The sequence below is a fragment of the Podarcis bocagei genome (genome assembly GCF_964188305.1).
Source record: "Podarcis bocagei genome assembly, chromosome: 6".
NCBI lineage: Eukaryota > Metazoa > Chordata > Lepidosauria > Squamata > Lacertidae > Podarcis > Podarcis bocagei.
In genome coordinates, this window is record NC_138130.1 from 28197018 (window position 1) to 28666263 (window position 469246).

Below are 469246 nucleotides of genomic sequence, written 5' to 3' on the forward strand. Positions count from 1 at the left end.
TTGTTGACAGGGTCTGTATGTTCTCTTTTTAAAAAGCATAAAATAGTTTAATTAGGTATGCTGTTTATTGGCTGTAGGCCTTTGTCAGCTAAAAGTTTTAAACGTAAAACGAGAAATCGCTGGATAGTCATTTCAAATTATGGAGTATTTTTTAAAATGCTAGTTAGAATGTATGAAATAAATACACAACTTTTAATAGATACCATCTGTCCTGTCAAACTGTTCTGTTTTTCTTGCTAGGTCTGGTTAATTATGTGACTGGCAACCATTTCAGTAAGGAGGTGTGCTAAAGTCAAATGACTCTCCTCTTTTGTCCTTTGTAATTCTCAGCAAACAATATGGTACTGTCTCTGGTGACCTTTCACTGTTCTTTCTTTTAAAAAGAATGCTTAACCATTGCACCCAAAATCTTGAATGGCTTCTCAAGAACATTTGCAATGTTATTTTAAGGAGCAAAGGAAATTATAAATGCAAATGACATTCTTATTCAGGGTTCAGTTGACCAATTTCTTTTTAAAAAATAATGAAAAAAGTTATGAAAATATATTGATAAGTGAGTTTTAAATAGCAGTTGCCAGAGCATGGAGGGTATGGTGTACATATATTCACCCTCACTTTTCCTTAGTCAATTACCTTTGATGGTTAAGTTCAGCTTGTGACTTAATTACTATTTATACCCTTCTCTATCTCATACACTCTAGGTAACTTGCTGAAATGTCATCAGTATCTGGCTCACAATCTGGGCTTGTCTACAACAGAGCAAAATGTGGGTTTTTATCCTATTTTTGGTCTAGTTTTACTCTCAGAAAGAAAATATAGGATAAAAATGTGATGCACAGATGCCCTTAACTCTTAGGCCCAGTGATTTAAAAGTGGCCTCGTTGTTAATCAGCTTCAGGCCATAATTCTCATAGAATTAGGTAAGCTTAAGCAAAATGCATTTAAACATTATTGTAACTTTAGTGATGATCTATAACAGTTGTAGTCCTGATAAATTATTATATTACTATTACTTTTTTTATTATAAATGGCTATTCTAATTACTTTCCAGCAAAAAAATCACAAGCTTTTTAAACCATGTTGCAGCCTTTAACATTTATTTTTACAGCTTAATTTTTCATATATTATGTTCTATTGTATTCTTATTTTATTGTTGTATATATAACTTGATACTTTTAATTCTGCCCAGATAGCTTATAACAAAAGGTTAAGTAAATAAATAAATATGATTCAGTAATAGTAATGAAAATAGGAAATGTGCTCTGGTACCTCATTCAAAATGGGTATGCCATGAGGATATACACCCTGAGAATAGTGCAGATCTCAGTTTCAATTAAATAATTAAATAACAGTTCCATGTAAATTTCATAGTATATGTAAAGGCTGGTTCAGGAATTGTGATAAAGAGTAAGGCAACAGGATTAGAAAGAGAGATTGTATTTTGATTTACACAAGGATTTAGCCAGGCTTTGTTCCCTGGCAACTAAGCTAAGAATATAATCAGTACTGTAAACAGACCAGCACAAATTTCCTGTATGGTATGGCGGGGAATTTGGAATAAACTAAACTAGCTCCAGATCAAAATGTGAATATTCAAATATATTCAGAAATCTGAAGTGCTATTTCAAGGTAAAGTTGTATCCTTCAGTCAGATCCTGTTTCTAGGAAGGAAGAGGGAGCGTAATTAACTATGTTAACCAACAAGTCTTTACTGATACCTTTTTAGTATGTTCACTACTATAGGTCAGAACTAGCTGCATATCATCAATAGTAACTGAAACAAGGTTCCTGTCAATTGCAACTCTGTGTGGTTGCAGCTCCTGTGATAATTCCCAAAACTTGCATGATTCAGGGCCTTGTCCCCAACGCAACATAAATGTTAACGGAAACTACAATGCTATGGCAAGGGAGCAGCTGAAGTATTGCTGTTTTAGTTAAGAGATGGTGATTGTAGCCACTTCATTGCTGAATAGAGATTCAAACTTGTGTCTTCGCATTGTGAGATTGTCCCTAGAAACATTATTCCTTGGCAGGAACAAAAAGAAAAGCAGATAGCAAAAAAACAAATAAATGTGTTTCTGCTTAAAAGTTTTAACTTTGCATTCCTCTTTTGAAGATATATAGCCGTGCAACTCTTCCATATTGTGTTATGCATTTTATTTTTGTTTACACATATAGCTTAAAACAATGTCCCAAATGCTGCCTTCAGAGTGTCTATGAGCTGCCTTTAGAGCAAACTGTGGAAGGAATATGCAATAATGGCGACCTTTTTTGTTCAATGAGCAGACAGGTTCATCTGCTTAGAGGTGCAGTTTTGTGTGAAGGAATGTGTCCAGTTTGTGCTGTCTCATTGCCATCTCTAATGTGAAGCATTCCAGGATAGTTAGCAAGCCAGAATTTGTTTTGGAGTAGCGAGTACTTGGATAATTCTACACAAATGTTGCAACGACCAGTTCATTCAGTTTTACAATCAAAATGTACATAAAATCAAACCTTCTATAAAACCAACCTAAAGGGGTGACCCTTCTTTACACTCAAAATACAATTTTCTTAATTTTTCACTCAATCCCTTTATCTGAGAAAACTTTAAAATTCTGTGATCAGACCCTAATATTAATATGTATTAATATTCATATTGTACAATACAGATAAAATATTTTCCTAAGCTCTCTTAGTGCTGCAAGATCATCACCACCAAACAAACTTACACACAAACACACTTCACCATGCATTCTTCATCCAGCTTTGGCTGTTCTTTCTGGTGCATATTTTTGATGCACTTACCCCAGCTAATCAAGGCTTAAAAAATGCTATTCACTTTTTAAAGATTCGGTTTTTTTAAGCTTGAGAAACAGTGTACAAATACAGTGGTACCTCGGGTTACATACGCTTCAGGTTACAGACTCCGCTAGCCCAGAAATAGTACCCTGGGTTAAGAACTTTGCTTCAGGATGGGAACAAAAATCGTGCTCCAGCGGCGCAGCGGCAGGCCCCCTTAGCTAAAGTGGTGCATCAGGTTAAGAACAGTTTCTGGTTAAGAACAGACCTCCAGAACGAATTAAGTTCTTAACCCGAGGTACCACTGTACTCCTGACTGCAGGGCTGGCCCACCCATGAGGCAAGGGGAAGCAAACGCCTTGAGCAGCTGGATCCATAGGGGCAACAGTTCCAGCCTCCAAGGAATACATCACCTGCTGCTGCTGCTGCTGCTGCAGGAGCAGTGACAGCTGTGGGACGCTCCTTGGAGGCCATATCTGCTGCCTCCTCAGCAACCTCCCCCCACCAAAATACAGTGACCTTTTGGCGAATAGGAGGCACTGCTGAACTCCTCCCATCCTTGTTCTCCATATAGATCTTCACTCCCCTCTTCTCTAGTGCAGGAGGCATTTTGTGGTTTGCCTCAGGTGCCAAAATTTCTTGGGCTGGCCCTACTTGACTGGCGAGAATGTTAGTTTCTTAAACTTTTATTGGCAAACGTACAAGATTCCAGTAGCGTTCAGCACCAAAAAACCAAACACCACTCAGCCCCCCCCAAACCCCTCTGCATCTAAAACTTAAGTTAATGCTGTATACCATTCATGAATCCTCATTGCATGTTGCAGAAACCTGTCTACACTCCATCCTATCCCCATCCTGAGTAAACATAAGGAAGGCTACCTTGCATTCTGATTTCCACTCCCTACTAGCAACCAACTGATTAATAAACTTAGATCAAATTGTCTAGTACAAGTGCACAAGAACATGTGTGACTGATTCTATTGGCCTCTGTCTACAAGGGCGTAGTCTCTCTCTAAGTGATGTTTTCTGGACTCTCCCCTGTAGGTAGTACATTGAGTCTTGCCAGTGTGTAAGCCCAGCATTGATTCGGGTTGGTCAAGTGGGAGAGAGACAACACCATTGGCTGCCCATCTTGCACCATCCCCAAACCCGCACATACACTACTCCTGATTTGGCTGCTAAGTTCCTGGAATTCCTTGACAAGAATGTCATTTTTATTATATAGGAAGGTAATAGCCGATGGCACTGTAGTACCTGGGGCAATTTTTACCTGTAACTATGAAAATGCACAAAATATTCCCTAAACAGCACACCCCAACGTCTCTCACAATTCTTTGCTAGGTCCATATTCACTCTTCTGGGAATGTCTGGTGTACACTACTTGTTACCATCTACAGCTCTCAGCAGAAATAACTTCAGTGTGTCACCAATTATCAGCAAGCCAATCTGGACAGTAATATTTTTCACATTGGATCACAAGGCTGTCTTTCCGTGGAAGGTAACACAAATGATTAATTAAACACACATATCAAGACAAGATTTGCATAGCATGGATGAATTATTGACTTATAGAAAAACTCCATGGGAGAGCAGACTGCTAACTTAAACAGAATTATCACATGGGAATAAAACATAAATGTTACAGGGTATATTTGAGGTCAAACATAATGGCCCTTCTTCCTGTTTTGAATACACTCTTTATTTTCCATCTTATTTATAGTTAACAGAGAACACTGCCTTGAATTTAAAAAAAAATTGCTGGCGTGGTAGCTAGCTATTAGAAGTTTCATTTCCAATAAATCCTGCCATAATGGAATTTTTAGGCATGACAGCTTCCATCTGCTATGCAAAGCAAGCCCAGCCTTGCTTCCATGGGTGGGGCCCTGACTCAGGCAGCAGACAAATGCCTGGCAGCCTGAAAAAAATGGAAAGACAGCCCAGAATATGAAAGTATTTAAACACATGCACAAAAACAACACAAATGTAAAGATTCTTTCTAAAATCCAAATAACTCAAATGTCTGCTGGAATTTTGCAAAAACAGTAAGATCAACAGTGCTTGTTCACTGGCATTTCTTACATTACGTTTGCACAGTCCAAGGGCTCAGGCGAAGCAACAGTATTAAACAAGTACAAAAGCCGCAGGCCTGATTCACACATGCACGTGTGCTTTTCCAAGTGCAATCCTGTGTAGGTCTAAATCTAAGATGGAATTTTCTTCTAGGCCAGCACGTATGTTGTTGTTTAGTCATTTAGTCGTGTCCGGCTCTTCGTGACCCCCTGGACCAGAGCACGCCAGGCACTCCTGTCTTCCACTGCCTCCCGCAGTTTGGTCAAACTCATGCTGGTAGCTTCAAGAACACTATCAAACCATCTCGTCCTCTGTCGTCCCCTTCTCCTTGTGCCCTCCATTTTTCCCAACATCAGGGTCTTTTCCAGGGAGTCTTCTCTTCTCATGAGGTGGCCAAAGTATTGGAGCCTCAGCTTCAGGATCTGTCCTTCCAGTGAGCACTCAGGGCTGATTTCCTTCAGAATGGATAGGTTTGATCTTCTTGCAGTCCACGGGACTCTCAAGAGTCTCCTCCAGCACCATAATTCAAAAGCATCAATTCTTCGGCGATCAGCCTTCTTTATGGTCCAGCTTTCACTTCTATACATCACTACTGGGAATACCATAGCTTTTACTATATGGACCTTTGTTGGCAAGGTGATGTCTCTACCTTTTAAGATGCTGTATAGGTTTGTCATTGCTTTTCTCCCAAGAAGCAGGCGTCTTTTAATTTTGTGGCTGCTGTCACCATCTGCAGGGATCATGGACCCCAAGAAAGTAAAATCTCTCACTGCCTCCATTTCTTCCAGCACATATAGTACAAGCTTAATTTCTCTGCACTCGTTATCATACAGTTGGTGACTGAAAGCTGAAAAACATATTAAGGAGATATGGAAAAGATCTGCTTGTGGTGTTACATCAAGGATGACCCATTCGTACATGCAAGTCATCACTGCATGGTGCTGTCTTCAAGTTTATGGATATACAGTGGTACCTTGGGTTACAGACATTTCAGGTTACAGACTCTGCTAACCCAGAAATAGTGCTTCAGGTTAAGAACTTTGCTTCAGGATGAGAACAGAAATCGTGTGCTGGCGATACGGCAGCAGCAGGAGGCTCCATTAGCTAAAGTGGTGCTTCAGGTTAAGAACAGTTTCAGGTTAAGAACGGACCTCCAGAACGAATTAAGTTCTTAACCAGAGGTACCACTGTACATGTGTTAACCATCCACAGTTTCCTGACTTGAACACTCACGGTCCACAGAGAAAATGAGGAACACATAGCCAAAACTTTGTTTCAAGGAACCCTGGTGTTCCAGCAGAATGAGAAGTTTAGTAATGATAAGACGCATTTCTTGGAAGACACAAATCTCCTGCAGGGCACATCACAGGAGAGAGTCCTGGACATGGTCTTTCAGTTCACACAGGGCAAAAATGTGACCAGAGAGGCTTGCCAAGCTATGAAACTCTGTAAACTGACTCTGCACCCTTAAACATGCCCAGGAATAATGGTACAGCCATTTTACAGCAGATAAGATGATGTGGAAATGGTTTCCCAAAGGCAGAATGTTTAAGAAACCACCGAACTGAACCGTCCTAATCACTACCACAGCTGATGCCCGAGGAAGTCTCTTTCCAATTAAATTTTCTGGCTTCAGTTGTTAAGGTGGTATCCTGAGTCCCAGTCTCTTCTCCAATATGTAAGGTATTGTAAAAAGGAGTAAGCGTTTACTCTCCTATTCTTTTTGTTTGGAAGCTATGTGAAAAATACTAAAGATCATTTTTTTTTTGGAGGGGAAACGGGGGAATAATCCAGTAAAAGTTCAGAAGTTCAGGAAATTTTAAATTCTATTGAAGGAATTAGGTATGTGCTTGACACTCAGTTGATTTTAACAGAACAGACAGTGCTTAACCTTGGCTGAATCATGCCCATGATATGTACAGTGTATACCTAGCCTTTCCTGTAATATGTGAATTCATTTCCTAATTAACTGAAAACACCATGCATGCTATGTTATTTCCTCAGGGAAAGGGTGGAATATAGATATGAATAACAATACTTAATAAAAGAGAATAACAGCACTGAGAGGCAACCCCTTAATCTTTTTGGTTTTCATTTTGAGAATTACATGCTTCTGGGTAATCATTTTAATCAAGTCTACATTACTTAACCTAAACATATACAGAACAGGAAGTAGGAGGCCTGCAGTGCTGTCTGGCTCTTCTTGGTTATTTTTAAATATACATATAATTTAAGGTATGCATCTTGCAAAATTAGAAGCTGGCCTGACAACTCTTCTGCGTTTTACATAACCACCTGGTTTTAGGCAGTTCAATAAACACACCTGACCAACATGCAAGAGGAAAATAGGTTGATTGTATAATTATCCATTGTTTATAATTTTGCTAAGTTTGCCAACTCTTTATTTATGAATAAATTTGTTAGGCTTTTACCAGGAAGAACCCAACTACAGGCACTGCAATAATCAAATAGGCCGTACACAAAGAGAATGCTCAGAAAATATTACATGGCTCATTTTGTTTTCTTCTGTTTTTAACTGAGCTACTCTCCTTTTTTCAAATGGAAACTGGAGGAAATATTCAACAACAATAAACCTAATTTAGAATATGAAAGGAGGAAATTTAGTTATGGTTTTCCATCAAACTGGAAACATGGGTATGATTCAGCCAAACTTGCACTCATTAAGAATGTATTAAAATTTCTTCTGTTGATATCAAAAGGATTTAGAAGCACTTGTCTTTGGCTGAATTTTGTCCATTGCGATAATTGAAAAAGTTATTCATTCTAGCTCCTGGTGTCCTGCTAACCAGAGTGAGTAACACAGACACAACTTTTCTCTAGTAGCACCCCTCTTTATAGATATAAGCACTTAGGAAATTTTTCACTTGGGAGGGCCTTTAATGATTAGCTTTAGTATGTGCAAGCTAGCATGATTTCTAAGAAGACATTTTAGTGGCACATTTCAGATCATTTTGTGACTGAATTGCTTTTACTGATTATGTGATGCTTACATTGCTTTTGAGTTTTGTAATTAATTAGTGTAAAAGTCAGAACATACACACACCAGGGCTTTTTTTCAGCCAGAACTTGTCGGAACTGAGTTCAGGCACATCTCAGGTGGGCGCCATTGCCGTTATATGAGAACAAGGGAGGTGTTCATGGTGAGTTCCGGCACCTCTTTTTCTAGTAAAATAGTACATGCAGACACACACACATATATGCAGCTGTTCTAAAATAACTTAAACAGAAATAGAGGAGTGGTCTAAACCACTGAGCCTTGGGCTTGCCGATCAAAAGGTTGGCGGTTCGAATCCCCATGATGGGGTGAGCTCCCGTTGCTCGGTCCCAGCTCCTGCCAACCTAGCAGTTCGAAAGCACATCAAAGTGCAAGTAGATTAATAGGTACCGCGCCAGTGGGAAGGTAAACGGCGTTTCTATGCGCTGCTCTGGTGTCAGTGTTCCATTGTGCCAGAAGCAGCTTAGTCATGCTGGCCACATGACCCGGAAGCTGTCTGCAGACAAACGGCAGCTCCCTCGGTCTATAGAGCGAGATGAGCGTGCAACCCCAGAGGAATCCGTGACTGGACCTAACGGTCAGGGGTACCTTTACCTTTACCTAGAGGAAGGATCTAAATTCACATGCACTTATCTTGAAGTATAAATACACTAGAATCCTTGGCCTCCACATTCATTCAACAATATCTGAAGTTAACATGAGTGTGGGCAGTTATTTTTGTGTTAAGGCAGAGCTCTATCCTCCTTTTTCTAGTAAATCATTTCCGTACACCTCATTATGTAAGAATGAATTAGGAATGCTTTGTTGGCAGTTCTCAGCTAAACCTATGAAAACACGACTGCTTGGTTGAATACCCTCTTATCTGAGAAATAGGAAGGGCGAATGTCATTACAGGCCTTCTTAAGGAGCCCTGGGGCTGTGGTTTGTGGGATATGGCACATGCTTGCTGTAATAGTCAAAAGGAAGGACTTTACTTTCCCTTGGGTGGGTGTGTATGTGTTTTTGGCAGCTCAGGGTAAGCAGGGAAGGATTGAAATAGAATCATAGAATTGTAGAGTTGGAAGGGTCCCTGAAGATCATCCAGTCTTAACACCCTGCAGTGCAGGAATATGCAGCTGTCCCATATGGCGATCGAACCTGCAATCTCAGTGTTATCAGCACCACGCTCTAACCAACTGAGCTAAGCTGTGTGAAAGATGGTGTCTAATGTAATAAATTCCCGAGCAGCAGAATCCCAAGTCATAACTGGAGGGGATAAGAAATGAGTCCATTGGGCCTTGAGCCAAGAATAAGGAAAGGACGAGTAATTAGCTGCAACCCGATGGGGGCGAAACTCACTACAAGTTGTGGCAGCAGCAACTTTAGAGCCCTGGCACTGCTGTCATCACTTTATGAGATTTTAAAATCAAGATTCAACAAGCTCCATGGCCATATGGGATAGGGAAGGATTATTTTGCTGCAGGATCTGTGCTTCAAGATCAAGGGGTTTTTTAAAAGCAGATTTTCTAAATGCGCAAATTCCTTGTCAGACAGGCACACCGCAGTAAAAAAATAAAAAAGCAAATGAACATAAAGCATGCTTTGCTCCTTGGTTACATCCTGTGCCTGTGGCAGTTTCTTCCTGGGAGCCAGTAGTTCTTATGCAGTAATTAGCAGGAAAATCCCATGGCCCTTGCAATGACCAATGTAAATCCTAACACTGTGACACCCTGGTGCAAGGGCCATTGGATCATCCTGAAAGTTATTTGTCTTTTCCTGCTGCCTCATCAAACTTGGGCAGCCAAAGCTGGGGTCTCTCAAACACAGGACTTCTCTAGTTTTTGCCCAGACTGCTTGTTAAGCACACAACTCGGTTGTTCCCTTAAACTGGTCCATTTTACACTGCAGTCAATAGTAAAAGGTAAAGGGACCCCTGACCATTAGGTCCAGTCGTGATCGACTCTGGGGTTGTGGCGCTCATCTCGCTTTATTGGCCAAGGGAGCTGGTGTACAGCTTCCAGGTCATGTGGCCAGCATGACTAAGCCGCTTCTGGTGAACCAGAGCAGCACATGGAAACGCCGTTTACCTTCCCGCCAGAGCAGTACCTATTTATCTACTTGCACTTTGATATGCTTTTGAACTGCTAGGTTGGCAGGAGCAGGGACTGAGCAACGGGAACTTACCCCATCGCGGGGATTCGAACCACCGACCTTCTGATCGGCAAGTCCTAGGCTCTGTGGTTTAACCCACAGCGCCACCCGCATCCCCACAGTCAATAGTACACTGCTGCAGTCATCATGGGCATGTCCCCTGCAAACCCCATCCTGCTGGCATCGAGAGGCTCACAAGTGCAAGCACTGTTCTGAACAGAAAAAGCAGGGCCCAACTATCTGTGGAAGCAGAAAACTTCCATCTTTACATCCGTTATAATGTGCCACTGTTGGCTGAATGGGAATTCCAGACCCGCTGTTTTGCACTGGCTGCTGAAGAAGGAGCACAGAAGGCAAGGCAGGCCTTGCTCAAGGCACAAAAACATTTATTAATATTGCAGAGGGGAAATGGATGATATGAAACAAATATTTTAGTAAAGATGACAGCTTTCTATGATGCGAACTATAAAGTTTGTCAGAAGAAATACAGAAGACCCTTTCTGCCCTTGAGAGAAGCCTTTATTCTCTCAGTCAGAGGAGCTTTAACAAAATGCTGCATGCTGAAAAAAAGGGAAACTTAAATAGTTCTTTGTACCATTGTAAAGTTACAGGGCCTGAGAGAAAAGCTCCGCTCTTTACACAGTCAAGGGTGCTAAAGTACTGAGCTTGGGGGGGCGGAATATCCATGTGAATTTTTAACTTTTACTGCCTGGACACAAGCTGACGCAAAAGTGGGATAAATCAAGAGGGTTTATCCTATTTGTACTGTCTTAAGGACTCTAAATATGGTTTCAAATTTGGATCTTCCAGGTGTACATATCCAGAGGAATAAATAACTTGAATCATTTTCTGACTCGCTTTAATCAGCAGCAAACCCACACACTTCATACATTCCTTTGGCTTTGAAGAATGTGTTCCTGATGTCACTTGATTGCCAGATAACACTTTGTGCATCCTTGAACTTTCAGAACACATTCCTTGCTTTAAGGTTGCCCCCTTGCTCAGTGCCTTAGCTTGTTCTGAAATCTTAGCACACTACCTCAGCCAAAATAATGTCAACCGGTGAAACTCCACCTTGTATAAGCACCAAGCACATCACTCATGCATTGTGGCCAGCTAGATGCTAGATAAGTCTCTTTTTTTAAATCTTGGCAAAGCAAAGAAAGTAGGTTTATTGAGTCGTGATGGGGCACTGTACATGACTGGTGGGTTTCACTTGGCTTGGTGGATCACAAGTTGTGCAGTTCTAGTTTAATATGAGCCAGGACTCTCAAGAACATAGACCCAAATAATAAAGAGGAGAGACCTCTGAGCATGTGTGAGACAGCCTAAATACATCCCTAATATCTACATTTAAAGCATGTCTTCCCCCAAAGAATCCAGAAACTGTAGTATACCTGTTAAAGGTAAAGGAACCCCTGACCTTTAGGTCCAGTCACGGATGACTTTGGGGTTGCAGCGCTCATCTCTCTTTACTGGCCGAGGGAGCCGGCGTACAGCTTCCGGGTCATGTGGCCAGCATGACTAAGCCGCTTCTGGCAAACCAGAGCAGCACACGAAAACGCCGTTTACCTTCCCACCGGAGCGGTATCTATTTATCTACTTGCACTTTGATGTGCTTTCGAACTGCTAGGTTGGCAGGAGCAGGGACCGAGCAACGAGAGCTCACCCCGTCGTGGGGATTTGAACCGCCAACCTTCTGATCGGCAAGCCCTAGGCTCTGTGGTTTAACCCACAGCACCACCCGCATCCCAGTATACCTGTTACAGAGTTACTGTTCTCAACATCTTTAGAAACTACAATTCCCAGTATTCTTTGGGAGAATCCATGTGCTTTAAATTTATGGTGTGGATGTAACCCTAGGATGAGGGTGAAGGCCTTGAAACTGCTTTGACTTCCAAATAAGGTTTGAGTGTTAGGTGTCACCAAACACATGCCTGGCTTTTCTCCTTAAGAATAATTTGAGAGAGACTAAATGCATCCCTAAAATCCTTGTTGGAGCCAAAAACACTGTAAAAACAACGACTTCACTGAGAGAACCCAACATGGGAGACATATAGGCAGTATATGTGTCGAGGAGCTGGAGAAATCTCTGGCCCTTGTCTGCAATTAGTTACACTTCTACAGACTATTCTAAGCCTTTGTTTGGCCTTGAGGTTTGCTGAGGCAAAAGAAAAATTTAGTCTGCTAAAGTTTTGTTCTTATAAAGAAGCCTCAGTATTGAGTTTGAAAAGCTAAATCCTTTTCTTCTACATAAAGCTGAAATATATAGATTAGAATATTGTTTGTTTGTTTGTTTGCTTGCTTGCTTGCTTGCTTGTTTTAGCAAAAAGGGGAAGTTAGAATGTTCCAAACAATTCACAGCTAGCATCGTTAGAAGATTATGTACTATGATTTATTAAGAAGCTATCATCAGTTAGTCTCTCCTACTTGTGAATGATACTGAAAGTTGGCTAAGCAGCAAGTGGAAAGGTCAGAATAAGTGGGTTGTTTTTTTCAACTGTTGCAATCTTGTTTCTCAGTGTGAATGAATAAAAATACAACGAACTTTGGCCCTATTTGGGATGTCAGTTCACCACGTGGTTGGGAAGTTAATCTAGCTAATATTTTCAGGAAAGGAAGCATTCAAGTAGCATCATGTCTGTCATGCCACTGGTGTGTTCATGCAGCAGAGGCTACTGTGCTGCTTGGGTGGAGCACATAAAGTTACTATGGTAACCACACAGTCTGACTCAGGGCTTTCAACTTGTTTTGTACTGCTATTATGATATCCCTCCACTCCCAATCTACAGGGAGCTTGTGTAAAACAGAGTTAGGCAGATGTCAGGCTCGTGGGATCCACTTTGTTTTCTACTAGGGCCACAAGATCCACCAATGAAGCCAATGCAAAGAAGCGAATGTGAGTAGAATTAAGGAACAGAATATTAATTCAGCATGAAGAAGTCTTGCCAATCTACCATCCCGGATCTGTCAATAGACCCCATTCACACACCACTGGCACAATTTTTAAAATCATGAGCTAAAGTAATAAATAAGAGCCACCTCCCAGTATTTGTCATAGGGAGAGTACAAGCATGTTGAATAACTCCACTTCTTGTCCATTAGATAACTTGGGTGTGTACCCAGAAAGGTAGTTAAGTCCTGTACCAGATGCATTGCATGAACCATCCAATACATGTTTACGCAGGGCAGAAGTAAGCCTCGTTGAGTTCTATGCAACTTACTTTCAGGTATGCATTTATAGGATTGATTGCAGCCTTAAGCCTCCCTTCCTTGCCCTGTAAAAATAATGGGTTCTGCCTAGACTCACCTTGCTAGGAATTTGCTCAACTGCAACCACAATGCAGATTAGTCACCCCATAATTTACGTAACCAATCTTTTATTAACAGAGAGATTATGCAATATGGTTATACTTCTGTAAGAAGCAGGGCATTTTGTATCTCTCCAAATTGTATATAAAGCTGGAGGGACAGAACTGAAGTGCACCATCCCATTGTGAATTTTTGTATTGGAACAGATTAGAAAACCAAACAAATTCTAATCTACTGTAGCGATAATTCCAAACATCCCAAGACTTTTAAGAGGAATGTGGTTTTATGCAACAACAAATACTCTGCCATAAACCTTAAAAAAAATTAAGCACTTTTAAGAACCATTGACTTAATTGAGGAATTTATATGCCTTTCTTCTTTCTTTGACACACGTCCCATTTGTCTTAGAAGCAAATTAGATTCAACAGGCAAAGCCACATTTGCTTATTCATGTCTCTACCCCATTCACACCTAAAAGGAAGAGATAGTGGTCTAGTTTTTATAATAAAAGTTGTGGACACCAAGATAGGGAACCTGGACTCCCAACTCCCAGGCAGCATTGCCAAATGGTCAGGGATGATGATGGGTGCAGTTCAGCAGCAACTGTAGGGCCACAGATTCCTCTTCTTGGATGTATGTAGGTGAGGAGCCATCCCCTTCCATCTCCTTACTTCACCACTTCAGGTAGTTTTCTCCTCTGCTCTGGCTGAGAAATGCTTTACGCAACAGGGTGCGGTACCATAGCAAGGTGATGCAGGTCAGGGTTGAGCTCACCTCACCTGCGCATACCTTTGGTAAAAATCGGGCACCTTTCACCTCATATTCAGACATGTGAAGAACAAACATGGCTGGCCTCATCTTGCCTCCATTGATCAATAGCAGTGCACATGCTAGTCACTATAATTCAGAGACATATTTTCAGCACTGCTTTGAAAACGTGTAGGGGAGAAGAAACTCTTCTGCTTTCACAGTGTAACCAGCATGCAGATCTCTTAAATATGTTAAACAGGGCCCAAGGAAGGTACACTGGTTGCTAAAGGAACAGTGGACTCTTTTCTCTTGGGTTTTTTTGTTACTTTCCTCTGACAAAAGCTCCCCATAGCAGTGCTCCCCTCCCCCCCCCATACGAGTTAACATCAAAATGCTGCCTTTGTTTAGAGAGTAGGTGTAGTAGTAGTTTCCCAGAGAGATGGGCAGGAATGAGGGAATTGTAAGAGCGTTTCTGCTTTCACTGTTTATAAATTCTGTGGCGAACCCTTGTTTTAATCAGTACAATTGTACTCTTAAGTGCATACTCTGTTGGACTAAGCAAATCAAAATTTTGCTTTCAGAATAAACTATGGGAAATGGATTTGCTTTCTGACTACTATAAGGTGTAAGCCAAAGTTCTTTGGGTTTCTGAGCTTTCAGCAGAGAGTAGCATGGCCTACACTTCATCAGAATTTTCTCTAAAGCCATGGAATCTTGCTTTATTCTTAATCTGCAAGCTAGAAGCCTCAGGAAGATTTTGCACAGCACACACATACCTGCCTGCTTTTCCTCTTTGAATGGTTGTTGACTAACCATGTTTATCTGAAAGCTGTCAGGGAGTATCTTCAGCTGCTTTGTGTTTCCAGCGTAATGTCTTGAAGCAGCAACTGTGACATCTTCGTGGAGAAATGTGCAAGTTCCACAGTTTAATGATGCACATTAAGCTCATGCATATCTTTTCAGGAAAGATGGATACCTTTTACAACTTGGTTTTAATATTGTATTGTTGCACGCCACCCTAATCTCTGAGCAGTGCTAGATTCCAGGAGTTCCAGGGTTTGGTTCCCTTGGAATGAGGGAAGGTGGGGACTGTGGTGCTTTCAAGTTATATGGTTTATTTACACAACCTGAGCCTAACCTGAGACATAAAACAGCCCAAGAAGGTATTGCTTCTCCCCTAGCCACGGCCTTGGATTCCAGCAGAAATCAAGCATGTCTCTCCTTCAGCCTGCAGCCTGGTTGTAGCTCAAACACACAATTCTGACTGACACTTATCCTTTTAATTACCAAGCCGGTTGAGGGAGCTTCCTTTGTTACTTTAAGAATCCATACTTAGGCCATTGCCAAGAAGCTGTCCTGGCAATTCCAGCAATTTAATTCTTGCTGAATCCCGGAATTTGAAGGGATTATGGCTCACAACATTTTTAAATTGTTGCAACCTGCATTGGGACTTCAGTGTGAAGGGCAGGTAAGAAATCAAGTAAATTATACATACATACATACATACATACATACATACTTGAAATTAAACTGGAAGTTTTAAAACATACTGTGTGAGAGTCACTCCGGCATACATTCAGAGAATACTGAGCAGTGTGGTTTGTTAAGAGTTGTTGGGAACTGCAACTCTGTAAGGGGCAAACTACAGTGCCCAGAATTATTTGAAGGAAAAAATATGCCTTAAACTTATAGTATATACTCATTTTAAGCTCTTAATGTGTACACAGCCTCCCTACACCCCAATAACTTCAAATGTGCTTTAAAGCAATAGTGTATACAGTATTGTTCTTTTTCTCAATTCAGATTGAATAATAATAATAATAATAAATTTTATTTATATCCCGCCCTCCCCAGCCGAAGCCGGGCTCAGGGCGGCTAACAACAATAAAACAGTACAAAAGTACAACATAAACAACATTCTAAAATCATTCATTATAAAAATTAATTAATTCAAGCCACTAGCAACCATTGGGCCAGAGCTCTGCGAAGATTGCCGAGGGAGGGGGTCAGGCTGTGCCCTGGCCAAAGGCCTGGTGGAACAGCTCTGTCTTGCAGGCCCTGCGGAAAGATGTCAAGTCCCGCAAGGCCCTGGTCTCTTGTGACAGAGCGTTCCACCAGATCGGAGCCACAGCCGAAAAAGCCCTGGCTCTAGTGGAGGCCAGCCTAACTTCTCTGTGGCCTGGGACCTTCAAGATGTTTTTATTTGAAGACCGTAGGTTTCTCTGTGGGGCATACCAGGAGCTGGTTTGGGGGAGGGAATGCATCAAAGTGCAGTATTTAATAAAAATAAAACCAAGATAGATATTGATTGTGGTTAACGCCATGTGTATACTGCTTCTTATAGCAGCAGTAGGAGCACACAAGCTGCAGAGTCAATGGGAGCGTGTACACAGCCAAAGAGAGAAGGCAAGTAGCACAGGAAGACCTTTATCAGTTGCCAAATCAGGTTGTGTATCCATAGCAATGTCCAGAGGAGGAATGACTATTGGGAGGAGCGCAGAGAGAAAAAACGCCATGGTGCACCAGTAGCAGCAATGCCTTCATCTGCTGGATGCCTTCATCTGCCCCAGCTGCAACAAAACATGTCTCTCCCATATCAGTCTCTACAGCCAGAGCAGGTGCTGCAAACTTCCAACAGTTTGATATCACCCCTAAAGGCAAACACTCCTCTATTGTCTTCCAAGTCAGACAGGTAACAATACTTATTAATAATACTTTTATTATTTATTATATAATTTATTATTTATACCCCGCCCAGATGGCAACAATGCAAGACTATCTGAATATACTATATTTTTTCCCTGAGAAAAATCAACTCCCGCACTCCTGAAATGGTTTTCCACATTTGGGATGTGTTTTCTGTACCATTTCGCACTACTATGAGGGGAAGCAAACTAAAGTTGCTCACAGCAAGGAGGACTTCATTGACCTAGGTTCCTTAGAAATTCAAAATGTGGTATCACCCTCACTGTAAACATTAGAGAGCTTCTATGGCTCAGTAACTGCAGGCTATCATTTAGGGAAGGTAGTTCAGACCACAGGAGCTCTTAAAATGTTTATCCCAAAATAAATCTAAACAAAAAGTAATGTCAATCAAATAGTACCTTTTTTGTTTTTGCAATTTGCACACACACACACAAGCCCTTTCTGTGAATACTTCCACCAGCACATACTGAACACTGAAATAACAGTGCAGAGGGATTGGGGCTTATTGACGATGGATTAAGAGTTAAGGCTTGCTTATCTAATTTAAAAGCTGTTGGGGGCGAGATGCCAGATCCCATGCTGATGGTTCTGTGACTCTGACCAGCTGTCTACTCTGTTTAGCTTTCCCAAAGGGCTGTTGTGGCCATAGTAGCATTCAGAATTGCTTCCACATGCAAAACCTTTTCAAACAACAATGGGTTTGTTTTCCTTCCCCTGTTTCTGTTTAATTCTAGCAGGTCATGCTTTGAATGTTCACTGTGTTGTCATATGGGGTGTATCTGGGGTTTATTGAATAACTGCAGGGACCTGGCTGCTGAAGCCTGCTTCTCAAATCTTGTTCTTTTGAATACTCCCAAAGCATCACAGATCTACTTAAGAACTTTGTGTGCCTTTCCCTGAGGGACCCAGCTTTATTTTGGAGAGGAATATTGTGCTGCTTCCCTCCATAAACTCTCCTTTCTCATAAGTTTAAACAAAAGAGAGATTGAGCTTCAGCTGTCACTTCAAATCAAAGAAGAATTATGTGAATATGTAAATGAATGTGCATTGATTGGCTTTATACACCTTTAAATAACATTCTGGGAATCTCTGAAGAAGCATCTATGCAAATATCACACAAGACCAGTCCTTTGAGGGTAGATTTCAGCAGTCGGGGGGCGGGGCGGGGTATGGCATCATTTTGAATATCCATCCTTTGGCCAAGTTGATTGCCTATAATATTTTGGGGTTTCAAACAGTGAGCATTATTAGGCAGCTGAAATGATCCTAATGGAACACAGTGACATAATTCTCATAAATATTGGAAATGCACATGTAGTAACTATAGTACCCTATACAAATAGATAATTGTACCAATTCAGAGCACACACATATTTATGGTTTAAGAGCTTACAAAAGGTGTGGAAAATCAGAACACCTTGATATATAAATGCTAGCTGGACAAAAGCTGTGTATGTGTCACTCTTTCACTCCCACCAGCTAGCTCCACCATTCCAAGACTAGCTACAATGCAATCAAAGGCAATTCATAGTAATAGGCAATAGTGTTCTTCAGACCATGTTGAGTTCATCATCCAACTGATTCCAAAATAGCTACTCTCCTGAAGAGCCAACTGCCTTTTGTTCTACAGTTATGGATGGATGGATGGATGGATGGATGGATGGATGGATGGATGGTGATGATTATTATAATATACACAACACCATACAATAGGAGGCCAGTAATTTGATGTGTCAGTTTACAGAATATATATACTAGAGAAGGCACAAAATTGCTACCTAATCATCTTCTCCTTTACAAATTTTGATTTCAGATTGCCTCCAGCCATTCTCCAATGCCACGCATTAACATATTTGATATTTGTATATAATAAATAAATATTAGGTATGTGACATCAAATTAGATTTTATATAAGTATTTAACAGCATGGCCCACAAAAAATATGTGTCTTTTATAGTATTAATAGCTTATACAACAACATGGTGTGTCTCATTGGTTTTTATACTTTGTGCCTTCGAGGAACCATGCTTTACTTGCCTGCCAACTTAGAACCTGTGCACACGGCAGAGGAATCTAACAAAAATATGTCATTTGACTGAAGTGTCATAGTCAGAGGCTGCCATTCTGGTACAGAACAGCCTTTGTCAACCTTGTGCCCACCAGATGTTTCAGAGCATAATTCTCATCATTCCCTGATGTGTTCCAGGTGCTTTAGAGCTGTAGTCTAAAACATATGGAAGACACCAGGTTGGCTAAGGCTGCTGCAGAAGGAATAATTGCAGGCTAGGGACTAAGAAACAACAACCCTGTGCTTCAACCCCCCATCCCTGCCTTTTATTATTTTTTTAAGAAAGATAAGCTGTGACCTTTTCAGTGAGTTTACAAAATGATTTCTGAACAGCAAATAGTCGTAATCAACACATTCCAGTAACTATATTATATATGAGTGCTCTTTGCATGTTCCAGCTCAGAATTGCAACATATCAGCAAATGCTTTCTGTCTGGAACATGAGTGGTATTCTTTTTTTCTGCTTTTTGGTATTCATTTACTGACCTCAAATATTCCCAGACTCTTACAGGCAGAGTGCTGATTCTTAGTTCTGGAAATTGGGTTGGCGGTTATGGCTCTTATAAGAATTCATGTGTACATATGCACACAAAATCCCAGATGTGATCAGGATGGTTTTTTTTAAATCAGAAAAAGCTACCAATATCCAACACAAAACATATGTTTTGAACCCAGGTGGATCATCTTCAAAAACTACTTGCTGATTATTATTATCACATTTAACATTTGTATAGTATTTTCAATTGTTCCAAAGCAGTTTCTGTGCACCATCTAGTTGTAAGGCCACAGACCACATAGTGAACTCATGGCAGAGATAAGGCAAATTAGGCTTTAGGAGGTACTTTTTTCGTATGTCAGTCTATTTGCCACTGCACTACACCCATTCTTCGCTGAGAGCTGAAGAATACGAAAAGAGAAAAGGAATCAATTCAGCCTGAAATTCCTTACAGAACACGCAGCAACACTCAAAGTATGTCAGGCATAAGATTTTATTAAAATAAATTTCTAAGCACCTTTGGGACGTTCCTTTTTGGTGTGTGGTTTAGCAATGCAGTCCTATATCATCAAAATAGTTGGGACATGCGGTTGCCTGCAGGACAAGAGACGAAAGAAAACCCAGGTGCTTAATAAACCCTTATCAACAAAGTTCCCATGGATTACTTAGTGGGGATTTTTACAACTGCACTTAGGGGAATTTCAGTTTTGTTTCATTCTCCAACAACAACTCCCTTTGATGTTCCCTCTCCCTGGTTTTCCAGCACCTACCACCTACACGTAATTGAATCATTGGTGATAAACAAAAACAAAGACAGGTATTTTTAGACAGCATGTAGCAGGAAAAAGATGAAAACATGCAAGCCGACGTTGGCAAAGAAAGTAGGTTAGAACAGTACATAGTTTCACATATCCTATTTATTTACATGTGAACGATGAAGTCTATGTTACTACTAGTTTTATTTTCCTAACATCTGTGATGCCAAAATTATTAGTACATAATATTCATAAATGTTCAGCAACATGATAAATTGTATATGTGGATGATATACAAAAGGAAGTGAAAAAAAGCTCCCTGGACTCATTCCATTAGATTTATTGAGAGCTCAGTTAGAAAATTAAATTTCTTGCTATTAAAAGCCTATTCAGGTTGCTCATCGGACTCAAGCCAGATCAGGCCAATGGCACGTCAGACTCCTATATTCTTGACAAGCAGGTTTGACTAATTTCCAGGTTGCCAGCTGACCAAAACACACTGTATAGTTTCATTAGGAAAGTATGTGAGCTGGAGCTGTTTTTATTGTGGCTTTCTTCAGTAAAATTTACAGGAGAATGAATTAGAGCTTAATCAGGGTTACACACACACACACACACACACACACACACGTATTTAATAAAGTTGACCTTTAACATAATGGGAAGCTATTCATCCTTTGGCTAGGATATCAAACATCTCTTGTTCATCGCCTGCATGTTAGGAAATGCTTGCATTTTTCACCAGTGACTCATGCATTCTGTTTAATACAGAATTAATGCTTAAATGTGGCTTTTGGATGTATGTTGCCTTAGGATTACAGAACTAAAGGGAGACATACTCTGGCTTCTGCCACCAGCCAGTGTGCTAAGGGCCAATGGCAAGCTGCACACACAGCTTCCCCAACCGATTTCCATGGCAAGAGTAGACACCAACTTTAACCCATCCATTAGCCAATGAAGGAGCAGCTGCCAGGAGCTTGCTTCCTCTTCCCCAATGAGAAAGAACACACTGCTCCATCTACCAGTTGCTTGGGACTGCAGAGCTGAATCTGAGCTCTTCCTCCAGGCAGGTGATTTGGGACTGAAGTTGCACCTGCTGCATCTCAGGAAGATCATGGCAAGAGACCAACCTAGTCCCATCCATTGGCCAGTGAAGGAGCTATTGCTCCAGTGCTTGCCTTCCTCTGTTCTTCCTTTTTCATTGTGTCATGATACGTCTATGGGTAGGGATTGACTGAACATTTTAATGCATGCACTGTACTTTATAAATGTTGAATAATAATTGCTTGAACCATTTTGCACTCAACAGTACATGGGAATCTAAAACCAGTGACCTAATTTTTGAATGCTGAAAACCAGAATGGAACACATACACTTTAGGAAGTGTTGCTCCTTTCAGTTGTGCATTAGTGATGCAGATACACTACAGTATACTGAATGAATTCTTTGTCTTAATCACAGAAGATGTAGGGGCAGACTACAGACCTGTGTGTGAACTGACAGGAGTCTATAAAGAACTGAAGCAAATAATGGTGAGAAAAGATGTCATTCTAAGCTTTACAGACATTTCAGTATTAAGAGATCCAAGTATATAGATAGTATCAACTCAATAATTCTAAATAAAAATACATAACAAATATAATCCAAGAATGGTGGTGGCAGTGGCAGGGGAGGGACTCATATTTGTGAAACAAGATCAGCAAATCTTAGAGCCATGTTGTGAAACCCCACCACACGTTGACTTGTCAGACATTGAGCAAAAAGCTCCATATAGGATGCTTAACCTAAAGAAAAACATGGATATAATGAAAATAATAGCACCTTGCATATCCTAATTGAATGTGGGGGGTCATAATTTATCCAGGTTGGGATACTCCAACCCAGATCTGAGCTATGAATGCAAAATAATCCACAGATGAGTGACTGGTACAAAATTGCATGTCACTAAAGGTGGCCTAGGCAATTGGTACTATGTGGTTATTACAAGGAAAACTCAATGTCTTCTTCCATCCCCACAACTATAGCATTGCTGCAGACCATTATTAGAAGAGTAGGCACAATACAAGCATAACTCCACAATAAAAAGAACCATGACATTTTATTTCATTGAAAGTGATGTTTTTACAGTGATTCTTCACTCAACCATTCATTCAGGCACATATTAAAATTTGTTTTCACCAATAGTTTTAGAGACAATTATACCACAAAGGATTCAGGTACGAGGTAAGAATAACAACAATCTAGTTCTGTACATGCTTGTTTAGAATAAAATCCCAATGATTTTGTTGGGACTTGCCAAGTTAGCAGACATTAGATTGCAACTCTATTATCATTTCACACTTCAATCAGAAAGAGATAGCTTAAATGTGCACCCTTTTTATTAAGGTTAGACTCCAATTTTGTACCACCCCATACCCAGTGACATGTTCTGTACAACGTTTAAGTGTTGGTGTACCAGTAAAGCCACAAACACCAATACAATACAACTGTTTTCTTCAGCAGAAGCATTTGATCTGAAGAAACACTTTTAAAATGCAGTGACTAGAGGGAATGTGACGTCAATAGGTAAGAAAGTTTAATTTAATGGGAAAGTAAAGTATATGCTGGCAACCTGTAAATATAGAATATGTCTGAAGTGGAACTTTGCCAGTGTTCTACATTATTTGTGCAATTTAATTCTGAAGTCAATCTGAGTGAATTCTGTTGAACATACTACAAAAAAGGGAAGAATCCTCATGTGCATCTTCCACCCATAATTCAGCTGTACTCAGCTGTATTACTAGGCTCCCAAATAGGATTTGTCTAACCCCACTGAACAGGAGCAGAATGCAGTGTTCCTTCTTTAGTCCTCCCTTAACTGACTGGTTAACAAACCACTGAGCAACAGGCTTAGCATTGCATCTGAGCCAGCACACGTATGAAGCATTAGGAGAAAGAACAAACCATGAATGCTGGTGTAGATATAATACCAAGCTGGCTGACCTGTGGTTTGTTACCCACACAACTAAGGGAGATGCAAATTGGGAGCAGTATGATTCAAAAAAAGCTTAAGTTGTGACTTAGTGTTATGTCCAAACACAGCCATAGAAATAGAAACCCCAATACTATGACACCAAAAGCCAGTTCTTCACCAGAAATTACCCTGTGACAGTTGTGGGAGAAGGGACACACTGTAACAAGAAAGCCCCACAGTATTAAGTTTGTGTTTAGAATCAAACTGTTGCACTTAATCATTTTTACTAGTAAACTTTTGGAATTGTACACTATGATGCAGTTTCACATAATATCTACCAATTATTGTATCACTAGTTTATGACTGAGCCCTTGGCTAGTGAACAAAGTTGTTGAAATTGCTATAGTACCGTAAGTAACAACATTCCAAGAATCTAAAAGTTAAAAAATCTCTATAATCCAAAACTAAAGACTAACAGTATATGCAAGTTTTTGTATTTAACTCTTAGATCAACATTTAAATACAGTACCTATAAAAATACAACATTGTGACAGCTATACCAGTACTTTAAATATGGCAGACAGTCAACATTTAAAAATAGAATGGTATGGAACATATTCCTCTTAGAGATCATACAGGAAAGTTGAAGTTAGCAATATTCAGGTTATTTTAAAGAAATCTGCAAGGATATTCTACTTCAGACAGTATTCTGCACTGCAGAATTGTCAAACTCTGTATTCTTTGCTACAAAGATTAAACATCTAGTGCTGTCGTGCAGTGACACTTTGGAACATTTCTTTTGCTACAATAAGTTACATGTTGGCAGAAAGATAGAGACACCACTGGCATCCTTCCTATTGAAATGTGAGTGGAAGTGCTCAATACACTCCTTTCTTCTGTAGTTTGCTTTGTTTTACAAAAGGCACATGTAATTATAGCTTACAAATTAAAACTGATACTGCCTTTGCATTTGTTCTAGCTTGTGTGCATACAGAAGAGGCTTGTACAATAAGTTGTTCTTCATCATTCAGTTTCTTACAGTAAGGATTTTAGACAGTGGCCTCATTCATGCATAATACAAACCAAATGATTTAGTGTGAACAAGCAAGTTAGTTGGTATATGGTGAGAAAATCATTTGCCACTTTGTTGCTCCCATATAATTTGGAGCAGAGTCATGACTTGGCTTTATGTTTGAGTTGAACCCGGTCTCATGGCTTACCTCGCTTCAAGCAAACCATGACCAAGGTTTGGTATTGGCTTACTACTAGGGCTTTGTTTATAGGTCAAACCACAATCCCAGGTTGGGATACAATGCTAAGCCAAACCATGGCTTAGCCCCAGTAGCATGACAGCAGCAGGAACAAAGTGGCTGTGTTTTTCTCACTGTGTACCAGCATGCCTGCTTATTCATTCTAACCCATAATTTGGCTTAGCACTACATGCTAACAAATGAGGCCAGTATCAATGGCATGTTTGTAAGTAGTTTGACTTCATAACTTTTGTCAGACTCCTATCACAGGCAGATCTAGCTGCTCTGGTACCCGGAGCAGCGCACCCCGGGGCGGGGCAAGCTGCCCACGGGGGTGGCATGACAGTGCCTGCAGTGAGCGTCCCACAGGGGGGCGCCTGTGGCAAGCTCCCCAGGGGGTGCCACCCAAGCCAATGTCACACCCCCCAGGGATGACACCCAGGGAGAGCTGCACCCCCCTTCCTCTGCCAGTGACTCCTATCACTGACTTTTTGGAATAATATAATAAAAAAGTTCAACACAAAAGTTTTTCATATACCTATTTATATGTACCCTGTGCATTGCTTGGATTTATACAGTCTATCAAGAAGTTAAAGCTGCAGTTACTGAAGAGGTTACTCAGAAGTTTCAGATATTAATTCAAGTGGATATGCAAGCTGCAAAGAATTTGCACATTGCCTCTTGTTATGCTTCTGCCAAAGAGTAAGTTGTGAAGAGAGAGAAAGTGTTAGCTTAAATACACTCTCTCCTTAGCAAAACATCTAAAATGGCACAGTAAGAGGCCTTGCACAACTACTCCTGTGGTTTATGGAACCTCACATGGTAACATCCAAAGCTGCTTTCATAAACAGTACTGTTCATATTCCATGCTTTAAAAACTGCTTCTATTTCCCTTAGATCAGTGTTTAAAATTAACAGTTCCAAAGTATCTGAAAATCTGAGAAACATGCTTTAGCATTTACTTGGCAGCATTTTGACTTTTATATTCATTTCAGCAGCATCAGAGGTCCAGCCCCAATATCCTTATTGTTGAAGAGAAAGTGCTAATACCACAGATCTCTTATTCATGTTTCGCTAGAACTGTTGGCTTTGGAACAGTTGACATTAGGAACTTCCCCTCAAATATTATTCTTAGTATTTTTTAAAGCATTTATTTTTTCAAGTTTCAAGCTATAAAGTTTCGTTGGTGCTTTTCTACAACACATTTATTCCCTGTTCAAAAGAGGGAACTGTTAAGTAACTTTCTTGCCAAGGAAGACATAAGAAAGCTTCCAAGACATTTTGTAACAGGCTCCAGCAAGCACAATCCATGTGCTCTTAAGATTTCCATGCGTTATCCATTGTACTTGATGCGCATAAGCCTGCAAACATGACAACATTTCATATTCAGTAACTGGGGGTGCAATGACATATCAAACCCCTAATTATTCTCATATACACACTTAAAGACAACAGGTACTGTTTCCACTGGTGTACCAGTAAGCATGCGTCCCTGTGCTGCTCCTGATCTCTGGATCACACAGCAAGTGAGTTTCAGAGTGTAGGGGAATCCATTTAAAGAGATCACTATATGGGAATTTTTTGTTATAGTGCTATGAATGTCTCCTGCTCATACCTTCTGAATAAAACATGTCTTTCATTATTAATGGTTAAATGCACTAGCACTTTTCTTCAAGATAAACCCAAGTGACATGTTCAGAGGTCATACAAGTGGAAGGCAGCTCACACAACCAATCTCTTTCCCCCTTCATTACCTGAAAAACTGCTCCAGAGGGCTGGAGGGTCTTAAACACTGTGGAAAGTGTAGTACTGGGCTAGAGTAAGGGAGTAATCACCTGAAATCTGGTGGAACTGAAGATTCTTTTGGGAGGAAGAGGGATTGCTGGGGCTGCAGAGGGGAAGGAAGAGAAAGATGGGTTGCAGGACCTGTCTTCTGTACAGGCAACCATTGCCTGCACTTAGGAGCTAACATGCAAGATTCTGTAGTAAATCAGTCTGCAGCAGTCTCCCATTGGCAATAATGAAACAAGCCCTTTCTAGAGCTGACTGACTGAGGAAAAGTCTCGTTGAGTACACATCAGCATGGCTCTCGCTCTCTTGGCTTTGCAACTAATCACTTAACAAATTAAATGATATTCAATTGCACCTCAACTAGATAGCTACTGAGAGCTGTCTCACAACAAAATCAAGTTACCTTTGGGTACTGTTAGCACTTCCAAGGCTAACTTTACTCAACAGGTAAAGTATGTTTAAAACTCAAAAGTATAAAAATAAAAAGGTGCACCTTTAGGTATAATCACTTTCCCTCTAAATTAATGGCCACCAACTTTAGTGCTTCTCAGTCACAAACTCGGCTTGTACTGTAGTTGCCATGCAATTTTTTTAGAATACATACTCTTACCTATGCATTCTTAAACACTTGCCCATTAGCATTAGGGCTAAACTATATGTTGTTAGGAAGGCACCACAGCATTTTCCAACACTGCACTGTGTTTCCCTTGCCCGTTATGCATTGTAACACTCCCACTCCCTTCTATCTGGACTCTGAAATTGTTTCTGGCCAGGAGAAAACTTGTAACATTGAGGTTTTCAAGGAAGAATTGGTAGGCATGGGAAAAGCTTAACTACACTCCTGTCTGTTCAGTTAGCTTCTATGAATGCCACCCACCCCTGCATTCTCTTCGCTCTGTATAACACCAATAAATGACCCTACATTAGCTAAGGATCTCAAGTTAGGCTTTTAAAATATAGTTCTCATTGTGGAATGAACTTGTGTAATATCAATTCAGCAAAAGCTTGTGTTATTAATAATCTTCCATACTCATTTTTAAAACTGAAATCCTTCCACAGAGAAAACAAGCTGTCAAGAGGAAAAGTTAAAGCTTTGCCTTCTTCACATGGTAGTTTTCCATGTGCAGAGATTTTGCTTGTAGGCGAACAAGCCCTCATCACATGCAAGCCTTAAAGGTTCAGCCTAGCTACACGCACCTCAGTAAGAACTGGACCATAAAAACTCTCCAGAAATAGCAGCTCCGGGGACTGTAACCAGACATAAAACTTAATCAAAGTAAAAATATTGAAAACTCAAATGTTAAAGCAAAATAGTGTTTCAGTTAGTTTGGTGAGTTATTAGAATGCCAAGAACCACAGTACTAGCTACTGTTTGTTTACGCCCTCAAGTCCTACTCTGTATTTATCTTACTTAGCCCAGTGCCTGCCTAGCAATTAAAGGCATTGCCCCAGGTAGATTTATCCTCAAGCAGCTCTATCCCGGCAAAGGAAGTGGCATTAGACCCAGCCACCCACACACGCTGCCCCATTTAGGTGCAAGAAATAACACTCCTTGTTCTACCCGAACACATTGGACTTAGGTCTGAGCTTGAAAGAGGCTTTCAGGGACCTTTCTTCTTGACCTTCCTCCTCTGCCTCCCCGCGGAAAGAAGGAGTGGTGTGGATGATCTGGGTCCGGAAGCGGATTTTGTTGAGTTTTATCCTCCCGCTGCCCGAGGTTTTCCTGCTCAGTTCTTTGCCCTTGCCGGGCGCTGCAGCCCCGTCTCCCGCCTCCCCATCATCCCCGTGGTGGGGCAGGAGGTGGTGGGAGAGCTTATAGGAGATGAGGTTGGCCGGCAGCACCTTGGAGAGCCTCCAGCGCCCGCTGCCGTTGGTGGCCCCGCCGTCGGCCTCGTCCTGCAGGGCCCCCACCAGGCTGCGCACCTCGTCGGCGGTGCTGCGGCTCAGGTAGTGCGCGGCCTTGCGCCCGCTGTAGTCGCGCACGTCCACGTCGGCGTCGTAGGCGCCCACCAGCAGCTTCACCACCTCCAGGTGCCCGTGCATGGCGGCCAGGTGCAGCGCCGTGTAGCCCCCGCTGGTGCGCGCGTTCACGTCCACGGGCAGCCGGTGCCTCTGCGCGAAGTTGACCAGCAGCGCCAGCAGCTCGTGGCGCCCGTGCTTGGCGGCCCAGTGCACGCACGTGAAGCCCGTGATGAAGTCCCGCTTGCACAGCAGCGACGGCTCGCAGCTCAGCAGGCCCTCCAGGCTCTCCCAGCGGCCGTCCGAAGCGCACAGCATCCACGCGTGCTCCAGGGGGTCCAGGGCCACCGAGCCGCCCGAGCTGCTGCCGCCGCCCTCGTCCTCTGCAGAAGACGACGCCAACGAGGCGCTGTCCGAGTCCCCCCCGCCGGCGGCGGAGCGGCTCCCGCGAGTGCCGCCGCCGCGCTTCAGCTGAGGGGAGCTGCCCAGCATCCGCTCGCGGAAGTTCTTGCGCGCGCAACGCGGGGTGGTGGCGGGGGCCGCCGCGGGGGCCACCCCTGAGGAGGCGGCGGCGGCGGAGTCGTCCTCAGGCGGGGTCTCGCCGCTGCCCGGCTCTGGCTCCCCATGTTGAGAGCGGTTGTCCTCCTGCTCTTCTCTTCCCTCCTGGCCGCCTCCTCCTCCTCCAGGGGTCGCCTGAGGCGCCTCAGCGGCATCGGGCGCCTCAAGCTGCCGAGGTCCGCTTTCCTCCACAGCGACAGGGAGGCTCTTTTTCTCCTCCTCCTTCTGGGGCTCCCTCGCTTCTCGCCGGGCAGCTTCGCCCTCTCCGCCAGGCTCAGGGGGCAGCCGGGGCCCCCCGGTTTCCTCAGCCGGCTCTGCGGCCGCGACGGCCACCCGGTACTTTTTCCTCAGCTGCACGTACTTGGCCCCGGAGCCGGGCTCTTGCCTGACGGTGGCCACGGCGTTGACCATCTCCTTGAAGCGTTCCCTGGCGCGCGAGCGGCGCTGCTGGTCGGGGGAGTTGAGGTAGCCTCGGAAGTGGTCCAACAGGTCGGCGTTGCGAGCGCGACCTCCCCGCTCCGATAGGAACTGAAGCACGGCGTCCTGGCTCGGCTCCGCCGCGGCCATCGGAGCGCGCGGGGAACCAACTGCCGCCGCCGCCGGGCAGCGAAATGAAGAAGGCTCAGCGCGCGGTCGCCTCCTCCCTCCTCCTCGCGCTGCCCCATGGCATCTTCGCTAACATTTCCCTCAGGGCTCCTGAGGCGGCATCGCCAGGCTCAAATCACGGCGCCGACGTCCGCGACGTCGTTATCGTCGTCGTCCTCGCCGCTCCCTGGCATTATACCCCTTCGAGGCGCTCGCCGCCTCCCTCACGTGACGCCAGCCTGAGGGGGAGCGAGGGCGGCGCCTACCGGCACAGTTTAAATTCGGAGGAGGAGGAGTCCGAGCGGGCGGCGCGGCCCTCTGGAGGGAGGGGCTGTTACTGTAAGTTAATGAATCTCGGCTCGAGAAAGCTTCTAGCTCCGCCCCCTATTTCTGAGAGAGGGAGGGGCGGGAGAAAGAGAGCGCCCGCGCCCGCGCGCAGGCGGGGCACGCCCCGTCCTGGTGCCGCGCCCAGCCCTTTTTTAATTTCTCCCGTTGACAGCAGACTCACCGCTCCGCCTCCGCCTTCTCCCGACTTGCTATTGGTGGGCTTTTCAGCATCTCCCGTCGTCTCGGGTCGTGATTGGCGGAGCGTTCTCCCCTCCCCTCCGCTCGCCAGGCGGCTCCTCACCACCGGCTGCATTCCAGCTGCTGGGATTGGGAGTTGCAGCTCCTGCGTTCCCTCCTCCTTTCTTCTCTCTCTGGCGCGCGGTGACCCCTCCCCTCTTGCCATGGCTTCCTCCGACCTGGCCCGGCAGATGGTAAGAGCTGCTTTTACCTAGCGCGGGATGGGTGGGTGGCAAGGATGCAGACCCCCAGTGGCGCTTCTGGGGCTGGGATCCCATGCATGCTTCGTCCTGGTGGGCTTCCTCGCGCGTAGAGAAAAGAGGGGGCTTGGGGTGGGGTTATTTTTTTGGGGGGGGGGAGCAGAAAAAAGTGCAATTCCGGACGGATTTTTGGCGCGACTCAATCCGTTGCTTTCAGTTGGGTAGCTCTGCATGTACGGTTCTTCTTGCAAGCTGCTATCGAACGTCTCCCGTCGCCTGCCTTCTTTGTGGTGGGATTCTGTAGGCTCCCTTCCTCCTTTTTTGCCCTCTCACCCCCGTCGATCCCTTCCATTATGGTTGTGCTCCGTTCCTCGTGCTTGCCAGTAAAAGGCATAAGGTATCGGGCCACCCCCACCCCTCCTCCTACCATGCAAAGCACAACTGGCTTCTTCACTGAGAATCGAAAGCCCCTTACCGTCTCCCAGTGACCTCATGGAAACGAAAATAGGAATAACGTCATAGCGAGCTATCCACAAGCAGGCTGAGCCTATGCATTTTTACTGGGAGGCCCTACCCGCTCCCATAGACCTTGTAGGCAAGTCTAGTGTGTGTTGAATTGCATTCAGGTGTAGTCATATAATGGTGCAAGGTAGTTATAATAATTTTTGATCTTTGCTTCTTATTATAAATTGTGCCATTTTTTGCTTTCTCAAGCAAGTTTCTCCGAAATGAGTTCTGTGGTACATTAAAGACTACCAGTTTTGTTGTGGCATCAGCTTTCCTGGACTACAGCTGAGCTTGCTCCATCACATGCAAGTTCTGGTTGCACTTTAGTTTCCATGAAATACCTTAGCACAAGGGTGGGGAATCTCTCTGGCCCTTCCATCTGCCTTTGGGACATTCCCGAGCCACCCTTCTCTCCCAGCCCATGTTCCTTTGCTGCTGTGCCTACTTTTGTTTCTGCCTTTGCTGCTGTGCCTACTTTTGTTTCTGGCCCTGCCTACCACTGGCAGTGTGGCCCCCAGAAAGGTGCCCAGAAGGGAATGCAGCTCTTGATCTGAGAAAGGCCCTCCACCCCTGGCCTGAGCACTTGTACTGTTTTCACAAATCTGCATTTCTCATCCATTCATGAAATCCTCTGGTTATAACTTCTGCCAGTTGCTCCCTGTGAGATTGCCTGAGCTCTCCTTTTCTATGACTTCTTGCCTGGAGAGTTTATTAAGGTGAATTCATCCAAACTGCTGTATTGGATGTTGTTTAGGAGAACCCTAACTTCCATGTCAACTTAATTGGTAGCAGGATTCATTGAACATAGTGAAGTTTCCTTTGAGTAAAGTTTGGAGCTGAAAACTACAGGGAGGAACGTGTGAGGAATGGAATGACTGGGAGAAGCAGGAGGCCTGATAACCTGCAACTCAGAGGGTCAGTGTGGGAGCATCAGCTCACCATGATATCCAGGCAACACCAGAGCACCAGGCAACGAAAAGGACTGAAGTGTCCCCTTATTTTATAAAAATGAATATGGCGTTGTGAAAGTATGAGACAGTAAGCCAGCAACTGACGCGGGGGCTACGTTCCAGGTATCGCACCTAAAGCAAAAATCACATATAGTCAGAACACATTGAGTTCATGGCAGGTGGGATTGCATATTATAATTTTTAGTCAGTGGGTAGTCCTAAAAATATCTGCGTTAATCAAATATAGGAATGATGCTTGGAAGGATTTCTGTGCATTGAAGTCATGTCATAGGGAGTGGTAATCACACTGGTTTTTTTTACCTGACTTGTTTCAAAGTTGTTTAGATGATCACCATTCTCAGCCATGGACTCTGTCTGATTTGGCAGTATTCTGCATGTAATTATTCATTTGAGAACCCGTTAGTGCACAGCAAATTAATGCCATTAATGCAATGCAAAGTAAGGAACATGTCAGCACTGCGTTATGCTTAGGTCAGTACGCTTAAGGCTTCAGCTCTGACACGCTTTAATTTCCATTCAACTGAGAATAACAATAAATTGTTATGAAGTACTATTATACATAAAACAAAGTGAGGTGTTAAATCTGCTTCCAGCATAATTGAATATCCAGTGGGATTGTGCCCCAGTTCCAAGCATGTAATATAACAAAATATTTTTTTGTGAACAATTCTGTGAAAATCCATTTTGAAGACACAGATGCTGTCCCAATTGGACACTGTTCTGGTGTGAGAAACCAAGACGGTATAATTTAGTCCATTACGAGAGGACACAAACAAAGAAGGCATTTTTATATCTGGAGTCCTGGCAGCATTTAGAATACATATATTGAGTTCATCTTTGACTCAGCTCCAGCTCCATGCAATTATACTGGCCCTGTGTAGCCACTCCGCCCCTGAGATGACTAACTGGTGCCAATTTGAAAAGGACAGCGTGGAGTAACAAAGCAGTGTCAGAACTGCTTATCGTTCTAAGTCTAGACTCAAATTCTTCTTTAGAAATGTAGTTGTAAGTAGTTTTTTGTGATGTCAACAAGTTTCTGTTTGTGTATTGGGGTAGGCACATCAGTGTGAATCCACTTTTCACCCATTTGAAGAAGTAGATGATACAATAATAATCCTTTGTCTCTGTTGTGCAGGACAAATTATTGCTAGTTTTTTGTTTATCTTCTGCAGTTGATTATGCTAGATGTCATGTGCTCTGTAAAGACAATAACTATATTTCTATTCATAATACCAAAATTATAATATTTATTTGCTGCCTGGCTATTTAGATGCTGCTAAAGTATTTGGTAATTTTATTATCTCTAGCAGACACTGAGTCACTTAGTTTCCTGATTAAAACTTGCAACTGCAAGTATCCTCTTTGGCACAAGTTCAGGAACACCGGGAAATAAACCACTTGGTACTTTTGATATGAGTGTTTCAGCATTGTTGTGAAGCGAAGAATACTTGCATCAAGACATTTGGCTGTGTAATGACATCCTGTTGTTTATATATGCATTTCCGTCTGTTCATGCTCACTCCTGTCAAACTTAGTTCTGCAGAACTTTTTTCTTAACTGTTATTTTTTAGAGTTGGTGTGAGTAGCAGGGGTGGGGGATGTTTGCTTTTACTGTATTAGCATTGTCTAACATGCCCTAATGCCTAGAAATCAGGTTTGGCTGTATTATGAAATAGACTCCAGAGAACAAGGTGGGTTTGCTGATATATTGTTCCTCCTTGATGGTTGGCTAGGCAGGCAACCTTGCTGCCTTTTGGTTTTCTAATACAGTGGTACCTTGGGTTAAGTACTTAATTCGTTCCGGAGGTCCGTTCTTAACCTGAAACTGTTCTTAACCTGAAGCAACACTTTAGCAAATTGGGCCTCCCGCTGCCGCCGCACCGCCGGAGCACGGTTTCTGTTCTCATCCTGAAGCAAAGTTCTTAACCTGAAGCACTATTTCTGGGTTAGCGGAGTATGTAACCTGAAGCGTATGTAACCTGAGGTACCACTGTACATGGGAGGAGGGGGGAAACCCAGCCACGCTGCATACAAGAAGTGACCTTTAGGTTGAAATCCTATGGACACTTACCTAGGAGTGAACTGCATTGTGGTGGCAATCCTATACACACTGTTAAAGAGCAAGCACCATTGATCACAATGGTGTTCTGTCCAGACACATATAGGTTGGCACTATGACTGTAGTGGGACATACCTCTGTATAAACACATATAGGGCTGCACTGTTGTAGAAGGACCTTTGAAAAGAAGGGAAATATTTACTTCTAGAGGTTTTCAATACCAGAAGATTTAGGTGAAATGGCACGTAGTGCATCATGTAATGCTACTTTTGAGGTGGTCTCTTGATTCATATAAAACGTTAGCTTATTTTATTTGAACCTTGGTCTTTGGCTTTTCAGATATTATCAGTGGTGCTGATTCCAGAATGAAGTTGGTGTCATATTATAAAGACGTTCTGAGCAATATGTTAGTGGTTTTCTGTTGCTGCGATTACGTCGGTTCTGCGAATTTAGAAAGATAAAGCTGTTCATAATAAGTCTGTTGGGTTCAAAACTGGATATTCTGTAGAAACGACAATACAATTTGGCTTCCTGTGGAATTGCAAAGCTGCATCTTCAGTTCTGTCTTGGCTCTTGCCTTCTTCATGCTGGAAACCTCCAAAATAATTCTGAGTGCAATTCTAGGCAGGTCTACTTATAAGTGTCTTGCCAAGTGTTCTGTGGGGCAGATTCCCATATACTGCTATTTTTTTTCTGATGAGAACAAGACAAAGTGGGCCTTCAATGTGGCATTCACTTCTATTTTTGCTTAACCAAGTGTTGTGCCATGCAAACTTATAAACTATGGTTAGCTATGGTTTGTTTGGAGCATGCTACAGTGGTGCCTCGCAAGACGAAATTAATCCGTTCCGCGAGTCTCTTCGTCTAGCGGTTTTTTCGTCTTGCGAAGCAACCCTATTAGCGGATTAGCGCTATTAGCGGTTTAGCGGCTATTAAAGGCTTAGCGGCTATTAAAGGCTTAGTGGATTAGCGGCTAAAAGGCTATTAGCGGCTTAGCAGCTTAGAAAAAGGGGGGAAAGCGGGGGGGGGAAAATCGGAACACTCGCAAGACGTTTTTGTCTTGCAAAGCAAGCCCATAGGGAAAATCGTCTTGCGAAGCAGCTGAAAAACGGAAAACCCTTTCGTCTAGCGGGTTTTCCGTCTTGCGAGGCATTCGTCTTGCGGGGCACCACTGTATTTTCAAATGGGAGATGGCAAAAACCATCTTGCTTCTTTCTCACTCACACATAGGAGTGTGGCTTCTAAGATGATGTCTACTACAATGTGTGAACATCATCTGAAAACAAAAAAACAATTCAGAAATAATTGTTTTTATTCGTATGTACATTTAGCCAATTAATCAATCAAGCAAATCAAACTTTACTTTCATCAGACTTGTTTTCCTTACCTCATTGTTTTAATTTGACATATTCTCTTTAATTTCTTTTTTTAAAAAACCGTTTGTCTTATTTCCCCCCCAGCGCTATCAATCTGATATCGGAATGAGAGCACCCTCTAATCAACCAGTAAATAATCAAGATGCAAGGAGGGTGAGTAAACAATTAAAAGTTTCTATGGGGATTTTAGTTTACATTACCATTTTAGAACAAAAAGATCAAACAGTCCTCTGGAACTTTAAAGGCTTGTTCATTTATTATGGCATGAGATAATAAATGTGATTATCTTTTAGTGATTAAAACTTGCAGCATTATAAATGTGTGAGTCTTTAATGTGCCATAAGACTCCAATGGGTTTATTGCACCATAGTTAACACGACTATCTCTCTGTAAATTGTTACCATTATCGATAACATGCTCTGTGTGAATTATAGTGGTTCTGCACAGCAAAGTAGAGATTTGAACAAAAATATATAAGATATAATTCAGTTTTGATGATAGAATTTTGACTAGATTGTGCAGCCAGAAGAACTAATAGTAGGGTGTATCTAATTGTGGCTTTTGACTCTATTATGCGGGTGGCGCTGTGGTCTAAACCACAGAGCCTAGGGCTTGCTGATCAGAAGGTTGGTGATTCGAATCCCCACGATGGGGTGAGCTCCCATTGTTCGGTCCCAGCTCCTGCCCACCTAGCAGTTCGAAAACACATCAAAGTGCAAGTAGATAAATAGGTACCACTCTGGCGGGAAAGTAAATGGCGTTTCCGTGCGCTGCTCTGGTTCACCAGAAGCGGCTTAGTCATGATAGCCGCATGACCCGGAAGCTGTCTGCGGACAAACGCTGGCTCCCTCGGCCAATAAAGCGAGATGACCGCTGCAACCCTAGAGTCATCAGTGACTGGACCTAACGGTCAGGGGGTACCTTTACCTTTTTATTACGTAACAATTGTAGTTGAAACACATTAATGAACAGCTGGAGGCACATTTAAAAGTACGTGTCTGTGAACTGATGAGAGTATCTTTACTTTCCACAAAAACTTACCTTAGATAAGGTTCCACCAAGTAGTCTGCTAACAAATAAACTAGCCTCCCACTAAAAAGAAAGGAAAACAGTTGCAACACAGGAAAACCTAACACACACTTCCTTGTGTTAGATAGGAATTTTCCTAGTACTTCAGTAAAGGTTTTACTGATGAATCTGATATATTTTGTTGCTGTCCACTCCAATCTGGCCATGTCATAGTAAGTTGTTTTTCTTAAAAAACTTACCATAGTTTAATGTGAATATTTCACTCAGCCCCCAGTGCACGTAGGTCAAACAAATTAGGAAGCCCTTGCTTCCTGTCATGTCTGAGCCAGATATAGTGGCTTGTTGCTCCCCAGAAAGCTACAGTTGCTAGGCAGTCTTACGTCATGGTTTGTTGGCTTGCTAATCATGGCCTATTAGGGATTCCCAGTTCAGACATACAGTAATGGGAAGGCTTCCTGGGTTGTTTATGCAGCTTGCGCCATAAACAAATTAAGCAGGAAGAAGCTGGCAGTATCCCACGATCATTTGTAGCCAAGTAAGATTGTCTTCCATGAACACAATCTTAACTGTTGAGTCTGTAAGTGACTGTGGAGGCCAATTCTGGATCCACACGTCCTTCCACAGTGTGGACATAGGTTTCCAGGCAGGAGTTGATCAGGGTGAGGGTTTGCCAAACGTGCCTTCCTCTTAGCACGTTTCTCTCTTTCGTTCTGAGTTTCAGTGTTTTCAGAGTCCATGGCACCTTTGGTAAAGGCTGTTCTCCAACTGCAGCTCTTGCACGCCAGTGTTTCCCAGTTGTTGGTGTTTATACTACTTGGTTTTTTTTTAGTTTTGCAAATCGCAATAAGTCAGAATTCCTGGCTTATTTTTATGAGTGAAAGTGGCTCTTTATCATGGTTTTAAAGGTCACTTGGGGAAGTAGTGTGTGATATGCTGTATATTTTTGTGTATCAGATATGTACGCTGATCAAGATGGTATAGATCTTCTTTCAACTTCCCCAGTGCTGTACTAGCAGGAGTCTACAAATTGAGTCAGCTGTAGTAACCACTCCCCTCTGGCAGCCACTTGCGCCCTGGCTCCCAGCACAAAGATCACCACTCTTTAGTTTGGCACATGTTGCAAAGAACTTGGAGGGGGAGGGATTTTCCACAGTGCCAGATGTGGAAGGGGCACAACAGGCCACTTTTCTGTCCTCTGCATGTATAGAGGCTTAAGGAAAGGGAAGGGGTTAGCATCTTGTTTGCACGAGATGTTGGAAAAGCAGCTCACTGGGATTCCCAATGCATTCCTCCTTTTCTGAAGCCCTTGCTTCTTCCTGAAACTATCTGCATGTGCAGATGAGGCAGAGAAGGGAAAGGGGATTTGTCGCACTTTGTGTTGATCTTCAAGGAAAGCAGATGCACGAGTGCCTTTCCAAGGTGTCCCCAAAGTCCAATGTTAAGTGAGAGAGCAGCCTCTTACTTCTCCGTGCACGGGGGTAGAGAAGCCTGGGTCTGTTGTGGGGAATAGCAGTACAGCCGTACCTTGTTATTCAAATGGCTTAATTGCCGAACGTTTTGGCTCCCGAATGATCGAAAGCCGGAAGTGATTGTTTCGGTTTCTGAACGTTCTTTTGGAAGCCGAACGTCCGGGAGAGCTTCTGCAGCTTCTGATTGGCTGCAGTAGTTTCCTGCAGCCAATCAGAAGCCATGTATTGGTTCCCAGACATTTTGAAATGGATTCCATTTGACTTCCATTTGACGTCTGTATTTTTTCTTAAAAAAGAAAGTTCAGAGTGGCACAAAGTTTTTTTAAAAATGGGTATTGACTCCTGTACCCTTCTTTTAGGTTTTCCTCTTCCTTGCAGCTAGATCAGAGATGGTGACCCTCAGGCCCTTCGGCCCTCCCTGTTTGGCCCTTGAAACTCTCACAAAGCCACATCTCCCACCAACCTTGCTTCCCTCTCCTCTTGATTGTCTTTGGGGTGTGTCTTTCATAGATAGTACCTGACTTTGAGAAGGAACTGCAATGGTTAGACCTTTGTAATGTGTGAGCTGAAAAAGCTCTATTGCTGATATTGGCTAAAACTATAGAAACAACTTTTAAGCTCTTTCATAGATGGTTCCTGACACCACAGAGGTGCAGTAAAATCAGCCCCATCATTCTGCTGAAGGGAATGTGGTCCGTTTGGACCCTTCTACCACATTTAGTGATTATGTGAAGCTATAAACAGCTTTCAGGAGATTAGCACAGTGACTCAACAGTCAGCCCTTTGTGCCCCACAATTAGCTCTGATTGGAAGAATGGAGACTTGCTACATAAAGAGCTTATGACATCTTTATTGGTGGCAGTGAGGCAACTAGTTGCATGCAAATGGAAGAGCTTGCACAATTTATCAATAGCCTGTTGGCAGCAACAAATTTGGCCCATTGCTCCAAGGGAAAAACTTGCCAAACAAGTACAGGCTTTAAATGGACAACAAAAGACAATGATTTTTAGTGAGATTTGGTATGCATTTATTGGTTCTGTTCTTGGCTAACAATTGCATTTTTTTTATTCAGGAGCTTGGGATGGGTCAGGCAGGTTATTTTTGTATATTTCATGATGGTTATTTATTTGCTTGTATTTTTTTAATTAAAAAGCTTGGCAATGAATCGCTGGTAGTTATAAAAACATTGCAATCTTTTATCCCGATTCACTGTACTCTTTTTCTACAGCAGGGCTGCCGACCCTTATCCTTGTCGGGTCATGTTGGTTTCGATAGTTTGCCAGATCAGTTGGTTAATAAATCTACACATCAGGGGTTCTGCTTCAACATTCTCTGTATTGGTAAGTAAAATAGCTATCAACAGTATGAATGATTTCATTTTAAATCTCATTCTCACAGAAAATCTGAAGCTGTGACAAGAGACTGTTACCATTTTCCCTTGACTATTGCCTGCAGGATAGTTATATTATGTAATTGGGCTTAATTATGCTATTTTTATTACGATCCTTAACTGTGTTTTCAAAATTTATGTTTTCACAAAACTGTTGGTTATCTTTTAACGGGTTACTACTAATTTATCGGGACGTGGGTGGCGCTGTGGGTTAAACCACAGAGCCTAGGGCTTGCCGATCAGAAGGTCGGCAGTTCGAATCCCTGCGACAGGGTGAGCTCCCATTTCTCTGTCCCTGCTCCTGCCAATCTAGCAGTTCGCAAGCACGTCAGAGTGCAAGTAGATAAATAGGTACCGCTCCAGGGGGAAGGTAAACGGCATTTCCATGTGCTGCTCTGGTTTGCCAGAAAAGGCTTAGTCATGCTGACCACATGACCCGGAAGCTGTATGCCGGCTCCCTCGGCCAATAAAGCGAGATGAGCGCCACAACCCCAGAGTCAGTCATGACTGGACCTAATGGTCAGGGGTCCCTTTATCCTTTACCTTTACTCAATTATTGTTAGCAGTATTGTCACACTGATTCACATGTGCTTTCCAGACCTATTTAAAAGATGCAGTATGCATATTGTATTTAGCAATCTACTTGAAAGTTATTGTTATTATTATTAAAGATTTTTATTGGTTTTCAAAAATACCAATGTAACAGAACAATATTTCCCCATAATTCCATGTATATGGGCAGTGGGTGCCAGTCACCAGGGTGTTCATTGGAATATTTTATAATATTTCAACAAAATCATTCATATCTGATACATTGTTCAAGGCACATACCCCTAAGTTATTTTGTCAGATAAAGCAGTTGTCCATACATTCTGTTTCCATTTGAGATGTGCAGGTGATCAAGTCCTTTCCAGTTCTTTGCTACAAGTAATCGTGTTGCCACCAGAAGAAAAGTAACAAGTTCCTTGTATAATAAATTAAGCTGAATATCTTTGAAAATTGTTGATAAACCTAGGCTCGGATTACATTGTATGTTCTGATTTGTGATTTTGCTTATTTCTGTAAATGCACTTTCCCAGAATGGTTGCACTCTACTTGAAAATGGAAATATTACTCCACCCCGCCCCCCGCCCCCATAGACGCTTCAGCTTTTGGTGAAATTCTTGTCTCTGATGTGAAGCAGTCTACTATTGTGTGGTGCTCTCCAGATACTTTGGATTGCATTTCCCATCAGCCCCAACAATGATTAAAGCAGGCATAAGCAAACTCAGCCCTCCAGATGTTTTGGGACTACAACTCCCACCATCTCTAGCTAACAGGACCAGTGGTCAGGGATGATGGGAGTTGTAGTCCCAAAACATCTGGAGGGCCAAGTTTGCCTGTGCCCAGATTAGAGATTATGGGAATTGTAGTGCTCAACATTTGAATGGCCCCATGTTGGCTACCCCAGTTAGCGTGTGTTGCTAGCACTTGGTCCAGTTAAGAGTGTGGCAACGCATTTATATCTTGTTGTCAAGTTTCTAGTACCAGTTCAGGTAGACAGATGAAGTTCTGAATTGGGGCTGAAGATTGGGCTAGAGTATTGCTCCAAGCCCCTAAAGGTTTGCAGGGGGGGGGGAACATGTTGGAGGAAATATTCTGAAAAACAGCCTTGCCAACAATGTGGCCATGAGTACTATGACTTGGCCACAGACTAATGTTAATCCAAGCCTCATCCCAACCCCAAATTTTCCGGTAATAAGAAATAACCAACAGCCTTATTATTCTCATGATAGTCTCTTTTGAAAGATAATAAGGTGTAGATTGAATGAAAAACGCTATAGGCTGAGTTGAGTTATTAATTGGAGTTTTGCTCTCAAAGAAGCTACCAGTCTGTCATAAACCACTATGGTATTAATATTATTCCCATAGAGTGAAAAAACAAATTGAGGGTGAAACGGGAAATACAAATATGGTTGAGGGTACAGCGGTACCTCAGGTTACATACGCTTCAGGTTACATACGCTTCAAGTTACAGACTCCGCTAATCCAGAAATAGTACCTCAGGTTAAGAACTTTGCTTCAGGGTGAGAACAGAAATCGTACTCTGGTGGCATGGCAGCAGCGGGAGGCCCCATTAGCTAAAGTGGTGCTTCAGGTTAAGAACAGTTTCAGGTTAAGAACAGACCTCCAGAATGAATTAAGTACTTAACCCGAGGCACCACTGTATAGTACTGTGTGTGCCTTTATGGGAAATGACATAGTGATCTGATACAGCTACAAAGAAATGCAGAAAGATTGTGTTTTCTGTGAATAAACCCCGCATTAAATTGTAACGAATAACTTTTTTCATTCCCACCTCCCCAAATGTGAGAAACTTCTTTATGTTGCAGTGAAATTTCTCTAGTTTGTTTCATATAAGTACATGTTTACCTGTCTTCAATTTTAGGCGAGACAGGAATTGGGAAATCAACTTTGACTGATAGTTTGTTTAATACCAGTTTTGATGACCGTGTGTCAACACACTTTCAGCCAAATGTAAGACTTAAAGCTGAGACATACGAACTCCAAGAAAGCAATGTTCGACTGAAGCTGACCATTGTCAATACCGTTGGATTTGGTGACCAGATAAACAAGGAAGATAGGTTAGTATCTGCTCACGTAAATAATGTCCTCTTAATCTGCCCTGTGACATGTCAACTTGGCTCTGACAAGTGGATGGTATTTGTCAGGGAACTGCCATCGGAGCTAGAGGTGGAGGGAAGGCTCCAGAGGGATGCTGGAGAGGGTCCCAGTAGGGAGAGAGGCAGCCCATCTGCTGGGGAAGGAAATCAGCGTAACACCAGTGGAGAAGGGGGGCAGATGGGGGAATCGGAGAGGAGGCTCCAAGACTCCTTGTCGGAGACCAGTGGAGAGAGTACGGGTACTCCGCTGCCCACACCCTCCCTGCGCAGAAGACTTCCGCGCAGGGAGAGTAGGAGGAGACTTGGCGTCAAACAGGTTTTATGCTGGAAAAGGTTCAAGAAACGCCCACTGACGGATTCTGCCAGCGACTGAGACAGTCACGATGCTGGAGGCTGTTCAGTCAGAAAGGGTTTAACCAGGTAACCTCGCCAGCAGTGGCGGCAACTTACGCACGAGCAACCCCTAAACCCATTACAGTATTGATAGTATTTCTGATGCAATTCTATTTTATTTTTTGACATCGTGTACCCACTTCCCCTTTGCTAGAAATCTCTAGGAAGCTTGCAATACAAATGTTAAACAATATACATTGAACATAATGTTTAGAGAAATTGTCCATTTCTACAGGCTAATCTGGGAACCATATAATTTTAAATCACAAAGTAAAGCCTACTGTCATTTTATTGACAGATTATTTTGGAAAAACACTCCAATCCTAGAGGCAATGGTTAGGATCCAAATGCCTACTGTATGCTTGTCCATAGGCTTGTTTGTGACTGTTGTAATGTCTAATTTTTTTCCACTGGGCAGCTGAAAGCAGTCTGTCATCTGCCATGTAGGAACAGCCGTTAAAAACAAACGAAGTCCCTTTTGGCTAGATGAACAGCTCTTTGGACTTTGGCCATTTTCTTAGGATTAATTAAAACGATCCGGTGATTTTATTTATTTTATTTTAATTTTGCCTGTTGTACTACGTTATATGTATATTTTAAAACTGTATTTTTGTGTGTGTGTTAAGCTTTATTCGTACTTCTGTACAGCACCCTGTAATCTTTTTTTGATGAAGGGCCACGAATAAATATTTTGAATAAAAAATGTAATAAAAGCTAGTTCCGGGGATGTATGGAACTAAAATACGGTACAGATTTAATAAATACATACATGAATAAATTAAAAATCCACCGTGGAACAGTTGTGGCCAAGGCCATGCAATTAATTTGTGCAGGATTTTCAACCATTCCTAAATCTGCTCACCATAGCAAGGTGCACTTGCCCTTCTGGTGAGTGTGACAAGCCCCCCCTGCCACCCTAAGCTGCAAGGTGGTCCCATCCACGTGGCAGACTGAGGTGCTGCTTTGGATGGCAGAATTCAAGGGGCACCTGCTGCCAAAGTGAGGAGAAGCTGCTACGGTGGTTTCCAGCGGGATCTCATGAGATTCCTGTGAAATTGCATGGTGGCCTCTGGAAATCTCACCAGAGCTTGGAAGCTGCAGTTGCGCAACCCCAATATGTGAGGCTTTGGCAGGGGCAATGTGTGCAGGGTGGCACCTTCCCATTTTGCCTCGCTCAGCAAAATGGGACAGGCCGCTCCTTGTCAAATTTGTGTGCTCCTGTCTCTCTCCAGCTCCCATTTAACCCATTCTCAGCCCCAACTGGTGCTGACCAGCCTCTCTCGCCTCCTGGCCTTTTTCAGTGCTAAGCATCGGTTGCCTGTGAACAAGCACTGGGGTCTTCCAAGGCATCCCCACCCCTTCCAGTCAGAGCTGATAGTGCCTGGGGTTATGTGCTGTGTGATGAGCAGCGGTAGGAGCTTTGCCTAATGCTCAGAGCAGGCATAGGCAAACTCGGCCCTTCAGATGTTTTGAGACTACAATTCCCATCATCCCTGACCACTGGTCCTGTTGGGAGTTGTAGTCCCAAAACATCTGGAGGGCCAAGTTTGCCTATGCCTGGCTCAGAGACTGAAGAGGGAAGAGGTAGAAGCAGCAGCTTGTTTCTCACTGTAAGTGGCGAGAAGGGGCGGAGTGGCTGTGATAGCAGTCGGGGAGCTGGGAGGATGGATGAGGGATGATGGCGAGGAAGCAGCAGTGGAGTCCTTGACACAGCTCTAAGGAAGAAGGTGAGGGATCATTTATGTGGTGCTGCACTTCAAAGATGCTTTCTGAAATGCTGCACTGTGTGGGAGTTCCCGTGTCCTCTTCACCTTCCTCTTCCTCCTCCCAGCATTTGCCAGTGCTAGGCAGTGTTGAGTACATGAGCAGCTCGTGCTGCCCACCACACAACATGGGATGATTGCTGACTTTGAACTTCAGAGGAAAGCACCTCTCAGGCTCAGTGCAATGTGATATCCGCGCAAGAGCCAGTGTGGTGGTGTGGTTAAGAGCGGTAGACTCGTAATCTGGGGAACCGGGTTCGCATCTCCGCTCCTCCACATGCAGCTGCTGGGTGATCTTGGGCTAGTCACACTTCTTTGAAGTCTCTCAGCCTCACTCACCTCACAGAGTGTTTGTTGTGGGGGAGGAAGGGAAAGGAGAATGTTAGCCGCTTTGAGACTCCTTCAGGTAATGATAAAGCGGGATATCAAATCCAAACTCCTCTTCTTCTGGGACAGTGTTATGGCAACACCTGAGCCAGGATAGTCTGCCAAGCCTAGCCAAAATGCGTGGATTTCTGTGGCTGTGCCCTTGTTATTTTTTATTTATGATAAGCTGTCCTCATGATTAGAATATTATTACTCTGAGCAATATAGAGAAGAACTGACTAAAAGTGTGGTTGAGTTAATGCCACTGCTGTTTTATTGTGCCTTTGACAGCTTGTGCACAGCAAGGGTCAACAACTTTTTGGGGTGTATGGGCCCATTTGCAACTTGAGAAACTGTTGTGGGCACCACAATCAAGTACATATCACAACCTATTCTACTGGTTACAGTAGAATGCTTCTTTCAAGCCTAATTTCAGCTGTTGTGGGATAGAGCAGTGTTTTTCAACCTTTTTTGGGCAAAGGCACACTTGTTTCATGAAAAAAATCACGAGGCACACCACCACTGTGTGCGGAGAGGGAGATGTCAGAGCCCCGCTGCTCTCTATGGGGAATCGGATGAGAGCGGACCGCCTGTCCGCTCTCATCCGATCCCATCCGATCTGATCCCCACCCAGGACAGATGGAAAATAGGGTGTACACAGTCCGCCGCCCGCCTAGTGGGCGAAAATTTGACTTTTTTTTTTAATCTTTCGAATTTTTCAATTTTTCCCACGGCACACCAGGCAACATCTCGCGGCACACTAGTGTGCCGCGGAACAGTGGTTGAAAAACACTGGGATAGAGGACCCTGAGGGCCTCAGTGAAGGCCTCTGTGGGCAAATGGAGACATGGGCTCATGTATTAGCGTGAAACTCACTTCTGTCTTCTAATATTATATTTCCCCTCCTCTTTCCAGCTACCAGCCAATAGTGGATTACATAGATGCACAGTTTGAGTCTTACCTCCAGGAAGAGCTGAAAATTAAGCGCTCCTTATATAATTACCATGACACTCGCATCCACGTGTGCCTCTACTTTATTTCACCCACAGGGCATTCCCTCAAAAGTCTTGATTTATTAACCATGAAAAATCTCGATAGCAAGGTAAGATGTTAAAGCTAGCTTAGAAAAAAAAAATAGCAATAATCTTTCTTGCAGCTGAACTCTTAGAGTATTCACAGGGGCCTTTTAAAAAAATATAGCAGCATTATGAAAATAAATTTAACATGCCGTTTTAACTGTAATCCAGTCTTGTTGTCAAGAACGAATAAAGGTTTCCATAAAAATAAGCATTGCGTAAGTGAAATTGAGTAAGCCTTTCCCCTGTCCAAAGTTTACTTAAACATCGTTCAGTTTTTAAAAGCCTGTTACTTTGACGAAAACTCAGGATAAAGTTATTTTGCCTTTGAACAAGCAAAGGGATTATAGTGCTTCATAACAGAGTTGTAGAGAAGCAATGATGCCTGAGGTGAAATTGGTGACTGGATGTGATGAAATATCTATGCACTCTTACCTCTCCCTGACTAGAAACCTGGTTTTGGTCACCTGTTTGGTGATTTCATGCTCTAGGCCTATCCTTGGGGAAGTGACAGGAATATAGGGCAACAGTTTTTTAGCAGGAAAAGGTCTACTAACCTACCTATAGGGATAAAACAGTTAAAAGACTGAGCCTGGGGCTTGCCAATCGGAAGGTCAGCGGTTCGAATCCCTACGATGGGGTGAGCTCCTGTTCCTCATTCCCTGCTCCTGCCAACCTAGCAGTTCGAAAGCACACCAAAAAAGTGCAAGTAGATAAATAGGTACCACTCTGGTGGGAATGCAAATGGCGTTTCTGTGTGCTGCTGCTGGGCACATGGCCCGGAAGCTGTACGCCAGCTCCCTTGGCCAATAAAGCAAGATGAGCGCCACAACCCCAGAGTCGTTCACGACTGGACCTAACGGTCAGGGGTCCCTTTACCTTTACCTTTATGTACAGTAAGCCCATAACTTATGTAGATTAATCTTGTGCCCATTTAGCTTTACATGCTTGGCAAAATGTTTTAAAAAATAAAAAGGGGGCGAACTTTGGCAATCCCATCTGCCATTGCACCCAGTTTGTTTTGACTAGATGTGATTTTGGCCTTAGGCATGATCCCCAGAATTTAACCCTTGTGTAAGTTGGAGGCTTACTATACATAGCTTTGAATTTACTTTATATTAATTTTGCCTATCAGGAAATGTGGGCTTTTTACATCATTGTTATTACTGTTTCTTAAAAATCTATGACTATAGCGCATATTGATATTTCAGTATAGGCCCTGACACATATATAGTCTGAAAAATGCATCTAAGAATCTGCCAGATGAGAATATAGTTGTTTTTTAAAAAATGACAGAAGATAGAAACTGCTTCTAAAGTGTTAATATACTGATATTGGCCTTTCTAAAAATGTTGTAGAGATAAATTGTACTGAAAAACAAAGGCAGCATTTCAAGATACTTGTCCTGCTCTTTTTATAGCTTCATGCAATTGCACTTCATAATCAGTAAGACAGTGAGGAATGCAGGAAATAAATTGAAGCAGCTGGTACCAGCAAGCTAGATAGTTGTGACCAATTGCATGTTTATTTTATGGTTATTAGAAATCCCAACTCTAGATTTAATATCATCTCATTTTAGAAGTCACATGTTAAAAAGAAAACAGGAACAGTAGACTTTGCCCAAACAGTCGCCGGGTTTTGTTTGTTTGTTTGCTGGGTTTTGTGTGTGGAAACGTGATCTCTAAAATCAGATGAAATTAAAGCACGTTTATTAGGCAGCTGGAATTCATATCAACTCTCCAGGATGGGTGTTTAAACCGTTTTTCACAGTTATCATTTCAGATAAAAGAGCACTTCATGTATAGTTAAGGTCTGAGTGTGCATATCATCTTAATGAAAGGTGAACAAAACGTTTAATAATAATAATAATAATAATAATTTTTATTTATACCCCGCCCTCCCCAGCCAAGACTGGGCTCACAACCAATCATAAAAACAAGTTGATTGAAATACAACTTAAAAAAAGAAAATTAAAATACAACAATTAAAACATTAAAATGCAGCCTCTCGTCACAGGAGGAGAAAGGAAAAAAGAAAGAGGGGGGAGTCAAATTGACTCCAAGCCAAAGGCCAGGCGGAACAACTGTGTCTTACAGGCCCTGTGGAAAGAAATCAGATCTTGCAGGGCCCTGGTCTCATGAGGCAGAGTGTTCCACCAGGTCGGAGCCATCACTGAGAAGGCCCTGGCTCTGGTTGAAGCTAATCTAACTTCCTTAGGGCCCGGGACTCTCAATTCTATAGCTCAATTCTATGGCTCAATTCTATAGAGCACATGACCTGCTGATTTGCTGCATTTTCCAGTGAAGCCCTAGTATGGGTCAAAGCATCTAGATTTCTATGATCCACGTCCTTGGTTATGGCTGTCAACCCAAGCCGCATGTGTGTATGGAACTGTCACTGCCAGCGATGGCAGATGGAGCTGTGCAAGCACGTAGCGTGTGTTTTTTTACACCATTGCCAACAGTGAGTCAGTTCTGCTCCTGAATATGTGCAGCTGGGGTTTGTAGCTCTTTATTTACAGAGAAGTTCATGGCGTTGTTGAACTGTAGCTAATTCAAACTAGACTATTTCTAATTTTAGATTTATATTGATATGGTCTAGGTAAACATTTTGACTTCTGGGGGTGAGGCTTTACATTAACCCATGTGGCATTTTGTTCGGCAACCTTTCCTCTGCCGCTTTGTTGCGCAAGATCTTCCATGTTAAATAAAATAACAGCCTTTCGTACTTTTTTTTTTGAGATGCAAGTACCATTAACTAAAACAAGTACTCCTCAGAGGGAGTGTAAAATTAATTTAAAATCAAAGAGCAGAGTCTTCTGCACATGTTTAAATAATTAAATGACAGGTTCAGCCAGTTCTATTTAAAGTTTTCTAAAACGGCAATGTATCATCATGAATTGTGGAACTCAAGGTAGGTAAATGCCTCAAATGCTTTATCATTAGCCTAAATTGCCAGGAGAATGCCCTGGATTCTCAACCAGAGGAAGTGTAGGAGTGGTCTTAGTTGAACAAGGAACTGGAGAGGGACACAAACGAAGTCGCTTTCAATCTGACTCTGTCGCCTTCACCAGACCATCAACTCTACCCAGGTCCCACAATTTTGCCCAACCCTTTCTCTCATTTTCTTAACTCTTCTGCTTATATTTCTCAGTGAGGGTAGCTGGAGAAGTTTTAATCGAGGTTTCACCAGTGACTCACCTAATTAGCTAGGAAGTCAGGGTTTTTTTTTTTTAAAGGTGTGAAAGACGTAGATCTGATTTCTTTTTTAGCTTGTAGCTGAGTCAGAGGAAAACATCTAGAAATGTGGGACAAGCACGAAAGAAACATTATACAAGCAGCAATATAAATAGCCTTTCCTATAACTTTAACCGGATGGCAGGCAGACAGGAAAGCTAGGATTCATCCTATATCAAGCATTTGAAATTGGTTATGATTGCCAGCATTTATTTAGAAGCTCAAGATACTGTAATTTTGACTTATAAATCAGGAGGCAAAAGAGCAAACACTGCCAGGGATAAGGAATTTATTTAAAAGTTGCAGAGCATTTTACTGTAGTGCAAATTGCTAGCAGAGGACCCTTTGTGAAGATCATTGCTGTTTTGTTAGGTAGTTCATTAAACATAAAGCAGAATATAACCAATATCTCACCTTTCCCTCTGAAAAGTAAACAGATTCCTTAGTAAAAAAAAAAAAGTTTAAAAAAATTACTGAATTGCTGTCATATTTTTTATGTTCATCCTTTTGGATAGCTCATTTTTAACAGGTAAAGTTTTAGTATAATTTTCATGTCTTATTTAACAATGCTGAATGTATGGTTTTAGTTAATGTGGATCAAGGTCCAAATGACACTACAGATAAATGAAAACTATAAGTTCTTTGCTTGAGTTTTCTCTGAAGCAGCGTGTAGTACTGAAGAGGCTACTTGGTTGAGTCAGTAACCGAGTATCTTGTTGTAAGAGCCTATTCAGTGATTATGATAATTTGTGTCTAAGAAGTTACATGCAGGAATTTGACAAGAACGTATATCACAACCACATACTTCTTACTTCTTTAAATAGGTGAACATTATTCCACTTATAGCCAAAGCAGATACAATTTCTAAATCTGAACTGCAGAAATTTAAGATCAAAATTATGAGTGAGCTGGTCAGTAATGGAGTCCAGATATACCAGTTTCCAACAGATGATGAGAGCATTGCCAAAATCAATGCCAGCATGAATGTAAGTACTTCACTGACCCCACAACAACATATTTAAACAAATCTGTACTGACAATTGTTTGCCATTATAGCTATAGTGGATACATCTCACTCAGACAAGGGTTAGTGATAATAAAATGGACCCTGAGGAAAATTCTTTTGAGTGGGACATGGCACTATACTGGTTGCAAAGACTGACATTTTGAAACTAGGGCAGGAATGTTAAAAAATCCCCCTGTTTCCCCCCAATGGCATTTAACCATTGGTAAATACCCATTGGTAAATACCTTATGGTATTTAACCATTTCCCCCAATGGTATTTAACTGCTTCTTAAATTCTGAACTATTTCTATATTTCGCAGAGGCACTTCCATGTTCTTAAACGGTGCAGTTATCTTTCACGTAATTAGGATATATGTTATTGTTTATATTGTACTTTTTAATATACTTATTGGGCTGATAGCAATGCACCTTTATTTACTCTGTTTCACAGGGACATCTGCCATTTGCCGTAGTGGGGAGTACAGAAGAGGTCAAAATTGGAAACAAAATAGTAAAAGCTCGCCAGTATCCTTGGGGCATAGTGCAAGGTACTGAAATAGTGCAAGTACTGTTTTGGAAACATTGCATAGTAAATGCGAAAGGTATGCAAGTAATATCTTATTTCATTTCATTAGTGGAAAATGAGAACCATTGTGATTTTGTGAAACTTCGGGAAATGCTGATTTGTACAAATATGGAAGACTTGAGAGAGCAGACTCATATGCGCCACTACGAACTGTACCGGCGGTGCAAATTGGAAGAGATGGGCTTCCGAGACACCGATCAAGAAAACAAACCCGTCAGGTAAGTGAGTGAGCCTTCCCCATGTTTTCAACAATTAAAACGTTTATTTACCCTCCTGTCTTATATGACCCCTTACTTGTAGCAGCAGGATGGGGAAACGTAGCATTCGAAAAATATTGCAAAAACTAAATAAATCTCTTACTCTTTTACTTAAAGCGCTTAGCTAGTCATCATTCTGAATGCTGTTGGGGCAGTCCATAGTTCAGTGGTAATTAGGCAGTGTGGAATATACCGTGGTGGCAGCAAAAGTTGCATTAGTGCTAAAATTGGAAAGCAAATCAGCAGGGGATATCTGGCTGTCAGGTGCAGCTGTGGATTATAGCCCAAGGAACTCTGTTGCTGTGCTGAATGGTGCTCTGTTCAGATTACGACAGTCATCCAGCTGGCTCAGGAGCGCAGCACTGATGCTGGAGGTTGTATCAGAGGGCACATGGTTGCCTTCTGTGGTCCTGCAGCAATATTGGCGCTACTGCTTCTGAACTGAGCACGATGCTGACAGAAGTGGAAATGGTGCTTTTTTAGTTGAGAGTAGCTTGAAGAATGGCGAGTCCTTGCATTATCCTCTACTGAAGTGGTCCTTTTCTTCTCTGAGAACAAAGAAATCAAAAGTAACTGTGTGGAGAGAGTATAAGTTTGAAGTGGTCCAAGGTAATTGTATTCTCAGGCAGGAAGGTAAACCTAAGACCTTTTCTAATTTCTTTCAGAATTCCTTTTTGCCAGTGCCAGTTCTTCCTTCATGTGCACTATCTTCTTTTCCTTTCCTTTTGTCTTTCCGACTAATGTAAGTAAAAACTCTCTCTATAAACTTTCTTCTTTGTGTTTCATTCCTACTGTCCTTCCTCTCCTGTTACTAACACCTAAACACCTAAAGTTGTGCTGTTGATGCCTGCGCAGAAAAAGTTTAAGCAATAACTGAGTGGATTGGAATTCACTGGCACCAAAAGTGACTTGGGTGGAATCTGCGCACATATTAAAAAACGCTGTGAAAATGCTTTTTTAAAAAAACGTTATGAAAAATACACTGAATTTGCCATAGCTCACCGTCACCATCTAGTGTCACATTTGTATATTGCACTTTACAACACACTTAAAACACTTTATTTGCAGCTGTGTAGCTAAGTCCTTGATATTTACTCTGCAGGTACTGACTGGGTTTCTGTGATAAGCCAAGATAGGCCCTTTCCATATGTTACAGTATTGCACTGACTGGAAATGCCGATTGATTTTGTGCAGTTCAGTGGGGAGCAAAAAAATAGATAAGCATCAGCTTATCTATTTAAGGATCAGACTATGGCAGGATTGCCAAGACTCAGACCATTGCTGACAATATGGTATTCCATACGTCTCTTCGGACATAATCTCTAGGGACAGATCCCAAATTCCCGGGCAATTTGTACAGTCTTCAGCAATATTTAAGACTTTGGAGTGAATCACATTCAAGGTGGCAGTGCTGAACTAGTCAGGGTGTAAAGCAGGAATGTGGAACCTGTGGCCCTCCAGATGTTTAGCTGCACTATACTACCAGCATCACTGACCATTAGTCATGTTGGCCGGGCTGATGGGAGTTAGGTGTCTAACAGCATCTGGAGAGCTGGGGTCCCTTGCTCCTGGTGAAAATAAAAACCAGTGGGTCTCAATAACTGGGTTCCTCTTTTCTTTTTATAAAATTCTAAATTCAAAGGCACCTTTGCTCCTCAATAGATGCCAGGAGTGGGATATTTGGAAGACCTCTGGATGTTTTCATTGCATTTATTAGAGTTATATTGGAATCTGCTTTCAGCCGTAAGATCAGCAAGTTTTGTTCTGATTCAGAGTAGTCTCTTTTACTGGAAAGTGACATTGTAGCGAGAACAGCTGCAAGAATATCAAGCTGTCCTTGTGCAAGGAAGGAAGGACACTTGCAGCATTCTAAGAGGAAGTTTCCAGAGAGAGAGACAGAGAAAGAAGAGATTCCAGACCTGGCATGTGAAGAAGACAAGAATTGGAAAGCCAGGCAAACAATGAGAAAATGGCATTCTATGTGTATTGTATATGCACCATTAGGCTGACATTCAGAGGCTCAGTGCCCTTGTGAACTTACTGCTTAGCACTTTTATCCTAACTATTTTTTTTCAGAATTAAGTTCCCTTTCTATCAGTCAGGCTTACCTCCGAGTTTAGGGTCAAGGCTAAAGTATTAAATCCCACAGCCACTCATGCAGGGGGCTTTGTCCACTTCGCCACAATTCATTTATTGCCCTGCATTCTATTAAAAATATCGCTGCATGTCGCATCCTGATACATTTTTAGAGCTGACATGCATTTTGGCCACAATAAATACTGTGGTGAGACACCAGACTTCAGACATTTCCACCGCTGCTCACAGTGCGTTGTAGGCAATGTCCCACATTCTTTTGCCTCAAAATAAGGACTGAAGGATGGTGCAAATGGAGACATTGGGTGAACCTCTGACTGCAGCCCCCCTGAATTTCTCACCACTTGCCCTACAACATTGATACTTCTCAGTTTGACTGGTATATTGTATTTATTCTTTATGTCAGTTGGCTCAACCTGTTATAGTAGTATGACACATAGACATGGGGTTAGTGTCTTAGACCAATTTTCCCCGAAACAATTTATATTGTTATTTAAGAATTTAGTAAGGCAAGAAGTTAAACAGTTTTTGAGAAAACTATTTATTGCGGGGTACGTGTGTTAGAGTTTAAAAATAACATAAACAGAGATGAACACATCCAGCCAAGCCCATCTATTCTGGACTGCAGTAGTTTGCATCCCTCACTTTAGCTTCTGAGACCTTTCCCTGTTTTCGCTCCTTTCCACTCTTGTAACGCTTTTGCAGTGTTCGAGCTTTTTCAGTGTTTCAGTCCCTTTCTCCGTTGCAGGTCTTCAAATCCACCTCTTCTAGTTTCTGGTGCCACAGCCTGCTGAATAGCTACCCTGTCTTCTCGCTTGACTTATCTACAATATTTTCATGCCCCTACCAATCTTTTAGCTAGTTGGGAGAGTGGTAGTCGGCTGCAATCCAAACTCTGGCTGGGGAGTGACGCAACTTAACAGAGCAGTGGGGTCACCTCTGCATTCTGCAGCTCTGCATTCTGCAGCTCTGCTGATCACGCTGATTGGAGGAGATGGTGGGGGGCAGGCAAAGTGCTCACCCAGCCTATGGAGACTTACAGAACTAGGCAGACTGACACCTCTGCAACAACTCCCACAGCCTGGCTCAGTCGCCAGGTTCTTAGGATGAGCTGCTTAACAGGGCTGCTTAATCCTCATAAGCAAAACATCCCTGCAAACTTTTTACCCTCATGTGCACAAGAGCCTTTAAAGCAAAAAAGGAACAATTTAAGAACTCAAAACCCAACACAAAATGACTTCACACCTCACAATAAGAGAAAAATTCTACAAAACCTTAACATAAATAAGCATTTATTTATGCAAAAATAAAGCAGTTCTGGAAGTGGAATCTATTTGCATAATTTTGCATGGATTATAGCATTAGGATTTATTTGATGTGAGCAGCTGTGTATTTATTTCCAGCTATTGGAAAGCTAGTTGGTGATACCTGTCCACAACCTGTCCTCCTTGTAGAATAATTTGTTTGCTTTTATCATTCATGCTTTTAAAATTTTATTTTAATTGTTAGGTCATGTGGGCCTTTTAGCCCCTTATGGACTTGAATTTGTTGTGGTGAAAGTTCTAAAATGGTAACGTCTTTTAAATAGTGAGATTGAATCTAACTACTGTAAGAACAGAGGATATTAGCTGAAATCGGAAAAACGTTCTCAGTCCCCACAACCTATGCTTTTAAGTCTGTGCACATTGTATTTAAGGTAATGTGAGTGTCTGTTCTGTTCATTTTGCACATGGCAGACTGACCTTGCATAGTTCCTGAAATGCAGGTCATTGTCACAAGGGAGTATTACCTTGCTACAACTGTTCTGGGTCAGAGAACATCTCAGATGAAGCTTTTCAAAGGCTCCGGAATCTTTTTGTTGAAGCCAAATCTGAAGTGCTGTTTACCACCCTTGTTACAACTTGAATAACCTGTGCTGCCTTTTCCTCTAATTGAGCTCAGAACTGCAACGTTGCTTGGTGAAGAACTGGTCTGTATTCTTGCTATTAAGATTAAGATCAAATTAACTAATGACTTTGCATATGTTACTTGAAAGGATTACAGAGAGCCAGTGTGGTGTAGTGGTTAAGAGCGGTAGACTCGTAATCTGGTGAACCGGGTTTGCGTCTCCGCTCCTCCACATGCAGCTGCTGGGTGACCTTGGGCTAGTCACACTTCTCTGAAGTCTCTCAGCCCCACTCAACTTACAGAGTGTTTGTTGTGGGGGAGGAAGGGAAAGAAGATTGTTAGCCACTTTGAGACTCCTTCGGGTAGTGATAAAGCGGGATATCAAACCCAAACTCTTCTTCTTCTACAGTATAGTAAAGAGATAAATGGAAAAAAATGCATAAAATTGGTGGAATACAGTAAAAATTACATGCTGTTGCCTTTCACAAGTGACAAAGACTGCTTACATTTAATGATCCTCAGCCTACAGGAGACTTATGAAGCCAAGCGGCATGAATTCCTTGGTGAATTACAGCAGAAAGAAGAGGAGATGAGGCAGATGTTCGTTCAGAGGGTCAAGGAGAAAGAAGCACTGCTGAAGGAAGCTGAGCGAGAAGTAAGAATGCCTGCCTACTGTTCTGAATTTTATCTGGTTGCAGTGGTAGAGTGAACAGATTAAATACTGTGTTTAACAAAGAAACAGAATAGGCTGGCTAGCTTCCAGCAAAATAATGCACTGAAGAGAATCGCATGCACGAGCTGGAGCTTTGCTCTTTCCACTGAACTATGGTTTGTCTCTTTGGCTGCAAAAAAAGGAAAGCTTTGGCTGTATGTGCTCTGTCCCGTTTATGTAAGGGCCTTCTCTGCATCCTGATCATGGCTGGAACTAGATCAGGACCAGTTGGACTTGGGAACAAAATATTGTGCTGTGCATGTGTTTGTATGCACATGATGCCTCCACTGTCTTTCTTTTCCAAAGCCTCACCTTGAACACAGAGTTCTTCCTCCTCTTCCTTGTGCATGCAGTGAGAGCCAATTGGGAACTTCAGCAAAAGGTTTCTTGGAAGAGTTATGTACTTTTGCCCCTGTAGAGGCAGAATTGGGAACTGGCTGGAGAAAACGAGGGTACCTTTGGTTATGTTCTGAGCTCTGGCTGAGGCTTGGTTGACCCCCCCCCCAAAAAAAAGGGTTTCTTTGGTTTACAAATATGATTTTTTTTAATGTACATATAGAATAAGTCGTTCTGAGCTCTGGCTGAGGCTTAGTTGACTCCCTGCCCCCCGCCAAAGGTTTATTTGGTTTACAAATATGATAATTCTTATGTACAAATAGAGTAAGTCCTCTGATTATGCAGAAACCACTAGCATATCTGTGGATTGTCATGTTTTGCTTCCCAGCTGATTGGAACAGGTGAAGCCACTAAATTAAGCATTTGTGTATATCTAAGATGGCAACTCCCTGTTGACTTTAAAGAGGGTTCAATGATACAGTATAAGCCAGCAATTTATAATTGCTCAGTGGACTCAAAAGTTGACTTTAAGAGGATTAAGAGGGGTCAGTCCATTCAAGCTGGGAATACACTGTTGACCCAAAGCCATAGTTTCTCCCAGTACTATATGCATATTGAGAGATGGGACTAATTGTGGTAGAAATCTAGGATTGCCATACATCCATAATTTCCTGGAAATAGCCAGGAAACTGTGTCCGGGTGGAAATCGCTGAGGTGTCTGGGAAAATCTGGACGTGTGGCAACCCATGTCTGAAATTTAGATTTTGGCAAATTTTATTAAAAATACCCCATAAACTACTCCTCCTCCTCCTTTTGATATTTTGACCTGTTCTCCATTTACCAAGAAAAGGAAAGCCGAGTATGCAATAATCCTAAAGGCTGGTGCTCCCTTTTGAAAAGTTTACTTAATGTACTCTTTTCCGCATTTGTCGTTAAAAAGGATTTAAATCTAAGGCATTGATCTTGTAAATGGCTCTAGGTTGCATTCCTAACCCTACTCACCTTGGAGTAAGGCAGACTAAATTCAGAAAGGGTTAGGATTCTACGTAAGTTCAGGTGTGTGTAATGTCAATAAAATAGGAACACGAAACTCTAAACTCGTGACTCTTAGGAAATCAGTCTCTGTGTTCTGTTGTGTGATTACTGAGGATGGTATGCTAAGTGCCACCTTGTGGCAGAAATTACATTTTTTTTGCTCTACTTCAGCTACAAGTGAAGTTTGAACATTTAAAACGGCTTCATCAAGAAGAGAGGATGAAAGTAGAGGAGAAAAGAAAGCTCCTGGAAGATGAAATGAGTGCATTCAGTAAGAGAAAAGCCGCTTCAGACATCCTCCAAGGGAGGGCCCTGCCCCCCACACCCACGGTTGGTTTGAAAAAAGACAAGGATCGGAAAAAGTAAGTAATCAGTTTCAGAGGATCTTTGGATTTAGGGCAAACTGTCCAATTCAGATGAATATTTTAAGTAGTATAAATTATTCAGCCATGAAGTATGAAAAATAAGTAAATTTTGTTGCAAGTTGTTTGAGGTTTTCTTATTTATATCATCAGGCACTTTTATGAAAACTCTTCTTTTTATGTCCCCCTCCCCACCAAAGGGAACAAGATTTTCGGCTTGAGCTGCTGTGTTTTGATATCGGAGATCAGGAAGTTGTGAATATACAGGAAGCGAGAGAGAGAGAGAAATTAGAAAGGGAAAGAACACCGTGACTAGAGCTTGGAAGTAGTTTGCAAATGTTGTATGGTTAGGGTATGTTAGTTTTGCGAGTCATCGAAAACAGATTTGTATGTTCACAATGTGCTTAATATTTGAATTTTTCATTCCAGAGAAAGCTATTGAAATTCCCAACAGCTTTTGTAGTTTGGTGGTCGTGGCAGAAGCTGTTATGGAACAGTCAGCAATCTAAATCTGTATTGTGTACTGGCAGCTGTTACACTCACTGGGTGGTATCCAACATGCTCTGAGTTGACTCATTGAAATCAACAGGCAACTTATTTTTAGCCCAGTGATTTCTGTGGGTCTGCTCTGAGTATTCCTAATGTTGAATATTAGCCACTGTTCTGCCCCAAATCTCAACTGCTGCAAGGAGTCACTGCACGTAAAGCAAAATTTTATTAATGGTTTTCACAATAGAAATGTGTGCTTTTAAATGATGAAATCGTTCAATGAGAACATTTCCTGTCTTCTCAGTAGTGAAAGTAGGGAGTCATCCAATGGTGTCTGCCCACTTCCTCAATGGAAATCGGCTTGTGCAGTGGGACTTCCCTTCTCTCTGCCCTCCACCACTGCCCTAGAGTACCTTCCAAATCTGCTCTGGAGGTCTCCCTACTCTCTGGGGAAGATTTGGGGTGTGAGTGGGGCTGCTAGGGGGAGGAAGATTTGCTTTAAATGGCTTTTGTTCTCCATTCTGCTGGCAGAAGAGTACTGTCAGCTGAGCAACATAGTTTTGATACTAACATAGCAAGAATTTTTCAAGAATGTCAGATTAAAGACTTATTTTACATCAGGCATAGGCAAACTCGGCCCTCTAGATGTTTTGGGACTACAACTCCCATCATCATCCCTAGCTAACAGGACCAGTGGTCAGGGATGATGGGAATTGTAGTCCCAAAACATATGGAGGGCCGAGTTTGCCTATGCCTGTTTTACATGATTTATATCTCACTCTTTCAACATAACAGCTAACAGAGTTGTAGAAAACAAAAGGGAAATTGAAGGCTATACCATGTGATATTTCTCTACATTTAAGAGAGTTCAAGTTTTGTCTAGTTGGGACTTATCAAAGTAAATATGAACACATTGAAGATGGAAGCTTTAATACTGTAAATAGTCTTCGCTTTCTGCGGACAAAGGCACACCTGATATGCCTCTTTCTGTTTCAGCTCTGGCTTTATGTGAAACCGAAGATACAAGGAGAAATTCTTCACAGTCCCTATGATGAAACGTCGATCACCCCCCCTTTTTTAACGCAAGCGAACTTGAAAACTGATCACTGTTTAATCAATGGAAAAGTATATTAAAATGTATAATCAGTTTTGCATAATGTACTGTAGGGTTGCTGTTGCATTAATATATTTAAAAGGATGTTTCTTTTAAGCCACCATTGATATGCACTTAAACTATATACCCATGGCCAAGTTGCACACACCAAAGATTACTGTGCCATAAAACAGTTTTCATTTGAGTTATGAGCACTATAGTACAGAAGTGAATATATATTGCATATGTTTTAAAGAACTGGTGCCTTTTATCCTGTTTTAGCTATACACAATTGAATGCATTTATTCAGCTGAATAAAATATGTAAACCTGTTTAAATAACCACTTCCTTTCCTCAAAACGGACTTACAAATGTCCTTTCTAGGTCTGTGATCATGATAAGCTTTTGAATTATTCGTGAAGTATCCGTGCAAGCATTAAGCTTCATTCCCAAATATATTTTGAGAACCAGCTTGGTTTATAGACATATCTTCCACCTGAACAGGCTTTGCTGTTCTTCAGCTTACGTTACATGCCGCCGATTGAGTGGAAACTAGAAATTTCCCAAAAGTGCCTTGGAGAGAGGTCTTCCTTCAGTTTAGAATTTTACTAACTAAATTTGCACAGCTGGCTGCAAAACCCTTCTTTGAACTCTGCAGTCCTGTGCATGATCAACCAGAAGCAGGTTCTCTTGTGTTCAGCATGGGCAACGGGGCGGCTGACTCCAAGTAAGTGCATAGAGGACGGACAGGGGACCTGTGACTTCCAGGTATTGTTGGATTCCAACTCCTGTCACCCTCAGATAGCATGGCCAAGTGGCCAGGGATAATTGACACTGTAGTCCAGCAACATCTGGGGGGCCACAGATTCCCCATTGTTTGTGTTTACAATTGCAGCCTAACTGGAGGCTAAGGAAGTTCTGAGTAACCATGTAGAATATTGTACTCTAAATGTAATCTTAACTTAATTTTAAAGTTCTTGTACAACTTATGGCAGCCGATAGGTTTTTAACCTTTGTACGGTTCCTTTTTACTAATAAGCAAAAGCAGCTGTATCCTCAATCCTCGTAGATTTCTGCAGGACTTAAAAAACATGTATATATAAATGCATAACTTGGGAAATAAACACACAATGTTATCCATGATCTACACGAATCCCTTATTTTCTTGAGAAATACTGCTGTATGGTCCTCAAGCCAGCTTCCATCTAATTCGAAAACTTAATAATTTGAAAACTTGAAAAGAGGAGGTTGGCTGGGAAAAACAAAATAAGGTAATGTGCATTGAATGGATACATACCTGCCCCTTCTCAGATGTGTACGGTAATGTTAAAAGTGACTTGAGGCATGTGGGGGGGGGGGCTACCTCATGTTTGAAGGTGCTAATGTGCACATAGCCTAGATTTCAAATCTCATGTTGTTGAACTATTGTATCAGTCAACAGAAATGCAATTTCTAGGAAGAAGACATCAAGGCAACAGAACGAATGAGGGGAGGGGTGAAAGAAACTGGCTGTTGTGGGCGGGGAGTTGAGTGTGAAAGAATGGGAGAAAATATTATAGGAGATTGTCAGGGAACTGCCATCAGAGGCACGGGAGAAGGAGAGGGTCTCTGATTCTGCAGGGGAAGGTCCCAGCGCTAGAGGGAGACTCAGCTGGGAAGAAGGGGAAGAGAATGAATGTAACACCAGGGATCCAGGAGAGCAACGGGACAGGGAGGTGCAGGGGCTCCAGGACTCTTCGTTGGAGGTTAGCGAGGAGAGCCCAAGCACCCCGCTGCCCACGCCCACCCTGCGCAGGAGACTCCCGCGCAGTGAGAGGCGGAGACGATTGGGCGTCAAACAACTCTTATGTTGGCAACGCTTTAAGAAACGCCCACAGACAGATTCTACGAGTGACTAAGGGCAGCCACGCTGAGATGGGCTGTGCAGTCCGGAGGGTTTAACCAGGCAATCTAATGCTCAAACGGAGCAGGATTACGCACGAGTAACTCCCAACCATTATAGAGATGGATAAAAATATTCTGTTATTCTGAATCTGAATTACTCTGAATCCGTCACAATGAGGTAATGGAGGATACTTTCTTCTCCAATCTGGAATAGATATTGGGTTGCTAGGCAACATTTTCCATGTTCCTTGCTCCTGAGCTAAAATAATAATTAAAAAATACCTTCACCTGGGTCATGTTATTCTGGTGATGTGGTAAGAAATGAAGCTAGAGAAATAATTCTCAAAGCAACACTGTCTCTATTTTAACCCATCCTGCTGGGTCTCTTCTGATCTATTTATAGATCATACTTTTTTTTAAAGCCTAATAATCTGGCAAAAACTTTGAGTGAATGTGAAAATCACATTTTCAAGAGAGCAAGTAGGTGCTAACAGCAGTGGTGAGAGAGTAACATGAAACTCAATGCCATTTCATCTAACCTTTGATTTGTTGCAAGTGATAATCCAACCACACCATTCTTGTGGGATACTACTTTTTTATTATCAATATTATTTCTTTATGCACCTTTATTCCAGTATAAGGCCCAAGGCAGCTCACAACATGAATTATAAAGAGAAACAGCTTAAAAGCACACCAATCTATTATAAGTATTAAGAAACATACAAATTACCATATTAAAAACAGCACTGAATCAAGTGGTCTGGGGTCACAGATTGAAGACCTGTTACTATTTTTGCAGAAAGGTCCCTGACCCCAGTGTCCTAGAGTCACCCACATGAAGACGGAGCTTTATTTTTAATACTTTTTTTATTAGAAATAACATGAAACAATAAAAACAACAAATAATGGGTACTGGCCACCAGATACAAAGCAAAAAAACAGTCACGATGCGTCAGAAAGTAATAGCAGCATGTTAAGTTAAATAAAGAAGCGAGTTACAAGAAATAAAAACAAACCAGTCAGTATCAAAAGTATCATTTTTTGTTTCTTCACAAATCGCTCTACAGCATTGCATAAGTTTATCAGTCAAAGCCTACAACCACATCCTGTCATATCACTTGGGGACAGTACATCTGTCTGCATCTTTCCAATGTAACCGCAGCTTCATGCATGCTACCACAAGGAGGTGGTATACCATATTCCTACAAGGAAAAAAGCAGAGACATTACCTTGTCGACAAAGATCCGTATTGTTAAAGCTATGGTTTTCCCAGTAGTGATGTATGGAAGTGAGCGCTGGACCATAAAGAAGGCTGATCGCCGAAGAATTGATGCTTTTGAATTATGGTGCTGGAGGAGACTCTTGAGAGTCCCATGGACTGCAAGAAGATCAAACCTATCCATTCTGAAGGAAATCAGCCCTGAGTGCTCACTGGAAGGACAGATCCTGAAGCTGAGGCTTCAGTACTTTGGCCACCTCATGAGAAGAGAAGACTCCCTAGAAAAGACCCTGATGTTGGGAAAGATTGAGGGCACAAGGGGAAGGGGACGACAAAGGATGAGATGGTTGGACGGTGCTCTCGAAGCTACCAACATGAGTTTGACCAAACTGCGGGAGGCAGTGGAAGACAGGAGTGCCTGGCATGCTCTGGTCCATGGGGTCACGAGTCGGACACAACTAATTGTCTAAACAACAACAACAAGATCCTTGTTGTGCCTTCTAAATCCAGAATCAATTTCAATATCCCTGTGAAGGAGGCAGTAAGAATTGCAAAAAACTTCCTGCCAAAGTTTCTGTGCTTTTGAAAAAAGAGGGTTTTTTAGCCACAGAGAAGCATTCTCAAGCTTTTTGCTGATTGGAGCCAATCAGAATAAAAGGAGGTGAGTCAGCGGCTAAAGATATGCACCATTTGAAACTTGAGTTATCCCCAACCTTTGGGAATGTAACGAATGAGAAATGAACATCTTCCATGCAGCTGAACAGGGAAGGCTCCCACCTCTCCACCCAGCCTGTAATATGCCCCTCTTACCCCTGCATATCATTTAGGCTTGAAAAGAACCTTCTGTTGAAATCCTTCAATTAAAATCCCAGTTCCAGTGTAGCAGAGTATTATGTAAATGGGGTCTGCTGTTCCAGCCAGCTACATGGAAGCAACACCCTTTTGCAAAGGAAAAGTGGTACATTTCAGAGCCATCTCCTTTTTCTGGGAGCCTGCAGTTCAAAAACAGCCTCCAGCAACTAACTTAACGGTGCAGAAGTGACTTCTTGCCCAGCCCTTCGGCAGAACCGATGTCTATACAGCGGTACCTCGGGTTACGTACTTAATTCGTTCTGGAGGTCCGTTCTTAACCTGAAACTGTTCTTAACCTGAAGCATCACTTTAGCTAATGGGGCCTCCTGCTGCTGCCGTGCCGCTGGAGCACGATTTCTGTTCTCATCCTGAAACAAAGTTCTTAACCTGAGGTACTATTTCTGGGTTAGCGGAGTCTGTAACCTGAAGCGTATGTAACCTGAAGTGTATGTAACCCGAGGTACCACTGTAATAGTGCAGTTAGTTCTCTCTCTTTTCTTGGCCAATTGCAGCCACCTCTCCTTCCAGCAATTTCTGCAGGCAAAAAATTCATTCTGCAATCCCGGGGCGGATTTAGGGGAGGGTTCAGTCACACTGGGCGCTAAGCCTTGGTGTGCAGCAAGAGAGGTGGGGTGAGGTGGTGGGGAGCCCCAAATTTTGGCATCGCACAAGGCACCCCTGAAACTCGAGACCAGAAGGTCTGCCCCTGCTACAAATCTTTCGGTTTTAAGAGCAGGCCTCTGTTGTCTTGTACTCCAGTTCCCAGGATTCTTGCAGCCTTGCCAGTGTTAGTTTTGCCCTTCTCCTATCCTGGTGATAAAAAACAACAACTTGAAGGAAACTCCTATCACATGACTAGACTTCTGGAAGGTTCAGTTCAACACAGCCACTTTAGGAGGCGACATCTCAGAGCCCAGGGCTGAGACAAGGCCTTGGCTGAGGAGCTAGGCCTAAGCAAGCTGAACCAAGGTAGGCCGAGAAGCCTGAGGCCTTGCGACAAACAGCAGGCCTGTCGGAAACGGTGGCGGCATTAAGCCCGCAACTGATGGCCGTGGCACAGATAGCGCTGTAATTAATCCACGAGCCCCTTACCACTGGCAATAATTTTGCAGGTTTGGAGCAGCCAGCAGCCTTCACGAATTGTTATTTGTGCTATCACAGTAAACAGAAGCCAGATCTTTAGCAGGGACACTAACTGCATTGCTGGCATATAACTATGATTTTTTCAGGGGGGAGCTCCTGTTACACTTTTTGTGGAGAGAGAGAATGAGGAGACTCAATTTACAGTTGGGGAAAGGGAACTAACCTAACTGTTGGTGGGGAGGGACATCCTTCCCCCCATTCTTTTTCAAGGCAAAAAAATCATCACGGCTGTGCAAATTTTTGTGAGCTCCCCTTGACGAAGCTTTGAAATGAATCATATACAGAGGTTAATGAGATGGAGAGCATGTTCACAGGCTTGTTACTGTCATGGGCTACTTAAAAAAAAAAAATTGGGAGTAGGTGAACACTTGAATTTCCTGTTGTATTTAGCTGCAAAGAGGTGGGTTCTGGCTGAAGAGGAAACGCCAGCTTGCTTTACTTGTGTTTGGATGCCACGCTAATAAAAACAAAAAACAGGGTTTTGCTTGATGAGAACAAGAGACAGTGGGCCTCGAGTTTGCGAACTTTCCCTCCCTTCTTGGATGCAGCTGCGAGGAGAAATTTGTAAACATCCGGCTTTGCTTAGCCAGATGATGTTATATCATAGGGACCAACAAATGGGATAAGTGTGGTTTGTTTGAAAAATGCCCACTGCACATGGCAAGTGTCATTTTCTCCTCACTTAACAGCTCCTTCTTGCATGCATGCATGCTCCCCAACCACAGTGCTTCTTTCAGCATAACATGCTGCATATGTATCACCTAAAAACAGCATATGGGCAGTGCCGGATTTACGTTTAAGCTAAACAAGCTATAGCTTAGGGCCCCACTCTCTTGGGGGCCCCCAAAAAAACTAAAGAGAAAAAAACCTGGATGTACATTTCCAAAATTTAAGATAAGTTCAACAATTACTTTGATAAAATACATATTTTGTTATGTGCAAATGGCTTTAGATACCTATTAGGTCCATAAATTACCATATAACATATATTCAACACAAAAACAGTGACAATTTGTTGTTGACAAAGTACAGCTGGACATATAAAGGGCCCCATTACCTTCAGTAGCTTAGGGCCTCATCAAACCTAAATCCGGTCCTGCGTATGGGTAGCACCCAACAAATGCATCCTATCAGCAAAAGCATTTATGCTCCCACAATGAACTTTCCTTCCTCTTTTCTCCCTGTGCTTGCCCCTCATCTGCTCCAAAGGGTTGGGGGAACTTTTAGAATACATTTAGCGGATGCATGCATGGGAGATTTCTGCAGAACTCTCTTAGTGTTGATGGGACATGTTAGTTGGATACCACATGCCTCAATGTGTTTGTTTTTAACTCATATACAAAATAGGTCTGATTAATCAAATAAATAAATTTCATATGATTATTCAATTATGATTTTATTTAATCTAGTCCTACCACATTTTCCTTACCCAGTTCTTTTAATTTTTTAAAAAATATTTATTCTACTTTTCCTACTTCCCCCCCTCACCCCATTTGTTCTTTATTTTAGAAAATCATTTGGTCTACTTTCCCCCCCAGAAGTATAAGTCTGAGACGAGAATGAGAGCATCCTATCCACCAGTCAATAAAGAAGAAACAAGGAGTGTGAGTAAAGTAATAGATGAGTATTCTCTTTGTATTGCTATGGTACTACAGAAATAACAAAGAGTCTTGCGGGAATTCTGAAGACTTATAAATTCATGCGCTTTCAGAGACTACAGTCCACAATGGCTTATGCCATAGTAAATTTGTAAGGAGCCACAAGATGCTTCCCCCCTGCCCTGCTGCAACTGTCCAACATGGTTAAATGTTGTTACCTTTTTAGATAATGTATAATAAATGTTTTTAAACCTTCTCAATATAAAAAAGAATGATAGAACATAATTTGGCATGCACTGTTTGAATTACAATTATGGTCAGCAAAGTAGAAATTCAAATAAAATGTGAATTCACCCAAAATAAAATTGCAATTTGGTTTTGTTTGTAGAATTCTAACTATACTGTGTAACAAAAAATAAAATCTATCAAAGGCTTTTTTTCTTGCAGTGCTTTTTAGCAGTTGTACAATTTGTTGAGCAGAACAAAGTTTAAAAATTGCCATTGATTACTGTACCCTTCTTCTAGATCAGGGTTTCGCAAACTTGAGTCTCCAGCTGGTTTTGGACCACAACTCTCATCATCCTTAGCTAGCAGGACCAGTGGTCAGGGATGATGGGTGTTAACTTATTTAGACTTTGCAGCAACTTGCTGCCAACATAGTAGTAATAGTGTTGCAGCCTTGTATTCCAATTTATATTATTATTTCCACAGCAGAGTTCCCGACCCTTATCCTTGTCTGGTCATGTTGGCTTTGATAGTTTACCAGATCAGTTGGTTAATAAATATATCCAACAGGGCTTCTGCTTCAACATTCTCTGCATTGGTAAGTAAAATAGCTGCTAGCAGTGAGTTGTTTTATTTTAAAACTCATTACTATTGAAAAATCTGAAGGAGAGGAAAGTGACAAAGGTGTTGCCCTTTTCCATTGGTATTGTACTACTTCAGATAAACAGAATTACTTAAGTGGGGTTAAGTTTTCCCAAGCCCCAAAAAGTTTGCAGCAAAAATAGCATTAGAATAAATATTATATGCATCCTTTGAGGAAATCCCATGGCATAATGATCAGATACTGCTATCAAGGAATAAAAAAGAGACAATGGCCTCTCTGAACTAATTCCTTAGTTACAGTAAATGCCATTTTGCATTCCACCCCCCACCCCCTGGGGAATGTGAAAAAAATCAATTACCCTCATTGTGTTATGGTGAAATTTGTGTGGCGTGTATGTACATTTTTTATCTGTCTTTAATTGTAGGGGAGACTGGAATTGGGAAATCAACTTTGATTCATAGTTTGTTTAATAACAGTTTTGATTACCGTGTGTCAACACACTTTCAGCCAAATGTACGACTTAAAGCTGAGACGTATGAGCTCCGGGAAAGCAATGTTCGATTGAAATTGACCATAATAGAGACAGTTGGATTTGGTGATCAGATAAACAAAGAAGATAGGTTAGTATCTCCTCACTTGAATAATGTCATATTAATTTGCCAAGTGACATGCCATCTAGGATCTGACATTTGCGTCATGTAGTGGTATTGATAGGCGTATTGATTTCATTTTATTAAAATTTATTGACATAGTTAACACACCCGCGCATAACCAGTTATTTAGAGAAATGAGGTAAACATTTCCAAATTTATGACTTATCAGCAAGACTTTCACTTTATGTGTGCTGATCTGGAAAACAATTTCAGTTATCACTAAACTGACAGAATATTTTAGAAAAGCACTCCAATTCTGATGACATTGTCTAGGACCCAAATACCTACTTCATTCTTACCCAAAGGCTTATGTGTGCCCACTGCAACTTTGACTTTATCCCCAACTGAGCAGCTGGAAGAAGTCTGCTGCCTGTCACATAGGAACAGTTGTTTGAAGAAAAACAAAGTGCCTTTAGGCTAGATGAACAGTTATTTGGATTGGGGCCATTTTCTTAGGATGAATTGGCATGATCCAGTGATTCTGTGTATTTTATTTTAATTTTGTCGGTTGTGTTTTGTTACTTTTATTTGCTTTAAGTTGTATTTTTATGTCTTGTGAATTTTATTCACACTTTTGTGCGTTGCCCTGGAATCTTTTGAGGAAGGGTCGTGAAGAAATACCTTAAATAAATAAAGTTAATGGAATGAAGGTCCTGTCATGTGTGGAACTGAAGCGCCATTGAAACAGTTATGGCCAAGGGCATCTGAAAGCAATTGGTTTGTGCTGGATTGTCAGTCATTCACAAATCTGCTCACCATTTCCCGTCTGGTGATGCCCTTTCCCCTCTGGCGAGCGTGGCAAGCCGTCCCCACCAACTCAAGCTGTGTGCTCCTGTATCCTCACTCTCATTTAACCTGTTCCCAGCACCATCTTTTCCCCCTTCCCAGCACTTCTTTGTGCTAAGAACTGGTTGTGTGTGAACTAACTACGTTATTCCAGTGCAACCTCTTCTCTTCCACCCTGAGCTGAATATAATGGGGTTGTGTGGTGCTGCATATTGGGCAACAATGGCAGCTTCCCTACCCATCGTTGTCTAGCGCTGAGTGTCCATTTCCACAGGTCAGGAAAGCTGGAACTTGGAGCTAGGCTGAGTTCTGGGGCTTCAGCAGTGAAGAAGCTCAGACAAGCAACTTAATCAGACCATGATCCAAGCAGTTGTTTCTGTGTTCTTCCCACTCCTCCCAAGTAGCCTTGTGCAGCTAGCTGAGTACTTACTGTCTCCTCTGTTCTTGTGGCCCTGGGGGAGATGAGGGGAGGTGTGAGAGCTGGGCAGCTGGGGTCAGGACTGTAATGGACAGGCTCTGGGTCTGCCTCCTGGTGACCCAGCAACCAGTGAGAGCTGGTGAAACCGGCAGCCAATCAGGAGTGTGTGTGTGTGTGGAATTCAAGTGAGATGCTGACAGTTTAAGAGTCATATAAGGACTTTTCTGTCTAGGCGGGCAGATGGCATCTCTGACTATCTGAGTGGGCTCAGATAGTGATTATCTGTCAGCAGGGACAGTCTGAATTGGTTTTCAGAGATTGGGATTTTACTCTCAGTGGGAGAGGGACTAACTATCAGTGTGGGCCTGGTATCTGTGCTTGACCAATGGGAGAGCTAGACAGCTTTGACAATGATGCTTGCTAAAAGCAATTCAAAGGTATATAAGCCACTCAAAGTTGGCCCATTTGTCTTCCCTTCAGAACTAGTTAGAAAACATACTTTGCTGCATTGCAACTGATATTGACTACCTTTACCCTTTTCTTTTCTGTATTAGGAACTTTATAATAAATTATTCCTTATAAACTATTTCTGGTGTTTTCTGATAAATTGTCCAACTGACTGGCAAAAACCTTACAAAACTAGAATCTGCTTGATCGTTGAAAGAGCTGCAATCAGATATCCCAATTTGCTTAATGTCATATCTCCAGAGAGGTGACCCTAAATTAAAATCCTTTAAGACTCCCTGTCTGAAACTTGGGAGAGCCACTGCCAGCCAGTGCAGGCAGTAGTGAGCTAGATGGACCCATGGGTCTTACTCAGTATGTGAGGCAACTTCCTATGCTCCAGGTCAGGGTAAAGCTTGAACCCTAACACTGAGAAACTGGAGAGAGAGGAGGTAGAGGCAACTGCTTGTTTCTCACTTTAAGCAATGAGAAGAGAAGAATGGGCTGTTACAGCAGTCACAGAGCTGGGAGGACAGATTGGGGGGGGGGAGGCAACGAGGAAGCAGCATGGAGTCCCCTCTAAGCTCAGGAAGAAGTTAGGGGGTCATTTATGTGATGCTGTGTTTTAAAGGTGCTTTGCAAAACACTGAACTGTATGGAAGATCACTTGCCCTTTTGATTTTCCTCTTCTTCACACCTGTCAGTGCTAGGCAGTGCTCAGTGCATGCTGCCCACCACACAACATATCCCACTCCTCCAGTTAGTATGGGCTGGAAAGGACGGGGATGCATTGGTGCGTGAACACTGCCTAGTGCGGGGAGGTACTAAGAAGGTGGCGTTGGTAGTTTAGATTCACAAGCATCCTGGAGAGGAGCTTGGAAGAGCTGTGCAACATCGCCCTTCTCAGCTTGGGGCTTGGCAGGGAGATAATGGGATAACTGCTGATGGGGCTGAGCTTCAGAGGTGATTGCCTCCAAAGTTTTGTGTGAGGTCAGTAAAACACACAGTTATTTTTCGGCAGTGTTGAGGCAACTCCCGATTTGGTTACCAAGGCCAGCCAAAATGTATGGACTTCTGTGGATGTGCCCTTGTTTTGGTTTAGGATGATAATATTCAGGTCAAGAGGCTTTGTCTTTTTATGAGCATATACTTTAGAGGATAATTTCCTAAGATTTCCTAAGAATTTTGCTGAGTTTATACTAATGTCACTGCTGTTTTACTGTCCCTTGGCAATTTGTGTTTATCAGTGTATTAGAGTTAAACTCAACCTTTGTCCTCTTACATCAAATATTTTCCCCCTTCTCTGCAGCTATCAGCCAATAGTGGATTATGTAGATGCACAGTTTGAAGCCTACCTCCAGGAAGAGCTGAAAATTAATCGTTCCTTGTATAATTACCGTGATACTCGTATCCATGTGTGCCTCTACTTTATTTCACCCACAGGGCATTCCCTGAAAACTCTTGATTTAGTAACCATGAAAAATCTTTCTAGGAAGGTAAGATATTAAAACCAGAATTCATTCAACTTCAGTATTTTATGTCGTGGTTTGATAAGGCTCTAACTTGTGCAAAATATTCCCTGCTAATTAAAATAAATGCTCACCATGCTTTTAAGATCTTACAACGTTGAGTAAAACAAGCGCTACTCAGAAGGTGAGAAAAATCATTTTAAATTTAAGTACAGAGTCTTTTGCAGATACCGTATTTTTTGCCCTATAGGACGCACTTTTCCCCCTCCAAAAATGAAGGGGAAATCTGGGTGCGTCCTATGGGGCGAATGCAGGCTTTTGCTGAAGCTTGGAGAGCGAGAGGGGTTGGTGCGCACCGACCCCTCTCGCTCTCCAGGCTTCAGGAAGACATCCGCAGCCTAGGCAGCCCTGTGGGAGTTCCCCGCAAGGCTCCCCACGCTGCGGATAGCAGCCTGCTGCCCAGCGCAAGGGGCGCCCTGAAGCAGAGCGCCCCCCGCGCCCGGCAGACATCCGCAGCGTGGGGAGCCTTGCAGGAGTTCCCCGCAAAGCTCCCCACGCTGCGGATAGCAGCCTGCTGCCCAGTGCGAGGGGCGCCATGAAGCAGAGCGCCCCCCGCGCCCGGCAGACATCCGCAGCGTGGGGAGCCTTGCAGGAGTTCCCCGCAAGGCTCCCCACGCTGCGGATAGCAGCCTGCTGCCCAGCGCGAGGGGCGCCCTGAAGCAGAGCGTCCCCCGCGCCCGGCAGACATCCGCAGCGTGGGGAGCCTTGCAGGAGTTCCCCGCAAGGCTCCCCACGCTGCGGATAGCAGCCTGCTGCCCAGCGCGAGGGGCGCCCTGAAGCAGAGCGTCCCCCGCGCCCGGCAGACATCCACAGCGTGGGGAGCCTTGCAGGAGTTCCCCGCAAGGCTCCCCACGCTGCGGATAGCAGCCTGCTGCCCAGCGCGAGGGGCGCCCTGAAGCAGAGCGTCCCCCGCGCCCGGCAGACATCCGCAGCGTGTTGGAGCCCTGCAGGAGTTCCCCGCAGGGCTCCCCACGCTGTGGATAGCAGCCTGCCGCCCGGCGGGCAGGGCGCCCTGAAACAGAGCGCCCCTCGCGCCGGGCAGACATGAGCCAGCCCCACAAGCTCGGGGGACAGCAGGGAGGCGCAGCGCCGCCATTCCGCTGTCCCTCGACCTGGTTCGGTTTCCCCGACCTGCTTTTGGGGGGGAAATAAAGGAATTTCCCCCCCTTTATTCCCCCCCCAAAAAAACTAGGTGCGTCCTATGGGACGGAGCGTCCTATGGGACGAAAAATACGGTACTTAAATACTAAATCATAGTGGTTCAGCCGACTATTTAAATTTTTTACTTTTATAAAGCAGCAACGTCAGTAAGTAAGTTAAAACTCTAATACAGTTATATAGGCAGAATTACCTCCTTATTCATTTGCCAGTCGTCACTTTAGTCTTGTCTGGTACCTACGGTATCTTCCAATATGGCCTAGTTCTAGCTGATGATGTAAACCAGAGGTGGGGGCCCTCCAGCCAGAGGACCACATTCCCTTGTCAATAGTTTTCCAGGAGCCACATGGCAAGAGTAAAGGATGTGACTTTTAGAAGGCTGTTTTCCAACCACATAAACTTAAAGGTCTCTACATATCTCTCTATCAAGGCAAGCAAGAGGCATAACCAGTCTCCAGATACAACTTCCGTAAAGGGTATGATGCCGGAAGGGGCTGAGGCTATGAACCTATGCCTAAGCTGTACCTTTCTTTGAGGTGTACCTCAAATTATTTTCAGGATTTTAAGGCAACCTGGGTTTAGGTAAAGGTAAAGGGACCCCTGACCATTAGGTCCAGTCGTGGCCGACTCTGGGGTTGTGGCGCTCATCTCGCTTTATTGGCCAAGGGAGCCGGCGTACAGCTTCCGGGTCATGTGGCCAGCATGACTAAGCTGCTTCTGGCAAACCAGAGCAGCGCACGAAAACACCGTTTACCTTCCTGCCAGAGCGGTACCTATTTATCTACTTGCACTTTGTGCTTTCGAACTGCTAGGTTGGCAGGAGCAGGGATCGAGCAATGGGAGCTCACCCTGTCGCAGGGATTTGCACCGCCGACCTTCTGATCGGCAAGCCCTAGGCTCTGTGGTTTAACCCAAAGCACCACCCGCATCCCTAACCTGGGTTTAAATGGAGTTTAAAGCAGTAGTTCATTTTATAAACATGAGATTTGACAATGTTTGCCCCGAACTAGGTTGCCTTCAGTCTTATGCTTTCCCCTCCACCACACAATCACCTCTACCTCATAATTCCACCCAACTCTTCCACTTGCATTTCCATTTGACTATAGGTGGATAAACTTTAATGCACAGGTGCAGGTCATTTTTCAGCTGAGGGCCGTTTTCCCTTCTAGGCAGCTTTCTGAGGGCCACTTAGCAATGATGGATGGGGCCAGAGGCAAAAGGGGATAGAGGAGCAACAGATTTTATCTTTGTAAAGTAGGTTAGTTTCTGCACACACTTGAACACCCCTCTGTCCTCCATCCAGATAATAAAGAAGCATTATTGAAAGAGATTCCCCAACCTTCCCTTAAGGGCAGAAGATTGGTTGCCTTAAAAATCCTAATCAGGTATTTTTAATGTGTGGATGACCTTTTTTTTTTTAGCTTGTAGCTGAGTCAAGGGAAGATGTATAGAAATGTGTATAAAGTACAAAAACCTTACACTCCAAGCAGCGATATAAACATTCTCTCCTATACCTTTAGCCAAATGGCAGGCAGACAGGAAAGCTAGTTCTCTGCATGATTCATACCATATCAAGGGTTTTCACTTGCTTACATTTGCCAATAGTTCTTCAGAAGCTCTAAAATGCTGTCAGCTCACAAGGGATATGTTTGGTTTGTAAATGAGGAAGGCAAAAGAAAAGGCACATCCAGAAACAAGAAACGTATTTCACAGTAGCTAGCAGTACGTTTTGTTGAAGTACAAAAAGCCTACAATTGCTTGCAAGGGAATCATTGTGGAAATCGTTGCCTTTTTGTTAGGTAATTCATTATACATAAAACATTATACAAAAAGAAATACATCGATGCCCTAGTAAAGCAAAAAAACTTTGTGATGATGACTGTTTTTGATGATGATGTTTTATTCTGGTAAAGTTTTCGCAGTATTTCTGATAAAATGGAAAACTGAGCTATACGGATAAGTAGAAACTGCAAGTTGTTTATTATTATAATTATTATTTTAGCAAGCTCATGGTACTGAAGAGCTGTTTTGCTACTCTGTTTAAAAAGCACCTTGCTTTTTCAGTAACATGGTAATTTGTGTTTAAAAAGTTCAGATTACTTGCAGATTTGGCTTTTATGAATACAATACTTCTTGTTTCTTTAATAGGTGAACATTATTCCCCTTATAGCCAAAGCTGATACAATTTCTAAAACTGAACTACAGCAGTTTAAGGTCAACATCATGAGTGAACTGGTCAGTAGTAGACTCCAGATATATCAGTTCCCAACAGATGATGAGAGCATTGCTAACATTAATGCTAACATGAATGTAAGTACTTCAACTACAAGTATTAGAATGTAAGTATTTTAATGGGATTTCACCTTATTTTTGACAGGTGTGATGGTCTTTCATGTAATTAGGCTACATGTTGTATATATTGCATTTTTCATTTATTTATTCTTAGTGTTGACAGCAGTACAAATTTATTTACTCTCTGTTTTGCAGGCACACTTGCCATTTGCAGTAGTGGGGAGTTTGGAAGAGGTAAAAGTTGGAGACAAAACAGTAAAAGCTCGCCAGTATCCTTGGGGCGTAGTGGAAGGTAAAGAAGAGTTTGAACTCTCACTTTTTCCAGAATTAGTTTCCTAAGATAGTCAGCAGTGATAGTAACTTTGCATGGTTAATTGTCTGCTTCTCAACTGATAAAGTTCACATTTATAGAACTGCTTTCTTCTTTTTGAAGCCACCTGAATGAGCACAACATCTTTTTGTCATATTTGTGAACCAGGCAATATTCTAGGCTTCGTGATTTAAACTAGTGATCTGTAGCAGTACCATGAGTCTACTGTTCCTTTCTCACAGGCACATTCTGCAACACGTTATCAACACAATAATATTGCAGTAGTGATGGATTTAGACAGGACATGTATCAACCAGTCTGCTTTATTAGTTGCACAGTGATACTTCCCCAATATTATTGTATTGTTGCCATCTGGAGGGGCACTCTTGCACTGTACAGCAACAAAAGTGAAACAGCACACAGAACATTCGTGATCTAAAAAGGCACAAGATTTCAGCAGGAAATTATGGGACGCACGCTTACCAGCCACAAAGCAAAAAGTCAGCTTGTCAGCAGTCTGGATTGCCCACAGCAGCCAGACCTTGCTAGGATTAGTTTAAGGAGAGCTGCTGCCTCAGAATTATGCTGAAGCCTTCTGAGATGTTATAAAAGCTGGCCTGAACCCTCTTATTAGCCCTACCCACTCTGAGCAACTGATCCTTCTTTTAAAGGACTATTCTGCAAATAATGGCGTTTATGGTGTGGAAGTGGTGAGGGATTAATTGGAGGGGTGTTGTCTGAGCTGGAGACATCCAGTGAGGGCATATAATCTGGCCTGGATGGTGAGGAATTGGGGAGGGGGTGGTACCTCTTCTGCCTTCCAGTACCTCCCACCTGCCTCTGAGCTGGCAGATGCATTTGGAAGGGGAATTTCCTGATCCCATCTTTGCAACTGCTACCCAAGCCTCTCCTTGTGGTTCAGGAGACCCTTGCAAAATGTATGAGATGGATGGGAAAGACTGCCTCTGCTCAATACCTCCCCTGCAACCTCTTGTCCCGCAATCCCAGTGTGAAAGGGCTTTTGGGGGGTGTTTCCTGCATCCCATGGTAAATTCCAATAGGATAGAGGTGATATCTTATTTTATTTCATTAGTGGAGAATGAGAACCACTGCGATTTCGTGAAGCTCCGGGAAATGTTGATTTGTACAAATATGGAAGACTTAATAGAACAAACTTGTTCTGTTCATTATGAACTGTACCGGCAGTATAAACTGGAAGAGATGGGCTTCCGAGACACTGATCAAATCAGGTAAGAGAGCGAGCCTTTCCTATGTTTTTAATAGTTAAACCAATTCCCAACATGGCTTTTGTAATTACTTCTCTGAAGGTATCTTGAATCTTAAGTGTGTAATTAAAACTGTTTGCACACCCCCTAGCCAATTTATGGGGGTGCAAGGGGGGAGGAGGGGGAGGAAAATGTGCTATTGCACAGACTTCTGCTAGTGGGGCCCCTTTGTTGAATCTGACCCCATAGCTTAGCTCCAAGTAGCATGGCAACAGCACGATCGGGGGAGGAGCGAAGTGGCTGCAATTTTCCTTTTGGGTCCCCACGTGCTTATTCTTTCTGTCTTAAGTCTAAGCCATGTTTTGGCTTTGTGTTATATGAGTACAAGGCTTCTGAAAGCTTTATAAGTGTACTCCACATACATAGTTGTTTGTAAGTGCTAAATACAAATCTTAGGTGGTATTCAATTAAGACTTACTCAGAATAAGACCCATTAAAATTAATGAACAGGACTAACGATTGAAATGTACCCTGAGCAAGTCTTAGTTAAATACCACCCATCGTTTTTAAAATTAAGTACATAATTATTTCAGTGTTATATTTCCGTAAGAAAAAAAGCAAATTCCTTAACTTTTAGAAACTTGGAATGGTATCAGTTTCTTTCTGTGAGCCAGGATAACATAAAATTGGGTTCCTTAGACAGAACTGTGGAAGCACACTACAACTTGATAAATCTGTATCTTTGTTTTGTTTTTAGGATTCCAGATTCCAAAAAGACAACTCATAGAGAAAGGTATGTTGCCTTATAGCGTAAAATGATGGAATTAAAGTTTTTTAAATCCTGTCTCTCTGTGTGTGTGTTTTAGAAAGAGACAGCTTGGTCTTACAGGAACCAAATGTGACATGATCCCGGTAGTGATTTGGAACTATTATTGAATTCCCTCAAGTGCAACTCAGAATGTCTCCAGCTGTGTACTAATTCTTCATCTTACAAATATGGGTAGGGGACCATAGACCCCGGAGAGAGGCACTTCCTGTCGGATTAGACAATATCTAGATCAGGTGGACAAATAGCCTAACTTGGTATAAGGAGTTTCCTATGTTCTTAAATACCAATTAAATTTCTTTCTTTCTTTCTTTCTTTCTTTCTTTCTTTCTTTCTTTCTTTCTTTCTTTCTTTCTTTCTTTCTTTCTTTCTCATTGATGTTCTAAACAGATATGCAAGATGCGTGCTGGCCTCAAAACAGACTTTATTTACAGTAGTCGCTGCAGTACTAACATTTAACTTCTGCAATACAACATGATCTGTGACTAGAATAAATAATAGTGTAAAAACAGGGAACTTGACAATTAACTTGCCTTAACAGCGTTGGTAAGATCAGAATAAAAAAAGGGGACACAATCTCACCTTGGACATAACCTTTCTGAAAAGATGCTGCTGTTCTTCTCCCTGTTGAACAGTAAGGCGTTGAAGACTTACCTTCCAATGTGAGCTGGTAAATTGTCCCCCCCCCCCCCCGCTGTGAGATGAACTTACATTTGGCTCTACCTCCACTCATCTAATACACATCTACGCCGCTCTGAATCCAGCACTGGCCTTTGGTCCCCCCCCCCCACTTGTCCAATACTTCTTGCAGCTTACATTTACACATGGCAGAAGCATGACATTAACTTGGATGGATTCATTGGTGGTTAGGGGTGTAGACTCATAATTGCCATAGCAGCCAACCAATAAACATCTTGCATCGCAAGTTGTTGCTAGAAATGGGATAAGCCAGCTGTTCCTCCCAAACTTGCCTCTCTAGGAAAAGTTAAACGCCTGGCTAAAAAGGAATGGGTACAGATTTGCAAAGGGCTAGCTTCATCTGCTTACATCCAAGTAGATACTGAACTTGAAGAAGCTGTAACTGGTTTTGTTATCCCAGTTTAAAAGCAGGGAAGAAGCACATGTAGCAGTTAGACTTGGTGCAATAAGATGATACCACCTAACGCTGAACCTAGTTAGAGTGTAAAACGGGGTGGAAAATCTGTGGTCCTCCAGATGTTGCCTGGGGCTGATGGGAGCGGGATACCCAACAACATCTGGAGGGTGGCAGGTCTCCTGCCCTTGGTGTAAAAAGTTACAACAATGACATCTTAACACCTGGGTTCCTTTAAAAAGAATTAGAATGCTTTCTAAGCGAAAGGCACCTTTACTCCTTAACAGATGCCAAGAGTGAGATAGTTGGAAGACCTCTGGCTGTTGACATTGTATGTATTACAGTGAGATTGGAATCAGCTTTCAACTGTAAGATCAGCAAGTTTTACTCTTTGTCTGGTTCAGAGTAGTCTCTTTACTGGAAAGTGACTTTGTAGAGAGAATATCCAGTTGTCAGTGTGCCAAAAAGGAAGGACACATCCAGCATTCTGAGAGGAAGCTTAAAAAACTGATAGAAGAGATTCTAGACTGACATGTAAAGAGGAGAAGAAGGGGAAAGCCAGGCAAACAATGAGAAAATGACACCTTCTTTTGCCGTCAAACATAATCACTACAGATTTTGAAATGTGGCAATAATTCCAGTGGGTACATTAGTTAGAATAGAATCATAGAATCATAGAGTTGGAAGAGACCACAAGGGCCATCGAGTCCAACCCCCTGCCAAGCAGGAAACACCATCAGAGCACTCCTGACATATGGTTGTCAAGCCTCTGCTTAAAGACCTCCAAAGTAGGAGACTCCACCACACTCCTTGGCAGCAAATTCCACTGTCGAACAGCTCTTACTGTCAGGAAGTTCTTCCTAATGTCTAGGTGGAATCTTCTTTCTTGTAGTTTGATCTGTTTGGTGGTCTGCAAATGCACAGTGATAAAAGAACTGATTTTTTTCTGCTGAACAGGAAAGTGTGGAATAACACTTTCTTGAATTAATGTTGTCTAATCTCACAAATCAGAATAAATGCACGTTAAATACCCTATGACTATGTTGTCTAATAGCTTCATAAGCAAATCAGGCTGAATGTTCATTAAACAAGTCATCTGGAAGTGACCAAATTTTTCTCAAATTAAGTTCTATTTCAATTGATCAGGTATACTCCCAAGTTAGATGCATTTAGGATCAAAAATAAAAGCCCTGGCCACCTATGCTTTGTCCGCTTCACCATGATTAATTTGTTGCCCTGCATTCTATTCATAGCATCACTGCTTGTCCTGTCCTAACAGCTTTTAGAACCAGTTTATAAATTTAACAAAAGGAAACACTGTGAGTATGGTGAGGCAGCAGACTGCAACTGTTCTCACCCAGCCCCTTAATTGCGAGGTTTGTAAGATAATCCAGATGTAACTCCAGTGCACACCTTCTTGAGCAAAACATCTCCTTGTACTTTTAATCTCCCTGTGAACTTTCACAGTCTCTCGTGCACGGGAAAGCTGATCAAATGTGGTTGGGTTTTGTAAATAAAATGGGTGAATGCGGCCAGCTCTGAATGAAGGCTGTTTTACATTTTATGGTCCTCAGTCTGCAGGAGACTTATGAAGCTAAGCAGATTGAATTCCTTAACGGATTACGGCAAAAAGAAGAAGAGATGAGGCAAAGGTTTGTTCGGAGGGTCAAAGAGAAAGAAGTACAGTTGAAAGAAGCTGAGCGAGAAGTAAGCCCATCTCTCTTATAGTTCTTGATCTGGTTGTAGTGGTAGCTTGAAGACATTACGTGGAGCAGCAGAATAAGATGGCTAGAGTCTAGCAAAGAATGTGCTGGAGAGAATGATTCTTTAGATCCTGATCATGGCTGGAATTCCATCACGAGTCAGGACCAGGGAGACTTGCAACTAAATATTCAGCTGTGTCCCAAATATGTCTCCTCCCCTGGTTTGTTTGTGTGTCCCCACATGCGCATGGTACCTCCCTCTTCATCCCTTCCCAGTGTCTCACAATGAGTGGCAGAGCCCTTCCTCCTCTTCCTTGTTCACACAGCTGGAGCTGATTGGCTAGGCACGTTCAGTATTAAGGAGAAGGTTATCAGATTCTGATTTGGTAGTTGATGTGATTTATTGTGGTTAGGATGGTCTCTACAGCAGTGTTGCTGTGCTGGGTCAAGCCATTTCTTTTTCTGCTCCCATTTGCTACGGTTGAAAATGGGAATGCCCCACATTGCATAATACAAATGAGATAACTGCCATACTTAGAAAGACGAGAGATGTGTGTGAAGTGCAAGCCAGAGGCAGATGGAAGCCAGAGAGATAGAAATACTGAGGGAGCTGAATCTCCGTCCACCCCTATCGTTGGCGCCCCTGCGCACTGCTCAGACATTGGGGTGGTGTGCAGCAATGTTAGATGGTGAAATAGGCATTTTATCTGTGGGGGACTCCATTTTCCTGTTCAGCTGTTCAGCACACAGGGATCATCAAGTTCATGTGGCAGCTTGCTGTTGATTTAGATCAGAGTTCCAGGAAACAATAGAAACAGCCTTTCATAATTGCATAATGATAGGGGTGCCAACTTGAATAAAATATTCAAGTATCCCAGGTAAACCCTGCCCTGCATAATAGATCCTAGGACACACACACTATTTGAATGGCAGTGCCAATCAACTGGGGTGTGTGTGTGTGTGTGTGTGTGTGGCAGCTCTCTCAAATATTTTAGGGTGGAGAGGGGGTCGAAGGGACTTAGGCCCCTACGTGTTGGCTCCTATGCTTAATGACATCACAAGTTGATCTAACATAATTTACTGAAATCAGTCTCCTTTGGTTTAAAAGTAAATTGTTGACCAGAATCTTACAGTATAACTCATAGTATCATATGCATATTGAAAGATGGGCTGATCAAGGCAGTAGGCCATGTTGTTCAATTGGGAAATGTTTGATCTGTTCTTCATTTAGCAAGAATTGGGAAGTTAACTATGCGATGCTCTGAAAGAATGATACCCCCCTTTGAAAAACTTTTATGAATAAAACTGATGTCCACATTTGTCATTAAAAAGAAATCAGTTCCAAGTTACTCCAAGAAAAGGTTTTAGCGCACTTGTGTCAATAAGTGAACTACAAAAATAGTTAAGTGAAACTCTGACACTTGTTAAGGAAATCAGTCTCTGTATTTGACCTTGTTATTCATGAAGATGGTATGTTAAGTGCTAGGCTACCACCTTGTGGCAGAAGTGATATTTTTGTGCTTGACTTTAGCTACAGCTGGAGTTCGAACATTTAAAACGGCTTGATCAAGAAGAGAGAATGAAATTGGAGGAGAAAAGAAGACTCCTGGAAGAAGAAATTATTGCATTCAATGACAGAAAAGCTGCTGCAGAAATAATCCAAGGGAGGCCACTGCCCCCTACGCCCACTGTTGGTTATAAAAAAGATAAGGATCGGAAAAAGTAAGTAATCAATTCCATAAAATCTTAGGATTTGGATTTTAGGACAGGGTACACTGTCCGGTTCAGATAAATATTTTAAGCAGTATAAATTAATCAGGTACCAAATATGGGGGGGGGGGGAAACCATTTTGTATTAACTTGTTCAAAACTGTCTTACTGATACTATCAGACACTTTTAGAATCATAGAATCATAGAATCATAGAATCATAGAGTTGGAAGAGACCACAAGGGCCATCGAGTCCAACCCCCTGCCAAGCAGGAAACACCATCAGAGCACTCCTGACATATGGTTGTCAAGCCTCTGCTTAAAGACCTCCAAAGTAGGAGACTCCACCACACTCCTTGGCAGCAAATTCCACTGTCGAACAGCTCTTACTGTCAGGAAGTTCTTCCTAATGTTTAGGTGGAATCTTCTTTCTTGTAGTTTGGATCCATTGCTCCGTGTCCGCTTCTCTGGAGCAGCAGAAAACAACCTTTCTCCCTCCTCTATGTGACATCCTTTTATATATTTGAACATGGCTATCATATCACCCCTTAACCTCCTCTTCTCCAGGCTAAACATGCCCAGCTCCCTTAACCGTTCCTCATAAGGCATCGTTTCCAGGCCTTTGACCATTTTGGTTGCCCTCCTCTGGACACGTTCCAGTTTGTCAGTGTCCTTCTTGAATTGTGGTGCCCAGAACTGGACACAGTACTCCAGGTGAGGTCTGACCAGAGCAGAATACAGTGGCACTATTACTTCCCTTGATCTAGATGCTATACTCCTATTGATGCAGCCCAGAATTGCATTGGCTTTTTTAGCTGCCGCGTCACACTGTTGGCTCATGTCAAGTTTGTGGTCAACCAAGACTCCTAGATCCTTTTCACATGTTCTGCTCTCAAGCCAGGTGTCCCCCATCTTGTATTTGTGCCTCTCATTTTTTTTGCCCAAGTGCAATACTTTACATTTCTCCCTGTTAAAATTCATCTTGTTTGTTTTTGCCCAGTTCTCTAATCTGTCAAGGTCGTTTTGAAGTGTGATCCTGTCCTCTGGGGTGTTAGCCACCCCTCCCAGTTTGGTGTCATCTGCAAATTTGATCAGGATGCCCTTGAGTCCATCATCCAAGTCGTTGATAAAGATGTTGAATAAGACCGGGCCCAAGACAGAACCCTGTGGCACCCCACTAGTCACTCTTCTCCAGGATGAAGAGGAACCATTGATGAGCACTCTTTGGGTTCGGTCAGTCATCCAGTTACAAATCCACTGAGTGGTAGCATAGTCAAGACCACATTTTACCAGTTTCTTTACAAGAATATCATGGGGCACCTTGTCAAATGCCTTGCTGAAATCAAGGTAGGCTACATCCACTGCGTTCCCTTCATCTACCAGGCTTGTAATTCTGTCAAAAAACGAGATCAGGTTAGTCTGACATGACTTATTTTTCAGAAATCCATGCTGACTATTGGTGATCACAGCATTCCTTTCTAGGCACAGACTGTTTGCTTAATGATCTGCTCCAGAATCTTCCCTGGTATTGATGTCAGACTGACTGGGCGGTAATTATTTGGGTCCTCTCTTTTCCCCTTTTTGAAAATAGGGACAACATTTGCCCTCCTCCAGTCTGCCGGGACTTCGCCTGTTCTCCAGGAATTCTCAAAGATGACTGCCAGTGGTTCTGAGATCACATCTGCCAGTTCTTTTAATACTCTTGGATGCAGTTCATCTGGCCCTGGAGACTTGAATACATCTAAACTGGCCAAGTATTCTTGTACTATCTCCTTAGTTATTCTGGGCTGTGTTTCCTTTGCTGAATCATTTGCTCCAAATTCTTCAGGTCGGGCATTGTTTTCCTTATCGGAGAAGACTGAGGCAAAGAAGGCATTGAGGAGTTCAGCCCTTTCTGTGTCCCCTGTTTGCATTTCACCATCTTCTCCTCTGAGTGACCCCACTGTTTCTTTGCTCTTCCTTTTGCTACGAACATACCCATAGAAGCCTTTTTTGTTGATTTTAACCTCTCTAGCAAGCCTGAGTTCATTCTGTGCTTTAGCTTTTCTGACTTTGTGTCTACAGGTGCTGGCTATTTGTTTGAATTCCTCTTTGGTGGTTTCCCCCTTTTTCCATTTTTTGTACACATCCTTTTTTAATCTTAACTTTTACGAGAACTCTTATTTCCTAAGGGATCAAGGTTTTCGGCTTGAGCTCCTGTGCTTTGATGTCAGAGATCAGGAATTTGTGAATATACAGGAGGAGAGAGAGAAAGAGAGATTAGAAAGGGAACGAGCCCACAGGGAGCACCATGAATAGAATTTGGAAGCAGTTTGAAAACGTTATATGGTTAAGGTATGTTACGTTTAAAAGTCATAGAAAGCAGATCCATATGTCCACAATGTGTGTGTTTTTTCATTCCTAGGAATATTCTGAAATTCACAAAAGTCTTTGTGGTTTTGTGGCGATGACAGAAGTTATTACAGAATTATAAACAACCTCAAAAATATATTGTGGAGAAGGGGGTTCTTGCTGCGCTAACTGTTCTGCTCAAAATTCCAACTACTCTAAGGAATAACTATGCTAAGCAATTCATTTTAATGCTAGAAATCTGCTTTTAAATGATGACAAGGTCATTAAATGATCAGAAATACCATCGTCTCAGTAGTGACTGTTGGGCAACATAGAACAATTTCCACAAACTTGCACAGCAGAAATCTGATTGCACTATGTGACTTTCTTTTCTCTTACCTCCAACCCCTTGCACGCCCCTAATTTTATCCCCCAGAGGGGTGGTCCCCCTGCTGAGAATAGTGTATATAAAAGGACATTTCTTTTAAGCTGCACTAAACAGAGCAGATTTTGGGCTGCAGGGGGATAGAAGGAGAAACTCCTTGGAAGGGACAGACACCGATTCACACTGCATTTACTCTCACCTGTGAATTAATTCAGGGGTCAGCAACCTTTTTCAGCCGTGGGCTACTCCACCGTCCCTCAGACCATGTGGTGGGCCGGACTATATTTTGGAAAAAGAAAAAAAGAACGAATTCCTATGCCCCACAAATAACCCAGAGGTGCATTTTAAGTAAAAGGACACATTCTACTCATGTAAAAACACACTGATTCCCGGACCATCGGCGGGCCGGATTGAGAACCCTGGGCCTTAGGTTGCCTACCCCTGATTTAATTCAACCTTGAAATACATTCATGGAAATTACTAAATGTTCAGTTATCAGGGCACATTCCGAAGGGACATGATGCAAACACTTTGCTGAAACTAAGCAGGTTTGGGTTTGATCAGTGACTGGATTGGAATCTGTCAGGGAAACCCATGTCCACCACCAATGAAAGAAAGGTAGGAAGAATAGCCACATATTAAATAAATACGATTTAGCAACTACTTTTAATACTTCAGAAGCCTGTGTACCTGTTTTAGTCATTTGTTGCTATCACATCAAGGAGAAGGCTAAGCTGTAAGCCTTCATGTGCCATTGAGTTTTGGATGAAAGGACCGTTAAACCAAGGAACCTTCATTGTAGTCTGAAGTGATTCAGTCAAAGAAAGTCTGTACCAGGGTGATATTTCCCTACCTTTGAGTCAGTTCAAGTTCTCTCTATTTGGTATTCATCAAAATAAATATAAATACATGGAAGACAAAAGCTTTAATACTTTATGAATAGTCTTTGCTTTCTGTGGAGAACAGGTGTCCCTAATATAACTCCTTCTGTTTCAGCGTTGGCTTTATGTGAAAGAAGAATAAATACAAGAATAAATTCTTCACAGTTCTCTATGAAAATACTTGGGTCACCTTCCCCCCTTTTAATGCAAGTTAACTTGAAAACTGACTCCTGTTTAACAAAGGGGAAAGTATATTAAAATGTATAATTAGTATCACATAATGTACTGTAGGTTGTTGTATTAAAATATATAAAATGACAGTTATTTTAAGCTATTGATGTGCATTTAAAGTATATACCTGTGGCCAAGCTGTACTCACTTTAAGTGCTGTACCTAAGATCACTGTGCCACAAAAGAATTTTTATTTGTGTTATGAATACTCTTAGCATAGAAATGATTATATATTACATCTGTTTTAAAGAACTGGTGCTTCTTGAATGTGTTAACTGCATATCAATGAATATCCCCATTTGAAACATTTGTTGAACTGAATAAAATATGTAAATCTGTTTCAGAAAACATTTTCTTTTCTGGAAATGTTTTTTTTAATAAATGCACATTCTAGCTCTGTGATAAGCTTACATTAAAATGGGCCATGATTGCCTTTGCAATGGCAATACTCATGCAAACATATGCTTTACTTGAAAATAGATATTGAGAAGTATTGAGAAGGGAATCTGGTGTTCCAAGAAAAGTCAAAACCGCACCGGACTAGGGCAAGCCCCCTTGTACGAGGTTAGGCCCAGGAGTTCCTTGCAAACAGATCTCTGCAGACAATCCATAAATCTGCAGAGTGACATTCTAAATATGAATGTGCCCTTTAAAAACTGCCTTGAGAAAGTTCAAATGGTGAGTGGTACGTATCTTTAAAGCAATGGCAAGAATTCTTAATGACCCTCCTTGCTAAATTGCTGAAATGGGGATGCGGGTGGCGCTGTGGGTTAAACCACAGAGCCTAGGACTTGCCGATCAGAAGGTTGGCGGTTCGAATCCCTGCGACGGGGTGAGCTCCCATTGCTCAGTCACTGCTCCTGCCAACCTAGCAGTTCGAAAGCACGTCAAAGTGCAAGTAGATAAATAGGTACTGCTCTGGCGGGAAGGTAAATGGCGTTTCCGTGCGCTGCTCTGGTTCGCCAGAAGTGGCTTAGTCATGCTGGCCACATGACCTGGAAGCTGTACGCTGGCTCCCTTGGTCAATAAAGCGAGATGAGCGCCGCAACCCCAGAATCAGTCACGACTGGACCTAATGGTCAGGGGTCTCTTTACCTTTACCTTAACCCTGTAACTGGGAGTAGCACAAATTGTTTTGTCAAAGCAGGTTTTTGATACGCGATGACTGGTTATAGATGAGGAAGAGTGTGATAACTTAAGGCAGATGGCAGAGAGAGCTATCACTCAGGCTGACATTTCAGAAACACATTTTTATGTCCTGTACCATGTCACTGAGACTTTGGTTAGTAAAATACTCCCAGAGTCTTCCATTAGACTTCATAGTAAAGGGAGACCTGAACTTACAATACAGTTGGAACAAAATGAACAAAAGTGTTTGGTTGAGGGTAATACACACCTATGATGTACTTACTTTTCTTTTTGATGTGTGGCACTTAAGGAATCCAGGAAAAATGATAATTGGGAAGTGGGCAGTATTTTCAAATTGGGAAGTGGGCAGTATTTTCAGTTCAGCTATTTTTAGCTGAATGAAAATTCCCTGGTCAGGCCTTACTCTTCCCAATTTCAGAAATATTTGAAGAAGAAGAAAAGAGAGCGCAGAGCTGTCAGTTTCAAGTCAACTGCCTTTTCATGGTTATACTTTTAAGACGTTTTATTGTAGTGATTTTTTTAAAAAAAGAGATCACAATATTTGTAGATGAAAGTCCAGCATTAGGCTGGCGGGAAGGGAGCTGGCCTATAAGCTTTGTTATATAAAAAGCAAAGACATTTTTTTAAAAAATCAAAATTCTTATCAGGGCAATACCCTTGGTAGGACAACCAAAATATCACAAAATAGTGTGCAAGTCTCCTTTTTTGTATATATTCATTGTTAAATATATATGTGTGTGTGTGTGTGTGTGTGTGTGTGTATAATTGCAAATCAAATACAACTGTAATTTGTAAGTGGAAAAAGGGAACCTTATTAATGGTTGAGAAAACACAACCCCCATCCTAAACCTGCCTAACCAGCAATCCATATACGTAAGACAAGCGAAGTAAACGTGATGAATTAGACACCATACCAAGCCCATAATGTAAAGCGGGGGTGGGGGTGGGGGGAGGAGATGGGAGGCAAGATAAAGAAAGAATCCTGCAAGCAACCAAATATATGAAAGTACAACGAAGCAGATCCTGTAAAGGGAAAGTAAAAGATGATAATATTGACAGAATTAAGCATTCCAAATATGCTCATAGTGTTAAGGTAGGTTCTGTTATTTTCACTGTTAACGTAAGCAATATAGGACTACTATGTTGAATTAAATATCTGTTTTTGAAAAGGCAAGGAAAACTCTCAGTTTCTGAGTCAGTTTCTCCATGAATGCTATATACCACACCTTGTGATACCAATAAACACAAACCTTTCCAATGTTTGACTAGAGTCAACCCAGCTGTCATCAATTAAGTGGTTAATTAGGTCCTGATCTTTGAGGTCTGCACCTGTGTTAAGTGCAAGCTTTTGAGTTCTCCAGGGCTCTTCATCTGGGTAAATGGTGAACAGAGCAAGCAAGGGAGGAGAGGAAGAAAGTTTGCTGAGTTGAAGCCACAGAATCTTCATCATTTAGGAGACCTAAGATGGAAACAGCAAGAAGGTAAGAGATATTCAGATAACAATGTTATGTGGTAGGCAGATTGCACCCAAGCCTTCTAGGAAGAAACAACATATAATGGTTGATGCCCTGTATTTGAAAATAAACATTCAGGTGCTAACCAGATCCACCTTTAGGCAAAACTCATAAGTTCCTTAATACAGTAGTGGAAAATAGAAATAAAGAGAAGTTAGGCAGCTGGTATATTAACAAAGCGGGAATTAACTATATTTTCTGGCCAGTTGTTTTTTGTTAGTGGTCACTCCCAACTGCATTGTTCCTGGGCACATCCTGTTTGTTCTGTAACATTTCATTGCTTTGCCCTGTAAACATTAGTGAGACACATTAATGCCTTCAGTACACCAATCTCAGTTAATCTAGCATTTCCATGTTCCATATCTAGTAATACAAAAATTCAAAGTGGATAGGGGATTTGCTCTAATTTCTTTTGGTAGGCTTCTGATGTCAAAACTCACGTTGTTAAACTAACTATGCATACCATTCACCAGCAGATGCTGCTCAACAGCCACTGTTTCATCGCTTCCTATTGCGCAATCCTTGCAAACGAGCAATGAAATGCCCTCTTTTTCTTCATTTTAATTAACAGTTTTATGTAATCTACATCCTAACCCTTTGTGTATTATTCATACATTTAAATGCTAAAACCAGTAGCTTCCTCTAGGCTTCGAGATGTATTTATGGATTGATTCAGTGCTTAAATCCAAAACACCTATGAATAAATGATTGTTCTCTCGTCTCATGATATGGATGATCAGTCAGGCTGGCAGGGCAAAAGCGTGCTGGAGCCAGATGATTTTGGCCATTCAGCAGGAGGTCACTTGTAAAGAGCCTTGATGGGCCTGCCTGAGAAGGCAGTTGCAGAGCTTAGATGTGGCAGTTCGGAAGGTCATATTGCGTATTCACACTAAACACACTAGTGTGAGGGAATTGTGGAACAATTAGCCTCACATAAACATGCTTAAGTCTCCTTAATGCATGAATAGGTTAATACCATAGAGTAAGCTGTCCAGCCAGGCTCAGCCTATGTCACTTCCCCACACTGGAGAGCCAGTGTGGTGTAGTGGTTAAGAGCTGTAGACTCAGGATATCAAATGCAAACTCTTCTTCTTCTTCTTTGGTTGGACTCAGCCTACATGTGAAGTCAGTGTGAGGAAGCCTGAGCTGGTTGCTCAGCCGCATGGCATTAGCCAGCTTATTTTTCAGACAAGAAAGGATTCTGAAGCTAGGGTGTTACCATTTTGTAACCAAGCAACGTTTCATTGCCTGTGTCTTGTTTTGGACGGCTGTATGGAAAAACATATAAATCTAACCTTTAACGAGGTTTGTAAGTAACCCATTTTACGTATAACTTACCAAACGTACCACCTACCTGTGTGCTAGGGAAATGGGATACTTTGGAGTTCAGTGAAAAAGCCACATTTTAAAAGGTTTGCAGTCTTTAGTTCCACGCTTTTATCTGCTCCATGTTTTGCTGCGGTTCTCTCGCCAGAGAATACTTGCCTCAGACTTGGGTCTTGGCTTCCAGGGTTTCCAACAATAAGCACCCTGACACCCCCCCCCCCACAAAAAGGGACTGTGGCTTCCTTCTTTGGTAAATGCAGCCTCTTCCCAAGCTGATGCCAGGTGGGCCCCTCAGGAAGATCTCAGCATCTGGTAGGTTCCTGTGAGAATAAGGATCCCTTGAGATACGCTGGTCCTAAGCCATGAGGAGCATTAAAAGCCCAAACCAAAACGTTGAACTGTGCTCAGGAGGTGGGCATAAAGTCAGTGTGGTGCTATTAAAAGGTGGCTTCACTGACTGTAACCTAAAATAATGGTGTTTAGCTGCTCAGAACACTAAATCCATTGCTGAAAACACTAACCCCTCTTTCCTCATGACCTTCTCTGCTGTTGGGCAGGTCTGCCCAATCACTGGACAGAGTGAGACAAATCTTTTGTAGGTATGTGAATAGATGCTAGGAGAGAGAATACATTTATTAGATATTATCCTTTCCTTACATTTGTGAGTTCAACAGAGTGCATCCCTTTGCAGCTTAAAAGATAGGCTAGTTTTAGCCTTTTGGTTTAAGTCATCCAGGATGCTTTAAGGCAGACTGGATTCTCCCGGTATTTCCCCCTTTAAACAATAATCAAACACATAGTCTTGTAGAAAGTAGCAATAACATTTACTAAGAGTTTCTGTTGCAGAATATATATTGCTACACCCTCGCCTGGACAGGGAACAGTGGGAGAATCTTTCAGAGGGTTCTTTCTAGCAAACATACAGGAAAACTGTGAGCTTCAGCTCCTATCCCGTGCCACTGTTGGTTTGACTGCATTGTAAATATCCCACATCCTTAAGTGCCAGATTCCAGGGGAAGAGATGGTTGAAGGCAGCGTTGGGGGACAGAGCTGTGCCCTCAGGTTTGGTGGAAGATGCTGTCCTGTTGCCAGTTCTGAATTTTTCACGTAGAACGGGAGGAGGGCATCAGCCGGTGATTTGCCTCAGGTAGCAAAATGTTTTGAACTGGCCCTCCTGTTGAGGGCCTGCTGTGATGAAAAGTGACGCAAATGAAAGCAAGGAAGGTCAGCTCAAATCAGCCATCCGATTCTCACATCTGACAGTATAAACTGGAAGCTCCAAATCTCAGGCATTTCAGTCGGGAGCCGTTCTGTATGCCTCATGATGAGGTAATGGAGGGTCCCAGCAAGCAATTTCTTTTCTGCTCCATTTTGGAATAGATACTGGGTTGCTAGGCAACATTTTCCATGTAGCTTGCTCCTCATCAAGCGAACTAGATAAAAATCAAAACAATTTTTTTAACCTTCTCCTGGGTCAAGTTATTTTGGCAATGTGACAAGATAAATTAAGTTATGGAGATCGTCCTCAAAGGGAGATTGCCTCAAGTTTAACCTGCCGAGGTCTCATCCAATTTATTTATAATCTGTCAATAAAATTCTTACTGCCTGATAATCTGTCAAAAGAAATGTTCAGCAAAGGGGGGAAAACTTGAGACTAAGAGTGTAGAAGGGAAGATTGCTTGTTCTATTATATTCAAATAGATTATTGAATATTACTTTATTTCATATAATCCATTCTATTTTAAGTTATGTTTTATTAGGACTTTCTGTATTGGATCATATTATTATAAGGTGTGTGTTGTTTGTTGTATATTTTGTTGCTGTAAACTGCTTTGTGTATAGTAATATAGAAAGGTCATTTTACAAATTGAAATGAAATGAAGATTGGCAATTAAATTTATAGAAAATCAAGCCTCCCCCCTTTTAAAGGGGTCAATAACGTTTTAACAGGCGAATCTGTGCTGACAAAAAAATCTCCCTCTGAACAAATACTTACTGTGTAGGATCTCTGTGTTGAAGTGGAGAGGCATGTGAGTCTGGAAACTTAATAATAATAATAATAATAATAATAATAATAATAATAATAATAATAATATTTGTACCCCGCCCATCTGACTGGATTGTCCCAGCCACTCTGGGTGACTTTGAACACATATAAAAACATAATAAAACCTTCAACATATAACAATGCATATAGAATGTATCTATCTGAAGGAATATGCTGTATAAATGCTTCTGGATTTTCATGAGATATTTTTCTTACTTGCAAAATTTGTAGAAGTGAATTTGAGATTTGAAGAATTATAAATGGAGAGAACCAAAATGGAGAGAACCTATAGTTTATGCCCATTAGATTTTGTTCTGCCCTCTGGTCTTTGCCCTCCTCTTTGCAACATCCCTTCAGGTGTTTTAAGAGACTTAACATGCCCCACCTTCCTGTTCTCCAGATTAAACAAACCCAGTTCCTTCAGAGTCTTAACATGCCCACCTTCCTTTTTTCTCAGGACTCCTGTTCCATTCTCCTGACCATTTTTGCCATTCAGGTTTTTATTTTCTTCCAGCGTCATATTTCCCTTCTCCCAACCCCTCTGAAATGATGAATGGGTGCTAATAGATGGGCCACAGGCCAGCTGAAGTGGCAAGCTGGGCTGTTTTGTGAGCATCTCGGCCGCGCATGCTGCCGATGCAGGCCATTACTCACACAGTATGTCCCAGTTCAATGGCTGATCTAATTGAGTTTTTTGTTTCACCTCCCAACTGAGCAAGGCAGTAATAAAACAACTCTGAAAGATGGATGCTGTATCCAGCGATGCAAAGGAAGGATGGATTCAGAATGCCAAGTGGTGGAGGAAGTTAAGGTTCTGGCGCCTTGGACCATTCTGAAGTTGCTCCTGCTTTTCCTTTCATATCAGTTCCAGGTTGTCTCCTTGAAAAAGGAACAAGTTGTTTTAAGGCAGCTTTTGCTGCCCTCCAGATGTGTTGGGCTGACTAGGACAGATGGGAGTTGTAGTTCAAATTATCTAAAGTCTACCAAGTTAGCAAAGGCTGCTCCAAGGCATTGAATTATCCCAGGCTCTTTGTCATTTTGAAAGAAATAATCTGCAGCTTTTGGAGACTTATTTTCTCCAAATGGACTACTTATTTCCTCCCTGCCCACCAAGCTAGAGTATACAGTGGTACCTTGGGTTAAGTACTTAATTCATTCCGGAGGTCTGTACTTAACCTGAAACTGTTCTTAACCTGAAGCACCACTTTAGCTAATGGGGCCTCCTGCTGCTGCTGTGCCGCCGGAGCCCAATTTCTGTTCTTATACTGAAGCAAAGTTCTTAACCTGAAGCACTATTTCTGGGTTAGTGGAGTGTGTAACCTGAAGCGTATGTAACCTGAAGCGTATGTAACCTGAGGTACCACTTTATTCTGCTTGGTACATGGTCTGTTGTGCTTTTTTTAAAAAAAAAGAAAACACAATGAAATCTCTATTTGGGAAGGGCTGATGGACATGTGCAGTTTTTACCCCTGGGGTAAATCTATATGTTTATTTATAGCCAGCAACTTTTTACCTCCCAAGTGTGTGTACCCAACATTCACAGCTGCCTCCATCCCACTGGGCATTCCTCAACTTGTTGACTCCCTCTGTGTAGGGCAGAAATAGCAATAGTTCTTCCAGTTTCCAGGCGTCTGACTGAGCACATATTTTGGATGCCACAGACTATTGCCTTAAGCGTACACTTCCACACTCTGTGTTTTTAAAGGGACTCGGTGCTCCCATGCCCAGTGAAAAGGGAGTAGAAATTGATATGACGGAAGAAAGGGCAACGGGCCGGCTGAAATGTGGAGAGTTGTGGAGGCTTACAGAGCGAACACAATAAGTAGGCAGTGCTAAAGACCTTTCATCTAGGTCAGCATGCAGCTCATGGCATAGAGCCATGGCTTATTTGAAGTGAATATTGGAGCGGTTTGGTTGTCGCCTGTGAGAAGATCGCATGTTTTTACTGCAGTGATTTAGAATATAGAAAGCCTAATCCTATCCCTCAGTGATTATTCTCAGTTGCAGGGATATATTCAAATAAGCAATCTCTCCCTGTGATTCAGGTTCTCCTTGATAACAGAACACAGAAAATAGGAAGTGGCTGTAAACTCAGGGCCGGCCTCCCCATGAGGCAAGGTGAGACGACTGCCTCAGGTGGCAGGATCCACAGGGGCCAACCTCTGTGGTGTGCTCCTTGGAGACTGGATTTGCCGCTGCCTTGGCATCCACCATGCTGCCTCTGCAGCGGCTTTCTTTCTGAAAAGAAGGCTCTGCTGGTCTCCTTGTACCCTCAGGGAGGAAGTGGCAGGAGTTGCCCTCTGGGCCATAGCTGTCAACTTTTCTCTTTTCTTGCGAGGAATCCTATTCAGAATAAGGGAATTTCCCTTTTAAAATGGGAAACGTTGACAGCTATGCTCTGGGCTCTTCTGGGCCGCTACATCCACCTGGTGTGATTTATATGGGAATGTTCAGGGAGGCAGGAGAGGATATATTGTTTAATAATATCCTTCCTAACTTGCGCTCGCAAGTTCTATAACTTATCAGAGTTTCACATTCCCCTTTTAAACGCACAACGGGTAGCTGGTTTCAGGCTTGTTTAAGCCTCTCAATAACATTCCTGGTAAGTTCCCCTTTAATCCCTCTAAAAAGAATGAACACGCCACAATCTTACTTAAGATACATAAAAGTAGTTTACTCACATCATCAGTTCACAGATGGATCCCTGAAGGAAGACTTAGTTACATGTGGGTCTATCCCATATGGAGATAGTATCTTTGTCCTCCATTGGCTAAAAAGCTGCTGGTGCAACGATGAGGTCCAAAAAGAGAGAGAGATGGCTGCTTGCCTTATCCTTTTGTGTTACCTGAACAGGTAAGGTCACGCCCACCTCTAGTCACATGCAAAAGGAAAGATGCTCCAGCCCAGGAGCAAACAGTAAGTTTTCGACTGGCTGGAACAAACATCCCCTTTGTATGTCCACTCTAGGCAAACAAAGAATGTTGTACTTGACTGCTACTTATGTTTCACACCCCACAATTTAGAGCAGGCCCTTTCTCTCTGCGAAGGCCTTTGCTTACTAGTTCAACCAATGGGTAGGGTTGATTTGATTCCCTCTGTTCTCAATGTTGATCTTATACTGCCTCTTGATTCCCCCCTTCTTCCCTGGGGGGTGGGCACCATTTTTGTGGCTTGCCTCGGGTACCAAAATGTATTGGCCCGCCCTGCTTACACTGAATCAGACCGTTGGCCCATCAAGCTCACTATTGTCTACGCTGATTGGTAGCAGCTGAGATCTTTCCCAACCCTACCTGCAAATGCTGAGGATTGAACCTGGAACATTTGGCATATAAAGCAGATGCTCCACCACTAAGCTAAGGCCCTTCCATTGGGGCTAAATATTTTAAAAACCAAATTGCGGGTATATGCCTTTGGAGGGCTAGGAACCTCACCCGTATTTCCCTTGCTGCAAGAAAAGCACAAGGCAGGGATATGGAAGGGAATCAAGAGACTTTCGTGAACAACAGCCTAGGTGTGTGATGTCTAAACTTGCCCTCCTTGTAAGAATATCAAGATAGAATTCCTAGAGTACGTTCTAAAAATAAATGGGAAAATTGAATTATGTTTATTAGGCTGTGATGAACGTTTAAGTAGGGCATTAAAGGGAGAGAGAGAGATAGAGAGAGAATGTTCAGAGTAACATATTGGATTTGCCATAATTTTATTAAGTGAAAGGTAGCACTGGCAGGATGCCCTCCTTCTGTTTGCAAAATCCACTGTGTGCAGCTGCTTGACATGCAGGAAGGACTATATGAAGGAAGGAAAACACAGGATTGGTTGTGTTTAACAAGGCTGGTAACGGGCGTGGAGAACGTTCATATGTGGGAAAAGCTATCTGTCTACACACCATACAATGCGGGAGTGGAAGAACAGCACCAAGGAGCAGAGCTTTTTCCAGAGGAGTAGTGATGGCATCATCAAGACTGCTGGGGTAATTGATGGGCCCTCCTTGTTCTTTTTGCCAAGTAAATGAGGTGATAATGAGGCCTTCAAGTCTGTTCTGAGGCAGATTAGGATAGAAGGGGCCAGAGAAGGAGGAAAATGATCGTGCAGGGTTTCGTTGTCTTTGATGGAGTTCCTCCTCCGTCAAATCATAGAATTGTAGAGTTGGAAGGGACCACAAGGGTCATCTAGTCCAACCCGCTGCAACTCGGGAATCTTTTGCCCCATGTGGGACTTGAACCCATGATCCCGGATTTAAAAGTCTCATGCTCTACCAGCTGAGCTATCACGCCAGCTGTTTAAATGATAGCACTTCTTTGCAAGATGGTTTGCACTTCTATTTAAAAGCTAAATTTGCATTATAACTGGCTGAGGCTGTTTTCTTCAAACTCAGTGTGTTTTACTATTTGGGTCTTTGAGTGGCATTCAGCTAAAACCGTCTATATCTTCCTAAAAACAATATATATGGTATATAGATGCATCAAATTGTGCTTCTATAGTTTTGCCTAAAGAGCCTGATTTTATTTTAATTTGCAGAAAGAGATTGAGCATTGATACAGTTCCAAGTTTCTAAGAGTTAAAGGAATTTGGGTCTCCCCCACCCCCTTCCTTACAGAAACATAACATTGTCAGAATTCTGAACTTACATTTTTTAAAACAATTATGTGTAGCGTTCAGCTAAGACTTACTCAAAGTGGACCCGCTGCACTTCATGAGCATAAGTTAGATCCATTTATTTCAATGAGTCTACTCTGAGTAAAAACTCAGTTGAATCCCACCTTGTGCGATCCAAAAATACTGTATTTTTTGCTCCATAAGACTCACTTTTTCCCTCCTAAAAAGTAAGGGGAAATGTGTGTGCATCTTATGGAGCGAATGCAGGCTGCGCAGCTATCCCAGAAGCCAGAACAGCAAAAGGGATTGCTGCTTTTACTGTGCAGCGATCCCTCTTGCTGTTTTGGCTTCTGAGATTCAGCATATTTTTTTCCTTGTTTTCCTCCTCCAAAAACTAGGTGCGTCTTGTGGTCTGGTGCGTCTTATAGAGCGGAAAATACGGCAAATACCATTCAGTTATTTTGCTGTGTACTGTGCCTGCTCTTCGGAGTGGGTGCGTGTGTTTGTGTCTTATTTGGATCATCACAGATCCCTGCACTTTTGGATTCCTTTTGGACCATGTCTGCTGTCAGGATGACCTGCACACTGGCCACAACACTACAACAATGTAATATAGACAGATAGTTTTTCTGCCCCTGCTGCATATTTCAAGCTAATCCCGAACACCTTTTTTTGTTTTTGTTTGTGCTAACGTTACAGAACACTATGAAAAGCAGAAATGAGGTTCCCTGCTCTGTTCAGGGAGAGGTGGATTTGAGGCACAACACATAAAGCTTGATCTTTTTACGATGACAAGAAGTTCTCTTGATGTGAAAATGGAAAGGAAAGGCTCATCTGGACAGGACCATAATGACACTAAACTGAGTTTTGGTTCCCTTCAGTGTATGCCACAGTCTGCATTCTTAATTGAAACCGATGGCTCCCTGGGTAGCTGGGAGCCGCATGGCAGCTTTTTATTACACCCTCTATTATCTTTGCTGTTACCTTGGAAAATGTAGTGTGCCTTTTATTGATACAGGAACAAACGTTGCATTATTCCTCCCTTTCCCGCAAAGCACTTTTGGGGGAGAGTAGAATCTTGGATTTTGACTTAAGACCGAATTGCATGCAGTCGTTACCAGAGTTGTCAGGAAAAGGGGAAAAAATACTAATGGTGGGTTTTAAACAGGCGAAATAAGCCAAAATATGCATAATTTTCTAAAGGCAGCTGTCTTGAGGGGTTCATTTATCAAATGGAGGAAATTATAAAATATGTGTGGTTTTTGCATATTCATTAAAGCCTCTGCTTTAGAAAGCCAGATAAGACTAATGGCAAAATAAATCACTTTGTATCCATTTAGTGATGGCACTTTATGACTAATGAACAATTGGGGAGTGGGGCAGGGGAGGGGGATGACCTTTGCTGAGATATTGTAGGCTTTGCTGTAGCAATGGTTTGCAAACACCACGGTTGTGCCTGAGTACATCATAATGGAAGGAAATCCATGACAGGATGCCAATTATGACATATACATCCCCTCAATTTACACCCAGCCCCCAGAGGAATGCATGTTGCCTGGAAGGTCTGTGAATGGACAACTAGATCCTTCTGTTATTTTGTGCAAAAGAGCCAACTATATGTTGCGACTCAACATCCTGTACTAGATAATGTGTTTCTGCGTGGAGGAAAATGCCCAGATTGCTTACTCTGCAGATATTGATCATGTGCGCCACAATCTGGCTACAATCTCGTATGGCCTCTCTCTCTGAAGGCAAAGATTGGCAGGGACATCTTTGCCCAATCCAATCGCCTTCCATGCTCGCCCAGTGCAAAAAAGGTTTCGAATTCCTTTGCCAGTTAACACTGATTATAAGTAAGCTGTTACATAAAGAAAAAGGAGCTTTTCATGTTAACTGTAAACTCAAAAGAACAACGGGTTGGCGAGCTCACCTTAGCAGAAGCGCTGTTCCATATTATATGTTGGAGAGTGGCACATTTATTTACATGGTTATTTTTAAACGTTCTTGCTTCTGCCTTGAAAAAAAGACTGTAATAAATACTATAGGGCTTTCCCTATAAAGGCAGTATTAATAGCCCAGTGATAGCCCAGGAGTCAGTATTTGTAATAGAGACAGACAACCCCGCACCAATGTTAATTTGGAAATAAGTAAAAATAAAAATAAAAATTGTCCAGTAGCACTTTAGAGACCAACTAAGTTTGTTCTGGGTATAAGCTTTCAGATACACTGAAACAGAAGTCACCAGACCTTATATATAGTGGGAGGGTGGGGTGGGGTTTTTCTCAGAAGGGTAGTAGGAGATGGGGGATTGACTCAATGGGTATGGTAAACCTGTTAATTTGGAAAGGGTGGGTCGTTTTCTCTGGCTACCTGCCATTTCATGACACCTTGAGCATTCACTTACTCATTCCCACTGAACAAAAAAAAAAAGTAAAAAAAAAGTAGGGACAGTTTGTAGCCACTATAATTTTTAGAAATGTCCGTGTTTGTTATTTACAATCTCTGCACCACGCTGTAAAGGTGACTGGGGTGAGAGGAAGGATGAAATTGTTTCCTTGGAGATTTCTTATGGGTTCGCTCAGGGCAAAACAAGTGTCTGTGCTGACTGGGATTTCAAATTGCGTTGTCTGTCTGGGTTCATGGTTCAGTAATGAAGCCAAGCAACTCATGACACGCACCTGTCCTTAACTTCCAGAGAGAGGAACACCCTCTCTTTTGCACCGCAGCAACATTTTGGTTGTAGGTTTACATAGAGGTGCAGAGCTGTCTCCTTGCTAATTCAGCTTTTTTAAAAAAATCACCTGATTTGGGGCTTATTCAGACTTGTGCTTGTCTCATGCATAGAAAGCATGGGTCCAAGCAGTTTTCCACTTGTCCCAGGCATGGGTCTGGGTAGTTTTGCCCTTTCCTTGCCACTTTCCCCAGGTAAAACCTGCTCTTCAGCGCTAAATTGGAGCAAGCGTCAGTCTGGATAAAATCTGATTGATGTTTGCTCCGATTCAGTGGTGAAGATCAGGTCTTTCCTGGGGGAAAGAGTAAGTCTTGATGAGCCTTTGAAGAACAACCACTTGCCTTGGGATCATGAAGGATGTGCGAATAGGAAATGCTCAAACAGCAGCAGAGGCCACTGAAGGATTATAGGTAGGACAAACCAAACATAAAGGAAACACACAGGTGACCAATGGTTAAAAGACTCCGAAAGAAAAGAGGGATAGACAGAAAGCGTTGAGCATTTTATCTAAAGACTTGGTGAGTCCTCCATCCTAGGCTTCTGATGGCACGCTTTACTTTTTAAAAATTGTTTTTATCGAGATTTTCGTGGGTTACAAAAGTACATACATCGCCTTTGTTTTCAGATTATAAAGTCCTTTCTACATATCAGTTACCGCATTTTTTGTCCCATAGGACGCTCCGCCCCATGGGACGCACCTAGTTTTTTGGGGGGGAAATAAAGGAAATTTCCCCCCTTTATTTCCCCCCCAAAACCAGGTCGGGGAACAGCGGGATGGCGGCGCTGCACCTCCCCGCTGTCCCCCGAGCTTGTGGGGCTGGCCGATGTCTGCCCGGCGCGCGGGGCGCTCTGCTTCAGCACGCCCCGCGCTCCGTGCAGCAGGCTGCTATCCGCAGCCTAGGGAGCCCTGCAGGAACTCCTCTGCTTCAGGGCGCCCTGCGCGCCGGGCAGAAGACTGCTATACGCAGCATGGGGAGCCCAGCAGGAACTCCCGCGGGCTCCTCAGGATGGCTGATAGCTTCCTGAAGCCTGGAGAGCGAGAGGGGTCGGTGCGCACCGACCCCTCTCACTCTCCAAGCTTCAGCGAAAGCCTGTATTCGCCCCATAGGACGCACACAGATGTCTCATTCATTTTTGGAGGGGAAAAAGTGTGTCCTATAGGGCGAAAAATACGGTATATTCAGTGTGAGACATTAATGTTGTCAGCATAAGGTTAGGGGGAAAGAGAGTTGGACGGGTATTTAACTTTGATTCTCTTACAAAGTGTATGTGCAAGGTTTTTGCGTCAGCGTCACGTGGGTAGGTTCTCTTTCTATTCATTTATTAGTTTTCATTGGCAGTGAGAGAGATTGGGAGGCCCAGGGGCCTGGCTGGTTGCCTTCAGTTGACTGCAGTGAGTTTTCTTTGCGTGTGAGAGAGGGGGGAGAGGTTGTTGGGTCATGTTAGCCATATTGATTTCTATGCTGTTGGTGGGTTCCTGTTGTCTTGTTGGGCTGTGTGTGTAATAAAGGGGAGCCACACCAGGGTGAAGGCGTCCTCTTTTATTTGTTCCTGTGCCAGTTTCAGTTTGTTGGTTAGCTTTTCTAGTAAGCATAGCTGTCAACCTTCCCTTTTTTTGCGGGAAATTCCCTTATTCCAGCGCCGTTTCCTGCTGCTTCCTGCTGCTATCCCGGATTGTTAGATATCTCGTAGACTGTCCCTGGGACAGGTGAGGCTGCTGGTCCCATAATTTTGAGGCTGCTGATCCCTTATTTTCAGATCTGAATGTTGACAGCTATGTCTAGTAAGGCTGTTTCCCATATAGTTTGGTACTAGTGGTCCATGTTCACTGCTGACAGATCCCTCCAGCATCTAGCTAGGGTGCTCTTGGCTGCTGAGAATAGGTGGCTTATGAGCTCTTTGTAGTGTGAGTGTACATGGCATGCTTTACTTAGGGCCAAATTCCAGTATTTTGGTGCTTTTTAAAAAAGATTACAGCAGTGGAGGAGGGTGATGCTAGAGTTTGGGATCACAGCAGGTAGGGATTAGGAATATAAACAGAGCCTTCTTGCTGTGGTCCTGATGAAGAAGACTCCACTGTACCTGCCATTTGCATTTAGAAGAAAGCTTGGCAAAGTTATTTGCTTGTATACTAGGGATGCACACATGTGCCTAAATCCATTCTGACATTCGTTCTCATCAGGTATTTTCCCTTCTGCCACACGTCTCTATTCTGTTTTGTTGTGGAGATATACTCCCCCCCCCCATGTATCATAGCTCATAATGGGTGTATCTATGCCATCAACAAATGTTTACAAATGAATTACTCTCCCTCCATAGTTAATGTATTAACAGAGGGGTAGCCCTGTTAGTCTTTTTCAGCAAAAGCAACAGATAGTCCTATGAAACCTTAAAGATGAAGTTAACGGGTGTGTGTGTGTGTGTGTAGAAAACAACTCTGTTATTATTCTATGTGTGATGGGATGAAATCCTACCTTAGGACTGATACTAAGCTGGTAGCTGCAAGTGACCCTGTTATCACTATAGGAAGAGGCAAGTCAAAATGTGTTTCTGCAAATTGATTTGACCGTGTCTGTGAAAATACGCACCTGCTAATCTGAGAAGCCGAGTATGTCATAAGCACAGGATTTCTCTGTGCTCCTTGTGTACAGAAAGCAGATACGACAGACCAGGATTTAGAAATAACAGGATTAAAGAGGTGGGTACATTGTAATTTCTCGGGATTACCTTTCAAGTTTACATATTGCTGGAATATGGGTAAAATTCCTCAACGCTTGTTTTGCTTCTTAAATGATGTGTAATAGAAAATGAAAGCAGAATAATTTAGTCCAGTTCGTTTAAAATAATACAGAAAGGCTGACCTCTGTCATTGAACTGCTATGCACATTGATGATTTTTATGAACTGGAAGCCAATTCCACCTTCCCACATTATCAAATAACCTCATCAAAAGTTAAAATACCCTCCTCCCAACCCCACCTAAATTTGCATTTAGATTGTTTGGTGCCAACGTTCTCAATAAGATACTTTTCAGCTCTGTCAAACAAAACCTGATTGTCATTTAGCACAGTGGCAGTCGATTTACATTTCCATTAACGTAGATCCCAGACAATTATCGGAGGAAATAAAAAAAGAAAAATAATCTTATAAAAACCAGCTTTCTGCCTGCAGTTTTTATGGAGCCCGGGAGTCGATAAAGGGTCGCTCTTATCACCGTCGGCCCCAGGAATGGCCGTCACAAAGACGAGGCTCCTCTGAATGAAAGGAGTACCTAGAGGAGACACTGGTGATGATGATGCACAGGAAAGGAAGCTGAGGAATGCACAGGAAATGTCAGTCTGCAGGAGAACTGGGTAGGCAAACAGAGACAGGCTGAGAGAGGTTAGTCTAGGTCAAAGGGTGAGAGTGAAGGCCCTAAGGCAAGGGGGAAGGAGCTGGAAGAGGCTCAAGATTGGGTACACAGTGAGCAGGAGGCAAGGGTGATAAGACCTTGTAGCGTATTGGCCCGAATATAAGCCGCACCTGAATATAAGCCGCACCCGAATATAAGCCACACCTTTAAAATTCAAAGGGGAAAAAAGACAAAAAGGCAATACCCGAATATAAGCCGCTCCCTTAAAATTCCGCAGGCACCCACACGTGTTCCGTTTTACTCCGTGTCTGTTTCAGAAGCAATACCATAAAAGCCAATATTTGTATGGTCGTGAATTTAAGCCGCACTTTTAACTTTTCACGGTCGGAATTTGGAAAAAGCAAAAGGTGAGGCTTATATTCAGGCCAATACGGAAAGTGTCATGAACACACATTTTCTGCCCTGGGAATTATTTATTAATTTAATAGCCTGCCCTTCACCAGCTGGCGTCAGGGTGGGATACCACAATTTAACATTCAGAACTAAAAAAAACCCCACACAGTTAAAACATATTGCTTTCACGAGAATAAGGTAGGTCTTGAAAACACACCATGGAATAAAGACCATGGAATGTACTGGTGTATGTGTTCAAATCACCTTCCTCACACTTTTGATGGTTTGTTCTCCCCCAGGCAGGAGCTGCAAATCGAACTGTAAATATTCTGAAAATAATTTAAGGATCTAGATGGATGTCTGCAATGCGAGGAATGGGGGTTTCCCCTCAAACTGTTATCATGCACTGGCTTTCCAAAGCATCTCAAAATGATTTCAGGGGAAATCAGGGCTGTGGCTCAGTGGCAGAGCACCTGCTTTGCATGCACAAGGACCCCGGTTCAATTCCCAGCCTATGCATGATGGGAGGAGAGGTATCAGTTGTAAGGTACTAACGACGTTAGTAGATCATATATTTGACTTGGCACAGAGTAACCCAGCATTACCTCTGCCAGTTTTGCCATGTTGTAAAGAGCCGCTGAGGTCAGGAAGGGCTCATGGAACTGTGAAAAAACCACAAATGCCGGATCTTTTTTCCAGGAAAGTTTAGAAATAGGCATAGTGTACTTTTTGAAAACAAACTGGAATGTGCCGAGAAAAAATAAAAAGACTTCAAGGCTCTTCAATCCCTGGAAGCAAAGCTCTGCAAACTAACTGCATCCAGCTTCAGTTTTCTTGTTGCAGTGTCTGTGTGTAGCCTCTACACCATAGAGCCTCTTACTTTTTATACTGCTGTGTGACCTAGTTTCTCTCTCCAATGCATAACCTTCCCAAGACATTTCCTAGAATAAACCCCCTAGGTCCAGACATGTGAAATGGCTGGTGTCGTGTAGTGAATCCTATGAAGTTGACAGTATCCCTTCACAGAGGCTGCTCCCGCAAATCGCACCAAGGAGAATGTTCCCGGTGTAAACACCTTCCTGAGTTACCCTATGGATGCTAAATGGAGCATTGATGGTGGCCCCAGGATGTCAGTCTAATCCCCGGGAACAATTTTAACAGGTTGATACTGACGGGGCTCAGGCCAGATGTGCAGAGAAATGAATAGAATTTAAAAGGTAGGCATTCATAAATATGCCTTATGTGCACCATCCAAATAAATCTGGAAAGAAATTGGGGAGGAAAGAGATCTCGGCGGTAGAGCCACATGATTTGCATGCAACACGTTCTAGGTTCAGTCCCTAGGCATCTCCAGTTCCAAGGATCAGGCAGCAGGTGATGGTTGCATTTGTGTAGATTAAGAGCTGGGCTGGCCAGTGCCATGATTTGAACAAGTAAACTTCAAGAGCAAGGAGACCAAAGTATTACAGAATGCAACCCTTTGCAAGAAAATTTGGGTGTGGAATTTTTTTGCAGCTTACCTTTGGACTAACTGAATCAAGTTCACATATAACACCAAGCCATGATTTGGAGCTACATAGCTGAGCACTGCGCTCACTTACTTTTGCTTCCTCTCTCTCCTCCTGCTGTGTGTGCCTCTTAATTTAGCGAAGTTTAGGGAAGTTTTTAATATTTAATTCTGTATTGTTTTTAACACTTGATTGGAAGCCGCCCAGAGTGGCTGGGGAAACTCAGCCAGATGGATGGAGTATAAATAAATTATTATTATTATTATTATTATTATTATTATTATTATTATTATTATTATTATTATTATTATTATTATTTTGTGACTTGCTGGTTTGCAGCAAAGCATGATTTTGCCAGTACATCCAAACTGGAAAACTCTGCAGGTTGGACCAAAACGTTTTGCTGCCTGAAGTAAAGGACAAGATCATGTCTCTTCCCATTACATCTTCAAAGGCTGTCCGGACTGGTAGTTGAATCTTACTTCAACACTGGTAACAGGTCAGCATGTCACTGCATCTGAGGGCAGCAGGCTAGCTTAAGAGGTGCAAGACAGACCAGGCAGCACACTTGGCTTGTCTACTCCTCACTCATTTATCACCTGAGGTGGTGGCTTCATTCTGCCTAATGGTAGAGCCGGTCCTGAAACTATGGCTTGGGTTTGCCCTGAAAACAAAGATCAAACCAGGGTTTGATTCGGATTTACAACCTTGGTTTGATTATGCAAACCATAATTTGCTGGTTCCGATGTAAGGGCAAACAATGGTTTGCCACAAATCAGGAATGCAACTGAGGAGCATGAGAACAAAAATCCTGGCCCCGTATCACCATAGAATGATTTGGTGTTTCATGCACAACAGGCCGACCCATTGGGCCTTTGACTCTTATTTTTTCAATCTCTATTGCTCTCCATTCAATTAAAAAAAGAACCACACGTATTCATTTGGGTTACATTAATGGTTATTTTATTTAAAGGATGAGAAACACAGTAATTGCAGTTCATTTGTACTCATAATAACCATTGATGTTTTTTCAAAATTGTATGTTAACATTCATGTGTAACAAAAACCATTTTTTTCCTGAACTGTGCAAAGTACAAAGGGTTTATTCAGTTAGCAGAAACCTTCTCCAGTACAACAAACCTGGCATTTTACAAAACAAGGCTGCCAGGACAATTCTGTTCATTTTCTGTCTTAGGAAATGCACACACTCCCCCCTCCCTCCCCATGCTTCCTGTCCTTTGAATGCCGTTTATCAACATGGACCACCGGAAGAGCTAATACTTTCCACACAGAGGTCACTATCCAGAATCCCTGCCTTGTCTTGTGCATTCTGTGTTTGTGCTACATACGTGAAACTGATCCACTACTACAGGAGACTTCTCCAAGCTACCATGGTAGATGAGAACTAAGATCTGTTGTTCAAATGTTGCTGGAGCTTCAAACAGTCAAAGAAACTCTTACCTCAGAGGAAATGCGAGCGATGGGTTTTTAAGCATCAAATGCTGGGATCGGAGTGAATGTGGTGGCACCAGTGGCGGAGCTTCATGCTCCAGCACCGGGGGGCGGAGAGCAGGCGGGGGCGTGGCTGGCGTGCACCCCGGGGGCGTGGTGAATGTCCTGGGGGCGTGGCACACCGCCTGAGGGGGCATAGCACCCAGCGTGGGAAGGGGGGCAGCCGCAATGGCACCCCACTGGGATTGTGCTGCCAGGGGCGGTGCACTCTCCCCGCCCTCCTCTTCCTCCACCAGTGGGTGGAACAACCTTTAAAAATACTGAATTCAGAAAAGATGTGCTTGCAAATTGTTGCGTTTTGTCCCAGTGGAGTTTGTGGATTATGGATTAACACCTTCATACAGAGATGTGCAAAAGCTTTTTGGCAAAACAACAGTGGTATAATATCCCTGCCAAAGGGTGATGATTCCTTGGTGCTGCTGTTGCGTGAATGGCTGGCTGAATACACTGTGCAAGAGCTAAGATCCTTCGCTGCTCTATATTCTGAACACAGCAAAGAAACCAATTCTAGATAAGGGGTGGCCTTGTTTATCAAAGAACAAGCAACTTTAGGTGCATGCATGGACATCTGTGTGCCTAGAAAGATTTGCACCTTTTTTCTTTGAACAGCAACCCTACCCCAATAAATTGCCTTTGATGCTCCCCTCGGTTTCAAAAGTAGTTTACCATACAGGGGGATTTGTTCAGGAAACATCTCTGAAGCCGCCTTAGATGTGTGGAACTAGTTGTGTGGTTATTTGAATCTGCCCGTCTACAGCTGAAGTACACAATGCTCACATCTGACTTACTCGTGCAAAACTCTTTTGACACCATGTAAGAGAGGCTGTCACAACTATGGCAAACAGCCATTTTTGGTCCACTGTAGAGAGCCTTCAGTATTAAGCATATAATTATGTGCACTGTCCTGAACTAGAGATTTTTTTATATATAAAAAACCCCATGTATCATAGGAAGTGGGAGAATGCACTGTCTTTAATCCCTGTGTACTTGTGAGAGGAATGTTTCCTTGCTCAAACTACAGAAGCACCAACATGGATTTGGTCCAAACAATTGGTTGCAATAATTCCAAAGCAAATCAGAATAGAAACCATCTTCCTCTGCCCATTCCTTTCCATCTTTCCTCAGTTCCGAGTACAGATGCTGGTGAAGAAAACACTCCATCATCTCAGGTTCCCAGCTGGAGGAAGTTCTGAATTTCCACCACCCTTTTACCTCCCCCGGGGGGAAAATGACACTTTACATTGCCAGCCACAGATATTCTCACACTTGAAGTCAAAAGTCACAATTGACCAGGGCATGCTACAGCTATATTTAAGGGTAAGAGACACATCACACACTAACACATGTAAAAGTACTGTAGTTCATTTTTTAAAAAACCAGCAAAGCCACTTCTGAGATGTGTTGGATTTCGAGCAATGAAGTGGCAGAGAAGGGAGCACCCATCCCACCCTTATGCTGTCCACTGTATTCCCTCTCCAAATCACATTCCCAAGCAGCTCTTCCCTGAATGTGTCAAAGATGCATGCAAAAACATGGTTGGAATCCTGTATTGGGCAGGGAGCCATTGGGAACAAAACATCAGGCAGGGGAAGGCTTAAGTTGCACACCCCACCTATTTCCTCCCTCTAACTGCCCCTCCTGAAACAGCTAGTTTTGCTTTATTACATTTTTTTTAAATAAACAAATGGCATCATGGCACTCTTACATGTTTTAGTGTGCAATACGCAGTTTGCCCCCCTACTGAGTACAGTGGTGCCCCACAAGACGAATGCCTCGCAAGACGAAAAACTCGCTAGATGAAAGGGTTTTCCGTTTTTTGAGCTGCTTCGCAAGACGAATTTCCCTATGGGCTTGCTTCGCAAGACGAAAACGTCTTGCAAGTTTGTTTCCTTTTTCTTAACACCGTTAATACAGTTGCGACTTGACTTCGAGGAGAAACTCATAGAACGTGGTGTGGTAGCCTTTTTTGAGGTTTTTGAAGACTTTGGTGATTTTTGAAGCTTTTCCAAAACTTTCCCGACACCGTGCTTCGCAAGACGAAAAATTCGCTAGACGAAAAAACTCGCGGAACGAATTAATTTCGTCTTGCGAGGCAACACTGTATTTTGAAATTTAAGGTGGAACTTAAGCACGTACCCAAACATCTTCTAAGGAAAACAGAATTTAAAAGTGTTAAGCTTTGCCTTGATTGTGTCATTTGTTTTTAAATGATGAGAAGAGGTAGATGGGAAGGAGGGAACAGAATGGGCTGGCCAAAGTGTGTGCTTCAAGACAATTCACGAGGCAGCTGACTCTGGCCAGACCAGTGCCTAAATCACTCCACAGGAGAAGACAGGAAGTGAAGATACTGGTACACGTGTGTGTGTGTTGGGGTAATAATCGAAATCGGCTTGAGAGATGAGTGATAGCTGGAAATAAGGGCATGCCAATATCTTCAGGTAAGCTCCCCTTTGGGGAAGGCACAGGTGAGCCTTAGCCTCCTGTAGAACTGGGGTGGCTAATGCCTGATCTGGGGCCTCACCTGGCCCACCCTCAAGTCCCTCCAAGTTTGGTAGCAGTGGCAAAAGAAACAACTACAGTGGTGCCTCGCAAGACGAAAAGAATCCGTTCTGTGATTCTCTTCATCTAGCGGTTTTTTTCGTCTTGCGAAGCAAGCCCATTGAAGGATTAGCGGATTAGCGCTATTAGCGGCTTTTAGAGGCTTATCTGCTGATCGGATCAGCTGATAAGCGGCTTAGCGCTATTAGCGCCTTTTAGAGGCTTTTAGCGGCTTATCCGCTGATCGGATCAGCTGATAAGCGGCTTAGCGGCTTAGAAAAAGGGGGGGGGGGAAGGAAAAAAAACCCAGCAGGAACTCGCAAGACATTGTCGTCTTGCGAAGCAAGCCCATAGGAGATTCGTTTTGCGAAGCACCTCCAAAACGGAAAACTCTTTCGTCTAGTGAGTTTTCCGTCTTGCGAGGCATTCGTCTTGCAGGGCACCACTGTATAAAAGTTGACATAGCCCTCGGAGGGGTTGGAGAGATTTAGTAAGGCATGTGGCCCAGCGAATCTGACAGGGACGCAAATTGGCTCCCTGTCCAGTCATCAGAAGGATGATTTGATGAGTAGGAAGGTGGCAATACCTCCCTTGTCAGCTGATCTGCTGTGGGAGGGGGCAGTGTGCCCGTGTGAGAGTGTGGGGTGGCCACACCACTGACCTGTGGGTGCCACAGGGCTGGCTGAGGGCGATTACAATCTTTGAGCCAAATAGGTTTAGGCAGGTCTGCTCTAGGGGAGCTCTAGCTAAAGCTAGACGTTCCACTTAAAGGATCCCACAGAAGACGGAAAGTAACCTGAGTAATAGCTGAAATGTTTTTGAACTCACTTTTACTACTTCCACATATCCTCTTTTTAATCTTTGTATGCCACAGGCTCCCTGACGAATGAAATACATGTTGTTTGTATTGTTGTACCAGCTTTTCTATATATACGAGAGAGATTATCTGAATATTTCCATCACTGAATATGGCTTCCTGGAATATAGCTAGCACCCCATAATTATTTGTGCATGATTATCTGCCCTCAGAGCTGGTGTCATCAGAAATGGGTCTCATCTATCCAAGTACCTGATGATTGTTTCAGCAAGTTTAGGACTGGGCTGTTAGTCTGGTATGTTAAAATTAAGAAAGTAAAAAATATTACCCTACATTTTGAAGGAGCAATGGGCTGATTCTCTTGATTTCTGCCCATGTCTTAGAATGAGAAGAGTGTAGCTTATGCAGGACAAAGTAATACATTACAACAATGGGAAGATTTTGGGTGGTGGTTCCAGTATACACTGCCTGAATTAAACCGAGCAAAAGACATTGCTAAAAATATCCTTCTGTCTCTCTGACAATTTTTTTTAACAGATGTCAACAGCTGATTTATGACAGGTTTATTTTCTTGCTTCCTATTTATTGCACCTTTAAGTTCTTGGTTGCCGGAAGCGTCTATTGCCTGAATATTTTATTATTATTATTATGTAGCTTGACCCAGGTTAGAAAACCAAACACTGTTCAGAACTATACATTTCTACAGAAACAAATCACATTTTGATAGTGGTAATTACAGCCATCTTCTCTCTGATGTTCAGAGACAGAGAGAAATAAGAATTCCAGCGTTCTGTGCTTGCGGGAACCTGCAGTGTTCTTTTTATTGCCATGTAGAAGTCAATTAAAATGAATCCTCCTGGAAAAGCTCCCAAATCTCCAGTAATTATCGCTGTCTAGACAGCGTACTATGCTTTGAAGAAGCTTCCGACACAATATACTTGTGTGTAAGAAACAGGCCACTGTATATTTAGTGATTCTTAAGATTCCGACTCCCCTCTGGTTGCAGAGAAAGAAAGCAATAGAAAGGTTTTGATCTTTAGGAGCCTGACATTAGCGACAATAAAGGATACAAAAATACACATAGTAGTATCTTCTAATACAACAGATGATAAATGAATGTGTAGGTATCTGAGCTAACCAATGGAATTTCATTCAGTCAATGAGTAATGGGTTGAATCCAAAGGTGCCCTTCTGGTGTGGAGCGGGGCTTCCTCTCACAACACAGCTGTTTTACAGCTCATGCAATAGCCTTGCATAAATCCACAGATGTTCTCCTGCAGTTGAAAGCAGGAGTACTGCTGTGGAGCATGCCTATTATAGCACTGTGTGATCTCTGTCGTAAGGGTTTCCTGAATGCCACTAGCAAGCTGTTTTCCTTCCACTCGTGCGTCTTTGGATCGAATTCAATCGCTTTGCCTATTTGCCATCTCTTCTTTTTTTTGTCACACTCTATAGCAGTTGCTGACCAGAATCCAGAGATTTGCTTTCCACAAGCAGATCAAGGTAATATTCCTTGTGAAACCAGCTCACGCGAGGTGCATTCAGAGAACACTTTTCCCATGTGGAAGCCTGTTTCACGAAGCTACTTGTACGAGTAGCTTGTGCAAAGCCTTGCACATGGAGCAGGGGTTCCCAAATGTCCCCCCATGGACAACTTGAAATTGTTGAGGGCCACTTGACGATTTCTCTGCCTGTTGTAGCAATTGCAGTGCGTTTTACTAGATGCTGTATGGTTTTTTTAATTGCATTGTTATTGCTTCTTTTATTTTGTATTACAATTTGAGTGCCACAGAATATAAGACATAAAAGCAATAAAATACAATTAAAAATAAATGTGTCTGTTTAATGCAATGGATATGGGATCTCCCATCTTCATCCATAGACACGTGCTGGACCAACTGAACAAAACTCATGGACCACTGGTAGTATATAGACCAGTTTGGGAACTCCTGATGCAGAGAGTTTCACAAGGATTTCTTCTGCTTGTGGTCCTATCTGTATCCTGGCCCCAGTTGCTTCAATGTCAGTAGCAAGTATGGCAACGGTAAGATCTTTTGCATACTTGAGAACAATTTTTTAATTTGATATGCCAAATCAAGTATTTCTTAACTGGGTTTTTAAATGAAAAGTAGCGTCGTATGTATGCAAAGTAGGACTTTCCTTATCTATATGGAGTTTGCAATGTATAACATTTCTTGCATTAGAAAAGTATATTGCATAAAAGCTCTCTTATCTGAAATACATTAAAGCAACAATCAAAATTAAAATGCTGCAAAGGAAAGAAAAAGTAACGGCTAACCAAAACGTCATGTAGTTAATGATAGTTAGTCCAGCATATCAGATTGTTGGCTCTTCGTATGAAATCTTTGAGGCGCTATTAAGCTAACTACAGGAGATGCAGTGACAAGAGAAAAAGTCTCAATGTGGTGTCCACACTGCTCGACGTGACTTGGCCATGCAGTCCATTGTCACACATAGGATTTGGCTTTCAGAATGGGTTGGGAAGTCGTGGGAAAATGCACTTTTCCAGTGTTGACTCGCCTGACACTGGGAACACTACTCTCAATATTTTTCTCGGGGTGCACGGTGTATGAAAAGGCCCTGACTAGTATTCTTAAGCAGAATATTTTGAGGTATCTATTAGAAAGGAATGCTGGCAATGTTTTGGACTCCCAAATTCTGTCTAGCCGAACAATGTGCAGATTTCAGTGGGTTCCGTTCCGTCCATGAGCTTCCTTTACCCCACCTGGGAAAACAGACAAGTTCAAGAGTCCCCCTTGCACTCCTCTTGAAACTCAAGTCCCTCTTGCATAGGCCAGTAATAAGAACACTGCAGCTCAGACAAATAAATTACAGCAATATAACAAGTTTCTTAATCCCCCCCTTTTTTAAAACATACTTTATCGTTTACACAAAGTGTGGCGGCTGGATTTTAGCTTAAGATACAACCCGAATGTGTGTCCTCTCAGTCTTCGACTCCGAGTGGAAGGCACGACTACAGCAAGACTGCTTGTATGTACCGTACGTGGGTTTGAAAGCACAGCAAGAGACCTCATCTCCTGGGCTGAATATCAAAGAGCCTGCGGAGTCTTTGGAAATAATAATTACAGTTCTTGTTATGGCAGTGGATATTAGGAAAGTTTCCCTTCGCTGTTTCTTTCTTTCTTTTTTTGTGCTATGGAATTTCCTGTGAAAGGTCCTTCGAGTCCAAAAAGCGTGGAGCTCAAGCCCTCAGAAGCTCTCCACAAAGCTCCCAGGAAAGAGGCCCGACCTGCCGTTCCTCTGCAAGGTCCCTTTGTACCAGCCGTCCTCCCTTTTCTTGTGGACAAACACGATGTCGCCTTCTTTCAGTTCAATCTCTGCTTCGCTTTGTGGGGGATAGGGGACCACAACACGATACCTTTAAGAGACAGAAGGGTAGACCTTATTGCAGATGGTGGTTCATACGTTCTACTTCTACTCTCTGGAAGGGTCAGAGATCTACACCTGGAACCAGCAACTGCATAGGCTGGTTGGGAATGATGATGTGGAAAGTTCCCACGCCAGAAACTCTTACACAATGCATATATTTATGTCAGTTTTACCAATAGGACGTCAAAAGTCACTAGGCTGCAGAATGCTTCACCAGCCTCTGGGGTGGTAGCAGAAAAGGGACAGGGAGGCACATCCCTCCTTCAGCAGCCTGCTGCATTTTACTTATTTAGCATTTACGTTTATTATTGCCCCATAACATAGCTATCTGGATGCAGCTCAGAGACCATCTTTGCTCCAGTAGCCTGCTTGGTTTCTTGCTCACAGGCTTGCATAGAATTCCTGGCCATCTGTAGCTGCCAGGCAAATACGCAAGCTGATTTATTGAGAGAGTATCTCTGTACCTTGCTTTTCAGCTAAGAGGATATATTTTAAAAGTCACTGGCTTCTTTTGTTTATTATACTTGTATTTCGCTGTTCCTTTAGCAGAGTGGCTGCCAGCATCTGATCATGGATCAGATGCATGACACTTCCCTAACAGTGTAATATCATTGGTTAAGCATAGGAGGGGTCACCATAACACTGTTGAGCATCATATTGTATCTGAAATGCCTGGAGAAAAGCTGTGTATTTTGACATGATTACACAACTGTGTAGAATATAGTGCTCATGAGTCAGGATGTAAGGAGGCAGTTGTCTTGTATTTGTTGCAAGCAGCCCTGTTTCTGTTCTGCTGCAGTTCACCTTCTGCTGAAAATGTTATTTGTCATGCTGTCTGCTGTGGTGAAATTATGTAATTTGTGCCATTAATGATGCAAATTATATTGTTATTATATTATTCCACCCCATTCATTTCATTGTGAAGGAAACTATGCAAATGGGGAACACACACACACACAATTTGCAGATAACAACAGTGAATACCAGTTGTATTCACTGGATTGATCTCTGTTCTGGACACAGGAAGAATAAGCAAACATTGCTGCTCCCATTTCAATTTTTGACAGAATTCTCCAACATCCCTGCTCATGAGCGATCCAAAATAAGCTGGTCATCTTTCCCCCTCACCAGTAAATCAGGCTGTCACTTCCTCCGGGTGTGCCAATGCAAGTAATAGGGTTTGAAATGTGGACTACTGGCTAGCGATGGAGAAAGTCTATCATACTGCCATGGGCAGATCTGCTACACTTTGCAAAGCACTGCCAATCTCAGCCATTATGCAAATGAATGTTCACATTATTTTAGACATGCTGCTTCAGTGCTGACTAATTACATTATTCAATTAGAGTAATTTTAGCTAAAATGATCCCAGGTTTCAAATATTGCAACTGTGTATAGATGTGCATAATGGAATACGCAAAATAGGGGAGAGTTCATTGGACCCCATCTTCCTGGTGAATGGAAATGCAACATTTTATTTTACTTCGAACTGTTCAAATTTAGGTGCATCGTAGTGGCAGAAGCATTCCGCATCTGCTCAGACTGTCCAATTGTAATTCAAAGCAGATGTGGAAAACTGGAGCTCATAACACAATAAATTGGTGTCTCCCCCACCCCAATTTACAAATGGCAAAACTCTAAAGGGCTACATAGTATCTAAAGGGATACTATGTGTACATAGTGGCGCTGTGGGTTAAACCACAGAGCCTAGGACTTGCCGATCAGAAGGTCGGCGGTTAGAATCCCTGCTATGGGGTGTGCTCCCATTGCTCGGTCCCTGCTCCTGCCAACCTAGCAGTTCAAAAGCACATCAAAGTGCAAGTAGATAAATAGGTACCGCTCCGGCGGGAAGGTAAACGGCGTTTCCGTGCACTGCTCTGGTTCGCCAGAAGCGGCTTAGTTATGCTGGCCACATGACCCAGAAGCTGTACGCCGGCTCCCTCGGCCAATAAAGCGAGATGAGCGCCACAACCCCAGAGTCGGTCACAATTGGACCTAATGGCCAGGGGTCCCTTTACCTTTACCTTATGTGTACATAGGCACATAGGGATTTGCTATCTGCCAAAACATTTTCACATATTTGAATTTTTTTGCAAAATATAACACAAATGATGGGTCTTGGGTCTCCTGCTCCATTGATCAGCTAGACCAGGCAAATTCAGCGTTATAAGGACCAGGAATATTAAGCACATAGCAGCACTTCCTAGGCATTTCCCGACAGCTCTCGCAGAGATGAAACTGGATTATCTCAGTTGTGCTGATTACAGCGGTTATATGTTTAGGCAAACAGCACTGGAAGGAAGCAGGTGTTAAGAAAATAGAATTGGAATAAATGCAGGCTAGAATGTGCTACAGTGAAGGAAAATCCGAGCCATTCCCTCCCCGGGCTTCATTATCTGATTAGTTTCATATACAATACCTTACAAAATGCACAGTCGGCTCTGAATTCTACTCCAAGCTGCAAACAATTAATCAGTGTGATTAATTCCTCTACCTTTTATTGCAATTAAAATTTAGCCCATTAATAGATAGGAATGACAACAAGCAACGACCCCCAAGGCTTGGGAAGCCCCACCAAAATGCACTGCAGTAATTAACAATTGTTTTCCTTTTTGCAATGAGTGTTAGGTAGCTTCTTGCAATGGCTAGGTCAGGCATAGGCAAACTCGGCTCGCCAGCTGCTTTGGGACTACAATTCCCATCACCCCTGACCACTGGTCCTGTTAGCTAGGGATGATGGGAGTTGTAGTCCCAAAACATCTGGAGGGCCGAGTTTGCCTATGCCTGGGCTAGATGGAGGAGTACAAAATGCGGGGCTTAGGATACAAAATAAGTAAAAAAAAATTAGCATTAGTTTAGAGGGGACTCCAATTTCGGGGGTTCACATTTAATGAAGCTGTGCCTGCTATGTGTTATTAGAGTCGCCTAACTCTCCCGTATTTTATATATTTGTGGGTGTCAAGCCACAAGTGCTGCATAAAATATGACTCTGTTCATCTGAACCCACCCATGCACTTTACTTCATCTATAGAATTGAACAAATTATGTAAACAGTAAAAAACAAACAAGCAAACATGATGAGTGTGGAGATGAAAAAGTCACTGTGTTGCCAGATGTGAAATGCAGCTTCACACATGTATTTTATTTTATTTTTTAAAAATCGTACTACTGAGCACTTGGGTGACTTAATGAGCACATATGGATGTGGAATGAACTTCCAGACCAGTGTTTAATGTAGCTGCTCAAATGATCCAGGGCTAGGCATTATCCTTCCTAGTGTGCAAAGGTAATTAATATTCCTCATTTATAGGCATAAAGAACCATATGATCAGTTAAGGGGTGCAGATAAACCAGTGATATGGAAGTTAATTCATAAATCAATTAGAAAACCTTGCCCGCTGAGTATAATTAAGCTTATTTCAATTAGAGGTTATTCTCGGATTTAAGACTCTGGGAATCAAAACGCCTGAAAATCAGGATCTGAATTCTCAGCTACTACAAAGTGCAATTAGCACTATCTGTAATGTTTTAAGAGGCCCATCTGTATAACTCCATTTGCAGCTTATTGTGCAAACAATGAGAACACAGGCTGGCCTTCTGGCTCTGGTGCATTTTCCATTCCACAGCGTCACAATCCTGCCCTTGCTTAACTTCCATTCTTGGGGCTAAGAACGTAGCAGGATTTTTATCATGCCTGGTTAGAAGAAAAAAATGTAAATTAATAGTAAGGCTAAATTTTTCTGGGTTTTGGTGGAAATACAACCGTTGGCGTCATGGAGCAGGCTTCAATGCTTTCAAGTCTGGGAATGTTCCTATCGACTTGTCCTAACAGTAGCCAAATAAAGCAGTCTTGCTACTAAATCTGCTAGCCCTCGTGCCCAGACATTCTGATGTGAATTATGACACACACAGAGAACCATTTTTTTTTTTGTAATATGGAAACAATTCTTATATGCTTGGTTATTCAGAAGTCTGCTATAGGGTGGGTTTTTTTTTCATGATCTCTGGGGGTTAAAAACGGAGTCTTTGCACTTAATATTGTGCTTGCTTTTTAAAAATGCTAATAGCAGCCCTGGGAGTGGGGAGTGGCTGATTGGAATCACAGCAGGCAGGGAGTTAATGAAGTTATTGAATTTATTAATTGCTTCCTGTAATAGAATGTCCCAGTGTGGTGTACAAGTATAAAATACAGCGATGCAATAAAAATATAGGTAAAGGTAAAGGGACCCTTGACCATTAGGTCCAGTCGTGGTGGACTCTGGGGTTGCGGTGCTCATCTCCCTTTATTGGCCAAGGGAGCCGGCGTACAGCTTCTGGATCATGTGGCCAGCATGACTAAGCCGCTTCTGGAGAACCAGAGCAGCGCACAGCAACACCGTTTACCTTCCTGCCACAGCGGTACCTATTTATCTACTTGCACTTTGATGTGCTTTCGAACTGCTAGGTTGGCAGGAGCAGGACTGAGCAACGGGAGCTCACCCTGTTGCGGGGATTCGAACCGTCGACCTTCTGATCGGGAAACCTTAGGCTCTGTGGTTTAGACCACAGCGCCACCCATGCCCCTAATAAAAATATACAAACATATTAAAAACAAGGGGCTGTGCCCCTGTTCTCTTCCCTTGCTGACTCTGCCTGCACCCAACCCATCCCTCACCAAAGTCACCCCTCCTCCTGATCTCACCAAAAGCAACCTTCCCCTCTCTCCTTAGAACCTCTAGAGTTTGCCTGGGCTGTCAACTTGCTTGCTTAGGATGCTCAGTTGTCTGGTATGCCCACTCACAAACTTGCTGGCCGGGGTTGCCTGCCTGCCTTTCCATCTCCATCCTCTCTGGCCTCCAATGCTTCTGCAAGAGTCTAGCAGCTCCGACAGCCCAGTTTGCTATCATGCTGCAGTTTGAAACGCCACCTGTCAGCAGTCATGTGAACTGCAGCATGACGACATTATTCCATTTTTATTTTATATATGAGAACATAATCAAAGTGGGGGAGAAATCCAGTCACTGGTGCTCCTCAAATGTGCTGGAAAACAAAAATATATCTTTGCCTGGTCCCAAAACAATGATGAAGTTGGTGCCAGGTAGCCCTCAATGGGGTGTGGATTCCATTAGGGGTTTTTAATCAGAGGCTGGACGGCCAACTCAGGGATGCTGTTGCAATAAAATAGGAACCTTGCAATAAAATGAAAATGTTTCTGTACAAAATACTCTGCATAGGATGGCAGCTAACCCAAATTACAAGTAAACACGCTTAATTGGATGACATACCTTTCTCGAGACAATGGCTTAGGTTCTGGACGGATGGCTGCCATTGAAGGCGGAAGCTGCCTTATGGGAGAAGGAATAGGAAAATTCAAATCCAAAGAGCCTGTCTTTCTGTGCAGAGGCTCCATCTCCATCGCTCCTTGCATTTCACTTTCAATTGGGCATGAGCCTGCTCTCCCGTGGCTAGAAAGAGAGGATAGTTCAGGTCCCATAGCCCCCTGCAGCATCCCTTCCATCACTGCCAGAGGGTCATGTGTTGGGGACATTGACGGAGGAGAGCGGGATTTCTTTTTTGTGGATGCTCCTGCCAGAAGCTTCAGCAGACCACTTTTCTTTTCTTTCTGCATAGGAATGAAACAGAAGATTACAAGTGAGATGTTTCAATTACAGCTTTTTAGATGAATGCCAGCCATTTTGTACGCACTGGGAAGTGAGCATTGTTTACAACTTATCTTTACCAAGAGAAGTTTTGTGTTATAAAAGGTGAGGTACAGTGGAAGTTATATTGAACTTCCATTGTGACAAACATGATTGACTCATCCCGAAAGGGAAAAGTCAGCCTCTAAACAGCTGGAATTTGAAAAGGCAGTGTTATTTGATTCTACTCCTGGAGGAAACAGAGCAGTGTTTTGTCATTTCACGCTGGCAAATAAATTCTTGAGGACCTCAGTATGACAATAAATTGCTTCCTTCCTTTTGGCTGATTTGATTAAATCCCAGTGTTGGAGACCTTTCTGTTATCAGGACAAGAAATCAACATGGGCTGCACACATGGCTTACATTTAAAGAACATGACTTTCACCCAAGAGTTCTGGGAACTGCGGTTTATTAAAGGTGCCAGACTTGATGCTCTCTGAGGAATGACCTGCAGTTCGCATGATTCTTTGGAGGATGTCATGTTCTTTAATGTATGTTGTGCACATAGCCATGTTCTTATAAGGCATAATGCTCTCTCGTCAGATTCTCTAAGCTGCAGCTAGCCTGAACTTTACACAGATGTTTATTTCATGTCTTCTTGCCCTTCCTCCAAGAGTTCAGGGTGTGCATATTCCACTCCCCTCTGTTTTATCTTCAAATCAAGCATATGAAGTCCTTCAGGACACCTCTGCCCTATCCCATCTGCTGCTACTTTCCCAAACCTTTCAGTTGGGGCAGCCATTCAGTCTCTGAATGGGCTTTCTTTCAGTTGCCATCATTAGAACCAGTGGCACCAGCTGCCACTTGCGGTTTTGCAACTAAAGCTTTTCTGTAGGATCAATATTTCTGCAAGCGGAATGTTGCTGCATGTGCAAAGTCATTAGGCACTGAGTGGGTTAATGATATAAATAGATAAATGAATGAAACTTTCGCTGGGGAGGAGGGGGAAATACAGCAGCATCTTAATACTCCGACAAAAGCAGCTGCCACGTAACCGAACAGAGTTTTTTTGGGGGGGTAAATGGTAAATTGCTCCCTTGGGGTTCGGTGCACAACAGTGTTTGGAAAAAGAATACTGCTGAAGAAAGTTCCTGTTTTGTACAATGCTTGTAATACCATTTTTTGATGTGCATGTCTAAATCCATGCACTTGGATGATGACAGAAAAACGATAACACAGAGCTGAGCTTTATTCTTTCATTAATCGGGCTTAGGTTTTAAAGCAAATTTTACAGGTATAAGTGAAGGAAAACTAAGGTATCTTATTAAGTACATACAGGTAATGCCCATTCCTCCCATCCTAATTCACATTACCATTTAAATCAACCACAAAAAGGGGAAAGAAAGGTGAAAAAGAGAGAGAGGTGGGGCAGGTAAGGGGCAATTCTGGGGACAGGAAGAGAAGTGATGGGAAGAAACATAGGAGACCATCAAGCTTAGCGTTTTCTGCATCAGTGTTCTTCAGCCTTGGGACTTCAGACACTGTTGTACTACAACACCCATCATCCCTGACAATTGGCTAAGCTGGCTGTAGATAATGGGAGTTGTAGTCCCGCAACATCTGGGGGTCCCTTAGAGCCTGATCTGCAATGATGCAATGCCGTGCTGCTGGCTGCTGAGAAAATATCCCCTCTCCCCGCACAAACACCATTACTTGAGGCCAAGAAAGCACCTGGCTTTGCTGAAGTCTTCTGGAAATGTTGCAATAGGTGTGCAAGCTGATCCACAGTTCCCAGCTAGAATCTGAAGTACCATGTTTTGACCAGTCAGGGGACCACCATATCTACAAGCTCTTACCACTGGGTGATTTTGAACTTCTCCAGGGGTCAAAATATCCTTACAAATATGCTCCCACATGCCATGGAGCTCTTCCAGATTGCTATTTTGGGCGGGATAAATGCAGAACCTTGCAAATTCAGGCTGTGCAGTGTAAGATAATTTGGAGCTCTTGTGAAACAAATCCGCTGAACCAAAATATTGGACTTTTGGTGATGGGGGGAAATGCACTAGAAACTGTGGGATAACATTGATTTAGCACTCTCTAATAACCGCACAGACAAATCAGGATGAATGCTCATGAAATGTTCGATGCTATGTAATCTCTCCACAAGCAATTCAGGATGAATGCCCATTAAACAGGTTGCCTGGAAGTGACCCAAGTTTATATTAGGAATAAAGATAAAGAACCTAATCTTTCAATTACGATCACCTCTAGGGCATGTTCTCAATAAATGCTTACTATAGAACAAGGGTCAGCAGGGGGCCAGTCCATTGTCCCTCAGACCTTGTGGGGGGTCGGACTATATTTTTTTGGAGGGAAATGAATGAATGAATTCCTATGCCCCACAAATAACCCAGAGATGCAGTTTAAATAAAAGCACACATTCTACTCATGTAAAAACTCCAGGCAGGCCCCACAAATAACCCAGAGATGCAGTTTAAATAAAAGGACACATTCTACTCTTGTAAAAATACGCTGATTCCTGGACCGCCTGCAGGCCGGATTTAGAAGGTGATTGGGCCAGATCCTGCCCCCAGGCCTTAGTTTGCCTGCCCATGCTATAGAATAAATAACAAGGGAGCATGTCAACCTGGTGATTTCCCCCTTTCATAAATGATTTTGCGACGCCATCTTGAGAGCATGGTGTGGCCCATGTACCCCCACTTTCTAAATGCCATTAGAACATTTGCGGTTAAAAAAAAAAAGGCATTGCAGGAGTTGTGAAGATGTTGAAAGAGATTTTTTAAACAGAAAGATGATGCAGATCAATTTAGTGTGATAAGGCTTCCAGCCTTTTAAGAACACACCCCTACGGATAGCTTTCATCCCACGCACAGTTTCCAAGCAGGCACAAGGACGTGTTTTCAAAAGAGTTCGCACAACCATGTAATCAATTTTTACATTAATTAGGAAGTCTGTGTGAAACACTGCTGCCGTTTTTAAAGGCTGGGTGTGATGTATTCAACGCTGAAGACATTCTGAGGTGTCTTGAAATTTCTTGAGAAACTAATGAAACTTTAAAAGGCAGTCGAGGAAACAGGAAAAGAAAGAATGTGTTTTAAGGAGGCAGGAAAAGGCTATCACAAGTGAGCTACAACCCTGCTTTATTAAATAAGGTTTTCTAGCTCACTTGTATGAAATGAACACTGAATTAGAATATTGACTAGTATTCTCAAGTTCTCACATTTTCTTTATGGAGAAAAAGAAGCCGCTGGGATTTAAACACCCACACACACAGAAAGGAAATTTTTTGCTAATGTGCTGAATATTCTGGAAATCTAATGAAATATTCAATGACGAAATGCAGTTTGCAGCTTGATAATACTTTAATTTTACACTTACATTAGCTCAACTTCCTGGCTTTTACCAGAGGCAGATTTTCTTTTTTAAAAACAAAACAGATAAACCCACGCAGCTTTACATTCTTTCGTCTCCTTAAGTGACAGAAACTTGATATGTGTAATTCTAAAGAAAAAAAGAAACACCTGAGATCTAGATTTTTGTAGGTGGTCTTCATTTAATTTTTTTAAAAACTCACTTGGCTAATGCAATAGCAGCAAGCATTTTCTCCCCCTCAAGCTCCTCACATAACCAACTCTCACAAATTCACAAAGCTTCAGGCTACACTCTTCTTGGGTAATCAGCACCAAAATTCCCTTTAACTATCACCCTCAACTATATTATAGTGAGCATGAAGTATGTCTGGCTTTGCTGAAAAAGTAAATGAAACAAGGTTTTCTGAGTTACTCCAGAGAGATTTATAAGCAAGCTAACTGCTTGAAGATCACTGAAAAGCCAGACAATTTGTCACTACTGCCACCATTTTTCAAACCAGTATGTAACAGAAATATTTGCACAACAGTTGCACAACAAAAGTGGGCTCTGTCCACTTGAGAGGATGCTTCAGCCAATCCTGGCTCTCAGATGAATATATACATCTTTTCAAGCCCATTTGTCACATTGCTTTTCAGTGCAATGTGTGAATATAATCAGGAGTAAACAGAGAACTGTGAGCTCTACCACAATTTCTACTTACAGTTTTTGAATTAATGCATCTTGCCAGATCTGCTAGTTGTCTTCTTCAGTGAGGGAGAATAAAGGAGGGTGAGAAGGGATTAGCACAAGGCAAGATCTGCCTCTCCAAATTTGTCTTTTCTCATAGAGCTCTGATTCATTTGGGAAACTGAGGCCTTCTCCAGCCCAGTCCCTGTTTCTTGACAGGAATACAACAACATGACTACCTTTGAATGTGACTTGGAAACTATAATAAACCCAGAACACAGCTGCTAAACTGGTGACTGGGAGTGGCTGCCAGGACCACAGAACATTGGCCCTAAAAGATCTACATTGGCTCCCAGTATATTTCTGAGCACAATTCCAAGTGTTCGTGCTGACCTTTAAAGCCTTTGGCCCTGTGTACCTGAAGGAGCGTCTCTGCCCCCATTGTTCAGCCCAGGCACTGAATTCCAGCTCCAAGGGCCTTCTGGCAGTCCCCTCACTGTGAGAAGTGAAATTACAGGGAACCAGACAGAAGGCATTTTCGGCGGTCGCCCTGCGGAATGCCCTCCCGGCAGATGTCAAAGAATTAAACAGCTATATAATTTTTTGTAGACATCTGAGGGCAGCTCTTGTTTGGGGAAGCTTTTAATGTTTGATGCTGTATTTGTGTTGGAAGCCGCCCAGAGTGGCTGAGGCAATTCAATCAGATGGGCGGGGTATAAGAAATCAATTATTATTATTATGGGGCTCTCATTTTGATATCAAGGTGCTGAGTGGTGTGGCAAATGGCCTGGGGCCGAAATGCTTGATGGGAGCTCCTCTCAGTCTGCACAGGCCCTATAATCTGCAGAAGACTCATTACGTGGTGGCTTGGGACAGGGTCTTCTTTGTGGTAGTTGCAGAGTTGTTATGAGGATAAAATGGAAAGTGGGGAACCATGTAGGCCACCTTGAGTCTCCTGGAGGAAAGGTGAGCTATAAATGTAATAATAAATTAAAAAGAGGAAAATGATGTTTGTCTTACAAGCAAGGCCAACAGGCTTGATAAAATAATTAAAACATGTTGTACATAATTTCAGGGACCAGCACTCCTTGCTCTAACCCAGGAGGCAAGTCTGTGATCTATGTTCATCACTAATCTAGACTACATTTCTGCACTGATGATGATGTTGCTGTTGATGCAGTATCTACTGGTAAGTATCCAGTTCTTTGATTAGATATTTGAACACGTTTTGGAGAATGTTTGGCTACGTTGTAAAATGAAGTTGCATTCACCTTTGAAAAAGCTAATGTGATCATTGCATATATACATCTGTTTTGATACATGTGCTAGGAAGCAGCAGCAAGAGAGCACATCTTTTGGCTCGTGTGTACAACGGCCACAACGTAAGGTTAATTTAAGTTCACTGAAATCAATAGGCTTAGTCCCTAGTTACTGTTGTTGCAGTGATATCCCATCTTTCCTGCAAGGGGCTTAAAGTGGCATACATCATCACAACGACCCTGTGAGGGGCTAAGAGACAGTGACTAGCCCAAACAATGAGCTTTGTGGCTAAGTGGGGATTTGAACCCAACACTCTATAACCACTGTACCAGACCGGCTCACACCGATTTAAGCTTGTCCACACAGAATGTGGTCCAAATGTGCATGCAGTGAAATAGATGTGTGTATGTAATTGTTACACAGAACGATCTATATTCAGATCACATGCTTCTTCCGACCTAGAAGTGCTTTCTACGTAGGAATTGTGTAACATGCCAATTGGCCTTAAACAACAGCAAACTCAACCCCCAAATATTTTTGCTTCACACTTTTTAAGCTTCGTTTTTTGAATGTGCTGGACTACTTTGGGTGAAAACTGGGAAAATTTCAGTGTGATCACTTAGGAGGAACCTTCTGAACATTTACATTCTGAGAGTTGCTTGGCAGTTGATTCAAAGTGGCGTGTGGATTCCCAGTATTTAAAAACACCGCTGAACAACATAAATGTTTAAGAGAAGTCCTTTTTTGAACAACACCATATTGCGTGTCTAAAAGAGCTGAAACCAACAAAGGGGAGAAATCTGCTTTATTATAGAATCTGAAGCAAACTATGCTTTGACAGCTGGGGTTAATGCGTTTGGCTGGGTTAATTGCCAGCCTGAGAAATATTCATTAGCTGAGTGCCAGCTTTCTGTCCTTATGCTCTAATGCAGAGTAAGGAAAGGGTGGGGAAGATGCTAAATATGAGCTAGATACTCTGTTTTATTATCAGATACCTCTATGACGATGGAACAAAAGAGACAGCTCTATGCACAACCCAAATGGCGTTACGGTTAAGTGTTTCAAACTATATGGACTGTTGAAGCATTATCAGAGTTCAAGGATTGATTCCAGCTTGGCAAAAATAAGGTACAAAACAAGGAAGGTGATGGATGTTGGCCTGGAGGGACTCTTAAGGATCAGTTATAGACGCCTGGAGGGGCTGCATGTGGTGGTTCCTTATTCTTATCTAGTGGGCTTCTCTCTGCCCCACTTTGGCAAAGTTTTCATCTTGTTCCCTATAAAAATGCACCCTCGAAGGAGTTTGAATGAACCTTCAGTGCGTACCCAACCAGCCCTCAACTTCCGCCAGTTCTTGGACCTGCATTGTCTGCACCATAGGCTAAGGTACACCTAATGTAGTGCAGACCAGAAAATATGTCTGGCAGTAATCAGAGGTATGCAGTACCGGCACTTTCCCCCCACTCCCCAATGTTGGAGACGGTCCAACTTTCAGCCCTGTCCTGCAGGCAACTTACACCAACCCACACACTTCTTGCTTAACGCACCAAACATGACTTTCCCTATCTATCTGTCTATCTATCTATCCATCTATCCTCTATCCATCTATCTATCTATCTATCTATCTATCTATCTATCTATCTATCTATCATCTATCTATCTATCTATCTATCTATCCATCTATCCATCTATCCATCTATCTATCTATTTATCCATCTATCTATCATCTATCTATCTATCTCTATATGAGTTATATTCAGTGCGGTAGATTGCACCCACAACAGCATACAATATTGAAAGCTGACTTAAAACAATCATTACTAAAACGCAGTGCAAAAACAGATCAAACAAATAATAATAACAACAACAATAATAATAATTTTATGATTTATATCCCGCCCATCTGGCTGGGTTTCCCCATGTTAAATCCAAGCAAAATCAGCCCGTAGCAAATACCCTGAAGAAAACCATCAGGGAGGGAACCAGGAACTTTCCCCCGAGGAAGTGCATTCCTCAGTGTGAGTGACACCAAAAAGAAAGCCTGGCTCTGTGCCCTAACTGGAGGGGAAGGTGGGATGCAGAGAACAGCTTCCCACGCAGATCAGGGAAGTTCATACAGGACAATTTGTTCCCTAAAGTTTGACCAGGGGCAGCCAAGTCCACATATTGCAGACTACAAGTCCCATAACACCTGGTCATTGCCCTTGCTGCCTGAGGAAGGTAGGATTTGTAGTCTAGACATCTAGAGGGCACACTGTTATCTATCCCTGATTTAAGGCTTCATACAATGTTCACTTTTCCATTTTTTTTTTTAAAAAAGATGTACTTTCAGGAAGCCTTGGCAGTCTTTTCAACAAAGGCTGATCCAGAAGAACATAATCAGATTTTATTTTATTTTTGTATAGTGGGGTGCAATCAAACATGGCTTGATATTGCTAACAGGTTTTCTTTTACTTATCAGATTTCCCCCAGAAACTGTAAATCTGGAGTCAATGAGGAAATGAGGAACTTGCCTGCATGAGAAGCATTGGTCAACAACTCTCTGGAAGTATCCTTGGGAACCAAAGAGCAAATACAAGAAAGAGAGAGGATTTTCCAGACACCTGCCAGGCTTCTGACAGACCACATGATCATTTCAGAACCGAGATGGAATGGGGGAGGCTGTGGATCATGTGTGCTGGAGACAACATCCTATGTGTTCGGAAAGGAAATCGAACTTTAGCAGTACGTAAGTTCTACTTGAGCCTTTATCATTGCAATTCAAAACTTGGCAGCGTTGCATTTCTATAGTTAGAACAAATTAGAAATGAGAAGAGCCAGTGAGTGCAGCTGCATACTGTTTTGTTATGCTTATTTTAAAATCTTCTGGATTTAAAATCCAGATTGTGACTTCCTAAAAGTACTAGTTCCAAAAAAGGGAAGAATTTTAATCAATGTGCTATCCAGCTTGAAACAATTCAAGGTTGTGCATACTATGTACTCATTTTTGTTTTAACCCTTACCAATGTTTACTGACTGACAGCTCAATAGGAAGTTTGCAGTGTACTACTGAAGGTACTTGTAGTATGCTTAAAGGTAAAGGTAAAGGGACCCCTGACCATTAGGTCATGTTGTGGCGCTCATCTCACTTTACTGGCTTCCAGGTCACGAGGCCAGCATGCCTAAGCCGCTTCTGGCAAACCAGAGCAGCGCACGGAAACGCCGTTTACCTTCCCGCTGGAGCGGTACCTATTTATCTACTTGCACTCTGATGTGCATTCAAACTGCTAGGTTGGCAGGAGCAGGGACTGAGCAGCGGGAGCTCAATCCGTCCCGGGGATTCGAACTGCCAACCTTATGATCGGCAAGCCCTAGGCTCTGTAGTTTAACCCACAGCGCCACCCGCATCCTTTGTAGTATGCTTACAATTCACAATTGATGTGCTTTTCTGTTTAAGATGCTGTACGGGAGTGGGAATTTGAACATACTCTAATCACGTTACATAAAAGAGTTGGCCATTGCCAAATATTTTCAGAAATAGAAATTCCTCCCTCCCTAGCAGTTATGTAGAGATAAAAGCACTTCTCTTCTTTTTGAACAAGCTTAGACAAGAGATAGTTGAAATACAGATGTTAACACTTAGTCAACTGTGTCTTAGTCAACTGTGTCAGAATGATTTGTTCTTCTAATGCACAGACTATGGGTTACTCAATGAGCACGGAAGTCTCTTGATGGAGTGAGCAATTCGGATGACTTTAAAAAAATGTTTTGTGATGAAAGAAATAGTTCAAAATAATTCACATTTTGCTTTGGCAGAAAGGTTCAAGACAAGTGTCTAATCAGATTGTATGTTTCCACTGATTTCATTCTAGCGAATGAAAACAATGCAAAACTGGTTGGGCATACTACTGCTTATTATCAAATAACTTTCTACAGACAACCCTGTTACAGCTTTGAACACTGAGTAAGGAATACTCAGATAGCTGACAACATTCCATTTCATACTGGAATAGGACAGCTAAATTTAAATGTATGGCAGCAGGCACTGCCCATGATTTTTATGCTCTCTAGGGCTGTAGTTTATTTTCTGTATGTTTTTTTTTTGAAGCCTTGTAAATAAGTCCAGAAAAATGACTAGACCACATGTTGGTTGGTTTTTTACCACCTTGCAAATAAGCTAGTAGCCTGTGTTTCCATGTTTGCTTCAGCAGAGGGGAAGCTTCCTCCTCCAGAGCCAGCATAGAACTGAAGGATGCTCGCATTTTAGCAGTCCTGCCCCCACTCTCTGTAATTGTCTTCTATCTAGTAGGCCAGAGAAGTGGAGCAGAACTGAGGGGACCGGCTTCTGTTCCTCTGCAGCCAGTGCAGAAAGAAAGCGGGGGGTTGGAGGGGAAATGGAGAGATCCATCTATTGTCTGCATGGTTGCTCTATGAGTAATCTGGATGTTTAAGTATCTTTCCATTTCTCAGTTTTTCACATCAGTTTGTTACTTTTTTAAAAAAAATCATCACCAGAATTTTAGTGTGAATTTCTTCAAATATAGACATCTTTATTTAACATACAGCATTTCCCCCCTAAAATAATGCAGTTTTGAATATTTTCATCAACATATGTAGTCTCTTGCTCACATTTCACCCTGGTAAAAATGCATGTTTGTATACTACTTCACAGTACAGTTGCATTACAAAATTCAGAGAAGTGTGCATTTTAAAGGCTGGCTGCTTTCTGGTTCACAGATTTCTTCGGGAAGTGCAAATTAAGTTCAAATGGAATTAAGTAAATGCAAACTGAACTGAATTCCCTCCTGATCCCTACCTATGACTACCAGGCTAAAGGTTAAAGCCTTACATGGCTCAGGAACTCAATACCTTAAGGACCACCTGTCCCAATATGAACTGACCCAGACCCTGTGCTTTTCACCCAAGGCCTTTATGTCTTGCCTCCCCAATAACTTTATTTTATAGCTATACAAATGAATAAATATTGTATGGGTGGTGAGAGTTGAACTCCCTCCCCGAATCCTGGGAAAAACAGCAACCAGTGCACCCATTCTCAATTTTTAAAACATGCTCGTCATCCATACCTTGTTTTCCATACACTGGGCAAGATGCATTATTACTGGTATTTAATATGATCCACCGGGGTAGGGAGATTTTCCCTTCAGCAACTGAACATGTCACATGCATTGCAGATCATTTTTAGGGGCTTACACAATATAAGCCCCTGTACCAGTGGGTGGTGCTGTGGGTTAAACCACAGAGCCTAGGGCTTGCTGATCAGAAGATCGGCGGATCGAATCCCCGTGATGGGGTGAGCTCCCGTTGCTCAGTCCCAGCTCCTGCCAACCTACCAGTTCGAAAGCACCTCAAAGTGCAAGTAGATAAATAGGTACCGCTCCGGTGGGAAGGTAAATGGCGTTTCTGTGCGCTGCTCTGGTTCGCCAGAAGCGGCTTAGTCATGCTGGTCACATGACCCGGAAGCTGTATGCCGGCTCCCTCAGCCAATAAAGCGAGATGAGCACCGCAACCCCTAATGGTCAGGGGTCCCTTTACCTTTACTTGCTTCTCCTAGTTAGTAACAAGGAGGGTCACTACAGAAGTTGTGACCCAGGCCGAGAGACAGAAAAACGTGCATCAGAAGAGTGACTGAGAGCCAGACGCAGCCTCAGCCTCACATGGATCAATACAGCTTTAAGGCCATATGTTAATTTGGCTCTACATTAAACTTTTTGGACAGATTTCACTGCTAACGTAGAACAAATGATAGTTTCAGATAGTTGGTTTTCAAATAGTTTGGGATACATTCCAGGCATCAAAAAGCAATAAAGATGCACTGCGGCTGATGATAAATTAACAAACTGTTCCCAGAAGCAACAACTTATCTTTCATTTTAGGAGGAGCCACTGTGCCGGATGTTTTCGAGAAGTTTAATCAAAATTCTCATCAGAAACCAAATGAGGGGGTTCTTCAGAAAGAACAACCACCCAGTGTGATTTACTTCATCAGATTAAGCGATTGAGGCCACATCAGTCCATTCATGTAAGTAGTTTTATATGAGATGGCAAAAAGGAGCCACATTATTTACAAGGGAAAGTGGCATAAGAGTAATCAACTCATAAGAAATCATAGGGTATTTTGTAATTATCTTATCAGGCAATATTTAAGTTAGCTGGAAGAGGAAATTCTATCCAGAGACTTTTAACAAATAATACATGTTGGCTCAGATTGAGTTTATATGTCATGGGCTGCAGTTCCATAGACATACAGTACTAAACTCTACTAAAGCAAGCCTTTCCCAACTTGACACCTGCCAGATGTTTCAGACTGTAATTTGGAGGACCACAGGTTTCTCACCCCATGAGCTAGATAAGAAGAGCATTACCTGAAATCAAAGATTTGAAAATAAATGAGAAGTTTCAAGATGGAGCAATGGGACATGAAGAAACTGGGGAGAATTTGGAGGAAACAATGGCAGAAAAGAATAAATATAGGGATAGCTTAAAGGTAAAGGGACCCCTGGCCATTAGGTCCAGTCGTGGCCGACTCTGGGGTTGCGGTGCTCATCTCGCTTTATTGGCCGAGGGAGCCGGCGTACAGCTTCTGGGTCATGTGGCCAGCACAACTAAGCCGCTTCTGGCGAACCAGAGCAGCACACGGAAACGTCGTTTACCTTCCCGCTGGAGCGGTACCTATTTATCTACTTGCACTTTGACGTGCTTTCGAACTGCTAAGTTGGCAGGAGCGGGTACTGAGCAACGGGAGCTCACCCCGTTGCGGGGATTTGAACTGCCGACCTTCTGATAGGCAAGTCCTAGGCTCTGTGGTTTAACCCATAGCGCCACCCGCTTCCTAGGAATGGATAAAAGCATGCAACAAGGGCATAGGTTTTTAGAATGGAAATTGCACCCATCTCCCTCCCAGCATGGCCTTCCCCATCCAGATGCTTTGGACTACAACTCCCATCATCCCTGAAGGCTGGGGCTGATGGGAGTTGGAGTCCAGCATTATCGGGAGGGTCATAGTTTCCCCAGGCCATTTGCAACCCCTTTCTTCTGTCTTTGAGGGTATTCATTTACTGGTTTACAAAACCCAACCCACCTCTAGTTTGGCCAGGCCCAGTTTCCCAGGTAGCAATGGTTCTGAGTCTCGGAATTGGGAGGGTCAGAAAGAAATTCAGGAAAGCTGAGGCAATATATCAGTAGTGGGCAGGACAAGAGGCAAAAGTGGCTGGAGCAATGAATGTACATTTCACCAATGCTCACTTCACACATCTCTCTCTATCCTGGGAAGCGAGAGGCATTATCAGAGTTCAAGGACATATTCCACTGAGGCAAACACATTAAAGGAGGGTGCAAAACAGGGCAATCAGGTTTTGTACTAGAGTGTTGGAGGGCCACATTTTACCCCAGAAACAGGTTCTCCACTCCTGGTATATGGTAAAGAATATTTGCTTAGTGCAACCCCTACTAAAGGTAAAAAAAACCCACCAGATAGTGAAGCCAAATCCTGTTCATAGGTATATGAGCATGAGGTCATATAACTCAAATGTGTACTAAGTCCACGTGAGCAGTGAAACTTTAGCCAACTTGGAGAAACTTTCCACTTAAAATCAGGCTAAAGGTAAAGGGACCCCTGACCGTTAGGTCCAGTCGTGACCGACTCTGGGGTTGCGGTGCTCATCTCGCTTTATTGGTTGAGGTACAGCTTCCAGGTCATGTGGCCAGCATGACTAAGCTGCTTCTGGCAAACCAGAGCAGTGCACGGAAATGCTGTTTACCTTCCTGCTGGAGGGGTACCTATTTATCTACTTGCACTTTGCCGTGCTTTCAAACTGCTAGGTTGGCAGGAGAAAATCAGGCTAGGGCTACATTATAGTCAAGATCTTTTGAAAACGAGGGAAAAGAAGAAAGTTATTTTTATTTTCTAAGGCAAAGTCTGATGCTTCAAGCAGCATGTTGGTGTGTTAGGTACCTAGGATGTACAACCAAGGTAAATCGAAACTTTCTTCTGTTATAGGGCTTTTGGGCTATCATGTTCCAAAAATGGAACAGACGAACAGATTTTTAGAAACGCATGGCAGAATTATATACATATATTGGTCTCATGGAATTTAGCAGGATATCATTGCTGTGTCTCTTTAACTATTCAGCGTGATGTATCTGAACTGTGTTGCACATTAATTAAACTGAGAGGGGGAGTGGTGGGACAGATAGAAAGAGGTTTTATGCATATTCCGTGCCAGAATAAAGCACAGGATACCTCTACCTTTCAGTCTCAATCTAATGCCTTACAGATGCAAATTTAAGGTTCCCAGTCAGCAACTAGTTTGCTTGGGGGCCACTTGGAGAAAAACACCTCTCCTTTAAGTGTTCTGTTCTCAAGTTCAGGTACCAAGGGCACCACTTTCTCAGCATCTCATTTGAACATAGGCAAATTTGCCCAGGAGCTGCTGTTGTGTGTTGCATGGGAAGGCCACAGAAGTTCAAGACATAAGAAAAAAGTGCACAGTCTTTAGCTTTAGCAACCAACTATGGAACTCACCAATCAATAGATGTCTTTCGGCACACTCAACACCCCTCCCCCAATAAGATCCACAAATCAGGAGAAGAGGCTAGGTCTCGTCCTGTAAAAGATCTGCAGTAGGTGGGATACTTCTAGGTAAAGTGTAATCATTTGGCTCTGCAACTGGCTTCGAGTGGGCAAGTCTTCATCACTGATATTTGAGGATTATTAGCAATGCATAAATTCTGAATGAAAGCAAAACTCTGCATTTGTTAAGGGCTTAACAGGCCGAGCCTGTTTAAAGCAGCTTGGCACTAGCAGCACATCTAAATGTGTTGACATGGAACAATTGCTCCCAGGGCTGAATCCTAAAAACCTGCACCTACAATGTATCAGTCACAGATTGCACCTAGTCATATTTAATCCCATCCCCTTTCCTGGTTTCACTGAAGCATGGCAAGGCAATTTTCTGAAGGAGATGTTTACAGTGAGGTTAAAAAACAGCCTCAGCCATTTACAAGTCAGTGTTGTACTGTGCCTCTGACTCCAAGCCCCAAGGCCTGAACTTATAACATCTTCTATGTAACTAGGCAAGCAATTTCCTGCAAACTTGGCCATATGGTGAAGGAACCTGCGGCACTTCTCTGGTGTCTTTCTGTGCTGTTTCAGATGTGGAGGATTTAGACAAAAGAGCATGCCAAGTGCAGCAGATGGGGACCTCACACGCAGCTGGGCACTTAACCCATCGCCATTCCAAAAGTGAATCAATGAAACAAGTGTGCAAACAGCTTTAGGCTATAGGTGCTTAGCATTAAGAACTGCTTGTACTAATTCACACATGACCTTGCAGACTGGAAGGGCTCTCCCTTTTCAAGCACTGAAAAAAGGTCAAGAAGACTTTTGGATGGGCTGCCATTTTCTCCACAAAGAGATTCTGGCAAGGGAAGCTTATTACCCAGAAACAGTCTGAAAGTTAACAGAAGTAAGATAATACAATCCTATGTGTAAGGAAAGGTGCCATTTTGACAAGAGTGACAAAGGACAAGAGGATAGAATTAACTGATGATAACTCCCCTGCCACTGAGGGACACGGGTGGCACTGTGGGTTAAACCATAGAGCCTAGGGCTTGCCAATCAGAAGGTCAGCGGTTCGAATCCCCGCGACGGGGTGAGCTCCCGTTGCTCAGTCTCTGCTCCTGCCAACCTAGCAGTTCGAAAGCACCTCAGAGTGCAAGTAGATAAATAAATAGGTAAACGGCATTTCCGTGCGCTGCTCTGGTTCGCCAGAAGCGGCTTAGTCATGCTGGCCACATGACCCGGAAGCTGTACGCTGGCTCCCTTGGCCAATAAAGCAAGAGGAGCGTCGCAACCCCAGAGTTGGCCAGGGGTCCCTTTACCTTTACCCCTGCCACTGACATCTTACTCTTAGACTGGTGTCCCATCCTGGTTATCAATCATATCTATAAGCACCAGCAATTCTGGATCATACGGTGGGCCCTGTGTTTACAATTGTTAAGAAGGGCATCTTCCCTGCTACCCCAGAGCTGTCTGTTACCTTTTCGTTTTTCCTCTCTTCTGCTTTGCAGGCTGTGTTGGTTGGGCTGCAAGTTGCCAGGCTACTGATGGGCCCGTTTCCTGCTTCTCCATTCAGGTTGACTGCAGTGACATTGGGAGGAGTAATTGCTGCCGCCGCCGACGTGAGGGGAATCATGGGCCTGGCACACTGTGCTCCGGGGATGATGTGCACAGGGGAGTGGTGGATGTGTTGTGGAGAAACCACAGAGTGTGGCCTGACCACAGTGCTTGGGAGGCGGGATGGGGAGTTCTGGGTTCTTAGTGGTGAGACTGTAGCTGTGGGCCGGTCCTGTGCCTGCACAGAAGGGTGAACAACTGGAAAGAAAAAGAGAGAAGGGAACAGTAAGGAAATAACTTGACTGGCACTAAACACGGTCAAAAATAGGAAGGGCTATATAGTACAGTCCTACCTTGGAAGTTGAACAAAATCCGTTCCGGAAGTCTGTTCGACTTCCAAAACATTTGCAAACCAAAGCACAGCTTCTGATTGGCTGCAGGAAGCTCTTGCAGCCAATCAGAAGCCGTGGAAGCCCCGTCGGATGTTTGGGTTCCAAAGAACGTTTGCAACACTCACTTCCAGGTTTGTGGCGTTTGGGAGCCAAAACGTCCGAGTATGAAGGTGTTTGGGTCCAAAGTATGACTGTAGTCACTTTTAAAGGTTGTAAAGTGGTCTGGATCATGCCAACATTCCAAACCTGTCCAGTGTGTGGATTGACATGTACTAAAGCACTGGAAGAAATTGTACTGAAAATAATTCCTAATGTGGTACGTATAGTATTTTTAAAAAAACTGTTGCAAGGCCACCGACTCATCTCAGAAGTACATTTTATTCCAGACAAACACTTTTTAGGATCAGGTTGGCATTAGTTTTAGTAGGCATTAGACTTGCCTACTACAAAAGCAAAAAAAGAAAAAAAGAAAAAAAGATATCACATTTAAAATCATGCAGATTTACTTGCATTTGAACATAGGAAGCTACCTAATTATTAAGGTCAGATTATTCATCCACCTACCTGTGTATTTTCTGCACTTATTAACCACAGGTCTCTGAGTCTTTCCATTACTTGCTATTATATTATTGTACTATACTATAATCTGAACCTTTTAACTGGAGATGCCAGGGATTGAACTTGGGACATTTTGCATGAAAAGCAGCTGCTCTACTACTGAGCTGTGGTAGCTAGCATTGTATTTTTGCCATTATAGATATTATTGGGCAGAGGCGGCTTTTAGGGTAGCGCGACCAGTTCTGATCGCACCAGGGTGCGACAAAGCAATGCAAGAAGGGGGCGTCTAGAGTCCCACAGGGCACTGCTGAAATTTGAGGGGCCAAAGTCTGCCACTGTATTGGGGAGTAGTTTTAAAAACCATACTGAAGATTCTTCTCCCGATATTTACCCTTCATACAAACAGAACTATCAACCACAACAAGTTGTTTATCGCAAGGGAGTAACAAGCTATCTCAGAATACCAAGGATAAAGGGGTTATATACCCAGTTGAGGACTCAACATCAAATCCTACATTCAAGCTCAAACACTGTCCAAGCAATACCGCTTCTAATATTCAACCGTGCAATCATATGTTTGTGTAGCTACTCAGAAACAAGCCCCACTATGTTCAATGGGGCGCAGGTAACTGTGCATAACCAGGAAGCCACCATGGTGCCCTTCAGATGTTATGGACTCCAACTCCCAAAGGTCAATGATAATGAGAATTGTAGCCTGCAATGTCTGGAGAGCACCATCCCAGGTACAGAAGATGGGAACCAAAGAGCAACATCAAAATATGATGCGGCACCTCGTCCTTACTTTTCTAAAGAATTAAGTTATTTTCTCACTCTTCTGCTTCTCTGAGAAATAGCACAGCTTATATCAATTTTTTATTCGTTCTGTTCAGAACAAGATCTCTGTAGTCTACTAATTTCCCTGAAAATTCAGAGATAGTACAAGCTGCTCGACCTGGCATTGAGGCGGTCATTTAACCTCCCAAATCTACACTCTGGCACCGTTGCCAGGTGTTGAGTGTTGCTGTTTTTAAATTAAAAAAATTCTCGGGACAAATTAGATAGCTCTGCAGGATGAGAAAGCAATCTGTCAGCCTCAGGAAGTATTTCTGAAATGGCTCTGAATTGCCACAGGGATACATAATTAACTGTTTTTTTTAAATTTACTATGCATTATAGTCAATGTTAAAAGCAGAATGAATCTGTACGCAGGTAATTATTATTTGAATCAAGAAAGCCATCTGGGAAAAGGTACATTGCGGAATGCATGTATTCTGTTTACATTTTATTTTCAATAAAAGGTAGCTGTATTCCAAGACCTCAGATTTATCGCTCGTGTTTGCCTTGCATAATAAAGACATTTCATCTTTCAGAGCCTAATAAAATGTTTTTAAAATGTTAAGTCATGCACTGCTTGTCAAGTGGATTTAGACGCATTAACCTTCTCAGCATGCAGAGTGTTTTATGCTCCAAAAGGTATTTGTGTAAATATTTGTAAGCACCGTAATTGATTTCAGCTGTGGCAAGTGGACAACCTGATAAACAAAATTCACTTCCCAGCAATCAATAAATACTACCCTAAACACTACAGGGCACATAAAAACCTTTCCTTATTGCATGCTGGGCTTCAAATAGAGCAGAATATTTTTAGAGGAAACCTACAGAGACAAACGGCTTCCAAGGGCTTGTGCATCTGAGACAGAATACTAGATTTGGGGAATATGGATTGTTCAGACACACGAAGGACCTATACGTACCCATTTGCACAGAACTGCGGGGCTGGATGCCTGTCTGCTGAGAGGAATACCTCGAGCAGTTATTCATCTGCGGAGAGGCTGTTGGCAGCTGGGGCTGAGTGGGCGGAGCGGTGATTGGAACAGCTGGCCTGACAACAGCAGCGGTGTTTGTAAGAGCTGGGCTTCCTGGGTGGACGGCTCCTGGAGAGCCTTTGGCTGTGGGAGACCCTCCTGCCAAATTCCTCAGCTGACCAGCTCCAGCAGGAACCCTAGAGAGAGAAAGAGAAAGAGAGATAGAGAGGGGAAACCAAAAGCAAATGCTGTGTGCAGGCACACAAGAAGACACCAAAGGCATATTCTTATCATCGTTTCCTGAAGGATAGCTTGCTCTGCAGCAAAGGCAGCTCTCAGTTGCACCTCTCAATAGGTTTCCCTGGCACATTGCTAGGTTTCTCTGGCGAAATCAGAGTTCACGCACCTATGCAAAGTCTGCAGGTTGCTGCAGATTATTATTATTAATAATAATAATAATGTGCTGCAGCTGTAAAAACACAATGTAATGGAATAATAATGATGACGATGATGATGTCATGCAAGACTGATGCAAGAATATTTGGAGAGACAAGAGTTAACATCAGGCCATTTGGTCTACGAAAATTTTCATCCCAGAAGCTAAAGCAGTATTTGAATCATTAATTTTAATCGACTAGCCAGTCACCTGAGCACCTCTGGGTAGGCATGCCTCTCTGCTTGGCTACGTTTGTCACCAAGGACTGCAAAGAAGTCTGAATGACTGCATGCTACAGAAACCATGATGGAATGAAGGTCGTTGGGTCTCTAAATTTTACAGGGTAAGCGCATTGAGAGACTGTAGCTTCGGGAGCAAAATGTAATGCAAAATGCACAACATGTGAAAAACCACCAGCAGCTAACAAATTGAATTCAATGAGTGTTAGGCACACCTAACTCTGCACTGCATTGCAACCTTACAGTCTTCCAGTAATTTATCTTGCTTAGGGTCTTTATACATGCAAGAGAAAGATCCAAACAGAAACCCTTAATCTCACAATTGCTCCCTTAAGCAGAAATAATTTTTTGCAGTGCAAAAGGAATGCTGTCTTTATGACCTTTGGTCTTAGATTATTCTCCTGGGTAACATAAGGTCCCTGCTTAATTGCAAACAGATACATTTTAATTGTTATAAGAACTAATATGCATGCTTGTTCCGTAAATATATGAATTAGAAAGTTGGAAGCTTAGGTCAGAGATTTAAATCAATCCCTTTTTTCCCTTTTTGGTAGTTTAACTTATCTTGACTTAAATATCAAAATCTTCTTTACCTGGGTGCTCAAAACCAGCCAGGTAAAGAAAAAAAGGGGAGAAAAAAATTAACTCCAGCACCTTAGCTTAAACAGTATCATGGAGATAAACATTACAAAGATATATTACACTGCCTTGTTGAGATATAAATTGTTTGCAATTCTAGTTTCTAGAGAGTGCTTCAAGTATAAGTTTCCAGTTCAGATGTCATTGGAAATTGGTTTAACAAAGCAGGAAGTATCTCTGAAGATACACCTGGCTTGCCAGTAGAAGAAGAAGAAGAAGAAGAGTTTGGATTTGATATCTCGCCTTTCACTCTCTTTAAGGAGTCTCAAAGCGGCTAACATTCTCCTTTCCCTTCCTCCCCCACAACAAACACTCTGTGAGGTGAGTGGGGCTGAGAGACTTCAAGGAAGTGTGACTGGCCCAAGGTCACACAGCAGCTGCATGTGGAGGAGCAGAGACGCGAACCCGGTTCCCCAGATTAGGAGTCTACCGCTCTTAACCACTACACCACACTGGCTCGCAAGATCTTCAGAGGCTCCCTGTAACACAACTGCTCTTCCACCTCTCGCCTCTGAGCTGATGGCAGTTCCTTGACAGTGATGAAGCAGCAAAAAAAGCTAAGGCTATTCTAGGCTATACTAGAAGTATAGTGTCCACGTCAAGAGAAGTAATAGTACATGTGAAAAGGACCTAGGGATCTTAGAAGGCCACAAGTTTAACGTGAGTCAACAATGTGATTGTCAGGTGATGGTGTGGTTGCTCGAGAGCAAACAGGCAGGACTCCAACCTGTCTTTTCCAGGCTTTATTATCTGTACAAACTATCTTACAGTGCAGAGCGTCACAAGTCCACGTCTGCTCAGTCACTAGCAGAATCTGGGAGTGGGCGCTCCTTATACCTTCCCCAGCATAACAGTAGTGACCCCCATCCTTCTTCTCCTCTCTCTGCACGCAAACCTACTGCGCAACGTGGGCGCTGGCAAAGGGGGACTTGCCTCCCCTCCCCTTTGCAGAGGCTCGGTGTTGAGGCTCTCCCTAGCATCTTCTGATCCCTGCGTCCCTTCCCCACTGGAGGCGGGGCTTCCCTCCTCGCCAGAGGAAGAACTGCTTCGCAAGATCTTCGGAGGCTCCCTGTAACACAACTGCTCTTCCACCTCTCGCCTCTGAGCTGATGGCAGTTCCTTGACAGTGATGAAGCAGCAAAAAAAGCTAAGGCTATTCTAGGCTATACTAGAAGTATAGTGTCCACGTCAAGGGAAGTAATAGTACCACTCTATTGTGCCTTGGTCAGACCACACATGGAATCCTGTGGTGAGTTCTGGGTGCCACAATTTAAGAAGGACATTTACTAAACGTCAGGAAGAACTCTCAGGGACTTAGAGCTGTTAGAGGAACAGACTCCCTTGGCAGGTGATGGACTCCCATGGAAGTTTTTAAGCAGAGTTGGTTGGCCATCTTCCATGGATGCTTTAGTTGAGATTCTTGCATTGCAGGGGGTTGAAGCAGAATGACCCTTAGGCTCCTTTCCAACTCTACAGGTCTATAATTATATAGGTAGAGATACAGAGAAGGAAGCACCTCAGCTCATTCCCTCTTGAATAAAGCATGGCTTATTGGACCAGGAATGTTACCTCTAAACTAGGTCACTGAGTAAGACCAATAAACCCTTTAGTCAAGTGCTATCTATCCTGAGTGTAACCAATCTAGGGTCTCTGACACGTACACGAAGTATGATTGATAGCAGAGTGATCTACACCATGGCTTCTCTCTTTCTCTCTATTTTAGGGGAACCCAGTGCAACCTGAAAAGAAATATATTTGTACGCTAACATTGCTCAGGATATGTATGATTGCTCAGCGCCCATCTTTCCACTGTTTCTCACCTCGAAACAGGAGTTACGTAGTTGCCGGGAAAGACTCCAGACATGCCGTTTCTCAAAGACGTCCCTTTGAACCAGCCATCCTGACACTTCTCAATAACGCGATACATTTCACCCTTGCGTAGTTCTAGTTCATCCGTCTTCTGGGGCTTGTATGCATATAATGCCAAGTAGCTGTAAGAAAGGAATGACATAGAAAAGGAAGGTATGAAGTTGAAACACAAACATGTGAGATGATTCAGGCTGCATCTCAGTTCCCCCCAATCAGAAAGCTCTGTTTGTCATAAACGATGCTTCCTAAATACACAGGTAAGAGAGTTATTGAAAGTGTAAAGAATGGCAAATTATTCCAACTACAGTGGCACCTCGGGTTACAGACCCTTCAGGTTACAGACTCCGCTAACCCAGAAATAGTACCTCGGGTTAAGAACTTTGCTTCAGGATGAGAACAGAAATCGTGCGGCCGTGGCACAGCGGTAGCGGGAGGCCCCATTAGCTAAAGTGGTATCTCAGGTTAAGAACAGTTTCAGGTTAAGAATGGACCTCCAGAACGAATTAAGTTCTTAAACTGAGGTACCACTGTAAAAAGCAAGAGTACTAAATGGCTCCATCACAGTAAAGCTAAGCATGGCAACTAGGCCTCACTAATAATAATTGGACTTAAAGTCAGTTGTAAATAACTTTCTCCACTGGTGTCTAAAGGACAGTCTCAATTTTAGCTGGATGTGACAGACTGAGATGAAAAGGAACAATGAATCAGAATTCATTGCAGGGGGCTGGACTAGATGGCCATTGGGTCTCTTCTAACTCTAAGATTCTATGATTAAAATGATGCAATCATCCAGAAATGCAACAAAACAATTACTAGAAATAATAAAGAAAACAATTCCCAATTCCCCCTGTTTATAAGCTATGAAGATGCTCCTTAAAATGTTCTGAACATTCGTTGCATTGCACAAAACTGCCCTTTTCTACTAAAACCCGTGTGGATTTTTCTAGCAATAGGAGTAACAGGAGTAGGAGGAGTTCAGTCCCAGAACAGATGAAAAAAGAAACACTGAACTACTTGTGACTATAGACTGCAGCCAATAAATATGATGCATGGCTTTTAAAACTTCTGTTTTCCAGGAAATGTAATTTGAAAAATAAATCCTGCTTTCTTTCTTTATCCTTTTCCTTTACAGTGCCACGAATTCTTTTTCACTGTTTTGCAGTCAGGAAATAAAAATGGCAGTAATTATTAGGACACTTACATTTTTCTAACAAGTCCTCTAGGTGCACTTTGGGGCTCAATTTACCATGTGCTTGCAGTATGGAACGTTCTGATTCTTTTATGCGTTTATTTGATGGTAAACATGCGAAAGCACTGCAGCCATCCTCACTGGCCATACATGTGCAATGGACCACTCTACCATGGGCCATGCTGTCTGCCACTCCTGGGCGGCATGAACACACCAGACATAGAAATTAACACTATCTGCAACTGGCCAGTTGCCCTAGAAAGGGACAAACTGGGAATTTGGCTTGACACAGGCAAACCAGCAGTTGCAGCTACTAAGTCACTGAGGAAAAGACGAAATGTGGCACAGGAGTGTTTGTTTAAAGGGCTTCTTTGAGCAGGTTGAGAGGTTGGAAGAAGGTACAGAAGGGGTACCAGCCCAGTGGAACTTGCACTGAAACCGGAAGAGCAAATGTACAACCCCTAGCCATGGTCGTAGCACCATGCTGTGGTGGTTAGGCACTATGATAATATTATCTCTCCACTATATAGGAAGTGACTTTGGCCTTCCACAGGATGACAATTTAACTGGTTTTGCCTGAACAAAGACTTGCAATGCCATATATAATAAACCTTGAATTGGATGAGGCTGCAAGTTACCTGATAAATGTTGTTGATTGACCAGTTTCAGCTGCTTTTCTTTCAGCACCTTCAATAAGACTTGCTACTGGGTTCATATCTGTACCCAGTCTTGTCTGTCTATTGACCATCTGTGTGACTGACACTTTTAATCATTGGTAGGGAAACTGTGGCTGGCCAGATGTTGAAAGGCACTAACTCCCATCAGCCCTAGCCACCATGGCCTATGATATTATGGGATTGTGGGATTTGTCGTCTAACAATATCTGGAAGTCTGCAGGTTCCCTATCCCTGTTTTTAGCAAAGATGGCTGTACCAACATTTCTAAAAACCACCTTTGCAAAAATTGACCCAACCCTTATGCATGGATATGTTTGCTGGAGGTGGGAGCCCTGCTTGACACCTGTTGCAAAAAAGCACGGAAAAGCCATTCTTGTGCAGAAATGACCTAGATAAGGGGAAAAATGTATTTATATTTCCTTGGAGCATGCTCTTGGCATAGTATTGAGATTAACAGTGTTATCCAGCTACAAAGTCTCTGGACATGACTGCTTTTCATCACCCACTAGCATACACTTTGAGGCTGAGATAAACTATAAAGAGAGAGAGAGAGGGGGGGGGGAGGAAAAAATCACCCTAGCACCTTCAAAGCGGCAATAAGATGACATTTCACAGTACGGTGGGCTGGATCTAGTTAACTGACACAGTTTTAATCTACAATATTCAGCACTAAAAGTTGCCTGCCAGAATTTCCAGATTTAACTTTGGGCCTGAGGGACTCAACTGTGACTGAATTTATAATGTTGAATTCATGGTGCTATGGTTAATGTCATCTCTGTAGGTCTATTATCAGTTTGAGACACAATTGCTTTGAAGTGAAGCCTGGCTCCCGGCCACAAAGAGCACGAAGGTGCTTATTTTTCTTTCCCCTCTCTCTATAAAATATTCTATAACTTGGTCAAGTGAAGCAACGTAGGCAACTGGCTGCTAAAATGAAGAGAGGACCTGCCTTATATATATATTTTTAGGGATGAAAGATGGGGAATTAACTGCTTATACTGCAAACTGAAACACACCTACAATTCTATGATTTGTACAATTACACTGTTACCTGTACAACTGTCACTATCCAATTATCTTATCTGGCGTGGTGTTTCCTTGCCCATCGATGCAGTTTCACCACCGCAGCGAATTACTACGAAAGCTGAAGCTTAAGTGCTAGAACATCTGCTTTGCAGGCACAAGGTCCCAGGTTCATTCCTTGGTCGTGGGTGGATCCCTCATCTGAAACCCTGGTAAGCCACTGCCAGTCCGTGTGGGCAATAGGATGAACCAATCGCATGACTACAAGGCAGATTCCTATGTTCCAACAGATAGATGTAGTTCTCTTCTTATACAAACACATTAAGGCTGCATTCAGAAGTCAAGCTTTGTGCAATGTTCATCATGAGCCATGGCTTCATCAAATAGCCTTGTTTCAAACAAACCAGTTAATGTTTATCATAGTTTGCTGGCTCAGATGAAATGATCTGCTAAGCCAAACTGGGTGCAAAAGAAATTGCATGGGAGGAGGAGAGCAGAGCACACTGATCGAAGGTTCATTGCAGCTCATTCACAGTGGGCTAAGCAATAACAGCTAAGTGTGATACCTGAAGATGGCCTCTGTTTGAATGCATCTACAGGCAGGGCTGGGAGACAGAGACCCCTGTTTAAAATTCTTACGCTGCCAGTCAGTGTGGATCAGTGTTTCCCAAACTTGGGTCTCCAGCTGTTTTTGGACTACAATTCCCATCATCCCTGACCATTGGTCCACCTAACTAAGGATGATGGGAGTTGTAGTCTAAAAACAGTTTGGAAAACACTAGTGTAGCACAATTCAAAGTGTAGGTGCTGACCTTTAAAGCCCTAAATGGCCTCAGCCCAGTATACCTGAAGGAACGTTCCCACCTCCATCGTTCAGCCCAGACAGTGAGGTCCAGCTCCGAGGGCCTTCTAGCGGTTCCCTCACTGCGAGAAGTGAGGTTATAGGGAACCAGGCAGAGGGCCTTCTTGGTAGTGGTGCCCGTCCTGTGGAACGCCCTCCCATCAGATGTCAAGGAAATAAACAACTCTCTGACTTTTAGAAGACACCTGAAGGCAGCCCTGTTTAGGGAAGTTTTTAATGTTTGATGTTTTATCGTGTTTTTAATATTCTATTGGGAAACCCAGCCAGATGGGCAGGATATTAATAAATAAATAATAATAAATTATTATTATTATTATGCTCAGCTAGATGGGCCAATGGCTTAGCTCAGCATAAGGCAGCTTCCTATGTTCCTGATTATGGACATTCTAAAGACATTGTGCCCTCATTGAAAAGAGAAGTTAAAAGCAGGGTAATTTAGTTTCCCGAATTTCTCCTTTGGGCAAAGCAGATTATTAAATTCAGATTTATTTTTGGAAATATACATCGGGCCCACACTTGGGTTTCTGTTTCAGCAGTATAACTTATGTCAAATACATACAAATATAAAACACATCCATTATGAGATTTATTTAAAGTTATCCCTGATAAAGTCAACCTCTTCTTCTAAGTAATAGTTAATCAACCTGAATCATCTTTTGCCTAAGCTGAAGCTTTTTGCACATATGATGTTAATGCTATGTCTTCGTTTTTCTTTTTCTAATGTGCACAACTGGGTGAGGTTTTTTTTTTCATTCTAGAAACCGTGCGTCCTAACAAAGATGGTCTCAGGTGTTCAGTTGTACAGGAATGTAATGGTTTAATTTGCAGGAGCAGATTTCTGCAGCTGATAGCCACTCAGCCTGCTATGCAATGATTCATACATCTGTAATAAATATCTTGGAAGCTAAAAATGGGCTATATAAAGAAGGTGACCTGGCCTTTCACTGTTCATTTTTCAGCTCTGGCAGAAGGCTGGGTTATGTTCAAGACAATGATAACTACATGAGAAGTGCTCCTGTCGCAGAGCTATTATTTCAGACGGCAAACAATGAGAGACAAAATGTGCTGCGTATCCTTAAAACAATGTTCAGTGCAAAATGGAGGCTTACATGTTGAGGGGCAGCTGGACCTTTGATGGTGTTCCCTGATCTCCAATGATTGCACTTGTTCTGGGTCCAGTCATGGTTGCAGTTCCAGCGAAAGTAGAATCCTAGGAACGAAAGAAAAATAGAAAGAAATGAAAATAAATAATTTCACAACATACTTAAGACTTGTTCAGGGGTTAGAGCTGCACTCTCTCTCTCTCCCCCAAATCCCAAAGACTTTCATTGGCATGGCTGCCCTAACCATTGACATCCTTGCAATGTTAGCTTAATGTTATGGGCCAATATCAATAAAGGGCTCTTTATACAAGGCTTCCAGATGAATAGATTTCAGATTATTCGTGCTTCAAATCACTCACAAACTGGTGACTCACATACTCAAGGTTTGGCTTGAAAGGCAGAGCTACTATTGTTCCAAAGGCAGTGAAAGCACCTCTAATCCCCTTACAATTACCATAAGTACTTTTTGAAGGCCTCTCTGGTTGATCCCTGCCATTCATGTTCCTAGCAACATCTTGGCACTTATGTACCAAGTCTTCCCTGGTTTGTTTGTTAATTTTTTATTTTTATTTTTGCAGTTTCAGATCTTGCTGCTGCTGGTAGCTGTTTTCTTGGTGGCTTGTGGAGAACAGCAATGATCTGCTCACCTGGGGCTCTGGGGGAGCGGCATTTACTGCATGGTGCGGCCATGGCTGGTCCAAGGCGGCCGCCATCTTCCTGCATGGATGGGAAAGGGGAGGATAACTTGGCACCACCTTCCTCTGGCTGTGTTGGACCTACATGCAGGCTGACATCCCTGCAGACAGTTGCAGGACTTACTACCAACCCAGTCTGTTAGGTGTCTGCTCAGTGTAGGAGTGGGCAAGTTGGCATATGGACCTTGCTATGGTTTACTCAGTCACCATATCTGGAATTTTCTCCTACATGCAAACTGGCCAGCTTGCAAGCTTTCACCTACCTCATAGCAACTGTCACAACTTTGACAGCTAAGACATTCGGATCCTTAAATGGGATTCAGCAGGGGTGACTGTCCAGGAGTCCACGTGGGGACTGATGGGCCAAAACACCTCTCCCAATGGGACCCTGTGTGGGGTCGTGGCATGTGGTCCATGTCGTGGGCAACTCCCCAACACAGGGTCGACCCCACTGGGTTCCTATCAGACAGGATGCAAGCTGCCTGATGTTGGATACATGCCCAATGCCTTAGCCAAACCTACTCTTACCTGTAATCAATAAAATTGTGGCCTAATTCAACCCAGTACCAATCTGTGTTCATTTCCTTGGTCTTCCCCGCACCGGATGTGGACATCATGAGTCTGTGGTGGCAAGGGAGTGCTCATGGAACCCCTGTGAACACGCAACAGCCAATGCACCTCCTAAACATTGATGTGCTGGTGCACCTTGCCTTGTGGCTGATGTATATTCAACTCAACAATACATATTTTGCTTTACAGCAACTCTTTTTTTTATTACCTTAAGGAATGTTTGTTTAGCTTTACACATTCTAAGAATATATTTCTGGCACAAGGAACACTTGATTGTTCACAGCAACAATTATAGTTCAGCTGCAACGTGCCCAGCAATCTTGGCAGTCTTGGAACTTGGAAAGCAAATCTTTGCGTCTGCTTTCAAGGACCTGCTCAATATCTCTATCACAGGAGCAGCATTTAATTTGAGAAGTCGCATCGTTTTCCTGCTAAATCGTTTTCTTATTAGCCCTGTGTGATAATAATGTTACATGTTTGTTGAAAAATAGATTATTGTCATTTGCTTTGTTCTGAGTATTACTTTTTTTTAATAACTGGGACTGCTCATCTCTTTAGTGAAAAGGGATGAAACACAGAGCAATGAAAAAATAATTATGGTCATTATAATACAGTTTGTATTGAAGTTTATATTGCTTCCCATTCCGATCATATAAAGCATTTTCATAAGAGAAACCAGACATAACTTACAACTGGGTACAAATAGAGATATAGTTTTCTATGGATTCTAGTGGCATGAGGCTACCCAAGGGCACAGGATAATTTCTGTTGTTATTGCAACAAGAAAGAAGGCAAAAACCTGTCTGAGTATAGAAGAAGGAAGAAATTTGGAAGAACTTAAATCCCTGGAAGTACTTAAAAGTAAACCCTGTGCTCCATTCATCAGAATTCAATCTATCATCTGTGGTTGAATTTGGCCCTATGGTATTAAAAGTTTCCAAGGTCTTGTATCTACTTGAAAGTGGCGGGTTCACTTATTCAGCTATTAAAGAGACCTTGGATGGAATATATTTATAAATCTCCCCTCTTCTTTAGGAAGTCTTGTGGGATTTTTCAAATCCACGAGTTGGAGGCGCATTTCATAAGCTGTGAAGTGTGACAAACTTTTAATGCTTCTTTCCAGCTCACCGTCTAATAATCTTCAAACTCCTATCAGTCATTTACTTAGCTGGTGCCAGCACCAGGAACTGGCACAAGGGCAACGATGCAGAAGCATCTCTTTGATGCTGAGCCTCGGACTTCTCATTCCGTATGCATTGTTCTCCTAAGATCTTATGCACATGGGCAGTGCATAAGAGCAGAGAACTTTGCAGAGAAGATTTCGGAGGGAGGGATACATTGGACCTAAGGCAACCTTATCCTAAAAAAAACAAGCAAGCAAACAAAAAACCTCAAAAAAATGTAACCTGAAACAGCAACAGTCTTCATGTGCTGGAGGCAGGTGCGCGCTCATCACCTATCCTTATATGTAATGTAAAGTGAGACATGTTCGCTTCATGCGTAAGCCTATACGCATCACTGCGGAACTGTTCCCTCTGGGCAGGGGGGAAGTAGAGAAAGATTGTACCAATCAGACTTTCCAATGTGTGGATCTTTGTGGTGTTCCCATGGCAGGAAGGCAAATATGTTCAGCCCTTCAACACACAAAGACAACTGCCTGATCTGAGACCATGTCAAGGGAACCTTAAAGGTAAAGGTACCCCTGCCCGTACAGGCCAGTCGTGACCGACTCTGGGGCTGCGTGCTCATCTCGCTTAAGAGGCCGGGAGCCAGTGCTGTCCGAAGACACTTCCGGGTCACGTGGCCAGCGTGACGAAGCTGCTCTGGCGAGCCGGCACCAGCGCAGCACACGGAAACGCCGTTTACCTTCCTGCTATAAAGTGGTACCTATTTATCTACTTGCACTTAGGGGTGCTTTCGAACTGCTAGGTTGGCAGGAGCTGGGACCGAACGACGGGAGCTCACCCCGCCGTGGGGATTCGAACCGCCGACCATACGATCAGCAAGTCCTAGGCACTGAGGTTTTACCCACAGCACCACCCGCGTCCCTTGGATGCCCCTAAAAGGATGTTGGTGCCACGTTGCATCCGACAGAACAGAATAAGAACCCTTGAGAGCACGGGCCATTTCAGTGGCAACTGCAGTGTGCTTGATTTACAGGCTGGAGGTGCTACCTGACGTGCCTGTCATTTATTCAGACTTCTCTTCCTATCTGATGCCAAGCGCTCAAGGTGAGTCACGTTAGCCTTGTTTGCACGTAATACTAAGGCAAACCATGGCTTTGGCATGAAGAATAAAAAGAAAACTGCAATTTTTGGGAGCGGGAATCGCTAAAAAAGCAAGTCTTTTTGTTGACACATGGGAGCTGAGCACAGTAAGAAAAATACCAGTATAGGTCAATATTTTTGAAAGTGGGAGGGGGGAAAGGCTATTGTTGATGCTATTAGTGAAGATACCACCCAACAACTCCTATTCTGATTTCAAAACAAATTCAACAGAATTTCACAGCAAGGAACTCCTTCTCATATTCGTTAATGAAAGGATTGTATCTTTTAATGTATGGATTATATAGCTGTATCTTATTTTTAAGGGGAGAGAGAGAGATACTCCGATACACACATACAGGTTAATAATATGCCATCATCTGGGAATAGCTGAAGTAGAAAACAGGCTAATGGTCCTTGACATTCATGCTACTCATTTCTGTCAAATCCACTGACTATAAAACAATGGGTCATGCAATCACTCCAGGCCTTAATGTTCTTGGAAATAATGTGAAAGCACTTAATTCATAGTTGTGTTACCAAGTATTGGCAAGAAAGAACTACAGTCAAGATCAAGTATTCTCATCAAATGTTAATTACCAAAGTGGGAGGTAAAACACCCAACAGCTCCAGAATACAGCTTTCCATTTAATGGTGCCATATATTTTAAAAAACACCCCTATATATACAGATAAACATAATTACAGCTGCAGATGGGCACACACCATCTACTTGTCTGCTGCGGAAGGTGATGAACATCAATCTCTCCTATGGATTTATTTAGCCTATAAATTATTGAGCCATCTGTGGCACTTCTAACCCTCCCCTGCACCAGCAGGCAGCAGAAGAGATTGGAGAATAAGCTGTGTTTTCTTGTAGCTGGACAGGAACATCACAGTGGCTCAGCAATACCCAGGAACACCAGTTCCATGAAATAAGGGTCTCACATGGCTACAGGGCCTGGCGAAGGACTGAAGCAGTTGCTACTGTCCATGTACGTTTCCACCTTCTTGTGAATTCCTCCCTTTAATTTGGATGTTTCCTACTTTCCTGGTTGCATGCTACGCTGTCCCGATAGGAAAGCATTAGGCTGTCATTTCAGTGATCCATTGAAAGTAGCGATGGTTCTATGCTCCTATGAGCAATTTCCATTGTGCCCACCCTCTGTATAAAGAATGCCACTATGTCCTTAAATTTAATTTGCTTGGCAGAGGGCTGTACGACTATTTGACGGATTTACTTGTTCACTTCCAGATTGGTGCCTCAAGTTATAATCGGCAATGTTAGGGCTGATTCAGACATTTAAAGAAACTCATCCCTGTGACACCCCCGCCCACATCTGTCCTGAGGGATGCATTCATAAGAAGAACGAGTGTGTGACCTGGCCGATCCAAGTACTCAGAACTAATTCTTATGAATGTGGCAGCTGGAACATGTGCTGAAACAACAGGGGAAACTATGGGAACTGCAGCTGCTTCCTTGGTTGGCCGGCAGGCAATACAGTACATTCTCCATGTGAATGTCTGCTTGGGGGGCAGCATGGATGTATTGCACGCTCCTGACAACAGCATAGCCAAGTTATTTTAATACCATGGTTGTCCTAAAAAACTGTACTCCACACTGGTGATGTGAAACTTGGTGGACTAATGCAATAGGTAAGGTCATAATATAACCAGCTAAACACTAACCCTCGCATTAGACTGTCCCCCCCCCAACTCAAATATGAATTTAAGGTGTTTAAAATTCCTAAGATTCCAATTTGACATCTTTTGTGGGTTACACTCTGAATGCAGAGCAAATTCAGATTAAAAGCCCAGTTCAGGTTAAGACTTGGGACTCGGCTACATTAGTCAAGAAACAGCGTTTTGAATGCGTTATAAACATGAAACGCCAGATGGCACCAGAGAGCAAAAGAAAATTCTAAGCGATTTTCCATAGCTTTTTTACCTTTTGTTATAAATGATTTAATTTCTGACTTATAGCATTTCCCTCCTGTGTGTAGATCCACCCCAAGTAGTTGGATTCAAGAATGCATGCAGAATAATTCTAAAAGCATTTACTTGGAAGTAAATCACATTATTTAAAATGTAACAGAAGCATGATTTAGTTGGCATCCTGTACATGCCAATAATGTTTTTATTCTGGCGTCTTCCTCACTAAACATATAGACTGATGTTGGGAAATCTGCATTTTTTAAACTAGTTCTTTTCACTGGAATGTGTTTTAACTGAAATGAGCAGAACTGACCCTACTTTACTTGCGCATCACGCCTTGGGTAAGGCAGGGGGTAGAAAGACATTAACACAGCCTTAGGCATATTACATGTGAATCCACTCCCTATTTTCTAATAAGTGTGCTTGTAATCCTAGTGTTTTGTCTCCAGGAAGCTACAACAGCTCAAACTTAAAGTATTGGGCCAAGGAATAAGCCTAATTTTATGCAAAAAAATAAAAATTAAACAGAAATAGAAATCAAATCAAACTCATGAGCTAATGTGATATGTTTTGAGTACAACTATCATTATCCATAAAAGTAATATTTCTTTGGAGCAAAACAAAGAATGGTTCGTGTGTAGGATATAAACTCTGTCCAAATCCGAAACCAGAAGGGATTTGATTTGTTTCCTTCCCAGTCTCCCATGCACAGATGTAAAGTTAAACCTTTTCCCATTGGCTCCTCTCCATTTTAAATATAACCCGTCTGCTTCTTATCTCAAGCCTCCCAATGCGATACTATAGTTTGAAACTTTATATTTTTCCCACTCTTTTCTTGACTGCAAATCAGACCTCCCCTGCCCCATTTCTTTTTATATTAGGAAAACCATTCTGCTGAGCTCAGTTTGCTATCTTAATGCAGCAGATGAACCTACATACAGGGTGCTCGTTGTCCTGTTTGAAATGTGTGTGCCCTTCAGCTGGGAATCATGTGCCGGTTCTTATCGTGCACCAGTTGACTCTATTCAAGACTCGGATTTGTTTGCAAGCAATGCCTTTGCCTTCTTCCTTCTCTGCTTGGATTGTGACACTGGGGGTGCAGCCAGCCATACTTCATTATTTATGAGATGTATCTCTGGTCAGAAAAACCAGGGGATTTGGAGCAGGGTGACCTGTGACCTCTCTAAATAGCAAGGAAGAATAATTCATAAGGGGTGCAAATGGAGGGAAGATGAGCCATCTGAGGCCTAGACAAGATTAGTGAGCCAAGTGGGACCAACTCAGTTGAAGCACAAGGCACTTCGCTTGTGGACAGCACCCCTGCTAACCTAACAACTAACCTCACTCCTGCTTAGTTTTATCATTGGCTCGCAGCTGTACTACATTCTCTCAGTGCCAATCAATTTAACTAGCCAGTAAGAACCCTCTGCGTGACAGACACAATAATTTAGGAGGCCATTATTTATGTTTAATGTGTTGCACTCAACATGCCAGCATCAAATATGCTAGATGCATAGTCTATTGAAAGGGAACACAATAGCGATCGGGTCAATACTTGCATAGAATCTCTCTCTCTCTCTCTCTCTCTCTCTCTCTCTCTCTCCCCCCCTCCCTCCCTCCCTCCCCCCCCCAACCTTTCGCTTCTTAGCTCCTCACTATTCCTCTGGAAGTTATGAATGTGACAGATTTTTCCCGATTGTTGTGGTCAGAACCCAATGCTTTATTTATTACTTCCAAGCTTTAAAAAACAATGAAAACAACTTCTTTTTTTTAAGACCACCACTTATTTTCAAATAACATTCAAAGCAGTATAAGACTTCTACATGCTTATCGTTAATGAGCACGAAACAGCTAAGGTGGTACCATTTGCAAAAAAAGAAAAAGAAAGGCAAAATAAATCTTGGATAGTTAGCACAACAGTATCTTCAAGAGCAGTTTCTGTGGGGGATTTTATGCTATACTGTGGTGATTTGTTTTCATTGCTGAACATATTCTGTAAGTTCATTTTATAGGAGTGTATTGGTTTGAATGTGGGGCGAAGGAAGTTTTAAGTATGCAGCAAGGTAACCTTAATGTTATGGATTAATTTTTTTATTTCAATGTCCAGTAGTAATGTTTTTGACCTGATGAAAACATCTTTTACAGAATAATATTTATTTAAATCGCTTTGCACTGCTGTCGGCAAATGTGCCATGCCTTAATTAACAAATATGAATTCCTTGGGATTTTGTATACACATAAGTAGACAAGGCTACTGATGAGACACCTAGTTTAGTAACTGATAGATTATTGTACGGATAGAGACGACTGTATGCATTTTAGCACAGACAAAACTCCAGCATTTCCTTTTCTTTACAGATTGAGAAAATGTTTCATTTTCAATGAAGAAACTAGTTTCAGATGAAGAGTCTGAGGGCAAGAGAGATATAACTGATACAGCCTCGTCTATTAGAGAAAAAGTGTTTTTCTCTAAGAGGAACATATACAATCTCTCACTGAATACAGAGCCTTGTAATCAAGTGAAGATCAACCAAACAATTTCCCACTGTTTTGATATATTTATAGGTTCTGGCACATAGCGGTCTGGTTTGCACATAGCACGAAGCCCAGCTATGGCTAAATGTGTACGAGGAAGTATATGGGTACTCACCAGGAAAGACAATGGCTGCCTTCACACCTCCCCAAGTCCAGCTGCTGCTGCTCTACCCAAAGCTAAGTCACCGTTTGGCTTAGCACTACATCTGAACGCAGACTCATGGTTTGCACTAAGAGATGTAGCCAAGGTTTGCTCTTGGCTGACTGCCTTCAACAAGTCACTCAAGTCCTACCGACTCCCATCACTGTAAGTTCACTCACTATTCCTCCCCCACACACTCTTAGTAATTAAGACTGCATTCATGTATATTTTTTAGCATAGTTGGCCCTTCTTTTCCATGATGAGCTCACACATTACTGCTGGTATGTGAATCCAGGAACCATGTGGATCTTTCCGATGCAGTTTGTCCTGTCCACATGGTTCCAGTATTCAAACAAATGTCGTAGCAACGTGAGATCTTGCCACAAGAAAGCAGTTCTTGAACTACTAGAGGACCTCTGCTTCTTGTTCTGTGAAACAGTCAGAAAAAGAACTACAGTGGTACCTCGGGTCAATTTTGGCTAGACAAGTCCTCCGGCTTGCCTAAAAGGACTCCGTAGGTTGCAGTATGTGTGTGCTCATCTTCATGAGCAGGATAGCAGAGTTGGTTAGAGCGTGGTGCTGATGATGCCCAGGTTGCAGGTTTGATCCCCGTATGGGACAACTGCATATTCCTGCACTTTAGGGGTTGGGTTCTATGATTCATTGCAGTACTATTCTGAATAGGTCCCATGAATAAATGGGACATGCAAGTCCACTGTTTTTCTACTGTACTTCAAAACCTCTGGGTTATCCATCTGCCTTTTAAAAAACCAGCAATGAGTGAAGGGACAGGGCATGGAAAGAATTCTATTCTTCCTGGCGAATTCCCACTTTGGTAGCTAATCTTTCAAATATGCTGCAGGCTGGCAAGAACATTACTGCTCATCATACACTGCTAGGTTTTCATTAAAGGCTTTCAAGAGCATATTTACTGAAAGGTGGCCAATGACACTGTAAATAAATAGGCCATGTTAGAGACTGTATATGTTGGGTATATGACCAGTTGCCAATTTTTTTGTATACAGCCTTCCCAACCTTGTCCATTCAGACTATGACTCCCTTCACCCCAGCCAGTCTGGTCAATGGTCAGGAACAATGAGAATTACAGTCCATAATATTTGAAAGGTACCAGGTTATGGAAGCTTGCACCCTGGTAATTTGTATTTTGTTTGCAGCCTATTTCTTAGCTTCAGTGTCAGACCAGAAGCCCTATATACCAACAGACATTAAACCATCTTGCTCACTATTGTGCATCCTTTCCCCACACAGTCACCTCCCAAATTAGTACCCACTCACAATTACTATAATCCTTTTAACCTGCATTATTAGTACAATACTTTGCAATAAAATTGCATATCCTTTCATTCTGAGCTCTGGACAGTTTTCTGAGTGCTAATTCTTCCATGTATGGTAGTACAGAATTTAAGGTAAAGGTAAAGGACCCCTGGATGGTTAAGTCCAGTCAAACTTGACTATGGGGTGCGGCCGAGGGAGCTGGCGTTTGCCTGCAGACAGCTTTCCGGGCCAACATGTGGCCAACATGACTAAACCACTTCTGGAACAGTGGGACACAATGACGAGTGCCAGAGCACATGGAAACGCTATTTACCCTCCCCCTGCAGCAGTACCTATTTATCTACTTGCACTGGCCTGCTTTTGAACTGCTATGTTGGCAGAAGCTGGGGCAGAGCAACGGGAGCTCAACCTGTTGCATGGATTCTAACCGCCAACCTTCCAATCGGCAAGCCCAAGAGGCTCAGTGGTTTAGACTTACTATAAAATGTAATATCATATGGTGCACCATGACTCTGAACTGAAGATGTCATCACACATGTATGTACATATGTTTGTTCACCTACCAAACATATACACCACCCTGCACTCAAAGGTCCCATGGTGTAAATACACAAAACTTAAAAGCAATAATATCAAAAACAGAACAATATAAATTTCATACAAATAAAACAGCAGCAGCAACAAAAACCCAACCCAATGTACCTCTCTCCCTTACCCAAAAGTCTGAGCAAAGAGGTGCACCTTCATAATGCAATGACAATGATGTTATGGTGAAATGCACGCCAGAGGGAAGGTCATTCCACAGGCAAGGGGCCACCACTGAGAAGGCCTGGCCACGAGTCCCACCACAAACAGGGCTTCCCCACAAATTATAACACATGGGCAGGAAATGTGAGAGGGATGTGGTTCTTTCAGATATTCACTTATTTACCATTAATTTGCATGAGGGTGAGCACCCACCGAGGGAATTTTGCCTCATTGGCTCCATCTGGTGGATGCTTAGGCAGCGACTATCACTTGGGAACTTGGTTTCGCAACCCACCATTTGGCTAGAAGGCCAAATCAAAAGAAGGTGCTACGGGGATCTGGCTTAGCATTGTGGTTTAATTCATCCATAGTTTACCTGGACTGGAGCGCTGGATGAGAGATGAGTCACATCTCCAATTCTGGCAGCAGCACGGGGGTCACTTGAGCTGATGAGGACAGGGGCGCTAATTTCCATGGAATGCCTGTTATTCATGGCCTGAGAAGATTTGTGTGTCATACTGAGAGCAGTGAAGGAGTGGCGCTTCTTGGCATTCTTCTTGCCATCAATGTGCCTCTGAATGGCACTGACTGCTCCGGCACTGTTCAATGTACAGCACTGGACCGTGTTTACGGCCAGGTTAGTGTCAGCTGGCAAAGGGACATCACTGCCAGATGCGGAAGTTAGATTGGTCTTGTCCATCTCAATAAGGTGTTTAGCTGAGTCGTTGAGCTAAAAATGAAGAAATGAAAGGGGAAAAAAAAGAAGGGAAAAAGTGGGCATTACAGAACTGTATAGTTCCAGAGTTCAAATTCTGCACTCAAGGTGACGGTTGTTCCGTTCTTTGCTTTTACAAGCCCCCAAAATGAACAGAACCGTATGCTAAGTAGACATCCGGTGAAATCCGGTGCAGCCATCCTGCTTGTGGAGCGGATTATGAGCCAGTGGAGACGCCTGCTAGTGTGAGATGGGGAGGCAATGTTCTCTGGTTTCACCTTTGCCCTGCAGCCCCTCCCCACTTCACACCACTCTCCACACTGTTCTTATATTAGCAGATGCTTCTATGGGCTCAAAAGCCTCTCCACAAATGGAATGTCAGCATTGCATTTCACCCTCTTTTTAAAATAAGCAGGCAAAAACACAAGAGTGGGCAGTAGCGATATAACCGAATGAAATGCTTTTTTTTTTTACAGATACGGCTGCAACAAGTCCCTCCCATGGGCAAAGCACCTGAGAGCAATGCACGAAGCTAGCCTACTGATTGCTCTGTGATATGCAAGAGTGTGGAATCCCAATGACAATTCAGAGATCTGCTGAGGAGCCAAGTCACATGCATTATTTATTCATTCGTAGAAGGGCATTACAACATTGTAACCTCGTACAGTTCGGATTCTACGTTTCGCAAATTATATCTTCTTTAATAACAAACAGTAGAAGACTCCCTTTACTTTAAAATAATAATAAAAGACTCCAGTAGACTGCAACACTGGCAGGGTCTGTCAATGCATTACCTATAGGTGACAGTGCCCCCACCAGTACCTCTTATGGCAACCTGCAAAAAGGTACTAGTCAATATTCCCTCAAAAATCCACAATGCACAATGCTCTTCTTGCCCAGCTCCTGCGTGTGGTGGCTTGGCCTCTACTACATCGAACACATCGCTTAAACACGCCCACATTTCACTGAATGCCAGGACTGGACACCCAGATGATCTTCTTTTCAGAATGGAGGAGAGGTGCAAAGAGTTTATCCGTGTGAGTGAGCACAGCAGTGATTGATTTAAGTGCCTTTTTCCTACTGGCAAGGGCAGGGGCAGGGCATGCCTAAACTATTCTGTGGTCCTGCCTCTGTTCTAATTTGCAGATACGGCTGCCATTTTGTGACTGGTGCCCACGGCACTTATGGAAAATTCCAGGTATGTCCACTGGTCCACGAAAGTTGGCAACCTCCGTACTTCTGAATTAAACTGGGAGAGTGATGTTTCGCACACACAGGGCGAGCTTATGAAGTAAGTTCCATGCATGAATGCGTGCCACCAGCTCACTGGATGCTCTCTTGAATGGTGCAAGGGTGAGGAACCTGCTGGAGTAACGTAACACCAGCCTGTATTATCCTTTCTCAGAAGGCTGCATGTTGACTCGGGGTGACACACAAATCTGCAATTTTCCAAGCCTAAGAATGTGTATAGAAATGCTGAAAACTTCACTATTTCCTCATTCCCTGCTGTGGTGCGAGATTGGCAGGTGAAAATGAACTGAACTCTCTTGGTTTCCAGCTGAGGCCATAGGGGCACCCTTAGGAAAAACACACCTGCATCTCTTGGGGGCTATGTCACACCTTCTTGGAAATGTGCTATAGCATAACAGTTATGGGCAATGCCTCCCCCCCCCCGAGGGTGCTAAAGCGTATGTAGTACAGGCGCCTCTTTTTGTTGTTGTTAAAAAGTGCAGCACTTACTGTACCAACTTCATGGTGAGTACCGGCACCTATTTTTCTAGGGGGGGGGGAGCACTGGGCACGGAGCACTGCAAGGTGCTCTCAGGGTAAGCTACATGGTTGTGTGTGCCCTAGTACAAATGTCAGATCAGATGTAAGGCCCAAGCTGTGAACAGGCTGCATGACAGATGCATACATTGACCTGTGCTATGTACTCTGCAAATGGGTGCAGTGTGGTGTCACATTACAGTGGTACCTCTGGTTGTGAACGGGATCCAGAGGCCGGAGTTCCGGAGCCCCGTTCACAACATGAAAAGAGTGCAACCCGCAGCGGCGCGTCTGCACACACGCAGGTTGCAATTCGGCGCTTCTGCACATGACGTCATTTTGTGCTTCTGCGCGAGTGGCGAAACCCGGAAGTAACCCTTTCCGGTACTTCCGGGTTGCCATGGGACGTAACTTGAAAGAACGTAACATGAAGCGGACGTAACATGAGGTATGACTCTACTGCAAAAGGAAAACGAGCACCTCAGATATTCCTCTATGACACGTTAGTTTTCTGTTTTCGGAGATCTGTTCGGTGGCAATGCAATCAAAGGGTTTTTCAACTGACCTGCAGTGTGAAGTAGTACACCCCTTTCCGCCACCTAAACCAGAGCTTTCTAAACTTTTCATGTTGGTGATACACTTTTTAGACATGCATCACTTCGTGACACAGCAATTCAGTGTTACTAGCAAACCGGAAGTTAAACCAGCCCCTGAAGAAGCGTGGGGAGCGCTCACATGACACATGTAGACACTGAAGCCGACACGCAGTTTGGAAAGCTCTGACCTGAATATTCAACCACCTAGTTTTGCTCTCTGCAATATAAACCTTTGTACTTCTTTCCAGCTCTCCCCAAGGTTTCCACCCCAATGAAACTACTTCCCCTTCCTAATAGAAGCTGGGCTTCAAACTGTTTTTGTTCCCTAAGGAACTAAACACTCGGCGCGATCAGATCTGCTCCGCCAATGAGTAGCGGAAGCTTTATTTTGATAGGCACAATACAGTAACAATATAGAAGCTGTTGATATAACTATAGAACAGATTTGTACAATTTGTAACTCACCAAGCTAAACACAGCCCACGTCTGCCAGACAACCCTTCTGTTTTTGTAACAACCTCGTGGGCCACTACACAATTCTGAGGACAGGCATCCTCTGAAAATAATTTCATATTTCCCCTCCCCTCTTAAAAGTACAGTGGTACCTCGGGTTACATACGCTTCAGATTACAGACTCTGCTAACCCAGAAATAGTACCTTGGGTTAAGAACTTTGCTTCAGGATGAGAACAGAAATCGCGCAGTGGTGGCGCGGTAGCAGCAGGAGGCCCCATTAGCTAAAGTGGTGCTTCAGGTTAAGAACAGTTTCAGGTTAAGAACGGACCTCCGGAACAAATTAAATACTTAACCCGAGGTACTACTGTATATTAAAAGTGCAGGATGGGTTCTGTATAAGGATACTTGAACAACATTCTCTAAGGCTGCAATCCTAAAGTAATGCTTACTTAGGAGTAAGCTCCATTGAACTAAATGTGAATTGCTACTTACAGAACATGCATAGGATTGCAATAGTATACTGCAGTATACTATTGGCTGCTGTCCAATAGGAAAGGCAAAAGTATCTAGGGGGAGAGTACCGCATTTTTCGTCCCATAGGACGCTCCGCCCCATAAGACGCACCTAGTTTTTTTGGGGGGAAATAAAGGAAATTTCCCCCCTTTATTTCCCCCCCAAAAGCAGGTCGGGGAAACCGAACCAGGTCGAGGAACAGCGGGATGGCGGCGCTGCGCCTCCCTGCTGTCCCCCGAGCTTGTGGGGCTGGCCGATGTCTGCCCGGCGCGAGGGGCGCCCTGCTTCAGGCTGCTATCCGCAGCGTGGGAAGCCCTGTGGTGAACTCCCGCAAGGCTGCCTAGGCTGTGGAGGTGTTCCCGAAGCGCCGGGCGCTCTGCTTTCAGGGCGCCCGACGCTCCGGGAAGCAGGCTGCTATCCACAGGCTAGACATCCCTGCAGGACCTCCCGCAGGGCTGCCTAGGCGGTGGATGTCTTCCTGAAGCCTGGAGAGCGAGAGGGGTCGGTGCGTACCGACCCCTCTCGCTCTCCAAGCTTCAGCGAAAGCCTGCATTCGCCCCATAGGACGCACCCAGATTTCCCCTTCATTTTTGGAGGGAAAAAGTGCGTCCTATAGGGCGAAAAATACGGTAGGTTCTGAACTAGGCTGAGGTTCATACTTGCATGAGCCCTACATCTCAGCTGCAAATACTTTCCAGGGGCTCACAATTAGCCCCCACTTGCCACTTTCTTCTGCTTGCCACTGATATCTTTCCTTCTGCAGATAACACAATGGCTAGGAGCAACTCCCAAATCAATACTCTTCTCCTTGAAGCCCCTATTTCCTCTCTCTCCTGGTGCAATCTCATTAGAGTCCTAAGAAAGTCATTTTCTTGGACCAAAAACAATCAATGATGCCAGAGAGGAGACAGTAGGAGGAGTCGCAGAAGAGAAGCCCTGTTCTCTTTCCATTTGCACGGAGCCCCACAAGTTCTGTGCCTGTCTTTCGCTGGAGCTGTGTCTTTTGTTCCTTAACCCCCCCCCCAAAAAAAAAGTGAGGAGAGGAGCTTGTAGTCTTAGCTTCTCTGAAGCCACAGAGTGGCTTTGAATGGGAATCAGTTCCCATTTTTCCCAGCAAATGCTTGTGTATTCTTATAGAAGCCTGCCTTCGACTTTGGGTACTTTTGAGATACTTTTGGGATTTCGTGATTTGCAAGACGAAAAATTCGCTAGACAAAACTTGCAGAACGAATTAATTTCGTCTTGCGGGGCACCACTGTACTTCATAGCAGGAGGAAGAAATGGGGAGCCCAGTGGTGGTAGCATCTCCTGCTACATAAATCATGTTGAAGTTATTTATTTTTTAATGTGAGGTATTTTTCTTTTGGGACGCGGATGGCGCTGTGGGTTAAACCACAGAGCCTAGGACTTGCCGATCAGAAGGTCGGCAGTTCGAACCAGCTCCCGCTGCTCGGTCCCTACTGCTGCCAACCTAGCAGTTCGAAAGCACGTCAAAGTGCAAGTAAATAAATAGGTATCGCTCCAGCGGGAAGGTAAATGGCATTTCTGTGCACTGCTCTGGTTCACCAGAAGAAGCTGGCCACATGACCCGGAAGCTGTACGCTGGCTCCCTCGGCCAATAAAGCAAGATGAGCGCCGCAACCCCAGAGTCGGCCACGACTGGACCTAATGGTCAGGGGTCCCTTTACCTTTTTTTTCTTTTAGATCTTAATCTAGGTTAAGCTTGGTAAAGAGGCTTAAGATGTATGCTGGTTTAGTCTGAATTTCTGTACGGTTGACTCCTCAGCTTACAAATCTACACATATTTGAACAAAGACTATTATGAAATTGATGGAAAGTTATGCAAGATCATCAAGAAAACAGTCTTTGTGTTTCATGTTATTTTTGCCGTTTCTGTAGCAACAGCAGCAAATGATGGAAATGTAAGAGACAGTTGTAATTAATTTGATGTAGGCATAAAACAAAATATGTTTCTTTAAGGCCTCTTAAGGACAGGGATGGAGAAGAACAGCAATTAATGAAAATTAATCTTGTGGGGAGGGGGAGCAACACTGTATTTGAACATTTCGGTGTCTGTACTTCCAAGAGTTTAAAACAGTACTGAAAAAGCTAAGAATAAAGAGGTTTTCCGAATGCCCCTATGAGAGAAATAACAATATCTGCAAACAATTTGGAAACTGGAATGTAAAGCTGCCCACAATGTTCTGTCCTGTGCGATTTTAAGTAAAACTGTAATGCTCATGACTAAGTTTATAACAGTAATAATTTCTTTGGTACATTTCTATCACTTTCTTCCTCTAGGCAACTTAGCACAGTCTACAAAGGATTTGATCATCACAACAACCCTGTGACTAGGTCCAGATGAAAAAGCAACCTTCATAGCTAGCGATTTCAACCAGAGCCTCACTACCCAAGTCCTACACCCTAATACAAAAACAATTAGTAATATATAGTGCTTCTTAGATTCTATCCTGTTGATTGTTCTCAGACACTGCAAGTTCTACTCATTAGGGATCATATATTCATTACCAAGAGATACTTCAGCAATGCAGTAGGACTCTGAAAGCAGACAATATTGTTTGTGTACCCACTGACATATTGTTACAGATGCTGGGAGAAACCCTTTGTCAGGCTGAAGGTTTGCTAGCTCCAGGATGTTTGCACTTCAGTAAGCGAGTGCAAGATGGGAAGATTTGCTACCTGCCACAGAAGTGTTTATTTACTCCAACAAGCTCTAAATGTTACAAAGACACCACAAGTCTCCACTGTACTGTGTCATCCAAAGCAGGGATGTCCAACAGGTCGATTGCGATCTACTGGTCGATCCCTGCGAGGTTTTGTTCGATCGCTGGGCCCCTTCTGGCCTCACCCCAGCCTCCATTGTTGGAGAACGGAAGATGGAGTTTACAAACCAAGGCTGTTCCCCCCCCCCCAGTGATCCTTTGGTGAGTTGCTGCTTCACTTTGACCCCAAAATAATGCAAAAACGTTGTACCCCCCCTCCCAAAAGCTAAGCAACTTATGCCTCCCAAACCCCCTAAAAATGGGGCTTTCTCCCTCCCTAAAAAGCTCAACAACTTTGACCTGAACCCCTAAAAAACGGGGATAGATCACTGCCAGTTTTTAATTCTGTGAGTAGATTGCAGCCTCTTGCAAGTTGCCACCCCTGATCCAAAGGAAACAAAATGCAGAAATGCTATCCTTCATTTTTCTCACTGCTCGGCAAGTGGGAGGTGTGTAACATTTCACAGTCCCTTTTTTTAAACCTCAATAATCAACTTTTTACTAACAACCAATTAGGAAAGCATTACCCCGAGTTGAGCATTTCTTTCATTTCACTATTTATGAGCATGACTAGATGTATACTGAAAAGGCAGAGGTCCATGTAGCTAATCATAGGAATCCTAAATAAATATAACGATAAATAATTGAACATAAATAACAAATCAAAAACATTTTTCAAAGAAGTGTAGGGCAAAAGAACACAAAACTAGGCTTACTTCCAAACTACAGCAGTTTAGTGCTGTGGAGGCTCTGCTTCTCTGCAATTAAGTGAAAACAGAGATTCTACACAGCACTAATTAAAGTGTTTTGTTATCCAGCACTGCCCTACCTAATGGCTACACTCCTATGTTTACTCATTTGTTCGGCAAAGATCCCCTGCAATGTGAAGTAAAAGCATCCTGTTTATAGGTTCTGCCTGATTTATTGCTTCCTGTTCAACACAACAGAGGGATCATTGATGAATGGTCTATTAGAAAGCCAGCTTTGGCTCCCCAGAGAAGTTGGGGGGGTAAGACTTTAATTACTGCTTTCCTTGAATTGGTTTTCCTTTCCTTTCCATTATAGCAAAACAGGGCTATTTCACCCTAAAAGAAAGAAAATATGAACACATTCGTGGTTTAAAACTCAAGGAAGTTAAGTTCCAAGTCACATGGGCCCATTGCTGAACACACCAGAGAGGGAGCAGCCATATATTCACTTGATACATGTTGCCTGTTTGCTTCTGCCATACCAACAACCCCCAGCTCCTATTCATGAAGCTGTTGCCTGCGCTATCATCTGTGCACATGCAGCGTCTGTTTCTTCTGCATGCATCTCAGCTTAACTGTGGTGTGAATGTGCCTTATGTTTTCAAATGAAGAGGAAGGTGGTTTGAGGGAAACACATCAAACAGCAGTCTTTCTCAAGCAACTACCCGATAGAGATGGATTGTGGCCAATGTCATGGGTATATAGCTTCAAAGACCAGCAGTGAGAGCACAGTCAAGCCAGAGTAAACAGCAATGTGTACATAACCTGCTGCACATAGATATAGATATAGATATAGATATAGATGATATAGATATAGATATATAGATAGGAGAATACCTAGTTTGGGGCAAGTACTCTTTGGTGAGAAAACCCCAGTAGAGATTTAAAACCACAAAATAAAGCATGGTAAATACAGGCTGTTACACCTTTAAAATATGCCCCTGTGAGTTCCAAATCTCCCCTCTTCCCCCAGCATAGGAGAAGACCACATGTTTGTAAGTAAACCATTTTTTTATAACTTACCAAACTCTTCAAAGGTCAGTTTCATATAATCATATGATTTTCCATATATCAGTCAGAAAAGTTGCACAGGCAGCAAAACTTGGCTTAGTTACAGTGGTGGAAGTTCCTAAATTATTGGTATAGGAACTCAAGAGTGGCTTGTTGGACCCATGCAGCTAAGCTGAGGCTACCAGCTTAGCCTCTTCACACACTGATCTTCTCAGGTAGACTGGGGGAATCAAGGCTTAAGCATGTGGATTATATCAGGCTGATTAACTCACACAGCCAAGGCTAACACTTTAAGTCCCAACATTTGTTTTGTTCTATAGAGCCCAATCACACGCCTTTAGTGAAACTGATTAGGCAAGAGGAAGTATGTAGTTGTGAAAGTGGGGAAATCTTTATTACTGTATTATTACTGTATTATTATTATTATTATTATTATTATTATTATTATTATTATTATTATTGCTGGTAGAAAATGAAAGATCCTAGCTATTAGAAACAGCACTTGCATGCATTTAACAGATAATGAATAGAGCTAATGTAGTGAGAGCTGGACCATAAAGAAGACTGATCGCCAAAGAATTGATGCTTTTGAATTATGGTGCTGCAAGAAGATCAAACCGATCCATTCTTAAGGAAATCAGCCCTGAGTGCTCACTGGAAGGACAGATCCTGAAGCTGAGGCTCCAATACTTTGGCCACCTCATGAGAAGAGAAGACTCCCTGGAAAAGACCCTGATGTTGGGAAAGATTGAGGGCACAGGGAGAAGGGGACGACAGAGGACGAGATGGTTGGACAGTGCTCTCGAAGCTACCAGCATGAGTTTGACCAAACTGCGGGAGGCAGTGGAAGACAGGAGTGCCTGGCGTGCTCTGGTCCATGGGGTCACAAAGAGACGGACACAACTAAACGACTAAACAACAAAATGCAATTCTGAGAAAGTACGACTCTTGTATGTACAAGATTAAAAGAAAAAAGATTTTGTAAACTGATATGGTCTATGAATTGTGCTTGTCCTCTTTTATAAACTTTTTCGTAGATGAAGGATTCTTTTTGTACAAGAAACCCTGCATCTCGTGTGCCAACAGCTTAAATGCTTTTTATTAAATCTATAAATTATTCTGGACCTGCCCAGTGATTATTTTTAAGAAGTAATGTCCACTGGAGCACTGATGAATACACAAGAGCTCTCCCAGCAGCAACAGCCTCCCTCATAATTTCAAGAGAGGAAGAAAATGCAATCCACATTCCTTCACAAATATGGTTCTGCTCCCTTAATGAAGGGAGAAGCCAAGCTATGTTGATCTCTGCACCGGGAAGATTATTTAGAATGTATCCCCACTACCAGGTGACTGATTAAACAAAACTCCAGATTCACTGTGTATCCACTTCACGGTATCCCTAAGAGAATACTGCATCTGTTTTATTCGCATATATATAATCCTGAACTTTTTTTAAAAAATTGGCCTCCCCCTTTCTTGCCAGCTATTTGGACAAATGAGACTCCCATGGAGGTTCTACAAACAGCAAAAAAATTGTTATGAAAAATTAAGTGCTACACAATAGCTCTCAACATTGATCACTGTATTGTTGTGCAGTTGCTAATTTATGTCTGGGCAGGGACCGGCGAACACAGAGCACATTTTTTTCTAGAAATGGTTCATCCACCTTGGAAGACTGTCTCCCACACTCCCTGCTGTGATTTCGAAGAAGATTTACCCTATGCAGACTTCTAAGTATCTAATGGCTGTTCACACAAGCATATAGGTTGCATTCAAGTGTAAATCAATGGGCTTAAGTGTGCTTAATTTCCTGTAGCAACAGATTAAAACCGACTTCTTTTTTTTTGCTCACGCAAAGCATGAAAGTTTAGGCCTATCCACTCCATATTCGAGGTGCATGTATCCCTTCTGCTATAACGGCCTGCTAAAATATACCAAAGCTCATAAAGAAGGAGATAAGTTTGTAAACATCTAACTATTCAGATGTTAGGGGACATCCTATAGCAAGTTTAGGATGCAGTTTAGGATGTAGCAGATCCCTGGCTGAGCCAGAATTAAGTCCCCAATTCCGGCTCAGCTGAAGATTACTTATCATGGCTTAGCCAAAGGTAAAGGTAAAGGGACCCCTGACCATTAGATCCAGTCGTGACCGACTCTGGGGTTGCAGCACTCATCTCGCTTTATTGGCTGAGGGAGCCAGTGTTTGTCTGCTGACAGTTTTTCCGGGTCATATGGCCAGCATAACTAAGCCACTTCTGGAGAACCAGAGCAGCGCACGGAAACGCCGTTTACCTTCCTGCCGGAGCCGTACCTATTTATCTACTTGCATTTTGTGCTTTCGAACTGCTAGATTGGCAGAAGCAGGGACCGAGCAACGGGAGCTCACCCCGTTGCGGGGATTCGAACCGCCGACCTTCTGATCAGCAAGCCCTAGGCTCTGTGGTTTAACCCACAGTGCCACCCGCGTCCCTTATCCAAAGATACACCAGTGTAATTTGCTCATGCTGGCAAAGTTGGGGCTCAGTTAACTGTGCTGAGGATGGTGTAAGTACCCCCAAAAGGGGTGCTCTGGGGAGGTGGTAGGGGTGGGATTGGTCAGGTGGACTTAAGGTGGATCCTAACCCTGTTCAGCTCAGTCGTGTGACCTGGGAAAAACCTAGTGTAAGTTCAGCTCTATTATAAACCCATGCTTTCCACCAATTTCTTGTGTAGAGGATTGCTCCCATCTTGTCAGTGATTAATGCACCCTTGAATACTTGTAGAGAGTCTAACTGAACCATTATTCCCCCCTTTCCAGTATTCCCACCCCTTTTTGCAACATTCAAGGAACACTTATTTACCAGCAGAGTTTAAACAGTATCTTTATTACTTGCCAGCAAGCGTTATTTGTTTCCAAGATTTGCGAAGGTTAAAAGGAATGCTGTGTATTAGAATAGGGTGTGCTTAGAACAGCATGTCATCATGAGCTTGCAAAATGAAAACAAATGATGCATGCAGCAACAATAAGTATTAATCTCTGGCTAGTGGACTGGGAATTCTTCTCTCCCCAGCAACTAAAGTATTTGGATAGAAAACGTTAACACTTGTATTGTATCTGAGCCAAAAAAATCCTTGCGGGTGGGAGGGAATCTTCCATGTTCATAACCGTTATCAGGAATGCTACATGCTCTGAATGCAGAGTATTAAAAAGACACATTTAATTCCAAATTTGACAGTTTGGAGTCATGGTAGGGCTGGAATCCTTGCGTAGACGTTTTAATCCCTTCACCTCATAACTCCACATCAAACCACATCCTGTCTCTTCCTCGGCTGTGAGTTGCTGACAAGGAAGACAATCTAGTTCTGTTAAAGGCTCCCTAATGGGGCCCAACGATACATGTTCTACTTTTTTATTTATAGCGTTATTCTGTCAGAATTTCAGTTGTGGGTGCCAAGCTCTACAGCAGTCAGAATGCCATTCGCCCCATTTAGTGGGAGGCAAATTTGCCACACCTCTCCTCCCCAGGAAGAAGAGGGGAAGGGGTATCTCCTTAGGGAAAGACATTATGACCTGAGAGTGATTTCACCCAATGGGAAGAGGTGGTTACAGGCTATTTAAGCTTGTTCTGCCCCACATGCTTCCCTCTTCTTTATTCAGCACCCACCCTTTCGTAGTGTGGGCCTACAGCCTAGTTGTCTGTTTTCCAGGGGCTGAGTGGGATTTTTTGGGGGGAGGGGGAGACCCTAATTGGCTCCAGGTCTCTTTTTTGCCTACTCCACACTGTTGGGCAATGTTTGTTGTAGTGGTGTTACTCTAATTTGACTAGCTGGCATGTAGTCGGGGCAGGTGGGAAGATTTCAGAAAGAATGGAAAGCTTTTACCTGAGGGTTGTGGGCGTCCCCTAGTTATTGTTGTCAGGCATGGCCTGTGGGTGCTGGGAGGTGCCCTTTGGCCTGACAGACACATTGGGGTGAACGCTGGCCAATGGGGCCACAGTGGGCCTGTTGGGATCTTACACCCAAGGTCCACACAGCAGGGAGGGAGGAATCTTAGGAAACTTCGCTGTGTGCACAATGTGTGGTTGTTAACTTGCCCAGGTGATGGGGGTAGAAATTACCCCCCCCCATCTTTTAATGAACACCTGTCCAGACTTTATCTGATTTGGTTACATTGGGTGAATCTGACTACAGTGGTACCTCAGGTTACATAGGCTTCAGGTTATATTCGCTTCAGGTTACAGACACCGCTACCCCAGAAATAGTGCTTCAGGTTAAAAACTTTGCTTCAGGATGAGAACAGAAATCATGCTCTGGCAGCGCGGCAGCAGCAGGAGGCCCCATTAGCTAAAGTGGTGCTTCAGGTTAAGAACAGTTTCAGGTTAAGTACGGACCTCCGGAACGAATTAAGTACTTAACCTGAGGTACCACTGTAATTTGTTTTGCATATCCTCAACTTGTTAAATTTAATAACTATATAACCTATTTATCCACATTTGGTTGTCTTCTTCCTGGTTTGCTGGCAATGGACAATCTAGGAATTTTAACTTTGAGTCTGCATTTCCTCAGTTGAATGGTGGTTGTGATCACAATGGAGCAAAATGGAAGGAGAAGCAGCAGCAGTGGTGGTGGGGGAAAACAGGAGTGACTTTCATTCGTTCTGCTTCCAGCATAGGGAAAATATGGGAGCCAACTGTTGCTTTCTGAGGTGTGATGAGTTACTGCCCATTAATTAATGCCAGCCATGACAGAACAAATCATAATACAAGCACACACTGAAGAAGATGGAAAAGCAGAAGCGACTGGGCCAATTGGGAATCCTAGCTCTGTAAATCACTGTGGTGAGCAGGTACCTACACCGATTTAGATAATGAGATTAATGTAACAACACACCACATTGCAAGGCAGGTGGGTAGAGGGAGGATTTGAAACTAATGGAGAATTGGCAGTCTTGTATATACTTATCCGCTGAAGTCCCATTCCCTTACAGCCCCATTGAATGTCAGGTGTGACAAAACGTTGTTTCTTCCCACAGTTAATTGGATAAATATTCTTGTCCATTTGCAAACTTTGGGTTTGCGCACTCTGCCTACTTAGGAGCTAATATGCATTAAAACAGATTCAAAGCTTAGTTTCAGTGAGATCGTTCTTCCCAGAGTACCTCTTCAAATGCAAACACATTGCCTATTATCCTTCCAAAGGCTACCTGACTACTCATGTCTAGGAAGCCCTTACAAAGGATTGCTTTTGGATCTTAGGTTGAGGGTCACAGGTTCCGCAACCCTACATTAATGCCCCATATTTCTTGTTGTTCTACCTTGTTACAAAGTCCAGAAGAGTTTAGCTATACCTCACCTGTTGGAGAGATGCAACATTAATATTTTGAATGTTGAAGACATTCAAAATATTAAGTTATAGATTTTAGTGACGCAGAAAAGTAGGAAATCTAAGATACTCCTTTTTTCCCTTCTCCCTCCTCATTGCATGGCATTCAAAGCTTTCAGTAGGTGTTAGGACACAGGACAAATTGGTTATTACCACATAAACGGGGGTTAGAGAGCAACTGCGTGGCGAGGAGCCTATTGTACTTGCAGGTGTTCCCTGCACAGTTCAGAAACTACTACTCCTGTTAAGGGTGCTTTGTTGTCTTAGATCTGTGTCTTCCCAATTCACACTTGTCTGCCCTACAACCCGTTGGTACAGTGTAAGACTCTTAAATCTCAGGGTTGTGGGTTCAAGTTCCACAATTGGGTAAAAATTTCCTGCATTGCAGGGGGTTGGACTAGATGACCCACGGGGTCCCTTTCAACTCTATGATTCTATAAGAAAGTGACAAACTCTGTTATCTTTTCTTCTTTGTCTCAGGATATCTCTTCAGGAAAGAGAGGCTGACAGTACAGGAGGGCTGAGGATAAGAATCTGGAGGAAAATGTGCCCTGAAAAAAATCTCTCTATTTCCCAGATGTGAGTCTGTACACATCTTGCTTCAAAATGCTAAAAGTACCACTAGAGACGGAGGCCTTATGATCATGATTGCATTAGTCAGTGTCAAAATGAGTTAAGATGGGTAGCAGACCTTATGCCTTCAGTTCCCAGAATGTTTTTGACTGCAAATTCCTCTCAAGATTGTTTTACACTAGTAATAAGTTTAGTCCTGGTGCACTGAATGAATATAAACGCAGCAGCTAAGGGAATCCCACTGTGTATCATTTAATCAGATAATCTGCCTGCATCTAACATCAGGAGAAGGGAACATCACCAGCCATTAAGCTTCCATAAGCAGTTGATGTTTCAACAGCAGTTACTAAATCCTTATTTTAAAATTATACCTCTTGTCAGTTGAGGAATTTATATCCGCAGTGCTTTACTTAAGATTGGCTGCTCCTGCAGTTAATAATCATGCAGCTGGTAAATTACTTTTCTCTCTCCTTCCTGACATTTTGGAGAGGTCTGTGACACTGGGAAAGCCTTCTTTATGAGGGATGTCACGTTACTTTGGCCCATTATGGACATGACCCTCATTTTGGTACAACCAGCATAAATCAGAAATGGTAGTAGTGGTGCAAGTCAGAAACAGGCCCATAACAGAGTGGTCACAGAATCCTTTTGTACTGAAATGTGCTTTTTCATAGAATTGTAGAGTTGGAAGGGATTCCAAGGGTTGACTTGTCCAATGTCCTGCAATGCAGTAATCTTTCACCCAACATGGACCTGAGATTAAGAGTATCATAATCTACTGACTAGGGACACGGGTGGCGCTGTGGGTTAAACCACAGAGCCTAGGACTTGCCGATTAGACGGTCGGCGGTTCGAATCCCCGCGACGGGGTGAGCTCCGGTTGCTCGGTCCCTGGTCCTGCCAACCTAGCAGTTCGAAAGCACGTCAAAGTGCAAGTAGATAAATAGGTAATGCTCCGGCGGGAAGGTAAACGGCGTTTCCGTGAGCTGCTCTGGTTCGCCAGAAGCGGCTTAGTCATGCTGGCCACATGACCCGGAAGCTGTACGCCGGCTCCCTTGGCCAGTAAAGCGAGATGAGAGCCGCAATCCCAGAGTCGGTCACGACTGGACCTAATGGTCAGGGGTCCCTTTACCTTTACTTTACTGTTAAAAAAGAAAAGAAAAATCTGGTAAGTTAAAAAAAAATGGTTGCCAACGACTTGTTTGCAATATCATATTATAATATGAAACCCCCATCTAGAAGCCTAATTTGTTATAGTCAATATTCCTTACATATCATAGGCATGCATCTTTCTGGGTATCAATCACATAACTTGGCCAAACCATGTCATCACTAGTTGCATACATTACCAAGTCAAGAAGAAGCCCCAGTTGTGTGACAATGGGTTGCCACAGGCTCCTGCACCATCGATAAACTGCAACTGGGCCATGCAGTTGTTGCAACTGGGCCACTTGTGTTCCTGATATGTAAGCAAACTGTTCCTAGGCAACAGCATTTCTAATAACCCATAAAATTAGAGGACTAGCTTGGCTAGCAAGAATTCCAGTATTGCACAGAAGCCACCAGTTGATCCAGGAGATGATTTAACAGTATGTGAGAGACTCGTGCAAATGGAAGGCAATGGGTTAATTTGGGGGCATTCTATAGTGGCTGCAAATCAAACGAAGTTTTTGCTGTGATTGTAGTCTCCCATTTCCCACATGTATCAACTGAGATTAAGCTATAAATACTGTAAACAGAAAAGCCTCTGACAATTTTCATGAGCATACTGGCTGCATGGATTTCAGTTACACTGAGCAATATTTTCTTTTTTCAGCAGAGGATCGATATCAGAGCTTCATTATAATTCGATGCTTTGCCCCCCCCCTCCAAAAAACCCTAAGGGCTTTGCATTTCACTTTTTTTTTCTTTTAGAAACGCCAATATTACAGTAAACAGCTTTGTAATCAACCACATGACAATCTGATCTTACCTCTACATAGAGGATAGGAAATATTCCAATCTTATCTCCCAGCATTCCTTCCGCCCAATTATCATCTACTCTCCTGATGACAGTCAAGATTTCATCCTAAAAAAAATGACAGAGATCACAACATAATATACAAATAGGCAGATTTTCACACTTTGTTTCTGGGGGGGGGGGGGAGAATGTGCCCTAAAAATCACCCACAAAGCAAAACAGAAGAAAACTCTCCAAGTAGCAACCAGGTCTTCCATAAAGGGAAGTCATGGTTAGTTATACTTTTCAGTCTACTTTTCCAACTGTTAATGCAATGGGAAGACCATAGACCAATTATTAGAATTACAGTGGTACCTCGGGTTAAGTACTTAATTCGTTCTGGAGGTCTGTTCTTAACCTGAAACTGTTCTTAACCTGAAGCACCACTTTAGCTAATGGGGCTTCCTGCTGCTGCCGCGCTGCCAGAGCACAATTTCTGTTCTCATCCTGAAGCAAAGTTCTTAACCCGAGGTACTATTTCTGGGTTAGCGAAGTCTGTAACCTGAAGCGTATGTAACCTGGAGTGTATGTAATCCGAGGTACCACTGCATTTAGCCACTGTAAAATAGGAACAGGAATTTCTGTAAGATATACAATATTACAGATAGGTAGCCGTGTTGGTCTGCCATAGTCAAAATAAAAAATCCCTTCCAGTAGCACCTTAAAGACCAACTAAGTTAGTTCTTGGTATGAGCTTTCGTGTGCATGCACACTTCTTCAGATACCCACTTGTTACATTTGCTTAGTTCATGAAGTCTTTCAGAAGACTGTACTCCGATGACTGAATATATTGAAAAAGGGAGACACATTTCCTGGTTTATTTCCCTCCCACCCCTTCAAAGGCCATTGACTAAGCTGTACCTGCCCAAATCCTACTTCCACTGCAGCTGCAGAATTTGCATATATGCCTGGAGAGAAGTCAGTGGGATGACACTCACTGGAGAAAAGCACAGCTGTTGCCAGGGTTGTAAGATTGATTTGAGCATCATATTGAGAAATTCTATGGATCACTCCATGTCCTTTTCTGACTGAGAGCAGATTTGAATGTCACATTATATGTGCAAACAGCAGATGTGAGAACATTTGTCTCTGTACTTCCCCACTAATAAAGTAACATGCAAATTATTGATTTATGGGTCTCCAAGCTATGTGCAATTCACACTCACAGAAACTAAAAATCTGCATCTGTCAATCCATATTTGATACTGTGGAGCATTCCAAAGAAAAGCACAGGTTTTTACCAAACTCCTTCCTAGAAAATTCAGCACAATACTGACCCCTCCCACTTTAACTTTGCAACATCCCCTTATTTTGCAAATGTGATGATTTGGCACAATCTGTTCTGGTTCTGCTACTCACGGACAGGGACATGGAGCACTGAACGTAGGGCAGTACCACCCTAACCACTGGGAATCTTTCTCAGCCTTCTGTCTAGCTTCTGAGATCACAGCAGGGGTTGCCCACAAAATTTCAAGCACATATTTATAGCTGTTCCAAGTGCTAGAAAAGTCAAACTAACAAAGAAAGACGAAGATTCTTGGGAAGCCAGAACTCTTTCCCAATGCCACATTTTGTGTTTGTTGTGGAATTACAGCACACACCCAACCCATCCCTGACTGTGATCAGTTTCCACAGGTTTCCAGAGTTTATCGCAAGCCATGGGTTGATTTCTGTCCATCCTGGCTAGCTCTTTATGTTCATTTTTACTTTTAAAAATTCATGAAGAATATGTCTATTTGTTAACATGCGTCGTTGGTCACACAACAAAGTGTAGACATGTATCCAATCAATGTACCTTATAATATCTTCAGCTCAGAGTCATGGCACGTCAGAGGAAGAGTTACATTGATATGAGATGGAATTACATTCAGGCGACACATGAAAATAACAAATGACATATCAGTACTGTGCAGGCAGAGGGTAGCTTGGACCAATAGCTGTTTTAGTATTGCCGGTAGAGCCAGCGTGGTGTAGTGGTTAAGGGCGGTAGATTTGTAATCTGGGGAACCAGGTTCGCTTTCCCGCTCCTCCACATGCAGCTGCTGGGTGACCTTGGGCTAGTCACACTTCTCTGAAGTCTCTCAGCCTCACTCACCTCACAGAGTGTTTGTTGTGGGGGAGGAAGGGAAAGGAGAATGTTAGCTGCTTTGAGACTCCTTCGGGTTGTGATAAAGCGGGATATCAAATCCAAACTCTTCTTCTTCTTCTAGTTATATAGTAGTTATACAGAGAGGGAGAGAGACAAGGGAATTACTGTTGCCAAGTAAGAAGAGAGAAGGGCACTGGGGATCTGGCAAGCTGCATGACAGACCTTGATGTAACAGGGTGAACCTGTGTTGAGATATAAGTGGCATGGGATTTGGGCAATGTGAGTGGCAGGATAGCGAGTTCAGAGAGGCTACTAGGAAAGTTACAGAGGAAGACTGAAAGCACATCTTTTAACCAGTTCCAGAGAGAAGGGAACCTTTGGGAGCTGTGCCTCGGTGGGTGGCTTCCATTCCCATGCAACAGTGAGGAACCAATGCGGGCAAGTCTTTTAGGCTCCCTTGAGTCCTAGATGGTGCAGGCTCCAAAGAAACACAAACCTGCCTCCTCCCCGAACCCTGCTAATTGGTGAACAAAAGAGATGTCTTGAAGGAAAAGCACAAGGCTGGGGAATCCCTCAGGTTCCCAACTAAAGGGAGAAACATAACAACAAAGGTTTGGGAACACTGGGGGAGAAAAAGAGTCCCTATTTGCATGTAGTCTGCCTAGTGGAGTGAGTGTAAGATACAACCCACCCGAAGACCTCATCCATCCACTGCCGGAAAATCCACATGTTTACCTGTGTTTAGTCTACAGACCTAATGAAGTGCATCTTTTCTTCACTACTTGCTAACCCACACAGCATATTGATTTCCATACAGCGAAAGATGGGAAACTTGTTATTTCAAACGCACCTTCCATTGTTTTGCAGTGACACTTTATGTTCTTTCTTCTGTTTATTGTAGCCAAAAGGCTTCAGAATTAGTCACTGTCTGACACTCTCCTCCCAAAGGTATTGTTAAGATGAGCAATTCCATTTTATAACTACTGCCAGAAGCTATGCTGAAGATCCATAATTTCAATCAAGATTGATTTACAAAAGAAAAGGTGGGATCATCTCTTCGTTGGGTGGGTGGGTGGGTGGGGGAATAAATGAAATTATATCTCAAATCCAGATATACCACATGGCATGGCATGAATTAAGATCATTTTATTGAGAAAGCACAACCAAAATGATTAATGGAAAAATTTGAATGACGGCAGAATGGCATCACAGCATGCAGTGTTCTGCTGTCACTGTTGTCAATATTTGCCAGCTGGTAATAAATGCTTGTGCCCATTTATAGCCATACAAAAAGAAAACACTCTTTTCAGGATTGATTGCTAAGGATATAATGCTGGTATTCTCATTGTGCACAGTTATTACCAATAGAAAAATAATTCTAGCTTGATAAAGTGGGGATTCAGGATGGCATTCAACATAATAATAGTTGAATACTATGCATGGTCATTCACTCCCCTTTCTCCCAGCTCTAAAATTGATCACTTGCACAACAGGCCTCCTATATATTATATTAAGTGAGTTAGTTCTAACTTTAATTGTTGAGTAATGCTCTGAACTGTGAATGAGAAATCAGTGTTAGGAGTGCATGCCTGGCCATGCCATTTGTTACCAGCTAAAAGCTCATCTTAAAAAAGATCATCTTTTTTGCATCTTAAAAAGCAGAGACATCACCTTGCCAACAAAGGTCCGTATAGTAAAAGCCATGGTTTCCCCAGTAGTGATGTATGGAAATGAGAGCTGGACTATCAAGAAGGCTGATCGCTGAAGAATTGATGCTTTTGAATTATGGTGCTGGAGGAGACTCTTGAGAGTCCCATGGACTGCAAGAAGATCAAACACACCCATTCTTCAGGAAATCAGCCCTGAGTGCTCACTGGAAGGACAGGTCCTGAAGCTGAGGCTCCAATAATTTGGCCACCTCATGAGAAGAGAAGACTCCCTGGAAAAGACCCTGATGTTGGGAAAGATGGAGGGCACAAGGAGAAGGGGACGACAGAGGACGAGATGGTTGGACAGTGTTCTCGAAGCTACAAACATGAGCCTGACCAAACTGCAGGAGGCAGTGGAAGACAGAAGTGCCTGGCGTGCTCTGGTCCATGGTGTCACGAAGAGTCGGACACAACTAAACAACAAAACAACAAAAAAGCTCAGAAACGCGGGTGGCACTGTGGGTTAAACCACAGAGCCTAGGACTTGCCGATCAGAAGGTCGGTGGTTTGAATCCCTGCGACGGGGTGAGCTCCCGTTGCTCGGTCCCTGCTCCTGCCAACCTAGCAGTTCAAAAGCACATCAAAGTGCAAGTAGATCAATAGGTACCGCTCCGGCGGGAAGGTAAACGGTGCGCTGCTCTGGTTCGCCAGAAGTGGCTTAGTCATGCTGGCCACATGACCCCGAAGCTGTATGCCGGCTCCCTCAGCCAATAAAGCGAGATGAGTGCTGCAACCCCAGAGTCGGTTACGACTGGACCTAATGGTCAGGGGTCCCTTTACCTTTACCTTAAAAGCTCAGAAAGGCCTGGGAAATATCTCTTTATGGGAATCAATGTATAGGAAAGGAATGGGGTACTTGTGGTTTTCCAGTTATCATTTGACAGCCCTAGGCAGCAGAGTCAGCGCTGACCTGAATCCCACTGTAAAAGAAATAGTTGCAACAACACACCACATTATTTTATAGTAATATGTTTCGCTAGTGAATTTCAAAGACTGGACCCTGGAATGCATTCATGAATGTAGTCACTTCTAAATATCCCACACAACGCTTTAAGTGAATCAGATTGTGATTTAACAGAAGGCCAAACACTCCTCATACTGTTCTTATTTATGCAGGGCTTGACACATGCAACCCTACAGACTTCACTGCAGAGTCATTAATGGAAATGAGATTGAAATCCAGCCCAGGGTCTCCAGGATGCATACAAGGCCCCCTCTCTTTCCCAGCCACATCAAAATGAAAATGTGAAGCCTAAAATTCCTCTGACTGACAGAACCATATCAGTAACAACACAGAGCTTGCGCCATTCACGGAGGAGCTGAGCTAACTGACTTCAGCAGTGTGTGGGATCTGAAATCCATCTAAACAGGAAGAGCTTCATCAGCAAGGTGACAGCTACAATTAGCATAGAAAAGCCTGATGAAATAAAGACAGAGTGAAGTCCCGAGATGAGAAATAGATTATCCGGCTGTCAGAGAAGACAGGAGACAAAAACACAGTTACTAGGGTGACAGGGTGCATAGTAGGAAAGAAGCTGTAGGAATAATAATAAAAGAAATGCTGTGGAGAAGCAATCAAAGTCCCCGAGGCAAAACAAAGCAGCAACTGGTAAAGGAGGATGGCAACACGATCAAAGATGGATGAGGAAGCCGTTATAAATGCTTACTTGGAGGGGAAAACCTTGTATTTGAAAATGACACCACATATACACAAAGGAGTAGGACAGCTGTAACGCACCGGTGGAAACAGCAGCAAGTCGTTCGTCAACTAATGTCAAAAAGTTACTCCAGGAAAGTAAAATGCAGGAACGTCTTTATGAAAATATGCCATTTCCATTATGGCTACCATAGAGAAGCAACAATATGCATAGGTGATTGGTTATTATTTAGAGAGCTGCTGCCACCCCTCTAAATAGTTGGAGCACAGACGGATTAGGATTAAATAAAGTTCCTTTAGTCACAGTGATATTCACAGACCTTTGATGAATCCTATGAATGCATCATCATATATTATATCAGTGTTTAACCATATCCTGGAAAAATGTTAATTTCCCTCTGCTTTCCTCTCATGAAGGCTCTGTTCACCCAACCCCAAACTTCAGCTGTATCATATAGCATTAGACTGTTGAGGTAAAGAGCTAGGTTACCATGAATCCATTCATCTAGTCCCATACTATTCCTAACAGCAGCGACATTCTTCTAGAAAAAGAGGTGCCGGAACACACAATGAATGCCCCTTCGTTCTCTTAGAGAGGTGCCATAACCCACCTGAGAGGTGCCGGAACTGAGTTCTGGCTGAGAAAAAGCCCTGCCTAACACACCTCTAACTTGCTGTTCTTACATACAGTAACTAAGACGGTGTCAGTTGTTTCCATAACAATGTTTTCTAGGCTTTTCCCTATGGACAGTAAGGGCTAATGCAACAGCCACTCTTATTACCAATCCATTTTTAGTTTCATAAAGTAACCTATATTCAACAAAAGCTGAAGGGTAAGCTCTGAATTGAGAAGGAATTTCCTGTTTGCTGGTGAAGAACCTTTTCCCCCAGTGCACATCCTCTGTGGCCTGGATGCAGAAGTCGCTCTCTGAGGGGCTACGGCCTGACAGCGCTGCCATATAGCAGGGAGTTCAGCTTGATGGGCCTTTACTCCCTCTTCTGGGATTCTAAGTTAATCCCATCCTGTCTTATGAACATACTTGAGTTTAAGCACCTTAACTCTCATGCATGAGAATCTGACAGGCCTAAAACCAGCTTGGCCATGTCGCAGAATTTCAGAGGATCCACAAATAATAATAATATATGGGAAGTATTTCTCCTTCTTCACCGTAAACACTGAGATGTGCTGCTATAATAAATAAAACAAGCATGGCCAAAGGTTTTGACTCTTTTCCTGTGGTTTCCTTTGGAACTAACACAGTCTGTATCACAGAGATACTCATTAGGAGGGGAAGCAACATTTCACACTACCTTGGTGAAGGTCAAACAGTCCTTGTCTTGATCCTTGTCCTTTATTTCGAAGTCATAAAGTGCTTTGCCCTGAGGTGGAGCTGGTGGGAGGGGCTTGACACACTGGATATAGCTTGCGGGGAAAAAGCCATGATTTCCATTCAGTTCCCCGTGATACCAATTCTCGTCTACTTTTCGTCGCAGTATAATAATGTCTCCTTTGTTAAACTTGAGGTCACCAGGTTCCTTGCCTTCATAAGCATAGAGAGCTTTTCCATAGGGAAGTTGAGAGTTCTGCAGCAACAACAAAAGGAGAATATGATGCAATGTGGTTAAATCAATTATAATACCAGCATATACTCTTTTACATTTTTATCATTATAACTTGATTTATACACCAAGCATATTTCAGCATTATTAGTTTCAAGTTTTGTTGTCCTTTGGCGGTCATATATGGCTGATCTGCTCACTGCCAGACCCAAAGCACATGGGGTTGTATTCAACTAACTCTCACTCAGAACAGACTTATTGAAATGAATGAACCTAACTTAATCATGACCACTAATTTCAATGGGTCTACTCTGAGTACAAGTTAGTTGACCCATGGGAAGAAAAAACTCTCACAAAAGAAGACTGACCTTTCCATCAGCAGTAGTTACTTTTCTTGGCTGCTTAGTGTTACTAAAATATTTAAACACAATGCTATTTAGTTTACAATTCTATCTCCTAGTTTTGCAACTTTTGATCTCCAAGTACACGCTTTCCCTTTCTCTTCATAATATTGCTCAATAAATGATCAAATACTCATGTAAATGGCACACAAACGTTCCCAAATGTTGCTACTACCCTGACTCATCCTCATGTCACAGGTTAATATACACTTCTCATGTGAAATAACATATTGGCCGCCTTGCAGAATTCTGAGGGTGGGGAATCATCCTATAGAGACACAACATAGGTACCTGGACTTTGTTTAAACTAATCCTCATTGATTAAAAAGTCAACAGTTAACACTGTTTTGCTTTGGTCTGGATGATAACTTTTCAGCTTGCACCCCTTTTCAATCACAGAATTAGCCTAATAAAAAGTATCATCTTTAGCTCATTCATTTTTCTATGACTAACAGAGATACAGAATTGTTTTTTAAAACAATATGAAGGATTTCAGTTAGGACCACTACCTATATAGAAGAAGAGTTTGGATTTGATATCCCGCCTTTCACTCCCTTTAAGGAGTCTCAAAGCGGCTAACATTCTCCTTTCCCTTCCTCCCCCACAACAAAGACTCTGTGAGGTGAGTGGGGCTGAGAGACTTCAGAGAAGTATGACCAGCCCCAGGTCACCCAGCAGCTGCGTGTGGAGGAGCGGAGACGCGAACCCGGTTCCCCAGATTACGAGACTACCGCTCTTAATCACTACACCACACTGGCTCTCAGCAAATTCACCATCTGGAAAATGACAGCATGGATAACTTCAGTGATGACTAAAGAAATGCAGATACTTGTTTCAAATCCTTTTATTTTCCTCCCTAATCTGTCCCTGATTTGTTTCATCCACCAAGCATTCAAATAATGAAGACCAGATAAGCTGGCCTTGGTACTTTGGAATAGTTTATTGGTTTCAACATGAGCCTTGAAAGATTTTGATTCGATTTGTCCTGGTACAAATCATTTTTTTAAACTGCACATCACAGTAAACCATAAACCATGGCTTACAGCCCACCTTGCTCCCACTCCTCGCTGGGAGGAAAGAAAATATAATAACTGTCTTAGAATTACGTTCAAACCTGGGGCTGTGGATTACTTCATTTCAAACAAGCCATGAAGTGAAGCCAGAATCTGCTCTTGGTTTACCAATCATGTTTTTTTTGAGCAAACACTGGTTCCAATGTAACTCTAAGCCAGGGGTGGTGTTTATTTCCACCATGAACTGGCGGGGAGGAAAAATGTGGGTAAGATTTCCTTGTGGAAAATGGTCTATGGTTTAGTATAATGTGCAAATGAGCGTCATAACCAGGGCTTGTATAAACTCAATTATTAAAGTCTGTTTCAGCACACAACAAAATTCTCTGTGTAGCGTATTCAGTATTAATTTATCAATTATCCATAAAATGCATTAATCGCTTTTCTGCCTAGAAAGCGATCCAAGGCAATGTAAAATTCATTACAGATAAAATTAAAAACAACAACACTGAACGCTTGTAACGATAAAACAAGATGCAATAATGTTCCCATGGATCGTCCCTAAGAGTCAGGGGAATACTCATTAAGAAGCAAGCAAAACCAAAACATAAAACACCCCCTTTTCACCCAAATCCAGCTCCACTTTTATGTTGCAGCCAGTCTCTTGATCTAATTCTTGAACTTCCTCAAAAATGGAATACATCAACAAAAGGGGAACTATCCATTGCAGGACTGATGTACTGGAATAGAAATGCCTGCCAGGATAGCGGAAAGAGGCAAATAATCTTTGCTCATAGCTGATGTCCATTTCACACGTTACATTTTAGGTGCACATCTTAAATGTATACCTACGAATGTGTGTGTATGTATGTACATGTAATGAACAGGTGTTCGCAATCAGGCAGGTACTCTTGTCTGCATCTCAAGTGTAAACTCTGGCAAACTCTGGTATATGATGTGGAATCACAGAGCCATAGAATTGTAGAGTTGGAAGGGACCCCAAGGGTCATCTAGTCCAACCCCTTGCAATGCAGGAATCTTAGCTAAAGCATCCATGACAGATGGCCATCCGACCTCTGCTTAAAAACCTCCAAGGAAGGAGAGTCCAATGTGTGAAAGGACCCTGAATAAAGGAAGCAGCAGAATTCCATTGCTAAACTAGCATTATGGCAGCTTATGACACCATTGCCAATCTTATTTCCTGTAGCTGCCCTGATTTATTGTTTTTTTAAAAAAGTTTTCCAGAAAACGTAGCTTCACAATAAAGCACCTCCTCCACCCAAAATGAGGGGGGGGGGAGGAGAGCACAAGGGGAATTGATTAGTCATATTGATTCCCCCATGCATTTCTTACATTAACAAGAAATAAAACAAGAATGCCCATCTACTATGGATTTAAGTCTGTCACAAAAATGGCAAGAGTTGGAGGGCAAGGGAGCATAGAAAAGTCACTACTCCATGTATGTCAATGTTTTCCTGCACAGCGCTGGATTCTGCAGAAGGTTTCTTTACTGTTTCAATCAATCAGTGCTGACAAGAAAGCCCGAAGCATTAATAGAGAAAGAGAAAGAGAAAGAGAAAGAGAGGAGTATTTTAGCAAGGTCCTAATGATATGCTGGAAACTCAATCATTCTGCATTTATGTTTCAGCCAAATCAAACAGTAGCACTTAAGAAACTACCTGCTGGCAAATTGACAAACAACAATCACGAGGCAATTAAATGGTAACTAGAAGCCTGCAACCAGTGAATTGGGTGGTTAGTTTAAATCAATATATGAAATTTCACTCTCCACTATCTGCTGTCCTCTGCCTCTTTGGCAGCCTAGTCCACACTGGTCAGACCTCAAAAACTCTCTGGCTTATTCATCTTCTACTGTGCAACAGTGCCCAACTCCTCTTGCTCCTTGACCTGATGTCAGCGCTACTTTCTCCTTGGCTTCTCCTTCTCCAACTCCATGTCTCCATTACCTAAAGTTACTTCTTCTGCCAGGGACGCGGGTGGTGCTGTGGGTTAAACCACAGAGCCTAGGACTTGCTGATCGAAAGGTCGGCGGTTCGAATCCCCGCGACGGGGTGAGCTCCCGTTGCTCGGTCCCAGCTCCTGCCCACCCAGCAGTTCGAAAGCACCTCAAAGTGCGAGTAGATAAATAGGGACCGCTCTCCAGCGGGAAGGTAAACGGCGTTTCCGTGTGCTGCGCTGTTGCTGGCTCGCCAGCTGCGGCTTAGTCACGCTGGCCACATGACCCGGAAGCTGTCTTCAGACAAGCGACGGCTCCCGGCCTCTTGAGCGAGATGAGCAAGGGGGCAAGGGCTACAGTCTGCCCCCCCCATATCCATAAAACGCAGAGGCTTCTGCTCCTCCTTCTCCTGCCGCAGAGGGGAAGGAGGATCAAAGCAGCTTCTTGCCTGGGGCGGCACCAAGAGGGGGCAAAGGAAGAGCCACCAGCCATTGAGCCCCACAACCACTGCATTCAGCTCCGCCCCCAGCTCCTCCCAACATCCTGACACCGTGTGTGTGATGTCAGCCCCCCAATGGCCCTCACAAGCTCTGCTGCAAGATTGTGCATTGACTCCTTCTTGACTCTGTTCTAGGTCTCTTCAGCATTCATCTTTCTTTTCTTCCACTCAACCTTCCCTCTTCCTGTTAACAGTCCATGGCATATGCTGTATCCTTCCTTTAGTCAACCACCTTGTCTCTGGGCTCCATGCTTCTGAGCTTCTCTACATTCCGGTACCTCTTTCCAGTCCTCAACCTTCTTTTTTTAGGAACTGCATGAGCTTCCCTCCTTTCATAGAATCTCCACGGCAAACAACTTTCTTTCCTGAGTAGTTGGAATGATCATGAACCAATCAGAACCAGAGGCTTCACTTTACCAAAACATATAGATACTGCAGGATCTTTCCTTACAGAGCTTAGAGAACAAGAGAAGGGGAAAGCTGCCAATACAGTGGTACCTTGGTTCTAGAATTTAATCCGTTCCGGGAGTCTGTTCGACTCCCGAAACCATTCGAAAACGAAGGCGCAGCTTCTGATTGGCTGCAGGAGCTTCCTGCACTCAAACGGAAGCTACGGAAGCTGCGGAAGCCATGTCAGATGTTCAGCTTCCAAAAAATGTTCGCAAACTTACTTCCGGGTTTGCGGTGTTCGGGAGCCGATTTGTTCGACAACTAAGCTGTTCGGGAAGCAAGGTACCACTGTAATTCCACTATAGGAAGATTTTGTCCTATAATTACCATACTTTAAAATGAATATTTCCTGAGTACTAGAATAAGGTTATTTTGTGAGTTAGCTTCAAAGGTGAAATAGTGAAAGGATGTCAAAAGTTATCTTAGCTCCAGCAAGCAATGAAGGTGATCTCTACCAAAAAACCCCGCAAGATCTATTGAGCACATTTCTTAATATTTCAATGCAAGTGCTTACAAAAGGTGACCTTATTGCCTTAAAAAATCAACACCAGTCAGGAATTTGAAGCAAATATTTTAAGACACAGCTCAAACAATTAAGGCCGAGACACAAAGGACCATGCAAACAGTTCTGCCACCCAAGGGATTCTGGGTGTGTGTGTTTGGACATTAGACAGCTCTCCACCCTATGTCACATGGCAAACCCCTTTGAAACTGAAGGGACTTTGGAAAGAAAAGAATCTATTCAAAGGGGATGCAGAGAGGTCATCAAACAAAATACTGAGCATGAACCATACTCTAGGGGCATGCTTAACTTTTCTCTTTGAATTCTAGCCTTAGGAAATATCAGCATTACAAATGTACACAGGTTCAAAGTATCTCCCTAACCCAGAACACTGGGAATTGTGGTTTCGAAAGGAAAGGAAGGATTCTGAACAGAGTGTCCTCGCAGAACTAAGATTCCACGAGTTCTTTCCAGTAATAAAGAGGTTTAAGCCTGAGTTAGAGCATTTACAGACACATAGCACTTTTTGCTTTGACAGCTTCTGTAAAGTCATTAAAAACTTACATTGGCTGGATTCTAGTTGCTAGAAAGTGCATTAGAATTTCTTTTTTTAGAAAATCCAATATTAACAACCTTCACACATGACTTGAATAGTACAAAAGCAGGGCAAACACTCTTTTTACTGCAGCTTTGCATTTAACAAGGAATCCTATGCAGCTTGGTGACGAAAAGATGGATCTTCCTGTCCACTTCCTGCCCATCTGTTTGGTGTCCATACTAGGTTGGATGGAAGCCAATCTGTCAGATCCATCACTTCTCACTAATCTGTTTGGCAGAAGGTGCCTCTTCTCTTTTTTTGCTAGGCTACGAAACGGTTAGTATTCTGGGTTTCCATTAGGGATGCCTCCTTCAGCATACCTGAAGGAGCGTCTTCAACCCCCATCGTTCCAGGGTCTTCTGGCGGTTCCCTCACTGCAAGATGTGAGGTTACAGGGAACCAGGCAGAGGGCCCTCTCGGTGGTGGCGCCCGCCCTGTGGAACGCCCACCCACCAGATGTCTGACATCTGAAGGCAGCCCTGTTTAGGGAAGTTTTTTAAGGTTTGATGTTTTATTCTGTTTCTAATCTGTTGGGAGCTGCCCAGAGTTGCTTGGGAAACCCAGCCAGATGGATGGGGTATAAATAATAAATTATTATTATTAGGAGGGTACTTCTCCTCCTCATGAGAAGAGAAGACTCCCTGGAAAAGACCCTGATGTTGTGAAAGACACAAGGAGAAGGGGACAACAGAGGACGAAATGGTTGGACAGTGTTCTCGAAGCTAACAGCATGAGTTTGACCAAACTGCAGGAGGCAGTGGAAGACAGGAGTGCCTGGCGTGCTCTGGTCCATGGGGTCACGAAGAGTTGGACACGACTAAGTGACTAAACAACAACTTCTCCCCCTCCATGGCTGGCACCAAAATGCCAGATACTAGCTTCTTAGCAGGCTAGGCCTTAAACAGGCTTATTTACAATATCGCTATTTTAAGTGTGTAGATCTGCACCATTCACAGCTCTGGAAAGGAACAAGAGGGAAGAAGAGTATTTCAAACTACTCTAGCAGAGCCAAACCACACTTCATGGGAAAGCCAAAAATTAATCTACAGTGCTCCTAAACATCTCCACTGTTACTTTCTTACACAATTATGTTCTGGTATGCAAGATTGCTGTGGACAGTACTTGTGTTTTTTGGGACACAGGCAGTTCTTTTGCTGTTACTTTCTATGACACCCTGGACAATAGCAGGCATTGTTTATAGTTGTGAAATGTGAGCTTTCTCACAAGTCCCTTCTTGCAAGCTATATCCAGGAGATCAGTCCACTATTTTCCCATACCGTGTGGTGGGACAGAGCCACCCTCCCTGCCACCAGCATCCAATGCAGACTGGTCCTTAAGGGAACCTCAGTCAGCCCATCTTGCCATTGGTCAATTGGCAGGCAGGCTGCAATCCACTTCCCAGGCCTGTGTGGAGATGGTTCATGTAGGCCTGGAAAGACCTTTCACCTACAGCACGTTTGTCAGATCCTGGGCTGGCGCTGTCCCGCAAAGGTGTCATTCTCTATCAGCTCAGAATCAAATGTTTTTATCTTTCAAGTTCCAGATCTTTTGTTTTATGCATTTTTTTTACCCTGCTGTCCTCAAGGAAGACCAGGGCAGCATAGTTAAACACACTGTGCTTCTTCCTCCATTATTATCCTCACAACAACTACACTGCGAAGTAGGGAACAGGTTCTGCAGCTAACATACCACAGGTTCTGTGGCCAAGAATTAAGCTCCATTGAAACAACCACCAGCGGCCAGTTTAGAAAAATGTAGACGGGAGACAAAAAGTAAGGAAGGAAGGAAGGATGGAAGGAAAAAAGACACCCACATGAGGGCCATCCGGCACTGAAACAACAAATGGCCGGTACAAGACATTAATAACAATTAAAACCCATAATGCTAATTTTGCGGCTCATTACTCGGAGAGCATCGCACCGATTTCTCACTCTGTGCAAGACGTGTGGCAGAACTCAGAGGAGCTTCTGCGAGTGCTGATGGATGCTTCATGCAGGCAGCCAGGACAAGGATTCAGCATATGGTTTCTGTCATGCATAACAGCTTATGGGAAATCGCATCAGCTGCATCCAGAAGGGAGAGGAGCTTTCTCACTGAAATATATATATATTAAAATAATTCCAACAGGCGGAAGTCGGGGTGGGGTGGAGAGGGAAACAGCAGGGAAGAGAAACTTGATGAATTGGAGCATTCACGCCATGATATGTAGCCTTTCACGCCCAGAGCAATAATTTGAAGTGGTTCGACTGTAACTAAAAGGCACAATCATGTGATAACTGTTCAGTTACTTATGTGAAGAAGAAGAAGAAACCGCGCTAGGAATTCAAAAAGATGGAAGGAACTGATAAACGCCTCCGCAGATAAAGCAGATCTAAATCGACAGATTAAGTTACACGCCCGCTTGTTCAGCAGAACAATGCACAACTTTGTTCGGCAACTTGATGGAAAGGTCAAGAAATAATGCGGTGTAGTGATTTGGTATAGATGTTGGCACTCTTGTGCCAGAACTTGCTTTGGTTCAGCTCCGTTAAGAGAAACATGGGAAGCCTGTGGTTTGACCAGTAGGCTTCTGGGGGTTTCAGTTAAAAAGGGATCTAAATAAATACTGGAAATGCTATGTCAAATCCTATGAACTGTCAGAGCACATTTACATAAGAGTCACTTTGGTGCTCCGGTGTCTACAATATAGAATATCTAACATGGGAAATGTTCAATGCCAAGTTTTCTTGATCCTTTTTACATCACTGTATAGCCCCTGCCCCCACCCAAACACACTCTGTACCCATTTACCTATCTGCCAACTGGAGTGATCACTTTCTAAACTTGCCAAACTTGCACTGGCATACAGAAGTCGATTTCACAGTAACATTCTTACATCACAATTCCTTGCATGTCTACTCAGAAGTAAGTCCCATTGAGTAAAATGAGGGGATTAGTGCAATGCACGTGTGTGTAGAATTGCAACCTTCGTTCTTAAAGCGCCACAGAACGTTGTTGCTTGTGTAACACAATGCACATGTTCTTTCACACAATTTTAATTTTGGTTCCTTTCAGCGGTATCAAAGCATCTTAAAACTTTGTGCAACTTAATATCCTTTCAACATACCTCTTGGTATTTATACATTCAAGGCTACTCCTCAGACAATGTTGCATTTTTCAGGCTCAAATGTTCTCAAATGCATGTTATTTAAAAACATGTGCTTCCTTTCCCCTTCAGTTTTGGCTACTTTTCTAACCATGAATTTATAAAGATCTCTCCCCATAGAAAATATGTAATACAAGACATCTGGTTAAACAGAGGAATGGGCACATAGGATAAATATAACCCACCCCACCAAACTACTTTGTTGGAGTCCACAAGCTTTTATAAACTGAAAATGTCCGTTACAGATACAGCAGAAGAAAAATAAAATTCCTAGGTGTGATGGCTAGAGAAACAACTTTGAGATACCCTAAAGAACTAGTGTAAAGAATTCATACAGCTCAAAAAATACGAAAGGCATATGACACTTCCACTTATGGCTGAATTCTCACATGCCCTTAATGGATGAAAAAATCACCATGTTCTAGACCAGAGTTTCCCAAACTTGGGTCTCCAGCTGTTTTTGGACTACAATTCCCATCATCCCTGACCACTGGTCCTGCTAGCTAGGGATGATGGGAGTTGTAGTCCAGAAACAGGTGGATACCCAAGTTTGAGAAACACTGCTCTAGACTGACTCAAGGCAGAGAATTGCTGTCTTCCATCGTCAACTGCCCATCTTCCATCTGTTTAATATGTGATATAAATGCTGTGGACATTTGGAGTCAAATGAGCTTTTTGGTTTTTCAGAAACGGTTGAGTATTATCTTCGGAACAACTGCATATTTGCGCAGTGATATAGCTGGAGCTTGGCTCTGTGTTCCCCACTGGGAGATAGCTGACACTCTTAACTCAGTGCTATTATTGTTTTTTTACGCTAACAGTTCCAAGAAAAGAATGGGATGGATAAAGACTGCTATCAAAGCAGTTAACTTGTTTATTAAACCGGGGAACTGTGCTGTAACGATTCTAGTATTAGTTCAGAGGAAAATGGTGGCAGAATTGATGAGGACCATCTTTATCCATACAACCTGTAATGCACAAAGATGCAAAAATCGGGGTGGTGTGGTGTTGCCAACAACCTGGCCCAAAACAAAAAGCTGGTTTGCTGCACTTGTCTTCATGGACCACATGTTGTGTAGGGCTGCATCATCTTGCTAAAAACAGAGCTGCTTTTTATTTTATTTTAATGTTCTCTGAAACACCCTATAGTGAAGAGAAGCAGCTTTCCCGCACGTTTGGATGAAAAAGCTCCAGCTTGATTAGGTGGATTCTGAATGTTTACCAAGGGAGAAGTGATTGCAGAAGGCATCAAATCCGCTCAAAGCTGCTTCATGTTTGGCTGATATTGCAGATATGTGAAAGTACTACAGGTCCACCCCGCCATATGTGTGCAAACAGATATTCTGCAGTACCAACACAAGCACCCTTAGGGCTCCATAAAACTGCAACAAACAACAGAATTAAACTCTGTTATGGAGGTGCTCAAGTAGCAAAATGTTTAGAGTTGCTGTGTGTTTTGCTCTCAAAGTGGAGTATTAATTCCTTCAACACACATAAAATCTCTCATTAATAATTCCTCAAATGGCAGTATTCCACCCAGAGCTACAAATGTTGCACTTTTGGGGGTTCATTTCAATTTCATCTGGCAAGCATTAGTAGCACAGCTAAATAAAATGAAAACTCCCCCCTCCCCCGATTTGTTTTTGACAGTGTTTTCCCTCCCTAGACTATTTCATGGCAATATTATAGACCCAGGATTTTATGCATCATATTATGCTGCAGGGCAAAACAAAACAGAATATCTTGGGAAGCTCTTTTTTAATTCCAAAAATGGCCCATAAGTTTTCGCTTTGTTATCAAAACTACTTATGTAACAGCAAAATGTTTTGCACGTTGTTATGGAATCTGAGGAAGAACTGGATTTCCTCCCTTTAGCACCAGTCTTTTGCTTTTGTACATGTGCTATGAATGTGCATAGCACCTTTATTTCTACTACAGTGGTGCCCCGCAAGACGAATGCCTCGCAAGACGGAAAACTCGCTAGACGAAAGAGTTTTCCGTTTTGGAGGTGCTTCGCAAAACGAATTTCCTTTGGGCTTGCTTCGCAAGACGACAATGTCTTGCGAGTTCCTGCTGGTTTTTTTTCCTTCCCCCCTTTTTCTAAGCCGCTAAGCCGCTTATCAGCTGATACGATCAGCAGATAAGCCGCTAAAAGCCGCTAAAAGCCGCTAAAAGCCGCTAATAGCGCTAATCCGCTAATCCATCAATGGGCTTGCTTCGCAAGATGAAAAAACCGCTAGACGAAGAGAATCACAGAACGGATTCTTTTCGTCTTGCGAGGCACCACTGTACTTCCTGAATCATCCCCTAGTATGTTTTCAGAAAGCGGAGGTGATGATGGTTGGATCACTGACAGAGCATTATGTGCTACACACTATTAAGAATGGCATTGTTTAACTACGTGCTTCTCCTTGTCAGGCATAATCAAGGGTCAGAGATTGTTTAAGTTAGTCCTCTTTAGAAAGGGGAATGGATGTGTAATTTAGGTATATATAACTGTAATTTTCAGGGTCGGAGCTTTATGTAAAGGTTAGTGGATGGTCAATTAACGTTCAAGGCCAAAAGTGAACTGATTGTTCTGCTCATCTGATAATGTTCAATTGACAATTGTCAAGAAACTTTGTGTAAAGAGATGCTAAACATGATATATTCATGTTTGAAGAGCGATAAAAGGTAAATACTTGAACAAATAAATATATCTAGAACTTACTGATTGTGACTCCATGCTTGTGTCCAAACTCTTATTAAATTGTTTTTTAAAATAAAAACAACATGCAATTGAAGAAGAAGAAGAAGAAGAAGAGGAGGAGGAGGAGGAGTAGTTTGAATTTGATATTTCGCTTTATCACTACCCTAAGGAGTCTCAAAGCGGCTAACATTTTCCTTTCCTTTCCCTTCCTCCCCATAAGAAACACTCTGTGAGGTGAGTGAGGCTGAGAGACTTCAGAGAAGTGTGACTAGCCCAAGGTCACCCGGCAGCTGCATGTGGAGGAGCGGGGAAGCGAACCCGGTTCACCAGATTATGAGTCTACCGCTCTTAACCACTACACCACACTGGCTCTCCCACATGAGTCTCCCTTGGGAGGTTGTGGACTCTCCTTCCTTGGAGGTTTTTAAGTAGAGGTTGGATGGCCATCTGTCATGGATGCATTGGACCAGATGACCCTTGGGTCTCTTCCAGTTCTAAGATCTATCAGCATAGAAAAAGCTCTGCTGAATCAGCCCAGTGGTCCTTCTCCTTTACATCTAGTCTTCTGTGTCAAGGGAATTTTACTATGTGATGACATTCAGTCACATGAGTGTCATCTACAGCCTGAATTTATTAGTCAAGATACAAGTTTACCATCTCAGTAAGTAGTACACCGCGGACGTTATGCCATTTGAACAAGTTTCTGTTATATATCAAATGCAAAGGCTATACCAATATAATGGCACCCACCATAATCCAAAGGCATCCCAGGTATTATAAAAATCAAGTACAGTGGTACCTCGGGTTACATACGCTTCAGGTTACATATGCTTCAGGTTACAGACTCCGCTAACCCGGAAATAGTGCTTCAGCGGCAGCAGGAGGCCCCATTAGCTAAAGTGGTGCTTCAGGTTAAGAACAGTTTCAGGTTAAGTACGTACCTCCGGAACGAATTAAGTACTTAACCCGAGGTACCACTGTATTGTGAGTCCTGATTCCATATAATCATTTCCATACCTCTTCTTCAGCCAGGTGGCAGCACTCAACAGTGCGGTTGCCAAGGACAAATGTCTACTCTGACATCATATTTACTGCCATGATGTCACAGGATATATTGCCCCACTAGTGCTCTATTCAACATGCCCCATCTAAACTCAAAACTGCCAGAGTAGAAGCAGAAAAAGGATCAGGGTCTTGCACTTCCCCACAATCACCTGTCATTCAGCATTATAAAATAATAGACTGTAGGGCAAAATACGAAGCGTTATAGAGTTCAGTCAGTCAGGCTGATAAGCCAAGTGTTCGAATTCTGTAATTTGGCACACTGTGGGATTCTTGTGATTTTATTGGAGTGTTTTATCTTGTGCTTTGAAATAAATTATTATGGTTCCCAGGAGGTGACTTTTTTATTACCTTCACAGCTCATGATCATGAAACATATCCAGCTTCGCACTCATATGCACCATTGTCTTCTTGCCCAGAAATTCATGAGGCACCTTCCTAAAGTACCCTCTGGGCATTCTATAAAGCAGTATTAATGGTTTCCTTGAGATCAGATTAGCAAAAAAGAGCACTAGCTAAAGCTGCCAGAATGTCTGATAGCCTCAGTGAAGAGCCTGGTTTCTAGTGTAGAGCCAAATTTTTTATTTACTCCGGGGTTTTGTTACAAAGCTCCACTAAGGGTATAAATTCCTGTGCCACTGAGTTAATATTTACAACTGGGTTGAACATAGCAGTCAAAGGAATAGTCTACTCAAATTCAGAATGGGGAAGGGGGGGAGCAACACCTCTCTTTTTACACGACTAACCATTAATGTCTTCTAATGCAATTCTGGCTCGCCAGTAAAAGGATTCTTGGCTCGGTCAATGAGACAATACTTTATTCACTCACATCACAGAAAATGTAATGGTGTGGAACACAAGGATTCCTTCGCTTGATCGGAGAAAGTCCTATCAAGCCTAGCAGTCTGTTTACAGTGGGGGCAGGCCAGATGTCTAGAAGCTCACCACCAGGGCAAGGCGTTGGTAATCTCCTCCTGCTGTTGTCCATTCCCAGTGAAGAAAGCAGGAGGAGAAAAATGTGCCTTACTTCAGCACAAAGGGGACAGTTTATATCTCACCCAAGGCCTTTCTGTGCCTGAGAGCCGCCTGTCCCATGATGTGACTTTGTTGATTTCCTTACTAACCATCCTGCCATGGCTTCTCTTCCTGCCACAAGGAATGCACCCAACCTCAGGTAGAAATCTGTAGCCTGGACCTCTTGACCAAGCTGGTCCTTCACTACCCCTGCTCTCTTGCTGGTCTCCACTCTCCACCAACCAGCTGGTTAGCCTTATCTTCCCACTCCCTCCTTCCATCAAATGGTACCCACCTACAGTTTCGGAGCTGAAGATTTTCCATTTAGTAACTATGATGAGTAGATGTTGACAGATCAGCATGCTTATTGTACAAAGTGGGACTTGATTCTGATTAAACCTGATTTGAGTTAAAAGGTGCTCCTTGTTTTAAAGGTGCAGCTAAAACATTTCTTGCATTATTTGTCAAAATTTAGAAAGAAAAGGGCATTAGAAATTCAGCACATCATCTATATTTCTTAGCTGGCACAAATGCTCTTTTTTATTATTAAAATGTTTCTAGTCATAACAATTCAAATGTTAAATATATAAGGGCCAAGTCCAATGGACTTTAATGATGTTTAAATTACAGGATCAACAATATTTCCTTACAAGCAGCATATCACTTTTATGTTCTGGATGTGTCTGGATTGGGCCCCTCACCCTCCCTGAAGTGGCATTTCCAGCGCTTAGGAGTTTTTATCCTTTCACCCAGATCCATTGCATGTAGCGACTCATTAAACGCAATTCATTGGCACACTCTCTTCATAAAGACGATTAAGAGCCTCTTGAAAGTCTAAATCCTGCTGACAGTACAGATTGGCACATTCTCATACACCCACGGTAGTCTGCCTGCTGCCAGAGGGTCTTTAATCAGCTCAGCCTTTGATAAGTGTTGAGTAGGTCGAGGAGACAGCTTGCTACAACATTGACCTGTGCCTTCAACAAGCTCTGAATACTGAAAAAGTCAAGCACTCTCACATTTGAAATTGTCTTCTTCTTTAAAAGATGAGAGCTCTTTGCAGATAAAGGCTCCCATTAACATCTATTCTGCTTTCTTGTTACTTCAGTGAGAATAAACCCCACCATCATTATATTTTCTGATCGTATAAAGCAACAGTACTTAAGAGTACCGGCTGGGGAAAAAGCACCAGGGAGATGCACAAGCTCAGAATGCAAACGAGCCTTTCATGTCACTCGGCAGCATCACTTTACGATAGATAAAAGTTGATTATCTATAATTTGTGGCTCAAAGCTACACCTTAAACTCATCTGTTTAATTCCAGCTAACATATTCCAGGGGCCTTTGCTGCAAATTACAGTGTGATCACGCCACCTATCTGCAAGAGCAATAATATAAACACCTCATATGCTATTAACCAATTCTTTATCATGAGATGGTGTCTGCTACCTCACTGTGAACAGTTTTAACAATTTTAAGGAAAAACTGAAGGTGATTTCTGTCTCAGAAGGATATGTTGTTGTTGTTTAGTCGTTTAGTTGTGTCCGACTCTTCGTGACCCCATGGACCAGAGCACGCCAGGCACTCCTGTCTTCCACTGCCTCCCACAGTTTGGTCAAACTCATGCTGGTAGCTTCGAGAACACTATCCAACCATCTTGTCCTCTGTTGTCCCCTTCTCCTTGTGCCCTCCATCTTTCCTAACATCAGGTTCTTTTCCAGGGAGTGTTCTCTTCTCATGAGGTGGCCAATGGCTAGCAATCTTTTGCTATGTTATACTCTTGGATTAGTATTCATATACCCTTGTAACTCATCAAGACTTCATCAAGGCTCCAATTCAACTGGTTTCTGATCCTGACTGGTGCCTTTTATAGAACCAAAGAATCATAGCATTGGAAGGAACCTTGGGGTTCATTCAGCACAGCCCCCTGCAATGCAGGAATCTCAACTAGATCATATATGACAGATGGCCATCAAACCTCTGCTTGAAAACCGCCAAGGAAGAAGAGCTCACCATCTCCCAAGGGAGTCTGTTCCGCTGTCGGACAACTCTTACCACCCAAAAGTTCTTCTTGATGTTTAGTTGGAATCACCTTTCTCAAAACTTCATTCCCTTGGTTCGGGTTCTAGCCTCCAGAGCAGGAGAAAACAAGCCTGCTCTATCATCCATGTGACAGCTCTTTAGATATTTGAAGATGGCTATCATATCTCCTCGCAGTCTCTTCTTTGCTAGGCTAAACATACCCAACTCGTTCCTCATAAGACATGGTTTCCAGACGCTTTATCATCTTGGTCGCTCTCCTCTGCACACATTCAAGCTTGTCAATACCCCCAGAGTTTAAAAGACCGTAGATTGGCTAATTACCCAAAGGCCTGGAAGAAGAGGAATATTTTGCCTGGCATCTAAATATATTAAATAAAGGCGCTAGGCGAGCCTCCTTGGAGAGAGAATTCCACAAGTGGGGAGCCACCACAGAAAAGGCCCGTTCTTGTGTTGTCATCCTCTGGATCTCTCTTGGAGGGGGCACACAGAGAAGGGCCTAAGAGGACGATTGCAGGGTGTGGGTCAGTTCATATGGGGAGAGGCAGTCCTTGAGGCATTAAACTGTAACAAATACACCAAACTGCTTAATGCTTTAGACATCACTTCTGAGTCTCATCCTGCTCAATCAGAATATGTGAAGTAAGCTGTGAAACACCTAATTATCAGAGTTCCTAGTGTGCCAGGAATGGAAGCGAAGACAGCTCTGGGTCTGAAAAGTTACCTAGTTTGATGTGGCATCAGCTGACAGATTTATGAAACTTGGCTCCATGCACTACAGAGAATTGTGCTGCTAAGGTGCTGAATCATAAAGGGAGGGCAAAAAAGGGAATGTAATCACCACATCACACTAGTTTTTTCTTTTCAGTTTCACTATCTTGCTTTGACACACAATAAAGGAAAACTGAAAGACTGCATTTAAGGTGCATATAAAGCAGTGGGGGGAAACCCTCACATTATAGGAAAATGTAGCTTTGGAACTTGTAAGTCCCACTAAGAGGACTTCGGCTGTAATAAGCCCAACTATCCATCTATTCTAGCATTCTGTTTCCCACAGCAGCCAATCAGATGCCTCCAGGAAGCCCATCAGAAGGGAGTTTGAAGGCAATAGTCCTCTCTTGTTATTGCACCCTGGAAACTGGTATTCCATGGCAAACGGGCTCTGAATAAGACATTCCATTTAGTTATCGTGTCTAATAACCATTGATAAACTTATTATCCATGAATAAGACATTCCATTTAGTTATCATGTCTAATAACCATTGATAAACTTATTATCCATGAATTTGTTTAACATAGGAAGTAACTTAAGTTTAGTGGCCATCACTAGTGCATGGTGGAACTTAACATTGGGTATTATGGTTTGGCAATAGCTCAAGAGCAGGAATGGATGAATCTGTCAATTTGAATTTCTCCTTTTTCCATTGTTAAGTTCAGTTCTCCATATTTCTCGTTCAGTTGATTTTTGCAATTTTCAGTACACACAAAAAACGATCAGCAGTTTTAGTGCAAATGTGTGGGTGGGTAAGCAATTTCCTCTAAAATAATGCATTTTGGTATGTTATTTCCACTAATTTATACACTAATTTATGAACAATTTCTCCCAATATACACACTTTTGGGCAACCGTCCAACAAAATTCAGGGAAGGGTGCATTTGGAAGGATAGCTCTTTCGTTTCATTCATTGTTTTCGAAACTGTGAATTAGTTAGTTTCATATTAAAACAGAAACAGAAACAAATTTCTCTCCTAGCCATACTCAAGAGCAGTAAAGGTAAAAAGGTAAAGGACCCCTGGACAGTTAAGTCCAGTCAAAGGCGACTATGGCGTGCAGTGCTCATCTCGCTTCAGGCTGAGGGAGCTGGCGTTTGTCCACAACATTGTGAGCGTGTCCAAAAATATCAAAGTACCACAGATTATGAACAAACTCAGAATAAGCTATAAGGCAGGGCTTTTTTTCCCAGTCGGAACCTGCTGGAACAATGTTCCGGAACCTCTCGGCGGGGGGGGGGGCTGGAAGTGGAAGGAGAGACCTGACGAGCCTCAGCAAAGCCCTGGTATTCCTTTGGCTCATGAGGAGACCCTCCTCAGAGCCTAAAAGGTACATCCTCTATGGGCTCCGGAGAGGGTCTCCTCGCGAGCTGGAGGTACAGCGGGGCTTTGCTGAGGCTCTTCAGTCTCCTAGCCAACAGCTGACACACAGGGAAAGCCATGCTTCCACTGAGGAAGCCCAAACACTGCTATGGCTCATTAAGCTGCTCAGCTGAGGTGAGGAAGGCTCCCCTTGCCTCAGCTGAGCGGCCTTAACAAGCCTCTGGCTGGTGAGGAGACCCCCCCCAACCCAAAGAGACCTTATTTGGGCTCTGGGGTGGGTCTTCTAAGGGAACTGTGTCTTTTTTATCTAGGGGGGGAAAAGCACGACTATTAGGTAACCCAGTCCCCAAACTTGTACACAATACACAAAACAATGCATTGCTATCATTCTAGTTATAATCAAAGCAACTGTAGCATATAAACTGGATTTATATTGTAAGACATTACTAGGTTAGACACCGCAGTACGCAAATATAAACCACAGAAAAACAAGGCACCAGAGGCTGCAAATATGATAGTTTTTTGGGGCATCGGCAGTGGCTTGTGGAAACGCAGCAGGGCGTTTTAATCTCCCCCCCTCCCCCATTCCACCAAGCAGCGCCATTCATCACAAGTCACATTTAATACCTGCTCTCCAAGTCTCAAACACAGCTTATCAAATAGTGCCAGAAGCTGCTGCCAAGGGAATAAATGGGGTAGGAAGAGATTAAGAAGCCCCACTGCATTTGTGGAGCTTGCTGTTTCCTTGTGTGGATCACAGCCAGAGAGTTTGCAAAGATTCAGAATTCATTTCAATTAAACCTGAGATGTGCTGACTACAAAGGAATGTTCGTGTGGACTGCTCAGAAAACAATTGAGTTTAATGATGTCCAGAGGAAATGGAACAATGCTGCTTAAAAAGAGATCAAACGAAGTTATTTTTGAAGATATGCTACATGAAAAGGCTATAGCAGGGGGATATTCATTTTGCCGGGAACAGACATTTAACAGAAGCTGGATTGGGGCTGGGGTCATGCTATCATGCTAACAGCTCCTTTTCTGTTAGCTATAGATTCAGTTCTATTCAACATAATAATGGATTATAACACGACCTATTAACAAACATCCACTTTGTACATTAAAAGTTACTTCTCTTTGTAGTAATCAGCAGTTTTGGAGGTTACACTAGGACAATCTCAAAGATAGCTTAAAGGAAAGGAAACATTTATATCTTTTACGCATGCTAATTATGTTGACAATAAACCAGCTTAATTGCACATTTATCTTAGGAAAGTGGAAGAAAGCAACACAGAACCACAGAACGGCATGGAAACTTTTCCTTTAGCAGAAAATGCCACACCTGTCGGGTCCTTGAGAGGGTGTATCCAAGAAAATACAAGCTTCTTTGAATATCGTCACCAAACACTTTTCCAGATCAGATCTATATCTGTGCAAAATAAGAGGCCCTGGTCTCCCTCTCATCAGTCTCCAAAGCACCCACCTCATCCTTCTCCTTACTTACAGTTGGGTGTGTGTGTGGAGGTAACAGGAAGAAGGAAGTTTACTTCTTCTATCTCCTCTCTTGTTGTTGTCATCCTGACAAAAGAGCAGTTGGTTTTAAGAGTTGGACTTTCCCCAATGGTTACTGCAACTGCACCCTTAAGGGGAAGCTTTCCTTTTACTGGGTACCATTTAAAAAGCACTCTCTATGGGGCTACCTTTGAAGGTGACTTGGAAACTGCAATTAATCCAGAATGTGACTGCCAGATTGGTGACTGGGAGCAGCCACGAGGACAATATAACACCAGTCCTAAAAGATCAACATTGGCTCCCAGCTTGTTTCTGTGCACAATTCAAAGTGTTAGTGCTGACCTTCAAAACCCTAAATGGCTTCGGCCCTGTATACTTGAAGGAGCGTTTCCACCCCCATTGTTCTGCCAGGACACGAGGTCCAGCTCTGAGGGCCTTCTGGTGGTTCCCTCACAGCAAGAAGTAAGGTTACAGGGAACCAGGCAAAGGGCCTTCTCAGTAGTCACGCCAGCCCCATGGAATGCCCTTCCATTACATGTCAAGGAGATAAAGAACTATATAACTTTTAGAAGACATCTGAAGGCAGACCTGTATAGGGACCTTTTTAATATTTGATGTTTTATTGTCTTTTTATATATGTTGGAAGCCACCCAACGTGGCTGGGGCAACCCAGCCAGATGGGTGGCAGGGTGAAAATAATAAAGTTGTTGTTTTCAGACAGTTGTTATTCTGCCTCAGATCTTGCACACTTCCCAGCATCTCACCTCTTCTTTGCTCAGCAAACGGAGGTGCTCTTAAAAAGCACAGCCACAATTTTTCAGCTAAGAAACTATCATTCTTGTGGAGCAGTCATTCCCAAACTGTTTGTCAGCACATTAGCGTGACTTGAGAGAATCACTAGGGGTGTGTGAGGAATGAATGAGATAATTAAAGACTCCTGTGAGGCTCCTTCCAAACAGCCTCTTTCTAGGGCAGATAATTCTGCTCTGTCTGCCTTGGTGTAATCAAGCCTTCCGCAACATCATGTCCTGGCTGGGGTTGATAGGAATTGTAGTCCAAAACATCTGGAGGGCAAGCTGGTGTAATCAAATGTTCCAATCACACCCACTGCATCAAACTAACTATCCTCAGGCAATGCCTTTTGGGACACAAGAGTGAAGCATGCCTTCAAATACAGTGTTTGCTTTCTGACATTTCAGACGAATTGCCTTAGACCCAAATGTGGATGCTGGCTTTTGCTCACACAGGGCAGCCCTGCAAGACTGTGGTAATAATAATAATAATAATAATAATAATAATAATAATAATAATAATAATAATAATAATTTATTATTTATACCCCGCCCACTCTGGGCGGCTTCCAAAAAAATAATAATTTTAAAATACTATAATACACGGGTGTCAAACACAAGGCCCGCGGGCCGAATCCGGCCTGCCAGACCTCGTCATGTGGCCCGTGTAGCCACCACCGGCCGCCAGCCTTCACCTTTTATTCTTGCTTTTTTTTTTTTGACACAAGAAAGCCGCCTCTTCAGTGCATGCGCGGCAGCCTACAAGCCAGAGAACGTCTGCCCTCTAGCGGCGCCGGCCATTCTACACAGGAAACCTCCACTTTACATGCATTCAGGAAACTTCCACTTGTTTTTATATTGAGCGCCTATTGAGTCCTATAGATACAATCGGCCCTTTGAGGGTGACCAAACTGCTGATGCGGCCCCCGATGAATTTGAGTTTGACACCCCTGCTATAATACATCAAACATTAAAAGCTTCCCGAAACAGGGCTGCCTTCAGATGTCTTCTAAAAGTCTGGTAGTTGTTATTCTCTTTGACATCTGGTGGGAGGGCATTCCACAGGGAGGGTGCCACTACTGAGAAGGCCCTCTGCCTGGTTCCCTGCAACAAGGCAGCCAAGTATCCAAGTTTTGGCTAGGACTAGAGACTGTGGAGAAATGCAATGCAGTTCACATACAGAGCCAAATTTATCAAATTCTCACTTTCTAAAACAATATGAGAACCAAAGCATAGCCATCGTTTAAAACTTACACTTATATGAATTTTACAGTGCAGTTTTACACACAACCAGTGCTTGCAAAAATGCATACAGAAGTTAACACTGTGCATAAAAATGAATATATTGGTGAAAATAATATACTAAAATGCTTTCTATTGGAAGAAATGGTTTGTATTAGTCTGTGCAGTCAAAACTGCATACAAAAATGTGTTTATTAGGAGAAAAATGGCACTAAAATGCAGATTTAAAAAACAAAGAAATTTACAAATTGCTTCAGAAATGTGCAGAAGCAAGAGAACCAAAACTGACAGCTCCTTCCATCCCAAGCCTGGCCTGAAATCTATAGTCTGGTACCGGCTAACTTGGATGCTAGAAGCCAAAGCTGAACAGAAGCAAAAGCACTCATTCTGTGCTCACTTGACTGTGAAGCCTACACTGATTGTGTCTTGGGGCAAATAATTTCTCTGCTAACTGCGGCTTCCCAACCATTTCTCCTCAGCCACTAAATATGCAAATGAGCAGATTTTCACAAAGATTGCAAATTCCTGTGGTCTCTCCTCTTTCAGAATACTGGGTTTGAGGAGAGCTGTGTGACATTCTGTTTCATGGAGGAGGAGAAAGCAGCAGAAAAACAATGTCATAAGCAAGACACACCACACACCGTTATGTGTGCAGTCCCCTATTTTCCACAAAGGGAACCCAAATATGGCGAGGAAAACTCACAAATCTCCTGGACTGATGTGCAATTTCAAAGAAAATGAGCAAGATGGAAATAAAGGCTTATAAATTGACCACAAAGATCAAAAGCAGCAGTTCTCTTCTCTCAGAGGGAAGAAAATCAATAAAAATGAAAGACCCCCATTACAAAGCAACCACAATAGCTTAGTGTAAACTCTTTTTTTAAAAAAAAACAACCTAAAAAAATCCCCTTTTTATTTTCATGCTTATTCTCACCAAAAGCTTAGTTTCATATTACTGAGTGCAATCAACTTTCTATAATAGCAATGATTTTCTAACAGTTCACTTGCCATAATTCAGCTGATATGTGGTATCTACTGTGATTGTGCCCTTTTTGACTACAGCAGCATAGAGTATAAATTTAATGCAACAGCCATTTATTACTGGATATCTGGAGTAAGTTCATGGGTTATATAACAAGAGATAATGAACCTGGCGCTTCACACTCCAGGGGATCTCACTAACAGGCACATATTTGGGCCAGAGAATGTGCTATGTGCTAGAAGGAAAGTCCATATCCTGTTGTGCATCATGCTAATTCAAAGTGTTCACGCATGTGTCCCTACAATATTCAAAATACGTAAAAGGATCAACTTGGTTTCTTTTATGTTGCGTTAGTAAGAAAGAAAAGTAAGCAAGCTGCTTTCAAATACTCTTAGGTGGCCTGTTTCCAGCAGATAAATTTGAAAACATTAACTTAAAGTACAGACACATTTGTTTTCATAGAGTTACAGTGGCACTTACAAGCTCCCAGCGAAAACCAAACACAGTATTATTGGTGCATGCTAAATTCCCACAAGTTAAGCGAGGTTAACAAAACCAGTGCAATTCTATCTGTGCACACACAATTGTCCCCAGTAAATATTTCAAGCAGGGGTGCCAACTTGAATAAAATATTGTGGGGGCCCAGGTAAGTCCTGCTCTGCATAATCAGTCACACAAAACTGTGCACACACACCATTTAAATGGGAATGCCACCAACTTTGTGAGGGCCTGGCCCCCTCAAATATTTTATTGTAGGGGGCGAAGCCCCCATGGCCCCTAGGAGTTTGCTCCAATGATTTCAAAAGGAGCGTCTCCACCCCCATTGTTCTACCCGGACATTGAGGTCCAGCGCCAAGGGCCTTCTGGCGGTTCCCTCACTGTGAGAAGCCAAGTTACAGGGAACCAGGCAGAGGGCCTTCTCAGGAGTGGTGCCCTCCCACCAGATGTCAAAGAGAACAACAACTACGAGACTTTTAGAAGACACCTGAAGGCAGCCCTGTTTAGGGAAGCTTTTAATGTATGATGCATTACTGTATTTTAATATTTTGTTGGAAGCTGCCCAGAGTGGCTGGGGAAGCCCAGCCAGATGGGCGGGGTATAAATAATAAATTATTATTATTATTATGAAAGTAATAGTGCTAATCCATGCATTTGCACTGGAGAGAGAACATGGAGCAGGGCTTCCACAGATGGCCAAGATGAGGTTAAAAACATCGGCCTTCTGTACCAAATTGTTGCTAAGGATTAAGAGGGAAAAACCATGTGAAGTACACTCACTGCACTACTCTTGTTTTTGGTGGGTTGTGGGGTTTTTTGTTTCTTTTTAAAGTATTTGAGCAATTGAGAAAAGATTTTTAAAAGAAACAATTGTGAAGTTCTTGCTTACCCAGGTAAATGGCATCAGTTGCTGACAATGTTCTTTGTCTTAGGTTAAAATTTGTAAGAACCTTAGTCTGTTGTGTATTGCTTTGCCTTTGCATAGGGTAGTGAACTAAGACTGCTTGTAGGGTTGTTGGTAATCAATTACAACAGGATGTCAAAGCCTTTGAAAATTCATACACCTCCAACTTAAAACCAGAGGCTCTTTGATGAGTAGTAAAAGAGATAAATGTATAGCGCTCTTCAAGCTTGGCCTAGAAATTGCATTGATATGTTGTTATTGTTGATGTTTGTCTTCTTAAATTGCTTTGGGATGTTTCATGGGGGATGATTCATAAAAGAATGGGAAAACTTATTCTGTCTAGGAATCCCTGAGCATCCGTCACAAACTCCCATGTACTGCAGATTATTCTGGGCATGTTTTAGGGTACAAACACAACGCACCCCTAGAACACCCCCCAAACAACTCTTCACTATAGCTGCACGTTGAAAGGGAAGATCAATGAAGTGGTACCTTGGGTTAAGAACTGAATTCGTTCTGGAGGTCCATTCTTAACCTAAAACTGTTCTTAACCTGAGGTACCACTTTAGCTAATGGGACCTCCCACTGCCGCCACATGATTTCTGTTCTCATCCTGAAGCAAAGTTCTTAACCTGAGGTACTATTTCTGGGTTAGCGGAGTCTGTAACCTGAAGCGTCTGTAACCCAAGGTACCACTGTAGTAGTAAGTAAGTAGCTGTTCAGGATAGCTTGTCTGCCATTACTGATTTTTTTGTTGAGAAACCTCCAAGGAACCCTAGGTTCACATGGTAAAAAAAAATACCAAGAAGAACAGTTTACGTAAAGGTAGAACAGTGTTCATTAATCCAGAAGTGGCTTGCTGGATGGGGCAAAGCCACTACTATAGCTTTGTTGTTGCTTACCAGGCTAGGAAGGAGGCAAGGAGTGTAAACACACCAGCAGGAACAATGGGTTGGCTACATTGGTGTGTCTGCTCCAAATCTGCTCCATGCCAACCTTTCCACTACCTTCACACTCTGTTAAGCAACTGCAAGCCACCTGCTGGAAAGCTAGATGGGCGGGGTATAAATAATAAATTATTAATTATTATATTATTTAGCAGCTCCTCTCCACCTAATTTAGCCACTTCTGCACTAATCCCACCCCCCAAGAAAGGAGTGATGGGGTTCTGGTGCCCACAATATGGAACAAACAGTCCAAGGTGTCTTAATAAAGGTAAAGGGACCCCTGACCATTAGGTCCAGTCGTGACTGACTCTGGGGTTGCGGCGCTCATCTCGCTTTATTGGCCGAGGGAGCCAGCATACAGCTTCCGGGTCATGTGGCCAGCATGACTAAGCCGCTTCTGGTGAACCAGAGCAGTGCATGGAAACGTCGTTTACCTTCCCGACCGGAGCAGTACCTATTTATCTACTTGCACTCTGAGGTGCTTTCAAACTGCTAGGTTGGCAGGAGCAGGGACTGAGCAACGGGAGCTCACCCCGTCGCGGGGATTCGAACCGCCGACCTTCTGATTGGCAAGTCCTAGGCTCTGTGGATTAACCGACAGCGCCACCTGCATCCCTTATGAAGGTCTCTTAATACTAGATCCCATTTTAGGTTCAACTTCTGTTTCTATAAGTTGCAACCAATCGCCTGCAAAAATAGTTCCTGGCCAAGGTAAACAAATTTGCAATTGGCTGATATGCTCCAATGTTCAGTATCCTAATGCTAAAATAAATACAGCATGAGATAATGGGTGTTGTGTTACGGGAATAAGATGTGCGTGTGTTACAGGGATAAGGGAGAGGTCTGGTGAAATCAGTGATTTAAACGCAAACCTAAATTGCACCTCCCAAAACAATATGCAAACCAAAACACAACGATCATTCAAAATTTGTACTTCCCTGAATTTCACAATGCAAGTCTACACCCAAATAACATGTACAATAGTATGTGTATTAGGTGAAAGTCTACAGAAAAAACATGAAAATACAAAAATGCATTTTTTTGGGGGGGTTACTTGCAAAAGCTGTGAACATCAAGAGAAACATGCAGTAACATGTTTATGAATTTTCATGAGGACTTTTTAAAAAAACTAAAAACTGGCATGGAGATGCAAAGGACTGGAAAAATGAGAAACTGAGTGAAATAAAAATTGACAGATTTTCTGATCCCTCTGTGCACATCAAAGGCTCTCAGAATGTGTGTACACAGAGTTGTATGACCAGATACGTAGAGATTGTCAAAATATAGCATTTACTTTTATTTAGGTTTTTTTTCTCCAGGAGCCAGATGCACGAACATTTGGCAAAGAATTCAAGAAATCCACTTCCTAGCTTATGTCTGGCTCTTAGTTGTACTCTCTCTGTCTCTTTTCCACCGCCCCAAATCTAGCCTTTCTTTAAATCAAACTCAGCTTCAGTTCCGATAATGTTCTTTGAAAATGTGTGAATCAGTCTGCTCATATATTTCCTCAGTGGGGAAGTCATGCCAGAACTAACTTCATTAAATCCATCATAAATCTTGCACACAGCAAAGAAATCCAGTTGAAGCGCCAGAGGAATTTGCCTCACAGGTCACACGCAGACAATGGAGGGGAATGAATGATTATAGACATGTGATTGAAGAATTTAAAACAAGAGTGACAGAGCTAACCTAATTTATTGCTGATTATAATAAAACTATCAGCAACACATCCCCCTTTCAATAAAGCTGTACTGACTCTTGTTTCAAAAATAAATCACATTCAGATTTATGGCTACAGTTTCCAAAAAAAGAGGAACTTAAAAATAGCATATATGATCTCAGTAAGAAAAATATTTTGTACTATCTCTTGGATTTCACCTCTATTCTTTGTTTTAATCAGGCCACATATCTAGTCTAATTTAGACACTGGTTTTAACGTTTAGAAAAATCAAACACAAAATGAGATCAAACTCTGTGATCTCTTTTAGAATTACTTCCCAAGGAAACAGAATGTGTCCATGGCCAATGAATATACAGGACAATATTGAACAAGTTGTTCAGCACCAACAATACACAGTATCATGCATTAAAGTACCACAGCTAATTGCCATACTTTGCAGTGCAATTCTATCATTAAGTTATGCCTACTTGGTGGGATAGAATTGGTATTAAGTGCCCTTGGACTAGTAGAATGTAATGGCACACTGGCATAGTGAATTTATTCCATTGTGGAAGTGTACCAACCAGTGAAGGCTCTGATGGTGCAATGGGAAAACAAGGGTGAAGTTGGGTACATTGCAGAGGAAGAGAAGTATTTGGTAAGAAGACAGAAGCCCATTGATACATGTTCGCTAATCACTCTTCAGATTATGTTGCTTGTATCCATCTCAACCACAACCCCACAAGTTCAGTAGTTCAGACTAGGGATATGTCCAGAGTATCATCTAGTTTGGGATCATGGGATGAATTTCAGTTCTTGCAGACGGAGGATCTGCACACTGTGCTTGGAAGAGTGTGACCTACTATTAGGTGCTTGTTCAACTCTTGCCTTTCCTAGTATGTTACATTTAGAAGGAGAGGTTCCAAAGAATGCCAGGTTCCAAAGAATGTTGGCCAAATATGTCCACTTTCATGAAAGCTGTCAGGACCATGGAGAGTTCCTAGTGATATCTGCTAGATACAGCTCTCTCCCTATTGCAGGCAAAAGAGATGTGTTGTCTCAGCAAAGGACTAAACCAGGAAAGGGGAACCTGTGACCCTTCTGGATCATAGGTAGGGAACTTCTCATTCACAGGCAAGTCTTGGTCTGCCAGGTGGTCCAATTTGGTCTATGAGGACATTTTGCCCAAATCACACCTACCAGCCCACCAGCTGTAACTAGTGACACCAACTGATGGGCAGGGCCTTCTCCTTTAAGCGAGCAAGTAGGTGAGAGCACAAAGAAGCCTGTAGAATGCAGGCTTATTTCTCTTCTCCCCTGCCCACTTAAAGGAAACGTGTAGAGATGCTTCAAAGAGAGCTTTTGCTAAGCACTTTAAGATAGTCCCAGCGCTTCTGACAGAGGGTCCTTTGATGCAATGTCCCCCTCCTTTTAACATCACTCATGCTGCTTCAAAGAGCACTTCTGCAGCCTCAGGCAAGAGCACGGGGAGCCTAGCAAAATTGCTGTTTGAAGCAGACTCCCCACCTTTAACCATAGCTCAAGCAATGTTCAAAGACAGCTTTTGCAAAGGGCTTTCAGGCAGACAACACCACTCCTATTTGATGCTCTGGAGGCTCGCACAGGAGTGCAGGCACCATGTTACAGCCCTTTGGAAACAGTGAAAGGGTTTTGAAGCTATTGCAGGTTCCCAAGTGGCATGTGATTGACATGTGGGAGGCTCTATCCATCTGTCAAATTTGGACTATGAGTGGAATTTTTATAAGCATCTTGCCTGTGTAGACAAAGAGGCTCCCCCCACCTGTTGTAGGTGCTGTTGGATGACAACTCCTATCAATTCTGGCAGTCAGCCATGTTGGCTTCTGCGTCACAAAAATCTGGAGGGCCACAGTTTCCCTCTCTCTGAGTTATAGCCTCCTGAAGGCTGTTCTCCAGTTTACCCCACCTACCGGAGGAAATTGGCAGTGCTCCTTAAAGGGCATTTGTCTGGTTCTGTAGCCGCTGCTTCTCTGAGGTGAAAGAGATAGGAACGGCACTGGGGACCTGCCCTCACAGCAAATAAAGGTGGAAAGGCTATGTCCTTGGCCAGGGAGAACACAGGAGTTGCCAGGAAATTAATCTAAGTATTGTCTCTTGCTTCTAATGGTATTCATTGCTTTTTGCTTTGCTTCTGAGACAGCACAGAATTTCAACTATGCCAAACTTCACTTGGTGGAAATATTGCCATTATTTTGCAATTTTAATTCAGAAAATGTTCTATTCTGAAAGTATTCATAATTTTAATCTGTGAATTAATAAAGTACTTGAATCCCCCCCCCCAAGATAAACAGCATCGAAATAGTATATGTGACTGTGAAAAAGCTGAGTAACACTGTTTAAAGTTTTTTTCCTTAGGTTATATAAAGAGAAGATAGATGTAATCATGCTTCAGGAAACACATCAAAAAACAAACTCAACATTTGTTAAAGGGCAATAGACTAGGAACAGCTTTAATATCAACTGGGACTTCTAAATCAAAGGCCACAGCTTTATATATAGAGAAAAATAAGATGCAAATAATAAAGTAACACATGGATTAGCAGGGGAAAATAAGAAAGATATTTTAAGTTTATTTTGATTACTTTGTGTGTTTATATACAATTGTTAATGTACTTAATTAGTTTTTGAGCAGGCAGACAATCATTGATGGAAATGTCTATATAGAATTGACCTGGAAACTAAACATATACATAAAAGTTTAAATAGTTCAGTATAATTTGCATTCAGCTTTGCTCAGTCTTGCAAAAAGAAAAAGAAAAAAAGAAAACCAACTTGCACCCTATGCAGTGCTTGAGTTCCACTGAAGTTCTGCTGAGTCCCTAAGGCTGAATAGGTAACTCTTATAAAGTGTCAGTTGTCCATCAAGGACATGATGCTGTGAAATAATCAATGGAAAATGAGTTAGATAATGATGTCATAAAAGCTAGGCTCAATTCAACTGCAGTAGAAACAATATCTAGTAGAAGTGAGAAATAAGGAGTTTTCAAAAATCATATTGGCTAAAGAAAATCTTTACACACACTATTTTCTCTTTTTTCAGCTTTACATGACTAAATAGTCACAACATTGTTACTTCTAAGCTTAAGAACTAAATACCCTAATTTTCACATAAGCAAAACATACAAGTACATACATCACAGTTGTGTGTTTTTTTGCTTCCAGGAAATCTCTGAATGAAAGACAGGGGAAGAATCATTTTGTTCTTGTCATTATTTTAAAAACAACAACCTGGGAGTCAGAAATCCTTTTTGATCTACTTCTAATCACTGAGTTATCTACCAGTAGATTCTGATTTACCTTCTGCTGACCCCAATGTAGGACACGCAAGCCATACTTAAAAAGGTAAAGGGACCCCTGACCATTAGGTCCAGTCGTGGCCGACTCTGGGGTTGCCGCGCTCATCTTGCTTTATTGGTCGAGGGAGCTGGCGTACAGCTTCCGGGTCATGTGGCCAGCATGACTAAGCCGCTTCTGGCGAACCAGAGCAGCGCACGGAAATGCCGTTTACCTTCCCGCTGGAGCGGTACCTATTTATCTACTTGCACTTTGACGTGCTTTTGAACTGCTAGGTTGGCAGGAGCAGGGACCAAGCAACAGGAGCTCACCCTGTCGCAGGGATTCAAACTGCTAACCTTCTGATCGGCAAGCCCTAGGCTCTGTGGTTTAACCCACAGTGCCACCTGCATCCCAAGCCATACTTACCCAGCCACTATTTCCAGGCCAGGCCTTTGCTTCTCATACTAGAATATACACATACAAAAACTCATGTGGTGAAGAGTCTTAGGTTGCTTAATTCTCAGTGCAACACCAAGCTCTATAATTGTGGAACTGGGGACTACACAGTTCTCAAGTCTAATAAAACAACACTGCCGGGAGAAATAAACCACTCACTTTTCCATTTATTCCTGCAACTTTAACTGAACTGTATTTCGCACCGTGACCTTTGCATTTAAGTAAAGTTTTTCAAAAATTATTCTCTCCTCACAACTATCTCTCTCTCTCACACACACAGTAAGATTCAGTGGCCACGATTGCCCCAGCACACGTCTATCATCCCATTGAGAATTGCAGCTTGTATGTCAAGAACCCATTTTGCAGCAGTCTTGGGAAAATGTCAGGCTTTTTGACAACATAATTAGTCACCACACGGCATGATGGGAGGTGAATAGGGCAGGTTGCACTTTTTAAGGGCCAATTCACATTACTGGCTTTCCTTGACACCAAATAGATCCCTAGTTACTAGTAGCTGCAGGGTACAGTAGAAGGAACGATATTCTCTCCCAAATAATTATTAACACACACACACACACACACACACACACACACACACACACACACACACACCCCTCTTTTCAAGTATCAGTAGTTTATTCGAGCAGCAACTTCTGAAGCAAACTATTCCTCTCTACAGTCTTTGCCCCGAGAAGAAAACTTTAATGCCCAGCTACCGATGAACAGGTGCAAACCATGGTTCTGTCTACTGGGTATCGCTGCTCTGTTTCTTCTTTTAAGTAATGATGTTTTAGGGTCTAATCCAAACCCCGGAACCGCCCAGTGGGGCATAACTGAGAAGTGGGGCTACTACCGCAGCCACAGCCCTGCCATGCTGGGTGAAGCAAAAGGTTGGGGGTGGCAAACTACTGCACTAGCCTGGAGTTGTTGCAGTGATCAGGCCAATGCCATCACATGGCAGCTGTGGGGCTAGTTCAGGATCCAACAGATCCTAGGCTGCTTCAGCCTCAGTCCCCATTTTAGAGCTTGGTGTTGGCTGGATCATGCCCTTTACCGAGCACTTTGCCAACATTAAGTATCCCCTAGTGTGGAAAAAAAAATATCATTATCCTCCAGGAGTGTTAAGCAGCAGCTGTTTTACTGTTCCCCCGACGGATCATATAAGGCAATTTTCACACTGCTCCGATCAATTTTTCAATGTTTTTGATCAATTCACAAGTCAAGATACATGCTGGAAATAGCCTGGTGAAAAATAGGGTACTTACAAGGAAACACTTTGAAGACATTAAGAACAGAGTTGCAAACTGCTTTAATCTGGCTATGGGGATGACTGGATTTATATCCATGGGGACCGGGAGCACAACCCCATGGCTTACTGTCCCCCTGAACATGTACATAGTACCACCTCTCTCCCTCCTCAAAGCCCACCTTTTCCATGTGGCTTTTGGCCAATCCTCATTCCCAGCGGCAAGCAAGCTTTTCTCACATGTGACGCCATTGTCCATATTCTTCTCTATGCACCCTTGGTTGTGCATCCTTCCCTCTGCCCCATCTCTGAGCATGTGTTGCAAACAGAATTACATCATGGGAACTTATAATCTAGAGAACCTTATTATGATTGGAAATGTTAAAAAGAAAAGTGCTTTTCATGTTTAATGCTGGCAGTCGATGCAGCCATTACGTGTTGAAACAATTATTCACCTAGATAATTTTTTTCCTGTATGGTGGCTGTTATGTGTACAAGATCAGGGGCAGAAAAAGAAGAAGTGCCAACTCTACCAGGAAGCAATTTAAGAAGAGGTGGCACATAGTTGCAGCTCTTAAGTATAAACAGTTACAAAATAGAGGTGCATAAAAATAAAGAATGATGACCTGTTTTCTTCATTCATGAGCGATGGACCAATCCTATCTGTAGAAGTGAATGGAGAAGTTCTCTATTAGCATTGGAGTCTCCACACTGACAAGCAAATCATTCTGTCAGACCTATCACATGGGAGTAAGCTCTTTGAAAGCCACAAAATACCTGAACAGAAGCATTTTAACTGCTTCTGAATATACTTGATGAACAGGGATTATGAAATACATAATATAGGAGATATAGGTCTCTACGGGTTGCAGGAATGACACCATGCTTTAGATGAAAATAGAGATCATGACTGAAACTTTGAACTGGTGCATAAGACACTTTGAAGCTGGTGCAGATTCTGAAACACTGTATGCATGGGTGGCCACACTTCTTCAGAAAGTGAGCAGATGTATTCTGCACCAGCTGCAGCCCATAAGCAGTCTTCAAAGGTGGTCTCACCTCAAGCACGTTGCACAAGTAGAGTCTAGAAGTTACAACAACGGCAGATGAGGTTTTCCAGTCCAAATCAGAGAAAAGCCTCTTCCCTGAAGATGGAACTACCTCTACAAGGGAATAAAACACCTGGAATGGAAGGATGAAAATTCCAGGGAAGATTAGGATTCCTTGGAGACTCTCTCGTGTTTCCTAATTAAGGATCATTGTATTTCCATTCTACGTCAATTTGGCATGTGTTTATTCATAAGTCCATTGCATCTCGTTTCTGCATTAATCAGTTATTTTAAAAAAGCCACATACACATGAACATTTTGTTTGAATATGTATTGTATCACAGATATACATTATTTTACATTATATTATCCTAAAATATGCATTTGCAAGACATTTTAGCATGTTTCTGGAGCTAAATTTTGGCGAAGAAAATCCCAAGGGCAATTTACCATTCTGAACTGTGCATTAATCCACAAAGTGAGGATCAGGTCAATTTAGATCAGAATTCACTGAAACTAAATTTCTCAGGCTTTTCTACTCCTAATACCTGCAAAATCCCCATACCTAAAACAATGGTTATCAAATTGTGGGGCAATTCATATAGGTGAGTGGAATGCTCCCTAGAGAAGAACCCTTATTGCTTCACATTTGATTTGTAGAAGGAAATAGTAGTCTCATAATTCCAACCATTTTGGAAAGAGTCATTGCTTTGTTCTAATAGTGTTTCCCTGCGTGTGTGTCTTTGGAGAGGTCAGCAATATTTTCTTCTATAGTAAAAGGTAGGTAAAGGACCCCTGGATGGTTAAGTCCAGTCAAAGCCGACTATGGGGTTGCGGCGCTCATCTCGCTTTCAGGCCGAGGGAGCTGGCGTTTGTCCACAGGCAGCTTTCCGGTTCATGTGGCCAGCATGACTAATCCGCTACTGGTGCAACGGAACACCGTGACGGAAGCCAGAGCGCACAGAAATGCCATTTACCTTCCCGCCACAGCAGTACCTTTTTATCTACTTGCACTGGTGTGCTTTCGAACTGCTAGGTTGGCAGAAGCTGGGACAGAGAAATGGGAGCTCACCCTAGTCCTAGTGATGAATTAGTGCCCCAATCAACAGATTTCTTATATATATAGCAATGGGCTATATGAACACTGCTACATGCAAGAATACCTGGATTTTCTGCTTAGAAACAAATAGTACCAGAGTGAGGTTGAGGCTTCCAAAAGGTGAGTAAGTGTCGACGGGGGTGGGCAAGCTCAAAATACTCAGAGGAAACCTTCCATCCCCAGAGCAACTCATCATTAATTTTTCCAAGAGAAAGCGTAACTCCTGTGCAAATACTTTCTGAGTAAATTAATGTGAATTAATTTTCCTTTATTGTGCTGATGCTGTACCAACTAAGTTACTTTGAGGTTGGGAGCATGGGTTTAAATTCTAACAGAGTAAGAAGATACCCGGGACAGATTTTAGAAATGTATTAGAAATTGTTATCTAAAAATAAAGCCTATTGTGGCATTGGCTGTATTTCCACCGGTCAACCAATATCGTGCTACAGCCATGACATGTTCTGCTTCTGTTCAAAGTTATCTGCAAGTAAGGAACAGCTTGTTATGAAGGACAACATACTCAGGGATCTTGGACCACAAAGACCAAGAAATTCAGTTTTGGTTGAGACTGCAACTGTAATCATTTTTGCTATCGAGGTGGAAGCCAAGAAAATAATCTGCTCAAGTTCTAAAACAATTTCAACAAGGCAAGATGGAATAATATTTTAATTGGGTCACTTGGGAACCACCCAGATTTGAATTCCTGATTTATGCTAATGGCTGTTGAAAACTTTCTCTTTCCTCCTTATGCCAGCTTCATTTTGTGGAATAAGCAAGGAAATAATTAACATACATTAATACTTATGTGTTTTAGGATTCGAGGGGAAGGAAAAAAAACCACACTCAAGATTATTCTTTCTCCCTCTTTAGTTCAGAAAAATTACTTATGATTGGCAAGTATAGCCTATTTTAGTCTAATGAACACATTGTCCGTATTCTGTTCCAGAAGTATGCTGTCATTTCTGGTGCTTCTTCCAGCATTTTCATGTATGTGGCTTTTATGTTTGAACTTTTCCTTTTACGGGTAAGATGCAATTTAGACCTGAAAGTTCCCCAAGAATTTATAGGATTTGTTTTTAGAAAAATAATAATTGAGAGAGGAGATAGTACTCTGAAAACCTCTTCTAGGTCTGCAAACTGTTTTCATTTATGCAACATTTTATGGAAAGGAATTTGGACCAAGTACCTTTATGAACCAGCAGGGACACAGGTGGCGCTGTGGGTTAAACCACAGAGCCTAGGACTTGCTGATCAGAAGGTCGGCGGTTTGAATCCCCGCGACGGGGTAAGCTCCCGTTTCTCGGTCCCTGCTCCTGCCAACCTAGCAGTTTGAAAGCATGTCAAAGTGCAAGTAGATAAATAGGTACCGCTCTGGCGGGAAGGTAAACGGCATTTCCGTGCGCTGCTCTGATTCACCAGAAGCGGCTTAGTCATGCTGGCCACATGACCCAGATGCTCTACACCGGCTTCCTCGTCCAATAAAGCAAGATGAACGCCGCAACCCCAGAGTCGGCCACAACTGGACCTAATGGTCAGGGGTCCCTTTACCTTTACGAATCATCCCACCCTGAGAGGTTCTCCTCTTAAGTGTTCCTCAGTATCTTCTTTCTCCTTTAGAATGCCCCCCCAATTATTGGGTTAAGTTAAGTGCCAGGCGATCCAGGCCTCTGGTGCTACTCTCTAGCAATGCCCATGGGTTTAAGCTTTTCCTATATTGGTTGCCCCCCAGGGATGGAGGAGAAATTCAGTTTGGTTTGCATTTTAATGTGAATCTACTTCACACTTCAAATGTGTGTACCAAAATGCAGCAATCCTTTGAAATTCACACATTTCCAAACTTTGAGGCACTGTTTTCCAATGTTCCTCAGTGTCAGGTCCCTGATCTTCTTCAGCAATGTGTGCCTGAGGGACAGTATTGGGTATAGTCTAAGGCAGAGTCAGTTTTAGATTGGACTTCCATTGTCATCAGCCCTAGCGAGTACATCCAACAGTTATAGACATGGGAGCTGGAGTTCAACAACATCTGGATGGCCAAAGGCTCCCCATTCTAGGGCACACTCTCAAAAGCATTGAGTTTGCCTTCAGCTGCGATTCTATCATTCTAACCCAAGCTGAATTATTTGCCTTCTAATCATACAGTTTTTCTATGCAGTGATGGGATATTTTGGCCTCCAGTGACATTTTACTCAGAGCAGAACCAGTGAAATTAATGAACATGACTTGGGGAGAAATCCTGTAACAAGGTCTGTCAGGATTTGTGGGTTAGGATCTTGCAGATCTCTGGCTAAGCTGACAGGTTCCTGGCACAGCAACACTGTGCCAGCTTCACTCCCTCACCCTCAGCTCAAGTGGAAATATGCTGGTGTATCTCCCCCATCCTGTCTCAAATGGGACCCAGCTGGCCTGATGGGTCTTAATCCTGCATAGAACCTGAAAAAGGGCATTCTGGGGACAGGACCAAGGATAGGGGCTTGAGATGGATCCTATGTCGATTCAGCTTGGTCATGTCAACGGGCAACCCAGCATAAATTAAGCCAGCGAAAAGAATGGTGGAACTCAAACGATATGTCAAAGTCTTGCTTTCCTCCTGCCAAACTTAGGCCAGCTCAACCAATGGTAGCAATGCTTCTGGAACAGAGTTTGGTGTAACTTCACCTTGGCTCAGTTTACACCTGCTTGCTTTGTGCCAGCTTCTTGTATATACAACCACTCCAGTGTAGTGTAGTGGTTAAGAGCGGTAGTCTTGCAATCTGGGGAACCGGGTTCGCGTCTCCGCTCCTCCACATGCAGCTGCTGGGTGACCTTGGGCCAGTCACACTTCTCTGAAGTCTCTCAGCCTCACTCACCTCACAGAGTGTTTGTTGTGGGGGAGGAAGAGAAAGGAGAATGTTAGCCGCTTTGAGACTCCTTCGGGTAGTGATAAAGCGGGATATCAAATCCAAACTCTTCTTCTTCTTCCCTAAATTGTCTCCATTGATTTAAATAGGTTCATTCACACTGAGTGAAACTTAGCTGAACACAACCCTTAATATTTTAGGTTTGTGACATTTTACACATCAGTGACTCTCAAAAACATTGCCGATGGTTCTTGGGCATACTGCAGGGGACACAGTCAAGTTCACACGGGGCACTGAGTCTCTCCATTGCCCCTCAGAAACTGAGAGTAAGGAAAGAATCAGGGCAAAGCCTTGCAGATAATGAACATAGGCAGCAGCTTGAATTGTTGGCCAAAAGAAAGGAGGGGAAATCTGCTGGGAGTGGGACATGGAAAGTCCTATTTGTGAGAGTCCCCCAGAGGCATTTGGCTGAAAACAATGCTGGGTTCAGCAGATCTTGGTCATATCCAGGAAGGTGATTCTCACATACAGTGGTACCTCAGGTTAAGTACTTAATTCGTTCCAGAGGTCCATTCGTAACCTGAAACTGTTCTTAACCTGAAGCACCACTTTAGCTAATGGGGCCTCCTGCTGCCGCCACACCGTCGGAGCACGATTTCTGTTCTCATCCTGAAGCAAAGTTCTTAACCTGAAGCACTTTTTCTGGGTTAGCGGAGTCTGTAACCTGAAGCGTATGTAACCTGAGGTACCACGGTATACTGCTATGGATGAGGCAAAACTAAGTAAAATTTTGTAGGGATGCCATTCCCATCTGCTAAAGAGCCATTTCCCCATAGTAGCCTCCCAGATTTCAAAATGGGCAGCTTAAACAGAATCCCTTCATTTATATTAACTGAGCCATAGTGCAGGCAGTTCTGCAAGCCTCCTCCCTTCAGAAGTTATTTATTGTTAATAATTCACTGCCTGCTGACAGAGAAGGGCATGATGGAGCTAATTTAACATTTCTTTGGTTGGATTCTATTCATATCAGAGCGAAGTATCAGTAAATAAAAGTGAAGTGCCATTTATTACATTGTTGGAATTGTCACGGGCTAGGTTATCATACACCTTGTGCTCTTGGCAGGAAGATTAATTTCCACGTGAAAGACATTGAGCCCAGATGACCTGCCCTCTCAGAAGCACCGTCCTCAAAATATATGGCTTTCCACCAAGAACGTTTTGCTGAGAAAAGTGAGGCGACTTAAATTTGAACCATTAAATGCCACTTACGATGGAACGCTGCATAAAATCTCTATCTTATTGCAAACCATTCTCACTAATGCCTTTTAAGGGCAGCAGACACCAGGCCGTCATGTAAATACACGTTCACCACACCTTGGACCCATCCAGTCATCCCCACCGGACTGGCTTTCACCAGCCAGGATTGGCAGCAGTCAAGACAGCAGGAAGCCAGTTGCATCACTGCAGGAGTCTTGTCCACATCACCAGGTCTCATAAACTGAAATTAGAAATTGGTCCACAGCAAAAATAAGAGAACCTAATGAGGATTGCTTTGGGGACGAATGGAAGCCTTTTTTTTGCAATATTTAAAGAAATATTACAGTATGATGAATTCATGAGCAGCATTTGAACTATGAGCAACAGAAGAAATGAGAGATTAATGCATGGTGTTTATCATATAGAAGAGAGAGAAAATAAGATAGGTTACAGCAAGGGGGAGAAATTAAAAACAACATGGAAAATGGGAGGGGAAGTTGGGGGAAAACAAAGAAAAACATACGTTTTGGAGCGTATATATGAAATTTTGGAAATCTAACTAGTGCTTTTTTCTGGGGGTACGCAGGGGTACGCATACCCCTAAACATTTTGTGAATCTAAGTTTGGCCTCGTTGAGGGGCAGTATTTCAGTATGCGTAGGAAAATGAGAGTACCCCTAAACATTTTTTAAGAAAAAAGCACTGAATAAATAATAATAATAATAATAATAATAATAATAATAATAATAATAATAATAATAATAATAATAATAGAAATGGGTTCAAATGTTTGTTTGTGATACGATAAACTTTTCTTGTAGGGCTATATCACCTACACAATGCATGTGGGGAATACTTTGTATGAAAACAGTTCTATATCAAAACTGGCCTTGACATGGAAAGGTTTACATATTAGGGAGATCTGGCCACTGGGTTGCTTGCTATTAAGCAAGAGATGTAAAGCACGGAGTAGAGGGTGGAAACAGAGCTTCCATCAGTCAGGGTCTGATGCCTTACCTCATCCTGTATCACTAGTGACGTATAGACTGAAGTACCAGCCTGCCTGAGCATGATCCACCAAGCCCTACAGAGTCCTGCCTTTGGAACTTCCTCTTCAGTCTGAGCAATTTGCCCTGTCCCCTTTTCCCTGCTTGGGTCTTTAGCTCATGGAACACATAAAGACCACCTGTGACTATGCACCTGCTTATAGTCGCTTGGATCCTCTAATACAGCTTGGGTTTTCTTTATTTTACTGAGTATGCACATGGTTTTTGGGCCTCAGAACTTGATGGCCTAGAACCTGAATGATCTTGAGCACCCTGGCCCCTGCATGCCTTCTGAGGAGTCAGCCTGGTGAGAAAGCTGCATTACGCCTGAAACAGTGTGTTTGGTTTATTCGCATTTGAACGCGAACCCAGATGTGTCAAACAGAGTACAATCACAGAGATACTTATGCAATTAAGATTAGAAGGCATCTTTTAAATTCCTGTCTGCACATTGATCTATAACTAGCATGATAAAGGGCAAGAGGCATAATCGGCTTGTTATGTCTGAGGGTGGAAGATCAGCCCAAGTTATCTAACCTGAGAGCGAACATGATGTTGATTGTGGCAGCATATTTTATTCTGATAAAATAACTTACCACTTAATGAAGACATTCCGGCCACTCAGTCAATCCTCATTATCCTGGAGTGGTTGACTGAGTAGTCCGTGTGCATTTATTACCGGCAAGTGCTTCTGTCAAATTACAGCATGAACTCATATCTGATATTAATAACCACATCCATTTTTTACTCTTAATGTAGATCAGCAGTCCCCAAGCAGGGACACTCCAGATGTTTTGGCCTGCAACTTCCATTAACTGCAGCTGTGCCAGATGAGGCTGCTGTGAGTTGTAGGGTACGGTATCTGGAGGACACCAGGCTGGGCAATAGACTGGTCTTTAGCTGGTACTGGGTCTTCAACTGCAAATGGTTGTGGTGCAACCAGGTTGCGGTCACACCAGGACTATAACCACCATAAGAACATGAGGAAATCTTGCTGGATCAGGCTAAGGACTCATCTAGTCCAGCATTCTGTTCTCACATTGGCCAACCAGATGGCTATGTGAACCTCAAAAGCAGGACCTTAGCACTGCTAAGAATGTGAGCACTGCTAAGAATGTGAGGCGGGAATAGTCCAGTTTTGAAAAGTACTAGTAGAAGTTTAAAAATTGAAGATGACCGCAACTCCTGGAAACAGTCACGTTGTGTATCTCTAGCAGTGGCCAGAGGAGGAATGACCACCACGAGGAGTGCAGAGAGAAGAAATGCTATGGTGCATCTGCAGCAGCACAACCAGACATCTTCACCTGCCCCAGCTGCAACAAAACATGTCTCTCCCGTATCGGTCTCCACAACCACAACAGGTGCTGCAACCCTTCAGCAGTTTGACTTCACCCCAAAGGTGCACTCCTCCATTGTCTCCTGACACAGACGGATGCCAACTAGATGTGAAATTGTGTAACTATATGTGACTATTTGTTAAAACAGGGGGAAATTAAAAACCATAATCATTTCTTTAACTTCCTTGTATTTGCAAAGTCTCAAGGAACAGGTAGGCAATGTAATTCAAATATCTATGAATGAGCAATGGCAAGGTTTTTCCATACTTAAGAGGAGAATGAAGCTACCCTAGGCCAAGAACAGTTGATTTTAATAAATTCTTCCTATTAAATCAAACAGTCCCGGATCCATAATTCATAACAACGCTCAAGACTTTGAAGCACAAATATTGAAAGGAAGAAATTGCATACTAGTGGGGAAAACTGAGGAGTGCACGTGTTTTGCTAAGGATATGATTTATTCTACAGCTTGCTCCATTCATTAGTAAGTCATAGTCCATCTGAAGTTAGTGCTATATTAAAAAATCAAGTCATGCAAAAAGGTGCAGAGGAGAATCACCCACTCTAATACAGCTCATCAATCAAAAGGGATGTTTGCATTGACTTAAATCTCTAATAAAGTAGAAAATCATTCTGCAGTCTTGCTACCAAGGGTCATTACTTTTAGGAAGTGCTGAATGTGAAACAAAAAAAAAATCTATTATAGCCATGTGGCAATTGGGTAAATGAGAGGGCACAGTACTCTCACCTTCCTAAACATTTTAGAAGATCGTAAGGGAGTGGTTTCGAATGGTGGAAGATATTACAGTTAATTGGGATAGCTTGGTGCTAAAAGGTTTATTATAGTAACTGTGTTTAGAGCATGCCACTGGAGCTTTTATTGGGAATGCTTTTATTGACTCCACACTTTTGTTTTTATCAGAGACCCTCTGGTGTAATTTGAACACTCACGAGCCATCCTGTATTTGGGAAGCCACCTCTTTATTTCTATCCAAGCAGGTACGAGTTTCTACACTTCCACAAATAGGGCAGCATTCAACAAACTTATTCTGTCTGTGCACAGTATATTGGCTGTGCGATGGAATTCCTCTTCCTCTCTTCTACCTGTGTGCCCTCCTGAGGACTCTAAGTCTGTTCTAGGGATGCCCCAACCCTTCATAGCAGATTTGGGGAGAGTGCATGAGGCACATGCAAGCAGAGAGGCAGGAGTTCTGTTGCACAAGTAGAAATCCTTGTGCTAACAGAATGAGTGCATTTGATAAATTTCTATTTGCTTCTTCGCCCCATATATGCCTTTCCTCCCAACCAGACAGCTATAAAGAAAATATGCATGCACTCATTTTGTTTTTCGCAATGAGCTTGGGTAAGAAGTAGAATTAAGAATAGGTGGGTAGAAGAATGAAACAAAAATTATCTACTGATTAGATTTATGATGTGTCAATAGCAACAACAGAATGCTCTCCTACATTCCACCAGTATTATTGCTTTAGTTTGTTATATTATGCAAAGGGGCAGCGGAATCAGAGCAGAATACAATTTATTCTAACATGACCCAGTTTGTCTTCCTACAACTTGATCCTAGCCTAAAACACGTCTTAAGTTTTTTTTTAAAAAGTTTGAATGGATATTTTCAAACTCTGTCAGTATATAGACAAGTCAGAGAATTATAAAATTGCATGACTGGAAGGGAGTCATTGGATCATTTATTGCAATACCCTGCTACTAAGCAAGTCATCTTATACCTACAAATATCCCTGAAGCCAATCCAAATGTTACCTTAAAAGTGCACCCCACATCCTCCCTGGACATCTTGACCTATTGTGCTACATAGGTTAACAACATTGCTTCTTGCCTTGCTTTGATAAGAAAATTGTTGTCCCCCCTTTTCTATTTCAGAACCCTTGAAATATCTGAACACTGATATCATAGGCTTCCCTTAATCTTGTCTGCCTCAACCTAAACAAACCCAGTTTGCAAGTTTAGGATTTTGCATTCAATACATTTTCTCACCTCCATCTCATCTGAATCAGCTTCTTGGCATCCTTCTCAAATGTTGGTATCTTAATGATCTATTTATTTTATCCCCACCCCACCCCAAATTCCAAATGTACCTGTTATACAAAACACGTTGTCTTTGATGAATGGAGGGTCAAGGAACTGCACACACAGACAATATTTTAGAAAGTATGTATTTAAGCAGTGTCGTGTGTGTGTGTGTGTGTGTGTGTGTGTATACGTTTAAGCAGTGTGTGTGTTTGAGTAATGATTTGCTGGCGCTGTGGGTTAAACCACAGAGCCTAGGACTTGCCAATCAGAAGGTTGGCGGTTCGAATCCCCGCGACGGGGTGCGCTCCTATTTCTCAGTCCCTGCTCCTGCCAACCTAGCAGTTAGAAAGCACGCCAAAATGCAAGTAGATAAATAGGTACTGCTCCGGCGGGAAGGTAAACGGCGTTTCTGTGCGCTGCTCTGGTTCGCCAGAAGCAGCTTAGTCATGCTGGCCACATGACCTGGAAGCTGTCCCTCAACCAATAAAGCGAGATGAGCACTGCAACCCCAGAGTCGGTCACGACTGGACCTAATGGTCAGGGGTCCCTTTACCTTTACCTTAATCCTAGACATACACAGATGCAGCGGCCATTCTTAAACATTAGGTGGACGGAAACGTCCTGGTATTTTAGACACAAACAGCTGCAATGGAGTACACCACGGCACACATCGAGGAAGTCATGGCAGCCTTTTCTACAAGACAAATGGGTACTGCCCAAACTACTAAATGATGTAACAATTACAATCCCACCAAAATAGCTTAGGGGCGTTATGACAGCTTCACCAAATCCATCCTGTCTAGATGGTAGGTAACTTGTGGGATGTCCAGAAAGAGCAATCAAGTCCAATATTTCCTGTTTGCTAGAAGGGGCACTTAGTGGAATGTGGCTCTAACAGGGAGGACTTCTTGTCAAACCTGCGGGAGCCACTTCCCCCCGGGTGTGGCCAGGTAGAGATGGGTGTAACTTATGTAAAAGGCTAGTAACATGGCCATCTCTCTCTCTCTCCACCTTGCTGCCACTACATCTCTACAGAGATAGCTAGTTCTTGAGCCTGAGGTCAAAAGACTCAGACTCTATTGTCCACACACACACACACACACACACACACACACACACACAGCGGTACCTCAGGTTAAGTACTTAATTCGGTCCAGAGGTCTGTTCTTAACCTGAAACTGTTCTTAACCTAGCTAATGGGGCCTCCTGCTGTTGCTGCTGCACCGCCGGAGCACGATTTCTCGTCTCAACCTGAAGCAAAGTTCTTTTTTAAAAAATAATAATAATTTATTAAAAGTTTAAAGATTACAGAAAGAAGTAAAAAAAGAGATAAAGTAAACAATACAAATCAATGCATAACAATACAGAAAAGAAAACAAAAAACCAAAGACACAATACATCCAAACAAAAACAAAAGCAAAAACAATTAAAAACACATCCAATATTTCCATATCTTTGTCTTTCATTAACTTGTTTCATCGACCTCCTCACACCTCCCTTTTTTGTATTCTAGTTATTAATTATTTCAGCAAATCCTTTCCATCTTTCACTGTTTTCTGTCATTTAATTGTCTTGATTTATTTTAACCTTATCTTACCATTAAAACCCTAAAACTTATTTGAACTTAACTCCTTATAACGTTTCTACTAAAGCCATGTAATTTCATTCCAACATTTTTCTAACACTCATTAATTTTACAATATTTCTCTAAATAAATTTTAAACTTTTTTCCAATCTTCTTTCACCGTCTCTTCTCCCTGGTCTCGGATTCTGTCAGTCCTTTCTATCTATTCTATATGGTCCATCAACCTGGTGATCTTCTGTCCGAGGCTCTTAACTCTTTTCCATGTCCCTTCTGCAGGTCTTCTTCATATTTATACATGCACTTAACTTTATCTTCTGCTGATCTTGTTCTTAATTTCCTTCCTTTGGCACTGAGGAGTAGATCTCGGGGAAACTCCAACCTAACAATGTCTTTATTCCTTCTCGACAGGTCAGCCCATTCTCCATAGTTAAAACTAAAGTCCATAAGATATTTCAGAGCGTGTTTCAAAATCCCTCCAAAGCTAAAGGCCCCCACAACTCCAATCTCCCCCTGACCCAAATCCAGATCCCAAAAGCCAGAGCATCCCTGCATAAGGGGATCTATCCAACTTTCCGTCTCCAATCCAAGCGGGACTCCATCCCTCCAAATCTGGCTTTCTCTAAATTCAATCGTAGAAGGCAACAGCTTATATTCATCAAACTGCCTCTGAACGGCTGGGGCTCTCTCCACTTGTATTACTTGAGGTTCAACAACAGCTTTCTCCCTCGTCTTCTCCACAACTTGCCATGTCAAAGTGGATTCCTGAATCGATTCCTGAGTAGTTTCTGTACAGGTATTCACTTTTTGTCCCAAATCAGTCATTTTTTGTCCCAAATTATCAATTTTAGTAGTCATCACATCCGTCTTCTCATGAAGCTGTTCCAATAAAGCACTTATCTTGCAAAATGCAATCACTAAGGCTTCTTCTGTCGACATTCTTGTCCAAGGTCAATCTCTGATTCTCACGGTCTTTAATCTCTGCAGCTGGAAAATTCCCCATCTCCAATCCTGCAACAGTTTCAAAAGCTCCCTCTAGAGGAAACAATTTCTATTTGTATCCGTCCTTTTAAACGCAGATCCAGCAACAGAATTAGTTTCAATTTTCAGCTACTTTTGCTCCTTTTTAAGTGCAAAAGGAAACAATGGAAACAATATATTTCTCTTATTTAATTGTCTGTGAGCATACGTTTTATTCACAATGAACTTTCCCAAAACGTCGATCTTATTGGCAGCCCGTTCCCAGGTTCAAAACGGTGGTAATTTATCTTTCTTCACTCTCTCTCCTGCAGGCTTAGGCAATCTAAAATTTCCCCCCTCTTCTCCTGCTTCCAAGGGGGGTTTAGTAGTTTTAACCGATGGAGATTTAATCCTTTAGAAAAGGCTTTCCAAGACTTTAGCTTGCAGCGCCTTTGCTTCAATCTATTTACAAAAGAGGAAGGCGGACTTCCTGTTTGAAACCTTCCCGTTTCGGTGCCAAATTAAGATGTTTAAAGATCCAATTTTCCGTTCTACTCACAGGTAGTTGTTTAAAGTCCAATTGTCCACAGGAAAAAGTCAGCGCTCTCCGGCAACAGCAATGCGGCTTCACTCCGTGAAAGAAGCAGTCGATTCGAAGCACCGCGCCGCTTACCCCACGTCGCTCCGGATCCCCAAAACCGGGTTTCCCCGCGAGTAGGGGAGGTGCAAAAGGTGCCAGCCAAATCCCACGTCCACAGGCTTCTCCCGCCTGTGGTTTTTAGTGGGTCTCCGCCTCACCGTGGCAGTCCAGACCCTGATTTCCACGGAGCGGATTCCTCCCGATCAGAGGAAATCCGCCATTGCCGGAGGCGCTAACCCGGAAGTCCTGAAGCAAAGTTCTTAACCCGAGGTACTATTTCTGGGTTAGCGGAGTCTGTAACCTGAAGCGTATGTAATCCGAGGTACCACTATACCTGTAACTGCAACCGAAGCCTGCCTCCAGATTGCTACTGAACTGTGATACACTCTTATTTTATTCTAAGAATACTGTTTTTGCACTATTGTTGTTTTAAGTGGGATAAAAGGGGGAAATACCAAGAGAATCCAGGCTGCACCAATGCATTGCTTCATCAAAAAGGCTGTAACCAGCTGAATCAACAGCTTTCTGTTTTGCTGCAAAGGGAAGTACTCTGCTGTACTCACAAAGTGATAAGTAAGGATAATACCTAACTAATATATCCTCTCCTAGTTTCCATACACATCCCTACATAAATGCCATCCCCATTCTGTCCTACCTTTGGATATCTGAGAATGCTCCTACACTGGGCATAATATCCTAGGTCACCCTAGGATAATGGCTGAAATAATTATGACATCCATTCTTATTTTTATTCTTCAAGCACCTAATATTGCATTCTGAGCACTGATTTGCTGGTGCAATTACTGGCAGTCTCTTAAAGGAACCAGAAGCTTTCAAATGTGCCTCTGTATAGAACTCAAACGCAAGTGAGATGTTCACATTCAAAGCTATATTCTAATACCAAGTTTTCAAGGAATGATCTCATTCATTATTTGGGTCAATGGGAATACAGAACATTCCCTAAGCAAATAATAAAAGACGAAACAAAGTGCATGAGTTCACTCTTCAAAAAAAATCTCATTAAATTCTATGGGCTTTCTCTCCACAAAGCTATTTTTACACTGGGGAAAACACAGCTGATTGTTCAATACATCTTACTGCAGTCCAACTATGCATTATGTGGAGCCATGTGCATTTCTATCCTGGTGTTTCTTTTAAAATAAATAAATAAAAGCAGCCTCTGGAGACTATGGGTTTCATTGGAATAACAGAAGGGAGGAAAAGCGGCTTAACCCTTTCCCTTCATATTTATGTTCTGCTCAAGTTTGACTGCCCTCCCTCCCATGCTTTTTGCCCAACAGTGGGAAAAGATAGGGTGCTTGTATCTTTCCCCTGATGTGCAAAAAGCTGTTTAGAGTTGTTGTTGTTTAGTCGTGTCCGACTCTTCGTGACCCCATGGACCAGAGCACGCCAGGCACTCCTGTCTTCCACTGCCTCCTGCAGTTTGGCCAACTCATGCTGGTAGCTTCGAGAACACTGCCCAACCATCTCGTCCTCTGTCGTCCCCTTCTCCTTGTGCCCTCCATCTTTCCCAACATCAGGGTCTTTTCCAGGGAGTCTTTTCTTCTCATGAGGTGGCCAAAGTATTGGAGCCTCAGCTTCACGATCTGTCCATCCAGTGAGCACTCAGGGCTGATTTCCTTAAGAATGGATAGGTTTGATCTACTTGCAGTCCACGAGACTCTCAAGAGTCTCCTCCACACCATAATTCAAAAGCATCAATTCTTCAGCGATCAGCCTTCTTTATGGTCCAGCTCTCACTTCCATACATCACTACTGGGAAAACCATAGCTTTAACTATACGGACCTTTGTTGGCAAGGTCTGTTTAGAGTAGAAGAGGGTTAAACTGCCCCATCACCTGCTGCCACCATTCACCCCTCCCAAAAATGTGCAGCCTGCAAAGGCAGCTTTTTAAAAGGCTGCACGTTGTATGCGCAGTTTGGACCCCTTAAAAAACATTTCCCAGCTGCGCATATAATACCACGTTACAAAATTATCTTGTAATGACTACTTTAAAAAATGTAATGCAGGTAATGAACTGCATGAGATAAACATTATCTTAATCATCCTCTTTTCTGGCAAATACCTCTGTGGCTGATCATGTCTGTTAATTCATGAGAGAATGTAGGAAATTGCTTTGCAGAATCATCGTCAGCTGTGTGTGCATACGCTTAAAATGAAAGCCCGAAGGAAACCAGGTTGAGGATATAACTCTGTGCACCATTAATCCAGAAAGTGTATATTTCTTCCCCACATATTTGTTTCAATTAGAGCTCACTGAATCATCTTCACAGCCCCAGAGAGAACCTCCAGCAAGCACTGCTCCTGCTAAAAGATAATTTAGGATGTTGCCTGGAATATTTGTTCTTTCTAATCATCTGTGACACTCTTGCTCTTTTAGTATGTTGCCACTCAGATACACGAGAACGGGAAAAGTGAATCAAAGTGAGCGAGCGCACGATGGAAATTTGACAACTCTGCGCATACAAATGAGTTCAACTAATAGGGAAGCCTAACCTTTCTTCAGGGAGTATTTCAAGCTCTCATTTAGTCTTAGCCTCAAAGGAATGTAGTAGCACTATATTATTTGAAACTCCTCACTAAAGAAGACGTGGGGAAAAGGGAGGGAGCGAGAGAGAGATTTACCTTGCCTCTGACATTTGAAATGTATTCCTAACTATTAAGTCATCCATTATTTTTCTCAGCTCTTATTCCCCCCAAGTTCTTTATGGAGGATGCAAGTTAAAGGGTGCTTGCACATGTGTACGAAAACACACACCTTTATCGAAGAACATCTGCTAAACAAACAAATCCAAGTACTACGGAACAGCAGTACCCACAGATCTGTTCTAAATCAAATTTACACAGATGAACAGCAAAATAATAATAGACTAAACAGCCAAACAAGTCCTTACTTAGCACTCGTAAAATGTGTACTTAAGCTCTTTACCTCAAGGTGATTAACTGCTGTGAAAATGTTAGTTCATGGGTTGGAAGAGCTTTAGAGCCTGATCCTGATCTCAGCTGTGGTTGCAAATCCACTGTAAACTCCATAGGCTTTAAAAGATTTATTTTATGTTAACACTGGAAGTAGCTCTGACCAGATGATCCAGGAACAATCAACATTTGTTTCTGTTTTTTTTAAAAAAGCATCAAATTGTCCAAAAGGCAAAAGACAGAAAAATGAAGCCTCTTTCTTAGAAAACAACAACACTTGGTATTGTAGTTGAACTCTTCAACTTTCAGCATCGTTGATGCATCTAACTATAACAAAGCTTTAAGAGATGTTGAGGGAGAAAGACGAAACCAGAGTGATTTCAACAACACAGGTTAGGCCTCCCTGCCTCGGAACAGAAATGCGCAGCACAAAAATACCTTCAGAACACTGATTAAAAATCCATCCATATAGTTTGCCATGATGAATATATTGACAGCGATTCTTATCTAGGGAACTCTTATCTATTCCTGGCTTAAAGGCAGATAAATGCTAACAGTATTTTCCAGCCTTAATGCTTATTATTGGGGGCTGGGAAGTGAATTCATACTTTTAAATGATAAGTGTGCCAAGGCATGATCCTCTGGGATTTCTTTGCCAAAAAAGGAAAAGCACAGCAAAAGGCGCTGTTCTCAGATACACCATCTTGGTTGCAACAGTAGTCGCTAACTTCGGTCCAGCTAACTCACAAGTCATGTACAGTAATCTAGCAGTCATTTCAGACACAAATAGTGTAATATGAGAACTGGTGTGGTGTAACGTAGTGGCTAAGTGACTGGACTGCACATCTGGAAGCTCCCAGTTTGAATCTCCCCTCTGCTGTGAACTGGCTTAACTAGTTCACACAACATGCCAAGCCAAACTTTGGCTTAGTGAGACCACACAGATATGCAGGATTGGAGACAAGCTTGCCCTTTTGTATTTTCCCCACCACAGCACTCAAGGGAAGTGATGTCACACAGTGCCCTCTCTAGTACTCAGGAACTCTGTGGGTTTTAACCCCTTCATACCCTTATTTAGCAAAAGGCGAAAAGTTATTTTGACTGCAATTTCCCACAGCCTTTGCAAACCAATATTGGCATCTTCATTTACTAAGGTACTATACACCTAAGGCATATCTGCACTACAGACACAGCATAAAGAAAACTCTGGTCACTTTAATTCTGTGATGTGCTAGGAACGAATTCTCAGCACCCTCACCATTCTACAGTTTTCTGGATTTCCTGGATGAAATGATAGCGAGTAGGGGCATAAAACCACCAACATGTGCAATTATAGGGAATATATCATTGCGAGAGATGCACAACTTGATCAACACTAACTGGTTCCCAAAGCATGGCAATTAATGCAAATTAGTTCTTTAAGACTCACTAGAAGCATTTTTTTTTGTGGGTGGGAAGAGGATGCATCAAAATATAGATGACTCACATTTTAAAACAACAACAACATGGTAATAATGCTTGTGATGCTGATTTGAGTAAGCTGAATTTGAGCATCTGTGCCACACCACTGCTGCCCATTTCTCACGCATGTTTCCACAGTGTAGTATAAAATGAAGCTTGGCTAGTTCCAAAATTCATTTTCAAGCTCGTGAACAATCTACATTATATGTCAGAGTGATCACAGCTGATTAGGAACCAGCTGGTGTGCTTATTTATACAGCCAAAGTCATCTCTGCAAACAGGTGTGGGCTGTGTTTCCCTTCGGTCTCCCTAACCCCCCCACCATAAGATTATGGTGATGAACAACTGTACTATATTGTTTCAGGTCCATTGAGTTCCTCTATGCCAAATTTACTGCACATGAGAATGTGGAGTAGGTTTACATACACGTTGGCTCCGATCATTTTATTTTTGGAACAGGAACACAGTAACTCTTCTCACTGAAGAAATACTAGCTTAGTTTATTAGTTTATTTATTTATTTTTCATTTTGAGCATATGGCTGGGGAAAATAAGCCCAGTGTTAAAACAAAGAAACAAACAAACCCTTTCCAGCCCTCTAAAACCTGTTGAGCTTTGCCTGATTTCTCCAGAGATAAAAATTGTGTAAATCATAGATAATCTGGAAATGAAAGCATGAAAATAAGCAGCATAAACTAGCAAGGGGCCTGACAGCTTAGTGCAGGATCCTGTGGTGTGTGAATGAGAGAGAATATTTGTGGGTGTGTCTGTAGGTATGGAGAACATGATTCTCAATTACAGGCCTGCATGAAAAGTCACCCCTTCAGATGTGAGGATAGGAGAAGGAAAGCTTCTATTTTAGTGTTAGATTTCCAATTACATCTGAATTAAGGGAACTGTGGTTTGTTCTAACAGTGGTTATTTAACAAGCCAGGAATGAAGCAACGGCATAGTAGAAGGAATTGGCAGTTCTATTTAGCTGACTGCAGTCTCTGGAAGCTCATGAATAGGACTTGTAAACAGGGGTGTTTAGCAAGGGATTGGTGGAAGAGACTGAAGAGAGTGAACTTGTGTCTTTAGGATTAAGGCTGGTTCCTTGTAGGCTTGCCACACGTCAGGAAAATTCCTGATATGTCCTGGTTTTTGGGTGTTAAAATGCCATCGGGGGAAATGTTGCCGAATTGGCAAAATGTCAGGGGAAACCCAGATGTATAGCCCTGCGATGGGGTGAGCTCCCGTTGCTCGACCCCAGCTCCTGCCAACCTAGCAGTTCGAAAGCACGAAGTGCAAGTAGATAAATAGGTACCGCTCCAGCGGGAAGGTAAATGGCATTTCCGTGCGCTGCTCTGGTTCACCAGAAGCGGCTTAGTAATGCTGGCCACATGACCCAGAAGCTGTATGCCGGCTTCCTCAGCCAATAAAGCGAGATGAGCACTGCAACCCCAGAGTCGTCCGTGACTGGACCTAATGGTCAGGGGTCCCTTTACCTTCACCTTTACCTTCACCAATTTGGGTTTGTTCCCAAAAAAGGCTTAACAGTTTGGGTGGTTTCCTACTAAAAACAACTTTGTGTCAGAAATTTTACTTTTTGAAATATGGCAACCTTAGTTGCTTTTCTTAGCAGTGTGGAGGCTTGATGGTGAGTTTGTTTGTCGGTGTGGCCGTGAGCTCTGCTATAACACATGGTCTGAGGGGAGTGGGGTACTGCTAAGAGGAACCCAGGCTGAATGAGAAAGTGAGTTGGTGGAGGAGTTAGCAGGAAGCTGATGGGCACAACAACCCCAACGCACTGGAGTACTTGAAGGGGTGGAAGAGAAAGAAATGAAGCCTCTCTTTTACCGATGGGATGTGGTTGGAGCTGGCTTTGTCCAGGCTACAGTGAACGGAGCTGGGCTCACTCTATCTTAACTCTCAGCAACTTCCTGAAAACATTTGATCAGCCTGTGAGTGGGAAAGAAGGCTTAGCAATTCCTCAGCAGCAGCACAGGCTATTCTTGCAGGGTTTTAGGAGGTGGGGCTCCAGGACCCTGCTATAGGGCAAGAAAGTAGGAAGTAGCTGGAGAAAATGAGTAGGGAGTCCAGGATGGATGAGAGTTTCTTAAAGATGAAACATTGAAGGTATAAGTGCAGGCAATTCCAACAAGAAAGAGGAGGGGGGCATCTAAGAAAACCAGTGTGGCTGCATAAGGAGCTTACAGATGAGCTGAGATTTAAGAAAGGCATTTATAAGAAATGGAAGAAAGGGGAAATCATGAAAGAAGAGTAGCCAGTAGTTGCAGGGTGACGGTCATGTGGGCCAAAGCTCAGAATGAGTTCAGGCTAAAGGTTAAAAACAATTTGCCAAAAGTTTATTTGGCTATGTTCAAAGCAAGAGGAAGAACAAACATATAGTAGGTCATCTGAGTGAAGAAGACAGAAAAATGTTATTGGGTGCTCAACACCTACTTTGTACCTGTCTTCACCCAAAAGTAAAGCAGTGCCCATAACTGGCCAATAACAGAACAAGGCAAGGAGGGAACTACACCCCAATATAGTTAAAGAGGTGCTAAGTGAACACCTAGCCACTTTAAATGAATTCAGATATCCAGGGCCTGATGTGTGGCACCCTAAGGGTACTAAAGGACCTTGAACAGATAATTAAACAGTTGGTCTGTGACCACTTAGAAAAGGATGCTATGATTACTAGGACCCAGTATGGGTTTCTCAAAAACAAGTCATGGCAGACTAATCTCCTTCCTTCCTTTTTTATAGTTACAAGGTTGCTGGATCAGGGAGTGCTGTGGACATAGTGCATCTTGATTTCCCTAAGGCTTTTGACAAAGTCCCCCCATGATATTCTTGTTAAGAAACTGGTAAAATGTGGGCTGGACAAGATTACTATTAGGTGGATTTGTAGTTGGTGGTTGACTGTCCAAACCCAAAGACTCCCTTGGGAGGTTGTGGACTCTTATTCCTTGGAGGTTTTTAAGCAGAGGTTGGATAGCCACATGTTATGGATGCTTTGAGATTCCTTCATTGCAGGGATTGGACTCTTGAGGGTCCCTTCCAATGCTACAATTCTATGAATTTCAGCCTCTGAAGTTTTTCTCATCCCTATAGGACAAACTGAACATGTTAAAAACCAGTCTTCTATGCAGCAATTGAAGATACAGGAATGCCTTTCCTTGTACCTGGCCACCGTACATATTTATGCCTCGCTACACTCTCTGTCCAGTCAAGCTGTGCTGCTTTTTGAAACAATGCAAGAGTCTGCAAAACCCATTTGACCAGTGACCATAATGGGACAGGAAAAAATGAATGCATGTGATAGTTTTTATGCTCTCCTAGCACCCAAATGGCACAAAAGCAGTCAAGATAGCCCCAGGTGGATTCATCCACACTGATGAATGTTCTTGGGGGTTGTAGAATTGCCCATTAATCAGATTAATTCTTCACTGTTTGGTATCAACTGCCGGGCATCTTGAAAAGCTGCAGTTTCAGTAATTTTTGTAAGAACAATAAACAGCTGGTCTGTTTACAGTGCAGGATAAATACTAATAGAAATTAAATAGTGGTTCTAAAAGTAGCTTAAATACCACAAATGGATGCCATTAACAACACTAATGCTATGATCCTAAACCTATTATTGCAAAGTAAACCCAACAGAGGCATAAATCCTTTCCACCCATCCCCAGGCTCTTTAAACCCTCCCTGCTTCCCTGGGTCGAGAGCCCTTTTACAGAGGCACCCAATGTAGTGTGAGATGTTGTCATTAGAAGGAAATATTGCTCTCCTGTGTGTGCATGCATGGAAGAGTTTTACACTCTTTGCATTGCCTGTGTGTATATCCAAGCTGATGTTTCTTTCAGATGGTGATGCAAGGCCACTGTGTAACAGCAACCCACAACTGTGCAATGTTCTTCAGCCCATGTTCATCAAAGAAATTATATTTAAGAAATTATAGGATTTGAGACAGAGCATATGGCATTTGGCTTATTGCTTGTTTTAAAAAATCAGTTTTATTCAAACAGCACACGTTAAATAATTTGAAAAGGATTTCAACCATGACAAATTGGATTTCTGACTAGAAATAAAACAGGGAGGAGTCTTATTACCTTATTCTATAACCCTCATGGATGGGTTTGAACTATCAAATTCAAGACAAGAAGTTGTCTTGTTCAGAAGTTGGAACACTGGAAAAATTCTCCTCATCCACCCCACATAAAGGACATAGTGCTAGGCTTCTATAATATTTCTGTGAAAGTTCCCTTCTTTGCTCCTAAGGAAAGCACTTGCTGTGTATGTTAGGCTGTCTTAAAGAGACACAAACTGTTGTAACACACCTGTAGCTTCACTGAGAGCAGAAGCCCTGTCTTAGATAATGGAGACCACTGTTGTTTAGGGGAAGACCCAGCTGTGTGATAATTTGCCTTAACACATCAGGTTTCATTCTAATCCTTGAGTGCTAATGGTTGTCTGAAAACTCTGGCAACCAATTCAGACCCTCAGTACGCGTTTTCCTTTAAAATACATGCAGCAGAAGCCCAGTTATTTTCTCATCACTGCTTATGCGTAACTTTAAAAAAAGGCAAGAAATGTGCACTACATGCCACACACAGAGTTGTATTTTATAGAGTACAAAAAACTATGAGTAAAAAACTTGTATGAAGATGGTCCCTAATGTGTCTTTAAAACAGAAACCGGGAAAGAAATCTTGTTTTTACATCAGATGTTTAAAAATATTTAAGGCAGGCACTGGCTATTAACACTTTATTTTAGCTATTTCCTGTAGGCTTCAATTTGCAGACAGTAGCAAGCTGTGAAAAAGAGGGAAATGTTGCCACTTACCTACACATAAAGCTCACCCATAGCAGGAGAAGGGCACGTTTCTGTGGTCAGAATGGATAGCTTTATTGATTTTGCAAGACTTCACAGAAGCACCTCCTTTCCACTCACATCCTTTCATGTTCCAGTGATGAATTACTTCTGTGCCCTGCTTTAATCTAGCTGCAATTATGAGATAAGAGGAATCTAACTGCATTTCTGGAGCCACCTGTTGCAGAGCTATTGAAACAATGCATACTGAGAGCAGCAGATGTTTACTGAATTGTGCTTTATTTTCAAAGCCATAAATTGCTTTATTGGTTTCAGAAATGCTGCAATTGGTACAATAGTAAACTAGCACTGGATTAAAACGAAGGAAACATTGAAAAGGCTCTCTCTCTGTGTGTATGTGTATGTATATGTGTATGTATGTATGTATATATGTATGTGTGTATGTATCTATGGGATGCGGGTGACGCTGTGGTCTAAACCACTGAGCCTAGGTCTTGCCGATCAGAAGGTTAGTGGTTCGAATCCCCGCGACGGGGTGAGCTCCCATTGCTCGGTCCCTGCTCCTGCCAACCTAGCAGTTCGAAAGCATGTCAAAGTGTAAGTAGATAAATAGGTACCGCTCCGGCGGGAAGATAAACAGCATTTCCGTGCGCTGCTCTGGTTTGCCAGAAGCGGCTTAGTCATGCAGGCCACATGACCCGGGAGCTGTACGCCGGCTCCCTCGGCCAATAAAGCGAGATGAGTGCTGCAACCCCAGAGTTGTCCGTGACTGGACCTGACAGTCAGGGGTCCCTTTATATGAAAAAGGTAGTGGAAACTGGCAAACCAACTAAAATTAACTCTGATGTCAAGATTAAGACCTAACCTTGTCCATACAAATTGTCCAGGACTACTCAAATGACTAATAACAGTGTAACAGGCCTTGCTTATATTACCATAGCAACATAGGTCTTTCAATAAATCCATCACTGTCACTTAATTCACATTCTATTGAGCTGCCTGCATTGAAACAAATTCTGTCATGTAGATGCAACATGCAAGGAAGTAATGTCCCGAAGACAAGCTGCATTCTAATAATCAATAATTCTGGACACTATCATAGGTTGTGTAAAATATATTATCAAATATATTATCTTTATAAACCTCAATATATTTCTTGGATGAGAAGCAAGCAACCAAGAACGGCCCAAGATTTATGCTTTCAAGAAACACTACATTTGTTAATCTAATCTATATCTATCATCTATCTATCTATCTATCTATCTATCTATCTATCTATCTATCTATCATCTATCTACAGTGGTGCCTCGCAAGACGAAAATAATCCGTTCCGCGAGTCTCTTCGTCTAGCGGTTTTTTCGTCTTGCGAAGCAACCCTATTAGCGGATTAGCGCTATTAGCGGTTTAGCGGCTATTAAAGGCTTAGCGGCTTAGCGGATAAAAGGCTATTAGCGGCTTAGCGGCTTAGCAAAAGGGGGGAGTGAAAAAAATCGCAAGACTCGCAAGACGTTTTTGTCTTGCGAAGCAAGCCCATAGGGAAATTCGTCTTGCGAAGCGCACCGAAAAACGGAAAACCCTTTCGTCTAGCGGGTTTTTCGTCTTGCGAGGCATTCGTCTTGCGGGGCACCACTGTATATCTCATCATTTGGTTCTAATAAAAAAAAATGGGGTTCCACACTCTGGGCATGTAGTTTTTATGCAAACAACTCCTTAACAGTCACTGTGACTTTGGATGAAGTCTCATTACTTTGCATCTGAGCACATAAAACAGTACAAAGGTTGTGTCGTTCCATTTAATGTTGCCACAAAAGCTTCACTGTGAAATCCTGCCTCCCGAACTCCACAGCATAAATCAAGGTAGGGTCCAAGTGGGGCCTTCATCATTATAAGCCTTCCGCGGTAGCTTGATCTTTTGTCTATTCACCGCAATAACCATGCAAATCAACTTCAAGTGATGCATGCACATTTATAATTGATGTGCTCTGGGTGAAACGATTACCTTCAGTAAAAACACAGAAAGGGGATTTCAACAAAGCAATACAAAAGAGGATAAATTGAAGTGTCTTTTGAGGCAAAGGTGAGACGTTCTGTGTTTGCTGCTGTACAGAAATACATATTTTGAAGGGGGATTTTAAAAAAAAGAACTGCTATTATTGGTATGTGAGTTATGTTTTATGCCGTTTCAACCTGTCACACGAAAGATTTATATCTCTTTCCTAATATCAAGATTTATTTCTGCGGATTAAAAAGCCCATAGTCAAAATTATAATACTAAATCATTTGGGTTTTTATGCTAGAAGGTATACATCTGTCATTTTTATTCACATATGTCAATAATTCTATCAGAGTTTGAGAATATAGCGGAAATATAAAACTGACATTATCAGTCAAATAGCCAAGATTACAGGAACAAGCTTTTTTGATATACAATCTCTGTTAAGTTAGGAATGTCTGTTCAAATTTAGACAAAGGTATTCCAAATATTACATAATGAATGGCAATAAAATAATAATTCAATAAAACATTTGAATGGCACATAAGATTTTAAATATTTCTTGCTTTGAACCTAAAACCAGGCAATCCACCCAAATGGAATCACTTATAATTTAGGTGATGGGCAGAGCAATGTAACCCTCTTTTTGTCAGACTGGGGCGCACAGTTAGTTTGAGTAGAGGTATCCGCCTGCCCAGCCCTACTCCTCTGTTGACCTCCTGCTGCCTGTGAAGTTGATACCAGTGTCGTTCCACTGAATTGAAGCTCTGCCTTCTGCCTGCTGAATGGGATTTCCATTGAACACAGTCAGGTCAAGGCTGAGCTGGCCTGGAATCTGCACCAGCCCAGACACAATGATCTGTGTGCCCCTCCCTGGTCACTGTGATGTCAGGGTTGCGTATGTGGCAATGACCTTACTACTCTGCAGAGCTCCAACAGTATGATGGAAATGATCAGGACTGTCAACTTCACTGCTTTAACTGACACTGGTAAGAGTAAACTGGCTCAAATCTAAGTGTACCATCTTAACCAGTTTTTGTTTTTTAATCTGGATATTTGAAGCGGGTTACATACGCTTCAGGTTACATACGCTTCAGGTTACATACGCTTCAGGTTACAAACTCCGCTAACCCAGAAATAGTGCTTCAGGTTAAGAACTTTGCTTCAGGATAAGAACAGAAATCATGCTCTGGTGGCGCGGCGGCAGCAGCAGGCCCCATTAGCTAAAGTGGTGCTTCAGGTTAAGAACAGTTTCAGGTTAAGAACGGACCTCCAGAACGAATTAAGTACTTAACCCGAGGTACCACTGTACATTGCTTAGAAATGTTAATGATTAAGCAATACATAAATGCCTCAAGTGAACAAGTAAACACATTTTTGGGAATTATATTGAGTAAGTGTTGCCTACACAACTACGTCCACAATTAAGGTAGCGTCTCACACAAGAGAGAGGCATCAGCAAACTCGGAAATAACACCAACATTCACAGAAGCACAAGAACAAATCTCTTTTTTTGGGGGGGGGGGACTGGCAGAGGAACCCCATAAGACAGTCCAATGGGACCTGAGCATGCTCATTGCTCACAAAATGCTGGCTGGCTGTTGAAAACCAGATGGGAAAGAGGGAGAGAGGAAAAGACACATAGATATAAGCATTTAACTATCCATTGGCTCTGGGCAGCCTCCTGCCTGGTCAGAGGGAACTTTGAAGCAGTGGCGTAGCGTGGGGGGTGCAGGGGGGGCCGGCCGCACCGGGTGCAACATCTGGGGGTTAGGGTTAGGGGGCGCAAATCCACGGGTTAGGGGGCGCAAATTACTTGCCTTGCCCCGGGTGCTGACAACCCACGCTACGCCACTGCTTTGAAGGCTCTCTCTCTCACCAGGGCCATCTTACACATAGGCGCTAGGGGTGCAGGGCAACCAGGCGCCAAGCTCTCAGGGGCGCCAGGCCAAGAGTCCGGGGCCCAAGAGTTGAGTCCGGGGAAGAGCCTGCCCGTCAGTCAGAGCGCTGTGAAGGGCTCTTCTGCTGCGGGCGGCTCTGCGCCACGAGTTCGGGGGCAACCAAGCCAGTGAGATGCTGAGGCGGCTGGCTGGCTCCACCTCCTGCACACCTGGGACTGAGCAAACTGGGGTGGGGGGCGCGCAGGGCGCATCTTTACACCCCGGCGCGACATATGCTTAAAACAGCCCTGTCTCTCTCACATACATTTTGTTGCAGGCCACCCACCTCAAATAGCAATCTCAATTCTTCAAGCCCTTATGGAACTATGAGGTAATAGGATCTGGGAGGAGCCCTAGGTTTTGCAGAAGTGGAGAAAATGTTTAGGATTGGGGGGAACCCCTCAAAACAGTCCAAGGTGCATGCTCACATGCCCTGCTGCTGGGGGGTTCGGTATGAATAACTGGGTTGGGTGGTGATAAATGAAATGGAGAGACTAGAAGCTGAACAGAAGCACTCTATTCTGCAACATTTTGTTTCAGGTTCCACTTGCCTTCATATATTTCCTAACTCAAGCTAAGCAATCCATCACATATTCTATTTAATTTTTTTTTTAATGATGCATGCAAATTAGGTTATCCTTTATAAATCTTGTATTTATCAAATAATTACACAGCTGTTGGTACCAGAAAATTATCTAATATACATCTGAGAGGCTGAATTTTTCACTAGTCCCTGTGATGATTCTGTGTACACCAACTGGGAAATTAGCATTGGGAAATTATGGAGACGGGTAACTACTGCTAAAAATGAAGTTGTCCTAAGAACCAATTATGAGTCTGTAAAATTCTGCTGAACTTTATTGCCTGGGATGTTCTCCTCCTTGTATGTAATAAATTCACCACTTAAGTATCAGCTAACAATGGAAGTTCCATCTCCTCCTGTGGTTCTCTCATATGAAGAGGCAACTTTAGCTTCAAACTCAGGAAACATGCAACTAACCCAGCCATGGTATATTTGATGCAATCAATAATTTTATAGTATTCCAAATGAGTGGGCGAAAAGTGTATTTCCTGATTCCCAGACTTCAAATTCTGCTGCTGAAGCCATACAGTCAGATATAATAAGGGTCATAACACCAATGTGACATTAAAACTAATGGAATTAAACCAGTGCTAAAAGCTTTTCCCAGTCTGACAATTTGGTGCTAGTATTTAAGAAGGTAGCTTCTTTCTCTCTTCTCTCTCTCACACACATACACTCACTGCCCAATCACAGTACCCATGTGAAGGAGAACCCATGCAGTGATGGGGACATAGCCCTAAACATCCATGTGTTGCCATGGACATCTGAAGGGATGATGCCTACACATTAAGAGCTGCTCACTTGTAGACTTGGCCATGTACGCATCAGCAGCCTAGATTGCAGAGAGGTTGTTTCCCCCACTGTGTTTCAAGTTTGCTGTATACATCAGAGAGGAGGCTGGCATTTCTTCGCCCAATACACGTGACCTGTTTGGTTCCCCCTACTTGCAATTCCCCTGAACGCCTATTCATGTCTCAAATGTACACACCTTTGTTTAACTGCTAGGAAAATGTGGCTTCCATTTTTAAATCAGATAGAAGCTGGTTTGAGGGAAAATGCATTAAACAGCAGTACAGTGGTACCTCGGGTTACATACGCTTCAGGTTACATACGCTTCAGGTTACAGACTCGGCTAACCCAGAAATATTACCTCAGGTTAAGAACTTTGCTTCAGGATGAGAACAGAAATCGTGCTCCAGCGGCGTGGCAGCAGCAGGAGGCCCCATTAGCTAAAGTGGTGCTTCAGGTTAAGAACAGTTTCAGGTTAAGAACGGACCTCCGGGACGAATTATGTACTTAACCCGAGGTACCACTGTATTTCTTAAGTAAATACAGGATACCTATGGATTGTTTCTCACATCAGCTTCAAACAGCAGTGGAGCCAGAGTAAATGATATCGTCTATTGCCTAGATCCACACAAGTGCATGGAAATGGTTCAGCCAGTGGTATGCCTGATGTGAGGAGCAGGAGTGTTACCTTCTTGCTTCCTGATCATCCCATGGAGTCCACTTTATGTGGCTAATGCATGAAAGGGACCATAGGCACAAACATGTCCAGCACTGAAAGAGAAGTACAGACTCCCTGACCATAATATCCAATGAGCACTCAAAGTCCAACAGAGGCACGCAAGGCCAGCCAAATGCTCTCCAAACTGATATGACCTTTAGGGATTGGAGTAATTGTCAAGGCATGAAAGAATGCAACGACAAATGTGGTGCCTTGCATTTCTGCAACTACTTTCAAGTTGATAGCATCAGGTCCGTAGCACATTTTAATAAAGAAAATTAATAATAATTTGAAGTGTTCTAAGAAAACCGCTATGAAAATGCATTCAGTTTTAAGTGGTTATGCAAACTGATACTGACTAGCTTTTCCACCTGCTCTGAACTTAGAAAATCTGGGCCGCTTTCTGTGATAGCATTCTATCATCCTAATCCAGCAAAAGCAATCTATATGTAAAAACTGGTTCACACTAAAAGAGTTTCACCACCAGCTGTACAAAAGGTTCATGTTGGGAACGTGAACACATTACCTGGGGTGCACCCATTACCTTTTAAGGAAAGGAGGCGCAAGACTTTATCCAGGCATTCAATTCATCTCCCTTTTCAACCACATAGCAGGCGATGAGTTCTGTCAAAACTGACAGCGCTAATCATGTTAGGGAGGCACAGAGGAAGGAGCTTGGCAAGGCAGGTAGATGCAGCAGCAGCGTTCCTGTGCAGCCCCCTGCTGTGATCCCAATTCCCTGGATTAATTCTCTATCAAATGGGATGGACCTTCAATTGTCTGAGATATACAAGACAGTCTGAAGGTTTTTGTTTTTTTTAATGGGACAGTTATGGAAGTTACTTGCAATGAAAAAGACAATATCTGAACTGATATAGTTAAGCAGCATAAATCTGTCTCATCCGCCTGTTTAGCATGGAGGATTGTGATCTGTCCTCACCGATCGTTAGAAGGACTTGGCTAAATCGCTTTAATCCAAGCTATGAATTTTGCTTTAAGGCCATACTCTTCCAATTCCTTCAAAACTGAAAAGAACATTAAAATATTTTCACTTTCATAAATATGTATGTCTATGATATGCCTCTGGGTTTCTTAAAGGTAGTCTCAACACACTGAGTCAAATGAGAGCTTATGTTTCAGGCAAGAATCAATTGGGCACAGAAAATGGAACTGCTGCAAAGTACCGTTGTTATGTAAGGAAAAAGATCCCTTTAATGCTGGTTTAAGTAATCATATCATACTTGGACATAATACTGATAACACGTAACAGGCACAGGATGGCCGCTTAGCAAACTACAGTGGTACCTTGGGTTACATACGCTTCAGGTTACAGACTCCGCTAACCCAGAAATAGTACCTCGGGTTAAGAACTTTGCTTCAGGATGAGAACAGAAATCGTGCTCCGGTGGCGCAGCGGCAGCAGGAGGCCCCATTAGCTAAAGTGGTGCTTCAGGTTAAGAACAGTTTCAGGTTAAGAACGGACCTCCAGAACGAATTAAGTACTTAACCCGAGGTACCACTGTACTCTGTAAGGGATGGCTCAATCTATCAATTTCTCTGTTTCCCAATCTAAAATCCAGTTCACCACATTTCCACAACATTCTGTGAATTGTTTGTTTATATAAAGTCCCGACTAAAAATTGTTAGTATTTCAGTGTGCATTTCTACTAAATACACAGTTTTGCAAGCAATTTCTCCTAATATAATACATTTTATGTTGATGAGAAATGAAGTTCTAGGCCTAATTGGGGGAGGGGGAACCCTGACAAATTGACAAAGTTTGGAAGGCATCCACCCGAAAGCTCTCAAAGAACCTGGATGTGAAATTGCTGATCTTCTAGCAAGAATATGTCACTTGTTCCTCAGATCAATCTCCATACCTGAGGACTGCAAAAGCAGCTAATGTAACACCAACTATCCTGGAAATTGCAGCGTAATATCTGTCCCAGGAAAAGTGGTGGAAAGTACAGTTAAAGATAAAATAACCAAGCATGGATTCTACAATGGGAGGTCCTGTCTCTCAAACCTGTTGGAGTATTAGGAAACGTATTAGGGACACAGAAATCCTAGAAGCCACTACAGACAGAGGGCTCTTAGCTATTGGTGCCAGTGATTGATGTGTGTGCCTGCACTGTAGAGCTTCACTGCAGGGAAATGATGATACAAAGGATCAGCTGTTTTATGACCACTGTTAAACAAAACAGGTAGCCTTCTTGACTTATTTTGTGGCATATCTTCTTGCTTTCCTATCTGGCCCTTTTTATAAGTTCTTTTACTGAATATACTGTTTTGCATTGATGGCTTACCCTCATGTAATTTTTATTTCGATTGTAATCTGATATTGATTCTGCTAATACTGGATATAGTTACATAACACTGCCACAGTACCATGCTTTCACATTTACCTGTAGTCTATTGCACCTCTGGTTTTGCAAAAACTGTGTCCTGTATATCCATTAATTACAATACATATTGACAGTCTACTGATGATACGATTGTGTAATAAAGTCTATACTATATATTTAGTTTGTACTAGGCCTAGGCCAGTGGTGCCCAAACTTTTTTCAAATAGGGCCAGATTTGATGAACCAAAGTTGTTGACCTTTTTTTAGGAATGAAGTTGCTGAGGTTTTTTTTAGGACATGGGTAGGCAAACTAAGGCCCAGGGGCTGAATCCAGCACCATCGCCTTCTAAATCCGGCCCGCGGACAGTCCGGGAATCAGCGTGTTTTTACATGAGTAGAATGTGTGCTTTTATTTAAAATGCATCTCTGGGTTATTTGTGGGGCACAGGAATTCGTTCATCCCCCCCCAAAAAAATAGTCTGGCCCCCCACAAGGTCTGAGGGACAGTGGACCGGCCTCCTGCTGAAAAAGTTTGCTGACCCCTGTCTTAGTGCATAGATCTTTAAATTACGGTGGTAAACAACACATACTTTATCCAAGATCCAAATATTTGTTGAGCAAAGGATCTAGCATCAGTGGCTACTAGCCAGGATGGTTCTGCTATATTTCCATTGTTTGAAGGCAGTTTTCCTCTGAATAAAAGTTGCTGGGAATCACAAGTGGGGGGAGGGCTGCTGCACTCGTGGCCTGATTGTGAGCTTCCCATAGGCTTCCAATCGGCCACTGAGAGAACAGGATGCTGGAATAGAAGGGCCTTTGGGCTGACCCAAGAACGCTCTTTTTATGTTCTTATGGAACACAGGTAACTCCAGAATGCATGTTCACCTAGACGTGGTTAGCGAGCTTCTGATCACAGAGTTGGATCAGGGAAAAAAGGGAGTTGATCTCTGCTGATGCAATAGGGCCTTCCTGGCTCCTCCCCACGCTATGAATGCCTTTGGCACTTCCAAAGCCATTTCTGAGGTTTGAGGGCCCTCTGGAACCATGTGGAATGGGGCACTAGATAGCACAGCAGAACAGGGAAATTAGAAATTTAGCAGGACTGACGCACAAGCAGAAGTGCCTTTCTACTCATGCAAGAAACCTTTGGATCAAAGCCATTAAGGTTTACAATATGATAATTAAAATTTACCAAGATTTCTTCTTAAAACAGATTTTGCTTCATCTGAGATCTTTGTTACTCACAAAATACATCAAGACACCCCAACCTATATTCTGTATATCAGCAAGCAATACAAAGAATCACAGAATCCCCTGCAGTGCAAGAATCCCAGCTAAAGCATCCATGACAGATGACCATCCAAACTCCAAGGAAGGAGAGTCCACCACCTCTCGTGGGAGTCTGTTCCACTGCTGAACAGCTCTTACTGTCAGAAAGTTTTTCCAAATGTTTAGTCAGAATCTCCTTTCTTGCAACTTAAAGCCATTGGTTCGAGTCCTACCCTCCAGAACAGGAGAAAACAAGCATGCTCCCTCCTCCATGTGACAGCCCTTAAGATATCTGAAGGTGGCCATCATATCTCCTCTCAGTCTCTTTTCCAGGCTAAACATACCCAGCTCCTTCAAGCACTTCTCATAAGGCTGCTTCCACAACCTTGAACATCTTAGTTGCTCTCTTCTTCATGTTCCAGCTTGTCAACATCCTTCTTAAATCGTGGTGCCCAGCCTTGGACACAGTATTCCAAGTGTGGTCTGACTAAGGCAGAATAGAGTGGTATTATTATTTCCCTTGATCTGGACACTATGCTTCTGTTGATGCATTCTAGAATAGGATTAGCTTTTTCCCCCCTAATGACCATCCTATATTTTGGTGTATTTGTTTAGAGGACTGAAAATGCAAATACTCAGGTCCAGGAATTTTCTTATTATTGCTATATTACACAAACAAATATCCACTGTTTCTAATATCTACCATCAACTTGTTATACAGAACCTGTGAGATTTCACAAAAACATTATTCATTCTACTGTACCAAGCTACAGGCTTCTAATTTCATAGGTTCACAATTTCAGCCTTAGCAATGATGATAGGAAAAGTAAAAATAAATTAAATTGATGTCTGCTTGAGGAAATAAAACTGTGCAAACTAAAAACACCAACAGGAGACTGAGAAAATGGAAGATATAAAGTTTGATGGATAAGTATACAAATGGTAATTGGTTTTAATGAAGCTAAGTGAGTCCTATTAAGTTGTTAATATCCTGAGTTGGATATCTGGAGAGAAAAAGATATTGGCCAACTCTTTAACCCTGCAGAAGTGGGCAATTTTGCACAGCATGCCTTAATCCATATTTAGAAAATGTGGGCTGTTATACCAAAATTGAAGTTGCTAAGTAGTGGGTGGCAAACAATGAATGGGACAATTTGCCACAAGCCTGCTTCTACCCAGGAGGAAACATAAGAGTTCAACCAAGCAGTTGGGGGTGGAGAATAGGCATTTCCAGCAGTTCAGGTGGGAACAGAATTAACTGTCTACATAGCACTTTAATCTAGAATGGGGATACCTGCAGCCGCTATTTGTAAATTTTTAAAGATCATTCAAGCATCTCTGTTGTCATGTCTAGTTTGGCCTGCAAGTCACTTAGTGCAAGAGTTGCTACTGCAAACCTCTTTCCCTTACTTCATTGGCAGTGTGTTGGGTGTTGAATGAAAATGTTAGTTTATCAAAGCAAAAAAAGGTGCCTCTAATCCCAAAGTTGGGTTGTTTAGAATCACAGAGTGGGAAGGGATCTCTAAGGCCATCTATTCCAACTCCTCTGCCGGTGCAGAAAATGCATTCTTGCCATCCAATCTCTACTTTAAACCTCTAAGGAAGGAGAGGCCTTCTAAGAAGGGTCTGTTCTGCTGTTGAACGACTTTCATTGTCAATAAGTTCTTCCTAATGTTTGGTGCAAATCCCTTTCCTGTCTATGTGACAAATGTTCATCTGAAGATGCCTACTGGTGATATGATCTTAATCATATCCAGTTCCTTCAACCTTTCTTCATATGACTCGATTAGCAGGGTCCGCACCTGGAAATTGCTGTTGTCCTCATCTGGGCACATCCTAGCTTTTAAACAACGGCAACATCACTAAGAACATAAGAAGATCTCTGCTAGATCAGACCATCTACTCCAGCATCCTGTTTTCACGGTAGCCACCCAGATGCCTTTGGAAAGCCTTCAAGAAATCACTATCTAGTTTCTCCATGAATAATATTCCACACTGCTATCTTGTTTCCCCTTGGACATCTTTTTTTGTAAACTAAAATTCCCCAAATGTTGTAACCTTTCCTCATAGGTGAGTTGCTGCAGCCTTTTGATGATTGGGGGGGGGTTCCATTTTCTGAACCCTTTCCAAATCTATAATATCCTTTTTGTTGTGGGGTAGTCAGAATTGCTACGCAGAATTGGGACGCAGGTGGCGCTGTGGGTTAAACCACAGAGCCTAGGACTTGCCGATCAGAAGGTCGACGGTTCAAATCCCCGCGACAGGGTGAGCTCCTGTTGCTCGGTCCCAGCTCCTGCCCATCTAGCAGTTCAAAAGCATGTCAAAGTGCAAGTAGATAAATAGGTACCGCTCCAGCGGGAAGGTAAACGACGTTTCCGTGCGCTGCTCTGGTTCGCCATAAGCGGCTTAGTCATGCTGGCTACATGACCCAGAAGCTGTACGCCAGCTCCCTCGGCCAATAAAGCAAGATGAGTGCCGCAACCCAAGAGTCGGTCACGACTGGACCTAATGGTCAGGGGTCCCTTTACCTTTACCTTAGCCAGAGTTGCACACAGTACATCAAATGTGGTCACAACAAATATTTGTATAACAGCATTATGATCGTGGTAGATTTATTTCCAATCCCTTTCCTAACGATTCAAATAGTGAAACTTGCCTTTTTCACAACTGCCACAAACTGGGTTGACATTTTCACTGAGTTATCCACTATCACTGCAGGGTAATCACTGCTAGTTCACGCCCCATAAATGTTTAAGTGAAGTTTAGATTATTATTTTTTGCCCCACTTTACTCTTGCTTGTATTTGGCATTTTAGGGCTGGTTCACCCAATTTGGAGAGGTGCATTAGGAGCTTCTCACAATCCCTTTTCTGCTTCACCACCCTGAACAATTTGGTATCATCAACAAACACTGCTCACCCCCAACTCAAGACCCTGGCAGCAGCAATCAGAGCCTCTTTGAGCCCCAAGTCATGCCAAGAGTTGTATATGAAAGTTTTCTACTTCTAGACTTAAAAATATTTTAAATACAGTGGTACCTCGAGTGAAGTACTTAATTCGTTCCGGAGGTCCGTACTTAACCTGAAACTGTTCTTAACCTGAAGCACCACTTTAGCTAATGGGGCCTCCTGCTGCTGCTGTGCTGTCGGAGCACAATTTCTGTTCTCATCCTGAAGCAAAGTTCTTAACCTGAAGCTCTACTTCTGGGTTAGCGGAGTCTGTAATCTGAAGCGTATGTAACCTGAAGCGTATGTGTCAGGGGTTTAGGAGCAGAGGCACGGGCAAGGGAGGAGACAGAGAGCGAAGGGGAGGAGGCAGAAGAAAAGATGAGTGATGACGACGACCCGAGATCTCCCAGTCTTTCCAGTGAATCAGAGGATTCACAGAAAGGAGCACCAGTGGCCAGGGCAAGGGGGGAGTCTAGGGGGGCACCCCAGGAAGATAGAGCCAGAGGGGACTCAGGGGGGAGCAGCTGGAAATCGGGACCAGCGTCACCACCAGGAAGCAGGGAAGAGGAAGGGAGCCAGGGGGGAAACGCTGGCAGCTCACCACAGGAGGGAGGGCATGAGTCAGGAGTGGCCACGCCTCCATCGGGGAGCGAAGAAACGGTTAAGAGGAAAGTGGAAGGTTGGGCGCGCGCGCCAAGTTCAAATGCAGAGGAAGGCGGCGCAGTAAGCAGCCCCGAAAGGGAACCAGGTCCTAAAGCCCGGCGCAAGGAGGCAGGAGGGTCCGGGTCAGCGTCAGAAGAATCCCGGAAGGAAGAAGCCCCGGGGGGTAGAGGGACCCAGAGGAGGACAGTCAGGCGGAAAAGGTGGAGCAAGGCTAGGATATTAAGTTGGTGCACACGGGGCGGAGACTCAGACGGAGCTTCGCCGATCTAGCTACTAGACGTAGAGTTTGCGCGCAGCAGCGTGAGAATGGAAACTGTAATTCAATAAAGACTTTTACTTAATGATCGCTGGCTAGCGTGATCCTCTGTGAGCTAGGATCTTCAAGCAGCTCTGACAGTAAGCTCCGTCTCGTCATTGTGAGCATCTACAGCCTCGAGGAGGGGAGAGAAACAGGTGCCTACTAGCGAGCTCACGAACGGCAGACGACATGACGGCTGAGCAGCAGATAGAGGACCTCAGAAAAGCAGTGGCACAACTGAACGCCGAGGTTCTCGCATCCAGGAAGAGAGAGGAGGAGGCAGCTGCCGCCTGCAGGGATCTCCAGGTCAGGTTAGACGTGCTGACAAAGCAGACACCCCGGCAGGAGGGAATTGGGTTGGCGAGACGGGCAGGCGGGCTAGTCTCTCACTTCGATGGGAACCTGCAACAGTATCCCAACTTTAGAGCCGACGTACTGTGCGCACTGCAACTGCTGCATAAAGACTTTAGAGATGAACAAGAGAGAGTGGGGTTCATCATGTCCCATCTGCATGGGGATGCGAAAGCATGGCTACGCAATTTATGGAGAGATAAGGATCCGGCGCTCCAGAATGCGGATGCCTTTATTAAAGCGATGGATGGGTGCTTTTTATCAAGTATTGACGTGGATCTTGCACGGAAGGAGGTGCATGGGCTGAGACAAGGGAGGGCCAGCGTCAGGCAGTATCATGCCCGCTTTTTCGCCTTGGTCAGTGCCCTGGAATGGGACAGAGATTCGGCTCCTGTAAGAGACCTCTTTTGGGAGGGGCTGCACAACTCGATTAAAGATGAGATCGCGAGGGGGGAGAGACCCCGAACCACCCAGGAGGTCGTTCAGAGGGCACTGGCAGTGGGGGTGAGGCTGGAAGGACGTCCGTGGAGCAGGGACGAAGGGCGTGGAGGGCGCGAACCAGCCGGGGGCCCCTCCTTCCTTCCCAGAGAAGCAGCGCGGGCGCAATCCACGCCTCCGCCAGGAGGAGGAGCCGAACCTATGGAGGTTGGAGGTGCAAGGGCTCAGTCAGCAACCAGAGCCCTAGCACCGGCAGCAGTGAAAGCGAAGCCTCCTAGAGGGAACAGGAAGTGTTACGTCTGTGAGGAACCAGGGCATATGGCAAAAGAGTGTCCCCACAAGCTCACTGCAGCCTCAGCAATGGTGACTGCAGCAACGCAGCAAGGAGGACCACAGCAGGGAAACGACGCAGTCTGGCTGGAGGAAGAGGCACTGGGGCCCAGCCAGACGTGTTAGTGACGCAGTCCCCAGAAATTTTGCAGCCCGTGAACCCCCTCCCGCCCAAACCAGTAGTGCGGCTCACAGCATCTCTCCAGCTGCCCAATGGAATCACCATAGACGTGCCAATCACCATCGACTCAGGCAGCAATGCGGACTTTATAGGGCAGGACTTTGTCGACAGGCACGCTGTGCAGTTGCTGCCAGCCACACTGCCCCTGCAGGTTGTCACGGTGGATGGCAGGGAGCTGCTCGGGGGGCAAGTGGTGAAGCAGACGCCACCAATGGTGATGCGACTTGGGAATCACAGAGAAATCATCAGCTTCAACGTCACTCAACTATCTGACACGCCCGTTGTATTGGGCATGAGTTGGCTGGACAAGCACAGCCCAACGATGGCTTGGTACCAGAGGCAGCTGACCTTCGGCTCTTCCTTTTGTGCTGAACACTGCATCGTGCCCAGGCAGGAAGGAGAGGAAGAGGAGTCACAGCTGCTGCTAGGCACGCTGCAAGCGATTCCCCACAAGTACGCTGGATTTTTGGAAGTTTTCTGCGAGAAGGAGGCAGACAGGCTACCCCCTCACAGACCATATGACTGCAAAATTGACCTGCTGCCGGGGGCGGCGCTGCCTAAAGGGAAACTGTATTCTATGTCAGAGGACGAACTGCAAGAACTCAAGGAGTTCATTGATCATAATTTGCAGCGCGGCTTCATCCGGGAGTCCAAGGCAGTGGGGGGCAGTCCCGTATTCTTTGTTAAGAAGCGGGACACGCCCCAAAAGAGACTCGTAGTGGATTACAGGATTTTGAACAGTGTGACTAGGCCATCGGACTTCCCCATGCCCCGAATTGACGACCTCCTCGCAAAGGTACGGAAGGGCAGAGTGTTCACCAAGTTGGACCTGCGGGGGGCGTACAACCTCATTCGCATGCGGGAGGGTGATGAGTGGAAGACAGCCATGTTCACGCCACTGGGGACCTACGAATATAGAGTTATGCCTTTTGGATTGCAAAATGGCTCCCACGTTTTTCAAGCATTTATGCATCACGTGTTGGCGGGACTTCTCTACAAGACGTGCGTCTGTTTCTTAGATGACATCCTGATCTTTTCGGAGTCGCAGCAGGAGCATGACAAACACGTCAAGGAAGTGCTGAGCAGGCTAAAGCAACATAGGCTCTACGCCAAGCTGGAGAAGTGCCAATTTGACGTGACGGAGGTGGATTTTCTGGGCTACAAGCTGTCTGACAAGGGGCTCGCCATGGACAGCGCCAAGGTGCGAGCGGTGTTGGATTGGAAGAGCCCGCGCAACCGGAAGGAGGTCCAACGGTTTGTCGGCTTTGCGAACTTCTATCGCAAGTTTATCAAAGGCTTCGCGATGCAGACGGCGGCCATCACTGACACGCTTAGCTCCAAGAAAAAGAAGTTCATTTGGACAGAGCAGGCGGAGCAGTCCTTTCAGGCACTCAAGCGTCTCTTCGCGTCGGAAGAGCAGCTGCTTCATGTCAACCCCAGCAAGCCGATGAGGGTGGAGACAGACGCTTCGGACAGAGCCGTGGGGGCGGTCCTGCTGCAGAAAGACCCGCAGGGGGTGTGGCGACCGGGAGCGTTTTACTCCAGGAAGCTCAGCAAGTCCGAGCAGAACTACACCATATGGGACAGGGAGTTGCTGGCCATTCACGCAGCGTTCAAGGCGTGGAGGCACTTTCTGATCGGCGCCAAGCACACGGTGCAGGTTTGCACGGACCACAAGAATCTAGAGCACTGGCGCACGGCACAGTTCCTGAACCAGAGGCAGATACGTTGGGCTGAGTTCTTTGCGAACTTCGACTTCCGAATAGAGTATGTCCCGGGGGACACCAACATCATGGCAGACGCTCTCTCCCGTAAGCCACAGTATCTGGAGGACGCAACACCAGCGGCCGCCATGCACATCTTCGCACCGACAGTGTGGGCGTGCGCCGCGGCGACCGTGGACCTAGAGGCGGTGCGACGAGCGTTGCAGGGGGACTCCTTCGCACGAGCTAAGATGGCAGAGGTGCAAAGGGGCAAGGCAGCGGCCGACGGTTTCCAGCTAAGAGATGGATTGCTCATCCGTAAAGGGGCCATCTACGTGCCGGGAGACGAACTTCGAGCCAAGGTGCTGCAGCAGCTGCACGACGCGCCCACGGCCGGGCACTTTGGCAAGGAGAAGACGGTGGAATTAGTAGCCAGGGATTTCTGGTGGCCTGGAATGAGAGGGGAGGTCGCAGACTACGTGGCGAGGTGTGACACCTGCCAGAGGGCCAAACCAGTGCACAAACCGCCGGCCGGACTGTTGGAACCCCTGCAAACTCCGGTCGAACCTTGGGAAAGGGTGGCCCTGGACTTTGTCACGGATCTGCCCAGCTCAAGGGGCAAGACGGCAGTGCTGGTGGTGGTGGACCTGTTTTCCAAGATGGCGCATTTCATTCCGTGTGCTAAGGTGGCCACGGCGGAGCAAACCGCCGAACTGTTCATAGACCACGTGTTCAAGGTTCACGGTCTGCCACGGTCTATTCTGTCCGACCGCGGGCGGCAGTTCATCTCGAACTTCTGGCAGAAGCTGATGGGCTTCCTGAACGTCAAGATCAACCTGGCGTCGGCGAGACACCCGCAGACCAACGGGCAAGCGGAGCGGGTCAATGCCATCATGCAGCAGTACCTGAGATGTTATGCAAATCAACAGCCTGCGACGTGGGTGGATTACCTGCCGCTTGCAGAGTTCGCCTACAACAACACGAAGCACGTATCCACGGGGGTCACCCCGTTCTTCGCCAACAACGGGAGGCACCCCAGAACCTTCCCGGGACTGGAAAGAATGGGGGAGGGGGAGCCGCAGACAGCAGATGCGTTCGCGTCGGAGCTGCAGGAAGTCCACGATCAGCTGAGGCGCCACCTGGAGCTGGCCAAGCACGCATACAAGGTACAAGCAGACAAGCACAGAAGGGTTGGAGAAGAGCTCCACGTGGGAGACTGGGTTTGGTTAGCAGCCCACGCAGTGCCGGCCAGGTCGTTGGCCAAGAAGAAACTAGGGCATAAACAACTGGGGCCCTACCAAGTCGAAGAGCAGGTCAACCCGGTAGCTTTCAGACTGGCACTTCCGGAGGGTTCCAGAATGCATCCGGTATTCCACAGATCGGTGCTCACTCCCTACAAGGCACCGCACAGGTTCCAGGAACCCGGAACGGCGCCGAGTCCGGCCAGAGACAGAACAGGGCACGCGGGAGCGGCACAGAAGGAGCGCATCAACGAAGTCACGGAGATTTTGGACTCCAGATGGGGGGAAGAGGGGGTAGAATACTTTCTCGCCAAGGAGGGCACCCCGGCCAGTGCGAACAGCTGGGTGCCGGGCTACGCCTTAGACGAACCTCTGCTCAAAGACGAGTTTCATGCCCTCTTCCCACATAGACCTATGCCAGCAGACTTTTTCGACGACTGGCTTTTCACGCCCACGCTTTCGGCCAGCACGTTCCGGGGGTTCGACTCGGACGAGGAACCAACACGAGACGTCCGTTCCCCGGAGGGGTCACCCTCGGGATCTGTCTCAGAACCTTCGTATTGGTGGGACGATAGGCCAGAGGAGCAGTTCCGCAGAAAGTGGCTGGACTGCTCAGGACGAGCAACGCCGCCAGGAGGAAGTGAGGGAGAGACGGACATGGACATTTTCGGGGACGACCCTGGTTTCGAGCACGGCGGCACAGAGATGGAAGCGGAGGTGACCGGCGTCGACGAGAGCAGGGAGGAAGACCCGGAAGAGTTCAGATGGAGGCCCGCCACGGGAAGCGACCGATATCCGACGTTCGTCCCTTTGCAACAGCAGCCCCCAGCTCCAGCACCGGAAGGAGGGGAGGGGGGACTGGGGGGCTTCGAGGGGGGGATGGATGTCAGGGGTTTAGGAGCAGAGGCACGGGCAAGGGAGGAGACAGAGAGCGAAGGGGAGGAGGCAGAAGAAAAGATGAGTGATGACGACGACCCGAGATCTCCCAGTCTTTCCAGTGAATCAGAGGATTCACAGAAAGGAGCACCAGTGGCCAGGGCAAGGGGGGAGTCTAGGGGGGCACCCCAGGAAGATAGAGCCAGAGGGGACTCAGGGGGGAGCAGCTGGAAATCGGGACCAGCGTCACCGCCAGGAAGCAGGGAAGAGGAAGGGAGCCAGGGGGGAAACGCTGGCAGCTCACCACAGGAGGGAGGGCATGAGTCAGGAGTGGCCACGCCTCCATCGGGGAGCGAAGAAACGGTTAAGAGGAAAGTGGAAGGTTGGGCGCGCGCGCCAAGTTCAAATGCAGAGGAAGGCGGCGCAGTAAGCAGCCCCGAAAGGGAACCAGGTCCTAAAGCCCGGCGCAAGGAGGCAGGAGGGTCCGGGTCAGCGTCAGAAGAATCCCGGAAGGAAGAAGCCCCGGGGGGTAGAGGGACCCAGAGGAGGACAGTCAGGCGGAAAAGGTGGAGCAAGGCTAGGATATTAAGTTGGTGCACACGGGGCGGAGACTCAGACGGAGCTTCGCCGATCTAGCTACTAGACGTAGAGTTTGCGCGCAGCAGCGTGAGAATGGAAACTGTAATTCAATAAAGACTTTTACTTAATGATCGCTGGCTAGCGTGATCCTCTGTGAGCTAGGATCTTCAAGCAGCTCTGACAGTATGTAACCCAAGGTACCACTGCAATACACATTCTGAGAAAGGTTAACACGAGCAAGACGTGTGTTTTAAAAATATGGTGGGCATGAGTGAAGGAGTTAATTTGCATACAGATGGAACATGGAAGATAAAGCAGAACTGTTATACCTTTCCTTTCTTAGCGTTTTTCTTCTTCAGTATTTCAAATCACAGTGAATACACAAAGGAATACAAGATGAAAATATATGTGAAAGTTATTTCCATCAGAAGATTCCTCTCTTCTGTCCCAACAGATTTGCATGTGTTCAAACATCAGCACACCAAGACCTACTAATTAAGAAATTCTTTTTATAGCAGGCTAAGGGAAATCCTATTTCTCCCTTGCACACAGCAAGTTAAGTGTTATCTAGGCCAAAAAAAAAAAAAAAAAAGTGAACAAATGAAGTTTGATGCCCACTAAACAAGAAATGTGAGGGATCTACAGCTGGTCCACACCAGTGGTATTCCAAGTGGTGGCAATTCAAACAAGGCACATTCAATGAGATTCAAAATATCAAGTTCTCTCAACAGCTTAGCAAGGCAACAGGAGGTAAGAGTTCTATAACAAAAGGTATTGGGTTAAGACTTGCAAAGTTCTCAAGGAAGATAAAATAGGTCTCAATGAAGAGTGAGTTTGACTACTGAACAGCTAGCTGTTTACCTGGAAGAATGACACAAGGGACAAAATACTCTAATTACCCTTTAGGAGTCCTAGGCAAAATGAGGCATTTCCCTCATGTGGTTTGCATGGGTAGTGTCAAATATGTGCCTCCAATCCCCGCCCCCGCCCCCAACCCTCGCTCACCAGTCTTGCAGGTAGGATATGACTCTTCAGTGTCATCGCTTGCCTTCCTCCTTTCTGCCACTACTTCTTTGTTAATTGCTTTGTTGTTGCTCATGTGGCAGCTACGCTGGCAATGCTTTGGGCTCCCCACCTCACCCTGAGGAAAGATGGGGGCGGGGGTCCTTCAGAGCAAGGCATGCTGGGCAAAGTAGACCAGGATATTGCCTGTGTGACTGTGGCTAGAACTTTTCATTTAAACAGAGTTAAAATCAGTAACTTTAAACCTTTAGACAATTAGCTGCTAAGCAGAGCAGGAGAATACAGATAATAGAGTAAAGGGGAGATGATAGCTGTATTCCAGTGGTTTCCAAGCTTTTCCACTTGAAATACAATTAAAACAATATGAATACATGGAGATCCCATTTTCAAAGCACAATGCGATCCCAGGAAATTACTTGCTAGGTGAGCATTTGCATAATGACCTGACAATTTCCATTATTTTCAATGGGAGCATTTCTAATCTATTATTTGTCCAATCTCTTGCCCTTCCCCCCTGCATGGTTTCTGCCCAAAAATGGCTGCAGAAGGCCAGCAAACATAAAGAAGGAAGTGGGAAAACTCCAGCTGTTTGCATGCTTGAATCTGTGGTTTGTATAGCGAGGTTTGGATGTTAATTCCTTATGTTCAGATCAATGAATTTTCGCATAACAAGGGTTCAGAAAGTGAGACCTGCATGCATTTTATATGCTTTGCCCACCATTCACAGTCGCTACTCACAGATTCATGGTCTACCTGAATGAAGACCACAGTTTGGGATTCAGTGCTTCATTAACAGCTACTATTTTTTTCACTCTTCAAAAATCTGCATAAATTGTTGCTCAAGTTTCAGTTATATTTTGGGAGTCCAGTGCTTAAAGGAAAACCTTCAGTTATCACATTTTTTAGGGACTGGTACAAAAACTGGTTCCCTTCCAATAATGTGTATAATTGATATTTGCTGCAACATAGATATGGGCAGAGTTCTTAAAACTGTGTAAAGGAAGACAGGCACATGCTTGCTGGCCCTGCTCCCTCCAGCAAATCTCTGTGCCCAGTTCTGGTCATTTACAATTCTAAATCACATAGGGACTCCTGAGTACAGTGGGCTCCCTACTGCAGATATTCACCTTCTAACACATGGAGGGCAGTGGGGACATACATTATAGAAGGCTGGAACATCTCACTCTGACCTTCACTGTGTGAGAGATCACCTAAATGGGACCACAACCACTTGATTATAAAAAAAACCCCAAGTCGACAGTGCCTATTCTTATTCCTTCTCTTTTTACTTTATGTCTGCCTCAGTCTATCAGAAGCTTAATAAACCTTGGTTGCAGTGCAGCTTGTTTTCATCCCGTTTTTAAAAAATGAAGCCATTCATATTTTATTGTTTCAACTGTGTCATATCACCCATCTCCTACTACCCTTCTGAGAAAAACCCCACCCCACCCTCCCACTATATATAAGGGTCTGTTGACTTCTGTTTCAGTGTATCCGAAGAAGTGTGCATGCACACAAAAGCTTATACCCAGAACAAACTTAGTTGGTCTCTAAGGTGCTACTGGACAATTTTTTTAATTTATTTATATATTGAAGGCAGAACATCAATTAACTGGTGATACATTTTGTTTTTACTGCAGACGTTTAAAGTTTTCATTGTGCCTGACTACAAAGGAATTAAGGATCTTTGCTTCTCCATCGGTCTTAATAACCATCCTGTTTGAGCAACGGCTTTCTTGCTTTCTTTTAGATCTGCTTAGTAGATTATATGACTTTCAATACATTTTGCACTAAACAAATCTTGATTACTAGCACGACTGTTGCCTGTAGTCACTAGTGCCTCCTTTGTTCCCATCCCATTTGTCATTCTTTCCTTAGAGAGAAAAGCAAATGTTTATTGCTTCTTACTGTAAACAAACATTTCCCATAAAAGTTTGAGTGTTATGAGGATTTAATGTCTCATGCCTGATATCGCAGCAAAGCAGAATTGTTGTTATCAAAATACGAGACTAAGATCCTGGTCTACTGAATCTGCAACACAGCTTTTGTTTTCTTTTTCATCCTATAAATGCATCAGCAAATGTTCAGGCAGGGAGGGGGCAGAGCTGTGCCAGGAAGAGTTAGCCAGATCCTGAACTATCCCTGCAACCTGGGAACTGGCATAGGATAAGGTCAGTATTTTCCTGCCCCTGACCTTCTCTCCTGACTGGTACAAGCAGAGAGGGCATGGATGTGGCAGTGGCTAGGCCACTCTATTAATTCCTGCTGCTGGTGACCAGGGGCTTAGGTTGGTCTTTCCATTAATTTAAATAGGTTATAAAAAGTATTTCTATTTTATTTACTTCTATGCAATCAGCAACAATTTATGGAACATACCATGTAAAACAATGGTGAGGGGCTTTGCACTGAGGGGGCTGTATAGAGTGGCATGGTGTCCAAGCAGGTAGCAGCATATGGGGCACTATGTCAGTAGTGGGGTTTGACTGGCAAAATGGCATGGACTGGCCCTGCCTGCAGAAGGATTCCTCTCCCCCATCTCTTATCATCACTTCATTCACTAACCCCTCTCCCATTTCTTCCGTGACTTTGGGCATTAAATTATGCTGTGTAGAACTAATGTCCCATCCCTGAATTCAGCTGACATAGTGGAGGTGACTCAAAGTGCAATCTTATTCAGAAGTACCGTAAACCACACCGAGCTCAATGGGACTCATTCCGAAGTGTGTACAACCTCAACGAAGTCATCATGTTCCTAGTCAATGAAAAATACATCACTGCAGCTTACTCAGTTATTCACTATCTATAGTTAAGCTACTCAACTGGTTTTGTAAAAGACTGAAGAGGATAGCATGGTTCAAAGAACTGAGGATGCTTTTACATCAGCACTAAAAATAATTTTAAATGGCAGCCTACGATTTGCCAAGTTTCCTTAGAGACTCAACTATTAAAAGGGTTAGCTTTATTCAACAAGCTGTCTAAAATGCAATCTGTTGCATCCAGCATGTTGTTCTTGTCAATCCAATTTGTTGCCCTATTTTCTTAAGACATTTTGAAAGCCGACTCTTGCAGAATTTTGCATATAGAAATTTATCTGCTGCTACGGTATTGGAACATAGTACTCTAATCCCACTGACCTTTTCATCATTTTGCTCTTCCATACAGTAATCTTAAATTAGCTTAACAGCCTCCGACAGGAACTCAGACACCATGCTAATGAAAAATAAGAGAAAAACTAGCCAAAAAGTTTCTCTGAAGAAATTGTGGAACGCTACAATTGCAGAAATCAAACTCTGCTCTGAACACCTACCACGTATTCAGATAGTGATGAAAAGCTGTAATGAAGATTTATCCACCATTGTTCTTTAAAAACACTATAGGTTTCTCCTCACTGAAGTCACATACAAAAAAGTAACAGTAACAGTAGCCCTTCCATAAAGTCTTCAGAGTGTCTTGCACAATTAATGGGTCGCTTCCTGTTGGGCTGGAACATGGTTCTTTCCATTCTCAAAGCCTGAAGAAAAGTCTCAGCAGCTACATGGACCTCTGAAGATCCTACAGGAGAGAGGCATGTGGTCCCCCGAGTGGTTGCTCTTGTTTGTCCTCCAGTAAGATCAGCTTGAGTACAGGGGATGTACTGAGTTGGCTGCTGCAACTTTTGGTATGCCCCATCCCCCAACTTCTGCCAATCTGAATGCTGTCCCAATAAATAATTTCTTTTACAATTTTAAAAGTTCCTATGTAATTTTTTTGCCATCTGGTCCGTTGCAACCAAATAGAATTTTGAACCCAGTTCTTCCTATTCAAGTACACTTGATCCACTGCTCTGTTCCCTGGTCCTTTAACATAAAGATCATTTATTTTATTTGCGTGTCTGGAGCTGTGTAGCTAATCAGAATGGCAAATTCCTGAGGTAAAAGCACAACGCAATGGCAAGGTGCTACATGAATTTTATGGAAAGCCATCTTTGCTTCCTTATAAAATTAATTTTATAATGAATGATTTTAGAGTGTTGTTTGTGCTGTACTTTTGTACTGTTTTATTGTTGTTAGCCGCCCTGAGCCCGGCTTTGGCTGGGGAGGGCGGGATATAAATAAAAATTATTATTATTATTATTATTATTATTATTATCATCATCATCATCATCATCATCATCATCATCAAATTCACCTGCTAAAAATCACTGAAGAGGAAGGCACAGTACTAGGGTGTAGTGGGGACAGAGAGAACATTGTGGCCATCTGCAAAAATAATACGCACTTTTGATGCCCTCTGCCTGGCATGCTTTGGTCCATGGGGTTACGAAAAGTCAGAAACAACTAAACAATACAACAACAACAACAACAACAACAACAACCACAACAACAACAACAACAACAAGATAGTTACTAGGAGAACACCACTCATCAGGACTTCTCATCTACATACTTTCTACTTTTAGGATACGATGACAAATACAAGATGAATACAAAAGCAACCAAAAAGAAGTACTTTTTTCAGAAGGTGTGGAATTGAAATTATTGCTATCCAAGGCACTTGAATCCACTGCTGTCTCTGGTCAATGTGGTTTGGAAAATTTTGAGGTGCCATAAGATGAGTGTAGTCACCAAGAGTGATGATTCTTGTTTCATTGCTTCTCCAAACAACCTATTTATTGAACATTCATCCTGATTTGCTTATACAAATCTTACACTGAACCCAGATTATATTCTGGTTTGTTTGTGGGGAGATTACAGGGCAATAAGCACTGGTTCTGCATTTACCCCAGTTTGTTTGTGGGGTTTTATACATCTTCCTATTAATAATTTATTCATTCCAGAGTTTGCACTGCGTTTTCCCCATCATCTTCCTAATGATGCAAAAAGTCACTTTCTTTGTGGATTTGTTGCACTAGGGCAACAAGCTGCTTTAATCCACTTTAATTGAACAAACCTTAATTTCTTGGTATGTGCTTGAACCCCTCCCACAAAATACAGACAGTCTGGAGGTGCGCTGCTTCCTAAGATACAGGGCAGATTAGTAATACCACTGCTCTTTCATTACCTGTTCAGGGAAGTTTCTAATGTGTGATATTTTAGTGTATTTTTGGTTTCTATGGAAGCCGCCCAGAGTGGCTGGGGAAACCCAGCCAGATGGGCGGGGTACAAATAATAATAATAATAATAATAATAATAATAATAATAATAATAATAATAATAATAATAATAATAATAATAATAATAATAATTATTATTATTATTATTATTATTATTATTATTATTATTATTATTATTATTATTATTATTACCAAACAGCAACAACAAAGAAGACGAATTGCAAAAACCAGGTATGGCCTTGGACAATTTGGTATCAGTTTACAATTCATTTAGTCATAAAACTACAAGAGGAGCTTCAGTCAGTCATGGTCTCTTATTCTAACCTATCTCACAGGGTGGTGTGAGGATAAACTAAGTAGGACTATGCATGCTCTCTTGGGTGAAAGAACTAAGAACTATGCATGCTTTCTTGGGTGAAAGGTGGGATGTAATTAATGATGATTATAACCTAACAACAAAAGATGATACATTATTGACTCCTCTGTCATTTCCCTTCCCCATTTTCCTTCAAAATATGCAGCAAAAGCTTTTGTTCTTACTGAAAAAAATGCAATGCTGGGTGTATTAGTGCGCTCTAATTTATTGCTTGAAGTTTGCGTGTTGAAATTCTGAAAATGTAGATCTAATAAAATGACTAGAATTTCAGATAGACCAAGTGGGAAGTTGAGAGCCTTAATTAGGCTTAAATGTAGAGACTAAGCAAAGTAGAGTTTCCAGAAAGATTAATAGGCAGACATATAGCTATTCCGGATAGGTCACAGCTGCCAGCTGAGCCTGCCAGTCAAACTCTTTGCTGTGTTAAGTGGCATATTGTAAAGGAGCATTTAGAAGCATTCTATTCCTCAGTTCAAAATTATAAACAATAAAAATGATCATCAATGTTTTCCGCAGGTAATCAGTCAAAAGCCATATATTTCAATTAACATTTTGTTAGAAATGTTTTTTCCGCTGCTTTAATGTTATCTCACACAGAGAATTTATTTATAGTCCTGCTATATGCAGTAAACCCTAGCTGCATAAATTCCATGTGTCATAAATAGGAACACAATTTCCATATAAATGTGTGACATCAGTCCCAAGTGGACAATAAGCCTCAGAAATTGGAAGAGGGGAAAGATGTATTGCTCAATTCAAATGTGATCTAAGGGGGTTGTTTTTAATCTGGCGATAACCAAAATTTTGCGACTGCTCATTAATTGGATTTTTGCCGTTAGGATTGTTTCTAAAAAGATTATACCACAACGGTTTGAGTGCTTTTGTTTCTTTAAGTCTAGCAGCTTGGACAGGAGAAAATGCAAATTTAATGCAATTGCTGCCACCCCTTGTACCATTCAATTCAAAGTCTTCTGTCAAGATGTCCTTATTAAAAATCAAAAGAGGTCTACTGTGTTAATTTTAACCATCTGCACCAAGAATCTGTCAATTTGGTCTGACTGAATAAAAATGACAAAAAGTACTCAAGTCTATTTCTTGTTATTGCAAAACAATTTTCCTTAACCCTAGTTCTAACTGACTTTACAAAACATATCATTGTTGTTGAAACAACCAAATATATAAATAACAGGGGGGAAATGAATCCTTTCCCTCAAATAAACCCTTCTAATTAACAAATGAACAACAGGATCAGAGGAACATGACTATTTTGAGTAGGGATGATGGATAAGAATAAATTTTCATTTTTGTTTTCAAGTGGTGGTTATATCTGGAATGTCTGACAACAAAAAACAAACATAACTCTTTATTTTGTGAAATTTTAGATCTGCAAATAGATAGGCTTTGTTTGCCGCCACAATAGCCCTTTCAGTTTCAAAGTTTTCTATATATGAAGTGCCTGGACTTTATCTACCAAGCAGTTGAGTTATAAATTCTACTCCAGTCCCCTGACCACAGTTCAAACTCTGATGAGCCACTCAGATGTCATATATATTTCATATATTTAGGACTATTAAACAATTACAGACCTGTGTTCCCTTCGTATTTTCCAATAAACGTAACTCAAACAGCTGCTTAATTACACTTAATCTAATGCATGGGTAGGCAACCTAAGGCCAGGGGGCCGGATCCGGCCCAATCGCCTTCTAAATCCGGCCTGCAGACGGTCCAGGAATCAGCATGTTTTTACATGAGTAGAATGTGTCCTTTTACTTAAAATGCATCTCTGGGTTATTTGTGGGGCATAGGAATTCGTTCATTCCCCCCCCCCTCAAAAAATATAGTCTGGCCCCCCACAAGGTCTGAGGGACACTGGACTGGCCCCCTGCTGAAAATGTTTGCTGACCCCTGATCTAATGGGTTAATTCCCAATGTTGTTGTTGTGCCAGTTTAGAGCTGGTGTAGCAAAAATGCAAAGGGAAAAACAAAACAAATAAACCTTACACCTTTCCATCATGGCTGGCATAAGCTGGCAATACAGTAATAGATAGGCTGCTCCACCCTTCCCTAGCCCCACTTAAGATTGCTGTACCTGAGAAGCTTGCATTGACAAAGTTTGTGAACACCCACTTTTATCCTAATTTTCTCCTCTACCATTGAATGACCAGCAACAGATGAAATGAAGAAAGCTTAGAGGTATGAACTTTCCAAGGAAATGACAGTGAGATCAGTTCAGTACTTGTACTTAAAATATATTTATATGTTCAGAGGCACCCTGTTTTTATCTCTAAGTACAATGGTACTTTAGTTCTCAAACTTAATCCGTTCCAGAAGTCCGTTCCAAAACAAAAGCGTTCCAAAACCAAGGTGCGCTTTCCCATAGAAAGTAATGCAGAACGGATTAATCCATTCCAGACTTTTACAAACAACCCTAAAACAGCAATTTAACATGAATTTTACTATCTAACAAGACCATTGATCCATAAAATGAAAACAATAAACAATGTAAAGTGTAAAGTGACCCCTGACCATTAGGTCCAGTCGTGGCCAACTCTGGGGTTGCGGCGCTCATCTCGCTTTATTGGCCGAGGGAGCTGGCATACAGCTTCTGGGTCATGTGGCCAGCATGACTAAGCCGCTTCTGGCGAACCAGAGCAGTGCACGGAAAAGCTGTTTTCCTTCCCGCCGGAGCAGTAGCTATTTATCTACTTGCACTTTGATGTGCTTTCGAACTGCTAGGTTGGCAGGAGCAGGGACTGAGCAACAGGAGCTCACCCCGTTGTGGGGATTCGAACCGCCGACCTTCTGATCTGCAAGTCCTAGGCTCTGTGGTTTAACCCACAGGGCCACCCGCATCCCAATAATCAATGTACTGTACTATAAAATAAAGAAGACAGTATTGTAGATGATAAAAATTTAAATTAAATTATTATTTTTTACCTGCACCGATGACAGTCATTGTTTGGATGGGGGGCTTTTATCCATTTCCACAGTCACACAATCAATCAATCAATCAATCAATCAATCTGTATTTGAACTGGGTTCCACGCAGTCACAAAAACAAATTAACCGGAAAAGCCTCAAAAACAAAAATTCAAAATAAATAGCAAAAACAAAAGCATCAAACTTAATCCGTTCCGGAAGTCCGTTTAACTTCTGAAATGTTTGTAAACCAAGGTGCAGCTTCTGACTGGTGAAGGCGCCCCAGAAACAATAACTGACAGCTGCATTGGCTTCCGAAAAACATTCAAAAACCGGAACACTTCTGGGTTTTCAGAATTTGGGAACCAAGGCGTTTGAGTACCAAGGTGTTTGAGAACCAAGGTACCACTGTATATGTCCTTTGCACTTGGCACTGGCTGGTAGATCTTAGGGATCTAGTAAAAAAACCAAAATAGCTCTGAGACGCCATAAGTCTGCCCACCCCGGTATAGGAAACAGTTAAATTTCATATGATTTTATTTACTTGGCTAAACAATGTAGAGGCGGAGAAAACACCCATTCACAATAGCAACTGTGATTAAAATACAAAGACAGATGGCAAAGTATACACAAGTGTTTAGAAGATAAGGAGCAGGGTGATGGATTAAGTATGACTTTAAATTCTCAGCCACGTATACCAATTCTTCTTTTCAATAAGTGCATTGTTTGCCATATGTATTGGGAGCATTCCCGACACTGCCAAAACTCTAACCCTTCATGCCGTCACAGTCTGCATATCAAACACAGGTTTTGGAATCTGTACACAAATCAGCACAATTATGTCTTGGCACAGAGTCCCTCCCGATGGTTAGCTAGGCCAGGAAACTACTCTTTCCCATCTGCTGTGAACACTGCAGAGGTATATCTTGGCAATTGCTTTCACAGCAGAAGGTCTTTGTGAATTTAGAAACAAGTTCATTACACAGACTTTGAGAAGGTTTGTGTTCTTTGTTCGAAATATTCACAAGATAATAATAAAAGGAGAGAACAAACTATTAAGATATCTTTGCATGATTAAGGCATCCTCTTTCTTCAATGTTTGCCCAAGTTAACATCTCAACATGGGCAACAACATTCAGCAACCATGCCCACGAAAGGTACAAGTCCACAACGGGTTTTTTTACTAGACTGTGCAACCTGTATAGGAAATTTGTGGCATATTGACAGTGTAAGACAGCCACAGCGTCATAGAATTGTAGAGTTGGAAGGGACCCAAAGGGTCATTTTCATTTGCCTTGGTTTGCTGCTTCCTCCCTTTCTAACTAGGAGGGACATGGGTGGCGCTGTGGGTTAAACCACAGAGCCTAGGGCTTGCCAATCAGAAGGTCAGCGGTTCGAATTCCCGCAACGGGGTGAGCTCCCGTTGCTCGGTCCCTGCTCCTGCCAACCTAGCAGTTCGAAAGTACCTCAAAGTGCAAGTAGATAAATAGGTACCGCTCCGGCGGGAAGGTAAATGGCATTTCCGTGCGCTGCTCTGGTTCGCCAGAAGCGGCTTAGTCATGCTGGCCACATGACCCGGAAGCTGTACACCAGCTCCCTCGGCCAATAAAGCGAGATGAGCGTCGCAACCCCAGAGTCGGACACAACTGGACCTAATGGTCAGGGGTCCCTTTACCTTTTACCCTTTCTAACTACCCAATGTCCTTTCTAGGACTGAAGCAGCTTAGGCAATAGCAATCAGAAACCCTCCAAGAGGAACTTTAGGGGATCTCAGCCAACCACTGCCAGAGGCTTCATGGCCACCATAAAACCCCCTTGCAGTCAGTAGTGGGTGGTAAGGCAGTTTAGGTGGGGTTCAAATGCTCTCCCAGCTTCCCAACACCACAAGTTGGTGCCACTAACTGAGAGAGGGGGCAACAAGACATGGGAAGCTTGGCTCCAGCAGCATGGACTGCACCAACCCGAACCCACCCACCCCATCCCTCCCCCTCCCAACCTGATGTGTTGGGAAGCCAGCCCCACGCATAGCACCTCTCTGGCTGTGCTACTGCTTCAAGTGAGACCTGGAACAAAATTTTGCCATTTTAAAGCACTACTATTACCAGGGTCTGCCACTGAATTATTTCACCTACTGCTTTTGGCTACATAAGGATTGACACACAATGAACAATTTTGCTTTTTTAAATATGTCTTTCATAATATGAAGACCAGGTTTAATTGGCAGTGCAGAGATGGACTCCATTCACTTAACTGTTCTTTTGGTTTACTTATCAGAATTGATATCTCACTTGACTAACTGGCAGCTTTATTTGAATTTGTTCAGCCTAATCTCCTTATCAAATATTAAAATCAGTACATTAGCTTTTTCCTAAAGACATGGTCTTGTGCTGCTTTGAGTTGTGGTAAATTTAATTTTCACTCTTAGTTGCAGCATTTGGTTTAATGGACATCAAAGGATCAGAACAAAATGAAAGTATTCATCGTCTTAACTGCAACAGCAATGGCTCTCTTAAATATTATTAAATATATAACAATATGTTTTTCTTTAATAGCACCAAAGGCTCACATATTACACCATTCATCTAAGCATTTTTAAATTACATTTTTCATAGCATTGTTTAAGCTTAATGCCTGATTGTGAAATCAAGTATCCTAGCCACAAATATGACTGTGTTTATACACTGAATTAGAAACCATTATTTTTTAATCCATAGCAAGGGTTAATCACAAAGAGGAAAAGCACAGCAGCATATTGGCTAAAGAATGGAAAGGAAAAGCTTCTCTCCAGTTTTGATAGCCACAAATATTAATCTGCAATATCCCTGCTGATTAATATACTGTATGTGTCTCGATAAATTAGATGTTATGCAATTAGCCATCTATAATCCTATTGAGGCAATACAATCCTACATTATGGTGCCTGGCATGAGACTGAGGCTATGTCTCAGGCTCAAATATTCTTCCTCTGTTAGAAATAGCGATTACAAGTTGGACCTGCAACAAAATGTTTGCAAGGTGGACAGTTTCTGTCCAAGGTTCCAGCCAGCTAGCCACGACCTCTTCCAGGATATGCCATTTCATTTCCCATCCCTCCGCTATAGAAATTTAATTCATAATAAATAAAATAAAAACCATTCTCAGGACCGAGCTCTCCTCCTTTCTTCCCCCTCCCATCACATGTCAGCTTCTGCACAAAGTTGCTGAAATACTAAGCGACAGCATCTGTTTAAATCCAAACCAAAGAACTCTGGTTTGATGTTGGTTAACAAACCAGAAACATTAGCCAAAACATGATGCGATTTTCCTGGTTTGTTAACCAATAGTCTGTAAACTAATATTAAACCAGAGTTCCTTGGTTCAGATGCAACATGAAACCCTAAGTCAGGGTGGCCAACGTGGTGCCTGCCATATGTTTTGGACTATAAAGCCTCTCCTCCTCCCGGAGGGGAGGGGTTGTGAGCGGGAGACAATTCCCGCGTCACGCAGGGGGCGCTCCACCCCCTGCTTCAACTCCATGGCTGGCGCGCCACGCCCCTCCCTGGTTGGGCACCCAATAGGGAAGCTCGGCGGGGGTGTGGCTTGCCGCTCAAATGCGGCCGTGCCAGCCATCCCCGCCATTGCACACACATTTTCTTCGAGTCACCTACCCACCACTCCCTTTTAGAGTTTAGCTTTTCCTGAGACTTTGCTATGGACCTCTGGTTGGTCGCCCTGTTTGACCAGGGGGCCTGGTAGGAGTTTTTTTCCAACTGGCTAAATTGGCCCGGCCTCTTGGTTTTTTCCGCCTACCTCGTAGCAATCGTCACAACTTTCGTGGTATTTGGCGGTTAGGCACTGGAATGTGTTGTTAGTGTTTCGGGGGGCAAGGTGTGGCCATCGCCTACCCCTTCAATTTTGGGTATTCCGCTAAAGGAATCTGGCGGTCATGGATCCTGTCCAATGCCCGTGTGGCGGGGGGCCATGGCACGACCCTCAGTGACATCAGGAGAGAACCTATAGATGTATTAACACCAACAGGCTCCCCCTACTGGTGGTTAACCCCTCCTCAGACTCACCCCTCTCCGAGTGGGTGGAGTCTAATGTTCCGTGGTCCAATGCCTAAGCCAATACCTTCTCACATGCTGTAATCAATAAAGTTGTGGCCTTTTCCTTGCCCATTAACCTTATATACTGTGTCCACGTGTCTTTATTCCCCAAGCGGGGATCAGGTCCTCGAATCACAACCAACTGTCTGCCAACTAATATTAAACCAGAGTTCCTTGGTTCAGATGCAACATGAAACCCTAAGTCAGGGTAGCCAACGTGGTGCCTGCCATACGTTTTGGACTATAACTGATAATTTCTTATCAGTGGCCATAGTGGCTGAAGCTGAAGCTGATCTGAAAGGCACCACATTGGCTGCCCTTGCTCTAAGTTATACAAACCAGGATCTTTGTGCTGAGGTCAGCCTGCTCCTGGGGGAAGGAAAGAAAGGGGAGGGGTGATGGATCAGGCCTAACACTTGATTCCGGTTGATGGTCCGAATCAAGCAAGTGATGGTTAATATAGGCAATGTTCTGTGGAAAATCTAAATGCCGGGCTTTGTTAGGTACTGAAATGTACAGCAAGCCAAAACGAGAGTTGAAATATGACATTATTAGACTGGGAAACAAAAAAACAAGCTAATTAAAGCACCAGTGACACAATGGGCAATAGATATAGGACACAATATAGACCTAAACCTCTGGGAGAAACTCTGGAGAAGTGATCTGAAATTTACTGTGTGTTATTCTCTGAAAGAGAACTACTTCAAAATGATTCATAGATGGTATTTAACTCCCAGAGCCAGTGTGGTGTAGTGGTTAAGAGCGGTAGACTCATAATCTGGGGAACCGGGTTCGATTCCCCGCTCCTCCACATGCAGCTGCTGGGTGACCTGGGGCTGGTCATACTTCTCTGAAGTCTCTCAGCCTCACTCACCTCACAGAGTGTTTGTTGTGGGGGATGAAGGGAAAGGAGAATGTTAGCCGCTTTGAGACTCCTTCAGGTAGAGATAAAGCCGGATATCAAATCCAAACTCTTCTACTCTTCTTCCCAGTAGACTGGCTAAGATGTATGAAGCAGAATCAGATACATGTTGGAAATGTAAAGAAATGGGAGGAACTTTTTTCATATGTGGTGGCCATGTAGAAAGGTGAAATAATATTGGGAAATGATTTATAATGAGTTGAAAAAGCCCCCCCAATAAAAACCCAGTCCTTTTTGTTGTAAAGAGGATTGGCAACTTAAGATGTTAGAATATGCAGAACTTGCAGGTTTAACACTGAGAATAAGAGAGCACGAAGAACGTATATTTAAAGAAGAGTGGAAAATATTTATTGAATACAGTGGTATCTCGGTTTGTGAACGTAATCCGTTCTGGAAGACCGTTCGAGTTTTGAAACATTCAAAAACCAAAAACTCAGTAGCTGACAGCTAGGCCTCAGGATCTTGCACTTAGTGGAAGCTGCGTGGCATGTTCAACTTCCAAGGCGTGTTCGAAAACGGAAGCATTTACTTCCAGGTTTACAGTGTTCGAAAACCGAAACGTTCATCAACGGAGACGTTTGGAAACCAAGGTACCAATGTATATGAAAAATAATTGTACACAGCTGAAAACTCTGGTGGCATTAAAATAAATTCAACAGAGTAAACAATATTGGATTGATGTAAAAGTGGAAAATTGATTTGAATGGTTACAGTAGAATATGCAGGAAAGTATGATATGTAATATGAACACCGGAAGGAGAAGAAGGGAAGTTATTGGATATTTTAAAGTTTGTAAATGTTTAATTTGAAATGTAGAAAAATGAAAACTCAATTATATATAAAAGACATCAAACAGTAAATGGAGGCTTCACACGGCATTATTTGCAGTCATTTTGCTTTGTGCAGCTGCTATAATTACTTTACAGATAAATATCAAAAGGGAAAAAAAACATTGGTGCATCAACCTGCATATATTTATCTGTCACAAAATGATTTAAGGGGGAGGCGGAATTGTTCTGTTCTCCCAGGGGGAAAAAAACTTTCACTGCCCTAAGGCAAGTTACTAAATCCAAGGATGCATGGCAGTATCTTTCCACTTTTTATTACCCTGTACATTAAAAGATGAGGTGTTGTTAAGATATGGGAGTGCTATTCTCTGTGCTGTGCTATGACATTACAGAATAATTTATATGACAAATATCCCCATGCTTGATGGCCATCTAGATATTATAAAAACGGCACCAGTGTCCTTTCAAAGAAACGAAAATATAAATCATTGCAAGTTTTTGTTAGGATGCTTTCTAAAGAAAAGAAAACAGAAACCTGCAATACACCCTAAGAGAAAAGAAGAAGAAAATGTAAAGGAATGTAACTTGCATTTGTGCTCACAAAACAGATTCCGGCATTAGGGGTATGTGTGGCCTAATTCTTATCTGTATACCATAAAATCTGGGAAGCATCTACCAATGTCAAGCTGAATAGACTGCTTCCAGACTTGCTATTTAATGAAAATGGTATTTCAACGAACAATGAGCACCTTGGCTAGCTAAACCAGATAAATTTAATCCAAAAGGAAGGAGACAAGAGAGGAGGAAAAATGTCAATATACAGTGTGGGAGCATGAGCAGCTGGTAAGTGAATGAACAGAGTGATAATGTGGATCTCTCTCCCTTTCTATCTCCCCCTAGTTAGCATATCCAAGGCCATGAGAAGAAAATAAGAGTATGGATCCTAGAGGTAAAGAGTGAATAAGCAAGCCTTCTCTAGTTTGGCACCCTCCTTATATTATTGGTATGTACCGGGATAGCTCAGCTGGTAAGAACATGGTGCTGATAACGCCAAGGTTGCAGGTTTGATCCTTGTGTGCATATTCTTGCATTGCAGGTGTTGGACTAGATGATCCTTACGGTCCCTTCCAACCCTACAGTTCTACGATTCCACCTTCTATCAGCCCCAGTCAAGATGGCCAATGGCCAGGGATGATGGGAGTTGTAGTCCAGTAGTGGTAGGTCCAGCAGATGACTCCAAAGTCTCTTGGCAGGGAAGAGGAGGGGTGAGGTGGCAGCAACATTGTGATTGCGCAACACACCAGTGGAAGGGTTGAATTGGTTCTGCCCATGGACCATGTAGCCCCAATCCCACCACAATCCTGCCCCTCGCCTTCCCAGTAAGTGGCGGCATTGCTGCTGCTAGGAGTTTACCGCTGTGACTCTGCCACACTGAGCAAGTGACCCCTATTGCAGTGTGCAGCATCTGAAGAGCAGGGGCAGCCCGTCCCATTTTCCCCCTGACAGAAAATGCGAAGCTGCTGCCTTCCCCCATCCTAAGCCGGGGTCCAGCTGCCGCCACCTCTCTTTGTTGCTGTGGCAGCAGCAAGAGTCCAGAGTCACAACGGCCACCTTCTTCCCCTCACCACTTCTTCAGCAGTTGCAATCACCTCAGGGCACCTAATGGCTCTGCTGAAGGGTACAAAGCTTGGAGGAAGGTTGGAATCAGCCGTGACTTTGCCTTGAACAATGGAGACTTCTATAATAATGGGTACCCACATTATTGTATTGTCAGGGAGATGGGATACATTTCTGAATTTGGTTTTATACAACACCCAACATGGTAAAGAAGTTATTGGCAGCATTGAACTTTACAAAAAGCACACATCTATTAGAGGGTTATAGGGATGCGGGTGGCGCTGTGGGTTAAACCACAGAGCCTAGGACTTGACGATCAGAAGGTCAGTGGTTCGAATCCCTGCAACGTGGTGAGCTCCCGTTGCTCGGTCCCTGCTCCTGCCAACCTAGCAGTTCAAAAGCACATTATAGTGCAAGTAGATAAATAGGTACCGCTCCGGCGGGAAGGTAAACGGCGTTTCCGTGCGCTGCTCTGGTTTGCCAGAAGCGGCTTAGTCATGCTGGCCACATGACTTGGAAGCTGTACGCCGGCTCCTTCAGCCAATAAAGCGAGATGAGAGCTGCAACCCCAGAGTCGGTCACGACTGGACCTAATGGTCAGGGTCCCTTTACCTTTACCTTTATTAGAGGGTTACACACATGAGTCTGCAGCATGCTCCTATTTTTGTTGAGACTGACCTTCCATGACGTCTGGATTAAGCCATACTGTCTAAACACTGGATCAAACGAGGCTGGAAATGATGGCTCGGCTATACTTTGTAATATCTTCCACTGCACTTCTCACTTGGTAATGTAACAGGAAAATTTCAGTATCTGAGCTGAAAAACCCAGCCCACCAAGATTGACAAGAATTCCAGAAACAGGCATTTTTATTTTATTTTGTTACAGTTGGCTGCGAGGCTTGCATGCTTTTGAGCTATGTGTTGTCATGGAAATCCTCCTCCTCTCCCAAAGTCGTTTAAAGCAAACAGCCACCTTCCTTGCCTTCCCTCCATTTCCGTGAATGACAGCTTAACTGCTACCACTGCCTCTAATCCACAGGTGGCTTTGGCAGTTCAGGGGAGTATTTCTCATACTTTTTTACTTAAGTCTGGAATAGAGGTCAGGCCTTTCTTTTCTAATCGCTAACCTTTCTTCCCCTCAATTTCTTTTGAAATTCCAGCTGCCAGAAAAAACTGCCGCGCTAGTCATTCATTCACTTAAGGCGTATTCAATGACAGAAATAACTCCCCATACTTAGCAATTTCCTTTCTTTCTTTCAAAGCCGCATCACAATTAATACCTATCCGCCCTCCCCAAAAAATGGCATACATTTTTTAATTGCGTGAAGCAGGAAAGAGCTTGTTATACATATGCGTTGAAAAGAATTTCCTGCTTCGAAGCGGCTAATGGTATTTAGAAATGTAAGCACCATATCTGAATATTTCATTCCAATGCATGCTTCAATTGCACTGCCCCCCCCCCGAAAAAAAACAGGATTACAATCATACAGTATATTGATTTACCTGAAGCACAGAATTGTACTGAGTGTATAAGGGAACCTTTTTTATGTTTAGGGCAGAAGTCCCTTGGTTGTAATCTTTTTACAGGGGTGGAAAATCAGGAGTGGGCAGGGATGGAGTTGGCTATCAGCAGGCCAAAAGTACCAGTGAGCAGAGCCACTCCTTTTCTAATTCCCCGCCAATATACTTTTCTCTTTCTCCTCCTCTTCCTTCCTTTGCTCTCTCTTTTTTCCATTTCTGTCTCCTAGAAAAAACCCAGAACTGAGAGCTGGCCCATAAAGAAGGCTGATCGCCAAAGAATTGATGCTTTTGAATTATGGTGCTGGAGGAGACTCTTGAGAGTCCCATGGACTGCAAGAATATCAAACCGATCCATTCTTAAGGAAATCAGCCCTGAGTGCTCACTGGATGGACAGATCCTGAAGCTGAGGCTCCAATACTTTGGCCACCTCATGAGAAGAGAAGACTCCCTTGAAAAGACCCTGATGTTGGGAAAGATGGAGGGCACAAGGAGAAGAGGATGACAGAGATGGCTGGACAGTGTTCTCGAAGCTACCAGCAGGAGTTTGACCAAACTGTGGGAGGCAGTGGAAGACAGGAGTGCCTGGCGTACTCTGGGCCATGGGGTCACAAAGAGTCGGACACGACTAAACGACTAAACAACAACAAAGAAAAAAACCCAATTAGTTGGTTAGCCTAATTGCCACCTATCAATTATGGAGGGGGAGGCTGCAGCACTCAATGAGGGTAGAAAATATTGCTGTTTCTGAGTTTTCTGCAAAGCTGACCCCTCCCTTCACAAAGGGACATATCCTGTACACATACCAGAGGATTCAGGGAAGAGGTAGAGATGGGAGCAGCCACAAGTAACAGCTAGCTATGAAGACCAGCCAAAATTCGTGGATCCCTGGACAAGCACCAGATCAGCTGTGCCTGTAGCTTGTAAACAATGTACGCATGTCTACCCTATGCTGATAAACTAAGATAAATTAATGTCTATTCTATGCCGCCTTTGCTTTTCACAGTATCAGCTTCTCCTAAAACAAAACCCAGTGTTGTTTTCTTTAGTTTATACCCCATTTTTTCCACCGGATGCTTCTAACATCAACAAAATACAAAGTAGAATGCTAAATGATTTCGATGTATATCAGGTTGCAAAGCAGTTTCAGTGCTGTGTATTATTATTTGAAGCCCCAGGCAACTCTAAAATAAGTTCCAGAGAGTTCCAGAACGGAATGGAAGGTGGTGCAAGGGAAAGTGGAATTTGGCAAAAGTTGACTCACTTTCTCTTCCATTGACAGTTCAAAACCTCTTTCACACCTGCAGGAGCACCAAGTTGGTTACATTCTTGGAGGTGGGGGCAGCTTGAGTTACCTTTGAAATGAATAATTTTGAAAAGTGACTACAATAACACAGGGAGATATAGTTCTGCAATAAAAAATATATAACACCCCTATATTACATTATGCAGATACTTGTGTAGATAGAATTTGCAAGCTTGCATCCCTTTCCTTCCCCCAAATTTCCTTTGTAATTGTCACTCGCACAGCACTGGAAGAACAAGTACACCAGGAGGCAGAGCTGATTTACTGAAATGTTTGGCAGATTTTAGATGGGTCTTTTAATCATACTGGAGTAGCTGCGCTAGCTCTGAGTCGACCCTATGGAGAAAGCTATGAAGTAAAAGGATGCCAACCCACAGAACCATCACCTTGTGAGCTTCAGGTTATTAGCCTTTAGCTAGACCATCATTGGTGAAGTACTTGCACAGCATCTTCTCATTCAGACTGAATGGAGCTAGGTGTCATCAGCATACTGATGGTCCTGTCCTCCAAACCTATCCGTGATTTCATATATATATGTCAAACTGAATCGGGAGAGAAAACTGAACCCTGCAGGACCCAACCTCATAAATGACATGGGGCCAAACGAGAGTTTCCCAATGCTATTCTGTGGTAACAAGAACCACATCAACACAACACCCAACTCACAGTCACATCAGGAGGGTAACATGGTGTCAAAAGCTGCAGAGATGTCAAGGACAATAAACTCTCCTTCTATCTCTCTCCCTATACAGGAAATCAATCAGGGTGGCCAAGTCCAAAAGCTATATCCAGGTCTCAAGCCAGATTGGAATGGCTGTAGTGTAGGGAATCCATGTCACCCAGAAACTTCTACATGAAGCGTAGATTCATTTAGGATGGTGCAACCTGTCCAAAAGGAGAAAGAGTCTCCATGCTAAATGACATTAAAAATGGCCTGCCCTTTTAGCAACGTATGAACCGGACCAGGGTCCAGGTGTAGAGCAGGTACAATGGCTATGTAAAAATTATCTATATAGACAGGACTCATTTCTTTCTGATCTTGTGGCTAAAAGGCAACTTCCCTTAAAAGGGGTTTATAAAAAGTTGTAAATTCTGCCGGTAAATGGGCTCATGATTTTAATTGATTCAACCACAAGCAAGTATGCTTCCCACCAAATCTAAACAGTTTCTTGCCCAGCTGACACACAACTCTAATCCTATCACTTTATTCTTTCCTGTTTCTTCTATTTTTCTATTCTTCCCACTTCTTGTTTCCCTGTAGCAAGATGAGGAGGGGGAGGAAAAAAATCTTGACAGTGAATTCGCTGAGATTAAATAGCAAACAAGGCCACATATGCTTTTGTACCACTGAAAGAGAAGATTTGTTTACTTCACTGAATGTTGATTTTTTTTTTTAAAAAAGAAAGTTTATTATTTCTCTCTTGTTAGAAGATAATGGAAAACATCAAACCACTGGGTTCTCCCCCCCGCCTTTTTTAAAAAAGGTTAACCACAAAGTCTTTTTCCAGCTTTCCTATGAAATCTCATCTCAGTATATGTATATGGAGGGGGTTGGTTTGGGGAGGGGTTCTTTCCACATTTAGTGAAGAAATATTATCCAGCCCAGTTGTTCCTTATTTGGTAAGAACAGTTGCCACAAGAGTTTTCATTTTACACTGCTAGCTGTGACAAATTCATTCAGTGTTTTCATGCTCGCCCTATCTGCTCAGTATGGTTTTTGGATGAAGTGCTGCTTTCTTCATTATGCATTTTGCCTTCACGTGACTTAAGAACGCTGTGAGAAAATGAGAAAAGGCCATGGAAACCTTCAAAGGAAGTCACTGCCACAGCATCACTTTCAGGAATACAAAGACATGGAGGATGATTACCAGGTAGAAATTTGAAAGATAATGTCTCAGCATCCTCAGCTAAAACTGCCCTCCCTAACACATGCTGCAGCCATAAATCTGAATGAGAGAAACAGCTGCAGAATTGCTCCAATGGTGTGTGTGTGTGTGTGTGTGTGTGTGTGTGTGTGTGAAAGGAAATGTGAGGAGACAAAACCTCACTGGTGGTAGGTTTTTCCATTTTCTCCACCCCAATAAAGGTCTTGATAATCATCATCATTTCAGTTCAGCTCAGATTGCTTATTATGAAGCTGCCTTATATGGAGTCAGACCATTGGTCAACCTAGTCCGTTGCGCAACTGCTCAGGCTGGCAGAGTCTTTCTAAGATCTCAGGCAGTGACCTCTGCTAGCCCTGCAACTGGCTGAGACACTTTCAATCGGAAATTAACCATGGGCTTTCCCGAATGCAAAGCATGTGCTCTACCAATCAGGCCTCCCAAACAAGAAGAACTGGGGAATGAGATGGCACTCTACAGAACTCGCTTTCCCCTTTTTTCTTTCAGATATGAATTCAGTGGCTTGGATCCAAAGATGCACGAGTGAACACCCATGCAACAGAACTTTCCTATCCCCTCCACCTTCCTACAGACCCTCCACTCCCAAATTAAACCATCCAGAACAGAGTGGAATGTGACATGGAAAGCTTCAGGAGGAGGAGAGAATTGGGGACTGCTTTGGAGCTGTGGTCTAAACCACTGAGCCTCTTGGGCTTGCTGATCAGAAGGTCAGCGGTTCAAATCCCCACGACGGGGTGAGCTCTCGTTGCTTGGTCCCAGCTCCTGCCAACCTAGCAGTTCAAAAGCACGCCAAAAATGCAAGTAGACAAATAGGTACAGCTCTGGCAGGAAGGTAAACGGCGTTTCTGTGCGCTGTTTTGGTTTCGGTGTTCCGTTGCGCCAGAAGTGGCTTAGTCATGCTGGCCACATGACCCAGAAAAACTGCCTGCGGACAAACGCCGGATCCCTCGGCCTGTAAAGCGAGATGATCGCCGCAACCCCAGAGTTGTCTGCAACTGGACTTAACTGTCAGGGGTCCTTTACCTTTACCTGTGTGAATGGAAGTGCATTTCCAGTTGCACGAGGAACCTTTGGATTCAGAACTACACCAACTTAAACTATCACTACATCATGTTGCTAATATGAACCTAATGACGACAAAAATAGCAACACTGATAGGGTACTCCTTAACTATTTTCTGTTTTTTTTAGTCTGAATAACTGACATGCACACACACACAACTGAATTTGCCCCAGATATTCTATATGCACTGGGCCTTCTCTTAGCCAGAGACATAGCTTTTGTAGGGGCTGGTCAACCATTATATTTTACTACCCGCAACAATAAAAAGGCGCCTAGCTATCAAGGTCTGAAAAGCCAACAAGCTTCATTCTGGCCTGACAGAGATTTTGACATTTGTTTTAACTCAATATCCTCCATGCTCCAATCTGATCTGCCAGGTTTTGCCCTGACCTGGTATATATGTTGATTTATATTTATGAATTAATACCATTTAATTAAAAAGAGCATGTACTAATCATAAGAAAACAACAAAGGGAGACCATAATTGCTACCAAACTGTAGGCACCTTTATCAGGAAAATGTTTTTTATGGCTTTGTAGAGAATACTATCACAAAAATAAATTGCCTTGGTCGTAAACAGACACAGGCTAGTCCTTTCAACTGCAGTCTTTTAAAAACAGTGCAATAACAAATATTAATTACCTCCCATGAACCGCATCTACTGCTGCCTTTGTAAGTTGACATTCAGGAACCTTGAGGATTAATTGCAAGTAATGAATCTCATTTCTGCATTGCTCAGTTAAACACAACTTTTATACCTCAAATGATTTTGACCTTTTCTGTGCCATGTGCTGCTACTTGCCCAGAAATTCGTATCCATAACTGGATTACCTACAGCAAACATGTTCGCTAACATATTCCCATGGCAAGAATTAATGTAATGTTATTTTTACTGAGAAAAAAGAATTACTATTTAGGCACATACTTTAGAAGGAAATATTCATTAAGACTTTAACAGAATAATAAAATAAGCTCTAAAGTTGATATATTCTATTGTACCTTCATATACATAAACTCAGCAAAACCCTTGGGGAATAGACCTGCATAATCATGCATAAGCGGTGGAGAGGGCCCTGAGGCACAAAGTTCAAACCTCAGCTTGATGTGCCCAGGGATTTGGCTCAAGAAACATTAACAGGATTCTTGCCAGCTTTACAAACGGCAAAAGGCTCAGTATACAGGACCAAGTCTTTATTTATCAAAATGGTTTACAGGGAACTCCATACTTTTAGGACTGCTTCACATCAAGGGTGGGAAAACATGTTGTCCCCCAGACGATGTTGTACTACAACTACCATCATCCCTGATCACTAGCCTTGCTAGCTGGAGTGCCAGCTTGGCCCTGTGACTGTGGGTGCCCAGGGCCGTGGGTGCTATACTGTTAAGTTGTGGGCAAACATATCAGACAACACAGCGATTCTTCCAAAGCAGCTCTTTATTTGTAAGCTGAAACAGAACTGAGCTGAGGAGCTCAGTCAGCCTGCTTATATAGAGCTCCAGAACAATGTAACTGTTGTGACTTTCTAAAACTATCCAATCACTGAACGTCACTTTCGATCCTTCATTTGCATAACTATCTACAGTATCCCCCTGCTGGCCCAGGGTGAGAACTTCAGTACATAACACATACAGTGTGCAGGGCCCCGGGTATCAAAATTTGTGGATGCCCAGCCCCCTCATGGGGAATTTTGTGGGTGCTGGGGCACCCAGGACCCCAGGGAGTTGGCACCTATGTGGCTGGAGCTAATGGGAGGTGGACTCCAGCAATATTTGAAGGGCCACAGACCCCCCCCATCTCTGATTCTCATGTAAGCCTTTTATTGAGACACCACATCTATAGAAGCCTCCAAGCCTCTGTAGTGGCTACTAATTCTGAAAGCCACTATGTCCGAAAGACACTGTGGAGGAAGTGTCTCCATTCAACCTTCCCTTAGCCTATGCTAAGAGACACTATAGCTGTTTCCTACTCATCCTCACAGTAATAATGTTTTTATTGCAGGAAGAAAGCAGCCACAACTCAGTGGTAGCTCCACAGTTTTTAAGGATCTAATGCAACAGTGCTAGTAGAGTACTCTGCCTGAGGCAGTGGAGAGCTGTTGTCAGTCAATTGGACTGTACCGGGCTACATGGGCCATTAGTTTCACCTGGTGTAAGTCAACCTTATATATTCATATGTTCCCTTGTTGTTTTCCTTCCTTCTTTCTGTGGGCAAGTGACTTCTCCTGTCCCCCACCCAGCTATGGACAAATCTAACAGATACTGTGGTGGTGAGTGGGAAGCAGGAGTAACCTTCTTGTTCAAAGGACCTTGTAAGTGAAGGCTTGAGGAACTACTCCCAGGTACATAAGAAATGTTAAAATAATGTTTAAAACGTCAGGTCCGTGTGCTTTTCCATACATCAGTCAGAAAACAGGCAGTAAAACCTGGCTTAGTTACAGTGGTGAAAGCTCCTAACTTATTGTTATTTAACACGAGAATGGTTTGTTAGGGTCATGTGGTCTAAGCTTAGAGCAACTGGCTCAGACCTCTTTACATGCTGAGCTTTTCATGTAGACTGGGAAGAGAACAATAGGCTTGATTACCTTCCTCCCAAGGTGAGGGGGAGTGACCCAGCTAAGCCTGGCAGGACAGGTGACTCTATGGTCTTAACCCCTTCATGTGTTAATTAGACTTAAGCGTTTTTGTTATATGACACTGGTTGTCCCACAGAAGATAGGCAAGCAAAACTATTTTCCACAGTTGATGAATTATGGCTGACTGAGATTCACTACTCTGTAGAAACTCTACAGATATGTATGGGCCAACTAGGGTAAATGCTGTACAATGATGAAAGGAGCAGACGCTGTCATTTAAGTCAAGTTTCTCATGGATGTACATACTGGCTAAAAAAAAAAAAATCACTGCTGCAAGCTTAACGTGTAGAGCCAGAAATAATGAAAATACTGTGGGGATATTCTTTTTATGAAAACAATATAATAACCAGTTATGCCAACAACATGCTCTTTTCCAGTCCCATTTTATATATGCAGACAATTCTTCTGACAAGACAAGAATTATGGTGTAAGTTTGGGAAACATAATTAGCTTTGTGTATTTATCCCAAGCCTTCAACACCATTTGCTCTAAAAACAAGAACAAGGGAACATCCTTGATCCTTCTGCAAAAAAAATATATGGTATTCAAACAGATCTCATTTCCCCCTTTTATCCGATTACATCTGACTTGAGACTTATCCCTTATGGTATATAGTACTGAATTAAACGTGAGAACAGTATGCAAAGGTTCCACTTAGTGATAAAAGTAAAGGTAAAGGTACCCCTGCCTGTACGGGCCAGTCGTGTCCGACTCTGGGGTTGCGTGCCCATCTCGCTTAAGAGGCCGGGGGCCAGCGCTGTCTGAAGACACTTCCGGGTCACGTGGCCAGCATGACAAGCTGCATCTGGCGAGCCAGCACAGCACACGGAAACGCCGTTTACCTTCCCGCTATAAAATGGTCCCTATTTATCTACTTGCACTTAGGGGTGCTTTCGAACTGCTAGGTTGTCAAAATGGCCCTCCTCCAGAGAAGCTATTTTACACTCAAAAATAACCTTCCACCTGTGAAAGCAGCTTGCAAGGAATATTGTATGAGGTTAATTTAAAAAAAAAAATCAGCTCCATATGTGCAAATTACCTTGCCTTGTACAATACCTTGAAGATGCTGGAGGAAGGGAAATATACAAATATAATGAAGAATAAAATATTGTTATGAGTTGCAGAGTGGGGGGATGGAGGCAGTATGCCTGTGGCCCTTCTAATCCCTGAATACAGCAAGTGTTCAAATCGAAGCATGGATTCAAATTGTTGGAAAAGCCAGGTGAGTTTATTGGTAATGGCCCTTTATGTATGGACCATGAAGGTAACAAAGGATGAGGCTCCATGCCATGCAGAAAATGGGTGGGGTCCCCTCCCTAAACTTCTTGGTAGTGGTGGTGGGAAGGCCAGAGTTGGGAGTGGTGTTTGTGAGCTAGAAGATAGAAGCAAGACTGCAGGCTGGGCAGCTGGGACAGACATAGCCATGCCTGATTTTCATTGGAATGCAAGGCTGTTGGCTATGGGAGTAGCAAGACCCTAAAGGTAAAGGTAAAGGGACCCCTGACCATTAGGTCCAGTCGTGACCGACTCTGGGGTTGCGGCGCTCATCTTGCTTTATTGGCCGAGGGAGCCGGCGTACAGCTTCCAGGTCATGTGGCCAGCATGATTAAGCCACTTCTAGCGAAACCAGAGCAGCGCACGGAAACATTGTTTACCTTCCTGCCGGACCGGTACCTATTTATCTACTTGCACTGGCATGCTTTCGAACTGCTAGGTTGGCAGGAGCAGGGACCGAGCAATGGGAGCTCACCCCGTCGTGGGGATTCGATTGGAGTGTTAATGCTGGGAGCCCCTCCATCATAGGCTCTGACTGTATATATATGTAAATAAACTATATATCCTAAAAACACCACAGTCTCTGCTGTCCCTCAATCCAAGGAAAATGAACCCTGGGCAAGGGCCTAGAATCTCAAACCACTCGGAGTTTGGGTGGTGTGCCACAATATATTCGTTTCATGTTAACACAATTTCTTTGGGTATGTGCAACTATGTGCAGAGAAGCATGAGAACAATTTATGGTCTTGTTTTTTCAGTCCTCTGGATCTTGGCCTATATGTCTTTTGATGTGATTTTTGAAAGTGTTCAAACACTTCCAGTTCATTTAGAGGGGGTGGGAATCAATAGGGTTTTTGTTTTTTTTAATGGCTTTTGCTAATGAAAAACTAGTCTTAAATCTGAACTTCTAAACTATAAAAGGGAGTGGTGTATAGAAAGCCTTCCCTTGATTTCTTCACAAAGGTAATTCCCAAACACGAACCATCAAAACACTTCTGAAGAAATATTGATATGTGATGTTACATAATATGAAGTGCCTAACTAAGAATCATATCCTGTTTTAAATTTTTAACTAGCTAAAGGCTCGCAAACTATGACAGGCAGGGAACTACGGAGGGGTGTGTTTTTCTGTCCTATCACTACTCCCACACAACTGCAGGAAACAATTAACTGCAACCATCAGTTACTTACTCGTTTTCTCTGAAATACCTGTTTTGCCATGGTGTACCATGGCTCTAGTTAAAAATCGCAACACCTGTTCCTTGGGTGTACTTGTGTAGCAATATACAAGTGTAAAGGAGGACACATGCTAACACTATAATCAGGTCTATACACAAGTTGTGCTGTTTTCATGCTCAGATTTGTGCCTTGTCAGTAGAAAGAACTGCAGTCAAAACCAAATGCAAACCTTCAAATGAAATGTTGTACATGCTAGACTGGCTATGTCCTGGTCCACACATCACGTTGAATCGGAGATCAATTTGAATAAACAGAGTGCTGGTGCACACAGCTGAAATCACAGGCACTTTGCTCCTCTCCTGCTCCTGCTGCTGCATTGCCAACAAACAAGCCATAGTCTTGCTTTTTGTAGCATCCAAACTTGCTCTAGTGATTCGTTTTCCCCCACCAAACCATGAGCAGTGAGTTGAGAACTAACCTTGGTTACCACTTGTGGTTTGTTTGAAGGAAAACTAACATAAGCCAGGAGTTCAGACAACACAACAAGCCACACCATGGCTTATTCACTGGCAGCATGGGGGCAGAAGGAGTGGGGGGGGGGGAGCAGAGCAACTGTGATTTCAGTACTGTGGATCAGCATGATCCACAATTTACTGTGATGTATGAACCGGGTAACCACCTCATGCTTTAGATCTGACATGACATTCTGACCAAAAACATTTGCCACCACTGACTAATACCATGACCTAGTTCTTACCTAGCTAACAAACCTATTTTCAAGCTGCACCACTTCCTGTTTTAGATGAAGGCTTGCACAACAGGATGCTCCTCCCCATCAAAAAACAAATTTTAACTCATATGGAAAACTAGGTGTCATGAAGAGTTCTGGTCTAGGTTCTATTCCTGGCTTGCTTGCATTCTATGTAGAGGAATTTCATATATAAGGAAGACCATATGGTCATGTGAGTCTCTGGCTGCCTTTACATCTGAAGTAGCCACATACAGTTCAGTTTCCTACTAATTCTAGGCTAATGGTTTCTTACAAAACAACTGGAGGAAACCACAGGAGTCTCACAAAATGAGAAACAATATGCTTTTCAGAACCAGGCGTTTACTATGTCTGTGGAAAGAAATTTGACACCAAGTTTATGTGATTTAATTTGTGTGCCATCATCTTAGCCCTTCTCTAGCCCAAATGTGCCCTGAGGAAATAGTGGGCACTGTATTTCTCAAAGCCTGATCTTAACCATGCTTAGGTATATGGAAGTAAATCCCATTGATTTCTAGAGGATTTACTTCCAAGTCTGTATGCTTAGGTGGTTTACAGTAGAAATGTTAACATTTGAACATCTACAATCCAGTTTGGGTGCAGCACAGATGCCAAACTACAAGAAACAATTCAAAGGTCTCTAGGGGAAAGCAGACTTTCAGGTTAGAGGAAATTCAGATATAAAGGATTATTTCGTTTAATCTTTCTATTAAATTGAATCTCGGTTGCCTCTGTATATTATATCCCACAAGCTAGCTTGTGGTTTAAGGTAACTGAACAATCCAATAACTCATACAAGCCACATGCAATTCCGTTTCCTACTAATTCCAGGCTAATGATGCCTTGCAAATGAACTGAAGGAAACCGCAAGGTAAATGGGCCTCACAAAATGATGAAGTCTAATACGCTGGCTTAAATCAATGCATTCATGTCATTATGGGACAAAGAAATAACAACATGAAAATGTGATACTGTGCTTGAATCCCTCCTCCCTACCTCCTCCCTTGTCAAGAAATGTCTTAGCACCGCAAATATCTTTTTCAGAGGGTCCTTTATGCTTCATGCTTATTCCATCTAAATGTAACCTATACTGAGATGTACTTATAAACATCCAAGGGGAACAAGGTATAAGCGGCTTGCCAAAACCCACAAAATCTTGGCTTGTGCACAAAACAGGATTCCAAAGCTATAGAAAGAAAATGGGAGAAAGAAAAGTATTCAACCCCTTTCTCTCATTTTGGGATAGAGGGAAACAAGCTTGATTTTCTCTCTAGTTTTATATGTGTGTTTTTCCAGAACCTTAACCGTATCTAAGATCACTGGTCTCCCAGCTCCATGAAAATACATAAACATCTTCCAGAAGACACATGATACAATGAAAAACACATTGGCTGCAACCCAATGCAGTGTTAAGCCCAGTGATTTCAATAGGCTTAAAGTCTAGTGAGAACATTACAAAGAAGTTGTTTCACTGAAACTACAGGACATTTTCAAACGTTGTGGTCTAGCACTGGATGCAAAATTTTAGATGAATACTAATGTAAAAAGCCGTAAACATCGACAAAGATTTGGAAGACAAAAAGAGAAGAAAATGATGCACCTCCATGTTACTACACGCCAATAACCATCAGGACATAGCAAAACTAATACATTTAGTGGTCTATGTTCAAACTGGTGAATCACAAATAATGCAGCATTAAGTTACAGTATACTAGGAGTATTGTACCCAGCTCTTTGAAATGCTCAGTTCCTTATCTTGCTCAAAAAGGCACTGAAATGTATCCAAAATAGACCCAAAGAAACCACCTGCTACTTGATTTCAGGAACGATCATGCAAAATTTAGTTACAATATTTTAAGATGTATCAAAATGCATAGCAAGCAGGCAAACAACCAACTTTCTAAAATATATAGATAAACGTGAGGATCTGTTTATCCAATAACACATTGCTCTCTGGTTAGCACAGCCTCTAAGTGTGATTCTGTAGAGCAAATAATGCCTATTCAGTCCAATTCTGATTATTTCCTTCAGAAACACAAGTATGCTTTGCAATAAGTTGGTTTCTGTTAAAACATGTCAGATAATTCATATTTCAAATAAATGAATTATGAGTTATACGCTAGTCCTTACCCTTATTACTGCAGAACAGAGAATTCAGTCTCTGCACAGAGCATTGGACGGCCCAGCAGACGAGCATTAGTTGAACATCTTTTTGTGGTTCCTAACTACAGTTGTTCTAGCTGTCGAGAGTAATTATCTGCTCTTGGTCAATATGATTAGAAAGAAATGATGATATCTGTTTGAGGTTCTAACCCTTAAGTCAGAGGCAACGTGAACAACCAACCATCAAATGCATCAGAACATTCTTGACTTACTGTATGAATAAATTCATGAGGGCAAATACTTTGGAACCCTTTCATTCCCTGTTAAAAAAAAGTAAGCCAAGGATTTGACCATACTGGATAGTTACACATTGCTCCTGAGAACCTGTAACAAAGTCTTTAGTGCTGGAAGCATCTGATCTAGCAGCAGTGCTGAAACTTAATAAGTGTCTATCTGAGCAAACCCTTGAAAATGTGACCTCTGGAAGTCAATATACAGGGGAAAGCGAACACACACAAAAAACTGCTGCAATGAGTCAGTGGAACATTTCCTTCATACTCAAAAATCAGAAAGTGATTCAAATATTAAAGTACTAACAGCGGCAGCAGCAGCAGTAGTTGGAAATGATATAACCTCATTCCTTATGAGAAGGTATTCAAAGCACACCATTTCCCAGGCCTCTAGAACAGCTATAACTATAATGAAACCATGATTTGTACAAAATAGCTTAAGCATAACACTTGCATTATGCACTTGTAATATAGCTATCCATGCAAATCCGGACTACAAGATCAGAATAAAATAAACATGTAGTGTGTGTCCTAAAATTTCAGCTAACCGGAGACAAAAAAAATCTTTGAGCCAAATGAACTGTTAATAACAGCTGAAGCAAATTGTCCCTGCAAAAATTGAATCAAAAGTAATATTGATCCCCTATAAAAAGATAGCAACTGGAAAAGCAACAAATAAGGGTCATCTTGAACAGGGGGTATGTTCATGGAAGACATTTAGATAAAGCCTGCAGTGCAATTCAAGTTAAAACGAAACAGTGTCTGAAAGTATGGATTGATTTCTCTCTCTCTCTCTCTCTTGATGGATTGTGATTCTTTTTTTAAGTGGGCGCATCACTGTATATAATTTATCTTCTCTTCTTTTTACAGTAGTTTATATTTTTCTCGCAAAATTAAATTCCGCCACTTACCCGCAGCTATCAATTTCTCTCAAGACAACAAAAAACGTACTTGTTCCGCTATGGAGTCATTCTTCAAAACCGAATAAATGGGAAAGTTACATGTCCAACACCTCTCCCTTGGAGTGCAACTCAATTTCTGCTTCAGACTGCATTTCCCCCTAGCTATTTTTGTACAATATCCCAAGCTAAATTTATTTTGCAATATTTGGTTTCTCTACCTTTAATCATATCATTTCTGAGGCCTTACCTAAATGATAAAACATTCATTTTGCTCCTCTACATTGCTCCAGCTCCACTTTACAACCAGCAGAATTATATCCCACACTCACATAAAGGATACAGATAGAATTGTTTCAGGAAAGACATCCTGTCTGTCATACCCCAACAAACGAGGTCTTATCAAACACTGGGAGGAGATCTGCATTCCAGGTCTTGGTAGGGAAATTACACAGCTTTCAAACATAAAAGCAACATTTTACAGAGGAGAAACAAGCTGTCTGAAGTGGTAAGGGGACTTGTGACACTATCTTGGCCCAGTTCTGACATGTTAAACCATAGTTTGGTGCTAGGAAGTCTGCTCAAGCCTCAACCTTCCTCTCTTCCTACATGACACACCTGAGGAAGGTATTGGAAGCATTCGTGTCTTGTTTTAAAGCAACCATGGTTTGCCATTATGAACGACAAACTATGGTTAATTCAAACTGGTTTCCGACCCTGGCTTGTTCCAACAGACCATAGTTCAAATCAAATGGCAATAATCAGCATATGTTTCAGAGCTTGTTCCCTTGCCTGCCAGGATTTCACTCAACCCAGTTATCCACTGCAGCATCCCATACCACATGCCTATGGCCTCCCTGCAGGAGAAGTGTTGCTAGGTTGCAATCTAGATAAGACTGCATTTCCCTTTAAAAGTGACAAGGCTGTGAAAAGATGATGCAGCCATGGCTTTTCCTGCTCTGTGTTTCCATTGGCTCAGATGCCACTGCCCATCTGCTGCAGCAGACAGAATTCCAATTCTGCCACAAAATAGGCAGAAATGGAGGAACAGGCCAGAACACGCATAGCTGTATTTGTACCTCTCTTACATTTTCAAAGAGACAAGCCTGTTTAATTAAAAATAAAATAAAAATCTTGTTGGTAGTCAAGTATTCATGCCAAAAGACTAGTAGCCACATATGCTCAGGAACACATATAATGCAAGCGCAGATGAGCTCATTCTGGTTGTATACGTACTACAAATCTCCTCAATTACTATGATGAGCAATGGGTGGAAACAAATGCCAGTACAGCGAGGACAATTCAGGCATGCATAATTCATTATGAAAGGGAAGAAATCAGATATTATGTGAAAAAAGGAAGATTAAGCAGAAATGCCTCTGGCTATGTTTTTATTGATCGAGGACAAGGTGTTGAAATAGTCGAAGTAATCAACAAAGATTGATCAACAAATCATAAAGCTTTAGTACTAGGTCCTATCTATAAAACCACTCTGAAAAACAGCTTAACGAAAGCTAGCCTGGTTTCGAGGACTGCACAGTACTAGGCTAAAGTGCAGAGCAATCCTAATCCTTGATTTGTGCAGCTGTTTGGGAGGGGGGGGATCGGCTTCTGCCACCAGAAGGCCCTGCTGTGCCCACCAACATTTCCATAGGGCAAAGTGGGGAGCGGTATAGCTGGGTAACTCACAGCTCTGTGGGATCCCAAGCCAGTCCAGTAGTCAGACAAGCCTCTCTGCTGTGCCAGCCTGAAACAGCAAACATTAGCTTTCCACCAGCACCTTCTGCCCTGGCCAGCATAAACAGCAGGGCTGTGGTTGCTGCACTCAAAGGCATTGCCAGGTTTGACAGGGGGCATGGGTGAGATGTTGTCAGGAGCTGGAGTCACAGGTAGGTAAGCAATAAAAAAACCCTCACCTGTGTCAGTGAAGTTAACTATTTGAAGAAACCAAAACAGCGTAGGTAGGCCTGGTGATCACAGCAACTCTTCCCAGCTGGTCTTGCCCCAATGAGGCCGTTGCAAGGACTGAAGGTCCCTGCCTTCCCACCACTCTCTAAGGCTCCTCCCTTGGTTCTTCCCTTAGCAGTCTAAGGCTCTGCCATTTTGTCTCTTGTTGCGCCGCCTTCTTCGTTTAACTGTGTTCTAGGAAACCAGGGGAAAAGGTGACCTACTCGCAGCAGGAGGAGAAGACTCCTTGGATTCTTCAGCAGTGGTGAGCTCAGCCAATCAAACACCAGCTGCGGGGTTGCAGGGCCAAGGAGAGTGCCAGGGTATCCACTCACTGGCCCCATGAACCCAAACAACAGAATTCTGTTTCTCAGATGCTGTATTGGACAACTCTACTTGGAAACCATGCTTATGAATTCTGCAGTCTCAATCAGCACGAATGAGCCTATCACTAAGGTTTCATCAAACAGACAAATGGTCAGTCCAGGGACATGAATAAGAGGTGTTAATTTTCCTTACTGACCGGATGTATTACTCTTAATGGGTGGGGGCTCTCTATTCCACTGCTAGAATATAATGCCAATAACAGCTAATGGGAGGGGAAGATAAATAGTTTGAAGAAAGATTGATCTAGAGCAGTGTTTCCCAACCGGTGTTCCGCGGCACACTAGTGTGCCGCGGAACGTTGCCTTGTGTTCCGTGGGAGGGAGGCGGGAGAGGCGGGCGGCGAGAGGCGGGGCGGCGGCGGCGAGCACACGCGGGGCGGCGAGCAAGCTCCCTCCCACATCCCATCGCCGCTCGCTTCGGCCGGCCTACTGGAGGAAGGCGCGAAAACCTCGCGCATGCACAGGCCTTCCGCCTGCGACAGCCCAGTAGGCCGGCCGAAGCGAGCGGCGATGGGATGTGGGAGGGAGCTCGCTCGCCGCCCTGCGTGTGCTCGACGCCCGACTCGCCCGCCTCCCTCCCACGGCACACCAGCCTACCTCCGTGGGAGGGAGGCGGGCGAGTCGGGCGGCGAGAGGCGGGGCGGCGGCAGCGAGGAGAGGCCGCCCAGCGCGGGGCTCTCGCTGTCTGCCTGCCTGGCTGCCTGCGAGCTCGGCGGGCAGCGCTTCCGTCCGCAGCGCCCGCCTCGCAGCTCTCATTCCCTGCCCCTGCCAAAGCTCACCCAGCCAAGCCACGCTCTCCTTCCTGCCTCGCTTTGCTGCCTCCTCCCCCCCCCACCCCCAAAGCTTGGAGGTTCCCCGGCAGGAAGGAGGGAACTTAATCCTCTCCAAGGGCTGTGGAAAACAGACATGCAAATGGGGGCTTGCCAGCTCTTCAAGCGCCGCCAGCTTTCTTCGGGAATTACCGCCCGCCGAGCCCGGTAACGCTGACAGGCCGAGCCGCGGGGCTTGGCAGCGCAGCCGGCAGAGTGTGGGAAAGGGCGGCCGCCACGCGCCGGGCAAGGCGAGACTCGACGGGGAGGACACCGGCAGCAGCGCCCCCCCCCCCCAGAAACCCGCTCCGGGCAGGTAATTCACAGAGAGTGGACAGAAGGAAGCCTTAAAGGGCTTCATCCTCCCAGAGTGGCGGGGAAGAATAATAATAATAATAATAATAATAATAATAATAATAATAATAATAATAATAATAAATTGACAGGTGGTGTTTTTCTAGGTGAGGGCGTGGGGACTGTAATAACAAAAAAATCAGCTGTATATCAACCGCTGTTTTGCAATGAGGAATTGCAAATAAGGAAGATCAAAAGGAGAATGTTTTTTGGGGGGGACTCTCTTCCTCTTCCTCCTCCTCCTCTCGTTCTTGCTCCTCTTCCTGGCAAAAGGGCTGCTGAGACCCCTTCTCTCTTGGGTGCCGGTGGGTGCTGTGACGTTGACGCTGCTGTGGCAATTGCCTTTACTTAGCAGAGTGCATTCCCCTTTACACAGGAGGGGAGGGGAAAAATTGAAACTTACACTTTCGTGCGTCCCTCCCGGCGCGACGCTGCGCGCTGACGTCACGGGGCTGTAATGGTGGTGTGCCTCGAGATTTTTTTCATCAAACAAGTGTGCCTTTGCCCAAAAAAGGTTGGGAAACACTGATCTAGAGCTACAAATTCATCTGGACTGTTAGCAGCACGTTGTTGCTTTGGGAATCTGATGCAAGACTGGAAGTTTTGTTGTTTGCTTTTAATTTGCTTGTGTTGTGTTCTGCTTTTATTTGCTTATGTGCATGTACTGCCTGTACGAAAAACAGGCATTACACAAACATGGTGTTCTCCCCATCCAAATGTACCTACACCCTTTATAAATGTCCTTGAGCTTCCATGAATTGGGGAAATGGGGAGCATTTGACATAAATTTATAAATCATACGCTTATTATACAGTCATACCTCGGGTTAAAGACTCTTCAGGTTGAACGTTTTCAGGTTGCATTCTGCAGCGACCAGGAAGTAATGGAATGGGTTACTTCCGGGTTTCACCGCTCGTGCATGCACTTAAAATGACGTCACACGCATGTGCAGAAGCGGTGAATCACGACCCACACACACGCAGGTTGCGTTCTGCTCAGGATGCGAATGGGGCTCCAGAACGCATCCCGTTCGCATCCAGAGGTACCACTGTATTTGGCAATTATAATTGATGCTGGCACAATAAAAAAGCTTTTGCTTTGCAGTTCAATTTTAAAGCAACTATATATAAAAAACTGTTGACATGAAATTAAACACAATCTTTGTTAGCCCAGTAACAGCCAGTAATAGGTATTTCTGTTGCTAAAGCAGGATCCTTGTCTTCCTGTGGCCCCCAGAAGATGCATACACAGTGCAAAATGTTTTGTGATGCATCAGCAATCAAAAACCTATACAGATGCTTCCCAGACTCATTAGCACTTTTGCTTAGTAATGTTAATCATGACAATTAAATTTAATTGTGCATTGGTATATTGTAAAAAGACTATTCAAAATGTTGTTATAAAGGCTGTTGATTGTTTAACAAAGCTTCCTACAAATAGCTTTCTGGCACTTTTCGTAAACACATAGATTCCCAAACTTCGGTATGATGCTCATAGGCCCCCAGAGCATAGCTAAAATGACAACCAATTAGCAAGCACCATCAATGCATCGCCCAAATTTCAATTAGGGACATTTTCATCCCGACTCTAAAAATCATTTCCAAGCTGAGATCAAGTTTAACAAGAAATATTATGCAGATTATTTATATGTCATACATTTAAAACAGTAAATAAAGACTTTCAAGAAGAAAAAAGAAACGAATAATTGCTATTAAACAATCAGTGAGCTCAGGCACTCCCTTCTTCTCTTTTCTTCTACCTAACCAGAATCTTCCTAATTTGCTCCAACAGCAGTTCTCTGTGACATCCAAACTAGCAAACTGTTGTTTGAGCAATGTCTCCAAGCAAGGATTGCCAATAACTATTTGTAATTTATTTTTCTTCTTACATTTACAGTGGTACTTTGGGTTAAGTACTTAATTTGTTCCAGAGGTCCGTTCTTAACCTGAAGCACCACTTTAGCTAATGGGGCCTCCTGCTGCCGCCGCGCCACCAGAGCACGATTTCTGTTCTCATCCTGAAGCAAAGTTCTTAACCCGAGGTACTATTTCTGGGTTAGCGGAGTCTGCAACCTGAAGCGTCTGTAACCTGAAGCATATGTAACCTGAGGTACCACTGTATAACCAAGTGGTGAGTCTCATGCTCCTTCAGGTTATACCCTGGGGTCCTTTTGATCTTGGTCTTTGCGAACAACAACACACTAAAGCTAGTTCCCATTATCAACCTGGGCACCATATTGTGAATGGGCTGATGTTCTCAAAAGCAGCCCCAAGTAAAATGTATTGCAGCAGTCAGGCATGGGTATTATTAATGCACAGGTAACTGCAGATAAGGGATGCGGGTGGCACTGTGGTCTAAACCACTGAGCCTCTTAGGCTTGCAGATCAGAAGGTCGGCGAATAGTGTCATGCACCTATCAATGACAAGGTTTCATACACCCTAGAAGCCTGTGCAATTGGGTTTTCAGAATGTGTGCTACTTTATGCACTTAGAGGTCTATGTACATAGGCTTGCCTGCTTCAGACATCTATGCGCAATGTGTGGGTGCCATGGCTGGGCTAGGGAAAGCTGTACAACATTTAAGGTGGGGCCGGTAGCACCATTCGAAAGTCACCAGGCGCTAGGAGCATTTTGCACCTGCCTACTGGCCACTTGCAACCAAGTGATTAAGAATTTAATATACGTTTCTAGTCCATTCCACAAGACTATTTGTGGATATTCTAAATCATAAAGGTATTTATTTATTTATTTATTTATTTATTTATTGGGGGGTGTAAAGAGTGTTAGAAACAGAGATCTAAAAACTTCTTAATGTGCCACAAAATATCCATAGAGACTCCCCACGCTGGCTCCAGCTGTGGTCAGGAAAGCACAGAGCTATGTTCATGGATATGGCTATTTGTTAGGAGAGGCGATCACTCTCCACATTCATCATTACCATTCTCGTTTGCATGTCAGCACCCTGTGTTGTCTTCTGGGTCATTAGCATTGCAGACAGATGAATTCTGTTAACCCTACCAGAGGTCTTGCGTGCCGAATCTTTCTTCCTTCTGCACTTACTGGTTTTAAGAAGCCCCATGACAGCAAAGCGGTTTCCCCCTGTGTGAGTTGGATATTATTTTTCCTCTTCGTTTTCTAAATGCTCCACTAAGTAGAACCAGATGAAATAAGAACTGAAAGTGGATTCCAGATTTGTCACTGAGTGTTTGAATTAATACTTTTGTTAAATAAAGGGCCAGACCAACGTATGCATTTGTATATGTATATCTATAACTACCTATCTAAACATGTTAAGCTGTAGAAGTAGAGGAATTAACCTTTTTGTGGCCTCTGTACTTCTCTTTTTAAAAAAAAAAAAAAAAAAAGAGGCCTGAAGCCTGAGCCAAATCAGGTAAATTGAAGGATTTGGGCATTGGAAAGGTCAGAGAAATCTGTGGCTGACAGGGGGCAGGAAGCAGAGGCAGGCAGCGAGGGAAACCATGCAAAAAGTCTGAGAACCGCTTGACTGGTGACTGTGTCTTCCTGGAAGAAGATAAGCCCAATGCTATGGCTCTCTTTTATGCCTGACTGCAGAATCAACACTGGAAAGTGGCATTGATCCTGTGGGGTGCAGACACTGTTTCGTAAGTGGCTTTCTTGCAGGAAAGCCGCTCGCAAAGGATCACCACACAGGATCGGATCCTCCTCTTTACCAGCTGGTAAGCAGGAGGATCCAATCCTGTGTGGTGCCAGTCGCTGCATAACCACAATCCGTCTCCCACATTTGGGTGACAGCACCCAGGCAAAAATAAAATAAAAATTGCTTATGCTTGTTTTTGTTGTTATTATATATAGGGAACCTTCAACTCAGAATTTATCTTTTCCAGAATTATCTACTGTTATGAATTGCTAAGCACTAGAATCACAGTCAAAAGGGAACACCAGGATCCTCGCATGCAACCCATTCCCCTAAAAAGGAAACGCTACTCCAAAACCTGGGAATAAATTGAGGAGGGACCACAGCTCAGTGGCAGAGAAGATACTTCATATGCAGAAAGCTCCAAGTGTAAGCTGGCACCTCAGTTTCTATGTTTAACCATGAGAATGTTCACAGAAAAACTAATAAACAAATATTACATTGAATAACAGTTTTTGAAATTACGAAGGGGATCTCCTCCCTTCCCCCGCCTGCAAATAAATACGCAGCAAATCACATTTCTTTCACTTTACACACATTCTCAATCTCAGACGATATTCTTACTATGAGTATCGAAGAGAGATTTTTACAGCCAAGTCCTGCGCCTCCTTACACCTCAGTAAATCTTACTGTGTTCAGTTACATGTGCCCAGGATTGTGGACTGGACTTTGTCAAACTGGTGCTTTCCCACCGTTTATACATGGGCCATCTCACCTCCAAATTTACTGTTGAAATACGAATAGTATAAATTAAGTAATCTTGTACATAAGTTCATATAGACATCGATGTGTTGGTAGAATTTATGCTCCGAGGAGCAGAACAGTATGAAATTGAAATAGACCAGTGTTTAATTTATACCTTCTCCCAACAGCACAATTCAATTCATGCTGCAGTACATCTTTGGAAATGTGATACGACACTGTGCTCAGCAGGAAGCTTCATTCAACATCCAGTAATTTCTGTGGCTGTCATTGTGCCAAATAGAAAACTTGAATTTTCTCTCTCATCTCGGCTCAGAGACCATAGCACTACTTGCTGCCAAAGTGGGAGCCTTGCCAGAATTAATGGCGAGAGTCTCAGAGAGTATTGGTATCCTGGCATAATCATCTCATTCACTTTACTTTGATCTCCAACCAGCCAGCTTTCACTTCACTGAGCTCATTTTTAGTGAACATTTATTCGACATAACCGAAGCATGATAGTGAGTTTGAATATGAGTTATATTAAGTCCAAGGGTGATTCATGATGAAGGAGAGAAATGTTTAAGCTCACAAAGTCTGACCTCTTAAGCACACTTACTTCCTAAGAGTAAGTTCTATTCAATTAAGTTTACTCTATAGCAAGCCCCAGTTTAATAAAATTGTCTGCATAAGCGTGTTAGGAGCTCACGACATCAATTTTTCAGCTGGCCTCTCCAGCTATATATCTAACAACAGTGTGATATTAGCTGCTGATTTGCCTGTCTTTAGCTGTAAAAATCACCTTGCCGACAAAGGTCCATATAGTAAAAGCTATGGTTTTCCCAGTAGTGATGTATGGAAGTGAGAGCTGGACCATAAAGAAGGCTGATCGCCGAAGAATTGATGCTTTTGAATTATGGTGCTGGAGGAGACTCTTGAGAGTCCCATGGATTGCAAGAAGATCAAACCTATCCATTCTGAAGGAAATCAGCTCTGAATGATCACTGGAAGGACAGATCCTGAAGCTGAGACACCAATACTTTGGCCACCTCATGAGAAGAGAAGACTCTCTGGAAAAGACCCTGATGTTTGGAAAGACGGAGGGCACAAGGAGAAGGGGACAACAGAGGATGAGATGGTTGGACAGTGTTCTCGAAGCTACCAGCATGAGTTTGACCAAACTGCAGGAGGCAGTAGAAGACAGGAGTGCTTGGCGTGCTCTGGTCCATGGGGTTACAAAGAGTCGGACATGACTAAACGACTAAACAACAACAAGCTGTAATAAATAAATAAATAAAAATCTGCTGACTACTGTATTGCACTAAGCATACTTAGGATTAGGGTGATACTTTTGGTTGGGCCATATTCTGTTAGGTGTAGCTGATGCGGGAGCTATAGCTAATGCAAAATGCTGCGTCTTGAGGGGTCAGTGGGCACATATCACACCAGTGCTAATTTATTTTATACTTGTATGCCACTTAGAAGCCATTTTGACATGTAAGAGGTATATTATTAATAATAAAGCATACTTATGCAAAGTTTTGTGTTACTAAAGAAAAATAAAGAATCCGAAGTCAAACCCCAAGGTAGAAAACAGTCAAATGAAAAATACTATCTTCAGCATTGTTGCAGTTCTTCAGGACCAACCACTTCTGACGCCATGTTGATAGTAACAAGGAGCAAAGCAATTTTCTGCTGTGGCAGCCCTCTACGAAGGAAACTCATCCTGTCAAGTTTTTATAAAGGCAGGGCAGTTCACTTTATTCCACAGGGCTTCTAGAGGTGTTCTGATGCAAGAACATAAGACAAGAAGAGCCGTGCTGGATCAAGCCAAAGTCCAGAATCGTTCTCATGATGACCAACCAATGGGAAGTCTGCAAGCAGGACCTGAGTGCATTTTCCTCACATGAGATTGCTAGTAACCGGTACTCAAAGGCATATTGCCTCCGGCAACAGAGGCACAACACAGCCTTTCTGACTAATAGCCACTAGTAGTCTTATAATCCATGAATTTCATCTGTTTGCTCTTGATGCTGTGATGTTGTTATTGTTGTTTTTATTTGCATCTTTTCTTAGTGTAGAGCTGGTTTAATATTTTGTTGGTCTTACATTTATATTGTGAACCACCATGAGACTCTTTAAAGTGATAAAAGGTGGTATATAAACAAAGATAGCACCAACTGCTATTAGAAATAATATAAAGAATTTATCATTCTTCCTCCTCCTTCCAATATTGTTTGCCTATAAAACTTTCAGAAGAAAGCACCAGAAAAAAGGGAGAATATGTTGTAAAGGAACGGAAGAAAAATATTGTCCAGGCTTGAAACAGTGGCTATCTTGTTAAACTTATAGGTTTAATGTACCTAAAACGCTGTGTTTGAATGCATTTTATTTAAAATCCTGTAGAGTAATACCTCAGGTTACAGACGCTTCAGGTTGTGCGTTTTCGCGATACGGACACGCCGAAACCTGGAAGTACCGGAAGAGGTTACTTTCGGGTTTCAGCGCTCGCGCATGCACAGAGATGCTAAATCGTGATTTGCACATGCACAGAAGCGCTGAATCGCAACCCGCGCGTGCGCAGATGCAGCGCTACGCATTGTGAATGTGCCTCCCGCACAGATCACATTCGCAACCCGAGCGTCCACTGTAATGGGAAGTTGGGTGAAAAGGTTCCACTCTGGCAAAAGCGTCAGGGGATGCTGGTATTTTTCCATTAGAGCGTCAGGGGATGCTGGTATTTTTCCATTAGATAAGCTACGCTATGACTCATCTCAGGAAACACAAGCTGCAGAGCTCTCACATCAGGAAGATGAAACTTGAGGAGCCTCTGTGTGTATTTGGAGATTACTAGAAGCAGCAGCAGGTTGCAGAGTAGTTCTGCAATGAGTAACAAGCTTAGGATCTCCCTCTGGGACAAGAGAGAGGAAAGTTTATCGAACTGCATAAAGGACTGTAACTCACTGCTTACTTCCAATGTGTTACTTTGTTCATTTGTAACATTTATCTTAGTATTTAAGACTGTCCTGCAGTAAAGCTTTGAAGAGGAGAGAATTAATTTCTACACAAGCTCCAGATCAGGGATTCCACTGAACAACTCTAATGTATATTTCAGTTAGAGGCTGGAAAGATTTAGATCTTACACCTGAGAAGAATATAAGTAAGCCCACTCCTGTTTCTACTGCATGTAGTGAATAGGCTGTGCAGAGTGAGTGTTCAACTAAATAGGCTCTTCACAGTATGGGTTGAATGTGGTTTTATCAATGAAAATTCTATGAAATGTCATTCTATTTAAGACCACCCCCTACTTACTTAGTGCTTTGAAACGCCACCATTGCATATCCCTTTTGAATATCAATGCACTTCTACTATATAAGATTTTGAACTCTTGTCATAAATATACACCTTGCAAGGGTATAAGATAAGATCTTTCCCTTGTTTACGCTTGGCAATTCCCCAAATTACCAGTTGCTGATACACATTCTGGAGGTGATTTACAGCCCACTTTTGCAAGAGGATTCACTAGAGTCTTACTTCAGTTTTATGTGGCAAAACTGGGAAGGGAGAATGTTCACAGAACAATGAACCAAAACATTTCAAACATTCAAGATCAACATCAGTAGCAGGCCAGATGGCATGTGCAATAAAAAGCCAACCTGCAGGCAGTAGTAAGAGTTATTTTTCACAGATGGCGGCACAGTAACCGAATTCTCTGCTGACAATCAAGAGGGAGATCTAAATTTGGGGACTGCCATTGAATTTATGATTTTATTAGCTATGAATGTTGAGGAAGTGGTTACGCAGTTTTCTTAACTACTAAATCTGGGAATCTCATGTTACCTTTTGCAATGGTAATTTTACAATTGGAATTTTACATTACCATCTTGAAGTTTTGCCCAATAGTAGAAGAGCAGTAACAGTCATTAATCCCTTCACACTTTGGTGGTTCCAGTGGGAAAGTTCCATGTTGAGAAGATGTAGGCAGATCAGTAAAAGAATGCTACTTTCTGTAAATAGGTTCAGTCTATTTGTCCATCAAATCTATAGTGTCTCATTCATATATATATATAGATATATAGATACACACACACACACACACATGATTTTCAGTTATATACATTTGAATAGTTTTACAGTCATTTTAACATTTCAAAACTTGACTTCCTTCCTCCTCCATTCTACGGTTCCTTAGATTTGTTTTTATCCTTTCCTGCATATTCTAAATTAACTCAACATTCTTTTATTCACCTACTTTAATTATTTACTCTTATGAAACTGCAGGTTATTACAATAATCCTGCCAGTGTCCTCATCTGTTTACAATTTATTTGTACATATTCAATAAACCATAAAGGTTTGTTATCTTGATTTCTTATTTTTCAGGTAATTTTCACTCTTCTGACTGTCAGCAACTGTCTAGGAGAGGTCTTGCTTACCACCTCCTATTTTATGATATAACCAAAGATGCCAAGCGATTGAACTTTGAACCTTCTGCATGCAAAGCTCAGAGCTACAATTTCTGTATATTCCAGTAGAGCGGCCAATGATGTCCAAGACATTGTTAAGCTGCGCTCTCTGATCGTTATATCCATAATTCTACCCAAGCCCCTGCCCCAAAAGGTAAGTTAGCTCCATTAGACAGGAACAAAGAAAAAAAGAGTGGAGGAAAAGACCAAGCAGAAAGCAAATGGCTTTACTTAACTATAGTGACATCTCATTATGGCCAAAAAACAGAAATGATAGGGAATGAATGTCCAGTTCAGTTTCAAGGTAGCACCACTGACATTTCTCCCTTTCCAAAAATCTTACAAAAACTACCTCCAAACTGGAACACTAGCTGTACTTAAGATGTTACAATCTCATGAGGTTGCTAGATTGCAAGCCAGAAATCCAGTCTCTCTTCCACAGTTCGGCAACCGTAAAAAAACAACAATGGAGCTGCAGATTTTTACTAGAGTACACTGATCTAAATAATCTATTTTATGAAATGTTTTCCCTTCCTCTAAATCTAGTTGTGAGGAACAAGTATGTAATAAAATCTCTAGTTTAACATATCTCAACTACGTCAACCAACACTTTTTTTTTTGCATTTCTGCATTTTTGTTATGAACCCTGTGACACAACAATTTCCATACCAATAAAGTCTAGCCAATAAACTGTTACCAATGTTCTCTGTGTGCAATAATTTTCACAAAGTTCCTACGAAGACAATAGTGATTTGGAACGAAATGGTATCTGTCACCACTTGCCAAGTAATCTCATTTTTTATTTATAACGTCACATTAAACATGACAAATTCCAGGTATAAGCAGGTTCCACAGGGATGATCATGTTAAGACTCTTGCAGCAATAGTCTTTGTTGTACTTTATACATTTTTTAAATTATTGTGGCTAGGTGTGGGGAAGATATTTGACTCAGTTCTAACTTCATTGCCTAATTTGCACTTGCCAGAACAATGCACAAACTGAAACATAAATTTTGTCATGCAATTCCCCAGCCAAATGTGTGCAAGAATGCCCGTTCCCGCCACGCCCTCATTGGGAGTGGCCACTGTGGTTCCAGTATGGCCATGGCGGGACGAGGTTCCCCGCTTTGGCTTTGGTATGACGGGAGAAGGCAGTTCTGCCTTCTTTTGTGACACCAACTACCCAGGATGCTCCTGGATGACCCTCTGGCCAATCGTGGGTGTGCAAGGGATGGGGCTTGGGAGTGGACCTGAGGGAGAACCTCTTCTCTCTGGTCTGTTCCCTGGCCATATAAAACTGGCCACACCAGGACCTCAGCAGTCAGCCTGCACTAGATTTTTTGGGACCTTTCCAAAAAATAAAACAAAACACAAACTGATGGAGAACTGTGAAGAACTGAATTAGAAAAGATTAGACAAATGAGAAACTGGGGTAGGAGAATGACAGCTTTATCCATTCCTAATTGTGGCAAATAACTTTGCGTGTAATAAAACATTGAGGACCATGTAAGCGAAGCGTGAAGGCTTTACGAAGTGTAATCATCTCAGCGCTCAGGGTTCAACGTCAAGTGCACGGCGTTTTAGGGAAACCTGAATAAAATTGCATTGGTATACCATAAAATATTAACGTTAGCTTGAAAATTCATATTAGTGAGCTTGGTAACATGTGAGACTGGAACATAGCTGCTCCAGCAAAGTAACGCTAGGCCCCCGTAAGTTCTTGTATTTAATTATTCAAGAGCTACACTGTGGGCAGATCACAAGAGACCAAGAAGCAATGCCACACAAAACGGAAAATGAATCTTTTATTAAAAAATATAAATATTCCGTTTTATGTCATGCTTCATTCACTAAATAATATGCACCAGCCAACTGCAAAACAAGCAAATGGGGGGCGGGGGACGCAACTCTTTGGAAGCCCAGAAATGAGGTTAACAAAGAAAAAGTACAAGGGAAGATGCTGTTTAAAAATGAACCACCGCCCATGGCAAATGTTGACAGGTCTTCTTACACACCTGATTAGGAACTTACAACTCAGTTCTAGATCTGCTATGTCAGCACACAAGTAAGTTCTTGGTGTCACTCAAAAAGATAGCAATGGATAGATGTACACTGTTCACAACTCGGGTCATCATCCCTCACAATGAACGGGGAAGATCCTTGCATTTAGCACCAAGCGGCACTCACTCTGTTGCTTATGAGGATCTGCACACCTACATATCAGACTGTCAATGCTGTCAGGAGCTGACTGTCTTGTAAAGCAGGGGTAGGGAACCTGGAGGTCTCCAGATGTTGCTGGGATGCCACTCCCATAATTGCCAATCACTGGTCATGCTGGCTGGGGCTGGTGGCAGTTGAGCCCTGCAGAATTTGGAGAGCATGGCATTCCTTACCGCTGCCATAAAGGGACCCACACGGACCCATTTCACCATGGGCTACCATGCAGCCTATGGTTTTAACTGTTTAGCACTATTTTGCCTGCACAGGTCTGCAGGTCAATCGACACACTGAAACCTGTAAAGTGTGCAGAGATGAATTCTTGGGGGAATGAGAAAACTGGATTCCTGATAATGAGATCCTAAGCAACAACATGGCTGCAGTGGACTCAGTACCACAGTGCTATTTCGTGCAGCTGAGTCCTTATGGGCACTGATGTTCACTATTATCTCCTATTTGCAGTTTGTAAGAGTGCTAATCTCATTTCTGCTTTTTATTAGCAAGAGAAAATTAGCACTTCACATGAACAGCTGAAAATTAATACCGTTATCCTTCCTAAAGGGGTCAGCTATATATATATTTGTGCCCTGCAGATTAATGTTTTATGGAAACAAAAATGAGCCTTCCACATAGTCGGAGTCATATAATGTCCTTATGATGTGAAAATAAATCATAACTGTGAAACAGTCACTCTCTTTTATTCCCTTCCAGGTAACAGTACAGACAGGAAATATGCTCTAGCTTTCACACTGCCAAAGACTGGTCTCTTTCATGTTATACTGAAGAGGACCAAAGACTTGTGTTACCTGCCTGGGAGGGATCTGTATGAGTTTCAGCCCATCTGAAAGTAGCAGGGTGGGAGGAAGCTGTCCAGACAAGGGAGTTCATAGTGGTTAACCTTCTGGAACACATTAACTGCTCCAAACTCCCAAATGCCCAGACTAAACAACCCTGCAAAGTCTTGATTTTATTCATGGACCGGAAATTGTTTGGTTAAAGTACTGGAAAGATAGCTATGAGAAGCCACTTAAAGACACTCGCTTGACTGTACTTTACTGTAAAATCATCCATGCCTAAAAATTCCACAGCTGTGTAGTGATTTTCCTTTCTTTCCTCCTCCTTTTCTTCTTTTTGCAAATTCTAATAGCACATCACCACTGCTATATATGCTGATGAGGAAAGACTGGAATTATGAGCATGCGAATTCTGTGCATTTGCCGTGGCAGCAGAAATGTTCAATGCTAATTCCAGAACATGAAAGGAGTACTTGGGCAGATCAGATAGTTCTGTGGCAGATAGTTCTGTGGCAACTGAGCACACAGTATTTCTTCATGCTTACGGGCTTCATGCACAGAAGTCAGAATTTTTAAATCATCATTTTTTAAACTAGTGAAAGTCATTCTGGAGCCCCTGAAAGATACCGACAATGATAATTCCCTTTGTACTGTTCCGTTTTATTGTTAAGTGAATTATGATATTAAAGAGGACAATAAGTAAGTTAAAATATTTTTTCTTACCTTGTTACAGGTCTTGCCTTTAACTAGATGTTTAGTAGTCAATGCTGACACACACCTGACCTTTATGCCACAATAAAAGCACCTGAAACTATCAGCAGCTTTCTACATGGTGCCTGTCTTTGGCCAACATACATTTCTCATCCAGATTTGTGTGGAGGGCTGATGCATCAAATTAATCATTCTTAAATGTGCTTTTTCTCCAATGAGCTCAAGACACTGCACATTGTTCTCACCTACATGTTTCATGTTCACAACAACTCTGTAAGGTAGGCTAGGTTGAGATGGCGACTGGTCCAGTGAGCTTCATGTCATGGCTGAGTGGGGATTTGAACCCAGAACTCCCCAACCCTACTCTAACACTTAAACTACCACCACACCAGCTGACCGCTCTGTTCATCATATGAGCAGAGCGTGTTCAGTGCAATCGACACAGGTGAAGAGAACGTGATGTCAATATGGTAAACTGCGCCCTGGTTTGCATGTCAGATTAAACCATAGTTTAAAACAAATTATGGTTTAATGTGAAGGAACAGGAGGCTGCTCTATGCTGTGCAAAGAAATCCCACAGTGGTCCTTCCCTGGTCCTGCTGTGCCGCAGACAAAATAAGACTAGGTGTGGCTTGCCCTGTCAAATGAACTGGGGCTCATGGTTTGTTTCATTCCAAACAAACCATAAGTGGGAACCAAGTTATTAAAGGAAAACAAACCATGATGAGCCCATGTTTGAACGACACAAAAAGTCAGAGTTTGGCTTGTTTCACATGTGGCACAACAGTAGCAGAGGCAGGGGAGAAGTACATGGGAACTTTTTAATAGCACAGAGCAGCACATTGCTCATCCATCCACACTGAGCCACAGTTTGTTTAAAATTATGATTTAGTGTGATGTGAAAACGGGGCCTGTATGTCACAATTTACCTTCTGTTTTCTGGGATTCGCTGAGCCTCTTGTTTAGCTCCGAAGTGCCAGAAGTACAGTGGTGCCTCGCAAGACGAAAAGAATCCATTCTGTGATTCTCTTCGTCTAGCGGTTTTTTCGTCTTGCGAAGCAAGCCCATTGAAGGATTAGCGGATTAGCGCTATTAGCGGCTTTTAGCGGCTTATCTGCTGATTGGATCAGCTGATAAGCGGCTTAGCGGCTTAGAAAAAGGGGGGAAGGGAAAAAAACCAGTAGGAACTCGCAAGACATTGTCGTCTTGCGAAGCAAGCCCATAGGAAATTCGTTTTGCAAAGCACCTCCAAAACGGAAAACTCTTTCGTCTAGCGAGTTTTCCGTCTTGGAGGCATTCGTCTTGCGGGGCACCACTGTATAGGAAGCTCTTGTGGAGAAATGCCCTAACTTTCATGCAGCGTTTTCCACCTGCTAAGGACAGAACTACATGTTACAATGCATTGTACCCATATCTTTTCACTAGAAAAAACTAAAGACTGCTTGGGAGTGTCTCCATTCTGCAGACACTGCATGTACATTCAACAGAAAGATGTACAGTATTCCTATTATTCAGCAAATAGCAAATAACAAAGCAGAAGTAAGGCAAATCTGAGACAGGCTTCGCCTATCCAGCGCAGAGTAAACTTTGAGGCTGAGCATCTGCTTGGCAAACAACTGCAGACATGAAAAACAAACTTGTATTCTTTATAGCAATGACAGTCATATCTTACCAACATCTCATGAATATTCTAGAAAGCAATCAATTCACAATTAAACCATGCAGCTATTATACATGCTGCTCTCTGCCTCTTTATGCCTGTTCCATGCTCAGTGACAACAGAACAGTAAACCTGAAATTTACCATGAGTGTTGGAGGAAGACAGGGCACAAGACAGAGCAAAAATTTTCCATACTGAGGATAATCCTCATAAATTCCCATTTGGATGGACAAAGGAGCAAAGTTTGAACTCGCATATTGGATCAATATTGAAAGTATGATATAAATGAACAAAAGCTTTGCCAATCAGAATTTATCCACTGCTGTAATTCTCCTTTTATTTATTGCTCAGTATCGAATTAAGGTTATATCAGGACTCTTCTTACAGCAGAATCCTATGTACAGTATATCTAAACAGAGGTCATTCCCACTGAGTTCAATGGGGCTTGCTCCTAGGTAACTGTGTGCAAAACTGATGATATTGTTTCTCCTCAGTTCCTCTGTTTAACAAACACTGTTCTTGCTTTGCTAGTCACACATATATATTATAGATGCCTCACCCCTGCCCACTGAAAATCTTACTCAGCAAGTTCTCTAGCTGCTTCAGCAGGCATGATCCACATACGCATCTATATGTGCTTAAAAATCTGCTGTTTTTCAATGAAATCTGAGGCAGCTGAATTCTGTGTGGGCACACCCTGCAGTTTATCTGTGCCCCTGTTAAATTTCAGTATACGAACATGTCGCAGGACCCCCCCCCCCAAATATTCCGTTTGTACAAACACACACTCACACACTACATACGCTACGCTTCTGTTATAAATTCATAGAAAATCAACCGTACATCAGATTTCCACTGTTCCACTTTTATTTTACTCCATGAAGGAAGGACTACAAAATGGGGAAGGTTTGATACAGGGCAGCCATAATCCCTTGAGCATACCAGCACATACACAGGAGCCCTGCCCAGTTGCTATGCCAACCCTGATGGTCCTAGACAGAAGACCATCAAGATCACAAAGAACTTGCATATGGGAGTGGATTCAGCACGGACTGGAACAAAGGACAATAATCAGCTCTTCCCTCTGGGGGCAGGGAACTGCAAACTCCCCTCTGTCACCTGGAAAGTAGTCATGGGGAGGGGGAAAGGGGGAACCAGCCAGGTGACAGGACACTCAGGTTACCCCTCCCTCAACCCCTCCTTTCTGTGATGTATGTATGGTGTTTCTGGGGATGGTCTTGATCTACAGGGTGGCAATTTCAAAAGTCTTTATAAGGCTTTGCACACCATTTTTCTGGGTCCTTCCTCTCTCCTGCTAGTGAGGGGAGCACCCTGTTGCAACAGTTCAATAAAGGCCAAGCCTACAGGCTGCTGTTTTGCTCCAAGTTATCCTGGTTGGTGTCTTTGTTTTTGTCCAAGGGAGCCCTCAGATTTTTCCGTTAACACACACAGCCCGGAATATGAGGCTGCCCCACATTCAAACTGTGCTTCTTCCACTACACAGGATATAAGAATGTCCTTGGTTACATACTTCATGATATTACAAAGACCCCCCTTGCCTCTTATGCTTAATACTTTGATCAATTCAAAGTGTTAGGTTAGCTTTCTTAAGAACAGAACTAGAGGAAACATTAAAGAAACATATTTTTAACGAATTAGTGATATGCGTGAATGTGCAATTTTAGCGAGCGCTTTTGGAAACTGATAACAGGGTGACTTTGTGCTCCCATGCAGAACACTTAAGAAGAAAGGCTGAGAAAAGAGGAGGCATATCTTTCCCAAATATATTCTATTTTCATTGCACAATAGGAGCCCTCGGGTAGAGCTGTAATCAAGATTCACAATAGGTCTGCTAATCTGATTTCGAAAATGAGCTTTCATTGTGTTATCTCTGCACTGTGAACAAACAAAAATCAAGCCATGCTTAGCCTCAAAAAATGCCTACAGTCAGTCTTGTTCTCTCTTCTATGCTCTTTTACGGCCTGGTGTCACTGTATATTTCAAGAAAATCCTTAGTGTAAGAGAAACAAGAATTATAAAACTATAGATAGGAAAAGCAGAGACGAACCATATGTGAGCCCATAAGCTGCTCTGCGTGCTCTGCTTCTAAAAGAAGCTCAGCTTTCTGACCTTTTTGTTGTTTGTGTTTTCTTCCCTACAATACCAATTCAGGAATGACTGTTATCTTTGCTGAAGCCTGACAAGTTCAATGAAAGACTATCTCACCTATTGAATTACTCCACTCCAGACCCTTATCAAGCCAAAGTTACAATTATACCCAACCACAAGTCCAATTGGCTTCAAAGCAAATTTTCAGGAGAAATGTCCTCCCCGCCCCTGAAAAATAAAGGGAAGCACAGAACAGGACCATATTAAAATTACATCTGTGATTTTCCAATCCTATATTATTGAATAGCTAAATGTGTGAACCACTTTTGAAAAAAAATGCTTGAGTTTACATCAGATGATACCCTTTCTCTGGTAATTAACCTGTGATGTTCCTTTACATATCCTAGTAATCACTTGATGCTACAGCCAAGGATAAGCAAGCAGATATAAACTCTTGCGATAAATATGTAGAATAAAAAAATCAATGGTGACAAAATGAAACTCCCAACACAATCCTACACACATTTGTTTGGAAGGAAGTCCCACTGTATTCAATGGGTCTTCCTCTCAAGTAAGCGTACATAGGGTTGCAAGTTTACAGTGTGATCCTAATTCCATCTATTCAGAAGTAAATCTTACTGTGTCCAAGTGGACTTATTTCCAGGTAAATATGCAATTACAGTTTTAATAATTTAATTTATTACTTTTCTACAATTCAGATTGCTGATATTAGACTTTAATTTGTACAGTGGTACCTCGGGTTAAGTACTTAATTCGTTCTGGAAGTCTGTTCTTAACCTGAAACTGTTCTTAACCTGAAGCACCACTTTAGCTAGTGGGGCCTCCCCGCTGCCGCCGCGCCGCAGGGGCACGATTTCTGTTCTCATCCTGAAGCAAAGTTCATAACCCGAGGTACTATTTCTGGGTTAGCGGAGTTTGTAACCTGAAGCGTATGTAACCTGAAGCGTATGTAATCCGAGATACCACTGTATACAGAACTCCTAAATTGAACTTATTATATGACACCCATTTATACCACCTGATATATGAATTCATATATATTGGAATGCTAATCAGCCTCCAATGCCACCTTTAAAAACATTCTCAACTGTTAAGTACTGCTATGCAACTACAATTCATTTAAATGAAGCACACATTGGAGTCTCAAGGAAACCCAAATACAATGAACAGACAGATGCTGTGCAGTCGATTGTCCTGTCAAGAAAGAAAGCCAGGTTATAAATATCACCTGCTGTAATTCACATTTGCTGGGGTCTGAAGTAGTACGTATTGAGAAACATCAGGAAAAGTGAAAGACAAATGGGCAGGGAACAAGCAAACAGTATGGCAGAATTTAGAGCGGATATAAATTCCGGGAAGGTCAGGACAGAGCAAGAAGCAGTTTTGGTAAGGAACAACCAGAGCACTCTGAAAAGGAGATATGACAATCTTGCCAGCAATCTCTTCCTGCTTTCATTTACCAGGGGCTGCTTAGAGACTTGATGCCAAATGGAGCAGAGAGCTCAGTCTTGCCTTCCAAGACTGAGGGGTTCAGGAGCAATTCCTGATATGCCCGCACTGAACGTTAGTGCTGTACTGAATTTGCCAGTCTTTAAACTGGATTTCTGGGGCAAGCTGGTGGTAGCGAAAGATGTCTATTTATTGCCGTTAGAGGTTTATGTTTGTATTTTATACTTTTACCTTTTAAACAAATGTGTTCTTCTTAAATAAGGGGGAAACGTATGTCAACAATTGCTCGGAATTATAAATATTTAGCTGATCAAAACTTAGTGTGGAGAAGAAATCTGGAACATATGCTATTTTGACTTGGCAGGCAGTTCCTCCTTATGCTTCCTGCCCAAAACAATGTGGGCCAGGATCCATGGCAAAAGTGGACAAACTAGGCGGGTGTGGGTGGGGAAAATGAAGATAGTAATTTTTGTGGCAAATCGATAAAGTAAAATACCATAGTTAGTGGAGACTGGTTCATGAGGGCAAATGAGGTCCACCCACCATCCTCAGTCTGCCCTCAGACAACCCCCAGCTGCCTGTCTCCCTACTTACAAAACTAGAATTATTTGACTAATTTGTCATTAGGTAAAAGGTAAAAAGGTAAAGGACCCCTGGACGGTTAAGTCCAGTCAAAGGTGACTATGGGGTTGTGGCGCTCATCTTGCTTTCAGGCTGAGGGAGCTGGCGTTTGTCCACAGACAGCTTTCCGGGTTATGTGGCCAGTATGACTAAACCACTTCTGTTGCAATGGAATACCGTGACAGAAGCCAGAGCGCACAGAAATGCCATTTACATTCCTGCCACAGAGGTACCTATTTATCTACTTGCACTTGCATGCTTTTGAACTGCTAGGTTGGCAGGAGCTGGGGCAGAGCAATAGGAGCTCGCTCCATCACAGTGATTCAAACCGCCAACCTTCCAATCAGCAATCCCAAGAGGCTCAGTGGTTTAGACCACAGCGCCACACACACCCCTCTGTCATTGGCCCTGGCTGAACCTGCTGTTGTTCTCCTTGCATTCTGCCCCACCCAATGGACAGCAGCCACCAACGCTAGCACAGGTTTTGTATGAAACTATATTTCTAAGGCAATCATAAACTCGCTAACATTTCAGTGCTGTATGGTGGCAGCAAGTCCCACCAAAGTCAAGAAAACTTATTTCTGTGTAGATATGCAGAGGGTTGTATTGTACATCATTCAGTTTAATTTTGCCCAGAAACACCTTAACTGTTTTTGGTGTATCACTTTATCCCCTTCTTTATATTTACAGATAGCAGAGGAAATGGAACAAAGTTTTTTACCCATCTTTCATGAACAAAGCCGTTCAGTCCTTAACAGCGTTACAACACAATCCACAATGCAACAAAGCTGTAATAAACTGACTTCTATGAAGTCAAATCCTTCTCAAACCTAAGTTTAACAAGCTGCAGACCTGGCCCGGTTCTATTTTATAGCAGCAAATGTTTACGTTTTACCCAGCAAACTAGTGTCGGATAATTTTATAGAATTAAATATAAATAAGGCAAAGCATTCAACCAGGATGAAAGGGTTGACCTAGTGTATATTAGTGAAACCTATATAGATGAAGCAATGGGTCTTATGTTTGGCACAGGTGATGCGGATCGGGCCCTCAGTGGTGTATCCGCATATGGCTCCACAAAGGGCTTGCAAAAACCAAATGGCTCAGGCTTGTAATCCACCTTTAGACTGAGAAATGGAGTCCTAATCTTAAAAAAATAAGGCAATTTATATTCTCAATGCACTCCTTATGGATGATTTGATAGCAGAACCAATCATCATCATCATCATCATCTTTATATACTGCCCTTCAGTCAAAAATCATGGGAAGCTGACGATATAAATCCCCCAACACATTTAAAAGGCCATAGATTGTTTAATTAGCTGAAGACTTGGTTGAAAAGAAACATTTCCACCTGCCACCTAAATATATGTAATGAAGGCAGCAGGCGAGCACTTATTCAATCTTACATCTCAATCTTATCTCAGTTTTTAAGCTATAAAGCAGGGGGGAAATGAATATGATAAAGATCAGATTCATTCAACTAACTAGGAAGAGAGATGGGGGTGGGATGGGAGGACAAAACAAAGCAGGTATACTCTTGGTTTCTCCCTCTTCCTACTCCCTCCCCACAAAATAGATTAATTTTGGGATAACAAGAAGACCCTGGCAAAATTGAACATTTTAAAAAATATATTCCATTGATTCCAGCAGAAGATAATAAAGCATGCTAAATCACACAAACCTCTGGTTAAATGTGCTAAATTGTGGAGTAGCCAATGTGTTTTGGAATTCATATGGATTTCACACTGCAGTTGCAAATGGCTAAGAAACCATTAATCACACACACACACACACACACACACACACACTATCTATCCCAGAAGACAGGCTTAAAGTGCTGAGAAGTTCTGGTCCTCTCAGTTGCCTAGAAGAAAGACCACCTGAGAACAATATTTGCTTTATTTTCACATAAAGAGACTGTTTTTCAATATAAGTATTTCCAAACCAGATAACATACTAAAATCACTGGGGGGGAGGGGCACCTATAAGGCATTTTGAGCAACCTGAATAGAGAAGTTGTTTGTGTGTGTGTCTCTGTGTGTGTGAATGCTGATGTATATATCAACAATACACCCAGAAGCAACTTTCCCTTCCAAAGTCTCATCAATGCTGCCCTAACATTTTTTATCCTGCTGCTGTCATACTTGCAAAGCATTTAAGCAGGTTGACAGTGGCACCAAAATTCAAGCTTCACCTCATGATCATTTTCTTGTCGTCAAGCTACTTTGAATACAACTGCTATAGAATATAGCTTAAGGGCATTTTTGTGCTACACTTTCCTAGACACAAGAAAGAATTCTTGAATTCTGTTACTAGAAACCTTTATGTATCTTTGACCACACAGGTTCAATGTTGGTAGCTAATGCTGAAACAGAAGGTGCCTTTTGTCTTTATTAAGTGAACTTGATTCTGGAATCCAGAAGAATTACACTATTCACCTGTGGGTTAATCCTAATGTAGTGAATGTCAATAATGATCCATCTTTGCAGTCTGTTATTAATTGGTGCATTGCCTCAAAAAGATTGGGCAGCAACCTATGTCAAAAGAAGCGGAAAGGTTATATCCAACCATAATCTTATTATGCAATTTATTCTGTTTGTATCAACTTTTATTGGTCTGTGGCTGTAATAAAATATTCACTCATAACTAAATATACCTCCATGTATATAAACCAGCAAAGCTATTAAAATAAGGCTCAGCTCAAATGATCCTCCAAACCACATACAGACTGGGAACAGTAGCAGAAAGATTGAACTCCTTTTCTTTCCCTGCACATCAGGAAAGGAGATTAGAAACTTCTATTTCTGCCATTTCATCCCAATGCTACAAACTATAGTTTGCACAAACCATAGAGTGTCCTCAAACCAGGATTCCAAGCTAAAATACGTTTGATGCATTACTGTATTTTAACATTTGTTGGAAACCGCCCAGAGTGGCTGGGGAAGCCCAGCCAGATGGGTGGGGTATAAATAATAAATTATTCTTATTATATTATTATTGCTGCTTTCTGGAAGTGGAAGCTTCTAATCTCTTCCTTCACACATTAAGGAAGCTGAGGAGGGATGGGACACATGAGCCCAAGGCTCATTGGTGCTTATTCCTGATTCTCCAGACCATATTTTACAGAACCATCTGACTGTAGCGGGCCTCCCCCTCTTTTCATCCTAAATCAGCATGACAAATTGGCAGAGATTCTGGAGCTACAGTCTAGCAATATCTGAAGAGCCACATGTTAGCCACCCCTGAGCTATACAATCTCCCCATCAAAATTAGCAGAACAGAAGTCTGTTGGCTAGTCAGTTTAAGAGATCATTTTGTCTGATATTTTAGTGACTTTGCAGAAAATGGTTTCTACAGACAAACAAATTAACATACCATATTATTCTGCAGTTGGCTTATGTGTTTTTCCTCCCAATTCACATTACTGAGTTACATATTATTATTATTGCACTTTTATCTGCATGTTCCAATCAGCAGGGGGAAGGCCAGCAGTTAAGAGTTTCAACTATAAATAAAGAACAAGCAGATAGGCAGAGAAATGTGTTTATGAAAACAAAATATTCGGCTACTTATTATGTAGATCCAGGTCGTAACCAACAGGAATAGCTTTAGACCAATTGCTGAGAATATTATCACATCACACCTCCCCCAAACACCTTGATCCCAAACTGATCTCTACCAACCCAGCTTCCTCCTGATTATCAACCACCTCTCCACTATAAATCTAAACACAGAATAGTGTTGCCTAAGGCTGCCACCATTGTTCATTCTACATAATGATGCAGAAGTATTTTCCAGCTAGTTGCTTCTTGTCCATTTCATAGCCCATAATTTTCTTCATATAAGGTAGAGCATGAGCAAAACCATATCAGCTATCTACAGAGGGGGGGGGGGGATGATCATGCTAATTTATTGCCAGCATTGGCTTGTAAATCTTCTAAACCACTTTGGCAACTGCAGACCCATTCCCAGTCAAACTTGGAAAAGTCACCAATTCTGGAGATAATCCTTGCTCCATGGCATGCTCCCTTTGGAACCAATTGCTCCTGCTACAGCTGCTTCTGCTGCTGCAGTTGCTCCCAGCTTCTTCTGGAAACCTTATCATATTTCAGCAGAGAGAAGGGAAAGCAATAGCTTCTCTTCCAAGGGTTAGCGTTGTTGAGGTCCATGATGACAAATGTGTTACAGCTCCAAAAGATAGAAAATGTAAAAAGGCAGTCATAGCTGTGTAGGAATGTGCACTGTCTTCCCCATCTGCAACCATTATTGTTATTGTTATTATATTATTAAATTTCTTTATGGCTAAATGGCAAACAGACCTCTAAGTACGGTAGTTTACAGAATATAAAAATCGAATGCACGAATTTATTACAACACGCAGTTTTAAAAATCCCATTAAAACATTTAAATATAAGCAGGAGAATCTATTGGGGGAGGGGTGTAGCTAGCCGAGGAGCTAAATGGCAGCATAAGTATGCACAGTCGTACCTTGGAAGTCAAACGGAATTCATTTCGGAAGTCCATTTGACTTCCAAAACGTTCACAAACCAAGTGTGTCTTCCGATTGGCTGCAGGAAGTTCCTGCAGCCAATCAGAAGCCGCAGAAGCCCCATCGGATGTTTGGGTTCCAAAGAATGTTCGCAAACCAAAACACTCACTTCCAGGTTTGTGGCGTTCAGCAGCCAAAATGTTCAACTTGCAAGGCGTTCGGGATCCAAGGTACAACTGTATCTCCAATTAGCATGGGATAATTAACACTTCAAGTGGTTTCAAAAAGACAATTCAACGTCCCACAAATTACACCTTTGGGGAGTACATGGTCCAAAAAGCAAACTTACAAAATGGACATGGTATTCCAGGAACTCCTTCGGAAATCCCTACAATACTATTTTAAAAAGAATGATAGTACCAGACAACCCCCCCCCCCCATGTTATGGGATGCCCTGAAGGCAGTCCTAAGGGGCTACTGTATGCGTGAGAAGGAAGAGATTATATGAGCAAAAATATCACCTAATCAGTAATGGAATTTTAGAAAACGGAAGTGGCACAACAGAAGTAATTAGATTATAATATTGTGGTTATAATTTGATTGATAGAAGGTAGGGTGGAGCAGCAGGAGAGAAACAATTACTCAATGGAAAGGGGTAGGTGGGAAGTCAACAAAGATAAAAGATGAAATTGTGTTTTGATTGTAGAGGTTTAAAATGTTAGCCACTCTCTAAGGTGCTGCAAATGTAAAATTATTGAACCCCTTTCTTCCTATTGTTATTCTGCAGAGTACAGTACACATTTATGGTGTACACAAACAATGAGTAATAATTATATCAGTCTCACCCAAAAACAAATCAGCTGCAACCTGGTTGAGAGCTGAAGACTCATAGTCTGCCAGCAATCCCTGGATAACATGTACCAAAAAACGTTAAAACGAACTTTTTTTAAAAAAACCCCAAAACAAATGACTAAATAGAGAGACTCCTCCTATAAGCAGCCTTCTACTCCTCTTGTGCCTTGATCTAAACAGCACACAGAATCATCACATAGGTTTCTCTATTCTGACTGAAATTGACAGTCCTGATCAATGGACTAAATGGATTGTGGGATAAGTCTCACAAGATTTACCAGAGCCTCTTAGATTCATCTCACCTGCACACTCTCGGAACTCTTCCATTACAACTCAAAACATCTTGTCTAGCATGATCTGTTGGAAAGTCAGCCAACAGCCACAAAAACTCTAGAAATTATCTGTTAAATCACGATAAAGAGGAGAAATGAAAAGTTTGCCCTGTGGGACTGCAATTGAATCTGGTATTAATGAACACTTTTTCAATCTGCCCACAAGCATGTAGATTCCCCGTCTTAAGAACATGTAGTAAGATGGTATTCCTAAATATTAGCACCCTGGCACCAAAAGAAGTAGAATATGCAGGCTTGCTATCACATCCTCTTGAATTTGCGGCCCAACTAAGTTGAAACATCTCATCACTTACATATAGCTCACCATACATTTTGATCACTTTTCTATTCTTGTGATATGCGTGGTTTTGATCACTTTTCTGTTCTTGTAATTACAAAAAAAAGGAGAGGGGCTATCAAACAGGTGGCAGGTCATATGGCATATTTGCCAGGCTGCATTTTGTTTGGTGGGTCGCCATATTGTTTTGGGAGAAGGAGAAACAGACCTGTTCATACTTGTCTTCTCAATGATCTATGTAAGAGTCTTACAGGTGGGTCAGCCCCATACTGCAGATGGGAAACTGAGCCTGAGAGATATTGACTTGCCTAAGGCCATTTTGTGAGTTCGTGGCTGAAGTGAGATGAAAGTTGAAATAAGAATAAATGCTGGGGTTCAAAGAATTGCAAAAACAACACATTGGAATAGCAGCACGCACCTTTGCACGGCACTGCAGGTATATGATGAAGGAAGTCTTTCATCTCCCACACAAAGATCAAAGAAATATCAGTAAAGTAGAGCAATATGGCGGGGAGGAGGGGTACAAGACTCAATGGACAGAAAGTTAGCAATGTAAGAATGCTCTTCTTGCAGATCTAACAACTTAATGTGTTACACATCTTCCAAGCACACGTCTCCATTTCCCAGTGAACCCTTTAATGAAAATAAATAATAAAAGTGCAAATAAAAGTCCAGGGCTGCTGCTGCTTCTTTTAGCGTATTTCATCAGATGAATGCTAAACAAGTCCACCAAACATTTCAAGGTACTTAGAAAAATTTGAAGCTAATACACACATTATCAGGTAGAAAGGAAGGCCTGTTATTGTGGTCTTGGCTAAGTATGGAAAGTTATTGCTTCAGCAAGTACAAAGTAAAAGATTAAAAAGAATGTTTGAATGTTTTGAATTTTTTAAAAACCTACAATATTAGTAGCTCAAGCAAAACAGCAAATTGTTAAGAAACACAAAACTATTTTTATACATCAACTGCAAATCTCAGTGATAAGAATCTGGATTTTCTTAACTACATCAATGATAAATATATGATTCTGCTCACTGTAAGCTCTAAGACGAACAAAGAAAGAATGAATGACAGAAGTGGATGAGCCCAACCCCCAATCTGAAAGAAGCAAAATGCAAAAAAAAAAAAACCCCCCACAAAAAAACCCTTTTCTATAGCTGTCATCTGTACAGCAGATGGCTGGCAAATATTCCCAATATTCACAGTAATGCACTGTGCTAGTTTAGAAAGTTTGTCTTGTAGTTAGGAGTCATTTCCTTGCTTTTCATAGATGCATGAAAGTACAGGGCACCATGAAGGGCATTTAGTACAGCTTCCTGCTCTGAGACTCCCAATTTAAACATCCATAACAAATGCTGATTGGATGTGATATAAAACCCTCCAGTGGCTAACTGCCTTCTTCTCCCCCTTTTAACTGTTTCTACACCCAAATACTCCTAAAGACAGGTGGGAATGGTAGGAATTCAAAGGTCAACAAATGGCAAAGAAGGTAAAGGGTCAAAACCATTTGACCTTGGACTTCAATTAAGTGTCATAGTGCAACACCTACAACTCCTATTCATTTTTCCTGTCAAATAAGTGAATGAGCTTTCTTAATTCCATCTTTAAGAAGTGCAATCATTATTTATTTTCTGCAAATTATAAAAAAGAGGGGGGGGGACTATTTTGAAATACTGGCCAAGATAAAGGCTATGAATTGGCAAATAATTGCCTTCTGCTGTCGAGTTATCTTTGTATTCTTGTGTTGCTTAATACATACAGAGATGCTCCATCTAGTTTTCAGAAAAGGTTGCTAACCAGCTGTATTAAAGCAGCTGTAAGGAAGATTACTATCGCCTGCTGATTTCTCCTTTAAAAACACACACCAGATTAGTTCAGATTTCTTTCAGTGTAATGAACCTTGTAAGGATTGAGAACTGCATCAATTTCAAAGATAAAGCTGTGAGGTCATTCCAAAGGCTAAACAAACAGTTCCATGGAACCTTTTGTGTTCATGCACTCATTATCCCAAGCAAGGGAATTAAAATGCAACCATCAATCATGGCAGCCAAGCAGTGACTTTAAAAGCCAGGCAAGATGTTCCATCAAACAAAGCATGGGTTGGTCAGGCAATGATGTATGCACAGCATCACAAAGAGCTTTCTGCAAAACTTTCATTATTATTATTATTTTATAAAGCTCTTTACAATATTATTTTAACAATGTGACCGATAAAAAACAGCTCATATGTATATAATATACACACACACAAGACAGAAAACAAACTTCTTCGAAATGTGCACTTTTAGCCAGTATGTCCAAGTATTCCTTCAGTAGCAGCTCTTTTCATCCACCCATGTATATCCAATACCCTTCATCTTTCGATTTGCAGTGATTGTCGCTGCATTCTACAGCCAGGGCAGTCCCACACAATGCGATTTGGTTATGTCTGTGCGACTTAATATGGAACCCTACTCAGTGAAGGAAGGAAATTAAGTCAACCTGTGAGAAGTCTGGCAAGTGATGTCGCAGTTGTATTGTTGCTTCACAGCAACGTAGGAAGCTGCAGACTAGACTATTTGTCTATCCCACCCAGTACTGTCTACTCTGACTGGCAGAGTTCTCCAGGGTCTTGGACAGAAAAAAGGCTTCCCCTGTGTGTACCTGATGTCTTTTTGTGCATTGCCTGCAGACCCTGCTACCTGATCCTTTCAAGCAGGGGTGGCAGGGACTGAAGCTTCTGGATGCAAAGCACATGCTCTCTACAACAGAGGTACAGTTTTGTCCATCAATTGACAAAGTACAACGCCATCACTCAACATCCTGAATTTCGGCAGCCTGATTTTTATTTTAAAAGAGCAGGAGAGTAACATGAACTTGTTTCGGCCACCCTCATTTTGAGGGACAAGCACCTGTCTTTAATCACTCTTAAGGAGAGCGCTTGCCTCCTCTGAAGTTAACACACTGGAAACGGTGCTACATTCTTGCAGCCCCCACGCCTACACAAATACAAATTAATGTAGGCTTTGGCCACCTATCTTACTGAAACCTGAGGAATATCTCAGTATAGCAATTTGCAACAAAGGCATAACGTTCCCTCAGGGCTAGTCCACAGAACTGCATACGCACTAGAGCAAATGAAAAAGGAATATGGGAGAAAGGCAGTAAATTCTGAAAGAGTATGTGATGCAAATTCCGATAACAATGCTATTTTGCTATATCACTGGCAGAGCAGCGTGCAGGCATGCCCTCTGTTATTTGAAAAAGGCCATTGGTAACTAATGCACGATTTGAACAAAGCATCCATAACTAGGCAACCTGCAAGTCGGATGAAGTGGCACAGATATAAGATAGGGCAAGGCTGCTATATATATCATAATTGCACAGAAAAGAATTTTGTCAGGTGCAGCTTGTCTTGGCTCTGCAGCTCTGTATCGTAAGAAATGTAGGTCCTGCTTAAAAAGAAACAACCGCGCACAAAATTCACCAAGGCAGCCAAACAGTATCTTTATTAGGACCAAGAGGAGAGTTTACAGAGCTTCTTCAAGTGGCAACGGCAACTCTTAAAAGTGACCAGAGCCAACGTCTCCCAGTGCATCCGCTTGCCCTTTTGCCTAGTGGTAAGGAATTTCGGGACATCGTATTTCCCCTACAACCTAGACGCCACAGATGCCCTTGCCCCCTATATTGACAAAAACTCAGAGGAGCCAACTTCTAGGGGCCCAGGTCCCTTCAGCCCTCCAGTAAAATATCTGAGGGGGCCACCCACCCCAAAGTTCAAGGGTGCACATGTGCCACATCATGTGATCAATTATGTGGGGCGGTGCTTACCTGCCCTGCCCAATATTTTAGTCAAGTTGGCACCCCCGGCGCCTCTTGAAGTCATTCATCCCCAGATGTTCAAAGTTCAATAGGAGTGCTAGCTAACCAACATACTAGACCTGCTTTCCAGCTAAGCCAAAGGGGGCAGCCCAACATGTATAGTTGGTAGCAGTGCCATTGTTATGTTGTTGTTTCTATTAAGGGCACATCAACATCCTGGACGAAAGGTGTGGAAACAAGGAGCTGTACATATATAAGCCATATAACCAACTCCTAGGGGCCGAGGTCCCTTCATGCCCCCCAATAAAATACTTGAGCCCCCCCCCCAGTTGAAAGTCATTGCCATTCAAGTGGTTGTGTGTCTTGTGTGTCTTACAGGGCAAGGCTTACCTCCCCGCTCCCATATATATATATATTCAGGCTGTGTATATACTGTATAAGCACAACTGAGCCACGTGTGAGCAGGCAGCTTGTTGGCTGGCGCGGGGCGGAGACCGAGGAACAAAAAAGGCGGGAAGAGGAAAAGGAAAGACTTACCTTCAGCAGGGCGCTCCGGCTAGCGGCGGCCAGTTCCCTCAGGCTGGCGGCGGCTGAGGCTGCGGCTGCAGCGGCGGCGCTGCTAGGGGAGCCTGGGGAGGCCGCTGTAGCCGCCGCCGCCACGGGGTGACAGCCGGGGTTAGTGGCGGGAACAGGGTTGTTTCCTCCTCCCGCTGCTGCTGCAGGGTTGCCCGCACAGGGAGCAGCCGCGTTGCCCGGGGCTGTGGGGCTCCCCGGGGCTCCGTTGCCGGCGGCGGCGGCGGCGGCTCTAGGTCTCTGCCGGATGCCGTCGAGCAAGCGGACGAGCAGGATATTGGCGGGCAGCTCGTCGACCCCGCAGCCCACCAGGATGCGGCACTCGGGGCAGCGCAGCTCGTGGCGGGAGCTGACGATGCTCTCGAGGCAGCGGCGGCAGAAAGTGTGCTGGCACGGGAGGACCTTGGCCGTCGTGTCCAGGCGCTCCAGGCACACGGAGCACTCCAGCAAGTCCAGCAGCGAAGACTCGTCCATGGCCCCTCCGCAGGCGGCGGCGGCGGCTGGTGGCCCCTCGCCGTTACTGCCGCCGCCACCACCCCCGCCACCTCCTCCAGCAGCGCGCCGCCTCCGCCTCTCCTCGGCAGCCCGCTTCTCGGCGGCGGCGGCGGCGGCCTTGGAGGAGCACAGCCAGGACGCCCCTAGGAGCATGGAGACCAGCAGCGGAGGCCGCGCGACAGGCGGCAGCCACAACACATGGCAGCTGAGGAGGAGCAAGAAGCGGGCCGGCGGCGAGCCCAAAGCCCAGCCCGCCGGGGGGGGGGCTGTCAGAAGGACCAGAGGGCGGGGACTGGGAGACCTATTTTCTGACCCCTCTCCAAGCAGGCGGGTGGTAATAATAATAATAATTCCAGGGAGCCACGCGCTGCTCCCTCGCCGTCGTCGCCTCCGTCCTCTGCCTTCTCGGGGCGGCGCGGCTGGCGGCACCTGTTCCCTTCAGGGCTCCCGCCTCTCTCACTTCCAGGCTGGGTCAGAAGCGGCCGCAGGAAGAGGCGCTTTCTGGGCGCTGCTGCTCAGGGCGAAGTGCTGGCGCGCAAAGGCGCTCCTCCCGGGCTCCGGAGAAAAGCTGCTCTCTGCTTCTCCTCCTTCAAGGCTTGGTGCGCTGCCCCCGTCCCGCTGCCCCTTCTCGCCGTCTCCCTTGCAGCCGAGCTCGGCCTCCGTCGCTCTCCCATCATCGCAACCCGATGGCAACGGCGGCCTCCATCACTCCTTCTCGCGGGCTCGCCTCTTGCCCAAATATCCCGAGTGACAGCAAGGGGAGGCGAGCAAGAACAGCCTTGGGGAAAAACGGAGGGAGGCACCCACCCGTGCGCGCGCGCCCACGGCAGAGCCCCCTTCTCCTGATCGTCTGCCAACTTCCAGCTCCTCTTGTTTCCGAGCGCGATCGCCGCGAGGACGAGTTGGATCAGACTCGGTCGTGAGGATCAGAAGCAGCGGGCGCGTTCCCCGGCTGCTGCTCCGAGATCCGAGGGCTGCCTGCGCTGCATTGTTGAGAGATCCTGGCGCCTGCTGCTGCAGCTGGCCTGTTGGTAACACTTGCCAGCAGCAGCAGCAGCAGGGCAGCCGCCCAGTCCCCGCCCTCTCCTCCTCCGACGATGGCCGGTGGTGCTATTATCCCCTAAGGGATGCTGCTCCTGCTGCTGCTAATCGAAGGAGGCTGTGAGCGGTGTGAATCAGCTAAGCGGCTCCTGGAGAAAAGTCTGCTGCTGCTGCTGCGCAATGGGGTTCCGGCTCCACCAGAAACGTCTCTCGTCTACGAAGACGCAGCGCCAACCAGCTACTGCGCTCTGCTGGGTCCCGCTCTCAAACGCCTTCAGCTCCCGCAGGAGGTTTCGGGAATCCGATCCGGAGGAAGTCCGGCAAATGCCAAGCTGTAAAATTCCAACTTCGTGCAGTAACTACAGTGCTGCGCCACTGCATCATCTTCCCTCGGTCATCGTGATCCGGGGTGTGGGGAGGAGGAGGCGCTTTCCCCCCCTCTTCGAGCCCGATCTCAGGCCAAGCGTCAGAGCAACGGAAATACGTACCCCTGAAGCAATCTGAGAAGATGGGGAAGTTTGCAGAAGTTTGTTCAGATCGGACAAGGAAAACAGATTCCTTTCAGTGGGCCTCCCCCTGGTGGAGCTCTGCGTAAACAGCATTTGATGTTGTTGCTGATGGAAGAAGATTTCCCCTCTTCTCTCCACCCCTCCCGTTTCTTAGCGAACTGCCTGATATTGCTAACCATCCTTGCAGTATTATTTATTAAAAATTAATGCTGATTTCCACCTAATTAGCTGGCTTCAGCTAAACAGACTGTGGTGTTGCATATCCTTGCAATCTTCAGTGATATACATACGATCAAGTTAATGCAAAAACACTGGCCTTGGCCTGCAAAGTAATTACGTTTGAGAAGTCCTGAAATCTGACTGAAATGTTTCTGCAATGTATTTAAAAATAATAATAATCCAATTCTGATTTATTCACTGAATAGTAACATTTAGTGCCGCAGACTATATAAATACAGTCCGTGTTTATTTATTTATTTTATTAAAAGATATTATAGCAGAGACATCACCTTGCCAGCAAAGGTCCGTATAGTTAAAGCTATGGTTTTCCCAGTAGTGATGTATGGAAGTGAGAGCTGGACCATAAAGAAGGCTGATCGCCAAAGAATTGATGCTTTTGAATTATGGTGCTGGAGGAGACTCTTGAGAGTCCCATGGACTGCAAGAAGATCAAACCTATCCATTCTGAAGGAAATCAGCCCTGAGTGCTCACTGGAAGGACAGATCCTGAAGCTGAGGCTCCAGTACTTTGGCCACCTCATGAGAAGAGAAGACTCCCTGGAAAAGACCCTGATGTTGGGAAAGATGGAAGGCACAAGGAGAAGGGGACGACAGAGGACGAGATGATTGGATAGTGTTCTCGAAGCTACCAGCAAGCATGAGTTTGACCAAACTACAGGAGGCAGTGGAAGACAGGAGTGCCTGGCGTGCTCTGGTCCATGGGGTCATGAAGAGTTGGACACGACTAAATAACTAAACAACAACAACATTATAGCCCCACTTTTAAATCCTTTTCTTGTTTAGCACACAAGTCCTTCTGCCAAGAAAAACAGAAGCAAAATACAGTTTGATGCATTTCAATATTCTCATATTTATTTTACATACTATTAACAAGAACCAGACTTGGAAATTATTGGACCTGTCCGAGCAGTGTGTTTCATTCTAACACCACCCAGACCATCTTGTCTGGAAAGGTTGAGGAAGGCTGGTGTGACCCAGAGTTTGTTATCACTGTCAGGAGTTCAGGGAAATCATGAAGACCTTTTTCTATGCAAAAATATATAGAGGAAGCAGGGAAGGTGGATGAAGGAGACATGGAATAGACAGAGGACAGCCCTCTCTCAAAACCCATGATTTATTTAGTAGCAAAAATATTATTGGAATAAAGGATATTCCAAAACCACATTTTCAGGTCTTTATCGTCTTGCAAATCACTGCTTTATGTCATCCAATCTTCCTGTGCACAGAAAACATTTGGTGGTGTTTAGTCACCCTTCTACTCCTCCCTTGAGTAGCACTCTTAATAAATCATCCACTAACGACGTCTGCGTGCAATAATGGCCACACACAGTCACATTGTCTGCTTCTCTCTCATTTAATATCGATAAGCCCCCTCCTTGGCACGCAGTGCAATGGTAATCACACTGTTTCTGAGACGACAATTAAGTACAGAGCTGAAGGAACATGAAACTCTCTGCTCCTCAAACCACATTTGCTGGAGTAGATTTCACTGCCTTCAGGTATGGGATCCAGCTAGCACCAGGGCTGCTTCTCTTTTAACAGTCAGGTGATCTTTTGTTGCTGACTAGTGTTCAGCAATGTCCTTGCAGAAAGAGGCCAAACTATCCAATAAGATAAACTATAAATAATACTGATGTACAGAGAAATGTGAAATACAAGTATCAAGGACTTAGGTGCTATCTCAGTAAAACTGTCAATCTCGGGAACAAAAGCTCTGGACAACATATAAGGATAATAATACGTGCTGTTTCCAAAAGGGGAGGGAGATTAGCGCACTAGAGATGAGTGTAACAAAATGTGAGGACTCTTTTACTTGCGTTTCAGTTCATTTCCCTCAAAGATGCAAATGTTAAAGGTTGTCAAAGTCACTAGACTCCCAGTTCTGCTGCTAATGAAGAGTCTTGTCCTATCCTATCATTGAGTCACGCTGACTGCAGAAGGGCAACGTTGTGACCTACGTTATACTAGCAGAATGAATATATGATTGCATCATAGAGCAACATTCAACAGGGTTCACTGTTGGCTCAGACAGCTCTTCTCCCCTCCTACAATATTCCATGCCCCCCCCCCGATCTGCTGCAAAGCATTTGGGAAGCATAGAGGCTTCAGCTAGGAGGAACAAAGTTCTTTTGCACAGATAGGAGTCCTGATTATGTGACATTAGACGTCCTCTAGAGCAGATATATGGGATGCCATCATAACCGATTACATAAACAGAGAAACAAGCATGTAAGAGGAAATGGTAGGGAAACAGCAAATGATTAATTAATTTAGCTAGCATGCCATCCTCTCACAGGGCTAGGTCCCCACAAAGGTAAAATTATGCCCACAAAAAGAGCTGCCAAAACCAAATGCCATGCAGATCAATACAGAGCTTGCGACAGTTGCCCTCAACTTTGTGCCACTCAGATATACTTGAGGTTAGGATTCCAGCTATCCAATCGCAGCAGAGCGTCTGGGTTGTCTAAACCACAGGAAGGGAGCATAGCTCAAATGTGAATACTCACGACATAAAACTACATTACTCTGCCCCCATATCTTTAGAACTATGGATGCACAAGAGCAGGGAGCGACTCTGGTGATGTGGGATTTTGGTGAAAGTGTGCCTTCCACAAACAACCAAGTCCAATAACAAAGTAGGAAGGGCGAGGAATAGCACTTGCCATTCACCTTAGACGACTTCACAGTGGACATAAAATGGAAGCGTGTTACCTAGCAACTGGGCTAAAGACTGCCCTTCCCATTTACTAAATGTAAAATGATGCCACAATCTGAGTTTAAGACTGCCTTTCATTTCAAAGTTATGACTAAGTGAATGTAAGAGTTCTCAGAATTCAAAACTGTCCCAGCAATCACAGCACCAGGGACTAGTGAGTTATAACACTATGAATGTGTTATAAAAATGTCACACCAGGGGGTGCTGTACAGCTATCAATGGAAAATTGCCTTGAGAGCTATATAACTACTTTTTTTTTTTTTTTAGTGCTTTTTAAAATCGGTGTAGATCCAGCCCACATCTAATTTCGAAGTAGGCATTTTGGAGATAAGTAATATACAGTGTTAGTGTTAATGGTGAAATAGTCCTTTGCCAAGGATTGATTAATACTGTCAGGGGTTCAGGAGCAGAGGCGAGGGCAAGGGAGGAAACAGAGAGCGAGGGGGAGGAGGCAGAGGAAAAGATGAGTGATGACGATGACCCGAGATCTCCGAGTCTTTCCAGTGAATCAGAAGATTCACAGAAAGGAGCACCAGTGGCCAGAACAAGGGGGGAACCTAGGGGGACACCCCAGGAAGAAGGGTCCAGAGGGGGCTCAGAGGGGAGCAGTTGGAAATCAGGACCAGCGTCACCAACAGAGAGCAGGGGAGAAGAAGGGCGCCAGGTATCAAGCGCTGGCAGCTCGCAACAGGAGGGAGGGCACGAGTCAGGAGTGGCCACACCTCCATCGGGGAGCGAAGAAACAGTCAGGCGGAAAGTGGAAGGTTGGGCGCGCGTGCCAAGTTCAAATGCACAGGAAGGTGGCGCAGTAAGCAGCCCGGAAAGGGAGCCAGGTCCTAAAGCCCGGCGCAAGGAGACAGGAGGGTCCGGGGGGTCCGCGTCAGAAGAATCCCGGAAGGAAGAGACCACGGGGGGCAGAGGGACCCAGAGAAGAACGGTCAGGCGGAAAAGGTGGAGTAAGACTAGGTTAGTAAGCTGGTGCACAGGGGGCGGAGACTCAGACGGAGCTTCGCCGGTCTAACCCATAAGACGTAGAGCTGCACGCAGCAGCTTGAGAATGGAAACTGTAACTCAATAAAGACTTTTATAAAGTGAACGCTGGCTAGCGTGATCCTCTGTGAGCTAGGATCTGGAAGCAGCTCTGACAAATACGATCTACTCCATGGATTCTATTGCCAACCTTATGGTGTTGGGTGTGTGTGTGATGGCAAGTGAACAAACATCTATTTGCCCCACCAAGCCTGAAAGCCAAGAAAAAAAACTTTACTGTGCTCAGTGAGCAGAATTCAGCAAACACTCCTTGGAACCAGGATTCCCCTCCCCACCTGTAAACCAAGTTATAGTACTGCTCCTCCCCCTTTTTTTTGCTCCACTACAAACTAATATGGAATGTACTTTTAAAGTAAACGTTCCCACTGCTTCTTTGTGCCAGCTCGTTAGCAATGAAAACTAACAACAGGAGAGGCATATCTGATCCTCTTCAATGTTGCAGATCTGAGCAAGGCTTTTCCTCTTGCATCCTGTGTTATTGCAGGTGCAAGGCAGTTTGTTCGGTAGCAGCAGTTTTCTGGAGCAGGGGTTATAATGGAAAACAAGAAATACATTTCATGCCAAAGAGAAAATGAAGGGCATTTTCATCTTCAAAATGGACATTTTGCCTACTCTTGATTCATTCACAGTTCCCTTCCACTTTCTGTTAGTTTCTCCCTCAAAGTAGAGACGGGTTGCATGATGTAATAAACAAGTTTTGCAGTTTTCCCCCACCCCAATTTAAGACCATAAATCAGGGGTAGTCAACATGGTGCCCTCCAATATGTTGTTGGACACCAGCTCCCATCAGCTCCACCCAGCACGGTAAATAATCAGGGATGATGGAAGTTGGAGTCCAACCATGTTGGCTGCTCCAGCCATAAATGTTTTAATGTGCAAGAAAAACATCCACCACACCACCAGTGTGGTGTAGTGGTTAAGAGCGGTGGACTCGTAATCTGGTGAACCGGGTTCACTTCCCCGCTCCTCCACATGCAGCTGCTGGGTGACCTTGGGCTAGTCACACTTCTCTGAAGTCTCTCAGCCCCACTCACCTCACAGAGTGTTTGTTGTGGGGGAGGAAGGGAAAGGAGAATGTTAGCCGCTTTGAGACTCCTTCGGGTAGTGATAAAGTGGGATATCAAATCCAAACTCTTCTAAGTAAATGTGACAACATCTCACATTGTGTGTAGCAGCCCTGAAAACAGCAATATGCACCCATACATGCTATAAGCATGCTGGTACAGTTCAAATTCACACAGAGTAGATGTGATTGTTCACGGGGGCCTTGGAAACAGTCGACACCTGCACCCCCGTTCCCTTCAGGCGGAGAAGCCTTCAGGGACAAAGTAACGACTGTGTAACTAAGACTGTGGGAAATACAATCCTTCCAGCTTGCAAGGTCCTCCCTGGCAAGGCTGATTAAAGCTCTCGTGACTTTAGTTCTTTAGTTCTCTTTCACCGCCAGCTACCAGCTGCACACGGGCAGGAAAAGTTACAGCTGAGTCCCTCCAAAATCGAAATGGATCGCTCACACTATATTGCAGAGTTGTCATGGGACCTTTAATTTACAGGGGGGAATGGTTGGTTTCAAATACAAAGGGAGTGGGGTTATAGCAGAAGAGAAAATATCTGTTGTAGTCAAGGTGTCCTGAACTTCTGACCTACCTGGCAGCAGTCAGGTATCAGTATCTGGTCCAGGGCAGTCCACATGTCCAGTTTCCAAAGTCCAAACCAAAGCACAGTCCCACAGAGATCTTGGAGCATCCAGGTTGGAACAAATTGCTGGTGCTAAATTGGAGAGATCCAAAAGGTACAGTAAATGGACAAGGGAGAGTTGAGTTTCAAATGTTTAGAAAATCTGGCTTAAGGCAAGAAGGCCCAAACGAGCTTAGAGGATGTCAGAAAGAGAAGCAAACAAACTGCTGGTCTCATAATATTTGGAGGATATGGGAATACTGAAAATGCTTATTTTAAATAGGACACTTTCTCTGTCTCAGTTGGCAAAACACCCAGAGTCAAATTACCAAAGTGTTAAGTAATTATTTGCAAACCATTTAAGTAATGTGAGTAACAGGTCCTTGAAAAGAGATGCTCACACATTTTGAACATCTTCCCACATCGGTCCATGCTTCCAAGCTATTTCAAAGGCCTCCAGTCATTAACATGTACGCTACACATTCCTTTAATAGAAATATGGATATTCTGGGATTAAAGGTTTAAAGAGAAATTGAGCATACAAAAATGTTAAGCCATATATGGCATTGTTACGACCTACAATGTCCAAAAATGTTGTTTTAATATTATTTGATCTTCATATGTTGTTATATTTTATGTTGAAGAAAATGAGTTTTTAAAATAATAGTATTAATTTTTTGCTGCCTTTGGGTGGTGGTGAGCTAGGTTGTTTCTCTGTGCTCAATACAATATATCTGGTACAAATTGTTTACTAAAAGCATTATTTCCTGTAAGCCCTTTGGAGACAGAAACCACTGCACACAATTATAAGAAAGTGTTATTCTGCAGCCACGATTGACGACCAATTAAAATTTGTAGAGCACTTCAGAACCTGTAAGCTGCTTTAAATGCACAAATGATGATCACGGCTCCTGAATGAAAAAAAAAAGCAATTTTATATCAAGTAGTAGAAACAATTGCTGCTTTGAAAGCAAAGCAAAACCCTGTTGTCTTGTTCTTTCATCCCTGTGATGGAATGTTACTAAACAATCACTTAAACCTATGATTAATTCTTAGGTGCTGTTATGAACATCTTGATACTAAGTAGAGCCAATCACCTGAACTTTAATTTGGATGTAGAATAGGTATCTCAGTATCAGGTGGTTGGTTCTTCTTAATATTCATATGGTTAAAGTGTATGCTTGCTTCAGAATCTGCTTTCAGGTTGTGGGCATTCTTGGGTCAGAAAAACAAAGCCTTGGCTGAGATGGCTAAGCTAACGTGTAATTAGAGAAAAATCATTACTAACATTTGTCAAGGACTGGAAATTTCTTACAGACTTTTCTCATGAAAGAGAAAATGAACTTATAACATCAGGATTTGAATATTGAAAAAATACTGGTTTATAGAAGATAGTATGGTTGGATCTTAAGGAATGAATATCATATGTAACTGCAGAGAGCAGGAAGTCCTTTTATTTTACTCTCTCTCCCTTTAGTTTTTTCTTTCTTTTCCTTTCCTTTTGCTTTCTTCTTTAGATTTCTCCTTTTCTCTTCTTTTGTCTTCTTCCTTCTGAGTTTGCTGTTTTTTAAAGATTAAATAGCTGTTTTATCTCAGTATATCATCAAAATACACTTTCCAATGGGTATGTGTTTCTGTATAACTCTGAGTGAGTGTCAATAAATAAAAAATTAAAGAAAAGAAAAGAAAAAGAAACCTTCCCTGTTACGATTAAAAGTATGGTTTCAGTTAGGGAGATGATGGCACTCACCGTATTTTATTTTATGAAATTTATATACCACATGATTGTAAAAAAAAAACAAAACCAAAACACTCATAGACCAGTGTAGTGGCACATTTTTCATGGACATATTGCCTTCATCTTCATAGAGAACTGTGGTTAAGGCAAAACAATTAAGCCTGCATAGACCAGGGTATGGCAAAAATAGAGAATATTTTTAGTAGCAGTAGTAGTAGTAGTAGTAGTAGTAGTAGTAGTAGTACTCGCCTAATTAAGGTGGGAGTACCTGAAACAGGGGCTGAGATGCCTGAGATGTGCTTGTCCAAATGAGGGGGGAAAGCAATATTGCACTTAGAACAAACAGTCTGCATTTGGAGGTACTGATACTAAAACAGCTGTACTGTACTACAATACGATATGATACGATATGATATGAAAAACACGACACGATACTCTTTATTGTCATTGTCCCATACAGAACAATTAAATTGAGAAAAATCTACATAAGACATTAAAAAGCCAACAAGCCTGCCATCCCAGCTATCCCAACCTGGTTGGCCCCCTAAAAACCCATTTTTAAATACAATATACTTCCATAGAGACTCCTTAAAGGTAAAGGAACCCCTGACCATTAGGTCCACTCGTGACCGACTGGGGTTGCGGCGCTCATCTCACTTTATTGTCCGAGCCGGCATACAGCTTCCAGGTCATGTGGCCAGCATGACTAAGCCACTTCTGGCGAACCAGAGCAGCACACGGAAACGCTGTTTACCTTCCCGCCGGAGCGGTACCTATTTATCTACTTGCACTTTGACGTGCTTTCGAACTGCTAGGTTGGCAGGAGCAGGGACCGAGCAACAGGAGCTCACCCCGTTGCGGGGATTCGAACCACCGACCTTCTGATCGGCAAGCCCTAGGCTCTGTGGTTTAGACCACAGCACCACCCGCGTCCCTGATAGAGACTTCGTACACAGCGTTTAAAATCAAAATCACATTTGGATAGAAACTATGTTATTTCTCAGGCGGCTAGTCCTAGTCTTTATAACTCCGTATCTTATTCCAGAAGGCAGAAGCTGAAAGAGATCATTTCCGGGGTGCGCACTATCCTGCGCTATCTCTGCAGCTTTCTTATGGCACCTGAAAGCATAGATTTGATCCAAGGTGGGAAGAGTGCACCCAATTATTCTCTCCGCAGCCTTCACAACCCTGGACAGCATTGTTTTTTCTCTGACCATGCAGCTCCCAAACCACACGCACACAGACCATAAGTCACAGGGTGAGTCTTTTAAAAGAGGCCCCATGGAACATGTTTACTCTGTATCCACGGGGCCTCTTTTAAAGAACTCATCTTGTACTATTACTTGTGGACAAGTGATGCCTGCTTAAAGGTTTCCTTCCAATCTGCCAAACCAGAACTTTTTTAAATAAGCACTTTATTGTAAAGGGCACTATACATCTTCAGGATACTCTATGAAGAAAGGAAGTGACCTTGTCAAAGTTGGCCCTGTGATTTGCTCAGGGAACTGGGGAGCATTAAACAGTATGCATACATGGTTGTTTACACGACACCATTTGAAGCAGAGCTATAATCTTAAACTTCCTGATAATCTGTAAATATTCCTGTTTAAACTACATTAGTAAAATGTGATTTGCCATTTTCTGCTCAATTATTCTGAGAGAAAAATAAGGTAATTTCTAGTACACACCGGTTCCATGTGCAACATTTATGACGCATTAAACATTAAAACCAGAAACGCAGTCATATTTCAATGCCTTAATGCACCCGTTTTTAGCATTCCTGCTGATTATTAATTGAATTGTAGTGGGTGATAAATGTTTTATCGTACAAGCAGTGGAAAGATCAAAATTATCAAGTTTAAGTATGTTTTCTAATTTAAATAATTATCTGTGTTTCCTATAAAGTTGTTGCTGTAATTGGTTTTGACTTAAGTTTTGAAAGCAAAATTAGCCCCATTAATTAAGGCAAGGCAAATTATGGCCTCTATTTCCTCTACAGGAAAGAAACTTGTTTCTTCATCTAATAAATGACAAAATGTCTCATTATGCCATACAAAACATTTAAAATTCAAATCAAATCTTTCCGTGACCGACTGACTCATCAAACAAGAGCTACTATAGCCAGTGTTCTGAAATGCATACTGTCAGGGAACTGACATCGGAGACCAGCAGAGAGAGAAGTCGCCCCGATAGTGCAGGAGAGGGAACCAGCAAGGAGGGAGAGAGGGTTTCCGAGGGGGAAGGGAATCAAGGTGACACCAAGAAGGAAGGAGGGGATGAGAGCACTTTGGAGGGAAGGCTCAGGGACTCTTCCAGTGAGATCAGCGGGGAGAGTGCCGGACCACCGCTGGGCACGCCTACTCTGCGCAGAAGGCTTCCGCGCAGAGAGGCTAGGCGGAGACTGGCTGTCAAGGAATTCTTATGTTGGAAAAAGTTTAGGAAACACCCACTAACGGATTCTGCCAGCGACTGAAGCAGACGCACAGGGGTGCGCTTCAGTTAGGGAAAGGTTTAAACAAACAAGCAGTTTAGGGAAGTCGGTGACTTACACACAAGCAACTACAATTCCCATTACACATACATTTCTGTAGGGAAATCAGTTATGAGTTTTATTTGAGTCTGGACACAGAGCTTTACCATTCTGAATCTGGTTACCTCCCTCACGAATTTGCTACGTACAATTTGAAAATCAATTTGCTATGTACCTCAAACATTATGAAGAACGAAGGAAAGCAAGCATAAAATACATTAAATAAAGACACATACAAACCCAGCCAGTTCCTTTTCATGTAATTCAGAACTACCTTTTTACAAATTAATGAATACACTGTTGTATAATTTTCAGGTCTGCAGGATTTCTGAAGATTTTTTCTGAAATAAAAGCTTAAAAGTCGAGATCTGCAAAGTGTAAAATGGAGACGGTCCATTACCAGCTTGAGAAAGTTATTTTTGTATGTGCGAGTGGGACTGCGCTTTGTAAATTGCTTTGAGTGCTTTTTAATGGAGTGGCACTTAATGAAATTTATACGTTCATAATAAAGAAAGGGAACACCGGCTTCGAAAGGAAACAAGGGGTACAAAATGTGGAAAAAAAGAGAGTGGGAAGTAGGAGGTTTTGCAAACGTTTTCACACACAAACATTTTGCAGCAAAAGAAGAAGAAAAGAACTAGCCTGGCGAATTTGGCACAGCACTACTGCTCATAGCATTACCTGTGAAGAAAGTTCCTGATATTTTTGAAAGCTAGCGTCAGTGAGTAGAAAGTTGGACTCGAGTTCGAATCCGCACACAGCCATGAAACTCATGAGGTGACCTTGGGCCAGACGCAGTCTCGTAGCCTAAGCTACCTCACAAGGTTGTTGTGAAGATAAAATGGGGGGGGGGGAGAGAAAACTGGGCATGCCACCTTGATTCTTGGAGGAAATCAGGGATATAAATGTAGTAAATAAATGAATAAATAACATAGAAATTCTGCCAGTGCAGCAATGTCGGTTGTGACCTTCATTTTATAAAAGAGAACAGAGCAGCACAGCATCTTTTTTTAACTTCTTTTTTTAAGGCTGTCTATGCGGGTGGCACTGTGGTTTAAACCACAGAGTATAGGACTTTCCGATCAGAAGGTCGGCGGTTAGAATCCCCTATCCCCTAGCAGTTCAAAAGCACATCAAAGCGGGAAGGTAAACGGCGTTTCCGTGCGCTGCTCTGGTTTGCCAGAAGTGGCTTAGTCATGCTGGCCACATGACCCAGAAGCTGTACACCAGCTCCCTCGGCCAGTAAAGCGAGATGAGCACCGCAACCCCTAATGGTCAGGGGTCCCTTTACCTTTTATCCATTGTCAGGGGTCCTTTACCTTTTATCCATTCAAAAACCTTCAGGGCATCCCACAGGAAGGGCAAAGTATCAGCTGAATTATAAATAACCAACAAACTGAAGGTGCAATGGAAGAAAAGGGTCTTAAAAGCTCATCTAAGCACCAGTAATGAGAAGGCTAATCAGGCCTCCTAGGAAAGGAAATTCCACAATATGAGCACCCAGCCAATTGGTACTTCGATGGCAACAAGATATGGAACAAGACCTCTGGTTATGAATCCAGTGGGGGGGGCAGTTTATGCAGGAGAAGGTGGTTCTGAAAAGAACTTCATCCCAAACCATTTAGGGCATCCCTGACAGATCTTGCAGGTCAACACACTGAGATTCTGTCAGACCAGATTATGAGGCACTGAAAAGATGGGAGTACACTTTGGTGAATGTGATTACACTGCGTCCAGCACGCCAAAGGTGGAATGTGAATGGTGTTTTGGGCAGATCTTTATTTTCATTGGGAATGAAAAACTCAGAAGGTAAATTCTTACTGTGAAGAAGATGCCAGGAACATACGATAGCATTATGTACACCAGGGGAATTGAGTGAACTGATTTGCACTTAATTGTCCTGTTAGATTCCTTGTAGTATGTGAGCATGAAACATTTATCAGTACACCCACTGGAAGGTTTTTTTTACTAGTTAGTTTAGAGCCAGGGGCAAAGCATTCATTTGGGCAATTAGTCTGACTACTGTGCAGCTAACAACAGACTCATTAATGTAGGTATAAAGCACAAACAGATCTTTTTACAGCAGTTCAATTCATTATCGAAAAGGCAAAAATACAAAACTTAATTCCAGTCAGAAAACAACTAGATGCTTGCAGTTTCATGTTTCATCCACTGATATACCTAGCCATATAACCATGGAAGGCTGCTGTCTACAATTGTTTGTGCTAATTCAGGTGATAGGTAGGATTTAATCCTCATTGGAAGCAAAAATAAAATTTAATAAATTTAATAAAATTTAATAAAATTTAAAAACCCACTCACAAACATCACTGAGAGAAGGGGCCTAGCTTTCTCTCTGATACATAATTCTACAAGGATTTTTTTTTAAAGAAAGAAAGCAGTCACTTGTCTTAATCTCCACCTGCAGTTTGAAGTGGTACAACCTATTGTACCCGAAATGGTACAATCAGGTCCACCACCTCATCTGTTGTTTAGGACTATTAGGTCAAAGCATGCACAAAGCATGTTTATGAACAAAGGTTCATAAAACGACTCAGAATACAGTGGTACCTCAGGTTAAGTACTTAATTCGTTCCAGAGGTCCGTTCTTAACCTGAAACTGTTCTTAACCCGAAGCACCACTTTAGCTAATGGGGCCTCCTGCTGCCGCCGCACCGCTAGAGCCCGATTTCTGTTCTCATCCTGAAGCAAATTCTTAACCTGAAGCACTATTTCTAGGTTAGCGGAGTCTGTAACCTGAAGCGTATGTAACCCGAGGTACCACAGTAGTATGATGAGATATCTTTAAGAAAAGTAATTTTCAGGTATGCATGTTTGGAACCGAAGTAATTCAACACAAGGGTGAAAACATATGCAACATTTCACTGCATGCATTAGGAGAAATGGACCCTAAGATGCTGGTGAATTTTTAAAGGACTTTTAAAGTAGTAATAATAATGATTGCAAAGTGGTGCAGAAATGTGGAAAATTGAACTTAACACTGGAAAAATGAGAGAGAGAGAGAAATTGACAGATTCATCCCAGAGAAGTATGCGCAAATTTGCAATCTTCAAAAAAGACTTCCCTTTTAAAGCCTACTTTTAATATCTTTGCAGAACATCCTGAGAGTTCCTTCGCCATCTGAAATATAAAGGAGGACTCCCTGGGATAGGCCCTTTCCAACATCAGCACCCTCCCAGCAGCAGCTGGTTCCGCCCCTTCCCTTCTGGTGTTCTGATGGCCTTCAGAGGCTATATACTCTTTCAGAGAGCTTATTCTTTGTCTGTTCTCCTCCTGAGTTATTCCTCAACTATTCTGTATGGTTCTTGATTTGCTTACTCCTTTTAAAATTTAATTCTGTTAATGAGCTGGCGGTTGGTGATTTGGTGCGTCACTTCCTATCATTATGTTGCGTTTTAATATGTACTTAGTTGGTGGGCTTACTTGTGGAGCCTTTTTGGTTTCAAAAGGCAGGATATCTTGAATAAATAAACAAAATGTTGCATGCTATTTCTGTCTGGGAGGAAGACAAATGCATCACTGGAAACAACCTGCAGAGTACAGAGCTAAAAGGCACTAGTAATCTCAGCGGGGTTGGCTATGCTTAACTAAATGTGTGGATTTATTCTTCTATTCAAGAAGGAGTGAGTCGTTCTTATGAAGTAAGCTCCTAAGCAGCGCTCCTGCTGGGGTGCTGTTATCCTGGCGTTTTTCCCAAAGTGTGGAGCTTGCCAGTCCTGTTCCCTGTTTGCACTGGGCTCATTCTGAAATTCCTCCAAGCACGTAAGCAGCTGCTAACTTATCAAAGACACGAGGCCAGTGGCTACATTCTAATTTTTCCTCCTGTTGAATTGCGTTTCATATCACACCCTCCACTTCCCAGAGCTATGCAAAGTTCCAAAATATCTCTTTACAGGGTCAGTTTCTTTTGGAATGAAAGTGCCCTGGAAAGCTCTATTTTTATTTTTATTTTTTGGAATTGCTGTTTAGTTGTTTAGTCATGTCTGACTCTTCATGGCCCCATGGACCAGAGCACGCCAGGCACTCCTGTCTTCCACTGCCTCACGCAGTTTGGTCAGATTTATGCTGGTAGCTTCGAGAACACTGTCCAACCATCTCGTCCTCTGTCGTCCCCTTCTCCTTGTGCCCTCCATCTTTCCCAACATCAGGGTCTTTTCCAGGGAGTCTTCTCTTCTCATGAGGTGGCCAAAGTATTGGAGCCTCAGCTTCAGGATCTGTCCTTCCAGTGAGCACTCAGGGCTGATTTCCTTCAGAATGGATAGGTTTGATCTTCTTGCAGTCCATGGGACTCTCAAGAGTCTCCTCCAGCACCATAATTCAAAAGCATCAATTCTTCGGCAATCAGCTTTCTTTATGGTCCAGCTCTCACTTCCGTACATCACTACTGGGAAAACCAAAGATTTAACTATATGGACCTTTGTTGGCAAGGTGAAGTCTCTGCTTTTTAAGATGCTGTCTAGGTTTGTCATTGCTTTTCTCCCAAGAAGCAGGTGTCTTTTAATTTCGTGACTGCTGTCACCATCTCCAGTGATCATGGAACCCATGAAAGTAAAATCTCTCACTGCCTCCATTTCTTCCCCTTCTATTTGCCAGGAGGTGATGGGCCCAGTGGCCATGATCTTAGGTTTTTTTATGTTGAGCTTCAGACCATATTTTGCGCTCTCCTCTTTCACCCTCATTAAAAGGTTCTTTAATTCCTCCTCACTTTCTGCCATCAAGGTTGTGTCATCTGCATATCTGAGGTTATTGATATTTCTTCCAGCAATCTTAATTCCGGCTTGGGATTCATCCAGTCAGGCCTTTCACATGATGAATTCTGCATATAAGTTAAATAAGCAGGGGGACAATATACAGCCTTGTCGTACTCCTTTCCCAATTTTGAACCAATCAGTTATTCCATATCCAGTTCTAACTGTAGCTCTAACTGTCCCATAAAGAGATTTCTCAGGAGGCACTCCCATTTCTTTAAGAACTTGCCATAGTTTGCTGTGGTCGACACAGTCAAATGCTTTTGCTTTTTTGTAATAAAGCTATTTAATTAAAACAAAAACAGGTGAAGCAGGTGGCAGATAGGGAAAATTCATTTCAAAGCAAACCTACCTGATCTGCACTTCCTGCAACAATATGTGAACTGAAACGCAGCTGACCTTCAACATTTGCAACTTCTCCAAATTATACAACACGGTTATCCAACCAGGAGAAGTGTGCATAAAAAATGTATATATTAGTGAAAACACACACACACAAATGCATTTTATTAGTAGAAATCGCTTGCAAAAATGTTTATGTCACAGAAAATTATGTACAAAAAATGGATATATTAGGAAAAACGCAAATTAAACTGACTTCTTTTCATGAGGTTTTCCTTTTTTGTGAAAGCTAACTTATGCAGAAATGTGGACAGGGCCAGATTAAGACCTTTAGAGGACCTAAGGCACTTAAAAGAATTTGGGTGCCTTCATATAGGACTTGCCAATCAGAAGGTTGGCGGTTTGAATCCCCACGATGGGGTGAGCTCCCGTTGCTCGGTCCCTGCTCCTGCCAAACTAGCAGTTCGAAAGCACATCAAAGTGCAAGTAGATAAATAGGTACTGCTCCAGCGGGAAGGTAAACGGTGTTTCCGTGCGCTGCTCTGGTTCTCCAGAAGCGGCTTAGTCATGCTGGCCACATGACCCGGAAGCTGTACACCGGCTCCCCCAGCCAATAAAGCAAGATGAGCGCCGCAACCCCAGAGTCATCCGCAACTGGACCTAACGGTCAGGGGTCCCTTTACCATATATATCTAATTAAAAATAAAAACAATGATAAACCATAAAATATTTTTTTCAAAATGAAAACAAAACCTACAGTAAGGTGGAAAATAATGTTTGGTTTTTTTGTATATTTGTATAAATAATGTTTGTTTTTGTTCAGCTGCGCCATATAGTCCATAGTGAATTTGGCAATGGAAAAATTCTGTGGTGTCCCCCTCCTTTCCTTGATGCCCTAAGCATGCACTTATTTTGCTTAATGGATAATCCAGCCCTTGAATGTGGAGCACTAAACTCCAAGTTTGGGAAAGCATGAACATGAGAGGAACCCAAACTGTCAGGTTTCAGTCTACTTCCCTTATTTTGAAAACATGAGTAGGTCTTTGGGGAACAGCCGGTGTGCTTCTTCATGACAAGCAGAGAAGGTTCGGCAGCTATAGTTAAGGTGGGGTCAGCCAGCTGGAGAGCACCAGCCGCGTGCTACAGAGCATCAAGCGAAGAAAATACCGTAAAAGCAAGTCCCTTCTGAAAGGGAGAGGTAAAAATCAGTATACCAGTCCAACATAGTGCAGGATGCAAGAAGAGATTGAATCACTGTAAGCTTTCCATTGGAAAGCTGTCTAAATGTATGTCTCCCCAGGAGGTGCCGCTACGCATTTGACAGCAAGTTCCCTTTTGCCGCTATGGAACACTATTATTCACACTGCATGAGGCAAAGTGGTTTGTCTGCAACTCACTTATCACTGCTATTTTATTTGCCCATCGTCTGTCCTATTTATCAGGGCACACTTCCGTTCCCCATATGTATTATTACCCCAGGCATCATTCATCTCTTAGTTTTGCAATGGTGGTAGACGACTCGGGGAAAATATGATAAAACATGGTTTAGAACTCATTTTAGAGCGTAAGCAACACAGAAAGTATATTTTCTCACCAACACTGCATTGGTATAGAGCCGATTGTTTGAACAGCTATGGGCTTGCAAGACTTTGACAACCCCAGGAGGTGTTTGAAGAACCCCAAGAGTTGTCCATTGTGATCATCCCACTAGGCACTTTCCTAACTAAATCACTTGGATCCCTTCTGCCTCGCAGGCCCCATTAATTGCCCCATTAATTTACAGAGGTTCTTCCTGGAGCTTTGGGTCTGGGATTCGGATTTGGATGCTGAACCTGAAGAATCCCAGCCTGCACAGGATTCCCCGCCTCCAGAACCAGATGAGCCGGGGCTGAGGCATGAGCCTGAAGGGTCCTCACCTGTGCTGGATCCTCAGGTGCAGGCACCAGCTGAGTCTGCTCGGACTCCTAAAGGGGTGGAGGACCCATTGCCTGCAGGTGCTCCACTCTCAGCCCCAGCAGAGGAAGCTGAGGTTGCCTCTGGGTCCGGTAACCCTCCAGCCTCTCCTGAGCTGCAGAGGCTCAGGGCAGAGAGGTGGAGGGAACTAAGTTCCTGCAGGAGGAGTGCTCACCTCCAGGCCAGGAGAGGCGAGTCTCCTGAGGATTGGGGCTGCCCTGTGCCTCAGGGCAGATAAAAGCCAGCCACCCCCCAGTCCCAAGTTGTGGGAGCAACTTTGTTGGTTGACAGTTCCTGCCTGAATTCTGTCCTGCACCCGGCTTCAACTTTTTTGGACTGCCTCCATACTGCACCTTCGACCTTGGACTGGACTCGGACCTCACCTCTCGGTTAGCCCACGGGACCAGCACATTTGGCTTGGAAACTTTTCAGTGTGTGCAGCCTTGGGATGTGGTCAGGATCTTATAAAAGTAAGCCCAAGGCAAACCTCTTCAAGGGGAGAAGTCCACAACCAAATGAGAAAGCCTTCTCCTTTTTCAGTGCAATACCTGTCTACTCGGAAGTATGTCCCACTGAGTTCAATGGGGACCTTAGTCCCAGATACATAACTGCAGCCTTAATCTGTGCTAATACTGCTGGTTATTTTAACGGTGATTGAAAAAGAAGAAGGAATCGCCTATTTCCATGTCTGCTGTCCTTGTCCTGTTGGGTTTGGTGGTTCAAGAAAAGAAAAAAGCCCATTGGGTTTAGAATAAATTCCAGGAAACGGGAGGTAATAATGGATAGACCAAGATCCTCTGAACCTTGAATTTAAAAGATTTGGGTTTGTTTGTTTTTTTAAAAAAAAACAACCCTTCATTCAGATTCTTTAAACTAACTTTCAGAGGCACAAATCAGAAAGCTACAGTATTCCACTTGCATTTTTCATTGGCCTTGGGTGCAACCAGGTTTGGGGGGTACATTGCTACGGCACAAAAGGAGGTCTATCCATGAAATAATTTATTGTAACAATTTTGCCTTAACTAAAAGATTTAGGCTATATTAAAAAGAAAAGGCACTGGGGAGCAGAATTTTTCTCCCCAGTCAGCCTTCTCAAGGAATTCAATTACAAGCATGGAGCTATGACACAGGATCTATTACTTGGATATTCCAAAGGCGTTCAATAAAACATATTAAGAAGGTACCTGCGCTATTTCATCATTGCTATAATGTAGACAAAGCCTCGTTATTCCACATGTTTTGCAGCTCCTCTGACCTAATTTCCAAAGAGTACCATTGTGGAATTATTATCAAAGATTATTAAGTTTTATGTCCCTGGACTTTATAGCTTGTGTCTACAGGAAGAGAATTCAAGCCAATTACGTAACAGCGAAGATCTGATTAGGTTGTAACAGAGGGACGAAATTTATTACCCTAAACTGAAAAGGCCAGAACAGCCACAAAGTGACCTGTACGTTTTACAGCAAAGATTAATGTCCTATATGTAGAAGGGGCAAGTTCACTCATGCACCAGAACACATATAATCTGCACTGGACAGAAAGGAACAGATGAATTGGTATATAAGAGGTGTACAGGGAATCAGGCAGAGGGCCTTCTCGGTAGTGGCACCTGCCCTGTGGAACGCCCTCCCACCATGTCAAAGAGAAAAATAACTACCAAACTTTTAGAAGACATCTGAAGGCAGCCCTGTTTAGGACAGCTTTTAATGTTTAATAGGTTATTGCATTTTAGTGTTTTGTTTGAAGCCGCCCAGAGTGGCTGGGGAAACCCAGCCAGATGGGCGGGGTATAAATAATTTATAATTTATTATTAATAATAATAACTTGAATAAAATATTGTATGGGCCCAGGTAAGCTCCACCCCGCATAATCACATGGTGCAGTGCACACACACAATTTGAATGTGAATGCCCATAAACTTTGTGGGGGCCCGGCCCGATCAAATATTTTACTGTGGGGGCCGAAGCCCCCCCATGACCCCTAGGAATTGGCTCCTATGTAAACAGGTAAAATAGGACCTTACTGAATCTTTAATACAGGCTTCCTCAACCTCAGCCCTCCAGATGTTTTGAGACTACAATTCCCATCATCCCTGACCACTGGTCCTGCTAGCTAGGGATCATGGGAATTGTAGGCCAAAAACATCTGGAGGGCCGAGGTTGAGGAAGCCTGTCTTAACATATGGAAGCACTGTTCCCATGTTGTATGTGAATGAAACTGAATCGGCAGATTTAGGACGGGAAACAGGAAGTACTTCTGCACACAGAAATGCAACTATGCAACTACCTCTCTCCTCAAGAGGTAGTTATAGCCACCATGTTGAGGATTAGACCAATTCACAGTGGGTATGGCGATCAGTGGCTTTGAACTAGTCTCCGAGTATTACTTGCTAGAAACCGCAGGAGATCAAAGCGCTACGGCATCCTTTAAAATGTGCACTTCTCTGAACTCTGCATTGCAGGTCTCCGATCAAGTAATAGGTACAAAAACGCACACACTATTGTAAAGCACACACATAAATGGCTATGTTAGTAACAATAACATAAAAGATGTGCTATATCTGGGGGAAATGCTTTGAAAAAAATGTGTATATGATGAGAAATTCAGACTGAAATGCTTGTGAATTTTCATGTGGACATATTTTTGTGAGTGTCATACTGATGTGGTTATGTGGAGAACTGAAGATTGGAAAAACGAAAAATCGGGAGAAAGCAGAATTGGCAGATTTCTCCAGCGTGATCTGTAACTATGCCTAAGTGCATGTAACTGACATGATCACAAATTTCCCTCCTGTTGAATCCAGTTCCTCCTCCTTTCCCTTCCTCGGTTCCCCTCCCGATGAAAATATGACACTATAAGCTTTCCAGGGCACTGTTGTCTTCCACTCTGTAATGCACCATGCACATTGGAGGTGTCCTATGACTAAGCAAATACTTAATTTTCTGTTACTGCACAATCAGAGCCTGCTCTCTCTGTGAACAGCACTACAGAACATTTCAAAAAACTGAGAACTAGTATTCATCTAGTCCAGAGCTTTTTAAATGGTGTGTCGTGACACATTAGTGTGCTTGCTGCAGTGTGTAGGTGTGTCACGTGAACGCTCCCTGCACTCCTCGCGGGGTTGAAAAGGGGTTAGTTTAACCTCCAGTTTGCTAGTAAAGCTGATTTATTGTGTCGCTAAATGATGCATATCTAAAAAGTGTGTCACCGACATGCAACGTTTGGAAAGCTCTGATCTAGACTCAGGATCACACAAAAGTTGTCCCAGTTTTGTTATAATGCTTACACTTAAAATTACTGAATTCACAATACGCAACATTCACCAAAATCAGCCACACCCTCTTTATATTTGAATGGTGGATTTTTCAGATCAAAGATTTGAATCCACGTTTGTAATGTGAACTTTTAGTGCAAACTGAAATCTGTGCACTTTCAGATTATTACCCCCCCCAAAGGAAGCTTATTAAGAGATGCCATCAAATATAAATTGCCAAGTGAAAGTATCAGATATTGGGGAAAAATACCACCTGAAGCCAAATACAGATATTCAGTATCAAAATTCATGCAGGAGAAGTCTTGGGAGCAAATTTATTCCATTTCTATGTGTACGCAGCACATTTATTTCAGTCTAAGATATGAATGATAACATCTGTTATTGTTCCTTATATTTTCTTTCACCCTTCTACCAAGGAATTCTGGGTAGTTTACATGGTCCCCCCTTATATAATTGCAAAAGCCAAAAGTTAAGATAGTTTAGACTGCCAGGTAGACCAAGCTTTGTGGCTTATCAGGTATTTCTCCAACTTCCTAATTACTAGGTCACACTGGATTGTGTACATATGGTACTGCTAAGCACAAAATGCAAATTTGGAACCAGTGGCAAATGGCACGGTGGACTGTGACTTCTCACCTGACCTCTAGCCTGTTACATCATTGCTGCTTACTGGGAGGTAGAGGAGGAAGGGTGAGGCAGTGGCAAGGTCAGCATGGTGCAAGCTTACTGACAGAACTAACCCAGTTCTCCTGTCAATGCATTTGCACTACACCAACCCTCAACCTTCATCTACTCCTAGGTAAAGCAGCAGTGACACGACCAAGCAGAGGTCGTGCTGTCCACTTCCATTCAGTATGTGAACTCCATGCTGTATTTTGGGCTAGCCAAGGGACGCGGGTGGCGCTGTGGGTTAAACCACAGAGCCTAGGACTTGCCGATCAGAAGGTCGGCGGTTTGAATCCCCGCGATGGGGTGAGCTCCCGTTGCTTGGTCCCTGCTCCTGCCTACCTAGCAGTTCGAAAGCACGTCAAAGTGCACGTAGATAAATAGGTACCGCTCCGGCGGGAAGGTAAACAGCGTTTCCGTGCGCTGCTCTGGTTTGCCAGAAGCGGCTTAGTCATACTAGCCACATGACCTGGAAGCTATACGCTGGCTCCCTTGGCCAGTAAAGCGAGATGAGCGCCGCAACCCCAGAATCGGTCATGACTGGACCTAATGGTCAGGGGTCCCTTTACCTTTTAAGGTTGAACTGTTGATGGCCAACCATTTCAAGTAATGAAAATTTAAATGGTATTCCTACTGAAGTTAAAGAGTAACACATGTTAAAACAAAACAAAACTCCTTATTGGTTTTATGTCACATATAATTAACACAGGAAGCTAATTGCAATCAGATTCCCCTGAAATAACCTGTGCTCACCTAAGCAGTTCTATGGCTGTCAATATTCAATTTGCACTTCACTGAGCATATCAAGATGAGTGCCGCGTCATCAGCACAGGGCAGTATCCAGCCTATTATTTCAAGTAGTACATTTCAATGAGAATTATGCCCAAATCATTGCACACAGGGTCACTATACAGAGGACTGGATTCAATTGCACCTGTCTGTTTGTGGAAGGGTATTTTATGGAGCGAAGAACTCTGCAAACTGAAGAGAAGGGACGGTTGTTTGGTCTCATCAGGGCCATAGCTAGGGGGTGGTGAGTGGGCCCCCGCCAGGGCCGCAGGCAATTCGGGGGCACAAAATTGGCTAAAAATATGTCCATAAATAGAAATATCGATTATTGCCTCATAAGAAATGGTTTTAAATAGAGGGTGAATTGAATGGGTGGGTGGGGGAGTTGGAGGAGAGGCAGAAAGAAGAGCTAATTTGTCCATGGCTAGGGGGCGCAATCTGGGCGGTTCTGCCAGGGGCGCAAGATCACCTAGCTACAGCTCTGGGTCTGGTACCCATTTCCTTGTGTCCCTCCACCCCTAATGTGTTGCAGAGAGTTGCTGACTCTCCAAAATAGCATGGAACGCGATATCGTGAGCTACATGGAGAAATTCATGAAAACTGCCACCTCCTCCTCTGTTCCATTTATAGAGGCCTCCATCAATTCAAAGACTTTTCGCAACCAGAATATAAACCAAAGCATTTAAAACATGGATGGAGACAACTTGTTATTCCTTACCATTGGTCACGCTAGTTGGGGGCTGATGAGAGTCCAACAGCATGCGGAGGGCACAACTTCCCCATTCCCTCATTTAAACACGCAAAGTCAGCAGTAGAATCCAGTACAATTATTTGAAAAATACAATTTTTCAAGTCCAGTATCTTTTTAGTTATCTCCTCTGCATTTGTTATGGAACCATTAAGAGAATAAGCATTACTGACTGACTCACGGTCCACAAAGTCAGGAAATGAGAAGCCTGTGCCTTATTGGGTGCGCCCCATGATCAGCAACGACATATGATGTAATGTCAAAAATGGCACTTGCTTACAACTAGGGACGGGGGAAGAAATGCGATTCAGCTCACCAAATTTGCACTTTCTGAAACAATATTCAAACACAGCCATCCTCCAAAGTTCACACTTCTCTAAATTTTGCAAGCAGTTCTCCAGTCAAGTAGTTTGAGCAAAAAATGCATGGCCTTGAGGAAAGCATCCATAAAAATGAATGCTGTATATTAATGAAAATGTCACACAAAATATTAGGGAGAAACGACCTGCAAAATTGTGCCTATTATGACAAAATTGTAAACAAACAAACAAACAAACAAACAAACAAACAAACAAACAAACAAGTAAATTTTCAGGATCAGTTTTCAGGAGACCTTTTCTTTGAAAACAGACAAAGTGTAGCCTTTTGTGACAGTTTATAATGTTTCCAATGTGCTGAAGGGCCCCAAAGGTTGACAAGACCCATTTAACCGAAATTTCATGATGAAAGAAATTTCACATAGCACCTGCTAGGTGGCTCCCTCGGCAAATGTTGCAGTACTGGCAGAATCACTGGCTTCATTTTTGCATTCAGCCATGCACGACAATATTTTTGCCAGTACTTACTTCCCCCAGACTTTACCAGGGAAGGAAAATGTCGCCAACTTTTGAACTGCTGATCGGAACTTCACTGTCCTGAACCCCTGACCTACCTGGCAACAAGCCAGTATGTTAAGTCCAAAGTTCAAAGTCCAGGAAACACAGTCCAGGGTCAATCCAGGTAGCCAAGTCCAGCAGTCAGGAAACAGTCCAGAGTCAAACCCATAGAGGTCCAGGAGCATCCAAGCCAAGGCCCATCAACACGGGCAGTTGAGCAGACACCCCAGCTCTGCTGCCCTTTTGTACTTTGCATGTTGATTGCAGTATCTGGGCTTGACGAGGCATGTGACCCTCACCTATTCCAAGTCTTCTCCAACTCACCAAGTGGTGAGCCCCACTTGGGCCAGTTAGGGAGCTGGGCTGTGGGCCCTTGCCTGCCTCAGCCTCCTAGAGCACCTCTCCCACTGCTCCCTACATCTCAGAGCCCGCCATATTTATGGGGACAGGGGCCTCTCTGGCTCTGGCGATGTGTCCTGCTGCTCTGGTTCCTCCATCCCCTCGCCATCCTGCATCATCAGGTGAGTATTTCCTTTCTCCATCCTCTGTTTTCTGTGTTATGTCCCAGTCCCAGCTACACCCCTCACCAGGATCCCCTTCCTCCTCCCCATTGTCCTGCCAGTTCATGACATTGACCAAATCAATGGTGTGCTCTCCAAGAAGCCTGAATAAAGTACATCAATGGTTTTCACCAAAAATGGAAATAAATATATGAAATGCTGTCTTAAAAATTGGGGCGCTGGTAGCAGGGAAAGGGTCAGAAAAAGCATTGCTGGTTCCACTGTTTACATGGGAGCCATGATATTTTTCCTGAGAGTTCCCGAGAGTGACAAGACAGGAGCAAGTTTTGCACTTATATTCAAAGTTTGAGGTGGCAAGGAGCCTCAAGTCCTAGCTGCTCTTGGCTGTGGGCAGCCAAGTGTCTTACACTTAGAAGAAGAAGAGGAGGAGTTTGGGTTTGATATCCCGCTTTAACACTACCCTAAGGAGTCTCAAAGTGGCTAACAATCTCCTTTCTCTTCCTCCCCCACAACAAACACTCTGTGAGGTGAGTGGGGCTGAGAGACTTCAGAGAAATGTGACTAGCCCAAGGTCACCCAGCAGCTGCATGTGGAGGAGCAGAGACACGAACCCGGTTCACCAGATTACGAGTCCACCACTCTTAACCCCTACACCACCACCACGCTGGCTCTCTTAGACGTTGTTGTTTTAGAAGAATGGAGGCAGCACGCAGCCCTCTCAGACTGCCTTGTATTTTTGAAAAATAAATAATAATTAATAAATCTGTGTTTCCCCGTTAAAAATCTGCCTGGATAGGATGGACTTAGACCTATTCACTCAGGGGGAACAGGGGTGGACCCATCCGTAATGGGTCCAACTTTCCCTGGTGGGAACCAGAGAAAGGATGTGGAGCTATATGGACTGCTCAGCTATATGGAGCATGCAACACAGGATATAGTAATTTTAAAATAAGAAACAGAGAAATGAAAATGATTGTTATGACTAAAGGCATCACATAATATATCCAGACTCCGCAGGCAGGTAATCAAATAAGCAAACCATCTTGCTGCATAAACACATGCCAGAATGCAATAAAAATCTAAATTACAATGCACATAAATTCAAGACCAGCCACTAATATTAAATTGTGGTCATTTGGGAGGGAAGGAGGGACTTGAACATTAGGAGAGTTTTCTACCCATTTCTAACACACAATTGTGGTCAAGTCTGCTGCTGCACCGATGCCATGCCACATATCACATCGCAGTATTGCTGAGCAATACTTTGAGCAGGGCATCCAGCAATACTTGCGCAGGGCATCCAGCAACCAATCTGGCTGGTTGAGCATTATAGTGCAAGGAGTAATACTGCCTCATCTGGTTTATCTTAAGCAAAAAGGCCACTCTGGCAAAAGCATCAGAGAAGGCTGGTAATTGTCCATTAGAGGGAGATAAACTACCTGATGACTAATCTCTGGAAACACAGGCTGTAGAGCTCTCACAGCAGGAAGCTGAAACTGGAGGGCCCTGTTTGTTTGTTTGTTTGGAGATGGCTAGTAGCAGCGGCAGCAGGTTTCAGAGAATTTCTACAATGATAAACAAGCTTCGGATCATCCTACTGTCCTGCAGTAAAGCTTTGAAGCACATTCTTGCGGTGAAGAGAATTCATTTCTACACAAGCTCCAGATCAGGGATTCCACTGAACAACTCTCAACACTCACCTAGGCCTACCAAGCTCCTTGGTCTAGCAAATGCTCACCATAAAAAAGAGCAGCCTCCTAGTGCTATGCCTCATCATCTTCCCTGGAACGTAACCCTTGGCCTATGCCCCTGATATGTCTTCCTGGAGCCTGATCTGCAGTTTAGCTTTGACTATGCCCTTGGCCTCTTGAAACCTGAGCTGCTTCTTCAGTCTCGACCTTGACTATATCCTTCTCTTGGTATAGAATGATCAGGATACGATACGATACGATAATCTTTATTGTCATTGTCCTATACAGAACAACGAAATTGAAAAAAATCTACATCAGACATTCAAAAACCAACACGCCTGCTATCCCAGCTATCCCAGCCTGGTTAACCCCCTAAAAACTCTGATACCCCATAATTAAATACAATATACTCCCATAGAGACTACCTTACACTGCGTTTAAAACCAAAATCGCATTTGGATAGAAACTGTTTCTCAAGCGGCTAGTCCTAGTCTTTATAACCCTGTACCTTCATCCAGAAGGCAGAAGCTGAAAGAGAGCATTTCTGGGGTGTGCACTATCCTGCACTATCTCTGCAGCTTTCTTATGGTACCTGGAAGCATAGATTTGATCCAAGTTGGGAAGAGTGCACCCCATTATTCTCTCCGCAGTCTTTACAACCCTAGACAGCATTGTTTTTCCCCTGACCACGCAGCTCCCAAACCACACGCACACAGACCATAAGTTAAAACACTCTCAACAGTACAATGGTAAAATGCCATCAACAGGTCCTCTGAGAGATTATTTTTCCGGAGGATTCTCAGAAAATATAGCCTCTGCTGTGCTCTCTTCATCAGGTCTTTACAGTTTTCTCCCCAGGTTAGGTCATCTCTCAACTCTATTCCCAGGATCAAGCCCTAGCTAAGGTCTGACAGTAATACAGGGCTAGAAGGCTGATGTGTCCGTGTAAATTAGTATAGGGTTCTCCCAAGAGAGGAGTTAAATGAGTTCAAACGGCCATAGGAAGTTATGAGAACCGTCTTCCCCCGTCTACATTAGGAAGTTTCGTCTACATAAGCTACGTCAAGTATAAAGGCATGCTAGCCAGTTCCTGTGGGCGACACAATTCAAGAGGTGCCTGTCATGCCAAAAGAAGCATATAAGGTCAGCTAATGAGCTCTTTCCAGTTTGGTCAGCCATCTCACTGTGCAAATCAACCATGCGGCCCAGCATACTTTGAGACATTGCAAATAATTACTGGCCACATGCTTAGTTTATGTGAGAAGCAGGTCTTGCTAGAAGCAGAGGGAAGCTCCAGACTTGGCCTGTCAGTGAACTACCCACCCACCCAGGGCAGTGAAAAATCTCTGGAGGTGGCCTCGCCTATAAGCATGCATATAATTAAATCTTGCGCATGCCACCATCACGGCATAGTCAAGCACCTATTTTGTTTGTTTGTTTCTGATGTAGAAAGCTCTTCCGTTGTGTGGGAGTAATGTCAAGACCCCATAAAATCATCTCTTTTCAGTCTATTGGAGGAAATTCACTAAGTACCTCTTCCATAACAACCCCACTAGAATGAAAGAAAGCCCAAAAGCATTTCATCATCTGGCTTGTTAAAATATCCTGATTAATAGGACTGTATATATTTTTCTTTTTTAATAATAATAATTATTAATTTTAACATATAAATTATAATACATACCACAAAACTTCACCACTTATGCAATTTTTTTTTTAGACTTCCATCAGCACCTCTGATGATCCACCATTTTAACCACTTCTTATGCATTTCTTAAATTCATATTGCCTTTAATTATCTTAACTAACCATCCTCCCACTTTATCCATTTTTGCAATAGTTCCAATAATTCACCTCACAAAACTTCTTGCAAACCTACAAATGTAGTTTGATCATCACAATTACAGGACTGTATATTTTTTTTCATGGCAAGGATAGCTTACAACATTGTTTCCCCATATGAGTAAATACACCAGGCCTGCATGACTTCCAAGCCAAATGTAGACTACCAGCCATTATGACGACCGACTAATAATTCAATGATCCTCTTTGGTATGGAAATGCGAAAACAGTGACACCCTACTCCATCAAAAGTCATACATGCCTCCGATAACTTTTACACTGAGGCTTTAGTCTCATGAACAGTCATGCACATTAAATCTGATAAAAATGAATGAGGTATAATTAAATGTATTTAACTATAAGCAGAATCAAGTACCTACATTTCCCTTTCCTTTTTGCCAGTGGCATATCCACATATTGAACATTAAATAGGCTTATATTAAAAAAAATAAAAGTAGCATTTTAGAGACCAACTACGTTTGTTCTTGGTATGCGCTTTCGTGTGCATGCACACTTCTTCAGATACCTGTGAGGTTGATGGACTTCCCTTTCATGCGGATCAATGTGGTGCCTTCCATGGTTCTAGATTCAGGTAGGTAGCCTCTCTGAAGACGTGTGCATGCACACAAAAGCTCATACCAAGAATAAACTTAGTTGGTTTCGCAAAAAAGCTCAAAATTTTTGGGTTCTTCCTGAAAAAAGCCCAACAACTTTGTGGCTGTCAGGAATTATACTTTTTGAAATCCCAAATAAGCTACTGATAATGGGGAGGCCATAAAGAAATACTCTTGGTTCCTCTCCTATAATTTATTTCATTATATCCACAATGCAAAGAATAATTGCTCTGATTCCTGCCACCCTGTTGCATTAGTGTTTTCTAAGATAGTCAGACACACGAAAAGGGACAGGGTTCTTGCAACATTTAATAGTTGAATAGAAGCAGGACTTCCTGCATAGATTGCATGAAGACTATTAAAGAGGCAGGAGCCCCAATTTCTTCTGCAATCTGGCCACCCTCTATTTGTTCCCAATACAAAATACAGTGGTATCTCAGGTTAAGTACTTAATTTGTTCCGGAGGTCCGTTCTTAAGCTGAAGCACCACTTTAGCTAATGGGGCCTCCTGCTGCTGCTGCGCCGCCGGAGCACGATTTCTGTTCTCATCCTGAAGCAAAGTTCTTAACCTGAAGCACTATTTCTGGGTTAGCAGAGTCTGTAACCTGAAGCGTATGTAACCCGAGGTACCACTGTAGCTTATTCAGAATCAGAATTTTCTTCAGGGCTTAGCAGGAGAGGAAAGAGTTAGATTCCCTCCCCATGCCTGTCCTGATTCACCCCCCCCCCCCCGGGGATGCAATTTGTGTGAGTGTGCAAAAAACACATTTAACGACACATGCAGTTTGGCCCTTTTTCTGGCCTGCAGAAATGTAATTTCCTGGTTGCCCCTCAGTGGTTCTCTGCTGGCTCCCTTTCCCCAGTGGTGGCGCCTATCTGCCTCCTCGTGGAGTTGCCTTCAGCTGAAACTCGGCTTGGCAGCTCAAAGGTACCACAAGCCAACTGCCTGGAGCTGAGCAGGTGGAAGGTCAGGTTGCGTTGCCAACACTCTGCAGACGTTCCCAGCACTGGTGCCACCCAGGATAAAAATGCTGGTTCCTATCTCAGCTACGTCTGCGTCTTGGAAGGTGATCAAACCACCTGATCCTTCCCTACTCCTAAAAGCCCCTTGTGAAATTAACTTCACAGAGTCGTCTTGTATTCGTTCAGAACTGTCACGCTGACAAGGCACAGGCAGATAACATGCGCATGTATTGATGGCATGAACAAATGCAGGAATGTGTAACAACAACAACAACAACTTATTATTTATACACCACCCATCTGGCTGGGTTTCCCCAGCCACTCTGGGCGACTCCCAACAGAGTATTAAAAACACGATCAAACATCAAACATTTAAAACTTCCCTACATGCAATGATTCTATAGACCGGGTGTAGCATAGTAGCTCATAGAATTGTAGAGCTGGAAGGATCATCTAGTCTCTGCAGTGCAGGATTTGTTTGCCCAACATGTGATTGGAACCCATGGCCATGACATTAAGAGTCTCATGCTCTACTGACTGAGCTATCTCAGCTCAATAGCCTGATGAGTGCAATTCTATACACGTCTACTCAGAAGTAAACTCATTTGTGGTCGGTGGGACTTATTCCCGGTCCTGAGTGGGTTTATAAAATCACAGAGATTAACACCGCAATCCTACGCAGTACCATGGAAGTAAGTCTCATACTAGGGCTTATTTTGGAGGAGGCATGGACATGCTGCAGTTCCATACACACGCTGAAGTTCTAAGCACAGAGGAACTTATTTCTGAGTAAATAGGCATTGGACAATTCCAGGCTGTGCAAGGGCCAATCCATTATTGTTTAATGAGCAGAGGCCTATTCATGCAAAATTGTATTGGGTTCTGGAATCTTCAATAGTTGTGTGGAAGGGGAGATTTTGGTAGCCTGTTCCTGCTAACTTCCCCGTTATGCACAACTGTTAAAGGTGCCAGAGTGCTGCAATCTTTTGGATGTGGCTATTAGTTGAACAAATATTGCTGCTCTATAAAGATTCAGACATTATACTTTACCTCCTAGATGCTGCTGCTATTATTATTATTATTATTATTATTATTATTATTATTATTATTATTATTATTATTATTTTCCTAGGTGCTGAATAGAGATGAATAATCTTCCTTTTTTTAACATTGATTTTTGTTTACTATTTCAATATATATGTCTTTATAAGCCACTAAGAGCTTTTATTTACCGTTCAGCAGCATACAGTTTTTAAAATGAATTAAACTAACAAACAATTGCCCCAAGCTTTGGGAGGGTCTACTCTGAAAAATTAAATCTCTCCCATTTGCATTCACAAAAGTTAAAATGCACCATGTGGATTTTGGCGAAAATATGTCAAACAAAAAAATGGGGAGGGAAGATGAGGCAACGTTTAGCCCATCTTCAAGAATTTTTAAACAATGGTTTTTAGATTTATCCCAGCCATAGCTTCTCGATGTGCAAAGATTCAATGCACCGTCATCTGTAACTAAGCTGCTTTGGAATGATCTGTATCCTCAAATACAAGGTACAAATAATCATAAAAAATAATGTTAAATAAAGCAAGGCTGTATCAGATCTGGCATTAAACTGTAGTGTGAACCCAGGCAAAAGAATTCTGCGAGGGAGGGAGCCTATGTCCTATTCCAGTAGCTTTCCCTATCCTGTGTTAGACCCCTAGGTGGTGCAGGTGAGTTTCCACAGAAGGGAAACCCATTATTTTCGCAGTTTTCAGATCTATCAAACTCCAAGGAAAGCCACTCAGGGGAAAGTTGCGGGGAAGTCCTCTGAGACTGCAAAGTAAGTGTAGGACAAGCGAAGCACAGGGTACATGGTGGCCCTTTATGGACAGCAGTAGGTCTTGGAACACCCATGAGATATGGTCCACCTAACTGCCTTGCAGCCTCTGATGGTGTGATGCCCATAGGCAACTGCAAAAAGCGCTGCAGTAGCTCGAAACTGGATATTGTCAGCGTTTTAGTGACAGACTGCTTGCTTGGCTGGATTTCGGCTTTGTTCTTTAATTCTGCGCAAGGTAAGATTTCTTTTCCATAAGAAATTTATGTTCGGGGAAGCTAGATACTCTTCGTGGCGGCGATCGGGATACAGCAGTCAAAATACTGTTTTCAAAATACTTGTCATTTTTTATATTTCACGAGAAGCGCCTCCGCTCATGGGATGTGCTGAAAGCCCTGGATTCCACATTTTTATCCTCCACCCCCATATGTCTTCCAAACAACTGTGGGCACATTCTCCATTGAGGATTCAATCAAAGTGTGATGTTTCCTTCTGTTTCTTTGTAGTGCCCATGTAATACAGCATGGAGCATATATCCAAGAAGTTGGGTTTTTGCTATATGGCTATTTGTAACAATGGGCCACAATAAGCTTTGATAGGTGGTTGGTTTTTTTGGCATTTTAGAGTTTGTGCTTGGAGACTGCAGCTTCGTTATTTGAGTTGTACAGAATACCAGCAATATGTTTATAACTTATACGCTGACGGGAACAAAGAATATTACTGCAAGGCACCTCAGCACCCGCCGGGATGAGGTTGATTGAATGTGGGGAATTACATACCTGTAAATACAAGTTTAGGAGCATGTACGGTTTTGTTTCCAGGAGAAAGTTTTCTCAATATTGCTAGAGCAACAGGGAACCCAAGCGCTAGAAAGAAAATGATTGCATTCTGCTAGATCTTTAAGCATGTTCTTTAGCATTTCTGACCAGCAGTGGAAAGGTGCATGGAGACATCCGTGAGTTCCAGGGAATGCTGTTTTAACAGCCATACAGACTGAAACATTTAATGGATCTGTTCCTTGCATGACTAAACTGGATCTGCTCCTCAGCTGTCTTAAAATCTGCAGTAATAATTTCTTGAGACCAAAGCTGATTTGCACTGTGCAAGAACGTAAGAGATCTGCAGACCAACAGCCCATCTAATCATCCTTTGGCCAGCAGTGGTCACTACATTCCTGCAAATGGATAGGACAAGCACAGACAGCTGTTGGCTCTCCATTTCCATCCGTTTGCTATATGGCATAGGGGCATCTTTAACATGAGGATCAAGGCCTGAAGGCACAGGACATCCCTCCCTCCATTGGGTGGAACACAGTCTTTGCTCACCTGAGTTTTGTAAGCACGCCCTGACCGCTTTGTCAGTTACTGATATTCCTGTGTTTCACTCCTGCTCAGCTATATAAAATTAGCTTTCCTTGTTTTTCGTGGCAGTGTGATTCCGCAAGGATCAACTCTTCGAACTGCCTTCTCAAAGGCATCAACTAATATAATTTCCTGCTAAAAAGCAGGGTGGTCTCTGCCTCTGCTCCAACCTGCTGCCCCCATCAAGCTATGCAGAGAGAAGAGCACACCACGTGAAGAGTCAGGTCAAGTGAATAGCTGCTGATGCCGGTTAGCCAGCCATGCCCTGAATGCACTAATCCAAGGGTCAACAAACCTTTTCAGCATGGGGCCGGTCCACAGTCCCTCAGACTTTGTGGGGGACTGGACTATATTTTTTGGGGGGGTTAATGAATTCCTTTGCCCCACAAATAACCCAGAGATACATTTTAAATAAAAGGACATATTCTACTCATGTAAAAACATGCTGATTCTTGGACCATCCGCGGGCCAGATTTAGAAGGCCATTGGGCCGGATCCGGCCCCTGGGCCTTAGTTTGTTTACCCATTCACTAATCCCTCTGGTCAGTAACCAGTCTAATACAGCAGGAAGTTCCTTCCCCATCCCAGTGCGGTCAGACCCCGACCATTAAGAAAACCCTCTCGTCCTTACTAAGTCATCCAGTCAAAAACTTGCCTTTGGGCCAATTAATTTTTCTTACTTTTCAATATATATATATATTTACAAATTAACATCAATTTTGTTGGTGTGACAGTATCTTACATACTCCCAAGGATGATGGGGAGCAACAATTTCACATGTGGGGAAGGAGCCCTTTCTAAATTTTATGGGCTAGATTTTTTCTTCTGTGTTCTCCCATGCTAATACTTTGATATTTCAGTTCCTGCAGTATACGATACATATTGCAGGGACTAAAATATGAATTATATATGCCCTTAAATTCCCTTCTCAACCGTTGGATGCTGTGTGAACCCACTGTTGCTGCTGCTAAAACTATCCCAATATTTTATTACCATGCTATCTTTTATTGCTGCTATTATGCATGGCAATAAAACAAAATCTGTATCTCTGTCAACATCTATGCAGTTTTTTCTTCCCTCCTTACTTTCATAAGCTGGAGGAGTCTAACTTTCTAGTCTCTCAGTGTAGGCATGCCAATTCTATGGGGCTGAGGCGTCTACAGCCCCCCCCCCATGTCTGTTTGGTTGGGGCTTAGCCCCCTCCTATCTTGAGGGGGCAGAGAAGGCCTGGCGGGATGTTGCCCTGGGTTGCACAGTGTCAGGAGAGATGCGCAGAGCAGTGCGGCCTGGCACACAAATGTTACATTGAGAAGATGCCTGGTCGGCACTCTCCTGATGCAAGTCGTCATGCATGTGACATGTGTGACATCATATGCACAAGATGTGCATCGCACGCATGATGTCAGCCCCCCCCCCAAAAAAGTTGGCTGCAACTCGGCACCTATGCCTCAGTGTGTGCCACTCTAGTTATTATTAGTTATTGTACTGTGCCAATGAACACGTGGAAGTAAAGACTTGGATTCTATAAATTGTGTAGTGCTAATTTATACAGGGACATTATGTACCGTATTTTTCCGTGTATAAGACGACCCCATGTACAAGACGCCCCCTACTATTATGGGGTACTCTGATTTAAGAAAACGGGGGGAGATGTATCTGTGTATAAGACGAGCCCCGATTATGAACACTATTTTAGAGTAAAAAAAACATAGTTTTATAGAAGGAAATGTACGGTACTTCTGAGTTTCTGATGCTTTGATTCTGGGATCTGCTACGGGCAATATGTTATGAGGCTCACTGCTGAAAATATATTGAGCGAGGGCCACAAGACTGGGCATAACAGGAGCCCCGTGGGGTGTGTCCTGCTGATAGGGGCAGAACTGAGCATGGCCATCATTCTGAATATGAAGCTGATGCAGAATCAGTGAAACTGTACAAGAGCCAAATGAATGCAAGATAATGAAAAAGAAAAGTAGCAATTGGCTCAGGTGGGCAAAAGGAAGTCAGCTAAATGACTCAGATCAGAAGTATTTAATTTAATCTTCCTTGGCTGAGGAATTCTGAAATATTTCATTTAAGAAAGCCACCAAGGAGAAAATAATTATTAAATGTTAATGTTTGTAATTATTCCCCCAAGACATCTTTTTTTTTTCATTCTTGAAAAAAGGAAGGAAAAAGGAAAAACCTAAGCAAAGGAAATAAATTGCCCCTGGCAGCAGCTTTCCTGGCTTCAAACAACATTCCCTGTGCCAAAGTTTGACCTTGCTTACATTGACACAAATCTGGAGTTATATACTGCTCTTTGATTCCTAGTGAAATCATTTGGAATAGTGATCTATGCAGGAAGCCACAGTGGCCCAGAGTCTATGTATCTCACATGGGACCACAGCAAAATGCATGCATGCGCAACCATCACACATGCCAATTTGTGCATGCGATGCAGAAGTGCAAATAATATGCAGCCCAAACCTGTGCATATCTTTCTCAGAAGTAATTAATGCAGTGCTCAAAGGGACTTGCCCCCTAGTAAGTGGGCACAGAATTGCAGCTTTAGCCCACCAGTTAATTAAACACTACTACTTCTAACTGTGAAATAAATGTGAAGACAAATATACTGAGGAACAGGGTGCGGGAGGGCAGAGGTGATGTTAATAGCACTGCTGAAACATTGTGTTTAGAATTATGTCCACTTTGACAAAAAGACATTAAAAGTAATTGGAAAGCGTTCAAGAGAAGAGTTATGAGAATTTTTAAGGATTGGAAAACAAGCCTAGCAGCTAGCAACTTAGCACGATCAAGCTATTTATCATATCAAAAAGAAGTTGAGGAGGTGAGTTGTCCACAGGGTATAAATACTTTAACGAGGAGAAAGTATTTCATAATGAAATGCCCTCTAACCTAGAAGAGGAAGATAAAATATTAAGAAATGCGCAAAGTTCAAATTCATTCAAAATAGGTAGGAAACAAATTTCTAAAGCTGAGAAATAAACCACTAAGAAATATTGCTAGGGGAGTGCAGTTTTGCATCAGCCATCCTGCAAAACAAGCCAATTTGTATTTTAGAATATGGTTTGACCAAATGCAATATGCATAAAATGCTGCATTTTAAAGGAAATTAAGGTTGCTATCCTATTCTATACTCCGTTTCCTGGGCTTAAGACATCTTTTATTCAGTTGGGCTTACTTTTGAGTAGACATGCAGGATTGCCCTGTAAATTATGTTTAATGGTTTCAGCCAGGATCCTATAAGTAAAAATCATAAAAATGGACTCTGATCTGCTTCAGTCGTGCTCTATCTATGCCAATTCCAAGTATAACCTAATGGTCTGGTTGGGATGTTTATGCAGAGATTAAGACTATGGAGGAAGCCTTTGCACCAGTACAAGCTCTTTGTCTGCATGGGAGGGACTGCAAATGCATGGTACCACTAATGTCAAGAATAAAGACCTGAAATGTGCTTCCAAGTGAGTCTTCTACAATGCAGTGAAATGTCAACTCCTGCCGACCTGCTTCCTGAGCTTGGAGGCCTACAATCTCCTTGACTGGTTGTGGGGCAGATAGTCCCACAGCAAATATGCTATTACTGTCAGGCTCAGAGCATGTATAAGTCACTAGGCGTCACAGCAGGAAGGTGTCTAAACAGACGCTGAGGTGCTCACACCAGCCCTGAAGCTTTCCCCTCCCACTTTAAGGCAATCCTCCTACCTATTTCATGTGCTGCAGGACATATATGTACTCACAAGCATTCTCTGCAGGGATGGTTTTGGGACAGGAGAGAGAAGCAGGTCAAATCAAGCTATAGGAGTGGCCAATGGACCACCAGTTGGCCATGCCCAATTTCGACAAAAAGTAAAACACGAAAAGTGAGCCACTGCTGTGTGGTTTTGGATATTTGTCCCCAGTGGTAGCTGCTGCCCATCAGGACTGATGGGGTGGAAGACCAGGAAGCCAAGAATTGGTGGAGTCAGAGCCAAAGACAGGCAGAGCCAACTAATTCTAGTTTTGCTTCCATCCTCCTCGCTATATAACATGAAATCCGGAGACTAAGGAGGAGAATGCTGACAGGCAGTGCAATCGCTTGGACAGGTGGGGACTGGCAGAGAGCAGACTGGGGTTAGTAGGGCAGTCTCACATTCACCCAAATGAACCAGCTTTGTACCCCATTTAGCTCTCCTCCTTGTCTAAAGCTTTTAGGCCCGATATAACTGGCCAGCTTGTAAGCAGGGGCCACAGGGTACCCATTTGAAATGATACAGGGAGCCACAAGTATGAATCATCATGAACAGAAAGATAAAGGATAAAAGCTACTTCAGATGTGGTGGGTGTTGTTGTTGTTAACATCAGTAAAGTGGACATGGACCTTTTCGGTTTCCCTCATTTTTGTTAGAACTGAATCTACACTGGGTTTGTTTTTTGTTTTTTTATTGGTCGTAGCTCTTTATCATCAATCTTTCATGCCTGCTCTTTCACATCTGCTGCTACTTAGGAGTAGGAAACTTGCCTCATTTATCATTCTGTAAAGCTTCATGTGTGCTGATTGTATAACACCAAAACCAACTGCAGAGCAATGGCCTACTTTCAGCCTGAATGCCAGAGCTCCAGGGCTATGCAGCAGAGAGTAGGTTTCACTCGCCTGCAGTTTGCAGAAGCCCTTCCTTTTACAAAACACACAGGATAAGATTCCAACACACCATCTACTTCTGCTGTGGGGCATCTCCTTTATCTTCTGTCCCAAGCGCTGGGGGGGTTGGAGGAGCCTCTAGAGATAATCTCGGTGATTCACAGAGAGAGCAAAGAAACCAGGCATCCCGTTATGCAAAGTAGATATCTGGGTTCATTTTTTAAGATGTATGTACACATGTGTATCTTCTTTCCAAAACAGGAACCGTTCACACATGTAGATTCGGTATAGCTAAGTGATAAATTGCAGGTGCGAAGGAAAGATTTGCGCACCACACTCATAATTTTCGTTTGGCATCAGCTTACCTCAAAAACAACAACATGCCTTTCAATGAGACAGCCCACACATTTGACTAAAAGTCATCAAGAGATGAGTAATCAAGGAACAAGCAATCAAGTTCACATGCAGCATGCTCACATATACATTAGAAAGGCTTTGACCCATAAGTATTCAATAGCTTAAAGACTTGAGTGTTTTCTTTTTAACCTGGGATGTCATTTTAAAATAAAGTTAAAATGAAGGCAACGGGGAAAGGAAGAGCACACTTCAAAACACCACAGGATCACTAATTAAGGGGGAAAGGAAACTCATGGATTACAAGCCTTAGTCAGTGTATCGCAGATAGGCCTGTGGGCCAATTAGAGTCAAACTGCCTACAGAGATGCTTCTGAGTCATGAGATAACACTGTCATAGTGTGATTTTCAAAACATACAGATGTGAAGCAAACTGTATGTTTACCACAACCTTTCCGCTAAAGGGCCCGAGGCAGATAGAGTGATGGTTAATATCTTCACAGGCGCCTTCTGGCTGCAATTCTCCAAACACGTTTTCTGAAATAGTGCCATTGATCCTGGAGAAAATCCCACCAGCCATGAACAACAGCTCGCTAGGGTTTCGAGAGAGCTTCTGCTTTTGACGCCTGCCTGGGACTGCAAACGGCACAAGCTGATGGTGGTGTCCTGCCAGGTGCTTTTGAAGCGATTTGCAAGATAACACACAAGAGTAATTAGTATTTGACAGTTGACATCTTACGAGGTTTCACATTTGAAGAATGCCAGTGAACGGTGCCAACAAGTCTAAAACATTCAAATCTGAAGGTTCAAAATGCAAATGTGAGTTATGTTTTTGAAATCTCGTGCAGAAATCTGATGGGCAAAGTTGCGTGAAACCTCAGGTATTTGTTTCAGTTTTATTGTGGACCAAGCTTGCCATGGAATTCTACGGACTTTATTCTTAACTAATTAACAGCAGACAGGTGTTGTGCTATCTTATCTCTGGATGGAAAATAAGATGGCAGATGGAACAATTTTCAGGCTCAATTTAAAGTGTTGCTATCATAGCCCTTGACTATTTGGGAAATTTATTGGAAGGGTTCTTTACACATGCATGGACATTTCTAGGTGTCCAGAAGCTAGAAAAGAACTTCATTATCTCTCTTAAACAAGAGTAGAATGGGAACAGAACTTAAATTGGTCTTAAATTGGTCACAGCCACACCATATATCTGAAGCACATATAACTTCTTCCCAAGAATCCTGGGAACTGTAGTTTATCTCTTGCAGATTTACAATTCCCAGCACCCTTAACAACATACAGTTCTGGTGATTCTTTGTAGGAAGCAATGTGCTTTTAATGAATGGTGTGGGTGTGACCCTATTCTCTGATCTGCCAATATCAGGGTATCAAGGACGAATTCTTATCCACGGTGGTCCCACGTCAGTGGAACTCCCCCAAAAACATTGCTTGGCCACCCTCTCATAGAGTTTAAACTTATCCTGAAATTACTATTTTCCCCTCAGCTTTCACTGCATTATTTACAAAATAAGAAATTTGGATTGCCATATTAAGCTAAATATATATATATCAAAACTAGCCATTAAGCAACATCAAATTAAAACATGGTGACAACATTTTAATCTGATGTTATATGCTTATATTGCTTTTGGATTAAAACATTAATACAATACATATCAAAACAATTCATACGACGACATCTGAAAAGTAGTGACTATGGGTTGTTTTATAAATTGTTTTGACATGTATTGTATTAATGTTTTAATCCTGATTTCTTATATTGTAAGCTGTCTTGTGAGGGTTTGGCTCCCAATGGCAGGATGGAAATGACTTAATGAAAACACTAAATAAACAGGATGGCTGCTCACATTTGTTGCCTGTGAAAACACATCTGATAGGCTTTCTTTACTACTCATGTTATATAATTCTATACATAACAGAAGTGTTGTTCCATGCAAATACTTCTACTAATTGCCCATGGTATATTATCCTTAAACACTCTAGAAAGAGTTAATAATACAGTGGGATTTCAAGAATGTTACAGCTACTGTGAAAAATAATATACATGAATATCTAATCCTAGATTAGGGCTGCCATACGTCCAGAATTTCCTGGACATAGCTGGGATTCGCCTGTCGAAACTGGCATTCGGGCAGAATTTCCGCTAAGCTATATAAAAAAATAGCTAACAACAACTTTGCCAAAACAAAAAACAAAAAAAACCAACAACACTCAGCAACTTTTGTGTCCGGATTTTCACTTTTTCAAATATGGCAATCCTATCCTAGATACTGTAGTAATAATCCTTTCCTTTGAAATAAATTGTTGGCATCTATCTGTCTCGAAAGGCAGTGGAATTCGCCTCCAAGGGTGAAATCAAACTGCTGCAATAGCAGCACCAAAGTGACCTCCTGGAGTGCAAGCCAAAGCAGTGTGGATCCTGAGCTGCCCCCCTTGGCCTTGCTGAAGTGGTCCAAAGGAAAGCAGAGCAGTACATTTGGCACCAGCTTGGCTGCAAGGACTTGCTGGAAGGATACGTACAAGGCGCCACCCAACCATCTTAGAGACTCCACTCTGCATTTGTGTAGGGTTTACTCCTTAGCCTGCTCTTCTCCAGAATCTATCCCACAAGGCAGCAGAGAGTTAGGATCAGAGTTTTCCGTCTAGATGGGCTACCTTCCAGGGGGACGAGCCCAATCAGCCCTTCTCTTCCCTCTACAGCACTTGCAGAAACCGCCTTCTTGAACACTGGACCCTCTAGTGGTCCCATCTGCTGAATCAGATGGAGCCAGTCTTTGCATGCAGGGGGGGGGGGGTCCCTAAGTAACTGAGGGTTTGAGCCCCATTGGCTGCCGTCACCTGGTTTAGCCACTCGTTCATTTCCTGGTGTGTGGCTGTTGTCACATGCTGACAGCTTCTAGGAGCCCCAGGTGAGAGCTGAGTGCGGGTGGGCGGCGGAACCAAAGGTGGACAAACTACCCTAGAAGGAGAACGACGTGTTCCCCCAGAGGTACTACCCTCCCCTAACACCCCACACACCCAAAAAAGGAAGGAGTTAATCATACAGCGGGATTTCAAGAGTGTTATAACTACTGCGAAATTTTGTAATATGCACGAATATATAATCCTATATTGTAATAATCTTTGCCCTTGAAATAAATAGGATCTGTGTTTTCCTAGAATTGCACAAGCTTGTATTTTGTTGTGTCTTGTGGCTTTGCACCACCACTTGGCTGCAACATTTGGCATTTAGATGCAAACTACAATCTTTGGGTTACACTGGAGAAAAAACATAAGCATCAAGCTAGCTCATAATCATGGCTGTCCTCTGTTGAGTCTATTGGAGGAGACAGTGCTTTTTAAAACCATCCCAGATCCCTGTCCCATTTTGGCATAGATTCCAGACATCTAATCTTTTATACATGTCCAGTGTCCTGGCAGCTCTCAGGAGATTCCTCTCCCCCCATGCTTGCTGGTTTTGATTTATGATGCTTTCCTAGAATAATCCTGTCAATCACCACCATTTGAGTTCCCCTCTCTCCTGCGAGATGATAAACAGATTTATACTTTCCCCCAGCTGCCTTGAAATTATTAGATCATGTTATATATGCAGAAACCCTTTATAAGACTGCCAGTTAGTGGATAATGCCCCTTTCGGATGACCTGGACTGCCATCCTATGGTCCCTGGAATGATAATGATGATAGCACAGATTAGACTACAGACTGAAAATTACCATTCTGGGGCCTCGTTCTGGAGGGTAATACAAAAAGGGTTGCATCCAGTGAAGCTGCCCAGTTAGCATAACGACTTTGACTCATACAGCAGAACTTCCTCTTCCTTTCTGCTCCCCAAACTTCTGTGGAGAAACCTCAGGAGAGGCATAGGAGGCAGCAGGGGAGAGCAGAACCTGTGTGACTCAAATTGTTTCCTTGTACACATATAGAGTGGTACCTCGGGTTATAGACGCTTCAGGTTACAGACTCCGCTAACCCAGAAATAGTACCTCGGGTTAAGAACTTTGCTTCAGGAGGAGAACAGAAATCGTGCGGCGGCAATTGGAGGCCCCATTAGCTAAAGTGGTACCTCAGGTTAAGAACGGACCTCCAGAACGAATTAAGTTCTTAACCCGAGGTACCACTGTACCCATTTATGAGAATTTAGCTGATCCTTAGCATTCTAAGGATTGACTCATATTTCTGTGACTGGGGTAAGTGCCTTAAAAGTTCTTCCAAATACAAACTGTAAATGAGCAAGTAGTGTGTGTGTGTGTGTATATATATATATATATATGCAGGTTTTGGTGTCTTCGGGTGTCTTCCCGTGTAAGAGTTGGGGTGTCTAGGCGACGTTTCGACGAGGTCTCACTCGTCATCTTCAGGCTGGTGCTTTCGGCTTCTTGTTACTAGAACAGAGCAGGATCTCAGTGTTTGAGTTCCTATAAATACTGTTGAGGGGGTGTGGTGTATAGCCTCCAACGTTCTGGGCAGAGAGGGAGTTCCCAGGTTAGTGTGCCTTTTCTTCTTTTGTTCCTTAATTACTTGAGGGATATCTTGAGTGATTTCTTGAGTGATATTCTGAGTACCACTTAGGAGGGTCATTAGGTGTGGATTAGTTGCTAAAGCTTTCGTGTCTTGACCTCTTGAGCTTGTAAAGAGTTTTTCTGAGAAGATGGCTGTACTGCACTTAGTTGTGCTCTGGCTTGGCTTCGTGTATAGGGGCGAGCTGTGGTTTTGTGCCCTGTGCCAGCCAGATCTGTGTAGGGATTGCAGGGGGGTGCAGCATCCGGAGGTGCCACTATGGTTTGGCTACTGGATGGTGTCTGTACTTTATCTGTGGAGAGGGTCTGGGTTTGGGTCTGGTGTGGTTGATTGGAGATGGCGTTCTGTGTGTCTCTGGTTCTGGTGTCGGTTTTTGTGGGGAGGGCTAATTTCCAGATGTCTGGCAGGCGGGACGTGTCGTCACGCTTGTTCATGTTGTGAGGGTGTTTCTCTATCTCGATGGCTTCCATGATTATTCTCTTGTGGTGATGTTCCATGTTAAAGAGCAATTTGGAATCTGCAAAATTAATTTCGTGTCCTGTTTCTTTCATGTGTTGGTAAAGAGAGGAAGTTTTTTCTTCTTTTTTGACGGCATTCTTGTGTTCTGCGATACGTGCATTTATTCGTCTGTTTGTTTGTCCAATGTACGTGGCTGGGCAGACTTTGCAGGGTATTTCATAGACCCCTTGGTTTTCTAACTGGATTTTATCTTTTGGGTTTCTGAGGATATTGGCTATTTTTTGGTTGGTGCAAAAGGCTGTTTTGATATTGTGTTTATGGAGGATTTTGCTAATTTTATCTGTAGTGCCCTTGATATAAGGAAGGAGGGCCATGCCATTGTTTTCTTCTGTGTCTTGGTTTTTTGGGGGTGTTTCTTTTTGGATTAGCTTCGTAACCCTGTTTTGTTGGTATCCGTTGGCGATTAACACATTTGAGAGATTCTGTAACTCAGTTGTCAAGTGGTCTTTGTCAGCCAGGCGTTTGGTTCTGGAGATGAGAGTCTTGGCTACGGAGTTTATTTGTGCAGGGTGGTGGTGTGATTGTGCATGTAAGTAGCGGTTGGTGTGTGTTTTTTTCCGGTAGATAGTGTGTCCTAGGGAGCCATCAGGTTTTTTGTAGATTAGGACGTCAAGGAAGGGAAGTTGGTTGTTGGCTTCTATTTCCATAGTGAATTGTATTTTGGGGTGTAGGCTGTTGAGATGTGTGAGGAAGTTATCTAGTTTTTCCTTCCCGTGTGGCCAAATTACAAAGGTGTCGTCAACATATCTGAGCCAAAGTTTGGGTTTGTGTTCTGACTTGTCTAAAGCATTGGTTTCAAAGTGTTCCATGTACAGATTTGCGATGACCGGTGAGAGGGGTGATCCCATAGGTGCTCCTTCTATCTGTTTATATCTTTGTCCATTGTGGATGAAGTACGTGTTGGTTAGGCAGTGGTTGGTCAGGTCCAGGATGTATTCGGGTGGATTGTATTTGTTTTGAATGGCTGTCAAGGCTTCATTAATGGGCACTTGTGTGAAGAGAGATACAACATCGAAGCTCACAAGTAGGTCATCGGGATGTAGGTTTTGCTTCTTTATTGTTTCTATGAACTGGAAGGAGTTTGTAACGTGTGAAGCGATAGATTCTGCATAGGGCTGAAGTTGCTTAGTGAGAAATTTAGCGAGATTTTGTAGAGGTGAGCCTATGGAGCTGACTATTGGTCTGAGTGGTGTTCCTTCTTTGTGTATCTTGGGGAGACCGTAGAGTTTGGGGCATCTGGATGATTTTTCTCTGGGGATGATTCCTGTACCCGTGAAAATCTACGAAAGCAAATATCTCACCTCTACGGGGAGGAAACCTTCCAGCTGACAAGAACCTACGAGAAACTAGAAATCCGAAGAGCCACCATCTTATGTGATCTCTTGTTCCTACGCAACTGCCGAGACAACAACTTAATTCCCACATGCTTCCAACTTAAATTCCACTCTAAAACCCCAGCTACCGAAAGGATCCTGAAACGAACTGAACTATCCCTAATCAGAAACGAACTTCATAAGAAAAGATACCTACTAAACCAAACCAACAAAGATCTGCTCACTCTTCACCTCAAACTCTGTAACAAAATCCACCCTGCACTCTGGGACAAATGCAAACAACTAGCCGTTTGGAGAGCTGAAACAGAGTCCACACATAAGACAGACACACACACCAACAAACTCCACAAACTAGAGAAACGCCAGAAGCCCAGCCACCCTCCACAACAACCCATGAAACAAACAGTACATAACATATCGGACAGGATCCTCACCTCAACTGAAACCAAAGTACTCTCCAAAGGTTTCAACTTTGCAGTCGCCCCGAGACGCATCCCCACGGAAAACATCATATGCGGAGTCGAAGCTAGCCTAACCAAAATCAACCCAGATGAAGCCAATAAAATCAGACTTGAAGTCACCAACATCCTCTGCTCCAGCAAACCACCCAGAAGCAATTTACACAAAGAAGAACAGAAAGCACTCACCAACCTGAGGAAAGACAACAACATAATCATTCTCCCAGCAGACAAAGGTAATGCCACTGTTGTGATGAACACATCGGACTACCAAGCAAAACTATCAAATCTACTCCAAGACCCTACCTACCAACCTATAAAAACAGATCCCACCACCTATCTGGAAAAAACCACCAAATCCAAAATAAAAGCCTCTCCTATCAGTGAAGAAATCCAGCTAAGAATCATCCCCAGAGAAAAATCATCCAGATGCCCCAAACTCTACGGTCTCCCCAAGATACACAAAGAAGGAACACCACTCAGACCAATAGTCAGCTCCATAGGCTCACCTCTACAAAATCTCGCTAAATTTCTCGCTAAGCAACTTCAGCCCTATGCAGAATCTATCGCTTCACACGTTACAAACTCCTTCCAGTTCATAGAAACAATAAAGAAGCAAAACCTACATCCCGATGACCTACTTGTGAGCTTCGATGTTGTATCTCTCTTCACACAAGTGCCCATTAATGAAGCCTTGACAGCCATTCAAAACAAATACAATCCACCCGAATACATCCTGGACCTGACCAACCACTGCCTAACCAACACGTACTTCATCCACAATGGACAAAGATATAAACAGATAGAAGGAGCACCTATGGGATCACCCCTCTCACCGGTCATCGCAAATCTGTACATGGAACACTTTGAAACCAATGCTTTAGACAAGTCAGAACACAAACCCAAACTTTGGCTCAGATATGTTGACGACACCTTTGTAATTTGGCCACACGGGAAGGAAAAACTAGATAACTTCCTCACACATCTCAACAGCCTACACCCCAAAATACAATTCACTATGGAAATAGAAGCCAACAACCAACTTCCCTTCCTTGACGTCCTAATCTACAAAAAACCTGATGGCTCCCTAGGACACACTATCTACCGGAAAAAAACACACACCAACCGCTACTTACATGCACAATCACACCACCACCCTGCACAAATAAACTCCGTAGCCAAGACTCTCATCTCCAGAACCAAACGCCTGGCTGACAAAGACCACTTGACAACTGAGTTACAGAATCTCTCAAATGTGTTAATCGCCAACGGATACCAACAAAACAGGGTTACGAAGCTAATCCAAAAAGAAACACCCCCAAAAAACCAAGACACAGAAGAAAACAATGGCATGGCCCTCCTTCCTTATATCAAGGGCACTACAGATAAAATTAGCAAAATCCTCCATAAACACAATATCAAAACAGCCTTTTGCACCAACCAAAAAATAGCCAATATCCTCAGAAACCCAAAAGATAAAATCCAGTTAGAAAACCAAGGGGTCTATGAAATACCCTGCAAAGTCTGCCCAGCCACGTACATTGGACAAACAAACAGACGAATAAATGCACGTATCGCAGAACACAAGAATGCCGTCAAAAAAGAAGAAAAAACTTCCTCTCTTTACCAACACATGAAAGAAACAGGACACGAAATTAATTTTGCAGATTCCAAATTGCTCTTTAACATGGAACATCACCACAAGAGAATAATCATGGAAGCCATCGAGATAGAGAAACACCCTCACAACATGAACAAGCGTGACGACACGTCCCGCCTGCCAGACATCTGGAAATTAGCCCTCCCCACAAAAACCGACACCAGAACCAGAGACACACAGAACGCCATCTCCAATCAACCACACCAGACCCAAACCCAGACCCTCTCCACAGATAAAGTACAGACACCATCCAGTAGCCAAACCATAGTGGCACCTCCGGATGCTGCACCCCCCTGCAATCCCTACACAGATCTGGCTGGCACAGGGCACAAAACCACAGCTCGCCCCTATACACGAAGCCAAGCCAGAGCACAACTAAGTGCAGTACAGCCATCTTCTCAGAAAAACTCTTTACAAGCTCAAGAGGTCAAGACACGAAAGCTTTAGCAACTAATCCACACCTAATGACCCTCCTAAGTGGTACTCAGAATATCACTCAAGAAATCACTCAAGATATCCCTCAAGTAATTAAGGAACAAAAGAAGAAAAGGCACACTAACCTGGGAACTCCCTCTCTGCCCAGAACGTTGGAGGCTATACACCACACCCCCTCAACAGTATTTATAGGAACTCAAACACTGAGATCCTGCTCTGTTCTAGTAACAAGAAGCCGAAAGCACCAGCCTGAAGATGACGAGTGAGACCTCGTCGAAACGTCGCCTAGACACCCCAACTCTTACACGGGAAGACACCCGAAGACACCAAAACCTGCATTCCTGTACCCGTGAAAATCTACGAAAGCAAATATATATATATATATATATATATATATATATATATATATATGCGCACCAAAATATTGCGATGTGGAATGCATTTGCTCAGTGTTCCATTCAATTTCCCTGCCCATCAGTTTTTCCATTCTCTCCCACCTTAGCCACCAGTCAGCATTCTGTGCCTACTGAGCATGCTACATCGGCCTGGTTTTATTGGTCCCCTTAGGTTATTGCCTTTCTGCAAACCTCAGGGATTTCCCAGGCATGCTGGTCCCTCCCTCTTGTGAGTGGGTGGCACAGTTTTGGCTACATAAGAACTGGCACTCAAGAGAACTGCGGCCGCTATCATCGATGATGATGATGGTTATTGTGTCCTTCCAAAACAAGCACTGCCGTACTTTCGTATGTATTCGTGTTGCTATTTTTATCCTGTTTTCACAACATATAATGCAATGCGGGTGTTTCTCTCTCGAACAAATATTTTTCTTGGCTTATCTAGTGAGGGTTAAAAAGACAGCTGTTAAGATGAAAAGCAATATATTTGAGTTGACTGGCTCTTAGATGTGTTGATCATCATGCGCTGTTTGATTCTTATCTTATTCATTCTGGAACACGATTTAAATATTGGAAACCTCAAGGCTCAGAAACAAACCAGCTGCAAGCTAGGCAACTGCTGAAGAACATCATAATCTAGTATTCAATGCTGGTTGGAGGATTAGAGTTGTACATCTGGAAACGCTGGGGCCTAGAGAAGAGATGGGAAGCCTTTGCACTTCCATAAATAGTTGGACTACAACTCCCATCATCCCAGACCATGCTGAGTGGAGCTAACGTGAGCTAACATCATCATCAGGGTCTCAGAATCCCCATACATGATCTCAAGGGCCTCTGCTCATTATGAATGAGAATGTCCATTAATTCATCGTGCCCTGGTAACAACGCTGTTGTTATCTATCCTAAGGTAGCTAGAAGAAAAACAGAAGATCCAATACACGTCTCTCATGTGCCTGAAGAAACAAGTGGCCAAAGCACTTTATGAGATTATAAGCATTTTGTAGAGGCAAATGGAATTCACATGATGGTGGGAGGGATGGAGATAATTATATTGAAATTACCTGAGTCTGTTACAGTGGGACTAGTAGGATGGTCAATAGATAGTTGTTGCAGCTCTCACCTCACAAAAGTCCCCACACCAACCCCCTTTTTAAAAAGAGCTCTAGTTATACAAATATTATGTAGGGTTTAACTTTTTCTTATAAAAAGTGTATGGCAGTGTAGGAGGGTGGTGAGCAGGAGCATATGGATCCATGACCTGCAGAAGTAGCTGTCAGCTAATTTCCACAGCCCTAAAACAAAGCATGTGTGAACACACTGACAATTGATGGTGCCCGACATGGAGGCTTGTTTTTGCATTTAAAGACACAAATAGTGTTTTTGTGTGCAATCTTATACATGCCTATTCAAAGGGACTTACTCTCCAGGAAAGAGTATGTATGATTATAGTCTTGCTGTAACATTCAGGTGCAAACCAGATGTGAGGTGCAGAACCTTGATGGGTCTCCTGATGTGTTGTTGTTGTTGTTGTTGTTGTTGTTGTTGTTGTTAAAAGCAGCTGTGTGAAGGATCCAGTTTGGATCAAGACCACAACACTGGATTCAAAGACGAAGAGTCAAACTAGGTGTGAAGCCATACCTGCCTTTCCCCCATTGAGCTACAGTAATAAGAGCTTCAGGGGGAAAGCTACTGTGAGAATCTCTTCTCTGCAGTTCTTGTTGTTGTGTAAATATTCATTAACAGAGGGTTCATTATGCATATGCTATGCATATTTCCTCAGAAGTACGTCCCACTATGTTTGATAGGGTTTGTTCCCAGCTAAGTGTTGATAGGCTGCCTAAACCCATTAACCTGGGAGTGGACCCCATTGAGGTAAAGTTGGGCTCAAAGGGATTTACTTTTGAGCAGATATGATTAGGGTCCTTATAATCCCCGATGGACTCGAAGGATAATTTACCAACACAATGGACTACAGCAGGGGTGGGGAACCTGGACTTCAACTCCCATCATTCCTGACCATTAGCTATGCTGGCTGGGGTTGATGGGAGCTGAAGTCTCTCAAAGGTGGAGGAGCACAGGTCTCCCATCTCTGGACTGAAGGTTTCACATAATATAAAGCTGTTTCCCATAGCTTTTATCTTTTCTACTCGGGATTTCGTTCCCTATCACCGTGGAGGGGAGCCAAAGGAACGACACTTCTCAAATGAAGAGAGTGTCATTTTGGTTGTAACTGAAATGGAACTAGCTCATTATTCTTTTGTTGTTGATGCTGCCGCTTTTGTTGAAGGATACCTGACTGAAACGCCTAACGATATTTTTGCCCTTCAGGTCATGTTAGCGGAAACTTTGGAGATCAGGTTTTCGGGGTAAAAAACAAAAAAACTTCGTTTTATGAAACAAGATTAAAGCGAAGCAATTAAAGGATAAGGCTCATATTTAATTTTCTCCCCAAAATGTAATTTTTCATGCAGTGACAACCTCAAACCCTTTTCAAGTTTTATAGCTATTTCACATTTGGCACAAAGAACAGGAAACCATCTGTAGCAGACCAAGATCATCGCAAGGCTATTCACAGATATGGGGAGGGGAAGACCGAGATGAAAAGCAGTGAAATGTTAACTTGAAATGAAAGCTTTGAAGGTGTGCAGAGGATGCTGGTTTCTGCCTTGGGCCTTGATCTCTGCAAACAAACAAAACCCTGAAACAATGAATAATTACTCTTATTCTTAGAATAAAAAGTTGAGTATTGTAGGACAAGAAACAAGCCAAAGTACAAGGACTGGAGTACATTCATAGTTTTGCAGCTCAAATCCATGTGTTTACTAGAAAGAAACCCCATTGAATTCTATGGAGCTCCCGAGTAATTAGGTTTCTCTGTTCTCCTGAGGTCTCCCCTCTCCCACTTGACCCGGGGGGCCTATAGTGTCAACGCTAATTGTGCCACAGATTTAAACTATGTGTTTTATTATCTTCAAACACGACAAGTTACATGCAGATTAACAATTTAAATAAACGTTTCAAATAAGTAAAACCTATTGAACAGGAGATCCACTGTAAAACTACCTTTTGTTTTTCTCTCACCTTTTCAAATTCTACTTTTGCTGAGGCTTCCTAACAATGGCCTGGTTTGGATGTAACAATGTTCCATTGTTGGAACAAGCCCCCTTAAGACTTGGTGATTGACCATTCCCCCTGCCCACATTATTATCATCATCATCATCATTAAAATTTGTATACCTCCTGTGCCCGTCAAAGGAGGATACTGGAAGAATCTACTTCTAGATTTAAACTAACCATGGTTTGTTATTATGCTTGATAAAGAGAAAGAAACTGTGCTTAAACTATGTTTTATTGAAACAAGCCAGGATCAAACTACGGTTTCTGATCCTGGTTGATTTTTTCTTTAAAAAAGCCCCTCAAAAAACTCATATTTTAACCTAACCTGAATTCCTGGTGGAAGCAGTGGAGCTTCTCCTCAAGAAAGTTTACATCAGCATTGGGCTTTTAGTAATTTATGTTTTTTAAAAAAATAAGGGGACAATTAAGGGAGCTCTCAGATGGCCTGTTTGCTGAACATTCATCCTGATTTGTTTGCAAAGAGTTTAGGGGATGTTGGGTATTTAATGGACACTTGCTCAGATTTATTTGGTGGGAGATTAGACGAAGTTGCATCAAAGCAAATGTTATCCCACTCTTCCCAGTGCATTTCCCTGCCTCTTTTCTTATTGGAAAAGTCCACTCTTTCGTTGTATGAGATCTCCCAGGTATCTATATTTGCTGGTATGTGATTCAATCCCACATGAGAATAGTGACAGTCTGGAAGCACCCTAAGAGACACAAGTTAGAAATGTATAAAACGGATTCAGAGTGGTGTGGAAGGAGTGAACACAGTAACCCAATTCAGAGTATGACCACAACAAACAATTTAGATCTTAAGAAATACATTGTCACTAGATCTTATGACAACCACCAGCATAGACATTCTTCAAAGAAAGCTAATACTTTTTAATAGGGCCATACCTATCAAAGGCTATATTTGGGGATGAGATTTCCATATTAATAGAAAGGAACAACAGCAGGATATCGTGTCTTGCTTAAAAGCTTCCCTCAGGGCGCCCGGTGACTGATGTATGAGACAGAAGGCTGGACGAGGGCTTTTGCTCATCTTGAGCAATGCAGTTCTCCATTCTTTTGTTCTCATTATTCACCCCAGGATTATAAACTAAGCTATTATTTGGTTCAGCAAGTTTTAGGACTGGGCCATACATTTTATGATTGTAGCACCTCGGTGCAGAAAATTACCTTCCAGAGAATTACTTTCCACATCTAGATAAGAAGTGCAATTAGTTTTAATTGCTTGCAAATGGCAACCAAACAATATTTTAGATGTGTGCCTTTCTCCTACTTTGAGGGAATCAAGGGTTTTTCCAGGCAATTCAGAACAAGCATGCCCTAAACAGCAATACTTTGCAAGTCCCACACTAGCAGGACATCTAGTCCTCCTGTAAAGGGAAATTGTTGCCATACTTGGTGCAACAACATAATCAACAGCAAAAGAAAATGAAAAGTAATAGTAATGCATTAAGAGGTTGCTGAAATGACATTGTGAGGTTGTCAGACAGGAATGGAATTTGTTATCTCTCAGTGTTTTAAATAAAATGTGTCAAGATTACAAAACTGGGGAGCTCACATCCTTCAAGAACTTTTATTTTATTCTCAAACCCACAACATGACATGATTTGGGCTGGATCTACACCGATTGCAAAAACGCTTTAAAAAAATGTAATAGCAGCTCTCAATGCAGTTTCCCATTGATGATGGATTGCCGTTCTACAGAGCCCTCTGCTGTCACAAATTTTATAATGCATTTTAACGTTATAACTGACCAGTGTAGATTTGCTCCTAGTGAAGAGAAATGGTGTGTCTTGTATTTGATAAAAATGTTGCATACTCATACAGTAATTTCTAGTTATTTCTGAAACACATACAGCCAAACTACAAAGACGAAAATACCATGATTTCCTCAGATATAAAATATTGAGTGTTGTTTGGGAATTCTAAGAAAGAAAGAAAAATCAAGGCAGTTTTGAAATAAGTGACTAAAATCAGTGCAGTTTTTAAAGGTTCTGGCTTCTTGATTCAAAATGGCATTGAATCCAAATATAGATGAAAATCTACTCCTTGATCTGAGAAACCACCTTGCAAAATTTTGTTAAAATCAGGGAAGTTTTGAGAGGTTCAGCCCACCATCTTGATTCAAAATGGTGGTCAATCGTAGTCAACATAGACAAAAACCTACTCCTTGAGCTCCCTAACCATCATGCAAAGTTTGGTTACGATGTCTTAAGTGGTGTCCAAATGGATAACCAACAAATGGACAATTTTCCAAAATATATAGTAGAAAGAAAATATATCGCATACAGCATTTGGAAAAGGTACTAAGCCTACAATTTGATCCTGACTTGTTTTTAGGAGGTAATTTAATTATTGTTTGATTTTATACCAAGGTCATATATTTGATGTTAGCCGCCTTGAGCCCAGTTTCACCCGGGGAGGGCGGGATACAAATAAAAGATGATGATGATGATTACAATGAAAGAACAAGTGGAGAAGTGCCAGGATAGAACACAACGTATAGTGCATTAAAAGCAAAGGCTGTGCACTGGATTTCTCTGGGGCTGAAATCCTGAGCCAAACTGGATGCATACAGAAGGATTTGGACCTCAGGCAAGAAGGAGAGGAAGGTGTGAGTGAGGAGGACAATCTGCAAAATAGGAGGGACCTACCACACAGCTGTGTCTTGACTGGAGAAGGAGGGGAAGAGCCTTTCCTTCCACACCTCTCCTTCTTCCTGCCCCTGAAGCAGCACTGTGCAGGACATGATGCTCCTTCTTAACAACTGTTGAACAGGAGGACCCAATCCTGTGTGGTCCTGTGTGGTGCTGTTCCTTTGCAATCTGATCCTGTGTGGTGCAGGCACACACACCCCAACTATATTTTTAATATGTTCAAATAGGATTTTTTAAAAAACCCTTTAAAACTTCTTTGCTACACCCCTGAATTGATTTAGGGATGGATTTGGTGATCCCACTTGGCAGAACAGGATGAATTGGTCTGATCTGGTGGCCGCAGATCGAGACCACAGGGTGGATTGGGGGTCCACAGACACCCCTAGTAAAATCTCATTTTGTGGAATGGGCCTGTGCCAGTTTTTCAAACGGGGGTGGGGGTGGGGGAGGAAAACAACTATTCAGGGCACCCTGCAGCCAAGATTCAAAGCTGTCATTTGCTAAAATCTTACTTCCCAGGCAGTGTGATTGCAGGGAGAAAAGAATCAAAATGTGCCACAGGCTCAGAAACTCTTAAGACCGATTAAGATAAGCCTAACATTAAGTGTTGTGCAATTCATAATTCCCAAGTACATTTCGTGACGGCTGAGGCTCTTGATTTGTGACTTTTCCCATTCGGAGTTAATAATTCTGAAATAAAAATGTCACAGAGGAAGGCCTACATGTCTATTAACTGCGTCTTGGCACCCATTGTGTTAATGAAAAAAATATGCAGATTTGATGATTAGCTGTAACTAAAATGTACAGCCCTCCAGCCACGATGTGCTTTTCGATGTGCTCTAAAGTTACACCAAATGAGTTGTCTAACCCTGGGTTAGACTCTAAGGCTTTTGAGCTTGGATGGCTTCCTTTTCAAACTGTTTGGCATAGATCAAAAAGTTGATTTATTTCTTTCCGTCTTGCACTCCCTCCCAAGCTGGAAAGCTACTCCTCCTTCCTAGGATCAGGCGCGAAACCTAGGTAAGGTTTTAGACACGGCAAAAGCTTCAGAGCAGTTTTCCTCTTGTGATGGAAGAGCAAAATGAAGGAAGCAGAACAATGGTAAGAGACGATATTACCAAAATATCTACAGGTATTTTGGATACAGGTATTTTGCCAGAGTTACCATAGATTTAATCGTGTGTGTGTGTGTGTGTGTGTGTGTGTGTGTGTGTGTTTTGCAATCAAAGATAACTAACCCGAAAATAGTGAGCAAGTCATCGTAGTAAAATACAAGTGATAATTAGTATATATTTCTGGTGGAAATGGATTGTTTTAATGGTGAAAAAACCCTGTTGTGTAATAAGCACCAATGGACAGGTCATTTCAACAGTTTCTTCAAGTGCAATAAGAAATGAAAGGTGCATTTAGAAATAGATTCACACATGCTAAAATGATATTGTTTTTCTGCCTTAAATAAAGTTTCTGGGGCTGCAAGACTGTATCTGATGACCTGGCTATCGTCCTCATTGAAATCCGTGGGATATATTTTTGAATCGACACATATAGAATCATTCTTCTCCCCACCATTTGGGACACATTTAAACACTAAAGAAGAACCTGCATAAAAACTCTAGATTGGTACTGATTTCAGTGACATTTGCACCCTGCCCTTAGTACTCTGGCTAGTAAGTACAAACTGTGTCAACTCTTACATCTGTGCAATGTCAATTTATTTTAGGAGCATTTTTAAGGGCTATTAGGGATGCTGGGGTCTGGTGCCTAGCTATGCTTTTCAATTTAATGAAACAATAAAGAAGAGGTGGATGAGATAGCATGTACAAATAATGCTCGCATAGCTCATTTCTTTACACTCAAATAAAGAGGTGTATTAAGCTTAGTAAGAGCAGGAGAGTCTGTGCTAGTTCAGTGTTTCTCATACTTTTTGAACATGAGTCCCCCTTCTAAATGAACTCGTCTATTTTCCCTCCACCACCCCCTCCAATGACCCAGCAGCAATAATCTGTTTTGTAGGTGAGATGCAGGCAGAGAGAAGGAGACCCATGCTCATGTGTCACACATAACACAGTCATGTGTGAAGTGTTGGTGCTTCATGCAAAGAGCTATGGGTTGGGGTTCCACTCCTATCACCAGTGCTAGCAGAGAAACAGAGCAGAATTTATTTGACACCCCTCTAAAACAATGTACTGGGAAGCATCATAAAAAGAAAACAGCAGGTCTTTCTGAGCAACCTTCTTCGCAAGGTTGACACGCGGATGATAAGGCAATGAAGGGGCATCTGCTGGGGACATTCAATCTACCCAGGTTTGGACGTGGGGGACAAGGGGACGTGCCACCTACTTCATGATTCCATCCCTCCCTGAAACCCCATGCCTTCCCTGTAATCAGGAATGGAGAACTCTGGCTCTCCATATCTTCTTGGCTTCCATTATCCATGGCCATTGCCCATGCAAGTTGGGCCTGATGGGCCTTGGGATTCCAATAACTTCCAGAAGGCCCCAGGTTCCTCACTCCTTCTAAACCACCCCTCATTTGGGCAACCACAGTATAAGAACAGGATTTGTTACATATTCTAATCCTTTAAAAAAATGTTACTGAATTGTTAACGATCCCATCACCTACCTCAATTCTCAGTGTATATAAAACTTGAGGTCATCTAACAAGAATTAGTTATCTTTTAATACTGGTGGATTTGTGATTACAGTACTAGAGTGTTTAAAGGATTTGTTATTTTTCCAGCTTTTCAATGAATCTATGTTAATAAAGAAGTAATGCTTTGCCTGCACTGGTTGCAAATATGGAACCAATGTGGATTCTCAGTATCTCGTGAGTCTGGCCATCCTGGTACAGATGTAACACTTGTCTTATTTTTGTGTAAACTAATACACTTGGCCATAGGAACAGCACAGGATTAAACTCTGTGGAGGCCCCTAGGCAGCTGAAATCTCGGGGGATCCCTTGGGCGCTTGCTCTAGTGGAATAACATTGAACTAAGAAAGCTTGATTGTTATTTTCTTTCAAGATCAAATCCATATTATTTTGATCCATTATTGCGGGGCCGCTAAAAGGTGTGGGGCCCCTAGCCTGTGCCTACTCTGCCTATTTGGTAATCCAGCACTGCATAGGAAGAGAAAAGTTCAAAGACTGTGATAATGCATGGTTGCGATTCACTTACTGATTTCAACGTAGCCTTTAAAGGCTTTGGTTTTCATAAAAATGAATGACAAATGTAACATTTTCTTACTTCTGCCAACAGCCTCAGCACGCTTAGAAGCAAAACCTGTTACCTACTAGCAAGTAAATGCAATTAGAAGGAAGGCGGAAACTTGTCAATGTACCATACAGTACATTTAACATCCAACATACGAACGATTTTTAAGATGCAAGAATTTGCTGGCAAATCTAGAGAAAGAAAAGAAACCTTCTATGCTTATGCGTGCAGAAGTGTAGGTTTCTCTGAAGGGTATGCTTCCTTATATCAAAATGTCCAGATTCACTGAAGTCGCTGCCAAATGCTCGCTGACTTCCGTGGATTCAGGTTACCCCCTTAAGCCCTACATCTCTGTGCTTTTCAATAAGTTATGTATTCCTCCAGCGCCTAAGGGTCAAATTACTCAAGCATTACATCATTGTAGCGGAAGACATGCACCCTGAAGGGGGAAGCCTCATTGATTATAGAGCAGGAGCACTACCTCAAACAATTCTCTCTGAAGGACCCCGAAGGGCAGATATGCCACCAAATATAATCTCTGGGAAGAGGATCCATGTAGGCGGTGACATGATTATGTATGGAAAGTATATATAATAATTATGAAAGCCATTGAATTTGTATGTCAACTAAACTCCATCGGGAATATATTCTAAATGCTGTACAGAAACAGGCATTGGGTTGATCAGGTAGACCTCAGGGTGATTGCTAAATATCTGAGTCTCCTTTTTATATATATATAAAAATGATGGAATCAGGTTTCTAGGGGTTCTTGGGAGAAAAGGTAGACTGCAGATAGCCATCCCGCCTGAAGGAGCTTCTCCACCTCCATCATTCTGCACGGACACTGAGGTCCAGCGCCGAGGGCCTTCTGGTGGTTTCCTTGCCAAGTTACAGGGAACCAGGCAGAGGGCCTTCTTGGTAGTGGCACCTGCCCTGTGGAACTCCCTCCCACCAGATGTCAAAGAGAAAAACAACTACCAGACTTTTAGAAGACATCTGACGGCAGACCGGTTTAGGGAAGCTTTTAATGTTTAATAGGCTATTGTATTTTAGTGTTCTGTTGGAAGCTGCCCAGAGTGGCTGGGGAAACCCAGCCAGATGGGCGGGGTATAAATAATTTATTATTATTATTATTATTATTATTATTATTATTATTATTATTATTATTATTACCTCTGTTAAAAACCTCCAATGAAGGGGCGTCGATTTCTACTTCTGAGTTTGTCTATTCCACTGTCAAATAGTTCTGGCCATCAGCAAGCTCTTCCTAAAGTTTAGTTTCAGTCTCCTTCCTTGTAATTATAATTCAAGCCAGGGACCCCATCAGGAAGCAGGTTCCTCTGGGAATGTATGTTTAGCTCCCCTGGGGTATGACAAGCCACAGGGTATGAAGAGGAGGTGTGGCCCAACTCGGGAGACCCATGGCATGCTATGGTATGGGGCACCATTCCGCTGGGGGCACCCAAGTGCTTCAGGCACTGTATTGGCTTGCCCAGTTGGTCCTGGGACAGCCAGCTTGAGAGAGAGACTTTGGATATGAATTATATACCTGAGCACAGAATCATAGAATTGTAGAGTTGGAAGAGGCCACAAGGGCCATCTAGCTCAATTCCGTGCAATGCAGGAATCTTTTGTCCACCGTGGGGCTCAAACCCATAGAAGAAGAAGAAGAGTTTGGATTTGATATCCCACTTTATCACTACCCTAAGGAGTCTCAAAGCAGCTAACAATCTCCTTTCCCTTCCTCCCCCACAACAAATACTCTGTGAGGTGAGTGGGGATGAGAGACTTCAGAGAAGCGTGACTGGCCCAAGGTCACCCAGCAGCTGCATGTGGAGGAGCGGGGAAGCGAACCCGGTTCCCCAGATTACGAGTCCACCACTCTTAACCACTACACCATGCTGGCTCCCACCCCCATGGCCCTGAGATGAAGAGCCTCATGCTCTATAGACCAACTGAGCTGTCCCAGGCACAGAAGCACAAATGAGCCCCACGTTTGCAATAATAATGATTTAATAATAGAAAGACATTCATTTTGCCTACCACACACAGCAAAGTTGAATGTCAAAAAGAAAAAAAGGGGGGGGGGAGGAAGAAGCAAAAAACTTCTCCCACTACATTTCCTGGCACAAAGTGCAAACAACATACCATACAAGATGTTAACAGCAGTTAGAACACCCTTTCCTTAGGACACCAGCATCTCTAACGGAGGTGATTACCTGAGGAGAACAATAGCCTGATTGTCAAAATGCTCAATGCAAATGACGGGAAGAACGTTAGTATTTATGGATGTAATTAAATGTCACTTGCAGTGTGAGTGAGCTGATACCATGTAATGTTATATTTACTTGGCATCAAGGAATAGGTTTCTGGGAATGTTTTAAAAAACAGAAGGAAGTCAGCTGAGCACTAAGCTGTAATGTAGCTGCTGTACACAAATGCAGGAAACCTATTCAAGTTTATGGGGTCATGGGACTTATTTTACAGTGTTTGTCAGCATATAAAAGATGTACAGGCAGAAATCCAAGCAGGTAGCAGGGCTTCCTGTTGTTGTGTGTGCTGAGGGTCATATGTACAGCATATTGAGCACATGATGTGTGTGCAAAAGGTGCTTGACTCTCAGAGGGCTTCCAAATGTTGGGTTTCACACCACCACCTCCACAAACACACCTGATCCTTAAGTGATGCTATGGCAGGTAGACACTCACAAACCAGGTGTCAATTTCTTTTCTAGTCCTAATGTATCAGCAAGATTAGAATGAGATGAACAGCAAGCATTCCTGGGTGGCAGTGATCCCATCCCCCCTACCCCAAGAACCACTTATGAAGGTTACTTCTCTGTTAAATGTTTCTTCTGTGGGATATTTCCTGTTTCATATTCTGGTTCCACACAATAGTCATTAGCTGATATATATGAGAGAGATCTTCAGGAACATTATAAAAAAGTCCCACCCCATGCCAGCAGCACCTGTGGTGTTACATCAAATGAAACCACTGGGCATGGAGAGTATGGAGAATGAAAATAAAAAGCAATGCCTTAAAAAAGAATAATCTTTTAGTGATGCCATGATAACTTCCAACATTTCTGGGGATGGGTGGGTCCTGTGGGAAATTGGATACAAATTCCTTGTTGTGTTATTTGTGGATCCAGGTACAATGTGGGGGGGGGGGCGTGCACAGACAACAATAATGAAAAGAGTCAGGTGTTGGATTATAATTAGGCCACAAAATTATTGATTACAGGTTTGGCATAGGCATCGGGCCTATATCTACTGAGTCAACTTGCTTGCTGGTTGATATGCTGTCAGTCAACAGATGGGCTTGACTGATGTTGGGGTCCCCCACATAGTGAACAGCTTCTGGTAGATTCCGAAATTCCTTTGGCTTCTGTGTGTCACTGAGTACATTCTTCAACTCACCCAAATGCTTTGTTGGTTCAGCTTGTTATTTCTACCTGGAATATATCCTGTCTCGTATGTAGCTCAGCACCTGAAGGATTCTAGGAAACAGATGGTATCTTTCAGGGCATTGCCATCACAGGATGGCACCTGTAGGCTTGCCAGAAGGGAAAGTTGCATTTTAGACTTTATCTTTCATATGTTGCTCCTATTCATCTTGCTTTTCCGGTGGTTATTCAGGGGAGCCTTTTAGCCACAAGTGACACCCTGGATGGCATGTGCTGAGATGAGTGGAAGCCACAGGAACACTAGATAGGCATGACCACTGTGTGCAGGGTGCAGCTTGATAAGCTGCTCAGGCATACTGTCTCTTCTCTTGCCTTGAGGAAAGAGAGGTGTGGCATTATGCATGGAGAGACTCTTCTCCAAAGCGTTATCCTCTAGTAAACTCCATTGTGTACGGTGATACTATTATCGGCTCTAATTTGTGCTTAACCAACTTCAGCGGAGCACTAAAACATTGCTTGAGGGTAAGGTGTGGTGTACAGAGAAGAGCACCGGTCGGGTCCCTGTGATGAGGTGTTCTGCTAGGAGCGGGAGAGGCATCCCATAGAGACTTCCATCTTCTGCCTTGCTTGGATCAGTGACTCATATCTAACCATCAGGATTCCCATGGCGTTTTGGCAAAAGAGTTTCTGAGTCACTGTGCCACCATCCCCCTTTAGGATGGTTTGCTAAAAACCGAAGTACTGTTTACCTCTCTGCATCCCCGTGGAAGCAGAAAGGTGACCTCTGGGTTTTCGTGCTTCAACAGGAATTCCATTGTTTTCTGTGATTGTTTACTGCAACTGAGGGATCCAGGTCATAAAGTATAAAGGATGATTTCCTTAAGATCTGCTGAGGTCCAACACATTTATTTATTTTTTTGCAAGAAGGGAAGAAAATTGCTGTCTTTAGCATTTCTACGCTGAATTATGCTAATTGTTTTCAATGTCACCATTTGTTTCCTTTGATTTATAAACCAGTTTTAAGCGATTAATGTGAACATACCCTGAATGAGAAGGCTGGCAAAATATCTATGTTCTAACTAAGCGTCTTGTTGAGAACATAAGAAGAGTGGAGCAAGTATCTGTTCCATAGTCTGCCTTAGACCTGTGTCATTCATTAGGTTAACCAGAGATGAGGAATCAGTATCGCTTCAGATCCTGTTGGATTCCAACTCCCATCAACCCCATTTAGGATGGTTATGGCGTGATAAGAGTTGTAGTCCAACAATATCTGGAGAGTCAAAGATTCCTTATCCAGGATGCAAACCAATTTATCACTCCACCCTCATTCATTACGGTGTGAAATTATTCAAGTACCAGTGCAATTCTTAAAGGATCATTTTCAGTAGCTGTTAACTTCACAGCCTTCCACCAAAGGGCCTGTTCAAAATGTAAGCACTAGTTTAAATCCTTGTCGTTTTTCCTGATCAGTGATGAAAGTTCATGTTTGCAACATGGAATGCTCCTAGCTTGAGGAACGATCTGTCATCAGAATAAAGTATAGCTGCTCTAGCTGATTGGTTTTTGTCCATAACTATTGGTTGGTTTTCTAATTATTTCTTGTTGGCAGTCATTTCAAATCATATCATCAAGGTCATGTCACTCTGAGGTACCTTTTCAAATGTTACTGAGGGGTGTTTCCTGAACACTAAAGTACAAAAATAATTTAACTTTATTTGTTCAAGGAAGGCCTTCAAACTGGTACCTTTGAGTAGTTATCCTCTAACCTCTTCCTTGGGAAGATGTACCACTGAATTCAGTTGGACTTACTTCTGAGTCGGTGGACAAATATGCATATTTTCAAGTTCCACACCAAATCCAAGAGAGAGAGAGGGAATAATATAGTGATATACTTGACAACATTGAACTTTTCCTCATAGGTAAAAAAGTGTCTGACAGAAATTTGGTAGGTCAACCGGCAGCCGCTTGGGGAGTCCATCTTGTGGAGTGCCAGACACTATTTCTCAGTTAAATAATAAAATATCTAGCTGGCTCTCACTTCATGACAAACAGTTGATCAGGGTGGTCAACGTGGAGAAGAGAACAAGGCAATGTTAGATGAGCAGGAAGTCAGGTTAGATTATGAACTAATGCGCACTCTTTTATCCATTGATACGGGCAAACAACACTGCTTGACACTCTAAGCGCAAAAGGTTTTTCTGTTCACTTACATTGCTGATGTTTCATCTGATACATAAGAAGTCCTCCCTTGCCACACTTTTTGTATGTGCTTAACAACCAAGCAAAAAACTTAATATTCACTCGCCTACTTTATCCTGACATGTAATGGCCTGCCCAGTTTCTGTCAGATATGGTGCTGTTTCCTAATGATTCAAACTGTAGAAAATGTTCTCAGGGAGATGGCTGAAAATCATTGCTCTGGCTTCTAAATATTTCTGGACCATAACATTAGATGTCAATATGCCCAGAGAATTTGGATCGACATTCAAATTCTTTCAAGTACATTTTAAAAAATGAGCAGAAAGGTTAGCGAGCTCAAAGCTTGCGTGACTAAAAACATTTTCTGAACTTGAAAAAAACAGAAATTCGGGTTTGGAGCATTTTGCAGCACTGGATCCAGAGCATAATCATATCAATGGAGAGATTTCAACTTATTCCTGTAATCGATCATTGCATTAAGTTAGGAGTGCTGTGCCTGTCATTGTACAGATGTTGGACTCGATTCCCATCAGCCCCAGCCAGCATGACCAATGGTCAAGGATGCTGGGAGCTGTTGGCTGGGTTAAAGGGTGGTTGATCAGTGTAATAGACGAGGGTCAAGTATAAGGGACTCACACTATGCAGCACCAAGTCAAGGCATCAGATCAGCGCAGCATTGCTGTACTGCAATATCTACAACTGCCTGGTGTAGTGTCCTACAACACTATTGCATTGGGTTGTGTGAAAGTGTATGAAGGAAGCAGAGTTTATTTGGTCGACAATCTAAAAGCATTCTGATGTAATTCTACACAACCAGAATACAGTAGTTGTGCGATGTTACAGTGGACATACCAAATAGAACTGTCTCATTAGCCAAATGTCAGAAGGTCATCCACAAAGTAAGTCACTCTAAAATCCCATTTAAATCAATGGGTTTTAACACTGACTTTTTTCTGTACTGTCTTGTGACCATTATACATAGATTCAAGAGCTTAGCATCATAGATATTTTACGTCCTTCATTTGCTTACTGTTGCCAGTTTTAAATGTCAACATCTTTCCTAAACCTGTCCAGTCTATTTATTTTGTTTCCTGGAATTGCCATTCCGTATTGTTGAAATGAAAAATCGTGTAAGAGACTGTTTTAAAAACAATTGGGTTTAAATGAAAATGTATGTTCGCTGGGTTGAATCCAGACTGACACTGTTATGTTTTGTTAAATGGGTCTGTTCCAAGCATGACTAAATCTGGGTCAAACCCCTTGAGAAGTCACTCAAATGACTTCAGAACATGTTGTAGCATCCAGAGGTTCCCCTCTAACAGAAGGAGTCCTTCTATTGGAAAAAGCCCCCTTCTGTCAGATTAACCTCTTTTCACCAGAAGAAGGAAATCATTGGAAACCATCTAATCCAGAAGAGATGTATGTTCATTTGTGCTGTTTGTTTTCGGGATGCAAAATTAAGAAGTTGGGTTGAGAAGGGAGTTGATGTGTGAAATTTCTTAGAGCTATCAAATCCCTGCTTTGTGTTCCATGCTTTGTGTTGTCTGCCTGAATTGAGCAGTGTCTGGCCGTTCCATCCTTACATATGGCTGCCAAAATCTGTCATTGTGTTCATGAGAAATCACTGGAAAGTGGCTTTTATATCCGGAGCGCAGTGGTGCAGTCCCCTAGACTGGTCCTGGTATGTGATTTCATAAGCAAATCTTCCCTCGGCATGTTCCTAGGGTTGCTATGTGGGGTATTGCAGAAAAGCAAATGTATACATTCCCGTATATAAAATGAAATGAAATGAGATAGCATGATGGTTTAGACGGTTAAGCATCGCTCTCGGTCCTACAGCATCCGTAATTGTAGCCAGGCTTTCTAACAGAGTTGGCTGAACGGGTAATTTCTGCAGCCAAACCCGCTAGATTTCCTTGTAGAACATCTCTCTCTTCTTCCCTCTTTGCTTTTCTGTGACATTTGTTTTCCTCTATCTATCCATCTTTACCCCCAAACCCCTTTTGGGCGCATGACGAGCTGCGTTAAGGACTTGCTTTATCTTTTCCTTCCTCCGCTTCTCCCACCCCCCATGTTCCCCCCACACCTTTTCCTAACCTGAAAGCATTACCCATCCCTTGTGCATTTATCTTAGCTTATGTGGTCGTCGTGAGATGAAGAACCTCAAGCAGTCAGTCTGCGGTTGATTTGAAAACAGGCGAGTCTCAACAATGAGCTTAAAGAAAGGTGTCAGGTATAAATCAATTCTTCAAACAACTAGGGTGCATTCCAAACTTCAGAGACACTTCTTTGTGCAAAGTGATTTCTCTCCCCCCCCCCCCGCTCTCCTTTTCTTTCCCCTCTGCCTGGAAGAGGATGAAAGTGGAGGAGTGGGGGCATTCATTTAGTCTAATAACGAGGGTGAAGCTCACAGGCATAATAATTTGGCAGCTGCTTTGCTTCCTGTAACAGTTAAACTTCTATATAGGTTTCTTTTTTCTCTTTTTTTAAGCTGGGGGCTTCTCAAAAGCAAGTGTGTGTGCTTTTTGTTGTTGTTGTTGTTAAACTGCTGGTGGTTCACCTTATGCAGGAGCCTTGCAATTAATCTTGTTTGTATTTAAAAAGACAGGTTCCCTCTATAAGCTTTCCTGGCCTATAATTAATGAAGATCAAAACTGTTACTAAGATGTTTAAGGAGGTAGGGTAGACATGGACAGTTCTGTAACAAGCACAGCAAGACTCTGTTCTTCACTCGTATTTTTTCCATCTTTTTTTTTTAAAAAGCGTTTCATATTCTTCTTTATATTGTTATCTTTGATTAAAGGGATGTGCAAATGATTATGATGGATAAACATTTGTAAGCGCCTAAAGCGCTAGTTCACACACTGCTTCTTTGTTGCAAGCTCTGATCTCTTATGTGGGGTCTTGGTGCCAGTTTCATGGCTATTATCATCCCTGCTCAATTACTCACTGCTGTCAATTTACAATGGAGACAGATCCATGTTTATTTGCAAATGCCTCAACACGCATTGGTACTACGGGTGCATATTACCGAGTACATATTAAACTCACAGGCAACTCCTGTTTTATATGCGACCTATATGTGCCCACAGGGCCAAATCTGGAAGTGACCCAGAAACGTCATAAAAGTTGTCACTAAAAGGGTGGAACAGGGGCAGAGTGGGGTGTTTCAATTTCACATGGATTCACGTAAGCATGCAATGACCCAGAACACAATCCCCACGCAAACCGGGGGTTACCTGTACTGAATTAACGTTATCCTGCAATCTGAATATAGATTTTACATTTGAAAGATCACAACATATGGATATTTACCACCCATTAGCAGACTGCAAGAAGATCAAACCTATCCATTCTGAAGGAAATCAGCCCTGAGTGCTCACTGGAAGGACAGATCGTGAAGCTGAGGCTCCAATACTTTGGCCACCTCATGAGAAGAGAAGACTCCCTGGAAAAGACCCTGATGTTGGGAAAGATGGAGGGCACAAGGAGAAGGGGATGACAGAGGACGAGATGGTTGGACAGTGTTCTCGAAGCTACCAGCATGAGTCTGACCAAACTGCGGGAGGCAGCGGAAGACAGGAGTGCCTGGTGTGCTCTGGTCCATGGGGTCACGAAGAGTTGGACACAACTAAACGACTAAACAACAACAAAGCAGACAGCCGTAGCTCTTTCCACGCTTTATTTGCGTGTAGAGCACCCAGTTTAAAGTGGGGTATACTTCTTCCACTGCTCCCAGCACTATGTTGCCATACCAGCTCTGCCCCTTGATTGTCCAGCACTGAGTGTGATTGTGTCTGCAAGGCAAGCTCGACCCACAAACAGCTGCTTGCTCAGAGAGACCCCATGCAGCCAGGAACCCTGCCCTATTTTGTGTTCTGATCACCTACAGTCCCTAAATATGAGCAGATACTAATGCATGGGGCTTCTTTTGCAGACAACTGCACTCAACTTGTGATAATCAGAGTACAGTGGTACCTCGGGTTAAGTACTTAATTTGTTCCAGAGGTTCGTTCTTAACATGAAACTGTTCTTAACCTGAAGCACCACTTTAACTAATGGGGCCTCCCGCTGCCACCACAACACAATTTCTGTTCTTATCCTGAAGCAAAGTTCTTAACCCGAGGTACTATTTCTGGGATAGCAGAGTCTGTAACCTGAAGCGTATGTAACCTGAAGCGTATGTAACCCGAGGTACCACTGTATGGCACTGATCTTCCACTCTGGCTTGAAGTTGCGAGTGTCCTACACATGGGCAACACTTATATAGGACTCATCTTGCGATAGGAACCATCAAACTATTGCCAACGCAAGGCCATTCATCTGAGCGGTGTCTTCACTGGTGTAATTATTCCTTAACAAACCCTCTCAAAGGGCAACCAACCTATAGCCATTGCAGGATTAATGACCAAGCCCAAGGACAGGTGGGTCTGGAAGTCAGTGTCTGTATTCCCAGAGCTACTAGCCAGGCCCCTTTGATATGTTCTGTGGCGTGGACCAAAGGGAGGTTTCCGCTCAGGTTCAATCCCTGGCTCCACCCCCATCTCTCCCCCAGGAATCAACTAGCACGGCCAATTGGCTCCTTCAGCACTAAACTAGGACCTCTGGCTTCTACTTGGATTTGAGAAATTGAAGGAAGTGGGCAGCTGCTATTCGTCTTTCCACAGAAGTGCATCGGTCTCATAGTTCCGGCTTTCATGTATTGTGGCTCCTCAGAGGGTCCTGACCCCTAGTCCGAAACCCAAGGCTTTGAATCAGGGATGGGGAACTTGCGGCCCTCCTGATGTTCTTGGACTTCCAACTCCCAACAGGAATGATGTGAATTGTTGTCCAACTCCATTTGTCTGCCTGAGATGAAGCAGCAAATGGTGTTCCTCAAGTCAAAAGCTCACAGTCCGAAAGGTTGGTCAAGTTATTTTGGCACCAGAGAGAGAAAATCCCACAGTACCAACAATAATAATTTGCTACTCTTCACGCCACCCTCAATCAGCCACCTGAGGCTGCCTCTTCACTCTGCCTAACGGCAGGGCCGGCACTGGTCTTAAGGGCTATAGGTTCTCCATCCCTCTTAAAAAAACAAAAACCGAGAGGCCTTCTCTAAAGAGAAGCAGGCCTCTGCCGGCTTCATTGCTATGGAAATGAAACACCTATTTTACAACAGCAGTTTAAAAGGTTAGCATCTGTAAGGTGGTGCCGTAACAGATTGGCTTAAGTGGGAACTGAGATCACCCAACATCTTATAAGGCTGAAGCCATAAACGGGTTTATTTCAGGCAAATGTATGCATGGGCCAAAACTTCAAAAGGAAATGCAGAGCAGTTTCATGATTTTACATGTAAATAAATAAATAAGTCCCAAATTGCCTTTGCCACTGGGAATATGGTAGAGTGGGTTACCTTTTCCCTGCACTGCTTCAAGGAGTTATTGAATTGGCATCATCATAGGGATATTTGATTATAAAGTAACAATTCAGGGACCTACAAACCCCAAAGTGCCTCTCAGCTGCACAATCTTCTGCTGGTTGTGTCAGTCCGTGCCTCCATTTTTTATTTTGCGTCACCACAAGAGCATTGGTAACTTTAAAAGAAATCCAAAAGTGGATGCGAAATGAATGAATGAATGAATGATCCATGGCGACTTTGATTGATGATGTGTGTCAGTTCAAAGAACGGCAGGAAGAGATTGATTTTTCTGTGAATCAGCGGAGCAAGATATAGGGCCAGCTGCTTCTCAAGCTCAGAACACATAAAAGGTTTTATAATGGGCTGGGTTCAGAGTATGTTATTCTTTTTCTGCTTCATAGGGGAGGGAGAAGGGGGGGGGAATGGTTCCCTTGATCCTTTAGACTTTGAACCTGCAATATAATTCACAAAAAATAGCTTGCTCCAAAGGCATCCACAGACATCAGTGAGACTACTCTGGTGTAACTGATTTATGGGTTAGAACCATATGGCCTGATCCTATGAAGTTGCTTCCATTTTGTCATTTCAGAGATTTGGCTTCTCTTGCCACAGGTAAAGAACCATGCAAATGGGGCACAGGTCACATGCTGCGCTCCAATTGCTAAGCAACCCTCCCCTCCAACTGCCCCATGGTAAATAATAATTTTATATTTGAAAAAAGGGAGGGGTGGGAAATCTACAGTTTTGCTTTCATTCAGGCTATAGGACACCCAGTGTTGTTCCTGTCTTTTAAAAACTACATTTATGGTATATTCTCTCTCCTTCCCTGGAGCTTAGAAACCACCACCCAGCACTCTCAGTGACAAGAAACAACAACAACATTTATACCCTGCACCTTGGAGGAATATCATTCACTAAATGAACAACTTACCCTTACAGCCCATTGCCCTTGTCAATATATATATATATATTTAAATCAGCAAGTGTTTTAGTTTCATAAGGGAAAATAACTTTAATTCCACAAAGCTTTCCTCCAAGTGTCCCTGTTTTCCAAGGACAGTCCTGGATTTACAGAAGCCACCCTGGGACTCAGCTATACAGCTGCAAATAAAATGTTTTAAGTGCAATATAGAATGCAACACTAGCCTGGTGGAAAACTCAATGTTGTTGGTTTTTTTTTAAAAAAAAACGTTTTCAGAACGGTTTTTATGTGTGTGTAGATTCCACCCTGGTTTCTTATTTAATCCCAGAATGTCCCGCTTTTCCTTCGGATGTCCCTGTTTTCATTGGAGAAATGTTGGAGGGTATGCTATTGACGCTTACTGGAGGTGAACACATAATACCTGCAAAACAAGGTATTTATTCTTAAAAGAAAAAGAAGGAAGGAACCCATCCATCTTTTCCCCATTCCACTCAACTGTATGAGTTTCTGTTGCCATGAAGTTATTTTAGAATGATTACATTCTAAAAAAGAGAACCCAGCAGGCAACGAGCAACTCTTTACCAACCCACTTCTCAAATCCTATGAGTTACTTTGCCTTATTTTTCTTCTAGAAAATATTCACAGCAGGGATGCCTGGGAACCGATTGCCTCATTTTTGGCACAAAGAAAAGAAAGGAAAACAGACACACAGTGTGATTGATGCCGGCTTACAAGACAATGCTAATTTAAAATGTTAATGCCATGTGGCATTAAGGCTGTTTGCAAGTTCGGTTTCTAAAGCAGTGCCAGAAATCCATCCAAAGGCAAAGCACCAGTTGCTAGGGAAAACTATATTCCACGTGAATTCAGGTCAGCCAATTAACACAGTCTGCACACAATGATTTTGAAAGCAGAGATTTGGACATTACCTAGTTGGAAGGGACGCGGGTGGCACTGTGGGTTAAACCACAGAGCCTAGGACTTGCCGATCGGAAGGTCGGTGGTTTGAATCCCCATGACGGGGTGAGCTCCCGTTGCTCGGTCCCTGCTCCTGCCAACCTAGCAGTTCAAAAGCACGTCAAAGTGCAAGTAGTTAAATAGGTACTGCTCCGGTGGGAAGGTAAACAGCGTTTCCGTGCACTGCTCTGGTTCGCCAGAAGCGGCTTAGTCATGCTGGACACATGACCCGGAAGCTGTATGCCGGCTCCCTCGGCCAATAAAGCGAGATGAGTGTCGCAACCCCAGAGTCGTCCGCGACTGGACCTAATGGTGAGGGGTCCCTTACTTGCATGAGCACCAGTTCCTAGGGGCTGAGGCAGTTTCGGGGGCTCTGATGTGCTTTTTATGAGGGGGGCGGGGCCCCTCGATGTTCAGTGGGCATTTGGCTCCGCCTCTGTCTCCTCACAATGTTGCACATGCAATGTCAGGACGTCACATGACGTCACATGTGTTGCGTTGGGCCTTCTCAGTCATCTTGAGAAGATGGTGCCTCTACCGATTTGTAATGGCCTTGCACAATAAAAGTGTGCCAGCTCATCTGAATCTGATTAGAACCCTGCTTGTTCAGGGCAAAGGTCCCTCTTGTCCATCATCCTCTTGCAGTGGCCAACCAGATGCCTGTGGGAAGCCCACAAGGATGGCCTAAGTGCAACACTGCTCTTTCCACTGTGTCTCCCAGCATCTGACATCCAGAGACATGCTGTCTTGGATAAAGCAACGGTAGCTAGTAGACTGTGATTTCCTTGCCCTCCATGAATTTGCCTAACCCTCTCTTAAAGTCATATAAGTTGGCACCAAATTTGTTGAAGTGAATTCTATAGTTTAACTACGGTATGCTTTGTGCGAAGAAATACTTTCTTTTTATCTGTCCTGAATCTTCCAACATTCAGCTTATGGGTGTCCTTGATGTGTAACATTACAAGAGGGAGAAAGACTTTTCTCTGTCCACTTTTTACATGCCATGTCTAATTTTATACATCTCCATAATGTGTCCTCCGACTCACCTTTTCTCTAAACTAAAAAGTTTCTATCTAGAATTGGCAAAGCAATACGAATTTATGTTGGGTGAGGTTGTGGACTAACTGGAACATTGCTCCATATGTGGTGGGGCTGTTGCATAGTTAGAGATTCTGGGTCCAAACTTTTGATACTATTTCCATCATCACCTTTATTGAGAACTGAATTGACCCATCTTTTTCTTCTCATATGCAACAATTGAATGTGGAACTGTATTTTCAGTCAATTTTTATTCTATTTTTATTTGACATATCCATCATTTTTATTGTATTCTTTATGTGTTTCTGCCAATAAACTTTTAATTTTACACACACACACACAAACACACACACACACACACACTAAAAAGCTACAAATGTTATAACCATTCCCCGTACAGGAGTTGCTCCACCCCCTTGGTCATTTTAGCTGCCCTTGTCTGATCCTTTCCCAGTTCTACAATATGGTTTTTAGGTGAAGTGATCAGAACTGTACACGGTATTCCAAGTGTGGTCTCACCATAAATCTGTATAATAGCATTATGATATTGGCAGTTCTATTTTCAATCCTTTTCTTAATGATCCCTAGCATGGAAGGTGCCTTTTTCACAGCTGCTGCACACTGGGTTGACATCTTCATTGAGCTATGAACTATGACCTAAAAGTCTCTCTGATCACTCACCACCAATCCCTTTCTAAATCCTCTTTTCAATATTAAATGAACCTTGCAAAACCAGGAAATGCAATTCATTCTTCCTCTTGCTCCCATGAACAGTGCCATAGTGTGGGAGGCTATAGGGGTGGTTGCACCAGGTGCAAAATTGTTAAGGGCGTAAAAATTCTACACCTGGTGCTGCCTCAACAACTTTACACCTCCATTGCTGGGCTTTGTTGAAAACAGCTTCTCCATGAGAAAGAGGAAGTGACTCTCCACATAATAGAATGACTATTATTTTCTTATCTCTGTGGCTGTGATCTCCCAAGTGACAAAGATGCCATTAGGTACTTGAATGCAAATGCGTACTTTGTCCATTTCCCTCCCTCCCACCTACCCCTCTGTGCAGCCCCGGGGACAGGCAACTACGCTACGCCACTGCCCGTGAACATACAATGTTTTTACTGAGTCAGGCCATTGGTCAACCTAGCTCAGTATTACAGCCTCTGTTTTCATTTGCATCGGCTCTTCAGGGCCTCAGGTAGAGAATGTTTCCTTTCTTTGAAAACTTGAACCCATAAGCAATAAATATTTTATGGTAATCTGGAAGTTCAGTCAGGTGCTTCTAACTTCATGATGGTTGATGCACCATAGCTCAAATAACTACACCGTATAGAGTTTATAATTTTCATAAGAAAGGGAATAAACTCACTCTTAGTGGCTTAAAGAAGTGCGGAAAAAGTGCTATTTCAAGCCAGAATGATCTATCAGGAATGAACAACCAGTGATCAGTGAACTGGTGGACAAATTACTGTGTGTATACAGAAGCCCTTCTTTCTGAGTAATCAAGACACTGGATTATTTTTCAGTTCTGAAAGGTGAAATCTTTGCAAGTTTGTCTGGAACTATAGTATTTTTTATTTTTATTTTTTTGCAAACCAAAGAATTGCCTCACTTGGAGAATCAACTTTAGTTAATATTTGCTTCCTCATAGATTAGAATTTGTGTACTTCTGCTTTGTTACATATCAAATCTGGTGAAGGCAACTTGTGGCGTGCCCACAATTGGGACATGCCAGAGGCTCTGTGTTTTGCCATTCTGTCAGGCTTTCGGGATCTATATACAAATTATCACCAGAGAATGGATGTTGGCACATCTGTTATCCTGGCCAAAACTGACACCTTTTTGCTGTTAAGGGGAGGGACAGATGTGATAGTCTGTGCCAGAACCCAAGTGATAAAAGCTCCTGTTCTATGTTTCCTGAGCTATTCATAAATCATCTGATTTCAATGAGGACATATAAATGGGAAACATGCGGTTAGTAGATCCTACAAGGGCCAGACATTTTAAATCTTTCAGAATAGGAGAGGGAAAAGGCCTCCGCCCCCACAAGACAAAGAATAGTACAGTGGTACCTCAGGTTAAGTACTTAATTCGTTCCAGAGGTCCGTTCTTAACTTGAAACTGTTCTTAACCTGAAGCACCACTTTAGCTCATGGGGCCTCCTGCTGCTGCCACACTGCTGGAGAACGATTTATGTTCTCATCCTGAAGCAAAGTACTTAACCCGAGGTACTATTTCTGGGTTAGCAGAGTCTGTAACCTGAAGCGTATGTAACCTGAAGCGTATGTAACCTGAGGTACCACTGTAGAAGCAATATCTAGGAACCAGGCAATATCAAAGCTCCGCTCAGCTGTTCCCCTTGTTTTTCCCCGTGGGTGGAGGCATATGATAGACACGATAAGAGTGCAGAGAACAGCATATCACACACTCACTCTCATTCATTTGCTCCAAGCCACACATATGAATGGGCTTCAGATTGTCCAGATGATACTGAATTGTAAATAGGAGCTTTGATAGAGGTGGTCTGTCGCTTGAGCTGCTCATTTCTCTGTAACCTGCATAACTAGTCCCATTCAGCTGAATGGAACCTACTCTCAGAGGGAAGCCTTGTTCTTACCCTCTGCTGTACATTGTAAAGGCTATGCACAAGGATTTTTTTTTAAATGGAACCTACTCCTGAGTAAATGCTTGTAGAACTGCAGCCCATAAAGACAAAACCATACCTGCACCATATTTTCATTGCGCTGAGTTAGGGTATGTGCTCTGGGGGAGAAACGAGCAATTGTTTCAGGATTTTTCCAAGATACTGTTACATTAAGCTAATTATAGGTCTCGCAGGCTCAAAGAGTACCCTATGCTAACATATATCATGACTGTATTGTGTGTGTGTGTGTGTGTGTGTGTGTGTGTGTGTGTTTCTTTGGGATATTGTTCCCAAAGGCTACAACCCTCAATAAACTAAGTTGGCAAAAATTCTATACCAGAATAAATTTCTCAGCCAGAGTCTTTGCTCAGGCCTCATCATCAATTGTATTGCCTGCAGCATGTACTGTATAATTCCTCTGTTGGCAAGGTGCAGGATAAATAATGGAAATAATATACATATATACAGAACGAGTCTTGAACTGGAGGAAGGATTGCGTAAGAAATAAGCCGCGACCGTTGTAAATGTGTGCCCTGTGGCAGAAAACCTCAGGTCCTGGGCCCTTCAGTCCTTGCTGTGTGGCCCTCAGAATTCTCCCCAGGCCACATCCCTTACTGGCCCGCTTCACACCCCAAACGGTTTTTAGAAATTGTCCTTGAACTCCGATTATGACTTTTGCTTGCCTGGATAAAAGATAGAGAGAGGTGTGTGAGCGTATGTGGAAACTGCCCTACTGTACAAAGGTAAACTTCTCATTCTCTGGGTGCCACACCCTGATGGACCCCATCAATTTCAGCCAGCTTCCTGGCATCTCCAAGCTCCTGCTGCCTCCTTCTACACTCAAGTTCGTTTCCGAGAGAACTAGAGATGCCCAAAACTTTGTGTGCCCTCGCCACACAGTTTGAGTAATTTGTGTCTGTGTGTTAACAAATATTCAGAAGTGCATGCTTCCAATAAAACATCTGTCTGTCACTACTGTATTTATTCACAAGCATTTCTAAGCTGCTTAGTGTTTTAGAAATGGCTACGTGGTGTGCTCTCTGAAAGGTGGGCTGTGAGGAGGGAGGGTTCGCATCTTGCAAGAGCCACTTGGAGACTTGTGGTACACCTCTGCATGCAAAGAGCCATTTCACTCTCCTGTGGGGTGCCTGCCATTGTCAGGGGTCGGCGTGGTGGTGGTGGTGGTGGGTGAGCTTTTGCCCTCACTGGAATGTTGTTCCCAAAGTGAACAGCAACCATTCCATTACCTGGGAGAAAGGGAAGTTTTCAGCTAAGTTTTACTCAGAGAAGACCTATTGAAATAATGAGCATGTCTAAGGCTGTGTACACACTAAGCACTTCAGGCAGCAATGGGGAATCTGTGGCCCTCCAGAAGTTGTTAGACTCTAATTCCTCTCAGTCCCTGAGGCATATCTGACCTGTGGGCCCACCTGAGGCAAGTACACCTCCTTCATCGAGCCACATTCCCTTACCAGTGGTGGACGTACATTTTGTGGCCCCAAACTGTCATGAGGGGTCCTTCACAACCAGCAACAAGGTCTGCGTAACCACTGTTATCTTTGTCAATGGGGTTGTTCCACAACAGATCACCAGACCTTTACAACACCTGTGCTACATTCTTAAAATATACACAACAAAAAATGAATCAATTAAAGTTGTGTGACACAACTTGGATCTACAAGACCCGATTTTTTAAAGCAGTGTGGACCAAAATTGCTTCTGGGGGCCCTCTGGGATTAGGGGCCTTGAAGCTAAAGCTTTATGTGTTTCATAATAGTTCTGTCCCTGACTGGGACTTGTGTCCTGTTTTGGCTGCCCTATTCCAGTCCCCTCCCTAAGGAAAGGTGCACACCTCCCTTGATCTCTTGTAATGGCAATGGCACCCACTTGAGAGGTGCCAGAACTGAGTTCCGGCGTGTTTTGGCTGGGGAAAAGAGTATTGGTTTTATTTCTTGTTCTTTGTGTGGGCTCCTTTGGAAGGACAACATATAATAAATTCAATACAGCAAGGAAAGAAGGGCCTCACCTTGTGGAAGGGGGAGGGTGGCAGGTGGTTCCCATTAACGCAGGACAGGCCCCCTCATTGGCAGCAAATGGCACATAAAGAGTCTCTCCCCATTGGGGATCGTGAGGCCTGTCCATATGCACCATGACCCCTGGCAAGCATTGACATCATTCGCAGCCAATGAGAGGCCTTTGGGGGCATGTTCCAGGTTGATGGGAATCCTCCGCCAAGTGCTATTGCCTTCTCCAGCTAAGCATCAGGAAAGGGACAACCACATTGGAAGGCCAGGCTCTCAATGAACTCTAAAAAAACCTGTTTAATCTCAGCTGAGGGCAATCAGAAGGCGTCAGCAGCATCCCGTCCCCGAAGGCATGGCTCCACTCCATACCCATGGTGTGATTCCTGAAGGATGTGGAAACGGGATAGTGTCATGCACCTATTGCTTTCCAGTCTTCACATCCTTCAGGATTTATGGATACTGACCTCTGCTTCAAACCGTGGACTGGGCATGGAAAGTGCTAGCAATTTGTTTTTAATGGCTCATGAGGCACAGATTAAATGCATTTTCCTCAACGAGGCTATATACGTTGCTGTTGTTGGAATCATTCTTGCCGAGGGGCGTATAATGCACTTATCTTGCAAATTGTTATAATGGGGCCATTTTATAGTTGTTAACTCAAGGCACACAATGCTTTTGATTAAACGAATCGTGTCTATTGAAAGCCGTATCCCTGGTCCAGATGTGAGCATCTGCATGAAGCCACCGTCAGTAAGCAGCTGCCTCAGTTCTTTGAAAGCAACTTAATATTTTCGATTTGCATTTTGCCGGTTACAACTAGGCAACAAGTTCTGTTTGGTTGCTAGAAATGTGCAAAAAAAATTCACCTAATGGTTTCGCAAAAGTTTTGCACGTTTAAACACAGAAATGCAAACCGCTTCCTATATTTTGGAGGCTGAGGACCACTGCTTACGAAGCTAAAACACTACCATCTACACACTTCTGTAGGTCTCACTTCTGTTTTCTTAAAGCTCAAGAGCCTCAGGGCCTGTTGTGCCACAGTAGTGTTTCTAGAGAGCCAGTGTGGTGTAGTGGTCAAGAGCGGTAGACTTGTAATCTGGTGAACCGGGTTTGATTCCCCGCTCCTCCACATGCAGCTGCTGGGTGACCTTGGGCCAGTCACACTTCTCTGAAGTCTCTCAGCCCCACTCACCTCACAGAGTGTTTGTTGTGGGGGAGGAAGGGAAAGGAGAATGTTAGCCGCTTTGAGACTCCTTAGGGGAGTGATAAAGCGGGATATCAAATCCAAACTCTCCTTCTAAATCATATATCAGACACACTGAAGCATGTTGGAAAGAAGTGTGCATGTATCAAGTACTCCGTGCTCCTTGGTATGGAGAGGTCCCACTCAGCCCTAATTCCTCCAAGACAGGGAGCAAGGACTTCTTCAAAGGTAGCCTGTTTGGAAGCATCACAATGATCTAAAATCTACTGTCCCTCAACTCCTAAGTGACTAAGCAAAGGGGAGGAGAGGATATCAGCAATTCCTATATTAACTGATCTATCTGGCAGCTGCAAGGCAGCTGCCTATCCTTTGTTCTGGGAGTTGTTTGAGAGACTATATATGTATCTTTCTGCATGTTACCTCTCCAATATTATTCTGGTGGGTGGATGGGTGGGGGGAACTTTGCCCCAGGTATCAAAACTCTGGGAAGCGTTGCTGTACAGGTAGACACATGAGTCATGGGCAGATGGCCGTTGGCACTACCTGGAGTTTTTTGACTGGGTAATTTGAGGCTGGTTTTCTTATGCATGCCCATCATGATTTCTTAAGCTTACGTTTGCTCGGCACTTGACGGCTCCTGGCTGAATGCTTCAACTGGATCCAGTGGAAAACATTGCAGCTGAGCTGATGCAAAAGTCCTGCCCGTGGCTGTGTTGTGGCAGATTGTTCTCTCATTTAAACCACCACTAAGATACATATGCATGAGGGAACCAACCAACCAACCTGGGTCTATCATTATTTCTTCAAACTCAAGAAGACTGAAAATAAATGAATGCCAAAACTCCCTCACTGTTTACACAGCAAGAAAGTGACCTAATTAAATGGTTTAACACAAATAATATTTAGTGATAGAGCTTCAGTAGCCCTAGCAGTTTTGAGGGGGCCTACATGGGCATCAACCTGTTTGTACCTTAAGCTGTAGCTTGAAGGCTCTGCCAGAGTGCTCACCTGCAATGGCTATTCAGCCAACAGGCACCCAAAGCAGGGTCATCTTGACACTTAACTTCACGGTTGTGGAATTTTAATTCTGCATGAGCTCAGACAGGCTCCAGCTTCAATATTTTTAAGAGAGTCTAAATGACCCATCATTTTACATGGCCTCTAGCAGGTAATTATGACCTGAGCTGGAAAAATTGTGTGTGTTCTGGTTTTGAAAATGCTTATTGGCCATTGGGTTGTTATATTTGTTCTGGCTTTTTAACAGAACTGAAATGTATGTTTTAACTCAGGGGTGCCTAACATTTTGCAGACCAAGGAGTTCACTGTTGACCTGCCCTCTGTGGGGCACATGCCTGCAGAGGGTGTGAACGTAACAAAAGTGAGTGTTGCCAAAATTGGCATGGTCCACCTGCACCCCACTTCTCTCTTCACGTGCTTGCACGAAAACACACAAAAGGAAATATAGCCAGAATTTTCTTTGTACTTTTTACTACAACAGACAAGCTCTCCTACCTCTCTGGAAATTGCTGGTATAGGCCCTCTTAAATGTTACTTAGATTTACAAGTTTACTTCATACTTCACTAGGCGCCTTGGCAACATCTGCCAAAAATTCCTGAAATATTATTCTGAAAGAACTTTGAATCAATTAATACCCTTCTGTCTCTTCATAGAAATTAGACAGCCGGATGGCTTTAAAGAAGTTTTTGACAACACATTTATATCTTGAGTTTCAATAGCAGTAATCCTTACTTTTGAAATTAAGACATTAATAAAAGGATTAACTTTGAATCCCAATAATTCCTGCAGGTTTCTTAGTGTCTATTCTTCTGTAAACAGTATCTGAAATGTTTGCCAACTCATAGCCATGGCAAAATGATGTCACTTGGCTTCACACAGACGTCCTAAAAATCCACAGATAGTTTTGTATTTTCTGGGATTCTTGAGTGAAGAAAGCACTGATAACACTTTTCCTCATGAACCAGTAGAACAGGATATCAGGTCTGACAGAAAAGACTCAAATTTATTCCTTGCTTGATTCATGCTTGAACTCGAATTTTCAGGATGGTTTCTTCATGAGAGGACATCACATGGTTATTTATAACTTCTGAACATCTCAGTCACTTCTATGATCAATCAAATACCATCTGCTGCTGTGACTTAGTTCAGTGTCCAAGCACGCAGAAATAGAAGCTTCCTTAACCCAAGGGTGGGAAAAGACAGCTTCAAAATTAATGTATAAATTTATTTTACAGACCCCTACTACTTTAAAAATACTTCAGATCCTCAAGCTTTTGCCTAAACATAAAGAAGATACATTAAATATATTGACTGCCGCTACTGAAATACATCACTACTTTATTTTCCAAAATTTCAGGTTGTCAGGGCTAACTTTGTCTATAATGGATTGTCATGGCATGTATTTTCACAGCTTCACCCCTCCATTACTTGAATGTTCAAGTCATTTGGATAAATTGGTTTGTGCCGCAATGCAAGTTTGCCTGGTGTTTGCCAGTGGGATATGCTATTTAAAAATGATTAGCGACAGAAATGAAATAAACGCTTTTCTTCCCTGGTTTCCAAGGCCTTCTGGACTTTCACTATCAGACACTCTGTTTGTCAGTGGCACCTGCTATTTAAAAACGATTTGCATTCGGAATGAAATAAACATTACATATGTCGTAAGTCACCCAGGCCGACACCACACCAAAAAGCTCTTCCAACTCAAACACTGCAGTTTGGGCTTCAAGTTAACAATGTAGTGGAAAGAAAGAAAAGGGGGAATGCAAAGTCTATCGCCATCTCTAGGCTTTGGAGAGCCTGTGGACATCACACTCCCTCAGCGGGTCAACCTCTTCACTGTCATTGTCACCAGCTGCTGCTCCTCTTCTCATTGCTAGTACTTGCTTGCTTGCTTGCCAAGCAGAGAGCCAATGAGCAAGCAGGAAATTGCACCTACCACTCCCCCTGTTGTTTGGGCCAAAACCAGAGGTGGGTGTGCAAGCGAGCAGGTTGCCATGCTATAGAGGAGGAGCAGGTTTAGGAGCTTCTTGTCAGTGGGGCCCCTGTTGGATGCCAGACCCTTGAAGTGTCCCTATTTTCCAGGGACAGTCCTGGGTTTACAGAAGCTGTCCCAGTTTCTGGTGTCATCCCGGGACGTCCTGCTTTTCCTTAGGACAACTCTGTTTTCCACAGAGCTGCAAAAAGATCCCATTGAGCTTTTGACAATATGGACAGACTAGTTACATACGAACGAACTGCGTATCGACGCAAATTAAGAATGGATAAATATGAAGAAATCTGGAAGGAATACTTAAGCGACAAGGCGGAAAGTGGTGGGAAGTAGGAGGAGGAGAGATGAGGAAATATTGTTTAAAAGGTGTAGTTATAGGTATATCAGTACTCAAATCTGAATTGTTAAATTGTGTTAATGGTGTTATTGTGGTTTTTGTTGTATGTGTTTTTTGTGGTTGCTGTTTGTGTTGAAAAAATGATTAAATAAATTTTTAAATACTCTGTTTTCAACAGAGAAAATTTGAAGGGTACGGTAGGACGTCCCTATTTTTATCAGAGAAAAGTTGGAGGGTATGGAGTTATCCAGCCCCCAAGCCATCTGAAGGCAACCCTTTATATGGAAGGGTTTTTTTAAAAAAAAAAAGTTTGATATTTTATTATGTTTTTATGTATGTTGGAAGCTGCACAGAGTGGCTGGGGCAAACCAGTCCACTTTGGAATTCGGGTTTGATGGATTCCTCCCACATCTGCAGTTTTTAGTGTGTGTTTCTGGATGTTGCCCCAGTATATCCCGTTTCAAACCCCGACGGCCAAACAAGCTGTAATGGCCACAGGTCTGTGTGCAGAATGTCGGCTGCCAAATCTGAATGAAGCGTCAGCGTTGTGGCAGATTTAACATACAGCATAAGCCAGTCTTCCCCTTATCTAGTCAAGGCTGGTAATCAACGGTGTTGATGCACTTGCCTCATGTAGCAAGTGATAGTATTTGAGGAGAGGCAGCAAAATTCTGGGCTAGGTTGTCCTGCTCTCCTGCCCAAGCTAGCCCAACAGTGTCCTGTTGTCAGTGCTGAACTAACTGTACATGAAATGGGGGGAGTGGGGAGGCTGGTTCTTGCCCCTTGCTTTAGATAGCAAAATGTCTTTAGTAAGCACTGCTCACATTTTAGTGAGGAAGGGCTGCAACTCACTGATAGCGCATCTGCTTTGCATGCCAAACGTCCTTGGTTTAGTCACTGCCGTCTCTAGGTAAGGTTGGGAAGGGCCACTGTTTGAAACCCAATGCTATTTACTTTCCCCACAATACAAACCTTCACTGGGAGAAAGAAAGAAAGACAGGATGTTTTGAACGGATCATGGTGGATGGGAGTGGTTTCGGCTCCCTACCCCATATATTACAGGAGAATGGCAGGATCCAACTGGGCTCGGTAGCTACTGTGCTTCTTTGCACACTAAAGGCATGGCAGATCCAGGAAAACCAGAAGAAGAGGCTGCTACCTCTTTTGCAGCAGTGGTCTTACTCCTCCTCACTAATGTTCAGGTTTAAGAGACACACCCATCTTGCTAATGAGCCAGATTCGTACCATTTACCTTACGGTAAATACATCCCACCAGTTGCAACACGTAAAGCGTTTTAATATTTAGCAAAAAGAGCTATGTTGGGTTTTAAAAACTTATACATGTGTTGTACTGACATTATGTTTCCCACTTTTTATTTAATTATTCTACACAAAATTTGATTGACATACATCTTTAGTTTGCAGACCAAAAAAATAATAATAATATGAAAATCACCGCACTGGAATGCCTTCAAGCAACAACCACCCATGTTGGCAGCCTATTAAATTGCTATTGCAATCTTGACAACCCTCCAGATGAACATCAAACCTTCCTACAGTTCCTCCGGGGCTTGGGAGGGGGGTACCCCCCCAAGAACGTAATATTAAGAAGAATAAACCTTGAATGCTCCATTACTCCCTCCAGCTTTGTAGCTAATTTAGAATCTATTGATCCTGGTGCCAATACATCAACTCTACTTAGGGATGTTTTTTTTGCTATCAAATTATCCTCTATTTCTTGACTAGCAGATGTGGTTATCACAACTCAGCTTGCAACCATTGTTTAGTGTGGTTGTGTTTCTTCAGTGCTGGAGACTGTATTATGTGACACTGAGGTATCGCTTAAAGGCAATGAGTGGGGGCCGAGAGAGACAGGATTCAGAGGACATGGGAGATTTCAGTTTATATTAGCTGGCAAGACAGCATCCACAGCACACCTTTAAAGCTAGGGTTGCCATATTTCAAGAGCTTTTTTGGATCGATCGTCCAAAGTTGTTGAACTTTTCATTGGCAGACAGCAGCATGGCGAAGGGGCTTCTGGGAATTCTGGGGGGTTTGTTAAGGGTTGCTGGGAATAATAATTCTGAGGGGGGGGGAAATGTGTTTAAAAGTTATAGTATGTATGCAGCTCTGTATAGCTTCAAATGCAGAATCTGATTTGGTGGACGTTGTTCCATCTGTGACCCAACTCGCCGTATCTGGGAAGAATTAGGTTCTGGGGATCTGGAAGGAATTAATGAAGCAGACCTTGGACTAGATCTTAAGGGTTATATCCATAATGATGGCATTCAAGAGCCCATTACTGTTATTAATGGCACATGAGCACCCAGGTGTGTGTCTGCTCTCCACGTTTTTTGTTTACCACGTGTATGGTTGCTTTTCTCCTCCTGGTCTGTTCTTCCAATGTTTGCCAGCGCTGATTTACAACCTGTTCAACAGGCAGCTTGCATTCGTGGAGAGGGTATTGCCTGACTTGTGCAATTGGGAGGAGCACGTGACCGTTCTCAGCACAGCCAAGCGCTTGCAAAGCTCACGGCTTGTATGAATTCTGCCTGCAGCCTGTGTGGCTTCAGATTCCTAGCGATCCTGCTCAGGCCTGTGAGTTGGCACAGGAATGGGAGCAAATGCTACAGTCCTTCCTAAGACTCCTTCCTGCTTCTGCTGCAAACCCTGCTGCTCCCACAACCATAACAGGGAGCAAATAGCTTCTGTACACTTACTGTGGTCAGGGCATGAAGGAGCAAGTCGCACTAGTCCTCAGCATCTTCTTCTGACTGCAGATTTTCAGAGGTCCAGGCACCTGTCATTATAGATGGTCAAATGCGTCAGTTACTCATTTGCCATATTTCTGTATCCATTTGAGAAACTTGGGTGAGCATTCTGGTGCACATTTCTCCTGATGTACACATTCTTCTATGCAATTTTGCCTAGCATGCACATTTTTGCAAGCAAAACTGTTAATTAAATTTCTATACCGTCTTTCATCCAAAGGTCATAGGGCAGTTAACAATATAAAAGCACAAAAATGCATACCATAATAACAAACAAAACAATAACCTCCACACCACACACCAGATTTAAAGACCATAGATTGTTTAATCAGCATATTTTTGCCTGGTGCCGAAAGATATGTAATGAAAGTACCAGGCAAGTCTTGCGAGGGAGAGCATTCCACAAGTGGGGAGCCACGGCAGAAAAGGCTCCGTTCTCATGTTGCCACCCATATGCAGATGACACAGCTTGGCCCTATCCTGTTCCTACAAACAATGATTAGCGAATGGGGACTTCCCCTACCTTGAGCCAAAACCAACCTACAGAAAACTGCCTGTCAGCCCTCCTAAGAACGTAAGGAGAGTTCTTCTGGACTGGACCAATGGTCCATCTAGTCCGCCATTTTGTTTGATTCCTATGGAAAGCCAGCAAGCAGGACCTGAGCTCAACAGCACTCTGCCCACTTGTGGTTCCTAGAAATGAGTGCTCAGAGGCACGCAGCCACAATTGGTGAAGGGAGAGCCTTGTCCTCCATTCGTTTTTCTAATCCTCTTTTAAAGCAAATTCCGTAACCATGCATGGTGTGAAGAAGTACTTTATTTTGTCTGTCTACAGCCTTCCAACGTTTGTTAGGTAGCCGCAGTTCTCGTATTATGAAAGAGGGTGAAAAAACCTCTCCTTATCAGCTTTCTCCATGACATGCAAAATCTGATGTTTATTCTAAACTAAAAAGCCCGAAAGGCTGCAACCTTTCTTCATAGGAAAGTTGCTCCAGTCCCTTGATCACTTTGGTTGCCCTTATCTGATCCTCTCCAGCTCTTCCAATGTTTTCCCGGTGGCTTCAAGGAACACTTTAGCCTCAGCCAACCCCCTATCAAGCTTTGAGAGGGAAGGGGAATTTCCAGACAGATACAAGCTCTGTTATACACACATTCTTTTCTTTCCCACTCCCATTCTGTATTGTTGAATGTTTCAAATGTTGTGTCCTTTGTAGTCCTTTGCATAGCCTTCTAGGTCTGTATGGCATTACCACCCACCCTTCATCAAGGTCTCTGGGTACGGCTTCAATACGAAACACATCCCAAGAAGCAGTGTGGAAAAAAAAGTTCCTTTCATGAGACGCGTCAGCAATTGGCATTACAACAAGATAAACCACCCTGTGTGAAATTTAAAAGAGGAATCATAATGCGATGCAGGACCACCCAGGACCGGTGCTGCTTCCTGACAATTTAAATGCATATGCCATAATTGCACCAATTTCCAGTGCAGCAAGCTTAGGCTGATTCGCTTCATTCCACCTTTCCTCATGCTAAGAGCAGAAATAATAAAATACAACAAAGGCCAACGGAACAAAAAAAAATAGAGATCAGCAAATAACCCCCAATCCTAGCCGCAATAAAAAAATATTCTAGGTACAGTAAGATTATATGCCAGTTAGAAGCCAAAAGCTGTGGTCTAACACTGGGGTAGAAGGCAGGCATGCGATGTGTGCTATGCAGAGAGTTCAGGTCAAGTGGCCCCAGTGGCGTAACGTGGGTTGTCAGCACCCGGGGCAAGGCAAGTAATTTGCGCCCCCTAACCCGTGGATTTGCGCACCCTAACCCCCAGATGTTGCGCCCGGTGCGGCCGGCCCCCCCTGCACCCCCACGCTACGCCACTGAGTGGCCCCTCCTCAGTGCGCCCCTGATGTGCAACTAGCTCATGTTTTCCAAAAATCTGCCAGTGCAGCCTCAGAACAGCTGAATGAACCCTTTTGTTCATATTGCACTTTTGATCTGAATGGAAAATAAGGCACCAGAACATACTGGAAACAAAGCAAAATATTGTTACGTGGGTAGGGAGCCATGAGTGCAATCACAAGGTATGGATACGTATCTGGTGATAATTTTGCAGAAAGGGCACAATTAAAATGAATTTCCTGGTGGTCGATGAAAAGCGAACGAGAAGGGCAAGGAATAAGGGAGGGCGCTACAGGAAAATGAGGACGAGAGAAAGAAAGAACTAAATTTTATAATATTGTTTTTAAACTTTAAATATTGAGCGATTTAGAGATGGTTTTAAATAAGCAACTGTCTCAAAAGGACAGCCTTGACTAGCGAAGAATGTATTATTATCGGATAATGCATTCTTCACTAGGAGGAAGAGTTGTAGCTTAGTGATAAGGTTCCCGCTTGCATGCGTAAGGTCCCAGGCGCGATCCCTAGTTGTTGTTGACATCCGTCTGTCTCGAGCGACAATGGAGTGTGCCTCCATGGGTGAAGTCTGCTGTAGCGGCACCGAAGTGACCTCGTTGGGGCAAAAGCCTGGGCAGCGTGTATGGAGGTCCTGGGCTTCCCAGATGACAAGACCCTCCCCTCTCGATTTTGTGGATGTGGTCCAAAAGAAAGCAGAGCAAGACGTTTGGCACCAGCTTGGCTGCAGGACTTGCTGGAAAGAGGCGTACAAGGCGCCATCCAACCATCTTAGGGACTTTGCTCTGGATTTGTGTAGCGTTCACTCCATAGCCTTTTCTTCTCCCAAAGATATCCCACAAGGCAGTGGAGATTTAGGTTCCGAGTTTTCCTTCTCCTAGATGGGCTACCTTCCCAGGCTGACAAGCCCCATCTGCCCCTCACTTCCTTCTACAGCATGGGCAGAAACGGCCTTCTTGACTGTTGGACCCACTATTGGTCTCGTCCACTCAATCTGTCAGAGCCTGTCTTCACATGCAGGGAAGTCTCTAACTCACTGAGGGCTTGAGACCCGTCAACTACCCTCACCTGGTTTAGCCAAATCTGAAGGCAGCCCTGTTTAGGGAAGTTTTTAATGTCTTATTTATTTATTTATTTATTTATTTATTTATTTATTTATTATTGATTCTGTTGGGATCCACCCAGAGTGGCTGGGGAAATCTGGCCAATGGGCGGGGTATAAATAATAAATTATTATTCTAAACTACGGTTTTCAGGATTCTTTGGAGGGAGCTATTTGCTATAAATGTTCTTTAAACATATGTTGTGGGTGTGACCTTCAACTCTATATTAGAACAGAGAAGAGATTAGGACACCCAAAGGAATTACCATAAGTGATGAAGGTAATGGTAAAGGTAAAGGGACCACTGACTGTTAGGTCAAGTCGCGACCGACTCTGGGGTTGCGGTGCTCATCTCGCTTTACTGGCCGAGGGAGCCGGCATACAGCTTCCGGGTCATGTGGCCAGCATGACTAAGCCGCTTCTGGTGAACTAGAGCAGCGCACGGAAATGCCGTTTACCTTCCCACCGGAGCGGTACCTATTTATCTACTTGCACTTTGACATGGTTTCGAATTGCTAGGTTGGCAGGAGCAGGGACCGAGCAACGGGAGCTCACCTGTCGCGGGGATTCGAACCACCGACCTTCTGATCGGCAAGCCCTAGGCTCTGTGGTTTAACCCACAGCGCCACCCGCGTCCCTAAGTGATGAAGGTAAAAGTCCTCAAATTCCACATTGACATAGGAGAAACAATCCCATTGTCACCACACATGAAAAATACAGACATTTGTTTGGGGGGGGGAGATGAAAAGGTTAATTTTGAAAAGCCTCTTTGCACTGATAAACACTTCTTCTCATTTTATGGTTACTTTACCACATCTGCTTCTGATGAAGGTCTTCTTCAGAATCACCTGACTTGCATTGAAAACAGGATACTGGATTAGACTGACAGCTCATTTGAGGCAGGAAAGAGGCCGAATGTTTCAACATGAAGAATGGAATAAGGAAAATTGGCCCCCTGTGTTTTGCTGGCTCCATTTTTTTACTCTACACGTGTACATTACAATCCCTTTTTGATGCTTACCTTGTGATAAAACAACACAGAATTGTGAGAATCTTGGCAAGCATCTTAAGGCTGTTTTAATTCAAAATGTTTTTGCCAAAACTGGGGGGGGGGGGAGAGAGAGAGAGAGAGAGAGAGAGAGAGAGAGAGAGAGAGAGAGAGAGAGTGAAATGTGATGTCTATATATATATTTTTTTAAAAGCAAACAAACAACAACTATGTTTCTGTTATAGACACCAGAATCATGATCCACACATATGATGAGTATACCTTGTGTGTCTGGAATCTGATGATCACTCAGCTTAGAAATTTTTGGCAGTCATGTGCTCCCTAGTGGAGAATTTACCTCATGATACTGTTTTTCCTTCTCCTTTCCGTGACATGTTTTGGCACATCAAGCTTTGTCCATAAACACCTTTGGTCAGTTTACCTGATAGCATAATAAACTAGCTTTTACCTTAGAACAAACTTACCAAGGGAGGAATAGAAGAAATCTGGGGGCGGTGGAACAATTAACCTGTTCCTGTAACGAGGCAAGATAATCTGTACAGGGTTTCCCAGTGCATAGCACTCCTAGAAAGAAGTGTTGTTGTCAAAGGTGGGACCAATCACGTAGGGATGAGGAAACCTTGTGTCCCTCCCTGTGTTCTTAGACTACATCATCATCACTATTTGCCATGCTGGCTAGGGCTAATAGAACTTAAAGTCCAACAACATCTGGGGAGTCGTGGGTTCCCCATTCCTGGATTAAGGGGGAATCTAAAGCTGGTTGAGTTTCCTAAAGCAGTCAGGAGGAGTGAGATGGATGGAATGGAAAGATGGAAAGCAGGGAATGACTTTGGTAAGGGGGCAGAAATTGTTGTGTAACGGGGTTATGGGTGATCCTCCTTTAATATGCAGGCCGTTTAATAGAGAGTGTTTGTTGTTGTTTTAATTAATCTCCATATCACTTCTCTAACCAGAAGTCTGTGCCAAACCCAAGCCGTTCTCATGTGGACCTCATGTACCTTAACGTACCTACTTAACAGCCAAGGTTCCTACAAATGAAAAATGGAAATAACGGAGGTTCTGTGAGAGTAAATAAAGAGTAAAACTGTAACACCTTAGGCCAAGAAAAACACTCTGTAAATGATACATTAATGAAAACCAGAGGGAATGGTTTGCCTCTTGCTGACAGCACGTGAGACGTGGGGCGAATTTATGGGCCTCCAACCCGCACCAACCCAAGCCTGCATGGCCGTAGTTTGGGACGGTAAGTCAGCAACACCTCACAGGAGGATCAGAAAAGTGATGAGAATCATAGAATTGTTGAGTTGGAAGGGATCCCAAGGATTTAGTCTGACCCCCGGAATGCAAAAATCTCAGCCAGATCATACATGACAGAATGTCATCCAACTTCTGCTTAAAAACCGCCAAGGAAGGAGAGTCCACCTCCTTCTGAGGGAGTCCGCTCCATTGTCTAACAACTCTTACCATCAGAAAGTTCTTCCTGATGTTTAGTTGGAATATCCTTTCTTGTAACTTGAAGCCATTGGTTTGAGTCCTAGTATCCAGAGCTGGAGAAAACAACCTTGCTCCATCTTCCATGTGACAGCCCTTTAGATCAGTGTTTCCCAACCTTGGGCCTCCAGCTGTTTTTGGACTACAACTCCCATCATCCCTAGCTAGCAAGACCAGTGGTCAGGGATGATGGGAATTGTAGTTCAAAAACAGCTGGAGGCCCAAGGTTGGGAAACACTGCTTTAGATCTTTGAAGATTGCTATCTCCTCTCCTCTCTGTCTCTTATCCAGACTAAACATACCCAACTCCCTCAACCATTCCCCATAAGGCTTTGCTGCCAAATCCTTGATCATCCTGGTTGCCCTCCTCCACACATGCTCCAGCTTGCCAATATCTAAATTATGGCACCCAGAACTGGACATTAACGCAGAATGGAGCAGGACTATGGCTTTCCTTGATTGGGACAAATACTTCTATTGATGCAGCCTAGAAGAGCATCAGCGTTTTTGCTGCTGCATCAAACTGTTGACCCGTGTTAGATTTGTCATCAGGCAATGGGACACAATCGCCCACCATATCTGATGGGCACCAAGCTAGCCTAGTGAGCGGGCCTCATGTCCTCCAGCTCCTTGCCACTCCACCTTGTGCCTGCTTGCTCAAGCAGATGGTGCAGTTTGTAGCTAATGAGCAGAACAACACATGCAAGAAATGCCTGCAGGAAAGCAGGATCTGAGCTAGCTGCCTCTCAGCCTGCTGACTATGCCTTTCCCAACCTTCCTGCGGTACACATTGGAAGACGATGACAAGCAAGATAGGCAGCTAAGCAAATGTTGCCGCCTCAGCTCATGAGAATGGGAATAGCCAGAGGCACATGTGGGTGGGTGCTCAGTTGCTGCCGTTCCACGGATTCTGTCACCTGAGGCAGCTGCTTCATTCTGCCCAATGGTAGAGGTGACCTGAACTCCTGTGACTCCAGAGCAGTGTTAGAAACTGAGATATGAAAACTAGGAGCTAAATGGAACCTTAATAATAAATAAATAATAATAAATTTTATTTATATCCCGCCCTCCCCAGCCGAAGCCGGGCTCAGGGCGGCTAACAACAATAAAACAGTATAAAAGTATAACATAAACAACATTCTAAAATCATTCATTATAAAATTAATTAATTCAGACCACTGGCAACCATTGGGCCAGAGCTCCGCGAAGATTGCCGAGGGAGGGAGTCAGGCTGTGCCCTGGCCAAAGGCCTGGTGGAACAGCTCTGTCTTGCAGGCCCTGCGGAAAGATGTCAAGTCCTGCAGGGCCCTGGTCTCTTGTGACAGAGTGTTTCACCAGATCGGAGCCACAGCCGAAAAAGCCCTGGCTCTAGTTGAGGCCAGCCTAACTTCTCTGTGGCCTGGGACCTTCAAGATGTTTTTATTTGAAGACCATAAGTTTCTCTGTGGGGCATACCAGGAGAGGCGGTCCCGTAGGTACGAGGGTCCTAGGCCGTATAGGGCTTTAAAGGTTAAAACCAGCACCTTAAACCTGATCCTGTACTCCACCGGGAGCCAGTGCAGCTGGTGTAGCACCGGGTGAATGTGATCTCGCAGCGAAGACCTCGTAAGGAGTCTCGCTGCAGCATTCTGCACCCGCCGGAGTTTCTGGGTCAGTCTCAAGGGCAGCCCCACGTAGAGCGAGTTACAATAATCCAGTCTGGAGGTGACCGTCGCGTGGATCACAGTGGCTAGGTCCGGGCGAGAGAGGTAAGGAGCCAACTGCTTAGCTTGGCGGAGATGGAAAAATGCCGCCTTTGTTATAGCTGCAATCTGCGCCTCCATGGAAAGGGAGGTGTCGAAGATTACACCCAAACTCTTAACGGACAGTGCTGGCACTAATTGCGCCCCCGCAAGAGATGGGAGTTGCCCCCCCAATCCCATATCGCCCCGTCCCAGCCACAGGACCTCTGTCTTCGAAGGATTTAGCTTCAACCGGCTCCCACGTAACCATCCAGCCACAGCTTCCAAACATCTGGTCAGTGTGTCTGGGGCCGAGTCAGGATGGCCATCCATCAACAGATAGAGCTGGGTGTCATCGGCATACTGATGGCAACCCAGCCCAAAACTCCGAACAAGCTGGGTGAGGGGGCGCATAAAGATGTTGAAAAGCATCAGGGAGAGTATCGCACCCTGAGGTACTCCACACACCAAGGAGTGGCGCGATAACAATCCCCCCCCAAGCGCCACCCTCTGTCCCCGACCAGAGAGAAACGAGCGCAGCCATTGAAGGACTGTGCCCTGGATCCCCACGTCGGCAAGGCGGTGGTCCAGAAGTTCGTGATCGACCATGTCGAAAGCTGCTGACAGATCTAGAAGAATCAGCAGCCCCGACCCGCCTCGATCCAGCTCTCTATGAAGATCATCTGTTAGGGCGACCAGAGCCGTCTCGGTCCCATGACCAGCGCGGAAACCGGACTGGAATGGATCCAGAGCCGATGTTTCATCCAGAAACCCACCAAGCATAAACTTAGGTTATGGGCGCCACAACAGGCACACTTTTTTATAACAAAAATGCAAAGCTGAAAATGAATGAACTGCAGCTAAAGTCTTATATTAATTTTTCACATGGTCTAGTCCTCATCTGAAGACTGCAAAAAATAAAGCCATACTTCCCCTGCCCACCTCCCTAATATTCTTATGAGGGTCCCTTCTCCCATCCTCAGAGAGTGGCTGGAAGTGGGGAGGCAGAAAAAGGTCCTCCTTTCGTTCCAGCAGTGGCAGTTTTAATCTGAAATCTTAGGTGCGGTACTGCTCCCAGGGCTCAGAAACATTAATGAAATTCCCTGTCGCAAAACGTGCCTAGAACAATGGGAGTTTCGAACGCTGCTCCAGAGGGAAGGCTATTTCAGGCTCAACAAACTTTTTATTAAAGGCGAGACACAGTGAACACAGCAGCTCCCACCCAGAGCACAGTGGACGTGCTGATGTCCCCGTTGAATTTAGGTTACCCATCACTAACTTGCTCGCTTTTCAGTCAGACAAGCGCGGCTACTTTTTGCTGGAGCAGGGCCAACAGGTCTACAGTGACAGTTGCAGAAGCAACCATAACATTATTTATGTGCCAGCTCTCCACACCTGTGCCAGAGTTAGGGAACAGATAAATACAGCACAGGGAGGAGTGTGCTCTTGGATTGCATCCAATGCAATGATGCACAGGTAGCTGGAATGTTTGGCCAATCTAAACACACTAACTGTTCACCTAAGGCAGGGGGCCTTTTTCCTTCCACAATGATAGATATATGGTTCTCTCCTCGAAATGTGTGTATGGGGAAGAAAGAGAAGAAAATAGTAATTATATTGTTTTCTCTAATGGCTGCATCTAGGTAGGTTTGTTGGGGTTTTTTGCTGCGCAACCCAAAGTTGCACAGCTCAAACCACATCGATTTAATAAGAAAGTTCAGCACATGGTTCACTCTCTCCTGTGGAAATCAATAGGACTTTTAAAAAGTGCCCCACGTTGCTTGGATTGTGTTCTAAAGCAATTAGAGAATGAGAGAGAGAGGGGGGGGGGGAGGGAGAGATCCTTTCCCAATCCCCATCCCCATACAGTAACTTGTCTCAGCTAGTCTACTTGCTGGAAGGAATATTCAAAGCGAGTTCACTGCTTGCTGGTTAAGAGTTATAATCACTGCTTCAACTATGTCGAATTTAAATGTAAGATACGGGTATGTGATTAAAAAAAAAAAAGATTTTTTTAGCACATATGCAGCCACAGTTGCCTTGAGATTTAGGGAAAGCTCTTAATTTGACACGGGCTTTTGAAACGAATTTCTAGAAAGGTAGTTAATGTTTTCTGTGAAGACCACACTGCCGTAGCCACACCTCAAAACTTCAGAGATATTTAATTTGTTCAGTCCCTGCAGCATATACCATGTTTTAGCAGCAGCATTAATACTGGGCTCCCCCCCCCCGCCTCCCCGCTATCCTACTTCAGAGCAGGATTTTTAACTCTTTCCTCTCCCAATACATTCTCAAGAGAGAGAGAGAGAGAAAAGATTAATGAACCTTATCAATTTTCTGTTGTGCCTTAGGTGAGATTCTTAGATGCCAACTTTTTAAATTTTAATATGGGAGACTTAAGGATCTCCCAGAATGTTTTACATATGTAACAACAAAGCCCCCTCCAAAAAAAACACAACAGGCTTGAAAAGGACAAAAAAGAACACATAAGAATAAGGCCACCAACTAGACATGGAAACCTAATATTAAGATGCTAAGGCTGCACTCATTTTCCTGGAAGAAAGCACCTTGAACCCAGTGGAACACGCTCTTCGGGGCAGACTTGGGGCAGACAGTGCTGTATAAGCCAAGCACGATTACAAAAACTGGCTTTTTGAGATGAACATTTTGTCTTTCTGGAAATCAAAATTTTATACACTGGGAACAGGGAATCTTGGGCAAGACCTCCAAAAGCAAGATACATAGAAAGTCATCTTTATTTCTAGTAGAAAAGGGGCAGGGGGGTAGGGCGGGAGGCAGAATGAAATATCAGCCTGTGCGTTCTTCTTCTTCTTCAATAGTGAGCAATTAACAATATTTTAACATAATTTTATGCTCACTTTTTAATGGAGAACCCAGACTACATTGTTGCCAGCGTGTTGTTTTCTGTCACCTGTCATTTTTCAGATCTGATCTCCCCCTTTAGAAACAATTAAAACGCCATGGACAGGCAGCAACCAAGTAACTACTGAGATTGTTCAGGGCTACTGTGCCTTTAATTAGAAGCTTGCTGCTCTAGAAAGAGCAGCTTCCTCTGCCTCTTATTGCTTCCTGTTCAGCATAGCCTTGGGTTCAATGAACCCTGTAATGAGTTAGATCCTGTTTCCTGTAGGAATGCAGGATGGCTTTAATTACTGGTCTCATCTAATTTTTAGTTTATGCTGACATAGCACTAATTTGTAATAAAAAAGGGGGAAGGGAAGGGAAAAATGATAACAGTAGTGAAATCATTTCCAGGGAACAGGAATGCACTACTTACAGGATCATTTCATCAGTAATGCTGGGCTTGCTCGCCTATTAAACAGTGTTGTTCAGCTTCACACAGCCTTAGAAACCATTTAATTAATATGTATTTGCTGGTAGAGAGCCACAGAAAATTAGGCAACCGTCCTCTGTACTGATAATGATTCATATGCACAGACAGAATTAATTAGCAGCAGTATCACTTCATCCATTTCCTTCTCCTTGCAAACAACATTTTTACAAATTGATATAGGCTTGATTAATTCATGCCTCCAGAAACCATTATTTTAAACCAAATTTAATGCACTAAATTCTTCCACACACATACTCCCACCCACAAAATGAGAGACTTTCAAAATAAGTTTTATGAAAAGCATTTCTCCATCTGATCTGATGCATGTCTAGCTGGTATAAACACCAACATTTTGTTGATTCCCCTTCACTTTTTCTTCTTGCTCATCAGGTAATCAGTGATTGGTTAAGAAGTCTACTGAACTAAACCAGTTGAACAACCCACTTTTAGAACAAAGGAGGAACAGAGTTTATCAGGGCCTAAGAAGGACCTACTCAGAAGTAAGTCCTATTGAGTTCAGTGGGACTTATTCCTAGGTAATTGTGTTTAGGATTGCAGCATTAGGTCAACATACTTGGGACTAAGTTATATTGAAATCAGCAGAACTTCTAAAGTTGAAGCTACAATCCTAACTACAGCTACTGGAGGGTGGAACTTACTTCAGACTAAACATGAATAGGGATTGTACCGTTAAACGTTTTTCTTGCAATTAACAACTGATGTTTCTTTTTCAGGTAATTTATCAGGATAATATGCTGCACATGGGAGAATGTAAATGGAGTCAAATGTTTCCTTTTATCATGGTAGGTATTTCAAGGACATATGTTTCAGAAAAGTCGCTACAGTTATAAACCCTAGAAAATTAACAATAAGCATAATTTTAATTTTGTTAACCTGAGCAAACATTATTTAATATCTACACAGTTGCTTCAAGATGAAGTCCTTATCGACATCATCAGGATTTCTGCCCAAGAAAATATTTTGAAATATAATATGAAATCCAACCACTTTCTTAAAACTGTTGCATCTCAAGGATATCAGCAACAAGAATACCTTGTATTAGGAAAAACTGCAAACATGCAACCATTAGTCAAGATCATTAAGCGGAAAGCACACAAAAATGCACAATTTTATGCAGTGTGCTGTGTTTTTTTTAAAAAAATTGTGATGTGGAAATTGGAGAAATGAAGACTGGAAAAATGAGAAACCAAAACGGACAGAGTTGTCCATAGCTAGAGAGTGCCAAGACATGGCAATAGCAGAGAGATTAAAAGTCAGAGTGGTTCACCCTCTGATAGTATTGTTTTTAGGCAAATGTGATGCATTGACAACTAGAAAACTGGGCAATGGAATTAACCAGTATTTATCCTTTGGTGACAGGCGTCACTTGTTTATTCTGCTAATGCCGAATATTCCAACTGCGGCGAAAATGAGTACTACAACCAGACTACCGGAATGTGCCACGATTGTCCGCAATGTGAGCCAGGAGAAGAACCTTATATGGTGAGTTCTTCACATACTTGCAATCTTATCCTAGAGGAACATCTGCACTGCACTGCGTTATCCATAGTGGTCCATACGCACTTCTGGAAGTCCAGTGTTGTTGTTTTTAAGGCTGCTCAGCCTTCCTCCTCTTTCAATACTACCGAAAGGAGATCGGTACTGCTGAATATAGTCGCAGTCCAACACACCACACGATCCTGCAAGTGCTGTTATTTCTCATGCTCCGTGCTCATTATTCTAAATTCCCCCCGCTGTCAGGAAAATGGTCACCACATGGCTGTTGCGAAGGAAACAGCCACCATGCTTCCAGGAGGAATGTTAAAGCAGTCTGGCACAGGCCAGCAGGGCAGAAACAATCTCTCTCCAAGGCACTTTCAGATAATTACACTGAATCAATAAATTTTATTTGGCCTGTGTTCTGTTGTCCTCGTCGACATTTGCTTTTTAATGGGGACCATATTTCGAACGGAGGAGGGCTACACAGCACTGGCTCTGCCCTCTCCTGCCCCAGCTGAGGGGCTCTTTAAGGCCCTCCCTGTAGAAGAAGAAGAGTTTGGATTTGAGATCCCGCTTTATCACTACCCGAAGGAGTCTCAAAGCGGCTAACATTCTCCTTTCCCTTCCTCCCCCACAACAAACACTCTGTGAGGTGAGTGAGGCTGAGAGACTTCAGAGAAGTGTGACTGGCCCAAGGTCACCCAGCAGCTGCATGTGGAGGAGCGGAGACGCAAACCCGGTTCCCCAGATTATGAATCTACCGCTCTTAACCACTGCACCACACTGGCTCTCACCAGCCACAGAGGTCCTGCCAGAGTCCTGTGCTTTATGTATCTCATCCTCCCCACCTCCTTTGATCAGGGTCTTGGTTCGTGAATGAGACAAAGCAGTAGAGAGAGCCATAGCCCCTAAGGACTTTGACAGAGACTCTCTGTGGCTAGTGCAACACAGAGAAAGAGAAGGCTTAAGGCACCCTTGAGTGAAAGTCGCTGGGGTGTTGTGCCATGTTCATTTCTATGACACCTATGGGGAAAAGGAAAGAGAAAGGAAAAGACCCACCCCCAAAAGGCAGCTCACAACAGCTATGCTACAAATTTCAAACAAGAAAATAAAATGGCTTTGTTTTAGAGAAAACACCAAGAAGCAATACAGTGGTACCTCGGGTTACATAAACTTCAGGTTACATACACTTCAGGTTACAGACTCTGCTAACCCAGAAATATTACCTCAGGTTAAGAACTTTGCTTCAGGATGAGAACAGAAACCATGCTCCGGTGGCATGGCGGCAGTAGGAGGCCCCATTAGCTAAAGTGGTTCTTCAGGTTAAGAACAGTTTCAGGTTAAGAATGGACCTCCGGAATGAATTATGTACTTAACCCGAGGTACCACTGTAAACGTATTTTTAAATTTAATTGTTGTTCCTTTTGCAAATCTACAAAAAAAAGAAAACCCCGCATGCAAACGTTGCAAAACTGAACAACGTTATTTAGAAAATAAGAGAGAACCAATGAGATCTAGAACATCAAGGTTAAAAGCAATCAGCTCTGCTGCCATTAAGTCATGGGTGGCAGTGGGGAGAAACAAGAATAGAGACGCTTCCCCAGGGAGGGGGGTCCACTATGTGGTACTATGTCAGAGAAGACCTAGATCCCCACCGAACAACCTGGCTTCAGACTGTGTTGGGACACCTATAAAGACTCCATGGAAGGGACTGGGGGAGGGGTCATAGCAAGAGAATCAGGGGCTATGCTTGGGGATGGCTGGGAAAACGTTGAGACTGGTCTTCCAGTTGCTTGCCCATGCTCTGCCCCATCACCCTCAGTCTACTCAGTCAGCCCCACCTGCCTGCCTTCTTTCTTCCAAGCAGCCCAGGAGATGGCCCTGGTTGTCAGCCTCCTCCTCTTTACTCTCAACATTGCCTTTGTCGAACTTGTCAAGAAAGAGGAGACAATGTTTGCTGTTCGTCCTGCCCGTCCTTGGCTCTGGCTCCACTCATCTTTGGCCTATCTGCCTTCTGACCTACCAAATTGGCACCGGGCACCACTGCTGTGTCAAAGCTTACTCAAAGTAGCTTCACATGCTGCTGCAAAGAACATCTCAATGTGGCTGCAAAAATCCTTTTATTCACAACTGAGTTTGGAGAACAACAGAGCAGAAAGGTCTCTGGGCTTTCCTGCTCTGTTAATATACAGTGCTACTAGGGAATCAAGAGGACCACCAACTTTGGCCTCAGACACTGCAGGAAACAGTGTGTTAATGGGCTGCTAATGTTTTCTTTTATTTTCTTGAAAGTTGGTTTAAAAAGTGGCTCTTTCAATTCAGAGACTCTGTTAAACCCCCCCCCCCCAGACGTGTGGCTACGGCACCAGAGACGATGGTTACGGCTGCGTTCCTTGTCCATTGGAGAAGTTTTCTAAAGGCGGGTACCAGATATGTAGGAGGCACAAGGACTGCGAGGGATTCTTTCGGGCAACAGTTATGACACCTGGAGATCAAGAGAATGATGCAGAATGCGGGCCTTGCCTCCCTGGGTAAGGATTTAATTATGAGCCTTTGGTCTCTTAACAAAAACTCCAGTTATGCTGAGCGACGTAAGCATATTTGTTGCATTCCTGCTGTTGGCCACACTACTTTCTGAATCCATTTAAGCGCACGATAATTAACTTTATGTAAATAATACAAGCACTTTAAAAAGCATGTTTTAAATCAAGGAAAGTAACAGATGCTATTAGAGCAAATGAAATATAAAACAAGTGTCTTGTAATAAGAACTAGGAGGAAGAATATTTTTTTTGATGTTAGAAGGGGAGGAAGCTTGCCCATATAAGGATGTCAATGTAACTGTGAACTTTAGACCACCAAATTATTGGAATTTTAAAAACAAACAAAATGAAACCAGTGTTTCTTGGTTACCCTAAAGGAGACTGGAGTATCGCTCTGATAAAATGAAAAATCAACATGGTCAGAATATGATCCTTCATCATTTTATATGGAAAAGTTGATAGCATCACTAGATCTTTATAGTGACATTAAATAACACACCAGATCAGTTAAATTTATTTTTCTTTCCCCAGTAAAAGCAAATCACTACTTTTTATTAATAAAGTATTAGGTTCAACAAAGCCATATTGATTTTAAAGTCACTTTTATTATTTTTATGCTTAAAGCACTTTAACATTCAAGGTTCACCCCTATATATATATATATATATATATATATATATATATATATATATATACATACATATACACACACACACAGTGGTGCCCTGCAAGACGAATGCCTCGCAAGACAGAAAACGAAAGAGTTTTCCGTTTTGGAGGTGCTTCGCAAAACGAATTTCCTATGGGCTTGCTTCGCAAGACGAAAATGTCTTGCGAGTTCCTGCTGGTTCCCCCCTTTTTTCTAAGCCACTAAGCCGCTTATCAGCTGATCCGATCAGCAGATAAGCCGCTAAAAGCCGCTAATAGCGCTAATAGCGCTAATCCGCTAATCCGTCAATGGGCTTGCTTCGCAAGACGAAAAAACCGCTAGACGAAGAGAATCACAGAACGGATTCTTTTCATCTTGTGAGGCACCACTGTATATTGTGGGGACTATAGTTTCTTAAGGGTGCTGGGAGTTGTTAGCCAGTATAACCAATGGTCAGGGGTGTTGAGTGTTGAAATCCAACAACATCTGGAGGGCCACAGGTTTCCCACTCCTAACATGAATCATAGGATTCCTGACCACATGTCAGGCTGAATGTGCTCAGAGTCCATTCTCACCTGGTCTGGCTTCGTAGAAGGCTGGGAGCTCCATGCCTTCAGATGCCTCCATGTTCAGATGTGCTGTCTTTTCAAAGTGACAACAGGGTCACATGGAACATAGGGAGCTGCCTTCTACGAAGCCAGACCATTGGTTCATCTATCCCAGCACTGTCTATATAGACTTTCAGTGGTTCTCCAAGGTTTCAGGGAAGAGTGTTTTTTAAATCCCTGCTGGAGCTGGATTGAACCCGGGAGCCTTCTCCATGTGGCTACATGACTAAACTTCAGCACATCCTGAAACGCAGATTAAAAACATGTGCTCCTGGGTTTTTTTAAGTCAAAAGAATTACTAATTACAATTTGGATCCGTTTATATTGCCATTTGCAAATGTACAAGAGGTTCGGGTCTAGTGCTTCCTCACATCTAAAACAGGGTTCCCCAAACTAGGGTCTCCAGCTGTTTTTGGACTACAATTCCCATCATCCCCATCCACTGATCCTGCTAGCTAGGGATGACAGGAGTTGTAGTCCAAAAGAACAGCTGGGGACCTGATCAAGGTGGAATCTACACACGTTCTGAAAATAAGCATCGAATTTTCTATAAGGCTCGCTGCCGCCATCTAGTGCCACACTGTATATTGCACTTGCAACACGCTTAAAACGTTTTATTTGCAGCTGTATAGCTGAGTCTTTAGAGCCTTGTAGAAGTTTCTGCTCATGATTTACGCAAGCGCATTCCTATATGTCAGAAAGCACACAGGCCACGACAAAGAGCTTCACGTTCTCGCCCTGCTTGTCTTCTAAACCTGATGTTGATTAGTAGGTTTTGCATTAGTTGCTCTCTCTCTCAGTCCCCATCTCCCTGCCCAGGAGGATTAGCCTGGAACTGAATACTCAGCATGCCAGCAAAATCAAAGCAGCTGCTGCTTGTCTGGAACATCACTTCTTGGGGTGGGGGGTGGGGGAATTATCCTTGCACACAGGGTCTCATTTCAGAGACATGTCTTGAGCTGCATTGCAAACGCAGTGGACAAACGTCTGTTGATTTAGGCAGTGATACCACCTCATGTCATGTACTTGAATGCTTGATTTAATTGCCTTTATGAGGGCAGCGGAGGAGAGACTGTTTCTAGTCAAGCAGGATAAAAAGTGGATAATGCCATTAAACGAGCAACACAAAAAAATTAAAGTCAGTGATTTCATTTTGCAAAGAAAGTGATTTACTTCTCAAGCATACCTGAAGGCTACCAAGCCAGTTCTGCTGTGTGGTGTCTGTGTTTTTTCCTGCCTTGTCCTTTCATTGCCTTGTCCTTTCATTGCAGTTACTACATGCTAGAAAACAGGCCGCGGAATATCTATGGAATGGTTTGCTACTCCTGCTCCCTGGCACCTCCCAACACAAAAGAGTGTAAGTATTGCCACTCTGATTTCTATTTAGTTGTATTCTGACTTAAGAAACCTCAAAACGCTGCCTGAAGTTTTCCTGAGCAATATGCCAGTTGACAAGTTGAGCCTGCCTTAAAATGGAGCACACTTCAGCAGCACAGAATGGAGGAGGGCACGTGAATCAGAATCACTTAGGGACACCTTCCTGAATCTGGTTCCCTCCAGATGTTTCCAGACTACAACTCCTATAAACCTTGACCGTTGGCCATGCTGGCTGCGACTGATGGGAGTTGGAGTACAGCAACATCTGGCAGGTCCCACGGGGAAAGACTGACCTAGAGTTTTCGCATGGTGGTTTTTGTAGTAGCAAAATGAAAAACCAATAGCTGCAGTGCAGAAGACGCCAGTAGCAAGACAAGCAGATGCATAAAACCAAGGGCGGTATTCAACTAGCAGTTTCCCATCAGCACAAGGATTTCGGCCTGCACAAAGGGAATCCCCCCTCCCTTCTCCCGGTGCAAACCTTCCCAAAATCTGCTCAAGATTTAGGGGGGCATGGTGGAAAGTAAATTCCCAAGGTGCAAGCAGAAATCCTAGTGCTTTACTAAGCACCACTTTTGATACAACCTCAAACACCAGCTTGACACCAGCTTCCATGGAGCCTTGTATAAGCAAGACCACGTCCACAGAGCTGTCCATCCTTCTTCCTCCTCCTTCACAAAACAGGCTTCCCAAGGCTTAATACTGGCAATCCATATAGCTTTTTCAATTTATTGTATCCCACTGTTCCTCCAAGGAGCTCAAGATGGTGAACGTGGTTCTTCCATGCCCTGTTTTATCCTAACAACAACCCTGTGAGGTAGACTAGGTTGAGAGGCAGTCACTGGCCCAAGGTCACCCAGCAAGCTTTACGGCTGAGCAAGGATTTGAATGCTGGTCCTCATCCAGCACTTTAACCACTATTCACACTAGCAATCCTTAAGGAAGAGAAACTTCCTTAATGGATCCAAACCATTCTACATATTTCAGTTTGTCGCTTTCCCAACATGAAAGGCCGACACGGGGTTATCTTCTAGCGTGGCAGCTAAAATGCAAAAAGCATTTTAAAGCCTTTTAAAAGAATAATCCTGTTTACTTTTTGGCATGTGGATCTAAAGGAAGGGACTGTGGTAAATAGAACATGATACACTGGGGGAAAAAAACTTTTTAAAGTCCAAATTATGATTTCCCAAATAGCAACGGAGTTTAATGGAAAGGCCGACAGACCTTCCGCTGTCGCACTGCTTGTAGGTTTCTTCACAACATTCCTGTTGTATTACGTACAGGTGGTTAAAAGCACACAACCCACATTTGTGTCCTTGAATTTCAGTCATCAGTATTTTGACGCCAAAATGCAGGAATTTCCATGTGTGGCGATTTGTCCTTGAGTTCCCCTGCATAAATCTTTTTAGAAAATGTGTGAGTCATGCCCAACCTAGCTAAGTGGTCTGTGATGTAAATGATACTTGAACATTCATAGCTGAGAATGGTGAGAGAGGGAGCTTACACTTGGGTTTGTTTTTTGTTATTTACTCCTCTGAAAGTCGGCATGTTGTAGAAGGAGTTTGTTTTAAAAGGTTCTCTGTTTTATTTAGGGCCAGAATAAAAGGGGTGGGGTGGAGGAAAGCTTCATTATAAAATGCGATCATGCAGCTTGAAAGGCTTGTTTACTGAGTCACACGGATGTTCTGTTGGCTTTTTAAAAAAAAATCAGAACTAAGGTTTTCAGTTACAATACACAAATTCAAATTCTTAACAATACCTAAACCGCAATCCAGAAAGTCACACCAATCACGCTATGCCATGCCTGCCCACCAAAGTTTAGGATTTGGGCAGAAAGAACTGTAAACTTTGATTCTCATTTTTCCAATCTTTAATTCAGTTCTCCGCATTTCTGCAGCAATTTGCGAATTTTCTTTTTTCAAAATCTTCATGAAAATTCCTCAGCACTTCAGTGAATACTCATTGTTACATAACAATACCTGCAAATAATCCAGAATTAAAGCTCTGTAAAGACTGTAAACACCTCTCCAGACTGGCAGGTCTTTGTGGGTATATTCTGCAACATGCCAAATAGCATCCTGACATCCTCCCTTGAGTACACAGTGGTACCTCGGGTTACGAACTTAATTTGTTCTGGAGGTTCAATTCTTAACCTGAGGTACCACTTTAGCTAATGGGGCCTCCCACTGCTGCCGTGCTGCCACCGCTCAATTATGTCCACCTAGTTTAAAGTCAGGATATATATACTGCATGCCTTACTATTTCAACACTTAAAAATAACTATTTTGGTTTCAAATGAAAATGTCTCTTACAAAAGGCACATACGACATTTAAGAACTAGCCACACTTGTAAGGTACTTTGCAAATGGGAAAAACCCATTTGAGATCGCTGAGCTATATGCTTTTCTTGGCCACGTTTCTAGCTTGTATTTTTCTTTGCCATTAGAGCATTTTATATTGTGTAATAGTTCTTCGTTTATTTTGAAAAACGCATCTTTATTTAGAGCACGCACATTTCTTTACTTCATAAGCTGCGATACGTTTTTCACGCGCTACAAGAGAACTTAATTTCCTGTCACATTTGTCTGATGGAGCTGGGCCAAGAAAATTCTCAACTTCCTAGAACTGCAGAACAACATCAGTCATTTTTTCATTGGGGCATGAATTTAGCCAAATAAATTCTCCCATCTCGTATGCCCAATGTTGTCTTTGCTAGAGATTCAGTGCCTTAAATGCTAATAAAAATCAGTGCCTTTTAAACAATCTTAAAAGCAGGCTGAAAATATATAATAAGTCTAAGGCTGCAAACCTGAAAGTCCAGTTGAAACCATTCATTTCAACGGGAGCTGCTTCTACAAAAACAAAGGGGGGGGACCAAGTTTAGGACTGCACTGCTGTGCCTCTTGCGTTACGTGTTCAGCGGGCACATCCCTACGTTCAGAAACAAATGTGTGCCAAATGCGTTTTTCACAGCTCGGCACCATAAATCCACATTTAGGTGTTTGACATTTGAATTGTAAGCATTGGCTTTTAAATGGATGGGGAATTCATGCAAGTTAAGTAACTGTGCTGTCAGTTCACAAATGCATCAATTCATGGCTGAGATTTTACAAGCGTCACCAGGAAAATTTATGGCAAATTTGTTTTTTTATTATGATAGGTGCAGGCGTTACCTCTGGTGTGTCAGCCAGTTTTCCAATTACTTCTGGAACAAGTACCCATTCTCCTTTCCAACATGTGCACAAAGGTAAGAAAAGCAGCCCAGTTCCCCTTTTAGCATTTTCTTGAGCCTGGGAGGCTGGAAGACTGAGCAGCCGGGGAAGCAAGGTGCCTTCTTCCCTACAGAGATGTGTGGTTGATGTGCCGTCTCAGAAATCTGAGCTGTTTCTATTTAAACTTTTTCTTTTTTTACTCAGCCTATGGGTCTGTCGGGCTTAAAGTATGTGTTTTAATTTCATTTCACAGTTTTCTCATAGATGAAGTATCATTAAAAATATTTCTTCAGCAATCAACATGCTTCAGCAGAGATGAGTTTTACAATGAACTTTGCAAATGAGGTGTATTTATTTAGATGAAAAGTTAATTTAGCTTGGGGTAGGCAAACTAAGGCCCGGGGGCTGGATCCGGCCCAATTGCCTTCTCAATCCGGCCCGCGGACAGTCCGGGAATCAGCGTGTTTTTACATGAGTAGAATGTGTGCTTTTATTTAAAATGCATCTCTGGGTTATTTGTGGGGCATAGGAATTCATTCATCCCCCCCCCCAAAAAATATAGTCTGGCCCCCCACAAGGTCTGAGGGACAGTAGACCGGCCCCCTGCTGAAAAAGTTTGCTGACCCCTGATTTAGCTCCTTTATCTCATCAAATGAGGTTTATTTGGATTGTGGGGATTTAGTTCATTTCAGTCATGTGACGATGTGCGCAATTTCTTTTGGTGCTAATACAGTCAGATGTGTCCTTATGGGGCACAAGGTCAAGGAAATCAGGTCACCAGAAAATTGGTTGGGGGGGGGGAGTCATCTACTGATCTCGATCCAAAGACTTGGTAATGTGTGTAAGGAATTCACAGTGATCATAACTTTGTTCGCTGCGAAGCAAGAGGCACTTTAGCCAACTTTAAACACAAGTGCTAAGCAGGGCCAATTACTCTTGAATTGGGAACACATCCATTCAGCAAATCCACCTCCACAAACAGAACGATTTAAGACACTAATGAATATTGGCAACTGACTGCAGTGTTTCACCTTAGCCCAGAAACTTGTATCAAGAGCGTTATTTCAAACAAGCAAGTAAACTGCAGAAAAACAAAACAAAGCCAGATGATTTCACTTTTAAATAAATGGGTTATTCACAAAAGCTAAAGAAGTACTTTGTTTATTCATTTCAAAGTAACCGGGGAAGAGAATTTTGCAGCAAATCTGTTTCTATTGAAGGTGCGAGCCTTACCTTTTCTGGAGTGTTCCAACTGGAATACTTAGATGGCTGCAAATGGACTTTACTTGCAATTATTCATCAGTGGTGGCTTGTTTTGTTTTTAAAAAAACCCAACACACCACACTACCACTATGAAAAGGCCTGCATTGGCACATATGAAAAGTGAATTGCTTGTTTGAAAATTTTCATATTCAGTAATTAACGTAACATTTTGATACACTCACAAACAATTTAGGGAAGGGGAATCTAGTAGTGCAAGCTTGCTAACAGTTAAATGACCATTTCCTGAACAGGCAATTTCACCTGCATGAGTGTGATCTGAGAAAGGTGCTCTGTGCCGTGGGGGGGGGGCAGGAATAGAGGCAGTTTCAGTTTGAGTTTGAGGGCAAGGCAATCTATTTATGGAGCATTTATCCTGATTTCCTTGCACAAAGCTGAAACGGCAGTTAGATGATATTCAGACTTTATCGAGCATTCGTTTTAATTTGTTTACAGGGAGGTTATATGACAACGACCATTCCTCTTGGTTTTGTTCCAGGGCGTTTGCACATTATCTTATTAATCATTCCATTAATCCCACACTTTTCACCATCACTTTCTTAACTGCGAAAGATCCGTTGTTGTTTACATGGATATGTTGTGCTAGGGCAACAGAAAGCTTAAATCCATTTTAACTGTGCAAATCCTACATTTGGCAGATGGGCTTGAATCCATCCTGCAATATACTGGCCACTTGGAAGCACAGACACATTCGATACTGACTCTGAATTACAAAGACTACATCTGGCATTCTACTGCAAGTAAAAAACTGCAAGCTAAGTAAATGAAAATACAAGATTAGTGTTCTTCCAAGTCCAGTGGAGTTTATTTGCACATAAATGTGCCTGACATCGTAGCCTTACAGTATAGTCCTGTGCACGCCCTACTCAAAAGTGAGTTCCATGGAGTTCAATGAGACTTACTGCCAGCTTAAGTAGATACAGGACCTCAGCCCTTAATAATGGTAAAAGTGCCCCCCCCCCCCGATTATCGAGGTGGCAGGTATGAAAAGTAAAGGAAGTGTGCTTCCTGTTTCAGAAATATTTTAGAAATATTTGTGTTATCCTGTACAAATACAATTCATAATTGGTGACTAGAGACAAGCTCATATGGTTAATACAGTGGTACCTCAGGTTACATACGCTTCAGGTTACAGACTCCGTTAGCCCAGAAATAGTACCTCGGGTTAAGAACTTTGCTTCAGGATGAGAACAGAAATTGTGCTCCGGCGGCGCGGCAGCAGCAGCAGCAGGAGGCCCCATTAGCTAAAGTGATGCTTCAGGTTAAGAACAGTTTCAGGTTAAGAACGGACCTCCGGAATGAATTAAGTACTTAACCCGAGGTACCACTGTACTTTTAAATGCCTTTAATGGGGTTGCAGCTACAGCTCTAATAATCTGTCTCTGTGTTTTCAGGAGACCTTTCCAGTCAAGGACACCTTGCAACTGCTCTTATCATTGCCATGTCAACTATTTTCATAATGGCAATCGCTATTGTCCTGATCATCATGTTTTACATTGTGAAAACGAAAACTTCAGCTCAAGGTAACTGCCCATCACTAAAGAGAATTCTGACTTCTGAGATTCTGTGCATAGGCATCTGCCAAGAATGGGTTTTAACAAGAGGTGTGATTTTAAATTCCAGCTTGCTGCACCAGCCATTCCGTGAAGACTGTAGAAGCCCAGGCCAATATGCAGGGAGAGAAAAAAGAAGTACAAGGTTTGAACAGTTTTTTAATTTCTGCTTTTTACACACATCAGATCCCACAGGGCTTAATTTGCCCTGAGGCGATGCCCCATGTTAATTTAAACTTTAAACTGCTTGGACTCAAATTCCATTTAGTAGAAGAATAATTGGGAAGGCCTATACGTAACCTTGAAAACATCCCTCTGCCTGCAATCCCTTCCCTGACTAATTTAAGACTCAGCACCACAATTCGGTGATTTGTTCCGAAAAACACATACGCAGGTGCCAGCGAGGGAATTTTGTTCACAACTGTGATCCGTTGACCGTTTCAAACCCTTTCCCTCCTTTTTTTTTTAATTTGCAGAAAATGTGGTGATTTTCTCAGAGAAAGATGAGTTTGGAAAATTAACTGCAACTCCAGCGAAGGTTGCCAAGAGGTATGTGACAGAAAAACAAGCATGCCAATAGCAGGGAAGGAGCAGGACATGACACTGAACTCCATACCCTCAAAAATTTCGCCAATGCAAATAGGGACGTCCTAAGGAAAAGCGGAAGGGACGCGGGTGGCGCTGTGGGTTAAACCACAGAGTCTAGGACTTGCCGATCAGAAGGTCGGCAGTTCAAATCCCCGCGTCGGGGTGAGCTCCCATTGCTCGGTCCCTGCTCCTGCCAACCTAGCAGTTCAAAAGCACATCAAAGTGCAAGTAGTAAAATAGGTACTGCTCCGGTGGGAAGGTAAACAGCGTTTCCGTGCACTGCTCTGGTTCGCCAGAAGCGGCTTAGTCATGCTGGCCACATGACCTGGAAGCTGTACGCCGGCTCCCTCAGCCAATAAAGTGAGATGAGTGCTGCAACCCCAGAGCTGATCACGACTGGACCTAATGGTCAGGGGTCCCTTTACCTTTAAGGAAAAGCGGGACATTCCAGGGTCAAATCAGAAACTGGGGTGACTTCTGTAAATCTGGGACTGTCACTTGGATGGTCTTGCCCGGTTTAGCAAAGGAGTAAAAGCTCAGTGGAAATCAACAGGCAGGTCACCCTGAAGCAGGGAGCTCTCTGGCCTGAGTGCACCAGAGTTTTCCACACCTGGAATAGACAGCTGGTTTGGGGCATGTGACTATAAAAGCCTCTGGAATTAGAAAAGCATAGAGTAGGCAAACTAAAAGATCTTACTGGTCTTTCATTTCCAGATTAGGATGCAATGGAGGGTATGAGAGAAGAGGGCTCCCCCCCCCACAAGAAGCCCTATTGCCTCATGAAATCGCACTGCAACACTTTGCAAGAACTAGGCTGAGCCTATTCAGTAAAGACCATGCATATATATTTAAAAGATGCTGGACTCACTTCTGTTATCTTTTTAGAAAAGCAACCCTTCTGTTTTTCCTCCCCCCCCCCTCCAGTGAAAATGATGCTTCTTCAGAGAATGAGAGGCTTTTAAGTCGTAGTATGGACAGCGACGAAGAAGCTGCGATTGACAAGCAAGGGACGCCGGAACTGTGCTTGTTGTCTCTTGTCCATTTGGCCAGAGATAAATCTTCCACAAACAACAAATCCACTGGCGTAAGTCTCACCTGGAGTTTTAAAAAGGGCATTGGGTCAAGTGCTACTTTCCCCCATCTGCTTGAGCAGCTAGCTAGCCGCTCTTCCATCAGGCATTGTTGGAAAGAAGAATACATAAAATATCATTAACTGTGCGGCTTAAGTTCTGTGGCATGGCCTCAGCGAGCGCCTCCATTAGATGGTGGAGAAAGACTGTATCCAGTTTTGAATCTTACAGAGTTATTGGGATTGAAAATGAAAAAGCAAACTTCAGTTCTGACTGAGCTCACATATTTCATATGAGCTCATATGAATATGTTCATTCATATTTTAGGTAGCTATTGAAAGGCAACCCCTGCGTCTGTCTAGTCTGTCTAGCTCAGTCATCTCTACATGGATTGGTTGTCCAGGATTTCAGACATGGTTCTTTCCCGGCCCTACCTGGAGATGCCAGGTATTTGAACCTGAGATCTTCTGCATAAAAAGCAGGTGTTCTGCCAGTGAGCTTTAGTCCCTTCCACATTGTCTCCATGTCCTGGAATGGTGCAAGCATAGGCAAACTCGATGTTTGGGAGTACAATTCCCATCATCCCTAGCTAACAGGACCAGTGGTCAGGGATGATGGGAATTGTACTCCCAAACATCTGGAGGGCTGGAGTTTGCCTATGCCTGGGTTACAGGCATGTGGCTCAGGTAAAAGGGTAGCACTAAGGTAAAGATAAATGGACCCCTGACCATTAGGTCCAGTTGTGGCCGACACTGGGGTTGCGATGCTCATCTTGTTTTATTGGCCGAGGGAGCCGGCGTACAGCTTTCAGGTCATGTGGCCAGCATGACTAAGCTGCTTCTGGCGAACCAGAGCAGCGCACGGAAACGCCATTTACCTTCCCGCCGGAATGGTACCTATTTATCTACTTGCACTTTGATGTGCTTTCAAACTGCTAGGTTGGCACTAAGGACCCTGCTAATCCCTCTCATATCTATGAGATGTTGCGATCCATTGAGGGCTGTTGTGGGACCTTTATGAGAAAAACTGCAGCCGGCTGTGTTACCAATACAGCAGTACTGTCTAAAAAAGTTTGCCAAAAAGCATTTATGAAACCAGTTTTTGCTCCCAGTTCTCCTAACAAGTTGAATTAAAGCAGCCTCTTCACAGGGCCACTAACTCTCAGATGATATAACCCTCTTTCAGGAGGTGTAGGTAGAACTGCTTGATTCACCACAGATGTTTGGGCCCTATGAATCACATGTTCTCAGCGCATGATATGCAACCGTGATATTTTATGTATTCTTCCTGCAAACTCTGGACAGTGTCTGTTCAAAGAGCAATTAAACGCTGGAACATGTAAGCAGAAACGTCCAGTTGATCCAAGGCAGTGGATGATCTGGTGTGAGAGTAATGCAAACTCTCCTTAAAGGGATAGTGGACACGAACAGACTCCGCATCTGTTAAGACTTTTAACTCTCCTGTCACCTCAGCAGCATACAGCATGAAAGTCTCTAGTCCAGCCATTAATTTCACAGAACTAGCTTTCCTATGGAAACTTCGCAAATATAATTGAAGACAAAAGGGAGATGTTTCTGTAGTTGGCTCCTGTCAAAGGAGGACACACTAAGACAGGATCGAGACTCAAACTTTGTATGCTTTATTATTTCTCTTTCAACGGCCCCTGCCCTCTTCTAAAAAGTACAGTGGTACCTCAGGTTACATACGCTTCAGGCTACAGACTCCGCTAACCCAGAAATAGTGCTTCAGGTTAAGAACTTTGCTTCAGGATAAGAACAGAAATTGTGCTCTGGCGGTGCGGCGGCAGCAGGAGGCCCCATTAGCTCAAGTGGTGCTTCAGGTTAAGAACAGTTTCAGGTTAAGAACGGACCTCCGGAACGAATTAAGTACTTAACCCGAGGTACCACTGTATGCAGATGTTACAAGCCTCACTAATGAATGCACATGGGTTGTGTGGCAACAGTTGTGAAATTAAGCCTACCGGCCAGGGGTGTACTACCATTTGCCAGTACCTGGGGCAGATATGCTCCGCATGCGCACCAACCAGAGGTGAAGTGCACTCATCCAGCACTTGCTGCCAACTGTGCTGGGCAGGTGCTGGAGGGTGCTCTTCAAGCTCTGCTCCACAGATCCCGTCCCTGCTGGGCATGCGCTCGTGCGCCGGGCGGGGGGCAGAGGGTGTGTGATGGGGATCTCTGCAGGTGGTGTCAGTATCGTGCACGCTCCAGATTGTGTGCCCGGGAAAACGGCCCCCTGCTCCCCAACACTACGCCACTGCTACTGGCCTACCAGTGGGATGATCTTTCTTCCCATGGGGGCCACATTATGTGAGCCTTGTGTTCACACACCTTTGGCTCATGTTAAAGATTCAGCAGCCTATTAAACGATTGCAATTATGCTCGTATTAACTTTTTTTAAAACACAAATTTTGCTATCCTGCTTGTAACGTAACTAGGGAAACAGCTATATGGGGTTGGCAATGCAAGTCCCACCCTGACTACTTGAAAACTGTATTTAGCCACACTTCTGATGTCAGTTTTCACTAGACAATGCCTGGAAAAAATAAGCACGTCTCCACATCATCCATAAATGCTAAAAGTGGGCTTTACCATTCCCGCAAAGACCCACCACAGCCACCAATGAAATTCATAGGAATTGGTGTTCCAAATCCCATTCTTTATAGGGAATTGTGGAATACACACAACTCCTCCCCCTCTGCTTATCAGGATGAAGGTTCACTTTCAAATAAAAATAATCTTTTATTTTCCTTAGATACAAAGCCGGCGGAAAAAGATACTTGATCTGTATGCCAATGTATGCAGCGTTGCAGAAGGTGAGTGAAAAGAAAACACATTAATTTATAGCCACATTATTTGCTACATATCTTCAAGATGGCTAATATGTGACAGGCAATAGATTGAGATAAACCCAACTCTGGAGCTGAAGTAATTTTGGAAGCAATCTGTCTGAACGGCAGAATAAAATATCACCCAGTGCTATAGTTAAGGCTAGTGCTTTAGGCTGAATTCCTATACACTTTTACCTGCGAGAAATCCCACTCAAGTCAATCAAGCTTTGAAAAGACGTATGTAGGTCCCACTGCATGACAAAAAGTGTTGCTCGATTACTATTTTTTTTCTTTTAAAGCCCACTTTGATTGCAAGATTCTTTAAGAACACAAGCCATAGCAAGATATTTACGGTCTGTGAGAATAAACTTACAGCCACATAAGCATTTTTCTTTCCAGAAGCATTTGCATCTGTTCCACCCCCACCCCTGCCTTTCCTTTTTACCTCAGAAGATGTGTTTGGAAAATTCTCTTGTTTTTGACCTCAGGATAAGATGGGGAAAGTGCTAGGCCTCACCAGGAATTTCACCCTTTCCTTGAAATATGTGTTGGCCCTGAGGTGACAATAATATATATATATTTTAAAAAAGAAGTAGTTCTCTTTGTTGGGGGTTCCAGTGCTCATCAATGGACACTTTTTGCTTTTAATGAAAACTGGAAGTTTCAACCTCTTCTGTAGGCAGTGCCAGATTTACGTATAAGCTAAACAAGCTATAGCTTAGGGCCCCACTCTCTTGGGGCCCCCCAAAAAAATTAAAGGAAAAAACTATTAATTGTATTTCAGTTCAACAATTATTTTGATAAAATACATATTTTGTTATGCGCAAATGGCTTTAGATACCTATTAGATCCATGAATTACCATATAGCATATATTCAACACACAAAACAGCGACAATTTGTTGTTGACAAACGACAGCTGGACATATAAAGGGCCCCATTACCTTCTGTAGCTTAGGGCCTCATCAAACCTGTAGGCATAAGACCTCCCAATAAAATTTTTCAGTCTCACATGAAGGTTGGCTGTCAGCTTATGCCAGGAAGATGGGGAAAGGAAACAGCAGCAAAACAAGGAAGGGGAATGTTCTGGGTTAATTGATCTCTACAATTCTATGATCTGATAAAAAGCATTGCGAGTACATGTTAATGCTAATAAAGTAATATTCTGAATATGGAGAAGCTACGGCCCTTTAAATGTTGTTGGGCTACAAATCCCATCATCTCTGACCGTGGGCCAAGCTGGCTGGGGCTGATGGAAGTTGGAGTCCATCACCTTCTGGAAGGCCACAGCTTCCTCAGCCCTGCCCGGAAGAGGCACTACATGTCAAACATGGAGAAGAGAGCTCAGTAAACGTGACCCTCTAAACTTTCTTTTTAGGCCTCAGTCCCACAGAGCTCCCGTTCGATTGTCTGGAGAAGACCAGCAGGATGCTCAGCTCCACGTACAACACCGAAAAAGCCATTGTGAAGACCTGGCGCCACCTCGCCGAGAGCTTTGGACTGAAGCGTGACGAAATAGGTGGCATGACCGACGGCATGCAGCTCTTTGACCGCATCAGCACAGCAGGCTACAGCATTCCAGAACTGCTAACAAAACTAGTGCAGATTGAGAGGCTAGATGCCGTGGAGTCCCTTTGCGCGGATATCTTGGAGTGGGCCCAAGTGATACCTAAACCTGATCCGGTGGTGGCCTCGTGACGTGTGTTTCAGTCGCCTTCATTTCAAAACAATTTATGTGGATACGGATTCCAAGAGCAATGGGACTCATTATGAAATGGAATCTGAAAAAGCATGGACGGCCTTCAGATCACAGTAGCATTTTCTGTTGTTCCAAGTATAAAAACGAGCCAAGGATTGTTACTGGTTCATCATAGAAGAAATGAAAGAAGCCCAGGCTGAAGACTTCTTGAATGGGACTGACTAGGCCTGTGAAGAGGATATTGCTGTTCACTTCAGACTCCTTTTACAAGCAGAGATACAGATCAGCCTGCCAGTATCATTGCAGGCTCTGAAGAAATCTGATGTAATCGCTATGGTTTAATTTTGTCTCAGTCTTCCACAATTAGTAACTACTATCAGATATAGTGTTGCCTGATACAGATAATGCGAATGTCAGTTCTATTACATCTAGCGTTGAACCAAATGTCAGTTTCCTCTCAAATAACATTAAGGATTAACCAATTTATTTATTTATTTTTAAAAATCACATGTGTGAGACTTCATTGACGTAAATTAGTTGGATTATGTGTGTTGAAATTAGACCAAGTAGATGGCAATAGTCCAGTTAATTCAAAATTTCAGCGTATGCTGAAGTCTTGGCGCATGTGGTCCACACAGACATTTCAGAAATATTGTCACATATACTAATGGAAATATATGCCAATTATAAAATTAGCAGAATTTATTTATGAATATGCTCATACACATACATTAAGTACAAATATTATTTCAACCATTTTTTATGCTACAGAAGGAAAAAAATAGAACTAAGCATAGAAGTATATGGTGACATTTATTCTATCTTCAACTAGATTACAACCGAGGTAGGAAATATTAATGCCCCAGCCAATGCTGTTCATTTATTTGTTCAAGCCATCTTTAGATTTAATGAAATTCTTTACCATCGCAACCCGTTTAGAGAGGGTATTTTGAAATGCTACTTCTGTATTGGCTACAACCGTTATGATTTCAAGGCACTGGCTAATCAGATCGATACTGATGGACAGGTTTCTCTGAAAGACCACAGTCTGGTTCATTTTCATGGTTTGTCATTACAAGAATGAGTCTGTGTGAGCCTCATTGCTTCTGCTCCCCCTCCCCTGCCCCAAGGCATGAAGAGACTGAAATCTCTTGCTTTTGAAATAACCACAGTTCATTGTTCTGCCTGAACTCTGGGACTTATTGTTCATTCTAATCTCGATGAATACAAACCAGAATATCAAACTCTGATTTGGTGCTGGTTTGTTTTAATGACCTGTGTACCTTGAATTCAGATAGATGTAGCAATGAACTTTGGTTACTCTAAAAATAGGTGATTTATCTCTTTCTGCAATTGGAGAAAGGAGAAGAATAGGGAGCACATGATGAGCCACTGTTTGTCATTGAAGTGGGTCAACATGTTTGCTGTTACCAGAATTTCCCAGTATTTGTCAATGTGCAGGGGAATTTTGAACATGTATTTGAGTGTGCCCTCAGTTCATATGGGGCAATGGCGAGATCCAACAGTGTGACCAGTGCTCAACATGAACTAAAAGCATTGGAGAATGTATTTCAGAATCCTTTGGGATTCTATTGCAGATGTCTGAAGCTTCTCAGAAGAGGTCAGTGTGAACCGTATTAATGTGATAATTAAATAACTACTTACAAAAGTTAGGGTGAGGTGTGGTCTCACCATTGAAATTACCCCATTCAATGTAATAGATGTTTAAAATAAGCAATATGGTTTTTCCCTCTCATTTGAAAAGTAGAAAAGAAACAACACATTTCTAAAGATCAATACATTTTTTTAAAAAAAATGCATTTATGCAATGATCACAAGAACTACCTAATGTTGCTGGCAGACTGTCCATGAGCAGGTAGTTTGGCCTAGAGCTCAGATGAGGGCTATCTCCTCTCAAGGAAATCCTTACTTTTCTTGGCATGGGGCTCCTCATGAACTCATAATTACAGAGTCCAGGAGCCAGGGGCAGTTTAATTAGCAAGTTTATTAATTTATCGTTCAGTTCTCCACAAAGTGCTGTGTTGACAGATTTAAGTAAGTTATTATTATTATTAAAGGAAACACCATGTCTTAAAAAGCAATGTTTTTTTAATTACAAGTTGCATGACTGAGCAAAAGTGATATAAAACGATAACTCATATTCTTTAAAATTATAATCAGCCCTGCCCCCTGCCTCTTCAGCTGCAAACAAATGGCAGCCGAAAGACTCCACTCTAATGGGTTCAATGTGATGAATATTTAATATTGTCATTTAGTTTTCCCATGTGTGGTACCCAGTTTGTTAGCCTGTGAGCTTTGGATTTCTAACTATATTTTACTATCTCCAAAATGTCCTTTCCCCTCTGAATAATGATGAAGAATACCTTGTGTAATTAATTTGCAAATGCATACTTTGATTATACTTCATTCCTTCCTGCCCAGTGCAGCTCCCTGTAGCTTTTAGACATTCTACCACATAAAGAGAAGCCACACTCACCCACAACTATCAGCTTGAGTCAGTAGCTCTGAAACGATGCAACATGGTCTAGATCAGACATCTGCAATAGAATCCTAAAGGATTCTAAAATACATTCTCCAGTGCTGTCTTAGTTCATGTTGAGCACTGGTCAGACTGTTGGATCTCGCCATTTCCCCATGTTTTTGGACTACAGTTCCCATCATCCCTGACTAGCTAGCTAGAGTCCTGCTAGCTAGGGATGATGGGAGTTCTAGTCCAAAAACAGCTGGGGACCCAAGTTAAGGAAACCCTGGTCTGGAGTCTAGTGCACAGGTTTAGCTTTCAATTGTAAAGCTCAGAGGAACGCTATTATTTTACAACTTAGAAAGGTAGTCTTGCTTTGGTTATTCTTCCACCTACTTCACAAAAAAGTTCAGTAATTATTTCCCACCTCCCTCAAAGCTTTGGGAACAACAGGGCCTTGTGCAGTCCCAGCGTGAACACAGGCCTGGTTCAGATTATTTCATTTTGCATACAAAAATTGTTTTCTTGTATTAAACCCCTAAATAAAAGAGTTGGGGGGAAACGAAGACAAATTCTGCACTTCTGCCAAAATGTTTCTATTGTAGCAATTTTGTATATATAACTTATTGTTGTTGTACATTATGCAAAAAATAAATAAGGTATTAAGATAAAGCAATGCTACATGTGTGGTGATAATTTTTTTAAAAAAAGGTTATACAGTTTACTTTTTATATTCACATCACTTCTCACCTTCTCCTCCAGGACTATTAACCAGTTTCAAACTCTTATATTTAAGGACCAGGATCCAAAGGCATGCCCAGAGACTGTGCACTAGTCCCATGGGGTGGTGGGTCGTCTTCTTCTTTAACTAACCTAACCTAAACTTTCCCTCTTGAACAGCAAATCCTTCTAAAACCCACCAGGGAAGTGCTCTGAGGGCTTTCCTCTCTGCAGAAATACACCACCTCAGAGCAGTACAGTGGTGCCCCGCAAGACGAATGCCTCGCAAGACGGAAAACTCGCTAGACGAAAGAGTTTTCCGTTTTGGAGGTGCTTCGCAAAACGAATCTCCTATGGGCTTGCTTCGCAAGACGACAATGTCTTGCGAGTTCCTGCGGTTTTTCTCCCCCCCTTTTTCTAAGCCGCTTATCAGCTGATCCGATAAGCTGATAAACCGCTAAAAGCCGCTAAAAGCCGCTAATAGCGCTAATCCGCTAATCTGTCAATGGGCTTGCTTCGCAAGACGAAAAAACCGCTAGACGAAGAGAATCACAGAACGGATTCTTTTCGTCTTGCGAGGCACCACTGTACTCTGTTTCCTCCTTTCTTCCATCACTGCAACATGGGCAGCTATATTGTTGCTAACCAATGCTGACGGCCTTTCCCATTTTTAATTTTGTTCATGTTTTTCATGATTCTTAGTGCTGGATCTATTTACCACATGAACATAATAAAACAGGCCGACAATGTTCTGTTGCCCCCGATATTGCTGCCCTGAATCCTGGATGAAGATTTGTGCTGCCAGTAACAGTATCCAGGCATTGGGTACCAGTTTACTTAAGCAAACTTAAGGGTTTGCTTCTAGGGGGTCGGAAGCACAACAGCAGACTGACAACCTCCACTTATAAACATTTTACATGTGCGTAAAACACATCATGCCGCTTAAGCCATCGCTATTATCAGGCAGGGCTCCCTCCATTCCTTCTGTTCTGCGAAGGAAGCCATTCCAAAAGAATTGAGGAGCTTTGGGCTCATGCAAAGTGACTTAAATGCCTCCATAGTTCCTCTAAGATCTCCTTATAGACCTCATTTGTCTAAAAGAAGGGGGAAATGTTCACATATTTGCTGGGCCACACCGAAAGCGAGTTGCACCTCCCTATACAGACAAGAGGTATACTATTCACATCTCACCAGGCACCAGACTTTTCAACAGATTAATCTAATTCTTTGTCATTGTTCTGTTCCTGGGAGGTGTTTTTAAAGGAAAAGCACCAATTAAACTCCCATTCTGCCAGCCGGTAAGTTGCCATGCTTACATCATAAAGAGAGCGGGTTATCTTATTAACGAAATAACCTGTGGGAAAGGTGCCCACTTCCTTTGCGGCTGTCTCCGCTTGAGAGAAGTGGATCTTCCCATTATGTATTTATCTCTAATCACCAAACTCCTGTGAAATGAGGAGGATGTTTAATGAGCCTTCGTTGGCTCGAAACAAACTAACTTTTCTTTGAATATATTCCATACAGCTTTCTAAATCTCTCCTCGGGAACAAAATAGCTTCCCACCCCCCTGCTCCCATCCAGTTGATTTTTATCTTAGCCCACACACAGTGGGACTGGGATACATATTTCTGAGACATCGAATTCTAAATCCAGGCACATCTGCTCCTACTGGATTTAACTAAGCCAAAGAAAGTTCCTAAAATGAACATTATTCATGCCTCAGATGTTTCCCCCAAGAAACAGTAGAAGGCATGTGTCTTCTACTAACATAACATGAAGCTTACATGTTAAATGTTTTCTTGAACGATAAATCTACTTTTAATCTGAATAACATGTTATCCAGACATACTTGTACTGAAGCCCTGAAGAAGCTAGTACAGTGGTACCTTGGTTTAAGAACAGCTTAGTTTATGAACCACTTGGATTAAAAATGCTTCAATCCCGGAAGTAGGTGTTTTGGTTTGTGAACTTTGCCTTGGAAGGGAGGGGAGGAAGGGAAAGGAGATTGTTAGCCGCTTTGAGACTCCTGAAGGGGAGTGAAAGGCGGGATATCAAATCCAAACTCCTCCTCCTCCTCTTGGAATAAGAACATGTTTCGCTGCCTGTTGAGTGTGTTCCATTTGTCAATTGAATCCCCTCGCTGCTATGGGAAAGCATGCCTTGGTTTAAGAATGCTTTGGTTTAAGAACAGACTTCCAGAACAGATTAAGTTCATAAACCAAGGTACCACGGTATATGTCCAAAATTGTGAACTCTGGCAACTATCAGTTGTCATTTTTGTGCCTTTGACACCCAGAGCTGCAATCCTAACTCCACATACCTGGAAGTAATCCTACTGAATCCAACAGGACTTACTTATGAGTAGGCATGGTTTGGATAGCACTGTGATGTTTTAATGGGAACTGAAATCAGAGATGAGACACTAAACGTATGTTACACGTATTTCCCAGTTCCTGAATTGGCCCTCTTTAGTTTTCTGGGCGCAAATCAGGTATTGGCTTGGACCAATAAAGATCCAAGGCTGAGATTCAAAGTGTCAGAATTAATGGATATTCCCACAATAAAACTGGCATTCTAAGTACCTCCATTATGGATAGTAGACAAGGAGGGAAACTCTTCTGCATATGATAACAGATTTTTTTTTAGGGGGGCTCACAGGGTTGCCTGTTTCTCCAAGCACAGTTTCACTACACAAAGAAAATGAGGTGTTAAGGAAAAGGGCTCTAGCCCACCTTGCTCCTTAATATACTCACATTCTATGCGTAGAGAACTGATTCATTATGGAAGAGTATTCAGTCCTGTGAGCCCCGCAGCTGTAGTCTGAAATGCTGCTGTCCAGAGAAGAGCAAATGGTTCTCTCATCTTGCTGCCACAAATTTGGAGGAAAAACTATCAGCATGCTCCACGTAACTCACCAAAATGTTAGAAACTACCTGCCCAGGCAGACACTGAATAGAAGATGAAAGGATCTGCATGAGATCGTCAGTTTCCTGAACAAATCAAATCCTAAGGCTGAAAAAGCCTGCTCAGCTTATAAAGGCTACACTTGTGACAGCTATGAATTACTGAGTTTTGCTCACAGCTCTTCTTTAATTTGATCTGATAAATTAAACCATACAGAACAGTGACATCCATTGTGAATGAAAGTTCCAAAAGGGGAGGGGGGTTGCTATCGCCAAGGGCATTTCTTAAGTTTCAGTTAAATGCATCTGCTAAAACGTTTTCCATTAATTTATTGTTAAAAACACACACACACACACCACAGAATGCATTTAAGTAAAACTAAAGCATACCTAAAAGAGGAATTGCTATGAAACTATGAAAGGACATATCTGAAGGCTGGTGATTCTTCCTGTACAGGTTCCAGAATGAGCAGTGCTCTCGAGCAAACGCTTCAAATCCCCTGATGACAAAATTTATTGAATATATATATATATATATTCAAAATTTTCAACATAACACAAATTAAAACAAATTAATTCTGGGCACTCCCCCCCCCCCAGTTTCCAATGTCTTCCCTTTGTTTCCTTACACAAGATGTGTAAGGAGATAAAATACATTGACATAAATAATATACCTGCAAAATCTGATGGGGGGGATTGAATTCCGATTTACAAAAAAACAAACCTTTTTTTAAAAAGTAAACTATTTTACTAAAGGAATATTTTTATACCTACAGTATATATTTTAGAGGATAGCATAACTACAAACACGGATGAAAGATCTTTTAACGTAGAAAGTATCTCTCAGTGCCACAACCATTTTGCTGCGACTCAAAGCCAGATCCTGTACAGCGCCAGGTTTTCGGAAGGCTTTGGGAAATATTCTCTTGGAAGGAGCCCTTCACATGTGGCCTCCCTCCTCCCTCCTTGTCGTAACTCATTTCATTTCCCAGAGAGAGAAAATCATACAATGGTTTCTGTTCCCCCGCAGTGTCCCTACTTGCTGAGAGCCAGTGTGGTGTAGTGGTTAAGAGCAGTGGACTTGTAATCTGGGGAACCGGGTTCACGTCTCCGCTCCTCCACATGCAGCTGCTGGGTGACCTTGGGCCAGTCACACTTCTCTGAATTCTCTCAGCCCCACTCACCTCACAGAGTGTTTGTTGTGGGGAAGGAAGGAAAAGGAGATTGTTAGCCGCTTTGAGACTCCTTAGGGTAGTGATAAAGCGGGATATCAAATCCAAACTCCTCTTCTTCTCTTCCTTGCTTGAAGAGAGCAGGTGGCTATGCAGCGACAGCAAGGTGGCTACGAGGCTCCATGAATTGTCACTGGGTTGCATAGTGAGGCATGGACCTCAGCTGCTGCCCCTCATGCTATACCACAGGGTTGTGAAACCTGTCACCCTCCTGATATTACTGGACTACAGCTGGACCATTAAGCCATGCTAGCTGGAATTGAAGGGAGTTGTACACCCACCCTTAATGTAGTTTTAGAAATACTGTTACAGGCTTGCTTAAAAATAAAATAAAAATATATCCCATTCATTTGGGAATCAAAGAAACTTCTGTTCAGGACACAACCACAAGTGGTCCTGCAGCAACTTGTTCTGAGCAGGACACCAGTTCCTTCTTATCAGATGCCCTTGCTGCTCCTTTTGAAGCAGTGCCATTAATGATCAGCAAGCACTTTAAAGCACTGAAACACAATCCAGAAAACAAGAGCACATAAAAGCCTTTTTGTGTGTGTTTTTTACATCATCTGCTCTTGTTTTCACCTGCCCCACCACTCTCAAACAGGAAACGAAATTGAAAGGGACGAAAACTGCGTTTCAAAGACTGCCACCTTACTCTTAAACATTGGCTAATGCCTGCAATGTTAAGGGAAACATGGATGCAATGTTACTGTAATTTATTTCATATTTCATGGAACTTATATACTTGGCCTTGAACCCCTGGCCTACCTGGCGGCGAGTCAGTAAGTCAAGTCCCAGGTTCAAAGTCCAGGGTCAATCCAAGTAAGCAAAGTCTGAAGTCCGGCAGTCAGGATACAGTTCAGAGTCAAACCCAAAACACAGTCCCATAGAAGCTCAGGATTATCCAAGCCAAAGTTGATCAAGATGGGCAGTTGAGCAGACACAGCCCCTCAGCTCTGCTTCCCTTTTGTGCTCTGCATGCTGATTGCAGTATCTGGGCTTAATGAGGTATATGACCATCACCTGTCCTGAGCCTACTTCAGCTGAAGAATCTTCTCCCAGAGCTAGCGAGCCCCACCTGGCCAGCTAAGGAACTGGGATGTGGGACCTTGCTTGCCTCAGCTTCCTAGAGCTTCCCTACCACTCCTCCCTATGCCTCAGAGCCCACTGTTTTTATCGAAACAGGGGTCCCTCTGGCTCTGGGTCCTGCTGCTCTGATTCTTGTGCACTCACTCCCAACTCCCTTGCCATCCCCTGTCACTCTGTACTTCCTTCCCCATCCCGATTGTCCCAGTGTGTCCTGGCTACAGCCCTCACTGGGATTCTCTTCCTCCTTTCCATCGTCCTGCCAGTTCATGACACCGTTGCTTGATTGCAAGAACAAATCCTCAATGCGGTTTACAAAACGCAGCTGCAGATTTGCCACATGCTAAGTGTTCGTAAACTGGTTGATAACCCTGGGCCTATAACTATTTTTTTCCTTTTGTTGTCTGGGCAATATGGCACTACCATAGAGAAAGCAAAGTACCGTATTTTTCGCCCTATAGGACGCACCGGCCCATAGGACGCACCTAGATTTTTTGGGGGGAAATAAAGGGGAAAAAATTTATTCCCCCCCCCCCAGGCGCGGGGCTGGGGCAGGGGAAGCCCGAGCTTCCCCCAACCCCAGCCCCCAGAATGGGAGCCAGAGTGGCTCCCGGAGCTTGCGGGGCTGGGGGAAGCCCGAGCTCCCCCCCCAGCCCCCAGAAAGGGTCTGAGAGCGATGGCGAAGGTGAGCGCACCTTTGCCATTGCTCCTGGAGCTTGCAGTGGCTGGGGTGGTGGAAGCCCGAACTTCCCCAGCCCCCAGAGCAGGTCGGAGAGCGCTGGCGAAGGTGAGCGCACCTTCGCCATCACTCCCAGAGCTTGCGGGGCTGCGGGTGGGGGAAGCCCGAGCTTCCCCCACCCCCAGCCCCCAGAAAGGGTCTGAGAGCGATGGCGAAGGTGAGCGCACCTTTGCCATTGCTCCCGGAGCTTGCAGGGGCTGGGGGTGGTGGAAGCCTGAGCTTCCCCCGCCCCCAGCCCCCAGAGCAGGTCGGAGAGCGCTGGCGAAGGTGAGCGCACCTTCGCCATCGCTACCGGAGCTTGTGGGACTGGGGGTGGGGAAAGCCGGAGCTTCCCCCGACCCCAGCCCCCCGAACGGGTCGGAGAGCGATGGCGAAGGTGCGCGCAGCTTTGGCATCGCTCTGGGAGCTTGCGCAGCTGGGGGGATAGCTTCCTGAAGCCTGGAGAGCAAGAGGGGTCGGTGCGCACCGACCCCTCTCGCTCTCCAGGCTTCAGCGAAAGCCTGCATTCGCCCCATAGGACGCACACACATTTCCCCTTCATTTTTGGAGGGGGAAAAGTGTGTCCTATAGGGCGAAAAATATGGTAGATGTTCTAGGACATGGTGCCACCTTAAAGACCTTTGTCCAGAACAAGGTAGTATTGAAATGGGTCAGCAGCAAGAGGACAATATTTGACAGGGAGGAGCTGGAACCAAGAGAAGATGCCAGACTGGACCTCTTACCTCCCAATCACCACTCCATCAAACCGAGAGGCAAAGGAACAGAGCTTACATCTCTCTCTTTCAACCCCATGTGACAAATTGTTCAGGCACTTGGCTAATTTAGTCATCGTATACATACAACAGCTATTTCTCCACTTCTCTCGCATTCCATGATACTGGAGACAACAAACTGGAAAAAGTAAAGGATCTACACCAGTGTTTCTCAAACTTGGGTCTCCAGCTGGTTTTGGACTACAGTTCCCATCATCTCTGACTACACGTCCTGCTAGCTAGGGATGATGGGAGTTGTAGTCCAACAAACAGCTGGTGACCCAAGTTTGGGAAACCCTGATCTATAGAGCGAATAGAGTTGCCACCCCTTGCCTACAAGTTTACCAAATCCAGTATAGGTGGTCTTCTTTTCGTTTGCGGGAGGTACATTAATGCAAATTACAAAGCTTACTGGCCTGCTTCAATAACTCCCTTTGCCCGCTACTGCTGGCCTCAAGTGTGCTCCCCAACCAACACTGCTGTCTATTGGGGGGTATTTCTTCCCTGGGCAGAAACAGGGGGGTGGGGAGGGTGAAAACTAGGGATAAATGAATGGAAGGAAATGGAAGCAGGGAGTCCGCTACCCCGCTTATCAAATTAACATGTGCTTCTATAAAAGCTAACATTTGGTTCCCTTTCTTCAAATTACAACTTGCCTTTATGTGCACGCAAATAAGAATTGTATGTAATAGGCATGCACAGTAGGCAAAGTCATAAACATGTGGTAAAAAGCCACCCATGCTACAGCTTTTCATCCAAGTATTTTAAACACAAATATAGTCAAACTCCAGCCACAGAACTGCGTGGAACTGTTGCTCTTTGTCGCAAGCTGTATATTTGCAATATAGGAAAATCATGCCTCTGCACCTCTGCTTTAGACCGTGGGTGGCGTAATTAACTTGTGCTCATAATGAAGGCCACCAGTCTCATAAAATGTAAGGGAATGGAAACATTTAGCTGTGAGCACACAAAGTAATTGTTACCCACAAGCTCTTAACGTGGAAAACCGAAGCACTTGAATAAGCAAACGCCTCCTTGTTTTCCACCTAAAGGTAACAATCCCATAAAGGCCTCTGCAGAGTGGCTGGACCTATTGAGTCGATAGCAAACGGGAACTTTTTTTTGCAACGGGAAGATGGCAATGAACCAGCCTTGCTTTAGTGACATGCCAGGGTAAAGGTCCTTCCTTGCATTTCCCCAGACCAGTTTGCCAGCTAAGCACAGCCCAACCGGACTGTCAAAAGGAGTGAAACCAGTTGACCAGCGACACAAGGGCAGGTAGCAAGTTATTGGAGAAGGAAAATATTTACCCATCTGCCACTCACCCTCTTACTGGCATCACCAGCTTGCAAAAGGGAAGTCATCTGGGGTACAGAATCACTAGGAAGCTGTACATGCAGGCTAATCATTGCTAGCCAAGCCAGCATCTTCCCCTGTAATCTCTTCTTTGCCCCAAGGGAGACAAAGGTATACCCACCTTCCTTATAATAATTTGCTTTGAGAAACTAAGGTGCTGGTTTCTACTTCTTTTTTTTTGTCAAGGCTCCTGGCACAGCCATTGCCAAAGAAACAGGGTATAGAGGGGTGACTTTAATATCTTGTTCCTGGCAGGAATCTTGTTATGAGGTTTCATGGACAATTTAAGCAGGTGCTAAAATATGCATTTCCTTATTTCCAGTTAGGATAGCACGTACAATTTTTTAAAAAAGGAAAGTGCTCGTGTATGTGAAACCTCTCTCTCTGTATGAGATAATGAACAAGTGGGTTGTGTGAGCAGATTAATCAAGAGTTTCATCCTCCCCACTGAATTAAGTAAGACTTACTTCTGTGTAGACATATTTAGCATTGCAGCCTTCATAGTCAAATAAGGTATGAACCCAAAGGGGGAAGTGGGGGGGGGAAATGGCTTACTTTTAGTATGAAGTAAAACTGAAAAGCAAATTCTTTTTGTTGAACAATTAGGTTCTCGGTGTAGTTTAATTTTGTGGACTTCTTTTTAATATTAAAATACTGAATACAAATAGAGCACTCCAGAATAATCATGTGTCAGTAAGGCACAGTAATAGCCAATAAATACATATAAAAGTGACAGGCGACTATGCCTTTGAACTCTGAGTTACCAAACATATAGAAGGCATCAGTCAAAGCACAAATCAGTGCCAAGCTTGACATCAGTAACTGAAATCCCCCCCAATACAGAAATTAGCAAACCAACATTTAAAAAATTCCTGTACAAAAGGAACTATATTTCTACAAGAGGATAACTCGCTGGTGTGACTTTGAGGATGGGATCAGGGCATTCTCTACTATAGCAGGTGGTGCACAAGTCAGCCATGTCTGAGTTCTGTGTGGTTATGAAGTTCTGCCTTAAGGGTGGGGAACTTGTGGTCCTCCAAATGATGTTGGGACTCCCAACTTCCATCAACCTCCCCATCCCAGTTTACTGAAAGAAGTGTCAGGCAGCTGGAAAGCAGGTCAGAGACCAAAGATGCTTCTTGATTTACCAACACCACTCAAAGGCTCTCTTTCTCTCTACTGGCAACCATCCTCTCTCAATGAGAAGAATCCTAGAGGCCTCTGCAACATCAAAAGATATCTCTGGGATATCTTCTCACTATGCTGCTAGGATGAGGGTCAGGAGTTGGTGACCCTCACATTTGGCAGCAAGCGTTTTTCAACAGGGGTTGGGAGTGGGGAGGAACAACTTTATGGCCTGGGAGGATTTGACACCCCCCACAGGTTACATAATTTGGCCACTGATGGACGAGGAACTGCTTCCAAAAGGGACTGCATATCATGAGTTAGGGCTGCACACAAAGATCACCGTCAGCTTTGGCAGAACAGATTACCTATTGCAAGGGGGAAAGTGCACATCCCTCTGGATCACGGCCACTGTAAAACTTACAATATTTAAAGGGGGCAGGTAAATCAAGTATTCAACAAAATAGCAAACTGTCCTTGGCCTATTTTGAGGAGCATATTGGCATAAAAGATTATGTCCATTGTGATATTTTTTCCCTTCATTTATTCATTTAGAATCAACACGCTTCAGAAAATGTCTTAATAAAATGCAATCTGTTACTGGCTCCCATTTAGACTATTGCTTTTGGGGTTGCTTTTTGTCAGTCCCAAATTGAAGAGAATTGAGTTGAGGTTAATACATAAGAAAGCATGATCTGGATGCGTTGTCCTCTGTAGCTCTTGAATCATCAGGTGAATCGTGAACAGCTCAAACATCTTCTTATTGCCCCTGTAAGATTATTTTCCAAGAATGTTATGCAGTGAAGGAACATCATTTTGATCACTCTGAAGGACAGGAAGAATTTCAATTATATCTGAACACTACAAGTTACAGAGCATCTAAAAAATGTTTGAAGTAAAAATAAATGCCTTTCTTAGTATTAACAGATACTGTAATAGATTTGAGATGTGTTTGGTTTTCGTTATGAAGCTTTGTAAGATAAATGGACTTAACAGCGGTGTAAAGCCGCGGAAAACTTTTTGTTAAAGAAAGGTGTCTACAAATTATCCCACAATGGCATCAGCCAACAGCAGCCAAATTTGCACATCGTGCTAGATCATGGGGTTGAGGAAACTTTAAACGTGAGGCCTGTATTTCCTCACAGCCAAACTTCTGAGGGCCACATGCCAGTAGCGAGCAGGGTGAGAGGCAAAAAGTGGGCGTGGCCAGAGGCAAATGTAGGTGGAGCAACAGTTGTACAGTAGGCAAAATTCCAGTCACAGAAAGGCTAGAGGTTTATCCTCACACACACCCTCCCATCCATGAAAACAACAGATGTTATCATAGTTCAAAGACACATTGCAGTGAGGGAAAAGCACTCGAGGGCATCAAGGGAAGTGAGGGACGTGGCCTGAGGAGAATCCTAAGGGCCAGACAGAGGGGAATAGAGGGCTACATTTGGCCCCTAGGTGCAAGGATTACCAACCACTGGTTTAGCGAAACATGTGCAAACCAAGGCCAGGAAGAGTTTAGAAGCTTTTAGCTCTTTGATCAGTCAGTCTGTGGCCTCGTCTGTGATTAACAGTAATTATGGTTAATACTAACTATGGCTCACTTAAGAAAAGCCAACTTCAGACCATAGTTTCTGAAGGCAGCTTGTTGAAACTAACAAAAATGTTTACCGATTATTATATTTTAACAAAGCATAAACTGTGGAATTGTGGTTAAGGTAATACTGTCTCAAAAACCATAATTAAAAATATTTCTTTAGCTTAAATAAAATTTTTTAAGGCTTACATTTGAAAGTTTGGGAACTTTCCCCTACCCCACTCACTTTAACCTTCAGTTATTATTTTCAAGTGGAGATCACAATTCATTTGTCATCATTTCCTCTTAAATATTAGTATGGTGCTGAGGGGAAAATAAAGTTAATGTGCCTATTACACAATGCAAGAACCTGACAATGGGCTGAAAAAGATGACAAAGAGAGGATAATAAAACTGGGTAATAAGAAAAAGTTTACAAGACTTACTTAATTTTTGAGAGCTTTTGCAGCAGAATACTAAGTTTTTCCAATATCTGTGTATCTAGCTTAGGGTTTCGAAGCAACAGCGAACAAGTGCGAAAAAAGGTCTCATTACTGCAAGCTTCCAGAAACGGGTGCAAAAACCCTGTAGAATAAAGTGACCATAATTATAATTAGTTGAAAAAAGGAAGAAAATGGTTTTTAAAACAAATTAATAAAACTAGTCACGTAAAGCATATTGCACAGCTTCCAACTTTAGAAGAATACTCTTAAATTCAGATTCAAGCACAGACACCTTGCAGCCCTTAAGTACAGAACATGAGAACATCACATATCCTGGCATAGCAGAGGGAGCTGAAAAAAATGAACTGATTCGATAATCATTATAGAATCAATTATAATGTGTGTAGACAGGTGTAGAATTATTCTATGTCTGTAGTGCCCTTAGTGGCTTCTTTGAAATGTACCATCTCACTCGCTTCTCTGAAAGATTGGTTGATTCACTAGTATCCAGCAGCAAAGATTGCTGGGTAATAGCTGTGAAAATGGGTTTTCTTGTTTCTGGACAGATGTTTGGCATTGTTAAGCTGTACCTCTGGTTGACTATTTTCTTGGTTTGGTTAGGAAACAGCCTGAGCAAGCATCTACATAAGTTCTCCTTTCTCTAGTGCAACAAACCAAATCTTCCTTAGTTTGAAAGTGTAGGAACTGGATTCTAAATGCTCTTGGCTAATCTTGTGAATAGGCCAGCACAACTACTCAAGCCTCTTTTGGAAATTATTTTGGCCCAAATGCTTTAATTTTAACACCAGAAGAACAGCCAGTCTACTTTCCAGACTTGTGGCAGGGTATTCTACCATGGAAACCCTGATCTTCAGTTTAGCTGAGATCAGTTGACATCTTGACATGGTTTGAGCCGTCTTCCTCTCTAGAGGGATGGTCTGCTTCAAAGCTTGTTATTGGAACATGTCCTGCTACCTTCTTGACCCACCCAGCTCCACCTACAATGCAGCTTTTGATGTTCAAATTGCAGTGGCGAAGGGTAAAATTGGCTGTAGCCAGGATAGCTTACTCAAAGGTCAGGGTTTTCATGGTAGAGCAATCTTGGGGCAACAAATCTGGGCAAAACAAAAGTCTTGGTGCAAGGAATTTTAGCAGCTGTTGTTGTTTAGTCGTGTCCGACTCTTTGTGACTCCATGGACCAGAGCACACCAGGCACTCCTGTCTTCCACTGCCTCCCACAGTTTGGTCAAACTCATGTTTGTAGCTTCGAGAACACTGTCCAACCATCTCGTCCTCTGTCGTCCCCTTCTCCTTGTGCCCTCCATCTTTCACAACATCAGGGTCTTTTCCAGGGAGTCTTCTCATGAGGTGGCCAAAGTATTGGAGCCTAAGCTTCAGGATCTGTCCTTCCTTTGAGCACTCAGGGCTGATTTCCTTCAGAATGGATAGGTTTGATCCTCTTGCAGTCCATGGGACTCTCAAGAGTCTCCTCCAGCACCATAATTCAAAAGCATCAATTCTTCGGTGATCAGCCTTCTTTATGGTCCAGCTCTCACTTCCATACATCACTACTGGGAAAACCATAGCTTTAACTATACGGACCTTTGTTGGCAAGGTAATGTCTCTGCTTTTTAAGATGCTGTCTAGGTTTGTCATTGCTTTCTTCCCAAGAAGCAGGCGTCTTTTAATTTCGTGACTGCTGTCACCATCTGCAGTGATCACGGAGCCCAAGAAAGTAAAACCTCTCACTGCCTCCATTTCTTCCCCTTCTATTTGCCAGGAGGTGATGGGACCAGTGGTCATGATCTTCGTTTTTTTGATGCTATAGAAATGCAAATCCTAATAAAGACAGCAAAATCTAAAGCAGCACAGTAAAGCAGGAAGAAGCAGTATCAGTAATTGAAGGCCATTAACAACAACAACAACAAAAAGGATGGTAGATACTAAACAGGCTTCTCATGGAAGAGAGATTTTATTCAAAGAAAACAGCTTTTTAAGGCTCCAAGACAGATGAAAACCCCCAGCCATGAGTTCAGACAGCTCAGCAATGCCTTGCACTACACAGAGCAGCAACACGTTGGCTGAATGCCGAGCTCAGCTTCTAGAAGAGAAAGAGAATCCTAGATGAATAATCGGAAGGAAGACTACAAAGGGAGACAGGATGGGAAAGGAAGGGAATTCTTTAAAGAGATGTTTCACTGCTTATCCCACATAAGCTATAAATTATTTCTTCTGCTCCCGCTTCAAATGTTTCTCTTCAAGATAAATTCGCACCTGCCCTTTAGAAGAGTAAAGGATGTGATGGATTAACGCTTGCAGCTCTTTAGACTCTTGAAACAAAGTTAACACTGTGCAGAAGTTGGTCTAAGCAGAAGCCATCCACCTACAACCTTGGCAAAGTCCAGAATAAAAATGTGACCCTTTTGGAAGAAAAATATCTGGCTAAGAACATGCATGTTTCCACTTTATTGTACAAACAAAAGTGGTAACTGTTCTTTAAAAATGCCAGAAGCTCAATATTCCAGAACGAGCTTGACTAGCACCCATGTTCTGTGCAGGGAAAGCCACGCTTGGTTCTAGTAGACCATTACACAGATCTGAGCCCTTTATAACCTTTTAACAAGAGTCTGGTGCAAGAGCCATGCCAAATAAAAGGCAGCGGTCAAAATTCCTGTAATGTGCTCAATTGCTCACATGTGCGGCAACTTGAAACAGCTAAAGCCCTGTGCAGGTGCATGTTTTTAAACAGCCTGAAGCATGAGCCTGGCACTGTGTTCTTCTTGAAGCAGGGGGAGTGTACACAACAAGCCCAAGGCAAAGCATGGCCCTGATTTTCTTGCTATCCTCCACCAAGAACCCCTTTTACTGGGATTTAGAGTACAAAGAAATGCCAACAGGTGGAGTACATCTTTAAAAGCTGAAGAAGCTAATAACTCCAGCCATGAGCAGCTTCAAAACAAGCACACTCCCTCTAGTGGCTCTGGCTGCAAGCACACTCCCTCTAGTGGCTCTGGCTGTTGGGAGAACTTTTGATACAAGTATAATAGTACTGTTCTAAAAAAAATGGAGGGTGTTTCGACTGTATGAAAAAGGGATATATTTTAGAGCCTTAAGAAACAACCCGGAAATTCCACACTGCCTTGCGGGGCTGCAAGTAAAAGGGTGGGGTGAGGGCAGCTGCATTAGCACACAGCAGGTCCAATAAAGGACTCTCCAAAATAGGTATATAGGCCTTTCCATCTGCTACATTTAGTTGAGGAGTCTTCCCGGCACAAAACCACCTTCCTTGACTATATCCAGGGACCTTGACGGATGACACCAAAGGGTCTCAGCTGTTTGTGACCTTTTTGGATCTGGAGCTCTGCGGTGGGAAGGCATTAAGAATTATTATTATTATTATTATTATTATTATTATTATTATTATTATTATTATTATTATTATTTTTGTATACTAAAAATTAAGAAGAAGGTGGGATTTAATTTGTAGATGATGCTGTGTAGTTCCATCTAGCTAGGTAGCTCCTTTAAATGTCCTCATTGATGCCCTTCTGCAAGAAATAAGCCTAATGCTCCACGAGATTGACTGCACAGCACCTTAGGCCTTGCTCTGCCAAGGTCAAGTCCTCTGTTTCTCAGAGCCCCTTGTTATTCCTTGAAGAGTCCAGTCTACTGACCCCTACATTGTCCTCAGCATCCCATTGGTGGCTTGTGGCAGTAGAGCATCCTCTGGTTTCCTCTCTTCCAGTGCCATTCGCTGTCTCTCCTGTTCCATCTGCCACTCTCTCACCCAAACAGCAGCCATCTACCCTCCATGATTCTTCAAGCTGCTTGATCCTGGTCTCATGGCTGTTGCCCCGCTCCCCTTTCATAATTGCTGCAATAGCCTTTCTTCTCTGCCTCTCACACTGCTTGCCCCAGAAGCCATGGTTGGTGGAGTTAATCTTATGTTCCCTAAATTCTGACAGCTCCGTCCTCCACAGCCCACCCGGTCTTACACTTTCCAATCTAGTTCGCTCTGCATGACTCTGCTCCTCTCTGCAGCTCTCCAAGCTGTTTTCAAGCCATGGGGAACAATAAAAGCTATGGAAGGTTTTTGTTACTGAATGTGTAACACTCACACTTTGCTACAAAATGCAGGGCTAACTCCACACTCATTCACTAATTATCTTTATTTTTGCTATAAGCCACATTCTATGCTTTTGGTGTGGGTGCAAGAGGTTTCGCGTGTGCACTTAAAACTACAAAGTATAAAATCATTTATTTATTTAATTATGCATTAAAACACCAGGACAGCTTGCAATGCATCAGTTCACATTCGACCATCAGAACACTAAATAAACCATTAAAATTCAGTGGTGCCTCGGATTACATACGCTTCAGGTTACAGACTCCAGTAACCCAGAAATAGTACCTCGGGTTAAGAACTTTGCTTCAGGATGAGTCAGAAATCGTGCTCCGGCGGCGTGGCAGCAGGCCCCATTAGCTAAAGTGGGGCTTCAGGTTAAGAACAGTTTCAGGTTAAGAATGGACCTCCAGGTAATGGGTGATGTCGGAAGTCCTGCTTACCTGCGAGGAGATTTGCTTCTGAGCTGTATTTCACTAAAGGTCCTAAGCTATCACGCTTTCCGGGCATTTTGTGTGATTGAAATAAAAGGAAATATACCCAACAACATATAATGTGCACAAAATTTGCTCTCCTGACATTAGTTTGTAGGGGGCTGAAGATAAAAAGGAGTAATACTTCCTGGTTAAGATAAAACAGCATAATCACCCTAGGCAGAAAGCGTGGGATGAGTCCTAAGCTGTGATTTATCTGAGTGGAAGATCAAGCAGGCTGGTTTGCATAGGAATGCATAAGAGATCTCCATTTCTTAGCTCAACTAGCTGCAGGTCTTTAATGCAGAAGGATTATTCTATGTGGTTGGAGGCACACCTGGGGATCTTACTTAGTTCTGTGCAAGAGTCTATCCAGGAACAGACAGTTCGAGAGACTGAAACGACTGCACTCTAATAGACTCGAGGCAACAGTTTCAAAGTAAGGTGCCACTTAAAACTGAAGGATATCCTATAGTCCATTCTTTCAGGTAACAATGTAAATATCTCACACATTAAGACAGTTATACAGTGGTACCTCGGGTTACATACACTTCAGGTTACACACTCCGCTAACCCAGAAATAGTGCTTCAGGTTAAGAACTTTACTTCAGGATAAGAACAGAAATCGTGCTCTGGCGGCACAGCGGCAGCAGGAGGCCCCATTAGCTAAAGTGGTGCTTTAGGTTAAGAACAGTTTCAGGTTAAGAACAGACCTCCTGAACGAATTAAGTACTTAACCCAAGGTACCACTGTATGAGATATGCTGTCCAAAGTAATCTTGTATACAAAACACTCCTCCAGGCAAATATATGCATGTCTAACCTCCTCACATAATGAAGAATTTACAGGATACTCAAGGGTTAAAAGTGTGGCTTTACTGTAACAACTTCATGGTGAGAGCCAACACCATTTTTTTCTTTTATAAAAGCACTGAATAGGGCCGCCCCAGTGGAGACTATGCAATTGGAGACTAGCGCAATGCACGATCCCTATTCAAACACGATATACAACGCATGGACATGGAAGCATGGTAGATGTTGGGGACAGCAAGTGAAACCTTGATTACTGCTCTCCCTCAAGAATTGTTAGAAACGCACATAGGGTTTATATCAGGCATCTCAAAGATGTTATTCAGGCCGGTATACACTCCTTTTGTACAGTCACAGATGTTTCAAGAGGAAGAAGATGAAACATTGTATCCTTGCACTAAATTCATGGGTGAATCATTTGCAGTTATTTTTCTAGACCGTTTCCTACGGCAAGTTACTGTGCACGTTGGACAGATGTCTTCTGGGAAAGGAGAAGAATGGGCTTTACCCTACTCATGTCATGTTTTACCAAACAGGCCAAGTAAAAGTCAGGGGATTGTTGCATTTTAAAGAGAAGTCTACTTACTGGTTTCTTCCTCGCTTTGATTTCTCTCTCATGTGAAAAGTAGAAAGCTAAGCATTAAATCTATAGAAAATACCCCCCCTTTTACTAGATTGCCTGCACCAAACATTAATGAAAGCATTAAAATAAGACACCTTTTTTTGGGGGGGGGTGTAAAGCCTGTTTTACTTGGAAAAGATTCTTACTTGAAATAAGATGACCAAGCAAACGGCCAATTCAAAGGAAACCTGCAATTTAGAAAAGCTGAGCAAAGCAGTATGAAAATGTTGATCATCACTTAGCACACTTACTGGATTGCGTTGTCATCTGAAGCAAACTGTCAACGGCGTTGGAAAGAACACCTTTACTCGATATTCTTATATGACTCAAGATAACAGGCACAGCTTGGTAGTCCAAAAACAAGGCCTTCCCTTCATCCGTCTTCAGATCCACGCAAAGGGAATCAAAGGCTTGTGCCAGGTAATCAGCTAGAATATGCATTAGAATTTAAAACATAAAACTGCACCACTATTTTGGGTCACTTGTCAAACAAGCTAGGCAAAAGAGGCTGCTATACAATACGCATATAATGAGATATCAAAAACAAAATGTCTTTATAGTGTGTTGCTTATTTAATGCCTAGCCTCGTTCATTCTTTTTTTTTTACTAGAAGAAAATCATATTTACAACTCATATTTTATTAAATCAAATAACCATAAAATGTTCCATTTTTCACATTTGCTGTCTTTACAATGTTTATTATTATTTTAAATAAATTTTATTAGTTTATAAAAAGAGATTCAAAACTTAATGCTAAATATCTTTTTTTAAATCCAACATTAATCTAAATAAAATAAAAACATACAGAAAAAGAGGGGTGGGGGGAATCATTAGAATCAAAAACTTTTGCTCATTCCTGACTATGCCTCTTGACCATTTTAGACATAACCTAGGGCCAAGAGATCTTCATAGACTTGTAACATGGTTTGTATTCAGATTTAATTTTAACCAGGTTATTTTTTTAAAAGAAAAAACATTCTATAAATTTTAAGAATCCAATTAAAAAAACCAAACCACCCCTAGGTTTCAAAAATAAAATCGGTTTCTATCTACTCTGATAGAAAACAATAGCAGCACATACAGGAAACAATTGTTGTCAGTGAAGCCAGAAGGTCCTAAAGCACCCATTTCATGCCCTTTTGGATTTACCTATTTAGATTTATGTAACAGAAGATGAGTTGTTGTTGTTTATGAAGACAAAGTTCATAAAGCCTTGACCTTGCCTAGCATTCACAGTGCTGAACGCTTCTCACTATGCTTGGAATCTAAACCTACACAAAGAAATGATTTCTCCAAATTTAAAGGTTAAATGCTAACTTTAGTAACATTCAGTTATAAACAAGGTGTTAGTGGCATTAATTTCCTCTGAATATCTTCTGCTGTGCAGCTTTTATCCAACAATTCAAGGAATAGCATTGCTTTGTGCTGGATGGCCCCAAATTTTAGTGAAACAAGAACAAAGATGCATTTACTAACTAGCTATATAAATCCCAACCACATTTTTTTTGTAATCAATTATTGCATTCATGTTCAAACACTACTAACTGAGTTTAAAAACATTTTAAGCCCCCTTTAATTTCCCAATGATTTGACTGAGAAAAGGTTTCCTTTGCTATTTTTGGTATGTTGGCATTCCATCAAAAGTAAATATCGGAGATTTCAGGTAATGATAATAAACCACAGCAACACTTATTCTACTGCGTTAAAGGATTATTACAAAATCTGAATCATGCCTGAACTTACAAAACCTTAATTAGGATGCCCCCTACTGCATTGTGACTTTAAAGCAAAAAACATTACTTACAAACCATCTAGAATTATGTACCAATCTATGCTAGCATTTTTATATTGTATATTCATTCTTACTACACTAAAATAAGATGGCAGAGAATTGTTCCTGTATATTAAATATTTTAGGTGTAACTATAACCATCTTAGAAACTAAGTTTTATTTTTGTAGAAAGGTGAAGAGGTGTGGGAAAGTATTCCTGGCCAAAATTTCATTTTGTCCTTGAGCAGGAGTGCAGAATCTGTAGCCCACCATATGTTGTTCAACACCCAATTCCCATCAGGCCCAGCTAGCCATTGGCCAGGGCTTATGGGGGTTGTAGTCCAACACTGCCTGGAAGGCTACAGGTTTGCCATCCCTTGTCTTGAGTATACCTAGGGAGAAATCAATGACCTACAGATCACCGGTACGTTGCCAGTAATATGTTTGTGACAAATAGTTTTCAGTGGCTTCAGAATGGCAAGCCGAACTGAACAGTATTTACAGATTCTAGGTGTGGGGACTGTTAACTTTCCATGCCCTAAGGATCTAGCACAGGGGGTGGAGAGATGGATCTGGCCTTACCCCACAGGCCAAATTTGAAAGGAGGGCCCTTTCAAGGACCTCTGTGTGGTGCTTTGAAGCACTGCTGATCAGCTGGTTATCGGCGCTTCAAAGAGCAGTGCAGTGCTGATCACTTCTTTGTAAGCCCTTTCACGGACCAGCTGGCTATGGAGTTCCACATGGGGAAACTCAATTGTGTGGTCAATCCCAGGGCACTTAAACTGAGTTCCTATCAGGTGATTGGTGGAGAGGGCAAGTCAACTAGGATTGACCTATCAGTAGATAGTGCATTGGCAGGAGAGGCTTTCTGCCTAATCAGGAATGCACTTGAAGGCTCCCAACGGTGCACTGGCAGTCATGTCCCCATCTGCCCCACACCTGATGTCTGAGGAAAATGGCCTCTCAGGCCAAACTGGGACCTATGCCAGATCTACTTAGGCACACAGGCCAGAGCTTCCCCACTCCTGTTCTATTGTTTCCTGGTTATGGAAGTAAGTTCAAACACATGCAGACAGTGACTACCAAAATATTCCAGTATTCATAGGATGAAGCTTCTCCATTCCATACAGAAGCACCACTCAGTGCCTCTAACCACATCTCTACAATCACTCGCGCCAACTGCTTATCCCACTATCTTATCCTGATCTCCCTCCCACCCATCATTTGCTTGTTTCTTCCAAAACTTTTTTTAAAAAATTCAAATTCTATTAAACACTAATGTGGGTGATCATTGAAATTTAATCATGCCTCCATACAGTGGCGCTGTGGGTTAAACCACTGTGCCGCTTGGGCTTGCCGGTCAAAAGGTCAGCGGTTCGAATCCCTATGACGGGGTGAGCATCCGTTGCTTGGTCCCAGCTCCTACCAACCTAGCAGCTCGAAAGCACACAGTGCAAGTAGATAAATAGGTACCATTCTGGTGGGAATGTAAACGGCGTTTCCATGCGCTGCTCTGGTTTTGCCAGAAGTGGCTTAGTCATGCTGGCCACATGACCTGGAAAAACTGTCTGCGGAAGCGGACAAACACCGGCTCCCTCGGCCTGTAAAGCAAGATGAGTGCCACAACCCCACAGTCATTCGCAACTGGACTTAATTGTTAGGGGTCCCTTTACCTTTTACATACAGCACAAACACAATGGCTTTGACTGCTGCAAGATCTGATGATAACCAATGGCTTTAAAAAATGGGGGATAAAATAAACTCTTGGGAGGACAGATCTAACAATGAATATTCGCCAGAGCTCCCCGGTTCAGAGGCACTATCTTGCTAAATGTCACTTGCTGGGAAACAACAGCTTTTGCTGTTCAAGCTCCGCTTGCAGGTCTTCCAAGAGGCATGTGCTGGAAAACCAGATTCTGGACTAACTGACCTTTGGTCTGATCCAGCAGAACTGCCCTTATGCTGTATGTTTATGTTTGTGGCCCTTTTGGGCTGCCAAACATGCAAAAATCTAGAAGTTTAACTCTGCAGACAGAACTAGCCATTACCCCTTAAAATGCATATTGAAATACTTTAGCCCCCACTCCATTTTTTAAAATCAAGTTTCTTCAACCTACAGGCTTTTAAAGAATGATGGGTGAAGTGATTTCTGTGTTTTGACACTGCTGGTTAGGCCATATGTTTGTGAGAATGGCTTTGATGTTTTGAACTGCCCTATTCTGACATAAGCGCCCTGTAACCAAGCTGATGGAGGGTAGTACAGAAATATCTTAATAAGTAAATCAAATTTACTTCACGGGTCAGTCAGTCGGAACAAGGATCTTTCTGTAGTTTGCTGTTTAAGTGTGGTTGGAGACACCATATGCTGCATGCAGACCTCAAAAGCATTGGTAGAACTTACCTTGCGTCACTGTTTTGATTATAATTAAGGTTGATACAAGTCTTAAAGGCAAATTGGAGCTTTTAAAGAATGCTGCGGACTTTGGCTTGAGATCGGTAGTATGTTCAGGAGAAATATACTGACATCCCTTCGGCACAACACCTTTAAACAGGTCTTCACCCAGTCTTCTCATTGTTGATGTCATTGTTGCATACTGTTATACAAGCAATAAAACTGTATGAAGTGAACATAGCATTCCACTAGATAAATGCAAACGTCATTTAATTTACTCTGAACAAGTCTCATCAACATTATTCATGTTTAAAATGCTTTACATCTGAGACGTATTGTCCAGATGGAAAAAGGAATATCAAAGTACACCAAGCAATATGTGAGCACCATATTATAAGCCACTATGCAGAAGGCTGTCTCTTCCTGACTGACATTCACTTCAGATAGCAAGAGCACCCAGAGAAGAACACTCGCAGATGATCTATAACGCAGATTCCAACAAAAATTGAAATAGGTGTATAAAATAAAAGAATAACATGTTATAACTGACTTCAATGGAATGCAGCTTTATCCTGGCCATGAATGCATTTCACGGAAGTAAGGTACATTAAAACCCAGAAAAGGTTATGTGGTTAAAACTAGAATTCTAGCTTTTCCTGCAATATCAAGTTCTTGATTTTGGCATCCTATTCACAATAAAATAACAATCTTCTACCTAGCAGAAGAATTGCAAACGCAAGTACATTAGTACTGGAAGCAATTTACCCAACATATAAATGATAATAAATAACAACTCCGGGTCAAATTCAGATCAAGTAAAACATTGGACCTTCCACAGAGAAGCAGTGTTAAATGCAAATGAACTACTTTGCATGAATACTTCTTACCTGTGTCCCTCCATCTAACTGCCTGATAGCCCAGTAAATGAATTTAACCACATGCATGTGCAAGTCAGGATTCACAAAGGGCATCCACTGAAACTGTTCAGCAACTAGAGGCAAAAACTGGAAAACACAAACATATCATTACTGTCTTTTTTTCTCTTTCCAAAATTTGGGTCCTACCAATAGATCCTATTTGCGAGCTATTTCCAGTGGATATTTTTCCTGTGATGCTTCGTAACCTCACATGAAAATTACCTAAGCAAAAGACAAAACCAGCAACATGGTTGGCTGACTAGCACCATGAATGCTGCTTTACTTCCAAGAGTGTGCCTTGCTTAGTAATTCAGACAAATTCAATGCTGTTGTCAATGCTAATATTGCTACCTTTAAATTCTGGAACTCTGAAAAAGACAATACTGTAAAAAATAATTTTTTGCAGAAACTTCCAATTTTTCTACTAGTGGGGAAAAACCCCAATCCTGTCCTCTCTCTATACTCCTTGGAGTGCACAAACAAGGCATGCAAGCAGCAGCTGCTATTTGTCCCCAGCATCTTACATGCCTCTGAACACAGAAGTATCAGTTAGCTATCATTAATATCACAATGTAAGGCTTTAGCAATGTAGGGGAAAGCTGCACAGGTTGAAGGAGATGGTGTAGTCAAATGGCATATATAGGCTATTGTGGCAACACACTACCCAATGTGGTTGGAGAGTGCCATCTGGGAGGGGCCCAGTGAGCAACAGAAGCATATAGAAACTCTTGCAGGCAGCATTTATTTACATGGGAGAGCTCAAGGACGGCTCTTATGGGCTTCTGTTAGGCACCACCAGCAAGGGCAGCAATTGGGAGCAATTGAGCAACTCTGTTACCTTTGGTGATGTTTCCAAAGCACAACTAGGGAAGAAAAAGCACTGCCAGTTCCAGAGTGTGGGTGCTACTGACTCCAGGTGTTTTCTCCATGCCGAGGTGTGAACAAGGAACAACATGTCAGCCAACAGCTGTTGGAATAGGAGCCTTGTAGGCACCTACCCAAAGCAAGTAGGAACAAGCTCAACAACAGCTACATCAGACAGAATTCTAGGATCACACACTACATCGTAGGTGTATTCATGCCACATCTAATCACTACTTTGCCATGATAAATCATAACACTTGTGCTTGGATTGCTTTTTAATAGCCCATCGAGGGGATATTCTAACCTCTAGGTTAGATTACGGCAATGCGTTATATGTGGGGTTACCTCTGAAGACAGTTCAGAAGCTTCAGCCGGTGCAGAAGTCAGTGGCCAGGTTGCTCACCAGGGAAAGACAGTTTAAGTATATAATAATGCCAATTCTGGCCCGACTGCACTGGCTGCCAATTAGTTTCCAGGCTCAATTCAAAGAGCTGGTTTTTACCTATAAAGCCTTTAACAGTTCAGGAGTGCCTCTCCCCATATGAACCCACCTGGACCATGCAATCATAATCTCCAGGTATAGGGCAGCATATAAATTCAATAAATAATAACAACAACAACTGGAGGCCCTTCTTTGTGTGCCTTCTCCACAAGGTCCAGAGGATGGCAACACAAGAGTGGTCCTTTTCTGCAGTGGCTCCCCATATGTGGAATGCTCTCCCCAGGGAGGCTCGCCTGGTGCCTTCATTATACACCTTAAGGCGCCAGGCAAAGACATTCCTCTTCTCCCAGGCCACTGGCTAATTTAAAAGGCCTATAACCTTTTAAACTGTGTTTGGGGTGGGGTGCTTCTGTTTGTTACGATGGTAGGTATTTTTGTGTTTTTACTGTATATTGTAAACTGCCCTGTGATCCTTGGATGAAGGGTGGTATAGAAATCTAATTAATCTGGGATTATAGGAAGCGACTGATAGAGTAACACTAATGCAGGGAATGGGGATTCTGTTCTGAGCAGCAGATCTCTATGCATGCATTTGAACTACTGTATCTGGAACAGATTGCTGGATCAGATGCTAATGTTTATTTAAATGGAGATTGCAAAAGCCAGTTAATGAAGTATTTATTGCAGTTAAGATTTTTCCAACTACAACGGAAGGACCCAACATTCCACATGCTCACAAATGTGTTCCTCTGACAAACAGTATGTCTGAAGTTGTTCTGACATTAATAGGCTTTAAATAGTTTCTGTATGAAACCTGGTAGATAGAACACATGTCCCACATGTGTACAGAATTAACAGGGGAATCCTACATTAGATGTCAGTCACACTATGTCCATTAAGGCTAACTCTAGGTAAGTGTTTAGGATTGGAGCTTAAAGATACACAAAATACCTTTGTTTTGTAATTTTATATCACCTTCTACTTGGAAAAAAAAGTATTATATTCAACATTAGCCCCCTCTAAAGGCCCCCTGTAATTAATGTGTGTGACTAAGTACTCTTAGCATGACTAACTTTGGATACAACCTTTATAGGTTTATACAGTGATATGAAAGCATTATTCAGAGTGGCCTGGATAGCATCCAAATCAAGATAAGCAACGTTTGTATATATGGAAATGCTGTGATCATACATAAGGTTCTATCACAGACTGCACCCTGCGAACCTGAATAGCTCAGGTTTGGAGAGCACATGGCTCAGTATTATGAAAATGAACACAAATTCTGGGGCCTACAGCGTTGTTAGACACACATCCAAATATAATACAAGCCGTTTTACTGTAAAACAAGATGTAGGAAGGAGGAACCCTACCCTGATACACTTCTCCTGTGTGTAGTTTCTGCTGGAAGCAAGCACGCCTGTCAGAAGACATTCAGAAGCTTTCTCTTCCTCTGCTACCAGTTTGCTCAGGTGCTGATCTGAGATCCAGTCCATTAACACCGTTAAAAGGTCATATATGTGTGAATTAATTGGTATCTGCAAACATAAGAGTGAATCTCTTAGGGCACAATTTGAAGAAGTTCTTTACTATGAGATAGCTATCTAAAGCGTGCATTGACTTGTGCCGTCTGCACTGCAACATACATCTGACTTGCATCAAGGGCACTGAGAGCATATGCAAATCTGCCTGGGGATAATGGTGATGTACTGGTTGAAGAAGGGGAAAGTTACTCCATTTCAGCATCATATATATGGATGAGAATTCCTGCAGGATTGACACTGGGAGGACAAGTATTTTTTATTACATTTCTAAACACATTTCTGGTACCTTCCTCTGTTGAGGTATGTCATTTTTCTTTTTTGGGGAGGGGGGATTCTTCTCATTACAAGTTCCTTCTTTTCAGAAATCCATTTTTTGCCTTTTCAGTTTCAATTAACCCCAGCCAGTGTCTTCTCAGAAACTAAATATAACCCAAGCTTATTGGAATGGGAGACATATTTGGAAAGAATATTTTCAAGAGTACAGTGGTACCTCGGGTTAAGAACTTAATTTGTTCCGGAGGTCCGTTCTTAACCTGAAACTGTTCTTAACCTGAAGCACCACTTTAGCTAATGGGGCCTACCGCTGCTGCAGTGCCGCTAGAGCACAATTTCTGTTCTCATCCTGAAGCAAAGTTCTTAACCTAATTTCTGGGTTAGCGGAGTCTGTAACCTGAAGCATCTGTAGCCTGAAGCGTATGTAACCTGAGGTACCACTGTACTATTTACCCTACAACTCCCCTCTCAATAAAATATAGCAGTTCCAAACCAACATGTCCTTGTGCATGCAAGAGAAAGAGAAAATGAACTTGTAAAATCTGGAACTGATTACTGAAAAAATATTGACTTACAGACTTAGAGAAAATAAAATGGTTGGGTGTTGATGAGTGAATTCTATAATTAGATGATGATGAAGATGATGATAATTTATTATTTATGCTCCGCGCATCTGGCTGGGTTTCCCCAGTCACTCTGGGCGGCTCCCAACAGAACTAAAAGCACTATAAAACATCAAAGGTGCAGGACAGAGAACCATAAGTCTTTTTATATTTGGTCAGGGCTCAGCCTGACTCCCCTTCCCTTTTTGTATAAGAATTAGTAGAAAGAGGCCTCCCAGCATTCTCACAGGCCCATATAAGATCAGCATACATAGTTGGGCTTGATGAGAATTTACTGTTCCCAACCCAAATCCTGCGGAAAGCCATCTAATTCAGGTTTTAATTTAATCCTGACTTGTTTTTAAGAGGTGATTTAATTATTGTTTGATTTTATATCAATGTTTATATTGGATGTTAGCCGCCCTGAGCCCGGTCTTGGCCAGGGAGGGCGGGATACAAATAAAAGTTGTTTATTATTCTTATTCATTTTTTCTCTTTCTCCTTTCGCTTTTCCTTCCTTCCTTTATTTCCCCTTTCCTTCTTTCTGCCTCCATTCCTTTATAGATTAAGCATTTCTTTTACTTCAGTGTATTATAAAAAGATACTTTGTATTGAGTATGAACTTTTGTTTCTCTTTGGACAAGTATCAATAAATATAGATATATAGATATATATATACATTTATCAATATATATAGAATTCCCCTTTCCCCCTATAGTGTACAGCTTACTTTGTAACTTTTTGACGTTATTGTTTTTTCTGGCTTGATAACCTTTCGTTCCTGGGCTGTGTGGAAAGCTTCTTTAGATTTCTGTATGGATAAAAACTCATGCTTCCGCTGTAACGGGACAGAATGAAAAGAAATTACATTAGGCTTTTTTCCCTGCAAAGCTGACAAACAATACAAAGCATATTGAAATATTACCTGCAAATTCTCTAAACGAGCTTGCACCTTTCGAGACTGGCCTTCCAGCTTCTTGTTTTGCTCACTTACGTCATTTAGCTAAAAAAGAAGTGGAAGATGCTGAGCCAAGCCTTATAGATAAAACTTTTCTGTTATGTAGTGGGCGGTTCACAAATAATTCCTCTCTTGCTCATAAAACTGTCTGGGTAAGTCCTCCCCACCCTTCACGGCTTGCAAGAATGAAGAAAACTATAGTCACCCCTTTATCCTCCTTTACATATGCAAAGAACAAGCTGCCAAGAGTTTGCAGCTGCAATTCTAAACACATTTATGGAGAAGTCAGTTTTGCTGAAAACCAAGGAATATGCTTTAACGTCATTTTTTAGTGCCGAGATGAAAGACACACGAGCCACTTCAGGGTGACAGCATCCTTTCTGTGGCATTTTTGAAAAGCAGTGTCCTGCTCCGTGGTGAGGCGAGGCAAAATTCCAGCTGGGTACAAGGCTCAGTAGTGATGTATGGAAGTGAGAGCTGGACCATCAAGAAGGCTGACCGCCGAAGAATTGATGCTTTTGAATTCTGGTGCTGGAGGAGACTCTTGAGAGTCCCATGGACTGCAATAAGATCAAACCTATCCATTCTGAAGGAAATCAGCCCTGAGTGCTCACTGGAAGGACAGATTGTTAAGCTGAGGCTCCAATACTTTGGCCACCTCATGAGAAGAGAAGACTCCCTGGAAAAGACCCTGATGTTGGGAAAGATGGAGGGCACAAGGAGAAGGGGACGACAGAGGACGAGATGGTTGGACAGTGTTCTCGAAGCTACCAGCATGAGTTTGACCAAACTGTGGGAGGCAGTGGAAGACAGGAGTGCCTGGCGTGCTCTGCTCCATGGGGTCACGAAGAGTCGGACACAACTAAATGCCTAAACAACAACACAAGGCTCAGGCTGTGCTATCGGAATGCAGAACTTCAGCAACAAACAAAATGAGACTGGGAACTATAGAGTGGCAACAGCTGCCTTCCAATTGTCAGCCCTGCTTGCACTGGAAGGTGCTTAGAGGTCCATCCTGCAGCAGTAGCCTCCTACAGTGATACCTCTGGATACGAACGGGATCTGTTCCGGAGCCCCGTTCGCATCCAGAAGCAAATGTAACTAGTGACGGCATGTCTGCGCACACGCATGTCGCTTTTCGTTGCTTCTATACATGCGCGTGACATCATTTTGAGCATCTGTGCATGCGCGAATGGCGAAACCCGGAAGTAACGCGCTCCGTTATTTCTGGGTTGCCGCGGAGCACAACTCGAACGCGCTTAACATGAAGCATATTCAACCCGAGGTATGACTGTACTGCGATAAGAATTGGGGAGCATCTGGTCTCACTGGGTCTCAGAATTTGAGGACAGCAGTGCCACAGGCTCATCTGGTGGAAGCATATCTGGGGCTCCTGCCCTTTCTGGTTTGGAGTCCTCGACTTCATGTCCTTAAAAATTCTGGGTGCCTGACAGGCACTAGTACTTTTTTTTTTTAAGTGTGGCCAATATTTGTAAGAGCCACAATGGGCTAAGGCTCCCCCAAACAGACAAAGGCTCCTGGAACGGAACAGATGTAGCCAACCTGCAGTAGAAAGATGGGTACCCCATAGTTTGTTGAAGCTCTAAGAGACACACAAGCGTTGGAATGCACAGCTGACAGAGAGAGAACCACTTGAACTCAAAAGCAACTACATTAGGTGCAAATACTCTGGAGCAGCAGCTATGCTTTTAAAATAATTGCAAGACCTCTTCAAGAAGATAGTATTATACTAGACTAGTGTAAGGTAATGTGTGAATTATGCTTAACTATTCTGGTGACTATATTTCTTACCCAGCATCACCCATACACCATAACACTAACAGAAACTGTAATAACCATTTAGTATTGGAACACTTTACAAAAAAACCTTCTGTTTATAACATTTAAAATGCCTGATTTGTGTCTATATTATTCTTTATTATTTTTTAATTTATTAAATTTGCTTACCACCCTTCATCTGTAGATCTCAGGGCAGTTCACAACATAAAAATACAATATAAAAAACACTTGCCTGTTGTCTTAACGCATCATTCAGTTCCTTCAAAGTTTCGAATGATGATTTAAGCCTTTTGTTTTCCTTTGCTTTTTCTTTCAAAGCTTCAGACAACTGCTGAATTTCAGCTTCATGTTGCTAGAAACAAAATGAAGAACTTGTAAAGAAAAGGCTTAGCAGTTTTGTGTTTTTGAAAGCATTTAAAGGGTCCAAAATCACATTGAAATTATGAGTCACCCTGTCAACATTCTTGACATAATGTGAATCCAAGACTCTTAAGATGAGTAAGGTAGAAAAGAAAAGAAAAATCTAAAAGAAGATAAAACTGGAACTTATCTGTCATTGTGCTACTCACATAAGTACCCTGCTCAGTGGTACAGGCCAGACTTAGGAGTGCCAAGTGAAATATAAAGAAATCGATCCCCAATTGTATGAAAGTATATATACTGAATGTCCAAATTCTGATATAAGCACTTCAGTTACCTCCTGCCCAGTCCTCTGGATGTCTATGCACCATACTACCAGTGACTAAGCTTTGGCCATACAATCCCTCTCATTCTTCTGTTTTTCTAGTTACCCTCCTCAGAACACCCTCCTAAGTATCCAGACATTATGCCTCTTGATCATCCAAAATGCTACTTGTTATGTTTTCCAGTTCTCTTCCTTATGCCTTTTCATAATTAGCTGGTATGGCTACATCTGGATGGTTGTTTGAGCTTCCTGACCCCATAACCAGTCACTTTACACAAGAGCTGGGAGGGCTTGTCTTCTGCCTGACAAGAATAAGAGGAAAGTGACTGCTTGTGGGTGCGCAAAGCTTGTTCATATCTTGACTTATCACCCTGTGATACGATTGAATGTGGCTTGTAAGCGATAAAGGAGCGCAATTATTTTAATTTAGATTGTTTCTTTAGAGTCTCTTCCAACTCTACAATTCTACGTATCAAGTAATGAGAGTTGCTTAGCTGAGATGTGAGAATAGTTCCCACCCTTGTGAATATTTTAGCCAGAAACATTTTCCCCTGGTAAAGAAGCATTTTTAGAAGTAACCATACCTCTTTCATAATTTGAAACTTTGTGTGAACTTCCTCCTCAACGCTTCTTATCTTGGTCAAAGCAGCTTCATGTCTACAAAGCAGGGTCTCTCGTTCCGCCAAACAGTGCTCACGTCTTTCAAGTTTTAAAGCATATTCCTCCTGGGCTAATTTTTCTTGCTGCATCAGAATAGAAGAGGAGCACAAACCGTGGTACTGTGAGTAAATTTTCATAAAATCCAGCATCTTCTTTTTAAATGTAAGTCATCCCTGCAATTAAGTGTCAGAAGAAATGACTACTCCACAAAAGATGCGCTAGTCTGCCTTCCTTCCTTAACGTACCTTTGGCCTGAAAGGGCAGAGCTGAATCTTTTCCGATCACTGGTAACAATAAAGGTTGTTTTAATAAGCTCGTATATAGCAAAGAAGGCTGAAGTAAGCAATTAAAGTAACTCAGTCATAACCACATTAGCTGCATATGGTACTGAAAGTTACTCATTTTTATACGACAGCCTAGATCAAACATTGGTAAAAAAATTGAATTTCCTCAGTTTGAAATAGTATTTTACATACTTTAATATTCACATTATAGATGGAATTTAATACAGATGTAAAATTCAATAATAAAAAACTGGAAACGTTGGTTAAAACTGATGTTTATAGCACTGCAACATCTAAACAATCAAATAATTCAGGAAAATTTGTTGATTAGAAAAGCAGAAACATAGTATTAAAAATAAGGTCATGCCACTGCAGGACAGAAAACAGTAAGAAAACATACATGATGTACACTAAATTAAAATTTCTACTTTTAATTTTTTAAAAAAACCTACTGATAGATCATTATTGATTTTTACCTGCAGCTTTTGATGTATGATAGATAATTCGCGATAGATTTGACTGAAATGAGATGGTATCAAGTTTTTCCCATTTAGTTCTTGGGTTTCAAGAATTCTCACTCTCTCTCTTGCTGGTTCACCACCACTATCGTAATCACAAGATGTGGTCACTGTCAAACTGGATGGCAGAGTAATGTCTAATGGGTGAAAACAGACACAGACATACTCAGAAGCTCAGTGTACTCTGTTTAGAGCATGAGACTGCTAATCTCGGGGTCATGGATTTGAGCCCTGCGTTGGGCAAACGATTCCTGCATTGCAGAGCGGCTGGACCAGATGACCCTCGTGGTCCTTTCCAACTCGACCATTTTACAATTCTACTTCTGTTGAGAATACATCAAGTACTCAACATAATGTGTGAACCAGTCTGAAGTGACCTTCAAAGCACTCATTATAGGTTTACCTAGCCATATCTAGGAGCACCCTGAAAACTGTGATTCTGTCCTAGAACAGGATGACCCCCCCCGAAGTTGACCGATGCACCCACCATCAAATCATCCACCTTGCCTAGCCTGAGCTTCAGTTTCTTGGTTCTCATTAGTGCTTCTAATCCCGCACACCAATTTAGTATGTTCTCTGCCTCATTTAAATCAGATGTAATGGGGAACTGTAGTTGGGTGTCAGAGCCTGCCCAGGATACCATAGCTACTGAATGTTGTTGAGAAGTCCAGAATGAGAAGTCATGATATTCAATGTAATCTCATCCTGAAGCTGTAATGTCTTATTACTTGGCAGACAGATGTCTGGCTACCACTTTAGACTCTGAAAAGCTATCACAGCTACTATGCAAAGGCATTTTAGACTGCAGTTGATTATTGGAATTGTGTGCTCTATGCTGTTTTTTAGGTTTTTGTTTCGTATTGGTGTAGCTGGATTTGTAGCTGGTTGACTGACCGAACCCAAAGAGTGCTCAATAATGGTTCCTCTTTATCCTAGAAAAAAGTGACAAGAGGGGTGCCGCAAGGTTCTGTCTTGGATGAAGGTATTGAGGGCTGCTCATCACATTTGCAGATGACACCACACTGGGAGGGGTAGCAAATGTCAGAAATGGGATTCAAGATGACCTCAACAGATTGGAGAACTGGGCCCAAACTAACAAAATGACTTTAAATAGGGACAAATGTAAGGCTCTACACTTAAGCAGGAACAACGAGCCGCACAAAAATAAGGTGGGGAACATCTGGCTTGCAGTACATGCAAAAAGCATATTGGGGTCACAGTAGACTACAAGCTCAACACGAGTCAACAGTGTGATGAAGCAACAAAAAAAACTAATGTTAATCTAGGCTGCATCAACAGATGTATAGTGTCCCAGTCAAGAGAATTACCGTATTTTTCGCCCCATAAGACGCACCGGCCCATAAGACGCACCTAGATTTTAGGGGGGGAAATAAAGGAAAAAAAATTTATTTCCCCCCCAGGTGCGCTGCGCTAATCCAGAAGCTTGGGGCAAGCTGAGGTCAGCGCGCCCCAAGCTTCTGCGTGCCGGCAAGCAGTCCGCTGCCGCCCCAAGCCTCCCGCACCCGGCAGGAGGTCCCGCTGGGTGCGCAAGGCTTGGGGCGGCAGCGGACTGCTTGCGCGCACCTAGAAGCTTGGGGCGTGCTGAGCTCAGCACGCCCCAAGCTTCTGCATGCCGGCAAGCAGTCCGCTGCCGCCCCAAGCCTCCCGCACCCGGCAGGAGGTCCCGCCGGGTGCGCAAGGCTTGGGGCGGCAGCGGACTGCTTGCGCGCACCGAGAAGCTTGGGGCGTGCTGAGCTCAGCACGCCCCAAGCTTCTGCATGCCGGCAAGCAGTCCGCTGCCGCCCCAAGCCTCCCGCACCCGGCAGGAGGTCCCGCTGGGTGCGCAAGGCTTGGGGCGGCAGCGGACTGCTTGCGCGCACCTAGAAGCTTGGGGCGTGCTGAGCTCAGCACGCCCCAAGCTTCTGCATGCCGGCAAGCAGTCCGCTGCCGCCCCAAGCCTCCCGCACCCGGCAGGAGGTCCCGCCGGGTGCGCGAGGCTTGGGGCGGCAGCGGACTGCTTGCGCGCACCTAGAAGCTTGGGGCCAGCTGAGCTCAGCCCGCCCCAAGCTTCTAGGTGCGCGCAAGCAGTCCGCTGCCGCCCCAAGCCTCGCGCACCCAGCGGGACCTCCTGCCGGGTGCGGGAGGCTTGGGGCGGCAGCGGACTGCTTGCGCGCACCGAGAAGCTTGGGGCGGGCTGAGCTCAGCTGGCCCCAAGCTTCTAGGTGCGCGCAAGCAGTCCGCTGCCGCCCCAAGCCTCGCGCACCCAGCGGGACCTCCTGCCGGGTGCGGGAGGCTTGGGGCGGCAGCGGACTGCTTGCGCGCACCGAGAAGCTTGGGGCCAGCTGAGCTCAGCCCACCCCAAGCTTCTAGGTGCGTGCAAGCAGTCCGCTGCCGCCCCAAGCCTCGCGCACCCGGCAGGAGGTCCCGCTGGGTGCGCAAGGCTTGGGGCGGCAGCGGACTGCTTGCGCGCACCTAGAAGCTTGGGGCGTGCTGAGCTCAGCACGCCCCAAGCTTCTGCATGCCGGCAAGCAGTCCGCTGCCGCCCCAAGCCTCCCGCACCCGGCAGGAGGTCCCGCCGGGTGCGCAAGGCTTGGGGCGGCAGCGGACTGCTTGCGCGCACCGAGAAGCTTGGGGCGTGCTGAGCTCAGCACGCCCCAAGCTTCTGCATGCCGGCAAGCAGTCCGCTGCCGCCCCAAGCCTCCCGCACCCGGCAGGAGGTCCCGCTGGGTGCGCAAGGCTTGGGGCGGCAGCGGACTGCTTGCGCGCACCTAGAAGCTTGGGGCGTGCTGAGCTCAGCACGCCCCAAGCTTCTGCATGCCGGCAAGCAGTCCGCTGCCGCCCCAAGCCTCCCGCACCCGGCAGGAGGTCCCGCCGGGTGCGCGAGGCTTGGGGCGGCAGCGGACTGCTTGCGCGCACCTAGAAGCTTGGGGCCAGCTGAGCTCAGCCCGCCCCAAGCTTCTAGGTGCGCGCAAGCAGTCCGCTGCCGCCCCAAGCCTCGCGCACCCAGCGGGACCTCCTGCCGGGTGCGGGAGGCTTGGGGCGGCAGCGGACTGCTTGCGCGCACCGAGAAGCTTGGGGCGGGCTGAGCTCAGCTGGCCCCAAGCTTCTAGGTGCGCGCAAGCAGTCCGCTGCCGCCCCAAGCCTCGCGCACCCAGCGGGACCTCCTGCCGGGTGCGGGAGGCTTGGGGCGGCAGCGGACTGCTTGCGCGCACCGAGAAGCTTGGGGCCAGCTGAGCTCAGCCCGCCCCAAGCTTCTAGGTGCGTGCAAGCAGTCCGCTGCCGCCCCAAGCCTCGCGCACCCGGCAGGAGGTCCCACCGGGTGCGCGAGGCTTGGGGCGGCAGCGGACTGCTTGCGCGCACCGAGAAGCTTGGGGCGGGCTGGCCCCAAGCTTCTCGGTGCGCGCAAGCAGTCCGCTGCCGCCCCAAGCCTCGCGCACCCGGTGGGACCTCCTGCCGGGTGCGCGAGGCTTGCAGACACTCGCCCGAAGCAGGGGGAGCCCTCCAGAGGGCTCCCCGTGCTTCGGGCGACAGGCTGCCGCCCCAAGCCTCGCGCACCCGGTCGGACCTCCTGCCGGGCGCGCGAGGCTTGCAGGCATTCGCCCCATAAGACGCACCCCGATTTCCCCTTCATTTTTGGAGGGGGAAAAGTGCGTCTTATGGGGCGAAAAATACGGTAATAGTCCTGCACTATTCTGCCTTGGTCAGAACAGAAGTCTAAGTGGATCTCCAGTCTAGAGGTATACTTTGGTTCATCTCAAATGGGAAAAAAGCTTCCTCTGAGAGCAATGCTTACTGTTGTAAATTTTGGACATAAAAAAATGCAGTTAACTAGAAATGCTTCCAATACATTGCTTTGTTGCATATAAAGAGCCATTATGTAGCTAGCAACACAGGGTTATGTTCCACTGCCCATGTGTAGAAGAACACAGGCCAGCCAGGCAAGATACTTCCAATAGTAGAACAAAGGGATACTCACCCACCTGTCTGGAATTTGGAAGAGATGCTTCCCCTGTTGGCACAGCAATCATTGCCACTGTTGCATCCATGTAATGGGGGGGGGGGAGGGGAGAGGGTAAATTACCCACCATGCTTTCCAACTAATTTAACACAAAACTTCACCTGTGAAGATGTGATTTAAGAGAGGGGGCATAGGCATAGTCTGAACTGTAACTTACTACCTCGTATAAGATGTCACTACCAATCCTGAAGTAAACGTGCTAGAAAAAAATCATGCAGTATGTCAGCTGAGCTGCCAGTTACATATTTCATTTAATTTCAAGCTGCGAATGGGCTATCAAATGAGATTTCCTTTGAGTTGTATTAGAATTCATAAAAATGTGATTACCTGATTCTGAATATGTGTCTCTGGGAAAATCTCCAATGAACTCAGGCTGTATGTCACGCTGACTTGAGCCATATAAAGAATCCAACTCATCACCCTGCCTAATAGACACAAAATGATTGCATTAAGCTACACACTGTATAAAACAATGTTCGTTCACATTCCTTGTACAGTGGAAAGGATATCCAATAAAACTTTCAGATCTTAAAATATATTATTCCAAAGTACAATGATGAGACTCAGCGGTATGCTTTACAGCAAAAAAAAAAGACTGGCTCAAAGAGTAAAATGGTTTTCTTACCGACTTAAGTTTTTAACATTCTTTGAAGTGTCTGAAAAACGCTTTGTATTTTGCTTTCTTCTACTGCCAGTATATTCTAACTCTGAGGAGCATTTGAGTAACGATGCAATTGTATCATCAAGTGAGCTGTCCATTTTCTCTGCAAGGAAACCACATAGGATTGTGCTAATTAGAAAAACAGAGCCACCCTGCTAATGTACCCAGCACGAGTACCTGAAAACCCTGCTAATACCTTAAAACATGCATCTAATCGCAAGAGCTAGTCCCCACAAATCTGGGACTAGGGAGAGCGAACTCTGCGTGAAGGAGCAAATCCTAGGAAGTCTTCAGCATTGGCAACTGGTTTAATATGTAGCCATTATAATGATTAGCAACCTGTCCACTCCCCACTTCAAAAAAGACACCTTGCTGCATTTATAAAGCCAGGAAAAAATACCCCCAACCTCCACAATTCATAGAGAATTGGAGAGAAGAGTTTTTGTGTTGGGCATGTTGCACAGAAGCACTTGCTATAGGAAATGCAGCAGAGTGAATGAGTTTGAGAAATGCTTATCAGCAGCTCTTATTTTGTATACAGGCGGTGACCATTTTGCAAGCATCCAACTGATGGGCGACCGCCGAAACACGCACCAATTTCAACCCCGGAAGGGATGTGTGCAATGACTGGGAACGCAAGACTTTGACACAATAGAACAGCTACTCTCTGACTTAAACATCGAGACCACCTGCTCTTAAAGGTATTCCCAGGTTTGTTAAGAAGCTAGCATGGGAGCACTGGCCCACAATCCTAACCATATCTTCTCAGTGGGACTTACTTCCAGTCTAAAACTCCCAAATTATTAACTTTCTGCTTCACCTAAAACTCCTAGGTTCAGTAGCATGGGTCTGCAGGCTGCAAACTAAAGAATTAGGAAAGAATAAGAGATTAAAAGGCATAGGAAGGTCAGACAGAAAAGGCCAAAGAAAAGAAATGTGTCCTTGCGATAAGAGACTGTATCCCCATTCTATTTTCCTAACCTTTTCTTATAAAAAATTAAGAATTCTTTTAAACAAATAGATCAAACGCCTTTTAAAATGCCTTACCTGTAGATATTAGGGACCTTCTACTTTTGCATTTGGCCTGTGCTCCATCCAGAGAATTATTCTAAAAGAAGAATTTTGTTCTATAATTACTAACATCAAAAATATGCTGGCCTGTTACACAATGTTTGTTTATTTGATTGTTTTGAAGTGACATTTCACCTTTAAACAGGAAAGGGTTTTCCATTAAAACTTTACAAGAAATCAAAAGTGTTTTCCTCAAGCCAGCCCTTAAACAAAATATTTAGCCAACGGTGTGTTTGTGTGTGTACACACATAAAATAGCAAGAGAACACTAAGAAGAAGGGGGAGTAAATACAGAGAGACATTTCAAATACTGGTCTTCATACAAAGGGTATCTGTCAGAAAGTTCCACAACTTGTTTTTAGTGGACCAAATGTGACACACAAACACACACACTCAGTTTAGAGCTGCCAGTTAGTGCATGTGCACAGAAAAAGGCTAGGAAAGCCTTTGTCAAACCAACAAAGAAATCGAATTAAATCTCACTCTTTAAGTGTTTTATTATGTTTTGTGCATCTTTTTGTTTGTTTGTTTAATGAGAGGGGCCCCTCAACAGCTGGAAGTAGCCAGGGCCCCCCCCCCTCTGGGCCTGAGTATGCCCCTGGGCATGTGCAGAGTGGCTTCCCAACCCAAGGCAAACAGCAACTCATCGTCGTACATTTAGGTCTGCAGGCTGAAGGCTTTTCCGGAGGACGGGAGCCCCCAGCACCTGAAGACCCGAATAGGTGAGCGGCCGGAATTAAAGTGCTACACGAGAAGGGGGGGGGGAGCCGGCAGCACTCCTGGCCCACCCCGCGTCTCGTGGGAATGGAAGAACACGCATTTGCAGTTTGCCCTCCTGTCCAGGCAGCTGTTCCACACACGCAAGCCCAGCCTCCCTCACGCATTCCCGCCCGCAGGAGCCCCCCCACCTGTCCGTCCAGGTAGCGTCTCCTCCAGCGCTCGACTGAGGGGCTCAGCTCGGCGGAAGCCGCCATTGGAGGAAGGGCAGAGACAGTCAAGCAGCCCGCGGCCGCCTCCGCCACTCACAGCAACGGCCCGAAAGGGGAGGGCCGAGGATAGGCCGAAGGGCGCCTGCGCGAAGACGCTCATTACTGCGGTTGCCACGGACGACGAGGAGCGGGAGGCCGCGCGGCTCTGTTCCCAAGGCGGCGCTCGACCTAAGACCCCGCGGGGGGGGGGGGAATCAGCTAGTTCCTCTTTGACGCCGCAGGAAGGTGAGGGAACTCCCTGGAGGGTAGTCCCATTTATATGTAGAAGAGAAGAGCTGCCTGCCTGGGGATTGTATAGTTGGAAGGGATCTCCTGAGGTCATCGATCCCAACCCCCTCCCGCCACGCAGCAGGATTCTCCACTTGGCAGAAGTACTTCTGCGCTTTCCCCGCTCCGTGACCTGGAAGTTTTTTGAGCACATGCTGCATGGCTATTTGCTTTGTATGCTTTTTGGCTGAGATGGCATTGCAGGGGGTTAGGCTAGATGACTTGGAGCGCACATACCACTGCTCTGGTGAAGAAGGCCCAGCAGAGAATTTATTTCCTCAGACTTTTAAAGAAGAACAATCTGAGTGAGAGACTGCTGGTGTGCTTCTACCGAGGCTCCATAGAGAGCATTCTTACATACTGTATTTGTGCTTGGTTCTCCGGTTGTACAGCTAGGGAGAGGAAGGTGCTCCAGAGGGTCATAACCACAGCCCAAAGGATTATTGGTCATCCTCTCCCATCTTTGGAAGAACTGTACGGTTCCCGTTGTCTTAGGAAAGCAAATAACATCCTGCAAGATCCATCTCACCCGGGACACGGTCTGTTTGCACTACTGCCTTCTGGCAGGAGATATAGAAACATCAAGTCAAAGACAAATAGACTGAAAAACAGTTTCTATCCAAGAGCTGTGGCCTTTTTGAATGCTGTAACTCGATAGTGTGACCTGGGAGTTTGATGGGTGTGGTGTGGGTGTGGCTGGAATGTGGTTTGTTTGGTTGTTGTTGTTGTCTTGCTTTTGATGTTTTAAGGGATGGCATCCAATTTCGTTGCACTTTGTACAATGTTGCACTTGTGTAATGACAATAAAGAATCTATTCTATTCTATTCTATTCTATTCTATTCTATTCTAGATGACCCTGGGGGGGTCGTCTAGTCCAACTCTTTTCAAATAACTTTTACTAAAAAGCCGGAAGTATATTAGATAAAGAGATCCCCCAAAAATCTAAGAGAGGTATTCTTGTATGCAACCGCAGCGGCTCGTATACTTGTGGCCAAGGGATGGAAAGATCACGAGGCTCCAAAAATAAGATTGGCAAATCAAATTACAGGAATTGGTGGAGACGGCTGAGCTGCCTAGTAAACTCAGAGGAAACTCAAAGGAAAAATTTGCGGGAAAATGGGATGGTTATAGAAGATATATGCATACAATAAGTTTTGACTCTGTGCTAGCATTCGAGTGATAAAGGAACTAAAAGGAGGTGGACAACAATTAAGGATTTATTATGTTTTCAGAATGTATTGGAAAATACATTCGTTTGTAAGATAAAATATATGCAAAGAGACTTGACAGGACGTCAAAGTTGAAGAAAATATTTTGGAAGACAAAAGGGGGGGAAATTATTCATTATCATTTTGTGTGCGGGTGTGGGTGTTTGCACATATGTGTGTTTTTGTATGGAATGTTTTGGAGGAAATAAGACGGTAAATAACAAATAACAAACTAAATATTGATGTATGTAATTTTTATTAATTATATTTAGTGGTAGTGTGGCTATTGTTTTTTGTAACATAAAATCATTCCATAAAAATTATTTTAAAAAATAAATAAATAGTCCAACTCTTTTCAAGATCCTATTATTCGCCATGTGACCCAACACAGTGAAATGGCGCTTGGCATGCTTCAACTGTTCAGAATGTAAAAAGCCACCAGCAAACCTTTTGTAAATTCCATACTTGGCTCTTGCTGGCTGGTGACTTGGATGCTATAAAAACTCGCAAGCAATGTTAACCATAAGTCTCCATGTTTGCAGCCTT

The 469246-nt window shown here is 43.1% G+C and overlaps 6 protein-coding genes and 3 long non-coding RNA genes across 31 annotated transcripts; 5 read left to right on the top strand and 4 right to left on the bottom strand.

Moving 5' to 3' along the window:
- Window positions 1-22160: 22160 nt before the first annotated feature.
- On the bottom strand, window positions 22161-29514 carry SOWAHC (sosondowah ankyrin repeat domain family member C). The gene has a single exon (XM_081198468.1). The coding sequence runs from the start codon at window positions 29157-29159 to the stop codon at window positions 27633-27635; it is 1527 nt and encodes a 508-aa protein (XP_081054594.1). The 5' UTR covers window positions 29160-29514; the 3' UTR covers window positions 22161-27632.
- A 270-nt stretch (window positions 29515-29784) lies between these two features.
- Window positions 29785-58437, top strand: SEPTIN10 (septin 10). Of its 6 annotated transcripts, none has more exons than XM_081198437.1 (11): window positions 29788-29935; window positions 34939-35007; window positions 38581-38692; window positions 41171-41366; window positions 44843-45029; window positions 49064-49225; window positions 49697-49793; window positions 49881-50049; window positions 54592-54724; window positions 56324-56514; window positions 58000-58437. In XM_081198437.1, the coding sequence occupies exons 1-11, from the start codon at window positions 29906-29908 to the stop codon at window positions 58013-58015; spliced, it is 1362 nt and encodes a 453-aa protein (XP_081054563.1). In that variant the 5' UTR covers window positions 29788-29905; the 3' UTR covers window positions 58016-58437. The 6 variants fall into 6 exon arrangements, with proteins under 6 accessions (XP_081054565.1, XP_081054563.1, XP_081054567.1 ...); XM_081198441.1 differs by having other exon boundaries at window positions 41254-41366; XM_081198438.1 differs by having other exon boundaries at window positions 38584-38692.
- A 4227-nt stretch (window positions 58438-62664) lies between these two features.
- LOC308589353 (septin-8-A-like) lies at window positions 62665-83946 on the top strand. Of its 10 annotated transcripts, none has more exons than XM_081198482.1 (13): window positions 62665-63020; window positions 64704-64798; window positions 65504-65615; window positions 66046-66241; window positions 69232-69418; window positions 72758-72919; window positions 73097-73193; window positions 74305-74461; window positions 75195-75230; window positions 77931-78063; window positions 79591-79781; window positions 81940-82102; window positions 83481-83946. In XM_081198482.1, the coding sequence occupies exons 2-12, from the start codon at window positions 64754-64756 to the stop codon at window positions 82064-82066; spliced, it is 1443 nt and encodes a 480-aa protein (XP_081054608.1). In that variant the 5' UTR covers window positions 62665-63020; window positions 64704-64753; the 3' UTR covers window positions 82067-82102; window positions 83481-83946. The 10 variants fall into 10 exon arrangements, with proteins under 10 accessions (XP_081054608.1, XP_081054613.1, XP_081054612.1 ...); XM_081198487.1 differs by having other exon boundaries at window positions 65507-65615; XM_081198486.1 differs by having other exon boundaries at window positions 64733-64798.
- Window positions 83947-85287: 1341 nt separating this feature from the next.
- LOC308589448 lies at window positions 85288-131628 on the top strand. Of its 5 annotated transcripts, none has more exons than XR_014009256.1 (5): window positions 85288-86226; window positions 121245-121358; window positions 123891-124153; window positions 127303-127447; window positions 131497-131628. It is a non-coding gene; the product is annotated as an uncharacterized lncRNA (long non-coding RNA). The 5 variants fall into 5 exon arrangements; XR_014009257.1 differs by lacking the exon at window positions 85288-86226 and adding an exon at window positions 100289-100339; XR_014009258.1 differs by lacking the exon at window positions 85288-86226 and having other exon boundaries at window positions 118741-121358; window positions 123891-124157.
- On the bottom strand, window positions 103158-106295 carry LOC308589761. Its single transcript, XR_014009474.1, has 2 exons — window positions 105821-106295; window positions 103158-105463 (listed from the first exon to the last, which is right to left on the bottom strand). It is a non-coding gene; the product is annotated as an uncharacterized lncRNA (long non-coding RNA).
- SH3RF3 (SH3 domain containing ring finger 3) lies at window positions 106717-316857 on the bottom strand. 2 transcript variants are annotated; one of them, XM_081198319.1, is made up of 10 exons: window positions 313350-316852; window positions 175806-176078; window positions 169013-169108; window positions 152894-153247; window positions 142341-142441; window positions 137432-137602; window positions 134247-134494; window positions 131466-131800; window positions 115754-116091; window positions 106717-110478 (listed from the first exon to the last, which is right to left on the bottom strand). In XM_081198319.1, the coding sequence occupies exons 1-10, from the start codon at window positions 314031-314033 to the stop codon at window positions 110310-110312; spliced, it is 2769 nt and encodes a 922-aa protein (XP_081054445.1). In that variant the 5' UTR covers window positions 314034-316852; the 3' UTR covers window positions 106717-110309. The 2 variants fall into 2 exon arrangements, with proteins under 2 accessions (XP_081054445.1, XP_081054446.1); XM_081198320.1 differs by lacking the exon at window positions 152894-153247 and having other exon boundaries at window positions 313350-316857.
- Window positions 165848-174660, top strand: LOC308589471. Its single transcript, XR_014009294.1, has 3 exons — window positions 165848-165931; window positions 166948-167046; window positions 173954-174660. It is a non-coding gene; the product is annotated as an uncharacterized lncRNA (long non-coding RNA).
- A 29333-nt stretch (window positions 316858-346190) lies between the features above and the next one.
- Window positions 346191-429508, top strand: EDAR (ectodysplasin A receptor). 3 transcript variants are annotated; one of them, XM_081198512.1, is made up of 13 exons: window positions 368558-368814; window positions 407815-407924; window positions 408159-408227; window positions 408805-408927; window positions 411274-411455; window positions 413995-414080; window positions 417261-417347; window positions 419988-420116; window positions 420217-420291; window positions 420623-420695; window positions 421659-421818; window positions 424577-424637; window positions 426030-429508. In XM_081198512.1, exons 3-13 carry the CDS (start codon window positions 408177-408179, stop codon window positions 426347-426349), a joined length of 1347 nt encoding a protein of 448 aa, XP_081054638.1. In that variant the 5' UTR covers window positions 368558-368814; window positions 407815-407924; window positions 408159-408176; the 3' UTR covers window positions 426350-429508. The 3 variants fall into 3 exon arrangements, with proteins under 3 accessions (XP_081054637.1, XP_081054638.1, XP_081054636.1); XM_081198511.1 differs by lacking the exons at window positions 368558-368814; window positions 407815-407924 and adding an exon at window positions 346191-346485; XM_081198510.1 differs by lacking the exon at window positions 407815-407924.
- Window positions 429509-439261: 9753 nt separating this feature from the next.
- Window positions 439262-467309, bottom strand: CCDC138 (coiled-coil domain containing 138). 2 transcript variants are annotated; one of them, XM_081198396.1, is made up of 15 exons: window positions 467144-467309; window positions 466212-466272; window positions 465129-465267; window positions 464831-464928; window positions 460444-460622; window positions 459608-459766; window positions 458571-458690; window positions 456506-456583; window positions 456311-456418; window positions 454535-454699; window positions 451829-451945; window positions 450951-451143; window positions 447030-447206; window positions 440755-440893; window positions 439262-439511 (listed from the first exon to the last, which is right to left on the bottom strand). In XM_081198396.1, the coding sequence occupies exons 1-15, from the start codon at window positions 467207-467209 to the stop codon at window positions 439340-439342; spliced, it is 1971 nt and encodes a 656-aa protein (XP_081054522.1). In that variant the 5' UTR covers window positions 467210-467309; the 3' UTR covers window positions 439262-439339. The 2 variants fall into 2 exon arrangements, with proteins under 2 accessions (XP_081054522.1, XP_081054523.1); XM_081198397.1 differs by lacking the exon at window positions 467144-467309 and adding an exon at window positions 466891-467108.
- Window positions 467310-469246: the final 1937 nt, after the last annotated feature.

Bases quoted from the DNA above. Each gene is read 5' to 3' on its own strand.
- SOWAHC (XM_081198468.1), bottom strand. From the start codon at position 29,159: ATGGCCGCGGCGGAGCCGAGCCAGGACGCCGTGCTTCAGTTCCTATCG.
- SEPTIN10 (XM_081198437.1), top strand. From the start codon at position 29,906: ATGGCTTCCTCCGACCTGGCCCGGCAGATG. The intron at 49,226-49,696 runs GTAAGTACTTCA...TCTGTTTCACAG, and splicing joins AAATCAATGCCAGCATGAAT to GGACATCTGCCATTTGCCGT. The intron at 54,725-56,323 runs GTAAGAATGCCT...GCTCTACTTCAG, and splicing joins TGAAGGAAGCTGAGCGAGAA to CTACAAGTGAAGTTTGAACA.
- EDAR (XM_081198510.1), top strand. From the start codon at position 368,782: ATGGAAGAGCAAAATGAAGGAAGCAGAACAATG. The intron at 368,815-408,158 runs GTAAGAGACGAT...TTTCTTTTTCAG, and splicing joins ATGAAGGAAGCAGAACAATG to GTAATTTATCAGGATAATAT. The intron at 420,696-421,658 runs GTATGTGACAGA...CCCCCCCTCCAG, and splicing joins CCAGCGAAGGTTGCCAAGAG to TGAAAATGATGCTTCTTCAG.
- CCDC138 (XM_081198396.1), bottom strand. From the start codon at position 467,209: ATGGCGGCTTCCGCCGAGCTGAGCCCCTCAGTCGAGCGCTGGAGGAGA. The intron at 466,273-467,143 runs GTGGGGGGGCTC...TTCTTCTTTTAG, and splicing joins GACGCTACCTGGACGGACAG to AATAATTCTCTGGATGGAGC. The intron at 456,584-458,570 runs GCAAGTGTTTTT...CTTCTTTTTTAG, and splicing joins ATGATGCGTTAAGACAACAG to CTAAATGACGTAAGTGAGCA.
- LOC308589353 (XM_081198482.1), top strand. From the start codon at position 64,754: ATGAGAGCATCCTATCCACCAGTCAATAAAGAAGAAACAAGGAGT. The intron at 64,799-65,503 runs GTGAGTAAAGTA...TTATTTCCACAG, and splicing joins ATAAAGAAGAAACAAGGAGT to CAGAGTTCCCGACCCTTATC. The intron at 66,242-69,231 runs GTTAGTATCTCC...CCTTCTCTGCAG, and splicing joins CAGATAAACAAAGAAGATAG to CTATCAGCCAATAGTGGATT.
- SH3RF3 (XM_081198319.1), bottom strand. From the start codon at position 314,033: ATGCTCCTAGGGGCGTCCTGGCTGTGCTCCTCCAAGGCCGCCGCCGCC. The intron at 137,603-142,340 runs GTAAGCCTCCAT...CCTTTCTTACAG, and splicing joins GTCCAGCTGCCCCTCAACAT to CTACTTGGCATTATATGCAT. The intron at 131,801-134,246 runs GTACGTATAGGT...TTTTCTTTCCAG, and splicing joins CCGCAGTTCTGTGCAAATGG to TTGTTCACCCTTCTGTGCAG.